The sequence below is a fragment of the Lutra lutra genome, chromosome 8 (assembly GCF_902655055.1).
Source record: "Lutra lutra chromosome 8, mLutLut1.2, whole genome shotgun sequence".
Lineage (NCBI taxonomy): Eukaryota > Metazoa > Chordata > Mammalia > Carnivora > Mustelidae > Lutra > Lutra lutra.
This window is the reverse complement of record NC_062285.1, coordinates 139159071-139638408: the sequence shown is the minus strand read 5'-3', so window position 1 is coordinate 139638408 and position 479338 is coordinate 139159071. Positions and strand designations below refer to the sequence as shown.

The following is a 479338-nucleotide window of genomic DNA, read 5'->3' as shown; positions in this document are numbered from 1 at the left end:
ACAGGGAGAGAACGCTGAGTGAAGACAGGCACCCGGGGGTGTGAAGGGACAAGAAAAAAGGCACATGGCCTGGTGTGGTTGAGCATCTGGGGTGGGGAAGAGCTCAACCATGCCCTATTCGGAGCGCCCCAAAGCTCTGAGAGGGTCTGAGCAGAGGCCTGACCTGTTGGATTGATGCCAAGGGTGGATGGAAGCAAAAGCCAGGGTCAGAGAGCAATTCAGAAGCTCCTGAAACAGGCCAGCCCTGAGTCTCCAAGGCCAAGTACCAAAGTGGTACCAGAGGGAAGGGGCAGACAACAGTGAGCTTTGAGGGTTGCAAACCACGACATTTGGAAAATATTTGGAGGCCGGGGTCAGGGACAGCGGAGGGCCAGAGGTCTGTGAGGCTTTGGAAGGCCCCACTGGGGGTGTGTCTAGCCAGACTGGGGGAAACACAGAAAGGTTTCGAACTGGGTTATTGACATCCCAGTGGTACAGTTCGGCTAGACAGTGCTCTCGATCCTGGAGGGATGCTGTTATCGAGAGCGGGGGTCTCTGGCCCCTTTGAGAAGCTGATGCACAGAACCGACAGTTTAAAAAGGACACACGTGAGATGTCCCACACTGCCTTGGGAGGCCCACAGACACCCTCTCCCTCCGGCTGCCCTCAGCACAGCCACAGGCCCTGGGGGGGCGGAAAGGTAGTGTGGGAAGGAAAACAGAGCAGAGCCATGCTCCTGGGCCCCCAGAACTGGCAGCAGAGGGACAGTCCTGTGCCCATCCCCACGAGTAATCAGTTGTTTGAATAGTTTATCAGTGCGTCCAACTTTCCAGCAAATGCACAGAACTTACAATATTCCCTTTTTAACTGTTCCTATGAACAGCACAGAGACGTGCGGAATCCTACTTTTAAAAGTATCATTACACCATGAACGAATTTCTCTAGAACACACCTGAGCCTGACGATGCCCACCTGTTTCAAGCAGGACAACTCACGACAACCAAGTGATTCCTAGTTCCCCGAGGAACTCCACTGGGCCTTACGTGACCGCGGGGTTCCTGGCATGCTGTAGAAATCGTTTGTATAGAAACATGATCATATATTACCGAGAAATCCCTGCAAAGCAACGACTTCTCGGTTAAGTTTACAATCACTCCCTTTTCTGCAGAGAGACGATGTGTGCATTCACACATGCTGTTTGTCCCTCGCACATTCTGGGCTGGAGAAGGGGATGATCTCTTATTAAAGGCAGCTTTGAAGATTATCTTTTTTTTTTTTAAAGATTTTATTTATTTATTTGACACAGAGAGAGAGATCACAAGTAGGCAGAAAGGCAGGCAGAGAGAGAGGGGAAGCAGGCTCCCTGCTGAGCAGAGAGCCTGATGTGGGGCTCGATCCCAGGACCCTGAGATCATGACCTGAGCCGAAGGCAGAGGCTTTAACCCACTGAGCCACCCAGGTACCCCTGAAGATTATCTTAAATTACTATGTGAGTTGCAATGGCTTGTCTCGTGTGCATCTCACACAGCAGGTCAAACACTGACTTGATGGCTGTGGACTGATTTATATTTTTTTCTGGGCTGGATGAAGGAGGGACAATGATACAACCCCCGCCACCCCCGCAAATTCTCCTCGCTTACTGGCCTGGCTCCTGGGGATTTTACACAGTGTTCCCTCCACGCTCGTCTAACCAAAACGACTTTCCAAATCGGTTTATAGAGCAGCAAACATCAATATTCACTCGAAGATTAGAAAGTGTTGGTTTTTAATTAAAAAGAGAATTTAACAAGAAGCTGAAGTGTGACCTTCGCTCCTGTCCTCATCAACTCTGCCTTCCACATCTTAGCACGTTACAGAAGGATAGCCCACACCGTCGCTCTGCGCACACTTTACATTGGGGAATAATTAGGAAAATCAGATTATGGGCCGCTGCCCCTATAGAAGAAAACCACTTGATTTTGGGTTTGAAGTATGGCTTCCAAAAAGGCCAGTTCCTTATACGCTTAATGACGGACAAGGAACAAACATCTCACGAGCGTGGGCCGTAATTCCTGGCCGCGTACTGAGCCCCACGCCGCGTGCTCTCGATCAACCCAATCACGCGCATGCCTGCCGATCTTGCTATCTTTCCCATAAAGGGACAGGCACGCTGGGCAATGCACGCAGATGTAATCTGTCCTAACAACAAAGAGCCTTAAAAGTAATGAGTTAGGAGAATGCAGAAAGTGGTTGGTATGTTTGTATGATGCAATACTACTGAGCGATCAAAAAGAATGACCGAGGGGACGTATCTTAAAAATGTCACGTGGAGAGGCCAGAGTACACACGGGGTGCATCCATGTGTTTGAAGTTCAAAAACAGGTGACCTCCTTCTTATGTTGAGAGCGGCTCCCCACAGGAGGAGAGGATCTTCCCTGGGTATGGGCACCAGGAAGCGTGGGGTGATGCAAATGGTCCATGAGTTGGCCTGGGTGGTCTTCACGTCACTCGTCACTCGGGTGTAGACCTGTCCGCGGAGCATTTGCGCATTTCCCTGTATATCCATGACACCTCCGTAAAGTCTTGGGGAGAAGAAAGTAAATAAGGGCACCTGGGTGGCTCAGTAGGTTAAAGCCTCTGCCTTCGGCTCAGGTCATGATATCAGGGTCCTGGGATCGAGACCCTCGTTGGGCTCTCTGCTCAGCGGGGAGCCTGCTTCCCCATCTCTCTCTGCCTGCTTCTCTGCCTACTTGTGATCTCTGCCTGTCAAGTAAATAAATAAAATCTTTAAAAAAACAAGAAAGAAAGAAAAAGTAAAGAAATGTTACTTCTCAGCAGGATGATATGAGTTCTTTACCTTGCCTGCTTTGGGGTCTGTTCCTTATCAACGAGCCTCTTACGGCCCGAGGCTCCATAAGCACATAGAGAAGGTTTTGAAGCTGCCTGCTTTCTCCAATGTCTAAAGAAGTGATGTCTTTCAGAAAAAAATAAAACAAAACAAAAAAAAAAACAGCCCTTAGCTCTTGGGGAGAGGATAGGGAGCTCATCCTAGGGTGCGGACAGAGCCTGTGAAATGTTTCCGTGAGTTGCTCATTTTCAAACCTCCGACAGCTGTGGGAGAGTCAGGAGTGTGTGGAAAAGTAAGGGAAAGAATGAATTCAGTGATGAGGAAGCGCCGTATTCCCCCCTCCCCCCTGTCAGGTGTTACTCTGGGTGCGATCTTACAGCACACGGGGGCAGCAATTCCAAACCCACTGTGCTCATCGTGTCTAAAGTCATCTTGTGGACAATGCCTTTTAAGTAGTTTGCTCCTGGAGCAGCCTGGCAGGAGATGGACGTGTGATCTGCACTGTAGCTGCTAGGAGCGTGAAAAGATGACCACACTTGCCTGGAATTTAAAAAATTGTGGCGGTAACCCTTTCTCCCATACCACATGCGAGCAAAACATGAATCACAGACGGCCGTGATCAGCAGCCGCTTACTCAGTGATTTTGGAAACATCAGCAAACTTTGAGACACGGGAAGTTGGGTTTCCATTTATTAGCAACTCCTCTGAGTCGTCAGTTTGCATAGTAGGCAAATTAAACTACATATGCTCTTTGTTCCTAAAAATGTTTTATAGATGAGGGTGAGAGGTTGGCACCAAATTATTGATACCTTCCATGGAGGAGACTTGGTGAAGCCCTCTAAGAGATTATGCCCCCCAAGACTTCCCCCCAAGCTTTTAGAGTACAAGATCCTTGAAAAATGCCGTTACCTTTTATATGGCTGGGAGAGCAGAGGCAAGGCCTGTTAGACAGTCACACCTTAGTCTGAATTTCTTTCACCATTAATTTGCCATCTATGTATCACCTGCCAGCACAATAAAAGGCTTTGCTATCCTCCTCCCACCCATCTTGGGAGCAGTGAGGAAATGAGAGCTGCGCTTCGGGTGGTGGGGAGGACGATGGAGGGAGGGAGGGGCGTCTGACGCAGTAAGCCTTCTCCAGGCAGCTGGAGGAAGCAGATGCAACCACCACAGCCCATCCTGAGGACACCACTGGAGCAGGGAAAGACGGTGGTGCCAGGCAGGGGTCTGTAAGTGGCCAGTCCATGGACATGTTCAACTTTGCAGGCCATACAGCCTGTCACGACTGCTCAGCTTTGCTGTTTCAGCCTGAAAGCAGCCACAGACAAGACATACATCCGCAGACGCGTGTGGCTGTGTGCCAATAAAACTTTATTTGTGGGCACAGAAATTTACATTTCACATCACTTTCACTTGTCACAAAAGAGTCTTCTTTTGATCTTTTTTTTCAAAACACTTAAAATGTAAACCATTTCTTTGCTCACAGGCCATCCAAAGACAGGCGTCGGGCCAGACTTCAGAGCCGACTGTGCAAAAACTGAATTTCACTTCACCGCACGTTTTGCCAGAAAGCCCTAGCAGCGGTAACGAGGATGGGACCACCAGAAATCAGCGTTTAGAAGCTGACCGGGATTCAGATCCTGTCGTTTCGAACTCGGAGGAAATAAGTCTACAAAATCCTTCCTTGCGTTCAAAATGCATTATTACCACAGCCCTTCCAAGAGTGGGTTGGTAACAATCCCACTTCTTATGTATCTTTTTCTATAAAACTCTCTGTACAATTATGTAAGGTAGAAGGACATTGCGACATGCCTTGCCTTTTTGGAAAACAGGAACCACCAAAATGTGCATCTGTGATTATGTAAATCATGGCAGAGTCCAGCCGCACTCAACGTTTTATGAACAGGGAGGAGCTGTCTTCCTGGTGTGTGTGTGTGTGTGTGTGTGTGCGCACGCGTGTCCACAGTGTGGCGTTAAGAGGAAAAGCAGAATTCCAGGCTTTGTGAAACACTGAAAAGGACCCAAACACCTGCCCCGTGGCGCTTACACTCTAATGGCAAGGGAATCAAATTAACATATGGAAAACCCACATACGTGTGTGTGCATTTTACATACATGTGTGCAGACATGCATGCAGTTTAGGTATAAATAAGCCTGTTCGGAAGCTCACCTTTTAATCTCCAAATACTCTGTCAAAGGGGGAACGACTGATGGGAACTTTGCTTTTCTACCCAGCAGTACGTAAAAACAACAAATTGATGTTTATGTAGAGCAAGGAGAAAACTGATGTGAGGACTAATTAGAATACGCCTTGATTGAGAAAGCAGGTCTTCAGGCGGAGAATGAGCGCCCGTTCAAAACAGGGCCATTCACCAGCCATTCGTTCAAGCTCACGGGGTCAATGTGTTCCCAGATTATGCACCTGCCGCGCCTCCTGCGGTTCGAGGCTGAGCGCTGTGGGAGCTGAGCAGCTGGGAGCGAAGGAGGCTCTTGAATCCGGAGCGTGTTAGAACGTGGAGCTCCACTCTGTGTGGCAAGGGATCTTAAGACGGTCAAAATTCCGCATGGAGGGAGATCGGGAAGACGCAAGGCTTGAAAATTCGATTCAGCCTGTAGTGCTAGTTGAATGTTTACGTATAAGGAGCTATTAAATCACGGATCTTAATATTTTTCCCAGAAGCGCCAGGTGGGCAGCAGAGCACGGGCCCTTGAACTCGGGGTTCATGAGGTACAGAGTCTGTCCTGTGCAAACAACATTCGACAAGGAAACGTTGTCGTTTTCGTGGAATCTGAAAGAAAAATGCAAAACGGGCGTCACTGCTCTAGAAGCACCGCCCAGAGTGGATATTCAGTGAATCAGTGATGAGTCCCAGAAGCCTTTCTCTGAAGGTGGAAACAACCCAGCGACCCACCGGCCAGTGACTGGAGACACACAGCGTGGTCGATCCAGGCGTGTATACGTGAGATGCGGACAGGTGCCACGACACGGATGAACCCCGAGGACGTCATGCTCCGTGAAATGATTCCGACACAAAAGCACAAGCCCTGTGTGCTTCCACTCCCGTCGAGTCCCCAGGGGAGTCACCGTCAGAGAGATGAAAGGTGGGACGGTGGTCACCAGGGCCTGCGGGAGGGGCAGTTGAGCAGGAGCAGAGTTTCGGTTTTGGAGGATCAAGACCGTTGGTGGTGACAGGTGCACAACACTCTGGATGGACTCAAGGCCACTGAACCACACACTTTTACATGGTTGCAATTTTAAGTCATAGCTTATTTATTTATTTATTTATTTTACCATATATATATATATATATATATATATATATATTTTTTTTTTTTTTTTTTTTTTTAAATCTTGGGCCTAAGACCTAAAGGAAATCAAGTCCCGAAAGTAAAGGTGATTTAAGACACTGAAAAGAACGGCCTTGAGGTGTGGGTGAGACTAAGGCTTTCCTGCGGAGGGAAGTGACAGGAAGGCGAGACGGACAGAGCCGACAAGGAAGGAAGAACAGGGAGTGACAGTCCCCAGGAGGCAGCAGAGGGTTGGCCCTTGGCAAAGAAAGAGCAGAAGATGTGTGCACCAGCGACCACGACCGGAGAAGGACGGAGGCGGGGAAGGCCACAGAAATGAGGCCTGCAGTGGTGATGGTGGAAGGAGCCGTGAACGGGCCCTCCCAGCTAACCTGCAGAGCAAGGCCAGGGAGGACCACCCTCCCTTAGGCAAAGTCGCCGCAGCTCACTCGGGCACGGCAGCTGTCCCATCAGGGCCTTCTGCCCGCCGACTCGCCTGTGCTCCCTGCTGCCCCCCTCACGGGCAACATCGTCTCTGCCTTTGCAGCCCACATCAGAGCCTTGCATACACCAGGAGCTCAGTGTTTGCTGAATGAACGAATGAATGAATGAATTAAAGCAAATGATCGATGACAGCAGGTTTGGCCACTTGCGGTGACAGGGATGTCTGCTCCCAGGCAGAAGAGCTTTTATTGGTCGGGGCAAATTAAGGTTCCTCCTCGTACACTCGGCCCCAGTGACAAGTTCGCTGACAAAGGACACAGGAGAGGATGCCGTGACATGGAAATAGCAGGGACAAAGCTTCACTGTCACCAGCCCCATTCCGGGGTCCTCTGCTACATGGAGCATGGGGGCGCGCCAGCGGCTGTGTGGGTGGGGGAGTCGGCTTCTGGTCCCAGAGCCCAATGATGGTGGTCGAAACCTCCTGGTCCACGAAACCCTCCAGGCCCATGTGGGTCACCTGGGAGCTTGGAGAAGCGCAGGTCCTGGCGGGGGTGGGCAGGGCTGGGCCCGAGACTCTGCATTTCCCACCCAGACAGAGCGGGCAGAGCAGTGCCCAAGGGAGACTGTACTTGTCTGGAGGGCGGCTGGGAGGCCTGCCTGCCTTCCTTGGTGAATTCACCCAGCCCTTGGGGCAGGGATGTGGGGCGTCGCCGGGGGCTTCTGTCCCCAGACCCACGACCCTGCCTGGAGCCTGTCAGCTCTGCCTCCTCCACGTCTCTGTCGCTGCACCCCCCGCCCCCAGAAAGCCTGCGTTCGCACCTCACATCCCCCACCTGGCCCCAGGTAAGACCTCATATCCAGTAAAACCCAGTCTCACCACCACCCTCCCCGCCTTCCTCCATCCCGGCTCGGCCTGGTGCGCCAGGCCCCTACGATCTTGTTTCCCGACTCCCCGCTGCCATTACTGTGGCCTTCCAGAATCATCCAGGCTCCCACAGCCACCAGCAGCCCCACTTGCGAGCTGTCTGGTCTGGAGGCCACGCTGATGAAAGGGTCCCGTGCACCCCCACATCTACCGACCCTCTTAGGTCTGTTTGGGGTCAAACTGACGGCACTGCTTTCCAGGCTGCCCTGCATTTCCGTTCCCGAGGTCTCTGTTCCAAGGAGATTTAAATCACCAGACAATACACACCTTCCCTGTTTTACCCAAGTTTTCCTTTTAAAGTAATCTTTGGGAAGCTTGCCTCGCAGACACACCTCAGGCAGGTGACTGCGGTCAACATCACGGCTGGGGGCATGTCCCGGGCTATAGGACGGGAAGGGGACTTGACCTCTTTCTCGAAAGTGGTCTTTCTCGAAACCCCGTCTACCTGCCCAGCGCTCCTTGAAAATGTCAGGGCGGCCAAAGCAAGGCAAGTCTGGGAAACTGTCACAGCAAGGAGGAGCCTAAGGGGACCGGATGGCTCAGTGTGACGGGGCATCCTGGATGGGGTCCTGGGCCGGAAAAGGACATGAGGAAGAAACTAAGGAAATCTGATTAGAGACTTTAGTTAAAAACAGTATATTAACTAATTAATCGGTTCCTTAATTGTAGCAAAGGTACTCAGACTAACAGAAATCGTTAATGATAGAAGCTGGGCGTGGGGTAAGTGGGAACTCTGCACGATCTTTCACATTCACATATAAATCGAAAACTGTAAAATGGAAAGTTTATTTTAAAAATATCACCATTGATTTTTAAAGAGCTGTGGCATTTTTTCACCTTATTGCAAATAAAGATTTTCGGAATTTTCAAAGCTCCTGAGGAGGTCAGCCGGGGGATGTGTGATGAGTGAGACGCAGCACCAAGACCCTTTTTGAATCAATCATCTATTTTTAGAATCCTTTTGGGCCAACGGTGCCTCATTTTCCTTAAAATTCATTTCAGAATGCTTAACCCTTTTGCCTGTTCTGGCTGAGTCAGAAGACAGGGGCAGCATCAGCTCAGCAAGGGGAAACTGAGGGGAACCCAGAGGAGCTGCCACGTGCAAGGTCAAGAGGGTCACCCCCCCCAGCTTCCTTTCCTGCCTTTCCCGGGGCGCCCGAGGCCGGCAGGGGGCGTCTTAGCCCCTGGACGCATTCTCTCTCCTGTGCCTTTGGCTCTGCCACTCTGTGACCAATAGAGACGTTCAGGGCAATATCGCGTTTCATTGTGGTTTTGTTTGTTTGTTTGGGATTTCTTGGTTACCAAGGCCCAGAAAAGTGGGGGGACTCATTTACTTCTGTTCTCTGAGGGGAGAATGACATACAAAGAGATAAGCCCCTCTCCAGACGCTGAGGGTGGGAAGGACTGTGTGTCAGGAGGAGTTTCCCGAGAAACAGATCGAATACATTCGAATTGGAGGCACCTGGTCCAGCCCTCGCACCTGCGCGTGCAAGGTGTGAGTGAACAGGAGTGACAGGAGAGAGGTTTCCAGACCGCTTAGGCTCCGACTCCTAAGCCGTGCTCTTCCAGTCCGAGCCAGGTTGCTGTTCCCCGAACTCGTGCAGAGGAGCAGGGGGAGGCTGTGTTCAGACAGAGAGGCACCGAGGCCCTGGGGCAGCACTAAGCACTGAGGCAGGGCAGACTGGGGTGGTTCTTGCTGGCGGGGCGGCTCCGGCTGGTTTCTTCGGGTGCCCCGTGCCCAGGCATCTGGACCACCGCTTAGGGATGAACCCTGTTTAACCTTTACCCGCCATGGTAACGTCTCGGGAAATTCCAAGCCACCCTCCACTCCGCACTTCCTCCCGGAGAGGATAGCTTGTCAGTTTCCATCCCTCATGCTCAATGTCAAGGCCGTACCGCGGTCTCTTTATTGTTCTAATATTTCTAGCAGCAGCTCTGTCTGCTTAGTATTTCAGGGAAATTATACTTCAATGAGCAGTAATTTCTGGGTATGATAATAAGATCGAAGCAATTGTCTCTGGGTCTCTGACCCCATACGAGGAGGTCACCTTCTCTTCCGCAGTGATGGACGGCTGCGGGCTTGCTATTATCGCAACCATCCCAAGTCAGTGATTCTAATTGACCGGCGCATCTATCTAGTGATGAATGTGGGAAACGCTTCCTCCGTTAGAAACTAATTGATTGAAAAGGGGAAGAAAAAAATAGAAATAAAAACCGGGCAGAGAGGCTGTAATTTTCAGCTCGTCCAGAGTCACAGAATGTGTTTTCTTTTCCAAAACTGATTACTATTTATTTTCCCGGCCAGATAATGCTGAATCTTCTGCACGACGTTCTTTGTTCTTAAAGTTATCTAATGATTTGGCAGAGGAATCCAGTAATTCACTTGTCACAAAGATGCCACGTAGAAAGTCACAACTCGGGCGTGGGGACAAGCTGTCCGGATGACCGTTAGCCCCACTCCAGCAAAGCGTGGTTCATTTGCCAAGCTGGGACAGCTGGCTTGACCCCGGGACAGCAGGGCTGGGACAGCTTCCCACAGCTCACGTCTCAAACTGGAGCATCTAAGTGTGGACGTTAAGACGTGTACATTTCATTCCAACTTCATACCGTTAGGTTTTCTCTTTACGGCACTTCTAGGAAATACCAATACAGAAAAGACTCCCATTTTCTCCCTGCTCATGCACTGTCCTCTGGATCACATCTACAGCCCAAGGCAGAGCCCACCGGCCTCCCCTCCCCTTCCCCACCCCCGGCCCCCTCCCATACCAACTCCACCCCCAACAGGGGCTTCCGCCCTCAGCTCCGACGGTGCACCAAGCCCCTTACATCCATTTCCCTACACAGTTTCCACCACAAGAGCAGTCTGAGGGCGGGGAGGGGACATGATTTCTATCTGATGCTAAGAGGGTTTGTCATTCCCAGCTGTCCCTCCTCTTCAGGTCCGTCTGGAGGCTCTCACATTCCTGGCGTCCCCAGCATTAGGCTACAGCTGACACCACCATGCTGTCTGGGGGGGATCCCGCAGCCTGAAATCACAGGTTTCGGACAGTGAGAGATGGGTGCGTGGTCCACGGGCCCCTGGCGGTCCCTGAGACTTCCAGGGTCTGTGAGGTCAAACGGATTTTCATACCACCAAGGTATTACTGAGTGACTTGGCTCTCGGGGACATTGGCTCTCCTGGTGCCTGCGCCGCAGTGGGTATCACCTGGTGCTGGAGGAGGGCGCCTCCTAGCGGTCACTGTGCTCCCGCCTGTGCGCGCAGAGCAAAGCACAGATGTTAGGCTCACTGGACCTCGGCCTCAGCAAAGTGGAGAAGGCCGGTTCCCTTAGAGCTCAGCCCCGTCCTTCCGCGTGGACACAGGAGCACGCCGGGAGCTTGCACGCGGAGGCACGTCCACTCGGGGAACATACTACGGGGCTGGGGCCCGGGCAGGACCCGCCGCACTGTGACTTGAAGGAGAGACTGACCGACGGGTGACTCGGGCTTGGGTATCTGGTGGACACTTCCTTGAAAATGAATGAAGGGGGTTTTCTCCGGGAAAGTAACTGACAGCTGTTTGCTGTCAGTGATGACATGAGAGCCTCCACGGGAGAACTGGCCACTTGGGGGAACTTGTATCCAGCACCGCGGGCTTGGCAGCTTCACGACATGTGAGGGGTTTTCTGAGGAAGGCAGGAGTGACATTGATACATGTGATCTTGGGGCGCCTGGGCGGTTCAGTGGGTTGAGCCTCTGCCTCCGGCTCAGGTAATGATCTCAGGGTCCTGGGATCGAGCCTCACGTGGGGCTCTCTGCTCAGCAGGGAGCCTGCTTCCTCCCCTCTCTCTCTCTGCCTGACTCTCTGCCTACTTGTGATCTCTGTCAAATAAAATAAAAATCTTTTAAAAATTACATGTGATCTTTTTATTTCATGCGATCATGACATGGGCCAGTATTTGGAAGATTTGCTTAACTTGGTGAACCAGGATTTCCCAAAGCACCAGGGCATGACGTTGTCATAAAATCACGCCTGGGGAGAAAAGATCCAGTCACGGCGCCGGGTGAACTCGTGGATTTAGTCTATCTGTGGGAAGTTATGAAAAGTCACTGAGGTGTTTGCTTCCAAACTGGTACTAATCTGTAAAAAACTGTCACTTGCTGAGTTTTGGTGAAATAGCAAAGAATAGTGACAGTACCCTGAAAAGGCTATTAGAATACTGTCCTCTTTTCCAGACACCTACCTGCAGGGGGACAGATTCCCTCACGGCCTTTCAACGACCTCACCCGCAAGACATTGAATGCAGAGGCTGGCGTGAGAATCCGTGTTTTGAAGACAGATAATCAAGGGGTTTGCAGCATTGCTAAACGGTGCCACTCGCCTCACCAAATCTCTTCTGGAAATACATTCTTCATAAAGTGTTATTTATGTTAGCAAGGAATATGTTTATTTTTTATTTTATTTTCATGTGTTTGTTTATTTTTTAAGTGGGCTCCATGCTGAGTGTGAGTTTGAACTCATGACCCTCCCAGGCACTCCTGGTATGTTATTGTTAAAGGAAATAATACGTTTTTAAAATTCTCAATTTCCAGGGACGCCTGCGTGGCCCCGTTGGTTGAGCACCTGACTCTTGATTTCCGCTCAGGTCATGATCTTGGGGTCCTGGGATCGAGCCCTGTGTCAGGCACAAAGCTCAGGGAGGAGTCTGACTGAGAGTCTCTCTCTCCCTCCCCCTGCTTAAAAGTGTCCTTTCTCTCTCTCTCTCTCTAAAATAGATACATAAACCTTTAAAAAAATAAAATAAAATTCTGAGTTTCCATACCCCGTGTGTTAAGTATTAGTATCCACCACATGAACAAAATCTCTTTGGGGTTCCTCCACAATTTTTGACAGTGCGAAGGGGTCCTGAGACCAAACATATTGAGAACTGCTGTTAGACTTAACAATCATCCAGCAAGATCAGTGCAAAAGAAAAAAAAGAAAAAAAAAAAAGGACACAAAGGAATTTATGTGCCGTTCCCAGGGCTCCCATTTTGGGTGCTGTGAACAAGCTTTCAGGGGTTACACAATGGAGCTTGTCGGCTGTGTCCCCACCTGCGAGTGGGACCTGATGGCTTTAGAGATGTCTGCCAGTGTCATGCCTAGTACTGAAGAAGCCAGATCTGGCTAGCTGCAGAGCTGAACGGCAAGCGAGTGCCTACTGTACACTCCTTGGACTGATGACTCAAGAACAGACGACGCGGTCCGAGATGCGACCCGTGGGCGGGCACCTAGCTGGGGGCAGAGGAAGGACCCGTGGGCGGGCACCTAGCTGGGGGCAGAGGAAGGACCCGTGGGCGGGCACCTAGCTGGGGGCAGAGGAAGGACCCGTGGGCGGGCACCTAGCTGGGGCAGAGGAAGGACCCGTGGGCGGGCACCTAGCTGGGGCAGAGGAAGGACCAGAGAAAACCCACGGGCGGCAGGCAGCTGGCTAGGACCGTGCTCTCCATCGCAGACAGGTGAACCACCCAAATCCCCTCCTTAACAGAACACAACCAGAGGCCCGGAGGACAGAAGGGGATTTGGGGAACAGCCTGCACAGCTAGAGCTCGGCCCCGACCTGGGGCTCACCGTCTGTCCACCCTGACAGTTGCCCCCAGAAGACTTGCCTCCTCCCCGGCCCTGCTTCCCCTCCTGATGGGCCAAAGGCAGGGAGCGCAGAGGAGAGAGAAGGCCTGCCTGGGGGAGGCGGGTGGGGCTGCCCAGACACGGACTAGAGGCCCCCGCCCTGCTCCAGCCCTCTGCCGCCCTGGGTGTGTCGTTAGACCCAGTTTTTTAAGAGACGCTAGAGATGCGAATTTTGGGGACGGCCGCCTGATCTTAAACACTTCATTTAAAACCCAGCTCTCCTGGGGCGCCTGGCTGGCTCAGTGGATAGAGCACGTGACCCTCAATCTTGGGGTCACGGGTTCCAGCCCCACGATGATTACAGAGCCTACTTTAGACAAAATAAATATCAAAATAAAATAATAAAGCGTAGCTGTCTGGCTCCTGTTTTCTGGGCTCAGGAATCCTCTCCTCTCTGGGGACCTCTGGACGTAGGCTGTAGTTGAACACATCTAACTGTCCCAAAGGTGAGCTTATATGATCTTTAAAAAAAGAAAGCAAACCCACAGACTAAAGAGAATTCTTAGCTGGAGGAGACACGTGTGTGAGGAAGGCAGGGCCTCTGCTGGAAGTGGAGGAGGGACATGTGACCTGAGGTGCTGCTGGTGGCAGAGCCTCCCCGGTGCGGGCTGCCGGCTGTCCCCTGGCCCAGAACGCTGGCACTTGGCAGGACAGCCTGCTCCCTGGCGGGACTGTCAGCCCCTCGGAGCTGCTGGCCCTGCCCAGTGAGCAGGCTGCCCAGGAAGCTGCCGGTAGAGGTCATTCACGGTGTGCGCAGACACTAGCTCATGGTCATGGAGGACGTGGCTTTGTCTCCCATGAAAATCGGGCTCCCTGAGGTCAGTCTCCTCCTTACAAACAGCAGCTGACAGGCCTGGCAGGCGGCCCTCTGGGGAAAGCAGCTGCAGTCTCGGTCTGGACAGAGAAGTGGGGCTTCGTGGCCCGCATGAAACTTACCCCGCTCGGTTCCGGTCCCGGACACGCAGGGAGTCACAGAAAAACAGAGCGGCACGAGGATGCAAAGGTTCCCCGGAGGGGTTCGTTAGCTTCTCACGTTTCTTTTCCACCATCGCGGACGGCCTGAAACGGCAGCTGGGAAAAACTGCTTCCCGCAACAGAACTCGCCTCGTTTCTGGCCTTTCCCGGGAAGCCCTCCGTGAAGCGTTTGCTCATGCTCCCGTCTGGCCCACCGAATCCCACCTGGGAGCGGGCAGACTTCCCACCGTCACCCACTCCCCCTTGCGGAGGGTGTGCGGCCGACAGTGCCGGGTCTGGCGCGATCTAATGGAGGAGCCGGGGGGGGGGGGGGGGGGGGGGGTGGCCGGCAGCCCGGGCAGGGCTGGGTGGGTCCTGCGGGCTTTCAAAACTCCCTTCTCGGGCTCTCCGCTGGCTGGGGGGACGGAGTCTCACAGGTCACAGTGTCGGAGAGAATTCTTCGGGTTTTACTTAATTTACAGTCCGAACAGGACAGTGTTAGGACACGGGCCTCTCATTTTGCCCAAGGCATAAATGTGAGACCATAAACAATGAAACAACTCAGGGGAAAAAGCGTATTTCCCCACGTTCCCAACTTACCCGGACGGCAAAAGTGCTGCTTCTTACACATTCTTGCGAAATCCCCATAGTTCCCACGGGAAATGGGGGCGAGACGGTCCCTGGGGGCCTGAGAGCTTGGCCTTGGTCTCCAGCGGCTCCTGAGACGCAAGCTCGCTTGGCGGAGACAGAAACAAGTCACAGGGACGACTGCGAGGGACGGGAGCTCAGCCCCGGCTCAGAGACGGAAAAACCCACTAGTAAAATGCTCCTGGGCACCGTCTGCAGCCCTGGACACTTCTCCAGAAGAATTGGGAGGACGTTTAACTTTCAAAATAATTGTTTTCATGTGACTAATTAAGTATATCCTGAGAATATCACTTGAGAGATACAAGGGGAGTAACAGGCCCCCCCAAGGTGTCCGTGTCCTTATTCCTGGAGCCCGTGGCCATCACGAAACACGACAAGGGAGCACTGAGGTCACCGACGGACCCGAGGTTGCTGAACTTAAAACAGAGGAGCTGGGCCGGCCAGGAGCGCCCAACGCACTCAGGAGGGTCTGAAAACGCACCAGGGAGGCAAGAAGCAGAGACGGGCGGGAAGACGGTCCCCAGCTGGCTCAGAAAACACGGGACACGGGAGCCCCTGGAGGCCGGAAGGCCGGGGAACGGATTCTCCCCTGGAGGCTCCAGAAGGACCACGGTGGTGCGGACACGGGTCCCTGTGAGGCTCAGTCAGGAGCTCGGGCCTCCAGGCCACAAGCTGGCTGGTTCGTGTTGTTCTAAGCTCTAGGTTCGGGGTAGTTTGCGCAGCGCCGGGCAGCTGGTGTACCCGTCTCACTAATGCTATTACCTCTAACGAACACATATTTTGTCTCTGCCTCAGTGTCCCCAATGTGCCACATGATTCCTCCACACCACCCACGTGCATTTAAAGGGCTCCGGCCCCCGGAACTGTGGCTGTGGCACCCACCAGCGTGCTCCCCCCTGGCATCAGCAGAGCCCTCGCCCTCCACCAGCGCCCGGGCTTCCCCTGGGGCTCGGCTGTGGGCTTCTAGTGCGCGGGAACCAGATGAGGAGGCTCCAGGAGCCTGGGAGGGAAAGCAACCGGGGCGCCGTGCGACGGGACCTCCCGGCTGGCCTGTCCATGTGGAATAGCCCGGGGCAACTTGGAATGTCCCCCCTCCACGCGGTCCTCCAGAAAAGCCAGCGTGGGACACAGAGCAGCGGAAAGCAAATCATATCCACGGTGTCTCTGAGTGTTTGTCTTTAAAATTTATTGGTGTGGTTTCCCACGAGGGCTGCAAAGAACGGCGCGGACACGGTTCCTGGGCGAGAAGGTGCGTGGTCCCGAGCGTGCGCGGCAGCTACAGGAACCTAATCCCGGCTCCAAACTGGACACCGTCACATATCCTAAAAAAGCAAAGGGCAGACAATCAATGCTCAGCCCCGTCATCACAACGCCATCCCCGGCACGTCTCTTCCTGCCTCTAGCAAAAGCCGCCGTGGACTCGGCCACTCTAGGCGGCGCCCCACCTCTGGCCTCCTCTTCTGCTGCCCCATCCCGCCCGCGAGCCCTGCAGCCTCCTCCCCTGCGGCCTTAAGAACCAGCTTCCGGAGGCTAAAAACACAGTAACACGTGGGGACACAGATCCCCCTTCAGGTGGGGGCTCCCTCCCCACCTCCTTTCCGGTCCCCCAGTTCTGACCCAAGTGGCAAAAGGAAACGAAGGAGCCAAGGCAGAAATGTCATGAACAATAAAAGCCCTGTGGGGGAAATAGCTTTGTGTGGTTTCTAAGGCTGCCAGGCAAGGAGTAAGTTGTGAGAGACTTTCTGTGCAGAGCGGAGCGGTGACAAGAGAGGTGTCCTGGCTGGAAGGAAAACAGGTGGCTGTGGAAGGCACCTGCAAAGTATAGCACACAGTGGGATTGGGGAGGACGGAGAGGCACAGAGAGCAGGAGGACAGGAGGTAGAGATGGGAGGACAGAGAAGGAGGGGGCGGGGTGGACGGAGAAGGATGGGGCAGGGAGGACAGAGAAGGTGGCAGCAGGGAGGACAGAGAATGGGAGCAGGGAGGACGAAGGACGGAGCAGGGAGGACGGAGAAGGTGGGGGCAGGGAGGACGGAGAAGGTGGGGGCAGGGAGGACAGGGAGGTCGGGAGGACGCAGAGCAGGGAGGGTGCAGGAGGAGGAAGACGGAGCAGGAGAAATGAGGAGGAAGGAAAGGGCGCAGGGAGGGTGGAGAGCTCAGGCCGGCCCAGACCCTAGGCGGGTCCCGGGGCTAAAGACCACAGCAGCATCCGCAGCCCAGCAGGGGTGCCCCTGCCACTTCTCAGAACCTGCTCCTGACCCGGGAAAAGGAAGGGTGCAGAGGAGTCACGCTGCTCATGATCCTGTGACAAGCTGACGCTCTACAGGTTTTATTCTGTGGGTTTCCCCCACGTGCTGCTGACGAACCACCGAGCCCGCGTTCAGAGAGCAAGGAGGAAGAGGGGTGAGGCTCCTGTGCCAGCAGGAGGACGACAGCGGGCCCCTGTGCCCAGACACCAGGGCACCTGCAGGTTCCTGTCCCCATGAAGGCCTAGGCCATAGCCCGGCCACCCCTAGGAGTCCCCGGGCCGCAGCCAACACCCGTCCTGCTGACGCCACAGCAACGCAGGTGTGCGGCAGGCGGAGAAGCACCGTGCAGGGTGGAGGGCAGATTCCTGCCTGGCTGCGCCCCTCTGCCTGCCTGGAGGCTGTGCCCACGTCCTGCCACGGCGGCTGGACGTGCGACAGGGGGGCCTGGCCCGGGGCCATCAGCGCCAGGAGGCCTAAGCTTCAGGCTTAGTTAGGCCTGAATCCCAACAGCAGCTGACCGTGCATCTGCAGAACAGCGTTTGTGCGAGCTGGGGACAATGTCCAGAAAAACTGGACGGCCAGACTGGCTCCTTCAGGGGCGCCTGGCTGGCTCAGTCAGTGGAGCACGCGATCTTGATCTTGGGGGTTGTGAGTTCAAGCCCCACATTGGGGTAGAGATTACTTAAAAATTAAGAAAAAAAAATTGTTCCTACGTTGAAAGGAAACTTGATAATTTTGTTGGCATAACCCCTGTGCCCTTGCCCAGTCTCAGGGTTTACAGAGTATGAAAACCTGCAAGAAGTTTTTCTTTTTCGCCCCGTGAGTGAGTGAATAAAACCCCTGATCTATGAAGAGATTCGAGGCGGACCACTGTCCCCATCGCCAGGACCCCCCGCGGGACCGAGGGGCTCCGTGGCCAGCGGCATGAGGAGTGCCCCAGCCAGGACGGTGGCAGGCCCTCGGTGACTGGCAGCAAACCCCACCAATGTCCTCCGGCAGGCAAAGACCTACAGCTAAAGCCAGGGCTGTGTGTGTACAGGTTCTGCTCGAATCTATGACTTCTCTATTTTACACCACCGGGTCCGTAACAGGGGTCCATGCCTGCATCACTGCCCGTGCCGGGAAGAGCAGGCGCCCACCGAGAACACAACAGCGTGTCACAGTTATACGAGGCTGATGCCACTGAGACCGCGTCACCAAAACATGTGTCCTCCTGTCGTGGGTCCACCTCAGAGTTAGGTCATCTGGGTCTCCCCGGGGTCCCCTCCCTCCAGCAGGGTCCCAACAGGCCTGGCTGTGTGCACCCTGGAGCCCCTGCCAGCAGCCCCCTGCCTCCCGCTTCACACCACGACAGTCACCATAGGGGTCTCTGTGAGGGTCCCCCCGGCACCATCCCACTGCTGAGCCCTCAGACCTGAGCACGGCCCCTCGGCAGTCACACGGGGACACCAGGTGCCGGCCAGGGACCACGGCAGCAGACAAGGCAGACGAGGGCCAGAACTCACTAGCCTTGGGCGTGTGCCCGAAGTGAAAAGCCCAAAGAGGATGGAAGAGGGCAGCGGCTGGGACCAAGCAGCTCCCTCCCCGAACTCCCTTCTGCTCCTGCACAATGACAGTCGCTGGCATTCCGGGCTTATAAGCCTGGGCTGGGCTGCTCTGTGGCCTGGAGCACCCGTCCCCTGCAAGTCCCCAGCCTAGAAACCACCTCCCCTGGGAAGCACTCATACACCCTCCCCAGGCGAGATGAGTCTCTTTCTCATCTCCCGCTTCCTAGAGTGAGTGGCTCTCAGGAACCGCCTCGCTCACCCCTGCGCCTCCAGGGCCGCCGTCAGAGAGCCTGGACAAGAGAACACAGTCAGGTCTCAGACACCGGTGCCTGCCGTCAATCCCCCTCCGGCACAAAATGCAGCCCGCATTTCAGAGCTCTTTCCGCTCGTGGAAAGGTCTGAAATCCTAATCGGAGTGTGTCTGCGTTAAGAGTGGAGGGAATCCCCAGGCGAGTCTCACACACCTAACCCTGTTCTGCCACTGCCTGATTTCCGAAATGAAGATCAAATTCTCACAACGTCACCCGAACTTCACACAATTCCCAGTCTGATGGTGAAGCTTCAAACACAGCCGCGCACAGAGTCAAAGCAAGCCCCACATTCAGGGGTAACTAGGCGGACCCTGCGCGGGGGACGCCGGACACAAAACGCATCTGCGGCGAGCAGCACGGTCGGGGTCACAGAGCAGAGCCCGGCTGGAGGGGCAGGGGGGCTTCCTTGTGTTCTGGCCTTTAAACACCGCGTGCACGGCACGCTTCCCCCTCCCAGAGCAAGCCGCATCTGAAATTCGTCTCTGAAACAGATTCTTCCCGTTTAGAGAGAGCAGAGCTGACAGGTGAACGGAAGCAAGCGGACTCCGCAAGGACTCCGTGAATGGGGGAAAGACGCGGGGTCCGCAGCGTCCGCAGCGGGGCAGCGATCCTCGGACCACAGCGACATCCAGTGGCCTGGAACAACACTGCAGCCATGGGGACAGCAGACGCGGGCTGAGCTGAAGGACAGGAGGCCCACAGCCCCAGGGACATGCCCCAAGTCACATGGGCGGGGGGACACACAGGGACAGGGCAGGGCTGGGCCTGCAGCCCCATGTCTGCTGCTCTCTGGGAACCGGCTGAGAGCGGAGTAGTCAGTTCTCCGTGGTCGACGATCATTCCATGACAGACACGACAGCCTCGGCTGTAAAACCAGAGGCACTGTAGTTTTCTTTGTAATAAAAAATATTTAGGATGCATTTACTTACATAACTTGCACTAATACTGACACGGTTAACCCAAACGGATCAATCGTCGTGGAAACAGCCTGTACAATCTCTGAGACAGGAAAGTGTGTACAGAATTCAAGTCCGAGGAAGATCTTCCGAGAAGATAAGCACGGAGGAGATGACTTTTCTCTTTCCGCAGTTAACGCCCGACGCACAGAGAAAGCAGCGTGGGGCTGCGAGGAGCACTGCATTCCCACATCCAGGCTCTCAGGAGAAGGAGGTGCTGGTGCTGGTGCTGGGTGCTCGCGTGGTTTTGGTGCGGAGGCAAAGGCACAAGGTCCGGCCTCAGGCAGGCCTGGTCCTGCTGCTGAGCTGACCACGGACCCGCCGAGGCTGCCGTCCTTGTCTACGCGAGGGGACACCCTCCCCTGCACAGAGCAGCTGTGCGTCAAGGACTTAGCTGGGGCCTCACACGAGGCACGCGTTCAGTCAATGTGAATGATCGCCGTCTCTCCCCAGAACGCTGTAACTGCTCTCAGAAGGGACACGGGTTGGTCTCCCTCCGAGGGTGGCTGGTCCACAAGCATCAGCCTCCCTGAGGAGCACAACAGGAACGCGGTGTCTGCAGGTCACCCCGCACCCGGGAGGGTCTGCCTTTCCCAGAGCCCCCCATGGAGCCAGGGGCATGTTATGATTTGAGAAGCGCCTGCTCCTGGGACTTCGGCACCCACACCTGACTTCACCCTGGAGATACCCGCCCCTCTGGTGCTCCCACTTAACACCCAGTGGGGTGGGCCAGGGAGACCCACACTGTCTCCTGAGGTGGGAACACGGCCTCACAGAACACAGCCTGCCAAACTCTGCTCACTTACCGGGGACTGTAAACGTGTGCGGAATCTGCTACAAAGTTACCTAATGTGCAAACCTTGCTCTAGGAGAAAAATGCCCATTTCCACATTTCATTATCTCTGAAATCGGGAAATGACATCCCATCTGTGGCGCATCTGAAACACAGCCAGGGGCAGCCAATGCAGAAGCGGAGGGACAATGTCTCCGAAGGGAACGCGCTTGGCTTCCTTAGTGAAAAGGGCCCCAGTGAGTCCGCCAGGAGCCACAACACGAGCAGGCACCAACATCTACGGACAAAATGCCGTGCACGGTTCTAAGGGCTTCCCATGCGAGGGTTCATTCAGGTGTGGTCATGAGTGCCCATTCTCTGGGCAAGAAAACTGAGACGCAGAGGGTTTGAGTCACTCGCCCTGGGTCACACAGCCACAGAGCGGCTGAGCTGAGACACCGCGTGGACAGCTGGACTTCCGCACAGACAGTCCGTGAACCCAGACCCTTTTCAGCTCTGGCTCTGTGCGGAGAACAGGCGAGGGGTGAAGGGGAGTCAAAGGCGATCAGAGTAGCAGCTGGGGGCGGTGGCGTGGACGTCACTGGGAGCCAGGGCAGCCTGGCGGCCAGAATCAGCCTCCTGGCTAGAAAGAGGGGCACGTGCCAGGGACTGCGTCACCCTAAGAATTCTGGACGACAGATTCCCGAGCCGCACCTAAGAGCTGGTGCTTCCTTAAAAGCCCGCTGAAGCAGCCACCCGGTAAAAGGCACCACCACCTACCACACCGAAGCAGGAGACGGCGGGAGGAGAAGCACCATTCTTCTTTCAGTGAGGACAAACTCCAACGTCACGCTTGAGACTCGGGCTGTGACTCAGCCAGCACCACGGCTTGGTGGCCACGTAAGTGTAGACAGAACGCCAAAAGGAAAGAAATACAGCCTACAGCCCCGAATGCATTAGCGTGAAAATAATGAGGGAGAATACAGACACTGCGAACGGGCAGAAAGCTGACGTGCCCCCAGAACTCGCACATGAAAGCCCTGACCATGAGACAGTATTCAGAGGTAAGGCCTCTAGGGGTCCTTATCAGAAGAGACATCGGAGAGCTAGCTCGCTCTCTCTTCGCCAGGTAAGGATACGGAAAGAAGCCGGGAAGAGAGCCCTCACCAGGAACCGAACTGGCCGGGACCCTGGTCCCGGACTTGGAGCCTCCAGAACTGTGAGACACACACACGTCTGCAGGTCAGGCCCCCAGTGTGCGGTGTTCTGTTAGGGCGGCCCCACATGATACGGACTGAGACACTGCTTCTACATTTCTCAAAATGTATACAACGGATGCCAGATAAACCAAGAAATGGAATTTCTGTAACTGTAAATGACCTCAGGCCATATTTCACAAATCTTGCTCAGTAAGAGGACTGGGGGAGAAAGGCCAGGCTGGCAGGTTCCTCTGCTCCCAAGAGAAGGCTCTGGGGAATGAGACCTTTGTGGCCAGGAGCAAAGCCTTGTCCCCTCCAACTCTGAGTTCCTGGCCTGTAAAGTCACCCACCAGAAATACCTCATTCCATTTTTAACAAGCAGGATCCATCTAATGCCTCCTCGATTCCTCCGACCGGACCTGGGGAGGGGCCCCCATGACTTGGCGACAGTGAGTGCAACGAGAATGAGGTAGGGGAACACATCACATTTTTCCTCCAAACTGGATGGAGAAAAACCCAACGGAGAACAATGTGCTTTCATGATTTTGCAGACTACTCTGTTTCTCCTCCAACCTGGATTCTTAAAGCCACCGATAAAACGATTAACCATGTCTACAACAAAACGGAATTGCTAGACGGTGCAATGCACCTGGGAGAAGAACCCCGAGCACCTACCTGTCCCCCTTCTGCACTCCCATGGGGACACAGTAATTCAGCTCCAGCCGGGCAATATTGCCGAGCCTGAGGACGATCCCGGCACCGTAAGACCAGCGGATGCACTCGGCCAGCTTCCGGATGTGAGCCTTCGGGCCCTCCCCTGGAGAGAGAGAAGAGGATGTGACCAAGAGTGTGGAGCCTCTCGCAGAGCTGTCCTCACACAAGCCCTGGCTCTCCGCCTTGCTGTGTGGCCTTCGGGGGCATTTAAAGCCGGGCCTGGACATTCAAGGAGAATCCATGAAGGGGGATTAGGACCGAAATCAAGGGAGGGCTGGGGAGCTGACTTCCCACTCAGTGCGCCAGAAGCCATCTCTGGGCCTGGCCCATTCTGTCCCCGCTGCCTAGAATGGCATTTCCCCTGCATCTGGCCACCCGGGAAGCCCCGCTCCATGCCTCAGGCTAGGGCCCTCGTCTTTTGCACAGCACTCCAGATACCTCTTCAAGTCCCCCTGGCTGGAAGCGTCGGCCGTGACTCTCCTCCAGCCCCGAGCTCCTTGAGGGAGAGGCAAACCCAACTCAGCTCAGGGGTCATAATGGCCAACGGAGAGCAGGCGGCCCAGACAGACACGTCTGCCATGTGAGCGAGTAAGCAGATTTTGCAAGACCACCTCTGATGGCGCTTTCTCATGTGTGTTTCATTCAACAACTTTGCTCCCCTTATCAGGTGCTGTCGGAGAAAGGGAGGCCCATTCTCTGATCGTAACGACACCGTCATCTAACCAGCAGGCAGCTGCTCGGGCGCCGCGCTGGGGACACGAGGCCAAGAGTGCCGGATGGTGTCGGGGCAGCCCAGGCCTTACCGTAGTTGAGGTTGCACAGGTTGCCGGCATTGAGGAAGAAGTGCGTTCTGAACAGCTCCCCGAAGCCGCCCTGGCCGGGCCGGAAGGGCAGGGGCGTGTACACGTGCAGGCCGCCGGCCCAGTACGCCTCTCCGCCCAGGTAGTCGCCTAGTCAGGGAACAGGTGCAGAATAAGACAGAGGCTCGTGGATTTGGAACCACAAGCGAGTCCAACACGCTCTACCAGTGAGACGCGGGCCGTGAGTGGATCACACCCTGCCCGGGCTCCGCGAGGGGGGGCCGTCTAACTCCTGGGATCAGCCTCACTTTGAAGTCTTTCTTTTTCACCTGGCTTGTTTTATAAACTTTCACTGGAAAGAAAAATGCTAGTGTAGCTTGTAAAAGAAGGACGTCAGAAACTTATCAGGACTGTAAAACGGCTGGGATGAAACAGGTGAGCTCACGGACGTCCCCCTGTCCACGACTGCGGAGGACCAGATTGCGGCCGCCTGGCCGAGCAGATGGCCTCCTCCGCAACCACTTCAGGGCCACCAGACAGGAGGCAGCACGCAGAATGGCCTCTGCAGTTTCTGGAAAGCTCTGTAAACACTACTCATCAAAAAGGCACAGAATGTCTACTGCCCCCCGGTAAGGAAGCAGCGCCCGCCTCAATGTGTCCAGGGAAAAGGCTCGTTTTTGAAAGTTCAGGACCACCAGGGTTTATCTATTTTTGCACAAGGTTACTTTTTGACAAAATTCAATGAGACTATCTGCTGAGAGTACGTAAATGAATTATTTCTTTAAAAAATGCTCCTGTGTGGTCCATTTTAACTATGAATAGCAATGACGTTGAAGCAACAAGAAAATAAAATAGCCCTGAATATTTTGTACTTTGTTGCAAAATACTATTTACAAAGTGTCTTTGTATTCGCTAATACAAACTGATGGCTCATAAGGAAGAAAAGTGCGTTTTCTCCACGACTGACCCCAAGGAATAACCTGCTTGCTGACCTCAAGGCCAGCTGCCCCCGCAGTCCCTGTTTTAGTACCAAAGCTCTAGAGGGAGTAAAAATGGACAAGTAACAGGAGGTCAACTGTGTTTGCTTTTCATTTCCCAGGAACCACAGACCTCTTAAATAACCTTATTAAATAAGATAATTATTTTACTCTGGTCATGAAAGCAATACACTCACTGTAGAAAATCTGGTAAGTGAAGGAAAGTAGAAAAAAAGGAAAGTATCCTTCAATTTCTCCCATTCGGAGATTGTCAGCTACCATCCTGGTGCCTTTCATCCAGTGGAGTGTGATGATAACTGAGAATAAAAAAGTGTGAGTCATCGCATACGTACATACATGGATATACACTCTAGTCCTGCTTTAAAGAAGCTGGTTTAATAGCTTCCTATGTCATAAACACCGTCATCTAATATCTTCTATTGTTTGGAAATGTGATTTGAATTTTCTTTTAAAGATTTTATTCATTTATTTGTCAGAGAGAGAGAGACCAAGCACAAGCAGGGGGAGCAGCAGGCAGAGGGGGAAGCAGGCTCCCTGCTGAGCAAGAAGCCCAATGTAGAACTCCATCCCAGGACCCCGGGATCATGACCCGAGCCGAAGGCAGACGCTAGAACCGACTGAGCCACCCAGGTGTCCCTGGAAGTGTGACCGAGATGCCTGAATCATTCCACGGGTACCACACTTTCCTAATCCTGTCTACTGTCACATTGGTGTCTAATTTTTTGTGTGCGTTCATCAGTCTGTCATAATTCTCCTTGCACACACACATTTAAAACCTTGCCCTGCGGTATAATCTACATACGGAAAAGCACGCACGTCCTAAGTACACTGCTCGGTACACTTCCCTACACAGACCACACATCTGCACAGCGAGCACCCAGACTGAGACTCGGGCACACGCAGCCCCACAGGCTCTGCTCTCCTCTGCTAACCCTCCCCTCGTGGCCAGCAGCACGGATCATTCTCGCCCGTCTCAAAACTTCATGTGGGCCCAGTCACACCTGACGGCCTCCTCTGGGGCTGGCCTTGCTGTTGCTGGTCCTACACGTTTCTGACGCACGTTGTGCCATGTCAGCCCGCGGCTTCTACCTCATTCACCCGCTCACTACGGAACAGTCCACGGTGTGAAGATGCCGCTATTTATTGCCCGTTCTAGGCTGATGGGCCTTTGGGTTTCTAGCTTTCAGCCTGGAGCTGTGTTATTGTGCTCAGTATTTCAGGCTCCGACACACGGTCAAACTGCTTCCACGAAAAGGGATGTAATTTATGCTCCTGCCCGTAGTGTCTTACCGACGGCCTAGCACGGTACTAAGTGGACCATCGTCGCGTTTTAATTTTCAGGCACGTGGCAGACTCCTACTCCTAACACTTCCACATAGTCACTGTATACTACTTCCTTACAAGGAAAAAAGAAACAAAACTATCCCTAAGACGTTACTTCTCTTAAAAAGTTAATGACATACTAAAAAAAGCACTCTAAAAACAAATGACAAAAAATGTGTGTTACGTACAAAAATTTATGCACCGGGCAGTCATTATGAAGTGGAGCCAACAGTGATGTTCAAAAAAATAGGTCAGAAAATCAGGGTAGGATCTTTATAATGGAATGGCGTGCAAACATTTAAATGATGTTCTGGAAGATTTTAAGAACATGTGGAAATGCCTCGGATAGAATGCGAGTGTCAGAAAGGGATCCAGGAAACAGGGATGACTGAAACCAGGCTTTCCAGAGAACAACATAAAGCTTTAAAACCTTGCAAACCCTTTGATCTAGGGATCCCGCATCTAGAACGTTACGTTATAAAGTAAAACTGAGAGATGAACACAGGTTATTCAGAAACACTGTTTGATAATCATAAGGAAAGAGAAAGCCTAAATGTCAGACACTTGGTATTCGGCTTAAGAAGATGCCACTTTGGCAACAAGATGAAACATGTAGCCATGGAAAATGACAGAATTTTTCTCTCTCCCATTCACTGCTGGCAGGAATGCACAACGGTAGGGCCATTTTGGAAGACGGCCTGGCAATTCCTACAAAGATCATACAACTTTATCATGCGATCCAGCAACCACTCTAACTTCCAGTTCCCCAAATGAGCTGAAACTTTATGTCCAAACAAAAACTTGCACGTGAATATTTGTGTCAGCCTTACTCGTGACTGCCAAAAACTGGATGTCCACAACCGAGACGGCCTTCCCTGGGAGGTGAATGGGTAAGCAGAGAGCAGCACAGTCACGCGACGGAGTGTCGTTCAGCGATTCTAGAAACAGGAGCCCTCCTGCTGACATGTGAGGACGACCTTACACGCCTGCTGCTCAGGGAGGCCATCTGAAAGGGGCACATACTGTAGGGTTCCAGCTATGTGATACTCTGGCAAAGGCAGGACCAAAGGAGAGGAAGCAGCTCGGGGTTGTCAGGCAGGGGGCGGGAGGGAGGATCCATGGAGCACGGCGGGCAGGGCAGCCGGAGAATTGGGAAGGTGCTGGCATGGCGGGTCCGGGCCGCATGGAACCGCAGAGCACAGAGAGCCCGAGCAGGAACCGTGGGTGCGCTCAGTAGTCACACGCCGATACCGGCTCACAGCGGCAACGAGCGGGCCTAACGCAAGACGCCGATCATGGAGGACACTCGGGAGGCGTCCACGGAAACTCGGGTGATTTTGGCCCAGCTTTTCTGTACACCTACAGCTGCTCTCACCACCCATCTGTTAATCCAGCAAAATTACAGGAGCTCAAGAAGACGAAATAAATGGTCATTAAAGATGATGGAGCACTCAATCCCGTAAAAATCTCTGTCGTGTGCGTTACTGAGGACGGTGGGAGAAGCAGGTCAGGACGCAGCCGGGAAGGTACCAAACTCGAGCGCAGAGGCGAGCCTGCTTAAACAGCAAACGCTCCCGCACTGCTGTCGCCGGGCAGTGAGGTCACGGGTCGGAGCCGGGCACTCTTTGCCTGGATCTATTTTTTTCATTTTTCTACAGTTCCCTCGACAGGTATCTGTCCACGCCTGCTATGTGGTAAGTGCGGCCTTCGGTGCCGATTCCGTGGGGCTGAAACGCGACGTCTGCCGCTGCGGTAACTGAAACACGCACAGCTACCCCGGACTAGGACACTGGGAAGCAGGCAAGCGCACTTACACACGAGCTTTCCATCAGCCTGCTTCTGCAGATGTGTTTTCTCCTTCTGGTTTTTTTAACCACACTTTCTTCTCCCAGCCCCCGCATCATGAGAACACAGTATGACCCGCACAACCTACAAAATCCGTGTTTACTGTTTATGTTACTGGTGAGGCTTCTGGTAGGCGCCCCTGACCTTCTCCCCACTCTGCTGTGCAAGGGTCTAGGGTCCACACTTTCACAAATGAGATGTGACCCTCATCTCGGCATGGCGGGCTTTTGGGGAAAGACTCACCTTCGCTCTGTGGCCCCACGCTGTGCATGCTAAACCCGCGCACACTGGTCGGTCCTCCGAGGTAAAACCTACAATGGAATGGCAGAGGTCAGAAGAAAGCCACCAGGTGGAAACTACAAAATACGGTGAAAGTGCAGAAAACACACGAGTGAGGTTCATGTTTGGTACTGGGCTGTCGCCGACACTGTCCCACAGCAGAACTTTTAAGGACTGGGAGGAGGCATTGGAGTAAGGGGACTTTCATAAAAATCTAAACCACAATCTAAACACTTCAAGCTTCTGGGGATGTAAGTGACAGAAAAGACACAACTAAAGACGCTTCTTTAGAAAAGAGGGACATGCGGACTGTCTACTACAAAGGAGGATTATCCACTGTCCGTGAGAATTCATTATGTAACAGCTCTGTTATAAAACGGCCTCCGATGTGTTCACACGCAATGTTAAGTTAAAAAAAGACAAGATAAAAATTATTTAACAGTATGATTCTGATTTTACAAAAAGAGGAAAATAATACTAGAAGAAAACAGACCAAAATAGAATTACTGTTACTCTAAATGTTTTTTTTTGTATTTTCTACAGTGAGCATATAATTAGAAAAAAATATTACAATTAAAAAATGAATTCCTTGTGTATTCCTAATGGACTGGGTTATCACACTCTCAAGAAGGGTATGTGAACAAAATTAAAGGCATAAACTAACAATTACTTAGAAAGCCCATCCCCTTTCTGTGAAACCTAACACCTTACTGGAAGTCGACCCTAGGCCATGCTGAGTACTAAATAATGAAGTCAAATGACAAGGGAAGTGGTGTGTACTTTCCAGTGGGGCTGCCCCCCAGCGGTGCCCCTGGCTGATGCCACAGCTGGCTGCAGGGAGCAGTCCACGCTCCCGCAACAGTGCGGGGGGGAATAGGGCACTATTTCTCCCATTTTCTAACCACATAAAGCCTCGACGAATGTATTCGTCTGAACCCGAGTTTAAAAGTCTATAAATGTGTTTTTAACATTTGGGATTTCGAAGCGATGCCTTTCTGAACGCCCCGTTAACATTATGGAAACAAACAGCAAGCTCCATTTACTTTTTTAAAAAAATGATAAATCACACAATATTCTTTGGAAGTGATTAAAATGATCCAGGAAGCCAAAAAGAAGTCCTCGCCCCCTTCCCTCATCGGCCCACCGCCTGCCCATCTCCAGAATGGACGGCTATCACTGGGTTGGTGGCCGACCTTCTAGACCCCTCGGTGCCATCCACGCAAACACAGACACGCGCAGGGGCGTTTCTGCCAGGTGCAAAAGCAATTCGCTCAACGTGAGCACGTGACAGTTTTAACTCGTAGACGTCTACCTTGTTCTCGCTCATCATTACAGTCTCTCTGAATGCCTGTGTTTGAATTTAATAACCCTGTGTCAGCAGTTTTCAAATTCCTGCTCTTCTCGACAGTGCTACAATGGACATCCTTGTACATGAACCTCTGTGTGTTTATAAATGTATTTCTGCAAATTAAATTCTTCGAGGTAAAAGTGTTAGATCCTAGAACTTAAAAACTAAACATTTTTACACTTACAAACCATCTCCCATGAATGAGGCTAAACTAAACTAGTTTAGTTTAAACTAAAACATTTTAATTAATGCAAGGTTAAAAGAAAAAGTTTCTTGCCCTCAAGAACAATTATTAGTATTTCAAAGCCAACAAACACGATTTCATCCTCTCCTGATAAGAGCATAAATTACTATAGGTTTTCTAAAAGGTAGTCTCCCTCAACATCTTTTTTTTTTTTTTAAAGATTTTATTTATTTATTTGTCAGAGAGAGAGAGGGAGAGAGAGCAAGCACAGGCAGACAGAATGGCAGGCAGAGGCAGAGGGAGAAGCAGGTTCCCGGAAGAGCAAGGAGCCCGATGTGGGACTCGATCCCAGGACGCCGGGATCATGACCTGAGCCGAAGGCAGCTGCTTAACCAACTGAGCCACCCAGGCGTCCCCTCAACATCTTGATAAGCTTTAAAAAACGTTCATATTGGGACAGCACTTCCACATTTAGGAATCTCCCCTCAGAAAATAAAGTACAAAACGTGACAGAGTCAAGCTTATAGGGTTACTTATATGCAAATAATGAAAAATTAAAATGTTGCTTTTGAACAATTTCTCATGACTTGCTGAATGGGTTTACTCTTTATTTCTTCAAAACCTTTTAAAAGGCAGAGAAAACAAAGGGGCGCCTGGCTGGCTCAGTGGGTAGAGCATGTGACTCTTGATCTCAGGGTTGTGGGTTTGAGCCCCACACTAGATGCAGAGATCACTTTAAAAATAAAATCTTTAAAACAAAATTTTAAAAAATTAAAAAAAAAATCAGGGGGACCTGGGTGGCTCAGTGGGTTAAAGCCTCTGCCTTCAGCTCGGGTCATGATCTCAGGGTCCTGGAATCGAGCCCCACATCAGGCTCTCTGCTCAGTGGGGAGCCTGCTTCCTCCTCTCTCTCTGCCTGCCTCTCTGCCTACTTGTGATCTCCATCTCTCAAGTGAAAAAATAAAATCTTTAAAAAAAAAAACTAAAAAAATCAAAAGCAGAGAGAACACAAAAGTGTATGCAGATTACAGTACATCAACAACTTGATACAGACGTGTGTGTAAATTTACACGTATGCACGTGCACAAAGCCACAAATAACAGACTCAAAGGAAATCGTCCCAAATATTACCTCTGCTTCTCTTTGAGCAGGATTTTTTTTTACTTCCTTAAATGTTCTCTATATTTCTGCAATGCATGTGAACTGTATTCCTTCATGCTCAAGAGGGAATGTAAGATTTCCACATTATGAAGTTAATTCCCTCTCCTCAAAAAGCAAAACACATAAGCATGAAGTATATTGGATATTTTGAAGTGTTACCTGCAACAGAAAAACTGAAGTACAATTTGAAATATCTGCTCTCCTAAACAGTGGAGTTTCTCTAAAATAAGTTATAAGGAAACAACCCAAAAGAGCCAAAGGTAAGCATCAGCAAGTCCCCACTCTTTGGTCACTCCTCACCTGTCTGCAATACTGGACGTGTTTCTCGCCGATGGGCACCAACATCCCGCCCCAGAGAGACGCTGAGAAAACCTGCAGAGACATAAGCAGACAGCCGTGTTCTTGGGCGCTCTTGCCCCGCGGCCGGCCAGCGCACTGAGGTCTGGCTGCAGGCTCTGTGGTGCAGAGCCCTAGGTCAGAGCGCAGGGCTATGGGCTGGGAATGGGGACCGTGTGGCTGAGGAGCTGCGGTTGATGGTGTTTTGTGGATATTTTTAAACCTAGACTTCAAATTTCCTATGAAGACACAGCAAACATGAGCACACACCCAGCCCCACGCCCGGGCAAGGCAGGGCTTCCGCGGCTTCCATTCCAACGCGGGGCAGCCCCCCGCTTCCACACGGAGTGAGGCTGAGCACAGGGGGAGATGCACACCTTCCAGCCGGGGGGCAACAACACTGTCCCGTAGCCCCAGACCCTCAGCAGGCCAGAGAGGGGCCTGTAGCCCTTCCTGCTTCCCTCCAGGTGCCCCCACCACTGGCCCCAAAGGGAACGCCACACTGGGCCTGCCTCCGAACAGAGGCCATTTTCAACCAGGGGCCCCAAGCTCTCTACCATCTGGTCCCACCTCAAACTGTCCCTCTTCTTACTCTGTCCGGTCAGGGCAGCCCCCCGGCTCATCCGGGAACGAGCTGTAGCTGCTGCCCGGACAGCCCACCTCGGGCTCCCTGACCGGGTTCCGGGCTGCGCCGCCCCAGCAAGATGCCTTCCCCGACTGTCTGCAGCAGACCCGCACTCCCTCAGGGCCACTTCCTCTTTACTCTGTTTTAGCGTCTTCCTGCCACTTGCCACCTGCTCAACTGTGCACACAAGCTTGCTCGTGGGTCTCCCATCACCCAGAACGTGAGGGAGCGGGGAACCGTGTTTTACCAACTGAGGCAGGGCTCACGCCCAAACACAGCCAGACAGCAGACGGAGATGTAGGGGGCGGATGGGGAGGAGTGGTTCCCAAAGAGCACAGGGACTGGAAGGACATGCAGGAACCCCGATCTTGGTCTGGGAGGTCAGAGGAGTTCTACAGGAGGCACCGATGCATGGGGTCTTCGCCGATGCCGAAGTTTTAAAGAGGCCGGGAACGCGGGGACCAGCGAACAGGGGAAGGAGGGGACCTAGAGGGGCCAGCGAACAGGGGAAGGAGGGGACCAGAGCCAGCAGAGGACAAAGTACAAGTGCCTGGAAGTAGGAGAGGCCGTCCTTTCAGGAAACGAGAAGGAGTTTAGCAGAGCCAAAGCACAGGGAGAGGGGGAGAGAGACGAGACCCAAGACTGTGTGTGAGGCCAGTAACCCCAGCTGCACGCGGCAGAGCGGTATTGCGAAGGCCTGCACCTCGGAGACCAGCATGTCTGCGGCGGGAGGGAAGGGGGAGCAGACATGCACCAGAAAGGGACATCACCACCAAGGTGAGAAAACACAGCATGGGGTCTGAGTGACAGAAGACGCAAGGCCGGGTGCTTGGTGGCCTTCAGAGTGAGGACCCCTCCGAGCAGTTCGGGGGGTCAAGGGCAGCTGGCGGAACAGCCGTGCAAGCCAGTGGAATTGGGAGCCCGGGTGCAGGGTATGGACTCGTGAGGGAAGTAACAGTTGGTTTCAGACAACACTGAATTTGACGTGTCCCCGAGGAACGGAGCGGAAACACCGGCAGCACAGGACTCTGGCACCGAGGAGAGCTGCGCCGAGCCTCTGGGAGCGTGGCCGCACAGACGGAAGCTGCGGGCCACGGGGGCGCGAGATCCTCCAGGAGAGAGGCAGCGCAGGCCACCCTCCACGAGAATCGAGGGGAGACGCTCGCACGGTGGGAGTAGTGGCAAGCCGCGAAAGGACCCCGCGAAGGGGAAGCAGAACACATGGGAGCAGATACAGTCATGATGGAGTCCAGAGGACAGCATCGAGCATGGTGGCGAGGGCCAGGGAGGGGAACTGGGGAGGCTCGACGACTGGACAAACGTTGGAGCCTCTGGACCAGCAGTGGTTGGGGAAAGGCAGGAACCAGAGTCAAGGAGTGATGACACCAGGACTGACTGGGACCAGTGACACGTGACGTTAGAAGTCGACACGTGTACCATTTCATTAAATTAAACTCACTCCTCACCCCAAGTTTTGTTGGTAGAGAAGGCACAGGTGGTGTGGTGTGTCGTGGTGGGGCAAGAGAGTTGTTCCCCAGTCATCCCGGCTCTGGGAGGCCTGCGAGACGAGCCAGGGGCTCCTGTGCCTCAGTGAGAATCAGATCACTTACTCCTCATGCCTGAGCACATCAGGAGAAACCAAACCAAACTGGATTAAAGATTTAAAAAGAAATTCCCAGAAGTGCCCAGAGCCCTGTAGACTCAGCAAAATAAGGTGAAGACTCGAATTTCTATGAAGGGACCCTCAGAGGGAAAGGACGTGCATTCCTCTGGTCTCCAGACACGTTTCCACAATGGCCCCGAGCTGACAAATGGGGAAGGGCTCTCCTGGGGTCCCACGTAAAATGACCGACAGGTTCCTCTTGAAGAGAAAAGCGATCACTTCTCCCCGAGTATCCTCCATTCTGGCTAAACTGAAAACATTGAGCACTTCAGTTTTAGGCATTAACGTTCTGGGCTTCCCCTCTGGAGGGTGCTTTCTCTCTCCAGGAACTGAGTTTCCAAAAATGAGGGACAAAAATACAGGTGAGCGTGCTGGCTGGATACTCACCGAATCGAATATAAGTTGTTTATTCAACTGAAGCTCGAAATCTTCCTTTATGAAACTCACGTCCCCTCCGGTGTAGCCAGCCAGCTCCTGTCAGCAAGCGATCCACATGTTGAAACAGAGCAGAGAGACTCACCGCACCAGCTCCAAAACCACGTCACTCCAAGTACTACTTAATTTTGTTGTTTTCTGTTTTTAGAAAGGCAGGAAATGGCTCCGTTCTGGTTGTTACTCTAGTTGTTCTAGATGGTCCCAGGGGACTGACATACACACAGCATCCTCAAACACACAGACCATGCAGAATATATGTTACTTCCATTGTGGGTGAGAGACACTGGCCACGGGAACATTCTGCTGCATGATACGGCTTGTGTGGCCTACTCGGTGTTGGAAAAAAAGAATTAGCCAATCTTGCACAATTGGGCACATTCGATACAAAAATCTGATTTCTAACTGGTCCTGCGATCCTGAAGATGGGGCCAACAGAGCACCACTGTGCCCCACCCCCCAGCCGGCCTCCACCCCGGGGACCCTATGGCGCACGAGTACCCTCTCTGCCTGGAGGTGCTGTCTTACCAGTGACCAAGGGGTTCGTTCAGCCTACTCTGAACTTTCCTCCCCGCCTAGTGAGAGACCCCATCCAGAGGCCAGAACTTCTCCCTCCTCTGCTCTCTGGGGGTAGACCACTGCACTACATGGAGCCATTCCAGAGCCAGGACCCTCACACGGGACCGACACCCCTGCAAGCCATTCTAGAGACAATCTCGAATAATTAGAATAATCTAGAATAATTAAAGGAAAGCATTTAAGATAGAAATGTGCATGCCGTGCGGGACTCTCTCCCGTCCCGGTCACCGAGCCAGCAGGTCGCATGCAGGTGAAGGAGTCCTACCTGGTTAACTTTCAGCAGAGCCCCTCTCCTGGGCAAGATGGAGGAGTTCCTCGAGTCGATGACCATTGCGTGCTGAAAGAAAAGTGCATCAGGTAAGAAGACGCACCGCCTGGGCGCTGACCACAGGCCGTGCCCAGCCCCTCCCCCACACAGCACTTCCCCTTCCGAAAAGCCCTCTGGGAAGGTAGCTTACAGGTGAGGGAACGAAGAGGCTGGGGCAGATAATTCACAGTCACTGGGCCCATCCTCTCAAGGAGCTTGACCTTGACCTAAGTGAGCCCTGCCGGCTTCAAGCACATCTTCCCATCTCCACTGACGATGCTTCCACAGAGTAAGATGAGGCACGTGCCCAGAAACTCACAAAGCCACCGGCAGCCACACAACCCGTGACCCTGCTGGGTCCATCCCACTGCTGGCGAAGGCTGTTCTCCCAACACATCGAACTACGTAGTCAAACACTTACCGAAAGAGATGACTTCAGCGAGTGCCCGCTTTCCTTCCGGACAGCGAAGGACGCCGTCCTGGAGAGGCAGCCCAGCTCCCGCCACACGCCCTCCCACTTGACGGTGTGGCTGGTCTTCCATATGGGAAACTGCAAGGACACGAGGGGACGATAAGCCTTTCTGTGCTGTACCCACAGGGAGTCATCCCCAATCAGGCTTCAGAACGAGGCACAGATATCTTGTTCCAATTAAACGCCCAAGATACATTTTTTTTTTTTAATGGTGGGCGGGAAGGAGGGAAAGGGAAGGCGGGGAACGGAGGGAGGGAAGCAGAAGGGGAGAAGCTACGATCCTGCTCAAAGCGAAAGTCTCAGGGCGAGGAGACGGGTGACCAGCGCAGAGCTCTGTAACCCACAGGCTGCTTTCACGGTTCTATGACCTGATGTTTGCCCGACGCCACCCAGTCCCAGGTCCAAACTCAGGATGGGTGACAGTAGAGACCCACATCAGGCCCCGGGGAAGAGGGAGGAGATGACGGTGCTTACGAGTGAAGGGCATTCTTCCTGGAGCCAGAAGCCCGAGTCACGTGACCCCAGGACAAGCAGCACCTGCCTCTTGCCCTGACCCTCTGGCCCCGCAGTCAGGCCCTCCCCTCTCAGGTCCCTATCACAGAGATACACTAGGGTTGCTCCGCAACTGTGAACACTGGCTGGTGGCCTCAGGAAGTACGATGACGACGGGACTCCTACGTGGAAGCCGGGTTACCCGACCAGAGTGGTCTTTCTTGCCCGCCTGCCATTTCCGCACGGAGGGCCACTCGAGACCCAGCTACTCCCCCAAATGCCTGAGAGAGGTGCACGGTGGCCTAAACCATTGCTTCCTTCTCCACAGGCGGCCCTTAAGGAGAAACTGGCCACCCAGAGGAGACATATCTCTCAGTGTTCTTGGTCACAAGGATGGGACAGGGGCCAGATGTGCCATTTTCCTCCAGGGGCTCATCTCTCAAGCCCAGGGCCACCAGCTCCCAGTCCTCTGTCCCTCCCATCCCCCTCTCTCCTCCCTCCATGGTCTCTTCCAGCAGAGATGGCTTGCACCTCTGCGACGGCCTGGGGCTAAACCAGCTAGCTCTAGATCTCCGAGATCTGCTCTTTAAAAAAGACTTAGAAAACAATGATAAAAGGGGGCATATGGCAGAAAGATGGGGAGGAGCCCGCACACCAGGGCTCACCTGCCAATGGCCTCCAGAGAGCTGCGGGCAGAGGGGCTGGGAGGGTAGTGCCAGCCGGGTGGGCCCCATCCTGCTCAGGGCGGGAAGGCGCTGAGGGCTACTCCCGGCAGATGAGCAGAGAGGGACACACGGAGAACAGAAAATGGAACTGCGAGTGCTTACGTCGCATCCCCGAGCCATCCCCGCCGTGCTGGGGGCTCCATGCCTCTGGTGCCAGGGCGTGGATGCAGAGAACATGCCAGGTGTGCTCCCCAAGACGCTGGTTCAGCAGGCAGGCGGGGCCCAGGAACTTGCATTTCTAACCAGTTCCCGGGTGAGGCCATGTGGCTGGCCAGCAGGCCGTGCCTGGGGAACTACTGTTATATGGCGTGTCCGGGCCGCCCCTCATGAACCACGGCCCGGTACAGGAGGGAGCAGGCCGCACAGTGTAGAGAGGAAGGGAGGGAGGGCAGGCGTCACCATAAGGCCAAACCAGTGGTCAAATGGCAGGAATTCCATCCCTGCATTACGTCAGATCCTGCTGGGCGTATGCAAGTGCCAACCAATGAGGAAAGCTTCCAGTCACTGCGGAGTGACCTTGCTGGCTACCAGAACCATCAACCTCAGTACTCACGAGGAAGGACGACACACGGCATTGCAGGAGCGGGAGCAGAGCAGCCACTGGGAAGCAGAGTGACCCTCTGGCCCTGGCAGTCTGCACATGGCCTGTGGAGAGGCGCCCAGCCCGGAAGGAACCCACAGCGAGGCGAAGGGTAGAGGGTGACCCCGGCCATAAGGCCCGCGCTCCAGGCTCCAGATCGCAGACAGGCCTGCCCGCCTGGGCCCGCCCCCGCTTGCTGACTCGGGCAATCAGCGAAGGAGCTGCCTTGTTCACACTCAAGGGCACAATGGGAAGGACGAAAGGCCACTCACGCTGTACCTCGGCGGACACTCCTCTGTCTGTCTCCCGAAGCGAGCTCCAGGGGAACTGGCCAGTAACTTTATATAAGTTTACAGAGAAACTAGGAGACAACAGGGACAGAGCTTTAGAAGCTGCAATAGTGATTATAACTCGTACACATTTAAATTAACAGATCTAAAAATAAACTTATGGGACGCCTGAGTGGCTCAGTGGGTTGAGCCGCTGCCTTCGGCTCGGGTCGTGATCCTAGGGTCCTGGGATCAAGTCCCGCATCGGGCTCCTTGCTCAGTGGGGAGCCTGCTTCTCTCTCTGCCTCTGCCTGCCACTCTGCCATCTGTCTCTCTGACAAATAAATAATAAAATAAAATAAAATAAAATAGAATACACTTCTGGGGCTCATTGTCACAAGGAAAGCTACAGTGCGCTGTGATGACACACGACGGTCAGCTGGTCCAGCCAAGTGTCTTTTCACAACCAATGCATCTACTATAACTCAGAACCAGGCCACTGTACTCAACAGTCTGTTTGGCTTCCTACTTTCTCTCGAAGTTTCCGGGCCGTGGTTTGAAGAAGGACAGGCCATACGAAGTCTCTTTGGTTCCATACGAAAACTGAAAAGTCACCTTTTCTGCACGGCCTAGAAGATTAGGGAGTTTGAGGCCAAGCACCTAGGAGGAACAGAAAAACAGCGGCGGTTTACATGGTAGGAAGGGTAAGTGTGAAGAAAGACTTTGCTGGCAAAGGAGCCTCATAAACCCAGGACAGAACCGCGGACTACAGGTCTGGCCTTCCCTCCATCACTGCTTCTACTCTCTAAAACGTGCCTTTGCTGAGTGGACATCCTGCCCTACACACACACACACACATACACACACACACACACACACACACACACGCCTCAAGGCGCGGGGCAGGCTCGCTTGCTAACTGCAAAGCCAGGAAAATCAACAGATTTGGAATTCAAGGGCATCTGAACAAGAAACGTAATACAAACATTCTCCAAACCACTCCTAATCAACCACTGATGGTATCTTTGTTTTCAAACAATCTGAAACATACCACAGTTGGGATGGAGTGAAGCAGAGCAGGCAGCTGGGGTGTGGGGGGAGGGACGCTTGTGATGAGCCCTGGGTGATGTGTGGAAGTAGGGACTCGCTCTGCTGTGTACCCGAAACTCCTCTAACACTGGAGGAGTTAAATCCCAGTGGCCGCGGGAATTTAAATTAAATGAAAAGTAAAACATGCTCTCATCAGTTCTGGGAGGCTAGACCACGTGCTAGCCTACATGGATGACGGTGTGGAGAGAGTCTCGAAACGACCGTCGGTTTGAGAACAGTGATGTTTAAGAGCTCATCATGGCAAGCTCCGCCAGGAGGAAGCAGATCATACCATGCTGCCTTCGTTGTTCCCAACCATGGTGTTATAGCTGCCCGTCAGTCTCCTCAGTTCGGTTACTTCGAAGGTGACGTCTAAGCCGTTTGGAAGGGCACCATCACCTACGTGCACAAAAAACATCGACCAGTAAGACGGCTGGAGCGTGCGGTTTCATTTTAGGTCCCACTGCTAAAAAAAGACAAAAAGCCACTTGGAGGTTCATTTCCTCTGACAAACACACCCTCTACTGGGAAGTCCAAGAACACCCTCCCACAAGATCACAATACACCTCTGCACGTGAACACCGGCTTCTAGCTCCCGCGGCGGAAGAGGGCGAACCAGCCGGCCTCTGCTGCAGGGAGCGGCTGCCAGCAGGGTGCTTTAAGCGCCCGCTGTCTGCAAGGGCATTTGTTCTCCTAGGGAGTCCCTGAGAATACTTGGGGCTGCAACTCGACTGCCGCTAAAACACAGAATCCCTGGGACAAGAGGGACTCTAGGAACCCTGAAAGAGAAGCAAGAAACACCAACACCAGTCAAGAGGTGACTGCCCCTGTCTATCCACGAGCCAGGGGAGCGGGAGCCACGGGATGACCAGGGCCCGAGTCTGCGGCAGCTGCCTCGGCACCCCCCAGGGGTCCCAGGGTGCTGGAGGGCACGGCGGAGCTCTGCAAAGGACGGTGGCGGTGGGGGGGGGCTCTCCCTGAGAGGCAGGGCCAATCTCATAGCCCTGGTGGGGCAGCAGCCGAACGTGGGAAGTAGTCTCAACCCTGGCTCCTTGATGCTTAGGTTCGGCCCAGGCCAGAGCCCTGGCACCATTTTTTAAAAAATTTAGTTAATAAGCTTTACTGTTGAGAACAGCTTTAGATTTATAGAAAAATCGAGCACAAAGTATAGAGTGTTCCCACAGAGCCTCCCCACAGACACACACATTTCCATCTGCGATCATCTTGCATTAACGTGGTAACGTTTGTCCCAAGTCACGAACCCCAGTGAGGCCTCGGTAGGGATCACGGTGGGATCTGCTCAGGTCATCCTCGCTGCCATACACTATAGAGGGTCTGACGGATGGATGACGGCAGGCACCCGCACCACAGAATCATGCAGAGCTGTACTTCCAGCTCCCAACCATTCTTTCTACCCAGTTTCCCGGTAATTCCAGCCACCGCCGGAACGAGGCACCCCACGGAAGCCCCCCCAGGGGACGGCAGACAGGAGAGCGCCAAGAGGAAATGCCGTCAACAAGACATGCCTCCCAGGAAAGCGCTCCCAAGTCGTGGACAGGCCACTTCTGTCACTTACGTGTCTGGCCTGGGACAAGTTAAACACCGAGCCTCGGTTTCCCCAGCTGGCAAACACCTGTTCTAAAATAACGCCCATCACTTCCCCAGGTTCTGGCGAGGCTTCTGTGGGATCCTGCACACCCACACACTTACCAGAGCTCTGCCCGGCGGAGCTGCATCGCTGCCCTCTCGGAGGGGGCAGGAAAGGCTGTCCCCCTGGCCCCACCGCCCCGACCCTGCTCTGCTGGAACGGAAGCCCCTTGGGAAGCAGCCTATGCCTTGCTCGCTGCTGGTCCCTCCCCGGTACGCAGCACAGGGCCCGCCCGCAGCAGGTGCCATCAGTCCGAGCACATGTCGACTAGGCCTGCGAACAAGCAAGCAAACGAGCAAACACCGAAAACAGAATCTTATGCCCGGTGCCTCTGGCTGAAAGCACATGTGCAGATGGAGCCCCTCTGCCGAGAGCCCGAAGGGACCCAGGCGGGGACCTGGGCAGGGCGGGGCTATCCCAATGAAGCCGGGCTCCCTCCCTCGGAGCCCTCCTAGAATGTGCACCAACCACTGGTTCAGATCATAGCATCTGCACAGTTCACCTGTCCCCCCTCAGCCTGACACTGGAAAAAGAAAAAGTCCAGCCCCCCCCCCCCCACCGGGGACAGCGAACTACCGAGACCTCCATGCTTCATAACCCTCCAGGCGCCATGTCTGGCCACACGTTCAGCTTTTGTGACCTGCCGCACGGATAGGAAGGGTAGAGAGAGACACCGCGCGATGGCAGGTACCTTGACACGTATCAATCAAAACATCCACTTGTCTGAATATTCCCAGGCGAAGCAGCTTTTCACGGGCTTCGTGAGATTTCCGCATCACCTGCGAGAGAGCACGAGAGAAGGTCTTCGTCTAGGACAGCAATGCAACTGGTGGCCGGCTGATCAGGCCGGGGGGTCAGCGCTGCTGCTCAGTCACCGAGTAGCCCCCTGGAGCCCGGAAAGGTGAAGGGACGGACGAGCACTCAAGAAGCAACAGCGAAGCCCCCTTCGGAAGCACAAACCATGGGCAAGGACAGGAAGCAGGTGCATTAACATGATCTTTCACAGAAACAAACAAAATGCGTCAAGATGCTCCCCGCCCGGCAGGAACCCTCGCAGAGGGGACGACCCATCATTACAGTGGTTGTGTTTGGCGCAGGAGACACTGTGTCGTTTGTGCCTTTTTGTGTTGCTCCCATTTCCTAACCCACGCTCTGCTGTTTTTTCTCTCTCCAGCGTTGACAGTAGTGCCTTCTGATGCCAGGGGTCCTTTCCTGCTGGACGGACAGGCAGAAGGACAGCGCAGGAAAGGCTCTCAGGGAGCAGAGTGGGGCAGGACTCCTAATATGCATGGTTTACAGCTTGTCCGGCAGGAACAGGGGAGTCACTCTGGAGTTTCTAGTACGGGACAGCCAGGGTAGAATTTCCTCAGCAGAGACAACGATGGTGTGGATGAACATGGAGAAAGCAAAAGCGGCGGAGGGAGGCAGGAGAAGCTGCTCACAGCAGCCCCGGGAGCTGAGGGGGAAGCTGTGAAGCACAGGTCATGGTGTCAGGGGAGGACGGACTACACATGTCACACGTGGAGCCCGAGGACGGTCACTGACTGGATGGAGGGCAGGAGAGAGAGGAGGTGGAATCAATTTTCTGCTCTAGGCTAAGCGCCTCTGGGTAGCATCAGAGAAGTCAGGGACGATGAGCTCTGTTCTAGCCACACAGGGCTGGAGATGTCTGCAGAGATCCCATGAGGCAGGGGCACATTCGGGGCCAAAGCTCAACCCGGAGGCCTGGCGAGAAGTAGAAATGGAGGGGCCTACCGCACAGGCTGTAGTGAGACTAAGGCTGTGGGTGAGAGCCTCTGGGAGACGATCCTCATAGAAAAGCAACACATAAGGACAGTCACAGGAGAGAAGCTGACGGTGCAGCCTAATGTGAACACGGGGAGAGGGGCAGGCAGCCCAGGAGAGTGTGGGATCGGTGGAAATCAGGGGGAGAGAAAATGCTGAGAAAGAGAGTAGATGTAAACAACCTCGAAAGACAACAGAACAAGAGAAATGTATTCTGTGTCGGTGACAGAGATCACTTCTGTCCTATGCCAGGAGCTCTTACAAATTAATAAAAGCCTAACAATCCAATGGGAAATGGGAGATACCAACAGGTGATTCACAAGATACTTGCACGGCTAGTAAGCCTGGGAAAGGCACTCGATCTCATTCACGGGGAAAAAGCCCCAGTGAAAACAAGGGCACGGAGTGTTTCACCGGACAGGTGGGTGAGAACTTTAAACGTGTTAATGTGAACAGATCTCCATAAAGTATCAAAAATGAAAGATGCAGGAAAATGTGGGGAATGGAGTTATCGTGTGTACACATGGGCTACTCACACTGCACAGAAGCCCCAGCCCGAGGACCACCAGGGAGGGAGACTGAGGCTGGCGGGGGAGGGACGTGCCTACCTTGCAGTACAGTGCCCTCTCTAACACCAGATGGCTAGATGCTTTTTTAAGATTGTGCTTATAAATTACTTTATTCTTTTTTTAAAAAACTAGCAATTCTCTCTAAAATGAGAATGGCCAAACACGAGAGCATGCAGAGAGGGACTCAGCAAGCAACCGACTCGGGTCCGTGCTTGGGCGTTTGTGAACACACGGCGGGACCAGGCTTCGCAGCAAGAGAGGCTGGAGGGAAGGGCGGAAGCAAACACAGGTTAGGTTTGCGGGAGGCACCAGGGCACAGGGGCGGGGGGGCTCGGCTCGGGGGCACTGAGGATCCCTTCAGGGTAGGAGGCAAGGTCATGTGCAGAGAGGCTCGGGGTGGGAGCTCAGGGCTTTGGGATGGGAGATCGGTAGGTTCTTCAGAAGGGAACGACAAACAATGCCAAGCAGGGAGACTACTTGCCTCAATCAGGTTTTTCGCCTTAAAAACGTCTCCAATTTCACATATGATGATATCATCTTTCGTTCTTCCAAGTCCATCAAAATGAACGTGTTGCACAACCACCTAAGTGTGATGAAGGGACATGGATTATGATTTTTTTTAGGTTTTAAGTGCTGGTCTTTCTGCTTTTATTTTTTTTTAATTCAGTGTTTTTATTTTTTGTTTAACACAGTGTTTTCAGTTTCAGGTGTACAACACAGTGAGCCCACGGTTCTGCACCTTACCCCGCGCTCATCAGGACAAGTGCACCCTTCCGCCCCGTCACCTGCTCACTCCACCCCCCACCGGCCTCTCCGGTGGTGACCACCAGTTTGTTCTCTGATCTCGCTTTGTCCTTTTTTCTTTGTCCACGTGTTTTGTTTCTTAAGTTCAGCATATGAGTGAAATCATACGGTGTTTGTCTTTCTCTGACTGATTCCACTCAGCATCCCACTCTCAGCTCCGTCCCTGTCACTGCCAACGGCACGATTTTGTTCTTTTTCGAGACTGAGGAGCGCTCCATTACACATCTACACCACATCTTTCTCCATTCGTCAGTCCACGGACACTTGGGGGCTTCCACAGTTTGGCCGCTGCAGAGAATGCTGCGACATGCCGGTGCGATCTTTTCCAATTACGGTTTTCATATCCTTTGAGGAAACACCAGCAGTGGAACTACCGGATCTCAGGGCAATTCTAACTTTGACAACCCTCCACACCCTGTTCCACAGTGGCTGCACCAGCCTGCACTCCCGCCCACAGTGCACAAGGGCTCTCCTTTCTCTGCATCCTCGCCAACACCTGTTGTTTCTCGTGTTGTTGATTTTAGCCATTCTGACAGGTGTGAGGTGACAGCTCACTGTGGCTCGGATCTGCAGGTACATAATGATGAGTGATGTGGAGCATCTTTTCTTATGTCCATCGGCCATCTGTATGTCTTCTTCGGAGAACTGTCTATACCTGTCTTCTGCCCATTTTCTAATCGGATTATTTGTTTTCTTGGTGTTAAGTCGTGTAATTTATGTATTTTGGACACTAATGCGTTATTGGAGACGTCATTTGCAAATATCCTCTCCCGTTCCCTAGGTTGCCTTTTAGGTTTGTTGACTGTTTCCTTTGCTGCGCAGAAGCTTTTTATCTTGACGCAGTCCCAAGAGTTTAGTTTGCTTTTGTTTCTCCTGCTTCAGGGGACCTATCTGGAAAAGAGCCTTTACGGCCGACATCAGAGACATTACTGCCTGTGCCCTACTCTAGGACTTTAACGGCTTCAGGACTCATTTCAGTCCTTAGTGCATTCTGAGTTAATGTTTTGTGTACGGTGGAGGAAAGTGCTCCAGGTTCATTCTTTGGCAGGGACACGGACTATTAAGTACAATGCGGGACAAGAGAGCAGGCGTCAAGGCTAAAGACAAACGTCTGAAAGTTAATTCAAGGATTTTTTTTAAGTTCAATGATCCATACTTCTTAATTCCAAACTTTATTTTCCGGCCTTTTTAGAAATCTGGTTACCCGAACTTATCCTTTGCCAGGTCTGTATTTCCTGTGCCTGAGCTTCCAAGGATTCTGTAGCTGGATGACCAAGGACCACAACAGTCCTCATTCCAAGCAGGCCACAGAGGCCCCGGGTAGCCTTCCCAGCATGCGCCCAGAGCACTGGCCCCGGGCCGAAGCTGTGACCCCCAATTTAATAACTGTGCATCTTGCTAGAGAGCTTGTGCGCGTATCAGCAAGCACAATAAATGCTGGCTCAGAGCCTCTTACCTCACTGTCATGAAACCTTACTTACTTCATCCATTCATTTAACAACGTACCGATCACCTAACACCAGGCGTCATTCTAAACACTGAGGACACAGCAGTGACCAGGAAAAAATTCCTGACTCAATGGAGCTTAGTGGATGGTAATGAGTAACAGAGAAAAATAAAGCAGGGATAACAGGGAATATTAGGGAAATGCATATCTGAAAGTAATCAGAAGACTGCAGAAGACCTTAACTACACAGTCCCCGAACATCTGCTTATACTTCTTTCTGCTGGATTTAAATTTCAAAGGAACAAAGTTTAGGAAAGTTTCACTCTTTCTTCTGGACACAGTATACACTTAATTATAACTTGAGTATGTCCTTGAAATGCTTCTTTTCTTATAACATAAATACAAAAATACATTTGTTTAAACTTCCCACATAGAGAGATGATTTCTGGGGCGCCTGGGTGGCTCAGTGGGTTAAGCCTCTGCCTTCGGCTCAGGTCATGATCTCAGGGTCCTGGGATCGAGCCCCACATCGGGCTCTCTGCTCAGCGGGGAGCCTGCTTCCCCCTCCCTCTTTGCCCACCTCTCTGCCTACTTGCAATCTCTCTCTCTGTCAAATAAATAAAATCTCAAATAAATAAATAAATAAATAAATAAACAATTACTCTAAAACCAGAAGCTACTTTTTAAAAGTCACCAGCCTTTCTAAAACGTAGCTGGCTACCAGGTCTTCTTGAATGAAGGCAATGGGACAGGTTAATCCTTGCGTCTCCCTGGGGGTCTGGGGAAGCGACCGGCTCCAGCAGGAGCCCCATCAAGCCCTTCGGCAGAAACTCACATCTTTGTTTTCAAGAATCTCCTGTTTGGCTTCAGGTTCGACTTCAACAAACTCAGCTTCCTCTCCTAATGCGCCGAAATCAGGTCCATTAGGTGGAAGAGGCTCCAAACTCTGAAAGGGAGGGAGAAAACGGGGATTAAAAAACTTAGGAAAGGGCGCCTGGGTGGCTCAGTGGGTTAAGCCGCTGCCTTCGGCTCAGGTCATGATCTCAGGGTCCTGGGATCGAGTCCCGCATCGGGTTCTCTGCTCAGCGGAGATCCTGCTTCCCGCCCCCCTCTCTGCCTGCCTCTCTATCTACTTGTGATCTCTCTCTGTCAAATAAATAAATAAAATCTTAAAAAAAAAAAAAAAAAAACTTAGGAAAGGGGCGCCTGGGTGGCTCAGTGGGTTAAAGCCTCTGCCTTCAGCTCAGGTCATGATCCCAGGGTCCTGGGATTGAGCCCCACATCGGGCTCTGTGCTCAGCAAGGAGCCTGCTTCCCTTCCTCTCTCTCTCTCTCTGCCTGCCTCTCTGCCAACTTGTGATCTCTGTCAAATAAATAAATAAAATCTTAAAAAAAAAATTAAAAAAAAAAAACTTAGGAAAAAACAAAAATCTTTGCATTTCGTCTTCAGATGGTGATCCAGAAAGCTAAGTACTGTGTTTCCCTCTGTGGAGTGGAGGCTGGGAAGCAAAGGACAGACCTAAGCATTATTGATATACAAGTCCTGAACTGGTTGTGAGCTCCCTGGTGTCCAGTGTATTATTAATAAATAAAATAAGGATGAAACATAACTGAAAGGGACAGGCACGAACCTATGATGACTGTGTCACGAATGGGGGCCTCTGGGGCTATGGCTATTTGGGCCTGTGCACCTAAGGCCCATCTGAAGAAAAAAAATAGATACAAAATAAGGTGCCAAAAAGATATTTATCAAAGGGGTCAACTGGGTGGCTCAGCTGATGAAGCATCTGACTCTTGATTTTGGCTCAGGTCATGATCTCAGGTCATGAGATCAAGCCGGGTATTGGATTCTGCTCTCAGCGGGGGGTCTGCTTGACATTCTCTCTCCCTCTCCCTCTGTCCCTCCCCCTGCTCAGGCGGGCCCACACGTGTGGACACACTCTCTCCCGACCTCCAAATAAATACATAAATCTTTTTTTAAAAAAAAAACATCAAAGAAAGGAAAAAAAGTATTTTGTTTTAGAAAGTATCCTAATTTTTTTTATCAAAATTGGATACATTTTAGAATAATGACACTGACAAGTCAAATTTCTAAACCATATTTCTCTGTACCCTGAAAGTCTCATTCCCACATTAAAAGGAACTGCCTATGTTCATAAAATGTACCAGAGAGCCGTCACTTTCTACAACCTGAACTGACCTCTCATCTCGAAAGCATTAAGGCAACTTCTGAATAAGGATTCCACAAGCTGTGGCTGGTCTAGTACTTCCGGACGACATGATAAAGTGATAGGATTTATAATTACTCACACGTATGATATTATATGTTACGTACATGCCTGCTTAAACACAGGGATTCCCAGACATTCCTGAAAAGGGATTCAGAAGGTTTAGTGTGGCACCAGGCAAATGTACAGTTATGCAAGTTTGGGGAAAACTGTCCTAACCAACATCTGGCTGCTTCCTTACTCCACCAATTCTCAGCAAATAAGTGCTTTCAAGTGCGGCTGTGTTTGGCATCTGCAGTATGTGTGGCAGCAGAGACCCTGGGACACTACCCCTTTCCCCAGATACACTCGACAGACTCGTCATATTTCCTCCATGTCCCTGGTTGTCTGGAAGGTGACGACCTGACGTGTCCTCTTTCCCACTCCCGCTCTAAAAGACTGCGACGGCCCTCGAGTGTGCCTGGAGGTATAGAATGCAACCAGATTCTGTAGCAGGGCACACGAAGAACCTCTCCATAAGGCCCACATCTGCAATCCAAGTTCAACCTCCAGCACCCCCCCGACCCTCATGTGCATGTTGGTGCAGACCTCTTCCTCTCCTCCCTGAAATGATCTGCCTGAAATGTCGTCTCTGTGAGCCATCCTTGGGTTCTTCAGGCAGAAGCAGTCCCTGCTGCAGTGGCACATCTCTTGACGCTGGCAGTTCAAACTGCCGCATGCCGAGCGCTGGGCTGACAGCAGTGCGGGAGACAGACCACGGCCTCATGGTAGTTGAAGCGGAATATGTACGTTAAGTAAATGGGGAAAATAATGCTGGGCAAAGAATATATCATTTGTTTCATATCATCTTTTCATTTCTGTGGTCTAATATTATAAAACGGAATCATTACTATAATCTCTCAAAATATTTTTTTTTTTAATTTATTTGTCAGAGAGAGAGGGAGAGAGAGCGAGCACAGGAGGACAGAATGGCAGACAGAGGCAGAGGGAGAAGCAGGCTCCCCGCCAAACAAGGAGCCCGATGCGGGACTCGATCCCAGGACGCTGGGATCATGACCTGAGCCGAAGGCAGCTGCTTAACCAACTGAGCCACCCAGGCGTTTTTTTTTTTTTTTTTTTTTTTTTTAATTTATTTGTCAGAGAGAGAGGGAGATAATCTCTCAAAATATTAACAAAAAAAGTAACTTTTTATCTGCACCATTTCACAAATACGCTTCCTGTGTTTAAGTTTACATAGTGTAAAAAAGGATATTAAATTTGTGCTGATTCTGTATGCAGAGTGTATACTATGGTTAGGAACATATGCCCATATTCATTCTACTTGATCTGAATGTTTAGCAAATATGCTTTGTCTGGGCACAAGGTTTACATTCCATGACACAAAAAAAACTTCCATTACAGTTCCTAAAATTTCAAAGCATGAAATAAGGCTCAGTAAAGATGTGCCATGCCCACCTGTATATTTTAGTCAGAAATTCAAACTTTAAGAGATTATGTCTTTATGATTCCACAGTTCCATCAAAGCTTAATGCCCTAAAATAACGGCCTTACTAATAGAGAAGCATTCATTCACCAAATATTAAGAACCCATCAAGTGGCAAGCACGTACAAGCTCCTCACCCTCACAATCTTATATTCCAGTGTCTGGAATATAACAGACAGCAGGCACGGGTTAAGTATTTGGTGAAATGAATTAAAATAAATATTTGGATCTAGCTCTATTCTTTCAGCAGCTCAGCTTACCAGCTGGCAAGTTTTCTTCTCTTTTCTTTTTTTTAAGATTTTATTTATTTGAGATGTGAGAGAGAGAGAGCGTGCGTCTGTGCACCAGGCGGAAAGGAACAGAAGAGGGAGAGGGAGTAGCAGACTCCCCACTGAGCAGGGAGCCTGACTAGGGCTCCATCCCAGGACCCTGGGATCTTGACCTGAGCTGAAGGCAGATGCTTCACCGACGGAGCCACCCAGGCACCCCCAGCAAGTTTTCTTGAACACCATGTGCCAGGTACTGCGCAAGGCAGTGCTAACTGAAGGGACAGAACATGCAATCAATTTAGCGAGTTATGAACAGCATCTTTAAAGTGATACAGGCTCAAGTCAAATAGGAAACTTAAGAAAGCATAACAGATCTTCATGGTAAATGCTGTTTCACAAAATTTTTGTTTCCCATATGTGTTAGGGTACTAGATGGCAAACGTAAAATGTTTTCTTACTGTGAATCCTGACCAAAGCATTCAAGTGATGCTGGCCAGTGGGCTGTAAGTTCAAATTAAAGAATATGGTTTTAAACAATTTGATTTTTTATTTGACACAGAGAGACACAGCGAGAGAGGGAATACAAGCAGGGGGAGTGGGAGAGGGAGAAACAGGCTTCCCGCTAAGCAGGGAGCCTGATGTGGGGCTCGATCCCAGGACCATGGGATCATGACCTGAGCTGAAGGCAGCCACTTAATGACTGAGCCACCCAGGTGCCCGCACATTGAAGAATATTTTTTACCAACATATTAATCAAAGCAGCGATTTTAGTACCAAAAGAGCTCAATAACAACAAAGACTTTTGTTGTTCTTTTTTTTCTGTAACCCTAGCAGCCGTGCCGGGTGCCTAGTAGACCACTGGTAAATGTTACGGAAATAAATGAATGAATGCTTACTTTGTTGAAGATGTTACAAGGGATGCAAACCAAGTAAGATCCAGCTCCTACTGTAACATCTAGAAACTTACACCGGAAGACAGCAAGAGAAAAATCTAAAAGGAGCTAAGGCAGGCGCCAAAGGAAAACACATCAAGGAAGTTATCAGCATATCCAAACGAGGGCAGATAAGGAGGAGGCTGATGGAGGAAGTGACCCGAACCGAGCTCTAAGAGATGGGACTATGGCCATGGCTGATGATGGGACTGGGGATGGGTGAGTGAGGAGCTGCTGGACATGCCCAAGGACCGTGTCAGAAGAGCTGCTATGTTTCATCTGAATGAATATCTGTGAAGGGGAGTGAAGTCCGACCGCCCACACCAAGCTGAGGGGTCTGTGCTAAATTCTTTGGGAAGCAACCGGAAAGTATGGAAAACTCCTGAGCAGGACAAGTGAAAACAGTCCATGTTGCAGTAGAAAAGTAATGCGGAGGCCTGGGACTCAGGAGGTCTTAGTTTTGGAACATTCTGAGGCTCTAACAAATGGGGCCTTGGACAAATATTCACACATATTCTCTGGTTCTCAGTTAAGATTACGATAAAGGCGAGCAGTTTGGCAAGCAGTGGGGACGCACCGAGCACCCAAGTACTTTCACCCACTCTGTAACTCTGGCAACAAACTGGTTAAGGGCTTTTCCCGCCTCCACTTTAAAAGTGGTAACTACAGCAGGGGCAGCTTCTGTCTCTGCACCATTAGCAGGAGAAATGAGGGCTCCTAGATGGGTCTGGGTCTTCAAAGGATACTGGGTGCTCTAGGGGTCCACCAGGACCCCAGCTGGGGCTGAGCGGGAGACTGCAGAAGATGACCCGTAAGAAGAGAAGACGCCCGAAACGGCGGAGGCCAGAAAAGTCAACTCTCCAAGAGGAAAACTTGTTACTCTGCCCCGGGTCACCACGCAAAGTTCGCTAGTCCTTTCTGAGCCACCTCCTCGCCAAGTGACCTTGGGCAAGTCACGCCCCTCCTCTGGGAACCGGTCTCCTGCTCCGAGGTCTGCGGGACCCGCTGGCAGCGTCTCTGCGGCCTCCACCACGAGGCGTCCAGGCCCTGCCGCCTTCGGCGCCCCCTTACCGAGGGAACCCCGGGCGCAGCCGCGAGAGCGTCTCCCCGCGGCGTTCGCCCAGAGGTCACGCGGCCCGCGGGTCGCTGGGCCTCTTACCCGGGCGTGCACTGTCCCCATGGCTCCCTCTCCTGCCGCCGCCTCGTAGAGGTTCCCGGGGTGACCACCTCTCCGCTGGTGAGGGCAGAGGGCGGGCCCGCGGTGACGGAGCTGTCAATCAGTGTAACATCCACCAGACCCCGGACGCGGCGCACTGGGGGCAGCCATGATGCCCCGCCCCTTAGCTCACGATACTTCCTCTCATTGGGCCTTAAGGGCTTGTGACCCGGATGTTCACACGGATGCCGGGAAGCCCCGTTGCCTGGAGGCCGCTCAAGCGCAGAGCGTCCAGTGACGCCCGCACAGCTGCTGGCGCGGTGGGCGCGAGTCAGTGTGAGGACCCGCTGGGCGCCGGCGTCCGGTGTCGCCCCCGGGAGAGAGCCAAGGGTTGGTGGGTTCGCCAAGGCTTCACCCAGGGCCCTCCCTGAACCCTCCTGGCGCCCCGGCCGGGCGGGTGCTGTGCGGGCCTCACGCCCCCGCGAAGCGTCCAGGCTCGCCTCCCCCAGCGTCAGGGGCAGCACAGATCCGGGATGGCACCTGCTACCCTCCTGCTGAGCGCCGGGTTGTCATAGTTGCGGAAGGCCCCGAGGGTGGTCCCCTCGTTGGTAAAGGGAAGGCGAGGGTCATACTACGTCACGGGATTGGAATAAGAGGGAGTGTGACAACGCCCGGCACATCGCGGGGCCCTCGGTGAGCCGTGGGGAAATCAGTGGCATCTCCGTTGAGCTGCGGCCAGTGAGGACTAGCGAGGTGGTCCGAGGGATGGGCTGGGGGCGGAGAACAAGAGGCCACGGGGCTTCATTTTGGTGGCGAACACAGCAGTTGCTAAGGCATGGTGGTATACTGAGGATTTGACGCGATGGGGAAAGGTGCCTGGCTCACCGTAAACGCTGAATAAACTAGATCTTCCTGATTTTCTCCTTCAGTATTCTCTTGAGTAAGCCTCTTCTCAAAGATAAGCCGTGAGGTTGACCTGCAGATTGTAACAAGGCCCCTGTGCCAAACATTTGAGAGTCTATTGGGTACAAGGCACTAGTGACAAGGTGACAGAAGACATATCAGAAACACAGTCACAGCTTCATCCTCAAACACCATCTCTGACAGTCAAAATGCATAATAACATAGTAAAGGCTCTGAGCAGGGGCGCCTGGGTGGCTCAGTGGGTTAAGCCTCTGCCTTCGGGCGAGGTCATGATCTCAGGGTCCTGGGATCGAGCCCCACATCGGGCTCTCTGCTCAGTGGGGAGCCTGCTTCCCCCTCTCCCTCTGCCTGCCTCTCTGCCTACTTGTGATATCTCTCTCTCTCTCTCTCTCTCTGCTAAATAAATAAATAAAATCTTTTTTTTTTAAAATAAAGTCTCTGAGAAGTCCTGCAGCACCTATACCTCGCTCACTTTCTTGAACCTCGTATTTCCTAAACTGATTGGGTCATAAGAGACTTTGGGTTTTGGCTTTTGAGGCTCTTTGGCCCTCAGTGGTGTTCACCAGTAATTCTGGGGCTCCTCTTCTGGGCAAAAGGTAGGGTTGTATTTCCCTGCCCCCATCCATGTGACTTGCTTTGGTCTGCAGGTTGTAGACAGAAGAAATAGGTGTATCTGGATGACAACCTTAGAGCACCGTATTCCTTTCTCCCCATCGCTGTGACCCTCCTTCTCCCCATCAGTGACTTTCCAAATGGGGGGACAGTTTCAGGCTGGGCCAGCCAAGACTGATGGGCAAATAGCATGAGAAATAAATCTTCTGGGGGAGTCTTTGTTAAATGCAGCATAACCCAGCCTATCCTAACTGGTCAAATCACCCAGTAGACCTGCAAGGACACCAGCTTTTTGAGAAAACTTGGCTTACACCGTGTTGACCTGGCCCCATGAGTAGTAGAAACACAGTTCAGTGACCACACTGGCTCCTTTAATAACATGAAACCTCAGGCTCAGAGGTCATAAGGAAGGAACCCTGGGACTTCCCACAGATGCCCATAGAGGTCACTCACCTCTTAGTTTGGGACACCGTGGGGTATGGGCTCCAGGGAATGGGCGGGGGGGACAAGAGGTTAGATTCCAAAGGCCTTAAGTGGAAGTGGACACAGCAGGAGGGGACCAGCTGGAGGGGGCAGGGTCAGGCAGGAAGAAAGGGCTCAGTGAGTTTCTGGGTCCTGGCTCAGGTGACTTGGAAGTTGACAGATACAGGGCAGCTGGACACAGGAAGGATTATGTTGAGGTGCTGGGTTATGCCAAGGAGTAGCCTGGTGGAGGTGGCTGGGTGGGCTTGCCCCTCACCTGAGCCAGAGACTGGGGGTCCTCAGAGTGAACCCTCCCCAGGAGCAGCTGTGAACTCCGAGTACAGGAGGCAAGGCTGAGCCTTGGGGACGAGCCCAGCACTCAGGACAGCCTGGTGTCCCAGAGGAAGGAGAGGGACTCGGTCCAGCATCCAGGACAGAGCATGTTGAGGAGATCGCCTGGCTGGTGGGGTCCTAAATCTGGGGGAGGAGGGCAACATTTGAAGGAACTTGTCTGTGAGGAAAGGAAAACCAAAGCAGGGCTCCCGAGAGGATGTAGAGATGACGGAAAACGGTTTCAAAGTCACATTTATTGTGAGTTATTTTCCAATGAAAGAAATGTTGACCACAGAAATTTGAAAACCACATACAAGCACAACAAATGGACTGCAGTTATAGATAATGGCATAATGACAACCACTGTCAGTCCTGGGGGATATGTTCTCTACCTTTCCTCTGTATACACATACACACCCACAATTTTTTTTTTTTAAACAAAATGGGGCTCACGCTCTGCACCAAGTTTTGTTACCTGTCCACCAAATAAAGACCGTTGTTCCTTGGCATTTGCTAGGCCACACAGTCATCATCCCTGACTCTTCCCGTGGAGTGTACACCAGAGCGTAAGTGTGCCATATAAAGAAGGAGTTTTGTTTGATAAGGTGGTAGGAACTCAAAGAATGTTGATCCGTGCTGATCAGAAACCTCAGCCGAGCGGGAGAGGTGTGGCGCTAGGGTGGCAATAAGGCACAGGTGGGGAGTGGAGACCTCTTCGTGTTAGCACACGTTTTTAAAACAACCATAAAACATGCTCACTGTGAGAAGCTGAAACAGTTCAAAACATAGCAAGAAAAGCAGCTGCGTGTGATCCTATCAGCTGTTAACATAATTCCTTCCTTAGAACAATCAGAGGAACTAGCCTGTATATGGTCTATGCAGAAATACAGCAGTTATTGAAAATACAGCTCAAGTGTGCTCCTGTCTGCTGCGGGACCCTGCAGCGCTCCTGAAGGAAGACAGCTCATCGGGGAACCTGAGAACCAGGGGCTCAGGGGGACATGTGACAGAGTGCTCTGAGGGGCCTGGTGGGTGTCAGGCCTGGCCTCCCCCCAACCCCGACCAGCACAGCAAGCAAGGGGCAGTGCTCTGTTCTGGGGTCTCCAAGCAGCTGGGAGAGCCTGTCTCTCTCCCCTCTTGCCTCCCTTCGGAGGGGAGCGCCATCAGAACGAGAGCCTCCGTCCCACGTCCCCAAGACACAAAGACGCAGCAAGGAGCCGCAAGGTGGGGATTCTGAGTGCTGGGCGGTGGCTCCGTATGCACACAAGGAGCCTGCCTCAAGGTGTCCACAGTCTCATGGCAGCTCAAGGGACAGGCTCGCATGAAGGCTGCCCCGAGAACCACATTCCTCTTTTCAAAGTCTTGTCTTTGTAAGAAAGTGCTGTATTGGAACCTTCTGGTTCTTCAACTCCCAGTGTACTGATTCAGTACAGGGGAGAGATGCAGCCTGTTTTGCCAATGTTGAGGATTTCGAGTTTATCGCTGTTGTCTTTTGGTTACACTCAAATGCATAAATCAGAAAAATAGCACATTTCACCTGCAGTGACATTACTCTGTGCTTGCCAACCCATCCCACCTGGAGAGAACGTAGGTGCCCGTCTCTTGCTTGTCTCTGTTAAGGCTCTAGGAGTATGGGCAGGGGCTATTGAGAAAAAAGGGGCACAGGCCACAAGCCCTTCTGCTGTGCTGGTAACGGCCTGGGAGCCCAGGATGCCTATCTGTGCTGTGCACTGAAGTTTTTTGTTTTTTGGTTTTTTTGGTAAGGCTTAGTAACACCTCCCTGATTCACATAACGAACAATGCAACAGATAATAAGACTCTCTATAGTTTATACAAAACTCTATCAAATATTTAGGCCAGGTCAAAGAAGTGTTCCCAAATGTAAATAAGTGAGCATCTTTTACCGGTCTACCATGGTCAGTGCCCTCCCTGGGGAACGCTGCATCCCCCACCCGCACCCCACCCCCGCCACACCAACCACTTCCTGTCTGGGGAAATGGGGTCATGTTACTCTTCCTTCTAAACCCCAAGACTGCACAAAGGGCAGCCCAACCCCCAGCCGTAAGTCCCCCCCCAGCGCCCACCCACACACACCCCCAGCCCATCACAACACAGGATGCTCCCAGAACATTGTACTGGGAAGGCTGCAAGGTGGTTGGCGGTGGCTCCTCCGCCATGGGCTCCCTGGTGTCATTTCCCAGCCAAGTGAGCTAACAGACCCAGATACTTAAATATCAGGCTTCCTTAAGCTCTAGACCAACACGTACACCAAAAGTAGCTTCCTAGCTTTTCCTAAAAACAGTAGTTTGCCTTTGGTTTCATTAAACCGTAATTTTGGCACCGAAGCAGGACCCGTGTGTCAGACCCGGGCACATCCCTGCCAGTGTGGGCGTAGCTGCAGAAAGATCGGGAAGCGCCTGCGAAATAGTGTCCTAGATTTGTCTCCTCGATTGACTCAGGAATGCGTCTGCACGAGGGAAGCGAGAGGGAAAGGAGAAGTCCCTCACAGCTCCAGCCCCCAAAAGCCAAGCCAGACAGGAGGACCAGTTTGCTCAGCGGCCTCAGCTCCGGCCCCTGCTGGACAGCAGGGAGAGGAGCAGCGCCTTCACGTCCCTCAGGGAAAGCTGTTGGCCATTTGCTGGTGTCCGAGATCTGAAACAGGTGAAGGATACTAACTCAGCCACTGTCCTGCTGCTCCGAGGTCTTCAGTCTCAGCAAGGACGGATGGCCACCACCAGCCCCTCCATGCATGCTTGGGTCACTGCAGGGGGGTGGTGTCCAAAACCACAATGCTCTCCCATCCTGGGCTGATGTCACCATCTTGGGATTCTAAGCTGGTGGCCCTCCAGCCACTGGACCGCTCCCACTGGACGTCCGCAGGCACAATGGAGCCCATCAACGGGCCCCACGTAGACCAACTCAGCCACCAGCCTGCAGCACCATCCCCAGGCCGCCTCCTTCTGACCAGCTGCTCCACTCCCTCGGGATGCAGGAAGACCCCAGGGTTTGCAACTGGCACCTCCTTCTGGCCCTAGAGCCTGCAAACAGCTCCGTCCCACAGGTTCTAGTGAGACCAGGCCCTCCTCATCCTTTCCTGAGCCAGTGCAATGGCTCTCCAGCTCATGAACCTGCCTCCCGATGGTCCAGCGATGAGGGCTCCTTCCCATGGCCACAAGAGTCATTGCCCACTGCAGACCAGACCCTTCCACTGCCCCAGTTTGAACCCTTCTGTGTCTGCCAATAGCACTAAGCCCCCATCTCCTGAGTGCCCACCATGTGACCAGCACTGTGCCATCTCAAAAGCCACACAGAAGCCCAGCGAGGAGATGAAGATCACCCACACAGAACAGGTGAGGCCGCCAAGGGCCATGATTTTCAAGATTAGACCCAACAACCCTTATGGCTGCAACAAAGCCCTTCTTCACTCCGAATCAGTTTTCTGAATTCAGAAGCAGACAGCATCCCAGGGGCCGTGTTAGCAAAGAAGAATGCGGGGTTCCACCCCCAGGGCCCCCCAACACCATGATTCAGCAAGCTGAGGTCAGATGAGAATTTGCATAAATAGGCACCCCCCCTCCCCGCAAAGCCCCGGACCTGGAGTGGGGGAGGAGCTGCGTCATCACTCGAGAGCACACATGACAGGTGAGCCACTGCAGCCACCGGATGTCCTCTGGCATGTCTGGAAGCCACGTCACCAGTCTGTAGGAGAGACATACACACACGGACATGCACGAAAACAAGCCAAAACACACACCCACAACCAAAACCCAAAGGCAGGGACCCTAGAATAATGCCCTTTGTCCAGCGAAACTGCCAGACTCACATCTAACCCCAATCTGATAAGTCCCAGAAAGCGGATTAGGCACCTGATATGAAAGGCAAACCTCCCTAAAAGCCCGAAAGTGAAGTTAGGTCACGTGGGGCTCCAGAAACCTCAAGGGATATGCGTGGAAATAAAAGGGGAGGGCTTTCCAGGCTTCTCTGTGGCACGGTACCCGCTGAAGCGGATGCAGAGAATCTCATAGTCAAGGTGGCACCTCCCCGGCCCCCACAGCCCTGTGGCACTGGGCCATGCGCCAGCTCAGCGGACTCCCCACCCCCTGCCACCACCCCTGCGCAAATGGATCCATGTGCTAAGTTCTGACAGGGCCTCACCCCAGGGCAGGGGTGTCGAGGAACAGGCAGCTAATTCAGTAGGGTGGGGAGGGGGTCTGGTCAGGAGAACTGAGCTGCATTCAGAAGGATGGTCTGGCCTCTACAAGATGGACCAAAGGCCATGTCCACCGAGTCACTAAAAAGACCGTAAACACCAACATAAATCTAAAGAAAGTAGAGGTTGGGGACGCCTGGGTGGCTCAGCTGGTTAAGAGACTGCCTTCAGCTCAGGTCATGATCCTGGAGTTCCTGGATCGAGTCCCGCATCAGGTTCCCTGCTCTGCAGGGAGTCTGCTTCTCCCTCTGACCCTCCCCCTTCTCATGCTCTCTCTCTCAAATAAATAAAATCTTAAAAAAAAAAAAAAAAAGAAAGAAAGCAGAGGTTAAACAAATACCCAGGATTCAAGTGTGTGCCTACCAACGTTCCATGAATAAAATCCCGAAATGGAAGTGTACACCTACTAAGAAGGGGCAAACAAGAGCCTGGAGAAAAGAGGCAGCCTGAGAGGGGTCACCGTAAGGCACCTTGTAGGGCACTCCTTGTGGACCGTGGGCTCCGTGGCACTCTACACGGAGCCAGGCCACAGGTCAAGCACCCTTACGTGGATTCTCTCCATCTCCACCCAACCTGGGAGGAAAAGCACAGAGCCACACAAAAGGCTCACCTCTGGGCCATGGCGATAGCAGACTCCACGGGGAGCGTACAAGGCAGCATCACATACGACAGGACCTTAACCGGTAAGAAATTGTAAATCTTGCTCACTTGTCCACGTTGCATTTTAATTGCATTACTCAGTGCTGAAAAATATAATGTGGAGGTGTGTCTCCCACCAGAGTAAAAACCAAACCACCTTCCCCAGGGACTGCTTGGAATTCCCACGAAATACACCAATCGGGGCATCCGAAGACTCAGAAGCACTCACCAATGAGATCAAATGAGTCGTTTTCCCAGAACAGCCCTCGGCTAGCCCACAGGACACAGGGTGCTCAGTGCACCGCTCTCTTTTAAATAACAACTGTTTTTGAAGGGCTACACAAACTTCTCGAATACCCCATCGACTTTTGAGTTTTTTTCCTGAAGCGTCCTCTGGACTTTGTTTCCTTCCGCCCAGAACCCTCCGCCAAGTGCTGGCTAGTGAATTAGCACAACAGACGTGCTAGAGCCCTGGGGCCAGGGGTGAGGTCCCCCGCGGCTCTGAATCTCTCCAAGTGCCCGATCCGGAAGCCGGGTGTGCACGCCTGTCCACGTAATAGCTGACCACTTGATAAAGTCTATCGCCACTCAATGGAGACTCAAAACTGCAGGTCTGGAGGCAGGGAGAAATCAGGGAAAGGGGGCTCCTCGAGAAAGAAGGCTTTGCAATGGGTAAGCAGGAAGGATGTGTTCTGGAAGAAGGGCCCACCCCTGTGCCCCCCGGCCCCCATCCCCACTATCTGTTGTGCCCGGTTCACTCAAAACAGACTCAGCGGAAGACTGCTCTCCTCTAGTCATGACCCCATGGGAAGAGAGACTGAGCACAGGCCTGTGCCGGGAGTGGGGGCCCCAACAGGCCTGCCTGAGCTCCCACATGCAGGATTACCTTCTTTCACAACACCCGGGGCGGGGGGGGGGGAAGCCCCTTCAGTCTCTCTGTGTCACAGGAAACCACAGCCTCAGCACTCTCCCACCCCCGCGCGGTCAGCACCTGCAGTGAGGTTGGGTGATAGGGTGTCCAGGATGCGCTCGTCCCAGGGCAGGATGCTGAGACGCAGGTGGTCCAGCAGCTCGTCTCCCTCGGGCTCCGTCCTCACTGCAGACACCCTTGGGCCAGATTCCGGGCTCCTGTGTCCCCAGGGGAAGGTAAGGGTGTTCGCCTCCTCCGAGGGTAAATCCAGGCCCGGATGGGGCTTGCTGCAGATGCCTACCGGGGACACGGGAAACCGGGCAGCAGGGGACCCTACTCACACACGCACCCGCAGAATGACAGGGACACAGGCAGCCATCGGGGGAGCCGCGGGCCTGCTACGGGCTAAGCAGGCCATGGGGAGAAATGAGGGCGGGTGTACAGGTTTTTGTAACCGAGAGGAACAAGCATGGGGCTTTGAAGCCTGAGAGATGAGAGTTTGGCTGAGGTGCCATCCCTCACTAGCTGTGCGAGTTCCACAGCCTCAGGTGCATTTATGAAGGTGGAAGATAAGAATTCAACTAATTTATAATCACTGAATCACTGGTGAGGCCTGTGTTTCAGGCCCCTGATTAGGAACTTGGTAACAATTAGGACCGTTACCCCTGGTCTCTGCTCCTCCACTTCAGCTGAGAAATCAGAAGCACAGAGAGGTTAAGAGACTCACCCAAAGCCGCATAGCCTGTGAATGCAAGAGCAGCATTCGAAACCAGGTCCGACATTAAAGATGCTGCTCTTCCATCGTGTGGCTTTGAAAGCAGCACTGGGTAAGGGATTTTGGGCAGGTCCCGCCCTCGTGCTGGGGCTCACTGGCTGATACCAGTGAGTGGTTCCCGCTCTCAGAGAACTGGCTCGATGGGCTGGTCAAGGGAAAAGGCTGTTCCAGGTGTCCACGCTGCCCCCGGCTCCCCTCCTGCTCCCAACCTCTGGTTAGGAAGACCAGGAGCTGTTGCCAGATGCCTGTGCCTTGTTCCTCGGGTTGATCTCCACTCCACCCTCATGACCGGGCCCCTGGCCAAGCCTCCAGCTGCCTCCCTGGGCCCCTGGAGGGACCAGCATCCACACCGTGCCAGGGGCCTTCAAAGCCTCTGCTCCCGTAGATCTTTCCCGCTTCCATCAGGCACCCTCCTCATCTGCCAGGACTGTACCCTCCCTCAGGAATGTTTCAAAGAATCTGTCCCCAGAATCTACTCACCGGTATCTTTAGACTCCAACCTAACCCAGAGGCCGCCAAGGCCCATCTTCAGAACTACCAAGAATCCCCTGGCATTTAATCCACGTTCCCCTTGCTACAGGCTGGACACAGAGGCCCAGGGAGGGAGGTGGTTTGCCCAAAGGCTTCTAGTTAGGAAAGTCACTATGTCACCTGAGTGCGCCCCTAAGGGCTCTGCGCCTGTCCCTGATTCCTAGATTCCTTCCAAATTCCATTGCATTCCAGCCCAGACTGCTCTCCGGAACTTCAGGCCCTGCCGTTAGCTGCCTCCTGCACAGCTGCCCCCAGATGGCCCTGGGACTCTGCACACCCGCCCGACCCATGCACAGCATACCAGGCTTCCCCAAGAATGCTTTCCCTCCCCTTCCCGAAAGCCCTGAGCCAGGGAGCAGGGCACCCCTACCCCAGCTTCGAGACCCAGAAGCCAAGACTTCATTCCTGAGTCTAGCCCTTCCAGAATCTCTGGTTGGTCATCCACGAGGCCTGTTCCCTCAGGCCCCTTGCACCACCCTCACTGCCCTGGCCCTTGCTGACCCTTCAGCTGCCTCAAGGGTCCCCTGGAGACCAGCATCTCACCCTCTCCGCCTGCAGCCCAAGGCCTGTACTGACCTCCCTCACTCCTGCTTCAGTGCCCCTCAGTGGCTCCCTACAGCTGCAGGATGCAAACCTTTATTGTGCCACCAGGTCCAGGCCTGGCCCCTGCCCCCCACCGCCCATCTTTCAGTGGCCCCTACCCCTGCCACTCCAGTCACGTGTGCCTTTTTTCCCTCCTCCAACCTTGCTGCACTCTCTGTGGCCTGCCCACCCCTCACTCCCGGCCCCCACGCCCAGAACACTCCTTCCTGTTCATCCCAAGTTGCAACACGAATTTGCATCCTCCTGGAGCCCTCCCCTCCCCCGGGGGGGGGCATGCAGACCCCTCCCCTGTGATCCCACAGTGTCCTATACCTTCCTGTCAGTGCACTTGGGACACACTGTCCTTCCACTTGATTCCTGGCCCACCTGGCCCACAGGCTAAGCTCCAGGAGGGACAGAAGCCACACCTGCCCCTGCCTGGTGGTACCCCAGCACCTAGCCAATGGCGTGGCATGCTGAAGAGGCCAACGCACATTGTCCATGCCGAGAAACACGTGCACGTCCTTCTAATTGCCGCTCCTTGCTCTCGGCCAAAGACTAGTTCAGAGAAGCAACAGGGAAACCAACTCTTAGCCTTGAAGACGAACAGCTCCCCCAATACATCTCAGACTGGCAAGAGCGCAGCTCCCTCCGGAAAGGACAGCGGGACTCAGGGGCCGTGGCCAGAGACCCACGTGACCCACACCTGGCCAGAGACAAGGATTCTGATTTCTCCACCTGGGGCTCAGGGCCAGAAACGCGCTTAACTCCCTCCTTTGTTTATCTAAAGGTTCAAAATAGTTTACGGGGAAAAGAAAAACCAAGGACTGCCTTCACTATGCAGACGGGGTTACTGCGGGGGGAGAGGGCGAGGACACGGGGGGAGGTCCCCGGCTCACCTCCGTCTCCCCATTTGTCTAATGGGGCCAAGATCTCCTGGCTCCCGGGGCAAATGAGGGGACTGAGCAAGGTGTCGAGCGAGGACACCGAGCGCTGGCTTTCTACGGACCCCAGCCACGGGTGACGGGCTGCCCGCAGAGCTGGTGCAAAGGCCCTGTCTGCCCTCACCTCACCCGTGGCGTACATACCATTCTCCTCCAGGAACCTGAAGGCATCTAAGTAGCCGCGAAGGCATATCTCGCCAAGCACCTGGCAAAGAATCAAGTAAGGTAAATGCAGTGCAGAGACCAAGGGCAGAGCCCTCCCCGCCCGGAGCTGCTCCCATGGCCCAGCGCGGCCACAGCGAGGCTGGACACAGGGCTCTGCACTCCTAGGAGACAGAAGTTCGCTTCCACACCGGAACAGGCTTGAAGGACGCCCCGTCCGCGGAGCCTTTGCTGGCAGCCCAGCATGACAGGCACTGGTTTCTGTGGGCTCCCTTGGTCCCCAGATGAGCCTCCACCCTCCCAAATATGGGGTCCTGTTCGAGCTGTCACGGGACAATTAACAGCGGCCTTCTCCACACATCTGGATACAAACCCCACATGCAAAGCAATGCACAGCCTCCCCGCTCTCCTGGGGCACACACTGTTGGGGTACGTCCATGCTGCCTTCTCTCTCCCCTGAGAACCATCAGTGTACATGGTTCACACATTTTCTTTATGTTAGGGAGATAAGACCCCCGATGGTAACAAGCAAGAAAGATTAAACCACCAAATGCGGCGTGGTTCTTGACCACACTTGCAAAGACGAATCATCAGGATAACTGAGAGAAAAAAAAAAAGAAAAGAAAATACCACTGCCCCCTGGGTGCACCCGGGGGGTGCATTTTGATTTCGAAAATCAAAGCCCCAGGACGTGGGATCTGTGCTGCGGGGCTAAGTCTTCCCAGGAGACTCCAACGGGCAGAGTGGGGCAGCCCTGAGCCGTCGGAAACCCTTCTCTGAGTTTCTATTTGATGAGGGAGATCTGTTTCTGTTTGCGGAATGAACAAATGGGAGGTCTCCTGGCAAGCAGGGAGGCGAAAAGGAGCTGTACCCCCAGAACACACAGCCCCCAACTCACTTTGAGGTCCGGAGGGAACAGGGCTCGAATCAGGAGGTAGACATTCTCGGAGCAGAGCCGCAGACTGAGCTTGGTCATGTCCACGTGAAGAAAGTTCGTGGACTTGACTTTAGGGCAGATGTCATACTCCCCATAGAAGGGGGACACAGTGATGGTCGTTTTGGCATCAAAGAAGGGGACATTGTCGCTTACTCCTCCATCCATGTATCGCTTTAATGGGGAGGAGAAAAGGACATACTGTCAGAAGCTCCGGGCTGATGTCTTCTGGGTTTTTTTAGATTATGGGTAGAGGCTTCTCAGAGCCACAGGCTGATGTTGTGGGAAGACAAGGTTCCAGAACTACACTTTCAACAAAGCCTTACTGAGCATTTCTGTGCTAGGCCAGGCTCTGTGCTAGCACTCAAATGTGCTCTGTACTGTTGTGTAGTTTGTGCACTGCACAAAAAGTACTGGGCAAAGAGGCAGACAGAAGCTGGAGCCCAGCCTATATTGTGCTGGCCCAGTCTAAAGCCCAGGCAGGTACCTATCGATGTGCCCATGTAATCTGCACGAAAGGCGTTCTGTGTGCCCTGCGGTCAGGGTACGATAGAGACCCTGCCTTCCAAGAGACAGAAGGTCTCTTCTGTGTTCAATTCCAGACCCCCTCCTTTGCTGCTTGGAAAATCAGAACCAGCGTCTTGAAGAGCTTTGGAGACTCAAGTGGCAGCGAACCTGGGTCCAGGGCAGCCTTCAGAACCCCCCCCCCGAACCCACAACCTAGTGGCATTTGGGATCGGCCACCGATCCCAAAGCTGTAAGCAATAGCTTTCCTGCATCCATCCCCTTTGACAACCTTTGGCTGGCACAGGCAGGTTTGGGTACAATATGGACAAAGTTTGCATCGCTCAAAGCAGTGTCCGGAATGATTCCCAAATCCGAGGCCTTCCCAGGCCAGCTGTCAATACCCACAGAGAACGGCCTGCAAATATCACAGCCCGTCCTCCCCGAGACCTACAACCAGTCCAGAGAAGAACCACCCGTGCTCAGCCATGCCTTAGCCAATCTGGAGAGTCTTGCCTCGAGTCCAAAAGATGATCACACATGTATATGCAGTATTTTCAAAATTGTAGCCACACAATTCCCATGGAAGATGTAGGGAAGCCTCAGAAACCTCATGGCAGAAGGGAACATGGACCGGAACGTCCAGAACCTTAGGGAACACTAAGGGAGGAAGCAGGCTGACTGTTTCTCACGCAAAGAGTAGTCTCAAGTCCAATGCGCCTTGTCACGCCTTGTCACTTTTCCTTTTCGTTCCAGATTTTCCTGTTGTAACTCTCTGAGTTTGTTGGGTGGAATCACAAGAAGGAGGTTTGGGTTTCACTGGAGGGTTTCACTGGAGGGTATGAATGTGTGACCCCCACCCCCACTTCTAGGGGGACTGAGGCAACCTGGGCCAGGTGGGCAAGGCAGGGACATCTCCGCTGCTGGTGAAACAGCCCCCACTTCCTGCAAGCTCCCCTGTGCCAGGCTCTGTGCCGAGCAGCTCAGGGCCCTCGCTCGTGCGAGCCTCACGACACCTCGACTATACTGCACTATGAGGAACCCTCGTTTTGCAAACTCATCTCAGAAAGGTTAAGAGACACATCCCAGGGGCACCTAGATGACTCAGTGGGTTAAAGCCTCTGCCTTTGGCTCAGGTCATGATCCCAGGGTCCTGGGATCGAGCCCCACATCGGGCTCTCTGCTCCACGGAGAGCCTACTTCCTCCTCTCTCTCTGCCTGCCTCCCTGCCTACTTGTGATCTCTGTCAAATAAATAAATACAATCTTTAAAAAAGAAGGAAAGAGAGAAAGAAAGAAAGAAAGAAACAAACAAACAAACAAACAAACAAACGAACGCATCCCAAGCAGTCCAGCTAACCTATGCCGGAGGGGGGATTCAGTCCAGGTGTGTCTGCCAGGCAGAGGCCGTGGGCATCTGGGCGGACCCCTGTGCAGCTCCAGGCCTGTTTTTGCATCCAAAAGCAGGGACCATGTGTCTGTTATGGGGCTGGGAAGCTCGGGAAGGCGCAAGGGAAGCTCAGTGTGACAAGCCTCTGCCTTTGCTCTCCAGTGTGAGGACACCACTGCCCTGGGACATTGAGATGTCGTGTCTGCTCTCGCAAGACAGGATGTCTTAGCTTGGCACTACAGATGTTAAGGAGCAGGTCATTCTTTGGGGAGTGGGCCAGCCCACGCACTGCGGGATGTCAGCCGCACCCCAGGCCTCGAGCACTCCCTCACTGTGGCAACCCAGACTGTCTCCAGATATTGTCCTGGGGTCAGGTCGGGGGCAGGGGGAGGGAGCAGAATCACCCGGGGTGATCACCATGGCCCTAGAAGGAGGCTGCCAGTGGCCTGGCATTGCCCGGCATCTGGTCTAGCGCCTTCAGAAAACACAGCACACCCTGTGTCTCTCCATCCCTGCCAGGGCTCAGCAATCGGTCACAACACATATTTGTGGGACGGAACCAAATCCAAGCCCTGTCGGCAGCTTCTGCCCAAAGCCCTTTGCCCGAAAAGGGCAAAGGCAGAGCCAGAGCGGGCCGTAGACTCCGGAGTGCTAAGAATAAAGCTCTCCCGAAAGCAAGGAACGGACGCGGAAGCACTTTGGAGTTTAACCACACCAGCGGGGACCTATCTGGGGCGCTCAGCTGAAGATAAGAGAAACCACTTACCTTCCAGATAGCGAGATGATTAATTCTACCTGAAAGTGGACGTACTGCTCAGGTAACCTAGAAGGGGGCCAGCGGGGGAACCTCGGTCTGAGAGGCCAAGAGGCAAAGGCTCTGCATTTGGGGACAGGCCCCAGGGTGCCTGTGGCTGGGGTCCTGCAGGCAGGAGCTGGGCAATTTAAAAGCAGACTCACCTCGCCTCTGAAGGAAGGAGGGATTATGCCACAGAAGAAAGGGATGAAGCTGGAACAGAGCAAGGCCTGCGAAGACAAAAAGAAGTGAAACCCCAGGCCCAAAGAGCCTGCCTTCTGATCCCCTGGGGGCTCGCGTCAGCCTTCTTCAGATGAACAGAGCAACAGGCCAGAGATGGTCTTTGCAAAGGGGGGGGGGGGGGCTTTAATAAACGAGCTGAATGAACAACAAACCAACCTACACACTCGTATTTCAGGGCCTAAGTAGAAGCTCCTCATGACGCTGGGACATCAGCTCCCTGTCCCTCTCCCCATGAGAGCTGCACTGAGCCCTTGCAGAGTCCCAGACTGACTGGGAAGACAGCAGACCAGGGCTTCGCAAACGCAGATCATTGCCCGGAGAGCTGGTCAACCTCAGAGTCCACGGCTCACCCAGGATTCTGATGCAGCAGGCTGGAGGGGCCTGAGAGCCTGGAAGCCTAAGAAGCTTCCAGATATTGCTCATGCTGCGGATCCCAGCGGGCGGCAGGGAGGCAGGAAGCAAGACCGGCCCGCTGCAAAAAAAACCTGCTCCTATGGGAATGGACCAGTGCTGCCTATCCAGAAAAAGCTTTTAAAAACAAGGTTAAATGGAGGTTGATCGTGGCTGCTGGGATGCTACAGATGCTATATATGCCAGGAATGTACATGGTGGGAGGAGAGACACCTGTGCGACTGGGTCTCTGGAAGAGGGGATCACGAGCCAAGTCTTGAAGAACGGGGAGGTTGTGTTTGAATCTGAAACCAACTAGGAGCGTTCCGGGATGTAAGCGCGCTAGAGACCACCGACGGCCGGAGGCACGCAGAGTGGTGCAGGAAACCAACCAGCCTCCTGGGCAGCCAGGGCCTTTTGCATCTTAAGAAACGGGGCAGGTGGCCTCCGGCAGCCTTCTCCTGTTGCTTCCAAAGGGAAATAGCAATAGGGAAATAGCTTCCAAAGGAAATAGCCCAAATAAGCAAACTGCTTACATCCACAACTTCCTCTTTGGACTGAAAATCAGACACCAGCACATTTTCCCCATCGGACACCCTGGTGAGCGAAATGTACATTTTGCCAGAGATGAGCCTGTGGATGTCGTCTGGGAGATATGTCTGAAGATGATTTCGGAGGCGCCTGCCCAGGTTGAAGGCAGGGTGGAGGATGCCAATCTTCTGGCTCCTGGCACTCTGGGCGATGTCCATGAGGAGCTCCGTGATGATGTCTGGGGGGGCAGGAGACAAACACACAAAGGACTGTGCCACCCCGGCAATGGCAGTGCTTTGTGGCAAGACCTGAACCCCAGGTGGCAAGGAAGCGGCCAGCCTGCTTCCAGGCCCACGCTGATAAAGCAGCCACGTGCAGCCATGAGCCCCTTCCCACGTGGCCATTCCCATCTGAGGTGCATAAACGGCATGTCGGAACTCAAAGGCTTCATACAAAAAATAAATAAGTAAAATACTTCTTTAATCGTGATTTGTGTTGATCAGGTGTGCAAATGATAATATTCCGGCTGCATTTGGATCAATGAAATTAATTCCCCTTCTGTCTTTCACTTTTTTTCACTGTGGCTGCTGGGAAATATTAAATGACACACACGGCTACCCTGTACCTCTCATGAACAGCGCTGCCCTAGGTCCCGCCACAGGAACGAGCCTCCCGAGGCCCAGAGGCACTCTCTCCTCCGCTCCATCCCCCAAAGCCAGAAGTGGAAACACCCCAGCATCAGAGCTTTAGCACAAAGGACCTAACTCTGCAGGAAGCAGAGAGTCAGTGCAGGCTGGGGCCCAAGGGCAAGTCCATCTCTTACTGGCCACGCGACCTTGGAAAGTCACTTCACTGACCCTCACCATCTCAGACTGTGCATTTTTAACTTTGGGGACACAAGGGATTAGATAAGCTACCATCTGTAATATCCTCAAGGTTCCTCATGAAGAACTAGACTTACCCTTAAGCCTCTGACACCAGAATTACCACTGTCTCACGGGCATGGGCCACATTCATGCCCCGTCAAGCCTCACCCTTGGGTCTGGACGCCCTCCGGCTGATCTGCACTGCCCTGACATACAAGGCCACCAGCTCAGCCCAAGACCAAGACCGTCGGAGATCAAGAGATGCAGAAGGACACACATAAGCCTGCCTGTCCTGGCCGACCTCTGACCTCAGCTCGCCTCTCCCTACACATGTGGCCCCACTGAGTCCAGGCAGAAGGGGCAAAGCTGCACACAGCTGACACGTTCTGCCAGGCTCTCCCACCAAGTACTTGGCTTGGAAGGACTTGCAGGAATTCTTTCCAAGTTGTGGCCCTAGGAAATGCTCCTCAGAGGTCCCCAAATGACACAGGAATTTAAAGCAGGGCTCCTGGAATTGGAGAAGCGGCTCCTGCCAAAACCTCTAGACCCCACTTTCCAAGGACCTGGTGGTCCCCAAGCCTCCCCCTGTTCCACAGGGTACAGACCCTGGCTGCACCTGTCCTCTGCCAGTTAGGAACTCCCTCTGTTCTGGAGTGGGTACAGGTTACCTTGACATACAAGGGCTGTCTTTTATCGCTGCCAAAGCCCAGAGTGTGCGGACTGGCCATGTGGCCGGTCTAATCCTCCCTGAGGCCACACTCTTGCCCTTTGCTCCCCTCCCATCAATGGAAAAGCCAGCCAGGGCCTCTCTCCCAATCCCCACCTCCTGGTCAGCCCAGTGTCTGCTCATGGAGCCTATCCAATGGCAGGGCTGCACCTACTGGCAGGGACTCCTGGCCATGCAGGAACAAAGTCACTCCCTGTCGGCCAAGTCCAACGCCACAGTCCCCAGGGAAGAGCAAAGAGTAGATGGCTAAGGAAGCTGAAAGGGGACAGAGGAGGGGCACTCTGTTCCCGTCTAGGGGTCTTTGGGCGCAACAGCTCAAGCTGTCACTCGTCCAAGGTCCTGCCCCGGGGCTCAGAACCCCAGGCCACACCCTAGTTTGGCCCACCTGGGCACAAGCCCACATCTTGCCCTCCCACCACCAGCTATAGACACAGATGTTCAATTAGCATGAGATTCAAATGCACAGGACCTCATTTCCAGGGCACTGACCTGGGGGGGAAGGATGGTTTGGGGGAGGTTCAGGGATCCACCCCAGCCCTAGGAAAGGTCTAGTACCGCCTCCAAGCCCCCCCCCCACAGCATCCCCCCTCCCCGTCGCCCCCATGACCCTTCCATCCAAACCAGTAAACCTACCCAGGAGGACTCCGAAGTGTTTCCCTCCTGAAACGCTATCCAGCACACCCCACCCTACCCCCAGTAGGGGCCAGGCTTGTCTCCAATCCCTGTAGTCTCCGGAGGGAAGACGACGCCTGCCCAGGGACACAGCCAAATGTGCCCCTCCGGGTCCAACCCAGAGCAAAACGCCCAGCGCCTTGTGACCGCAGGGACCAGCTCTACCCTTACCTCCACCCCACCCGCCCCCATCCTGCCCCCTCCTCCACGATGCTCCGTTTGAGCTCACTCTCAGTTCCGGGGCTAGGGGCTTCCTGTAAGCCCTGGCGCCACAGTAGGGCAGATACGCTTAGGGTTCCCACGCCCAGAAGACCCAAGGCCAGGCGCACCCCCCTCCTGGGCTGGCCACAGAGAACCCCCCCGCGCCGAGCAAGAGGACCCGGCAGAGGTAGCATCCGTCTGGGGATGGGCGCCCCCCACCCCAAGATGTACGCGGTGTCCGTGTCCCATCCCAGCTCCACCTGGCGGAGCCCCGGCGGCGGCCCCCGGACGTACGTACCCAGCGAGATCCCGGAGAGCAAAACGACTCCGTGCAGCGCCCCGGCCGAGGCGCCGAACAGCATGCGCGCGTCCTGGACGAGGTGCGGAGCGCGCTCGCTCAGGCAGCGGGTCGCCCCGATGTGGTAGAAGCCCAGGAAGCCGCATCCCGAGAAGGACAGGCTCCATCCGCGCTCCGGGTCGTACATAGCGGCGGCACAGCGGGGGTCTCGGGTTCGGAGCCTGCGGTGGGAGTCGGACGCGCTCCCGCGCTCGCGGAGGTGGAGGGGTCCCGCGTCGGGATCGGGGTCTGGGGACCGCCCCGCACTGCTCCGCGCCCGAGCGCGCTCTCCGCCCCGCCTCGGCGCCGCCGCTCACAGTCCTTGCGTGACGTCAGCCGGCAGCCCCGCCCCTCGGCTCTGCCGCCGAGCCTCCGGGCGCCCAGTGGGGGTGGAGAGGGGTGGCAGGGCGCTCACTCACCCCACCTCTGTCGCCGCTGGGGTGCTGGGAGGGGTCTGGGGCCGTGGCAGAGAGGAGAAGAGGGCCTCAACCCCAGATGGGGGTCGGAGAGCCGTTGTGCGTCCCCCAATGGCAATGGATGTCCTGGACACGGAGGGCTCCCTTTCCGTTTCTTGTCATCCCTTGAATCAGGGAGAAAGTGAAGGTGGCCCTCTTAGGTCCTTAACATCCTTGGACACTATCCTTTCCCTTTTCATTCGGGACAGCAAACCTTAAGCAGGCACCAGCATCTAAATAGAATTGAACGGCTCTGGTTGATTTTCCTGCAGTTTTTACTAAGATGGTTTCAATTTGTGGCAAGTGGTAAAGAGAGTGACATGAAGTTTCCATTTCAAAGTTTCACTTACAAGTAAAAATTGGGAATAAGGGGTGCGGGGGAGGGGCGGTGCAGGAACGTGGGAATCCGGCAGGCTGGGGCTTAAATCATTGCTGGTGCTCTTAGGAAGGTGAGGTGCCTAAGTTGTCCCTTGGCCGGTGTGAATGGCACAGAGCATTTCCACAGCAGCCTGAGCAAGGAGATTGGGTGTCTGCCCAGAGTTACAGAGCCAGAAATCTGGGTCTCCTGGGCCATCCTACTTCCTGTTGATGGGCACAGAGAAACCCCCTCCCTCCTCCACAAAGGCCCGCGGGGAGTGCAGGGAGTGTGGACTTTGGAATCAGGCCTCCCCCTTTCTATGCCTCAGCGTCCTCATCTGAAAACTGTTGCAGTCAGGATTCCAAATGTCACCTGTGCGTGACTTCTCCACCCACAAAGCTTCCCAAGTCCAAGGCATCCCTGGTGCTGTTGTGCCTGTACCCACAGGGACGAATGGGGAACAGCTGGAGAATTGCCCAATATGCTCAAATCCCGCAGGGGTCAGAAAGGGTGATGCCCTCCTTCTGTTTCAGCATCCCTGCTGTAAGCAAGTGTCTTTCTTGTGATCTGCTGATTGATTCCACATTGTTGTGCTATTTGTTGGTGATATGGCTGTTTACAATCACCCAATGGGGATGGGGCATCGGTGGCTCAATCTGTTAGGCATCTGCCTTTGGCCCAGGTCATGATCCCAGGGTCCTGGGATCCAGTTCCTCATCTGGCTCCCTGCTCTGCAGAGAGCCTACTTCTTCTTCTCCCTTTGCCTGCCACTCCGCCTGCTTGTGCTCTCTCTCTCAAATAAATAAATAAAATCTTTAAAAAAAAAAAAAGAAATAAAATAAAAAGGCCCCACACGTGGTCCCGAAGAACTCTCTGGTGATCCCAAGGGCAAGAAGGTTATGTCCTGCCTTACAGAGAAAATACCAGTCTTAGATACGCATTACCCAGGCCCAAGTTATAGAACTGGTGGCTGTGAGTTCAGTGTCAATGAGTCCCCGGCATATACTGAGTAAATGTTTCTAAACAGAAATCACAGGTAACTCAAGGTTATGTATTGATCGGTTGACAAAAGTGCTATGACGGGAAGCACCCAGGAGCCTCACCCCGTGTTTCCTATAGGAACAACGATGCAGAGGTCACTTTTTGAGTGTGATAAGCATAATTCTCAGTGATATAACCACATGAATAATGAGGGCCGTCTGTATGTCTCCTGACTTCCACGAAGGGGAGCGGGTACGATCCGTGGGCTCCAGAGTTTCTTTCCCTCATAGAACCTGAAGCTCAGAGTTGCCTGTTCTGGCTGTGTTTGCTCAGTCCACTCGACGCCTCCCTGCAAAGCTGGGTAACATGAGGGCAGGCCTCCTTCACCCAGTTACCAATCTGGAGACTTAGTCTGAGGGAGGCTTTGGCTTCTCCACCAACCCCAGAGTCCTGATCCTTTCATCATCCTCCCCTCAATGCCCCTGGCTTGTTTCTGAACTCCCTGCCTCCATACTCATGCTTGACATTTCCTAAGCACCAAAGGCCAAGGTAAGCTACTGGGACTAGTGCTGTGTCAGCCTCTTGTCCCCACTCAGCCCCCACCCTGGGCTCAGTCTCCCAGCTCTGGCTATAAGTCACTCTTTTTCTCCCCCGCTTCCTCCTCCTCTCCCTGTCCTTCTCATCCTCCCCCCACCTCCTCCTCCTCCTCCTCCTCTTCCCCTCTTCTCCTCCTCTTCCCCCTCTCCCTCCTCCTCCTCCTCCCCTCCTTTCCTCCTTCCCTTTTCTCCTCCCCCTCCTCCTCCTCCTACCCCCTCCTCCACCTCCCCTCTTCTCCTCCTCTTCCCCCTCTCCCCCTCCTCCTCCTCCTTTTCTCCTCCCCATCCTCTTCCCCCTCCTCCTCCTCCCCCTCCCCCGTCCTCCCCTTCCTCCTTCTCCTTTTTCCCCTTCTCTTATTCCTCCTCCTCCTCCTCCTTCTCCTTTTCCTCCTCCGTCTTCTCTGTAGTAAGATATATGGAACATAAAATTCACCATTTCAATAATTTTTAAATGTACAGCTCAGTGACACTGAGTGCATTCACAATGTGTGTAGCCATCACCACTATCCGTTTAGAACTTTTTCATCTCATAAAACACAGACTCCACCCCCATTAAACATTCCCTCTCCCATGCCCCTGCAGCCCCAGCACTCGCCATTTTGTTTTCCATCTCTATGGGTTTGACCACTCTGGGGACCTCAGAGAAGTGGAATCATGCAGGATTTGTCCATTTATGACTGGTTTGTTTCACAAGTCCCATGCCCTCAAGGTCCAACCATGTTGGAACAAGTCCCAGAATCCCTTTCCTTTTAAGGCTGAATAGTTCCCCAATTTATGTATGGACGGGGTTTAAGACACACTAACTACCCCAAAATATAGTATCTTGGCATATTGAATGTATTAAGCTGAAGGAATTTGAGGAATGGCAGGTCCAGGAAGGACTCTGTCCCTCCCCTGAAGTGGGTCAGAGACCCTCACGTGAGAGGTGCCTTCCCTAGGCCCAGAGGAGAGGAGGATGCTTCTTGCCAAAGATTCAGGGACAGACGAATCTGAACCAATGGGCTTTGCTAAGTTTCCACCCGAGTTCACTACACTTACCACCTATCTTTTGTTCTCCTATATTTCTCCCCAACTTTCCACTCTTCATTAAACTGAGCATAAAAACATTCAAGTTGAACCCTTTCTTTAGGTCTTCATTTTTTTTATGAAGGCTCCTGTGTCACAAACTTATATTAATGCATTTCTAGGCTTCTCTCACAAACCGTCCCCATCCAGAAGTTTAAAGAATTAATAGGACGTGAGTAACATTGAGGGTCCTGTCACTGAGCCTTGGAGAAGTCAGATGGACACTCCCTGCCACACACACCCCGGGTTGTGTTTCTACTGACCAGCATCGTCCCTAGATGGGTGCCTCCAGAAGCTGACCCAGAAACCAGGATTCCAGTCCAGAGTGATCCCAGGAGACACTGGAAAGATGCAACGGAGGAGTAATAGAGGCAGGACACTACAGTGGGCTCACTCCTACAGAAACAGCATGTCTTGGGGAGAGGTGGGAGAACTTCAAAGGCAGAAGGGAGTAGGGGAAAGAAATAATTTGCAAAGAATGCATTGTTTTGGGCAAGGTCACCCTTCTAAGGAGAGTGGAAGGCGGAGAATGGGCAGATCACCTCACTAGTGCTGACCAACTGCTAGTAAGTTCAAGACCAGGCAAAAGGTCTCCAAGGCTGACAGGTGGTGAGAGAAGGGGAGGAGGAAGGGGGGCACTGGGGGAAGGGCTGAAGGGCCTGGGACAGCCCACTAAGTAGTCCCCATTCTATTCTTGCTGCAATGGGGAACTGCGAGCTTAGGCAGAGTGGAGACGGTCCTAGTCACAAATCAGGAAGACCCGCCCAGAGTCTAAAACCCCACGGGCAGAATTCAGTAGGTTGAATTCTGAGATGGGAAAGAATGACACCTTCATTCTCACCGCCTCTAACTGCCATTTAGTATTTCCGTCAGATGCAAATGCGGGGCCAGTAGCATTATTAGAATCCCCTGAGACTCTGTTCCTATAGAAACCACAGATCTTTTTATACCAGCTTACAGCTGCAGAGCTCCAGATAATATTTCTGCTTATTCCTTTAAAATCACGGTGTCTGAAAAGCCCCCCTCCCACCGTGTGAGATCTTATTAAATGTACAAAGAAGTACATCCATTCGTATATCACAATTAAGACACATTTTGATAACTGCACTTGAAAATAAGCGGTTTTCTTTGTAATTCTTTAAATTTCATTTCATGTGTTGAAAAACCTTCCTCAGAGAAGGGGTGTTTGGCCTCACTGTTGCTCGTGGAAACAGGTGGCTGGCCGCAGGCAGGACAGGAGCCCCAGAGCAGGGGGAACAGGAACAGGAAGCACGCAGCCACTTGGGGCCAGAGCCGGCAGCTGGCCACGGAGGGGTGGGTGGACTGGGGGCTACTTGGTAGGCAGAGAAAGTGGACTTGACTGGTGGATTGAAGCGAATTCAGATAGGCGAATGGGGATCCTGCCTCGGCCACACTGAACTGGACGGGCAAGCTAGACAACCAAGGGCAGGTCAACAGTGAGACTCATAGACCTGGAGCTCGGGGAGAAACCAGAACACCCGATTTCAGGGTGGTTGGGGTAGAAGTGGTAGTTAAAGCCAAGGCACAGGAGGAGACCACACAGGAGGAGTAAACACAGAAACAGGGAAGGTCCACGTTGGGAGAGGGGCTGAAGTGGGGGGAAGGGCAGAGCCTAGAAAGCAGGCGTCATGGAGTCCCAGGGAACAACAGGGAAGGGCAGCTTCGGCTGTGCGTACAGGACAAAAACTGGCTGGGGATGGGTGGAGAAAAGAAAGGGGACAGCGGTGGCGTCAGCTCCTTGAAGAGCTGGAGGGAATGGAGGGAGAGAGGGAAGCCAGTCAGGGGGGAGCTTTTTGAAAGAGAACATTTGTATGCAGCAGAGATAACGGGGGCGGGGGGGGGGCGGATCAGAGAGGAGGACACTGCTGGACACCTCCTGGGGAAGAGGACCCAGTGGGAGGAGAAGGTTCCCAGGGGCAATTGACTCTAGACGGGGCTGGGAAGCAATCAACCATTGGGCATGACTGTGGCCCAGTGGGTCGGTCAACGGGACATGGGATTGCATGTGTTCGACGAGGTCACTGGGTGAGAGTGGGTTGTGAGGAAGGTGCATATGGGTTGGAACAGAAAGTTTCCTCCAAAGGGAGTAGGGCTGTGTGGGTGCGAGCGCGCGAGTCCCAGGGTCACGAATGGACTGAGCCATGGGATTGGATCCATTTCAGTAACAGCTACCACCCGCTCTTGTGAAAGTACAGAACACCCCGAGAGGGCTAGGATTTTTACGGTGGTGGCGTGATGGAGGGAGAAAGGGCGGGGATTGAAGGTATTTGCAAGAAAAAGGGTACAATGGTGTGTTCAGTTAATCAAACGCAGAGGCCATCAGACTGAGGTGGCACCAAAGTCAGCCGTCACACCTGTGATGCCTCAAGGTTAAGAAATCAAACCTTAAGGACGACCCACAGAGCCTTCCCGAATAAGCCAACCACCCAAGCTGCCATCAGTTTGAGTAAAGCCCTTGCTTTGCTTCTGTCCTCTCCAGAAAAGTCTTGTCCCTACCTCCAACTGGGGAGCACTCCTAACCACTCCATGTCTGTCCCTGCCTCATTCAAATCAATTTAGCTCTAATACACCCTTACAATTTTAAATTCGCCTCAGTGTGACTTTCAGTGGGTGGACCACAGAATGTAAGCCGGGGAAGGAGGGACGTGAGAGTCTGAACGGGGCTGTGGGCATGGGCAGAGCTGCAGGGTCAGTGGTCTGGGGCTCTCGGTGGGGCAGAAGCACCACTGGGTGGGGAAGCACCCTGCAGGGGAGCGGGCGGGGGTCCTGGCTTAGGAGGATGAGAATGGGGCCCCGGGTGCGGAGCAGCCGGCAGAGGTGATGACATGAGGGCGTGACTGTGGGTGGATGGGAGAGTGGTGTGGAAGACAAGGCCATCTAGGGAGCTCACGGGGTGGAGAGAAAGCAGTGAGCCAGAGCACGAGGCCATCCACGGACGCCGGCAGCTCAGGCTCGGGTATGGTCTCTGAAGCGGCCATGGGGCTCAAAGCACCGGGGGTTTGAAGGACCAGGAGGACGGGTGGTCTGGAAGCAGAGGTGAGGAGCAAGGAGATTGCCCACCGAGAGAGACCCTGGCTTCCTGGGGGGACCAGCAGGAGGATGGCTGAGGATGGGAGGGGCTGCTAATGAGCTCTGAGTAGGAAGGGAGCTCAGCAGAGTGGGCCAGGGCTGGGCTGCAGTTTCCTGGGCACCAGAGAGAGCCAAGCAGAGGGAGTCCCAGACTCAGATCTTGGTTTCTCATGAAGGAGCCCAGGTCACCTGCTAAGGGGCGAGGCCCGAGACAGGTGTGTCGGTGTTTGTCCAAATCGGTGATGAGTTCAGGCACATAACCCTCCTCCAAGGAGGCTGCAGTTCAGGAGCCCTGGGACCCGTCAAAGGCCAACCGTGCTGCAGGCTTCCATGCAGCACTGGTGAGCACCCCACTGGTGAGATGATGGGGGAGTCCCACCTCCCACCTTCTCTGGCCGGAGCGGGCGGGTGGGGCAGGGAGGAGCGAGTGCTGGCATGGACCAGCACCACTGTCAGGGAGGGGGACAGTACTGACTGTCCATGCAAGGACCCTCATCAGAAGACCCAGCCAAGCTTAGACTGGCAACCTTTTGAGACAAAGGCTCAGGTCAGTCCGTGGCCCCTCCCCCATCACCTGCTGTCTCCTAGGTGTTTACAAGGCAACACTTGAGCCACAAAACCACACCCTCCTTGGCAATCCAGTACAGACCTCAGATGCCAACAGTTCCTCTTTCTTTCACCCACACACGCTTCATCATGCGAGCAGGTGCTTGCTGTGTGCCTGACTCCTACTGCATTCCGTGGTCCCACTTGGGCTGGACACGGTCCTTGTTTCCCTCCAAGCAGGCCTGGCAGGGACGCGTCTAAGGTGAATGTGGAGGGATACTTCCCCCACCTCTCCAACAAGGAGACGATGAAGCCCTAAAGATCCAGTCCAGTAGGGCTGGCCAGGGGTTGCAGGAAGACGGCTGAGGTCCCCCCCCGAACGTGGTGGGAACACAGGAACACTTCAAACACAGCGGAGGGCTGTGGGTTAGTCACCTCTGCGTCTTCACCCCCCATCTGTGCTTCCGGGGCTAAACCACAGCTACCCCTTCAGCACCCCCCGGGGCCCTTCCCCCAGCCCCTCTCAGCTTTCTCACCGAGCCAGGGGGCCCAACAGATCCCATTTGGGATGCTGATCCTGCAACCTACTCACTGTTTCCTAAGCAAGTCACCTATCCTTGCTGAGCCTCGGTTTCTGCATCTGTAAAATGGGCAGATTCCTAGCACCCTGCACCCGGGCACTCAGCATTCATCTCAGTGTGAAAGCACAGAGACCCGAGTCTCCCCCAATTCCGTGGGGAAATGAAGGTGACAGTGAGCACCCTGGGTCTCACTGGGTGTCTAAGATCTCCACAAGGTGCAAACCACCCCGACTCCCCAGACAAGCGACCCCCACTTGGCCTCCCTGATATACATGTTCCTCTCGTGAACAAGGGCAGGACATTCAGGCTGGGAAAGGGGAACACTCTCTGTTCAACCCTTCTGGACATTTCCCTCTTCAAAAGGGCACTGGATTCCATACACCCTGTGTGGGAGAGGATTATCTGAAAAAACAGGAGACGTTCAGAGGACACAACGTTCCCTGTGAGGAGGTGGTGGCCTGCTCAATGGTTTCCCTCCGGGCTGGAGGAGAAGGGACCAGAAGTGTGTGTTAACTAACAACCAGAGTCCTCCAGCCTGAGAACAGAACTGCTCTTCCAGACTTGGGGAGAGTCCACCTCTGGCTCTGGCCACACCTCCTGCCCAGACCCCTCGACTTGAGTCAAGCCCACCTCCCGCAGACTCTCAGATGGGCCCCGCCTCACTGTCTTGGCCCCCGCTGGCTCTTGCCTTCCACCGTGAATCTCCACCCATGCTGGCCCCCAGGCCTCTCCCGCCCCCATGTATCTGCAGGGCTCACCTTGGCGTTGACCGCCAACCCTGGGCAGGTGGCCAGGGGCCTGGCCCAGCAAGAGGTGGGGCCAGATGTGCCTGAAGCCATATGCGTGTGTGGGGGTGGGGAGCACAGGGACCACAGGCTTTGAGGAAGGCACACTCAAGGGCTTCGAATGGCCCCCCTCCACGTTGAAATCCAATTTTTAAAATCGGCACAGTTGAAGGGGCGCTGAGAAGATTAGAATTTGTGTTTCGAAAAGGTGGTTGGCACATAAATACACATAATTTTACTTAAAAAAAAAAGCAACCCTTCTATCTATTTACAGTCGCCTGGAGGCATTGGTCATGAAGGAAACCGACTCCCCTTGAAGGAACTGGGAAGACAGTGGCGGAGGGAAGACAGGAGGCCAAACCAGTCACTTAACACAAATCAGGGGAGGACCTGTGCCGGCCTCGGACTCCGAATACCCCAGACTCTGGCACCGCCTGGGTGCCACCTCAGGGGAAGGCTGGGCTTTAGCAGCCAGACAGTCTCTGGGACGAGTGTCTGGCCCACTTTCTGGGAGAAAAGGCAGCACGGGGATGAAAGGCGCTGGGCTGTCCTGTGCGCAGGGCTCAGGTGTGATCGGAGACACGGGACACAGATAAGAACATGAGGTAACAGGAGACCGCTGGGGTGGAAGTTCTGGCTGGGCTCTGCGCCTGGAAACAGCTCTGAAATGGAGCGGCCTGCCCAGTTCTCCAGAGAGCAGGCAGGACTGGGCTGCCCGGGGATGGGGGAGGGAGCACCGCAAACGCCCAGGAGGCCACGGGCGGGGAGCGAGGCTCTGTACAGGTCACTCCGGAAGTCCGTGTGGGATTGGCAGGCTGGGGCGGGCCCCTTCAGCTGGGTGACTTCAGGGCTCCGCGTGAGACCCCACGTGACACCTCAGGGTCATCGCATGAGGATTCACCAGCCGATTGTATTTCTTAAAAGCTGGGCGACAGTAGAAAGCATGTGGAACCAACGTGGATTTCCAGCCTCGGCCGAGAACTTAGCAGAACACAGAAGATAAAATTTGCCTTTGGGGAGGCTGTTCTCCAAATAATTCCCTGGATAAATGACAGAGAAAAGGGGAAAGGGCAGCTGGGAGGCCGTCGGACAGAGGAGGCAGAGGAAGACGCCATAGGCAGAGCTGGGAACCAGGTGGCCAGTGGGGTGGGGACCGAAGGTGCCCAGGGCTTCTCTCAGGTGTCCTGCCTCATAGAGTGATGCGTCCTCATGGGCTTGGAGGTGGGCCAGTCCTGGCTCCTGCCCTTACACTGCCCCAGCTGCTCTCTCTGTCCCTGTGAGGTCCCTTGTCCACTCACTGGACCATTGGACCGTGCCCTGGCTTGCCCGGACACTGCCTAGGGGAAGGCTGATACGTTCCATAGTCCAGTCTGAGTGCCCTGCCTCTTGTCCCCAGGTCCGCTTAGCTGGTCCACTGGAACCACACTCATCCTACCCCCATCCACAAGAAGTCCGCAGAGAGAAAGCTGGGGACCAGCTCTCTTCTGTCCCATCTGCAGAGCTGTGTCTGGCTAACCCTGGTCCCTGAGCTCCGCCCCCTTCTCCTGGCCTTCCAATGGTGGGCTGTTGTCCTGCCCCAAAGGAGGACCAAGCTTGCTCTGTGGGTATGGGACTGGCAGGGAGGGAGAGTGGGCGCGAGTGCGAAGGGAATTCTGGAACTCATGAGAGTGTGCCTGAAGGTCACTGACCACTTCTGTTCCCAGCTCAGCACTGTCATTTCCTGGTGTCGGACCTTGAATCACTTACGCAGAGATCTTCAGTTTGGTCACCATTAAGGGGTGGGAAGGACAGAAGCCCTACTACCTGGTAGGGCTTTAAATCCCCATGGCTCTGAGCCTTTAGAAGGTGCTAGAGCGGGTGGCTGTGGTTATTACCACGGCTGGCAGTCCAAGGTGGAGCAGTCTGCTGGGTGGGGGGGCGGAAGTCCAGCCGCCATCCTCACCTCCGGGGACCCTGGGGAGGCTGGGGCGTGGGCAGGGGCTGTCGCTTACCAGGCACCCGTCTCCCGTTGTGCAGCCCTCGTTCGGCAAATCCTCACAACCATCCTGAGGGGTGGGGCCCCGTGACCCCCACTTTACAGATGGGCAAAAGGAGGCTCAGAGAGGCAGACTGACTTACTCAAAGTCTCTGATCTGATAAATAGCAGAGCTGGTAAGTAGCAGAGCTCGGCTTAGGAACACATTGGTCAGTTTCCAAAACCCTTGTTTACTACCCTGCTACACATCCATTAAAAGTTGTCAGAGCAAGAGTTTCTGGAGTCAGGGGAGGGACCAACCCACCTACAACCCTTGCACAATGCTTTTGGGTAGGAGGGGGTCTTCTGGACACATGGACACACAAAAGTATGGGGCACAGTCTACCTGGGTTCCTGCCCCAGCATTGCTGGTGGTCAGCTGTGTGACCTTGGGCAAGTGACTTCACCTCTCTGGGCCTCAGTGTAAAATGCAGATAATCCAAATGCCTCACTTCCTAGAGTTGTTAAAAGCATTAGAAGACCCAACCATTCGAAAAGTTGTGAGAACAGCTTCTGAGTAAATAAAGAGATAAATGAGACCAAAATGGTGAGAGTTCCCAAGCTGATCAAACTCCCCAGCTGGAGGGGGAAGGGTCTTCATGGGGACTTCTCCAGTATTCCTCCAGCCGAGGCTCTGTGCCCAGACTCTGCTGGGACACGGCCAACTCGCATGTCTGCAGGTATCTTGACAACAAGGGGCCACCGTCCTTCCCTGGAAGGCCAGCCTGTCCCACCACAGAGGGGACGCCTGAGCCACTTGCCTGGGTCCTTTAGGAGTTCCGGGAGCCCTGAGGACACCGGTTGCACAGGTCCTGCAACGCATCATAAGTGACATCCATTGGCAAGTCATCTAACCCCTCTGTGCCCTGGTTCCCTCATGGGAACGAACACAAAAATCTACCTGAGAACCTGTAAAGTGAATCCATGGTTTTCAACAGGAGCCATTCTCTTCTTCCCTCCTTGGGGGCTCTTTGGCAACGTCTGGAGACATTTTTAATGGGTGTGGAGCCCATCGTGGGGCTTGAACTCACAACCCTGAGATCCAGACCTGAGCGGAGATCGAGAGCCAGTCGCTTAACCGACTGAGCCCCCCAAGCGCCTGTGTTTGGAGACCTTTTTACTTTTTATTTATTTTTATTTTTACTTATTTAGGAGAGAGAGAAAGAAAGAGTGAGCACGAGCCGGGGGAGGGGCAGAGGGAGAGAAGCAGGCTCCACGCTGAGCGGACTCCATTCCTGACCCTGAGATCATGACCTGAGCTGAAATCATGAGCTGGACGCTCCACTGACCGCCATACCCACGGGCCCCTGGAGACATCTTTAAATGTTGTTACAACTTGGCCGGGAGGAACATGCGCATGGAGGCCTGGTGGGAGCGACCTTGCATCTTTACATTTAGTGGATAAAGGCCAGGGATTCTAAACTGAATACGTATCTCCCATCTTCTTTATCCATTCGTCTGTTGACGGACCTCTGGGCTCTTTAAAGTTTGGCTACTGTGGACATTGCTGCTGTAAATATTGCGGTGCATGTGCCCCTTCGGATCATTACGCTTGTATCTTTAGGGTAAATACCCAGTGGTGCGATTGCTGGGTCGTAGGGTAGCTCTATTTTCAACTTTTTGAGGAAACTCCACACTGTTTTCCAGAGTGGCTGCACCAGCTTGCATTCCCACCAACAGTGTAGGAGGGTTTCTGCTCAGGGTTTTCTTAAAGAAACCCTACGGGGCAAGATTTCTTCTCACTTGATTTTTTGGTCCTGGCTTTTAAAATTTTTTTCAGATCTTTAATGTTGAAAGTCTAGAGTGACAAGCACCTGCCTATTGGCCATGAGGTAACCATGGGAGAAACTTTGTGTTGATGGGCACGTGTACGTTCTCTCTCCGCACATGCGCATCACGACAAGGTATCAAGTTCTTCTAGCTTTTACGAGCCCATTGGAAATGACAGCGTGGGTTACCCCACGTGCTCCAACACTTATTTCCTAAGAAAGGAGGACGTTCTCCGCCATCCCCATGACCCAGTAAGATTTCACAGCAACCCTGTGCCCAAATTCCCTAACTCTCCCCAAAAGTCCCCAAAAGGTCTGTTTCATATCTTCTGCCCGTCTTTTCTTTTTTTCGTTTATTCGGCGCGCAGGTCCATGGGCTGGTAGAATCCCCCCCGCCCCCCGCCCCCCCCCCCCCGCCATTCTGTTGTCGTGGGATCCCTTCCCCACAATGGGATTCGGGTTCCAGGCCCTACTGGAGAATGTCCCAGATCCTCCCCATGCTCCCTGCCCCACAGCATGAGGAAGCCTGAGGTCGGGCTGGGTGATGCTCAGGGTAGCCACCCGGTTGACTGGGGCCACCCACGGCCGAGGCGCTGTGTTCCTTTGCAGTGAGTGGGGCCATTTGGAGACCTTGTAGAGATCCTGTCCCTCGACCACCTCCATGCAGTGGTTTTAACGCTTGTGCATGCCCCTTGTTATTCATGACGGTCTACACAGTAGTGACTTTCTAGCTCAGCTCTTGCTTCTGGGTCTGTTGGCTGGCATTGTGTAAAGAAGAACATGCCTTCCCCGTCCCTCCCCTACTTTATTGCGACTACCGCAGACTCATGGGTTTAAAAATACCAATGTGTCACTGTCTATTGTCATCTCTAGGTGATGCTCTTCCCCATCTGGTCACTTTCACGGGGCACAGCAACCGTGTCCCCCCCCGTCCCCCATTCCTGTGACTGTCGGCCACTAAAAAGTCACAGCCTCCACCTTCCCCTGGAATTACTTTCTGTCCAATAGGGGCCCCCCCACCCAGGAACTTATGCATGGTCAGTGACTGGCTGATGAGGGACACAGAAGATAGTTGCGCTCAGGGGTTCATGGTGACTGTTCTGGGGTGATGGTCATGTTCTGTATCTTGACAGAGGGACAGAGCACACAGCCTGGGGCAGCCCCAGCCTAATCCAATGGGCCACACCCTGACATAATTTCTGTGAGGGAGACTTACCCAGGAGGGCTCAACCTGGACCCCTCCCAGGGTGGTTTATTCAGCAAGACCAACATCCTAGAGGCCATCTGCACTCACCCGGAGCCCTGTGACCAGGCCAGGCAGAATCACGTTTACCCATTCATCTGGGGGCAAGGAAAGAAGGCACCGATCCCCCCATGCAGGTGGTCTGAAAGGAGAGCTGGTATGGTTTTGCAAGGTGTGGAAGAAGATGGTGGACGGGACCTGGGGCAGGTATCATTCTCACCATAAAACAGGCATTTGTTGGTTAGCTAGCGTGGCATCAGGAACCAGCCAGGAGAAACTGAAAACATGCTGTGTGCTCTGAGAGCCCCTTGGCGTCTCCAGCTGCAGCCATCACCAGCACACTCATGTCAATGACTTCCTCTTTGGAAGCAGTCTGGGACACCTGGATGGTTTCCCGGTCGTGTACCCTACTTAGGGAGATGGCAATCTGCCAGGGAGCACCTCTGAGTGTTGGCCAGGAGATGTCCCAAAGGACCACGCTGACTTAAAGGAAGGGTGAGGCGACCCAGGCTTGTCCTCCCAGCAAACCTCACAATGTTCCCGAGGACCCTAAAAAAGAGATCCCAGAGAAAGAAGGGACCAAAGGCTATTCAGAGTCTCCCAGGTGACTCACTTCCCTTTTAGGAAAAATTAATGATCGAAGCCATAGAATCAGGAGAGAAACTTTAGAAAACCAAGGGGGATTTACCAATGACCTTGCCCTTATGGCTCTCAACGTCTATTTTACATACTGGAGAGACAGGCTTTAAAGCTCAGTCTGGCCTCAAAGCTTTGTGGCCAGGGACAAACGCCTTGCTTCAGTTTTCCCTCCTGTAAAAGGGGGATGATGGCACCTTGGGACTCTCGGGAGGCTTAAAGGATCACGCCTGCCCTGGGAGTGCAGGCCTGAGCTGCTCATGGTCCTCTCACCACTGCAGAGTTCCGGTGAATCGACGACACGCATCCACGGTGGCCTGATCTCCTGCACCCCCCACCGCCCGCACGCCCCTGCTGCTGTGCAGTCCTCCTGTTGTCACTGTTGGGAGAGACCATCAGGTCTTCTCCGTGGTCTCTTGGTAGCTCTTAAGACAACCGGGGTCTAGCAGCTCTTACGTTTTACCATCTTTTGGAAGGGACAACACCTACCCTGCTATGCTTACTTAACCATATGCCTTGGCTGTTTTCCTAGGCTAGTTCTCATTTTCCAAGGGCTTGCGGGGCGCGGGGGGTGGGGGGGGGCTAATCACACAGCGAGGGCTTGTGGGAGCAGCCCGTCTGCCACAGGGCGCATTGCAGACAGAGCAGGAAAGGTGGGGAACCGCCTAGGCAGCGAGCAGGGGCGCACACACGGGCACACACAGCTGCTGGAGCCCGAAGAGGGGATCCGCAGGGACCCGGAGAGCCAGCCCTGGGGCGTGGTTGGCCGGAGTGCTGCCAGCCGGGCCCCTCATCTAAATGCTGCAGCCCTCTTTGCACGGTTTTTGTGAGTTTTTAACCACAATTCCTGGTCCCTGCCCTGGCCCCCCTGTGGAAGGACTGGAGAGAAAGTTCTTCTGTGGAGCCCAGACCAGGAGGCCAGGACGGCCTTGCTGACCAGATGAGCCGGTCGTGTAACCTCTCTGTCAAGTGGGGCATCGATGGCAAGAGCGCATGTTTCAGAGGACCAGATGGTGGGAGGCCCAAGGAGAAAACACAGGAGAAGAGTGGAAGGCGCTCAGTTGAGGCCAGCGGCGTTGAACCTTGAGGTCCCCCTCCCCTAGTGGGAGCCGCGCCACTGTGATCCGAGGCCTCCGTAGGGATGTCTGGAGAAGCCAGGGCAGGAGTGGAAGGGAAGGCTGGGTACAGGGACAGGGAGAAGGCTGCCAGGCCGGGCGCGCCCTGCTACCCAGGCATCCCCTTAGTGCTGCAGGAACACTATGGGGCACGGCATCCTTTCCATTTCACAGATGAGGGGATGTGGCAAAGAGAGGTCACAGGTCTGTCCAGGACCCGACAGTAACAGTGGCAGAGCCAGGATCCACCCCTGAGACTGGCACTAGTGCGATCACAGTGAGAGGGTCCCGACATCATTCCTCTGGATGACCCCAAAGTCATGCATCCCTCCTCATGTCCCAAGAGAGCCACCATTCACTGATGACCGAGGGCCATGACTATGAATTACTGTGGGCTGAAAGGGGGTCCCTGGAGCCCCTCCTTTGACCCCTCTGATTCCCATCCCACCCTGCCCACCCATCCAGCAGGCCCTGCCCAGCCCAACCCCCCTGGTGCCTCTGCATCACTGCCCTAGTCCGGGCCAGCCCTCCCACACACGGCTGAGGGTCTCTCTGGCTCAGAGCCTCCCAGGCCACCTCCCAGCCTGGTCTGGCCAAGGCAGGACCCTGGGGGGGAAGGGAGGGAAGCTGCAGACTTTGGAGGTGGGCGCCTGCTCTTTTCCTCATTGTGTACAAGAGCAGCTCTCACTGCAAAAGGCAAAGAGAGTTTGGACAGTATGGCTCTGCAGGATGTTAGCCCCCAGGACGGGGGAGCTGGGAGAAAGGTCTATGAATATTCTTATTATCTTTGCAACTTTTTTTTTTAAATCTGAAATCATGCCCAAACCAAAAGTTCATGAAAACAAAAAAGAACAAGGCCACGTTCAGCGAAGAAGATGGGCCAAGGGAGGGAAAGCATATCGTCGACAGCAGAAGGACAGAGGTGGGTTTCAATGTCCAGAGCAGGCATCTGGCTCCTTGGTCATGTTTCCCTCTTTGGCACTTGGCTGCCATGCTGCAGTGCACGTACGTCTCGTTCAAAATGGAGAGAGGAGAGAGCCAGCCACGTGGAGCCCTCACAGTCCACCTGGAAGCCACAGGCCCAGGATTCGGGGGCTGGGTGTCCCCAGACTTCGGAAGGACCAGCACAGCACACAGATCCCACGAAGTGCGAACTCCAGATAGGGAAATGCAGGCCTGAGGGTTGTCAGGACTGAGAGGGAGCTGAGATCTGGAAGCTGCGCCTGCCTGGCGCTGGGGTGGTGGTGGGGGGTGTCTCTCCGCGGACCTAGCCTGCCATCACTTACACCCTCCAAGCCCCGGGTGCCCTGCAGACGGGGCCCCAGGGAGAGGGGCCCGGCCATTGAAAGGCAGTGCTCATCGGAAGCACATGGTAGGGAACTCTGGGTAATTTTGTGAATGAACCTCCATTTAATGGATTTTAAAAGCATTTTTTAAAACTGAGCTGCTTGGGTGCCTGGGTGGCTCAGTGGGTTAAAGCCTCTGCCTTCGGCTCGTGTCATGATCCCAGGGTCCTGGGATCAAGCCCCTCATCAGGCTCTCTGCTCAGCAGGGAGCCTGCTTCCCCCTCTCTCTCTGCCTGCCTCTCTGCCTGCTTGTGATCTGTCTGTCAAATAAATAGATAAAATCTTAAAAAAAAAAAAAAACTGATCTTTTTTTTTTTTTTAGGATTTATTTATCTGAGAGAAAGAGACAGAAAGGGAGAGAGAGGGAGTGCAGGGGGAGGGACAGAGAGAGGAGGGGAGAGAGAACCTCAAGCAGACTCCACGCCAAGCGCAGAACCCGACACTGGGCTCCATCTCTTGAACCTGAGATCAGGACCTGAGCCGAAACAGAGAGCTAGACGGTCAAACGACCAATCCACCAGGGCGCCCCTTAAACTGAGCTTTTTAAACAAACCCAAAGACAGAAATGAAACTCTAGATTGGTCCCAGATACCCCCTCCCCGCTAAAATCCCCACAATATGTAAAGTCCAATGAGCTGAATAATCATCACAGGGAAGAAAACTAGCCCTGGGGTTTCCTGTCCTGCCGGCTGCACTCTCAGGCACTGTGTGAACAGGTAAGTGGTCACCAGCCTGGGGGTCCCGGAGGCTGGACCGCCTCTAAGCCCTGCTCAGACTTGCTTCCCCCGCCTGGCGGCACCCCCACCTTTCTGCCCCAAATCTTCCTGCCCCCCATCTACTCGTTTTAATGGGATTCGTCCCAATTAATTGGCTTCCTTAGGCCATTTCCATGCCCTTCTGAACAATGTTCCATATTTTCACGTTTATCTTACAGCAAAGGGGCTCAGGAATGCTGTCAAGTACGTCTTCATGTTCATGAGTGTCTTGGGTGAGGGGCCTGGCACCAGGGCCCCCCTGGGGTGCACGGCTATTGGATGAAGGCCATTATCCTACAAGCACACTCCCAGGAGCCCTTTCTGACCAGCAAGGGAGAGAGAGCTTCGGGGCCCTTTCCCCGTTAAGGGACAGGACTCTGATCACCAGACCACCCCCCACCACCAACCCCACTGTGCATCTCACCTCCTAGACTTTCTTTTTTAGGCAGTTCCCTTGGCCTAACACTCCTCCCTCCACTTCCAAGGTGAATTGCCATTCAAGGGCCCAGGTTCAGGGTCTCTCCATTCGAAAGGGGCAGTAGAGGGGCGCCTGGGTGGCTCAGTGGGTTAAGCCTCTGCCTTCAGCTTAGGTCATGATCCCAGAGTCCTGGGATCAAGTCCCGCATCTGGCTCTCTGCTCAGCAGGGAGCCTGCTTCCTCCTCTGCCTGCTTCTCTGCCTACTTGTGATCTCTGTCTGTCAAATAGATAAATGAAATCTTTAAAAAAAAGGGGGGGGGCAGGAGAGGCAAACCTGTTAAGGAGGGAAAATTACAGGGGGAGGGAACACCAGCGGAAGAAGGGCGGGGTGGGGTGTGGTCAGCTGGAAACAGCCAATCCTCCCATGAACTTGGGACTTCAGAGCCCAGGTGAGGGAGACTCAAGCGGTCTCAGTGATCGCATCCGCAACTGGGGATGATAACATGCTGCCTCTACAGGTTTGGGGCAAGGCTGACAGACTCACTCCAGCTGATGTGCCCGGGAGAGGCGCCAGCCCCAGATCTCCCACCCGCCATTCAGTTCCCAGCTTTGAGTTCACCTCCTCCGAGAAGCCTGCCAGACTGTATTACAGTGTATAGCAGCCCCTCTCCAGTCCTCCTATGACTGCCCATCTCTTGCTCACTTGCATTTTAAAAATGTTGTACTCATTTGCTCACGGTCTGCCCCATGAGGGTGGGCCCCCATGTAGCTTTCCCCCTCTGGGTCTCAGGTAGATGCCCAGGACCCAGACCTCCAGAGTGGTGCTCCCAGGTCAGGTCAGTCCCCCCTCGGAGAAGGCCAGCTCCCATCTCCACCCTGATCACTGAACTGCTGGCAAGCCTCAGCCCCATCACATGTCATGCCTCTGGCATGAAGCCACAGCGGGGCAGCTGGGTGCTCCTGGCTTCAAGGTTCAGCTGGCCCCGGGCCTGGCATCTGGGACGCCATGAGTTGGAAGAGCTGTTGTCAGTCTTGGCAGTGCCCAGTGGCTGGTGGTCCGCAGCCCTGGACTGGTCAGAGGCGGAGCCACTTAGAGGTTCAAAGCGGTCAGGAGACATTTTTGCAGTCTAATGCTCTACCACTGAGCTATACCTCCGAGGAGACATTTTTGGACCCGGACATGGAGAAAGGGACTTGGGTGCCCAGGTCCGCAGTACGTGGGGTGCACGGACAATGCTGTAGAAGCGGTCCCAGCGTCAGCCTCTGTGTGGGTGCGCGGGTGCGTCTGCACTGGCCGAGCCCACCCCACCTGGCAGGGTGAGCCGGGCTGGTCCTGCGCTGGCGCTGCCCGTCTTCTATGCCATGGAGCCCAGACCAGCCTTTGACCTTGCTCTGGCTTTGGGGCAGCCCCCGGGGCCTGGGGCTGCTGGGGAGAACTGAGCGTTGGGTGCCGAGGAGTTGGGGTCCGGCAACGCCTACGGATGGAGGTAACGGGAGCGGGAGGGAGAACTGGGAGTGGCGGCGCGACCTTGGCCTCTCTGGGCGCCCTGGTTTCCCCACCCGTTAGCCAGAGGCGGCGTTTGTTCAGGAGCCAGAGGCGCCCCGCGGGGAAGAGAGCGGAGTGCAGCGCCCCCCGGGCGAACGTGCGCGCGTCGCGGAGGAGGCGCAGGGCGCGCTCGCTCAGGCGGGGGTCGCCCGGAGGAGGTAGAAGCCCACCGAGCGGCCGCCTTCCAGGACCGGCTCCAGCCGCGGCGGCGGGATTCGAACTGGCTTCCCAGTCCCTTCTGCTCCGTAAGCGCAACTGGGCGCCAAGGCAGCGGGAGCTCCCCCTTCCCTGGGACGCCATCCACATCCACATCCGGCTGAGGGTCTCGAGAACTGCGCCCGCCCCGCCCCTGCGACCGCCGACCCCGCCTCCCCGCCTCCCCGCCTCCCCGCCTCCCCGGCCCGCGCCGGGCTCTGGGTGTTCTGGTCCTGGGCTCCCAGCCGGCTGTCCGCTTGGCGAACTCCTACTCACCCTTTAATGCCCACTCAGACTCCGCCTCCTGGGGAAGCTGGTCCCGTCCTTCACTCCTTACCCTATGAAGTGACTCCAGAGTCCATCTCCATCGTCTTCAAGCCTCTCCCACTCCCACCTGGGGGTACGCCAAGCTGCCCTAGGGCCCCATCGGGGAGCAGCTTTCCTCCACACGTCCTTGGCCTCTCCAAGACCGTCCTTTTGGTCTGAAGTGGCCTGGCCCTGGCCACGCACCGCGTACAGCACCTCGTGCAGTTGACCCACACACTGCCCAGAAAACCCCCTGTTCAAATCGTGGGTGCCTGGTTCCCGTTCTCCCTTGGCTACCTCCAAGCGTCTGTCTTCCCATACCTGCTCTTGGGGAACTCCGATGAGCTGAGGTTGGGGTAGTGGCTCTGGGCCTCCTGGATCTCGGTAGAGACCCCTGTACCACCCCCAGGTCTCCACCTTCCTCTCCCTCTCCAAGTCGGCCTCGGGAACAGACAGGTGCACTGGCTATTGCGAGCAGGGACACAGAAGGAGGCGTACATTCACTCAGCCTACATGGAGTTTCCATAGCTCCTTTGTAGCGCGCATTCCTGCAACAGCCTTGGCATTGTGGACATGATGGTGATTCCCATCTTACATATGGGGAAACAGTGAGGTGACCAGTCCTGATCACCCATTGCCCCACACTCAGTGCGGTAATATTGTAGTCGGGGAGCTGGGTGGTGAGCTGGGCAGTGACAGGACTTTGGGCATCCTAGGGAGACAGATGACTGTCCCAACATCCGTCATCCGTGCTTCTCCACCTGGCTTCTGTGGGCTTCTGTCACAGGAGTGTCACACTGGTTATTTGTTTTGGTCTCCCAGATTGGATGAGAGTGCTCGGCGAGGCTAGGACTGGATCCTGTTTACCGAAATCCCCTGGAGTCTGGCCCTGAGCAGGTGCTCAGAACCTCTCTACCTGGTGTGATAGGGATTTTAAAAGATTAAATGGTAAAGAGCAGGCCCCAGGGACCTGCCAAATGTTTTACAAATGTCACGCATTCCGATCCCTTTGATAACTGTATGAATGACGTCCTGTTGCCCCCTCATTTACAGATGAGGAAACCAGGGTGCCTGATGTACAGCAACAGGCAGGGTCAGCTGGTGAGCAGTTGGTGAAACGGAAGTGAGCTCAGGCTCCAGAAACGATGTTCAGAAAGGACAGGGGTGTTGAGCAGACGTCAGTGGTGCCGAACAGAGTAATGGGCCTTCAGTAGGTTGTTCTACCCCAGGAAATGGAGGAGGATGTAGGAGCTCCCAAGGAGGAAAATGTGGGGTCCAGAAGGTAGGAGCGGACCCTCGGAGGGGACCACCAAGAACTGGGGGCAGGAGGGAGAGGCTTATTTTTTTTAAGCTTTTTTATTGAGTTATGATATACCCATGGTCAAGGGCACTGATTGTGAATGCACAGCTGGGTGAGTATTTTGCAAGTAAACATCAGTCAGATCAAACTATGGTGTATTTCCAGCACCCAGAGAGCCCCTGTACTCCTCCCAGTCACCTGCCTCTGGAGAGACAGAGAGAACGTGAGTGTGGGCTGGCCGGATGGACCCAGGGACAGAGAGGGAGTGTGTGCAGGTGGTGGTGGGGGGCTTTGCTCAAGCTTGGCTGTGGCTGTGTGGAGAGGTCGGGGTTTGAGGGACAGTGCTCCATGGGGGCAAAGCCGACTTTCTCTTGGATGTGTTTCTGAATGAGACTGGTCATCAGGGAACTGTCTCCGGGAGATCTCTGACAGCCACCTCAAATTTGCAAACCCCAATTTCCAAAGTGCAAAATACACAGAGACTCAGCTTGATTCCTTCTCCCCCTAGCCCCCAAAACCTGCTCTCCTGCCTTACCGGAGTCTCACTCCTCCCTCCTCCTCCCTGCCTCGGTGCCTTTGCTCATACTCTCCCCTCTGCACCTGTCTCCTCTTCCCCACCTGGTGAATCCTCCTGCGGCCTCCGAAGCCCAACTCCAATGTTGCTTTTTTCGGAAGCCTCTTGGACTTGTCTCCCCTGAACACTTGGCCTCTGAAAACTGCCTCCTTATGATCTCACGCTGGCTGTCAACCGCGTGCCTCAGGCTGCCTCCAGCCCATCATCCATGGATATGTATCTCCCTGTGTGAATGGTGGGCTCCCTGGAGGCAGCCACCAGCTCACTCCTCTCAGAGGCACCAGGGACCTGGAAGCAGTGTGTACTGGGAGATGTCAGTTTCTTTCTTGAATTCTTGATCTGTGCTTTCCAATGTGGTCACTGCGGGCCACTTGCGCTACTGAGTATTACAAATGAGACTAATGCCCCGGAGGGACTAAATTTATTTTATTTTCAGTAATTAAAATTTCGGTGTACAAGCCAAAGCAGTGTACGATTTTCTCATGAAACGACTTCCTTGCTTTGGTCAGATTACACTTTACTCTAGATGTTGAAAATGTTATATCCAAATTGAAACATTTTAATAGCAAAAGGCCTTAAGGAAAAAAGAATAAAAGCACTTGTTAATGCTTTTTTATATTTATTACAAGTTGAAATGATAATATTCTGGATATATTGAGTGGAATAAAATACATTGTTGAAAATATCTCAGTTCTCTCTTTTTACTTTTTTTTTTTAAGTGTGGCTAAAAATTATAAGTAACATATAGGACTGGCATTATATTTCCATTGGACGTTCTAGACTTTAAGGGGGGGGAAATGCTGCCCACGTAGAATACGGAGAAGGCATGGGAAGATCCTTCGTGAAAAGAGTCTGAGCATTTAAGTGGCTGGACACTGCCTGGGAGATGTCAGTGTGATAAGGCTTACCAGAAGTCTAATGAGACCTGAGGCCACATTAACAGAAGTAGAGTGTCCATAATGAAGGAAGCGAAAGTCTGAGCTGTGACTATCCCAGGAGCAGGGGCTTCTGTTCTGGGTTTTGCATCTTAGAGTGGCACTTACCACCTTGAGCAGGTTCAGAGGACCTACTGGACAAAGTGGTATAAGGACCTGCTTGAGGTCCTGGGTACCTGCTTTTTCAAGGCTGCCCCAGGCAGAGGGAGCAAGTCTGGGTTCCCAGAGGGCTGAGCTGGAACCCATAGTAGAAGGTACAGGAGGTAGATTTTAACATTTAGATTTCTCTTATGGGAAAGAGGGCTCCCTCACCAACAGGAAGTTCCCTATCAACAGAGGTCTTCCAGCAAGGCTGGATGACCACTGGCATGATGGTAAGGGGCTTGGGAATGAGCTGGGTCGTTGGAGGTCCTCAGGGATCTTTGAGGTCTCAGGTGGAGGCTCTTTGAGGTCCAGCACAGCCATGCCTGTGGGATGAGGTGGTCCTGGGCTCCATCTGCTGTGGCCTGGTACCCTCCCAAGGGCCAGAATCAACCTCTGATTGCCCCCAAGCTGGGGCCTATCCTGGGGACAGCTGGGGTTACCTGCCACCGGGATGTGTGAATCAAAGCAGGACAGGGTGCTGCCACCCCCATGCTCCCAAGGCAGCCTGGCTCCTGAGCAGGGCGCAGGGCAGACAAAGACCCCAAGAAATGTAGAGCCCAGCCACAGAGCAGTAAGTACAGTGAGAATCCCCCTGGGAAATAATAGGATATTTGCTCATGCACGAGATGTGTCTGGATGGAAGCTCCTGTTGGAGAAATTTTCAAGCGTAGGTCCAAGAGGAGAGATTAGTAACACGGACCTCATGAACCATTGGCCAGCTATAGAGGTGAGCCACAAACGTGTGGGGATGGGGGCTGCCTCTGGGAGCAGGTTAGGGAGCGGGGTTCTATTTATAGAAGCCACACTGCTCTGTCTGCCCTCAACAATAGTGACGACATAGGTCAGGAAATCCCCTGGGGGCTGCCGGCACCTGGCTGTGTGAGCTGGGGCACACCTGCCTCACCTGGAAATTCAGACCTGGACCTAGGTGTTTTCTAGATCCCAGAGACATATCCGAATCCGAATTCATCTCCTGCCCCCAAAGCTGCTCTGTTTCCCAGGTCCCGATCTCAACCAGTGGCACTGCTGTCTACCCCTCACCCAGATCAGAAGCTGGAGAGTCATCTAGACGTCTTCCTCCATGTCAGTCCTGTGTCTTTAGTTGCAGGTTCTGCCCCTTCCCCCTCCTGAATGTCCTTCCACAACGGCCATCCTAATCCCAGCCCCATCACTGCCTGCTTCTGTTGCCTACTGCACTAGTCCCAGCCTCAGTGTCACTCCTCTTCACTTTCTCCCACTGGGGATCACACTTACATTAAGATCTGGATCTGATGTCCCAAATTCCATGTGGTTGACGTAGAGGAAGGTCCATTTCCCCAAATATTTCTGAGGTTCTCTGTGGGTGTTTATACCCCTCAAAGCCGGTCGCCCCAACAACTCTGTGGAGGGACAAATTTGATCCTGATACTCACATCCACCGGTGTCTTTAGGTTAAGTGTAGTGGCTGTTATGGATGGCCAACTGAGGGGTCCACTCTGCCCGGACTGTGGTTCCCTTGGGGCACCTCTGCTGTGTGTATTCCCGCTATTGTCACTTCTGTCCTCGCCAAACTGTGATGGCTGATCAGGCCTGCTGAAAAACAAGAGGGTGAGCATGATCCCCGGGCTCCCCAGGGGCCCCACAACCAAGCTGCCTTTAATCCACCTGCCTCCATCCCCTGCAGGGCTGTCTGCCCGCATCCCATCACTCAGGTCTGGGTGCCAGGTCCACTCCGATGACCTGCTGGGGAGGTCTTCCCTTTTCTTACCTACCATGTGGCCTCTTTTAGGGGCTCCCATCCAACTATCTATCTATCTATCTATCTATCTATCTATGTGCAGCTGAACACAGAACACCAGGACCCCCCTACCCTCTCTGTTGTTCCTTGCTAGCACACCTGCCTTCAGGCTCCACACAGAGGAAATGCCTCCAGCTTGCCCTCGCTCCTCATCCACTCTCGCTGGAGAGTGGGCAGGGATGGGTCAGCCCCATCTCCAGGGGCTTGCACTTGGCCTGGGGCAGGGCGCAGAGGCAGAACCAGCGAGTACCTGCCGCTCTTGGGACTGCCCACTTGGGGACTCCAGGGCTCCCCCTTCACACTGGGCTGAACAGGAGGAAAAAGGGATTCTGTCCTAGATGCCCCAGGCAGAGCTGAGCACCACACTCCCTGGCAGGAGGGACCCTGGGTTGGCCTCTGTCACCGGTATCTGCTGCTCCCAGCACTCACAAGGGCAGGCTGAACCTCACTCCTGGCTCTCGTGTACCCAGGGGAAGCGGGTCCTTCTGCCTCTTCTTGTGGTAGCAGGTCAAACATTCAGTCTGCAAACATTCGAGTCCCATCTCCTCCAGGCACAGGCGGAGACAGGAACCTCACCCTTACCATAGGTGCAACGTGTGCCTGCGTAAGTGATACCAAAGCGGAACAGTAAACATAGATTGGGTGTTCATCATGGCCAGGAGCTACTCCAACACCTTCCCTGCATTCGCACACTTCATGCCAGCCTACTGAGTAAGCAGTGTTATTGTCCTATTTGCAGGTGAGGGAACTAAGGCCCTGATCAGTTAAATTATCCCGGGTCACCAGCCAGGAAGTGCCGGAGCCAGAATTTGAATCCAGGAACCTTCATCACTACAAGTCTACCTCCGGAGGGCTTTACAGTTTACAAAGCACCTTGGGGTATACCAATCGTCTCCAGCCTCTCAGCGAACCTTCATGTGTCTCCTGTAATCGACAATCCTGGGACAAGGGTGCTGGGTCTTATGTTCTGATTCTTTGAAGACAGTTAATACATGCACGCGGTCAGATGAAAGGGTACACAGTCAGTACATGTCTGTCTTCTGGTAAGTCCCTGCTCCCCAGGGGCACCAGAGTTCTCGCTCCTTGTGGATCTTTCCAGAGACATTCTCCTTTTCTATCTGCCTGGGTTTCTGTGCCCTAAAATCCTCCTTCTTAAAAAAACAAAACAAAACAAAATCACCCAAGTGGTCGAATCTTAGGTGCAGTGAGTCTGTCCCCTTTTTCGATAGCAGGAGGAACTCGCGTGGGTTGTTTGGGCCAGAGTCCGTCCCATTCAGGTTTGCTGTTCTGTCCCCTGGGTTTGGCTTTTTAATTCCGTTTTGTTTCAGGACTTCTTGTTTTCATCTTTCCCTCTAGCATCTGAGTTGTCTCTGAGTGTGTGTCTCGCGTGCACGCGTACACCTGTCTTCTCATGAACCGGAGGGCAGTTGTCTGCTGGAAGGGAATAGGTAGGCATTATCAAGCCCTCTCTGAGGAGGAAACAGGCCCTGAGAGGGGGTGCCTAGCTCGTCCTCCCCAGCCTGGGAGAGATGGCACCCCGGCCTGCTCTGCAAGCCTGAGAGCAAGAGCGCACCTCTCACCTCTGGGCAGGGGTGGGGTGGAGGAGTGGGATCAGCTTGTGTGGAAGAACCTGGAGATTCAGGGGGAGTTAGGTCTTAGAGGAGCTGGGTATACACCTGTGTGAGCGGGACTTTGGAGGGAGGTTTGGGAGCTGGGGACCAGGACCGGAGCCACCTTGCAGTGTGTGTGGGAGGGACGCCTTATGGGGGAAATCGGAGGCTGCAGGTGATGGGGTGAGAGGTGAGTGGGCAGGGCAAGGGGGAGGAGAGAGGGGTGAGGTGTCTGAGGAGGCTGGAGGGGAGGACCTGGTGAGTGAGGGCACAGTGAGCCACCGAGTGGGGGGAGGCAGGGGGAGGCCTGGCACTGGGAAGGGAGGAGAGGGGGCGGGGATATGGAGGTATTGATACAGGTGATGGAAAATTCCAGGCCCGGAGCTTGAGAGACAAGGCTGAGGGTGCGTACGCAAGAGAAGCAGGGACAGGTGCGTGGACCTGGCCAGAGAGGGCTGCCGCCTCCAGGGAGGGAGACAGAAGGAAGACCAGGTTGAGAATGCAGGGCCAGGATGAAGGTGCACCTTTCCGTGGGGGCTCGCTTGGCCTGGGTCCTGCGTTGGAGCCATTCTTGTGGCTTATTCGACGAGAGCTTGTGAGGGGGGTACCGGGCTGCGTGGGACCAGTCACTAGGCAGGGCACAGAGACAGGGGCTCTTGGTCACCTGGGGCCATCCCAGGTCATGCTGCTTGCCAACTGGCTGTGCGTACCCCTTCTCTGCCATGGCACCCCAGCCCCCGAAAGTGGTCCCACTTTAGCCACACTTATGCCTTACAGCAGCTTACCATTTGTCTTGTTTTGAATGTTTTGTCCTGGCCCTTCTTCTTCCTGCACCCCAAAGACCGCCCCCAGCCTGGTTCCCCATGGTGTGTCCCTCCTGCAGGGACAGGTGATGGCAGCCCCAGCCCAGTTACCCTCCCTCACAAGCATGCCCATTTTGCAAAGCATTTGCTGGTTAGAGACAGCATTGCCATTTCCGTTGCACAGACATTCAAACAAGCTCAGAGAGGGCAGTGGATGGATGCCCAGACCCGCTGAGCCCAGCCTCCCACCCTTGGGGGTAAAGGGGGAGGATGCTGGAGCTGGATGAGAGACCCAGAAACCTGAGCCCCCATCCCCAGCTGCTGGGGACTTTCCTTCTTAGAGCCCTGGGCCCTGAATCCCAGAGGGGCAGCCCTGCAGGTGGGGTCCTGGGGCTGAGGCTGAGCCAGGACTTTGCGTGCAAATTCTGCCAGCTACCTGTCTGTGACTCAGTGTCCCCTCTGTGCAAAGGGAGAGTAACCACCCAGAGCCGCATGAAAGCCAAGGGCAGGAGGACTGGGGGCACCGGTGCCTAGACCCTGCCTGCCCTTGTCCATTCCTCCCAAACCTCCAACCCCGTCCAGCTTCATTTCAAATCCTTCCCCTCTGTGCCCTCTGTTCTATAACACAGCTCCCCTTCCTGAGGCCTGGACACATCCCATGCTTTCCCATCTCTGTGTCTTTGTCCTGGAATGCCCTCTTTGCATCTCTATCTCCCCCAATCCTTCCCCCTTCAAGCCCTTTCCAAGCTCCTCCTCCAGGCAGCCTCCCCTGATCTGCCCATGGTGAGCCCCTCCTGGGAACTCCTACAACCCAGATGCTTTTTCAGAGGCGAACACCGTGAGGGGAGGGCAGGGTGCCCCTAGGGAAGGGCTCCAGGGTCAGCCTGGGCTGCCTTAAAAGACCAGGAGCTCCAAAACCTAGCAGCTCAGTATTCACACTGCTGGGTTTCTTTGTTTGTTTGTTTAAAGATTTTTATTTATTCATTTGAGAGAGAGAGAGAATGAGAAAGGGAGAGAGAGAGAGCATGAGAAGGGGGAGGGTCAGAGGGAGAAGTAGGCTCCTTGCTGAGCAGGGACTCTGATGTGGGACTCGATCCCAGGACTCCAGGATCGTGATCTGAGCTGAAGGCAGTGGCTTAACCAACTGAGCCACCCAGGCGCCCCTCACTTCTGGGGTTTTGTCCATGAGATTTTCCCTGAAACAGCCTCTGCTCTTCTCTGGGCCAAGCTCAGACACCCACTCCCTTGTCCCTCATTGTCAACCCCAACCTCGGCTCCAGTATGTCCCCCTTGTCCCTGCCTCCCATGTTAAAAAAAAAAAAAAATCACATTTAGGATATATTTTCCAAGTCCTCTTAAGTCCTTCTTGGATCAAGGTGGGACACAATAGATAAAGGAAGGAAGGAAGATTGGCCTTGGTGTTCGGATCTAGAAAAGGGGCGGATACTGTTTTGCCTGAGTTCTCCGCCCTCGTGTCCTGTGGTTCCCCGGACCAGGGCTCTCTTCTGTCATGTCATCAATTGGGGGGGTCAGATGGTGGCTCCTGGCCCCTCCTCAAGGCTGGGATGGGATCCCTAAGCTAGGTCAGTGGCCCAGCTGTGTGAAGGGAGGCGGAAGCACCACCTGGCACTCGGGGCGGGGTGAGGCCCGGGGGCAGGAATGAAGGCTGAGGCCCTGATTCACCTCATCATCAGGGCCACGTCTCCCATGGGCTCCAGCTACCAGCAGGAGGGCTTGGCTCGGCGTGTTGGTAACAGGGTCATTCCCGGGCCCGAGGCTTCCCTTTCGTGGGCTGAGTCTGAGTGACACTGTGAAGAGCTGGTCCCCTCCTCCCTTTCAGGATTAAGTCAGCATTTGGGGAAAGCACGTGTCTGGAGGCCCAGGGTCCTGCCCCTACTTAGCCCTGTTCTGCTGGGCGCCTCCAGCAAATCACTTGGTGTCTCTGGGCTCCAGTCCCCTCATCTGGGAAACGGGGATAGGTACCCTGCCTCAGAGGATGGGGAGAGCTCCCTGGGAGAGCCCCTTGCCCTGGAAAGTCACTTCATGGGGACTTTCCACCCTCGGCCTCCTCCTTGGGACAATTAGGTGGTTGGGCCCAGGGTCCTGAAGGGGCCCCGAGGTGCCATCCCAGCCTCTTCCCCCTGCTATCTCAGTGAGCCTGTCTGTCTGTCTGTCTGCCTTGAATGCCCTCACAGGCCTGTGGACAGCCCTGCTAGACCGTCCAGTCCCGTTTGTCCGGAATAGCTCAGGCTTCCATTGTCCTGAGGGCAAAGCCTCTGAGCTGGTTGGCCTGAAACTCTTAATAAATGCTCCATGGGAAATTGCTCTTGGCTCTGTCAAGTGGGACTGGGGTCTGCTTTCCAATTCCAAAGCCAGCTCTCATGGAGGTGGACCCGGAGGCAGGCCTGCCACCCACGGCCCACAGCAGGCCTGCTTCCTCCTGACTTAATCAGGGGGCATCGGGTTCGTTTGCGAAACACCTAACGTGCCTCGGGCCTGGTGTGCACCGGCCCGCAGAAAGGAGCGTGTTGAGGCCCCAGCATCTGTGTCCGCGGCACGCAGCGGGCATCGGTGGGCAAATCCGATTCCTTACACGCAAACATTCTGCCAGGGCTCCTTGTAACCAACAAACTGCTCATCTTTTCCAGAGTGCTAATGAATTCAGAACAGCGCTAAGTCACTCCGGGTTTTCTCAAAGGATGTTATGATGACAGTAACTGTCATTTGATACCCATCACACACCCATTTGTGTGTGTGTGTGTTAAGCAGGTCTCATTCTTGAAAACCTTAGGATCTGCTGAGACAGTTCAATGCCCTTGACTTACAGGTGGGGGCCCTGAGGCCCGGGGATAGAAATGGACTTGTTCCAGACCTCAAGGGCAGAATCCACTCCAGGGTTCAAGAGGAGGGAGCCTGGTTCTCAAATCTGGGCCCGGGGCCGCAGGGTAAAATGATCTTGGGAGATCCTGGCACATGAGGAGCCTAATCGGCAGCTTGGACGGAGGCAGGAGCTGTGGGCTGGTAGGAAACAGAGTCTGCCAGCTGCTAACACCTTCCCTCCTCCCCCACTTCTTCCTCCTCCTCCTCTTCTGCCGATGGCCTGGCCACATGGCCATTGACCTCTCCGGTTTAAACCTCCACCTCAGGACGCCTGGGTGGCTCAGTCGTTTCAGCATCTGCCTTCTCAGGTCATGATCCTGGGGTCCTCGGATCGAGCCCCGCATCTGGTTCCCTGCTCAGTGGGAAGCCTGCTTCTCCCTCTCGCACAACCCCCTGCTTGTGTTCCCTCTCTTGCTCTGTCTCTCTCTGTCAAATAAATGAATAAAATCTTTAAAATAAATAAAATAAATCATTGCCTCTTACAGTCTTACAGATAATTCCTCCCACCTGCTCCCAGTCACAGTCCTTTCGGCCAATGCTACCTGCCAGGCCTGCTGCTCGGGTCTTGATCTCAGGGTCCTGGGATCGAACCCCACATCAGGCTCCCTGCTCGACAGAGAGCCTGCTTCTCCCTCTCCCGCTCCCCCTGCTTGTGTTCCTTCTCTCGCTGTGTCTCTCTCTGTCAAATAAATTGAAAAAATACTTAAAAAAAAAATAAGGGCTAAAACCAGAGGGGATGGGGATGATCTTGCACAAACACATCCCAAATACGAGTGGCCAGGCAGCCTTATGAGAAGGAAGGCCACGCACAGAGGCTGCGGGGAGGTACACGGAGGGCTACCAGGCCAGAGGAGGACGGGACAGCACCCTGCAAGTCCTTACCAGGCCTGGGATGACACAGGGGCTTTTTGACACCAGAAGAGGCCACTGTACGCTGTGCACGATGTGGCTTGGTTCCATCTGTCCGCCAAGCAGGCATGATTTTTACGAGCTTGTGAAACAGACCAGGGTAGAGAGGCAAACCGGGAGTGTTCAGTGACGTTGAAAGCAGCCTAGGACGGTGGCAGGGGCGGCGCAGGGCGGAAGGGCCAGGCTTCCCTGCGTGAACAGATGGGGAGGTCAGTGGTATCAAAGGTGCGTCCTCATCCCTTCTGTTCTCCCCACCTCCCCAGGCAAACAATAAGAAATCATTGAAATTAAACAGTAGAAGGACAGTGAGCTCACTGGGCATAGGGGATTGAATCTACTTATTTTTTTTAAGATTTTATTTGAGAGAGAGACCAAGTGAGTGCACAAGCACTGAGAGGGGAAAAGGGAGAGGGAGAAGCAGACTCCCTGCTGAGCAGAGAGCCCCGATACAAGGCTCCATCCCAGGACCCTGAGATCCTGACCTGAGCCGAAGGTCGATGCTTCACCGACTGAGCCACCCAGGCGCCCCTGAAATTAACTGGCAACATGGTGACAGGAACTGTTTGAAGTTCTGGACAGACTTTGAGAGGATATCTTCCCTCCAGGCCATGTGATCGCTTTATTAGTTTCAATTATATATATTTCAAACTAAGCCATTCCCCACCACTTGCATTCTACTCCATACGCTGCTTTCCGTGATTTCCTTTCTTTCTCTCTCCCCAACAGAAGGACCCTGCATGTGGTCTAGTCTGGAGTATGACAACCTCTTCTGGAATATTCCTGAGAGGTAGCGATAAAACCTCAGACCACAACATTACCGTAGGTGTTCTAACCCTCCTCTGTAAATCATCCCATAATTTAATGCCAATACATTGATCTGCAGATCTATTAGGATAGAGTCTAAATGGTGGGATACTTAAAATTTTCTTCTCAAGGTGGGTGAAGCGGGTGATGGGGATTCAAGAGTACGTATATCATGATGAAAAACATAAAAATGTATTCTTTTTAAAAAAGATTTTATGTATTTATTTGAGAGAGAAAGAGAAGGAGCAGCGGGGAGGAGCAGAGGGAGAGGCAGAAGCAGACTCCCTGCTGAGCAGTGACCAGGATGAGTGGTTCAATCCCAGAACTCCAGGATCATGACCTGAGACCAAGGCAGACACTTAACCAACTGAGCCACCCAGGCGCCCCTAAAAATATATCCTTAATGTTAAGTCAAACATGACCTTTCTGTTTTTCTACTTACTGGTTTTCATGCTGTGCTTCAAAACAAAAGACAATAAAATGGTTCCTTCTTCTGTGGGACAGTTGAGAGAGCTCTTGGGGGGGCACAGAACCCATCTCCCTAAATCATCTCAGGTTGAACGTCTATTCCTTTCAATTGCCCTTTAACCCACTGAGCCACCCAGGCGCCCTCAATTGCCCTTTAAAAGGCATATGTCTCAGACTCTTAAGTCTGCCTGCCCGGCATCCAGCAGGCACCCAGTAAGTGCCAGGTCCTCTTTCTAAGTGTAATCAATCTCGTTGTTCCAGAGTCTCTGCGTCACGACAGACCCAAAGGCAATACCCAGATACCACCTGTGTACCAAAGGTTACGCTGGGACCGTCACCGCCCTTTCCAAGGAAACAGCTGAGGACTATTGCTGCTTGCTTGGTTGGCTCTGTTGTTTTGTTTTGCTACTCTCGGCCAGATCACCCTGAATTCAGAATGATCTTGACTCACCTGTAAACCCCCGGGTCTTTATCCCCGGGAACAGATGCCACGCCGGCTTTGTGATAACTTGCTCTTCTGCGATGAGCAGTGTGAACCTACATGCCCGACTTCATGTGTATCAGTTCAGTTTCATGTCACTGCTCCCTCTGGGCAGTTAAAACCCTGATTCTAAAAAAAATTTTTAAATTAGAAAAATAAAACCCAGATTCTGTTTCTGCTGTGTTGGTTCCTTCCACGGCGTTCATTATCCTTCACGTTCCTTCCTGGGAGATAGATTCTTGCTACTTTTGTTGCTGTGGTTTTAGGAGAGCAACCAACATTAAAATGAGCCACGTTCTGCCCAAGAAATGATCACGCATCTTAGGAAAGGCTATTTTTTCCTTGGACAGAGCCTCGGCTGTGGTATGTTCCAGGAAGCAGCATTTTTTTCGAGTTCCCATCTTCTGACCACTTTGCTTGGGTTTTGTCAGGTTCCCCAACCTACCCCAATGCTCTAAGTCTTTTTTGGGCTTGCTTGTCTGGATTACATCTTCCATTCTGTCTCGGTGCCTTTCCTGTTCTCAGGAAAACTTCTGAGACAATGAGGGAGTCAGTCATTGTGCTCATCAGGGCTCCCAGAACACATAAAGTCTTGTCTAACACCTTTTTGGCTTCATAACACACTTTGGAGAAGGAGCATCTTTGAGAACATTCCACAGTAGGTGTCCCCGGGGTCGTGGCAAACAGTCTCCAGTGTTCCGTCCTCCTTCTTTCTGCAGATGGCCAGACAGACTCCGTGTGGCTGGACAGTTGCCTTGTGCAGGATTTCCAGCTGTCACAATGTTTACAAAACCGGGGGAACCTGAGGGTACCATTGCTGTCAGTGACCATCGTGTCATTGTTAAGAGACTTCTGAACGTGCGGTGGGACCGTGATGGCAATGTGCATCCACAGGACCACACTCGGTGGCCCTTGAGCAGCCCCGACCCCTGGCAGGCCCCGCGGCTCTTCTGACACCGAGTGCCTAGGGCTGGCAGATGTGCAGGCCAGATGTGGCACCAGGTTCTTGGCTCTCCAGAAAGGAGGGGGTCTGGAGGTCTTCAGGGCATGGGGAAGCCCCCAGTGGCCGAAGGGAGCTTCACAAGAGGCCGGCCTCATCACCCCACTCTTAAAATAGGACAAGGCGGGAGCATTGCCCGAGTCGCTAGAAGCATAGCGTTCTGGAACTTCCCCCCTTTCGGAGACCTATGCCCTATTCCTTCAAGAAGAAGAGAACAGTGCTTAAAGTGGCCTTCGTGGTTTTGAAACCTCTTCCTTCCTTATGTCTTCTTTTTATTGGTGTCCCTGTCCCCATCTCGCAGCTACGGCAGCCCCGGCCTCCTTGTCCTTCTTCTTTTCCTTCTTGCTCCACTTGGGGGTGACTGGAGGGTTCTCCTCATCCTCACTCTTACGCTTCTCTTGCCTTTGGGGACATTTACTATTGCTCCAACCACTTCTCTCTGCAGAATCCGTGGAAAAGGAGACATGGCCATGGGGCAGATACTCTCACCGGCTTTCCGTGGAGTCACTATCACCCTCCGTGGATCCCCGATAGGTCTCCAATCCAAAGGCTCCACCGAAACACTGGCCCTGGACAGGACTCCCCACTTATCGTGGCAGACGGACTCCCTCTAGATCCCCAGGAGCCAGACCAGAAGGCATTAACTGTTTGCTGTCTGTTTCCTTTCTCTTTTGATATGCTCTCATGTTTTCAAGGACGTCCCATGCCTTGTGCGAAGAAAGAACTCTCGTGCCCCCTTTCCTTGGAGTCTTGAATCAATAACGCTTGTCACATTTGCTTTCCCCATGTACAGATGCCGACGGAGAGGTAGACGCAGGTACAGAGAAGTAGAGGTATTTTTCTGAACCACTGGAAAAGTAGGTGCGGACCCCATGCCTCTCTACCCCTAACTATTTCAGTGTATTCCCTAAGAACAGGATTTTTTTAGTGGATCCACAGTATAATGTTTAAAATTGGTAAATGTAACATCAAACCAGCACTGTGATTTAATTCATAGTTCACGTTAAATGTTGTCAGTTGTCCCAATCACGTCCTTCCTGGCTCTTTCTGCCTCCAGGTCAGGGTCAACTCTCAGTTGTCTCATCTCTTTAGTTTTCTTTGGTCAGTGGCATTTCTTTATCTTTCGTGATCTTAGCCTTTTTTAAAAAAATATTTTTATTTATTTTTTGTTTATTTATTTGACAGAGAGAGACACACTAAGAGAGGGAACGTAAGCAGGGGGAGTGGGAGAGGGAAGAAGCAGTCTTCCCGCTGAGCAGGGAGCCCGACGCGGGGCTCGATCCCAGGACCCTGGGATCATGACCTGAGCTGAAGGCAGACGCTTAACGACTGAGCCACCCAAGCACATTTTTTTTTTTTTTAAAGAGTATGGGCAGCTTACTTAGTAGAATATCCCTTAATCTGTGGTATCCAAACTGGCTTCTGTATGCTTTAGACAAGTCCTCATCATTTTTCAAACACTTTCTTGCTTTTTGGCATAAGAAAAAATCCCAGGGTCAGGCTTCTGGGAGTCTCCCTGAAGCACCATTCTGCCTTGATTCCTGCAGAGAGACCTCTACTTCCCGAGTCATGAAACGTCATGCCTACCACCCCAGTCCCTATGGACTCCTCCAGCCTAAAGCTTGGGCACCCCTCACCTCCACTTCCTGCTCTCACCCTTCTCTCCTGTTAAGGCGACAAGGAGACTCTTGGAGTGCCAGCTCAGCCCCTTCCTGGCTGGGCTTTCTTGAGTTCCTGGTTTATGTCTCAATTTCTTCATCTGCAAAATGGGGTTGGTAGTACTGTCTATCTCTGAGGGCTGTTGTGAGATTAAAAGGAGACAGCGCTTAGCCCAGGGTCAGGAAGGAGGGGAGTGCTTGCCAAGAAGTTTGTCAGCCTTCACGGGTCTGCCTGTGAAGACTCCGCCTGACTTCCCTCCAAGGAAAGGGGCCTCTGGGCACTCACCCTAGAGCAGAGTGAACGGAGCCCAGGAGGGTCTATTCCACTGCTCTGTCCCTTACTCTGTCTCGGAGTGGTGCAGGGAGGGACTGAGCCTGCGTGCAAGTCTGACTTAAAGCCCACCTCTGTTTTCCTTCCCTTCCACTCCCCAGGGCTTGCCCTCTAATACATATATAAAGCGTGACCTACCAATCCATCTCGCAGGTAGGTAGTATATTATTTTAAAAATACATAGCAATGAGTTGGGAGTGTTTTTAAGCGTTTGCATAAATGACACCAGGCAATAAACCTCATTCTTCTGCTCATCATATCTCAGTCTCTATGGCCTTCGGGGAACTGTCCCATCCTCCTTATTCATCCATTCCCTGGGTGGGGGGAAGTGGTGGGTGGAGTCACCTATGATCAATAGCCACAGGCTAGTCCCCACCCCCCACCCCCACCTGCTCTGCAACACCCTGATGGAGGCCTCAAGTCATTTGCTTGGGGGCGCTTAATTTCACCCCTCGCCTGTTTGACTTCCAGAACCACTGCCCCAGTTTTAAGGGTGTGGGCACGTTTTCTTGGAGGCTTTTCCTGGCCGTACAGGTGCCGAAGCCTCTCCAGGGCTCAGTGTCCCCAAAGGAACACGGGCATGGCGGTCCTGACCCACGCAGCGTTGTAAGGACGACTGCAAAGAACACTTGAGCACAGTGCCCGTGCCTGCTGTCCCAGCTGTCCCCACACCCCCACCCCCAGGTCTGCACCAGAGGACCAGCCATCAGAGCAGGAAGGGCTCTGTAGGTCTTCGCCTCCAAGGGAAAACTGCGGCCCAGAGAGAGTGAGGAGTTTGGGCAAAGTCACACAGCTTGCGGCGGCTGATTCCAGCTGTCCTTGGTACCTGAACCAGCACAGCTGCAGAATGAAGTCCGGCTTGACCCCAAAGGGCGGGTGTTGCGGGTCCAGCCCTGCCACTTGCCAGCTAGCACTTTCCTTCACTGCCCCCTCAGTTCCCTCATCTGTAAAACGGGGGCGGGAGTAAACCTTCTGCTCCCAGAGATCAGGCGGAAAGCCGGCGCCACTGCCCCGGGGCGGGTCACCCCACAGTCGCGGCCCGCGATCCACCCCCCCAGCAGGCGTGCGGGGGCGACGCCGGGGTACCCTCCGGGGTACACCTCGGGGACAACCAGCAGCGCACCTGGGGGGGGCGGGGCGTCGCGGCTCGGGGATCTCATTGGCTGGGGCGGCGGGGGGCGCGGCGCGGGGCGGGGCGGGGCTCCCGCCCGAGCCTTTCATCTGGGCGGAATTCCTGCTCCCTGTTCCAGCGCCCCTAGCCCGGCCGCCGCGCCCCAGCCCGGCCGGCCCCACCGCCATGCGCTGCTACGAGGACGAGGGCAGCTGGAGCCTGTCCTTCTCGGGCGCCGGCTTCCTGGGGATCTACCATGTGGGCGTGACCCGCTGCCTCAGCGAGCGCGCCCCGCACCTCCTCCAGGGCGCCCGCCGCTTCTATGGCTCCTCGTCCGGGGCGCTCAACGCCATCGCCATCATCTCCGGCAAGTCCGTCGGTGCGTGGGGGACGGCGCGGACTGGGGGGTACGGGGGTAGGGAACGCGGGCTTCACGCAGGAGGGAGAGGGCGAGGAGAGGGGCGTTTCAGGGCCCGGTGCCTGGGGCGCTCTGCTTTGCTCCCTTTACACCCAGCATGATCCCAGGGGACCCCAAAAAGGTCCCTGAGGACCTGGGGTACGGTTACCCTTGTTCCGAGGACTGATCAGAGCTAGGAAGGGGGTTGCTGTTCCCAAGATCCAAAGGTGGACAGAGCATTAGAGTGTAGGGCCGGGGACCGATATTCTGAGCTGGAGAGGAGAAGACTCTCCACTCCCATGGTACCCGGGAAGGAGGTCAAGTCTTTGGGACGGATGTGGGCAGGCCCCCTGGGTGACGGAGGACCCCCTCTTCTCCCCGTGCCGGCAGACTTCTGCTGCTTCCATCTCCTGGGCTTGGTCAAGCAAGTGGAGAGGCTGAGCCTGGGTATCCTCCACCCGGCCTTCGCACCCATCGAGCACATCAGGCAGCAGCTGCAGGACAGCCTGCCCTCCAATATCCACATCCTGGCCTCCCAGCGGCTGGGCATCTCGCTGACTCGCTGGCCGGATGGCCACAACATCATAGTCACCGACTTTGCAACCCGCGATGAAGTCATCCAGGTGAGACTGTGGTGGGACCCACGGCCTAGAGGCAGGTGAGTTTGCTCCATCTCTGCAGTGACCCCAGGTGCTTCCAAGGGGCAGAGAGTCCTTCCCAGGAGTGGGGGCAGGGGGTGGTCGTTTGGTCACTTGAGGCTTGGGTTTGTTTACAAATGAGAGAATGATTGAGTCGAGGTACAGAGAGGGGCCACAAGGTGAGAATGGAGACTCCTTGCTTGCTTTGGGAAGGTCCCTCAGCAGAGCACGGAAGGGACTGGCTGGGGAGAGGGTAAAATCCAGCTTCTGTACTCAGGGCCCTGCTTTCCCCCGCGGGGGGGGGGGGGGTGCCCGCCCACAGTGGATTAGGAAAAAATCCAGTTTTGCTCTAAAACAGGATGTGGTGACAGAGAGCCACAGGGTCAGAGAGGGAGGCCAGTGACAGGCTGTGGGAGTGCTCAGGTGGGCCAAGTGGGGATGAGGTCCCTGGGAAGGCTCAGGCAGGGAGGGAGACAGGGAGGGCGGCCTGGAGCTCTGCTCCCTGTTCTTATCAGGGTCTGTGCCTTCCCCCCAGACAGAGGTGCCTGATGTAGAATCTGCTTCATCTTGCTGACCCCAGCACCCAACATGGGGATTGTTTCTGAGTCTGTGATGATCAGATTCTTAGTGTGTGCAGGAGAGGGGCCAGCCCCTTGCTGTGAGCGCATGTCCATGGGCTCTTGAGGAAGCCAGCCAGGGAGCCTCAAGTTTATCCCAGCATCTTTGCCTGTATGGCACATAGCACAGGGCCTGGCACGTAATAGGTGCTCAGTAAACATTAGCTGCTGTCGCCATTGTTATTCATCTGTGGGAATGAGGCTCGCACTTGCATCTCTACCAGGTTAGAGGCAGGATGAGCTCTGCCTCTCCCAGAGAGGGTTGGAAGGGTATTTCCAAGTAGACCACGAGCCAACGTCCTGTGCTCTGTGAGCTTGGTAAGCTCTAGGTCAGTGGTTCCCAACCAGGGGTGATTTTCCCTCCCTGGGAACATTTGGCAACACTGGAGGCGTTTTTGGTTGTCCAAATTCTGTGTATATGTGTTTGTGTGCACACGTGCGTGCCATGCATGTGCGTGCGTGCATGTGCACGTGTGTGTGTGTGCACGTGCACATGCGCAAAGTACTGATAGCTAGCGGGTAGAAGCCCAGGATGTTGCTAAGTATTACACCATGTACAGGACAGCAGCCTCCCACTCCATCCCCCACTCCCAAGACAGAACTCTCGGGAGCCCCAAATGTCAACATGTTAAGCATCTTTTTCACTGCAGGACTTGTCAGAGCCTCCATGGGGAAGAGTAGACAGTGTTTTCCAATTCCAAGTGGATAAAGAAGTCAGGGTTTTTTCTTTATTTTTAAATATTTTATTTATTTATTTTTGTGAGAGAGAGGGTGGGCATGAGTGGGGGGAGGTGCAGAGGAAGAAGCAGGCTCCCCCGCCTGCTGAGCAAGAGGCCCAGCATAGGACTCGATCCCGGGACCTTGGGATCATGACCTGAGCCAAAGGTAAATGCTTCACCAGCTGAGCCCCCCAGGCACCCAGAAGTCAGGGTTTCTTGTTTGAAATTCATCTGGTTGGATCAGTGTCTAGGGAACACACTTTGGGGGACATATCCGGATCATCGGTACAGAATGCCTGCCTGCTCTGTAAAGGAGAAATGGTACTTGGTGCCTCCATTTGTCCTTGTGGTGGTGGTGGGGGCATTCCAGCAGCAGTCTCAAGTGAGCAAGGACCCATCAGCGGGAAGAAGAGGGCAGGTGTCATGACAGGCCTGCATTCAAATACCTTCTCAGCCTTGCAAATTTGGCTGGGACGTGCCAACTTCTCCAGGCCTCATTTCCCTCCGTTGAACACGAGACTGATGCCAGCAAACTTTGCTGGCAGCTCTGGGGTTAGACACCATGCCCAGAGTGGGTTCTGAACGCCAGGAGCACAAGCGATGGTGTTTGCGCTGACTTGTTTTCCCAGGCTCTGGTCTGCACCCTCTACCTTCCTTTCTACTGTGGGACAATTCCCCCCGAATTCAGAGGGGAGGTAAGTGCACTTTAGGGGCCTGAGTCCCTGCCCTGAGCTCTGGGTGCCGAGTGTACCTTCTGCTGAAAGCCGTGTGGGTGGAGGGAACTGTGCTTCCTGAGCACCTACTATGTGCTGTCCTCCTCCCCCACCCCCCCGCTGCTCCTGGGGGCTGATGCTCAGAGCATCCTGGACTAGATGGTCCTAGTGGCTTGGGGGCAGCTAGAGGTCACTGGCTGCAGCCCACTTCCGGCTGGTGGTTCCGTGGCAGTGTGGGGACAGGAGAGGGCACTCTGAGCAGACAGTCCCCTTGAATTGCAGCGCTACATCGACGGGGCTCTGAGCAACAACCTCCCCTTTGCGGACTCACCCTCCACCATCACCGTGTCCCCTTTCCACGGGACAGTGGACATCTGCCCCCAGAGCTCATCGGCCAGCATGCATGAGCTGAATGCCTTCAATGCCAGTTTCCAGATCTCCACCAAGAACATCTTCCTGGGGTTCACCTCCCTCATACCCCCCAGCCCTGAGGTAGGTCGGGCCCCGTGCCCGCCTTGATGGTGTTAGAGGCTTGGCCATGATCCAGGGTCTTCTGAATCAGGCTGTGTCCCCACTCCCACCCCACCCCACCTGACTTCAGGGCAGTTCGGATACATGTTCTGTGTCCTACAGCCAAGTTCTTGAACCTGCGGCATGGGGCTCAAGGTGCGTCCTTACTATTCTTCCCCTGCCTGGGGGAACGTTGAGTTAAGGCTGGCCCTGCATCGAGGCAGGCTAGCACAAGTCCGCTGACTGGGGCGTGAGCCAGGGTTCTGCTGCTACTCCTCTGGGTCAGGCTCTGTGGGAAGGTGCTACGACCATCTCTTTTTCTCAGGGGAGGACCCAAGGCTCAGAGAGGTTGAGCAGCTTATTCAAAGTCACACAGCCTGGAAGCAGCAAAGCCAGACTTCAAATCGGCAGCTAGCCTAGAACCATGCTCTTAACCCCTGCCCTAGACTGTGGCCAGATTTGCCATCCCATGAAGACGAGGCATAGGCAAGACAAAAAGGGACAGTAGACCTGGATTTCTTGTTTTATGCCCTTGATATTTCTGGAAAATGGGTAGTTTGACAACAAGAGTTTATCTCCATAACCTGCTCCTCTACCCCACCCGTGCCCTGGCCTTCCCCTATTCCCGCATTCATCCTATGGTTCTGTAGTGTTTTGTGTTGTTTTTTACTTTAATTCTGCACCACACACGGGGCTCAAACTCATGACCCTGAGATCAAGAGTCCCGTGCTCTACCAACTGAGCCAGCCAGGCACCTCGATTCTGTTGTGTTTCATAGTTTATGAAACAAGATCGTGTTCATTTACTCTGACCTTCCCTCCACCTATGTGGTGGACGGAAAATCTCAGCCGCTTCTTAGAGACGAGGAGGCCGGGGCTCCCGGAAAGGTGGGGTGGCCACCCTGAGGCCACACAGTGAGGGAAGGCAGAGCTCCCTCCTGGACCTGCAGGTGCCTTGTCCCCACTAGGAGAACTGTGATTGGGACAGGCGGGTGTGCCCCCCCCCATTTTCTCTGCTATCTCAGGCTGGTTCTGGAAATAAACATCAAAGGGCAAAGGCAGCCACCATGCACTGAAGCACAGGGATGAGGCAGTGTCCCGGTGTCCTAGGCCAGGCCACCTTATCCCATTTTCCAGAGGCGAGAACTGAGACGGAGAGCGGAGAGTCTGGAGCTAGAGCCCCCTCCCCCCCAAGGAGTCTTAGAGGAGGGAAGTGCCACGGGGCTGCGGGGAGGGAAGCAGATGGAGCAGCTCATCCTGTCTGCAGTCCCGTGGCTCTCCCGGCCCAGCACTGGGGTCCTCGAGCCCTGCCGAGAGGGTTCTTGGGGAGCGTGGGGTGGGCGGGGATGGCTTCCAGCAGGAGATGATTCTCCTGCCTGTGACCACAACTCGAGGGTCAGGGCCAGGCCTTGCCCATCCCCCTCTGCCCTGTGTGTTGGCAGGTGGTAGCCGACAACTGCAGACAAGGCTACCTGGACGCCCTCAGGTTCCTGGAGAGACGCGGTAGGTGACAGCCCCCATGGTGGGGGGGACATCGAGTAGATCCTGCTTTCCAGGTGTTTGCACCGTTAGGGACCTCAGCTCCCACATTCTCTCCCTCAGTCTCTGCTTCATGCTTGGCCTCAGCTGGAGGCTGGAGACCTCGAGGGAATCGCATGGGTGTCCCGCTCTTGAGCTGCCCTTAGACTGGTGTGGGGAGACCCCCTCCCCACAGAGGTGGAGGGATACTCAGAGAGGGGGCACCTGACCCAGCCTGGCAGGTAGGCAAGGAGGGCTTCCTGGAGGCAGCCACAGATACGCTGGGCTTTGACTAGTTATGAAGACTAGGGAAACATTGAAGACAGAAAGGAAGAGGGCATTCCAAGCAGAGGGAAGATGAGCGAGAGCAAAGGAAGAGAGGCAAGTGCCTTTGGGGCACAAAACTCAGTATGGCCCCAGGAGTGTGTGTGTGTGTGTGTGTGTGTGTGTGTGTACTCATGGGGGAGTGGGTGAGCTACAGAGGTCTTCTCAGCTGAAGAGTTTGGAGGTCACCCAATGCTCTTCGACATGGCAGAGCTGAGATTTGAACCCAGGCCATCTGGTTCCTGAACCCGTGTCGTTTACCCCACACGACAGCCTCAAGCACACAACATCAGGAAGAATTTGCTGAGCACTTAATACGTGCCCAAATCTGGGCTTGAGCTTTAGGTCATCTCTCTAGGTATTTAATTCTCAGAACAATCACTTGAAGCAGATGTTCATTTTCTCCTTTCTCAAAGAGGGAGGCAGAGGCACGGAGCAGTTAGGTCCCCCAGCTAGCAGCTGTTGACATCGGGGTTTGAACCTTGGACTGCGTCTTCGGAGTCCGGGCTCCGATGAACCACTAGAAAGTGCACAGGAGATGGGGAGCGGAGAAGGGCCAGGGGAGAGCAGGAAGAGGTCATTCTGGAGGAGCCGTGGATCCATCCTGCAGCAAGTAGGTCCCCAGAGCGGGGTTTGCGGATCGAGGAGGATGGATGGCATGGAGAGCCAGGGGCGTCACCATCACCGGGGGGCTCCGGACACAATGACCTGTCATATCCCTCCTTTCCGCTGACCCAGGACTTACCAAGGAACCAATTCTTTGGATGCTGGCATCGAAGGAACCCCCACCTCCGGCTGATGGAAGCCAGGACACCAACCATGACAGAGGCCAGAAGGGGGACCTGTCTCTCAACTGGGCGGTGCCCAACATGCTGGTCAAGGACGTGCCCGACTTTGAGCAGCTCTCACCAGAGCTGGAGGCGGGTATGGGTCCTTCCTTCATACACTAGCTCCCCTATCCCATGCCCTGCATCCGGGGGACAGGGGCAGAGACCCTTCCCTGCTGGTGCTCAGGGGCTGGAAGAGGACAGGACTCCTTTATTGAGCACCTACAGGGTGCCAAGGGCCTTTCGACCTGAGGTGGCATTCACTCTGTACCACAACCATGGCCTACGTGCTTTCCTTACCCCATTTCCCAGATGAGGAAACCAAAGCTCAGAGAGGCAGCTGGGAGATTGAAACCCAAATCTGTGCCTCAGAGAGCCAGGTCTTGGCCCACGGGCCAGGGAAGGGCGGGAAGTCCTGAGGGACATGAGAGAGGCACACACAGAAGGTTCTGGACTCTCCACGTGGAGAGGGACTCATTCTATCCTCCCAGCAATACTCTGAGGACGGAACTGTATTGTTCCCATTGTATGGATGAGGAAGCCATAGCACAGAGAGGTTAAGTGACTTGTCCAAAGTCACACAGCTAACAAATAGCCCAAGCAGGGGTTCCATCCTGAGCCATCTGGCCTGCTCTCCTGTTAGTGACCCCAAAGTCACAATGGCGCAGCAGGAGGGTCCAGGCATGTGTCCTGGTGGCAGGGATGTGGGTTTGAACAGCATCTAAGTGAGACTGGAGAGGAGGAATCGGCCAGACAAAAAGGAGAAGAGGAGCATCCAGGCAGAGGCATGTGCAAATGTCCTGGGTTTAGTGGGGGCAGGGTCGTGGTTGAGGGGCAGGGGAGCAGAGGCTGGGAGGGTCAGGCAGGTGGCTTTGAAAGACGCAGGAGGAGAGAGATGGGGAGACACTGGGGGGTGCTTACTAGGGGCAACCCATCCTTTCCAGAGTTCACTGCTGCTCTGAAGTATAGGTTCGGTGTTCACCGCACCTAGCTGGGAGGGGTTGGGCTGGGCCGCAGGAGGGGGGAGCCCGGGAGGAGAGATGATGGTGGTTGAGTCTAAATCAAGGACAGTGTGGGTGGGCAAAGGGGACGGGGAGGGCGCCTCTTTCTGCTCTGCACCGGGGACCATACACGGCCTGCAAAAGTGGGCCTGGATGTGTGCTGAGCCCCTAAGGTCCAAGCTTGGAGCTGTGGAGCCAAGGCGGCATCCCTGCAGCCACATGGGGGCACCAGAGAGCCTGCTCCGCGATGGTGCCCTGCAGCCAGCTCACCCCCGGGACCCTGAGTTACCTGACTGGCCTTTACAGACCCCCCCTTAATCCTCGCCCACCTGCCCGGGAGGTAGATCCTGCCGGGAGCCCCACTTTCCAGAGGAGGTAACGCAGGCTCAGGGAAGGGAAGGGACTCGGTCTGGGAAACATGGCAGGTGAACAAGGAGCCTGGTGTCTGTGCCGTGTCCTCTGGGACCCCTCCGCGTGGCTGTCTCTCCGTAGCACTAGCCAGAGTCAAGGCTGGTGGCCCAGCCATGGTCTGAAGATGAGGATTTGGGCTCCAGCTCTGCCCTGGCCAGGATGCCAGTCCTTTCTACCCTGGTCATTTCAGGGACTGGGGGCTCAGGACGTGGTTGTTGTCATTCCCGCTGCTGCTGCTGCTGCTGTTGCTGGGAGAGGGGCAGGAGAGATGGAAAGAACTCGGGGAGCCTGAGTCCTTGGGTCCATCTTGGGGAACCTGCCACTTCCTGGCCTGGTCTTTGGGCAAGTCACTTCCCTACTCTGAACTCAGTCTCCTCATCTGTGAAAGGGGCACGCCCTGCCAGTTTGGGGGCAATAGTGAGAGAGCACACGCTGAGTGCCCAGCCCTCTGCTGCCTCAGACTAGGGGTTGGATCAGTGCTGTCTCTTTCTCTGCAGACAGGGGTCGGGTGGGGGGGGCGTTGGTCGGTTTGTGGACTGCACAAGGTGGAAAGGGTTCAGGCCACCTGCTCTAAGGGTGCTGGTGAGGGGGCTGGCTGGGGGGTGTGGGTGGTCACACCATGGCTTCTCTTGTAGCGCTGAAGAGAGCGTGTATGCGGGACCCTAGCCCCTGGGCCCGCTTCTGCCGGTCGGGGCTTGGGCAGGCACTGACCTACTTGCTGCTGCCCTACACACTACCCTTCGAGTATGTTTACTTCCAGAGCAGAAGGTGAGGCCCAGCCAGGGGTCCTGGGAGGGGGGCTGGCTTGTCATTGGGGTTTTGGGGGAGCCCATTGCCTCAGTCAGGAGGGGCAGTTGGCATGCTGGGTGGGCAGAACCTGGCTGGCGTCCCCGGGCTGCTTGGTGCTGGTTGCACAACCCAGAGGAATCCCGCGGGTTCTCCTCTGCGAGATGGGACTGGTGGGAAGATGGTGGGCAGCTGTGACTGGAGGATTAGGAGCAGGGCCTCCTGGTCGAAGCTCTGGCCCCTCCCCTGTCTCTACGACCTTTGGCCCTTTGCTCTACCTGTTAGAGCCTCAGAGGAGATGTGCTGTTTCTGGAGAAATAACTCTGGGGGCTGTTCTGGTTCAGATTAGCTGTGTGGCCTGGGCTGGGTCTCTTGACCTCTCTGGGCCTCAGCTTCCTTTTCTGTAAAACAAGGCCCTTCCAGGGCAGACTGGTTGTGGGTAAGCCCTCACTAACCACTCCAACTTGGTCGATTAATGAATCACTCTGCACTGCTGTTCATTCATTCCACTGATAGTTATAATGAAGGCCTAGCGAGGGGCCAAGCCTTGGCTGGGGATCAGAAGGCAGCCCTGACTCAGACTCAGGCCCTGACCTTGTGGAACTCATAGCCCCCAAACCGTCACACACTCCTCTGTGCAATCACACCTCTGCCTAGAAATATTCAGAAAGGTCTATACTGGCTGTGATTCCTAAAAGAGGTCTATACTGGCTGTGAACTGAGATGGCTCACACTAGGGGCTCTCGGGTCAGGGAAAGTTGCCTAAAGAAGGTAACTCTTGAGTTATAATCGAATGGGTGGGTGTCCACTAGGCAAAGAGGGAAGGTAAAAGTATTCCAGAGGGATGGAACCGCATGTGCAAAGGTCCGGGGGCAGAAGGCAGAGGAAATAAGAAGGGGTGGTGGTGAGGTGCTGTGGCAGTGGCTGGCAGGGGCTAGACAAGTAGGCCTCTAGAGCCATGTGAGGAATGTGGTCTTTATCCTAACAGTGTTAGAAAGCAGTGAAGGGTTTCAGTAGAGAAGTGTCATAGGGAGAGCTGTATTTTTTTAAATTCTTTATTCCCTAAAAGGTCAATGACAATGAGCCACAGGTCTGTTTTGCTCCATGTTGGGTTAAAGACTCCATCAGCCCTGCTGCTGAAATTGCTCATGGCCCAAAGCCAGGAGAGAGCTTTCTGCTAACTCAGATTCTCCTCACGCTGAGCTGTTAGATTGAAATCACAGGTTGAAGTCAAACAGGATAAGATAAAGGCTAGACTTTTCTGCTAGAAAAAAAGTGTCCATATGTGAGCACTGATGGAGAAACCTGTCTAGACCACTGGGAAATTCAGACTTAGTATTTTTTGTAACCAACATGCTCAACGTGTAGGTTGTAATAATAGAGGCAGACAGTCCAGAAAAAGGGAGGTGATGGTCTAGCTTATATTTTGCTTCTTATACTACATCCTGTGGCCTGTCTGCCCATTTGAGGTCCTGGTTGAGAGGCTCTGTTGAAGGCCGCACATTGCGGGGGAGGCCCCGCTGTGCCCAGTGACTCTGAGATGGTGGCCAGCCAAGCCTTCTCTCAGCCGTAATTGGATGACCTGGTCCTCTGCTGACCCCACGGGGCCCAGGTGGGGAGCTGCGGGAGGGTTTGGAGCAAGAAAGGGCTGTGATCAGACGTCTATTTTGGGAATGTCACTGGCAGCTCAGGGGAGAGCGGAGGGAGGGCTGTGGAGTGAGGAGGCAGGTCTGGGGAGGAGAAGGAGGGACAGCGAGAGAGGGAGGAGGTTAGGAACTGCAGGTAAGCCCATGGTCCTCTTCTGGCAGCGAAGCAGCTGAGGCCCAGAGAGGTTCCCCGACCTGCCTGGGTCACACAGCTGATGAGCAGGGGAGCTGGGCCGCAAACCCTCCCCAGCCTGGCCCCAGAGCCCAGCTCTTCCCTGCCTTGTGCTTGCCGCGTGTGCCCCGTGGCATGAACCAGTTCTGCAGCGGAGCCCATACTCTCGGGTGCTTCTTACCCCTTATTCCACTTCCTCTCGGACTGGTGCCTCAGGGCCTCAGGTGCAGGGACCCGAGGCTATGCTCTGGGCCCACAGGGAAGGTGGGCTCCGCTGGGCCATAGGCTTGAGCTTAGCGAAGTGTTCTCTGCCCCTTCCTCCAGGCTGGCGGTGTGGCTGCCCAATATGCCAAGCGACTTGTGGTGGATGGGGGGCGTGTTGCACAGCTTGGCCCTCGAGATCTACTCCCGGTCGAAGGACCAGCTCCTCCAGCTGGTCAGGTGAGGTGGGCGGACGGGCCCGCGCTGGAGCAGGTGTGGCTGTGGTTATTTTTCCTGGACCCTGGGCGGGCCATCCACACCCTCCGTGTCCTTCTCTCCAGGCTTCTTGTGCGGCCACTGGCATAGGCTTGGTCACCGCTGTGGCCAGACCCGTGCTGGGCCTGGATGCCCATCACACTGGTCAGTCTGCCGAACCAGCCCCCAGAGGACGAGTGCATCTCCCTGCTTGGCCAGATCCCCATCAGCCCGTCCAAGAGCCTTCCAGCTGTCCCTACATGTCCTCTGTGGGGCCTGGGTGGGGGCTGCCTGTCTCTCCCCGACCTGCCCTCCCTACTGCCTAGAGACCCCGGTGTCCTTCCAGCCCACTTCACAGCCATCCCTGGAACCTTCCCACCCATGTCCGTGTGACCAGAGTAAGGGCCTCAGGGCTTTCCACCTGGCAGGATCTGGTAGAAGAATGACCGCAGGGCTCACCGAATTGAGGGCTGCCCGCACACAGCTCCACCCTGCCCTTGGCCCATCCCTGGGCTCTAAAGCCTCGCACTCACCGGCTTCTGTTTCCTCCTCAGCCTGCCTGTCACCAGTCCCCTCCAGCTTGGGGCAGCTCTTCTTGTGGACCTGGCCAAGGAGCCCAGACCTCCCCATCAGTGAGGGGCAGCAAGTAGGGCCAGCCCACTGACTGACCTCCCCTGGTCCTTGCCTTGGCCCTCACCCTGTGCCCAGATCTGCCTCCAGTCCTCGGATCCTGACTAGTCTTCTGGAGCTCAGAGCTCCGTGTGGTACTGTCTGCTGAACGGAGGATGGAAGGGACAGCCCCCCTTTTTCCTCCACTCTTGTCCCTGACTGTGTGGGCGGTGGCCCCCAGGAGCCAGAAGAGGCCCCACCAGCCCCTCTGGAGCCCCTGTTCCTTGGAGCCACTCCCTGGGGCCCGAGGACTTCTTTTTTGGGAAAGGCCCAGCCTGTTGGTTTGTCCCTTGGTAGCTGTGTCCAGGTCACCCTGGCATCAGAGGGAAAAAGGAAGGTAGGAGCTGAGACACACATCTTGGTTTTTGAATTTCCATGTTGAGGACCCTGGGCCAGCATCTACTGAGAAGCGGGGTTCGTGTACTTTTACTGAACAATTTTCAGAGTGCTTTACAGAAGATCAAGTGTCAGTGATCAGAAGGCAGATGGAAATGATGGGCTGGGGTGTGCCTCCCCTCAGATCCTTTCTCTGACTTCCTTTGTCCTGCGCTTGCCCCAGGGTGACCCCCATGGTCTGCCTCATTCCTACAACCTTGATCTCTGGCTTCCTACTGGGTCCATCCAGCGGGAGCCCCCAGCAGGAGATGTGAAGGTGGGAGGAGAGAGGGGGCATCAACATCTCAGAATCTCACCCATATGTGTCCTGTTGGGGTGCCCAAGGGCCCCAGGCTGCCAGCACCATGACACCACCCCCTTATTCTTTAGGAAAGTTCATGGTATAGTAGTGCCTGCACTCCCCCAACCTCCCAGGCCCCTTTCTTTCTCAAGCAGAGAGGAGACTGGGACACCAGCCCTCCTCTAGTCTCTCCTGGGAGCTGACACCCTTTCTGTCCTCAGAGCAAAACCCACAGTGTGTCTTGGCCAGGCCCTTATGAGACACTCAGCCTGAGCAGGGATGGGGAGGGTGGGGAAATGGAGGCAGGCCCAAGGGAAAAAGGGAGAAAAGGAATAAATCTAAACAAAAGAGATAACAAGTCATTCCTTTGTTCATTCATTCATTCATTTGATTTTTGCTTAGTGGGTGGTAGCCTCTGGGGTCACAGCAGTGAATTAGACTTACATTCTGGGGGGTGCCTGAGTGGCTCAGTGGGTTGAAGTCTCTGCCTTCGGCTTGGGTCATGATCTCAGGGTCCTGGGATCGAGCCCCACATCATTGGGCTCTCTGCTCAGCAGGGAGTCTGCTTACCTTCCCCTGTCTCTGCCTGCCTCTCTGCCTACTTGTGATCTTTGTCTGTGAAATAAATAAATAAATAATCTTTTAAAAAAAAGGACTTACACTCTGATATGGGTTGGTGGGGGGAGCTGATGCTGAACAGCCAACTGGAAATTGAAAATGAGACCATCTGAGGAGTGGCAGTGCCATGAGGAGAGCAAGAGAAGATGGACATGATGGTGGTTGGGGTGGGAGCGACATTGGATCAGTGGTCCAGGAAGGCCTCTCCAAGAAGATGAGGTCAGGGTTGAGGCCTCAGAGGAGAGGCAGAGAGCTGAGGGAAGAGCTTTGCAAGCAGAGGGAACAGCAGGTGCAAAGGCCCCGAGATGAGAATGCAGTCACTGTGTTTAAGAAACAGAAAGTAGTCAGTGTGGCCGCCGGAGCTTTGTGAATGATGGGGCAGGCGGAGGGCAGGCAGAGGCTGGGTCACAGCGGCCACGGTCATGGTGATCAGCACATTGGATTTGGGTGGTCAGTGGAGGGCTGGGAGCAGGGAAGCAAGAAGGTGAGTGCAGAGTGAGTGAGTGGAGCATAGGAGGGTCTGGGGTGGGGGGTGGGAGGTTGAAAGGGAGAGAAGAGGCATAGAGAGTGAGGACTTCCAGGAGGGTCCACCTCCCCACTCATCTGCAGGATCTAGGATCCCCTGGGATTGAGCTGGCTTCTGTCCCCTCTTGCTGTCACAAAGGGGGCTGTCCTACCTTGAGTCACGTGATCTCCAAGCCCCAAGGATTCTCTTCACCCAGAGCTGGGACACCCTATCCCCATTCCCAGGTGCTGGGTTTGGGATTTCCTCTGCCTGTGGAAAGGGGGGGACTGGCCACCCGAGACACCAGGTTGAGGATCTACAGGCTCGGGGGGGGGGGCTCTAAGAGTATTTTTGTTCCCCTGTCCTTTGTCCTGTATCAAGGATGTGGGCCTCTATTCCCGTGGGCAAATGGACCTCCCTTTATCACCCCCTCTCTCATTGGTTCTTTGGGGCTCACCCTAGGGCCATCTTTGCCCCCATTGCTTTGCTCTGTGTCTTAGACTGAGAAAGATAGTTGGCCACTCCCACCTTCTTCATCCTCCTCCTTCCCAAAGCAGCACGTTGCTAAATATTTCTAGCTTACTTGGCTGAATATCTCAATTGCTGATAAAACTCTTTTTGGTCTTTGTTATTTGTGACTCATGCATCAGGGTCACCTGTTCACAACTTGTGGTTGCGGTGACTATTCACAAGCCTCGCCCACTGTGCTTTACAGTTTATAAGCACTTCCCACTTTCTCTCCCATTGAACTCTTAGACATCTTCTCACGTGGCTTTAAAATCTGCCTGCCTGTGGCCTTCTCCTTTGATCCCAGCTCTGCACTCTGGGACCACGCACCCTGCCTGCTCCCTCTGCCTGGGGACAGCCTGGCAGGGGAAAAGGGGGTGAGCTGCCCCCTCTGAGGCTGATCACAGTGAATAGCCTGTGCCTTACAGCCACTCTCAGGGACATCCCCAACCCAGACTTGCTGCTCAGTAAACTACAACCCCTTACCCCTAGTTTGTTCAAATCCCTCTAGGAGGATGGAGTCCAGGGCTGCCCCGATACAATATGACCACTACTAGACCTAAATTGCCTTTCACCTCCCACCTACTCATCACTGCCTCTGTGAATGTAACCTCAGAATGAATGGGCTTAGCCTTGGCACCTCCTGTGGATTTCACTGAGCCACCATCCACTGACAGTGCTGTGTTCTTCCTTAAACCTGGAGGGGCCTCTGCTGACAAAGCAAACAGCCCGGGAGCTGATCCAGGTCAGAGTTCCTGGCTCGTTAACCCATATAGCCTCCCAGTACAGAGCCCTGAGGCATTACAGAGGAGAGGAGGGATCTAGGGCTCTGAACAGAGGTCGACGTGGGCCTGAGTCCCAATTCTGCAACTGAGCATGAATGTAACCTAGGGAAATGCCCTCTCATGTTCGAGCCTCAGGTTCCCCCTGCATAAAATGCAGCGAACAGCATATGCCTCATGAAATATTTACTTGAGAAAAGTAAATGCTCCTTTTAGACTGCATCATATGGTAGGGAAGAGGGAGCAGGAAGTGAAATGCACTAACTTCATGCATGCTCTGTGTTAGGCACCAGACTAGGAGGACTACTGGGCCTCCTCTGAGCCTTAGACCACCCCTGGGTGGGGGATAGTCCAAAGAAAACTCAGAGGAGCCGTGATGGGGCCCAGACCTGTGTAATATCAAAGTCCCCTCTGGACCCATGCCATGTTCTTCCATCAGCAGAGCTAGAGTCATGAGTCTGCCATGCTCCTTTTTCTCCCAATGTTCCAGCCGAGGACCTCTCTGGGCCTTGGAGCCCTGGCACAGCCATGGCTCCTATTCTCAATGCACTTTTCCAGGCTGACTGCAAAGCCCTGCCCCAGACTGGTTTTCCGAGTGCCAGCTGTCTGCAGGGTGTATCCTGATGCCTGAGGCAGATCCCTGCCCCAAGTAGCTTGCTTGCCTCTGCTATTTCTGAGGACATGATAGGGAATCTAACCCTTTCAAGTGCACTCACTTTACACTTTACAAAGCCCATCATGTCAAGTCTCCCAGCAACCCTGGGAGTTTGGTAATATACTCTGCATTTTATGGATGAGGAAACAGAGGTGCAGAAAGGTTATGTTGATCGGTAAGTGGTAGAGCTGGAAATGTCCAAGTCTGTGCTCCAGGAAGCAGAGAGATCCCTAGACCATTACAACTTCATGGTGCACCAGCTCTACGACAGCAGGCAAATTCTGTCCTTGATCAATTCCTCATTTCCTGTCTTTAAAATCAGGGGTTGGACCACCTGGTTTCCAAGGGGACTCTAGCTCTGCTCCGAAGCCCATAATATAGATGATGAATATCACTGTATTAGAGATGATTCCAGGAGGGGATTACCCACAATGGAATGGGTTTCTGAGCCAGGTTTTCATGGAAGCCTAGAATTTGGGTTGGCAGAAAGTAATTCCGGGAGGGGATACTGTAGGTGCAAAGGCAGGTTGGAGGTGGCCATGGTAAGTTAAACCCACAAGGAATCTGAGCTTCAGAGATGAGCTTCAGAGATGTCAAGTGTCTTGTCCCATGTCCCACAATTAGTCAGTGGTGGGGTTAGCATTCAAACCCAGATCAGGTTCCTTTCTGTCTGAACACTAGAATGCTCAGTGGAAATACTGAAGAGTCCTCTGCAGGGATTCTGATGTAACTGATCTTGATCTAGATATCTATCCGGGCAGGAGTATGGTTGGAGCCTCTATTTCCTGGGCACTGGTGTCCTCAGGGGCCACTGTGTGAGTGTAAATGCCTGCCTGAACCAGCAGTCTGTGCTTCAGACTTGCTTACTGTCATCTGTGCCAAGCAGGCTGGTATGTATGAATCTGAGGCTGGGATCATGTGATGCTGGTGGGGTGACCTCTTCCCCAGCCAGCACTCTGTGCCTTCAAACCTGGTTATTGTCATCTGTGCCAAGCAGGCTGGTATGTACTAATCTGAGGCTGGGATCACGTGATGCTGGTGGGGTGACCTCTGTCCCAGCACTAAATCTTGGCTACACCAGGCATCCCCAGGGAGATACCTCAACCTCTCTGAACTTTAAATCCCACCTCCAAAGTCTGATCTTGCATATTAACCAAGTATTCGGTGATGTTAAGGAACATGCATTATTTTTTCGCTGTGTTAATATATTGGGAGTCTGTGTTTTGAAGAGTTTTTGTCTTTTAGAGATATTTTATAGATCTATAGTGAAATACTTATGAATGAAATAATACATGAGATTTGCTTCAAAATAATCTTGACTGAGAGCTGATGAAACGTGGATTGGTAACAATTGAAACTGAGTGATGAGTTCACAGAAGTTCACATAACTATTTTCTCTAATTTTGTATACATTTGACATTTCCATAATAAACGAGTACTTAACATTAAAAATTGGATAGCACATGCAGATGGAAAATATACATCAAAACAGAACATAAAACTAGCAAAACCGGGGTGCCTGGGTGGCTCAGTGGGTTAAAGCCTCTGCCTTAGGCTCAGGTCATGATCCCAGCGTCCTGGGATGGAGCCCTGCATCAGGCTCTCGGCTCCAAGGGGAGCCTACTTCCTCCTCTCTCTCTGCCTGCCTCTCTGCCTACTTGTGATCTCTGTCTGTCAAATAAATAAATAAAATCTTAAAAAAAAAAAAACAAGACAAAACAAGACAAAACAAAAAACAAAAGTAACAAAACTTGGGCCTAGGGGAGTCATGGCTATCGGAGTCCCGGATGTGAAATCGGGAGGGCAGTAGGATCTGGTGCACTGTGAGCATTCAGCACCACGGACAGCAACCCACAGCCGCTTCCCTCTGCCTCGACAGCCTTAGGGATCAGAGAGCGAGAACTTCTGCATCCAACTTTGTGGGAGAGGTCTGTTCAGGACAAAAGGTTATCCAGTCTCTTACACACCTCCAGAGATGGGGCCTTCACTACCCATGGGGTAGACCAGGCCTTGGTGGACAGTTTGGGCTCCTAAGAAATTTCTGTTTTCTGCTCCTTAAGGATATCTTTGTCAAAAATCAATCATGTATGTGTGTGTCTATTTCTGGGCTTTCCATCCTGTTCCATTTATCTATATGTCCGTGCTTATGCCAATCCCATACTGTCTTGATTTATAGCCTTATGGTAGAAAGCCTTGTAGTAAGTCTTGAAATCAGCTTCCAAATTCACTATTCATTTTCAAGGTTGTTTTAAGTATTCTAGGTTCTTTGTTTTCCCATAGAGATTTTAGAACCACCTTGTTAATTTGTACAAGAGAGGCCATTGGAATTTTGCCTGGGACTGTACAGACTCTACAGATGAATCTGAGGAGAATGGGAGTCTTAAAAGTCTGTTTATTTATTTGACAGAGAGAGATAGAGACAGCAAAAGAGAGAACACAATTAGAGGGAAACGGAAAGGAAGAAGCAGACTTCACGCCGAGCAAGAAACCTGATGTGGGGCTTGATCCCAGGACCCTGGGATCATGACCTGAGCCGGAGGCAGACGCTTAACAACTGAGCCACACAGGAGTCCCAGAATGGGTGTCTTAACAATGTTGAGACTCCCAACCCATGAACAGGGTATATGTCTTCATTTCTTTAGGTTCTCCTTAATTTCTCTCATCAATGTCTTATAGCTTTCGTCATACAAATTTCGCACATATTTTCTTAAATATATTTCTAAGTCATTTAATGTTTTCTGATGCTACTGCAAGTTATATTTTTAAAATTTCAATTTCCAATTGTTTTTGGTAGTATGTAGAAATAGAATTGTTTTTTGCTTTTTGACCTTGTATCCTGCGATCTCAATAAACTCATTAATCCTAATAGCTTTTTGGGTAGAATCCTCAAGGTTAGCTATTTTAAAGGTTTTTCTTCAGATTTTTACTCTTAAAAAATCTGAACCCATAGAGAAGTTTCAAGTAATATAACCGAAGTAGGCATAATAACACTGTGTCTCCCCAACTGTGTCCCCCCACTGTGTCCACACACTAATCCCCAGAACCCATGAATATGTTTTGTTACATGTCAAAGGGAATTAAAGTTGCAGATGGAATTACAGGTGCTAGTTGGCTGACCTTAATATAGATAATCCTGGATTGTTGAGTGGGTCCAAGGTAATTACAAGGGTCCTTAAAAGTGGAAGAGGGACACAAAAGAAGAGTCAATGTCAGAGTAATATAATGTGAGCAAGACTAGACCTACCATTACTGGCTTTGAAGATGGAGAAAGAGGCCACAAGCCAAGGTGTGCGGTGGCCTCTAGAGGCTAGAAAAGGCAAAACAATGAATCCATCCCTAGAGTCTCCAGAAAGAAACTCCTGGATTTTAGCATAGTGACACTCTCATTAGATGTCTGGCCTACAGAACAATAAGGTAATAAACTTTTGTCTTAAGCCACTGAGTTTGTGGTAATTTGTTACAGCAGTAATAGAAAACTAGCAAAACAATGAACTTATGCTATCACCAACATGCACACACATATGTGTATGTGTACTTTTTTTATTGCTATGTAGTAAGTATTTTCATTGTGTGGGTATATCACAATTTATTCATTCTACCACTGATAGACATTTGAGCTGTTTCCTTTTTTTTTTTTTTTTTTTTAGATTTTATTTGTTTGTCAGAGAGAGAAAGATAGAACAAGCAGGGGAAGTGGCAGGGAGAGGGAGAAGCAGGCTTCTTACTGAGCAGGGAGTCGGACATGTGGCTCGCCCAGGTGTCCCAAGCTATTTTCTATTTTTTGTCTAATATGTACAGAGTTTTTCTAATTAGGCCTTTCCGTCTAGCCCCCGTGTCCTTTTGACCTATCCTATCATTTTTTAACACTTTATTTTTTGGCCAAGAAGATGCTTTAGACTCGTTTTGTACTTTTTTTTTTTTTCCCCAGCCCTGGAATTGGCCTTGTTTCCCTGCCTCCCCTCCCCCACCCCAAGAGAGTCTGGTTCCTTTTGGTGGGGAGTATTTAGGACCGAAGATCTGGACACTTGGTGTGCCTCGTTATTACTGGAATACTAGTACCTAAAAGCCTTTTCAGCAAAGATAAATAGGGATTTATTTTTTATTTATTTATTTTTTTAAAGATTTTATTTATTTATTTGACAGACAGATCACAAGTAGGAAGAGGCAGGCAGAGAGAGAGGAAGGGAAGCAGGCTCCCCACCGAGCAGAGAGCCCGATGCGAGGCTCGATCCCAGGACCCAGGGATCATGACCTGAGCGGAAGGCAGAGGCTTTAATCCACTGAGCAACCCAGGCGCCCCGATAAATAGGGATTTAAAAAAATAGTAAGTTCATGTCAGTACCTCAGATTCCAATCCAAAACCTTCTCCCTTGACTTCTCCGGTAGTAAGAACCCTCATCTGAAACATCAGGCAATCGTTCTTTCATTTGCTCATTTTCTCCAGCCTTTCTAGCTATCTGTGTCGTTACCTAATCGTTAATGTCTCAGGTGCTTGGATTGTCCTCTTCCGTTTGGATAAAGACACCCACCAGCCTCCAGAGCCAAGGTTAATTCCTCTTTCCTCCTTCTGCCCACTGTGTACACATGGCCCGTGCTCCCCGCTCACGCGTGTGTGTCTCTGTGCAAGTACATCATTCCAGAGCAAGAGAGAGAGGGAGTAGGTCCTGCCCACCTGCCTTGCTCAGGATTCTTGCTGGTACAGTCGTCTCTGCGTCCTCCCAGCTATAGTGCCTAGGCGTAGAGATTATCATTCCCTTTCCGCAGTGGAGGACGTCTAGACTCAGAGAATTAGACCGGGACCCCACTGTTCTCATCTTTGTGTTCCCCCAGCTCCAAGCACGTGGTAGGTGCTTAGTATACGTTTGCTGAGTGAATGGATGGACTAAAACCCCTTTAGAAATCATTTGTTCTCAAATTGTAGAATGAAAAAAAAAAAGTGTCTTATTAAATGCAGATTTGGAGGCGCTATCCCGACCGAGTCTGTCTCTTGAGGTCCGGGGTTGGCCCTGGAACCTGCAGTTAACAGCCCCCCCACATCCGCCCGCGGGATATTACGAAGCGTGTTATTCGTAGCACCCATCACCACCTGAGATTATCTCGGTTACTGACGAATGTAAGCTCCAGGAGAGCCGGGCTTTTGCCTGCTGTAGCTTGGGAACCTGGGCCAGTGCCGGGTACGGATCAGAGGGTCCCTAAATATCTGTTAGATGAACCTTGAAGGTCACTTCTCGCGGGAGCGCTGGTGAGCCTGCAGAGCGCTCGCGGAATGACGGCGTCCGCGGGTGGATGAATGAACGCGCGGCGGCGGGGGATGCGGCCTGTGGGCGCGAAGGAGGCGGCGGCCAGGGGTGCGGTCCACCGCAGGGCGGGTAAACCGCGGCTCCGTGCGGAGCAAGCCCGGCCCGGAGGCCCCGCGACGTCACGTCTGCGGAGGGCGGCCGGCGCGCGGCGGGCGGGGCCATGACGTCATACCGCGGAGCGCAGGCGGGGCGGGGCGCGGGCCGGGCGGCGCCGTGACGTCACGCCTGCGGAGCGCTGCGCGCGGCTGGGGCGGCGGGCTCGGGCGCGGGCGCGTGCGGGGTGCGGGCGCGGGCGCGGGGTGCGGGCGCGGGCGTGGGGCGGGCCGGGAGCGGGCGGCGCGGCTCCGGGGCCGGGCGGCGGCGGCGGCATGGCGGAGAGCGAGGCCGAGACCCCCAGCACCCCGGGCGAGTTCGAGAGCAAGTACTTCGAGTTCCACGGCGTGCGGCTGCCGCCCTTCTGCCGCGGGAAGATGGAGGAGATCGCCAACTTCCCGGTGCGGCCCAGCGACGTGTGGATTGTCACCTACCCCAAGTCCGGTGAGCCCCGCGCAGACCCCGCCCGCCCGGCTCTGCGGCGCGCCGGCGCCAGGGACCTCCCGTCGGGGGCTGGGGGAGGGGACGGAACATCACCGGGCGGGGTGGGGGTGGGGGTGTGGGTGGGGGGTCGCCGGCATTTGGGGAAACCAAGGCCGGAGACCTTCCGAGGTGGGCCCGGCTGTCCACGGCTGGACTGGACCGTGTGTCTTGGGGATGGAGCCTGTTAGGCCGGAGCTTCCAGGACAGGCCCAGGGCCGATCGCTACCCCTCCCTGCAGCCCCTCCCGTTACCCAGCTGGCTGTGTGACCTTGGGCAGTCACTTAACCTCTCTGTTCCTGGGCCAGTTTCAGCTTTTGATGAATGCAAAGTCTTGGTGATCGTTTGGGAAGGGGGCTAAAACGGGCATCAGGGCGTCCCTCATTTTCTGCGTGGGCACCGAGTGGGGGATGGGATCAGCCATGCATGCCCGGTGTTCCCTTGTTTCAGGGCCGGCCCCCATCACTCAGGTAGCTTCAGGCAGGACCCAGGGCATTCATATTTCCCAGCATTAACTGACCTCATACGCATGATAGTCATGTAAGGTGGAGATGGCCATCTTCACTTTACAGTCTGGGCAGTGAGGCTCAGAGAGGGGCAGTGGTTTGCCCAAGGTCACACAGCTGATAACTGGCAGAGCTGGGATTTAAAGCCAGGCTGGTCTGCCCAGGACTTGATGTACGAGATCATCATGTGGTGTCTCTTCTGAGGTTTGCAGGGGAAAGAGGCCGATTCCCTGTCCTTGGGGAAACCTGAGGGTTTCCCTTGTTGCCACTGTGTTGGAGAAGGAGGGAGACACTTGGATCCAGACTGGGCACTGTGTCTGTAACTGGTCTAGACAGTAGCCAGCCTGGAGGTCATGTTGGCTCAGTGACAGTGCAGCTTGCTGGAAGAGCTGATTGCCAAGGTCTCCCAGCTGTTGCAGGGTCCTAGACTCCTGAGGGGTAGGCCTGATCCTCTGAGGAAGCCTGAGGATGGGGCCTCAGCGGCAGGTGGGACGCGTGTTGGTGGGGGAGGGGAGCTTGAAGAAGTCTGAAGGTGCTGCCAGGCTGTCCTTGGGAAGGGGGAAAGGGAGGAGATGCACACAGGACGCTTGCCGTGGTGAGGGGCTTTGCTTCTGCAGCAGCCCTACAGCCCCATGGGTATGGGGGACTCAGCCTTTTTCCTTCAGAGCCATAGATCTCATACAGCTGAGACCCCCAGCTGGGTGTGGGATTGTGCTTTGGACCCACGTTAAAAGTGAGAGCAATCAAGACTAAAGATCATCTCATGTCAGTTTAGGACAGGGTTTGCCTCCAAATGAATTGTGAAAAACTTGGTTTGGGGAGAGCTTTAGGATTTTTGAATTGCAGATGAGGGGTTCTGCTTCGTGTACCTTCCTCCATTTTATGAAGTTAAGAAGCTGGTGGGGGAGGAGGCACGGGCCAGAAGCCTCACTTGGAAAGCCGTGTACTTGGGGCTCGTGGGGCTGCTTTAGAGGGACCCTCCATTGGGGACCCTGGCGTGGTTCTGCAGGGACCTTTCTGGGCACCTCGATGAGGAATGAGGTGTTAGTTTAAGGAGGTTTTCTAGAGGACCCAAGCTCAGATCTGGTTGGTAACTTGCATCTTTCAAAGACAGATGAAAGCACACTCTGAACTTTTTATTAAGAAGAATAAACAGGGCTCTTTCCCTTGGTGACAGAAAACCCAGTGGTGGCCTTGGGACCCTCGTGCCTTGTGTGAGATCCCTGCAAGAACCCTAGAGAGCCACCTCTTTAAAGCTTAAAAAAAATTCCCAGCGGCCCTTATGGCCTTTCCAGGCTCTTATCAGTGCCTCTGAAGGCTTTTGTTCTCCCCACCCCACTGTTCCTCAAGTTTGTTATGCGAGATGAGCAAGGGGGCGGAACACTGCTCTCCGAAGTCTGTCATGAAGATTCTTTGAATCAGAGAAAAGGGCCCTGGAAGTCGTTGCCAGTGGCCTCTGCCGGCAGGAAGGGCCAGTTCCAGTAAGCCGTTGCCCTTGGGCATGGCTGAGCCTTGGTTTTTTCTCCATGAAATTGACAGCTCAAAATGGCACAGGTGTTGAGGTGGCCCCAGCCCTTGGGTCTTAGGGGCCATTTTCTTGAGCCCAGGCCGACTGCCGCTCAGGAGGGACCCGGAATGCTTTAGGAATAGGTGAGCAGCCACTTACGGAATCCCGCAGGCCAAGTACTCTGCCCCGCTTTGGAGCTGTGGTTTCCGCAGGGGCAGGGGATGTGATGCGCGAGCACCCCCTGCCCGTGCCAGCTGCACGGCGACCGCGGGAAGGGGTCCTGTCATTAGCGCTGGCCTTCCCTCCCTGCTGTGCCCACACGCTTTTCTGTGTGCTGGGACTGCAGAGCGAAGTCCCGCCTGCTGCCTGCCCTCAGTGAGCTCACCGTCTGCTGGGGGCGTGGTGCCAGGATCCGGACAAGAAGTCAGGGCTAGCAGAGGCCCCAGAGGGAAACCGCAGGCCCCTCGTGTTTCCAGTGGAATGACCTTGCAAGTGGTCAGAGCTGGAAGGGCTTGTAGAGCCCCTTGTCCTCTCCCCACTACCCCGCTGATGGGGAACAGGGGTTCATGGGGCTGGAGTGTCTCTCATGGTAATTAGATCCTGTTTTTTCCCCCAACGCTCCACTATGCTCTAGAAGGATTTTCTTTGTTTCTGACATTTCAGCTCAGGGGACAGGTCAGGACTACACTGCCCACTCTAGGAGCCTCTGGTTACATGTGATTTTTTTAAATTCAGTGAGTCGAGATGAAATATAAGTCGAAATTCAGTTCCTCAGTAGCACTCAGGTGCTCAGTAGCCACACGTGGTCGTGGCTGTCATGTTGGACTACAGGGACGTCAGGGACTTCCATCGTGGCTGGAAGTTCTCGGAGATGGCACCTGTTCAGACTGTGTTGCAGATACTGGGAACCCACTGTGCCTTCTGGGGATGACTGTTGTCTTTATCTCCATCCTGGTGTATCATCATTTGTTCTTATAGCCTCTTTGATCCAAGGTGGTCGTAGTGTTAAATTGGCTCGTCTGTGGGAAGGTCTTGGGACTGGCTGGCTGGGTGATTGGCATCACCGCTGGTGTTTTTGCCAGCAGGTTCCTGGTCCCCAAAGTCACGGACCATCAGCTTGGGATATGCTCCTTGCCTGGGCCAGAGCACCCGCCTCCTGATGTTATTTTCCTTTCCCACCCTGAACTGCATCCACGCTCTCCCATCACTGGTTAGGAGGGAAGAAGTGAATCACTGCTGAGGGGTGAGAGCCCCCGGGTCCTGGCCCTGTCCCTGTCCCCGGGTGACCTCGGTTTGCCCGTGAAACATGAGGGGCTTGGACCTGATGGACTGCCTTGAGTCTTAATTGTTAAGACAGCCTGGGGTGGGGGAGGCTAGAGGGAGATCCTCGGGTCCCAGGCAAGGTGAATGACTTCCTTTTCTTTATACGTGCATGTCACCCGTGCTTAGGAGAGGCCGGTTGGGGAGTGTTGCGAATGTGGTGACACTCTCCTCAAGGAAAGGGGGTGACATTAGGAAGCCAGGCTCCTGAGGCTGAAAGCTAATTGACAGGGTCAGGTCAGGGGCCCAGGAAGGAGGATCACTGGAGCACTACATGGAGGAGGTGGCCTGGGACCTTGATGTGAGGCAGGGTGGGATTACAGATTTCAGCCCCAGTCCCAGTGTCTGCCTCTCTTGAGCCTCAGAACAACCCTGTGTTCTTGTGGTTGTTTCCATTTTGTAGATCGATACAGGTCCAGGGAGGGGAGTGGGGGAAGGGGTGGACCCAGCATCTGAGCAGGCAGTTTTTACTTGTAGATGGTGGCAATGAACAAGCCCCAGCCCAGTGGGAGGAGAGATGGGGGGATGGGCACCCGCATTTGCCCAGCACCTGTCGGGGCCAGGTGGGTCCCAGGTGTTTACTGCGGCATCTTGTTTCATTTTCCCACCGCCTGGGGAGGAGGCTGTTCACGGCCTCAGGGGGTGGACCGGGAAGCGGGCTAGGAGATGTTGAGGAGGGACGAGTGCTCTCACGCACAGCATCCCTGAAGGGAGGGCAGAGGTTTGAAGGTGTGATGGGAGCTCTCCTTCCCGAGTCGCTGTGCCGTTCCTCTTCCTTTCCCCCCTTCCCTTTCTGTCCTCCTTCCCCTGCTCCTTCCCTTTGCTCTCATCCCGACTGTCTGCACATAATCCAGGGTCTTGGGATCAGGGAATAGGGTGGCATGTCCAGGCTCCTGGTTTGGCAAGGGAGACCCCGTTCCTTACCACCGCAGGGGCTTGGAGGAGAAAGCCTGAAGACACCGTCCCCAGGGCTCTGGAGAGCAAAGGAGCAGGGGCCTCTGGGAGGAGTGTCTTCTGACCCCAGCGGACTGGGAGGAGATCCTGGTGACGCCCCCAGTGCCAGGGTCCTGTCTTGATTCCTTATTTCTCCTCGACAGGGACAACTTTTGCCTCTCCTCTGCACACACCTTGTGATCCGTATCCACTGCTCTGCCCCCTCCCTGTCCCCACTGCTGGGGAACCAGGGCTCCCAGGGCCTGGGGATTTCTGGGAAAAGCAGTAATTAGATCCTTTTTTCCCCTCCAGCCCTCCACTGCTAAGAGTTTTTTCGAGTTTCTGGCATTTTCGCTCAGGTGACAGGCTAGGACTGTGCCGCCCACTTCAGTAGCCGCTGGCCACATGTGGCTTTTTAAATTGGATGAGTCGAGATGAAATGCAAGTAGGAATCCATTCCTCAGTAGCATTTGCTGCGACTCGGGTGCTCAGGAGCCACATGTGGCCTGTAGTTGTCCTATCGGGCTGCACCTGGTAAGCTCTCAGACCCCCCCCCCAGCCGTGGGCTTCTTCCTCCCTCACCTGGAACACGAGTGGCCTCCCCTCTTAGTTTACCTCTTCCTCGGGAGCTGAAAGGACCTCTTAGAAGCAAATCCAGCCTTGGTCGCTCCCTCATTAGACCTCTTTACTGCCTCTTCTTTGCCTTCAGGAAGCATTGAACTCCGTAGCCTGACCTGGGGCCTGGGACCTGCCCTGTGCTTCCTCCGTACTTGCGGCCGCAGGAACCGGTGGAACACGCCTGGTTCTTTCTTTCTTGCCTTTGCTCCTGGTGTACCCTTCCCGCCCCCTCCTCTCCTCTTTCCTCTCCCCTCTGATTACCTGATGAGTTCTTCTCATCTTTAAGATGCTGCTCATCCCTTAAGTATAGGACCAGCCGTCCAGCCTCCCCGGGTCCCCGTCCTGGTACTGTTCAGCCGGGTCACCCGGTCGTCTTCTGGCTTACGTTAGTTTCTGTAGACGAATTGGCTGTAATTCTTTGTTCCTTTGTGGAGTGGGTCTTTTCTCTTCAGAGCACCTTCAGGATTTTCTCTTTGTCTTTGATTTTCTGCACATTGAACACGATGTGTCCAGGTGTCTGTTTTTTTTTTTTTTTTATTTATTTGACAGAGAGAAATCACAAGTAAGCAGAGAGGCAGGCAGAGAGAGTGGAGGAAGCAGGGTCCCTGCTGAGCAGAAAGCCCGATGCGGGGCTCGAACCCAGGACCCGGGATCATGACCTGAGCCGAAGGCAGCGGCTTAACCCACTGAGCCACCCAGGCGCCCCCCAGGTGTCTGTTTTTTTGATTATCCTGCTTGGGGTTGTCTGAGCCTCTTGGATCTGTGGTTTGTTGCCTTTCATTATTTTTTTTAACATTTTAAAATTTAAGTCCAATTAATTAACGTATAGTGTATTACTGGTTTCAGAGGAACAGGCCTGTGATTTATCCGTTTTATATAACACCCAGTGCTCATTACATCACATGTCCTTAATGCCTGTCCCCCAGCCACCCTGTCCCTCCACCCCACTCCCCTCCAGCAACCCTGTTTGTTTCCTCTGATTAAGAGTCTCTAATGGTTTGTCTCCCTCTCTGGTTTCATCTTGTTTTATTTTTTCCTCTCTTCCCCTTAGATCCTCTGTTTTGTTTCTTAAATTCCATGTATCAGTGGGATCATATGATAATTGCCTTTCATTATTTTGGAAAGAGTCTCAGTTATTAGCTCCTCAAATATCTATAGTCCTGCTCTCTCTCCTTCTGAGATTCTGGTTACATATGTGTGAGATCAGTATTGTCCTACAGCTCTTGGATACTCTGGTTTTTTTTCACTCTTTCTCTATGTGATTCTGCTTGGGAAATTTCTGTTGACTATTCAGTTATTCGGGTCAACTGATTTTTTCCTCCACTATGTCAGAGCTACAAAGTCAGGTCTGTGAGACATTCAGAAGCATTCCACATTCCTGTTTCTGTGACTTAATTTTTCCTCTACCATTTCCACCTCCAGTTTCCATGTTGCTGCCTAAATATCCTGTCTGTTCAAGCATGTTGTCCACATTTTCCATGAAATCCTTTAACATATTAAACAGACTTATTTTAAATTCTCTCAAGTCTGATTCTGTTGATTGATTTGTCTCTTGACCTGTGACAGTTCCTTTTTCTGGCCTTTTATTAATGAGTAGTCCTTTTTGATCGAAAGCTGGACATAGTAGACTGACTTTGGAGGTGGAGGTCAGTTGTATTGATGCTTGGAAGTGGGCCTGCCTTTTTTTGCCAAGCCATTAGCTTGGAGGAGGAATCAGTGTGGTATGCGTTGGGCTCTCTTTGGGGTTTGGGGTTGCTCTGGTCGCGTGAAGGACCGACCACCCGACCACTTGTTTTACTTTCGGTCACACCGCCCTGTGCTTAGCATGGGCTACGCTTCTGGAGCGTCTTTCCTCATTGGTCCTGACCCACACATGCTTGTCCCCACACCCTTGTCCCTCCCCCAGGGGTGGACTGTTGTTACTTGTAACTCTGATTTGCTGGCTTAGAGAGGAAGGGTTTGGGGGGGGCCCACCCCTCTGGGATTTCTGCTTTTTGGGGGGCCCACCCCTCGGGGATTTCTGCCTTTTGGGGGGGCCCACCCCTCGGGGATTTCTGCCTTTTGGGGGGGCCCACCCCTCGGGGATTTCTGCCTTTTGGGGGGGCCCACCCCTCGGGGATTTCTGCCTTTTGGGGGGGCCCACCCCTCGGGGATTTCTGCCTTTTGGCTGCCCTGCAGCTTCAGCTCTCTGATGCGCTTGGACTCGGGTGAGGATCTGGTGGCTCCAGCCTTTGCTCGCTCGCGTGGGAGCCGCGCTCCTCCAGCTCCCTGCATCCCGGGGAAGCGGCGCTGCTTCCTCGTCTCTCGACGGTCAGATGAGGCAGGGGGCAAGCCTGCAGCTTCTGGAATGTCGGACAGGGAGCCGCGTGGCACGATGCTCTGTTGTTGGTAGGGAGCGAGGACCCAGCACAGGCTTCCGGGGTGCATTAAGGCAAGCAGAGGGGCGGTTGGGAGGTGGAAACGTCCCCAAGGCACGCTCTGCTTGGGTCTTGGGGAGCCTGAAGCAAGGGTCAGAGTGGGGAAGTGAGGCGGGAGGGGGTCTCAGGAGGTGAGGGAGAAGGTGGTCGCAGGAGTGGTGCCCTTGTGGGTCCTGGGGCTCTCTGCCTGCTGGGGCCTCCAGATGGTGTGGAAGTGCCCCGGGGGCTCCCTCGGGGGGCGGGAGGGCGGTGCTCAGCGGCCAGCTCCTGTCCCTCAGTGGGAGAGGGTGTTGCGTGCGCTGGCTCCTAGCCCTTTGCAGCCTCCTCCAGGGGCTGAGTGAGAGGCAGGCACAGCACTTGCAGGTGACGTCCAGGGTGGCTGGGTACTGAGAGGGTCTGCTGGAGGAGGGGCGGGTTACAGACACCCAGGCCCGAGTCTCGGTTTGGGGCGAAGCCCTCACCCTTTCTGTGTCCTGCTCTTTGAAGTGGGGGTGATGGGCTCCGTTTCGCTGGGCGGTGGGGAGGATGGCACGTGGTATTGTGCTGTAGCGCCCTGCGGGGACCTCGTACCTTGTTAGCCCTTGTTTCACTTGTCCCCTCTTTCACGCCCACTCCACCTGAACATTCTGTGCTTGTTGCTGTGTAAGAGCCCACCTGGACTCGGTGCCTTAAACCAGACTAATACTGTAGCCTAGTGTCTGCTGTCCCTGACCTTGGCTAACCCCCTCACCCGGGGGGGGGGGTGTTCTGTGGGTCAAGTGGAGGCTTCAGACAGGGCTGTGCAGCCCTCCTCCAGGTGACACTTCTCCCAGCGCTGGGACCTGCAAACCAGCCAGGGAACGGCCTCTCCCGGGGCCGGTGGAAGCACAAAAGAGCAAGCAGAGTTCTGGGGCTTTGCGTCCTGCATTGGCCCTGGCAAGTGGCCTGTTTGTGCCCAGTGTCACAGAGCGAGGTGCTGCCTGCTTACAGCACAGAATGTGGATGGGACACGGTGGAGGCGGGGTGCCCTGCTGCTGTGCCCAGATGCTTTTCTAGCTCGAAGCCCAGGAGAGTGTCATGCTTGGAACCTGAGGGGTGGAGGTGTGCCGGCCATGTCTGGCCCCCCGGACTTGGCAGGAAGAGTGAGGCTGGGCATCTGGGCCCCAGATTCGAGGGGATTCCTCCGCCAGGGACTGTGGCCACCTGGCTGTCTGAGGGCTGGGCGTGCCGCGGCCACTTGACGTCATCTCTGTGGGAGGTGGTAGTGCTGCTCAGCCGCCAAGTCTGTCACCCCTTGGTGTCCAGCAGGGGCCCAGATACTAGCATGGGGGCTCTGTGGGCCTAGAGGCCAAGTTCCCACAGTGGTTGCGGAGGTCCCAGCCTCTTTCTCCCTCCGCCTCACCCTTGTTCCATCCCCAACTGTGGGGGCTCAGGGTTAGAGCTGAAGCCTGCAAGTGAGAACACATGGCTCCAGGCCTTGGTGTGCTGCCCACTTGCTGTGTGAGCTTTGGGGTCTGTGTGTGTGTGTGGTTTGTGTGCATATGTATGTTGTGTGTCTGTGTGTTATTTGCATGTGTGTGGTATGTATAAATGTGGTGTGTGTGTCGTGTATATGGTAGTGTGTATGAATGTGTAGTGTGTGTGGTGTTTATCATGTGTTGGTGTGTGTGTGTTATTTGTGTATATGTGTGGTGTGTATGAATGTGTCTAGTTTGTGGTGTGTGTGTCGTGTATGTATATGGTGTGTGTGTGGTGCGAACGAGTGTGTGTGGTACGTATGAATGTACGTGGTGTGTGTGTCATGTATCTGTCATGTGTATGAGTGTGTTTGGGGTTTATGTGTGTGTGGTGTGTGTTTTTACAGGTGTATGGTGTGTATGAGTGTGTAGTGTGTGTGTGTCGTGTGGTGTGTATGAGTGTGTGTGTATTAATGTGCCATATGTATGTGTGTGGGTGTGTCATGTATGCATGTGGTGTGTGTGTGTGTGAGTGTGGTGTATTGTGTGAATGTGTATGTGTGAATGTGATATGTGTATGAATGTGTATGTCATGTGTAGGTGTGGTGTGTATGAGTGTGGTGTGTGTGTGTGGCACGTGGGAGGAACCGCTTGGTTTTGGATCAGAGTTTAGGGTTCTGGGTTCATGGCTGTTGGTGTCTATGGCCTGGGGCGGTTCATCTCTGAGCTGGTTCTTGGTGTGTGAAGTCTGATGATGGTGGCCACCTAGGGGCTGGTGACAGTCGAATGAGGACATGGCTGAGTTGAGGTGACCGTACCCAGGACACTGAGCACCACCCTGCTGTCTCTGGCATGACTGCAGGCGCGTGTGTGAGCCGCGCCCATCTGCAGCGGAGGGACTGTGCCCCAGGGCGCCGCAGATGCCCGCGTGTCTGGGGACTCCTGGGAGAGCCAAGGGGGCCCAGGTGGAGTCTCCCAGGATGGGGGACAGGGGCTTCCCCGGTAGTAGATGGGCCTGCTCTTCCTCCTCTTCCAAGTGGGCTCCTGGAGGCCGTAGGGCCTGTGCGGAGAGAGCAGCTCCTGCGGGAGCGGGGGTTGGGGTGGGGGCCGGATGGCCTGGTCCTGCTCTGTGGCCGCAGCTTCGCACGCTTGGCTGTCACTGTTTCTGGATGGGCCCGGCTGTAACGCGTCGTTGTCCGGTGATACCAGAATGCCTGTGCGGCATTCGGGGGAAGGGCACGCTTCGCACACATGGGTTCATCTCTGCTTCCTCTTGGGACCTCACTGCGGACGGTCAGGGAGTAGGAAGGTCTGCAACCCTCAGAGAGGGAGGGACAGTGACTTGGGATTTCGAACACGTGCAGATCCCACAGTCAGATGCGGTGGCCTAGCGTGAACCAACCTAGCAGGCGGAGAGCCAGGACGCTGGCAGCCGGAGGGCTGCAGGCGCACCAGCAGTTCCTGTTGGGGGCCCCAGCAGTGGGGGGCACCTGATACCTCCGAGGGTGGTAGCTCTGATCGGGGACAGATGACAGGAGGCCATCGTAGGCACGTTTCTTTATTTTCTTTTTTTCTTTTTAAGATTTTATTTATTTATTTGACAGAGAGAGATCACAAGTAGGCAGAGAGGGAGGTGGGCTGGGGGAAGCAGGCTCCCTGCTGAGCAGAGAGCCTGATGTAGGTCTCGATCCCATGACCCTGATGAGATCATGACCTGAGCCTAAGGCAGAGGCTTAACCCACTAAGCTACCCAGGCACCCCCGCAGGCACATTTCTTTGGGGAATTTGATCCGGGGAGGCTGTGGACTCAGGGATGTCGAGCACAGTTCTCAGCTGGGATTCGGTGCCAAGTCGGAAGTTGGGGGTCACCTGAAAGCTAGGTTCCCAGCCCCCTCCCTGCTTGGCTCCCGGGATGCAGGTGGACCCCCAGCGCAGGGAGCGGATGAGCTGTAACGATTCCCTCGGGCTCCGCCAGGAGACGCCCGGGCAAGGCCGCCCCAGACGCAGTCAGGCCTGCAGTCAGCAGGCCTTGCCCCCCACAGATGGCTGTGTTCTCCAGGGGCTCGTGCTCCCCTGCCAGTGGACTCAAGGTCAGCGGGTCTTCGTCTCCAAAATGAGGGACAGAGACCCGCAAAAACAAAAGGCAGGAGAAAGGAGCTTGGAGGAGTCCAGGGCGGTGCATGGAACAGGAGAAAACCCAAGATGGGGGACCCCCCTGCGCTCTGGGCTCTGGAGAGCTGCCTCGAGAGTGGGGACGCGGCGCCCCCTGCAGAGACGACCGGCCAGAGAAGAGCAAGGACAGGTCGGGTAGAACTCGGGATGAAGAGGACAGTCGTTGAACGTTCTGAAGACTCAGTTGCCAGCTTTGGATGGCCAAGTGGAGGAAAGATCTTGGGAAGTAGAAGAAAAGGTTTTACGAAACGGCGGACAGGAGCCAAGGGATAAGAAAATGGGAGGATCCCGGAGTTGCAGGAACAGAACAGTCCAGGGGGGAGAGAGTGATGGAAACGGGGATGTCGAGAGCGTGAGAGCGTGAGCTGGAGCCCCCTGAGGAGCCGGCAGGACAGAGCTGGCCGGAGCACGTTGCCGTGTGGTCTTGGTGTCTCCAGAGGGGAGACGGGCTGCGCTTGGAGGACGGGGCAGCTGCTGCTCCACGGTCCCAGCACGAGCAGCTGGGGGGTTGGGACTGTGGAGCGCGGGTCTGGGGAGATGCTCCCCGGCCCGGGATTCTGAACGCAGCCAAGCTGCGGGCCACGAGTGAGGTAGACGCGTATGCTTGCCTACCCGGCCCCACGCTCGGGAGCCTCGAGAGGCTGGGCTCCGCCAGCAGGTGGGAAGGACCCCAGGGCGGGGCACGGAGAGGGGACGCGGTGCTTGCAGGCCGAGGGGATCCCGGGCGGACCGTGGCGGAGAGCAGAGGGGCAGGGGGGTTCAGCGGAACTGAGAGCGTCGCAGAGGGCGGGCTGCCGAGCCGGGGAGAGAATTCCCGGCGGCTACAAGGAAAGCGAAGCAAGTACACAGAGGCGGTGGTTTACTCCGGGAAGATGAGAGTCCTGTACAGGAAAGTAAGTGTAATCCCTACCCGGAGTACTTTGAGCAAAACACTCGGTTAACTCCCAAGTACGCCCAAAACTCCCGCTCTGGCTACGCGGGGAGGAGGGAAGCATGTGTGAGCGGACTTGGCCCATCCTTGTCTGCCTCTGCTGAGAATCCGTAGACCGGAAACTAGACCGTGAGTGAACTATCTCAGCACCTTAGAAGTTTGAGGGTAAGAGAAGCTGACCTGAGAGTTTGCTCTGGGTGGGCCTGGGGGTGGGGTGGAGGGCCGGATTTCCTGCGACTCGCTTTCTAGTACTCGGTGAGTTCTTAAACAAGGTACATGCTTGGCTTTAGTCAAAGAATGCCGCAGGGTCCCAGCCCCAGGATCCTGGCGGTTTGGGGCCCAGTGCTGACGGGTTCCGGCCACCAGAGTTCTGCTGGGAGTTTTGATGGGCTCCACCCCCGTGTTGTGACAGGGACCCTTGATTTCGGGGGAGTTCCGCCTAGAATGTCAGTGGCTTCTGAGGGGTCCGGACCCAGAGGCCCAGCGTCAGGAGGCACTGCCGCCGCCCGTGGGAGCCGGGATTTGGCTGGAGTCAGCAGAAGCCCTTCTGGAAAGGATCGTCCAGTTGACTTGAAAGTGGAGCCATCGGAGAGCACGTGGATTGTGTTTCTGCCCAGGAAGGCGGCGCTGCCCCGCCAACCCTCCCGGTCTCTGGCGGGAGAGCCTGGTTCTCCTCCGCCTCACCTTGGGTTTGCTGGCGGGCAGGTGGGTTCCTGGTGCAGGCTTTCTCCCGCGCCCGCCTCCCCCGCTGGCCTCAGATGGCAGTGGGATGGTTGGGAGAGCTGAGGCCCCTCTTCTCCCCCACCTGCTCTAGTACACCCTGGCCCAGTGGCCGCAGGAGAGGGGATGCTTCTGGCCTGGATGCACCCCTGCAGCACCGCCCCACCCCCGCTTCCCTGCAGGCTCCATGGTGGGCTCCATACGGGGCTGGCTTCCCTGCCCTCATGTCTGCTGGGCGTGCTCGGATGCCCTGGGGCTGGGGTGGGTGCAAGTGGGGACCTGAAGACTTGGGTCCCCACTCCGGAAGCACTCCCCTTCCCAGCTCGCTGACCTCAGGCTAGTAGCCCAACCGGAGACGCCGCGGCCTTATTGGCACAGGCGGTGCTCCCAGGTCGTCCTCCTGACCTGTGCAGGAGCTTCCCCCTCCCCCGCCCGGTGTCACCTGTTGTCTGGGATGTGGCTTGGACAGGAGTGGCCTGATGGCTTGTGTCCCTTGTTGGGATGAGGGTGGCGCGGATGGGCAGAGGCTGTGCTGTGTGCTCGTGTGTGTGCCGTCCTGGTAAGTGGAGCCTGTCATGGCCTTAGGAGCCCAGAGAGGCGCTCGTTTGGCTTGGAGCTTCTCACTTCATGGCCGTGCCCCCAACAGCCCTGTGAAGAAGGGGGGAGCATTGCCACAATTTTGAGGGGGGGAGGACTCCCAGGGTGGCTCTTGGAGCAGGCCTGTTGAATGAATAAAGGGGCGGATGAAGGGATAGCCCTTGAATGGCCACCACCAGATCCTGAGGGAGGACTTTGACCTAAGTCCCGTGTGGGAGACACATAACCCCACTGAGTGGGGGTGTCCACAGCCAGGCAGGGAAGGGCTGCGGCAGGGGAGAGCTGCCCCGGGTATGAAGGACGCATGGATGGTGGTTGTGGACACAAGCCCGTGATAAGTCCCGTTTCCCAGGTGGGTGGGGGAGACCCTAGGGTCTTGTTCATGTGTCGGGCCCGTGTACTTACTGAGCAGCTACCGAGCGCCAGGAACCGTGTGAAGAACGTACTGTGAGTGCGGTCAGTAGAGTAACAGTCCCAAGCCATCCACATCCCAACACACAGACCTGTGAGTAGTTCACCTTTTGTGGTGAGGAGGATGGAGGTTACCAGACTGCTCCCGGGTGGGAGGTTGTCCTGGGCTCTGGGTGAGCTCGCTGGGTGTGCCCACACGGATTACCAACCAAGGAGGAAGGAGGCGGGGTGACGTGATGTGGCGACAGCCGGAAATAGTGAGAGAAGGACTTTTCCCCCGGAGTCTCCAATGGGGAGTGGTGGTGCCCGCACCCTGGCTGGAGCCCACTGTGGTCTGTGTTGGCCTCTGACGTCCGGAGCTGTGGGACAGTAACTGCCGTTTGAAGCCACAGCAGCCCTAAGAACTAAGATGTAACTAAGACGTGTTCTCTGTCCTCACGAGCCCCCCAGTCATGCCAGTGCACCAAATGCGGTCAGAGCAGAGGCGCGGGGTGCTGTGGGGTGGGAGAGAGCTACAGACACGACACAAAGCGGTGCAAAGACCACGTTGATCAGGCAGGAGGGCGGCCCATTGAAGCCTTGGGCCACAGGGGTGCTGAGTTCTGGGGGGAAGGGAAGACCCGGCCACAGCCCAGAGAGCCGGAGGGGTAGAGAGAGGAGAGGGGCCGAGAGCCGCTGGGACATGGCAGGTGGGGACAAAGGTGGAGGGTCCCTGCAGCCACCGAGGGGCCTACTGGGCTCACGCTGATACCCAGGCACCGCCAGGGCAGCGTCGGTGGACATGGAGAACAGAGGCCCGAAGGGAGAGGCTGGGGCGCGGATGGCGCCTGGTGCAGACCCTTCTGGACGGCGAGCCTGTGTCTGGGCTCTGGTTACGGTGACCCGTCAGTGCTGTTGTCATCATCCTCTTCAGCTGGTTTCCGCCCGTGATCATTCTGTCCCATCTTGCCAGCTGCAGAGGCCAGGGGCTGCCCACTGTCCTCGTCCCGTGTGTCCCATTGGCTGCCCCAGTGCTGTGGCTTATGCTGAAGGCCAGGCCAAGTTGCTTGAGCAGGAAGAGGACATGGAGGGGCTGGAGGGGGCCATGGGGAACAGGCCAGTAGTGGGGCAGGTGGGGAGCTTCCGTGGGCTCTGAGGAGGCTGGTCTTCCGGCTTGGATACTTAGTGGAGGTGAGATTGGGGCTTGTGGAACTGATGGGTCACTGGCAACGTCAGGGGATGTTAACGTGCAGAGCGTCTGTGTGGGTCGCTGCCTGTGAGGGCTGCAGGGCTGGGGGCAGGGCCACTAAAGATGGATCCTGAGGCTGTCCCTGGGAGAGGCCTGCTTTGGGAGCTCTGCCCACAGTCTGATTTCGGAGGGCAGGTGCCCCGGGCCATTGGGTGAACAGACATCGCCAGGAGTAGGGTGGGAGCTTCCCAGTTTGGCCTCAGGCTCCTCATCTGTAAATGGGGGTGATGGTCGTCACCTTTCAGGCTGGTGGGAGGATTCCATGGCTAATAGGTAAAGTCATTTCTGTTTGACTTAAAAAAGCCACCACACTGTTTTCTCAGTGCCTTTGCTCCAAAGCTGCCTCCTCCAAGAAGTCTTCCTCAATCGACTTATCGTCTTCTGATTACTCAGCAGCCAAGGCTTGCTTGTGTGTTCAGAAAACAGGGGCTGGGCACGGCCATGTGCTGGTGTCCGTGTAGAGCAAAAAACAAGGCCCATGTCTTTCCAGCAGGAGGGTGGGAGCTGCGAAAGGAATGTGCAGGCTGTTCCTGGCCTGTTGGCGCGGTGTGGGGCGGCGGGGAGCGTGCGAGTGTCAGATGTGGCCGGCAGGGAGTCCTCACACCTGTAGGGCCTGCTGGAGGGAGGAAGGGGCCCAGACAGGCGCCGGCAGATCAGGTGGGGTGTGAGCTGGGTGCACTCCGACCGGCAGGGAGGCCAGTAGGAGCTCGGTGGTCAGAGAGCGGGGCAGTCAGGGGTGCCGGGTAGGGACACAGAGAGCTGTGGACAGGCCTGCAGGCCGTAGGGAAGGTCTCCTCTCTGAGCAGATGTGAGGTCCCTGTGGGGTCTTCGTGGACGAGGGATGCCATCTAACGTCTGTGTTGGAACGGCCGATCTGCTGCTTTGAGGAAACCACACAGGTGGGTGGGCCGGGCCAAAGCAGAGTGCTGTGGGGGGTCTTGTGGCGCTGCCTGGGATGGAAGGGACAGCTCTTCGCTCCCCCTGATGGCAGATCTGGGGTTGCTGAGTGTGGGCCTGAGCAGGGCACGGGCAGGTGGGCCTGAGCAGGGCACGGGCAGGTTGGCCGTTCGTGGTCCGGTCCCTGTGAGGCAGTGGGCAGCGCGCGTTCCTGGGTGCGCAGACGGTTGAGGGAGTGTGGAGCTGGCTTTGGTGGGGGGACGGCGTGAGGCCCTCTAGGGAGCGCAAGCAGCCAGGAGGGCAGGGGTCTGAGGCGGTGTTGGGGGCAGCCAGCATTTGCAGGGTGGGGAGATGAGAACAAGCGACAGACATGTCCCCCGGAGTACAAGGACTGAAGTCTGGGGGAGGAGGCCCCGGCCTGCGGGGTCTGTTTCTCCTGAGAGGTTGGGGGGTGGTGGTGGGATAGCCCTGGGCTCCCCGGTAGTGACGTGGAGCTGATAGCCTGAGCGGCGCGGGGTCCGCACACAGGGACCAGATGAGGTGCCGGGGGTTACGCTCTTTGGGGTCCTGCCTGTCCCTGGGGTGTCCTGCTCTTTGCGGCTCTGCACTTGGTGGCTGGCCGGGTATGGGATGGGCTGTGGGTCTTCAGGCCCAAGTCTCGGCAGTAGGTGCTGCCTGGAGAGTGGGGCCTGCCCGAGGGCTTCCTCCAAGTGCGGCCCCCCTGGGGGCTTCTCTCCCTCCAGGCACGAGCCTGCTGCAGGAGGTGGTCTACTTGGTGAGCCAGGGGGCCGACCCCGATGAGATCGGCCTGATGAACATTGACGAGCAGCTCCCGGTCCTGGAGTACCCGCAGCCGGGCCTGGACATCATCAAGGTACTTCTCTGGGCCAGTGGCACCTAGCCCCTAGGATTCCCTGGGGACCTGGAGTGACAGTAGCTCCTGGGGTTTGGGAGGCCCATGGTAGAAGGAGAGCAGAGAGCTGCCGGTCCCCGTAGACAGCCAGGTGAGAGACCAATCAGCTGGAGCCCATGCCAGTGACCCTGAGATGAGAACAGTGGGTGACATGGGTGACTCTGCAGTAGAAAGGGGGCTCCCCACTGTGGCTCACCCCCTCTATCAGGGGAGCGGGGGAGAATATGATTCTACGGTGGTCAGTGTCAGGAAGGAAACGGTCATTCTCCCGGAGTGCTGTCCCTCCTCGTGCTTGGGTACCACTGAGATTCTTTGTCCCTTCCCGTCCCTGTCCCCTCTTAGCTCAGGCCTCCTTTCCTGTGCGGACCACCTGTCCGTCTCCCACTGGATGAGCATTCTGGAGAGCGCCCCGCCCCCCATGTCATTGCTCTCAAAGTCCAGGGGCCCGCGTACCCCAGTCCCTGCCTGCACTGCGGCCTCCGGTGGCTGCTGAGCTGCACCTGGCTATTTGCTCCCTGGTGTGGAGCCCTGTGGATCCAGCCCTCACCTACTCAGCCATGGAGCCCCCTGGGAGAGCTGTGCTGGGCGCCCACCATGGGGCACTGCTCTTGGCCCTGGGGTGCAGCCGAGGACAAAACCGACAACACTGCATTCCAGGGAGGGAGACCGGCAGGGGAGGAGCAAGGAGCCATGGTTAAATGGTGATCAGCACTGTGTGGGGACAGCACCCAGGGCGGACGTCCTCTCTGGGGACCCGCTGAGTAAGGTTGTGAAACAGGAGCCACGTGGGCGAGCTGGGACACGGACAGTGTGGACCTGCATGTTCCAGGAGCAGCAGGAAGGCCTGAGGCCAGTGGGACTGAGTCAGCAGGTACCCCCACGCGCCTCGGCCTCCCGTCTCCTCGGCTGCCCTTCACAGCCTGGGCAAGCCCTCGGAGCAGACCCCCGGGACCGTGATCGGTCGGCTCCCGCTGTGGGTGCCCAAGGACAGGGACATGTCCTGCCCAGTCTGGAGGGTGGCCAGATCTCGGGTGAGAAATTTCCCGGTGGAGTGCAGGTCCTGACCGTTAGAAAGGCCGGCGAATGAGCAGCTGTGTGTCGTCTGAACGCCTCTCCCTCTGACCATCCGCAGGAGCTGACATCTCCCCGTCTCATCAAAAGCCACCTCCCTTACCGCTTCCTGCCCTCCGATCTCCACAACGGCGAGTCTAAGGTAACCTGCACCCCCACCCCGGGCAGAGCTCCCAGCAGGCAGAGCTGGTCTGCCGCGCTTGGGGCTGCCACCAGGGTTCCTAGAGGCCTGCCGTGCCGAGCACCACAGAGGCCATCTTGAGCTTGTACCCCCAGCCTTTTGTCCACGTTTCTGATAAGGGATTTTCCTTACAGTCGAACTTGGGCTTGACCAGCCCGGGTCCAGCCTCTGCTCCTGCATCAGGCCCAGGACCCGCCGCTGCTCATGGTCTCTGATCTTTCTCGTTTGCTCAGCATGTTCCATTGATGAGGCCTCGATTCTCATCACCAGGGTCAGGCCCGTCGTGTTGTGGGATGAAGTGTAATCAGATGCTCGGGCGTCGCCCCACCCGATGCTGTTAGCCAGAGGAGAATGCGCCTCTGGCGTGGAGGCCGTGCACACCTGGGGCCAGCCTTGGGGCCAACCTTGGGGCTGGACTGGGCTGTCAGTTTACAGGGGGTCAGAGGAGCAGCGACTGAGCCGCCCATCCCTCCCTCTACAGGTCATATACATGGCGCGGAACCCCAAGGACCTGGTGGTGTCCTACTACCAGTTCCACCGCTCCCTGCGGACCATGAGCTACCGGGGCACTTTCCAGGAGTTCTGCCGGAGATTCATGAACGACAAGTGTAAGTGTCTCAGCCTGCGCCGGTGTGGGTGGGGCCGGCTCGTTTCCTGAAGCCGTGCATGTGCTCACGCTTTGCCCGCGTCGCCCCCTGTTCCCCCCAGGTCCCTCGATGAGCACGCTGCTGGGGCCCACTGTCCCGCTGACAGGCGGGGAAGCGGGGCTCAGGGGTGCCTGGAAGCTCGGCAGGGGTCGTAGCGGGGGTGGGGGGACGCAGATCCGGCATCCAGCTCAGGAGCCCTTCACTCTCACCCCATCGTTGGGCTTCTGAGAAGGTCCCTGGTTGAAAGCATTCCTCTTCCTGCCTGGATTCTGAACAGTAGAAAGCGAGGCAGGGAGAGATCTCCCGTTGGTGACAGAGGCCCGAGTGGGGGCTGTGGCCTCGTGGGAGAGCCCCGGGGGTCCTGAGCTGTGCTCGAGGGTTGGGCCAGAGACTTGGCCCCCAGCCCCGGGCTGTGTGACGGGCAGGGGGTGCTCTGCCGGAGCTCATTCCCAGGAGAGAAGGCAAGGGGGGACCCGGCTTGCTGGGGACCCTCCCTGATCTCCCCTCTCCGGGACAGGAGCAGACTGGATCAGGGACCTGATGAGGTGGCTCCCCCATTGCCATCCGTGGCTTCTCTGGCACCTTCTGGGACCCCCAGTGGCAGTTGGGTAAGGGATCGCTTGCAGGGCTGGAGGTGGGCTGCGTCAGTGCAGGGAGTGACTCCTGGCCCAGATGGTTTATGTCCCAACTTGAGTCTTAGCGCTCAGCCCTGCCGTCCACTTGTGTGACCCCGTCCGAGGCTCTGCAGCGAGCCTGTGTGGCAGGAGTGGGGTGAGGTGCTTGGGGCGAGCTGGGAATGCCCTGCCCCAGATGAGCGCCGGGTAGCCGGACCCGAGCTGCCTCCCACACCGCAGGGAAGGCCGGACCCTCACAGGTGCCACACTCCCAGGGCTCTCTGTGGCCGAGCCCCTCGGGATCTGCTTCAGTGGCACCAGGGGGAGCGGCCAGGGGTGGAGGCTGCCCTGGAGCCTGCAGAAGACCCTTTGCCCAGTCTCCCTGTCCCCCAGCCTCCCTGCACCTGGCTCAGGCCCTTTCTGGTCTGCTGGGTGTTCGGTCAGCCACTGATGCGGTTTTCAAAACCATGTTCTTAAGTCCCAGCGTGTTCTGCCTCTGGAGAAGAGCGACCAGCTCGGGGCCTGCACCCCATTAAGGAGTCAGCGTCCACCCAGTCAAACTGCCACCTGGTGTTGGTCTTATGTTAGTCTCTTGCTCAGGCCAGGGGATTTCAGAGTTATCCTAATACAGGTCTCTTCGTGTATGAAGGTCACAGCCCACTTCTTGAAGGTCAAGGCCACAGGCACTTGCTGTGATCCCACCCAAGCCTCTGGACACGTGTACTTAGCCCCCATGTTCTCTCTCCTCCCAGCGCTCGCAGCCGGTGCACCGTAGCTCGGGCCCTCGGAGGCTCACATTCTCTTCTCCATCTGAGCATACAAGGGGCAGTGGCCGGCCCCGTTCACTGACAGAGCGAGCTTGGAGGAGCCGCTGACGCAGGCCTGCACTTGGGTGTTGTGACCCGTGCACTTGGGGCAGGCGTGCCTGGGGCTGCACGTCCCGGTGACAGGAGTGTTGGAGACTCACTGTGTAGACAGTGTCGCTCCCAGAGAGGGGGCTGAGTGAGCTGCTCTTGTCCCGGATAATCTGTTTGGATAAGCACACTGCCTCCCACAGCAGAGGGACCCCGGTGGGTGGAGGCTGGGGGTACCCCGGTGGGGTTCCTTCCCAGGGTGACACATCCTGAGTGGGAAGAGTAGTGTCTCCACCAGCAAGCTCTGTGGCCCTCTCTCTGCCGGCTGGTCAGAGCTCAGAGACACAGGCCATTGCTGTCCTTGTGATCATTGACCCCACAGGAGTGACCACTGTCCCCATACCTCACTGTGCCCCCCACCTGTGTTCTCGTGTGTAGTGACCCCTCTCCTCCACCCTCACTGTCCCCACATCACCCCTCCTGCTCAGCCCCCAAGTCCTCCCCTGGGGCATTGCTTGCCTGTTGTGCAAGTTTGCTCGCGCAGCCCCTTGGAACGACAGGGATTTTCTTAGCTTCTGTGTTCATGGCTGTTGGACTCCTGCTCTGTCTCAGGGCTCAGGTCACCTAGACTGCGTGCCATCCTGGGCACTGACGCGGGAGGCAGGTTCTCCTCTTGGGGCCTCTGTGATTATGAGCCTGTTGGTGAGTCGGTCCTCATTCCTTCTCCGGACTCTGCCTCGTCTTCTCTCCAGCGGGAAGCCCGGCCTGGCTGTTTCAAGGCTCGCCTAGGGTGTATGGAGTGTGAGGTGCTGGGCTAGCCAAGGAAGGGGTGCCAGAGGGACCCCGGCCCAGCCACTAGACCTCTACAGTGAGGGGACCGAGGCCCCTGCCGGCCAGGATTTACCCCGCAATGGCTCCCAGACTAGGCCTCTTGGCTCAGCCTGTGTTCTTTTCGTTCTGTCATCTCTGCCTTTCCCCCCACCCTGCCAGAGCCCCTGCTTCGTTCCTCATAAAATGTGGGTTGGGGTCTGGTTGGCCTGAAAGGGGCCTTTCTGTTGTGATCTGGTCCTTAAGGCCAGCCATTAGCCACCCCATCCTTCAGAAACCCTTTGGGCCATGGGCCAGGCGGCTGTCGTGCTGCCCCCTGCTGGCGAGATGGCAGACTGCAGGGGCTGGCCTTGGCAGGAGCTGGGTCTTAGGTTTTCCCCACCTCTGTGGGCCTGTAAGTCTGCAAGGTTCTCAGCAGCTTGGGGGCTGAGGCTACGTTCTCTGCTTGAGGTGTGGCTCTGGCAGGGGCGGTACCAGTCCCCTGCCACCCCTCGGCCTCCGTGCCCCTCAGCAGTGAGCAGGACCCAGCGTGGGAATGGAGAGGGAGAGGGAACGGAGGCTCACTTCCCTCTGCAGGCTGCACTCGCGCTGTCCCCGTGCCCGGCCACACCGGGAGGCACAGGTTCTGTTGTCCAGGAGGACGAGACCCCGGAAGGGGAAGCAGCCTGCCCGGGTTCCGCAGCTGGGGCAGTCCTGGAGAGGCTGCGTCACCCAGAGGCTGTGTCCTCTACCATTCTGCTGTGTTCCCTCCTTCCCCTCCGACCTAGTCGCTGTGCCCCGAGCCACCCTGATGGCCTCGTGTCCCTTACCCTTCTGAGTCCATTTGCAACCATTGTGCACCCTTCAAGGTTTGTGCCCACATGGGACGGGGCTCCCCTCTGTCCACGGTGCCCCCCTCCCTGCGCTGATCAGTCCATAGCCTCACTGCCAGTCTGGTCTCCTTGTTGATTCCCGCCAGGCCAGGAGCTCTTTGAGCCCCAGGCCATGAAGTGGGATCCACGGGCCCGGGTTTGTGAGACGGGTGGGCACCCCGGTGAGCAAGGGTGCAGGCAGTGCGGCCACCGCTCCAGGCCGGCACCCAGTACCCAGCGGCTGCTTGCTGGTGCCGGGCGGGACAGGCACCGCGTGGCTGAGGCCTTCCTGTGTCTGGTGCGGAAGCCCCCTTGGGAGACTTAGCCTGAGGAGGGGGGTGAGAATCCATAGTCTCTATAAAGAACGTCTCGAAACAGTGTGGCTACACTGCCTGGCGCGTCCCCCACCCGCCCATGTGACCCTTACCCGGACCAAAGCCCCGAGGAGTGTGGGAGGCGCAGGGCTGTGGTGTGGGGCGGGAGGCTCGTGCGTCAGGATGGAGCACGCTGCCTCTCTCCCCCTCTGCTCTGTCTTGCTTCCACCCGGCCCTGCTTCTGCCTATGGGCCACCTTCCTGACAGGGCCTCGTGCTTGGGGCTTAGCGGCTCCCACACGTCATCCCCCCCTGCCAGCAGCCCCCCCACCCCGTCTTCGTTCCCCCCGGGCTCACACTCTTCCCGGTGACCGTGTATCAGACAGAAATTCATGGAAGCCAAGCAGCTTCCATCCCCCGGGTGAGCAGAGGCCTTTGCCCAATGGTTGGGGCTTCAGAGTATGTGGGAGGTGCGTAGGGAAGGGGGCTGCGAGCTGTTGGCAGGAGAGACTTGCACGCGGCCAGGGGACGTGGGACTTCAGAGGGGGCTCATCTGTGAGACCACCCCCGGGACTGAGAGCTTGCTCCTCCCTTCCCGAGCCACAGCTCCTGGGCAGTGAGAGGGGAACCTTCCGGAAGGCAGGGAGCCAGGCCACCCCACTTGTGCACGCTTGCTCCCCTGAGGCCATGACTCACCTGTTCCCTTGCCTCCACAGTAGGCTATGGCTCCTGGTTCGAGCACGTGCAGGAGTTCTGGGAGCACCGCATGGACTCGAATGTGCTTTTCCTCAAGTATGAAGACATGCACCGGGTGAGTGCGGCAGGCGGCCAGCTGTGCAGGCCGGTGCCCCCGGCCCCACAGCTCCTAGTGCAGGAGCCCTCCCGCCCCTCGGACGCCATGGTGGGCGTGACTGGAGCGCGCAGCTGGACTCTCCGAGACCCCTGGCTTCTGGGCGGGAGGACTTGGAAGTTCCAGGGGTGTACAGAGTCCTCCCGGCCAGGGCCCTGCCCCCAGTACCAGGCCCCAGGCCTGGCCCCAGGGGCGGTCTCTGGGTTGGGCTCACTTACTTCTAGAAGGCTTTTTCCCTCTCTGCTATGTCATCTCTGGAGGGACTTTCTGATGTTTCCCCTTTCTTATAGCAGACGAGAGGCGAGCTTTCCCCAAGTCCCTTCCTTCTCTCACTTCTTGGCCGCACGTGGCTGCGGCTCCCCTCAGAGTTGTCCCCACTCCTGAGCCCACTCTGGCCGGGCTCGCCCCTGCACCCCCAGTGCTCTGTCGGGGCTGCCCACGGCCTCCTGTTGCTCAGTCCGGCGGCCGGTGTCCCAGTCCTCCCACCTGGCCTGGCAGCCTGCTGCCTCCTCCGCCCGGCCCTCAGTGGCCGGCTGGTCCCACGTCCCTGGCTGTTCTCCTTTCGCGGCCCAGCCCGCCTCGGCTCTCCTCCCATCCTAGCCTTGCTCCCTTCCCCGGTGACCCCAGACCAGACGTGGACCTTCTCCAGACTCGCTCTCCACTGACCGCCGCCTGCACCTTGCTCCCGGAGCACGTCTGAACCAAACTAGAGGTTTTCCTTCAAATCCTCTGAAGTTTCTCCGTGTGAGGTGGTGGCAGCCAGCTCCGTCTGGGTCACTCGGGTGAAAGTCGTGAATCCTCCTCAACTTCTGACTTTCTCTCACACCCTGTGTCCATCTTCCCAGTCCTGTGTCCTCTGTTCAGGATATGCCCCTTATCTGACCATCTGTCCCCCATCTCTGGGGTCAAGGTCACCCTCACTTTCGGCCTGGATCCTCGCTGGCATGGACTCGTGGGTGGTGTCCCTGTGTCCCCTCAGGCCTGTGTGCTGTGCAGTGTCTGCTCCAATGGCACCCGCGCCGGTCAGACTGTGCCCAGTGGCCACACGTTGTCCTGGGTGTAGCTTGGGGCCCACACGGCGGCCTGGTACCCGGGCATCTAGCTCCGCGCTGGCCTGCTAGCCGTTCCTTCAGCCTGGCGGGCAGGCTTCTGTTTGCCGCGGCCCCGCCTGGAATGTTCTTCCCCTCCCGTGTCCACGTGGGTCACTCCCTCACTTTCTCCTGGTCTTGGTTCCCGTCAGTGACACTTCCCCGGGTCCCCACTTGAAGTCAGCCCCTCCCAACCCAGCACGTCTCTCTTCCCCTTCATTTTTCTCCACAGCGTTTACCATCCCACCCCATATCTGCTCGTTCGTGTCTGTGTTTCGCTCGCTGTCTTCCCTGCCAGAACAAGGTCCCCTGGGGCGGGGAGTTTTGGTGCTGGTTTATGCTTTTAAGTTAGTGCCTCACGGGTAGCAGGTTCTCGGGAAACATCTGTGGGTCGGACGGCCTTCAAGGTGGAAGCCCTTCCTTGTTAAGCAGCCAGAGGCCTGTGGAGTGAGGGGCTTGTCTGGGCTGGGCTGTTCCAGCTCCTGCCCGCGCCGGGGCCCAGCCACTCCCTACAGTGTGGTGGCTGCAAGTGGGCGGGGAGGATGGCACCAGGCGGACCAGCCCTGTGCCCTGACCGAGGCTGTGGCCCAGGCCTGGCTGTCTCCGTGTCTGGGACAGTCCACATGGTCCAGGCGGTGCAGGTGGCGACAGGGATTGGGAGGGCACTTGGTGACGCTGGGCCAGCTCGGCAGGGCATGGCATGGAATTTGGTCTGGATCACACAGAGACCCGCTAGGAAACGGAAGGAGGGGCGGGCTCTGCATGGAGACGAAGAGCTCGCTTTTGGCCTCATGGAGTTTGAGGAGGACCGTAGGATAGCCAGCAGGGATGCCACGAGCAGGGGGCCACAGGACAAGCTCAACGAGGGGCACAAGTGGTTTGGCCACCCCCCACCCCCGCCACCCTGTGAGTCCCACCTCCCACGCTGACCTGGGGTAGGCCATGTGAATTTGGAGACCTGGTTAGGTACACTGCAAGCAGGAGCCTGGGGAGGGCTCAGGGGCCAGGGCTTGCCCTTGCACAACACATGTGGGATGCCCACGTGTCCCACGGAGGTTGCCATGGGAAGAATGGCCCTGCCACCAGCCCTGCCTGCCTGCCGGACGCGGGGGCGATATCGTCCTGAGGCTCCCGGGCCCCGGCGACCTTCAGATGGCTGCAGCAGAAGGGTGCCTCTGGGGAACCAGCGCCCTGCTCTCCATGGGGCTGACCCGGGTGTTGGGGGTGGACCGCTCACACTGGGACCTGTCTGGGCCTGAGAGCTGGGAGGTGAGATCGCTCCTTCGTCACAGAGGACCGGGAGGCTTCATCCTCAAGCAGGGCCAGGCATGGGCAGGCCAGGCTGTTCGCGGGCACTCAGCAGGCGTCTGTCATTGTAGCACATGCTTGAGGTCAAGCGTACAGATCACCAGTCCACACCTCGATAGACTTTTTACAGGTACGTGTCTGTGTGATTGTCCAGATCGAGATTGAGAACATTGTTTTTTTCTCCGGTGGATGCCTCTGCTTCCCCATGGCAGCTCCTCCTCTGACTTCTGTTGGTTCCGATTAGCTTGGCTTGTTTTGGAACCTCCCAGGAGTGGACGCTGGGTATGTGCGCAGGCGTTTGGCGGCTTGTGCTCTGAGTGGTGTTGTGGTTCCTCTGGGCCTCGTGTGGCGGGTGGTTCTCACGTCCATAGGAAGTTTCACTGCAGCAGGAACATGGCGCCATGTATCTGTTCGGCGTCACTGGCCCTTCCAGGGGTTTCTGTTCGGGGTAGTTGGAGATAAAGTGCCGTGAACGTTCCTGTGTCTTGGTGGACACAAGTTTTCTTTCCCTGGGCGCCTCCCTGGCGTGGGCATCCTGGGACACTGACGGTCTGATGGTCACCCAGACCATGCTCGTTCCCGCCTGTGCCACAGGCCTGGTGTCCGTCTAGTGCGTGCACGCCTGTGGGGGCCGGGAGCCACAGGAGACTCAGCAACGAGCAACTGAAACCATTATTTTAGTCACTAAACCACAGGGAGTGGGCCGCACCCTTTACATACAGCTCGTGGCTAAAACACAGACGGACGCCTGGCCTCGCTGGGTTCGTTCTGGCTGCGCTGGGTTCATTCCTGGCCCTTCATGGTGAGTGTTCATTCTGTGCCTTACTGGGCCCCTCAGCAAAAAGTTCATAGACGGCCTGGTTTCCATCGTAGTCCAAACCATCAGCCCCGCCCGCACTGGTCTCCATCTGGACTCATGCTCCCAGTGCCAGAGGGACCAAATGGCCTTTCCTGTGGTCAAGATCCTAATTTCTAACTGTTTACTCTTTTTTTGGAAACCTCAGTAAGGGTGTAGACACCTTTGATAGAGGTTGAGTGAGTATACATCACATTTTTAGGAGTTCACCTTGTTTACATTTTACCTCAAACAAACAGCCCCCAGTGAACGTCATCGGTCTCCGGGAGCGCAGCCAGGCCTGGCATGTTCTCATCTTGAGGTCGGAGGATAATACTTGGCACCTGTGCTCTTGCCGCCTCGTGCGTCCCCCCAGGGGTTCCCCCATCTCCCCATTTGCTGTGGGCTGTGCACGTGAGCAGGACACATCGAGGCTGCCCAGGTGTGTCCCCCCAGAGGTCCTGCAGTCACTTGTGAGGGGTGCTTGCCAGCCACAGGTGAGGAGTCTTGACTGTGACCACATGGCAGTGCTGGGACTGGACCGGGGAGGTCCCATCTGCTGTCCAGAGCTAGTCTGTGGCTGGGATGCCGCCTGCCCGCATGACTCCGCGTCATCACCGGGAAGCATGCTGGTGGCAAGCAGCTGGGTGTGTGCCGGCAAGTACGCCTCCCTCCCCGGGCTGGAGGTGACACCAGTGGTGTGTGTCCCCGTGAGGGTTCTGTTGGCTGCTCTGGCAGTCTGGGTCCCTCTCCTGTGGTGTCACCTCCAAGTGCCGCTGTCTTTAATTTCTGTTGCTGCTTTTTGCCTTTTAATTAGAGATACTGGGTAGCAAAGCAGGGAGAGGAGCTCTTCCTATTCCTTTTTATTCTAACGTTTCTTGCGCTGCCGATCCCGAGCTCTGCACACGGGCCCTGGAGCCGAGCACCTGTGCCGCTCTCCGGTGGGAGCCCCTGAGCGGGGGACAGCTGTGAAAGTGGGACACCGTGCGCAGTGGTGATTACCGTGGGAATCCCGAGAGGAGCTGATGCTCAATCCAGCTTTCCCAGGACTTTTTCTCTTTTTTTAAGGTTTGCAGAACACTGGGTAAAGAAATTAAATAGATTTCTTTATCGTAGGACTTTTCAGAGGCTTTACTCCGTGAATTGCTTTATAAACCATCAAGGAGGCAGTGGCCTCCAGCGTCTTCCTGATGCAGGGCCTGGACATTGCCAGAGTTGGGAGACGGCCTGGTGACAGGTCAGGGTTCTGGGCACGACATTTGACAATGTGGATCGAGAACATTAGGCACCTTGGTATTTCCCAGGGAAAAGGGTGGTGGGGGCAGGGGCTGTGTGGTGAGCAAGTGTGTGCCCCTCCCTCAATAATGCTCCCTCTATCCAGAAGGGGGCAGTGTCGGGGCCCAGAGATGGCTTTATGTCCCTCTAGTCAGCCGTCACTGAACCCTCACACCAAGCCAGCTCCTCCTGCTGGGTAAGGTGGGCTGGCCCTGGGGCCTCTCTGGGGTCCCCAGGGGCGTCCTTGTTCGCCCAAGTGCCAGCTGGTTACGGCTGATGGCATGGAAGGAAGGGGAAGGAGAGAGAGAGCCGGTGTGGCTCCTGGCACAGCTCTAAAGTGAGTTTTCCTGTCTTGCTGCTGTTTTGAAATGGCCACAGCGATGTGCACAACTCATGTCTGCTCCAGATCCCCCAGAGGACTGGGGGTTCAGTTCCAGCCCTGCCACTGGAGAACGGAGTGCCCCTGGGCAGTTCCTTAACCTGGATTTCTTTCCAATCAAAGCCAGGATCAGGCTTGTCTCAAGGACCGAGTAGGGAAGTATGTGAAGAGCCCCTGGTGAGTGACCAGCCAAGAGCCTTGGGTCAGCAAAGGCACCACCCCTGATGGGCTCCCTGCTCTCTGCTCTTGTGTTCCAGGACCTGGTGACGATGGTGGAGCAGCTGGCCAGATTCCTCGGGGTGTCCTGTGACAAGGCGCAGCTGGAGGCCCTGAGCGAGCACTGCCACCAGCTGGTGGACCAGTGCTGCAACGCCGAGGCCCTGCCTGTGGGCCGGGGTACGTGCCCTGCACCCCCCCAGCCCTCCCAGCCGGGGTCCGTGGTGCCCCACGTCCCTGTTCCCTGCCCTGGGCCTCGTGTCTCTAGAGCTCTTGAGCAATGGGGGGGCCCCTGCTGGCATGGCATTGTGACTTTGCGAGTGGCCTTGGAGATCTCGGGGTGACTGTCGGGATGTGGGCTCTGTGTGCAAAACAGTGCAAGCAGGTGCCTTTCCCGATGGCCCCACAGAGCAGATCCCGGGGTGGGTTCGGGCTGTGAGAAGTGGGAGCCCGAGGCTGGCAGCCTGCAGCGGCTGCAAGGAGCTCCCCCGCGAGGAGCAGGGGCGCCTCCCCCTTTGTGGGGCTCCGTCGGCTCCTCTCCGTCCGCACCGTGGGCCCCAGCACCACGTGAACACGGTGGGGAGACTGGTGCTCACTTCTGGCGCAGCAATTGCCTCCTGGGCGTGAAATGGGTGAGGCGGAGGACGCGGTCCAGGCAGGAGCCCTCCGCACGTTTGCCTGGGTTGCTGCCTGTTCTCGAGGTTTGCGATGTTGAAACTGCTTGCTGGGGGAGACCTCGGCGTTAGAGTGCCCTGACCCCGTGGTGGGGGCGATTGCCCCAGGAGCCACCGTCTTGGCAAGTACGAATTGCCTGTGGCACTTGGTGTTATGCACCTGCCGTGGGTTCCCAGCTGGGCGAGCTGGGACCTTCCTCAGGTGACAGCGTCCGGAGGTGCTGCCAGAGCCCGCAGCGCGTCTCAGAGGCGCGGCTCCATCCAGGCTGGTGCCGGCCCATGGCAGCATCCTGGGGAGGGCCTTGGGCGGGCCTTTGGGCTCCCCGAGATCCCGCTCTTCCTCTAGAAAGGGGCGGTGCTGAAGGTCAGGTGGAGGGCACCTTCCTGCGAAGGCAGAGCCGGCGGCTGGAACCACAGCACCCTGCAGACATTTCCTGGCTGCGTCTTCACAAATATTTATTATTTAAAATTTATTTGCTCTTTTTTCGTTTCACTTTTGCTGTGTTTTGTTATCCTTGGATGTGACCTTCTCCAAAATACCCCTTTTGGTTCATTTGCGTGGTAAAGAAGTGTGGAGAACATACTGCGCACCCATATGCTCCTTCTGATGTGTTTGCTTTATCATTGTTTACCTTGGTTTTGCTTTATTTCAGTTCTTTGATTTTGTTTTCTTTTAGCACATTGCCTCTTTGCTCAGAAGACCTCCTTGCGTTGGTGAGAACGCAGGGCTATGTAGCCAGCCGCATTGCTTAACTTTGATTCATGTCACAGCATAAATTGCACTGTCTTGATTCCAAACCCTAAACCAGGTGGGTGACTCCTTTGATGAGCTCTCAGCTGCCTCGGCTGAGAAAAATAATCATGGAAAAATATATTTATAGTGTGGTTGGTCTAGAAGCTTCTAGTTTTGTCCCTGAGATGTCAGTAGAGGGTACCAGGAACACTTTCTCATTTCCCCCTGCCCCAGATATGGATGTATAATGTCTCATTACTGGAGAGAAAAATCCTGTCCCATCAGGTCTAGTAGCTCAGCATCTGCAGGGTTGCATTTTCTCCTTCCTGAGGTCCCGCCAGGACGAGGACTTCTGTTAATAGTGGAGCTAATAACGGATATTGGCTGGAGACAGTCGCAGCTCTGATCTCAGAGATGCTGATGCGGGAAGGAATTCAAAACAAGCATTTCGGTCCTCTAAGGGTGTTCCTTAAAAGCATGGGGACAGTGCTCTGGCGACAGTCCTCATGGCACCTGGAGCTGGGGGTTCAGAACCCCCACACCTGCCATCTTCCCGGGCACTGCTCGTGTCTGAGCAGACCATCCGAAGGTTCTGTAGTTACCGAGCAAAGTGGGTTTGGTGGCCTTGGGCATTTTGAGCTCTCTCTTTCTCCCCTAAGTCTTCATAAACGAGCAGCTAGCCCGTGCCTGCCTGATAGTCCGCAGGGCCCGTGCTCCTGCACATCTGCCCAGAAAAGTTCTCTGTTCTGACTGAGCCTCCCTGAGCTGGAGCAGAACAGAGTGGCTGGGCATCGCCCCCAACTTACTTCCGTGGGGCTCGAGTCTGCCAGCCACACGTCTGGCATCTAGTTGCAAAAGCTCATTTACACTGTGTCTCTTCTGTTCCCTTTAAATTCCTCCCCAAGGTTGCTTCTCGAAATCTTTACTCTTGACTTTGTCAGGAGGCTTCCTACTCACCATAAAAGGTTCTGCCTTTTTGGATGGTTTTTTCCTCTTTGCCAATTCTCCAGAAGCAGATGCCACCTTGGTGGAGCTGTTGAGTCGTAAGTGAGTAGTGATACCCCAGAGAAGCCAAATGCACATGGTGCCCCGAGTGGTAGAGCCGTTGCACAGACACCATCCGTCCCCCGGGGCATGCTCCCAGCTGCTGGGGATGCGCCAGTGGCCGGGGGCCAAGGCCCTGCTCTCGAGCCTCAGCGGGGGAGGGACACCCAAATGGCCAGACTCAGGGAGATGGGCTCCGCTCGTCTGTAGTTCAGGTGGCCTGTCCTACCCTTGTAGGCCAAGTTCGGAGGGGTCCAGGGATAGATCTGGAACCTTCCAGAACCTTTTCCAAGGCTCCCTTTGGTCCGGGATCTGGCCTGACAGCAAGTGAGTTCAGCACATTCTACTCTCGTTTGTGTTTCAGGAAGAGTCGGGCTCTGGAAGGACATCTTCACCGTCTCCATGAACGAGAAGTTTGACTTGGTGTATAAACAGAAGATGGGGAAGTGTGGCCTCGCGTTTGACTTCTGTTTGTAATAACAGCGACAGCAGACTTGCATGCCCACAGTACCCAGACCCTCCACTAGCTAAAAGTCCCGTACGCACTCATTTGTTCCTTGCTGGACGAACTCCGGGAGCGGTGTGAGGCCCGGGGGAGGGAGGGAAGCAGCGGAGACGCTGGAGGAAGAGGGGGCCTTGCTTCTGACCAGAGCAGCTGTCTCGCCTTGGGGATGTGAAGGCTCTGTCTGATTACACACATTATAAAGATTGCAGTTTCGGTGGCCTGTATCATAAGTATAAAGTCTGTAACATATGCAGCTAGAATGTCTACCTTTTACAACCCCACATTATTTATTGTATTTTATAGAGCTTTTCACTGGAAATTTAAATAAATGTCAGTAAACCAAATACAAGTTCATTTCCAAGGGGACTCAGGAGCGAGCCACACCCGGATGGTAGAAAGATCTCAGGGCTGACTCTTTATTTTTGTAGTTTTGTTCTGTAAGGCACAGACGTTCTGTTCTCACCTGGCTCGGGAGGAAGGTGAAGACACAGGATGAGTTGGGTGTGGGGGTGGGGAGGGACTTGATTCGTTTTGATGAGTTCAGTTCTTTGTAACCTTCCTAAACAAAGCAGAGACTGTCCGGTAGGCACTTGCAGAAAGGTTGTCCCTCTCTGCTGGAGACTCCCAGCGGGTGGCCTCAGAGGCCCAATCCACGAGAACTGTTGGAACATTCCTTGAGGGAACCTGCCCAGGGAGGCTGGCAGATGGGGTCTAACGCATGACTTGAGAACCTGCCCCAGAGCCTGAGCGTGGGCAGAGCCCGAGTTCCCGTCCCACTAACTCTTGTTCCCTGCTCCAGGGTCCTGTTTACGCGGGTGAGCAGGTGCTTGACAGCAGACTCCCCCAACTTTTATCATTTGGTTCGTTCCGTCTGTACCTGAGGCTCTCGGCCATGGGAGAACCACTTTGCAGGTTTAACGCCCTCTTTCACTCAGACTGGTTGGCCATCTTGCCTTTGTACCTCAGTTTACTTGCGGGAGCAGAGGTGGTGTCTTCACCGCCCCACCACTTGCTTCCCCATCTGACCCACATTTGGCGGGAGAAGCATTGAGACTCGGCCAGGTAGCAGCAGCGCCGGCGGCCAGGCTGTCTGTGTGTCACTGCTGCGGTGGGACTGGGGTCGGCTGGATACACACCTGGCCAGGAAGTGCCCAAGGTAGGGGCTGGAGGGTCGCTGCTGTGTGAGGGTCTCTGGGCCGTTGTCGCTGTCTCGGAAATGGAGCAGACACGTGCCTGTGTCTTGTTTGTGAAGGAGCAGCTTGAACAGGGCAGGTGGTATGCGGCATAGTGTGTGGTGGGCTTGGAGGCACCTTTTCTGTGTATCTGTGAGGGAGGCTGCTTTCTGTGAAATTTCTTTTCTATTTTTCTATTTTCAGTACTGTATGGATATTACTGAGCACCACACATGGTAACGTCTGTGCTTGCTTGCATCTTTAATAAAGACACAACCCATGCCTTGTGTTGCGCGTGTGCTAATGGGTGGAGACGGGCAGCGTTTTGGGGCAGCGCGACTGGGGGCCCTGTTGACGCCAGGTCCTTGGGGCTGACCATGGGGGGCTGGGGGCAAAGACCCACATTGGTCTGGCCCTTTCACTCTGATCTGAACGTTCCGAGCGGTGACTCCCCTCATTTATTTGTCCGTTCACCATTGCTGTTTCTTAGAAGCTGAAGGGAGGGTTGGGGGAAAAGGAGATCGGGGTGGAGGGGGTCCCCCCAGGAGCGTCCCATGTTTAATGCAGCTCACAGCTGCATATGTGGGGACCCGCCCAGCTGATTGCACTTGGCCACTTTGAATTCCAGAGCTTGCTTTCCCGATTCCTAGCGGCAGGAAAATCCAGGACTTCATATTACCTGACAAAGCTCGGGCTTTCTGGAAAGCACGTTTATTTTCAAACGGGCCAGTTCCTTCAGGTCTTGGGTGGAACCCCAGAACTACTGTTGGTCTCCACAATTCCCCTAGACCCCAAGTTAGTGCATGGAGGGTCTGGTCTGCTGCCCCAGAGGGGCTGCTCCCAGGCCACTTAAAAACCACCTGAAATCAAACAGGAACTGAGGGGGGCACCTGGGTGGCTCAGTGGGTTAAAGCCTCTGCCTTCGGCTCAGGTCATGATCCCAGGACCCTGCATCGGGCTCTCTGCTCAGCGGGGAGCCTGCTTCCTCCTCTCTTGGCCTGCCTCTCTGCCTGCTTGTGGTCTCTCTGTCAAATTAATAAGATCTTAAAAAAAAAAAACAAGCAGGAAATTGAGGGCCAAGTCCGTGAACCCAGAGGCAGGTGGAGCCATGGGTCTCGCGCTCACTCGGCTGGGGTCCGCAGCCCTGCGCCCTTGCTGTGTCACTTCCTTTACTGGACCCATTTTATCCAGGAAGCACTTGAGCGCCCATGAGGCCCTGGAGCCGCTGGGGTCCCACAGGGAGCATAGAAGGGCCCGACCCCCAGGGAAACCAAGTCCAAGGGAGGCTGGCCCCGCCCTGGCTTGGAGCCCTGGGGAGGGGGGTGCGCAGGAGTGGGCGGGGAGGGCAGGGACTGCTGAACACTGGGCTGTGGGAGGGGGCTGGCGTGGCAGGAGCCCCATTTTGGAGGGGTAGCCAGGAGCTGGCCCCCTGAGGGCCTTACAGGGCCTGGGAGTTTGGATTTTGGAGCAAGAGCTAGGAAGCCACAGAAGGGTTTGCTCAAAGGAGCGCTGCCCAGTTTGCATTTTTGCAAGCACCCTGACTGAATGGGTAGCAGGACCTTTATCCTGGCTGAGTGACTCGGTCCCCAAAATGAAGGGGGGTGGGGGGTGGGGGGCGGGGCTGTATTAGATCAGCTCCAGGGGTCCCTCTGACCCGATGGTTGGTTCTCAGTGTTGTGGGCGGTGTGTGCCAGACCCCAAGCATTTCCTGGCGTTCCCGCTCACCTGGAGCTCAAACAAGGGGGAGGTAATTGGGGGTGCAGGTGCCGTGAAGCTCACCAGCAGAGCCTGTTTGGAGGACGGGATGATGGGATGGATAGTTATGTGCAGGTGCAGGTGGGGTTTGAGTCGAGCCACGAGGGGAAGGAGGCTCTGGTCAGATGGAAGAGGCAGGACGGCCAGTTGAACAGAACGACGGCCACAGGAGTGTCCTAAGCGACTTGCTGGGCACCAGGCCTTTTGACTTCACAGACCGACAAGATTGCAGGAAGCGGTGTCATCATTTTCCCAGTGGGGAATATCTCTGTCCACACCCCCTTTGCAGGAAGGTCTTCACAACAAGAGTGAGGGGTCTTCGGAAGCAGAAATTCAGATCACACATTGGAGTGTCCGTGGCCAGCTCCACTGGGCAAACACTGCCCTCCCCCACTGCCCCCAGTGGGGCCAAGACCCCTCTGCCTGCCGACCTCCAGCCTCTGGCAGCCACAGCTGGGAGCGCCCTCCCTCTGTTTGGCCTCCGCATTGCAAAAACAGGCCAGACGTGTGGTCCCTGTCCCAGGGGCAGGGGCCAGTGTCCCCAAGTAGGGGACAGTGTTCCCACCATTCGGAGCCAGTGGCTGCAGTTTGAAATGGGTGGAGGGAGTTCTCGGGTCCTTGGGTGTGGACAGTGGGTCTCGTGCTCCTGTAGAGTTTGCCCCCCCAACCCGTGCAACATCATTGCCCTCTCTTGGTTGTAGAATGAGCATTTTCAGACAGGGGGGGCACATTGGTCAGATGGTCCAGCCTCACCCACCGAGGACTGTCCTCTGACGTCCCTTACAAGCTCGCCGCCTCCCGGGACAGCCATTCTGTTGCTGGTGGTGCTCTCCAGCCATGTCCTCTGGCCCCTGCCCCAGCCTGGGACCACCCTCATCCCTGGCCTCCTTCTCTGGGACGCCCAACCCTGCCTTGGCCTGGCGAACATTGCCTCTGCTCCGCTGGTGCCCCCCGCTCTCTTCTCTCATTCCACCCACCTCCTGGCTCTGCAGCTGTCTCCCCCCGTGGACAGTGACACCCCAAAAGCAGGGCCATGCTGTGTCTTCCCTTGGTTGGAGTTCGGCAAATAATCAGCCGTTGATAATTGCTAAGGGAGTGCCATCTTTCATTGTTAGAGTGGATTTTGCTTTTTTTCTGAAAACTGCCCTGTCCCTTCTGTGCACGGCTCCTGGGTCTACCTTTGGAGGCTGTGTCTTCCCAAAGAAGAACCAGGCTCCCCTCCTGTCTCCTCATCCCAATCCACCACTCTGGGCCTCTGGCCTACAACTACACACTTCTTCCTTTAGGGCCAATGGTCTGTGTTCCGATCATGTGTTTCCCTCCCCGGTGCACCTTCCTGACAAGTCACTGGCTTCTCAAGTGTAGATGTAACTACGGGAGGAGCAGTTTCTGGTGCCCATCCTTCCTTTCTCCCTCTGTCTCAAAGCCCAGAAACACACAACCCATAAGAACAGCCTACACCCTTCGCTGGGCACGCCTCCCCCTCTTCCTTCATCTCCTTCCTTGGTGTTAGTGAGCATCTGCTCTGTAATGTACCCGTATGGTCCTGGAGACAAAGACGATCACAGTGACTCTCCCCTTCAAACTGAATACCCCACTGTTCTGTTCCCTGGGGACTCTGCTCTCATTTAGTACCCAAATACCTACGGAAAGAGCCAGGCTGGGGACTGGAGGACCTGGGCCCTAGAGTCCTGGTTTCATCTTGGTCGGCCGTGTGACCCGGGCAAGCCAGCTGCCTTCTCTTAGCCTGAGTCGCCATCCCTCCCAAATGGATGTTTTGTAGTAAGCCATCTCGAAGGTCTCTTCTGCTTGTTCAAGTCTCCAGTTCGTGGCTCCGGGAACTTTCCTGCAACCCTCCACCGAGCACCACCCGGCCGATGCGAGCATCTCCTCCGCCAAGTGAGAAACAAGGAGTGGTGCTGAGGGCTGGCACCAGAGACACCCAAAACAAGGAGAGCAGGGAGACTGCGTAACGTAAGCAGCAGACCCTGGGCTGGGTCTGGAAGCAGGTGGGAGTGGGCAGGGGCCCGAGGGAGGCACGCTAGTGGGAAGAAACAAGAAACACCAAAACGAGTCCGGCACCCGGGTCGGATTCCGGCTCCGCCAGTATCAGTGGGACCATGAGGGAAGCCCTTTTTGTCTCATAATGGGGAGGTCTCAGCTCGGGGGTCTTGACATCCCGCCCAGCACGAACATTCTGGGACTCTTAAGTGGTCCCACTGCCTGTTGACTCCACCCACGAAGAGCCGATGGATGGGGGAGACCATGAACTTGCAGCCGGTGATGGGGTCTACCAGCAAGGGCAAAGAGATTCGGTCTCAGATGCACCTGCCACACAGCTTGGGCCTGCAACTGCCATCTCCGAGGCGTGCTGAGCCCTTGCCAGATCCACACATCAGATGACAACTTGATTCTCACACTTGGATCCCTGTGAGCTAGTTGGCACCGGATGTCTAAGCCACAGTCCCTAAATCTGTCCCTCACCATTGACGGAAGGAATCTGTGCTCTATTAAAAGCATTCTTCAAACACCAGAGAATGCTAAATGTGTTTAAAATATAAAAATCAACCAGAAAATGCATTTTATTCTCCTTAAAGTTGTAATCTTTGCATATCTCCATGGATTTGAGTGCCAGCTGGGAACAGAAGTCCTAAAATACCCGAGCAAGGCCATCCCTGCAGAAGGAAGGACTCTCAACAGAGCCAACTAGACTCTTCTCTGATTTATGCATCCTCACTAAACTTCTGAGTGGATTGCTTAAAATCTCGCTTTCCCACTAGTGCTCCTGTCTCTCAGTTCTCCCCTTTATACTCCGGTACACATGATTTCCAGAAAAATATCTCAAATACGGTTGGTAGGTAGGAACTCCTCTCCCTCCACTCAAGGACCACTGGCCACGTGGACCTCTGTGTCCGCTTAGGCTGTTCCCTCTCCCTGGATTGCCATTCCTCAATGTGGATGATGCCCACTGAGGCTTTGAGGTCAGTATGGGCGTGGCCGTAATTCAAGAACCCTGACGGCCCCCTCCCACTCCCCCCCCCCACTGTGGAGGGGTCGGAGCCGCCACAGTGATGCGTGTAACATACCCCAGACCCAGTGACTGTCTGCCCTTGAGGCGAGGCCGTGGTCCTTCCTTGGCATGAAGGAATCAGCTCCTGAGAGGTGGTGAAGTCAGCGGTGGCCGGTGAGGCCTCGATGGCCGGGCTGTGCCCACTGTCTGCCAAATTCAGCCGCACCTGGTCGCATCTACACTCACGTTGTGTGTTTCTTGCCACGCGGGCCCTCTCTGGCCGGGCCGTGCTGCTCCTTGCTCAGAGGCCCTGACCTGCACTCCTAACCCTTCCCTGCTATTTCTAACTGTTGCCAATTGAGGTCCACCGCCTGCCCTAAGTGCCCCTACATTTCAACCTGTAGGAGGCCGTTGTGAGTCCATCTTCGCTCAGTGACGCTGCCGTCCTATGGGAATTGGGGCTTCCCTGTTTAGCAGAGGCAGAAGGAGGGCTGCTGGTTAGAGCAGCCAACTGGCTTTTGGTGGCCGGGGGGGGGGGGTGTCTCTGCCACACCTGCTCCCCCCGCCCCCCCCCCCGAGGAGAAGGCCAGAAGCATCCTCAGCCTGGAGAACGGGGGACGGCTGGGTCCCACTCCCACCATGAGACAAGATGTGGCCCCCAGCACCTCCCTCCTCAGAATGGAAGGTGCCAGGCATTCGAACCTTCAACTCTGAAGTAGCAGTCATCCCCTGGAATGGCATATCGGCTTACGCTTGTGAAGAAAACATTTTGTCACTTTTCAAGTTTCTTTTCCAAGGTCTTTGCTCTCAGCCCCAAGAAGACGTAAGACACGTGCTCATTTGTCACTTTGTCACCACACAGTGCTTAGCCCAGTGCTCCCTTCCTCTCGGGTAATCAATAAACGCTTGTTACCTAACTAAAGGCAAATTAAATGCTAAATAGGACTAATTACAAGCTGTTGCAAGATCCTGGCTCTTAGCGAAGAGAATTGCTTGTGATTGTCGGGGGTTTGCCCAGGTGCATGGAACAAGAAATTATTTTTTAACTGCTTCTTTATTCCAGAGGGTGTGCCATTCTTCTAAGATGGTTGTCCTCTCCTGTTCAAAGGGCAGGATTTCATTAAGATTTGGAATGTCGGTCTTCCACACTGTGGAATCCCTTTCAGGAGGTAGCTAAGTGGATTTGGATTCCTGGTTCCATGAGAGGAGACGACCAGTCACCATTGCAGGGAAGGAAGAGCTCACGAGTACATTAGTACACCAGAGGGGAGTGAAAACACGCAGAGGTGCCCATAGTCCCTGTCCATGTGCCACCCTCAGAGAGCTGCAGAAATGACCCCGTTTGCAAATAATAATCAATGATTTGTAGTGATGGTGTTTAAAATGTGCAATTTAGCTTTTGGCTGATTGTACTAAAATGAGCAGCTGCGTCAGCTGACAAGGTAAAATATCAGAGAGAAAGCATCTATTTTAATAAAGAACAAAATAACCACAGTAGCTTTTCCAGAGGAGCTACTTATACCTCATTTATTTTTATTTAATTTTTTTTTTCCCTTCAAAGGACAGTTCAGCAGACTCCGGTCTTCATTTTATGAGGTCATCAAAAGGACAGCGGTCAGAGCAATCTTTTGTAGCGGCTTTCCCAGGGACGCTCTCCACTCTCATTTAGACGAATCACGTATCTATTGTCACATATCTGCTCTTTCTTCCTTCTTTATTAATAGACGAGGTGAAAAACAGTACTTAACTTCTCAGGGGTTAATCAGTTCCTGCTGTGTATTTCTCCCCATGAAGGCACAACTGCCATTCATAACATCATTATTGATCACTGTGAAATAATTTCAGGCTTGATCTTAGTGCCCAGTCCCCTAGGTATCCATAATTGCAGTGAGTACTCAGAACCTGGAGGGAGGGACCGAGGATTATTGCTGCACAGCTCTCCGCGATCCCGAGGTTCCTCTCGATTGCTGGGGGGATGAGCTCTTTGGTGGTTGTCGTTGAGTGTGGAAATATTTTCTCCAACTTCTCATGGCTTGCTTCTCTAGATTATCATGAAAGGTTTTGAGCAGCAGATTCTTGCATGGGAGTAAGTAGTGGAGACTGTAGCACTTCCTTGGGCAGGGAGTGTGAGAGATTTAAAGGACACTGAATGGTATTTTGGACAAGGTAACGGGTTCAGCCTTGTTGGAAGTAGATCTGCTATAGGAATCTAAGGGAGCCATCAGTGTTCTTTGGAAGGTATGATCAAGGAAGGCAGCAGTCTCCTCCTACAAACTCGTTGGGGCCACTGTTAAATTGTAGAGCTCCGGTCTGTGTGAACCAAGATCAAACTGAATCTAACGGACTTTATGGGCTTATCAGGACAATCAACAAGTGAGATGAATCGAGATCTTGTAAAAAAAAATAAATAAATAAACAAAAACACCCAAGTTAACTCTTTACATGGAATGGAAAATTCCCAGAAGCAAGGAAAACACTTTCAAGTGAAGATACTCTTAAGAAAAAAAGAACAAGAAAAGAGAATTACCTGACAAAACCTCATGTCAGATTGATCTAATCAGTCACTTAAATACATAAAAAAAAAAAACCATCCTTGCATTCAAGGAGATAAACAAGGATTTTGAGTTTCCCAGTTGTTGGCGATGTTGCCCTAATTGTATGCTTCATCTACTGAGTTCAGAACAGTTTGAAGACATTTATTAAGTCCCTACTAAATGCTGTGTTTGCTCACACAGCAACTATCAGGATTTTTCACCTATAATTTTCCCTCAGAAAAGAGTTACCAAAAACTAGAAGCCTTACAAAGGTTCTCATGTAGCAGTTTATGCCATTTACTTGATTTTGAACAATGCATTGCCTGCACTATGCTGATTTTGGACAAGCAGACACCTGATGGAATTGGAGAGAGAGAGAGAGAGAGAAAAAAAAAGGAAATTTAACACAGGTTTAGTAAATTCCTAGGCTACGTCATTGCATTTCTTGGTGTTGGATGCATTTGATGTTATTTTAAATAGGTCTTCTAAAGTGTACTTTAAAAAACAAGAGCAAGGTAATCCTGGAGATTACAAAGAGTCCCAGAATATATTTTTAAAAACAATCATCCTCCTGCTATGTGGATAGGTACTTGTGGCTCACAGTTACAGGAGATGAAAAAAATGGGGCAGAGCAGTATCTGAAGAGATACTGACTGAGGACTTTCCAAACCTGATGACACTAAGATACACATTCTAGACTTGCCACAAAACTCAAGCAATACAAAGACAAAGACGAAGACAAATACACCTAGGTATATCTTGACTTCTGGAGAAAAGCAAGATGCATGACTTTCCAAAGAGTAACAATGACACAGAAGACTTTGCGGTAGAAATGATGGAAACTAGAACATAACCAAATGGCGTTTTAAGATGTTGAACAAAAATAGTTGCAAACCTAGAGATCTATACTCAGGAAAATGATCCTTCGAAAGCAAAGGCGAATAAACACATTTTTCAGATAAAAAAACTGAATTAATTCATTGCCAGCAGAGCCACACTAAATAGGCTTTTTCACATAATTTCTGTTGGAAACTGAAAGCACAAATAGCAACAACACAAAAATCAGTAGAAAAATGGAAAACCTCAGTACGGTTAATGGACTCGTCCACATTTTCTCCTCAGAAGGCAGGGGAGTGTGGTTGAGGCTGGAGAGAGTGAATGAATGAGGTCACAGTGTTCATATTCTGGTACCGGAACCAAGAGGACTTGCTGAGAGACTAGATGTAGGGGATGATGTGATGATCATAATCGCTAATAAGGTTTCCTGGTTTGAGTGGTGCCATTTATTGACAGAGTGGCCGAGGTTGGAAGATCAAGGGCTGTGTGGGTGGCTGACACCCGAAGAGTCTCTCATACACACCACGGAGAGAGGTCAAGGCTGGTGATAAGTGTTAGAGTGCGACCTATGTCAGAACCAGAGGCACCCTGAGGTCTGAAGGCCACGCGGAGGGGGCGATCAGCAGTGCGGCCTAACAACGGAGTAGTGGGTGATTCAGGGTGAAACCTAGGGTTGCATGGCTTCAGAGGAGCGATGAGAGCGTGTTTCAGGTGGAAGGGTGATAGGTCAGCTGGGCTGAATGCTACTGAGAGGCCAAGTGAGGCAAAGTCAGGTACAGATGACATATTCGTGAAAACTGACCAGGCACCAGGGGGTAATGGGCTCTGCCTCTGGTAAGACCAATCCAGAGTGAATGGTAACCAAGACAGCAAGTAGACGTCTCTAGAGAAGTAGGGTAAAAGGGAGCAGAGAAATGGGGTGGAAACTAGATGAGAATCGTTTTTTTCTTTTCTTTTCTTTTCTTTTCAAGTAGGTAGGCTACTGAGATCAAGAATTGGACGTGTAAGCAACTGAGCCACCCCGGTGACTACCCCGACTCTTTTTTAAAGATGTGAGATACCAGAGCATATTTTATGAGGGAAAGAGGTCAGGGGAGAGAGAAAGGGAGAAACAGAATGAGACTGTTGGCCCTAATGGGAGAGAGCCAATGACCTAAGCCCTTTTGATCTCAGGACCAAAGTTTTTGGCCTTAGGATCTATCTGCACGCTTGAAAAACCCAGAGGATCCCAAAGAGCTTTGGTTTTTGTGAGTTCTATCAATATTTACCACATCAGAAAGCAAAACAGATAAAAATTTTAAGTATTTGTTTACTAATTCATTAACATATTAACATTTTTATGAAAAATTATAGCTTTCCAAAACAAAACATTTCATGAAAAGAGAGGCAGTTTTATACTTTTGGGAATCTCTTTACAACATCTGCCATTTTAGAAGACAGCGGGATTCTTCTATCTTGGTTTGCATTCGATCTGTTGCAATGACACACATCATGTAGTTTCTGGAAAACCCTATTGCACACTCATGAGAAAATAAGAGTGAAAAGGCAAGTCACATCTCCTCTTACTATGAACATGGTTTTGACAATTATGGACTCTCTGAAAGGGTCTCAGGATTCCCGGGGGGTTCCCAGGACACACTTTGAGCATTGGCTGCCCTAGGCAATTAAGTCCCAGAGAAGGCCAAAGTGGGGTGGGATTTAGGACACGAGTGGGTGGGCTGGCGTCCTTGCGAACAGAAGCAGAAGAAGAGACAAGTGTGCTCCATTCCTACAGCTTCGAGGCGAGGCTGGGAGCCCAGGGTGCAGGTCAAGCAGCGCGAAGGTACTCCGTACCCTTCGGTGAGAGGCAAGACCAGCTTCCCACGGCCGCGCACTCAGGTGGCTGAGCGGGACTGCAGATCATCCGCTTCTCTGCTGTCCGAAACCTGCAGAGGATTCCTCAGCAAGGAGGGCCGCCACTAGCTTGCCTGGGTGCTAACTCCAGTTCCGCCATCGAGTAGCTGCATGTCCTGGGGCAGAAGACCCTCTCTGGGCCTTGGCTTCCCATCTGTAAAATGGGAATGTCCACGGAGCATGGTCAACTGGAGGCTGAGGGTGCAGCGAGGTGGGAGGCGGGAGGCGGGGGGCGGGGGGCGGGGGTGGTGGTGAGGGGACAAGCTGGCCCCGCCTCCCGGCGGCTCTCGGCCTCCTGGAGGCCTGCAGGGCACAGCCAGGCACACGAAGTGTCGCAAGGGCCACCGGCGCGGCGAGCGCTACCCTTAAGAAGGGCGCAGCACGCACTCCGTGCTGCACCCGCATTCTTCCCTTCATCCGGACGCCAGGCCCTGCTCTCCTATGTTTGGCTTTTACAGGACAGGCTGTCGGCTTCTCACACCCACGCGCTTCGATGCGGTTCCAAGGGACCAATCCGACCGCCCCCTAGCTCGAAGGCCACGTCACAGAAACCCACTATCATGACGTCCTCGCGGGGGTACTCCGCCGGTTCCCGCGCCTTGGGCGCAGACTTCCGGCGGAAGTTCCTCCCGCAGAGGCGGAGCACCGGTCCAACCTGGTCACGCCTCTCACTTACCGATATAGCCAATAGGGGCCTCGCTTCTTGCCGGGTGCGCAGACCCCTCCTCCAATCAGCGCGTGTCATCGTTGCTCGGGCAACAGCGTCCTAGAGGAGGCGAGTGGGCTGGGCTCCTGTGGACGCGCGGCCTGGGGTCCGCGCGCTCTGCGGTGGCTCCGCGAGGGGGAGAAGCGACAAGGGGGCTCGGGTAAGGCGGTGCGGCCTCGGAGTCCCGACCCGCGCGCTAACCGAGGGCAAGGGGAGGGTCGGGGCGGGCGGCTCTGAGGGTCCCACAGCCCGGGTGGAGAAGGCTGCTGCTCACCGCTCACCTGGGCACGCGGAGCCTCCTGCCCTCAAACGTGCCAGTGGGCTGGTGACTCGCTCACCGGGTCCGCACGTGTGTCAGCCGGCGTCGCAGGCTCTGGCGCTACTGCGGTCCGTGGTGCGGTCCCCGTGCCGTGGGCTGACGTCATATTTGGGGAAGGCAGACCACGACGTGGGAGGTGGTGACCTCTTCCTCCCTGCCTCTGTGGAGGTCGCACGGGAAATCTGTGGAAATGCCTTTGCTCACTCCAGTTTCCAGACTGTTCTGTGCCCCTCATTTCACGGGTCCCCACAGCCACCTCGAGGATCATTGCCTCCCGCTTGTAGACGGGGAGCTGAACCCTGTGGCGTGAAGGGGATTGTCCAGACTCACCCAGCCAGGGAGCTGCAGAACCGGAATTCAAGCTCGGCATTTGTGTCCCCTGCTACGAATCTCTGGCCTTTCTAGAACATTCTTTGTCCTCAGACCACACACAGTTCTCCTTGCCTCCCTCAGAAATTTTGTCTGGAAAGCGCTTTGTGAAACGTCCTGTTGCGCAGAGCATACTTAGGATTGCGGGCTGAGGCACCCCTGGCCTTCCCTTGTCCTTCTCTCCTTTCCTTACCCCCTAAAAATCGTTGCCTCGCAGACTGCCTTTTCCCTGTTAAAAGGACTCTTACTCGAAAAGAGCGATTTAATAACGTTTCTTGAGTCCTGTGTGCCCCTAAATGGGTGGACTTTCAGAAATGCTGTGAATGAACTTGACTCACACACTGTAGTCCCTCCAACTCTGTCCTTTATCCATTGCCTTCCATTCCATAAAGATTTACTGGCTGGGGTGGGGGGGTCATTCAGAAGTGGAACAGGCTTGGCCCCTTGGATTATCTGGGAACATTTCCTTCCCACTCAACCCTGTTGCAAGCTTCTTGAGGGCACGTGGGTTATTTTGGCGATTTTGTGCTTTCCCTTTCCCTCCGCCTTCCATATGGTGCTTGGCTCAAGGGAGGCGCTTGCAGAAACTTGTCAAGAAGCGCTTACTTGAGACTTTTAGTTTGCTCTCCAACTTTGGCCCTTTCCTGCCGTTTTGCAGGCACCCACCTGATCCCCCATGCACGGAGATCTCCCCAGCGCCCACGCTGTGACTCCTGCAGCTGACGGGCACATGGACACAGAACCAGCTCCAGGACGATGTTCAGTGGGCTGGTGCCTGCCGGGCGCAGGAAGCCACTGGGAGGCCACTGGCTGTTGACAAGACAGTTGCTGTGATACAGCTTCTTCACAGGTGTGTATTGAGGTCGTATCGAATGCTAGAGGTCAGCAGTTGGTGAGCGCCCCCGAAAGTCTTCCTGGATGGCTCCTTCGCCTGCCAGGATGGGCCAATGTGCTGTACGATGCGCGTGAGAAAGTGCGAGAGAGGCAAGATGCTAACGCTGCCTCCCTTCCTTCAAATGCCGCGAGTGAGCTGACCTTTTCGCGAACTATATTTAGATATAGGCTTGCACCATCGTGGAGATTGGATTCTTGTAACTCTTAAATATTAATACACCTTCATCGAAATGCTACACCATTTGGAAGAGGAGCTTCAAAGGAAAGAGACGTGTTTGAGAAAAGCCTGTGAACAGAGAGAGCCCATGAATATGTTCTGTTTCTAGCCCCGAAGAGCTTCGGTTTCTACCTCTTTGCCTCTTGGTTTTGACCTTTTACTGTCTCTTTCTTGGTTGACGTTGTTTTGGGTGCTCTGGTTGTTTTTCTTCTCTATACCTATTTATCTGTAGTTTTATGACTTCTGCTTCTGCTTCTAGCCCTACGGTGACCGCTGCGACTCCTGGCTAGTACTTACCGAACACTTACTGTGTTCCAGGCACAGCCCAGGGCCTCGCATCCTTTTTTAAGTTTATTCCTCACCACCTGTTTCAAAAAGGAACAGTTCCCCATTTTGTAGTTGTAGGAAAAGGGACTCAGGGAAGTTAAGAGCCTTCCAAGCCGAGAAATAGTAGAGTGTGCCTTGTACCCCAGGATTGCCTGATGGCGGGACCTCTGTGTTCTTCACTCGTGCTCCTCGCACTCAGATATTTATCTGCTCCCGAAGTCCCCTGAGGTTTGGAGATGACGCCTAAGAATAGATGTAATACGGTAAAATAAACACATGTTCACCAGGATCACGGAGAGTACAAGTAGAACAGTAAAGTAACATCACGGCGGAGGGGGTTGGGGAGAAAGTATTCAGATTGTCCGTAACGCTTAACACAGACTTAGTTGTGAGCCTCTTGTTAACTCAAGAAAAAAGAAAATGGTCGTGGGGGAATTGAATTTATTTTGTTCAGGCAAATAAAACATTTTTTAAAAAAGATTTTCTTTATTTATTTGAGAGAGAGCGAGAGCAAGTGAGGGGACAGAGAGGGACAAGTAGACTCGGTGGTGAGCACAGAGCCCAGTGTGAGGCTTGATCTCACGACCCTGAGATCATGACCTGAGCCTAAATCGAGAGTCAGACACTTAACTGAGTGAACCACCCAGGCGTCCCCAGCAAATAAAGCATTTTAATTCATCTGGAAAACTAAAGCTTTTGTAAAATGTAGGTCTTTATCACAAAGACTGGGCAGGGCTCGGTTACTACCAAGGACTGAGGTGTAGGCTCAGGCTTCTCACCGGTTAGGGAGAGAATGTGGACTACTGAAAGGACTGTGGATGGTAACCGTTTTCAGTAACACCTCCTCAGTTTTATTCCCCCACCCCAGGACTTTGTAAATGCTGGTGTCCTGTCCCCTGGGTCCATTCCTGTCATTTGTTTGCTCATTTACTCAACAGTTATTCACTGAGCACCTGCCGTGTGCCACCACAGTGACGGTCATGTCACTGTCCTGATACTTTTCTTGCCTCCGCCCTGTCACTTTCTATGGCTGGGTTTTTTTCTGGACTGACTTTGGTTTGCCCTCCCTTGTGGTTTTTATAAAACCCTGAGAGGATGCTCACCACTTACACTGTAAATGCCCACCTGCTTCTGCGCCTCTCGTGTGTGTTCTGTGCCTTCCCAGGGCCTAGAAAATGATGGCAGTTACCAAATCGTGAGTACGACCTGCTCTGTGTCCGCTGCTTTGGGTAGGTTATCCATGACCCTCCCGCAGCTTGGACAGCGTGGCGCTGAACCATTTTTGGTTCCCTAGCCCTTTGAGAAGCTGGGGAAAGCAGTATGTCCTCTCTCCAGGAAGATCATTTCACGACACCTTTGCATTTAATCTCAGAGGGTTTGAAGTTCTGCGAAAGCACACACGTGGACCATGTCCCTAGATTCCAGGTTAAGAATATCTCCTTCAAAGAGAGACATTGTTTCCATGTTGAAGATAAGGAAACCAGGTCAGGAAGAGGTTAATTAACTTGTGAGTTGGACGGTAGGTGGTGGAACCAATTAGACCTTAAGTCTTCTTGACTCTAGACTCTGTTTTTTTCCCATTGTCCAAAAGTGTAGATGCTCCATAAATGACTGACGGGGTGTATGGAAGGATAAAAAGAGAACTTTCTGGGGTATGTGTCCCAAAATATGGTAAAACATCCATATGATACCAGATTAGACAAGGAGAAAGATTTTTCTCAAGTATTCGGATGTAACTGCCAAAATCTTTTTGTTGCTTGCCACTTTTTCCAAGTGACAATCTCTCCCCCCACCCCCACCCCGTGATACCAGTTCCAACAATTTTTGCTTCTGATGCCATTTCTGTTTGGCCGCACACATTTCTTACTCTCGTGTTGAATTATGTTTTCTCTGGATGCCAAGGCAGATGGATGGCACTTTTGTTATGATTCTGTTATAAATAGCATCTGTTAAAAACTGGACATTAATACTTCTCTGGCAAATAAACAAATGTAGCAGGGAAATAGCCCTCTGATTTTGGTTGCCTGTGGCTAAGAAGTGTATGTGATGGGGTCTGTGACTTGGTGCATTTGGTGGGGGGCATTGGTTTTATGAGCCTTCTTAATTTCTACCTCACCAAGTTCTGAAGTAATTTTTTGGTTAAGGTTTTATTTTGAGGTAATCTCACACCCAAGGTGGGGCTCGAACCTACAACCCCGAGATCAAGAGGCACACGCTCCACCCCCAGAGCCAGCCAGATGCCTCTGAAGTCATTGATGAGTGTCTCAGAGTTCTCTTTATTTGGAGAGCCTAAACTGTGGGTGGCGTGAAGCCAGAGATGACCTACACGTCAGAGTGCTGTGCTCATGCCCGGGGCACTACTTAGCTTCTGGAATCAAGGGTAAGATTAGCCCAGCCTTCTTGCCCTCACTGTACTAGGTGTTGTCTGCTGTGGTCCATAGAGAACAAAGCTCAGTGTGTTGAGTGTGAAGCGGTGAGATCAGCCCATTCCTCCACTGGAGGGCTCACCAACCAGCAGGGGCTATGGATAAACGGCCAACAGAAAATTCTGGAAGCAGAGAATCAGAGTGCACAGAGTAGTAGGGCTAGCAAAGGAATGGAGTTACAGTACCTTAGACCTTTTTGTCCTTTTCTTTATTAAATAAAACACCCGGCAAAACAAAACCATGAGACCAGATTCTCTGTAAAAGCTCAAGTAGTTTCAGTTAAAGAAGATAGGAAGAAAGGAGGAGGGACTGCGCCCTCCATCTTGAAAGGTGAGCTGCAGTGGGCAGGCAGGAGGGGTGGAAAGAAATTGTGGCAAAAGCATGAACCTGAGCTCAGGTGGGGAAGGACAGGGCCTCTGCGGAGGTCTGTGTGAAAATATAGGTTACATGGAGCGCTGGTACCTGGCGGTCACTTAGGGCCAGGTTACTCATGATGGGAATGAAGGATCTTTTCCCCCACAATCAGGGGTTTCACTTCAGTCTGGGTGCTCTGGAGAAGTCTTGCATTTTTTTTTTTTCTCTTTTAAGCTTAAATAAATTTCAACTCCTAAAAATGTTGCAGAATCAGTACAGAAAGTTCCTCTGTGCCCCCAGTCTTCCCCCTACTCTCCCCCCCCCCGCCCCGATAACATCATACAGAATAACCGTAGCACAACGATCGGAATCAGGACAGCACTAGGGACTAAACCACGGACTGGATTCAGGTCTCACTCGTTGGACATGCGCTCATTTTCTTCTCGGCACATCGTTCTGGGAGATTCTAACACATGTATAGTTCTGCATGGCATGTTTTTAAGCCAGGGAATAACACATCTATATGTGTGCATGAGAAGGATAGATCATAGCAACGGGGAGGATGGGTTAGAGGGAGAAGGGGGGACCTGGAAGACATGTGCAGGGCTATTCCTGTAACCCACACGAGTGAGGGCGAATGCAGCCGTGATGTTAGTGGTGGGGAGGGGCAGGGAATGATAGATCGAAGAGTGTTTTACAAGTAAATCGACAGCCCTTGCCAGCTGCTCAGAAAGAGAGCTGGAGGCCAGAGTCAAAGGCAGAGATTTCTGCCTTGACTTACCAAGGTTCAGGAGTGGAAGCAATTTCATTGGTTCACTCAGTGAGTTTAAGCACCCTTGACCGCTAGTTCCTGGCCCAGGATCCGGAGTATACAGATGATGTGAATTAACTTGGCCCTTGCTTTACGGCCCTCTTTACAGAGACACGCATTAACTGAATACTCATGCGGATAGGTAAGTCATTCCAAACTAGGCCAAGGGCTACGAAGGAGAGCAGAGGTCGTTGTGGAAGTGTGTAATAGGGACATGGTCCAGTGCGGGGGCACCGAGGAAGGCTCCCTGCGGAAGTGTCACTCGTACTGACATCTGCGGCATTGGTTTTGGGTGACAGCAGCAGCATCCCCTGGGGACTTTCCAGCGAGGCGTGTTCCCAGGTCCCCGCCATCCCCACGATCTAGATCTAGGATTGGGATCTGGAGCTGGAGCCCAGCGGTCTGTTCCTAACAAGCGCTCTGGTGGTTCTGATGAGAACCAGTGATCTTTGCAGGGAGGAGTGCATTAGGCAGACCCGAGAGAAGGATGAGTGGTCTGGGGGCAAGGTGTTGGGGGGGGCTACTGCACTCAGAAACAGAGCTTCCGTGTAGGAAGGCCCCATCAGAGGGACAGCCAAGGGTCACTGTGGCTGAGGCTCAGGGAACTAGGAGAGGAAGACAGCAGGAAGAGCGGGCACGGTGTCTTGCACAGGCTCGCGATAACCATTAATGACTTTGGTTTTAATTCTCAGGGCAATAGGAAGCAGTTGGAGTTTTTAAAGCAAGGAAGTAACATGAGGACATCAGTATTTTAAAGTAATTATTCTGGCTGATGTGAGGAGACTAGAGGGGACCATAGTAGGGTTACATGTGTGATTGTGTGTGTGTGTGTGTGTGTGTGAGATCTAGATATGGGCAGATGAGTGGTAGTCATCCTGTGCTGACGTAAGATCACTCCCCTGGGAAACCTACAATTTAGTATGAATTCACATAGAGGACCTGCCTGAGGTTTTGTTTTAAGATTTTATTTATTTGACAGAGAGAGCACTCGCAGGGGGAGCAGCGGAGGGAGAGAGAGAACCATCTTCTCTATCTTCCCTGCTCGGTAGGGAGCCCGATGTGGGGCTCGATCCCAGGACCCTGAGATCCTGACCTGAGCTGAAGGCAGCCGCTTCACTGAGCCTCCGGGCACCCCTGCCTCGGGCATTTGACACAATTCTCCAGGAGCTTGCAAAATCCGTTGATTATTCTGCAGACCCGCGGGCTCCGTTCCTGCAGCCTGCTAAGGTACATAAGGAAATCTGCCTGCCAATCTGTGCTCACGCATTGCTCTCTTATTTTTCAGAATCCACAAATTCAGAAGTAGTTAATTTTGAAGGAAATGAAACGAAGTAGCACCAAAACGCATGAAGCCACAGTCAACAGCACAAAATCCTGCAGCACCAAGGCCAGGTGAGCTGCCTCTGTCTCCTGAGTGCCGGTGTCCACCAGCGGGACCAAAGGGAGTGTACGGTGTCCACTGGTGGGGCCGCACGGGGGCGAGTGCGCCCTACAGAGCTGGGTGTCCGACCTCCCTGGAGAGAAAGTGCTTTACAGGCTGATCATGATCCTGGGATCGCCTGTCTGGTTTGTGTCATTCATGCAGAAGGTGCATACTAAATGCTGATTTGGGGGCCAAAATGGTCTAGGAACTTACACATTTATCGTATTCACAAGCATCAGCGTATACATCTTAAAGCTGAATGTCCTTAATTCGGGGCTCAACGTGATGACAGATACTCAGCAAGTCTGGGGACATGGGAAAAACCAGGGAGCCGGCTTCCCTGCACCCCCCCACACCTCTGCAAGCTGGGTTCGTCGCTGGCCGCATATGCTCCGTTCCCCCGATAGGTGGCAGCAGCGTCAAAACTTTCGCTGAACTCCGGAGGGGAAAGCATCGCGACTTTCCCTTGCCAGCATCCTAGGACTTGCTCGGCGTCTACACTATAAATAGGATGTGTTAAACGCTCCTTGTCTGCTCACAGGAGCTGGAGGAGAGAGCGCGTAATGGTTTCCAGCTCGTACATTTTAAAAGGCTGCCAGGGAAACAGTTTCTGAGATGGGAACAGCTGTCTGACAGCCAACGTGCGGTCAGTTCTTCTGACACAACTTGTTTGTCGCCTGTTGCCGTGTCCGCCGTCGTGTTAGGCGTGGGGGTGAGTCTGAGAATGGTCATTAGGTAAGAGCGAATTTCTGCGACACTTCCTGACATTAGGTGTTTGTGTCCAGGATTGAGAAAGCACATTATGAACAAAATGGTGTAAGCTTTTCCTCCAGGATCTGTGCTCCCACTGAGAGAAGTTATCACAAAACCACAACACTCAGTTCAGTTAAACTTGACCTTCCTTATTTTTTGGACCACCGTGATCAGATGTGGCTCCTGGTATTGTGACGTTAATCATCTCATGGGAAGACAAGGAAGTCAATTACAAGGGCCTTGGGTGTCGATTGAGAGCTTTCAGGCCGTGGTCACCTGTTCTGGGGGGGGAGGGGCGCTGAGAGTGAGGAATCAGGGGTGACGCTGAAACTTAGGCCCTGGGAGGCAGGAAAGAGGAAGATGACCCTAAACGGGTCCAGAAGTAGAGGGACGTGTGTGCGTGTGTACGTGTGCGTGTGAGTGTGTGTGTTGGGAGGAGAATGCTGTTGTGTGACAGGGCTATGAACATCCTTCATGCATTAATTTGAGAAATACTTCCAGTTATATTCCAGGTCTCTGGGGCTGGGGGGTCAGAGGCGTAAAAGCCCCATTTTATGTCATGGAGCCCGCAGTCCGTGTTGTCATTTCCCACACTTGACTGTGGCTTCCAGCTGTGGGGAGAGCGGTTCCAGGAAAGGACCAGCTGTGATGAGAGGCCGCAGAGGAGCACACAGACAGGGTGACCGGGGAGACCTCTCTGAGGAGGTGACGGTCATACCCAGGTCTGTGCGTGACAGGAGTTCGCTGGGGAGAGAGGCCCCTGGGACGTAAGAGGCCAAGAGTGGAATGTGAGGAAGCAGGAGCTGAGCTAGGCCATGGCTGCCTGGGGGCCCCTTAGGCATGTTCTTTCCAACATGCCACGAGACATTTATCGAAGAGCATTTAAAATAAAAGAGATCGCTGCCTCCCCCACGCCATATAGCTATTTTCCTCCCATGCTGTGGACCCTGTTCACATGTGAAAACACATTTCTTTATTACTGTGTTCGTAGTGTCTACCCCACAGAGTTTTTCTCTTAACATTGTCCTAAACACGTTTTTCTGTTTCAATATATTTATAATCATTATTTATACTACTCCGTTAAAGCATATTAATGTTGAGAGGTTTGTGTTAAATTTCGAATTTGATTTCTGAGTGTGTGTGGGTTTGTCTTGTAATGTGCGTGTGTTGGGGGACTTAGGCTTGGAATTTATGCTGCAGGAGAAGGTACTGGTTAAAGTGAGGTCCGGGAGGAAGGTGAGAGCCTGTGTGGGGATGTGGGGACAGCGTGAGTAGCGGGGACCCTTGGTGGAGGAAGTCTGTGGCTCAGACTCATGGGGCTGCGGGCCCTAGAGGCAGGTCACTTTTTAACCACAGATTTTTCTGCTAAATTGAATTCAGTTGACTGGCTAAATTGTTTTTTACGATACCCTATCATTTGGAATATATTTCTAAATCAGCTTGCATTCTTATAATCCCTATGTTTAGAACAGTAGACGAGGGGCTGCCAGCAGAGTCTAGAATATTGGGGGAGTATGAGGCTGAGGTAGGGAGGCGGCACAAGCCCCGGAACCCTAACATATGATTAGATTATTGTGGAGATGATTTGCTTTTGATTTTCTACGTGTTCTTTTGAGTAGGTTGCAGAATTGTTAGACTGGCAAACGCAAGGTGTCCCTTCTAGAATACTGACAGGGTTTTCTTATTATTCTATCAATATATGCAAACTTCATTGTTCTCATATATTTGCTTTTGTGAGAAGACACACAAGTCACTCATGCACCTGTGCAAGTACACACACGCACGCACATGCACGCACACGCGCGGGCACGTGCTCGCACACACACACACCCCTGGCACAACTGGGCAAAAAGCCTAGCATTAAAATCAGCAGAGCTCAAGTCTGGGCTTCATGAGTGACTTTGGCTCTTTATTTATCTCTTTTCTTTTCTTTTCTCTCCAGTTTAATTTCCCCACCTCTAAAAATATGGATATTGGTATCTGACCTGAAAGGTCACTACAAGTTTGATGGTTAACGGAGGGTCGGCAAGATAGCTGCTCAGTTATAGCTAGGCGAATCTACTAGAATCGCTTCAGTGTAACATTTGTGATCTTTTACTTCATTTTGATATTGAGCAGACTTTACAGAGCCTCCTTCTAAATCTGCAGACTCATACATCAACTTCAGGGTCACCTAAGCACTGGCCTCAGCCTGTAAAGGCACAAATGGCCCGGCCGCCACTCCCAGAGTTTCTGACTGGCTGGGCTGGGTGGGACCTGAGAAAATGCATTTCTGGAAAGGTTCTAGGGGATGCTGATACTGCTGGTTAAGGGACCACATTTTTTTTTTTTTTAAGATTTTATTTGTTTATTTGACAGCGATCACAAGTAGGCAGAGAGGCAGGTAGAGAGAGAGGGGGAAGCAGGCTCCCTGCTGAGCAGAGAGCCCGATGTGGGGCTCGATCCCAGGACCCTGGAATCATGACCTGAGGCGAAGGCAGAGGCTTTAACCCACTGAGCCACCCAGGCGCCCCAAGGGACCACATTTTGAGAACCACTCTTTAAAGCTACATACGTATCTGTGTGTCTGCTTCAACCGCCTTTTAAAACTAATTTTTTAAAGGTGCAAAGGAAATACATTTCAAAATAAAAAATCAGTGATAATTTAAAAACCCTATGTTATTTCTTCATGAGGAATCTACAGATGGACTAGCTTTTCCCCCCTCAAGGTGACCTGAGGACAGCATCTCTTGGGAAAATTCCCGAACCCCGGAGACAGAGTGATTTAATTCAGGTTCTCAGCCACTCGAGGACAGGAGGTCACTGCATTCCTACCTGCTACCTCAGAGTCATTGTCCATGCAGTGGGGATATCTTTACCTGTGCCTGAAAAACGTGGCATTTTCCGAAAAGTCCGAGTTAAGACGGTGAGCTGCCGGAGGTCGGGGGGTTCATACTTCTCCTTCCTTCCCTCCACCTGCGCCTGCACGTGGCCTGCCGAGTTTGCCGAAGAATGAGCGGACCGCCGGAGGATAGTTGCTTGGAAAGATGTCAGTCCCATGACTGTTGAGGTCTGTTCATGTTGTCAGACCTACCTGGGTCTGGCTGTCTGGAATATTCCCATTGTGAGTGAAGTCTCACTGGCTTTTATGATCCTGCAATTGGTAGAAAGTAGAACTGGGGAAGACCCACCAGGTCATCCAGACCTTTCTCCTGCTGGAAGAGGATTATTCCCTGCAGTGTGCTCAGTAGCATTAGGAAGAATTACTTTTCATATGATTATTTTTTTTTTCATGCTGTCTTCAACTAAGTGTTTCTTGAATTGAACCGCTTTGTATTCAAGTAATAAAATGCACAACAGGCAGTACATTTCTGGGTGATTATCTCACTCCTCAGGTGGTGTAATAAGGCACGAGGCCAAAGCCCTGGCATGCCTTATTGTTATTAGGAAGGGAATTTATGGATAAAATAAAGCAAGTGGTTATTTGCATCAGCAATCACTGCAACCAGGAATGCAGTTAAAGCGGGACATCCCCGCGGGCTTGCAGAGCAGGGGTGAGGCGGGGAGATGAGCGTTCCTCACCAGCCCTGCAGCTCGGGGAGCCAGAGCCACGCCACGTCCTGCAAGGCACTTGTTAGGGGTTGTGTCAAAAGCAGCAGGAAGACCTTGGTCATGGCGACTGGATGAACTTGACCTGTGGGATGAGCTCTCCTCCCGGACCTGGCTCTGGTCTCACTGGCACCATGGGAAGCCCAGTACGTGCTTGGCCCTGAAGAGGCTTCGGTGCTGGGTTTTCCTAAATCTGAAGCATATTTGCTGGCTCTGAGTTAGTCCCCAGTAAGGGCTCATTGATTTAATGTCATTTTTTTCGTTCTTGAAATTCTTCATGAGCCTGAGTTTCTGGTCTCGTCTCTTGCTCCGGCCCGTCCGGTGATACTGGGACTTCCCATCACCTGCGGGGCTCCATTCTGAGCAAGATGTGCACGTGCTGTCCCTTCTTCAGGCACACGCTCACCCCTTCCTGGATCCCACTCACTTTTCCAAAACCCTGCCCCCAGTTACATCCAAGGCTCTGCCTCTCCGGGGCCTGGCTCTTGAGTTCCTGCCCATGGAGCTCAGATGCGCTCTTACAGCTCCCTGGTGGTCACCCTCCTCCTCCCACGTTCCCCTGGCCTTCTCTTCTAGATGATTTCTCACTTAGTCCTCTCTCCTGAATCCTGGACGCCTCTCCTGTCCTCACTTGCTGCTGATGGCCCGACATCCTGTTTCATGGAGGAAAACAGACATGAGCCCCAGGGAACACCCTACCCTACCTGCTTGTCACCATGTCTGTGTCCTCTGCCTTCTTTGTCATGAGCCATGGACCGACTGTGCTCCTAAAAAAGGCTGATCCAGGAGATGAGATCCTGTCTCCACTGGTGAACCAATGGAACTGGCAACTTCTCCTTTCCGTCCTGCTTTATTATTTTTTGCCTACAGAGAATCGCTACTGGGAGTATCCACTCAGGAGTCCCCATTGTCCTGATTTAAAGACATTCTTCCTTGACCCTCCCACCCACCCCAGGCACCACATAGTTTCTCTGCTTTACAGCAGGGCTTCTTTCCCTCTGAGTTTACCTGTGACTCACTTAGGCTCCCCCACAACTGCCCAGTTCCCCCAGTATGGCGTGTCTTGAGGTTGTAGGTACCACCCATGGGGCTTAATCCAGAGTGATTCTTGGTCCTTATCTTCCCTGCTGATCACTGTGGCGTTTGACACACACCATCTCCCCCTCTTGAAACCTGTTCCTCACTCGGTTTCCAGGACACTCCCATCTCCTGATTTGCTCTGTTCTCACTGGCTGCTCTTTTTCGTTTTTTGCTAGTTCTTCCTTATCTCCCTGGACTCTGAAGGTTGGAGTACCCCCAAAGCTCGGCTCTGGCATGTTTTGTCTTTTTACACCTGCTTTCTCAGGGGGCTGACCCCATCGTGCCTTATATCCATTGTATGCGAACCGTCCCCACGCTTGTATCTTCAGCCCCGGTCTCTTCCCTGGAGCAAAGGCTTCTATACCCAACTGCTTATTCAGTATCCCCCCGGGAGATCTAACAGATGTCTCCAACTTAACACGTGCAGAATGGAATCCTTGATCTTCCCCTCCACACCTGTCCTGCTTGGGTCTCTCCCATCTAGTTAATGACTACTTCTTCCAGCCTTTCTCCTGCGTGCCAGATCAGACCTATAAGAAAATCCAACTGACCCTGACTTCAGAACATATTGACAGTCTGACTTTTCCAACACTTTCACCGAAACCATCTTGGTCCAGGCCGCCATCTTTTCCTGCATGCGTAATTTCGGTGCATTTGGTCCCCTTTTTCCTTCCCTGCCCCTTTAAGTCTATTCTTGACATACAGCCAGAGGAACCCTTCAAATGCGAAGGCAGATCATAACCCTGCACGTAACTCTTCTCCGCGTGTAACCCTCCAGTGGCTTCACATATCACCCTTGGAGAGAGACTCATTGTCACAGGAGCCCACTCGGGTCCTCCGTCTGGCTTCCTCTTGCTTCTTTGTCCTCTTAATGACATTTTTCCCTTCCTGGTCTCTGATCTGTGCTCAGTGTCATCTGTTCTCTTCCTGGCTCCATTTATCTTCACGGTACTTGTTGACGTGTGTCATTTACTTAATTACTGTTTGTCCTCCAGTACTAGAATATAAGGCCCATAAGGTCCATCTTTTTGCCAGTTTTGTTCATTGACCCCCAGACTTCTAGAAGGAAGCTCAGTAAATGTATTTTGACTCTATAATCTATTCGACTCTATAATCTAGTTGAAGGAAGATGTATGTGGGACTCTGATGTCCGACTCACATGGCTTCAGCCCTGGTATGGTCCCTGCCCACAGAGACCTGTGCAAATGAGACAGGTCTAGACCAATACCATGCCAGGCAATCAGGGACTGCCCAAAGAGAGGTAGACCAGAGCACCAGCCAGTGTGTATTTCTTACACATTAAAGAAAAATTCTGATTCATTTCTTTAACTCTGTAAACTTAAATTCTTAAAATCTAGGGCTTTAGAGCTATTGCCTAGTTTGATTCTTTATACTGATATAGTGCCATGCACGTCCATCTCTTTTTGAATATTAAATAATTATGCACTTACACTTAACCCTGAAGTCTACTAGGAGAAAATTCTTCTCTTCTCTAAAACTTCCTTGTAGAGCTAGAGCTGGATACCTTTTATTTCCTTTTCTTACCTAATTGCTCAGCTAGAACCTTCAGTACAATGTCGAATGAAGTGGTGAGAACAGGCATCCTTGTTCCCCCTCATTTCAGGGGGAAAGCTTGCTGCTTTTGTTCTTCTACCATTCCGTGTGATACTGACTGTTGATTTTTCACTGGTGCCCTTTGTTGGGTCAAGGAAGTTCCCTCCTATTCCTAGATTATTGAGTGTGTTTATCATGAAACAGTATAAGGTTTTGTGAAGTGCTTGTTCTGCATCTATCGAGATGGTCATGTTTTCTCTTGATTGTCTTAATGTGGTATATTATAGTGATTGGTTTTTATATGTTCAACCACCCTTGAGTTCCTGGGATAATCTTACCTGGCCATGACATCTAATTTTTTTTTTACATGTTGTTGGATTCCGTTCGCAAGTATTCTGTTGAAGATTTTTCCTATATTCCTAAGGAATATTGGTCTTTAGCTTTCTTTTTTCTGATGTCTCTGTCTGGATTTGGTAATCCTGGCCTCATAGAATGTGCTGGGAAGTGTTCCCTCTTACTCTTTTTTGGAAGAGTTTGTGAAGGATTGGTTGGTTTTACTTATTCTTCTTTAAATGTTTGGTAGAACTTAACCAGTGAGCCCATCCAGTCCTGGGCTTTTTTTGTGAAAGTTTTTGATTTCTAGTTTAATCTTTTTACTTGGTTTAGGTCTACTCAGATTTTCTGTTTCTTTTTCAGTCAGTTTCAGTAGCTTGTAGCTTTCTAAGAATTTTTCTAGTTGGTGTAGATTAGCTGGTTTGTGGGCATGTAATTGTTCATAGTATTCCCTTATCCCTTTTGTTTTGTGAGATCAGTAGTAATATTCTTTCTTTCATTATTGATTTTCGTACATTGAGTCTTTCTCACTTTTTTCTTGGAGAGTCTAGGTAAAAATGTATCAGTTTGCCGATCTTTTCAAAGAACTACCTTTTCATTTTGTTGGTTTTCTCAATTTCATTTATTTCTGCTCTGATCTTTATTATTTCCTTTACTCTGTTTAGATGGGATTAGTTTACTCTTATTTTCCTAGTTTCTTAGGGAAGAAGATTAAGTTATTACTTTGAGGTTTTCTTCCTTTTAAAAACACTATAGGCATTTACAGCTATAAATTCCCCTCTAGGCACTACATCCCCTAATTTTTGGCATGTGTGCCTTTGTTTCCATCCACCCATAAGTATTTGCTAATTTCAGTTGTGATTTCCCCCTCTTTGATCCTCTGGGTTAGTTAAGAGTATGCTATTTAATTTCAATATGTTTGTGAATTACTCAATTTCTTTCTGTGATGGATTTCTAATTTCATTCTAGTGTGGTTAGAGAACATAGTTTGATTATTTCAATATTTTAAAATTTAATCAGGACTTATTTTATGTCTTAACATATGATTTATCCTAAAGAATGGTCCATGTGCACTTGAGAAGATTGTATATTCTACCATTGCTGGGTGGGTGCTGGTTAAGTCTAATTGGTTTATGGTGTTGTTCAGGTCCTCTGTTTCCTTGTTGATCTGAATAGTTGTTCTATCCACTTTTAAGAGTGGGCTTTGACATCTTCAGATGTTATTGCTCAAGTGTTTGTTTCTCCTTTCAGTTTTATTGGGTTTTGCTTCATGTAGATTGGGTCTCTGTTAGCAGGTGTGCATGTGTTTATGTTACCTTCATTTATTTTTTCTCTAATACTTTTCTTTATGTAAATTTGCATTTCTGACTTATTCTTCCTTCTTTCTTTTTTTTTAAAGATTTTATTTTATTTATTTATTTGATATAGAGAGAGAGTTCACAAGCAGGCAGAGAGGCAGGCAGAGAGAGAGGGGGAAGCAGGCTCCCCGCTGAGCAGAGAGCCCAATCCGGGGCTCGATCCCAGCACCCTAAGATCATAACCTGAGCAGAAGGCAGAGGCTTAACCCACTGAGCCACCCAGGTGCCCCAGTTCTTCCTTCTTTCTGAAGAATTTAAATTTTTTTAAAAAACAGGCCTGCTGGTGTCACATTTCCTCAGTTTTTGTTTGTCTAAGGAAGTATTTATTTGTCTTTAACTTTTGAAGGAAAATTTTGCTGGATATAGAATTTTAGGTTGGTGGGGTTTTTTTCTTTTTATACTTTAAATATTTCACCCCACTCTTTTCTTGCTTTTATGGTTCCTAAAGATAAGAATGTATGGGCCTTTCTTTCTTTCACTCTTTCTTTCTTTCTTTTTTTTTTTTTTTTTGCATGTCTCAGAAATTTTTTGTTGGAAACTAGACACTTTAAATAACGTGGTAATTTTTGAAATCCTATTCTTTCCACTTTTCATGTTTTGGGTTTTGTTTACTGACTTTTCTAAACTAACTTTGTAAAGTCTGTATATTTTATGGTGGACAACCACTGAAGTGTCTGACTGGTTAATTGAGTGGTCAGCTCATGGCTGGACAGGGATTTCCTTAAATGGCTGTAAACGGTAGTCTTCCAGGCTTTGCTAAGGGGCTCTTGGTGTGTGCTGGCACTTTCTTCAGTCCTCTGCCAGGCAGTTTACAACCCTTCCTTTGGCTTCACTTCCTGCTTGTGCAGAGCCTCAAGGTCAGCCATAGGTGAGACTGTAGGGCTGCTCAGTTCTTCCTGAGCATGCTCACTGCCCTCTGCATGTTAGTGGCTTTCTAGATTCCAAAGAATATGCGGGAGCTTCTCAGAGCCCCTGTGGACATCTCATTCCCCAGATTGCCCTTTAAGGTTTTTGGTTAGTCTGTTATTTGCTCCATCTATTATCTTGTGTCTCAGGCAGCTAGAAGGTTTTTTGTTTTTTTTTTTTTTAAGATTCATTTATTTGATAGAGACCCAGCGAGGGAGGGAACCCAAGCAGGGAGAGTGGGAGAGGGAGAAGCAGGCTTCCCTCTGAGCAGGGAGCCTGATTTGGGGCTCAATCCCAGGACCCTGGGACCATGACCTGAGCTGAAGGCAGAGGCTCAACCGACTGAGCCACCCACGTGCCCCAGGCAGCTAGAAGTTTAGACAATAGTCATGTCTGATTTTTTTTCAACAAATGCCTTTTTTTTTTTTAAAAGATTTTATTTATTTATTTGACAGAGAGAAATCACAAGTAAGCAGAGAGGCAGGCAGAGAGAGAGGAGGAAGCAGGCTCCCTGCTGAGCAGAAAGCCCGATGTGGGGCTCAAACCCAGGACCTGGGATCATGACCTGAGCCGAAGGCAGCGGCTTAACCCACTGAGCCACCCAGGCGCCCCCAACAAATGCCTTTTGACAGTTTCTGGTAATGGGGCTTGAAGGAGCTCCAGCCCCATTCTGCCCTTTCCAGTAACGGGCAGGCTGCTGGGTTTTCACTGGAATTGCAGGCTTTTGGTTTCAAGGCCACTACTGATTTGGGGGCCGAGGCAGGGGGGACAGGGGAGTTGAAATGCCACAGAACTTGGTGTGCGTACTGAGATTCTGCCATATTTCTTGACTAAGGGCTCCCTAGATTATTGCAACCCTTTGGTTAATTTCCAGAGTTCTGAGAAAGTTGGTTCTGATCATTTTTGCCTGTTCTCTTACTACTTTCATGGAGGAGAGGATTTCCAGAGGTTCTTACTGCACCATTTTTGGTGCTGTTGTCTGCTGCTCAGTGATGGATATGCAGTGAGAGCATGGAGAATCCAAACTTTCCACCCTCACTGCCCACCAAAGAAATGAGTCAGTGGTAGTCAAAATGCTGATGAATTTTCTTATCTGAGAACTTCCTTATTTTCCCATCTTTGAAAACTATTGGATCTGCTAAAAACGGGTATAAAATCATGATTTTGTGTTTATTTTCAGAAGAGTTTTTGGAACATTGGCAAGAAGATCATGACTAGCACTTTGAGAGCCTCTGGCTGTCCTTTCAGAAAGGGAATAGATAGGAGGTCGGCCACCTTCCTAATGTGCGCTTGAAGATAATGTAATCTGTTCTCTTTTATGTCACAGGGATTTAATGCACAAAATGGCGAATGTACCAGATTGGCATATTTCGTATCCTTACACACAGAAGTTCATGAATTTAAGACCTCACTCTTCACCATGTAGAGTGTATTCAAGGAACAGTTTCCAAAATATGCTTAGACCTTTCTCTTCGGGTGAGTATCATGAAGAAAATCCACCAACAGTAGGCTCTGTACGAAAGCTTCGCCTCTCATTTAACCACAGGCGATAGAGCTACGAAGTAGATTCTGGTATTGTCCCTATGTTCTTGATGGGGAAACTGAGACAGAGGGTGATCAAACAACTTGCCCAAAAGTTACATAGTTTTGAAGAGGCAGGGTCAGGATTTGAGCCCAGACAGCACGATTCCAAAACCCGTGGACATAGTACTGTGCTGTCTACTAGACCTCCTCACTTAGTTTTTCTTAATTAGTAGACAATTTTTTTTTGAGCAGTTTTAGGGTTACAGAGAGATGGAGCCGAGGAACAGAGAGTTCCTGTACACCCCTCACTCCCCACCCCCAGTGTCCCTCATTGTCAACATCTTGCATTATTGGTGAGGTGTCATTCTCACCGCGGATGAGCCAGTATCTGTCCATTGTCATTAACGCAAGTCTGCCGTCCACGGTAGAGTCTGTTCTTGGTGTTGTACTTTCTCTGCGTTCTGATAAACATTTAAGGACACATTTCCAGCATTACAGTATCACACAGAATCATTTCACTGCCCTAAAAATCCCCTGCGTTCCACCTATCTATCCCTCCCTGCCCCTAGTCTGGGCAACCACTTGTCTTCTTACTGTCTCCATAGTTTGCCCTTCCAGAAGGTCCTAGAGCTAGAGTCATGTAGTATGTAGCCTTTTTAGATGGGCTTCTTTCCCTTAGCAGTGTGCAGTTAAGGCTCCTGCCTGTCTTCTCGTGGTGTGATTGTCTACTTTTTAATCTCTGAGTGATATTCTCGTATATGGATTACCACAGGTCGCTTATCTCTTCTGATAGAGAGTTTTGGTTGCTCTCACGTTTTGGCAACCATGAATGAAACCTCAATAAGCATTTTTGTACAGGCTTTGGTGTGGATGTAAGTTTTAAACTCATTTGCATATCTCCATTTTAAAGCGCTAAAATTTAAGATAATAATTTCCCTGAATTGTATGTCATTTCATCCCCCCCTTCCTTCTTTCCTGAACATCTTCTGAGCCCCAGTATGTGACAAGGACTGTCACAGGTACTGAGGATAAAGAAATGGGTCCAGTAGAGGGCCTGCCCTGGAGGCGCTCACAGTCTAGAGGGGGGATAAAGAACTTTAGCTGTGTGTTTATCACATGAAGCGAACATGGTGGGCGTACACCCTGCAGTGCCAGGAGGCCTCAAAGGGGACACAGGCGAGGATACACTGAATTCCGCCCTGTGATGGGGGCAGGCATTACAGTCAAGTCCGTACTGGACACCGTGCTTCCTCACCGGGCAAGGCTTGAATCACGCGGTCACAGACATCTACCGGAGAGCCTAGAAATACAGACGTTGGGATGCCGGACTGTCTCCCCAGATTTCAGGGTCTCTGGTTCTACAGGAGGAGGGGGGAATGGACAGTGGGGGCCGGCTAGCAGCTTCCAACACCATTCCGCAGGTCTGTGTGTACACTGGACTTCGGACACATCTCAGTTTCCCTTTTGTACCTACAGAGAAGTCTGGGGTGAAGTGGGATTGCTGGGTCAGAACTGTCGCCACTGAGGCTCTCGAGGAGCTCCCCCGCACTGCCTATTAGAAGTTTGTGCCTGGGCATCCCCAGGGGAACATTGGAACGTGTTTGTCTCTAAGAATATTCTCAGTTACATCTTGTCCATTTGATATGCAAAGACAACATTCCGTTGTGATTCCATGTGCCTTTCTTTGACATTCAGGGTAGCCATGGCCCTCTGGTGTGTCAGCTTTCCGTCTGCTTTTGTGAACGGCCTCACTGATATCCTTTGCCCGTTCACCTGCAGTGGGTCTTTCCGGGGCTTCATAGGTGCTCACTCTGTAGGGAAGATACTAATCCGTCATCTGCCTTCACGTGCCGTCAGCGTTTGTTTTTCCCTTTTGTCATTTGCTTTCTATTCTTACTGATGGTAATTCTCAATACCGAATTATTTTTTCTTGTTTAAATTAAAAGTCTCCTAGCACCATTTGTCCCCCCAGAGGTGGTCAGTGGGAAGCGTTCGGCGGGTCTTTCTCTCATACACGCATGTGTACGTGGAGGTGACGTATTTGTGTAACTCACGTATTAAGTAAGCATGGCTCATGGGGTGAATGAACCACAGATATGAGACCCCCTGTTTCCTTCTAAAATCTTTTTTTCTTTTAATATTTTATTTATTTGACAGAGACAGAGAGATCACAAGTAGGCAGAGAGGCAGGCAGAGAGAGAGGTGGGAAGCAGGCTCCTTGCCAAGCAGAGAGCCCGATGTGGGGCTCGATCCCAGGACCCTGAGATCATGACCTGAGCCGAAGGCAGAGGCTTAACCCACTGAGCCACCCAGGTGCCCCTAAAATGTTTTTTGCTTTATGTTCAAATGTGAAGAATTTCGGTTGATCTGACTTTCCATTCACCGGGCTTTTCTCCTATCACGTGCAGTCTGCCGTTAAGCAGATCAGATGAGCTTTTTGCTTCTGATACTGTATTTTTAATTTCTAGCCTTGCCGTGGGCTTTCAAAAACAGTTTCCTTTTCTCTGCTGAAATCCCCCCTACACGCTGCATGTTGTCAAGTTTTCCTGTAATCTCTTGAACGTGTTTACTGTTCCTGCCTTAAATACCTGATCATTTCTCCATCTGTTCTCTCTCCCGATCTTCTGTTTTCTGCTGTTGATTAGGTCACCTTTTCTCATTTCATTTGCCTTACAATTTTAAAAAAGGCGGAAAGCAGACATTAGTGTGAAGCCCAGTGGAAAGAGAAGTGACTGGTCCAGTCAGGAAAGGGAGCACCTCTTCTCTCGGGCTTCCTGTGAGCTGGCCAGGCGCAGGCTCGTCTCGGACCGAGCCGTGTCCAGACGTGGTTGCTGTTGCCCCTGGTTTCCAATACTTCTCTTCAACAGGTCTTGACATCTGAGCCCGGCTGAGATTTCAGGACTTACAGCCCCCCTGCTGGTTTTGGAGGGTCTCTGGGGGGTTCTCTTTGTCCTCCAGAGGCCTGTCTCTGCCCTGCTGCCTTACCCCGAGGCTGCAGTGGGCCGCTGAGGTGTGCTCTGGGAACGCCCAGGGTCCTTAGAGGGCCTTGGCTCCATCCTCCCCTCTGCGCATCCTTAGCCTTTGGTGAACAGCTTACACTCCCGTACAGGCCTGCCCTCCTGGGGCCACATCACACAGCTCTGTGCCTCGCCCCCAGCTCTGGTATGCCTCTTGTACCCCCACAGGAAGGCCCGAGAGGGCGGCCACCGACTCGCTCTGTGATTGAGGCCCCCGGCCTGCGAACCCATCACACCTGTTCACCTGTGGTCACTAAACAGCATGTTCTTTTTTCCTCCCCCCAGTCCGGAATGGATTTGCTTTAGTTCCTCTGACTCTGCAAGGATAAAAGCGTCCTGGGTCCTTCCTCTCTGAGGAACGCCTTGTCCTCTCTGGAATTTAGGTTCTTTGCACCCCTCAGTTCTCTCCGTGGGTTTGAAAACTATATAGTTTAGCTCATCCGACCTGTTCTCATCCTGAGGATGAGAGTGACAGTCTGTTGTGACTTTGTATATTCTAAACGGATGTAGACAATTTTGTTAAATTGCCCTCCAGGAAGATTTTATCAGTTTCTACTCCCACCAGCGGGTTATGCAAGTTCGGTTACTGCTTTCATTTTAAAAAATCTGGGAAGGTGCATTAGGCACGTGAAAGAAAAAGTTTTTCCCTCAAATGTCGACGAGTGTCAAACAATATTTCTGCTACATTTAAATTAGAGTTATTGATTGCAAAGATGGGGCTTCTTGGAAAGCAACTAAAAATACACATGAGGAGTCTGAAAACAGATTTCCAGGTGGACTTGACAGGAGCGCCCAGCCCCTCACCCACGACCCTGGGAGCAGGAGGAACAGCTCTGGGCTGGGTCAGCAGAGGGAGAAATCTTGTTCCCCAGCCCATGTGGAATCTGGCGGCTCCTCCCTATGAATCAGCAGCTTCTGAGAGCCCAGCGACAGTCAGAAATGGAGAGGGGAGCATGGCAGGACCCCTGGGAATCTTGTGGGAGATGTCAGTCTCTTCTCTCCCCGAGCCGTGTGCTTAGTCCTCTCCCCCGCATCTGCCCTCTCCCAGGTGAGCTGCTGGTTCCACATCCCTATGTACCACGGGTAACCAAAATGAGAGCCCCATTCAGACTTGCCTCCTGAGCTCCAGATCAGATCAGATCAGATCAGATCCAGTGGCCTAGCAGACCTCTCTGCTTGGATGCCCCATCTGCTGGACGTCTTAGACATGGGCTGGCCAACCAGATCTCTTGATTCCTGGTGTTCTCAGTAAATGGCACCATCATCTACGTAATTCTTCCGCCTAGCCCCCAGTTAGCCTTGGTTTCCTCCTGCCTCGCCCTGCTGAGCCAGCCAGTCAGCAAAACCTCGTCTGCTTTGGGTCTAGACTACCTAATCTGTCTGCCCCCCAACACCTCACACCCAGGGCTACCACCTGATTTAGGCCACAGTCAAGTCTTCTTGGACCCTTGGAATTGCCTTGTCTCTGGGCCTCTGTTCTCATTTCTTGCGCCTCTAGAATCTACTCTCTAATTAGCAGCTAGAGTGATTTGTGAACACAGTATATGTTAGAGGAGATCACTGCCATGCTTCAACTCTCCAGAGCCTTCCTGTTGCACGTGGAAACAACCCCAGTCCGTGTGCAAGCGTGGAAGCATCACCTGTCCCGATCGCAGCAATTTCTGCCCTCCATCTCACGTGACACACGCGTGCTCTGTCCACCCTGGCATTTTGCTCTCCTGGGTACATCAAGCTCATTCCTGCTCAGGGACCCTTTACTCGTTGCTGTGTCCCCTCCAGCTTCCCGTCCGGCTGGCTCATTTTATCACTCTGGTTCAGCCCATCAAACACCTCGAGAGGACGTCCCTGACTTCTCCTCCAGAAACAGCTCCCGCCTCTCTCTACCCCGTTCTTACTGTCCTATAATAGCTACCACTACCTTTACTCACTTGTTATCTGTTTCTTGTCTTTCCTCCCCCTGCAGATTCTGAGCTTTACAGTGGCGGATCCCACCTTCTCGTTCACTGTAGAGTCCTTCGGGGCCTACGGCAGTGGCTGAAATAAAATGGAGGCTCAGTAAATGTTTTTTGAATGAATGAATTCTGCGTTCTTCAAAGTCAGTGTTTCATGGGGCTCCCTTCTTTTCCAGTGTGGCGAGTGTCCCCCATGGCTTCCACATGGCTGGTTTCCACACCTGCCCCTCCAGTGCCCCCCACTTCTGATCTCTAGATTTATACATTCACCTTTCACACGGACAGCCCCACTTAGAGATCGCAACCTGAATTCATTAACTTTCCCACAAACTTGTTTCTTTCCCGTTCCTGCTATTAATTGCTGTATATGAACTCCTCCACACACAGAGGCCTGGAATCGTGTGTTTTGCTCCCAGATCTGCAATGCGAGCAGGTCCCAGGGACAGCTTGTCTGTGTTCTAGGTGGTTCCATGGGGGAGGTGCGAAGGCAGCAGGTAACGACCCCTGGGGCTGGAGTCATCGGAAGGCTGGATCCCTCTGTGGGCTGGGACCTCAGCTGGGGTGTTGGCCAGAACACCTACCTGTGGCTTCTCTGCATGACTTCTTGACTTCCTCAAGGCATGGAGATCTCTTAAGATCTTAAGATCTCTTAAGTATCTCTTAAGGACGAGGCACAAGCTGTGGCGCCTTTTGTGACCTCATCTTGGTCACATAGGATCATTCTGCCCTAGCTACAGGCCCACCCAGATTCAAGGGGAAGGACTATATGCCCCACATTTAGATGGGAGGAGCGTTAGGCTGGCATTGTAGGAAAAGCCCGTGTTCGGGATCTTGTGGCAGTCATCTTGGAAAATGCCATCCGCCGTGGCCTGCAGCCTTCCCTTTCTCAGCAAAGGGTGTCACCACCCACCCAGCCGCTCACACCACATACAGGAGGTTTATCTTCTTCCACTACCTCACCCTGCATGTCAAATCAGGAGGTTCTCTGGACTCTACCTGGTCTATTTCAACTTCTCTTTTATTCACCCCCACTTTACCCTCCATGCCCACCATGGTAGTGTAGACATCCATTAAGACTTACCTGAGCAGGCTGTAGTTCACGTCTCCATACCATCACTGCCCTTCCCATTCTGTCCCTCCTACATGTCCTATCAGAGTGCAGTTTAAGAATGAAAATTAGGTGATGTCATTCTCTTGATGGAAGTCCCACCTTGATGTCCCATGGCCAGAGCGCAAAGCTAGGTAGGAGCACCGGGGATATGGCTCCTGCTGACTTTCTCTATCTCATCGCTAAAGATGATGCCTCCTCTGCATCTCCCTCCCCCGCTTTGCCTCGACTGGCTGTCTTCCCCAGCACGCCCACTTCCAACCCCTCTCACTCTCGGGAATACCCAAGTTCTAGGTGAAGTAGCACCTCTTCCTTCTAGGCAGCTTTTCCTGAGACCTTCAGTCTGTCACCCCAGACCAGCCACTGTCTTTTCTCTAGTGTGTTCTGGTCATATGCGCCCCTCCCGGGGGATGCAATGGGCCTTGTGAGCAAAAGGCATCCCCGGCACCTGGGGGAGCTCGGAGAGCATCAGGGAAGACAGACATTGGTGACAGCTTATGCCTGAAAGGTTCAATACCTAGGTGAGAAATTCTCATTTGAGAGGAAGTAATTGCAATCATCCTTCCCTAGCTCCTGCTTGTGAATGAGTTTATAAAAGATGAAACTGTTGAAGACATTTAATACACATCCAGAATTTACTACGTAAGACAGAGCTACTAAATAAACTGTGGTCACCAAGCCTTTGCAAACTCATAAATAGAAGAGATTTACCAAACTACCTGTATTTTTAGCCTCCTCTTTCTCTGGTAGGTTATAAAATATCAAAAGGGAGTAATCACATCTCCCTGCCTATGAAACTGGTCCTTACTGTGAGTTGGTTTGTAGTTATTTTGTTTCCTTGTTTCTATGGCTCTTTCGTCTTAGACAGAGGGAGGGAGGCTGAGGTGTATCAGCTTTCCTCTGGTGACATGGGGACCCCTGGGACCTACAGCACCGTGGCCCCACTCAGCTGCGTTTCCTCCCAGGAGGTGCAGAACCTCTGGAAGCTTACTTGGTGCCTTTTAACATTCTCCTGTTACCTGTCAGGGGCTAGCCATTCTCATCTCTTCCTTGTCTTAGAAAGGGAAATGATCTAGATGAAGAATTACATGTCTTCCCCTCAGAAATTGGCAAGGGGATAGAAAGTGAATATGATATTTTAAAGATTTATTTGAAATGATATTGTTCATAACTGAATTTTATTCCAAAATCCATGTTCTTTGCTCGTCATGACACATGTCCTGTGTAGGGAGGATTATCTTTGCTCTATTTTTCCTTTTTACCATCATTACTCTCATTTTCCATGGACCAGATTTCAGAGGTAAAAAATGACTGCAGACTTCCCATCACAAGTCGTGCAATGCTTAGACGCATCAAGCGAAGTACGTAGAAGAAAGAGTGTTTTGGAATTTGTTGTATCTAATCCGCAGCGAAGTGATTTTTGGGATCTTTGCCTTCAGCACGTCTAACACACATCTCTGTCTCTCTCATAGCCACAGCTATTGCAAACCCAATACTGTCCTTCTTAGATGTTAAACGGATTTTGTTTCAAAAAATCACCGATAAAGGAGATGAGTTGAAAAAAGCCTTTGAGCTGCTCGACACCAGTCACAACATGACGGTGTCAAAGAATGAACTGAGAAGAATTATCACAACCTTCCTGATGCCTCTCACGAGAGAGCAGTTTCAGGATGTCCTGGCTCAGGTACAGTACGCACAGTGACTTAGAATAACCCAGCTATGGGGGCGCCTGGGGGGCTCAGTCGGTTAAGCATCCGACTCTTGATTTCAGCTCAGGTCATGATCTCAGGATCGTGGGATCCAGCCCCCCCCGCCCCCGATCGGGCTCCATGCTCAGCAGGGAGCCTGCTTGAGATTGTCTCTCTCTCTGCTCTTCCTTCCACTAAAAAAAACCCAGCTACGGACAAGTTGGAGTCAGTTACTGGAGTGTGAAATCCGTTCTGGCTTTCCCCCTTGGCAGTTCCAAGTGAGCAGATAAAGTTTTATTTATTTTTCACAATTCAGTGAAATTCTGGCAGATGTGGGATGATCAGCGTAAGTGTGGGTCCTATTTTGTGTGCAGTACTGGTATGGCTGCTTGCTTTCATTTTTAAGGCTTCCATATAAAAGTAGTTGGTCGGCTTCTATTTTGGAACTTAGTATTTTGGCATTTGTAGCCAGTGGTTATTGAGCACCTACTGTATGCTGGACTCAATGCAGAGTATACAGACGTGGGCCTGACCCTGAGGGCATCCTGGTCCAGTGAGACATGTTTGAAAGTGTTGGTAAGCGTGGGTGTTAGCCAATGGGGAGCTATCTAAAAATGAGGTGGTGGTCCAGGAAGGCTTTGGGGGATGAAGGGGTGTCTTTAGTCGAGTTTTGACCGAGGGGTGGGTATTAGCCAGATGAAAGAAGAACGGAAGGGCATTAAAGGCAGAGAGAGTAATAGTGCAAGTAACACTTGAATGCCTGCATCAGCGTGGCATGTTTGTTCAGGGAACTGGGTAGTTTGTACGTAAAGCGAGGGGATAGGTGTCAGGTGGATAGAGGGGCCAATCTTGAAAAGGCCCATCTCAGAGAGTTTGGCCTCTGTCCTAGAAGCTGTAGGGGGCACACACTCGTATACACACACACATCACACACACGCATGCACTCACACACAGAAATCAACATATTTTTACTCATTCATTACTTCTTAATCCGTCTGGCATTTCATAGTATTTAAAAGTCTGTTTCCTTCTAGAATTTGGTGACTGCCTCAACCCAACCCAGTATCCTTACTTTTCCAACACAGCTGTACGCGTCAGGAAAACGAACAGCCCAGGGAATTTCAGGTATTCCTGAATTCCGATCAACCTCAGGGACTGGCGCTCTCCTTCCTTTCACTGATTTAAGAAAGAAATATTTGTAGATCTGTTTGTTGTTTTTTCTTGAGCATACCATGGTGTTGGTTCAAGGATTTCTCTTCCTTTAATTTGCTTTTTTACTGAATTTGAGATTTGTAGCCATTATTTTTATATATTTATTTTATTTCATCCTCCCTGAGACATTCTGATATTGTCGTTAGGCCCCTGAGGCTCTGGTCATTTTTTCAATCTTTTATTTCTGTTTTTCAGATTGGATAATATCTATTGATCTGTCTTCAATTTCAGTGATTCCTTCTTTGCATCTCTGTTCTGCCATTAAGCTCATTCAGTGAATATTTAATATTAGATGTAGTATTTTTCAGTTCTAGAATTCCCATTTGGTTCTATTTTATAATTTCTATTCATCTGCTCACATTTCCTGTTTTTTCTTCAATTTTGAGCATATTTCTTTTTAACTCATTAAGCATTGTTAAAATAGCTGCTTTAAAGTCCTTGAATGATAATTCTAATATCTGGGTTGTCTCAGGGTTGGGTTGCGTTGATTTTTTTTTTCCTCTTAGCAGGCAAGAGTCACATTTTTCTAGTTCCTCATATTTGAGTATATTTGAATTATATCCCAGACCAGTGCTGTCTAGTGGAAATACAACACGAGGGGCACTTGGCTTGGAAAGTCAGCAGAGCGTGTGACACTTGATCTCGGGGCTGTGAGTTTGAGCCCCATGTTGGGTGTCAAGATTACTTAAAATCTAAAAAGAAAAGAGAAGAAAAGAAATGTTATGTGACTCACATTTATAACTTAAAATTTTCCAGTAGCCACATGAAAAAAATTAAAAAGAATTAATTTGAATAATATTTTTATTTAACCGATATAGCCAAACTATTACCCTATTTCAACGTGTTACCACTATTAAAAATTGACAATAAGTTATCTTGTGTTCTTTTCTGTGTACTAAGTCTTCAAAACCAGATGCATACTTTACAGTCGACTTTGGCTTACAGTGGAAATACTTGATGTCTATTTAGATTTCATAAAATATATAATTAAAATGCTAGATTGACATACCGAGTTGTTCCAAACATACTTAAAACTTTCCAATTGCTGGATTAATTTAAAAATGTAAATTAATTAACAGCAACCAAAGAAAAATCCAGTTCATTATTTGCCCTCGCCACACTTTAAGGGCTTGACAGCCACATGTGACTGTGGCTGCGTGTTAGACGGTACAGGGCTAATCATTACGAATTTGGTACTGTGGAGACTAGATTCCGTTACATTCCTCTGAAGACTGTTGATGCTTCTGCTTCGGCACGAATTAACCTGCAAACCCTGCCTCGCCTGTGGTGAGCAGTTGCTTGCCTCTCATTGGCTCTTTTGTCTCTAGGTGGGTCTTTTTTTATTCTAACCGTATACACCTGCTTTGGGCATCTGCTGGAAACTCAGACAGAATTTATACCCAGAAAGTGGGTCTCCTTCTCTGTCTCTCTGATTGGAGATTTCACTCACATCCTTAGTGACTATGCTTGCTTTGGGTTCTGCGTACCAGTTCTTTAGGCCAGAGAGACAATGGGTCTTCTTTTGGGGTTTTAGCTGCTCTGTGCTGGTGAGTGACTGTGGCTTCCTCTCAGGCTCAAAGCCATGAAGAACAGGAAACTCCCTCCATACTCATCCCTTCTTCTGTGTTTTGAATTTCTCCAAAGTCTTCCTGTTTTTGTTCACTCTCCAGGGCCTTTAGATAGTTATTATTATTTTGTATTTACCAGAATTTAGAGTTGTTTTCTGTAGAAATGGTCTGTTATGAGCTGTCTCTACCACAGCTTCTTCGGCTGATCATTTTTAAAAAGCAGCCACAAAGTTACAGAGAAGTTGGAAGTTTGGTGGGAAGAACAAATTTTTTCCTGAACATTTGGGAGTAAAGTGGCTCCATCACGCCAAATATCTCAGCGTATGTGTCCCTCAGACAAGGATGGCGTTCTACATGACTAAACAGCCTGACCATTAAAACATGGATGTTAATACGAACTCACTGCTACCATCTCAGCCCTGGGACCCAACCCGGTTTTGCCAGTCGTTCCATGCATGTCTTGTGATGATCCAGGTCAGAACATGAACTCCAAGTGCCCTTTAGTCTAGAACAGTTCTCAGCCTTTCCTTAGCTCTCCTGACCTTACCACTCTGAAGATTGCAGAGGGTAGCATGTCCTCTCTTGAGTTTATCCGATGGTTTCTGATGTTTATCGGATGACTGGGTCCAGGCTTGCATCTTGGGCAGGAGGATCACAGAAATGCTGTGTTCTTATCATGGCAACACTTTGGGTTGCACACAATCGTAGTTTGTCCCATGAACGCTCATGTTGGCTTTGACCACTTGATTAAGGTGGGATCTGTCAAGCTTTCTCACGGTAAGGCACTGTTTATCCACTTTGTATTTAATAAGCATCTTGTGGAGAAAATTTGCAACTATGTAAATATCCCATTCCTTACCAGACTTTTAGTTTATTCGTTTGTTATTTTTATGTTTTCAGGGACTCAAGATTACCTATTTGATTAAGTGGTTATGCTCCGTTGTGTTAATTATGTATTTTGACTTTTAAATTGTCTCTAATGTGGCCAGTAGGAGCCCCTTCAAGCTGGTTTACGTGTACTTTTGACATGCCCCCATCATTCTTGGAGTACTTCCTTGCTTTCTGATATAAGATATTCCAAACTCATCTGTTCTTTCCCTGCTTTGGTCCTGAAACCAGCCATTTCTCCAGAAAGCTCTGGTTCCTTTCAGTGGAAAGATATTCAGAGTCCAGAATCTAGGCACTGGGACTGCCCATTGCCATTGGGATGGCACTCCAAGCCTCTCTCATTGAGCAGAGTTCCAGGGGATATGTCCCCACCCCAATATAAATGTACATTTGTGTCTACATTTATTTCTTTAGCAGCTTCTCCATGTATTGAAAACTGTGAGTTCACACCAGTACTGCCAGTTCTAATCCTGTACCTCAAGGTTCTTTCCAATTTTCTTGCTTTACATATTTGTAATTATCTGTTCAGACAATGAGAAACTTGGCTTCTATTATTCTTAATATATTTACTTATTTGATCTGTCTCCCTGGTATGTGATCATCTCCCATCCCCAGCACTCTACCCGGCCATGTGGTTGCTATCTTCACCCGACTTTGGTCCCATCCCACTCTGGACTCCCATGGCTCCCCCCAGCATGGCAGACACTGTTTTCCTCTGTCGTGTCAGACTTTAGGATCTGTTAGGGGACAGGAAAGAAGGGAAGAGGAAATAAAGGGGAAGAGCTTTTCTCCTTTAAAAAAAAAAGTTTCCCATTTCTTCACTTTAAAAATTTCACAAATAATACATATTAATGATTTCACATGTCACTTTTTTTTGCTGTAGCTACATTTTTATTAGAAATTTTATTAAGATATAATTTATACATAATAAAATTCATTTCAAAATTTAAAAGTTACTGGTTTTTATACATTCTGGGTTGGGCAACCATCACTAGTTCCAGAACATTTTCATCACCCCTAAAAAGAAACCCCACACTTGTTAGTAGTCACTTCCCATTTCCCGTGCCCCTAGTCCCTGATAACCATTAATAGACTTTCTGCCACAATAGATCTGCCTCTTCTGGACATTTCGTATAATGGAATAATACAATACATAGTCTTTTGGGTCTGGCTTCTCTCACTTAGCATCGTGTGTTCGAAGTTCATCTATGTTGTAGCATAAATCAGTGCTTCCTTCCTTTTCATGGCTGAATCACATTCCGTTACATGCCTAGACCACCTTTGGTGTTTTTTATCAACACCTTTGGTGTTGATGGGCCTCTGGGTTGTTTCTCCTTTTTGACTTTTGTGAATAATGTTGCTGTGAAAATTCATGTACAAGTTTTGGTGTGGACAGGGGTTTTCATTTCTCTAAGGTACATACCTAGGAGTGGAAATTGCTGTGTCCTATGGTAGGCAATATCCTCTCTGAGTTTTTATTTAAATTCCAACTGGGCGCCTGGGTGGCTCAGTGGGTTAAAGCCTCTGCCTTCGGCTCAGGTCATGATCCCAGGGTCCTGGGATCAAGCCCCGCATCGGGCTCTCTGCTCTGCAGGGAGCCTGCTTCCTCCTCTCTCTCTCTCTCTGCCTGCCTCTCTGCCTACTTGTGATCTCTGTCTGTCAAATAAATAAATAAAATCTTTAAATTCCAACTGGTTAACATACAGTGTAGTATTAGTCCCAGGTGTGCAATTTAGTGATTCAGCACTGACACACAACACCTGCTGCTCATCACAGGTGCTCCCCTTAATCCCCATCACCTGTTTCCCCCCATCCCCATCCCCCACCCACCTGCCCTCTAGTAGCCATCAGTTTGTTCTTTAGAGTTAAGAGTTGGTTTCTTGGTTTGTCTCTCCCCCCTGCCCCCATTGCTCCTTTGTTTTGTTCCTTAAATTCCACTTATGAGTGAAATCATATGGTGTTTGTCTTTCTCTGATTGACTTATTTCATTCAGAGTAATACTTTCTAGCTCCATCCTTGCTGGTACAAAGGGCGAGATTTCATTCTTTTTTTGATGGCTGAGTACTAGTCCATTGTATGTGTGTGTATACATACCACATCTTTATCCATTTATCAATCCCTAGATACTTAATTTCCATAATTTGGCAGATAATGCTGCTATAAACATCAGAGCGCATGTATCCCTTCAAATAAGTATTTTTGTATTCCTTGGGTAAATACCTAGTCGTGCAATTTCTGGGTCATGAGATAGTTCTATTTTTAGCTTTTTGAGGAACCTCCTCACTGTTTTCCACAGTGGCTGCACCAGTTTGGATTCCCACCAACAGTGCACAAAGGTTCCCGCTTTCTCCACATCTTCACCAACACCTGTTGTTTCTTGTGTTGTTGATTTTAGCCGTTCTGACAGGTGTGAGGTGATACCTCACTGTGGTTTTGATTTGCATGTCCCTGATGATGAGTGCAACTGGTAATGTTCTCTTGCTTTTAAAGAACATTTGTCCTTGCAAACATTGCATCAGTTTCCTCATAAGCTTGATTTAACTGATACTTTATTTATACCAAATGGAGAGTTAAGATATTTTTCCGCTAATGTCTCCCTATATTCATGATCTAATGTTAATTTAAAATTTTGACAATCTTCCCAAGCTAATCAACTATGCAGGAAGAGGAAAAGTACAGAAAATGTGAAATGTGTATCCGTTTTTAAAAGCTACATCTGTTTTTAAAAGAAGTCACTGAGAACTGTAGAGCTTCAAAGACTTTAAAAAACAGGTCCTAGTAGTCTGAAATAATAAGCATGAATTTTCTAGAACCTGGAGCTCCTGTGACTTGTGAGTAAACCAAGGAGGCTGGAATGTGGTGCATTTTCAGGAGGCTGAGTTCACAGGAATGAAGGGCAGGGTTTCTCTTTCCAGTAGCTGGAGTTCACAGTGTCTGTGTGTGACTTTTCTAGATCTTTTACCAACAAATTCCTTTCCAATAGTGTACATAAGCCTAATTGGAAACCTATAAAACTGGTAAAACACTTCATGGGAATTTCACACTTTAAATTAGAAAAGAATTTTCCAATTATAGTGAATTCACTTTAGCTTTAATTTCATTTTAAGAACCATGTCAAAAATGCTTGAATGTCAGAGTGTTTTGATGATTGATCAGGGCGCAATTGATGTGGCATCGCTTGTAATCCACCCCATACCTTAGTTTCCATTCACAGTAATGTGAATTTTTTTAAAAATGTGGCTTCAGTCTCTGAATGTTAATAAAAATTTTATAAAAGGAGCTGAATTGGCAAAGAGATTCCAGAGAAGAAAAGCAGAGTTCTGTTCTGGTCCCCGTGGTTGTGCTGGGCTGGGGAAAGAGATGTCTTTGAAGACACTTGTCAACACGATGGATGTGGATTTAAACACTGGCCCCCTCCACCCCAGTCTCAGAATTTGCTCTTAGTGATTTCTCTTTGGACAGTTATGATTCTTTTTTTTTTTTTTAAGATTTTTATTTATTTATTTGACAGAGAGATCACAAGTAGGCAGAGAGGCAGGCAGAGAGATAGAGGGAAGCAGGCTCCCTGCTGAGCAGAGAGCCCGACATGGGGCTCGATCCCAGGACCCCGAGATCATGACCCGAGCAGAAGGCAGAGGCTTAACCCACTGAGCCACCCAGGTGCTCCAAAGGTTATGATTCTTAAACAGCTTTTCCAGAATCACAAATATTGAAGACACGAGTTCTTAGCAGAGCCTCTCCTTTTAGACTACATTCTTGGGTTATTTGGGGGCTTAGCTTTGGAGACTGGACTTTACAAAAATGTATCTGCCTCATTCGAATTTTTGTTAAACGATAAGTAACGACGTGAAATGTGACAACATGGTCGATAAGTTGATGGGCTTTCCCTCTCTCTGTCTCTCTCTCTCTCTCTTTGGAGGCAGAGTGGTTAGTATAGGGGGAGGGAGGTGTGCTCTGGAGGCATTTGATGGGAATGGCACACAGGGAGGTCACACCTCTGCTCCATGAAAGGTGGCAATGACCTCACCCTTAGGATCTCGTTTTGGGGCCAGATGAATTCACGCGTGTAAAAATACCAGCAGTAGTGCGTGTGGCCATCTCCCAAGTATGGGGTCAGTAAATGTGCATTTCTTCCCCTCCTCATGAAGTCTTACTACCAAAACCATGAGGGCCTCCGGTCTCGGAGCAGCACATGTACCCTGTTCTTGCCCTTCTGCTGTAAGGCTAGGGAAACTGGGAGGTGCCTCCCCAAAATTACATCTACTACAAAACACCCTATCCAAATGGAAATCATGGATGTTCTTTCCAGGACGCGGTTCGTGAAAGCCCACCCTGTGAGCCGCTGTCTCTCTAGTCCCATTTCCCAGTTACATGTTTTTTAAATAGTAAAAAGAAGCTTGTCCTTTGGGGAAGACTGAGATAACCATGCTCTGCATTGAGGCTGGAATTTTAAGGGTTAAGTGAACATTGCACTTGATTGTATGGACATGGGAGCCATTCGGCTGTATGGGAAATATTACTTTGCATATTTGCATATGAAGCTTAATAAAATATATCTGTATTGATTCTGTATTTTAACTTTAGTTTCATAATCCTTTTGGGGGGAAGTAATTATTTTCACATTTTAAAAATTCTGACTTTTTATTTAGAAGTAATTTCAGGGGAGCCTGGGTGGCCCAGTTGGTTGAGCTTTGGCTCAGGTCCTGATCTCAGAGTCATGAGATCAAGCCCCATGACAGGTTCCACTCCCAGGGTGGAGTCTGCTTGAGATTCTCTCTCTCTCTCCCTCTGCCCCTCCTGCTCATGCTCTCTCTAAAACAAGTAAAGAAATCTAAAAAAAAAAAGGAAGTAATTTCAAACCTCCAGAAAATTTAAAAGAATAAGGATAGTATAATTAGTACCCATATGGTACAAACAATACCCGTATACACTTAACCCAGATTTGCTGGTTATGAACATTCAACCTCATTTTACTTCTGTGATCTTTTGTTATCCACGTGTGGTATGTGTGGATATTGCAAACAGTTGACAAGAAATGTACAGTGTATACATAATTTTTTTTCTGAACTACTTGAGAGGAAATTGCTTATATTATGGTTAGTCACTTCTACATACTTAACTGCATATTCCCTAAGCATAAGAACTATTCTCTTGCATAATCACAGTATAGTTATCAACATTAGTAAATTAAATAGTCAGATAATTCTTTTATTTAACCTATGGTCTGTATGGACCCACTGGACCCTGTAATGTCCTTTATAGAATTTTTCAATTTGAAAATAGCTTTTTTCTACAGAAAGTTCATATGACATTCAGAGGATAAAATTGTGTTGTGGCCTCAGCCTCTTGGGGAAAAATATATTCTAATATATGTGACTATATTTCAGGGGCACTTGGGTGGCTCAGTCAGTTGAGCGTGTCTGCCTTTGGCTCAGGTCATGATCCCAGGGTCCTGGGATCGAGCCCCACGTCAGGCTCCCTGCTCATCTCATCCAGGGTTCTGCTTCTCCCTCTCTCCCTGCCCCCCCACCATTCGTTTTCTCTCTTTCTGTCTCAAATAAATAAATAAATAATCTTAAAAAAAGAATGTATTTCTACTAATTTAACTTTTTTTTTTGATTGAACTAGATTTCAGATAATTTTATAGACAACTGGTTGACTTTTAATTGAGCACAGATTGGCATTCTGGCATTTAGGCTGCTTGTAGCTGGTTTACTGGGGATGCGTGTCAACTCAGACACCTGGGTGAAGCAATTGTGTTTCCTAGAAGGCCCATCCCACTAACAGTATCCTACCTTCCATCACGAAAGCTCCCTGCTGTCTGCTGCTGGGATCTGAATCCTCTAACTGGCCATCTGTCTTCTTGTTTGAATGTAGGTCCCCCTCACCAGCTCTGGTGCCATCCCGTATCTTGAATTCCTGTCCCGGTTTGGTGACATGGACCTAAATATAAATGTTATAAAGAAGTAAGTGGTTTTTCTTTTCTCATATGAAAATGTGAAATTTGGAATGATGAGAGAGGACATAAGGTCAGGACAGCTAATCATGTCAGCAGATATATATGGAAGAGGCGTTGGTAGAACCCATCCATATAGAATTTAATGTAGTTAATCCTCAGTCAAAAGTTTATTTAAAGAAGACTTTTAACCTCTATTTCAGATAAAAGAAAGAATATTGTATTGAAAACCAGATTAACATATTTTATATGCAGTGTATTTCGGATTTGGAAATAATAAATAATGATAAGTAAATAATAAATAAATAAAATAAATAATAAATTTTAATTTTAAAGAAAATATTAAGATGCAAAATTTAAATTTGTTCATTTTTATTTCATTTTAGTGGCTTTCATTGGAAAGTGATCATGTTTTAGCAGCTAGAAAGGAAATATTTTTTAAAAGCTTTACTTATTTATTTTAGAGAGAGCGAGTGCACGAATGGGAGGGGTAGAGGGAGGGGGGACTCTCAAGCAGAGTCCACACCGAGCAGGGAGCCTGACGTGGGGCTCCATCTGAGGACCCTGAGATCACGACCTGAGCTAAAACCAGGAGTCGGACACTCAGCTGTCTGCGCCACCCAGGCACCCTAGAAATGACATATTTTTTAAAGAGACTTTTGTAGGAGCTCCTTTGTTATCCCATAACTGTAAGGTATGCATGGGGCTCATTTGGTTTATAAGCTGAAAATGGAGAGTGTTAGAGTATGAACTGTCACGGCTCTCTCACCGGAAAGGTCTCTGATTCTAGTGTCTGATTTAGGAAAGACCATATTAGTAAAAAATTATTCACCTATATTATTGGACTCTAAATGAATAACCTCATTTTCTCAGGAATTGTGCAAACAGTTTTAAGAGTTAAATTAGACCCTGAGAAACTAGCAGATTTGGGTATGAGAGCTCTCATGACTGAGTCTGTTGTGGTCCCTGTGTAGGTGTGAGAATTTGTGCAGCAGGGTACTCATTCAGCGGGTTTAAGTTTCAGTTTCATAAGATGAGAAAGTTTTGGAGGAGAAGTGTTGTACGACAGTGTGAATATACGTAACACTCTTGAACTGCACACTTAAAGACGATTAAATGGTGAATTTTATGTTACCTGGGTGGGTTTTTGTTTTTTTGTTTTTTTGTTTTTGTTTTTTAACCACAATTTAAAAAAAAAAGGATCAATGAATCAGTATGGCAGCTCCAGCAAGAATGACAAAGTACATGTCCTCATAGGTCCAGTGGTCAGGGACTTCTCTGTGCTCCAATTAGTTAATGACCCACAAGTGGTCGGCTGAGATAATCTCCAGGTTTATTTGAAAGAATGACTAGTTGTTTTATAAACTGTGTATTTGCGCTCTTAACCTAAAACAATCCCCATGTGTGATAAGCTTTTGGAGTGGACAGTAGCTTAATTCGAATATTCTTTGTTGAAAAAGCTAAACATTTAGAAAAACTGAAAGCAGGAGTAGTCTTGTGTGTGTATGTTTTCTGTACCTTTAATTGTGAAACATCAGTCTAATAGTTAATTTGAGGTGCGAAGGATCACAAGTTACTTCCCTAACTATAAGAGGCTAAATATTTTAACTAAATTTGAAAGATTCAGCTCATAACTGACTTAACTCACAGGGCTGAATTTTCTTTACTGCCGGAGACGATGCATTGTAGTGAGCAGACACTGTTCCTCCGGGTGATATGGTAGGCTCTGTGCACAAACAGCTCTGCCACTGGAAACAACTAAAATAACCGATAAAAGGTAAAATGTATACATACATCTTCCTTCATGAGTGAGCTGGCAAGAAAGTAGGTACTACCCTAGAGATGGAATCAGGAGAAGAGGCATTCTATCCAGCCAGCTTTTGCCTTGAGAGTATTGGCTAAATCCTGTGAATTTGTGTTTCAGTTTGGCTGGCTGTTTGGAGTAAAGGGGACAGGGGACAAATCTAGAGACCTGGGGGCGCCTGGGTGGCTCAGTAGGTTAAAGCCTCTGCCTTCGGCTCAGGTCACAATCCCAGGGTCCTGGGATCGAGTCCCGCATCGGGCTCTCTACTCAGCAGGGAGCCTGCTTCCTCCTCTCTCTCTCTGCCTGCCTCTCTGCCTACTTGTGATCTCTGTCTGTCAAATAAATAAATAAATAAAATCTTAAAAAAAAATCTAGAGGCCTGCCCCGGGTGGGGGGAACTAATAGAAGACTAGTAGATATAAAACTGGGACACCTAAACCCTCAAGTGAGGATAGGTTACAAATATAAATCTGCCTCCCTAAACGGCACAAGGAAACCTACCTATTGTCACCGATTTTCATGCTGGTGTTGGGTGACTAGAGGGCAAAATTGTAAGTCAGTATTTACCCAAGTCTGCCTGAAACAGTGCTACCTGTGTGGCCTAAAAAGTCTTAGGCTAGGAGTTTGCTTAAAACTGGTGCAGGGCTGGGTATGACCTGTAGAGGACTGTGTTTGCAACCCAGCCCTCACAGAATTTCCACAGACACGTGCCAAGTAGTATCAGGCCACACACACGAATCACTGAAAACTTATGAAGAGACAAAGAATGAGGCCTGCAAACCAGTAGAGCCCCAGAGGGCCTGTATCCAGTACAGAAATCCAAATACATGAATCCCGCAGCCATCAGATCTAGAATCTGAAACCGTGGTAGTGTGCTCAGAGAAAGGTAAGCATGGACGCCTTGTATAAACACGAAATAAGAGGCAAAAAGAAAAAACAGATTCAAAGAAGTACAGAACAGAACTTCTGGTAGTGAAAGATATGATCATTATGGCTATAAAATCCAGTGGAGAAAGTGGATGAAATGCAGCTGAAAGGAGCATTAGTGGAGTGGAGAGTAGGTCCGAAGCTGTGATCTAGAAAGCCACACAGAAGGACAGAGAGATGGAATATGAAGGACAGGTCTACGAGACATGGAGGGGAGAGAGAAGGCCTAGGAGGTTTCTTATCAGTTTTCCAGATATTTAGGGAAAAGGATAGGGAGGAACCAATATTCGAAGGGATCTTAAGCCGGATGGATGGACAGAAACCCCCGTGTAGACATGTCACAGAGAGACTGCAAATCTTTGGCATCGACCTCAGCATCACAGAGGGCAGTAAAGGCAGTGAGGGGACACGCTGGGTTCACTTAGGACTGACACTTGGGCCAAGGCTGATGTTCCAGGTGTGAGACCATGGGATGGTCTCTCCCACACATTGGGAATGAAGTATTTGCCAGCCTAGAATTGGTAAGACTGAGATCTCTTCCTGTGGGAACGCCGGGACCCTTTCCCTCTTCTCGCCATAGTAGAGGCTCAAGCACTGATGTCAGGCTGTGGGGACAAGGAGAAACATGTGGCACCTTTGACTGCCATGTTCAAGGTCGCCTTTCAGCCAGAGTCTCTCTTTCTTCATCCTGCAAAGTGTGCCTCTTACTTGTATCTGTGCGTGTGGTACTTTCGGTGGAAGGAAAACCCTTCGGGATGGACAGGACGCTATGTGGGCAACAAGAGGGCAGAGAGTGTGGGGTTAGATCCAAACACACCCGCTGACCTTGGGAAGCACTAAGGACTAGGAATAATGACGACTTTGGGAATTTAAAGATAGGATAGAATTAAAATACATGATAGTAGCAATATATATGCTGAGAGGAGGGACCAGGATGGAATGTTCTAGAGTCGTCACTTTGACCAGAAGGAAGATTAAAATTTTTGATTAACTTTAGACTTTGAAAAATACGCAAGTTAGGGGCACCTAGGTGGCTCAGTCGTTAAGTGGCTGCCTTTGGTTCAAGTCATGATCCTGGGGTCCTGGGATCGAGCCCCACATTGGGCTCCCTGCTCAATGGGGAGCCTGCTTCCCTCTCTCCTGCTCCTTGTGCTTGTGTTTCCTCTCTTGCTATTTCTCTCTATCAAATAAATAAAACCTTAAAAAAATAGAAAAATACACAGGTTATAATTTCTAGAGCAGCTGTCATAAGATTAAAAATGGAATGACTGATTCCCAACTTACAGAGGTAGACAAAAGGAGTCGTAAAAACGGGATTGACGGAAAGGAGGGCAAGAAGCCGCAGAATAGGCAGGACAAATAAAAATCCCAAGTATATCGGTAATTGTAATAAAGGTTCCACTTAAAAGGCACAGACTGTGTGATTAGATACGAGATAGTAAAATCCACGAAGAGAAGAAACTACACATTTATAAGTTTATAGAACTTACAAGTTTATAGACAGGTTGAAGTGGAAGGGTTCAAAGACATACCATTCCGAAGTATACTCATCTCAAGAAGCTGGTGTGGCTAAGTTACTACCAGATGATGGGCTGTGTCTCCTGAAGGAGACGCTGAGATGGAGTCAGGGGAGACAGTGGTGAAGGGAAGGGGCCCCGTGTGCGCTTGGGCAGAGCGTTTTCCTGGGGCTGCGGAGGGATGGGAGGGTGAGATTGGGCGCGAGGCCACCAGGCTCTGGACCTAAGCTGCTGTCTCTTCAGCGGATGGCAGCTACACAGGCTTTTTCTGATTTCTGTTCTTTAAATCTTATTGCTAAAAAGTGTCCTGCGTCTAGTCAATACATAATTAAAACAAAAATTACTGCATTTAAAACAGAATCATAAGTCTGGATTCCTGGTGAGTTTCCACCTCGGACGTGGGCACTTAACCCTCTGAGCCTCAGTTTCCTCCTATGTAAAATGGAGTTCATTTCTGCTTAAAATGCCCCGATGGCTTCCCGTTGCCCCTGTAGGAAGATTCCTTATCATGGTCACAGCACCAAGGAATGGTGTCCACACCATCTCTGAACTCTCCCCTGCCCTGCTGGGCGGGCTCTGGTCTCCCCCACCGATTGACAGCAGCAAGGCTGGCATGTGCTGAGCTCCGGCCCCCTCGGCTTCATGCCGCTCTGTGCTCCCTTTGCTTTGTCCAGAGAGCTTTTCCTTCCAGTGGGTCGCTCCTGGCTCCTCACCTGGTGGGTCTCTCCTGGCTCGTTCCAAAGAGGGGCTTGGAAGCAGTTTACAGATATATGGATAACCCCAAATAAAAAATAGTTAATTAAAGCAGATGGCCCCAGGGGCTCCTGGGTGGCTCTGTTGGTTGAATGTCAGACTCTTGATTTTGGCTTGGGTCATGATCTCATGGTTGTGAGATCGAGCCCCATGTAGGGCACCGTGCTCAGTGCAGAGTCGGCTTGAGAGATCTTCTCTCCCTCTGCCCCTCCCCCTGCTCGTGTTCTCTCTCTCTCTCTCTCTCTCATAAATAAATAAAACCTAAAAAAAAAAGTAGGCAGAGCCAAGGGGATGGTGCCTCCACCATCAAGTCCTTTATGGAGTGGCTTAGCTTGCTCCCTCCCCAGTGGACTGGGAACCCCTCAGAGGTCAGAGCAAAGTGCAGCAGCAGGGGGGCTGAGGGTGGGGCCATGACCCGCACCCCCAGTTCGAAACCTGTGACCTTTGTCTCCCTGTCTCCTTGTCTGCAACGATATCCCCTGACCCACACGCTTGTCGTGAGGATGAACTCAGATGGGGCTTGCCGGGGCTCGCCGTAGGAAATGCTCATCAAGTGTCAGCTGTAATTACTCCGTTCCCACGCTACCCTGGGAGAAGGAATAAATGTCGTTGTATTTCATTGTATGGATGAGGAAACAGAGGCATGGAGAAGCTAAGGGCTTGGCCCAAGCCCCTTCTGCCGGCGAACAGCGGTGCCTAAGAAATACCTTGCGTTAGAAAATACATAATTTAGAAAGCCTTATCATTTTGATCTCTGCATGTCCTACGTAAGCATTTATTTAGTTAAAACCTAATAATGCAAAGTTTCTCTCTTTCTTTTTAAGAGGAGGTGAGAATGAAATGAGTTGCAGTCGGACAGTAAAAGAACTTGAGACCCAAATAGGAGAAAAGGTAATCGAGATCTTTTCAAATTCCGCCCCTCCCCCTCTGCATCCAAAGTCATTGTTAGCAGAGGTAGATGAAGCAGAATGAGCCACATCTTGTCGTCTGTGCTCTCACGTCAAAGCCGGCCGACGGGTAGACCCTGTAGCAAGACCGTGTGAAAGCGCGTACGCGGACGACTTGCGCTGCCTTGCCTGGCGTGTCTTTGGATGAATGACACCAACAGAAGTCCTGGAAGATTAATCGCTTTTGTATTAACTTTAGATCCCTAGTGGTAGGCCTGCCCTCTCTGCTTTTGTCTAAGACTGAAGCAAAGGATCTCTTTAGAAGGAGAAAACTTATGCATTTTAGCAGTAAGTGCCGGTCGAGGGCAGCGTGGTAAGAAATAACTGGGAAAACTCAGAGCGATGTATGTTTAAGTGAGTCATTTAGCCACAGAAGCTACTACATGTGTTTGGAAGAAGAGCCCATAGTCTTGTCCCTCTTTGCTGATTATGGTTAGACATCATCGCCCACAGCCAGGGAGCAGGGAGATGCTGCGGCTTTCGGGGGGTTGGAATCAGACCCCTTTTAAAAATGCATTTGAGCCTGTCAGTTACACAGGCAGTCTGAGAATCATGATTCAATTTACTCGATTCAATATGTTGGTTTGAAATGTGACAAATTTTCTTTCCTTTTTGAACTCCTCCGAGATTTTCATACATTTCAAAATAAAAAATAGCCAGGAATCCACAAAATGTTTGTCTGAATTTCCCTGGCTGATGCCATTAACACCAGAAAATTCATCTTCATGTGATACTTTTTTAGCATTGTATATTCCTAAAAATCTGGTTTCACTCTACGTTAGTAAGGACACTGATGTAATTAATTATTTGCTGCTTCTATTGTGGTTCATGGGTTAAGCCGTAGGAAATATGTAATGTGATTGATATTATTTATGGTTCATCTTTAATTTGTCTCTTCCTAAACTGTGTTAATCATGAAATACTCCTGGGAAATTCAGCCATTTATGACAATCATCGTATCAACATAAACACCATCACTTGTCAATAATGCATCGTTTCAGTGAGTGTGGTGTGTATGGACCTCGGCTGGGATGGTAAATTACCGACAAGAAGGCTTCCATGAGGAAAGCTACAAGGGAACTCCATCACTAGTCATCCCTTCTTCTGACTCCTCTTTTATTCCAGACACCCCCCTTCTCCGTGGGGGTAGCCCTCGAACTGGTTAAGAGTTGAGTTGTCAGTGGGCTTACACAGTGCAGCTTTCAAGCAGCTTCTGGGGAAAAAGCTGAAGAGGGGTGATTGAGGAAGTGCTAGACCCCAGGGCGGCTGGGGTGGGGGGGGCGCAGGGGCATGTTCTGTGCCAGGCTTTCTAGCCAGCGTCAACTGTAGCCCCAGTTCTACCTGGGACCCCGATTCTGGCTGGGCAGGTAGTGTAGGACAAGACTGACCTTGGGACTGTTAAAAAAACAAAACTCAGCTGAGTAAATCTGAAGATCTAATTGGCTTTATTAAGCGATTCGTGAATTGAGCAGTACCCCATGAAGCAAAGTGGGGGGGGGGCGCGAGGAGATGTACAAAGGGACGGGATTTTATAAGGAGGGGGCCAGGCAAGAAGGGTTAGCAAAAGGAAAGAAAGGATTGTTTCAGGCCAGGTCACCTTCCCTTGGTGAGGGGAGCGGGGGAGGACAAGGGGTCTCATCAGGTAGATTACCTCATCTTCCTTTGCGAATGGTGTGGGGAGAGGGGGAGCAGAGAGGGCACACGTGACGAGATTACCTCATCAGAGCTGACCAGCTAATTCCAGATTGATTGGCTTCAAGTTCCAGTCCTGGAGAAGCCGAGACTTAAGTCTTGGTTTGCCATGCCGCAGGCAAGTGACTCTACGAGAGTCTGTAGCTTTTCTTTTCAATGGGACAGGGTCAGATCTGGGTTGTCATCCTGGAGCTCTGCCCTTTACCAGCCTGGCAGCCTTGACAAGTCCTTGTCACTGGGTTTCTTCATCCATTAGTGGGAATAATAACACCCACCTGGAAGTATAACCGAACTCAAGGGGTTCGCTGCTTGGAGTCCATCAAACTGAACACAACCTTTGTTGAAAGCAAAGAACTTGGTATTAACCTGTTCCAAGTAAGGAGACCGTGTGTGCCCGCTATACACGGTCTCCCTGAGGGGTTCCAACAGGAAGCTTTTAGTCCATGTATTGAGGGCAAGGGCAGGGAGCACACTAGGCACTTCTGGCTCAATTGCACATGCCTAGTGTGTCAACATGCTAGTGCCTTTACATAGGATGGTCCAAAAAAAAAAAAAAAAAAGGCAGAAAACTCTGCCCACGGGAGGGGATCCTAGTATTAATAATGAGCTAAAGGTGACCAGGACCACTTGGGGGCATCTGCGTAGGTCCTCAGCTCCCAGTCCAGCTCAAAGAGGCTCACATAAGGGGGTGTCAGGCAAGACACATCTGGCAAGGGGCTCTTGGGTGAGACACCTAGTTGAGCATCTCCTTGGATGGAACTGTTGGTTCTGTAAACAAAGCACATCCCTTCCCTGCTTCTGTCCCTTCCCTTCCTCCCTTCTGTTGATAGCTTTTAGCCCTCTTAGTAACTTCCTGTTGCATCCTAGTTAACAGAAGTTCTGTTGTGTGGCTTAACACTGCGCAGTATAAAACACCTGGAACAGCTGGGAAGTGCCAGCTCTCACTAGAACGATTATTACTGCAGCTCCCTTTGAACAACAGGTAGGGACACCAGTGAATCATCCCTTCCCACCCACTCCCAAAACAAGCAGAACAAACCAGATACCCTCACTTGTTTGCTGAGCGTAGGAGCGTATTTCCAGCTGAGACGCTCATCCTGCAAACACTGCCCACACGAGCGTTGGAGACGGGGATGCGTACCTGGGAGCTGTTAAAGGAAGGCTCTCTTTAGACATATGTTGTCATTGCCGGCTGATCTATACGGTCTGGGAATGAAAGAACGCTCATTATTTCGTTTTAAATATAAGTCCACATGGCTTGCTAGAGCCAAGAATGCATGCAAATGTCTCTGAATTTTGGGAGCCAGACTTTGCTAAATGTATGTGTCGTCTAGCCTTCCTAAACCAACAAATAATGAGCAGTTGGCACCCCAGACCTACCAAACCCCAGTGCTCGTGCTTCCTGATCGTTCTCCACTGCAGGGAGCTTGGTCCGATGGCTGGTTCCTTAGCCTTTCCCTTCCTCACATGCACTTAGACCCTCCTGAGTAGGTTCACATCCCTGCTCATTACCCAGTCGCATCCTTGGGCTCTCTGAAGCCTCGTTCTCTCTGTCTGTCATGGGCTGGGGACCAGCCTGGATGGTCTCCAGGTCCCGGCTCTCCCAACCTGTGGTGACTGCGATCCACGGCTTCATGTGAAGAGGTTGCTGTCTGATCCCGTGGGGCTCTGTGAGCCCAGGGAGCCCTGAGGACATCTTCTTCTGGCTCTAGCTGGTCCTGGTCTTCAGCTGGTGCTGCACTGGGTCCCGGTCAGGAGGCACGTGAAGTCCCATGCTTGCCTTAACTTATGCTCACTCCCTTGGCCCTTTGCTCCCCGTCTGCGCCATGACTTGGCATCTGCTGGACGGGTCCTTGAGTTCTCTGAGCTTCCGATTCTCTGCTCTCACGGTCTTCTAGGGAAGCAGAGGCATTTAGTGGGAATCAGGCCCAGCTGGCTGGACCCCAGCCCCTGCAGCTCCTCCAGGGGACTTTGGACAGGTGTCTCACTATTCTGATTGTCCTCATCTCCAAAGTGGAGACAGCAACCACTCAGGGTAGTTAAAAGAATGAATGAGAATAAGACTGGAGCCCGTTGGCGTCCAGTAGATGCTCAGTAGATGTTAGTCCCTTCCTCCATCTGTGAGTGAGTGAGGCTGGTTGTCAGGCACTCCTGAAACCCCTCCGGTGGTTGGCTTTACTTGCCACCAGGCAGCACTACCTCTGTTGTGCAGGCATTGGGTTGCTCTGCCCTGAGAGAAATAGAAAACCCCCTACCCGGCTCACTGAAACAAGATGGCCCTGCTCATCTCACCTGAGAAGCAGGAGGGAGCACAGATGCGGGGTCGGCTAACTCAGTCCCTGCTGGTCACCAGGATGTTGTTACCATTCGGGCTTGACATGCAGGTACTGTGATGTGAAGTTTTTTTTCTAGATGCTTTTTCTTCCAATATGACTCTATAAACATGGGGAGACTTTTCTCCTGACTTACAGCCAAGAAAAATGTCCCAAGCCCAAACCAGTCAGTGGCAATGACATTGGTCTCCGTGAGCAGCCTGAACCAACCCTGATTACTTCCTGGTGTGGTGCCTTGGCTCCCTCCAGGGCCACCAGAGGGTAGATATTGAAACAAAATGGAAAATGGAGGGTTTTGTTAGAAGAGAGTAGGGGCGAGTGGATTTGCAGAAGGCAACCAGCAGTATCTGCTTCAGCCTCCCACCGAAAGGATCCCCCTAGCCTTAATCCTGTGGACACTGTTATTTTTTGGATTTTGCCAGCTCTATAAGTAATAGCACTGTGCACTTACTAGGAGCCGCTCTAAGTGTTTTACTGTGTTAAAGGACTAATTTCCGGGAGAACCCCTCAAGGCAGGTGCCATCCTTATCCCACGTTGGTATGGAGGAAACTAGAACAGAGGGTGAACATTTTGACCAAGGGCACACAGCTGGCGGGCAGAGAAGCCGCAAGTCCTGCCTTGGCACCTTGGCTGCAGAGTCCTGGCCCTCAGCCCAGGCCACCCTGCCTCTCGGAGGGCCCCTTTAGGGAAAGTACCGAGGCTCCCTTCGCAGTCAGCAACTGTAACTTTGTTATGCTTGTAGGTGGACCCAGTCCATCATGGAGAAGTCACACCTTCACCGCACGCACCAGTGGCCTCTTTTGTTCAGACCACAGACTCGTCCCTGCATCCATGTAGCATCTACTTCCAATGGGCATTTGGGAGTTTCCCTTCTCTTCCTCGTTCTGACATCCTTCCCTCTTATACTCCTTCCACCGTCCTTGGGCTTTTATGCTCCCCACCTGTCCTGCAGGTCCCCAACTTCTTCCCCCAGCCGGGCAGGGTAAGCAGAAGTGCCAGAAGATCTCAGCTTGCTCCTCGAGGTGGGGGTCAGTGCTCCTTGTGAGCCACGCTCAGGAATTCCTGAGAGGCAGGAAGCCGTGCTGACCGACGGAAGAGCGCAGGGGACGTGCAGAACAGTCATGACCCTTCCCCTCCGCCCCTACATATGAAAGAACTATTCTTAACTGAAGACTAGAATTCAAGAATGTATAATTCAGTTAAAGACATAAAAAAAGCAAATAAATAGGCCCAACTAGAGCCTCAGGCTGTTTGCTCTCATACCACGTCACCACACAAACCAGGGCTGCTTTATTAAGCCTGGGCGCCATGATGTCAGAACATCTGGTCTACCCAGTCAGCCGTGACTAGTGTGTCTGTTGGACACCAAGCGATCTGACATGAGCTTTTATGGGCTTACCCTGGTGCCTTGGAGTTGTATAGAGCAGCCTTAGTCATTTGAGAAGCAATTAGTAAATAATGAGAGGTACTAAGCTGCTCGTGTGGTCTGCAATATTCTCACGCGGAAGAGACACAAGTGATGGGTTAGATTCATTTTCTTAAATAGGTGGATTTTCCTCAAAAAGAAATTAAAAAAATTATTGCTCGACAAATAAAGAAACAGTCATTAGAATCGCAACCATTTCATAAACGTACCTTAACATTATAACATCACATTAGCATGAACGGATGTACCAGAATGCAGTCTGTTTGCCTCATAAAAAGACTGTGTCAAACTCAAAATGAGGCCATTTACTAAAACATACAAGCTTTTGGTTAATTTATAATATTCTCCTAATCCCACTTTTATCAGCCCACTTTGGTGCACGGGTATTAATTGCCTATTATAACAGGTATTTGAACACATCTCCTCTCTCATCTGAAGAAAATATTAGCATATCGTAGAGCTGTTGGGACAGATTGTATCTGAGCCACTTTTTCCTCCTTGCAGAAAAGCCTATCAATCATAACTGAATATAGTGATTAATAATGTCACAGCTTTTATTCGCATGTCTGTGTGCAACTAAATGAAGAGGAGTGCTTACATTTTGATCTAGAGAATTTCACATAACAATCAGTTGCCATTCTAGAAAAAAAAATTATATCGAAAATGCTCCTACCCCAGGACCTATTTTTGGTGGTTCTATTATTAATTTACTAAAGACTTCATCAGGAAGCTAAAGCAAAGATTTGGTTATATCAGAATTTGCATCATTTCAGGCGGTTTATCTTCTTCTTCTTTTTTTAAATCTTCTTGTATGTTCAGTAGTTCGATCAATATGGTAGGGGAGGCTGGCCGGAGCATGTGGGCTTCCCCAGCTGGGTGTGCACAGAGCGCCAGCCCTCACCGTGTGTGTGGCCCTGAGCAAGCCAGTCCCTCTGGGGACTGTGTCCTCGGCCGTGAAGTGAGGAAAGAATAGTGCAGGGTTTTTCCGATCTTGAGGCTCTTGGTGACAATCAATATAAAATGATCTTGGAGCCTAGAAGTTACTCAAAAAAGCAGGAGTTGGAGTTTGCATTTGGAGGAGATAAGACAGGAGTTGTCCCGGGGAAGGGGAAATGATAGTTTGTGGTCGCCTCTGGCTTCAGGCCACAGAGCAGGCCACGCTCTGGAGGACTCCGCGCTTTATCTCCGTCTGGGCTCCAGACTCGGCACCATCTGCAGAGCAGACCGGACCTTCTGCTGGTCATCCTAGGCTTCTGCAGGCAGCCTTCTTCCCTCGGTCACCCCGGCATCGGAGTGAAGGGTGCTGCCGTGCATGGAGTCGTTTGTGTTGCAACCTAGGGTCCGTCTGGAGGCCGGTGTTTCTGTACTGGCCCTGCTCCTGCATCCAGCTCGTCTGCTGCGTCCCATGTGCCATCCCGGAGCCCGTCCATCTCCCTGCTAGCACCGTCATGCCCACCCTGCGCTTTGTCAGGAACTCCTGGATCGCTTTTCCTGCTCCTGCTCACGCCCCCTGCAATCTCTCTTCCACACAACACCCTGACTTACCTGTGCAAAACACACGTCAGATCTCATCAGACTCCCCTGGGTAGGATGCCCCGTGACTGCTGTGGCCCGTGGAGGAAGCATCAGACACACATCCTGGCTGATGGTGCTCAGTGTGGAGATGTGTTTGACTGACCTCTCTAAAATTCCATATTTTCCCTGAGACTTTGAGTGTTATGAGACTTGTTTGTGTCCTTGTTTATCACCAGGATGTGTGTTCCTGGGGAGTAGGTGCCTTCTCTGTCGTGCTCGCTGGTGTTAACTTTAGTGCCTTGAACAGATCCTGTCTCTTGATGCGACCATCAGGAAACACTTGCTGAAAGGATAAACGGTTCTGTAGGAAAAGTGGACAGTCACTGGAGTAGCCAGAAAACACTGCCTGGTTTCAGACGAGGCTGGTGCTTGAGTTGAGCCGCGGACAGGGTTTCAGGGTGAGGAGGATGGAGGAGGGGGTGAGATGTGGGGCGCTGTCAGGATCGCACTCTGGCTCAAGAAGAGGATATGGAGGTAGGGACAAGGGGAGAGGCGGCCGGGGTAGTGGGGAGATGAGCTCTGTGACCATCCTGTGGAGAGTTCTGCTTCTCAAGGCAGGACGGGACAGAACACTTTTGGAAGGGAGGATGGAGGGAAAAATGGAATTATTTAAAGGTTAGGTGTGACCCCTAAAGCATGGGGCTGGGGGGGGCGGTGGTGGAGGTTCATTGCCAATTTCCAACGAGGAAGTGGCTATTTCGGAGACGGCTGTCAGCAGTGTCATGGACACAGTGGCCGGGAGGACGACTGGACTAGGCCTTGCAAGTCACTCGACAGGAACAGCCTACCTTTGCCGAGCACCTCAGGTGTTTGGGGGAAACCATAGAGTTCCTGGGGAGGGGGAGGCTTGTACCTCCTGGCATGCAGCTCTGTCCTGTGAGTGATCTGGGGTTAGGGTGACAAGGGCCCCAGCGTTCCTCCTGCAGTACCTGGGACAGAGCTCCCATCCTATGAGTGTGGGCTGGATTCGAAAGAAAGGAGGTTCAGGAAACGCTGCTTCTAAGATTCGGCACATGTTGAAAGCCTTTGGTGTTTAGACGTAGGGCTTATTTTCCTAGCTGGGTCAGAAGTTTTCAACAGCAGCTAAAACTTCTTATTAGAAGTCTTTATATGTTGCAGGTAAGCCTTTTGAAAATGAAAATCAAATGTGAGAGAAGGTGGACATGGCCTCTGGCATATATGACAGCAAGTTTCCCTCTTCACCTTGGCTACAAGGAAACCCAAAGCCAGAGTTTTCGGAGTTTTGCTCCCTTGGAACAACTCTGACTTTCAGAATGCTTTCTTTAGCTCTTTCTTTAACTCCGTTCTCTCTGTTCCCATGGATCTCATTTCAATGTCTTTTTGTGTAAGCTTGTTCAATTTGGGGGAAAGGCAGGATTTATATGCATTCAAAAACTACATGCATCGTCCTGGGCCCATGGGGGCACGGGTGGGGCGCCAAAACAACGAGAGGGAGCGTCAGCCCCGGGCGCAGAGGCGAAGGCTTTGTTAAAGGTGAGCCATGCCCGGCCACCGCTCCTCCCACATGTCCCCAAATTGAAAGTTTGTGTTTATGGGGTTCTGAATGTAGTCTAATTTTTTCCTATCTGGTTTGGCTCATCTCTACCAGCTGGTAAATAGGAAATGTTCACGGTAGGCAGCCAATACTCTGCAGAATGTAAACAGATGGAATCGATAGAAAGTGACAAGCTCGACTGTGCTATGGAGAATACAGAGCCAAAAGTAAGAACATAACAGTCAAGCTACTTACTTCGTTCCAGTTCATTTAGTCCTGAATAGCTCTTCATATCTGCACAGCTGTGTTGTTCTTTTTTTTTCCCTCTTTCTTTCTTCTGGGTTGATAATGACAATTTCAAAGAAAAACTTTAATTAAAGATTTTATACGAAATAGCCAAAAGTAGAATAATAAGGAAAATGAGCATTGATGTGTTTATTGTAAGAAAAATCCTTTTTCATGGTTTCATTTAAAAAATTTACTCCTTAAATTTAAAATGAATGTAGTCGTGATGACAGAAAGGTGCCAGACTGGCAGCCGTGGATGCTGAACCCTTCCATTTTGCTGCAGAGCCAAGACATAGAAGCTGCTAGAAGCCCCCTCCCCTTGGGGTTCAGTCCCCAGGCAGGCGGGTAGGAGGCCGTTCTCACCCCCTTCTGCTAGACACAGGGCAAGAAAGCCTGGTTCCGGGGGAGGAACAGAGCAGAAAAGAGCTTACCAGGGAAGGAACCACTGTGGACAATCGAAGTGAGTTTACTGGGTGGGCTGCGCTCTGGCGTGAAGAAGTGTGGCCTTCCTCCCCGGTAAGGGCCACATCAGAGCCGGGCCTAAAGAAGGATTATTTGCAGCCTGAGAATTCTGGCCTTCTGGGAGGAAACATTAGGCTTTTTCTCACCTCTTTTAACATCTGGGTGGTCATATTTATTTGGGTTCACAGCTTTCTTTCCTGGAGCTCAAAGTGCTATAAAAAGAATTTTAAACAAAGAACTATAGCGAACTAATAACAGCCACTGTTAGCGGTTTACTGAACCATCTGATCTCAGTGGGACACAAATATGAAGCAGTTTGATTGTTCTCTTCTCACTGTTCTCAAGCAGGCGTTAGCAAATCTGCCTTTTCATTCCTTAAGGGTATCTTAGGCAGATCTCATGGCTTTCTGGTCACATTTAGTTATAAAAGTCTAGCACAGGCCAGTCCAGTTTCAACCTTGAGCTCAGCTCCAGGCCCACTGGCCATCTCTTCCCCTTCTCCCTAACCGAGAGGCCTGCCCCCTGCTTACTCGCTGGTCCTTCTCTCCCTCTTCCCAGCAATTGTAGTTGGGGTCTTTGATGAGGGCTGAGGAAAGGGAGTATGCCTTTCTCTTCCTTCACTGGGGTCCTGGTGTCCTCTGTGGGCAGCACATGGGGAGTTATTAGGATTGTGCTGGTGGGGGGGGCTTTGGACTGTACGGTTCCCTGATGAGGAGGGTCACCTCTGGCATAACTCCTCTAGACCTTCTCAACTCTACCCTGGGTTGTTCACTGCATATCCTCAGGCTGTATGGGTCCCCTCACTTGAGGAGCAGCCTCTGGGAGGGGGACAATTCAGGCCTTCTGCCTTGGTCTCCAGTCAATCCATTGGAAATTTACATGTCATCTGTGACAACAGTAGGTATGCACTTGGCACTCATTGGCCCCGCCCACTCTGCTCTGCTGTCTCTGACCTGTTCTCAGTTCTTTTCCCCAGGAAGGTGTACAGCAGATCACTGAGTCCATTAGGAGATGAGATGCCCACATGCCCCTTCTTGCAGGTTCCTGGCCTGTCTATACAAGGATTTCCTTGGCCTACTGAAGCTTCTTCTCCAGGAATACTGCAGTCACCCTATCCACCCATCCATCCATCCATTCATCGTCCATGCATCATCCATCCATCCATCCACCCTCTCATCTGTCTATCCATCATCATCCATCCATCCATCCATCCATCCATCCATCCCCTACCCATCTATCACCCATCATCCATCTATCCATCATCCATCCATCCATCTGCCCTCTCATCTATCATCCATCATCCATCCATCCATCCATCCATCCATCCATCTGTCCATCTATCATCTGTCCATCATCCATGCATCATCTGTCCGTCCATCCGCCCTCTCATCTATCTATCCATCCATCCACCTGTCCACCCATCCCTCCATTTATTCATATATACATACATTCATCCATTCAACAAATATTCATTAATCCAGGCCCTATTCTTGGTTCTGGACTCCTGCCTACCAAAGACCTTATGTCCTCTCAAGGCTCCTATTAACGGGCTGGGCAGGGGGGCAGTGAAGGGGTTGGAGGAGTTGGCTGGGGCGGGAGGAGCAGCGGTACTCAATATTTCTTTTTTTTTTAAATTTTATTTATTTATTTATTTATTTATTTGACAGAGAGAGAGAGAGAGAGAGAGATCATAAGTAGACAGAGAGGCAGGCAGAGAGAAGGGAGAAGCAGGCCCCCTGCCGAGCAGAGAGCCCGATGTGGGGCTCGATTCCAGGACCCTGAGATCATGACCCAAGTTGAAGGCAGAGGCTTAACCCACTGAACCACCCAGGCACCCCGGTACTCAGTATTTCTTGACATGGGTATGCGGATGTTTGGTCATTTGGAACTCTGTCCTCAGCCTTTGTCCCAGTCTGCAGCCGCCCCACCCCACCTGAGGTGCCACCTGAGGTGCTTGCACACCTGAGCTCCTTTCCTCCCAACCACAGCTGACAGGGCCCCCTTATTCACTCCCATTTCACAGATGAAGATACTGAGGTTTTGTGGTCAGGTTACTGCTGCAGGGTTACCTGAAAAATAGCGCAGAGCTGGGATTTGAAGTCTCAGCTCAGAGCCGGTGTCTGGTCATGGTGACACTGTCTGGAGGTCCTTGTGGGGAAGGAGGGAGGGAGGCACGGAGGCGCTGGCGTTGTGGTGGGGGTGGGCAGCCGCTGCCGCCAGGAGCAGTTTCTGTGGTTCTCAGTGTGGCTCACCATCATGCCTGTGGGAGGTTTCTACCTCCCCCTCCCCGTGTCCCCGCCTCACTCTTTAAGGTCAGATGTTCTCTGCTTCTTGTAATAGCACTTAAGAGTCTGCCTTCCATAAATTCATCTAAATCTTTTTCTGAATATTTTAATTTTGCTGCTCTTGTCCCCTCCCCCCCATTTCATGTCACTCCCATGTGAAATAGGGCTTCGTTTCTGTTCTGGGAACGTTAGGTGAATGAGTCCTGGCTTGTGTAGGCACAGTGCAGAACTTAAAGCTTTCCAGCCCGCGATTCCCCAGCCCTGCTATCCAGATGGAAGAATCTAGGCTTTTTAGTCCTCACTGTGGTTCCCTTCCCTAGATGCTTGGTTCACCGCCCAGCCCATCATCCCCCTTGTCCTTGGGCATCTCCCCAGCCTGGGGCTCCAAGGACATGGAGAGGGTCACATACTGCCCTGCTGTGGTACTCCAGGCAGGGGGCTCCATGCAGTGGGGGCCAGGGAGAGAGAAGGAGGAGTGGGGACCAGGATGAGGGGGAGACGGCCAGCTAGCATTAGCTGGGGGAGGTGGGGGGTGGAGAGCTGGGGCTGTGGGGGCCGGCACCCAGCCTGTCATGGGGCTCAGAGAGCCAGGAGCAGCAGCTCATGGCTGGGCCTGGAATGGGGGCGGCGAGAGAGGGTGTTGGGACTGAGTCTGGCACAGGAGGTGGGGAAGATGGTTGGGGAGAGAAGACAGAGAGCAGCTCCTTCATAGCCTCAGGCCCATTTCCTGGCTCCTGAGTCTTTAATTTAAAGGTGTAAGTAGCTATTGTTTTGGTTTTCTTTTAAATCCTCAGGGCTTCCCCTGTGCTGGTGCACAAAAAGTTCTCAACACTTACCCCCACCTCCATAGAAGTGGGTGTGTGTCGGGGAGAGTGGAACAGGGGCCTTGAACTTGCTCTGTAAAGCTAGGAAGTCTTGCTGTCATTATGGGCCAGACGTTACTCTGCCCTGCCACTGTTTGTAGGGGACGCAGCCAGAGCCACCGTGCAACTGAACGGGCCTGTCTGGGCACCAATAACATTCACTTACAGATACTGCAATTTGAAACTCACCTTTCACATGTCACAAATAACCTTCTTTTGACTTTTTTTGACCATTAAAAAGTGTAAAAACCATTTCTAGCTTGCAGGTGTACAAAAAGAGGTGGAGGCAAGAGTCCGCCGCATGTGGGGCACAGCAAAGGGAGTCAGGTGTCCAGAGGCTGGGACATCAGGCTTGGAGTGCCCCCCTTTCAGGCCCACCTCTGGGTCGAAGCAAAGCAAGAGCTCATTTTCTGTCCCGGGCAGGGCAACCTGCTGGGTTTGGAACAAGGAAACGACAGGCAGTAGCTCCTTTCTGTTCGCTAACTGTGCCTCAGTTTTGGCCTCTCTCCCTGGGCTTGGCCCTCTGGAGTCCCTTCCCGCAAAGCAGTGGGGATTGAGGGATGGAGCCCAGTTGAGCAGAGGCTGGATAGGGAGCTGGGGACCTGGTTCAGGCAGGAACACACACGGATGACAAGACAGAAGTTTGGGCTTCAGCGCTGGGATGGAAGTGTAATTAGGAAAGCCAGAGGGAGGGCTCAGGCTCTCAAAGGAACAGTGGCAGGATCAGGGAAGGGCCTGGGGCAGCAGACCCGGCCTGCAACAGAGAGAGAGAGAAACGCGAAGTGGTCCAGGCATAGACGAACACTAAGAGGAAGTGAGGGGTCAGGAAGGGATGAGAGCGAGCTTTTGTGCGCACCTCCCTCGGTGGGGAGCAGGTGGTGTGCGACAGACCTGAATGAAGGCCAGGAGGAGGAGATCAGAGGTGCAAAAGTCTCGAAGGGTGAGTGTGCGCGGTACGGGGGAGAGAGAACAAGGAGGCCTGGCAGCCAGAGCAGAGAGAGTAGGGGAGGGAAGCAGGGGTGGGGTTGAGAGGTAGGGAGGGTCAGATCAAGGAGGGCTTCGCAGGCCTGGTGAGAACTTTCCAGCATATGCGCGAGAGCCTGCCGTGCTTGTGAATTTGGGTAGTTCCTTGTGGCTGGAGCCCAGGGACTGTGGGAGGGGGCGAGATTGTGGGATTTGGAGCTGGCGTGGGGGGTAAGCAGGAGGCTCAGAGACAGTGGCTCTTAATACAGACGTGTCCCACTTCTACCAAAATGGCACACGTCTCGCTGGCCTAGAAAGGAGCTAGAGGCTGCCCACGCCATCCTATTTTTCTGTCTTTACCTTTTCGTCTCCTGCCTCTCCTCCCTTTTCCAGGGAACAGGGAAATGGGGTAGGGCAGGGACACGGTCCCTCTTGTGACCCCAGCCACTTGGCTCCTGTATGCTTTCCTCTTCTCTCCTGTCACGGACAGGACAAGTCTTGTACACCGTGGCCCTAACTCGCCCGCCTTCGATAAGCCCCGCCATCTGCAGCTCAATTCAGATCTTGCCAAACTTCAGTCTGACAAATGATAAGAAACTTGGAGACATACCTCTGGTGGGTGTGAGTTCTGTGCCAGACTCGCTGCTTCCTGGCTTTCCACGCTGGAGACCCATATGGGCTGCTTCGGGGGTTTAAAAAAGCGCATCGCCTCATGTCCTCCGTTTTACCAGAAGAGGTGAATCGGGATTTGGCGGCAGACAAGGTGCCGTGGGTCCCGTGTGACCCCTGGGCAAGGGCGCTCGGCGGCCGCGGCTCTGCTCTTTGAGACAAAGCTGCTGGGCTGAGGGAGGACACCCGAGAGCCAGCCTCGCCGCCGCGGACACCATGCCCCCTCCTCCTCGCTGGGCATTCCCGGGGTGGGAGAGTAAGATGGTTTCAGCCAGCGCTCCCCGGCTGGTAGCAGTGGGAGATGCGTCTAGAATTTAGCATGGGGCTTTGCACAGAACAGACATTCCACTGATAGTTGTTCAAGGATGATATTATTAGAATCATTATTCCATCGATGGTAGACCGAGGCATTCTTACATCCAGGATTGGCCCTGAGGGGGGATAGCAAAGCTTCCTCAGGGTGTGGCCTTCTCCCCAAAAGAAGAGAGATTCATTCATTCACTCAAACAGTTACTGAGCCAGACCCCGGAGCCAAAGCTCTGAACCCAGCTCCGGGAGCTGACATTCCAGAGGGAGAGTCAGACGGACAGTCAAGATGAGCATGAAATCAGTTGTTGAGAAGTACTGGGAAGACGAGGATCAGAGTGTGGGGGGTGACGGGTGGGGTCCTAACTTACCCTTGTGGTCAGGAAGGCCTTTCTGGTAAGATGACAGGTGCTCCGAGATCTGGATGAAGTGAGGGAGTGAGGCAGTGTGTATCCAGGGAAGAATGTTCTAGGCAGAAAGAACAGCAAAGGCAAAAGCCTTGAGGCAGGAGGAGCCCAGCACTGTGGAGGGGCTGGTGTGTGGCCCCAAAGCAGCGAGCGGGGTGGGCGGAACGCAGTGGGGGAGAGGAGGTGGGAGAGCGCCAGGACCCAGTCTGGGGCGCCTGGAGGGTCGCGGCTTGTGGGGAGATGTGAGTGAGGCAGCGTGGCTGTGGGGTGGGCTCAGGAGTGTCTGGTAGGCAGCATCATGACACAGGAGGGGAGGCCCCTCCCATGGGTTTGGAGTCCAACAGTTGCTGGGGAGGACCAGGCCATTGGCTGTCACCTTACGGCCATTTCTGTCTTTCCTGTAAATAGCTGTCAGTGGTGGGAAGGAGAGGGGATGGGAAGGGAGGTTAGGAGCAGGGAGAAGGTAGACAGATTCGGGATGAGGTGGCGAGGGACTAACACAGCAAAGCAGGAACACACAGCGCCCTCAGGTGAGGGGACCCAGGAGAGCGTCGAATGGGTCACATCAGGTGCTTGGAAAAGGCTCTGAGCTGGCTTAACCTGGGTGCAGGCTTCCCAGGGCTGAGGTGGGCAGAGGGGCACATATGCAGTGGTGACTACAGGGACAGGGTGGTTGGGAGGGAGCGACAGGGAGTTGTGCCCAGGAACTGAGTGGCAGGTAGGAGCCCTGCTGGGGAGAAGGCTGTGGGGTCCTGCACTCGAACGAGGCGGCTGGAGGGTGGGGGTGGGGGGGTGGCTGGTGGGGGGGTGGCTTGATTTTAGAGAGTGGCAGTCGTTGGGGATGACATGGTGTGGAGTCTGAGCAGAGAGAGGTGACGTCTGGCTGAGCGGAGGACGGGGAGCTGAGAGACCGGGCTCAGAGGTCGTCTGTAGGGAACTCTGCGGGGTCCCAAAAGTAGGGGCGGCATGTCAGGCCCTCACAGCCCAGCCAGGAGGGCCTGGGACTCAGGTCCAAGCAGCCAGGGAGAAGAGGGAGCAGTGGCCGTCCTCCCACCAGCTTCGTGGTTCCTCAGGTGTGAGCGCGAGGGCAGCCACCCCAGGAGCAGGCTGCTGGGGGTTCCTCCCCAGTCAGACAGCGTGCAGTGAGGGGGCTGCCAGAAGAAGTGTTGAGGAAGACAGGGGTGTTAATAACAAGAAAAAAAAAACAAAAACCAACCTGCTCCTCTTAGTGTTTTCCCCAAACCTCTTCCTTGAGAGGCACTGATCACCCGATTCTAGACGGGGGATGGACTTGATCTAGCCCAGGGCAGCAGAATCAGACCTGGCAAGGCCCCACTGTGCCAGTCCTGCATCACTTTTCATCCACAGTCCCATCCGCAGCCGTCACGTTCCACCATGCAGAATGCGCTCCTTTCTTGCCCTAGCCACCCCTCTCAGCTCAGATGCCTCCTCCTGCAGGAAGTCTCCCGGATGACCCAGGCCTGGAGTGCCCGTTCCCTTCTGTGAAGGCCTCCAGCTCTGTGCTCTCCGTGTTACCTGGTTCTCATTCCCACAGCTCAGCTTCACGAATATTTATTTTATGTCTTGTCTCCTCCTCCAGTACCGTGGGTAAAGGGTGGGTTTGCGTTAGAATCCTGGTATCATCACTGTCGATGCAGGTGATGTCCGGTGACTCATGTAGCCTCCTTGAACCTCAGTTTTATCCAACAATGGGGAGTGATACTTCCTTCCTGTGGGTTGGGGGGATTTGATCACATAGCTCCGTGCTTGGCACCTGTGAGGTGTGGCGAGGTTCCTGTCCTGTAAGTACCAGTAGCTTTGGGGTAAGCGCATAGCTTAGCACTCTGAATCCCCACATCCCCATTTGGCTCAACCAAATGCCTTTCATGTTTGTGTGCCCAATAAATATGCCCTTGCTGAATTTGGGAAAGACATCTATGCAACTTTTCTACAATTCTTTTTTTTTTTTTTTAAAATTCAGGGGTTGAAAGGTACAGTACTGTTTTGCAGCTCCTAGTAAAAACATGCATGTAGCTGTGGAAAATGAAGATCGTCCAAGTTCAGCCCTGCCTGAACTATAGTTTTTAAGCACCAGTCAACAAAAAATAGATTTTTCACATGGCTCTAAAAGGGAATGAATTGTGTATGAGACTTACTGCTTTACATCAGAAATACTTTTTAAAAACTTACTGAGACCATTTACAGAGAAAATGGCTTTACAAACATTCAATAAGTGCAAAGTATTCTTTTTTCCATAGACCTATCATTTTGCAATACCTGCAACTGTGAGTCTTTGATAACATTTATTTTACAAGAAGTACTTAAAAATGTTCACTTTTTTTTTTTTTTTTAATGACCATTTTGGTTTTTAACACAGGTCTTTTGACTTCTCCAAAATCACTTTTTCCTACACAGATTTTCAAAAACATTAAAACTGTTATCAAAGCCTTGAAGCTCATTGATGTTAACAAGACTGGTCTGATCCAGCCCTGTGAGCTGAGGAAAGTTCTGGAGACCTTCTGTTTGAAGATGAAAAGTGACGAATACAGAAAGTAAGTGAGCGGAGATCTGGGGAGAGGTGGCTCAGTAGAACTTAGCCCAGTTTCAAAGTGGGGCCTGCGGGTGCACTGGGACCAGACATCACCCCCTCCCCCCGCTCTGTCTTGACTATTTAAAAGAGGTGCTCGAGGCATGTCTCCTCTGTTGGTGGCGCTCTCCGCGAATGCGCAGATCCGAGAGCTAATGATTCAGATTCTGAGAGTCCCCAGGGTGGCAGTCATCTGGCCTGCAGATCAGAACACATCTTGATTATTTCAGTAATCCATCACCAGTTGTCTCTCCTTCCCTGGTTGGCTCCACGCCCGCCGTCCCCCGTGTTTCCAGTTCACAGTTGATGTTGACTCAAAGCCCGGGGATAGAGGAGAACAAATTTCAGGAATTATTCCTTGGTCGAAGTGTTCCCTGTTGGCTCTCCCTCCTGATATAATAACAGAAACTTAACTTTCCCCTGAGGACAGTTGTTGCTGGGGTCCAGGGGACACTGCAGCAGGGGGACAGTGAATAACTAAATGTTTAGCTGTTTCACGGCTTTCAAAAGCCCCCCCCCCCACCTGCTCCTCCTGCGAGGGCAGTGTGTGGAAATCTGCATGGGCTTCGTCTTTTTGTTGTTTTGAGCATCCAATAAACTCCAGATCATTTAGAAGAAGCCAAAGGTTTGGCTTCTGTGGCTGCCTGAGCTTTGAATGGAAGCCACTAGAAGGGGGCCCACGTTTAGCTTCATTTCTGTGATACTTGGCCAACAGACTGTCTTCCTCTTCCTGCCTTTCCCCCACTTTCTAAGTATCCCCCAGGCTGTTAACAGTAGTACTGAGCCTTATTATTTCACTCTGAGCCGAAGAGTTTCACATCACACTGCAGTTATAAATCCCGATGACACTGGTGGCTGCACTCGCACGGTGTCATAAAGACAACATTGCTTCTGGAAGGAGTGCGGGAAGTTGCTCCTGTGGCAAGCAAGCATAGGGGGGATGTGACCATGGCCTGGGCATCGTGGGGGCTGAGAAACAAGGTGACTTTTTAAAAAATATATGTATTGCCTGGTCTTTTGAATATTTTCTTCTTTCTTCCTCTTTATAACCCACCTCAGAATATAAAAGGACATAATAGATGTTTTAATTTTTATATCTTTCCGACTGGGAAAGTGTCCAGAATAAGATCCAAACAAAACAAATTAAATAATTTTGTGCACGCAATTATAGAACAGAAGCAACACTCTTCTAAAACAGGCCATCAAAAAACAAAACAGTGTTTTATTTGACAATAAACCTTGTGTTTGGCACTGCAGTCTCCAACCTAGTAAATCTATAAAAAATGTTACTGTCTGTTTCCCCATCTCGTAAGTATCGAATAATAAAGAACTCCACAAATTTTTATTTGAGATTTTTTTTTTAAGCCTCGGCAACAATACTGTTTTCATGATAAGGCTTGAGAAACTTAACATAATGGAATTGCTTTTCTTTAGAACAGAAACGCAAAAGATCAAAAGTAGACCATTTCTTCGATTGCTTTAATGCTTTTCTTTATTGAGACTCAAGAATATACTCTTTCTTTGAGAAGATGCTTCAGTATTAACTTGGCCTTTTTTTAGTTTTTGAGCAGGAAACACAATGCATTTTTGAATCCTTTCTTTTATCGGAAACAGCCTTCTCTTAAACACCAGCCTCTGCCTCTCAGGGTGGCGGCAAATGCCTGCCTGGCCTGTAGAGTCTGGCATGCCTGGGGTTAGGTCTGTGGACGCCTTTCCTGGGTCTAGGACCTCCGGAGGCTCCTGGGCCTCTCCAAGACCTAGATTCCTCTTAAAGAAGTGGAGACCGAGGAGCCCACTTTGCAGGGCTGGTGTTAGGATTCCCCATGATGCACACAGTGGGCCTGTGATGCTCCTGGCACAGAGTAGGCGCTCGTCCCGCAGTGACCGTCAAGGTCATGGACATGCCAGGAATGCGTCTTACTCCTGGGAAAACAGTTCTCTTTGGGCAGCAGTGTATGGAGCGTGTATGGAGAAGAGGCGAGAGAGAAAATCATGGCCAGTTTTATACTTAATCACACCGCCCTGAGACCCGTTGGGTTTTGCTTTTGCTTTTCCTTTCCCATCTCTCACGCCCCACCCTCGGTTGCCTTGTAGACTGAAGTATTTGAATCCCGATAAAATAACGGATGAGCAGCCTGAAAAGCCAATAGACTCACTGGGGGTCAGCTGGCCACCTGAGCCCACCATTGAAGCCCACGGCTGGTTGTAGGTGGGGATGCTGGAGAGCTTTATGGGTCCATGGGTGTCATTCCCTTTGTCCCCTACAGTTGGCCTTCCTGCATGACCAACTCGCCTGCAGGCCTGTGCAGGTGTGTGGGCTCTCCTGCCCCCAGCGCAGGGCTCTGGGAAAACGGCCCTCAGGAATGATGCTGCTTCCCCTGCCTTTATTCCTATAAAAAAGCCTACGGGGTACTGCATGTCTGGGCAGTACTGAGGCTTAAATTTTTGACATTTTATCTGTAGGAAATATTACCATGGGATTCTGTCTGTGTGTCCTCAATGACTATGTGGCCGATATTATGAAGGTGGCTGGGGCTGGGCGTTAGGAGAGGTCAGGATTCTCTTGGAGGAAATAGCAGTCTGGAGAAATGCTGAATTTTTACAGAGAACAGGGAAGTTGGTGATGAGATTTTTATCAGGATCTGGACATGTTGCTGGAGCAGCAGAGAAGCCAAAGCTTTCCATAGGATGGCAGCCCAAACAGGAAGGAGCACAGGAGGTCAGCCTCCTGGGTCCCCGGGCCTATGGCCGTATTTTCACAAGACAGAGAGTGTGGATGAAAGATGTGACTATTTGGGGAGTTTGAGCCTGAGCATCTGGCAGCTATCCTATCTCCAGATAATTTTTCTTATTAGAACAATAGGCAAGATTCATCAAAGTGGGAAAAAAAGGTATGCATCGAAATGAATACATGACATTACTCTTTGTTAAATTTGGAAAACAGAAAAATAACAAATACTTTAAGTGATAATTACTAAATTTTTAGAAAGCAGCATGAAACTAGGTAATTATAGAAACCAACACATATGGAGATAATATAACCAAACATTTAAAAACTGTCAATTTTTTATAAATGTAATAATGCAGAAATCATCTAGAAAACCATTTATCAAGTGGCAGTTTTGAATAATAGAAAATTCATCTTAAGAAGAAAAAAAATCCAAACATTATTTATCTGAACTTTAAAAAAAGAGTATCTCAGTATATTTTAGGGAGAGACACTGGTTAAGTGGTTTTTTTGGTTTTTAAAAATTTTTTATTTATTTGTGGGGCGCTTGGGTGGCTCAGTGGGTTAAGCCACTGCCTTCGGCTCAGGTCATGATCCCAGGTCCTGGGTTCAAGCCCCGCATCGGGCTTTCTGCTCGGCAGGGAGCCTGCTTCCTCCTCTCTCTCTGCCTGCCTCTCTGCCTACTTGTGATTTCTCTCTGTCAAATAAATAAATAAAATCTTTAAAAAAAATTTTTTTTTTATTTATTTGAGAGAGAGAGTGTGTGGGCATGTGAGAGAGAGAGAGAGAGAGGGAGAGCATGAACAGGGGGGGAGGGACAGAGGGAGAGGAAGAAGCAGACTCTACTGAGCAGGGAGCCCAATGCAGGGCTCGATCCCAGGACCCTGGGATCATGACGTGAGCCGAACACCGATGCTTAGCTGACTGAACCACCCAGGCACCCTGGTTATGTGTTTGAATAATGTTCTTTTCTCTCTGTGGAAATCATAGAATGCTTCAAGGCAAGTTTTGCCCCTGACACAGTGAACTGGGCCTCAGTTTGTCTCTGTGATATGCTGTGCTTGGTCAAGAGGGTGGGCTGTGTTCCCCCCTACCCCCAGCTCTAGCCGTCTCTGGTTATGGAGACTTTCTGCTAACCGACTCAGGTCCAGATCATTGCCCCGTAATTATTAAAGGCAGGCGGGACCCGCTTTTGCTGTCCACGTGCAGCCTGAACCCTGGCCTCCCCTTCCTCTTGCCAGAGGAGGGAGAAAACCGGGACCTGAGACGTGTCTGTACCACTGGAATCTTACACGGGCATCGGTAGGCCAAGGACAGCGATCTCCGCAGGGTCTGTGTGTTTTCCTCTTGCAGTAATGCTTCCTGGGGTTCACTTTGGAATTTCAGCTCTAGCTAGAAACACAGTAAAATGAATACCAGCCCCGGTGTTCAAGGAGACCTTGCTTCGTTTCAGATTCTCTGTCTCATAATTTCTGATTACCAAAGAGCATTTCTCTTCCAGGTTTGCACAACATTACAACATTGGTAAGGACACCGCAGTGGATTATAACGTTTTTTTGAGGAACCTCAGTATGAATAACGACTTGAATCTTAGGTATTCTGGGGGAAGTCAAGGTGAGCGTTTCATAAGCATATAGCTAAAGATTTCAGTGTCCTTTGGCATGATAATCCCTCTTCTCTGAATCTCTTCTGAGGAAGTACTTTCAAATACAGAAACTGCCTTATGCACAAAGATAGCCACGGCATTGTTATTCAGAAGAATAACATAAATGTGTAACCACAGGAGAAGGATTCAGTGAGTCACAGCACATGCACCTGGTAAAACGTGCAGCTACGAGCGATGATTTCCATGAAGTTAATGGTAACACGGCAAGGGTACTCGGGGTATCAGTAAATGATGGGAAAGGAATTCTAGAATACAGATTGTCTTTAAGTGATGTGTCTCTGGGTTGTTGTTTGGTTCTTTTTTCTGCTGCTTCTATATTTTCAAAAATTTGTATAATGAACCTGTTACTCCTTTTGTGATGGGAAAAATCTTTATATAAAAGGGCGAGTAGCTGTGTAGTTTCTGCATTGTATTAGACGTACATGTGAAGCCAGGCCACTCGTCCCTTCCTTGGGTTCAAAGCCCAGTAACATACTTATCTTTAAGGAGTATGTGCATGCGGGTGTATGTATGTGTATTTTTAAAAAACAGGGCAGGTGAGGCATAAAATAAGTCACATAAAGAATATAATAATAAAAAGCATTCATTTATTATGTTTTCTATAGATACTTTATAAGCTTTAATTTTAATTTTGATTTCTCTCAGCACCTTTGTACTTTTGTACAAAGTACTTTTGTACTTTGTACACTCAGCAACTTTGTGAGTTGGGTATTATTGTCCCGTTTCTCAGATGACAAAATGTGGACTCAAGGGTGCTAAATGAAGTCCTCAAAGTCATATAGTGTGTTTTTGGTGGAGTTGATATTTGAACTGTTTAATTTCAAAGCAGACTGTTAAAATGCCTGAGAGGGAAGAACAAAATGTCCTGGGGTGTTCACAGGAGGAAGAGGGGTATCCAGGTAAGAGCTAGGAGGCCCTTCTGCGGGACCAGAGTTCACAGAATGCATGTGACAAGCATGGGGGGAAGGAGAGCATTCTGGTCCAAGGGCCTTTGGCGGGGGATGGTGTTGGCCTAAAGCACAGGCCAAGCATTTTGCCCATAGGCCATGCATTTTGAAGCATAAGGTGGTGTCTTGCTTGATTATAGAAAATTTTCATCCTAAATAAGTTACCAAACACTTACCAAACATTTGTTCTATGCCTGGCCTTAGGCTAAGCTCATCCCTGTAGTCTCTTTCCGTATTCACTATAGTCCGGTGAGGCAGGTACCGAGGCAGGTAAGTGAAAGGATCGAAGTAAACGAGCCCACCCCAGCCCCCAGAATCAACCACAGTCAGCATGATTCCTGGCGTCTTTCCATGCAGATCTGTGGAAAGGAGAGACAGAGAGGAAGAAAGACATTTGTAAAAATGGGTTCATATAGATGCTATTTCACATAAGTTTCTACTTTTCTACTTTTCCTTTTTCCTTGAGTATTAAAGAAGCGTAGGAATTGGGGCACCTGGGTGGCTCAGTGGGTTAAGCAGCTGCCTTCAGCTCAGGTTATGATCCCAGGGTCCTGGGATCGAGACCCGCATCCGGCTTCCCACTCCACGGAGAGCCTGCTTCTCCCTCTCCCTCTGCCTGCTGCTCCCCTGCTTGTGCTTTCTCTCTCTCTGTCAAATAAATAAATAAAATCTTAAAAAAAAAAGTAGGAATGGAAATGAAGTCTTGAATATGTCTTGGCTGGATATCCAGTTTCCAAACGTCAGAGACTTTTTGACCCACGGTCTGTGATATTGAGTCTGGCTATGGAGAAGCCTGAGGCTTGCCTAATTTTCTTAGTGGAGGTGTGCTTTTTTTAGCTGGCTTCCCCAAAGAATTATTTGTCCCTGAATTTCAGAAACATAGCTAGGCTAGGTCTTGCTGCTGTGCCTTTGGTATGTTTTCCAAAGTACAGTGTATTTTTAATCGGCAGATCCAATTATTTTTTTCATTTCAAGATTTTTTGGGAATATTATATATCTTTGAATAAATCTTTGGTTTCAATTTTCTGATCTTTAACTTCAGTGATACAAATTATCCTTATGTTGGGTTGTCTTTGTCTTCTGTAGCAAATGATCTCAAAGCACTATACTCTCTCTGATCTTTTCCTCTGAGGTCACAATTATCATCTCAGGTCTTTTATCTGTACCTGTAATTTGATTCTTGCCAAGGTCAATTTTATTCCATGCTATTTCTACTTTATTTATTACTTCTTTATTTCTACTTTATTTATTACTTCTATCCTGGCCTTTGCTTTGGTCCACTATATTACTTTCCCCTCTCGTTCTGTTGTTTTATCATCTTGTTTTACTGAGCGTGTGTTCTCAATAAAATGTTCTGTTAAGTCGTATGTACCTTTTACATTTTACCCAAGATGGGATCTTTGCCTTTTGCATTACGATACTCTCCTTTCTTCCCAGTCCACCTATACCAGCTCCCGACACTTTTCCAGTAGAGTTTTCCTAATTTCAAGAACATTGGGTAGGGGTGCCTGGGTGGCTCAGTGGGTTAAGCCTCTGACTTTGGCTCAGGTCATAATCCCAGGGTCCTGGGATCGAGCCCCGCATCGGGCTCTCTGCTCAGTAGGGAGCCTGCTTCCCCCTCCTCTCTGCCTGCCTCTCTGCCTACTTGTGATCTCTGTCTGTCAAATAAATAAAACCTTTTTTCAAAAAAAAAAAAAAAAAGAACATTGGGTTAATGGATACTTTTTATTCTATTATGCATTGTTAATTAGTCTACCTTCAAATAGTATTATACTAATTCACATGAAGTATAAGAACTTTACCATCAGTATTTCCAATTCGTCTTTCCTATCTTTTGTTATATTGCTGTTACATGTTGTGCTTTTATATACGCTATAGAGACAGAATGCAGCTTCTCTTGCTCTGCTGAGATTTTCTATCTGTTTGCTCATTAAGAGTATATTTTCCTTTATATTCTCAAACACTTTGAAATGTAAACTTTTAAATGTTTTAAAGTTTTCATCTGCTAGTTCCAACATTTAGATCATCTCAGAGTCTGGTCTTTATTGATTCTTTATTTTGTTTTGTTTTGTTTTTTTTCTTGAACAGGGATCACAGGTTCCTGTTTTGTTTTGTTTTGTTTTTCCCATGTCTCACAGTTTTAGAATTTATCCTGCGTAGAGTAAATCTTGCATTGTAGAGACTGTGCATTCTCTTTTGTGCCTCTAAGGAATTTAAGCATTTGTTTTAGCAGCCAGTTGATTTGCCTGGACTCAAGCACTTTGTCCTGCCGAGGACTTTCACACTTGAAATCTTTGTTGTGCTATTTTAGCCTTAGCTGGGTGTCTTATTGTATGCTGTACAAGTCCTGTTCAGGGGTTAGCCCAAGATCTTGGCAGAAATTATGCACAGATGTTAGAAGTCCTCCTCTGTGCTTTTCTTTTTGGGGTTTTCCTTACTTTCTTACTTTCCAGCTGCTGTATAATCCTGAACTCTGTTTTCTGTTTCCTAAAGCCAACAGGACCCTGGGTTTGTATCCAGATTCTATCCATTTAGCATCGGTTTGGCTGAGACCTGCCTTCAGGCAAAAAGCCAGAACTAAAGAGAAATGCAGTCAAGTGTTTGTCTGTTTTTCCAAACATGGACTCAGGTTGATGTCAGTTGCCCTCTAGTGCTCAGAGAGTTTTTTGTTTATATTTTGGCCAGAGTTTATAATTGTTATCTGCTGAGAGGATAGGTTCAATATGGGCCAATCCACTATAATTGGAAGTAGAACTTTCTGGCTGCCTAAATTAATAGTTTCTTCTTGCCTCAGTCTACACTGGTAGATTTTTTTCCATTTTTTACTTATTTACTCATTTATTTTTACTTATTCTTACTTTCTAATTTTTCCTTTTCTTTTTTTTTTTTTAAGATTTTATTTATTTGACAGACTAAGATCACAAGTAGGCAGAGAGGCAGGCAGAGAGAGAGGAAGGGAAGCAGGCTCCCTGCTGAGCAGAGAGCCCGATGTGGGGCTCAATCCCAGGACCCTGGGATCATGACCTGAGCCAAAGGCAGAGGCTTTAACCCACTGAGCCACCCAGGCGCCCCTGATTTTTCTAATTTTTGCTTATGTCATTAGGAATTGTTAAGTAGGAAAAGTTGCATAATAGTTTCAGTTCCAACATGGAACTCTCATTTTTTTTTCCATTTTCTTGTCAGTAATTGGCAACTTTTCTGTTCGTTAGGGATACATAAAATAATGATGCATCTCACAATGAAACACATTGTCAATTTGATTCAATACGAGATATATATCTGGTTATTCTGTATGTTCCTGTTCCTGCAGTGTTTGCTCAAGTTCTTATTGCTATCAGTAGTTAAATTTGGGGGAGTCAAAAGCTATATGCAGGTTTTGACTGTGTGGGGTTTGGCACCACTAACCCTCGTGCTGTTCGGGGGTCAGCTGTAGTCATTTGGGGCTTTGGGCTGCATTATGTTAACACAGAGGGTCTGTTTACTGGTGTGTAGTGGGGAAGGAGGAATCACTGGCACCTGCCGGTCCCTCCCCTCCCCTCCCCATTGCCATCACATCAGCTCAAAATCCTCAGCCCCAAAGTCTGGATGTGACAGTGTCAGCATATCCCTTCTGGGTTGGCTTATCATGAGAATTCTTTCATCTGGACCGTGGGTTGCCTAATTTGAATCCCCACCTTACTAAACTGTTTGGGAAAAAGCCAAGGAGTGCAGCAGACAGGTTGCTCAGGGTATCGATCAAAGAAGACAGTGACATTATATGGAACAGGTCACAGGTCCTTTTAGGTTTCGATTCATCTTCTGATTTCTCTCTGTGTAAGTAAGGGAATAGGTCTTTCTGTGTGGACTTGGCTTCCATATAACTGCCGCATTAGGAGCGAGAACCTTAATCCCATTCTGCTCACGTGCTTGGTTTCCCTTGTCATTTAGGTTATTTGAGGCTTGTCCTCTGGTAGATTTCTTGTGACGCGCTCATGAAAATGACATCCTTTGATTTCTTACATGTTCATGACAGTCTGTATGTGGCCTGTACAGTTAAAAAATCAGTTTGTCTGAATGTAGTGATCCGAAGGGGCACCTGCCCCCAGTGTTCATGGCAGCAACGTCCACGGTAGCCAAACTGGGGAAAAAGCCCAGAGGTCCATCGACAGATGAAGGGATAAAGAAGTTGTATGTATATATATATACAGTGGAATATAACACGGCCATCAAAAATGGAATCTTGCCATTTGCAATGATGTGGATAGAACTGGAGGGTATTATGCTAAGTGAAATAAGTCCACCAGAGAAAGACAATTATCATATGGCTTCACTCACGTGTGGAATTTCAGAAACAAAACAGAGGATCATAGGGGAAGGGAGGAAAAAATGAAACAAGATGAAACCAGAGAGGGAGACAAACAAAAAACTCTTCATCAGAGGAAACAAACTGAGGGTTACTGGAGGGTTGGTGGGGTAACTGGATGATGGCGTTAAGGAGGGCATGGGATGGAATGAGCACTGGGTGTTATAGAAGACTGAAGAATCACATGCCTGTACCTGTGAAACCAATAATACATTATATGTTAATTAATTGAATTTATATAAAAATGTTTAAAACAAAAAACAAAAAAATCATTATGGCTATAAAATCCTTGATTCAGATTTTCATTCCTTAAGGATCTTAAATTTTTTTTAAAAGAGAGAGAGAGAGCAAGAGAAGCGGGAGGGTCAGAGGGAGAAGCAGGCTCCCCGCCGAGCAGGGATCCTGATGCAGGACTCCATCCTGGGACTCCAGGATCATGACCTGAGCTGAAGGCAGTTGCTGAACCCACTGAGCCACCCAGGCGCCCCAGGATCTTAAATATTTTTACCCATTGCGTGGTGACTTAAAGTTTTGCTGAAGAAAAGTTTGATGACAGTCTGACTTTATTTCCCTTATTAGAGACTTGGTCGTTTTGTTCAGAAATCCGGGTAATTTTTTTTTTCTTTTTATTTAAAACCCAGAAATTTTGCTAGAATGAGTCATGATGTTGGACACTTGTGATTGATTCTGTAAGGATCTGTATGCTATTTGAATTGGCAGGTTTGAGTCTTTTATTTCAGGAAGACTTCTGGAATTGCAATTTTTAGCAACTGAACCATTCCGTAGTTAGATTTTCTTCCCAATGATACCTTTTACAGGTATCTTGGATTTCTTTTCCTGTCTTCTTTTTGAGACTAACTTTCTTGCAAGCATTCCTTCCTACCTTTTTCTTTTTTGTTTACTTGATACAATTTTTTTCTTTTTCACCCTCCTTACTGTTGTTTGTTTGCTCTTGTCTTCATTTTAGTTCAGTCTTTGTTTCTGAGACAGTTTTATTTCTGATTTGCTTCAGAGCTCTGTCATCCAATTTCAGAGTTTTTCTAGCTCTGATTGGTACTGTTCTCCCTGATTGATACTGTTCTCCCTGATTGATACTGTTTTCCTCAGATGAAAGATCATCATGAGATCTTTCTCATCAATCAATAGGTAGCTAATATGTACTGAGTGTCTGGTGAGTGCCAGGCCTTACGCACTCATCACAACATCAATCCTCTTGGCAACTCTGTGGCATTTCTGTCCATTTCTTCTTGCAAATGGGGACCCAAAAGCACAGGTCTGAACAGCTGGTGACAGAAGGTTGCAGAGTCCATGATCGGATCCAGAGTGAGTGCCCCTTACCTTCGTACTGTTTGCAGAGTTTCTGGATCTGACATCGGAGCTTCCATTGAGAAGTTCTTCTCTTGGCACTCCAACCCTGAAGCACATGGACAGAAAAGTAAATTCTACACTGTTTCTGATTTTTCTAGGATGACATTTTTACTATGATTTAATAATACTTGTTTTCTATATGGTGATTTGGGGAAGATATTCTCAAGAGAGCAATAATTTTAAAGTATATGTCCCCGGGACGTTAAGCGTCCAACTCTTGACTTCGGCTCAGGTCATGATCTCAGGGTCATGAGACCAAGCCCTGCATCAGGCTCCACGCTCAGTGTGGAATCTTCTTGTTTCCTGCCCCTCCCCTGGCCACTTAATGCTTGCTCTTTCTCTCTCTCTCTCTTAAAAATAAATAAATAATATCTTAAAAAATAATTGTCCTCTACTTGCATTTTTCCCAAAATTTCATTTTCTTTTTTTTTTTTTTAAAGATTTTATTTATTCGACAGACAGAGATCACAAGTAGGCAGAGAGGCAGGCAGAGAGAGAGGGGGAGGCAGGCTCCCCACAAAGCAGAGAGCCCGATGCGGGGCTTGATCCCAGGACCCTGGGACCATGACCCAAGCCAAAGGCAGAGGCTTTAACTCACTGAGCCACCCGGGCGCCCCAAAATTTCATTTTCTTAAGCACGTAATTCCACATACTTCTTCATATCTGATTCTATTTCTCATGTGAACTCCTGCTTTTCTTTTGTCTACAGACTATGAATGATAAGGATACGATCTGCTCATGTCAGTTCCTTTTTGGGGAAAATGTGTTCTACAGGGACTCATTACCAGGAGCTGTTGGTGGATTTGATGCTGTTTTTACACTGTTGCATGTCAGCGAGTCTCTAGGTTGAATATTTGCAGGGACCACAACTTTTGACTTTTCTAAATATATAGAACAATGTTTCCTGTTCATTTTGCATGTTTCTGGCTTTGCTATGTTTATGTTCCTAATAAGCCATCATCTTGCTTGTCAAAAGCACTATCTATCTGGTACCTGAAGAAATGACATTGGGAGGTGGGGTTCCTTCTGTGCACCGATGACCTACATAAGTGCACACGTAAACTTTGGATTTCCTCTCTACCCCAGTTCACATCAGCACAGACCCTTTGGGGGAAATTAGCAGGTGGCAGGAATTATTAAGCTGGGCTGATGGGTGAGGCCTGGCATGACTATAACAAGACACACCTTTGAACAAGGCATGGGTGAGTTCTGTAGCTAGTAGCGGATTTAATGACATGGGTCCCTGGACTGTGAGGTCCCCGAGGCCTGATGTTTACGGAGCAAGAACGGGTTTCCCTCGGTGTGCCGTGTGTCCCTGTGTACCGCTGTTAGAGCATCAGTGCTGCGGAGTGAAACACACACATAATATGTGAGGTCAGAAAACTGGGCTCCACGGCTGCAACTGAGTCAGAGCCCAGTTCTGTGGGTTCGCTTCCCTGTCACTGGATGAGGCTCTCGTGTGTGTTCGGAGATGCCAGTTTCAAATGCCTGGCCCCACCAAGGCCACAGAATTTCAGACCAAGTTCTGCCTTTGTATTTCATTATATAGTCAGCGGGGTCCACTGGGGGAAGCTATTTTTCTTTTACTTTTTTCTTTCTTGCTTTTCTTTTCTTTTTTTTTTTTTTCCCGTGTTTTTTGAGGTAGGAAATGGAATTCCAGATGACGGGCAGTTTGTTAGCTGCAGCTGAGTCGTTGTAAGTGTGCTTAATTTGAGTGAAGCTTATCTGCAGACATTTTAGGAAATAAATCTGGGAAACCATTTGTGATTCTTTGCAGTCGACTTTGAGAAAGAAAACGGCTATATTTTAGATTTATTTTATTCTCTTTTATTATAAAAGTAATACAAGCTGGCTGCAAAAAAGGCAGAAACTGCAAAAAACACGAATAACAATCCCCGTATTCCTTCCACCTGAATCCTACCACTGTGTTCTTTTTGATGTATCGTCCTCCCCGATTTATTTTCTGCTGCATGGATGGGTAGATGGATGGGTGGGTGGGTGGACAGGTGGATGGGTAGACCTGCAAATACACAACATACGTATTAGAATGAAAATTAAATTATGCTAGTCATCCTTTCTTTCAATCATGAAACAATATATCAAGGAAAATTTTCCACGCCTGTTAATTTAGACAGGCACCTTTGTTTTTAATGTCTGTGGTATTTTACAGGCTTGATGAGCCATAAGTTATAAAAGCAATCCTCTATTAATGGGCATTTAAATTGTTTCAATTTTTAAAAATCTTTAAACAGTGCAGAAAATACCTGTACCCGTATACGTCTGTTGAGTAGTCCTGTAATTCCATTTGTGTAAAATTCTAGGAGATTTCAGAGTGTTTACGTCCCAGGTTTTCTATACATAAGCCAGAACCGATTTCTTTATCATTCCCTTGTATCCATGCCTCTTTGACAAGTGGAAAAAAATTAACTTGTTTTCGTTAGACTTACAATTACCAATGCGTTTGAGTACTTTTTCATACATCTGTTGCGTTTTTTAGTTCTTTTCATGTGAATTACCTGTTTATAACTTTAGTCTGTTGTTCTGTGAGTACTTATCTGATTGATTCGTAAGAGCTACTCATGCATCATGGTAATTAACCTACAGTTTTTCTCACTTGTTTTTCTTTCATTGTGATTTGTGTGTGTGTGCTTTTAACCAAACAAAAAATAAATATTTGTAACATCAGACCTATCCATTATTTAAATGATTTGGGGCTATAATGTGTCCCTTGGAAAGACTTTGCACACAGAGATTGTACGCTATCTAATATCCATCTTAATTTTCTTCTACTGCTTTCATGGTTTTATTATTTCCCGTGGTGTACTTTTTACTCTATCTAAGGTTTATCCTAGCACAAGATAGCAGGTAGATTCACTTTTTTTCCCCAATTTGTTCAGCCAATTATTTCAATACCATTTATTACATGGCTTCTCATGCTTTTGATTCATTCTGGTCCTACTTTTTACTGGACAGGTTAGGATGAAAAGGGAACCCTGGATATTTAAACGTACCTTTGGCAACATGAATAAGAGGAAGCTCTTTTGTTTTAATAGAGATCTCATGGAACAATCAGCCAGTCAAGAATTCCAAAGAAGAGTGCCTGCACAGCTCTGCTTCCTCGGAAAATGTCTGGAAAAACCGCTCCTTAGACGAAATTGAGAGGACCTTTTGCCAAGAGGTAAGAGTGTCTCCCTCATGCCAAGGTTCTCTACAGTGTGAACTGAGGAAATTGACAGCTGTGGAAAACCGTTAGGTCTTGACGTTATTTCTAAAAATTTGCTTTGATCCTCCTTCCACCTCCCCAACCCTGAGGCCTCCTTCAAGTCCTGATGACAGTCCTTTGGTAATAGTAGAGGTGGTGAGAGTCTGCTTCTTAAGCGTCTCCTCTGTACTACTCACATAATGTGGTAAGAAATATTCAAGACTGCCCTAAGGACATGAGACAACTTTATTGAGTAAAATAAAGGAAAACTTGAATAATTGAAGAGCTCTTTTTTTGGTTTTTGGATAGGAAGAGTCAGCATTCATATCTGCTCTCCTTATATCTGGATATAAGGATATATCCAAATCTATCTGGATATATGCGTATCTACCTATCTAATATACACACACACCCATATATAGATGTATATATGCATATACATGTATGTAATATATATGTATATATTTTCTTTTTGAAAAGTTATGGTAAAGGACTTGCAGTACCACATAAAAAATAGTTTATAGGGGTGCCTGGCTGGTTCAGTAGGTAGAGTACTCATCTCTTGATCTCAGGGTTATAAGTTTGAGCCCCACACTGAGTGTGGAGATTACTTAAAAATAAAAGCTTTTAAAAATTATAAAGGTATAATATTTAAGACACTATGGCACTGTCTTACCAACTACTAGTAGGTAATGGATTGGTCTTTATGTGTGAGTTTAGCATATGATATCAGGCATTCCCATACAGTGTGGTGGAGCTGGGGAGTGGCTCATTCAGTAATTCAGATAATTCACGAGGCAGCCATTTGGGGGAAAAAGTTTGTAACCTTCCATTCTTCACACCAAAACAAATTCTATATGCATCCACTATTTAGATTTAAAAATGTGTGTGAAAATTTTTTAATCTTGAAATTGAGACTTCCTTTTAAGTGTGATGTAAAGCCCGAAAACCATAAAGAAAAAGACTGATACATCTGATTATATTAAAATGAAAAGCTTTTGCACAGCAAAACTTTGTGTAAACAAATGGGAAACTTAACAAAATATGTGCCACATAAACGAGAGAAAAATCATAAATATTCCAAAGGTACGTAGAACTTTTAACAATGAATATAGAATTCTCTGGAGAAAAATGTCAATGAGGAAAAAAATTAACAAAAACCAGTGTTGATCAAGGTGTTGGAGAAGTGAGTGTATGTAATATTGTGTTGGTAAATTAGTAAAACTTGTTTTCTGTTATTGTTGTTAATAAATTTATTGTTTTCATAAAAACAGAACCATTACAAAATGCATTAGCATTACCAAAAAAGTAAGCAATTCTGAAAAGTACAAAGAAGAAAGTATAAATTATTCAAAATCCACCACCCAGAAATAATCAAAGGCAACATTTGGCGAACATAATTCTAGGTCTGTCTTTATTCGTATATATAGAAGGATGGCTGCCTCGGTGGCTGGGTGGGTGGATACATAGATAGACATAATTTTATAAGAAGAGAATCATGCTCCTTTTTACAAATAAGACATATTTAATTTAAATGTCTTTGAATTTACCAGAGGTAAAGGAGACATGGCACCCTCGTAATTAACCCTTCTGTGGGGCCTCCCGTGTGCCGGGCCTTGTTGGGTATTCCCCTCCTCAGCCTTACAGCAGCTCCGTAAAGGCACTCTTACCATCCTGGCTTCAACTTGAGGAAACTGAGGCATGGAGGGGTTTAATGACCAGCTTAAAGTTACCCCGCCCATCAGGCCTGGTTTAAGTCTGAGTTCTTGTCAAGTCCGGCTTCAAGTGAAGCTGAAGATAGATGTGCACTTTGGTAAATATTTCTTTACCACAAGATATATTAGGTCCCAAAAGGGACTTCAAGACAAGAAAAGAGATTAAGAAAGACATTAAGAATTGCAGAAATGATGGTGTTTTTGAAGGATCTTTCGATTATAGGCAGCACGAGGTGGGATCTCACTTCCTGTGCCCCCCCCCCGCCCCCCACCTCACAAATTTCGTTGTTTCTGTTTTGTTCTTAGCGTTTGCAATGATATTAACACTCCATTCTGTTCCTATAATTCCGCTAGTTGTCTTGTCTTCGTTTCGTATTTGCGTGGGTTTAGTGCACATCACTACACTCCAGTGCTTACCATAGTTAATCCCTTTCAGAGTTCATTATTTTGATTTATTTTTGGGCTGGCTGGATTTCACTGTCAAGTAATTTCCTTAAGAAAGGCTCATGGGTACTTTATTCCCTCTGTTTTTTCATATTTGAGACTCTGCCTCTGACTTTCCTACTAGAACAATGTGGCTGGATATAATTCTTCTATCTTCCTTTCTCTCCCTCAAAATGTTGTAAGCATCGTTCCATAGTCTTCTGGCACTGGGTGCTCTGGAGAAGAAGCCTGAGGACAGCAGATATTTTTTCCCCTTGTAGGTGATTCCCTAAATCACCTACAAGGTGATGCCTAAAGTTTTGGTTTTTGGTTTAGGGGTGGGTTTTTTTTTGTTTGTTTGTTTTTTGTTTGTTTGTTTGTTTGTTTTTTGGCTCCTTGAAATTAAAAAGCGAAACTGAGCTGTACTGACCTTAAGCATTTTGTCAAAGTTTCCTGGATCACAGGGTGTCCTTTTGATGGACGGATTCAGCCCTCCCTTCATTTGTAGAAAACTTTTTCTGTGTCGCTAAAATCTTCCCCCACCTTCCATCCTTCCCTCCTTCCCGCCTTCCCTCTGTCTTCCCTGCATCTTCCGTTCTCTCCATGTTATTCCCAGCCATCCTCCCACCGGGCCATCTTGGTCTACCCTTGATGGCTGCCACCTGCTCCCAACTTGATCCAATACTTTTGTCTTTTTCCTCTGCCTGCAGTGACAGTCTTTTGAGCCATTTCTTTATTATTCATTTGAATTTCAGCCTTGCCTCTTACGCTTGCTGTTTCTAAATTTGTTTATTAGCCCCTGTAATGATATTATTTTGGTTTTCTATCTCGCTTTGGACTATCCCTTCTCTTTCATTGTTCTGTCATCCTGACTTGAAGCTTTTCTTGTAATGAATTCCTATTCTTAGTTTCTTTTTATGGTGCGAAACTTTTGTAGATGATGTGTTTATATTTATTTGTATTATGTTTCCTTACAGACTGAGCTCTTTGTTTTTTGCCTGATCTTTCTTTTCTTTCTTCCTGTGGTTTTCCATTGTCTATATACACACAAATTACATGTTCTCTTATGGATACATGCTCCCTGTTTTGTGCTAATCCAAATGACGCCCCTGGAAGGGGTTGAATCCGTATCTTTCGGTGCACCTGTGCAAAGGTCTCTCTAGGAATTATGCCTAGGAATGGAATTACATGCCAGTTTGTAACAGACACACTTCTCAGCTTTATTAGCAGTATCAAATTGCCTTTCAAAATACCAATTTACACACCCAACCAAAGCATATGAGAAAGAATTCCTGTCATTCTACCTACTCACCAACACTTGATATCATTAGACCTTTTTTCCTTTAAAGATCTTATGTATTTATTAGAGAGAGAGAGAGAGAGAGAGAGACAGTGAGCATAAGTCAGGGGAGGAACACGGAGAGAGGAAAAAGCAGAATCCACACTAAGCACCGAGCCTGTTACGAGGCTCCATCCCACAACCTCGAGACCACGTCCTGCGCTGAAACCAAGAGTCGGATGCCCCACCCACGGAGCCGGCCCAGCACCCCAATTATTGTTAGACTTTTAAATTATTTTTGTCTGATGCAGATAGAATGTCATCTCAGCTATGATTTTAATCTTTATGTCTCATAGCTTTATGCATTTTGTAGCCTTTCTTTAGAATGTTTTTGGTAAAAATGTATTCGTTTTAAACTACTGTTTATTGAGTGCCCACAGTGTGCCAAATTCTGCTTCATTCTAGGTAATTATTAGTGAACAAAACAGACACAATATGCTCTCGTGGAGATTGCACGAACTCACATCAGGGAGAGGGTGTTCAACACATTCCTAAATGCGATAAATACGGGAAAAGACCTCATTTAGATAGTGGATCAAGGGAATGTTTATACACATTACATGTGCAAACAGAAAAGGAGCGTACCTTTCGCTGGTCCGTCAGTAACATGATGGCATGCTACACATCATTTAAAAGCGTGATGGTTGACATAAGTTCTTACAGGAAAAAATATCATGAGATACTGTTCAATGAAAAAAGCCCCTGTCCCATCTGAATGTATAGCCATGATCACATTTTTGTAAAGTTATATGTTTATATAATCATTATGGGAGCTTTTGCAACACTACAGAAAAAAAACTGGATGGAGAGACTCCCAGGTATCTTTACGTCCTTCTTTTTACTTTGCTGAATTGCTTGCATTTTTCCCTTTTGTTTCATTATAAACAGTCACAATGAAAATCCCTGAAAGGTTTATACATGCCACCAAGACACTATGTCTGTTTCACTCCCTGCTCTTTTCCTAAAAGCTCTTGATTATGTCAGAAACATTCTCCCAGAAAAAAACGTCAATGGAAACCAATGTCATCAAGATAGTAAAAGCAATTTCATTAATTCAGTGAATACATTGAGACTGTACTCCACATCTGGCTCTGGCTTCTCTCTGTGAACCCATCGCCCTGAAAGAGATAGGGGCAAATTTAGCCACATTTTGGGTTAGTTTTGTGCAACTTTCTAAGAAATTTAGGCCCTGCAATTCTCTAAATATTTTTAAAGGTTTTCCCATTAGATGTCCAACATTCTCGTGTACCCTATGGAAATTTCAGTGAATCGCTTCTTATTCCTTTGGTGGGTAGAGACTCTTGTGCATGTATTTCTATGTTCCAGCATAGAAAATATTTTAAAAATTATTTTTGTTAATATATAATGTATTATTTGCTCCAGGGGTACAGGTCTGTGAGTCATCAGGCTTACACATTTCACAGCACTCACTCTAGGACATACCCTCCAGTGTCTATCACCCAACTGCCGTCTCCATACCTCCGCTCCCCCCAGCAACCCCCGGTTTGTTTTGTGAGATTAAGAGTCTCTTCTGGTTTGTCATAATTTTTTTTAAGTCACCTTATGTACTAGGTTGGTGGTTATTTTGTTTCTCATTGCAGTTAGAGGGGGGTGGGGGGAACAATTCAGACAAAGTGGAGAGGGTTGGAAATATCAGAGAGTACCGTTATTACTCAATAACAAACAGCAGGAAAACCTTTGGAAATAAAACCAATCTTCATAGTATTTTTATGAGTCCTATAAAAATCAGTGGTTAACCTACTTTGGTGAATTTTAGAAGTCCCACAAGCAAGGCTCATTCACCCCGATTGATTGTGATTCCCGTTTAAAAAAGAAAAAGAATAATTAAAGAAATGTACAATGTGTACTCTGTTTACTCAATCTTTATATTAATGATTTTCCTCAGTCTAAAAGCTACTTCTGCTTTTAATAAAATGTTGCCAGCTTTTTCGTTTGATTGACCCAACTTAATCAGGAGGAGCCTCGCATGGGCTCACAGTAGGAATGGCTTGAAAGTATATTAAGAAAGATGTATCAAACTGGCAGATCCACCGAATATTTTTAGCTCTGAAATTTGAGGTGAAGCTATTATATGGCTGTTTTTCCCTGAAAAACTTGTCTGCCTTGTCAGTTGAGTCGCTGGGGCTGGGGATACTATTCTGCAGTGAGCTCATCAATTAAACATTTGAAGTTCAGAACGTGCCATCGCTATCTTTTTGATCAGTTTTTGGAGGGGGAAATGTGACGAGATTTTGGTAAAAATACACTGGGTGAACAGCTCTGTGAAGTGGATTTCTACGAACGCAACACTCAAATTTTCGTTCCCTACAGCTTCCCAAGGCTTATGAAAAGGTTGAAAAGGCCCTGAGTGCTGGGGACCCCTCCAAAAGTGGATATGTATCTTTGAATTACCTAAAGATTGTCCTCGACACCTTTGTGTACCGATTACCAAGGAGAATTTTTATCCAGTTAATGAAAAGGTAAGAGTCCCGTTGTTTCTTTGACAATTTCCCACCCCCAAATGTCAACTGTGAGAATAAGGAGCAGCTTCATTTATTTTTTATTAATGTCTTGGACTTTTTTTTTTCTTGAAAATTTCAAACACATGCAAAAGTAAAGAGAATACTGTAATGAATCCAGTCACGTACCCACTACCCAGCTTCGATGTTCAGCTCGTGGTCCATCATTTCATTTCTCTTCCTGCTCCATTTTCCATTAACCCCAGGCATTTTTTAAAGTTTTTATTTATTTATTTGACACAGAGAGAAAGAGAATGAGTGAGAGCACAAGCAGGGGGAGGGGTGGAGGGAGAGGGAGAAGCAGACTCCCATAGAGCAGGGAGCCCCAGGCAGGGCTCCATCCCAGGACCCTGAGATCATGACCTGAGCTGAAGGCAGCGGCTTAACCCACTGAGCCACCCAGGCGCCCCAATCCTGGATGTTTTTGAAACAAATACCAGATACCATATTTTACTGCAAAGATCTCGCTACGTCTTTCTAAAAGATAAGAGCGTTTTTAAAAAACATGGTAGAAATACTGGTTTTGCAGCTAACAGAATTATCAATAATATTGTTAAACATCCAGCCGGGTTTCAGATCTAACTGATCATAGATTTTCTTTTACAACTTGAGTCAGGATCCAAATAAGGTCTGTGCGTTGCAGCTGATTGATTTCCCACAATTCTGTTTTTAGTCTGTAGGGTCTTGCTGCCTTTGTTAATTTTTTCCCTTATGATGTATCTATTATGATGTATTTATGACATGGTATTTCTTCCACCCGACGTCTGACTGATCTGCAGTGACATTTGACATGTCCTCCTGTCTCCCTCTCCCAACCCCGCTGGCCCTAAATGGGTTGTTATTCAGATGCGTGTTCAGGTGTTCTGGCAAGAATACTTCCTGGGGGCGGCAGGCACGTGTGGACTGGCTGTCTCTCTTTGTGTGGCGTTAGCAGCCGTGGCTGGTCATTCTCACAACCAGGCGCTCACCGGGGATTATAAATGGAGGTATAGCCCGTCTGTCATTTCTTCTCTTATTGGTTGGAGTCCTTCTGTAATGAAAGCTTCCCTTCTTCAGCTGCTTGGTAACAACGAGACACACTTTGTCTAAGAAAGGCAGGATGTTCTTAGCTCTTTCCTTCACTTACCACCTTCCAAGATAATGAATTGGTTCCCAAGCATCCTTCCAAAGTGAGCAATGAGCGATGTTTCATTAAAAAAATGATCATAATTCATGAGTGTCCACATATTTGATGAGTTTCAGGTCATCATTATTCTCACTGATCTTCAGTCTGGACCACCTTGGCCTTTCATGCTGGCTGCTGGGTCCTGTCGGTGCGACCCTGGCGGTCGCCAAAAGCTCTCTTGCTTTCTGACATGCTCCTGCTCTCCTGGCACATTTCTTGCCACCAACCAGGAATCAGCCATTTCTCCAAAGATCCCTGTTTCGTTTAGAAATGGTGCACATAGACCAGACTCTGCATAAGGAATACTGTCTTTAATTTACCTGGTGCTCTGTCTGGGTAGCTCAGAGCACCCTGTCTCAGGGGAAGTAGGGTAGAGGCTACTGGAAAGATTGTCTTGTGAAGCTCTGGATAATTGCTGGACACCTAGGTTACCTAGAAAGGAGAGGCAAGAGAGAAGAGGGGGAAAATAGCATTTTTATTTTTAAGAGAGAGAGAGAGAGAGAGCACCTGAGCTGGAGGAGGGTCAGAGAGAGAATCTCAAGCAGGCTTCAAGCATGGAACCTGACACAGGGCTCTATCTCACAACCCTGAGATCATGACCTGAACTGAAATCAAGAGTCGGACGCTTAACTGATGGAGCCATCCAGGTGCCCCAGGAAAACTAATTAAATTAAATTAAGCGAGGCCAACTAGATCCCTTCCCCAAAGACTCCTCTTTCCTTCTTGACCCTCCGTATATCCAGAGAGGATTACTGTGTGCTGCCACCGTGGCTTCTAGAGTAAAAGGCAAGATGTGGCCCTAGGAGTGAGTGTTTCCATGGCTCAGAAAACAGTTCTGTTGTTCTATCCCAACATGGTGATAATTTTTAGGAAATACTTCGTTGGATGACCAAAAGTCATATAGTCATTTCTCTTTATTTCATTTTCAAAATTATACAAGTAATAATTTAAAAACAATAATAAAAATAAAAACCAAAAAGTCACAATCCACCTTATGTAACAAATTTACTGCTTTCACGTTTCCACTCTCCCTTCACCTGTATCCACATACATATGTAATTTTTATGTATTTGTAATTAAAGTACATCTACAGTTTTACGTTGTGCTTTTCAGATAGGGATGCATATGACAGACAGGCATGCTGTTGGTTTCATCATCTTCAAAATTACTATTTTAAGATTTTATTTCTTTCTTTACTTATTTTTAAAGATTTTATTTATTTATTTGACAGACAGAGATCCCAAGTAGGCAAAGAGGCAGGCAGGGAGAGAGGGGGAAGCAGGCTCCCTGCTGAGCAGAGAGCCCGATGCGGGGCTTGATCCCAGGACCCTGGGAAGGTAGAGGCTTTAACCCACTGAGCCACCCAGGTGCCCCGATTTTATTTATTTATTAGAGAGAGAGAGAAAGAGAGAGAGCAGAGGGAGAGAGAGAATCTCAAGCCGATTCCACACTGAGCACAGAGCCTGATGTGGGATTCCATCCCAAGACCCTGAAATCATGACCTGAATCAAAACCAAGAGTCTGGCGCTCAACCAACAGAGCCACCAGGCACCCACAAAATTATAATTGAAATAGATGTTTATTGGGGCGCCTGGGTGGCTCAGTTGGTTAAAGCCTCTACCTTCGGCTCAGGTCATGATCCCAGGGTCCTGGGATCGAGTCCCGCATTGGGCTCTCTGCTCAGCAGGGAGCCTGCTTCCTTCTCTCTCTCTGCCTGTCTCTCTGCCTACTTGTGATCTCTGTATGTCAAATAAATAAATAAAATCTTTAAAAAAAAAAAAGAAATAGATGCATATTGAGTCCCTTTCTCTACCAGACATTATGGAAAGTGCTAAGAACCTAGAAACAAATGACAAACAGTCCCACAGCAGCAGGGACCACCAGAACGATGGCAGCTATGAAGACCACAATGGGCGTGCAGAGTGAACATATGTATTAGGACACTAAGGGCAGCTGAGGTCATGCCATTGTGACAACGTGTTCTCACCAGAGACCCAGGGATTTCTGAATTGTGCCCTCTGTTGAGTTCACCCACAATTCCCAGTAGAACCGGGCACAAGGGACAACAGCGCAGTGAATACCCAAGTATGGGTATCTTGAATTATGAATCAGGTCTGTCTTCTGGTGCACATATCTGCATTAAGATTTGTCCTGTCTTCCTGTCAACTCTTCCCTTTATAATTATGCCGTTACCTTTCTGTCCCTCTCGCTTCTATGGCCTGTTCTTCTTGGATACTGAAATACCCATAACAGTTTTCTTTGGATTAGTGTTTGTCCAGTGTATCTTTTCTCTACTATTTAACTGTCACTGTTACTATTACGTAGTATGCTTCTTGTAAAATAGCATATCTGTGTTTAAAAAATTCCAAATGAATATCTTTGCCTTTTCAGCAGTCAAGTGTAGCATGTTCCCGTGTCTTGTGACGGGCGTGTTTGGGATTTTTCCTTCTACCGCTCTATGGTTATCTCTCTGATTTTTCTCGGTTCTTTTTCTTTTTCCCTCCTCCACTGTGTTTGGTTCCGTCTGAGTTTTCCTTATCATGCACTTTCCCCTCCACTGTCTTGAGACTTAAATAATTTATTTCTATTCTTATAGAAGAAGTTACCCTTAAATTTTTACACATGTTCTGAACTGATAAACCCAAAAGTTCACAATATTTCTACTCCTGAAGAAAACAAGCGGCTTCAATGGACATGTTCCTATCTGCTAGTGTTTCGATCCAGCTTTGTTTTGGTAGGACCCGGATTAGTCTTCATTATTGGGTGTGTTGTTGTGGGTTTTTTTGTTTTTTTCTTGCAATCCGTGTTTGTTTGTAGGTTTTCCCAGATTTACCAGTTTGTTGGCTCACCACTGCTTCTTCAGTCTCACCCCTCATTCAGAATTCAATTTCCTGAAGTATGTTCCATAATAATCCTTTAAGTGAGGTGCTGTGAGTGGGCGGGGTGGGGGTTTAGTCTTTGTTTTCAAAAATGTCTATTTTCCACTCACTCTTTAATGGATATTACGCAGGGAATACAATTCTTATCTGAGAGCTGTCTTCTGAGAGACACTCTTTACCGTCTTCTGGCCTCTGCTGTTGCTGTTGCGAGTCTGCTGTCTAATTGCCATTACCTTCTGGGTGATCTGTTTTTTCTTTTTCTGGTTGCCTTCAAGACTTTTCTCTTTATTTTTGTTACTTTCCAGTTTCCCTACAATGTGTCTTGCTAGAGATGTCTGTTTATTTAACCTCCCCAGACGCATGCTATCTCACGGTGAGGATTAGTATCTTTCATGAATTCTAGAACATTCCCTGCTGCTACTCTTTGGGTATTGTCTCTACTCCACTCTCACTGGCCTTTTCTTCTGGAAGTCTTATTAAATATTTGTTGAACCTCGTCCTTCCACTTTCGCTGTCTCTTAGACTCCCTTGCATTTTCCATGTCTTTATCTGTCTGGGTTCCTTTCTGACTGTTTTCCTAAAATCTGTTTTGGTTCCTAAACTCTCAACTGTGCCAGATCTTCTCCCAGTCTAGCAGTCTTAGGTCTCTGAGCCCCAAATTGGCATTAAACCCCAGCCTCTTAGTGACTGCAAGAGATCCCAGGGCTGCCTTTAGCACAGGCTGCTCCATCCAGGTCTGACACCCTCCCTAGGCTCTTGTGGGAATAACTCACATTCTCTCTGCCCCAGGCTTTCAGCACCTGTGGATTTCCCTTTCTTAGTTTCAATTTGTACCGTATGTTTAAGATCATTTTGTTGATATATTTATTCCAGTAAGTGTTGATATAGTTGATGTATTGGTTGATATATTTCTGTGATTATATAAGGAGGTTGGGGAGAGAGCCACTATGTTGCCAGAAATCTTACCTTAATGTGCTCTTGCTGGCTGGAAAGTTAGAAAAGTCTCCAGAGAGTAAACAGAGCTGAGTGGAAACTTCGAGAGATGTAGAAGAGTCTCCCACGCAGGTGGCTGGGGGAAGACATGCCATCCAGAGGAAGCAAGCAGCATTCCACTGGGGCTGGTGGATGGGGTCATGACTGCCCATCTGGGCTCTTCAGTTCTATAGACCAGAATGTTTCTAACCAAGTCACTGTGGAGTCTTTGGTTTCTTCAAATTTGCATATGTTCGTTCATTTATTTGTCCATGGATAGTTCTGGAGCCTTCACTATGTGCCAGGTGCTGTGCTAGGCGCTAGGACTCATTGGAGAGGAAGACATGGGCCCTGCGCTCAGAGAGTGCTACCTGCTAGCGGGTGAGGTGACAGTCCACAGACACACCGGGCTGAAGGGAGGTGTGCAGAGTGATGGGGCCATCGTGAGAGTGTTAGGGAGGACCTCAGGAAGCTTCTCTGCAAATGAGCTTTAAACAGAGACCTGAGACACCACGGGGAAAGCCCCAGGACAGGCAGCCCCGCCGTGTCATGGTCCAGGACCTGGCAGAAGCTGGGCCAAGAGGGAGCCAGAGGTGGGGTAGAGGGCGGGCAAGGGCCCGGGAGGGGACTGGGGTCATGACCACTGCCAAGGGGTCAGGGACAGGCTTTGTGTCTGATTCAAGGCCAGAGTGCAAATACTTGTGTGTATTTTTATAAGGATCGCCCAATCTGAAAAAATAGTAGTGATTTATATCCCCCTCAATGTCGTATGAGTGCTCTAGTTTCATATGCCTTCTGACATTGAATATTAACATTGTTTTAAAATATTGATAGCTTAAGAGGTATAAAATGGTGCCTCATTATTGTCTTAATTTATATTTCTTGGAGCAATGCTGGGCCTGGACGATTCCGTGAGGCCGCGCGCTGATCGCATCTCCCCTGATGGGAATCCTCCTCGTGTTCTGACTGGGGAATGCCCCTGCTGCCAGCATTTGAAGTCAGTTTCATCACCTTTCTGTTTAATAATTTTTTATAATTAATTAATTATTAAGAGATAACCCTTTTCTGTCATAAGCAGGGCAGCTTCGTGCTGCCGTTGTTCCCAGCCTGCTGCTTCCCCTTCGTTCACGTGACACCTCATTGTTCTGAAGTTTATGTTTTAATATAATCAAATACATTAATCTTCTTTTGGAGTGTCTTCTGTTGCGTAATCTATAAATTCATCATTCCTGCCCAGGCTTGATATAAATACGCTTTTCTACTCCGCTTGTTTTTCTTAGTCTTTGAAAACAAAACACTTTAATTCATCCTGACATAAGGTGGGCATCTAAATTCACATTCTTTTCCCAAATAGATAATCTGTTTTACCACCACCACTTATTATTTTTTCCCCATTGTTTTTAATGTCTGCTTTGTCATACATTCAATTCTCTCCATAATTTGGTTTAATGTGTCCTTCTAGTCTGTTCTGTCACTCTAGATGACTCTCCTGTGTGGACATTTCTGTACAGTGTGGTCTACACTGGCCCATCCAACTGCTGTGTTGTTTGCCGTCTCACCTTCAGAGAGAACACCAGGTTCCCAGCACTGTCACGGTGATTTCTTGACCTTAGAGGGTGATGGTTGGGGACTTACCACTCATTATGTCACCTCCTAGGAAGAGAGAACCTGCTTGTTTCTACGAGGAAAGCACTGGCCCCATGAAACAGGCGTCAGAGGTGCGACTGGTGTCACCCCCAGTGGCAGCGAGTGGCAGGGCTGTTTCCTCCCTGCCTTGCTCTCCTCTCCAGCCACTGAGGAGGCAGAACAATGCAGACTGGTGGGAGGGACAGTGTGGGGACAAGGGCACACCTGTTGTTGCCAGAAGTGAGTAGCCTGATCTCTCCTGGACCTGCCCTCGCAGCTTCATGGGTCTATGATTGTGCTGGGCTAATTCTGTATGACTTTTGTAGTGAAAAAACACGAAAAGTTCACTAAAAAAATCTGTACAAGAATGTTCATAGTAGCTCTGGTCATAATTCACCCAAATGGGAACGGCCCCAAGTGTCCTTTAGCAGGCGATTAGACAAGCAAACTGGGCCATCCGCACGATGGCGTATTTCTTGGCGATAGGAAGGGATGAGCTTTCGATGCAAACAGCACTGAAACCCAGGGACATTCGGAATAACCAGTCTCAAAGGCTGCTGCTCTAGGAGTCTGTCTCTAGGACATTCAGGAGAAGACAAAACAGTAGGATCAAAGAAGAGGTCATTAGTCTCTAGGACTGGGGGCGGTTGTGGGAGGTCCGACTCTAGAGGGGCAGCACTGGGAAGGCAGTGGGGTGATGGAGCTGTTCTGCGTCCTGTGTGGGGTGGTGGTGATGCGAATCTGTATGTGGGTTAAAGCTTGTAAAAGTCTACACGGAAAGAAAAAAGTTCATTTTAGTGCATCTTAATTTGAGAAATAAAACTTAAAAATACATCCTTTAAAAAAATCGCAGACAACATAGGAAAGAATAAAGCAAGAAAGTAAAATAAAATCTAAACCTTCATAATAAAGGTTATGGCTTAATAAAATGGCTGGAGAAATTATTCCTCCTATCCAACTCAAGAATGGATAGTATAGGGAGGGAAAAAAAAAAAAGGCATCTTGTTGAGTTTGTTGTGTTTAGAAAAAAATACTCAAGATCTAGGGCCTAAATTAAAAACCCTAACATCTTGGTAATAAAGCATAAAATCTTGACTGCAGTCATATTCTAGAGACTTTAAAAAGCCATTTTCCGTATATATTTTTATTTTAATGTAATGGTAGACTTTAATTGAACAGCTAACTTGACCTTTATTGCTAACGTGCTGTGCTTTTCAATGTTGCTTAGGCTTTTATATAAAGTACATCTGTTAAAAATAAAATCAGTGTTTAAACATGAAGAGTGGGGTTTGAGGGAGAGCTGAGGGGAAGGAATAAAGGCAGCGACTCGCTCTGACTTGTGTATTCGCCAAGATACTTTCTCATCCACCATGTGAGCACGTTCTTGCTCAGAAACATGTCCCGGTGAGAATCTTCCCACTCACCCCGAGAGCGCCTAACAGGAGCTCTACAAGCAGAAACAATAAGCCATTTAGCCCAAATTACATCAAGCGTAGAACCAATACCCAGTGGTATGTTTTCAATTATTGTCCAAACCTCTTTAAGCCACATGGCTAGGATCTCTTCCATCTATGTGACATTCTGGAAAAGGCAAAACAATAGGAATGGAAGAGAGATCAGTAATTGCCAAGACCAGGGGCAGAGGAGGGTGTGGCTCCAGGGGGTGGAGCGCAAGGGAGCTTTTGGGGGTAAGGGAGCTGTTCTGTACTCTACCATGGTGGTCTAAACCTCTGACATACAGTGGTCAGGGTCCAGGCAGAAATCAGATGGACACGAGTTTATTGAAGGACGCTTTACTCCTATGAGGGCCAGATTAAATGAAATCAGTAGATGGGGAAGCCTTTCTCTCTCCTAGGCCTGAAGGGATAGGAGAGGGAGCAGCTACTGAAAGGAGCAAGGCAGATAGCTAAAGAGGAGGTCACTGGAGAGCAGATAAGGTCTAAGAACATGGCTGTGGCCACGTGGCAGGGAGGGGGCTGGGGGGAGTAATTAGCCCACCTTCTCTCCTCTTGCCTTCCAGTCCCCTGAGGCACCCAACCTTCTTTTCACAGGATCTCAGTGCTTGATGGTCATCTCTTTATTGGCTACTCTTTACTGTCTACTGGCTCAAGGCACGGTGCATCCTGTAGAACAGGTCCCTAAGCCCTGGGGATTTCCTCTCAGCTGAATGTAGATCAGTCATCAGAGAGCTACCAAGCATTCTACCAAGTCTGTTCTGGTGATGGGATATGTGGCAAGACCAGCATGTTCTGTGGACCTGGACTTATTGCCACACTGTCACCACCATCAGATGAGTCCCTCCGTTTTTTTCTGTGATGGCAGGACATCCCAGTGGTGCATAAAGCTTTCTGGAGGTCCACAGATGATGAGAAGTAATAGAAGCGTTTCAGGCAGGCAAGGCAAATTTGTGTCTGGAATATGCATCGAGACAGATCACTGCTCCCTCCATGTGGAAAGGGGTCCAATGGAATCTTTGCAAGGTGACTAGGAAGCCCACGTAGGGAAAGGGGCCATAAAAGGGCTCAGGGTTCGCCTCTGCCATCGGCAGCCTGGGGACTTATGTGGGCAGCAGCTAGCTCATCTTTGGTGATGAGAAGTCCCTGTTTTCAAACCAAAGCACAGCGCCCATTCCTGACCACAATGCACAGCGATCTCCGTGACCGCTTTCATATGGAAGCCCATGAACAAGCACCAGGTTGCCTGGGCAAAGTGACTGACCAGGACCTTCAGGGCAGGTCAGCTTTCCTCCTGATAATCCACGTGGCTGCCCCCGCAGTGGGACTTACATAGGACATAAATAGCTTCAGAAGCCGTGCTTTTCTGTGACGAGACAACAATTTACGCTACAGCTTGAGCCTTGCAAATCTTTTCTTACTCAATGTCCCACTCAGAACTGCTGGGTTACCCAGAACAGCAGAGCAGATCAGAACAGCAGGACAAAACTATCTTCAAAATCCAGAGACACCTTTCAAGTATACGAATCTTTTCTTGCAATGGGCGGCAAAAGGCTAATTCATTGGTTTTTCACTTTGGAGGGACTATGCCAGCAAGCCTTAGACCTCTGGATCCCTAGTAACTTGACCAGTCTGGAAGACCTTGAAATTCCATGGGGTTTATCTTCTCTGCTTTTCTGAGGCCTCTGGGATATTTGTTATTTCATTCTTAGTAGATCCAGTTAATATAATATCATCGTGTTGTGGGCCAGTGTGGTGGTTGTAGCCACACCAGAACAATCCATGGCCACGTGGTGGGGTACCTGGGTGGCTCAGTCTTTTGTACACCCAACCTTTGATTTCGGCTCAGGTCATGATCTTGGGGTGGTGAGATCAAGGGCCCTGTTGAGCAGAATCTACTTAAGATTCTCTCTCTCCCTCTCCCTCTGCCCCTCCTCCCTGATTGCTCACTCTAAATAAATAAATCAATAACTTAAAAAAATAAAACAAAACCATAACACAGCTCCTTGGCCAATATCTGTAGGACTCTCTGGGCAAGCCTCACATTATAACATGGCAGGAAGCAGGTGATTTGGCATAGTCTTGAGATAAGATTTGGAGGTGAACAGATCTCCTGGCTGTGTAAAGGGAAACTTGAAAAGGAGATTGAAACATTAGCATTTGATACATCTATAGCTACATACCAGATGCCAGGGGCTGTGTTGATTTGCATGTGTGACTGGCATCATTGCTTGATTAAATTTACAATAATCCAGTCATTTTCAAATATCCAAGTAGCTTTTGCATCGGGAAACGGTGATTCAGACAGAGTATGGTAGAAGTCAGCCTCTTGTCCTCGTCTTTTATTCGGTGATGTGCTCCAGGGAAGCGGTAAGATTTTTAAACCCTTTGCTAAGCGTTGGGTTTTCCACTTGGTCCTTCCTATCATCATAGCCCCTTATTTCATGGATCAAAGGACAAATATGAGGGTTCTGCAGTGACAAAGAATGACTGTTTCCATCATGTATTCTGAGCCTGGAGAAGTAAGCACAGGATGAGCCTGTAACCCTACCTGACCCTCTACAACATGGACTTGGGTTTCTTCTCTCCTCCATAAGACCAGTCTGGCACCTGGGCTCCCCGTGGATTATCGTTAGTTCAGAGTCACTATCTAATAACCCTGGGTGGTCTAGGTATTTTCTTTCCCTTCATACATAGTCCTTTTGGTATGGCTGAAGGATCTTCTGGGCAAGGTTTGAGGGAAGATTCTCTGTATATGCATATGGCTATATTATAGGGTTGTTCCTCAAAGGTATCCAGATTCTCCCTTAATTAAGGAGCTTTGGGTCTGTGAATTGGTTTTGGTCTGTAACCTGGGCAACAGGTCATGAATTCCCATGTTAAGGACCAAGTCAGTCTTCTGCCCATCAGACCTAGAATTTTCAGTGTATTCTGTAAATATCAGGTAGCACCTTGGTCTTTCCTAAGGACCCTGTGTTCGGTTAGCCAGTGCCAGAAACCCTCGTGGGCTGAAACACCCTGATTATGTCCTAGCTCATGGTGGTGAGTTCTTCCAAGGTGTAGCTATAGAAGGAGGTTTCCCAACTCCTAACTATGAGGACATCTCATGACTGTTAATATGTTAACTCAACATCATGAATATCCACGAGGGGAATATGTGGGATTTTGCAAACTTGTTTTGTTTGCAGAATGATGCTGCCCTAGATGGTCATAGGAGCGATGTGCATAGCTCGTCTCTGTGCTCCCCTGGCCAGCAGACCACTTCAGGCCCTCTCTGCCTCTCTCTGGGACGTGCAGTTCTGAATTCCTGTCTCATGGCATGCTGGAGTGGGGTGATGGAACGTGTTACAAGTGATGTCATTTACTACTAATAAAGTTAAAATAAGCAAGTTATTTTGTTTTCTGGCAATGTACAGTGATTGTCCCCAAGTTAATGCCACCTTCAGTTACTTGCATGCCCTTATCTTTGAAGAGAGGAAGGGGCAGCTTACAGCTAGCGTTAGCACATGTCCATACCTTGGCGGTATGTGGGGGCACTTGTCTAGGACATGGGCAGTGGTGGTGTGGACTGGGACTTGGCAAGCCCCTGGCTATCGTGTCCTTTCATACACAAGACAGCTCGAGCCTGTATCTCATGCACTTTGCTCAGGCCAACACCTGCCCTCCCTCCTCCAGAATTTATTTGGCTTTCTGGTGGAGTTTTATTATCTTGGTCCATTTGCCCAGTGGCCTGTTTCTCTCGGTGAGCTGCAAATCTTGACCCTATAGCTACTATTCTCTCTGTGGCCTCTCTTGGGGCCCCATAATCTCCCTTCAGAGATCCTTAGAAATGCAGTGTCAGTGGGCTTGGGGAAGAGGATGCTAAAAATCCCGAATGTGCTGTTTCTTACCAACACATATTATTAACTCAGAAGCCAATAAACCAGCTCTAGATCATGATGCATGGGGCAAATCTATCCCAGATAAGGCAGTCAGGGAAGACTTCTTGGGGGGAGATGGCATTTAAGATGAGACCTTCACGAAAGCATCAGGCATGCAGAAACAAAGTCTGCTGTGTTGCACAAATTTAGAGTGCACCAGTCACATTGTATTTCCTGTGAAAGAGCATCCAGGCCAACAGTCCCATGCAGAAGCCTTCATGGAAGTGGGACCTTGGTATAGTTGAAGACAGGAGGAAGGAAAACAGGGAGCAGAAGTCCAGAGTTTAATACTGGACGTGTTAAGTTTGAGATGCCTGTTAGAAATCTGACTACTGATGTTGAATAGGCTATTGGAAGCTCAGAAAAAGAAGTCCAGTCTAGAGAAAGAAATATGGGTATCAGCTTTGTACAGATCAGTCTAGATAGTATCTCAAGCCAGAGAATCGAGGAGGTTGCCAAGAGAGAGCATATGGATAGAGGAGAGAAGTGAGAGATGGGGGTTGTTAGCATCAGTGACTGGGCGGAGAAAGAGGAGTCAGCCAGTGAGGTCGTCCAGTTCCCACACTTGTTACACCCTCCTTTGTCTCTTACCGTTGCCTTCCCCCGCTCCCCACCCCCCATCACAGGTCTGCCCATCCTTGCGATTCTGATGAGTCTTTCCCTCTGGCTGAGACTTCTTGGTTCCTCTGGCTCATGGGATTAGTCTCTCCACCCTGTTTCTCTTTGCTGCCTCCTCGGACAGTACCCACTTGTTGAATGGAATCCAGACTGTAACAAATCTGTGTTTTCCTTTTCCCTACTCCATAGATGGAGCCGGGTGCTACTGTAAGTCTCTACCTGGATTCACAGGATGGGAGGATGGGAATGCTTAGGGCCCCCAGCATCAGAATCCAGAGAGAGAGCTGCCTGAGGCAGAGAGAGAGCGAGCGAGCGCGCGCCCCTGGGACATTTTTAAGACTAAAAGTCTCAACTATAGCTTTGTGACCTTTGGATAATGGTTGGTCATGTGATTTCTAGCAAAATTGGCACTGATTTTTCAAAAATTGTTTCATTCAGTGTTTATACATGTTGATTATAAAAGCTGTTCAAGCTCAAACTGGAAAATAGGGGAACCATGAAGAAAAAACAAATTACCCATTACTGTAATAGCCAGAGATAACCGCTACTGGTACTTTAGTATATTTCCTTCCAGAATTTTTTTGTGTGCACACGTACACAGACACCACGCACACTTAACATTGTTGAGGTCCTATGACACAGTATGATTACCAGGAGCATTTTTGTATGTCCTTGGAAAGCCTTTGAAGTTAATTTTTAATGGCTACAACATGTTTTGTTAACCCTTGAGTCCAAAGTTTGAACATGTCTAAGGTTTCCGTTACGTATTGCTCAAATGCATTTCCGGAAGGTGTTAATTTATTCTTATGAGGGCGGCTGGTGAGAGCCTTTTTGCCAGCATTCCACATTGCCACTTCTAGATCCTTGCGAAAATGACTGGTAGAAGCAGAGTTGCTCACCATTGTTTTGATTTCAGGTCATTGGTTGCTGTTGACTTGCACGTTTTTCATGTTTATAGGTTTTAGGTACTTTCTCTGTGAATAATTATTCGTCTGTGACCTTTGACAACGTCCTATGTTTTAAAAATGTTTTACTCCGGGGCACCTGGGTGGCTCAGTGGGTTAAAGCCTCTGCCTTCGGCTCGGGTCATGATCCCAGGGTCCTGGGATCAAGCCCCACATTGAGCTCTCTGCTCTGTGGAGAGCCTGCTTCCCATCTCTTTCTCTGCCTGCCTCTCTGCCTACTTGTGATCTCTATCAAATAAATAAGTAAAATCTTTAAAAAAAAATGTTTTACTCCAGTAAAAGTTACTAAAATAAAATTCATTCTCAAGGTCACAGTTTAATGAGTTTAGCAGTTGTATCCCTTTATCTAACCCCTGCCATAGTCAATATGTAGAATATTTTCATGTTCCTATAATTCTACTCTCGGCTCTTTGTGACCAGCCCCTCCCTTCTCTGACCCTCAGCTCCAGCAACCACTGATTGTTCTCTGTCATTGTCACTATAGTTTTGGCTTTTCTAGGCTTTGTCATAAATGGAATCAAACAGGATGTACCCTTTTGTGTTGGACTACTTTCTCTTTTAACCATGTTTTTAACATGCATCCATGCTGTTGCATATCCCAACATTTCTTTTTTTTTTGTTTTTAAGATTTTATATATTTATTTGACAGAGAGAGATCACAAGTAGGCAGAGAGGCAGGCAGAGAGAGAGGGGGAAGCAGGCTCCCCGCTGAGCAGAGAGCCCGATGCGGGGCTCGATCCCAGGACCCTGAGATCATGACCTGAGCCGAAGGCAGAGGCTTAATCCGCTGAGCCACCCAGGAGCCCCTACATTTCTAATGGCCAAGGTGTGCTCCACCATATTTGTTTACCACAATTTGCTAATCCATTCACCAGTAGACAGACATTTGGGTTGTTTTCAGTTTGGGGTCATTATGGAAGATAGTTTATAAACATTTACGTACAATTCTTGGGGTGTATACATGTTTGTATCTCTCGTGGGTAAATACCTAATAAAATTGCTGGAGTGTAGGTTTGAGTGTATGTTTACACTTATGAGACACCGTCAGACTGCTTTCCAAAGTAACTACTGTTTTTGAGCTTCCATCAATAGCATGCAAGAATTCCAGATGCTTTACACCCTCCTTAATGCTTGGTATTGCCACAATTCTTAATTTTACCCATTCTAGTAGTGTGTAGAGGTGTTTCATTTCGTTTAATTTGCATTTTCCTGATGACTAACGATGTTGAGCCTATTTTCATGTGATTATTGACCATTCATGTATATTCTTTTAAAAAGTATATGTACAAGGGACACCTGGGTGGCTCAGTTGGTTAGGCAGCTGCCTTCGGCTCAGGTCATGATCCCAGGGTCCTGGGATCGAGTCCCGCATCAGGCTCCTTGCTCAGAGGGGAGCCTGCTTCTCTCTCTGCCTCTGCCTGCCGCTCTGCCTGCTTGTGTTCTCCCTCTCTCTCTCTCTGACAAATAAATAAATAAATAAAATCTTTAAAAAAATAAAAAATAAGAAAAATAAATATAACATTCATGTTTACCCTCCTTTCTATCTCATCACCTTCAAGAGTTAACACATCTCCCATAGGCTTAAAAAAAAAGTATATGTACAGATCTTTTGCCCGTTTTACTGGATTATTTCCCTATTATTGATTTGCAAAAGTTCTTTATATATCCTAGATACGAGTTCTTTATTAGCTACATATTTTTATATATTTACTCTCAGTGTGGCTTGCTTTCCTCTTTTCATAACTCTGTATTTCAAAATATAAAAATTTCTAATTTTGATGAAATATGTTTTCTCTACTTAAAAATTTGTTATGGGTAATTTTTATGGGAGATCCATTTATAGTCAATTTTTGTGTATGGTGTGAGGTAAGGGTGGAGATTCACTCTCTTTCTGTCTAGATATCCAGTTGTTCCAGCATCATTTGTTCAAAAGGCTGTAATTTCTCTGATGAACTACTTTGCACCTTTGTTGAAAATCAGTTGACTGTATAAGTGTGAATAGGTTTCTGGACTCTAGTCTCTTCTATTAATCTATAGGTTTTATTTTCACATCAATACCACACTGTCGTGACTACTGTAGCTAAAGTACTGCAGCTTAAGTCTTGAAATTAGGTTATGCAAGTCCTCCAGACTTTGTCTTCTCTTTCAAAATTGTTTGACTATTCTAGAGTCTTTACCTTTCTCTACATTTTAGAATCAGTTTCTCAGTGTTAAAAAAAAAAAAAAAAGCCTGTTAGGAATTTGATTGTGAATACAGTAGGGAGAATTGCCACTTTAACCATATTCAGTTTTCTACTCCATGAGCATGGTATACCTTCCCACTTATTTAGATGTTTAATTTACATTATATTTAGTAATCATGTGTCCTTAAGCTCCTTTTGGTTCTGACACTTTCTTAGACTCCCCTTGTTTTTTCATGACCTTGCCAGTTTTAAGGATTATTGGTGAGATATTTTATAGAATGTCTCTCAACTGGGATTTGACTGATTGGATTGGGACAATGTGTTCTTGGAACACCACAGAGGTAAAGTATAATTCTTGTCACATCATACCAAGGGTGCATAGTATCAGTGTGACTTGTCACCACTGAGGTTGACCTTGATCATGTGGCTTAAGATAGTGCCCTTTTATTTTCAACCTATCTCTGTCTTTAGAGTAAATGTGCATTTTGGGGTGCCTGGGTGGCTCAGTTGGCTAAGCGTCTGACTCTTGACTTGGGTTCAGGTCATGATCTCCACTAAGTGTGGATCCTACTCAACATTTTTTCTCTCCCCCTCCCTCTGGCCCTCTCCCCACTACTGCTTGCACACGCTCTCTCTCACTCTCTCTCAAAAAACAAAACAGTAAATGTGCCTTTTTTGTGAAACCATGAATCTGGATCTTTTTTAAAAAATCCAGTTGTGTTTAGTCCATTAATCCAAAGTGTTTAGTCCATTAATATTCAAAGTAATTACTGATATATTTGGATTTGAGTCTCCTGTTTTTCCTTTTTGCTTTGCTCTTTTTCTTCTTTTCAGATAATTGATTTTTTTTTTTTAGAATTGAGTTTTAATTTTCTTATGGCCTTTTAAGCTATACTTCTTTGTATAATTTTTCATGGGGATTATAGTATACATCTTTACAACTTCCAGCCTGTATACAATTAACACTGTACCACTTCACATAAGATGTAGAACCTAGGGGCGCCTGGGTGGCTCAGTGGGTTAAGCCTCTGTCTTCGGCTCAGGTCATGATCTCAGGGTCCTGGGATCGAGCACACCATATCAGGCTCTCAGCTCAGGGGGAGCCTGCTTTCCCCTCTCTCTCTACCTGCTGCTCTGCCTACTTGTGATCTCTCTCGCTCTGTCAAATAAATAAAATCTTTAAAAAAATGTAGAACCTATGTAAGCAATATAAATCTACATTCTGCTCCCTGTTCCTTTATACTGTAGGTATTATATGTTTTATACTTACTTGTGTAATAAACTTCACAAAACAATGTTATTATTTTCTTTATATAACTATGAATAAATTAAGAAGAGAAAAAGCAAGGAAAAAAAGTAGCCTTTGTATTTTTTCAAATATTTACCATTTCTGATACTTTATTCTTTCTTTTCTGAGGAGTTGAGGTCTCCATTTACTATCCTTTCCCTTCAGCCTGAAAAACTTCCCGCTAAAGATGGATTCCCTTAGATTTCTTTTATTCAGAAATGTCTTCATTTATCCTTCATTTTTAAAGGATATTTTCTTAGCTGGAAAATTCTTGGGTGACTTCTCTTCTTTCTGTACTTCATGATGTTGTTCCACTTCCTTTGGCTTCCATGGTTTTGGATGAGAAGTCATCTGTTAAATTGTTGCCCTCCTACAGTGATGAGTAATTTTTCTTTTGTTACATTCAAGATTTACTCCTTGAATCTGACTGTGTAATGAGCATAGACATGGCCTCTTTCATGTGTATTCTACTTGATTTTTATTGAACATCTTCAATCTGTAAATGGATATCTTTAATCAAATTTGGAGAAATTTTGACCTTTCTGTCTTCTGACACTCTTTTCTGCCCCATTCATTCTCTCCTCTCCTTATGTGATTCTGATTGTATGTATGTCAGACTTTTCTCCCTGGTAATGTTCTTGTCCTGTTTTGTAAAATATGTTCTATAATTTTATTTTATCTTTTATTTTATCATTTTTATTTTTTAAGACTTATTTATTTGAGAGAGAGTGTATGTGCTCAACATTTTGAATATTAAATTGTGAAGACTGAATTTTGTTATTATTTTTTCGATTAATTCTCTTTCTTTTGTCTTATAGGCAGTTATCTTGGTTGGACTCAAACTGCAAATTTTGTTTCTTGGGTGGCAGCTCTGATCTTAGTTCAGATCTTTTGTGTTTGGCTAAGCAATACTGAGTAGGTTCAGAGCCAGTCAGAAATGTGGTAGGACAAATCTTGTTCCTTCTCTTCTAGGATTTCCTCTTTCTCTCTAGGGTTATGGCTCACCTGGGTTTGGTCTTCTAGTCTTCCAGGACATACCTTTCCTTTTTTTTTTTTTTTTTAACTGATGTCTTGCCACCCCTTGTGCTGCAGTGCCTAGCCCCAGGCTGAAAGCACTGAAAATACTCACAGCTCCTCTACTCTCTGTGTGGATTCCCTACCAGAATGTGCCCACTTCTGTTCACTCTGTAGTTGCCTTTGGTATTACACCCAGCACTTATTGTGATTCTCGGCAGGGGAACTGGTCTGCTAGGATCTTACTGAGCTATCACTGGAAGAAGAAATCAAGTCTTAGTTTTCCTTATATTAATTTGTACAAGCACTTAATGTTTTAAGAAAATTAGCAATTTGTTATGCATATTTATGATAGATAACTTTGCAAGTCTGTTGTTTAGCTCTTAAATTGTTGTTTCAGGATTTCTGGTGTATGGAAATTTTTTATGTTGATGTTATTAACTAGGGAGGTTTGTGAACCCCCTCTTAAATATTGCTTAAAAGCCCATTCTTATTCTAATACCAGGTGAATATATGCCTGGATTTTCCTTTTTTAATGGTCCTAGTGTTTACATTTCACTCCATCTATTTTGAATTTATTTTAGTATAATCTATGGAGTGAAGATCTAATTTGATTTTTTCCCCCAAGAGAGTAAGGTAATTTCCTAAACATAATATGTGAAGTTGATTCTGCTTTTAATGGTAGGTATAGTGTTTCCACTATAAAAATTTCTGACTTGCTGAAATTTCTGGTGAAAATAGTATTAACAAACTATCAAAATCATGGCCAAGGTGGGGAAGGCAGGCTGGGAACAAATGATGAAACTTTGTTTTGTATGTAAACAGCTGGGCATTAGACCACTGTCACAGTGTACTTATTGATGTTGCCATGCATAGCTAATGAAAATCAATCAATCAATGTCTCTCTTTCTCATGAACACATACATGGTGCTAAGAGCAGAAGTAGAAGTAATAACCATTTATCAAGTGTTAGGTGCTATAATCACAATCATGATCAAGGACCTGTACAAATATTAAATACTAATAGCATTAATCCTTAGTGATAAATGCTGCAAAGAAAGGAGGCATAGTGCTTTGAGACAGGCTAATAGGGCAAAGGGCCCTGGTTATGGAAATCAGAGAGGGCTTCCTTGAGAAAGTAATGAAAAAGTTGAACTTGAAAGTGGTACAGAATTCACTAAAGCTTGGGAAGACTGGTGGGGAGTGTGGCAGTTGGCAAAGGAGGCAGCAAGTGTGAGGGACCTAGGACATGGAAAAGCATAACCCTTCAGAAGAGTTAAAGGGCCAGTATGGCCGGATGACTCTGTGTGTATGTGTGTACACATAAGTGTAAGTGTGTAACCCGCGCGCTTGCAGTTTCTCACGTGGCCCATATCTGATCCACACAGACCAGATTCCTTACAGCCACACACTTTAGCCATCCAAACAGGGTAATCTGTCTTGTGGTGTCTCCCACTTTTGCATCTCATAACTGTTGTTTTCGGATCTCAGCCCAAATTCTTTTTGCCACCCTGTTATGGAAGCTTGGATGATGCTTCGTGGGTAAGTCACATAGACAGTGGGGAAGGGAATGTGGTTGAACACTTGCTGGTGACCAAGACTGTGAGAGGGGATTTTTGATCTAGTAGCTTTCATCCTTAAAGCAACCCTCCCAGTAGATGATATTATTCTCATTTTATAGATGAGAAAAATAGAGAATCAGAAGAGTGAGCAACTTGTCTGACAAGGGTAAGGAGTGAAGGAGCAGGGAGCTGCACTCTGGTCTTTCCAAGCTCCCATCGGGTTGCTTCTGCTGCCATCTTGTTATGCCAGAATCCCTGCACCCCGAGCCATGGGGCTACAGTAACGTTGCCAGTTTGCTTTTGAATAATTTTCCACTTACTTATTCTTGCTGAGATTTAAAATCTGTCCTAGTTTTCAACTGCTACCATAACAAAGTGCCACAAGCCTAGAGGAGAGATGGGGAGTTTGTTTCTTGCCTTTTCCAGCTTCTGGAGGCACCTGCGTTCCTGGGCACGTGGTCCTTCCTCCATCTGTTGTCTCTGCTTTGGCCCTTCTCCTGCCGTTGCATCTCCCGTCCTCGTATCTCCTGTCCTCACATCTTTTTCTGGCTGCAGCTGGGAGAAATGCTCCACTTTTAAGAATTCCTGTGATTAGATTGGCCTACCTGGTTAAGCTGGGTGCCCTCCCATGTCCGGGTCCACACCCCTAATCACATCCGCGGAGTCCCTTTTGCCCTCTGAGGTCATATTCACAGATCCCAGGGATTAGGATGTGGACGCCTTCCAGGTCTTTATTCTGCCTCCCACAGTGACTGAGCTCTCCATATAGTGACTTTGAAAGAATTAGTTCATGGACATGAGAATTTTAATCAAATCCCTTGTTTCTTCCTTCAATATATGCTCCTGCTAAAGGAAAGCAGAGACATGGAGATATAGAATCAGCTTGATTTTCCTTGCTTTCTGAAAGTCAATTTGTAGTACAATTTTACTAAATTGTTTTGTTTACCTTAGATTTGAAACTTCATATAAATTCATTGCTATCATCTTCATTTCAATATTAAACATCTAATCTATGCAGCATTATAGAAAAAAAGTTTAAAATAATATTTTTATTTTTTTTAAATCCAGATTTGGACTTAGAACCACCAGCAAAATCAATTGGAAACAATTTCTAACATCACTTTATGAGTCCCAGTGGACGGAAGTCAACAGTACAGTTCCCCTGACAAAAAGAAATAGGTATGTAAAAAATAATAATAATAAAAATAAAATAACTAAATTTTGAAAGCACATTGAGATACCACATTACACCAGTTAGAATGGCAAAAATTAACAAGGCAAGAAACAACAAATGTTGGAGAGGATGTGGAGAAAGGAGAACCCTCTTACACTGTTGGTGGGAATGCAAGTTGGTGCAGCCATTTTGGAAAACAGTATGGAAGGTCCTCAAAAAGTTAAAAATAGAGCTACCCTATGGCCCAGCAATTGCACTACTGGGTATTTACCCCCAAAGATACAGATGTAGTGAAAAGAAGGGGCACATGCACCCCAGTGTTCATAGCAGCAATGTCCATAATAGCCAAACTGTGGAAGGAGCCGAGATGCCCTTCAACACAGGAATGGACAAAGAAGATGTGGTCCATATATACAATAGAATATGACTCAGCCATCAGAAAGGGACTGGAGGGGATTATGCTAAGTGAAATAAATCAAGCAGAGAAAGACAATTATCATGTGGTTTCACTTATATGTGGACCATAAGGAATACCAGGGAGGACATTAGGAGAAGGAAGGGAAAAATGAAGGCGGGAGGAATCAGAGGGGGAGACGAACCATGAGAAACTCCGGGAAACAAACTGAGGGTTTTAGATGGGGGGTGGGGGGTTGGGTTAGCCCAGTGATGTGTATTAAGGAGGGCATGTATTGCATGGAGCACTGGGTATTATACGCAAACAATGTATCATGGGTTACGATATCAAAACATCAAAAACTAATGATGTGTACTGTATGGTGACTAATGTAACATAATAAAATTTTTTTTAAAAGAACTAAATTTTAGTTATGCATATCAGAATCTATAAAATGTTAGAGAATATTTTTTTGAATGACAAATTCATCTTCCTTGTATAATTATGAACTTTTTGTTCATAATTTGTAGTGATTTGCAGTGTATCAATTGTTTCCCATACAGTACTCTTATTTAAAATGGCCTTCAACTATAAGGTGAGTATAATTATTATTTCAAGCTTCTAGATGAAAAAAATAAGACGATCAGGGTCTTAAGTAGATCTTCTGCTTAGCGAGTGGAGGTAGAAATGGAGCTTGAACGTTCTAGATAATGCACATCAACACCGCCAATGTTACACTGAGCTGTAAGTGTAAAGTTGTGTATGAGCATGTTTGGTTAAGTGTTCTCTAGAAGGGAGCAACCCACGTGCACTTGTTCCCCAGCCCCTCTCTGCATGGTGCGGATAGCGTGGGTTGGGAGCGTTATTTGCCTTGAGTTATTTCTGTTTTCATTCTAGTCTCTATTATAACCTCAGATTTCATGATCACATAAACTGTGACGGGGGCCAACCTGTAAAAAAAATACTTAATAATATGACATTTTAGAGTTTAGGCCTTTGCTCGAAGAAGTGTTTTGTTGGTGTTGGTGTGTATCCTGCCTTGATCGCCCTATGTGAATCTTAAAGAAAAATACAGGCTTTATCATCTCGGCACGTTCATCGAAAGCACTAGGCGCTATTGTAAAGCAAACTATACCACAGGGCTAATTCCCATTTCACCAGGTCCTGTTCCTGTCTCAGGGATTTACAAATATTTGGTGAACTTCCCTGGTTACCAACCTTCTAGGATTTAGAGCTCCCTCCCCGCCCCCTCCGTCCCTCACTCCATTCCTGGGATGCAACTTTCTGAGTTTATTCCTTAAGTGAAGTTACTTCTGGTTTGTTTGTTTGTTTTTAATGATTTTCTTATCTGAAAGATAAGGAAGAATTAAAATGTGAGTTTTATTTACTTTGAAACAGTGATTCTCAACTGGGGGAAATCCCCGCCCCCCAGGAGACCTTTAGCAATTTCACGAGACATTTTTGGTTGTCACAGCTGGGATGGGGGTCCTCCTGATATCTAGTGGGTGGAGACCAGGGGTGACACTAAATATTCCACAGTGCGTGAGACAGTAGCCCCCCCCAACACACACACCCCAAAGAAGTACAAAGAAGTACTCAGTGGTACTGTAGAAGGTAATAATTACTGCAGAACTTTCTATTCCTTCCTGTGCCAGTGATCTGTAGAAACACCAGGCTCCAGTGAGTCACATGAGCAGCTCAGACTCAGGAATTCTGCTACTTTATGTCTCTTAGAATGGTAGTAGGTGTGTGTGTATATATGTTTTCGTACCACTGGGAAGAGCCAGGATGGCCATGTGGATGGAGCGATAAAATCCCTAACCGAATGTGAGAATCATTCAGTTGATTCACTACCCTTCTTTATTTAGTGGGGAATGTCATCCTGTCTCACTGAACACTGAAAAGCAGAGGCCGGCCAGGGCATCTGTAGGTTGGTATCACGGGACCTTGCAGCCCCCTTCTGATCGGGGTGAAGTTGGCTTTGATCTCCAGGGACGGTGATCGTAGGCCTTCAGGAGCCCACGTCCAGGCTGGTGACCCTGTTCTCAGGGCATGGATGGAAGAAGCAAGAAAGGGAGAGGGGTCCAATAATGTAGGTGATCATGGCCATTGTCAACAGAGAAGGGGAGCTTGTGAAGGTCGACATTCCCCTACTTTACCACAGGAAGCGTGTGCCCTCAGTTATCATGTGGGTGAGCGTGCCTCGGCATGCTGCCCACACACACAGGGACGTGCTGGTCTCAGCAGTGATGGTGCTCTCTTTCCTGGTCGCACGAGTGAGTGGAGAGGGGAGAGAGACAGAACTAGAGGGAAAGAGAGAATCCCAAGCAGGCTCCATGCAGGGCTCAACCTCATAACAGTGAGATCATGACTTGAGCTGAAATCAAGAGTCAGATACCCAACTGACTGAGCCACCCTGGCTCCCCTATCTGGACTCTTTTGAGACCAAAGGCAAGGACTGGCAAGATGGCTGGCCACGGTTAGCCGGCCAGTTAGCTGGCCATGGTTAGGTGGCGTGGGAAGAGGAGAGTGATGGCACAGCAAGGCTAATGGCTTTCACACCCTCTCCCTGGTCAGGCACCAGGCCACCCGAGCAGCAGTGGGTCTGCACAACCACATGACACTTTCACTTTCTTTCTTCCGAAGAGTCATCTGCAAATAAAGCCTTACGATAGTTGTCAGGTCCTTTTTTTTTTTTTTTTTGCATTAAGAAGAAAGTACAAGAACATAACCTTCTTTCTGTTTTTCTTTTCGTTCTTCTGTAGCATTACCTCTAGAAATCAATCTTGCAAGGAAGACATTGTCACAAAGTTGTCTAGACACGAGGATCACTGTACGTTGTTGAAGAAATCACTCCTGATGGCCCACACTGTAAGATTTTGAAACCCTTTTCTGGGGAAAACCTCAGTTTCTCAGAATGCGAACACTCAGAACAAGGCCAATAAAAACTGTATATTCATTCATATATCCAGCCAACAAACATTTTTTGAGCTCCTATGATATGCTAGGAATTATTCTGAGTGCTTAGTGCATTAAGGCCGGACCTCAGAAGTTGGGTGTGTTTGTGGGGGATCAGAGGACGTACAATGTGCTATACCGCAGGGAGGGAGATGTCAGGGGATAAGAACAGAGCTCAGCAAGGTCATTGAGGATGCAGTGACAGCCCGTCGTTCCCTGTCTAACAAGTAATCCCAACTTGTTGGACCTTCCCCACCCCAGCCTAGACTGTGTGAGTTAGTGACAATGTATAGCCCATCCCAGTAACGTTTCCTTAGTTCCAAAGAGCCTCTTGCCTGGTGTAATTATCCTGCAGAGAAGAGGCTAATTCATGAATTTTTAACTTGCTCGAAATGTTAGCTCCTGTCCCAATTTAATGTTTATTTTAGAAAGCAGCATTTGGATACTTTTGGCACGTGTGACATTTCCCATGTTTGTTATTTACTAAGTACATTCAATAACTGAATCTAGTCAATCTGGAGGGGTCCGGTGACTTGCTTTGCCTCCGACTCAAGTAGGACAGTGTATAAAAGAAGAGGTAGTTGGCCTCAGCAGCAGCCTTCATGTAGGATGGCCACAGGGTAGTGTTCTGGGGAGGAGGCCCCATGGCCCAGAGGTAGACCTCAAAGTTCAAGGGTTGCTCTATGCTGGCGACTCCTCGCCTCTGTCAAACCAGAATGCCATTGCCTAGGGTTTCTAAGCATAGCGTAGACTCAGAGATTTGGGGTTCTGTTTTCTATGGGGGGGCATTTCAGCTGGCCCACCTGCTGTAATTAATCTTTAGACCTGTATGACTTGGTCTCTTCTACTGAATGAACGATGAGATCACGCTCTTACAATGTGCCAGGCACCGTCTGTGGTGATTTCCTTGTCTTCACTCACTTCAGCCTCTCGGCACCTCTGCAAGGAAGACACTCTAATTATCTCCATTTGATCCTTTCATTTTGCCCTTATTTGCCAAGGAAAGGGAGCATAAGTAGTTAGTACCCAGCCTAAGGTTCCCCGCTAGTGAGTGTTGGAGGCAGGGCGCAAACCAGCTGCTCTGGACAGGCCCACGGTGCCCTGGGCTGAGCTGCCTGCATGTGTGTGGGCTGGGCCTCCTCTTAGAGATAAATGAAGGCTTTTGTGTTTATCCACCTCAGGACCTAGTGTGGTATATTGAAGTAATTTAATTAAAAATAGTGAAATCTCATCTCCGTTAATGGAGGACCGTAATCAGGCTAACCACTCCAAATATTGGACTATTTAACAGTCATTGATGTACTGTTCCGCAGACAGAACTGATCAGCAAACACATTATGTGGGTGAGGAATGGAGGGCCTGTCCCACACTGGGCCAGGCCATGGGCACTTAGACTGAGCACATACGTGAGTAATGCCAAGGCCCTGCCAATGATGAGCTCACACTCTGGAGAGTCACAGAACAGCAGTGACCATCGGCTGCCTCAGAGTTGCACAGTGCTTGGTTACCAAGTGGGACTCCCAACCCCTCCACTCCCCACCATGTGCCTTGGTCTTGGGCACATTCTGGGACCTGGAAGGAGGAGAGCAGAGGGAGAAAGCCAGATAGAGGCAAGGGAGGGCATTTTGCCTGGGTGCAGTGGACAGTGGTGGGAAGCAGTTCTCTCTCCTGCTGTAGAGAGGGGTGTAGGACTATTTCGGGAAAGACTGCTTTAGATCTGCTCCCACCATGCATCCCAAGTACGTGCTACCTCTGCACCTTGCCACCTTCCCTCTAGTGGACCCAGTCATCCCACCACTTACATTTAAACCTGGTGTGGCTCCCTTTCTACCCACCCAGAAACCATTTGTACCCTGCCTGTTCATTCAATATTACTCTCAGTGTTATTATCTGTAGCTCACATGGTATTCTAAATAGAAAATCCAGAATAATCTTCCAGGAAGTATTAGAATTAATAATAGAATTTAGAAGGTCATTGAATACAAGATCAATATTCAAAGATCAATATTATTTCTATAAACTACAGTAAGCAATTAGAAAAGGAATTCTTAAAATATCATTTCTAACAATATATTTAAAAAAATCAAATAGCCTAAAAACATACCTGATAAAGGATGTGCAAACTCTCTGCATTGAAGACTACAAAGATTACTTACAGAAATCATAACAATCCTTCACAAACTTTCAGAAAATATAGGATGAAGGAATTCTTCCCAAAACATTCTCTGAGGCCAATATTACCCACCCCGATACTCAAGCCAGACAAAGGGACCACAAGAAAAGAAAACCAAAGACCAGTATCCTCCATGAATACTGTTGCAAAAATTCTCAGCACAATATTAGCAAACCAAATTCAGCAATATACAAAAAAGATGAAATGCTATGACCATGTGGGTTTTATCCCAGGATTGCATGTTTGGTTTGACTACCAAAAAATCAATTAATAGAGTACACAATATTAATAGAATTAAGGACAAAACCACATGATCATCTTGATGGATACAGAAAAAGTGTTTGAAAAATCCAACACTGTTTCATGATAGCAATTTTCAACAAACCAAGAATAGCAGGGAAATTCCTTAAATTGATGAAAGGCATCTCCAGTGAACCCATAGCTAACAGCTAACCACAGCTGATGGTAAGAGACTGAATACCTTCCCACAAAATAATGAAAAACACAACGTCAGCTTTCACTACTTCCATGCAACATTGTACTGTAGTTCTAGACAATACAATCCTAAAAGAAATAAAAGGCATCCCGATTGGAAAGGAAAAAGTAAATTGTCTTTATTCACAGACAACACGGTATACACACACAACCTTCTACAAATAATAAATGAGTTCATCAAGGTTGCAGGATAGAAGATCAATATACAAAAGTCATTATATTTCTATAAACTAGCAATGAACACTCTGAGCTTTAGAAAGCAATTCCACTCACAATAGCATCAAAAAGACTAAAATACCTAGTAATAATTTAACAAAAGTGCCAGACTTGTACACTGAAAATTACAAAACACTGTTAAATAAAATGTAAATACATGAAGAGACATTCTGTATTCATGGATTGGAAGACTCGATCTTATTAAGGTGGCAGTTCTCTCTAAATTGATCTATAGATTAAGTGCTGCGAGCCCCATTAAAATGCCAACTGGCTTTTTTTGCAGAAACTTAAAAACTGATCTTAAAATTCATATGGAAATGCAAAGGTTGCTGAATAGCCAAAACCAATCTTGGAAAAGAAGAATGAAGTTAGAGCACTTAAGCTTCCAGATTTTGAATCTTAGTACAGAGCTATGGTCTGAGGACAGTGTGGCACTGGCACGAGGGTAGACATATTGACGGATGGCACTGAGGGTCCAGAAAGAAGGGCTGACAGTTACGGTCGGTTCATCTTTTACAGGATCAGTGGGGGAAAGGGTCATCTTTCCAACCAATGGTGGGTGTTGAGACAATTGGATATCCATTTGCAGAAAGATGAACTACCTTACCCCATACACAAAAATTACCTAAAAATGGGTCATAAACCTTAATATAAGTTAAAATGGCAAAACTCTCAGAAGAAGACATATGCATAAATCTCTGTGGCCTGGGTTAGGCAAGGATGTCTTAGATATGACGCTAAAAGCATGATCCATAAAGGGGGAAAAAAGCCCCATAAATTGGACTTCTCAAAATTAAAAATTTGGGCTTCAAAAGATAAGCCATGCTCTGGAAGAAAATAGATACAGATGACATATTCAGTAAAGGACTTGCATGAGGACATGAGGACAACCCAGTGTAAAAAATGGGCAAAACATTTGAATAGACGTATCAACAAAGACGACAAGTGAATGGCCAATGAGCACGTGAAAAGATGGTCAATGTCATGAGAGGTCAGGGAAATGCAAACCATAAGTGCACTGACACTTTCAGCTCTGGGATGACAGTAATCAGCCCACACAGTAGTAAGTGTGACAAGGATGTGGAGATGGAACGTGCAAGCACCCTCGTGCTGGTGGGAGTGTGAAGTGCTACAGGTGCCATTGAAACAACAACGTGGTCCCTTCTTTAAAATTTAAACAAATGCACCACGTGACTCAGCAATTCCTCTCATAGGTAGCTGCCCAAGAGAAGTAAAAACACATGTCTACACACAAAGACTTGCGTGCAAATATTCGTAGCGACGTTATTTATAATCTCCAAACTGGAAATGACCCAAGCGCTTATCCACTTGTGGTAAGATAAACAAAATGCGGCATCTCCATACAGTGGAATAATAACAAGGATAAAAAAGAACAAAATACCGATCTGTGATACATCCTGCTGAACCTCAGAAATGTTATGCTAAGCTTCCACGGCTTCAGCTTCCACGCCGCGGCAAATGCGTACTGATGCCTGTAGTGTGTGCTTCTATTTACCTGAAATACGTAGGACAAAGCAAATACAGAGGGACAGCAAATACAAGCTACCTTAGGTTGAGGAAACGGACATGAGGTTTCTTTTGAGATGATGGAAAGTTCTGGAAGCAGATGGTGAAGGTCACATGATGCTGTAAATTTATTAAGAATCATAATTTTCCTACTTAGGCATTAAAAATTTGATGATCACTCCCAAACCAAAAAAGCAAGCAGCATATATCCTCTAAATTATTTAATTTTCCCTAAGACAATCTTAATTCCTTTTCTGATTTTGGACCCCAAAGTAACTGTTCATACACTGCTTTATGACTTAGCCCCATTGTCACATTAATAGCCCCAGTGTCTCTCTGTGAGGGAGGTAAGGGTTCTTTATTTCCCCTGTTTTTCCAGTAAATAGTCTTTTTATTTTGATATTTAATTTGCTTATTGGTAATTTTTTATTCTGGGGGAAGAATTTGCCTCACAGTATTTTGCTTATAATATGTTTTCTTTATGCAGCATGACTGAAATTTTTCTTGCTAAGTAATTGTCCATTTATGTAATGGATGAGGTTGGTGAGAGTGAAAATAAGCATAATTAATATTTTTAGTAAATTGGCAAGTCGTAATTGAATTGCCGGGAAGTGTGCCCTTTGCTGCTGAGCCCCATAGCCCTCAGGTGGGGATGGGGGGGGAGGAGCTGTGACAGCCAGCTCTTAGCCTGTCTAGAGGTGGCGGTCAGCCTGTGCCCGCAAGATTGGCCTCTTTCCTCACTTGGGGCCATCTTCCGCCTACATCCCAATAGACGAACATTGTGGGAACAGCCCCTGGGGAGTTCCAGCATCCCCCTCGCACACCCACCCAATACACTGCTCTTGTCTCCCAGTGTTATCTAGTGACCACTGCCTGAGGGACTCTTGCTTCATAATGATTCTGTTGGGCCAGAGTTCACTCTATTCAGTGATGCTTGGTATATGTAATGCTTTTCTCTTCCCTTTTCCTTTTTTAAAAAAATTCCTTTATATGCACTCTCATGCTCAGAAACCCGATGGACGGATAATCGGGGAAGAATTGCGACGTCTTCTAAATTGCATGGTTGTAAAAATCAGTGATTCAGAATTCAAGGAACTGATGCAAATGCTTGACCCTGGGCACACCGGATGGGTAAATATCTACACGCTTATCGAACTGCTTGAAGAGAGCTCTAAGGTGAGTTTTATGACAACTCGGTGTTTGATTTTCTGTTGATGGTGGGAAACTTAAGTATTCTTAGTGAAATAGAGGCGATAGCTGAAATAGTCTTAAATAAAGGACTTCCTGTTCTTCAGCTGGGTTAATTTTCATTTTTTAGGAAGATTTATTTATTGGAGAGAGAGAGAGAGCATGCGCACGCGTGCATACACAGGGGGAGGGGCAGAAGGCGAAAGAGAGAATCTCAGGCAGACACCGCACTGAGCGAGGAGCCTGATGCAGGGCTCAATCTCACGACCCTGAGATCGAGAGTCAAAGTCAAGAATCACATGCTTAACAGACTGAGCCGCCCAGGTGCCTCTAATTTTCATTTCAAGTAAGAGTTTCATTTCAAGTTTGAGTTGTTTGATGTTAACTCTCAGTATCTAAATCTTATTAAAGGGTGATATTTGGCATTTCTGGAAACCCCTCCTGGGCTGAGAGCCCCTATGTGCGCAGGATGTATCTTCTTTCCACAGCGTGCCAATGGCACCCCTCCTGCAACCGTGTCTCGCATGGGAATGTTTGGAAATGACGCCTCTGGTTCTCATTAATATTTTCAGAGTTTTTATGTTAGTTCCCCATTTTAAAAAATAACTGCTTATTGCCTTTGATGATCCATACTTGCTTTTAGAAAAGTTGACAGAGTTTTACTATTAGAAATGCTTTTATAACTTTAGTAGTGATTAGCACTTGAATATTTTAAGAACTTGAAGGAAATTAGGTTAGTGTCATGTAATGCATGCAATAGGCATGAATAGATTCTTTTTGAAATGTTTGTTATAGGCTTCTCTTAGCAGGTACAAATCAGTTTTTCACTAATACTAGGATTTCCTGAGCGCCCACCTTGGGCAAGTTGGCGACCACATCCTAAACCAAGGTCATTTGGTCCTTCTTGAACCCTAATTCAAAAGAAAGTCCCAGGGCCCTCACACACAGAAAAGACTAATTGTACCTCATCCTGAACTCTGTTGTGTTAGCTCCTGAGAACTATGACCTCTGGCCATCACAGCAACCCTGCACTCAACTATCCTTTTTCTCTAGAGACAAAATACAGACATGTAAACAATCTGCTCTCACGACAAGTGGCACGACCTTTGCTTAATACAAACCACATCCGATCAACCACCATGCTTAAAAGCCTTGTGTGGCTGTCGGGCTCTAGGAGAAAGTAGGTCTTCCTAACCTGGTTGACGAGGTTCCTAACCTGGTTCCTAACCTGGTGGTCCAGCCCTGCTGACCAGTGCCTGGCATCTTCGTGGGCCATGTGAGCTCAGGTCCTCAGGTCCCCCCGGTCCCTCCTACATCCAGGACGGCCCCTGCCAGGATTCCCTTCATACTCCTCCGGCAGGTTTCAGTGTACCCGGTGTCTTCCCAGGGATGCCTCTGCTGAAGCCTGTCTGGCAGCCCCTGGCCTCACACGCCTGCCGGTCACAGTGTCCCAACTTGGTCATTATGTGGTCATGCCTCCACGAAGACAGATCATTCTGTTTTCACTGCCCATTGTACCCATGGGGGCTAACCCACAGCCAGGCTCACTTACAAAACAGTGTGGTGAGTGAATGAATGAACATACAGGAATGAAGGAGAAAAATGAGAAAACATGGTTATGCAAATAGAAGAAAATGAAAATCACCACTAGTTCTAACACGGAGGGATTGTTACCCACTGACTGACTTTGTGGTCTGTTCTTCTGAGCCCGTGTTCCAGCACACACCTTGTTTTCAACCTTATGCCAGTGTAACTGATACACAAAAGGGGTACGTACTTAATGTATGCAATTTGAAGATAGGATGCATACTTTCATGTATAATATCTATTTTATTTTAAAATGAAATCCTCTATTTAATGACTTTTCAGTTGGTTCTATCCCTAACTAGCATGTCCTTAACACTGTCAGGAAAAATTATGCTGTATATTTTATTTTTTTTTAATATTTTATTTATTTATTTGACAGAGATCACAAGTAGGCAGAGAGGCAGGCAGAGAGAGAGAGAGGAGGAAGCAGGCTCCCTGCTGAGCAGAGAGCCCGATGCGGGGCTCTATCCTAGGACACTGGGATCATGACCTGAGCTGAAGGCAGAGGCTTTAACCCACTGAGCCACCCAGGCACCCATGCTGTATGATTTTAAAAGATACAGAGTAGCTCTTCCCTGTTGTAATCTATATGTTCTTTTTTTCCCCCCTCTTTTATAAATCTTGCTACAATGGGTATTGGAGTGTCTGCTTTTTTGGTCCGTTCTGTGATTATTCCTTTCATACAAATTTCTAAAAATGAAATGATTGGGTCAAAGAATATCCATTTTATTCTTGAAATTATTTTAATTATTTTATTTTATTTTATTTTGACAGAGAGAGAGATCACAAGTAGGCAGAGAGGCAGGCAGAGAGAGAGGGGGAAGCAGGCTCCCCACTGAGCAGAGAGCCCAATGTGGGGCCTGATCCCAGGACCCTGAGACCATGACCTGAGCTGAAGGCAGAGGCTTAACCCTCTGAGCCACCCAGGTGGCCCTTTTTTAATAATTTTCAAAGAGGAATATATGTGTAAGTATAAAATGCAAAAGATGCAAAAGGGAACATTGTGAAAAGTAAGTTTCCTTCCAGACTGTACTCCCTTGCCAGGGTAACAGACTCCCCAGAGGCGGTCACTCCTGTCCCAGGGCACGTAGGTTATCATATTGTCTAATGTTACCAAAGGGGTACCTTGTGGACACAGGTAATTGGCTTCCTTTTTAAATTTTTACCATTCTGAGAGGCAAAAACGCCACCTCATTTTTCTTTTATTCTGCATTTCTTTAAGCCAAGTGATAGATATTTTTTCGTGTTTATTGTATTTTTTTTTTTTTTTTTTACTAAGTGCAAGTTAAATATTATGATCCCCATTTCCAGATGGGAACCAGGGGGCAAACTCAATTGCTCAGGATCGCAGAGTTAATTGGCGCATTGGGGCAAAGCTGACAGTCTGAGTCTGTTGGCCTCCAAAGCTCCTACTGCCTCGAGGAGTGACTCGTACCTACACATTTTCTCTTTCCCAATTAGATACGAAAACTCTCCACTTGCACGGACACCTCAGCACCTCTCCTCCCGGCTTGGGATTCAGTAAGTAACACTTTCCCGCGTGGTCCCAGGATGCCACCACTCAGGTTACAAAGGTGCCGCTTGGTGAATGTGTTTGTTTTTTGTGTTAGGTGGAAAAAATTGTTCAGGACTCGATTACTAGGAATCTCCAAGCCTTCTGCAGAATGCTGCAGTCCTATGACCTCGGAGACACGGGGCTCATTGGTCGAAATAATTTCAAGAAAATCATGCGCATTTTCTGCCCGTTTCTAACGATCGAACATTTACTGAAGTAAGTGTTTTTGGTAGCAAAATTAATTCGGGTCATGTTTTTCATCAAGTCTTTATAATCGTGAAACTTTCTCTACGTGTGTTTGCAATATCGATAGGGAATATTGATAATTGCTGTTTATTGGGTCCTTACTAACCCAGGCCATCGGTGGAGAGTTTGGTATGTGCTCTGGGATTTAGTTCTCAAGAACAGCCATGGAAGATGGCTGTTATTCCTTTCCGTGGATCAGGACACCGAGGTCTGAAAAAGTGAGGTTCCTATTCACAGGTACATAGCTAGGAGGCCGTGGAGCGAGCGAGCGAGAGCGAGAGAGAGAGAGCTCGAGCACTAACAGGAGGAGTGGCAGGCAGAGGCAGAGAGAGGAGGAAGCAGGCTCCCTGCTGAGCAAGGAGCCCGATGCGGGGCTTAATCCCAGGACCCTGGGTTCATGACCTGAGCTGAAGGCAGATGCTTAACCCACTGAGCCACCCAGGCATCCCAGGGGACAGGAATCCTAAAAGAAAGAAGAGCAAAGTGCCTTTTGAAGGTCCTTGTGGGTGTCCTGCTGTGCATTTTGTTCACCCTGCTCACGGCTGCCCTTGGGCCACAGAGCCCACTTGTTTCCCTCTCCACAGTGACCTTGAGAACCTGCAGCTGGAACCCTGCTTCCGCTGCCACTACCCCCCAGAAGTCCTGCCACACACTCACTCCAACTTGTCATCCAGAACTCGACCTTGTAGACTGCTGGGTCCATGCTTCCTGCCTCGGACAGTGATCTGGGAGATCAGGGGGAAGTCCATTGAATCGCAGGGAAGAAAGTTACCCTGATTCTCTTTCAGTCCTTCTGGCTGGAATGTTGAAAATCTTGTGTTTGTTGCTTTTGATGACATCACATTGATTTCAGGTGGCAAAGCCAATCTACTGGTAGCTGTTGGCCACTCAAGTCTCCTTTCTGGGAAGTGCATGTTTCATTACCCATCTTTCCTGTGGTTGGTTTTGGCAGGAGAAGAAGGGTGTATGGGAGGAGGGTGAGGCCAAGGCTTCCCTGAGCAGAGAGGTGCACAGAGCTCGGTGTTTGCGGTCATCCATTTACCGAACGTTTACAGAGAGGCCAGCTTGCAGGAGTTTGGGGGAGGAAGCCCAGAGAGAGAGGGTTCTAGAGGGAGCTCAGGGGGACTGGGACGGGCAAGAAACCTGTGTGCAGGGGCTTCAGTTGCTTTGGCCTTGGAGCACTCACTTATAGCTGGGCAGGACAGAATGCGGGAAGCTTCTCGGATGTGATGCTTGAGTCCAAAGGGGAAAGGGAAGGACATGTCAGGATGTAGGATAGTGGGGCAAAGCCCAGAGAGTAGGCGCACAGCTGGCAAGTGGCAAGCCCTGGAGGACGGTTGGGGCAGGCAGTTATGTAGGGAGGAGCAGCAGGGAGATGATGCTGAGGGATGGGCGGGGTCAAGCTAGAACTGCGGTGGGTACCCAACTAGGGAACTGGGGTCATCTGGCAGGGCACTGGTTCCCTATCAGTAGCTGAGAATCATCTGGAGAGCTTTGAAAATCCCAACGCCCGTGTCGTGTTCACAGGCCGGGCCAGGCACGGTCATATTGATGTCCCCACCAGCTCTGATGTGCTGCCATAGTGGAGAAGCACAGCCCAGGGAGTGAGGAGCCTGTTAGGTGGCCTCGGATGGGGTGGGGGACAATGTCAGATCTGTGCTCTATAAGGTTGCTCTGGCCCCAGTGGGGAGAAAGCACTGTGACAGGGAGCAAGGACAGGGACAGGTGGGTGACACAGGGGTGGCAGTGGCATGGCAGGGGGTGGCTGCTCTGCCATCAGCTGGACAGGAGGACAGGACTCAGGGACATAGGACATGGAGGTGGATGGGAGTGGGGACAGCCAGAGGCAATGTCATTGCCCAGTTAGGAAGCACAGAGGAGTAAGTACGTCTAGTGAAAACTCCAGCAGGAGACTCACAGAGAACTTGGGCTCAGACACAATTCTCCTTACGTTGATAGCCTGAGCCTTCCCAGCTCAGGCTCCCAGCATCCATCTGGGAGCAGGTAGTGGACCATCTGGGGCAAGAGGGCAGGCGTAGGGCCTGGTAGAACACCACCAGCTCATCAGTGACCTGGCCAGAAAGGCAGAGAAGGTCAGGGTGATGGCCCAGAAACTGCAATTTGGGGGTCTCGGGGAGTAGGAGGAGGTCAGTGGCTCAGGCAGCACCCAGGAAGCCAGGGAGATGAGCACTCACGTGAATTGTAGCTATAGCCTCAGCAGGCAAGGCCTCGGGAAAGAGAAGGGCCAGAGCAGGCTCCACAAGGTGGGAGGGTAAAGGTGGACCCAGCAGGTGCCAGGGAGCACACCAGGAGTGTGGGAAACTTGGTGTTGAGGAATGGATTCACTCCAGAAGCTCTAGTACCCAGGCTGGAACATTCCCTAGGGCGTGCTCAGGGCTTCTTCAGTGTTGAGTGAGGGAATGAATGAGTGAAAGAATGAATGAGTGAGGGAATGAATGAATGAATGAATGAGAGAAAGAAAGAAATCTAGTGGATTGGTCATGCAGGCAATTGGATATTCGAGATGGAAGCCTTTCTAATCCATCCTAGGCCTATCTGTCTCAGCTACATATCTGGTCATGTTAAGCCCCTGCTTAGAACATCCCAGTGTCCTACTGCCGTCAGGAAAGCATCCAGATGCTTCTAAGAGTGGCTTCCCAGGACCCTCATGATTCTTCCACCCTCTAGAGCTCGGGCTCTGCACCCAGACTGCCTGGGTTTACAAATCCCAACTCAGCCCTGAACGAGCTGTGCACTTGAGCAAGTTACGTGCCCACTCTGAGCCTCCATTTCCTCAGGCCAGCATTACTTAGAGAGTGCGGTAAGGGTCAAAGGAGAGCCTAGACATAGAGCCCTCCACCGGGCACTGAGCTGAAAACACTTGCTTCGGCTGCTGCTGCTCTGAACTGCTTTCCATTTCCGGAATAGCCGGAGCTCTCACCTCTGCACTTCTGGATGCTGTTCCCTCAGTTCTGAATGGCACTTTCCTGGCCTCTTGGCTCCCTGGGGCAGGGGTATATAGTCCGTTCACAGTGGTAGCTGTAATACACAGCTCGGTGCTTAGCATCTGGTAGCATGAATACGTCCCGAAGCGGTTACATCAATGGCCTGCACTTCCTGATGGCCCCTCGCCGTGCACGAAGCAGCCGCAGGATAACCATGTCTGACTATTACAGCCGCGGTTGGTTAAGCTCGTGGACATGCAGCCTGTCCCTGTGCAAAGGCTTTCTGTGGATCCTCTTTCTGAATCCTGGTAGTGATCGTATGAGCATTTTATAGACAAGGAAACTAAGGCAGAGAAAGGATTGAGACCTGCCCCAGGTTGGCAGTTCTCAATCCTTGAATGGGCTTAAAAACCACTGGGGACCTCAGAAATTTTTCCTTGTATGGAGTGTATCAATCAGTATGACTGGATTGGAAATTAAAACTGGACGTTTGTTTTTGTTGTTTTTTTTGTTGTTTTGTTTTGTTGTTTTGTTGTTGTTTTTAACATTTGTTAAAAATGTTATTGCAGAAAATGAATGTGTACTTCCATGTTGGGTTCCCCTGTAGGATCAGGGGAAACATGGCGGTTTCAAATAATGACTTATTGGATGATAAGGAGGTTACAGAAATTATAGCAGGTGGTCACCAAAGGTAACTGGTAATGAGCTAGTCAACGGCTGTAAGGAAACTAAGCGAATCTCCGAAAACTCACTCCAGCTCCTCATTCACACCTGGAACATTTCCACAGCCTTAGAAAATGTTAGAGATCACAGCCGTCCAGAGTACACATTCTGCCAGTGGTCACACGTCATGTGGTCTCTGAAAAACCCAGCGCGTAGGTGTGTGTGTGTGTGTGTGTGTGTGTGTGTGTGTGTGTGTGTGAGGTGCAGGGCAGAAAAGGCAAATGACTTCCTAGTGTCCATATGAAAATGGTTTGGGCCTCCCCAGTGTCCTGGAACAGGCCACAGATCAGACTACGTGAACACTGCCTTCGCTCATGGGGCTGTGAAGTCTGGAGTTGATATTCAAACCCAGGGAGGCCAATTCCAGGGTCCACACCTGTAGCCACTGGGCTTTGTTGCCTTGTGGATTCTCATAAACGTGTGGAATTTTTGTTTTGGTCCCCAGGCTTTACCAAGTTTGCTACAGTGGGTATGTGCAACTTTTTTGATTAAAAGAATACTAACAAACAAAAGGTTGGGGGGGAAAAGTAGTTCTTGTCATATTAGTGATTGCCTACATTTTTCTAAAGTATTTGTATATGCCCAAATTCCGGTACAGGTACTTCCACAACTCTACCCCAGAACTTGCAATTTAAAAAAAAAAAAATATTTTTTACATTTGTTATATATTTATTGCAGTATTCTTTACAAACCGTAAACTGCACATACCTATTTATTTATTTATTTGTTAAAGATTTTATTTATTTTAGAAAGAGCTCAGACATGTGTGCATATGAGCTGAGGGACGGGCAAAGGGGGAGAGAGAGAATCCCCAGGCAGATTCCCCACTGAGCACAGAGCCCTATGCAGAGCTTGATCCCAGGACCCTGAGATCATGACCCGAGCCAAAATCAAGAGTCGGATGATTAACCAACTGAGCCACCCGGGTGCCCCTAAACTGTACATATTTAAATGATACGTTTGAGCATCTCCATCATGCGTATACATCCACAAAACCATCATAAGCTATCAGTTAAGATAGCAAACATTTTCCCCCCCTGCCTCAAGCTTCCCTGTGGCCTCCTCCCACAGCCCCAGCAACCACTGATCTGCATTCTGTCACTGCAGACAACTTTGCATTTTCTAGGGATTTATATCAACGAGAACATGCAAGATGTTCTCTTTTTGTCAGGCTCTGTTCCCCAAGCATCATGATTTTGAGATCTCATTCATGTTGTTCCCTGTATGCACATCTGGTTTCTTTTCATTGCTGGGTACTATTCCATTTCCTTACCACGGCTTATGGAGCTACTCATCTGGTAGACGTTCCAGTGTTTGGCTCTTACACATAAAGCTCTAGATACTGGGCAAGTCTTTGTGTGGACATAGGTCTCCATTGACCTTGGGCAGATGCCCAGGGCTAGAAGGGTCGGTCCTCTGGGTGAGTGTATATTCAAGGTGTATAGTCTGGGTGTCCTCCCGACTGGTTTTGCTGTTCCACACCTCACCAGCCGTGGGAGGGAGCTGCAGGTTCTCCCACCCTTGTCAGCACTCAGTAGGGCCGGTGCTTTTAACTTCAGCCAACCTAATGGGTGTATTCTAATTTTTCAAATTCAGACTCTGCAGTAAGTTTCAGGATATTGCTTCGGGAAGAATCCTTTACAAGAAATTTGTGGCATGCATGGGAATTAGCGGCCCTCCCACCATTTCTCCGGTTCTTGATCCAAAGGATCAGCTGTTAAGTGAACATCTTCAAAAAGAGGAGGAGCGGGAGCTGGAGGTTTTGGAGAGGTAAAGCGAAACAAAATGCACATGCGTGCGGAAACCACATGCCTGGTGTGGGCTGGGTGTTCAGTCAGTATTTGTTGACCGAGTGTTGTAATACTTTATTATTTAAATGAGGAAAAATGGCAAACTATGAATACAGTGATGAGGGTCAGGGGAGTTGGGAGCAAGCAGAGATCTGTGGGATGATTGGGTTGACTGCTAGTTCTGGACGCGAAAACACTGAGGTCCGAGAGTTCTGCGGACTGGCCTCGGGTCACTCACAGACTTGGTGGCCGTGCTGGGTTAAGAACCCAGGACCTTCAGGAAACAAAACAGATGAACAGAGGGGAAGGGAAGGAAAAATAAAATAAGAGAAAAACAGAGAGAGAGGCAAACCATGAGAGAGTCTTAACTCTGGGAAACAAACTGAGGGTCGCTGGGGGGGAGGGGAATGGGGGCATGGGGGAACCGGGCGACGGCATTAAGGAGGGCACATGACGAAATGAGCACTGGGTGTTATATGTAACTAATGAATCGCTAAAGTCTACCTCTGAAACTAATAATACACTCCATGTTAACTAAATTGAATTTAAATTAAAAATTTAAAAAGAAAGAGAACCCAGGACCCTCGGCTCCCAGAGAACCTGTCTGCCACCCAACCATCCCATCCCTGCATTCACATTTGTTCTTTTCCAGAAACTTTGACTCCTTACCACCGTTTAATATTTATGGCAAAATACACCCATTAAACCGGTTAACATTTTCTGACATGAGTGATAGAATTATTCAAATGATCACCAAATTGAATCGTAACAATAAAACATGCTTAGCAAATCCATTAAACATCAGACTGATGAATATTCTAGCCCATCTTCATTTTGAAAAATATAGGTTTAGTCTAATGAAAAGATATTATTTTAACTTGCTGGTTCATAGCTTATAATAAATCCACAAGGAAAGGTAAAATGTAGACCTATTCAGCAGGCTTCACTCTGTCATTTTCCTTTAAAAAAGTTCCTAAGTATAGAGCAGTGGGAATATTTTAATGCTATGCTAATGAAATTTGAATATCTGGGCATTTCCGTGGGAGCTGCTTTATAAATGGGCAGAAAGATGATATTTTAAGAGAAAGGTTAAATGTTCTGTGATGAGATGTGTCTGCCTTCTAAACCAGTGGAAGAGCTAATGGCAATTAGGCGTTTTATAAAATGTGGGCATTCCTGGAGAGCTCTTCAAAGCCGAAGGCAGACACAGCAGGAGAGAAGTCCTTTTTCTGCTTTCCCCCGTGCTCCCCCCAACACCCCCCACTCCAGAGACTTTGAGAGAGCTGAAGAAATAATTATTCTCAATCACACCCCTGCCCCCTGCACTCATAGCACATCACATAAAATCTAGATTTTATAAATCCACTGGACCGTATAAATCAACTTGGAATAGTTGTGAAGGTCTCTTCCTTCCCACGCATGCTCGATGACTTTTTTGGCCTAGTTACCACAAAACAGCCTACTTCATTTAAAGCTTTGTCATGGGCTCCGACTTTTCCTTTTCCCGGTTCACACAAATACTTACTTTTCCCGCCATGTCCCGTCACACGCCCTATTCAGCTAGCTCTAAGCGTAGCTGGAAACCTTAGCGCAGGGAGGACCATACCCGGGGCCCTGGAGCTCCCCACCCTGGCCTGCGGCCCCATACCAGCACCACCCCGAGAGATTTCTCCTGACACAGTGCCAAGGACCTTTCTGGAAGCCACAGCCCCAGGTGAGTAAGATGTTCTCAAGCCGGGTCTTGTACCCGCCTATCTGTTTCCTGGTTCGGGAGAAGGTGGTGGTGGACCTCCTTGTGGTCCTGGGTTGAATCCCCGTTGTGTGAGCTCTGCTGGATCTAAAGGCCTGATTGTGGTTTTAGAACCAAGCCTGCTGAGGACAGAAGCACCCTGACCAAGAGCAAGATCGAGGATGAAGTCATTGAAAACCTCAAAAACCATAAACAGCAGCAGGACCCAGCCTTCAGAAAACTATTTCTTGACCTCAGCAAGGAACCTAATGGCAAAATTAATGTACGTGACTTCAAGAAGGTAGGAGAATGGGTTTCTCTGTTTCTTTCGTTCCTGGAAAAGTTCAGCAGTTTGGTTAACGGGCTTGAAGGATGGGAGGTGCATTCCCAGCAAGGGCTTTATTCCCTTAAGGGCGAAGCAGATCCATTTCGAGGCATCTTTGAACAGTGTAAAAGGATTCTTCGGCCCAGAATGCCTTTGGCAAATTCCTTCGGAGAATACTTTTGGTGTGGACGTGGCCAATTTTTGATATTTAAACTTTCCAGAGTGTTCGTGGATGTGGTATTTGGCCGGAGGAGTACCTGGCTGGTGCTTCTAGTACATTCTGGAGCAGAAGGGGGCGGGAACCGAAGCTGCTCGGGCCCCTTCCCTGCCAGCGAGGAGTTCCTGCCATGCGGTGATGACAGAGCTGTGGTTTGTTCCTCGAGAAAGTGAAAAAAGAATCTGGCAGCAGCAGCGGGAAGCTCAGAGCGCTGAGGGGAACTGGGAGGTTCTGCCGGAAAGAACTCAGTTTGAAGGGTTCTGCATAGACTTCTCGAGGAATTAATTTAAATGAGTGCTTAAAATTCCCGTTACGACCCCTCTAGCTAATCGTCTTCAGCTACTTTTAAGAAAAGCGTTTCAGTTCATATGTAGCAGTGTCTGTGTGGACAAATTTGGAGGAAGGCAATGAAATACATTTCCAAGAAGAGAATAATTATATTAGTAGCTACTATTTATCTAGTGCCTGCCCCCGTGCGAGGGTCTGAAGGAGGCTCTGTGCTTATTTTCTCTCTGGCGGGCAGCATCCCTGAGGCCAGATGGAGGAGAGAGTGGGGTATCCGCAGGGGGTTGGGGGGATGGGACAGGGTGGCTACCGGTGCAGTCACTGGGAAGGAGGTAAGTGGGTGTGAATCACCGCCTCCAGGGCACCTTGTCCTAGACTCTCTTGCCCCCAAGCCCCCCATGCCCAGCAGCCGTGAATGACCGCAATGCTCAGGGCTCTTGATTCATGGCATCAGTTCATAGGTTCTCAGGAGGTAAGAATCCCCTAAGCTGCCGCTGGTTTTTCAGGGACTTTGCAGGAGTCACCTTAGAGAAGGGCAGCAGGAGGTAGCAAAGCGGGGGCCACTACCCCAGACGGCAGACGGCGGTGCAGCTGCTCTCCGCTGCCCACCTGTGAACAGGTCTGTGAGCTCAGCGGCACGTTCTTCTGTCTTAGGGCTTCTCTGCCATCACTAAGCCAGTGGCTCACCTGTTGGCATCTCTACTACCCATCCCAGACCCTCCTAAAACTTCAGTCTCTGGTGCCCACCTGCCTACTTGACTTCTTCGTGTGGGTGTCTGGAGATAGCCGAATTGCCACCAAAGCCTTTCTGCCACAGCCCTTCCGTTCTCAAGGGCAGCCTTGTTCCCGTCGCTCAGGGCTATAATATGGGGTCTTCCTTGCCTCTTTCCTCTTTCTCTTGCACCCATGCCCATTGCATCAACAAAGCCTGTTGGCTACCTTGAAAGTCACTCCAGAACACGACTGCTGTCCCACCTCTTCTGCTTCTGGCCATTGCCACCTCTCTGGTCTCCCTGTGCCTGCCCTTTCCCCACTGTGGGGTGTTCTCAACCCAGTAACCAGAGTCACAGTCCCACGGGTCTACAGAGGCATTCACTCCTGCTCAGAACCCTCCCATCTTGCCCCCGTCTTGCATGAGTACAAACCAGAGTCCCAGCGGGGCCTGGAGGGTCCGGCAGTAGACAGCCCCTCGCTGCCTCTCTGACCTCCACTCTTACCACCCTCCCTGCTGCTCACCTCGCTCAGCCACACCAGCCTCCTGCTCTGCCTCGGACCGCCGGCCATTGGCTGTCCCCTCCACCTGGAGGGTGTCTCCCTGACGGCTGTGTGGCTGTCGTCCTCACCTCCTCCAAGCCTTCGTACAATGGTACTTCGTGGTGACCCTGACATTCCCAGGGCAAATACAACCTGCTCTCCCACCTCAATCTCCTTTACCCCATTTTTTTTTCACCTCCTGCCATGGATGTTGCACTTAGAATCCTTCCATCCACCACTTTATTCCGCTATTTCCCTGACTTCCTCCGTTAAATTGCATACTCCAAAGGTGGACGTTTTTCTCTCTTTCGGACAGTGAGGCCCAACGTTGACTGAATGAATGGATGAATTTGGAGAGTCGCTAGAATCCCCACTGGTGCCCAGAATAGATGCCACTTGGGGACTGAGGGAGGCAGGTGTTTGAGAAGCCCGTCGGGATTCCTCGGCTTGAGGCTGTTCCCGCACCTGCCCGTGGCGATGCCCAAGCCCACCTTGGTCCCCTGCCCTGCCCCTTGAGCTTCCCTGCATGCTGGCTGACCTTGGGGGACAACTCTGTGCCCAGCTGGTCTGCTGCTCGCTTCACCGTGGTGGCTGCACACCTCTCCCTCTCGCTCCAGTCTCCTGGCTTTCCATGCGCTCCCTGCCTTCTGAAGATGTGCCCCTGGTGAGGGCAAAGGGAAAAAGAACCCGGAAGGACAGGACCAAGATGCAGGAAGAAAAGCCTCTGGCTGTTTCCACAACTAATTTGCTGGGAACCCAGTTAGGCAAGTTGTCGACTCGTTCCCCCCCTAGTGACTTGTGCGGTTTAACTTTTGGGAATCATCCTGTTGTGACCACCTGTTTAGCCCGAAGATCAACAACCCTGGGGTGATTTTAAACAGTCTGCTGGGAAACCCAGGTTTGACCTTCATAAGCTGATACCTTCAAACCATTATGTACATAGAAACTTCACTGTTAATTGAAGAGGTTATTTATAGATCAAGTGCTTCCCGTACTGGTGAGGTCAGAGCTGGAGAGATCATAGTCCGCCACCATAGAAAGAAACATAAGTTCAGATTAGACCTAACGCAGGGCACCCTGATGCCGAAGGTTCGGGAATGTCGAACTCCTGTGGCAACAAAACCTTTGGAATCAACTCCTCTGAGATCTTGAAGGATCCGTGACAAAGAAAACCGTGTCAGTGTCGTTACAGCAGTGAGAGCTGTGATGATGATGACGACGGGCCGTCCCTGGGACAGCCACGATGCTAAGCGTGCTCTCCACCATCACCGCCAGTGGTCTGGCCCCTCTGGCACTCCGGATCTTGCTACACGGGTCTTATTTCTAATCCTCGAAGAAACCCTATGGGGCATACATGACCTTATGCCCATTTCACAAATGAGGAGGCCAAAGCTTAGGAGTGAGTTAGGATAGTGGCTCAGTGTGGTTCAGCTGGGAAGCTGCTCAGGCCCTTGGATTGGAATCCACGTCGGTCTCTATCAGCCTTAGACCTTTGCCAAGTGTAAGAAGGACTAGCTGGGTGTCAGACGGGTTTGCTGGGTGTCAGACGGGCTAGCCAGGGGTGACTGATGGCAGCTTTGAGGTTGTATCCAGCCTCAGAATTCTGGAAGGAGGACATTAATTTTAATGACACTGTCCTTTAACTTCTTCTTATCATTTTAGTTGTAGATACGCAACTTTCTTGAGCTTGTCCTCCCCAAATCTGCCCCACAGTGATGAGTACGGTGCAGTGTTTGCCGAGTTTCATGGCGGGGGAACTGGGAGTGAGGCTGTCCATCACACATCCCTGCTTGCCCACTCACACACGCATGTAGTTCTTAATTTGAACTTAGCACTTAGCCGTTTGCCCAGATACCTGGTACTCTGAATGAGAAAGGCTCATTCTTTATTCTCACCAGCCATTGCCTGGCCTGTGGCAGGGACAAAAGGTGGCTGGCTGCACAGGTTCAACGTGGGACAACCATAATAGAGTCTCTGCATTGTCCTTGCTGGGGACTGTTACTGGTTTGACCACTGTGGTCAGAAAGAATTTGTCTGCTGGACGGATTTATTTGTTTACTAATAATCTGTGTCCCCCCGAACCCCCGCCTGCCTTTTCTCTCTCTTTAATGTAAAAGACATCAGAGTTTCTGGAGAGTATGAGGTGACCAGCAGTGCCTCACTGAGCCCTCCCACCACAGGCAGAGCTGTTGGGGTCTTAACGGACTCTGTGCGTTCCAGGTTCAGTGTGTCATTCCCGTGGGGGAGGTGGAGGGACTGATCTTTCTGGAATACTGCTAGACCTGGTCTGGGTGGATCGCATCGGACATTAAATCATCTCTCACAACAAGGCCGGAGGCATAGTCTTTCTCCCCGGAAGTGCCCCTCTCCCGGTTCATTGCTCGCTCTGGCTGCTGTACCACATGGCCTGTGACTTCAGCAGAGTTTGTAACGTGTCATTGTATTTAAATGACAAGTCAAGATCTGGTGGTGGTGCAGGAAAAGGTTTTTGAATTTCAAGTTGATCTAGAATGCTTTTTCCTTCTCCTCGCCCTCTCCTTCACGTGCCGAGTTAGCAGCAACCACCCCCCTGCCCAAAACCATGTCTGACTTAAGAGAGATGGTTGTTTTTCTCTCTTGTAGTGAGGATTCCAGACCTTGTCTCTGCAGGTCAGCCCAATAGCTCTACCATGTCTTCAGCAACCCCTGGCTGCTTCTAGCTTTGTCCTCATTCAGCCTCATTCTCGTGCATGGAATATAGCTGCTGGGGCACCAGCCATCACACACATTTCAGGCATAAATAAGGGAAAAAGTGAAGGCAAAAGGCTTGAGCCAGGCAAGTCTTTCCTCTTTTTTTGAAGGGCTTTCGTGGAAGCTTCCCTTGGCAGCTTCATTCAATGAAGACCAGGCTGTGATAGATAGAGATCTTATAGAGAGAAATACACGATTTTTTTGCTGGGTATGTTACTACCTTTAGAAAAAGCAAGGTTCTGGTTGTAAGGGAGACGGAAGGAGTACGTAACATGCAGGCAAATGTAACTGTCTCTGCCATCCTCTCTCTTTGTAAACCTTTTAAGGATGTCTGTTCCACACTTGGTATCAGACTAAACCACACGGGGACATGGGGAAAGCAGACGTTCATTGCTCAGGGCCAGTGACCCATGGGGGAACATAAAATGACAAAACATCCAAGGACATGCAAGTCAAGATTAGTCTCATTGCATAATTAGGCTAATTGAGCTATTCTATCCATCAGGAATTTGAGGGTGGCTTTACCTTCTAATTCCCTGTAATTGGCTGTTCCCGTTGGTAAATCTCAATTCTTCATCCTCGGTAAATACACTGTATGTTGTTCGGTTTGCTGTTATCCTTAAGCCCCATCCCCCGAGTCCCAGCTGAGGCCCCTGGAGACAGACACAGGGCTGCAGATCTCATCAGCAAACTTACAGAACCCCTGAGACGTGGACTAGCAAAGCAGGAGTGTGTTACAGCCCAGCCCGGCGCCCCAGATTCTTGGTGGCCGTGGCTCCTTGCTTCTCACCTACCTTGCTGGGGAGGAGGTGAGCTTTCCTTCCTCTTTCCAGCAGAGCATCCCCATGCCCTCTGCCGGCTGCTCAGACTCACATAGCTAGGAACTGACACCCTCCCATCCCCAAGCATCACTTCCTGATCACACAGTCTTTTCCACTTGGGGGGCAGGGACCAGGATATAAACCAAGCCCCATGAACACTGCCGAGCATCTCAAAAGCCTCAGGCATGGATGAGCAAATTAAGTAAGTATGGTGACTTGGGGAGACTTCGATTTTTTTAAAAGTCTGGTATTAAATATTTTCCATCTGGTTTTAAACCCTCTGTTGGGCGCATACAACTCTGGTAAATAAAACAGATATTTAAAACCCTTTATTGTATATTATGGTCAGTTTTGTGAAGGGAAAAACAAAAACAAAAATTAGAGAACCGTAATGGGAACAAACAATGAATTCTTGCCATTTTTGACAACATAGATGGATCTCAGGGGTATTATGCTAAGCAAAATAAGTCAGAGAAAAAGACAAATACCATAGGATTTCACTTACATGGGGAATCTAAAAAACAAAGGAAGAAACACAAAACAAAGCAGGAGGAGACTCAGGGATACAGGAAACTGTGGGTGTCTGGAGATGGGGAAGCCTGGGCTATGGGGGTAGGGACAGGTGAGGAGGATTAAGAGCTACAGACCTCCAGTTATAAGACACATCAGTCCTGGGGATGTGATGCACAACAGGGGAATATAGTCAGTAATAATATTGTCGTAACTTTGTGTGATGACAGATGGGAAGTAGACTTAACGCGGGGATCATTTTGTAATGTATAAAAACATTGAATCGTTATGATGTGTTCCTGAAACTAGTAGGACATTGTATGTCAACTATACTGAAGTTTTAAAAAGTTTAAAAAAGGAAAAACAGAAACTTTTGTAGTAAGAGACTTAGGTATATCTATACTGAATCAGAGACCCCGAGAGCAGGAGATGTGTGTGGGGTCATCCCCCAACTTCTGCTGTTTGGTATATCGTGTTGCGTTCTGGCTACAGCGGGCGCAGAGAGGAGTTCTCCATGCTTGCTCTGAGGCCCCATCAGATTCAGCATATGGAGCCCTGGCTCTTTATCCTTGTTGGGGGTGGGGGTTGGGGGGCTCATGACTCAGGTAAGAAATCAGGGAGAAAGAGATGACGTGCCATGCTCTGGAGGCCCAGTGGTGGCAGCCGGATGAGTAGACCTGGTTCTTTAGCTTTGTGTTCCTCACAGCTTCCCAATGGTGCTCATGTTTTAAGGGGTGACCTGTGTTCAAAGTCGGTGTTCATTTTTGTTGGGCCATGCCCCAAACAACCATCAGAGGTCTGGATTTCTCCATCTTCCAGCCATAACCTTCACCAGAGGTCAAAACTAGACTCTCGCAGCTCCTGGCTGTGCCCCAATGGGCCAGATCTTCCAGGGCCGGAGCAGCTGCTGACCTTTGGTGTCTGTTGATCCCGTCTCCAGGGCTTCTGTTTTTGCCTCGTGTTCTTAAGTCCTTCTCCCTGGATGGCCTTTGTCTCCTAAGTACCACAGTGTGGGGGCTTGCCTTCAGTCCCAGAGGCCAGCGCTTGTCCGGAAGGCGAAGCCAGTCAGGGTCTCCAGTTTTGCCACTCCAGTGCCACCAACCTAGCAAACGCTGTGCTGAATGGCCCCCTGCCTGGCCCAACCCTGTCTCCCAGCCTCAGTTCCACTCCCAGAGTCATCAGCTCTTCCCAGGGAAAATGCAGTTGCCTACCCTCAGTTCACCCCTGAAGGGTCCTCCTCATCTGGGAACTTCAATCCCTCAGATGTCATGGCTTCCTTGGCTATCTGATGCCTTCCCATTATCCTCTGACTGCTGGGGCTCTTCTCGATGTTTTCACTGAGAATGTTAGCACACTAGGAATTGCTCCATCCTATCCTGAAGCAACCAAGGTCTAGCAGTTTTATTAGTCTTTTCCAAGTAACAACCTTTATTGTTATTTCTTATTTTTTTAAGATTTTATTTATTTATTTGACAGAGAGATCACAAGTAAGTAGAGAGGCAGGCAGAGAGGGGTGGGGAAGCAGGCTCCCTGCTGAGCAGAGAGCCCAATGTGGGGCTTGATCCCAGGACACTGGGACCATGATCTGAGCCGAAAATAGAGGCTTAACCCACTGAGCCACCCAGGTGCCCCTGTTATTTCTTACTATACATTTATTTTATATTTGTGTATTTCTGCTGTTACTTTGATGATTTTTTTTCCTTCTAATTGATTGGGATTTAATTTGCTCTTCTTTTTCTAATTTCTTTTTTTTTTTTTAGATTTTATTTATTTATTTGACAGACAGAGATCACAAGTAGGCAGAGAGGCAGGCAGAGAGAGGAGGAAGCAGGCTCCCCGCCGAGCAGAGAGCCCGATTCGGGGCTCGATCCCAGGACCCTGGGATCATGACCTGAGCCGAAGGCAGAGGCTTTAACCCACTGAGCCACCCAGGCACCCCACTTTTTCTAATTTCTTGAGATAAATATTAGATCATTGCTTTTTAGCCTTTATGGCTATACATTGCCCTCTAGGTACAGGCTTAGCCACATCTACAAGTTTTGGTGTATCATTCATTGTCATTCAGTTTAAAATATGTTATAATTTCCCTTGTGATTTCTTTTTTCCAATGGTTTATTTAAAAGAGTGTATTGTTTAATTTCCACACAGTGGGATTTTCTAATTTACCTTTTGTTATTGATTTTAAAATCGATTACATTGTGATCAGAGAGTAAATTCCAAAGTCTAAATGACTTCAGCCTATCTTATTGAGGCTTGGATTATGACCCAACATATAGACAATTTCCGTAAATTTTCCATAAACCCATGAAAAGAATGCATACTCCATCACGGTCCTTCAGTTTTCTAAGTATGTCACTTAGATTGAGTTCATTAATTGTGTTTTTCAGAACTTGTGTATCCTTATTGCCTGCTCATTCCATTAGCTATTGGCAGAAGTGTGTTGAAGTCTCTCATCTAATGGTGCATTTGTCTCATGAAGATCTTCTTTATTCTGTTGATTTATTCACTTTGAAGCTAAATTATTGGGTGCACATAGATTTAGAATTGCTGCAGCTTCCTATGAATTATCTCCTTTATCATTATGACATGACTCTTGATACAGAGTAATGCTACTTGCCTTCAAGCCTATTTTTGTCTGATAATAACATAGTTACTTCAGCTTTCTTTTGATTCATGTTTACATAGTGTATGCTTTTCTGTCCTTCCACTTCAAACTTTCTGGGTGCTTATATTTCAAGTAAGTCTCTTATAGGCAGAATATAGCTGATATTTTAGAAAATAGGTTGTGAGTATTTAATTACTAATATTATTGGCTTTATATCTATCATCTTAATTTTTTTTTTCTATTTGACCCACCTGTCTTATGGGTCTTCTTGCCTTTTTTAGAATATTCAACTATTTCTATTAGTCCATTTGCCCCTCTGTTAGCTTATTGGTGAAAACATTCTTCTGCCATTCGTTCAGAGGCTACACTAGCAATTACAACATGCATTCTTGTCTTATAGTTTGTAGTTAAACATAGATCATCATGTTTATCACTTCCCTAACAATGCTGGATTTAAAAATGCTTTAATTTCACTTACCCCTATCTTTTGTGTTATTGTAGTCATGCATTTAAATCTTACACCTAGGTTAAATCCTGCAAGACGCTATTATCATTATTATAGTAAATAAGCTGTCATACTTGTCTATGTATCTACACTTGCTCTTGTTCTTTCCATCTTACATTTTGTGCTAGCACCTGCACTCATTTTTATTCTGTCTAAAGGCCTCTTTTGTGCTGCTGCTAATGCAAGTGTGCAGACAACTAACTCTCTGAGTTTCCGTGTTTTTTTACATAGTTTTCCATAGTCCTTACCTCACATCCTTTTTCTCATCCATGACCCCATCCAGGATCCCACATTACATTTAGTTGTCACATCTCCTTAGCTCCTCTTTGCTCTGGAAGTTTCTTTCCTCAGACTTTCCTTGTTTCTGACTGACCTTGACAGTTTTGAGATTATTGGTCAGCTATTTTTTGAATGTCACTCTTTGGAATTTGTCTGATATTTTCCTCAGGATTAGACTGGGGTAATGTTTTTGGAAGGAAGACCACAGAGGTAAAGTACCCTTCTAATTGCATCCTGTCAGGGGATATGCCATCAGCATGGCTGATCACTGTTGACACTGACCTTGATCACCTGACTGAGCTGTCTGCCAGCCTTTTCCAACGTAAACTTAGCCTTTTTTCTTTCTCTTTTCATTCGAGGAGAAGTCACTATGCACAGCCCACAATGAAGGAATGGGGAATTATTATGCTCCACCCTTTAAGGGGACAATATCTATATAAATTATTTGGACATCTTCTGCATGGGAGATGTGTGTGTTCTGTACCATGTGTTAATTTGTTCATTTCTTTATCTCAGTATGGACTCCTGCCTCATTATCCTTTAAGTATTGTTATGATCCTTAGTAGGGTTTGCTTTTGTATTCCTGATTTGGTCATTTTTAAAAATCTTTTTGTTATTGAATAGTTTAGCTGGAGGTTTATCATTTTTATTGATCTTTTAATAAAACAAGCTGTGTTTTCATTGATTTTTCTTTATTTCAATCATTCCTGGTTTATCTCTTATTTCTTTTCTTCTGCTTACTTTACTTATTTTTACTTCCTTTAGGTTTAATTTGCCTGACACATAAAGTGATTATTCTTGGAAGATTCATCTTGAGAACTGGTAGAATTCCTGATGGTAAAATCCATGAAAGTATGGCCCCCCTCCAAAATTTCTCAGTCTTAAGCTAATCCTCGTTCCACCTCCAGTACTTTGTCAAAATTACCACTTAAGTGTTTTGCCAGTTGTGGTCTACAGTGGCTTCTGCTCCAGGCTAGCTGATCTTGGCTGTGATTGTATGTATTCACCTGTCTTTCTGGGATGTCAGATTTCTCTGATGGCTCTAAGAAAAGTTACTGATCTTCAGTATGTTCAGCCTTTTTCTTGTAACAAGAAAAAGAAGTGAAGACTTCCAAACTCTTCACAGTTAAACCTGGAAACAGAAGTCACTTTGACTTTTTAAAGATATTTTAACTGGGAATAATGGCATATTAGGTTGGCAGTTACTCTCTTCTGGCATTTTAAAAGATATCATTCCATTGTCTTCTAGCAGGTTGAAGAATTGTTGATGAATAAACCATTAGACTTCCTGTTGCACATTTGAATGCATGCATGTTTTCTTTCTCTAGCAGTTTTTAGGGTTTTTCTTCTGTGTTGGATTTTAGCAGTTTTCTAGATGTGTTAAAGTGTGCCTCTCTTTGTATGAGTCCTGCTGGGGTTTGCAGGTCTCTTGAGTCTGTAGGTTGATGCGTTTAATAAAATTTTATGAAAAATTCCTAGCCTTTGTCTCTTCTCCTTCTACTCAGTCCCCATTCTCTGTGTCTTGGCCTCCAGTTATGTATGTTAGACCTGTTCACAATATCTCACTTATATTTCACTCTTTTATGTATTTTTCAATATTTTTTTCAGGGCTTCAGTCCCAGAATTTTCCACTGACCTCTCTTCCAGTTCATTAATCCTGTGTTCTGCTTCTTCAATCTGTGGTTATTTTATTCGTATCATTCTTAATTTTAGTAATTTTTTCAGTTATAGGATTTCCATTTGGGTTTTTTTTTTAAAGATTTTATTATTTGACTGACAGAGATCACAAGTAGGCAGAGAGGCAGGCAGAGAGAGAGAGGAGGAAGCAGGCTCCCTGCGGAGCAGAGAGCCCAACATGGGGCTCGATCCCAGGACCCTGGAATCATGACCTGAGCCAAAGGTACAGGCTTTAAACCACTGAGCCCACCCAGGTGCCCCTAGTATTTTTAATATATTCCATATTTGTGTCTTTTCTTCTATCATCTCAATATATACCTCTATTTTCTTAAACATATTTGTAGCTATTAAAATCTTCTTTTCCCCTGCTAACTCCAATATCTGGGTCACCTGTAGATCTTTTGCTATTGTCTTTGTTTCCCTTGATTTGGGGTCACATGGCTATGTCTCCAGACGTGGCAGACAGATTTTTATTAAGTATCAGATATTGTGTTAAGAAAATTGAGAGGCTCTAGACAGTGGCACCCTTTCTTTTGCTGGTCAGGTAGAATGGGGACTGATGACCTTAATTCAGTTAGGGACTGAGCTGATTTGAGGCTGGATTATAGTTTCTCAAGGTTCCATTTGATTTTTTTTTTTTAAAAGCCTCTTCCTAATGTAGCCTCCAAAGTTTGTTAACTCAGAACCTGGGTTATTCTCTGAGTCCTGCTCCTGAGAAATCCTGAACTCAAACCTTTATTTTCTCAGGACCACAAGCTGACAAAAAAAAAATCTAATTTGGCTTTCTGCCTTGATTCTTAGTCTTCTGTCCCACACACCTTCCCAAACTCAGCAAGATCTTGAGGGTATAACTGGAAATGTTGGGCTCAGTTGTCTGCTTCTCCTTCTCATGAGGAATCTGTTGAAATCCTCTGGTTTGGATGTCAGATCCCTTGAATTCATCATAAGTTCTGTTGGCTTCTCCACCTGCTGGTAGTGGCCATCTGCCTGGGCCACCAGCCCCAGGCTGAGCCTCTTGCCTTGCTCCCAAAGGCATGAGTGAAGGTTCTGAGGGTTCTCCTCTCTTCTCAGACTGTTTTGCCTTTGAGTCCTGGTTGCCTCAGCTGCTCTCTCTATTCAAAGAGATGTTTTGCTGTATTTATCTGACTTTTCTGTTGATTCTCAAAGGAAGCAATAGACCTTCTGCAAGGAAAAGTGTTCCAACACACTGAACACCAACCATTCTGTTTCTGATGGGCATTCACTTCTCTTTTAATTTTTTTTTCTCTTTTCATTTTTAAAATCTCTTTAAACTATCTTTCTTTAGGTGTCTCTACATACTGATGTTTTTATTTCTATGGAAGGGAATCCCAGGAGTGGGACTGCTTGGTCTAACATAATATTATAAACACGTTGTCTGTTTGCTTTTTTAAAAAGGTTATTTATTTATTTGAGACAGGGGGGATTGTGGTGGGTTGGGAGGGGCAGAGGGAGAGAGAAACTCTAGCAGAGTGCAGAGCTAGATGCAAGGGCTAGATCTCCAACTCCAAGATCATGACCTGAGCCAAAATCAAGTAGGACACTTGACCAGATGAGCCACACAGGTGCCCCTGTTTGCTTTTTAAGACCACACACTATCACAGTTCCTATTTCTGATAGCTATGTAATAGAGTATCTTTTTTCCAACCCGTGTTAGCAATAGGCATTATAGCTCTTTTAAATTTTGCTGGTCTGGTAGTTTTAAAGTAATAGCTCAGTTTAACTTTATATTTATTTCCTTGACAGTAAAAGTGTGATTTTTTTTTTTTTGTTATTAGGATTTGTTCCACTGTGACTTGCCTATTTATATCTTTTGCCCTCTTGTCAATGTTTAAGAGATGTTTATTATAGATACCATTATTTATCCTATGCTCATAAGAAGGTTTTGAGTTTCAAGTTTACCCCTATCCTCTGGATTCTGACCCCTGGAACTCTCTTCCCTGCAGGGCTCTATATATCTCTTAATTAGACCCCAGCCTCTGCCCTCCCAGTTTCCACAGCTCTTCTCTGACACTTTCCCCTTTGACTGGCTCCTGCCTGCTTCGTTCCTGAGGGCATTGCTTCCCAGTAGTCCTCTCCCCCTCACTGAGATGTGGGCTTGACAGGGACAGTTATCTGTGTCTTTTCCATTCTCTGCCCCATCCTCAGCATCTAAAAAGGGGGCCAGCACATAAGTGCTCAATAAATATTCTTTTAATGAACCCCATCAATTTTGAAAAGCATTATAGTGTTTTGGTTTAAAATGTGAACTCTGGAGCCAGACCACCAGAGCTGGAATCACATAATACCCATGTGACCTTAGGCAAACCTCTGGGCCTCGGTTTCCTTATCCCTAAAATGGAAATCATAGTAGTAGCTACATCAGGACGATTATTAGAATAAGTGGGCACATATATGTGTGTCAGTTTCCTAGGGACTTGTAAAAAAATTACCCACAAGCTTGATGGCTTAACACAACAGAAATTTATTCTCTCTCAGAGAATATTTCTGGGGCCAGAAGTCTAATATCAAGGTGTCAGCAGAACGATGCTCCTCTGGTTGCAGAGGAGGATTCTTCCTTTGACTATTCCAGCTTCTGATTGTTGCCGGCGGTCCCTTGGCATTCCTTGGCCTTGTAGCGGCCATTACTCAATATCTGACATCTTCCTCTGGTGTCTCTGTGTCTTTACTTGGTGCCTCCTCTCTGTGTGTCTGGATCCAGATTTCCATCTTATGGGATTGCATTCATTGGATTGAGGGCCCTCCCTAATCCAGTATGACCTCATCTGAGCTTGATTACGTCTGCAAAGACCCTGTTTCCATTGAAGGTCCCATCAGTAGGGCCTGGCCCTTGGGTTCACTCTTGTATTCATAGTGCCGTCAACAACAATGTGGTGTACAGGTGTCCAAAAAAATCTGTTGAATTAGTTAATTGAGCAACACTTTGTTTTCTGTACTACAAATATATCTTAAAATCTGTCATTTGTCTTTTGTTTTATCTTTCCATTAAAAGTTATAAAGTATTGTATGACCCAATATATTTGTCTTCTTTCCTGTCCTTCCTTTTTTTTTTTTCCTTTTTAAAAAAAAATATCTGGATTTGTGGTTTTGGTTAATAAAGTGTCATGAGCTCTAGTCCCCAGGTTCCCTTCCCATATTTTATAGATAATCTCCTAAACTTTCTTGCAAGAATTTTACTGTTTTATTTTTTTGAATGAAATGCTTAATCAATATAGAATTAATTTTTGTGTATGGTGTAAGATAGGGTTCTTCTGTATTTCTTCTGTATTGTCATTTGTAAAATTCTCATTATATGTGGGTCTAAGTCTGGAGATTTCCATTTGTTACACTGATCTCTACATCATTTCTGTATCAATGCAATATATATATATATATATATATATATAATATATCTATATATTAGTGAAACTGATATTTTTTCATTTTTCTTCCTTTTCACATTTTCACATCATTTCTGTATCAATGCAATATATATATATATATATATATATATATATATATATATATATATTAGTGAAACTGATATTTTTTCATTTTTCTTCCTTTTCACATTTTCTGAGGCCATGTTTACATTTCTCCATAAACACTTCATTCATTTGCATTATTAGGACCCCCCCAAATGTATTATTAAGATCACAATGGACTACATTAAATTTATGTATAAAAATGTGCTTTTGAAATCAAGAAGATAGAACATAATGGAATGTGCAGAAGGGGAAAAACAGAGCCTTTCATTCCCAAGGGAAGTGTGGCTGTTCAGGTCCCTTCTCCCGCCACACTTGACTCGGTGCTCAGCTCTGGGCCTCAAAGCTTGCACGCACTTGCCCTTTGGACAACAGACCGAACACTACAGCTTGAGGACAGCCTCCTCTGAGGAGGAGTGGCTCATCTGCTCTTATCTTCCATCCTCATAATCTGTTACTCTTCTGCCACGGAACACCCTAAGATTTTACACATGTATGCAAGAATGAGCAGGTTCTGGATATTTGCCCTCTAAAATTACACGTCTGGCCAATTTCCTCCTTACACCTGGAATTCCCCCTTGACATTGAAAAGCTGTCAGATCACACTGAGGCTGTCTCATTTCACAATTTTGAAGGTTGATTTTGGTACAGCATTTTGTCCTCCTGAGCCATCAGGACACAATTTTAGTCTTCTTGGGTTCTGTGGGGATAATGTATTTTTATAAAAGTCTAAAGCAAATCATCATTGCCATCATCATACCTGCAACAAGAAAGAAAAGAAAAACCGCTGTTTTACAACTCAGGGATCACTGCTGACAAGCCATTGCTCTGTCTGAAAGTCCTCGTTGGGTGTTAAGGTGGAAGGAAGGATTGCTTTTGAGAATGTGGTGCGGTACCATCGCCAGGGGATTAGGTAGAGTTAGGTGGGCCAGACAGATCTGGCCTATGGACTAGAAATTTCTAGGTTTGAGGTGTGGTCAGATCATGATCACAGTATCTTTCCAGTGGTCACAGCATTGTGGAATATGGAATTTCCTAGATGTAAAGAGCTGCAAAGGCCCTGAGAGCTCGTGCACCTGTCATTATCCTCTCTCTACCCCAGCTCCTCTGTTTCTACCATCTCAGGGGACTCTTCCCTTACCGAGGGACGTTGGGCTTGGTCGTGTGGCTTTCTTTGACACGGCATGTGACAGATGTGACCTGAGCAGCAGCCTTAGATCTGCTGTGCGCTTTAGCTTGGCCTTGTGCCCCAGCAATCTGCTTGTAGAAGAGCTTTCCCAGGGCAGCTGTTGTCCCTTCAGTTTGAGCCCCAGCATGAACACACCTGAAACAGGCCTAAAGCCGGCCCGCAGCCTGATGCCGAGCTCAGTCAGCCCACGGCCTGGATCACCTGGCCGGACCCATCTTACATCCGCCAGACTGCCCTCGACCTTCACATCCATGAGCGTGAGTGCAAAGGCTTGTTTTCACACCAGCCACTGGGCTTTGGATGTTTATCAGGCAGAAGCTGGCTTGTGGAGTCCCTGTTCCTGTTGCAAGCCTGTTCCAAAGACGTGGAACGTAGAGGCTCAGGGAACACCCATACCCAGTCTCCATGGTGTCCTCTGCGGGCTGTGTGGGCTGTGTCATCTGAATGGGGAGTGACATACTTCCCAGCATGCCACTGTGCAGAAGACACCACTATTGCCCGTTATTTCTAGAGCCCGAAGCCTCAACAGTGAATGCAGACTTCAGTCACCAGTGCTGGGTTGTTGTCACTGGCCACCAAGCCTCTCTGGGCAGTAACCCACACCTGAGTTACTGGGGTGTCTGCCCACTACTCCTGTGCTCCCCTGGCTCCAGGCTCCTCATCTGTAAAGGATGAGGTGGGAGTGGATGCCATCAGGCTTCCCCAGAGCTGCGTCACAAGATGCTGCTGTCCCGCAGTGTCCCGCTAGCATGTGTCCACAGCTTCGCTCCGCCACTTACAGCTGTGTCTTTCCAGGAAACAGGTGGCTTAGTTAGCTTCCTTCCTAAATGTTGATCTCCTCATTTGTAAGATGGAATTGGTCATATTTCGTTGAGGAGCACTGCGAGGTTTAACTAAGATGACTTATGAAAGTCAAGTTGGTACAGTGGCCGGCACCTTGTAGATCTTCAGTCAAATTCTCTTTCTCAGTGACACCTGTGAAGTTTCTATCACCACCTGGAGGCAGGAAGGAGCGTGGACAGCTGTGAGGCCCGCTCTGGCCCTTGGCATGAGGAGATCAGAGCTGGGACTCTGGTCGAGATACTTGTCACCTTAAACTCTCACTGCTGAGCCGCTGTCCCTGGCAACACCCACCACCGGCCATGTTCTCATGCAAGAGGTTTTTATCGCTGCAAGAAATGGCTGAGGAAACTCTTCAGGATGAAGGAGTTTGGTCCTAGATGGAGCTCAGATGACCAAGAAGGAATAAGGAACCTTGGAAATGGCACATATCCATTAAATATAGAAGGCTATTTTTTTGTAATTAAAACATGCATATGGGGGCACCTGGGTGGCTCAGTGGGTGAAGTGCCTGCCTCCGGCTCAAGTCATGATCTCAGGGTCCTGGGATCGAGTCTCGTGTTGGGCTCCCTGCTCGGTGGGGGGGGTCTGTTTCTCCCTCTTCCTCTGTGCTCTCCCTCTCTGTCTGAAATTGATTAATGGAAAAATCTTTTAAAAATGCATGTAAGTGCTTAAAGCAAACATTTTCATGTTGTCTCAGGCTTATAATCTATGTATTATAATCTTTTAATCTATTATATATAATAGATATCTCATATATATATATATAATATGCCTATTTTATAGATTATATATTATATACTAGATATCTGTTATAATATATGTGTATATGTATATAGGCATATATATAATATGCCAATTATATATATTGGCATATATATATATTATATACTATATATCTATTATAATCTATGTATTATAATGTATTATAATCTTATAATCTATTACGTGGAACAAATGGCAACAATAGCTTAGAGGGCAGGGGCCGGGTAAGGCAAATATGGTCACAAGGGTTTCTTCATTTTATGTGATGTGGTTGGTATGAACTCTGGGTAGCCTGTGGAAAGGTAGGGGTGTATATATTATAATCCCCAGGCAACCACCAAAAAGATGACGCAAAGAGGCATAGTGAGCAAGTATTCCTCACGCGGAGATGCGAGTGGGTGTCTCTGTTTGGGGATGCTCTGCAGTGGCTGCTCTGGGAAAGACCGAGCCACTCACCCAGCTTCTCATCGTGGCGCCTACTCGGGGCCACATGTCTTCCTCCACCGAGAGCCAGAGATATTCCCCGGGAGTGATGTGGCCTCTTGTGGAAGAGCCCGTCTGCAATCCAGGGTACATCCCAGGGGAGGGGGGGGGAATGACGATTTTGTAATCAGAATATGCCAGGCCAATGGCTTGTCACTCTTTGAGAAACTTCCTTAGGGACATGCCTCCTAGAAAGGACTTGAATGGTTAAATGTTTTGAAATCTGCTTTATAAATGCTGCAGTTTAGGCGTACATGGTATGGTAAGTTGCCTCCAAGGGCTCTGATAAATCTAGTTGATTTGCTGCGTTCATCTTAGAAATGAGAGTGTGCACAAGGAAGCTCCAGAAACACGCGTGTTTGCAAAGTGCCTGGTGCCTCTTCTGGCGAGCACCCCCGCTGGGTTTTGTGTCCTGCGTGCCGCTCTGTGCCCGTCGGCGGTGGCACGCCCGCAACCTCTGGACAGGCTGCTCAAGGCATGCCTAACCTCCGTGCTGCTTCACAAGCCTCCAGGCTGTGAAACATTTGCCTACAGACATTTCCTGACTATCCGTTACATATGTTTTTGTGAAAGGACTGTGCAAGAGGAATTTGCAATGAATAATTCATGTGTAATTGTTTTCAAAATATAAAGTTACTTTTCAAAGAAAGCAACCAATCTATCCATTTCAGAGTCCCCCGCCGCTTGGGTCCTTCTGTGTGGGCCACAGCTTTCCATCAAAACGCTCATGCCATCCTGTGCTGGGCCAGGCTCCCCAACAGAGCTAGGACAGGGTGCGCGTCCAGATGGCGCAGAGCCGTCCCAATTCCCAGCCAGCGCCGCCTGCTCCAGTCCCCATGCGGGCCTTTGGGATCGTCTTGGATTCCAGTGCTGCTCTGCACCGAGCCCCTGCAGGCAACACCACCGCACCTGCATTCCGTTCCCTTTTCGCTCGGTTTCCGCTCCCGCACCAGACACTTCCTGCAGCCTGTTACTCTAACTCATGCACACGGCCAAGCCAAGGCCAGGGCCTGACAAGCCACTGTCACATTTCCACTCATTACTGACACCGATAGTGAGCATAAGAACAAGTCAATGGTGCCAACTCCCTGGGTCCTAGTCCCGCACACCAAGAAGGATGCCCCCAACAGAAGGAACCAGTGACTGCACGCGAGCTGTGGATACCCTGCTGCAGCTCCGGGGGTGTACATTCAGCAGTTCTAGTCTGAAGAGGGCGAGGCAGGAGGCTCTGTATCTGTAAAGACCTCAGCGCAGTCCTGGCATGGAACAGGCAGTAAGCATGATGGTGGTGATGGTGATGGTGATGATGATGGTGATGATGACAGTGGTGATGGATGATGGTGATGATGGTGGTGGTGATGGTGTGATGATAATGATGGTGGTGAGGAGCATTGTCTCCTCTCATCCCCTGTTCCTTTCCCTCTTCAGCTTCCTCCAAAGAATGTACCCTGCTGTCCTCTGCTCTTCAACTGACTCTAGCTTCCTGTGGCACCAGAGCCCCTGACCTATGTGAACAGCTGGTCTATTCATCCCCTGCCCCCTTCCCCTCCGAAAACACAGACCCTCCTTCAAACCCGTCTCCAGACTCTGCTCTCCCAGACGGATTTCTTTCACCTGTCCCAGGCCAGGTCAACCACCCTGGATGTCTTTGTCCCTTAGATGCACACGTTTCCAAGTGTGATTCAATGTCCTTTTTTGGAAGAGAGACATATTTCTAATTTAGGTTGTGGTGCTCTGAGAGCAGGAGGGTTGTTATCTTCTGTCCTCCCTATATTCCTCTCAGCATCCCTTCTGGAGGGATTCACCTGCAGGCAGGTAACACTGGCCAGGTTGTTGACCTACTGGCCCCTGACAGAGGAGTCCCGGCATCATGGGCTCCTTGAGCAGCCCAGCTAATCAGTTTCTCCTCGGAAGGCATCATCTAGATAATTCTGCTTCACTAAGTGCGATGCAGGGAAGTACATTTTCTCATTTGTCCCTCCACCTGCCCAACACTCACAAAACGGAAACCACTGGTAAGCGGTAGTTTCCGTGCGGTGGAAGGAAGGGATGGCGGATGACTTTCAGGGAGTGCGCTCACATGAGGGGAGGAGAGAGGGTCACGGATGGTCCCTCCCCACAAAAAAGCACAGGAGGTTGCAGCTTAAACTGGATCATAATGAAACTTTGATAAAAACTTTCGTTTTCCTCCCTCAAACCACCTTGCTGGACTTTGTTCGTGTTTCCTCGACGAACGTGAATATAAATCTCACTTTAGGAGATCGAAACGCACAGCTAGTCCCAGCAGATGTGAATTTGGGTATCTTGGAAAGCGTGGCCTTTGGAAAGGTTGGCAGCACTGACTGCAACCCGCAGGGCCGGCCCACTGAGCCCAAGGCTGGGAGCCCACTTATTGCTTTGTTCACTCACTTGCTCAGCAAACAAACTTTGCCCTGGGTCAGGGAGCCGGGGACCCCTTCCTGGCCCCGCCCACAGGGAGCCAGTGGGTGGAGTCAGACGAGTAACAATCACAGGCTGGAACCCAGGGGCCCTGGCGGTGGTGAGCCCACGGCAGGGCCAGAGGGGCTCAGGCAGCAGGGAGCCTGGGGCAACCTACCGGCCTCTTCCTTCCCTTTCTTCCTTTCCAGGTGCTGGATGCTAGCGGAATGCCTGTGGATGACGACCAGCTTGCTCGGCTGACGGCAAAAATAGCATATAAGAAAGACGGGATGAGTTACCTTGATTTGGCCGCAGGATTTGAAGGTAGCTAATCGCTAGCGCCAGCCCTGCTGGGACGCGGCTGGTGGCACTGCCAGGCTTTTCGAGCGGTGCCTCGAGGCCGCTGGGGGAAAGTAGTGTGAGCTGAGACGAGGAAACAGTGTGTTCTAAGACTGGAAACAGACATTTTTGTTTGATTTTTGTCTGACTGTGTTTCGGCCTTTTCTTTTCACTAAACCAAACTGTGAGTTTGCCCGACAGAGCCTTCTACAGACTTAGAGCCCAAATGGTTTCTAAAATTTGCTCCAAAGCCCATGCTCCTTCCATCACGCTTCCTGTCCTTTTATATTTTCCCTCCTGAGAAGAGATCCTGCTTGTCTGTGGTTAGTGGTACTCATGCACCACCCAGGCCAGTGTCCTTCCCCTTTTCTGCAGGGAAGGATGCAGAGATCCTAAGAGATTCAGGGACACACCACAATCACCACGCTGCTGGCCCTCCCCTTCCCCTGCCCCAAAGCCGTTGCCAGGAAATTCACAGCCAGGCCCCGGTGAGGGAGGCCCTCCTGTTTGCCCCCTGCTCTTGTTCTTCTTCCCCCGCCCCAACACTCAGCAGAGAGATGACCACCAGCCAGCCTCCCACCTCTCTGCCGTGTTATCCTCCCCCTGGTCTCCACTCTTCATGAAGTTTAAGAAGGACAAATAAACCCTCTAGGAAAGCTACAAAAATCACACAAATACATGACGGAATCTCTTTTGTTTGCTGCAATACACTGCAGGCCAGATAGGGGCTGGGAGTCTGGGAGATGACTGCGCGGGGTGATGGGTCTCCCCTAGAGACACTGGCAAGCTGGGACTCCTCACAGGGAAAATGCCAGGGTCCCTTCTGACCATGGCAGACTAGCATTGATGGGCCTGTTTTAGGGGAGGGAAGGTCCCACTTGGGAGGAAAAAGGCAATTCGAGAAGCCATGGGATTTTAGAATGTTGACCCTTGGGGTGTATGTTTTGACATTTTTGAAGGAGAACAAAAAGGAGGAAAAGGAACTCATTTATTTCAGTGCTTCTGGTGTGCAGGTGAGTTCATCTTTCACTTGAGGAAAGTGGGCCCCCAGGGTGAGTCAGTCACTCGCCCCACATCCCGGGGCAGCGGGGGCATTGCAGAATGGAAATGTGACTCAATAGCCATCAGCTGCTCTTGGCTTCCTCCCTGCCCTGTCCTGCCCCCCCCCCCCCCGTCTCCAAGCAGTCCCCCAGCACTGCCTATCTCCCTACCCAGCCAGATGCTGACGGGGTGGGGGTAAGAGACCTAGGCCCCAGGCTGGCCCCAGGTCAGGGGTTGGGGTGCGCACGGCAGAGGGGAGTTAAGCAGCAGGGGAAGGTGTTATCTGCCATGAATAGTGAACCTGAGAGAGGCCACTCCAAGCCCAGGTGGAGGTGAGGTAGAAGCCAAGTTCAAGACTGGACCGTAGGACGCCCACCAACTCCAGATGCTCTGCCCACCATCCATCCTGCAGAGCTGAGCAGTGGGGAGAGGTTGGTGTCAACACGTGCAGAGAACCACATCTAAACCAAGCCTAGGTGTATAGCCCGGCTTGAGACAAGGCCACACTCATGTTATCCCAACCTGATGGAAGTGGGTTGTTTTTTAAGTAGAAATTATGGTTTCTTCCTCTGTTTGGGGGGGGGGGAGAGGGCCTAACTCAGTAATTAGCCTGCCGGGCTCTGTAATCTGGTGGGCCAGAGTTCAGTGTTGCTGTCCATAAACTCTGTGACCTTGGGGAAGTTGGGAGGAACCCCCCCCCACCCCAGCCTCCATCTCCTCATATGTAAAATGGGCAAAATAATGGATTTCCTTGCATGTAAATGAGGCACAAGAAGAGAAGCCACCTCTTCAGGTTGTTGAAAGGACCAGCAAATATTTGAAGGCCCCTCGTACAGGGCCCAGCAGATGAGCAGTCAGGAAACACCTGGAGGATTATCAAAGGTTGATTGACTTCCACATCACTAGGTTTAGGGCATGAGTCTAGGAACCAAAACCAGGCAAGAGTGTTCATTCACTGCCTCTGGGGATGGAGAGATGAGTAAGATGTGGTCCTGCCCAGCTGGAAGAACGGGCATGGAGTTGCTGCCACGTGCTGGCCGAGAGTGTGGCTCCGTCCTGAGAATGAGTCCTTCTGGCAGTGATGGGACAATGTCCAAGAAACTGAAGGGAAAGAAACCAGATCATAACCAAGTCAATGCAAAGTTCACTTCCCAGAGCCTTATTCCCATCGGGTATTCTGGCTGGATTTGGGGCAGGTAGAGATCCAGGGTCACAACAGAAAGAGAGGTAGGCACGCCACTAACGGAAGTCTTCTGGTTTATGTCATTGTTTCAGATGCTAAAATGAATGGGCCAGAATCAGCCCCACTGCAACCTCCAGTTCTTTCAAAGAATAATTTAGACAGTGACTTTATAACCGCTGAAGAATGCCTGAAGCAGTTCCCCCAGAGACTGAAGGAAGCCTTCCGGGTAAATTATGACCTGTCTACCATTTAGCTTATCTGGACACTGTCCCCTGTGCTCCCAGCCATTCAGCTGTGCGGGCTGTGACTCTGGGAGCCCGTCATGTCCTGCTCATCACGGGACACAGCGCTGCTCTCCACAGACTCAGGCTCTCCCCTTCTCTCCTTGCCGGGGTGGGGTACTCAGACTTCGCTCTGCTCTCCCTTCCCCCTCCCTGAGGTCCTTCTGGGCTGCTGCTTTGCTGGCTCTGCCTTCTGCCTCTCAAAGGCCTTGGAGAAGTAAGGAGAGGATGGGGGTGGGGACAGTCTGGGCAACCCGAGTTACAGGGAATGCAGGACCCATTCATCCGGCCTCTTCATGCCACCCATTCGCTCACCAGATGAGCGGGACGCATTTAGGATAGGCCGGAGTGTCTACTAAAAGGTAGGAGCTCCATCCAGTCTAAGACACAGACGGTGAACAGGGAGTTGCGACCCATGGGATCGCCTGTTGTAGAGGGAATGGTAGCCTGCCATGGGGGCACAGGGAAAAGACCACACTTAGGAGGACTTCCTGGAGGAGGTGGGCCCTGAACCAAATACTGAACTCCCAGCGTGTGCTGGCCAGAAAAAGGAAGGAGCAAACACGAGAAGAGGGAGCTTGCTCAAGGGAGGTGGCAGACAGGTCATGGGCTTCAGGGAAAAGCTTACAGGTTGGTAGGATGGGTTGCATGTGGGAACTGGAATGGGTAAGATGGGGGAAGTAGATAGCAGCCATTTAGACACAGAGACGGGCTTAGAACAAGCTAACTGCGTCTGTGGCGCAAAGGAAAAGAGAGCAATGAAAGGGGGAAGATCAATTTAATAAGCTGACATATTCGCTACGGGGTGGAGGTCCGACGGTGCACAGGAGCACGTAGGCGAGAAGGTGGCGAGTCCAGAAGAGGAGGGTAGGGAGCACGCTGGGGCTGGAGCTCATGCCCGCAGAGTTCTGTGCTTCTGGAGCCTCCTCCCCGCACTGACTGCCATCGGAGATGCATTTTGGTTACCAAGCTCCCATTTAAAAATAAATGTATTTATGAGGACTTGTCTGGCTTGGATTTGCAGGATGGTTCTGACTTTGAATGTTCTGTCCAGCCGTCAGACCCTGCATCCTAATTCTTGGTTTGAAAAGCTGCGGTCCCCATGAGCATATGCAGAGAAGGCCTGGGTCCTCAGAATTCAGTCTGAGCGAATGCCCAGCCCCAGGGAGCAGGAGGAGGCCAGGGTCAGGTAGAGGGTCGAGAGCCTGGTTTCTAAAGAAGGAAGTCCTGGTTGAGGGTGAGAGGGCAGAAGGGGGGCAGAGAGACCCTGGGAGCCAATGTTCCCTCTGTGCCTGTCAGCAGAGGGCTGGAGTGGCCCAGAGTGGTCCCAGGCAAGCACCCCTCTGCTGTCCTTACTTGGGGCGCCAACTCACCCACTCTCTTGCAAGCCAGACTCCTTTTTCTAGCCTCTCCCTCCACCTGTCGCCCCTGCACACCTTCCCCAGTGGGGGGACTCAGTGGGGAAAGCCAGGCTCTGTGCCAGCACCACTGTTTTCCTACCTTTGGTCTCCATGAAGCTTGGTGACAGTGCACACATGTCTCATATTTCCTGGTGATCTTTAGTCCAAGAGTTTATAATCTAGTGGTGAGACAAAGAAGTGAACCTCTAATTGCCAGAGTGTGCGTGGTCTGTACCAGGAGGCGGGTGACATCTGGGGTCACTGCCAGTTTGCTTGTTGTCCTCACAGGTGGGCGTGAACGAGGCAAAGTGTGTGCTTTGATTTTTGAATGGGAAGGGACAGTCACTTTACTTATTTTATTGAGTTCCTATTCATGAGAAATTCTCAAACATCTCTCCTCATCAATAATGAAAAACCCAACTTGTATCAGTTTAGAATACTGTTACAACCGCTGCTGCTGTTGGACAGTGATTTTGTGCCAAATGAGGCCATCTCAGTGCTCAGCTGGGGTCACAGGCGAGTTAGTCACGTATCCAGAGCTCAGGCCAAAAACCATGAAGAGCTGAGGAAATAATTCATTGTGACCAAATAAAGGATATCTTCTCCCCCTGACAGTGGTGAGGAAAGCAGGCCTGGAGAACCCCTGGGTGACCCGGGACATAACCTGACCACGGATTCTCTGTGGCCCCTGCGGGCTCCCTCAGCTGGGGGCTCACCGCCAGGACAACGTCTCTGCAGGGTCAGGCATGTGTCCATGGGTTCAGATGTATATTTTAAAACAATCAGGATTTACCACCCCCCATATACACACACACAAATGGGACCACTTCATGGTCTGTCCTCGACATGAGACCTTATAGGCTGGCCTCAGCACGTGGTCCTGATCAGAGCATCCCCTTTGCTGGTCCCCTTAGGACCAGCCCCGGTCCTGCCTGACTGGCCTGCGGGCCCCCTGGCTCTGCACTGGCTGGGGCCGCCTCTCTAGCTGCACCTTGACCCCCTCCTCCCTGCCCACCAGCAGGCTTCTTCCTCACCTTCATGTCTTTGCACATTCTGTTCCTTTGCCCGGACTGCCAGTCCAACCCCCTCTGATCAGGTAACTGCCAGCCAAGCTCTGATCTTTCTTATGTGCTCCGTCCTTCCCCTCGCCTTCAGATCTGTGGGGAGATCAGCTGCTGTCCATTCCCCTCCTAGCCCAAGTGTGTGTGGTCTTGTAATCCTCTGAGACATTTAGGGCTGAGCTGTTCCTGAATCATCCACAGTGAACTGGAAGGACTGCCTACGCGGCCTCATGTGTTTAAGTCCTTACTCTACCTTATCAGGTAGGCATCAGCATCCCCATTTTACAGATGGAGAAACCAGCAGTCTAATGTGGGGAGAAGCTCAGCGAAAGCCTCATGTCTAGTAAAGATGATATCTGTGCGACTCCAATAAAATTAGCAATCTTCAGGCCGGCAGTGAGCATGGCTCTCCCGCCTGACTTTCAGCACCTTCCACCCTTGACTTGCTGTCATGGGCTTGAAGGCCTTTCTGCCCCCACTGGACTGTGTGTGAACTCTGATGTCAGGGACCGTGCGGTAGTTACAGTGTGTGTCTGCCCAGCAGAATGCTTGTCACATAATAGGTGCTCAGGAAACACTCGCCATCTCCAGACCCACCAGCTTCATTCCGTGCGTACTGATGAAACCCCGCTCTGAGCTGGAGATACAGGGAACGGATCAGAGCCCTCATCACACGTCTTCCTTCCAGAAAGGGAGCAGACAGTGAACAAACAAATCTCGAGTGTGTCAGGTGGTGACATGTTCTATGAAGAAAAAGGGCAGGATGGGTGTCAGGGACCAATCGGGGTGCTATTGTCCAGAGCAGGGGTCAGGAAATGCTCCCTGACAGGGGACGTTGGAGCAGACGTGCTGAAGGGTGCAGGTACCGTGGGGGATTCCCTGAGATGCCCAAGGCAGGCTTGGCACATTCAGGACAGTGAGGGAAAGGAAATGAGGGCAGAGGGGTCGCCGGGTTTAGGGGCTGTGGTGGAGGACTTAGGACTGGACCCTGCGAGCGGCGGAGAGCCAGCGGGGTGAACAGAGGTGCACCTGGTGCCGGTCTGAGCTGTGGTGGGATCACCCCTGCCACTGTGCGAGCCAGTGGTGGCAACAGTTGGGGGGGTGGGGGTGGCTTCCAGCCCCTTGTGAGCTTCCTGTGGAATCCGGGGAGAGGCGGTGGAACGGGGAGAAGCTGGCTGTGGCCCGTATGAGGAAAGGATGGGCAGGGATAACGCCGAGGTTTGTGGTCTGAACGGCTGGAAGAAAGCGCCGTCAGCTGCAGAGGTGGGAAAGCCGAGGAGGAGCAAGTTGAGGGCAGGGGCTTGGGGGTCAGGGACCTGACTTGGGGCTTGTTTGGTTTGACGTACAAGCGGGGATGCCCCAACGCCCCTGCAGATGTGAGCTTGAAGGGGGGGGGGGCTGGCGCCGACAGTGTCACAGGAATCTGCAGCAAGGAGGCGGCCCGCACCCCGAGCAAGTCCCCGGCGGTGGTGACACAGGTGCCTGCCTGCCGGATGGTGGTGCCCTGCGAGGCAGGGGCAGCATTGGAAGTTGGTCCCCAGCCCACTCAGCACAGTGACGGCACGCAGGAGGGGCTGAGTAAATGCAGGAGTGCAGACAGACCTCTCCGTAAAATCCCAAACATCTGGACTGGACGCTTGAGTCCTAGTGGGTCTCGCTTTGCGATAAATAAGGCAACTCCCGGGACGTGCAGGTATGAGCACAGCTGCGCCCCGGGAGTCACCAGGTGGACCCACGGGTGGGGGCTGCGTCAGGTACTGGTGGAGACCGCGGGTGCTGGGGCCATCGCGTTGACTTTCCAAGCCTGAGACGCAGAAGTGCATACGCGGGAGGCACGGCCATCAGCCGAGACAGAGCCAGTTCAGAGCCCGGGTGCCAGGCAGCAGTACCAATAAGAGACAGCATGCTTGGCCCTTGGAAAACATGCCAGGCAGTTGGCATACATTAGCCTGTTCAACCCGCCCCACCGCCTGGGGAGTAGGGACTTTCACGATCCCCATTTTACAGATTAGAAAAAGGAAACGTGGCCAGGTCAAAGCTCTCACCTAAGGTGACCCCAAAATGAAGTGGCAGAGCTGGGATTTGAAATTGAACAGCCTGCCTCCAAGTAGTGCCACACAGCCTCTAAATCCCATGTTCGCTCCCAGGCTCCTCCTCATCTGCAGGACAGGGACGGCCATGCCCTCCCGCAGTCCCACTGACCCAGCAGGTGCACCTGTGCAACATCCTGGGGGGACAGCAGGCATGCAAAGCTCAGACAGGACTGGTGCCTCGGCACGGTCCTCAAGAATCAGGCCATGGCCTCTGGATGGCCTCCGGGGAGCCCCCCAGTACTGCACTTGTTCTCCTATAGACAGAAGTCACCAAACATCATGAAACTTCTGTAGAATCATTGATATCTAGATGTGTCTGTGTCCCTGAAAGCTCCAGCATCCTCTTACTTCCAGTGCTGGAAGGAGCAGTACCATAAACACAGAGATAGGGGAAGAGAAGGATAAGCCTTTCTTGTCCCTTTCCCTAGATTCTTTGCATTAAAAGAGGCCACCGGAGGGGCGCCTGGGTGGCTCAGTGGTTAAAGCCTCTGCCTTCGGCTCAGGTCATGATCCCAGGGTCCTGGGATCGAGCCTCACATTGGGCTCTCTGCTCAGCAGGGAGCCTGCCTCCTCCTCCTCTCTCTCTGCCTGCCTCTCTGCCTACTTGTGATCTGTCTGTCAAAAAAAAAAAAAAAAAATCTAAAAAAAAAAAAAAAAAAAGGCCACCAGAGAACATGGTGTATCATTTCCTGGGAAAGAAGTATCATGGCAAGGATTTTCCTGGAGGAGTGAGATCTCCCAAAAGCAGGAGTGGGAACGCCGCCCCTTCCTCATTTTGGAAAAGAGTCCGTCTGTGTGGGGTTGTAAGTGCTGTCATCGGGGTTCAGAAGGAAGTGCTTTGACATGTGCATTTTGTTTTTAGGACCCCTACTCTGCCTTCTTTAAAATAGACAGTGACAGGGACGGCATCATCAACACGCATGATCTTCACAGATTGCTACTGCACTTACTGTTCAATCTTAAAGACGAAGAGTTTGAGCGTTTCCTGGGCCTTCTTGGCTTGAGACTCAGCGTCACTCTAAATTATCGGGAATTTCGAAATCTGTGTGAGAAGAGACCATTCAGGATGGATGATGCGCCTCAGAGACTCATTAGGTAAGAGGGCCTCAGTGCCTTTGCCCGTGCCCTGTCCCATGCTCCCGCTGGGCCCACGGCAGGTGGGGAGCAGACTTGCCCCCTGGAAGCAATTATTTTGTCTTTTTTTTTTTTTTTGGTGGTTCCAGAAAAATCACAAAAGGAAAATGCATTCAATGTAAAAAAGCTAGAAATTATAGGCGCCGATGAGACAGTATGACCTCATCTAGCTGCCCATGAGCCTCGTGTTGGCATTTCACTGGGAATCAGGCCAGTCTTCTTTCGAGGCACACAAATAGAGACATGCACTTACGTTTTTTCTTTTATAAAGTGGGGGATCGGATGTATGGGCTCAGCCTTCTGAGACCTCTGGGCACCCTGCCCTTTGTCTGAGCTGTGCTGGGCCACATGGGAGGCTGCCCACTAATACTTGTCAAGAGAACACTTGGCCAGGCATGAACATGGCAGCCCATGCAATCCATGTGAACTGGCACCACAGAACCCCTTATGGCAATTGATGGAACCCGCGTATCATTTCAGGCTTCTCTTATGAATGTAAGCGTATACATACACAGCTGACCCTTGAACAGCACAGGATGCTTCAACTCTGTAGGTTAAACTTAAAGTATGGATTTTTTTTTTTTTATAAATACAGTAAGGTACTATAACTTTGCTTTCTCTTCCTTATGATTTTCCATCCCAGGACTCTGGGATCATGACCTGAGCCGAAGGCAGATGCTTAACCGACTAAGCCACCCAGGCGCCCCCTATCTTCCTTATGATTTTCTTAACATTTTCTCTTCCCTGGCTTTATTGTAAGAATAGAGTACATTACACATGTAACAAACACAATAGGGGCTAATTGACTGTATTCTCAGTAAGGCCTCTAGTCAACACTAAGCTATGGGTAGGTAATTTGGGGCAGGAGTTAAAACTTACATGGGGAGGGGCGCCTGGGTGGCTCAGTGGGTTAAGTCACTGCCTTCGGCTCAGGTCATGATCTCAAGGTCCTGGGATCGAGTCCCACATCGGGCTCTCTGCTCAGCGAGAAGCCTGCTTCCCTCTCTCTCTCTCTCTCTGCCTACCTCTCCGTCTACTTGTGATCTCTCTCTGTCAAATAAATAAATAAAATCTTTAAAAAAAAAATTTAAAAAAAATTAAAAAAAAAAACTTACATGGGGATTTTCGACTGTGTGGGGGTTAGCACTCTTAACCCTCTCACTGTTCAAGGATTGACTGTATATATTCTTCTTTTCATAAATCTGGGGTCAGCCGTGCAAACTGTTTGTAAGATGCAAAGACCCTTCCAGTCCTTTCCCAGGCGATGCTCCTCCCCAGGCCCCTGTCCACTCCATGACAACCTCCCTCCCAGCGAGGAGGGGAGTCTGCATGTCAGCGCGGCAGGAACTCCATTTGTGTCCTCCATCTCCCCCAGTGACAGCGGATGCCCCCTTAAGTTGTAACAGCAATGCCAAAACCATTGAGATCTGTTGAATGCCAATGGGCTTGAATGAAGAAGCCATTCAGCTACTCCTTGACCAATTTTTAGAAGAATACTACTACTATTTCTGCAAGCGTTACCATCCACTATGACAATGCAGGGACATGTTTTCTGCATGGTTCTAACATTCACTAGCTGTTCTGCCCTTGAGGTACCGGTGGCCCCTCCTTCCACCAGGCAAGGGAGCTCCCTGCAGCGGGGGGCCCTCAGGAGCCCCCATTGCTGGGCCAGATTGCATGATACTTGGCTAGGCTGCAGAGGCCCTCTGATATCGCTCTTTAATTTTTCTCTCGAATTCGTTGGTTTTATTTTGCCTGCACTTTAAGAAAAGCCAGCCAGAGAGAAAACAACTGTAGTCTCTTTCTAAGCGAAATGATCACATAGCATGTGAATTGGACACCTGCTTCCAATTGCTCAAGTTCTGAGGAGTTTTAATATGAGACTTGATTGCTTAACATTAAAACAATACAAAAATATCCTTCCCAAAGAATTTTCTGGAGAATGTATGCAGAACGAACCTAGAAAATTTCAACCACAAAGCACCATCTTCCCATTCAAATGACTCAGCCTTCTTATGTGTATGTGTGCCTTCATTCAACAAACATTTACTGAGGGTCTGCGATGTGCTAGACGTTGCCCCAGGCCAAGGTGATACAGAGATGAATAAGGCTCCTTTTGAAGGAGATCACAGCTGTATAGGGGACAGGGACAAAAATAAAAAGCTACGCTGAAACGTGAGGATGTCTGGAGTGCCACAGAGGTGGGAGCAGCTAAGCCTGCTTGAGGCACACAGGAAAAGTGGATGTCTGAGTGGGATCTTGAGGTGAGAGTAGGAGTTTGTCAGGTGCAGGCTACCAGATGGTGGTTCAAGGCCAGAGAATAGCATTTACAAAATCTGAGGTGGGAATGTCAAGCACATTTGGGAAATGGGGAAAGGATTCGGGTGTGGAAGTGGCATGCATGGGAACCGGGTGGGGGGTCAGGGGGGAGTCCTGGAGAGGCAGACGGGCCAGCTGAGAAGGGACCAGAGAACCAGGCCAAGGAGTTCATCCTTTTCCAGCAGACAGGAGAGGATTTTGTGCTGTGGAGGGAGGGGATCACATCGCACAGCAGAAAGATCCTTCAGCAGCCCCGGAATAGAGGATGGATGTAAAGGAGGAGAGCCTACAGCCCAGGGAGACCCAGTGTGGCCTCCAAGGGTCTGGTGGAGACAGCACAGAGACCCCAACTAAGGCACTGCTTTAGAAAACCAGACCCTCCCATGGGCAGACCCCATGCCCATGCTTCATGAAGACATAGCCTTTAGTACCCTGGGGCAGGGGGAGGGCACGACTACTTGACTTTCCAGATAAAGGACCCAGGTGATGGGTGGTGGGCTGAAATGTGAACCCAGGGTTCCTGTTTGGAGGGGCCCCTTTCTCTGCCTAGACACCTCACCCTCTTTCACCCAACCACCACACCAGCCTCTCTCTCCTCCCCCAGCCAAACCTCAGTGCCATCCCTTTCTGGAAGCCATCCCAACCTCTTGCTGGGGCTCCTCTGCCTTCTGGGCCCTCACTTTCCACCGGCATTATCAAAACACAATACTTTTGAAAACTTTGAAGGTAGTAAATTTATTGAAGAGAGTAAGACCATCTTGTTTCTTCCATAACTGCAAATATTTTCATTTTTAGATGTATAAATACCAATTAGAGTGATCGGTCCAATGACTTGTTTCACTTTCATATCATTTCTTCCCTTCCAGTCTCTTCCCTTGTTTAAGACACACCTGCCTGTCCATGTATCTCCTGACAACCCACATCAGTACATTTTGGTGACTGTACACCGTAGACAATGAAACAACACCATCACATGTCCTTTTTGCAAAATTAAATGCTCCAGCTTCTTATCACAAATATTGTATGATCAGATCCTTCCTGTTGAATGGCTAGCTGAACTTAAAATACCAAATTTCCCTTTTGTTCTTAGAAATTTATCATTCACTTGTCAAGAGATCTGGCTTATATGATCAGTTTCACTATCCTCACTGGAATCTGGAGTGTGAACCTGTGTGCATTCCTCTTCTAGCTTGTCTGATCATTGGGAAACATCTTCTTATCTCAATTTTCTTCCTTCTGCCATTTGAGCATGAAATAAGCATTCTGAATTTCTCACTGTGTTCAAGAAAACTAACAGAAAACTATGAAGATAGTGTGCTGTCTCCTTTTATACTTTCTTGAAAGATGCTGGTGTACTTTGGGCAGTACGATCAGGAGACTGGGGAGTGATTCATTTCAATATCATGTTATCGGCTAGGCAATTCCCTCATTTTTTGTTTTCTTATTCTCTTAGTCTCTTTTCTTAGTATAGTTGGAAACAATGAGTAATGATTGACCACTTTTTAGGATAATGAAATTGATCAGTAAAATTGAAATCAAGATCACTAAGACCCTGTAATATATATGAGAGGGTCAAAGACCCATGTGGTATTGCAAGATAAGATGAGTCTTATCTCATCAAGAAAATAAACACTTTTTTTGTTGTTCTTTGAAGGATCTCTAAGAAATGATGAAAGTCGTGAATGCCAGTTCTCTTCCATTTTCTGGATTGTATAGAATTGTTATTTTTGCCTTAAATATTTGATATAATTCACCAAAGAAGTGATCAGGTCCTGGAGCTTCCTTTGTTGGAAATACTCACACTATGAATCTAATTAATTTAATAGTTAGATCATCCACAGTTTCTCTTCCTTCTTGAATGAGTTTTTGTAGTTTGTGTTTTTTCAGATATTGGTCCATTTCACCTAAGCTGTTAAATTTGTGGGAATAAAGTTGTTCATAGTATCCCTCCTTTTTATTATTTTAATGTCTGTGGGGGCCCTAGTGATATCTCTTCTTTAATTTCTGATATTGGTAGTTGGTGTCTTCTCTCCTTTTTTCTTGATCTGTTTAGCTAAAGATTTATCATTTTGTCGATATTTTCAAAGAACCACTTTGTTTCATTGATTGTACTCTATTGTTTTTCTGTTTAAATTTCATTGATTTCTCCTCCTTAGGATTCCTGCTTTAAGAATCGTTTGCTCTTCTTTTTTATTTTCTTAAGTTTGGAAACTCAGATTTTTTTAGTTGGGTTCTTTCTCTTCTAAGAAAAACCCTAAATGCTGTCAATTTCCTTAGAGGCACTGAGTTGGCTACATTCCACAGACCTGGATATGTTATGGTTTTAATTTTCATTCAGTTAAAAATATTATCCAATTTCTCTAGAGATGTTCTTTTGATCCACAATTATTTAAAAGTGTGTTTTTATCAACTTCAAAATATTTGCATAGTTTCCAATTATCTTTCTGTGATTGATTCCTAGTTTAATTCTGTCATGGTCAGAAGACATGCTTTGTGTGATTTTAATTGTTTGACATTTGTTCAGCTTCATTTTACAGCCCTAGAGATGGTCTGTGTTGGTGAATATTCCATGGATCCTTGATGAGAATGTGAATTTGGCTCTTGTTAGGTAGAGTGGGCCAGTGAGATCAGGTTGCTTAATAGTGTTCCGGTCTTCTGTGGGCTTATTTTCTGTTTGTTCTATCCGTTACTAAGAGAAAAGTGTTAAAGTCTCCAAAAACAGTATGCATTTGTCTATGCCTCCTTCCCATTCTATCCATTTATGCTTCATGCACTTTGATATCTGAGAAAAATAGTGTATTTATACTTAACATTTCTGCTTCTCTTCCCTTATTTCCGAACTTCTAAATTTCTCTCTGCTGTCATTTTCCTTCCTCTGAAGATCTTCCTTCAGCAGGTGTTTTAGAGCATGTCTACCGGAGACAAATTGTCTTAGTTTTCTTTCACTGAGAAGATGTCTCTCACTTCTTTAGTCCTAACAGGTATTTTGGCTGGGTATAGAATTCTGGGTTAACACGGTTGTTTTCACAGCACTTTGTGAATGTGATTCCATTGTTTTCATGGTCTGTGGTGAGAAGTCTTTGTCATTCAGGTGGTCTTGCCCCCATGGTGGCACTTGCGATTTTCCTCAAGTTGCATTTAAGACTTCTTTTGCTTTATCTTTGGTTTTGAGTAGTTTTAGTATGATGTGTTTGAGCATGACTTTGTTATCTTTTGGGGGGCTTACCAAACTTCTTGAATCTTTAAATTTATTTTTTTCATCAAGTTTAGAAAGTTTCCAGCTATTATTTCCTCATGTTTTAAAATTTTTTGGTACCAATCTCTCCCTCCTCCTCTTCTTATATTCGAATGACATGAATGTCAGACTTTGTGATTTTGTATCACAAGTCCCTATATGTCCCTGGGGCTATATTATTCTCCCTTTTTTTCTGTGGATCAGATTGGATTAATTCTATTCATCTGTCTTGAAGTTCACTGACTCACTCCTCTGTCATCTGCATTCTGTCATTGAGTGAATCCAGTGAAAACTTTATTTCAGTTGTATTTTCAGTTCTAAAATTTCCGTTTGATTCTTGTCTTTCCCTAGCCCTTTTTTTCAAGCTTCTATTTCTTGGCTCAGAACATCCGTCTTTCCACTTACTTCAAGGACATTTACTCTAACTTCATGGTTATTGTAGCTGCTTTAAAATATGATAATTTCAACATCTGGGCCATCTTGGAGTTGGGTTTCTGTTGTCTTTTACCTTGAAAATTGTTGGGATTTTCCTGGTTCTTTGTATACCAAGTGATTTTGGATCTTATCATGGACACTTTTAATATTATATTATGATGCTCTGGCCCTGTTAAAATCCTCAGTAGTATATTGATTTGTTTTATATTTATTTTTTAAGCAGAAAATCAATCCAGTTAGGTTCAGACTGCAAGTCCTGACCTGCTTTCTGTGGTTTCCCTGTGAGGTTAGTTTCAAGGCCATGGCAGCAAGTCTTCACTACATAGCGGTCAAGTTCTCAAGGTTTCTGCTGTGCTGCTTTGGGCTAGTTTCACATACATGCACAGCAGAGGTGAACCTGGGACTTCCTGCACAGATTTGGGCAGCCCCTTTTCCAGATCTCTCCTCTCTATTTCTCCCCATAATCTCCAGCCCCAAGAAAGGCCCTTGGTTTTTGGTCTTCTGACTGGAAACTAGGTTTTAGCCTATCTATACTGTTATATACTTCCTATGACTGGGTCCAACCCCAGGGCAACACAGTGAAAGAAAAACAATAATGTGGATACCTTCCACATTCTTGGAACACAGAGCGTGTCCTCTGGTAAAAGAGAAGAGTTGCAGTCTTAGGGACCTACTTGCCTACTACTGCTGCTGTCCCTGTCACAAAAGTACAGTTTTGTAACTGGGAGTCCTGGCATCAGGACTGGGAGGGTGAAAAGAGACAAGAGGCATTCTCCCACCATACTCTTTGTACTTCAGGACCCTCCTTCCGAGTTCTTTGGTCAGAAGAACAGGCTTTCTTTTGGAGCTTTTTTGGTCCATGCTTGCTACACAGTTCCAGAATCAGGAGTGCCCTTAAGCCTAAGCTGGGAATACGGGCAGTAAAGAACACATGAAACTCACAGTCTATCAGTCATTCTTCAACTTTTGATTTCCCTCTCCATCAGCCTCCTATTATTTACTTTTAGTGTCCTCAGGGTTACTTTTTGTCTTCCCTCTAGAGTTTTGAGTTGTAATCAGTGGGGGGAGAGAGGATGGGAGTGTGCTTATTCCTTTTTAACTGGGACCAGAGGCACATCTCAGGACTCCTGACCTGCCTGGAGTACTAGTCCCTGAGATCACACAGCTGCCTCTTCATCACTCATGCCTCAAAGAGCTGCTCCCTGGCCTTCCTAGCTGAAGATTCCCCTCTCACCCATCTTCAGTGTCTGAAGTTATCTGATTCATTCATTTTCCCATGTGTGTTATAAGTTCCCACCATTGCAGCATAAGCTCCTTGAGGATGTTGGCTCTGTCCACATTGTTGGTCAGTGTGTTTGTAGGACCTAGAGCAGCACATAGTAGGAGTTCATATATATTTGTGTCTGGCGGACTGGCTAATAGGAAGACTGTATCTTCCTGACTATCAGGATCTAAAGAACCAGGTAATAGGAGTGGAAACCAGTAGCTTTGGAAAAGGCCATAGAAAAACCTTCTGATGTCTCTAAAAGAAACTGGTATGTAAAATGGGACAGGGGAGAAATGGATGGGAAAATTGTAGGAGTCCCTGGTTTGAGCATGGGTCCCTAAGAAAATAATCAAGACTAATGGCCTAGAAGAGAAATCAGATTGGTGGGGGCTGTTTGGATATGTGTTTAGATAGTGAGATCAGTGTGGGTACATTGACTTTGCAGACATAGAATCTGCATCCTTTGGGGGGAGTTTAGGTGAGATCTCTGGGTGCAGGTTGGATTTAGAAGGAGTCTAAAGGTGAAGGCAGGGGAATACTCATCATCTGGACCTACAGCCCTTTTAAGCAATAATTGTGAATATGCAACATAATCCCACCCAACCTTCTAAAACCTTTAGTGGTGAACTACTGGTTGACCTTTGGATCCCTTTCTACCCTTGAAATTCCATGATTCTGTGAAGTCCGGTAGGCAGTTGGAGAGAGATGGAACAGAAAAGCAGGTGACGTTATAGCACTAGCAGTACAGACATGTGGGTAAATGGCATCAGGGGGCGGTTGGGGACATGAGAAGGGATGACCTTTCAGAAGAGAAAATAAACTTTGCGATGGAAGGAGAGGAGTGGTCAAGGGTGGAGGGAGCCAGGGAGGGAGGGAAAATCACACTGACTGAAGGCACACATTTGCCTGGCCCCAGGGTAGGTGTCCCCCAACCCCCACCATGGTGTCACTTAAAGAGCAACATGTTGAAGGCAACCAGAGGGGGAGAGATCATTAATAGTGACACATTTTGGCAAATTATTTAACCTCTCTAAACCACAGCTTCCTCTTTTGCAAAGTGGGATGGTAATGCCGGCATTGCCGGGAAATCTCAAGATCCTGTGGGTCACCTGACTGGCAGTGCTCAGCCCCCACCAGTCCCTGAGCTCACGGTGGCCATCATTACCCCAGAAACCCTCACAGCACTGCTGACCTGAGTGTCACACACAGACGGTCATGTTCAAAGCTGCCCTTCTTTGGGGATTACATAAACCTTTGACTTCCGTCATTTGGAGCACACAAATGCCTGCATTTGCATGGCAGTTGACTTTAGACCTTATTTCTTAGAGTCGGTTCTTTTGCGGAACCAGAAATAATACTTGTTTAAAGGGTCTACATGGAGCTTCTTTGCAGTCTGTCCCCCGCACTGGTTTTCTTGGGTCCCTTAAGGAGAAATTTCTTTGAGGGGCTGGATGCCTCAGTCACGTGTCCCTCTTACCCACTCTCAGGCAAGATGTGCTCATCAGCCGACAGGCCCGTGCATAAGTGCGGGTTCCAAGTGCGGTCTCAGATGGGAACCCACTTCAGGAAACTGTTGGGGTGATGTCTTCACGGCCCATCTAGCTGGCGGAATGTCTCTGGTGCTCTTGTATCTGCAGGGGGAGTATTTCAAGGGCAGATGTGGGTGCAGAAAGCTCGGGTGCCCAGAAATGGAGTGACAGGTGTCTCTAGGAGCAAAACAATTACAGAGCAATAAGTCGGAAAAGATTTTATAGCTTTCCATACACCCCTCCCTTAGTGGAAGAATTCAAGGCATCTCAAATTTCTCCAGCCACAGCCCCCACCGCCCCTCACCATGGCCTAGCCCCAGCGGTAAGCACCGGGTGTTTATTACAGTGTCTTCTGTGTCCATCATTCTGTAAGGAAATAAACAGAATTTCGATCATTTTATGTGCCCTAAACCCAACCTGTGCACAGCAGCTGGGACAGAGTAATAAGCGAACCCGCCCCCTGTTCCTGAAGTTTGCGTGCCCGTCATCTCAGTGTGTGAGTTCAGAAATAAAAGTCTTTAGCTGTTTTCTTCTGAAGATACTTACTATTCTGTTGTGAGGTTTTTTTTCCCCTTCAGAGAATAAATGAGCCCTGTTTGTTTTGTGAGCTGCACAAAAAGTTGAACAGCATTTATCTGAAAATAAACAAGGACTTATAAAATTTAAGAAGACTTCCCTAACATACAGCTGGGGAAATGAGACTGTATTTTAAGAATTAAGTTAGACCAGATGTGAAATCACAGACTTCAGCGGTGTCTTTGAAACGAACAGGGATGGGGAACCCCTTGGGAGATTAATGAGTCCATTAAATTTAAACACAGTTATTTATTTTTTTTTCTTTTAAGACCAAAACAGAAGGTCGCAGATTCAGAACTAGCTTGTGAACAGGCTCATCAGTATCTTGTTACCAAAGCAAAAACCAGATGGTCAGACTTATCTAAGGTAAGAAAATGATTATTTCCTTAAAAGGAAAGGAAATGTATTTCAGTGTTCCCAGATCATCCGGATGGTCAAGCTGTTTCGATCCAGTCTTTGTATACCCAATCAGTGATTTCTGCTCTTCTTAAAATACTTTCTAAAACAAATCCTCACATTCAAGGTCAACTGGTGTTTAGGAAAATGACTAATTATTCAAGTTACATGGACGGAAATTCCTAGCTTTATCTCAGGTTTGATATGAATTAAAAATTAAAAAGAAATGACACAGTTCAAAATATGCATCTTTAAGTGGTATTTCTTCCTACCTTCCACAATTACAAGAAGCACATATTGAAGGTGAGCGCCCTTGACAGGCAGTCACGTACACTGATGTGGTGTCGATCTATGATTTAACGGCAGCTGCACCCCCAGGACAGTAGAACCGAGCATGCAGGACTGGGGTCATCCCAAGTCTGGAGTGTGGGGTCCTCCTTTCATAACGTAGCAAGGACACAATAGCTTCATGTTGGGGACCATCTTTAAAACCACACAATGGAGGTATCTTCACGTTGTGAAGAATGCCTCCAATTTGCTTCATTTGGTCCTTTTTGTTCTATGTTTGTCTCTCGCAAGGTCTGTGCACAACGTGATGTCCTGTCCTGTAAGTCCTGGGCCGCCCCTGGGCTGCCTTTCCCCAGTCCTCTGTGCTCAGAGTTGACTGTGCAGCAGCCCAGGGTGCAAATCACGGGGAACGAGTCCTCGCACGCCCACTGGGCAGGCCTGGCCTTCTAGAGCCTTCCTCTGGGAATGAAGGACCAGCTCTGCGCTGTGAGCTGCGGGCCACACAGGCATGCCAGCTGGGAGAGGGCAGAGAACCCTGTATGACACCATTCTCCACGCCTTCTCGTCGGCTTCTCTCGGCCAGCCTCTCTTCTCCTCCCCGCTACCTCTGTCCCTTCTTTCTCCCTCCCTCATCACATGCCCTCCACCCTCCACTGCTCTCTCTCTCTCGGCACCCTGCCCACTTTGATTAAGCAGCATGGGTTTGGTGGTAACAAAGGTCTGTCTGCTTCCATGGGTCTGATCACTGGCCAGGGCAGGTGGCAGTCAAGGAGCACAGGCAGCTAATTAACAAAGCAGGCGGTGCTCTGGGGGTGCTGGGGTGTGACCAGAGGGCCGCAGAGGTCTTTGTTTCCGTCTTCTGGCATCTATCCTTCCTGAAATGCTTCCCCCACCAGCTCTAGGATGGCTCTGTGGGGCCTCCTCTGCTCCCTGCCTGGGCCTGTCCTGGCCTGGGCTGGTGACCCCCCAACCCCCACCCTCCCCACCCCGTCTCTGTGTCCACGGCCGCGAGCAGGTCCTCTGCACTGGCCTCTCCACATCTTGAATCCTGTGTGTTCTCAAGGTCATCTTTACCCTTGACACCCTACGGCACCCCCAGTGCGTTCAGAGGAGGCATGGGGACCCCAGAGTGCTCTGCTGCTAAACCAGCAGCCTCAGGTCTGTCTCTTCTAGAACTGGGCCTGGCGGAAGTGTGGGGAGGGAGGACGACTCGGCAGGTGGCAGAGGAAGAGCAATCAGAGCGGCTCCAGAGGGGTGTGGGGGGCTGCTGTGTTGGGAGTCAGGTGTCCTGACCATCCCCACACCTCGCCTGGACCCCGCAGGACCGACTGGCTCTGCGTGTCCCAACGGTAGCCTATCGGATGGCTCTGCCCCTCTTGCTTTATTTTGAATAAAGCTCTGAAGGCACTCGTTCTGAATCCTGAACCTGCAGAAAGTTCGGTGGTGCGTAGCTAAGACTAGCGGCCTTCACAACAGCTGCCTGGGGTGAGGCAGGGGGTCCCTGGCCCTGGCGCACCCCTGCAGCGGAAGGGAGCCGTGGGCCCTGGTGAGCCGCTCAGCCAGGCTGGGCCAAGGATGCGCACAGCCACGGTCCCATCCTGGGCGGCCTCACAGGCTCCTTCCCATGGAAGTGGTTTTGGAAAACAGGTTCACTGAGTTCTTCAGCAAACATTATTATGAGGTAAGGATGCACAGTTGCAGGATATTAAAGACACAGTGACCAACAAAGGACATGGTTTCTGTCCCCAAGAGACAGAGGTATAAGCGCCAAGAAGGGTGCTAAGGAATGGTGTGAATGACGATTGCAGTGGCTCATTTTCAAGCTTGTTTTTAAGTTGTGACTCTACAGTGGACTAGAAAACACACTACATTTACAGTGGACTAGAATACAGATTATATATAGCATGTGTGTATTTGTGTGTCTGATATGCACGAACACACGTAGCGTATGTATATTGTAATACACATAATAGTAATGTACATGCAGTTTAGGTACGTTGAAGGTAACATATATCCCAAGCTGTGTCCCACCACGTAACCACCATCCGGATGAGGCAGAGAACACTGTCCACGTCTGAGATGGCGCAGCCCACTCTGTGTCAAGGGCCAGACGGTGACTAGCTTCGGCTCTGTGGGCCATTGACTTCGGTCCCAGCTACTCCGCTCTCCTGTGATGGCATTTGGTACTGTCAGACTTTCTTTTCTCCTCCACACTGGATGTGTGACAGTATTTCACTGCAGTGCTGAGTAGCACGTGTGGGTTACTAGTGGGGTCACTAATGAGAATGAACATCTTCTCCTCTATTCCTGAGTCTGATTTCCTTTCTCTGTCAAGTGCCTGCTTGTAAGTCTTCACACTGGGTTGTCTGGTTATTTCTCATTGGTCAACAGGAACTCGTACGACAGTTCGGCTCCTGGTCTGGAATAAGTGATACGTAATGCAAATGTCTTCTCCCGGTGTGTGTTTTGTGTTTCCACCTTTCTCATACAGTATCTTTCAGCAAATATAAGCTCTTCTTTTTGAGGTAGTGAGGTGCATTAACATGTCCCTGTAGGTCTCGTCCAAGAAACTGTGTCCCACCCAAAGTTGTGAAAATGTCCTTCCAGCAGCTTTCCAAGGTCCTTCCAGCAGCTTTCCAAGGTCCTTCTAGCAGCTTTCCAGGGCAGCTGTTCACATCCTGGTCTTGAAATCCACACCACCTGTCTCCTGTATGTGGGGAGGCACAGCTTTGCTTCCACTCTTCCATAGGGAGACCCAGCTGCCTAGCCCCTGTAAAGCCCATCTTTTCCCTCCCTGACCTATGGCATCACCACCGTCCTGCATCAAGGCCCGTTGGTGTCTCTGGGTCATCACTCTCTTCCACTGGTCATTCTGTCTGTCTGGGCACCAACACCATGTCCCTACAGTCACCATAACTCAGTGATACGTTTTAATCAGCTGGCAGGCAAGTGCCTCCTCCTTGTTCTTGAAGAGTTTATGAATCCGTTTGTCAAGTTGCACAAAGGTACAAAACCTACTGGGAAATTCGTTGGGAAAGAAACGATGTCTTTATAATTTCGAGCCTCCCAGTTTGTGCTCATAGTATATCTCCATTTATTTTGGTATTTTTAATATCATTCAGTAAAGTTTTAGACTTTCCTGTGTGGCAGTCTTGCAATCATTGGTAAGATTTGTTCTTAGGACTTTCTGGTTTTGACGCTATTGTAAGTATTATTTTCTGAAACCCTAACCCTAATCCTAACCCTGACTCTACAGCATTGTCACGAGGAGTGTCAGATGAGCTATTACGTGCAAGCAATTTAAGTCAGTGCCAAGTTCCACACATCACCTCTAGTCTGTAGCTCTCTTAAATGGCCAAACAATACCCAGATACATTTTGCTCCCCTCGATGACATTAAAAAAGCTATAACAGCTGGGGTCTCCCGAGTCTTATCCCCCCTTAGGGCCGGAGGGCTACAGTCTCATTTCTCAGGCACTGCTTGACCCTTCTTTCTAGTAGTTTTGAACCCAAGTCATTGGTCAGGAGAAGAATCCCGACCACACACCTGAGACCACTCATTACCCGGAAACAAGCCCCTTCCAGTATGTGATACTGGTGTGTATTTTGCTGTGTTACCTCCTTCACAGGAATGGCCAGGGTATCTGGAACTTTGATAAAAAAGTAATTAAGCAGGTAGATGGGGAGAGAAATGTCTTAGATTGTTTGAGATATTGACTACTGGCAATCCTCTAGAGTGCCATGAACATGTTTTATATGTTACTAAATGTTGTCTTGTCATGTTCTAGAATTTTATAGAAACTGATAATGAGGGCAATGGCATTCTTCGGCGGCGGGACGTAAAGAACGCGCTCTATGGTTTTGATATTCCCCTAACGCCAAGGGAATTTGAAAAGCTCTGGATGCGGTAAGTGGAATCTGCAGGTTTGGCTCCCCTCTATCCTGCCAGCCCCGGGTTGCTGGGTACAGCAGACTGAGCCCCCACCTGGCATGCCACTTGGGGGTGCGATGCGGGGCCTGGAAAGTTTCCACTGGGTTGTGTCTGTCCTGTGTCCTTGCTCCCTCGACAAAGCAGCCTTGGCCAAGAGGCTGGTCTTCAGGACCATGGAGAATCGGGGTAAAACATTCATCATGGATACCAGACTGGAGAGGTTGGCATTTGCAAGGAACAGAGAGTTCAAGTCCAAACTTGTATCATTTTAAAAAACTAAGTCGCTCTCCAAAGACTCTATTCTAATACAACTAGCGCAGCAGACAGAGTCGCAGTGGTAAGGGGAGAAACCATCTCTCCCCATTGCCTAAAGATGGAAATCAATGTCGCACAACTGTTTTATAGATAAGTAATTTGTTGAGAGAAAATAACCAAACTTTTGGCAACTTGGAGAAGTTTCCCAAGGGTGTCTTAAACTGGACATAATATCTAATATTGGTTACATTTTTCAAAATGAATTTTAGACGTAGCTGTTCCTGAATTAGGCCCCCAGTTGCAATATTCCCCACGTAGATGTCTGAGTTTCAAGGTGCGCTAACAATGCGGTCCATTTCCAAGTTCCGGATCTGTCTTTGAATTACCTCCGTCTTCATGATGTGTTTGCTGCCGCCTGCCTTCCCCCACAACGGCATGCCAGTATCGTACACCCTCTCAGGGCCAGACTCACCAAGCAGTTCATGTAATTTTTTAGCTTTTCATCTGTTCAAAGTGGAAGGCTGAAACGTTGGCTGGGTTTAGAATTAGGTGGGCTGTTTTGTGTCTAATTTAGAAAAGCAACTTGAAGTTCTTACAGAATCCTTATTTTTTTAGATCAGCTCCAACACAGGGCCAATTTAGGCTCCTTATTCATATTCCCTTTCAGTACATGAAATGAGTAGGTCCCACTGAGTAACCAAAAGATTGGGGTACACAGACACATGGATGGACCTCTCACTCTAGGCTTTTTGGATGATGAAAGGTGACTGGTCCCGATAGGGACCCATCAGGGGGACACAAGCAGTAACCCAGATGCTGGGGACAGTGTCACCTGTGACAAATGCCAGAGGAGGGACCATGGTAAGGGGGATGGGAGATAAAAGTGGGAGGACGGCGGGCCCTGGAGGAGAAGGAAGCTGTCACCAGTAGGAGCGAGGTTGGAATGGTTCCGGGGTTCTTTATTCATTTTTTTGACATTATTAAATGTACAAAGTCTGCCCCATGCTGAAAACTGTGTCAGGTCAGAATTTTATCTGCATTTGTTCAGCTGCCTGTACGCCGTGGATGGTGAGGGGTGAAGAGGGAAAACTCTCCCACCAGGCGGGCAGTCATGGCTCTTGCCTCCGTCCTTAGAGCTGTGTGGCCTCTGCAAAGTTACTTAATGTCTCTGAGCCTCACTCTGCTCTGCTCAATTTGTCTGAGCAGTGAGTTGGTCAGGGCAGGCTAGCTGCAGGAACAAATGGGGCCGACATCTCAGGGGCTTGTCCTGATAACGATGTCTCCACCTAGTGTGGGTGTCAGTGTTGGGGGAGGGGGTCTGCCCTCAAATTGTTCAGGGGCCAGGAGTCCCACCATCCCCTGGATCTTCTGTGTCTGCCAGCAGAGAAAGGGAAAGAGCACAGAGGACCATGTGGTCAGCCTTGTAGAGACCAGGCCTAGAAATGGGGCCATTACCTTGCCCACGTTCTGTTGGCCCGAGTTCCTTCACATGGCTGCTCCCACCTGCAAGGGATTCTGGGAGAAACAGTGTGGATGTGTGTCCTGGAGCAAAAAACAAACGATGACAGGGAAACCCATGATGGCATCTGTCACATGTGGAATTACCTCCACGGAAGAAGGGAGAGGGGTATTCAAGACGGGAGAAGCTTCAGGAATGGTCATACCAGGATCTAGGCAGAAACCACTCTACCATCTCTGGCCAAGCAGGGCTGAATACAGTGACTGATACAGATGTCAGAGGGCAGAAGTCTGAAGGGGGAATGTGGGCTTACTCAGAGCCCAGAGGCTGCTGCCCCAGTGGGCTCATACAGTGTGAGAGGAGGGGGGGCTCACCCAGAGATCAGGAAACTGCTTCCCAACCCAGGACTGAAGAGCAAAAGAGAAACAGGGTCTTTCTTAGAAGTCAGGAAGATGCCTCCACCCCTGTGCGGCCTCAGAATCTGCTGGAAGCTCAGCCATGTGCAGAGCAGCAGCTATGGCCACAGCCACAGCGGGACGTGAAAATAACCAGAGTGGCCCTCTTCCCGCCTTCTGACTGGGCACAGCTCCCTGCGAGCCGCTGGGGGAGTCACTCAGAAGATATGCGGAAGGATGAGCGTAGGGTTGAGAGTCACCAGAGGAACGTCTCTGCTAATGGGCAACGGAGGGTGTCACATTCCATGACTGCACAATAACTGGGTGCCCAGGGTGCAGGTGGCTCGGGTGGGCAGGAGAGCAGGCCGTACGTCTGCTGATCCGAATCACGAAGGGCAGGACAATGTAGGGACCCTATCCTAGAGCCAGGTGTTTAATAGGGAAAGACCCACACAGGCCTGTGTCCTAGAAAGATCACTCTGGCCGTAGTGGGGAGGACGACCTACGGGAGGCTGGAGGGGAGGCACAGAGATGAGTTAGGGACTCTGTCACTGGTCCAAATGAGGAATGGTGAGCTTTCCTGGCCATGTGGGAGGGAAGTGACAGGTGCGAGAGAGATTTAGGAAGAGCAAATAGGCCTTTTGCAGCTTGGAAAGGGAGGTTATATGAGATCTGATGCTCCCGCAGAAACTGAGAAGAGAACCGGCAGTGACCTACTGGGCCTTGCCGAGGGCCATGCTCTGAATGAGAGCTGCACCTGGTCCTGTGGCCACCCCGAGCTGTGTGACGGGGGCCAGTGGCTCGCCTTCTCTGGCTTCAGTCATCTCTCAGGAGGGCGATGGGGACCAAATGGTAGAGGCAGACTACCTGGCATACAGAAGCATAAAAACTGGCAGCAAAAAGATCATATAGATAGAAATTCCTTTCTAATTGTGATATGAATGCATACTCATTTTAGAAGTCTCAGAAAATCCAGAAAAGCATAAAGGGAAAGAAAAGACAACAACAAAGCACCCGTAACATTCTCAGCAGACACGATAAATGGTGACCTGGTGGTGAGGCCTTCGCCCCCATTTTCTGTGCATGATGTGATCTCAGCCAGTTGTCCTCACCCCCCTTCACCCTCCTGGCCTGCGCCTCTCAACCACTCCGTGTCAGCTGGTGATGGCAGCTGCCTCGCCCTGCTCCACACCCCACGTCCACCCCTGCCCTGCGGAGCAGGAGGAGCTGAGCTGGCGAGAGGCTGCTGGCCAGCCAGGGGCTGTCACGCACCAGGAGCCTCCTCCAGTCGCCCTAACAGTGGGAGGGGCGTTCTCCCCCTGGGGACACATGGAAGTCGTGGGCAGCTAGGACCCACGTGACACACGCCACCAGCTCAGGGAGTCTGCTTGTCAGAACAGGAAAGCCCCCCAGAATAGAGAGGGGGAAGTGGGTAGACAAATAACATTCTGCCCTTTCGAAAATACAAATTAAAAACTAGAGTAAAATATAGAATGCCGACAAGAAGAAAAGATGGCATCCATTGTCCACTCCACGTTGATTAAGCACCTGTGAAGCGCACTGTTCTAGAGCATCTAGAGTAGTCTAGAGGGTCTGGTCTGTGCTGTGGAAGGAAATTAATAACTTCAGCCCCACATCTCAGTGGCTCAGCAAACGGACGTTCTGTTTCTCACTCACCCAGCGTCCACAGCGTTTACCAGCTCTTCTGGACGATTCTCTTCCAAGTGATGGTTTGGGGAGCCGGCCAGCTTCTAGCTTGTGGCTTCATTGAGCCCTGTGGGGGCGTCTACAGAGCTGTAGGATCGCATGGGCTTGGGTGGGCTTCGGCCCCAAAGGGACACCCTCCCACCCGCTGTCGGGGGCTGCCCTGCAGCCCCCTGATCATCACACAGGCGCTGAACAGATCGAGAAGTGCCCGATCGGTGTGGTGTGAAGTGAGCCGGGACGTAGGCTGGCTTATCAAGGATGAAAGGAACAAAATGTTCCAGCCTGGAGGAGGCTGGTGTGAAAGGGAACCTGCTCGCCAAAGCCAAATCAGGAGCTGGGAGGACTGAGATTTCAGGAGCGGGGTGTTTGATGTGGTTTTGGAGAGATTGCTAAGAATGAATTACAAGATGGAAGTGGATTCATTCATTCCTTCATTCATCCGAGCAATCACAAAGCGGGAATTTCTTGAAACTTTTCTAAGTGGCAGGCCTTGTGCTGGAGGCTGGGGTTCCAGAAACAAGGCAGCCCCACTCGTAGTCTGCTCGCAGCTTGGCGGGGAGGGTAAGCACGGAACACAATGGCGCGGGTGGTGGGAGCTGGACCGGTATTTAGGGAGCGGATCCCCCACCCCCCGACAACCCTGGGAGATGCGAGGCCTGAGCTGAGTCTTGATAAACAGTCCTTAGCCAGAGGTGGAGGACGGGCACCCCAGTGAGCAGAGGCCCAGAGCCCGGAGGAGGGGGGCCTCCGGGATGGGAGAGGAAGGACACTGCCCATCACAGCAGAGCCTGAGACCCAGAGCCTATCCAGCTTGTGGACCACCAGCACCGGGGGCCCACTGAGGGAGGCACTTCTTCAGGGACCTGCTCAGCAGGCAGAGCACCTCCTGTAGCTCCGTTCATCAGACGGAATTCAACTATTTTGGATTTAAAACCGACTTTGCTGGAAATGCTATGAAGACAATGCTTTAGAAACATGACCAGAAGGCTGGTGCAGGGAGGCACGTCTCCCAATTAACAGTATGCAATTAGTGGTCTTGATCAAGTGGAATTGAGGAAAGGTGTTGGGGGTTATGGAGGCCCAATTTTTGCACATTTCTTGATATGGCAGGTAAGTTGTATCATGGTCTTCCAACATGGAAAGACTATGCAAGGTACCTGTGCTGAATGCACCAGCTCGTGGGAGAAGCTGTGACTCCCAGTTCCCGGGAAGCCTGGCCGTCTGTGTGGACTCAGCCACGGCCAGAGCCTTGGGGGTGCCGTGCTGTGGGCCACTGAGACAAGGACAGCCCAGAGCGGGGAGAAGACTTGAAAGCATCCAATGAACCAGGTCTTTAGATTAGGAAAGAGGACACTGAACGGGACACGGTAGCTGGGAGGGAGTTTTGGAAGTACTTGGGGATAACTGGCCAGGTGGGCTCCTAGCTCATCATAGAGAACTTCTCGTGATCCAAGTTGTCAGGCTCTCCGGGCGGGTGGTCTTTGAAGGAGTGCGTTTCCCCTGCCGGCCTGGCTTTATTCAAGGCCAGACCACCCCTCACTGGGGAGCACCATGGAGGGATCATGGCCCTGGATGGCCCCAGAGCCTGGGACACCACCAGGACTTGCTGACTGTGCCCTGGTGGCTGTGGCCAACTCGGGCAAGGGGAGGCTGTACCCTGAAGGACAGGGATGGGAGCCATCAGACCACCCTTGTGGGTGACACCTGAGAAGATCTGTATGTCCCAAGCTGCATAAGGTGACACGTCTGCCTCAGCTGCCTGGCCAGGGTCGACAGACCCTCTAACTCGGGTCAGAGGTGGTAGACGGTGGGATTACCAATGACAGAAGAATCATGCCTGAGCTGGGCATAAAGGACTAAGACTTGGAGCAAAGCAAAGCCATCGATGTGAACGTATTCAAATCGTGTGTTGAACTGAATTGCTGGATGCGCGATAAATGGACAGAGGAATCGGATTATATCATAAATTAGTGGCCATGGCCACGTGCAAATGCAAGCTTTTACGGGTCCTCTGTGTATGGGCACATTTTCGCTAGCACATCTGTTGCCGAGCCATTTTAAAATTCAACCTTGATAGACAAGTTGATTTTTTAAAATGTTACACAAAGGATTATATAATGCAGGTGAGGTTATGTCAGCTGAATTGACTCTCTTATTATCCCCATTCATAACAATATTTTAGTTGCAATTGTGCAATCTGGTCTTCTGTTCCTTTGCAAGGAGAATAGAATGTTTATGATCCTTATTAAAGAAGTAATTAAGAAGTGTCTTTTCATTCAGTTCAAGTGTCATGATTTAGAGTTTGTTGTCAGTAATCTCTTGTGCATGACATGTGCTTCCTTAGGAACACGTGTCCTTTGTACGCAGTGGCTCAGCAGACAAGGACTGATGACCAAGCTTCGCGAGGCCTGTGGCCCGGCGCCGGGAGTTTGTTGTAAGGGTAACACGGCATGGTCGCTGGTGGTTGTCCCTCAAGAAACTTGCCGTCCAGCAGGGACAGAAGGCACGTTCTAAAGATGCGGTCGAGCCTTTGGATGGTGAATGACAGCAGCAAACCCCAGCGGGCACTCGATGGGTGCCGGGCCCTCTTCTACTCCCCACGGCACATTTACCCATCGATCCTCACCGTGGGTGCAGAGGAAGTCCAGACCGAAGTGGAGACACCGCACTTTTGACTTAGGAAGAGAGAGGGGTCATTGGTCAGGGAGTGGTCTCCACAGCAGTCTTTCAGGAACCCTCCTGGAGGAACAGGGAGCCTTGGAGAGCTTTATTCAAGGGGTGTCCTGAGCAGAGTCGTGGGACCACGTCACTCTGCTTGGCCCCAGGCTAGTCAGGCCCGAGGCAGTTCGGGGAGAGAGGTGTGACCCTGGCACCACCCCAGGAGCTCAGAAGTGGCACCCCTTCCCCTTCCCCTTCCCTTCCCGGGGACATGGATGGAAAATAACCTGCCCTTTCTGCAGCTAGGTTCTAACCACCAGCCGCAGGGAAGAGCTGTTTGCTAGAAGACCCCATGGGGCCTGGAGGGTCACTGCCCTGCCCAGACCACAGGACGTGCCTTGGCAGCCAGAGACCCCACGGGCCTCCTTTTGTGGGTGTGTCACTTGGTTCTGTTTTAGAAACCAAGGGTCACCTGGATGGCTCAGTGGGTTAAGCCTCTGCCTTCAGCTCAGGTCATGATCTCAGGGTCCTGGGATTGAGCTCCACATCGGGCTCTCTGCTCAACAGGGAGCCTGCTTCCCTCTCTCTCTCTCTCTCTCTCTGCCTGCTGCTCTGCCTACTTGTGATCTCTCTCTCTCTGTCAAATAAACACATAAAATCTTAAAAAAAAAAAAAAACAAATTCACTGGATACAAGGGAGAATGGCATTTGCGGGGTGGGGGTACAAGTACTAAGGTCGCACTAATGACAGACACCTGGAAAGGCCTCAGGTGGTCCCGTAAATATCGTAAGAGCAGCAGTCAGGGCACTGGCCTGAGACCCGGGTCTAGGAAGGCCTTCAGTGGCTCGCAGAGGAGGGGCCAGAGCCCCAGCCTGGCCGAGGGCCTTGCCAGGGTCTCAGGGCGGGTGAGCATCTGTTAGGCCTGGAGTTCTCCACCCTGTGCTGCCTCGCAGTTGCTGGAGGAGAACCTCCTTTCCTTGTGAGCCAGAGTACCTGATCACAGTGGGTCTGGATGCCAGTAGGGCAGGTGGAAGTCAGATACGAAGCAGACGTGTAGGACACAGAAGTGACAAGTGGAGAAGAAGGGCCCCTCCCCCCCGCAGCTCTGCAGGCACTTCGGGGAACGGCCCACTTGGCCTTGGGGGAGGACAGATGGCATGCCAACTCCCGGGATGCTCTGCGGGTTTTAGCACAAGTGCATGAAGGGTTTGCCTAAACTTCCTACCCCCCAACCCGTGCTCAAATGAAACGGTCACAGAGGTCTCTGTGTGTCGGAGGCGAGCAAGCATGGGATCCTGCAGGTTTTTCCACATGTGGTCAGTTAACGAGCAGAGGGAAGCTCGGCCGCACACATTAAAGCCGCCTGTACTCACGCTCAGACGAGCGTCCGAAGAACCTGCTAGAGAATTATGCCCACGACATTGTTCAGATACAGTCTTGGTCCTTGTAGCTTGGAAATCGTCTGGGAAAAGTCACGTCCGCAAATGCCATTTTTATCAGTCAGATGAGGATCAAGATCTTTCCATAAAAATAAATGCTTTTTTTTTCTTTAAGGGAAATTGGCAATTTGCCTTAAAATTTTTTATTGAAGTAATTCTATTCTATTTGAATATGCTGGGAGATTAAAAAACCTTCCATTATGCCTTTTTTAATGAATTATAATTCAGAAGCATCTCAATAATAGAAAATGACATAAAAGGTACATAGCATAGTTCTTGTTTTCCTTACTGGGCTCGCTCGCTGGTTGTATATAATTGGCATCTCTTTAAAGAGGAAATGGGGGATTTGAATCAAATGGCATTCATTTATTTAAGTTTTAAGATTGAATATGCTTTTTGAAAGACTTTCTTCTAAACTTTAGCATAGTTGCCTTACATGTAGGTGCTCAATAAAAAAAAAAATTTAAAAAACTGTTGAATGAATGGCAGGTTTGATTTTAATTTTCTGTGGTCACAACCATTTTTCTAACAGAGGGACAAGTGAATGAGTTTGGTTGCTCTCTCCTGGGGTGGCCAAGGTCACCTCTCAGGAGGTGTGACCTTTCTGTGGATGAGAGCAGTGGGTTTCCAACTTCGACAAGCCTGTGCCTCCTTGCCTGGGGATCTTGTCAAATGCAGAGTCAGATCAGGTCTGGGTCCTGCATCCTGGGTCCTGAATCTGCATTTCCAGCTCGCACACCATGATGGCTACTGATGACGGTCTTGTCTGTTTGTTTTCAAAGCTATGACACCGAGGGAAGAGGGCACATTACTTACCAAGAATTTTTACAGAAATTGGGGATTAACTACTCAGCAGACATGCATCAGCCCTACGTAGAGGACTACTTCAACTTCATGGGTCATTTCACGAAGCCCCAGCAGATTCAAGAGGAGGTCAAGCAGCTGGAGCAGAGCATGGACAGGGCCGTGCTGGTCAGGTAAGCGCATGAGTATCGTGGCCCCGCGATCGGGGGCCGCCTGTTCGACATGCCCTTGTAGCAAAAGTGGTTTTAAAGTAGTACCTCCCAGTGCCCACAAAGTTGTCATGAAATTCTAATACTCCTTTGCTGCTGTAGATTCTAGAAATGAGCAGCAGGTCACAGAGTATAAAGGAGCTAAAAGGCTATGAGCCAACCCTGCCTTATCGGGTGACAGTCTCACACCCTTCTTATTCTGTAGGTCGCCCTGGAGAATATTTTAGGTGTTTACTAAACTATACCCCTGGGCTCTGCCCCTTGCCCAACTAGAAGGCAAGTTCACGCAGTGCAGAACCGTTCCTGACACCCCATAGACACCCCGCAAACCTCTGTTGAATGAATGAATGAATGAATGAACGAACATATTCTTTAACTCAGTACTTGGGGGACTATAACCCAAGGAAATAATGTAGTCGAAGCAAACAGTTGAGCGGTTTGGAAGACACGATTTGCGCTATGTCTTCAACAACAGCTAAAAGGGACACCTGCGATCCCAGTGGGTACGCTGGCTTATACAATGGGGCCCCAAGGAATATGAAAAAGTATGTGCCTATTAGCATCACAAAGACTATGGAAATGTGATCAAGGGCTAATGGGAAATGACATTTTAACCAGTATGTGTGTCGTGATTGGAATTACGTCAAAAGTGTATGCCAGTCCTCCGCAGGGACCAGAAGATGCTGTCAAAAGGTGATGGGTCGGATTCAGATGGGGAGCCTTACTAGTTTAAAACTAGTTACTAATGTCCTACGTAAGAAATATATGACACAGGAGAAAATGTTGCCGCTTTCAGTAGAGCCCTAAAGCAGTGGACGGATGTTCTTGATCTGTCCTAGGTCCTGATGGTCACCCGTCAGCACTCACCGCGGCTGGGACTCCATCCTCACTCCACAGCTCTGCTTTAGCCCTGTGATGCTCTCCTCTGTCTTTCTGTCTCCCATCTGTCACTTCAGCTGTCTGTCCTCACCACCTCAGACGGCACCTGAATGAGCCAATGAGTTGTTGCTAAAGAATCCGCAAAGGAAATAAAAACTCACAAGGGCACAGGAGGAAAGGTAATAGTTAAGATGGGTTTAAGAGAAAGGCAGTTCAAAGACACCTCTGAAGTATGTCAAAGTGACTGAGTTAGAAAGCCTGGAGGAAGAGAATTGAGTTTGTGAGGATTAAAGTAAAAATATGTGCAAGATTGGTATAAATCAAATACGCCATAAAACTAATGAAAAAGTGGAATTTATCTTTACCAGACAGGGCTGGCCTCATTACCCACTCGTGTCTTCCCTCCTGCCACTGGTGAGTAATGAGGCTCCGAGAGAAATCTCACATCTCGGTACGCTCTCGGAACATTCTCTCCCCTCCCGTGTGTCTGTTTATTGTGCGAACTGCGAGCCATCAGACCGTGCATCTCAGATCACCAGGCTCGGTTAGCTGACTCACACTCACCCTGTCCTCCTTGCCACAATCACACTTTCTTTACCAAAGAAGACAAGCCTGATTTCACAAAAATGTCTGACCAACTTCCGCTTTCCCAAAGACATCGGATTATTACATTGGCAAATTACTGGGGTCTTCTGCCTCCTCTGATGAGAAAGACAAGATTCAGGTTCATGTCAGGTGACCAAAATTTATATTTTCCTCTTAAATCTAAGAGAATTTATTTGTCTGGAGTGCTCTAAATACATTTTGGAAATGAAGAAAAATCCTTTTTAAAACTCATATTTATTTTTCCATGCTCTCTTCCTTTTTGCCCAAGTCTGAGTTGAAGATCTGGGATCAGAGCTGCATTGGTGAACTAGCCGCACAGCCCCTAGCCTGTTCTGAGAGGCGGATGGAGGGTTGGGGGGGGGGGCAGTATACAAGCAAAATCAGTGAAGCCCGGCCCAGCAAGGCCATGTCGGGCAGGGCTCTGTGGCCGTCCCACTGCCCATGACAGTGCCCTCTTCGGACCTCTGATTCTCTGTCCAGATGAGGAACCAGACACAACTGAGAGCAGCAGCAGATTGTCCCTGAGTGTGGGCTTCCATCGCTTCCGTTCGGCATGAAGCGGTCGATGCTCCAAACCCTCATTTACTCTGTGTGCGTTGACTCTGCAAGGGAAATAATTACTGCGTAGAAACCCATCCAAGAAATGCTGAATGCCTCAATTTCCTAAAAATATGGATCTCAAAAAATGTTTTGATTTTTTTATACCTTCATTTGCTTTCATCTTGGAGGATTAAGTGGAATATAATAGTGGTGATGACGAGTAGTCATTTTGTAGTATGGGACTGAGTTCAGCACACACCTGTAAAGGGATCCAAAATGTTGCCGCTGTTGGTATACATTTGCAGAACAGTTAATGCAATTCATTTGTATCAGTCACTCAAACACTCAGTGGGCCACCTCCACGCTGGAGGCCAGTGAGGACAGGGGGTGGATAGCCCACGTGGCTTCCAAGGCAGCCCCACTCCCCCTCTTTACCTACGTGCTCCCACTCAACTTTCTCTCTTCTCGACTGTTCTGTCCTTCTGGATTCTTTTTTCTAGGCATGCTCAAGGAACTGTTTTTTTTGCAAATACATCTCTGAGGTTGTAGACAATTACCAGCAAAGATTTGGTGTTTGGAATTTATACCACATTCTCTTCCCTGAATAAGAACCCCACAGCCAAGCCCTAGTCTGAGCCCCCCAGACAAGCATGTTGCTCGGGTCAGTAGGAAGGAAGTCTCTCTTTTTAGAGATCTGGGTGAGCCCAAGGTCATGGAGTTGATAATCAATCCACCAAGGTCAGGTGCAAAATGGTACATCCCTAAAGATTTCCATACTTTTTTAGTCCTTTAACAAAATATATATATATTTTTTGGGGTCAGGGAAGAATTTTCCTTAAAAAATGGGTTTATAGAAACTTAAACATGTTCTGCAAGGAAAACAGCCTCCAGCAGAAGCTACAGCTGGACCCTGTCTGTCTGAGAGGCAGGTCATGTCATGCCCTGACTGCACGGAGACTCCGGGCACTCTCCGTTCCATGTCTGTAAAGTGTGGTGATAGTTACCCACCTCCCTTGCTGGGTCATTGAGAAGCATCAGCGGGAGAGAACGTACACAAAGACAGCACAGCTCCTGGCTTGCCCATTGATGCCCACAAATGGAGGCTGTGTTAACAACACAGTATCTGATAAAAAGCCAGCGGTCCCAGGGTACCCCTTCTCCCCGGCTAACACTGAGAGCCTGTCCGCCTTCCTTGCTCCCTGAGCTCCTACACCCGTGTCTTAGGGCCTTGGAGCTGGCTGTCCCGGGGCCCAGGAGAGCTATTTGGGGTTAACACCGGTCTCTACTCAAGTGCCACCTTCCCACTGGGGCCCACCTGCACCGCCCCGTGGGAATGGCAGCCCCATTCCCACTGTGGGTCTTCTCAGCCCCGCTCTGCATCCCAGTACGCAGAGCAGTAGCCAGCACGCAGTGGGTGCTCCGCGGGTTTTCATGGGACAATCAAGATGCAGTTCACAAGTCTGTAATATCACTCTAGGTTTTAATTCTTTATTCTATTTTTAAAGTACCCATTCTAGTAAAAAAAAAAAAATGCTGTAATTTCTCTAACACAGTGTTGCTAATGATAATAATAATAACATGATGATGATACAGACCTAGTCTTGTTTCCAGAATACCTTTTAATGTAAGCATTACACCAACGCTGCAAAACGTCTTCCAAATCAGTTCTTCGATGAGCCGCAGACCACCATCAGAACAGTCATGGAGCTCTTGCTTTAAAGACAGGATTTGTTTTCCTGGCTTTAGGGTGTCTAACATGCCTTCTCTTTCAGGGAAAAGCTTAAGGACCATTACCAAGATATCAGCAAAGCCCTCACCAAACTAGACAAATCCAGAAACGGCTACATGTCCATGGGCAGGATGCACAAGGTGCTGCAGGAGTGTGGCTGCTCTCTCACGGAAGAGGAACTGACCGACCTTCTAAACAGGTTCTCCTCCGCCGGCTTCACGGCGCTTCTCACATGGTCCCGGGACTGGAACGCCAGTTGGCGCATTGCTTTCGCTTCCTCCTGTCTGTGCTTTCAAGCAGTGTGGTAACCTCCAGGCCTCCCGGCGGCCAGGCTCCATGGAGTCAACCCAAAGCACAAGGGGGGCGCACGTCCATCCTCCCCATGGCGATCAGCAGAGTAACCCTTGCCCGCCCCCGCGCTAACATTAGCTTTGCTTCCCCCACCTTCTCCATGCCCTTTGGTGGGAGTCAGATGGTTCCGCATTTCCCCGTCCCCACGGCCCACAAAGCTGACGCTTTCACAGGTAGCACATGGCACTTAATTCGTGGTTCTAAGTGACAAGCTTCTATGCTGCTTCCTGGTTTGTAACTTTCAGGCAGAGTCTGTTGACTCCGGACCAGGAAGATGTGGCTCTAACTTTCCTTCTCCCGTCACGGAGCACTGACCGCCTCACCCGCTCAGCCTCCACCTCTCCGTGCAAACCCACAGGCTTTTCTCCCAGGGTCCCTGTGTGGCTGCCTCACAGTTTCGGGAGATCCATGTTCGGGGTTTATGACATCGTGACCTGTTTCATGGATCACTTTTCCCTTCCTACGTAGCATTTTGGGTTCCCCAGAATTAATAATGATTTTTGTCTGTTTGCACAGTTTTCTGTGTTTTTCCTAACACTGATGAAACCCCCCACCACACCACCAGTGGTAAAATCTTTTTCCAGAGTGTTCAGACGCCCCTCTGTCAGCCTGAGTGGCCTTTCTCATGCTCTTTAATTCTGAGAAACTTTCTAGATTCCTCCTGTAGAAGGAATGCAATCCTGCCAACACCTTGACCTTGGCCAGATGAAGCTGACCGCTGGTGCTCAGAACTGTAAGGGAAGAAATGTGTGGTGTTTTAAGCCACACACTACTCTGTGGCATTTTGTTACGAAGCCATAGTAAAGTCAAGAGAGAAGTTTCCACTTAAACCCTCTTTTTGTTAAGAACCCACCCTATCAGCACTAGGACACCCACTTTATTCCGAAAAGCTGATTCCAGAGCCCCCATCTTATGCTGGGGGGAGGGGGACAGCTTCCCAAACGTTTGGAATTCGGGAGGGACATGGGGTCTAAATGCTTCCCACACAGACTCTTAGAGAAGTCCTTCTATTTTTCTTTCCTTTATTTGATGATATAATTATTTTATTTTTTCTTTTCTTTTTTTTCATCATGATAAGCCAATTCTTTAATCCCATCCCCTATTCACCCAAATCCACACCCCTCTGCCCTCTGGGAACCAGCAGTGTGTGTGTTCTCTATAGGTAAGAGTCTGCTTCTTCTCTCTCTCTCTCTCTTTTCCTTTGCTCATTTGTTTTGTTTTTTAAATTCCACATATGAATGAAATCTTATGGTATTTGTCTTTCTCTGATGGACATTTTCACTCAGCATAATACCCTCTAGCTCCATCTGTGTTGCTGCAAATGGCAAGATTTCATTCTTCTTCATGGCTGAGTAATATTCAAATATAGAGGGACTCCTGGGTGGCTCATTCGGTTAAGCCACTGCCTTCGGCTCAGGTCATGATCCCGGGGTCCTGGGATCGAGCCCCGCATCAGGCTCCTTGCTGCGCGGGGAGTCTGCTTCTCTCTCCGCCTCTGCCTCTGCCCCTCCCCCTGCTTTTGTGTGCGCTTTCTCTCTCTCTCTCACAAATAAATAAATAAAATCTTTAAAAAAAAATAAAGATACACAAATACCCACCACATCTTCCTTATCCATTTGTCTACCAGCAGGCACTTGGCCTGCTTTCATAGTCTGGTTATTATAGATCATGCTGCTACAAACATAAGAGTGCATGTATCCCCTTGAGTTAATGATTTTTATGCTTTAAATAAATACCCAGTAGTTGCTGGAACTTAGGGTGGTTCTGTTTTTAACTTTTTGAGGATCCTCCATACCGTTTCCTGCAGTGGCTGCCCCAGTTTGCCTTCCCACCTGCAGTGCATGAGGGTGTCTTTCTCTCCATATCCTTGCGGACACCTGGGGTTTCCTGTGGGGTTCATCCTAGCCACTCTGACAGGTGGAGGGTGACACCTCATTGTGGTTTGGGTTTGCATGTCCCTGCCTTGTGATGTCTAATGGGGGGGCATTCAGTCCTTCTCTTTTTCACCCCAATTTCATTCCTACTTCTAGGTATAAATGGGCCCCCATGACTTTCTCAACCACACACAGTCCATACACAGCCTCCTCCTGTTTCTCGCACTATCCTTGACATGTTCCTTCTAGCTTCTGGCTCCAAAGGCGTTTCATCCAGGAAAGCACACCTTGGCGGTAATTCTCTGTGTTTGCCCAGATCCCTCCAGATTTAGGGTGATGTTTTGCCCTGTGATGTCAGCTTTCTGATGGGACAAGAAAAGCTATTGGTTTTCAGGTTGTTCAGCTTTTTCTTTATTGTCAGGGCAGAGTGACACTTCTGACTTCTGTGACTATCAGCACCCTGTCCTCCTCCTGCCTCTGTCCCTCTGCTGCTTGCTTGTCCCATCTTCGGCCAGGCACAGTTTTACTCTGGGGAGAAGATAGTTACATGTAACCTTCTGTCCTGGACCCATACCCAGGTCTTTTGTGCTTGATTCATAGGTTGATTCTGAAGCTCAAAAACCATCAACCAGCATTTCACAATTATGCCTACGTAAATACTGTTCAGTGCCCAGGTCATGAATGAAAAGTAGTTTTCTTCCCTGTGGCACTATCCCTGAACTTGTGTCTGCCTTGGTGTCCATGTATCTTTTCTAAGTCATATGGGGAAAGGTGGTTCTTTGTGTAAACTGTTTCCAAAAATATAAAGAGCTTTTTTCTAGGAATACCGGGCTCAGGTAAAATTCAACATTGTCAACCTTTAGCTTTCCCCAGCCTTCCATCCACTTCCTATTCTGATGGGTTTCCCCAGGTGCCCTCTGTCCTACAGCCTGCCCCTCCCCAACCATTGTCCTATCCCAGGTCTGTCCCTATTGTTCCCTGACAGGGTTGGATCCCCTGTTTCCCACACCACATGCCTTTTTGTTGCTAATTTACATTCTTACTTTGCTGGAGTACTTCCTGAAGTAACTTTCTAAGAAAAGGTGGGCAGGAAATACATTTTCAGAGTTCTTTGTCTGAAAAAATTGCTTAATCTCCTTTAGACAGATTGCTAGCTGTCTGAGCATAGAATCCTAGGGAGAAAATCATTTTTCCTTAAAATGTTGAAGCCATTGCCCCATCGTGTTTGACCTGAGAGAAGTTCAGTGCCTCTGTGTGTGTGTGTGTGTGTGTGTGTGTGTGTGTGTGTGTAATGAAAAGAAGGATCATTTCCTCCAAAATATGCCTATACGTTCTCTTCTTCCTTAAACAGGACCTCCTTTCACTAAATGTATTTCCAACTGAACGAGAATTCATATGCATTCAATGAATAAATCATAGAAAAACAGCACCAGATAAATAATTAACTAAATGATTATAAGAGAGTCTTGTTAAAACATAGTTAGGCTTGATACTTTTCTAAGTAACAACAAAAAGACTGTGGGATTTCTGTAGTCCACCTTTCAATAGGGGTGATCAACTTTTTTACAAATTGAAACCTTAATAAGAATCCAACGCTTGGTTGCTTGTTTCTTCTCAAAGACCTCTTGATGATAAACATCTCTGTTATTTGTAATTATATGTAGATTATTCGTTTCCAGATCCAAAATAGACTTTTCTAAATAATACTGCGATTAGCATATGCATTTGATTTTATTACTAAATTTTAATACCAAGTTGGCAATTTATCCTGCTGATGAAATAGAGTTGATTAGCCTTTTCCTCCATGTCTCCGTCATGTGAGCCAGCAACGCAGGGCCCATGGAAGGCCGCTCTGCAGCTGTGGGTTGGAAAAGCACAGCTCTTGGCTTGTTTTCTTTAGAAGCAGATATCTGAATCTCTAGAAACTTCTCTCTCCAGCTTACCAACATTCCACACTGTGCTTCTTTGATATACACTCTGCTCTCCTGACAGAAAGTTTGGGTATCAGTGTCAGAGTGACAGTGATCCCAGAGAGTTTAAGTGACAAAAATGGGAACTTTATTAAATAAAGTTAAACTTTATTTTGAATTATCTTACATCTTCAAATATGCTCTACGTTCTCATGAAACTTTGGGATTTTTCTCTCACAATATATTCTTCTAGACTTTAAAAGTATTTTCTTCCATGTCAGAGGTGAGGGCAGGAAGGATTCTCTGTTTCTACATGGCATGTCCTCACTAAGATGTGCCCTCAGACAGAATTTCTCCTTGAGAAAATACTAAGCTCTATAGGTTCTGGAAAACTATCTCTTGAGTGCTTTCGGCTTGACAGCCGAGTTCCTGTCTTGAAAAAGAATCTGGCATCTGTTTTCCTCAGTTCCTTTGTGCCTGTCCACGATCTTCGACGTATTCCCCTTCTTTTCACATCCCGCTGCCATTTCTCAGCCCAGCTCTCATGACCTGAGGTTGTGAGGATCATAGTCCTGAGCTCCCACGCCCCCAGCTTTGCTTCCAGACCGTCCCTGGCCCCACTGCCACGTGTATCTCCCCACATCACCTCCTGCAAGCGTCATGTCTCTGCTGAGGAACATTCGTTTGCCCCAGTCAGTGGATCAGGTGCCTTAGCCCGGCCTTCTCTTCCCATCTTCTGCTCCCCGAAGCCTGAGCCCTGTTGTCCAGCTTTCAAGTCTCAGAGCAGGACAGTCCATGGCCCCGGCAGCCCTCCCCTCTCTCCTTCACCCCACTCTGTTCTATGACAGTATCTGTGGGTGCCCATCTACCGTCATAGCCAACTGGCGGGCATGCACCCACGGGCCAGAGAACACTGTCTTCATGTAATTGACATTCTGCTCACTGTTCTGTTCTCAGCAGCTATTTAATGAAAGAATATGTGATAGGGCGTTTTTTGGTGATTAATGTGTTCTTTTCTTTCTTTTGGGACAAGTTGGGGAATCAGCTGGCATGACAACTCCTTCAATTACCTTGACTTCTTGAAAGCGGTGGAGAGCAGCAAGCCAACAAGGCCTCAGCCAAAAGAAAAAGAGGAGAACACGCCAGTCGATTTCTCGACACTGGACCCAGAGGAGATCGTCAAGAACATCCAGGAAGTTGTTGCCTCCTCCGACGTGGCTTTGTCAACGGTACGACAGACTCAAAGTACTTTTATTCTAGAAACTGAAGTTCCACTGCTCATGTCCATTCATGAAAAGTGGCTCTCAGCCCTCCCCTCCTTCTGGACCCCTGCGCCTCTCCTCAATCTCATGGGGCGTCAGAACTTGGAGGGGTCAGCTCAACAGCAGCTTGTGCATTTGAGCAAATGTGTATCCATGTTTGCTCTCCAGGAAGCTCCCACGAGTGCACCCAGCAGGTGCTCTCAGACATAGAGACGCTCAGGGTTTAGCGAGTGCTGTGTCTGGAAGGAGGGCAAGGGGTTCCAGGACAGGAGGGCAGAGGACACAGGGCTCAGGTAAAGAGGCCCAGCACATCCTGCGAGCACCGGGCCCATCACAGGAGGCAGCCTTGGAGGGCTGGCTGCGGCCCCGCTGTGGCACAAAGACTCATAGCAAAGGCCACCAGGAGCCATGGGAGGAGCAGGAAGGCACTCCCCCGAGTATAGTGACATTTTATAGCTAACATCTGTCAGACACTGTGGAGTGTGCCAAACCCTGGTGTGGGTGGGGATGATGCTGTGGCCCACGCTAGAGTCCTCGGAAGATAGAGCTTGGGCCATGCCCCTGGTGGGGTGTTGGTCCCCCCGACTGAGGCACACCTCAATTTCCCCTGCAGCAGTAGGAAGAAGAGAAAACGCCATCTGCAAAGGACAGGTTTTATAGTTGAATGAAACCATGAATCCAAAGCATCCTTTGTGATGTGGTACGGAGTCTTACAGTAGGCAGACTCACAGACCCTCTCCAAAACCTAGGACTGTGCCCGCTAAATCCCCCATGTGAAGAATCCTCTCAGCATAGGAGAGCCAGGTGGGCTCTGGAGGCCAGGCATAAGAGACTAGAGAACAGGGGAAAGGCAAGTGCTGGCCAGCCGGCCTGTGAAAGTTCTGGAATGTCAGTGAACTTGACCTTGACACTGGATAGCAGACATTTTTCACATCTAGGGAGTTCTCTATGAGGAGTTGAGATTTGTGTGTCTTATTTTATTCCAGATTTTTTAAAAACATGCTCCAGGCCAAGTAAATGCATTTGCAGGATGGCTTTGCCCCCTTCTGACTTAAAGGGGCACCACTAACATCTATCAGGCTGTTTCTCAAACTGAGGTCCATGGAACTTTTCGGGGGAAACCACGGTTCTCACAAGAAACACTCTTTAGGCAAGAGATGCTTTAAGCCACCGAGTGAGAGTCTCTGGCCAAGAGAGTGGCAGATGGCTTGGAGGGAGAGAGGGCATCGGGGGCAGAGTGGGAGGAATGGCAATGTCTGAGGACAGCCATTAGAGAGGACACCTGTCACATTTACACATTTACACAGCTCTGCGGATCACTGGAGACCTGTCTCAAATGCGTCTTTTTTCTGAAATGACACAACAATACTTTCTATTTCTAGAGAGTTTATCGACTTCTAAGCCTCTTCACTTCTGACGCTTCCACCCATCCTGTGGCTTGGCAGGCTGGGAGGACACGCGGGGAGGCCACGCAGACCCGGGGAAATGCAGGTCCCACAAACGCTCAGTTGACTCTACTCACGTCCATGATCCTTAATGGAGACCCACTGTGTGCCCGGTACATGGACAGGTGTGTAGGACAGAATGATATGAGTTATGGAGTCCCTCCTTTGTCTACCAGGGAAACTGAGCTCAGGGAGGTTAAGGTCTTCCCATAAGGAGTGGAGCTGGGTTCAAAGTCTACTTCCAAACCAGCGGTCCGAGGGTTTTCCATTTCCCACAGCTTTGTCCTATTGCCACAGGCAAAATGAGAACTTGAAGCTAGACGGTATTTTAAGGTTAATTTTGTTACACACATATCACCACCCCCGTGGGCTGATGGGATATGCCTAATTAGCCCTGAATGAGAATTAACCCCAAGGGAATTTGGGTTTGGGTCTGCAAGCACATTAAATTCTTACTTAAGAAAAAAAGATCTTAACCTACCACTTGATACAGATTTCCTAGTGCAATAAAAATGAATGATTTTGTTTCGACAGATGGGGGAAAAAAAAGTGCTTTCTTTTTATAGCACGTTTTTGCACTTTTTCAGCCTGACTACTGTACCGCTGGGTTGACTCTAGCCAACCGGCACTGGCACGTGACCCGGGGGCCTTCAGGGGAGGCGAGGCCACGTGGACACTGGCCCAGGGTGGGGAAAGGGCAGCAGCCTCCCTGTGCAAGCCTCAGAGTGGGAGAGGGGACAGGGTGGTCCCTTGACTCCTCCTTCTCGCCACCTCCAACATCACGCTCCACCTTGAGACCCCCGCCCCACACCCCGATGTGGTGGGATTGCACCTGAGCCCCCATTACAAGGGACATATGCTCCAGGAAGGTAGGATGTCGTGACAGGGAGAATTTGGGCATATGGTTTCCCTCTGGGAGCGTGTCTTCTCCTCTGTCAGACAGCCCTCCTTGGAGCTCAGGTGGCTTCCCCTGCGAAAAGGGGGTCAGGGTTCCTCCTCACCCCTCTGGCTCTCTGAATCCAAAGAGGAGCCAGCAAAGCGACTTGGCTCTGTGGTACGGAACTCTCACACCTGGCCTGTGCCTGACGTGCGCCTATCTCTCAATCATGGTGCATTTTATTAGTAAGGTAGAATTCACAGGGTACTTGAATACACTTGATTTCATTTGCATTCAGAAAAGCAATACTTAAGAAAAATATTTTTGAAATAGTCACTTGGCGGTAGCATCTGCTTTTCCTCTCTTTTTTTTAAGGCGTTTTCTGCATTGGATAAAGAGGACACTGGGTTTGTAAAAGCTTCGGATTTTGGACAAGTTCTTAAGGATTTCTGTTACAAACTAACAGACAACCAGTATCATTATTTTCTGAGAAAACTGAAAATTCATCTAACGCCCCTTATAAATTGGAAGTATTTTCTCCAGAACTTCAGCTCCTTCTTTGAAGAGGTAAGGAGGTCAGCAGCACGCAAGCATCTCTCTTTGAATGCGGACTAAAAGTAGTTTTTGCAAAATGGTTAATTGATGAAAATCACACCAGATAAATTGGCAGTCACCTCATGTGATTAGCTAATTCCAAATGAAAATTCAGTATAAATTCTACATAGAATGTGGGAAGGTAAATATGTATATTTTATTGAAAACTCTTTTCTTTTCTTAGGAGTTTGGGAGCTTGCTTTTGTCTGGTTGGGTTTCAGAATTCTTGAGAACCTTAGATCCCTAAAGATAATCTGGTGTCCAAAGAGGAGAAGTCCTCAGTATGTCAGGCCCTGAGCTGGAAATGAGGGAACTAGGACCCACTTGGGAGACATCTGTTGAGGACCCAACATATGTTGGGCCCTGGGACATGTACCAGCCAAGTCAGAGGTGGAGGAAACATGGAAGCAGTGGGCTTTAACAGAAGCACGCTCAGCACAGGAAAGATTGCTGGGGAAGTCAGGGAGGGCTTCCTGGAAGAGGGTGTGTGGCTGACTACAGGACTCTTGCTCCTCCCTGGGACTGCATTTCTGACTGCACAAATTGTTTATTCTGTGGCTGTTTCTTGATCTCTAAATGTGAATGGACCAACATCATTAGCAATAATCACAATCTAGTTTCAGCCAACACAGATTTCTTTGATCGCCATTCTGTACTGGGTGTCAACACACAAGTGCCACGGTCCCTGCCTACCCGGGCGGGGGGATGAAAATAAACATGGGAACAATCCAAAACTAATGCAGCAGTCAAATCACAGCACGCCTGTCCTCCAGCACATTGTAGTGTCCCCTTGGACACTACAATGTCCACTTAATGTCATTTCCAGTTGCACACTTTTATGTGTGTTGAACACCTAAGTACATAAAGCCTTGATCACTGATCTGGGACAAGTTCTTGAAAAGTAGATGACTAGAGCAAAGAGCGTGAACATGCTGGAGGTGTGAGGTTCGTTAGGATACTAGTAACAACAGGAATTGCTGTGTAAGAGTGCCTTCCGAGGGCCACTCTTCCTGGTGCTTTACGGATGTTAACCTGTTGGGTCCTTTGAGGCGCTACCCAGTGTGTGCTGTTAATATCCCTTTTTGTAGCGGGGGACCCTGTGGTTTGTGCCCAGTCACCCCGACAGGGGGCGGTAGAGCTGCTCAGGGAACAAGCCGGCCACTCCCGACTCCAGCCAGCCCCCTCAGTGCCGCGCCCTCTCCTGTGGGGGCTCTGACTTCTTTCTTCTTTGCTATTTAGACAGACATTCCTAACCAATAGAGTCTTGTTTTATTTTTTTGTTTACTATCTTGTGTTCGAGTCATGTTTTGCTTTTTTGTGTACTATCTTGTGTTCGAGATGTTCCCATGTTATTCCACTGGCTTCCGTTCATGCCCTTACCGGCTGCTATAAAATCAGCCCATGAAATGAATATATTCTGTCAGGGGGACACGCCCCATTCAGTTTCCCCTCCTGCTAATGACCGCGTAGGTTTGCAGTCCACTCCATGACAAGCCACGCACCAGCCAGCCCTCTGTGTCTGTGTCCTTGTGACTCTTGGGAGTTACCCTGCGTGGGATCGGGTCAGGAGTGGGGAGGTTACAGGGACCGTCTCTGTGGCTTTACATCCCGCACGCTCCCGCCAGCCTCGCGTGAGAGCTCCTAACGCGCCAGCGCCCCGGTAATCCGTGCTATTGTCAGACGTCTTCATGTCTGCCCTTCTGAGTATTAGGAAGGCTGGACATTTTGTTGTGATGAGCCATTCAGATTTTGCTGTCTGTCTGTGAAAGGGTTTCCAGTCCTTTGTTGGTATGAGGGTGGCAAATACCTCCTTCTGGCCCGTGACTTGTCTTTTCTCTCTGTTTACGGTGACCCTCACTGTTTTCAATGATTATACTCCTTCTCCTGACTTAAGCAGAAATACATATGCATTTGGAACATACAGGAAAGTGTAAAGCAGGCAGGGCCCTAAACCCCAGCGTGATGTTGTGTTGGCAGAGAACAGCCCCGCTGTGCACATGCCAGTGCACGCGCCGGTCCCCCAGGGTCTCACCCAGTAGGGGGTGGGATCCTGGGGACCTGGATGGGCCCTGGAAGTCAGGCTCCCATATGGCCTCCTCCCCCAGTGGTGGACACCAGGCAGCTTCAACTCCAGAGCTGACCTCCTTTCAGTGCGCCACACTGCCCTGGACATCTTTTTTTCTCCCTTTTTAATGCATTTCTCCCCAATTCTTTTATTGTGGCAAAATACTCTTAACATAAAGTTTACCATCTTAAGTCATTTTTAAGCGCACAGTTCAGGGGTATTAGGATCCATTCTCACCGCTGTGTGACCACCAACACCATCCTCCTCCATCTTGCAAAACAAACTGTAGGCACTAACTCACTCCCCGTAACCCCTCCGCCCCAGACCCTGGTGACCACTGTTCTACTTTCTGTGATTTTGACTGCTCATGTAAGTGAAAGCACACAGTGTTTCTCTTTCTGTGGCTGGTTTATTTCACTCAGCCTCATGCCCTCAAGGTTCACACGTGTTGTAGCACGTGTCTGAATTTCCTTCCCTTCTAAGTCTGAATACCATTTCATGGTGGGGCACACCATGTTTTGCTTCTCCATTCATCTGTCACTGGATCCTGGCTTTGCTTCCTCATTCCAGCTGTTATGTATAACACTGTGGTGGACACAGGTGTGCAAACGTACTGTATTCTTTTACACATTGGAGAGAGCACTGGCTACGTAAAACAATGGATCTTGCTTTTTTTCTCCTTCACATTAAATCACACCATGTCACTGAGAGGTCTTCCAAACGTGGGTTCAAAGGTCTGTGTAGCTTTCCATCAATTCCCTGATTTTTAAGTGTTTAGACTTTTATCCAGCTTTTGCCATTATAAGTCACTCTGCCGTGAACACTCTACATGTACAGCCATTGCTGCATTTTGGATTCTTTCCTAAAGAAAAGAATCCAAAGAAATAAAATAACTGAAGTCAAGAGATAAGAATGATACTTTCACTGATCTTGAAAAGAGTCCCGTATGTTTTTAAATAATTTTTTTTCTATTGGGTCGAATCATATGAAACCATTTTTGGAGCCATAAATGACTGAATACTGATAGTTTCCTGTGGTTTAAGCTACTATTTGTAGAAGTCGCTTATGTCAATTTTACTTGATTTGGAATATCCCAGTAATTTTGAAGGAGAGAATTAAAGTCATCCCCAGGGACAACCACTGTTAACATTTTGGTATATTTACTTCTGATCCTGTTTTCTAGACGCGAATTTTTGGGGGTGGGATCAAGGACAGGGCGTATATGCCACTGATTTGGGGGTGGTTGGAGATTTTCTCAAGTCTTAAAAGACTCTTTCTTAAACAATCATTTTGTATTTGTATCAAAGTCGTATATCCCCCCACGGAGAGGAAATTGAACAATGACAAAAGCAGTAAAAGGAGAGATCCTTGGATCAACTCTTCGCAGCCCAGCTCTGCCCCTCGGAGAGTGGCCACTGTAACTTGTTTCCATTGTATACCTTCTTTTTAAAAACATTTTTACTTAAATTCAACTCATTAACATACAGTGTATTATTAGTTTCGGAGGTAGAGGTCGGTGATTCGTCCATTATATACAACAGCCAGAGCCCCTTATATCACATGCCCTCCTCCATGCCCATCCCCCAATACCCCGTTCCCCCACCCCCTCCCCTCCAGCAGCCCTCGGTTTGTTTCCTATGATTGAGTCTCTTATGGTTTGTTTCCCTCTGCTTTTGTCTTATTTTATTTTTTCCCTCCCTTCCCCTAGGATCCTCTGTTTTAACAATTTCTTTAATTCCACATGTGAGTGAGAAACGTGATGAATGCTTTCTTCGATTAACTTATTTCTCTTAGCATGATACCCTCTAGTTCCATCCACATCATTGCAAATGGCAAGGTTTCATCCTTTCTGATGGCTGAGTGGTGGTACTCCATTGTATACATACACGACATCTTCTGTACCCCTTCATCTGTCGGTGCACATCTGGGCTCTTCCCGCAGTCTGGCTACTGTGGACGTTGCTGCTCTAAACACCGGGGTGCAGGTGCCCCTTCGGATCATTGCCTTTGTATCTTTGGGGTAGGTATCTAGTTTCTAGTAGTGCCATTGCTGGGCTGTAGGGTAGCTCCATGTTGAACTTTTGGAGGAACCTCCATGCTATTTTCCAGAGTGGCTGCTTCCTCTTAGCTCCTGGTCACCCTTCGATTTCTTAGACAAGCCTGAGCGTTGTTTGCAGACTGTGGGTAGGAGAGGCGAGGTCTCACTCTCTCACCCCACCTCCCCTCCAGACCCCCCTGCAGGGTCTGTCCTGCTCTTCACTTCCGGTGCTGAGCTTGGCATCTTCCTCTTCATTGATTTTTCTCTAGAACGTGGATTGCCTTTGATGTGTGCCATCCCACATGTGGATTCGCCCACTCCTCCATCCACCAGCGTTTCCCGTGGGCCAGCACTGACCTGGTTCTGCGTCAGCAGGGAACCAAACTGACACGGGCCCTGCCATCCAGGCACTTGCATTCTCGTTGTGGGGGGGTGCAGTGGTGAGGACAAGAAATGAGAAGCGTATCCTATGTCAGATGCCAGTACATACTGCCAAGAGAAAACCAGGACAGAAGGAGGGCGTATCTGAAAAGGCTGGAACCAAGAGCCAGAGGTGGTGAGGGAGGGAGCAGGTGACCTCTAGGGGATGGTGTCAGGGGGCACAGCTAGTCTAAGGCCTCGGCAGGAGGGTGTCCCATAAGCTTGAGGTGTGGCTGCCCTGGGCCTAAGAGAAGGAAATGCCATCAGGGACGGCTGGGGCAGGCGGCCTTGTCGCTTGGGGACGTTGTAAAGACTGTATTGCCTTTGACTCTGAGTGACAGACAGAAGCAAGGGCTTGGAGGAGCATCAGACCTGACTTACACGTTAGAAGAGTCACCATAGCAGCCATATGGAGAAGGGACCGTGGGGACAGGGGCCAGAGCAGGGAGGCAGCTCCTGCTGGCGTGGCTCCATTCTAGATCCATCTGGAAAGTGGACAGATGGGCTTTACTGATCCACTACGAGAGAATGAGAGTCAGGAACGGCCCCAGCTTTGTGTCTTCTAGAGGGAGGAAAGAGGGAGTGGGGGTTGTGCTGGGACAGCGTCGTACTCGTGGATGGGTCCAGTCTCCTAGCGCTGGCCCTGCAGGTGCCTCTAGTGTTCGGCCTTCTCACATGGCTGGCGTGCCTCTGGTGAGCCCTTCCAAGTGGGAGCCAAACCCTTCTAGCAACGTACTGCCTGACCACCTAGGGTCCTCACCACAGCCTAGGGGCCAGGGGCCAGCCCGCCCTCCAGCCGAGGAGGCAGTGCTCCAGCCTCAGCAAGGCCACGGCCATCCACCCTTGAGGGTCATCGTGAGCACCTCTGCCCGCTCTAGAACTACCCGACCGAGGGCAGAGCTTCAAATGTCGCCTACCTGCTTCCCTCGCGTCTCCTGATTTCCTTCACAGGGTCTCCTTCACCCCTGGAAGTGCTTTTCTTGGGGTGAGGTTTTTGGATTAATTGCAATGTGAGTGATGAGAGGAAAGATGCTTAGGTACAGAAGTGAGCACACTGGGCCGGAAGGGGCTGGGACTGGGGACACTCATAGCACCGCCGGAGCCACCTTCTGGCCCTCCTTCTGCTCCTCCTGGCTTGATGAAGAAGCTTCTACTTGGGTACAGGTATGCTGGCCCGGAGGACAGGCATCAAGGGCTTTTAAGCTGAAAGCATGAAGGCACAGGGTGTGGGGCGGCAATGTGGGGCACCCAGAGGCCACTGGAGTCAGGGCAGGCCACATGGGGGTTTGCCTTCTTCCTGTTTCTCTGTGGATGACTGGGGAGGCATGGCAGGGGCAGACCCCGACCCCTAACCTGTGTTCATGGCTCCAGAGTTCAGTCCCTTCGAGATCGTTGAGACTTATGAGCAAGGACGTGAGTCAGCTTGGTTGAAGTGGCTGGAATGGGGAGGAGAACGCAGCGGAGTTGAGCCCGTCTTTATCGTGATGATTTCTGAAGTTTAATCCTGGGCTGGTGTTTTTAATAGAAGGGAAAGAAGTAACAAATAATGGTGATAGTTAATGCATCCCCCCAAGCTCATGAAATATGGTACCAGTCATCCTTTCCCTCTAGGGGACGCACAGGAGGCAAGTAATTAAAAGGAGATCACCAAAATGTAATTAAGACAGCCGGCACCGCTCCCTGCAAAGCGGGTTCACTGTGAATAATCCCTCCCCAAACCCAATCCATTCTTGGAAAAGGAACAACTGGAATTGTAGTTAACACGTTCCGTAAGGCCTGGAGTAGATTGAAAGTATGCAGAGACTAGAGATGACAATTTTACACCTACTCACAATCCGTTTTTTCTGTCGGATACCCTGCTCAATCTGTCCTCCAAAACTTGTATTGATCTCCCGTCTCATATGCCTGTCACACATGACATGTGAAAATCATGTGAGCGCTTCTCAGAACAGATGCTGCCTTAACTTCAAATCCTGGGATGCGGCGAGGGGTCCCCTCCTTGCTCCTGTGGCTGCTTCAAAGAAGCATGGCTCAGAGTACGGGTCAGGGGCCTGGGGCCAGGGCCGGTCAACACCCCTGGCCCAAGCTCGGGCCCCGGGGCGCCACACCATTCTCGTGCCCCACACTTGGCTTTGAGAGCCACGCTCGGGATTTCCTGTGGGCTCAGAGGCTGGGGAGCTGGGGGAAGAAAGGGGACCCATCAGGAATTTGCCTCCTCGCTCCTGCCAGATGAGAAACATGAACCTGGGTGGCATCAAAGAAGGGGAACAGAGCATGGAAACCAAAATCCTACCCAGTGACTTCGTGAAAAAGAAGACAAAGGACAATTCCTGAATGACAACGTTCGTACCTTTCCCACAAGACACCCACAAACCAGGTGAAAACATTACCTGAATTTCCCTCCTCAGCAAATACCTCTTTTTCACTTCTGGGAAAAACAGTTTACATCCAAAATGCTGTGTGCAAAATAGAGCGGATCACCTTGTTTTTCAAGAATCCTTTCTGCTTAACATTTCTTTTAAGTCTGAAAGTGCACTTTCAGTATCTCCATGAATATCAAAATACCGCTCAGAGCAGAAATAGAATTTTTAAAAGACATACTAGAAACCCATACAAAATCTCTCTACTTTATTACCATGGAAATAATGGAATTTTTTTTAACAAAACGCATACTTATTTAAGGAGGAGAAATTATTTTGTCACATCGTAGTGTGCAGAGAGCCAATGAGCTCTTCCCTTACTTTATGTTTATAATATATGGTCCTTAAAGTCATGCAGGGAGATGTTAAATAATCGGAAGATGGGTGTTTCCGGGGGAGAATGTAAGATTGTAGTTTTTAACTGCAGAAGGAACCGTAAAGCACATCCAAATGTTTGTCCTCTTTTATGAATGTTGTATCTATGTCAGTTCCCAACAGTGTTACTTTGATTCATCTTTCTTTTTATTATAAATATAATGGTGTCCATGTATTTTTAATGAGTGGATAAAGAATGGGGCGCTCCCTTTTCAGGAAGGAGCTCTACGATTGTTAGGGATGAGTTCAGTAAACTATTAAGATTATTATTTCTGTTACTTTACTCTTGCTCCTGATAGCAAGAAAGGCTAAGTCCTCTCGATAGTGTTTCAGGGATTTTTAAATGTTTCCTCTAAATTTCACTCGCTCTCCACTTGCTAACCAACATTTACTACCTGTTGTCTTAGAGACCATTGATGTGGCAGGTTGTGAAGGGGAAGCTCAGGTCAATTTGGACACCGGGGGTGGCCTTGGTGACTGGCCAGGGGGAGGGGCTGTTGGCCTCACTGTGCCTCAGCTGAAGGAAGAGGAATGTTATCACACATAACCTTGAATATCACTGGCACCTCATGGGAACCAGGCAGACCAGACCCACCCACCTCCCCTCTCTGGGCCTTTGAGTTTGGGGAGCTGGCTCCCCTACCGGTGGAGAACACTGGTACCTTGGCCCAAGCAAGTGCCTCTTTCTTCTGAACATTGGCATCTGCACCAGTCCTAGCGCTGACCTGGTATTTGCACTAATACAGACAGCCCACTTAAAGCCAACTGTAGTGATAAAAGCCACAGACCAAAAATAACATTGTCCCAGGAGATGAAAAATTAGGTGTACAACCTGCTAAGCTTGATTACCACTTAGCATATGCAGAGTCACTCTTTCAAGGTTAAAAACTCCCAGATCTGCATCTGTTACACTTCCTCCCCCGACACATCCTGGGCGGCACCTGAGTCTGGAGGCGCCTCGGGGAAGGACCAGGGGCTGGGTGCCTTCTTCCCTAACAGCTGCCAGGTAGGACACTGCTGGAAGCAGGATAGGCATGGCCCCCAAAGGGAGCGTGGCCTGGTTTCTGATGCCCCTGGCAGAAATGTGAAGGGGGCCATGCCAGACTGGCTTCCACCTGGTGGGCGGGTGTGTGGTGTCACATTGCCCCCCCTTCTCCATCTGAGGGACCCCTTTTCAAACAACTGTTTCAGGCAGACCATAAAGTGATCGTGTCCAGTCAGTGAGGTTTGGAAGAAATCACAATTCTGAATTTCTAGTAAAGTAGTTACTATGAATTTGAGTGAATAGACTTTTCTCGAACCCAAACATCCTGTGCTTCTGGCAGGCAGGGCTGGGTGTGGTCCACCTCCCTGTCCCAGCTCCTCCAATGCTCCAGCCTGGGACTGTCACTCAGCCTGGTGTTCTCAAAAGCACTTCCACAAGCATGTCCTCTCCAATCTGAGTTGGCATCCTTTCCTAATTCCCAGTCCCAGGGGGACGCTACCTAGATGTTCCAAATAAATGGACTGAGGCCTGGCCAGTGCAGGCAGGCCCCATCCATTTGTCCCTCCAGAGTCACAACAGACTCTGCTGTTTTGGCATCAATTAAGGACCCGAGTTGAGCTGTACCATTGATTGTACAAGGTCATGACCATAACAGGAAGCCTGGAGACAACCCAATAAGTCATTGTCCCAAATAAGTCTTGCAGAGAAAATCCAAAATACAAATGGTGGTCATATCTTGGTTATTGTCCTATGCCTAGGTGTCTAACTTGTCTGTGAGCTCTCCATGTTCTGGCTTTAGATGCCCCATTCCATTGAAAGAATCTTAACTTGCAACGTTCAGCAAATGTGGATAAGAATGTGTGCCAGGCGCTGGGCCCACCCTGGGGCAGGGGCGGGGGCGGGTGCTGGGCAGGCCATACAAACATACAGCTCCCTGGGAGTAACTCCTACTCCAGCAGAAATGTCTGTGACCACTGGCATGCAATCTAGAATGTTCCATCTCTTGCCTTTTAATGAGGACTGAATTTGGATGGTCTATTCTGAGAGATTAAGACGAAGGAGTAAGTCGCACACACCCCCAGCCCCTCCCCTCCCCCGCCCCCGATGGTGCGCACACTGGAGCCAGGCGCTGGCTCTAAGCCCCTGTGTACATTAACTCGGCCAACCTCCTAACAGCCTTTGAAGGTGTGGGTTCTACATTATCCATATTTTGTGGTTGAGCAAACAGAGGTCCAGTCCCAGCAGGCCGGGGCTCTCGGAGGCCTACGTGGCTGATGGGAGCCATCCTCACGTCTGCTCCGTGGGGCTGTTACTTGAATTAAGTGCATCAGTGCAGAAAGAGCTTTGCATGGTCCCAAAAAGAGCAAACCCGAAATGTTTGCGTTCTTTATTTTTTTTAATCCTCTCTTACTTCAGTGAGTGTGTGTTTAATGTTTAATGTTTAGTAATGATGTGATTATATGGTGTGGAATTTATTTGAGTGGAAGAATTTATTTTAATAGTTTCATAAATGACTTCAGCCATGAGTTTATTGAATCATTAAAGGGTCGAAGGGGTGGCTCAAATGTTTGCTTTATTTCTCTGCATTTTATGGCAATTTCACGCTACCGAAGGGTTTGTGAATTGGGCATTTGCAAAAGCATCCGGACAGATCCTTCATGAGCTGTGTGATGGAAGTGAGCTTGGAACCAGAGGAAGAGGAGAATTTGCTCTGCATCATCAGGGCCAAGAGGAGTGCAGGCAGTATGGATGAGCTTGAGCCTAGTCTGGGGGTCGGGAGATGGGGTTTCCGGGGCGTGGGGACCTTGTGTGCAGGGACCCAGGAGGGGAAAACCTCTCCCTGTGGGCATGACTGGCATGGCTTGGGTGGGAGTGAGGCCAGATGAGGGAGGGCCCTGGGAGGCAGGCCCAGGGCAGCTCTCCCCTCTGCTTGCTTCCTCAGCCGTCTCCAAAAACTTCTGCTCCTCCAGGGCCGGAAATCTGTCTGCCATCCCCTGCTCTGTTCCCGGGGTCTGAGCCAGTGCCTGATACACAGTAGGTAGGCCCTCATCACATGTATGAGTCGTCACCTCTCTACTGTCAGTAGGGGCTTGGATTCTCACACATGGAGTAGGGGACTGGAGTCAGGATAAGGTGGGAAGAGCATAGCTTTGCCATCAGTCCATCTTAAGCTCCATCGTCAGCTTGCAGGAGAGTAGCCTGGGGACCAACTGCAGCTGCGTCCTGACCTCTCAAAGCCCAGCCCTGCAAACTAAGAGCTCATCTTGGTTGTACCTTTCCAAGGGAAGGATCTTTGGTTGGACCCTTGTGCATTGCCCAGAAAGAATTCTTGCACGGAGAGACCTCAGGTCCAGGCCGTGGTCATGCCCCCAGGAAACCTGGATTCTGCCTGGAATTCTAGCATCACTGCCCCACTTCTGCAAACAGCTTACTGGGCTATCGGCACCAATCCCCTGATGGCACAGCTCTTGGGACCTCCTAATAGACACGAATGCACTGTCGGGGGTGTGCAGGGGGCTCTCGGTGGGGCGGTGAGGGTCTGTACCCTTGCGCTGGCACACAGAGCTTCTCCTTTATTTTCGTCTGGATTTTTTAATGTCCTATCCTTTTTGGTTTTTGGTTTTTGGTTTTTGGTTTTTTGACAGGCAGTTTTGCTGCTGTTGTTATTTTTAACATTCATTTATTCACTGTAAATACAAATGGAGATACGGTACAATTAATTTCTTTGCTAATCAAAATATTTGATCAAATGAAACAATTTTTCAATTCTTAGAAGGTAATTATCATGTTCTTGAAAAGGAAGTGGAGGAGTTCTTTACTGAGTATTTTTAATTAGGAGTTTTGCTACCTGCTGTGTTCTTACTCTGTGTGAAGTTTTAGGATTTTTTTTTTCTCCTGTAAGAAATGATAGAAAAACTATATAATTTCCCCCAAGTATTCAGAACAAAACTTAGTGGAAGAATCATGTGATCTGATTAACTATTTTTAACCTTCATAATAGTTACATGAATATACCGATGTGTTTCTAATCTGACAGCTGAAATGGACTCGCCAAACCATGCTGGCTGGCCTTTCACTCCCAGCCACATGACTGCCACCTTGGCCACCGACACAAGGAGGGTCACAAAGTTCCCAAGCAAAGTGCCCACTGTCAGTGAACACCAACAGCCAGAAAACCATCAGCGCCAAACAGCTTCCTTCTTTTCTCTGTACTCTGAGCTCACCCCTTTTTCTCTCTTGCTAACTAGACATTCAGAACTGTATTGGTCAGTTACGCCAGGTAACAAACAACCCCAAAACCTCCATGACAATGAGCACATATTCCATTTTTGCATCTGTAGGGTGGCGGATCCAGGGCGGCCCAGCTCAGGGGACCTGACTGGGACATCTCTGCTGTGTTCTCGCCTCCTGCTCAGACCAGAGCTGTGCCCAGGTCCTGTTCTCGAGGCAGTCCCCACCCCCGCCCCCACATGCAGGAGGGTTTGCCCCCTCATGCAAGAACTTTTTATATTCTTTGTTCCTGTTATACTTGCTAACCTTCCCTTGCCCAAAGCAAGTCACATGGCTGAATCCAAAGCCATATTCCCAGCTTCTTCAGTCTGAGGAACCCCAGAGTCACACGGCAAAGTACATGGACACAGGGAGAATGGAAGCGATCGAGCCTTGAATGCAGTATTCCACAGGAAACAATGGACACGTACCTCCGTTTCCTACCCTACTGGATTATTTGACACTTCAATCCACCTCTTCCTTGTTGTGTTCTCTCTTCCCGTTATCTAGAAAAGTTGTTTGGGATATGACTTAATGGCAAATTGATTTCATAGTCAGCCATGGTCGTGGCTGGTAAGAACTTGACAGGATGCTAGAAGCCTCTTTTCTGGAATCCTTCCCTTTTCCAGCTGTTGGAAGAAGAGTACGATAGACAGCATGTGAGCTAACAACCTCCCAGGTTCAGTGAATCCTTCCGGAGCACAGCCTGCCTGCAGCTGGCTCTTGTGGCTGGTGTAACCCTCTCCTCGGGGGCTCCTCCCTCCCTCGCTCCCCTTGGTGTGGTCAGGTGTGAGTTAGGTCAGCAAGCTTCTCACTTGGAGCTTCCCCCACCACCACAATGTGAGTTTCCTGCAGCAGAGACAGGCCCATCCACCTTTGTCTCAAACAGGTTGGTACAGTGCCTTCCTGAAATGGATGGTGCAGTCCCTGATTATACCTGCCTTCTGGATGATTCTTACGAGGCAGTTCTCTTCCACTACTGAGGCTATCACTGCTTTACAGATGCAGGACCTACACCCAGAGAAACAAAGCGACTTGCTTGAAGGCACCAGCCCCAGGAGGCCGGAGCAGGGCTGTGGCTCAGCCATGCTGAATCGGAGCCTGGGGCAGCTGGTCAGGAGACCAGGACTCTGTGGAGTGCCCACGGTGTTGCTGGGCTCCTGCCCAGGCTCGTGGGGTGTGTGACCACATCTCAGACCCGGCTTCCACCTCCCTGGCAGGTGGCTTAACCAGAAAGCCTCCGTGATGACTCACGGTAGAAACAGTATTAACCAGGAGCTGGAACTCAAACCCGGGTCTGTCGGACTCAGGCAGAAATGTCTGGAATCACAGCCCCCAGGAGCAGCAGCAGCAAGAATGGCTTCCCACGTGTGCCAGGTGTGGGGCCAGCGTGCACGTATCATTTTGTTGAAATCGCAGCCTCATCTTTTGAGGTGGTTTTGTTTTTATCCCTGCTTTATCCCTGGGAGGAAAATGAGGCAGAGACGGGTGTTATGTCTTGCTCAAGGTCACAGGAAGAAGGCAGAGCTCAACTCCATTTGGCTCCGGCTAACCCCAAAGCCCTCGGTTGTTGGGAGACTGTCCTCGCCCTCCAGGCCCAATGCCCTCGGCCTGACCAGTGTGGCCCCCATCCCCTGCGCTCCCTCTAGTTTGGTGAGCCTGGATTAATGGGGCCACTGCCTCCAGCTGTGGTCCAGCCTGAGCCACGCAGGTGGACCCCTTCTTCTTGTGCTGGTGGGAGGCACCCAGAGATGGCAGGTCTGGCCTGACCAGGGAGGATGGGACATGGTATGGGGATCCCAGCACTGTGCCTACAGGGCTCTCCCTGGCTCTTAAGCTGCCTGCGCTGGGAGAAACCCCAGTCAGAGCCACAGACAGCATCAAAGACCTCAGGCTGCAAGAGGAAGAGGAGCCCTGGAGCTGGGCGGAAGGCACACGCTCCAGATGAGTTCTGCACAGACCCATGCTTGCCACTGTCTGACCACTCCCCACCCCAGACCACCTCCCTCTAACCGCCCCCCACCCAAGCTGCCTCCATCTGACCACACCCCACCCAGGCCACCTCTCTCTGACCTGCGCTCAGATCTCCTCCCTCTGACCTCTACCCAGACCATCTCCCTCTGACCTCTACCCACCCAGGCCGCCTCCCTCTGACCACCCCCAACCTAGGCCACCTCCCTCTGACCTCCACGCAGACCTCCTCCCTCTGACCCCCACCCACAAAGAGCAGCCTCTTGGGTAGATTCCATGCAATGGCAGGACTTAGAACCACAGGTGTACATTGTAAAACTCGGACTTGCTTTTTACTAAATGAGATCTATGGACACGTTGAAACTGAAGAGCACTTCATGTTACTCATAGGCTCTTTGATGATTATATACTTCCCATATTGGGACATGGTTTCTTTTCTATATTTTGCCAACATTATAAAATCACAAAGGAGACAAGGAATTTTCTTCTTGGCCGGGGTGGTCCATGTTTCCCTGCAACATCAAGAGGGACAGTAGTTTTGGTAAAACCAGGCTCCATGAATGCCCTTGAGTAGATGAGAGAAAATTCCTTCAAAACAGAAATTCTCCAGCCGGGTCAAACCTATGGTGTATAAGATTCCACTTCTTTTTGTTTGTTTGTTTTAAGTACCCAGAACAGCCCAGTGTGTATACAGGTGTTAGATGAGAGGGTGCAGGCCCCACGGCTCCTGTTCCCGACAACGGTGTGGACGAAGGTGGGTGCACGACACCTGATCCCTTCCCTGTGGATCTCCACATCCCCGCTATCATTCCGATCCCAATGGTGCCTTTTATGGAAAGCCTAGTTAGTAGCGGAAAGTGACATTTACATCGGAAGATCGTGGTGTCCTTTCTGATTAGGAGAAACATTCCTTCTAGTTATAGAAAAAGCACCATTTTCCCGCATTCAGATATAACGATCACATGAGACGTGCCCGGGACACAAAAGCGCAGACCCAGAGCCATCTGTTCTTCCCTGGTGTCTTCAGTCACTCAGAGCGAGGCTGGCGGTGGCTGAGCAGCTTTGTTCAAAAGCAGGATGAGAACCAGAACAGGGGCGCCTGACCGATTCCGCCCCTGTGTGCCCTGATGGAAGAGCCAGGAGGCTCTGCCCTTGCAAGGCCAGGGAGGCAGGGAGTGCTCTGGGCGGCATGGTGTGAAGTGGGGGCGGCCCCGTCCGCAGGGTCAGCAGCGCACCCTGGTCACCGAGGTGATGGCCGTGGTGGCTCAGGGAGCAGGGGAGCGGCGATCTCTGTTTATTCTTTGTAGCATTTTTGTCGTGCCTAAGTTTTCTGCAGTGAGAACACAGTAATTACTTTTGCAGGAGGCCAAAGGCGATTTCTAAGTGGTAGCAAAACCCCCTTCGTGAGAGGATTCGGTGTGTCTGGACAGGAAGTTGTGTCACCTCTGTTCTCATTGGCAAGTGCCCGTATGTGTGTGTGGCCCCTGGCCTCCCACCCTCCTGGCCCAGGAGAGGATGAGGGCACCTCGGGCTGCCACTCAGGGCCTGTGGGAAGAGCTGACTCTGCAGGCCAGCAGCCTTGAACATGGCCTTGAATATGGCCTCGGGCTCTGGGTTTTCAGCTGACTTACACCGGCACTTCCTTGGCCTCCCAGCTCAGTCGTCCTCTCCTCGGGGAGACCAGCTGTGTCCACGGCATGGTGCACCCTTCTAGGAGCACACAACCTGCTTAGAATCCGCTTTCAGGTGAGCTTGGCCCTGGTCTCTCCCTCCCTCCCGGAGACTCCCCCCGGGTAGAGACCTTATTAAGGATTACTTCGTACCTCTGCCTCCCCAGTATTAAGACGAGCGCCTGGCACATACAAGACATCCCACGAGTATTTGTGAAAGACTCAGGACAGTACTCATGGGTGTGCACTGAGCATTCATTCTCTGCGAGGGCAGCGTGCGTGTCACGTGTGCCCAGCACACGTGCTCCCCGCCCCTCGGGGCTCTGGGAGTCAGATAATAGCAGGGGTCCGACTCACGGCCCAGGCTGTCCCATTGAGCAGGATTCCCCACCAGGCTGTCCTCAGCATCACTCACCAGACTCTCCCAAGCCCCAGACCCCAGGACCCCTGACCCTCCCAGCTTGGGAGCTCCAGTTATCCTCCTGACTTTGCTGCCCTTCCCTCTCCACCCAGAGAACAAGCATTAATACTTGTGTGTATGTGCACACACGTGTGTATGTACAATCATTTGGACCATTTTTTGGATCCTTTTCCACTTAGTACATCACAAAAATTTTATATTATTAAATTATTCCTTGAAAGATTCTAAATAACTACACTGTAATCCATCCTATAGAACTATCAAATCTTGGGGCACATGGGCGGCTCAGTCTGTTAAATGCCTGACTCTTGATTTCGGCTCAGATCATGATCTCAGGGTCGTGAGACCAAGTCCCACATTGGGCTCCGCGCTCAGCACGGCATCTGCTCGCGATTCTTCCTCCCTCTCCCTCTGCCCTTCCCCCAACTGGCGCTTGCACGCTGTCTCTCAAATACATAAATAAAATCTTAAAAAAAGAAATCTCATATCTTATTTAACTGTTTCCCTACTATCAGGCATCCAAACTGTTGCCAATTTTGTAAAATCTTGTTAATTTTGTAAATAATTCTGTAATGATTGTAGTTCCATGAGCTCACCTTGTTTATTTCCCAAGGTACTGGAAGGACTGTCTCCCTTGGCCAAGGTGGAAACCTAGGAGGACCGTGGTTTAAAGTGGGTGGGTCAGGACAGAAGAAAGAATTTTCCTTTCTGAAACTTGGATGTTCTTTGGTCACTCTGAGCCAGAGCTGTCTTGGAGTCAGCCGCACCGTCCATACTGCTCTAGTGGTATCATCGCTTGGCCGCAGTCAGAGGCTATTTCTCGTCCACTGACAATCTAAGCAGGTGGCCGCTGATTTCCTTGCATGTTTCTAGACCAAGCTACACTCTTCTGATTGTATCAAGTTCATAGCATATTAATATCTGGCAGATCAAAAACTTCATTGCTAGCCTTTCCCAAGAATTTCGTGACAATTCTCCTATATTTATTCTCCATACCAGCTTTAGTGTCTATATGTGTGATGGTTCTCCCAAATATCCACTGAGATTTTTATTAAGATTTTATTAACTTTATTTATAATTTGAGATCTTTTGAAATGGCATCTTCCTATCTGGGATCACAGGACACGTCCCTTTGTATTCCAACCTGCTCTGACAGCCCCTCCGTAGAATGTACGCAGCCGTCTCTGTGTAGGTCTTGTGCTTTCATATGAAATTTATCCCAGAGTATTCAAGAGCTTGTTAACCAACACAGATGTGGGTTGGTTTCACGATACAACTTCTAAGGAGTCATTATTGCCCAAAAAATGGTATTGCTGTTTTGTACTTTTGGCTTTATCCCAGCCCCTTTCCTCACTGTCTGGACATTTTCTAGTTGTACGATCACATCCACAAATAACAGTGAATCTCGTTTGTCAACATTCATTCGGTTTATTTCATCTTCTTGTCTTATTTCGGAAGCTAGAGCCTCTAAAAACATGAATAGTAGAACTGACAGTTGAGCGTGCCTATCTTGTTTTGGACTTCAGTGCTTTAATATGTTACTCATTTACTATGTTTGAAGACGATGTCTGGCTAATGCTCTCAATTAGGGAAAGAGTATTACACACAAGATCTTCATTTCATCTCTGTGTGGTGCAGAAATGGCTACACCGTTTCTAACAGGATTAGTTGCTGGATTTTGTTAAATGCCTTTTGCCATCTGTCGATATGTGACCTCATATAAGGAATTGAAAGGTCTGCTAATTCTTGGAGGATTCTTATACTTGGGATAAACCCTAGTTGATTTTTGATTTAAAAATAATGGTGCTAAGTATTCCTAATGGTCTTTTTAAAAATGTTTTAATCTCTTCATCTTAGTGCTTGTAAACTAGGTAAGTTTATATTTTTTGTTTCAAGTGTTTATCATATTTTGGTGTTAGGGAAATGTATATAATGAGTTGGGACACCATATATTCCTTTCTGTGTTCTAGAATTATTTGACTAATGTAAAAATTATTGCTTAAAAGTGAGATACAGCTTGCCCTTAAAATCAGCTAGGTTTGGCACCTTTTTAATAATAGATGATAGATCTTTTAATAGCTTTTTCAGTTTCTTTTATGGTTACCTGTCTATTCAGGCCTTTCTAATATACAAGTTAAATTTAGTAATGTCTCTTTTGCTTAAAAATGAACCAGTTTCCAAAAAAAAAAAAAAATGATCCAGTGTCCTCTGGAGTTGAAACCATATTAACCCAGGTTGCATAATCTACTTAGAATTCTTCTACATCTATTGGTAGAATGAGAGGATTTCCGATTTGTTTTTTGTGTTAAAACTTCCAAAGAGCACTCACATAAACCGTGTCATGTCAGCCCTTCCTTATTCCTTTGTATCGATGAGGAAACCAAGGGGAAAGGGGGCTAGGGGCTTGCATGGGGCCACACAATGTGTTAGAGGCAGAGTCTAGCCTCAGACCCAGGACTCCCGCATCCTGTGCCAGACTTGTCCACCTGTGTTCTTCCCAGCTGGGGGCCCATCCTTCTCAGGGCGCAAAGGAGCACCAAGTGTCAGGTCAGACTTCGAGCACAACTCTCCTTCTGGAGGAGGCTCCTTTGCACTCTGAATATCAACACCCCATGGAGTATTTAGGGAAACAGCACTGTGCTTAGCTACGGGAGGTGAGCTGTAACTGTCTGGAAATGTATCACATCCACCAGTAAGGTCAGTCTCGTTTTCTAGAATGGGAAAAGAAAAGCATTCACTTGCTTTGAATGGCTCCAGGTGGATGTCTTTAAAAGCATCTGTTTACCTTTCAGTGGTTGAAGATGACACAGGCTGGGGTCCGAGTGTGGTGTCATGTTTTTGAGGGTATTTTCAGAATCATTCTGTTTGATGCAGCTTCATAAAGTAACATTATGCTCTGTCATGAAGGAGAGTAACACAGAATACATATATTGCTGAAAATGAGACATGACCAAGTTTTCTTTTCATTTATATTCAATTAGCCAGCATGTAGTACATCATTAGTTTCAGATGTAGTGTTCAATAATTTATCAGTTGTGTGTAATGCCCGGTGCTCATCACATCACTTGCCCTCCTTACTGCCCATCCCCCAGGTACCCCATCCCCCCACCCCTCACCCCATCCCCAGCAAACCCTCAGTTTGTTTCCCAGAGTTAAGAATCTCTCATGCTTTGTCTCCCGCTCTGATTTCTTCCCATTCGGTTTCCCCTCCCTCCCACTGTGATCCTCTGTGCTGTTTCTTATGTTCCACATGAGTGAAACCATGTGAGAATTGTCTTTCTCTGAGACTATTTCATTCAGCCTAATCCCCTCCACTTCCATCCACACCAATGTAAATGGTAAATATTCAATCCTTTCTGACGGCTGAGTAATAATCGTTTGTGTACATGGGCCACATCTTTATCCATTCATCTGTTGAAAGGCATCTTGTCTCCATCTATAGTTTGCCTGTTGTGGACATTGCTGCTATGAACATTGGGGTGCATGTGCCCCTTCGGATCACTACATTTGTATCTTTGGGGTAAATACCCAGTAGTGCGATTGTTGGGTCATAGGGTAGCTCTATTTTCAATTTTTTGAGGAACCTCCATACTGTTTTCCAGAGTGGCTGCACCAGCTTGTGTTCCCACCAACAGTGTAGGAGGGTTCCCCTTTCTCTGCATTCTCACCAACACCTGTCGTTTCCTGACTTGTTAATTTTAGCCATTGTGACTGGTGTGAGGTGGTATCTCACTGTGGTTCTGATTTGTAGTTCCCTGATGACAAGTGATGTTGAACATTTTTTCACGAGACACAATCCAGTTTTAATACTAGTTGGGGGGATTAAACATGAAAATCTTGTGAAGGTCTTAGCACAGTGCTACGCATCACAAAAGCTGTTACCGCTAACAGTCACGACAGGTTTTGATGGAGGAAATTCGGCAGATTTCAGAATTCACCCTCGTCGGGAGACAGCTGTCATGCATTGTCACCCACGCATTCTCACAGAGCCCAGTGTCCCCTCCCATCCCACAGCCTCACCCCTTCCTCAAACTTCAGGAGCTGAACCGCTGAGACAGCAAATGCAGGTCTGGTTTGGGGGTCCTTTTTCTGCTTGCAGCAAGGAGGTGGATGTCAGGGCTATTTCCCTGTCCACTCCCCCGACCCCTGTCCCCTCACGGAAGGCTCAGGACACCGCTGCCCTTTAAGCCCCAGTTGCCCAAGTCTGGCTTCATCGCAAGCTCAGTCTGCCCTCCTGACTGGCCCCAGGCTGAACACAGAATGATGTTGGGTCTTAGCATCTGCTGGTGATCACTAAGTAACTTCCTCGTCTGCTATTCCTGCTGTCCCGCCTGTCCACCATAGTGGTCATCAGCACACGTAGAACGTGGTCTGCGGTCCTCCCCAGGCTCCTCTCTGCTCACCTTGCCTGGCGCTTTCACCAGCACATAGCCTATACATCCAGTAAGAAGCTCCTTCTCTCCCCACCCCCTGTTTCCCCATAGCCTGTTCCTCCTCCCTCCAGAAAGCGGCCCCTGAGCCCAGGCCATGGCTCGCCCCGCCTCCAGGCTCCCAGGCACCATGGACAGCGCCATGAGGCCCTGACATTCGGCCTCTAGACTGCCCGGGAGAGCTTTGGAATGCCTGGGACTCAACATACCTGCTCCACTACCCTGCTCAGCCTCCAAGCCCACAGATTCTGCTGAAATCCCTGTGGGCCTCGAAGTTTTAGGCTTAAGGGAACCCTTAGCCAGCAGTGGTGCTACAGCATCACGTCATAGTAAGGGCCCTCAGAAACTGCCTTTCCAATTCTAACCGCTGGGAGTGTAAATTCTCTGCACTGATGTCCAGAAATAAGAGCGGTCTGGATCCACGTTTACTCCCTTAACTCAGAGCGGACACTCGCTGTGTGTTTGTGAAGTGAACCAAAGGACAGAGCAAATGAGTGGATGCAGGAGAACAAAGGCCCGACCTCTCAGGGGCCGCCTCCACATGACCTCCCCCTGCACGGTGGCCCTGACTTGTGGCTCCCTCTCCAAGGCCAGGGAGCCTAGGCTTCCCTTTCAGCCAAGTCTGAACCTCTGGTTGGATCCTCTCTGAGACCTGCCTCTGGGTGGCACTTTTCCTCACAGAGCCGGGGCTCCCCTGGGACCTGCGATGAGCGGTGGGCCCGGAGCCACGAGATGACTTATTATTTTTTATAAGGATCAATCTTCCTTTTTTTTTTTTTTTTTGCCTAGAATGCTGCTGAGTGGGCTGAGAAAATGCCCAAAGGCCCGCCGTCTACGTGTCCCAAGGAAATGGCAAACCAGGAGCTGCTGGCTCGGCTGCACAAGGCGGTGGGCTCCCACTGCCACGCCATTGCTCAGGAGTTTGAGAACTTCGACACCATGAAAACGAACACTGCCTCCAGGGATGAATTCAGGGCCATTTGCTCCCGCCACGTCCAGATTCTGACAGATGAGCAAGTAAGAAATGCATTTGGTTCATTGTCCTACGTGGTGGTGTGTGAGCACATCAGGCCAGAGTTTAGGGCTATTCTCTATCTTGAAAATGCTGGAAGGTTTTGGGTGGTAGTGTTGTTATTGTTTTGTTTTCAGTCTCACTGAAGACTCACAGGAGCCTTCTGTTTGTGTAACAAGCATGAATTGCACCTTTTCAATCAGGGCACATATAAAATCAAGTTTTTAAAATCAAATTAAACTGGGCTCCAGTGACCACGCTCCCTCTTCCTTCCTGGGTAATCGCTGGGCTTGTCACCCAAAGATGCAGCCGGTCTCTCCCCACACCTGAATGGGGCAGCGTAGAGCCTGGGAGTTGCTCTGGGCCTCCCGCCAACCCCCGTTCCCTCTCCCCAGCCTCCCCCTGGCTCCATTGCCAGTGTTTCCAGAAGCTCTGGGGGTACCACTGTGGCCATGCTGGTGACCTGTCCACCCCACAGGCTGGATACAGGCCACCCTCTTTGAAGGCCTCCTGCCCATCACAGAAGAGATTCTCAGCAGTTTCTTCCTCAAAAACTGAATGGTGCTCTTTTTAGCTCTGACAACCTGTTGCACTGGCTTTTCTGCCCTCCATGATGACCTTCCAAAGCCAAGACCGCCTCCCAGCAGGACAGAATCCTGAGGGCCTGCCTTGCTTGCTGACTTCAGTCTGTAATATCCCTACATGTCAGCGCCCAGGGCTTGTTCCTCACTGGGGCCCAAATGCCAAAAAGAGCCCAGCACAGAGCAGGTGCTCAGCAAGTCCTAGTGAATGGATGGTGTCGTGGGTTCAGTGTCCACATTCTCCAATGCCACGGTCCAGTGGCCAAACAGCTGGGATGACACAGAGCACCAGGGATCCAAGCACGGAAGCAGAATTCCCTCCCCAGCAGACACTGCACTGCTCCGAGCGCTCACCCTCGTCCCGTCCCGGAGAATAGCTCAGGTGGAAGCTGAAATCCGAAATACTTCCGGAAGCAGCCCCACCCCCGTCCTTCCTCTGACTCTGCTTCGGCTCAGCCTGGGTTCCTGGGTGGAAAGGTCACTCTCGGCTCCCAGGTTGGGTCACTCCATGATGAGGCCTCATTTTCTCAGGGTTTCAGGATTAAGGGCTATAAGTATTCATACAGCCGACCCCCTCCCCACTCAGGCCTCTGAACTCGCCACCCCACAGAAGGAATTCATTCATGATGAGTAATATGAACATCAGATTTCACTTTCCTAAAATCCCACTTTTTTAAAGCATTATGATCATTTTTGTTAACAAATGGAAGTGCTTTCCCCCCCAACCGTTCAGTCCCAGAGATCATCAAAGCTGAGCGAGATCGCTATTTGCAAATACTTCTCTCCATTACCATAAATGGATAGAAACCTTTAAAATTAATCCAGTTGCCTTTATTATTCTATGGGGCCAACTAACAAAGGTTTGGCTAATAAAGATTTTTCATTTCATCTAAATGAGCAAAATTTTACTCTAATTATCGATGTAAATTAATGGCATGCTGGCATATCCGGTGTGTATGACAGAATTGGATTTGAATTGTCACTAAGAAAGCTTCCACCATCCCCAGCACATCCAGCTCCCCACCTCTCCAGCAAAATCAAGCACTTATTTTTAAATGCTGTCTCTAAAAATATGCAGACACATCTCAAATATAGACTGCATCATCGAGGCATCAAAGTCTGGCGCAAGTACCATGGTTTAAGTTGGGGAACGATTAGCAAAAATTGTGCTCTATTTGGGAAGGATGCTTCTGGATACAGGCTGGCAAACAGGAAGCCAAAGCCATAGAGATGCACGTTTTCTCCTTGTGTGAGTCATGTACCAGGACCTTCTTGGGTGGATGGTACCGTGTCTGTACGGGAGACACAGAAGTAATTTGGCACCCCTAAATTGTCTGGACCTCACTTGCCATTATTCAGAAGGGCTCCCTGAAGACGCTGGGACCCTTCCAGCCATGTTAACCAGCATCCTAGTAGAGATCTCCTGTCTTGGTTTATTGCCGTATAAAAACTAGCTCATCAAAAAAAAAAAAAAAAAAACAAAAAAAAAAAACATCATGAAGCTGAGATGTCAGCTTTCTTGACTTACAGAGCTCTGAAAGCAGGGGAAGAGCCACATCTTTTGAAACCTTTTGGTGTAATTAACCTTTCAGCAAAGGAGAGCGACTTTCGGAGCAGGTGGAGTTGGAAACTGATGGGTCTTTGTGACTCAGCAGAAAATGTCTAATAAAAGGCCATAGGAGCTGGGTCCACTCGGATAGGACTTAAGAAGATAGGGACCCCCAGAGAGAGCCTCTCCTGGTCAGGCAATTTAGATCTGTCCGGGCGACTGCATGGGGACTTGGCTCTATTTGCGGCTGTTAGGGAAAGGAACCATTCAACATTCTGAACATTTCAGACATGGCGTTTCTTTAACAGACGCCTCTAGGAGGTGAGAAACACGCAGGCAAATAACAAACAGCCCTTCAGACAGGCAGACCTGGGTTTCAGTGCTGCTTCTGCACTTGTCCAGCTGTGTGTCCTTGGACAAGTTACTCCACCTCTCTGGGCTTCATTGTCCTTGAACTTTGTTTGAGTTTGCTGTTGCTGCCATTACCCTGAGGGTGCGCGGTGCACAGGCACAGACTCCTCCAGCAGGAGACGGCCTCCGCTGTGTGTTGGCCCCAGAGCCGGCACCTCTGCCACGTTCCCACCCCTGATACCCCTTCCGTGGCAGTCAGACGAGATCTTGTCTCTGTGGTGGGTCTCGGGCAAGAGAGTTCCTAATCCTCCCATCCTCCTGCCAGCGTCACTGACCTCTGACCTTTGCTCTGTACAGGTGCAGACTCTGGGGTTGCCCCCCCCTCCTCCAGGCCTTTTGCTGACATCCTTCCCCCAGGCGCCATGGATCCGTGGCTGGGCCCTGAGGGAAGGAGTTCCTACCCCTCCTAGAGGCAGACGGGTTTGCTTCTTCCTTCCCTCCCCCAGGGGTCCTGGTCTTGAGTGGGTTTTGCTATGCCTCCCCCAGCGGCTTTAGGCTTTCACTTCCCCTGAGCCAAGGCTCTGGAGAAGCGAGTCTGTCTATGCCGTCGTCGTTCGCATTGTCTCCGGAGCCGCGACAGGGGCGGGTGGAGGAGAGCGTGTGAGCGTGAGCGTGACCTGTGTCTGGGCCCCCCGGCCAGTTCAGCCCCTGGTGCCTGCCCACACTTGCCCTGGACGGATCTGTTAACATTGTAGCCGATTTCCTCCCGAGCTCTGCCAGGCGTGAGGGCTGGGGTGTCCGGTTCTCCTGGAGACTTGGGGCTCGGTGACATTCGGTCCCCTGGGCTCCCTGGAGCCTCCCCTCTCTGATGAGCCTCACACGTTCTGATCTGGTAAATATTTGACTTTCTCTTGTTGTGGGCTGGGAGGGGCGCTGTCCGGCAGTTTCCCCATCACAGCAGTGGACCCCGGAGTCACGTGTTTTTCGGTGTCCGGGAGGCGGCTGCTACCGCGTGGGAGGGGACGTTGCAGGAAGCGCACGATCTGCCACCGTGACGTGGAAACGGACTCACTTTCAGCTCGTTCACAAACCGCCAGAATTTTGCCTGGGTTTCGCGCCCGGCTCCCAGGCCTGTCATTTCAGAACGCGCTCTCGTGGTGCCCGTTTCCGGTCCTCTTGATGTCTCTCCAGTCCCCGCAGCCCCCAGCAGCCTCCGTCCTGTGCCGCATCCTTCGCCTCGGTCGGTGTTCTTGGGTGTACGGACCTATCAAGATTGAGGGGCTGTGTGTGGGCTTCCACTTCCCACCCATCCAATTCCACGTCCTCCTGGCAGCGTTCATTCTGCCCTTCATGGTGCAGAGAGGATTTCCGTGGTCCTGCCTTGACTTTCACTTGTACCACAAGATCTAATTAGGAGTTGGTCCCTCCCTGCTCCTCCTGGCAGACCAGGGGACACCATTATTGTCCTTGTGGTTCCATAAATAACCTTGCTTCCATGCTCCAGGTGTTCACCGCATCCTCAAGCATTCACACCCTCCTTTGCATTTACCCTTGATAACATGACCTGCCTCCTCCTTCCTCCCCCGTGTTGCTAACGCAGACACGCAGGAGAGCCCTCCACAACCCACTTCCTCTTATTCAGCCACATCTCACTGTGTTTCCTGAAAGCCCTGCATGAGGACTGGGATCACAATATGGCTTTGTGCCCTCTGTCCCCCCTCATTTTTAAAGAATCTTACCATTGTCTGGTCAGTCTTCTGTGAGTTTTGAAGGACTTTCAGCAGTTGAGCAAACATTTCCAGAGCACCTGCTGTGGGCTAGTCCTTTTGTGAGATGCTCAACGTTCGAAGATGAGTCTCGGACAATCTTCAGAGAGCTTCAGGACCAGGAAGGGCGATGTCACTTGCATGGGTGGCTTCAGCACAAGGGGAGAAGGTAGAGAAGCATGCCAGTCATCTGTTCTGGGGGGTTGGGAGAACCTTCCTGAAGGGAGACAGTTGGAGGTGGTCACTGCCCTTGGTGATGGTGAATTCTCTCTGAGACCACGTGGTGAGCCACTTTCTCAAGGTCTCTCATTTCCACGCAGCACCTCTTGGAGCCATCCTTGTAACTTCCTGAAAATCTACTATTCTTTTGAAATAAAAAGTTTAAAACATTAATCAAGAATATTGTCCCAGACTAAACCTGTTTCCCTTCTCAGGGCCTGGAACATTCCCTGTCTCTTCCCCACCCCTCAGTGCTTCATTTCCAGAATTTCAAACAGAGCCAGCAGGGTCTCTCATCACTGCCTTTGGGAAACCCGGAGGCCAAAAGCGCTGGCCAAGGCCAAGGCCCACAGGAAGGAGGGGACACCGCTCCCCTTGGCATGTGCTGGAATCTGGGGCCCTACCAGTTCTGAAAGGCCCTAAAAACCAACTCAGAATTAAGTTACCCCTCTTCTTAGTTCCCCGAAAGCCCTCAGTCATCAAAAGTGGCTCAGGTAGGATGCTGGGGTCACTTTGCTCTCTATCTGTGCTCATATGGTCCAGACACAGCCTGGAACCAACCCAAAGCCACACGCTTCACTCTGGTTTCCCTTTTCCAGCCGGTGGGGAGGCAGCTCTGGTCCTCTGTGGGCCGCATACTACGGCTGTGAGCACAGCGGGGACCATGGCAGAACTCAGGTACCTGCAAGGAAGAGCAATGAGTCCGGCTGGCCCTCCCCAGGACCACGGTGGACCAGGCTTTGATTTGCATTTCCCCCCACAGTGTCCTTATATACACGCAGCTCAGGCTCTGTGACTCATCACAACATTTAATGGCTTCAACTACTCACTAAGGGCACAATTCAATTAAAATTTGTCCTGAGGAAGCCATGAGTAATCCTCTTGAACGAATGAATCCTCTTGAATGAATAATCCTGTTCGTCTTTCAGAGGCTTCCATCAAGCACAGACCAAGTGGGGTTCCCCCCCTTTTCAATTTTTTTTTAAATAGATGTGGGTCTCGGACCTCTGCTGTGAGCGCTGGCCTTCCCCAGCTCCCGCCCGCGTCTCAGGGGCGCCGCGGGAGACTCCGTTGGGCTCTTAAACGCTCACACTGGGGACTGACGTCTGCTTCTTTGCCAGTTTGACAGACTGTGGAGCGAGATGCCGGTCAATGCCAAGGGCAGGCTGAAGTACCCGGACTTCCTGAGCATGTTCAGCTCCGAGAGAATGGCAACACCGCCGACCACTGGCAGTTCCGTCAAGGCCCAAAGGGGCAGCAGTGTTCCCGAAGTCTCATACAGAAGCAGGTCTGCAGTGTCATCGCCCACTCACGACCTGAAGCCTGGGTTGAAACCTCCGAGCCACCCATGTGTGAGTCCTTGATGTCGTGTCGCCGTCACCAGGGCCCCAAAGCCCCCAACGCCCCTGGACCTAAGGGGCCTAGAGTCTCTAAGGGACAGGTGACTGAGAAGGTCACCTGGGCAGAACCTGGAGTAGGGACACAGGAGAGGAGCCCACAGGTGTGTCCTTAGCACTCACCTGCCTGGAGAAGGAAGGGCGGAGGTGTGAGGAAAGATTGGGGAGAGGGTGGGTGGAAGGGAGGTATGGGGTGTGGAAGGAGGAATAAGGCGGCTTTAGGGTGAGAAATGGGTACAGGAGCAGGGGCAGGAGACTCTAGATGTCAGCAAGCTGGGGTTTCATCAGGCAGGAAAGCAAATGCCCCGTGGTAGGGAGGCAGTGTGTACAAGGCCCCAACTATGTGCCCTGCTGTGAAGTGTTGCTCCCATTTTACAGCTGAAGATACTGAGGCTCGAATAGGTATCCTTACATTAGATGCAGAGAGACCCAATTTCAAACCAAGGCCTGTCTAATGTTGTGGCTCTGTCCCCAGGCTGAGCCTGGGGCACAAGAAAGAGGCCAGATTTATGGAGGCTCTTGCCTCATCTGTGGGAAGGATGATGGTGTCTCCGGGGAAGGGGGCTTGAGAGTATCCCAGCCATGTACTTAGGGCCGCCATTGCTGGGCTTCGTGCGTGGTGAGCGCTCAGAGACAGAAGTTATCCTTCCTTCAGTCGATGCACATTTACTGCACACCTACTATGTGCTGCATCTTTATTCTAGAGCTGAGAATGAACAAAGGTGCCTGCCCTTATGGAGTTTACATTCTTGGAATAATAGCCAAGAAACGGTGAATAATAAGTATTTAACAAGATGAAGACAGTGAGTAGAGCAGAATGAAGGGTGGGGGGTCAGGAGGACCCCAAAGATGTCCATGTCCTAATTTCTGGGAGCTATAATATGTCACCTTACATGGCAACGGAGAATCAGGGCTACAGATGGAATTAAAGGTGCCCACCAGCTGACTTAAGACAGGATTATTCTGAAGTGGCCAGGAAGGCCCAAGGCACCCACAAGGGTCTGTACACGGGGAGACAGAGGCAGAAGGGAAGTGTCAGAGAGACGCCATTGGAGAAAGGGCCACCTGATGCTGCTGACTTGGAAGGTTCAGGAAGGGACCACAAGCTCAGGAGTGTGGGCACGTCTACATGCTGGAAAAGGTAAGAAACGGATTCTCCCTTAGAACCTCGGAAAGCACTCAATCCTACTGACACCCTGATTTTAGCTCAGTGGGACCCATTTCAGGCTTCTGACCTCCAGAACCGGGAGAGAATTACCGTGTGCTGTTTTAAGCCACCAAGTCTGTAGCTCTGTTATGGCAGCCGCAGGAAACACGCTGTGGCGAGGGTGGGGGGGGAGGTGCGGGCACAGCAAGGACCTGGGCTTTCAATGCCAGGGTGGAGCCCTGCAGGTGCTCAAGCAGAACAGTGATATGGACAGCAAGCCTCCGTATAAAGGCGCCTGTCTGTGTGTTGAGTAGGGGCGGTGCGTGGAGCGGATGCTGGAGGCGTGGGCAGAAGAAGCAAGGAGTAGGGAGAGGCTGCAGTGGTCCAGGGAGAGGCCTGGTGGCGCCAAGCGAGGTGGGCAGTGGGGAGCTGGTGGCCAGAGGTCAGATGCTGGATGTGTCTTTGAGGTAAAGCCAATAGGATGTCCCAACAGATTAGGTGTTGGCTTGAGAGAGAGAGAGTCCAGGATGGCTTCTGAGGTTTTGGCCTGAGCACCTAGAAGAAAGGTGTTACGTCCACCCAGATGGGGAAGGCGCAGGTGGTACAGGATTCCGGAGAAAGAGCAGGAATTTAGCTGAGTTGGTTACTGTAGCAGATAACCTTAGGACGGAGGATGCATGGGCTACATCCAGTTCATTCCCCGTATTTAAATGGATAATACAATAGACCGAGAATGGCCTCATAATTTCACATAATTTCACAATATTGCACATTCTGGAAGGGAGTGCAGGATTAGACATCCATGAAAATAACAAGTGACTCCCTTTCTTTGATAAGACTCTTCCTCTGGTGAAAAATATGTTCTTGTCACCACACACACATACACACACACACACACTCACACACCAGTAATATATCTAAATAACATCTCCGTATACTTGAATCTTGGCTACGGTTTATTTCCAAAACTATGTTGGTCATTGCATTTAGGCGCCAATACAGCCCACCGATGGAAGTAACAAATGGCAGGATACCATCTCTGTTTTGCTCCTCCTTTATTTCTGAGCTAATACTGCCTGTGAAATCTTGAACCCCAAACCTGAGCCCTGCCTGTAAGTTTGTCTCATGATTTCCATTTTGAATCTCACATTACGAGACAATTTCCGTTCCTTTCTCTCTAGACCCCCGCCAGTGCCGGCTCGGCGCCAGGCCCCCTACCCTTGCAGAACTGCGAGCCCATAGAGAGCAAGCTCCGGAAGCAAATCCAGGGCTGCTGGAGAGAGTTCCTGAAGGAATGCAAAGAGAAGGACGTGAACAAGCAGGGCGAGGTCACCACAGCTGAATTCCTGGGTGCGTTCTCCTGGAGTGTCACCTGCTGGCACAAGCCCATTCCCTCCCCCTCCCCCGCCGAGGCAGGCTGGGGACATCCGTAAATGCTGCCTAGGGGGACAAGAATTCCTAAAGCACCTCAACCCACCACAGGGCCTGTTCATGCCCACATGACCAAGTCTGCCCGCCGTGGTGTTCTCAGCGTGAGAAATCACGGACTTGCTTGTGGTCTCCGGGCGGCATGAAAGGTTCACAGGCTTGGAGAGCTGGTGGAGATGGGACAGGTGGAGGAGGGCCACGGCTGGGGACAGGCCAGCCCACCAGGGTATCTTCTTTGCCCTATTGATCGCTTTGATGAGCTGTTCAAATGACATCATCTGGGTTTATAGTTCGCCTCATGGTTGCATGTGATTTATGCAGCATTTTACGTTACATAAAGGTAAATCTGACCTTGTCGCTCCCCTGCTTGAAGCCCCCTGTGGTCAGCTCCCCCTCCTCCTGACCAATCTTTAGGTCCCTTTTTAAGGAAAATGTTTTTCTCAAGAACCTCCAATATTCATATAAATCACTTTCATGATAATCACGGGTTAAAAGTGTGCGAACGGGGGTGCCTGGGTGGCTCAGTGGGTTAAATCCTCTGCCTTCAGGTCAGGTCATGATCCCAGGGTCCTGGGATCGAGCCCCACATCCGGCTCTCCTCTTGGTAGGGAGTCTGTTTCCCCCTCTCTCTCTCTGCCTGCCTCTCTGCCTACTTGTGATCTCTCTCTCTGTCAAATAAATAATAAAATCTTTTAAAAAAAAAAAGTGTGCGAACGAAACAAGGTGTGAACCCTGTAAGTGAACAGCTCCTATGAAAAATAACCATTTCTAAATTAAATATAAAAGATGAAATCAATAATAAGCATTGTTCCACTGATTTTACATGACATGTTTTGCTAAAACCAAATCAGCAATGTTGGTTTTCATGCATGTTTGAGTTCCATTTGGTTTTTAGTTAATTCTTCTGATTTTGAGGCTGACGAACCTTAGCTTGTCTCGTCGCTGTGTTTAGTTTTTACCCAGGAACCCGCTGAAGCCGCCCATCCATTATCCTGCTCAGCTAGTCTGGCTTCAGTAGCACGTCCAAAATTCCATGCTGTAAAATGTACACTTACTAATTTTCAGAAGTCCTTCTGTATGTCCTGAGCCCTGCTGATGACTTTCTGCAAGTCGGAGCAGCAGAGCCGGGCCGCCCCTGGAGGCTCCCCAGCCCAGCCCCGTCCCGCCCCGCGTGTCCTGGTCAGCATCGCGATCTGCTGTCTCTTCCGTGCAAAGGCAGAAGGACCTCGGGTTGCACATTGCACTTGGTGTCTTCCAGCCTGTGTTTGGTTTGAAGGCACCGTTTATATACAGAAAGTCACTTCCGGTGCTTTTCCTCCCCAGCCCTAGCAAGCAGCGCTCCGACTCTGTCCCTCCCCGTCCCTCAGCACGGCTTCCTCTGTGCTCTGACTGTACCGCTGGGACCACAGCAGTGGCGGCTGCAGCACCAGGCCAGCGAGGGCCCAGCAGGATGCAGGGGACCCCTCCCTCCTCGCCGCGTGGAGTTTGCCGTGCACCTGCCTGTCTGCTTCCGTGTCTGTCCAGCCATACCCACCATGAGCCTGTGAGCCAGGACCCAGCCCCGAGCCCCTCAGCAGGAGATGAACGAATGCGGGCATGAACAAATGAATGAGTGAACAAATCGCCAGCAGCTGAACCGGTGTTTCTGTCTTTAGCTCTTGTGGAGAAGTTCAGTCTGGACATAAGCAAAGAGGAATGCCAGCAGCTCGTCGTGAAGTACGATTTGAAGAACAACGGGAGGTTTGCGTACTGCGACTTCATCCAGAGCTGTGTCCTCCTGCTGAAAGCGAAGGAAACCTCCCTGATGCAGAGAATGAAAATTCAGAATGCACATAAGATGGTAGGCAGAGTCACCCTCCGGCAATGCGTGGGGCTCGAAAGGCTTTCTCACCTCTCCCAAGTCATTGTAAATTCGGATTATCTGGCTTCATAGCCATGGGGGGCACAGTGGGCATGGAGCCTCTGGGAGGGGCCACTGGCCAGTGAGGACCCACCTGTCAGATGTCCCCGGTCTCACTGCCACCTCCCCTCGGACCCCGAAAATGGACTCAGATTTTCTCTATACACATATACATGCAAATCACACATGCGTGATAATCATGGTATCTGTATATCACGTGTGTGCAATATATGTGGACAGGTGTGATGGGTGTGTACTGTATTCGTGTGATCTACGCATGTGGATGTGTACACATGACTCGTGATGCGTGCACGTGTTCCCATGATAGTGCGTGTGATGGGTGCGTGTACATATAATGCGAGTATGTAGACACTTGTCAAGCAAGTCTCTGTTGTCCCATCTTCTCCATTACATAAAGGCCTGTACAGCCCCAGCACTTTCCAGGCGGGCACACGACCCCAGGGTCTGCTCCGTGGGCGCAAAGCCAGCGAGCTGGTGGCTTCCTCAGGGAGGCAAGAGGTGCAGGTAAAGGCTTTGAGAGCTTCGCAAACAGCTCAAAAGTTCCTTCCTTGGAAATAACCCAGAGATTTTCTTTCTCTCCTTCTGGAGCCCTGTGAGCGCCTGGAGACCCAAGACTGGGGACAGTAGCCTGGCTCTCTGGCTCCTCCCCCAGCACCAGGAGACACCCGCCCGTTTTGCAAACAGAAATGAAACTTTTTTTTTTCTTTCACTACAAAAGAGTCTGTGTTTTAAGGACTCGGGTGATTGGATTGGGTCCCCCAGGATAACCCAGGACAATGTACATGTCTCTTTCTTTTTTTTTAAGATATTATGTATTTATTTGTCAGAGAAAGAGAGAGAGAGGGCACAAGCAGGGGGTATAGCAGGCAGAAGGAAAAGCAGGCTCCCCGCTGAGCAAAGAGCCTGAAGTGGGACTCGATCCCGGGATCATGACCTGAGGCGAAGGCAGAGGCTTTAACCCACTGAGCCACCCAGGCATCCCAAAGTGAAACATTTTTAATGGAAACATCCATGTATGTTCAAGCCTCTGGGGCAGGCCAGACCCTTTCCTCTGGGTTGGGGGAAGGGGGGGTTGGAGACTCATCATCTTTCTTGCATAAACTGTAACCACAATGCATTGTCTATAATTTCCTTTTTGTTTTTTTGAAGAGGAATGAGAACCACAAGATGCCTAAATAGCAGGTGGAGGGCACCGTCCTGGGTTTTTACCTTTTCTCTCCATTATTTATCAGTTTTGTGATCCCCACTCACACCCAGTCCAGCCTGTTCTCACGGACTCGCCGTTCTCCCGTCTCTCCGAAACACAATGCAAACAAACCAACAACAGCTTTCCCTGCTGCTTCTCCATCATCTGTGATACTGAACTGAAGGGCAAGTGCAGCTAGCGTGGCCAGCTCGGGGGGCAAACAGCTCCAGCACCCCGGGACGCAGCTGTAGGGACCCGCGTGCAGGGTGGACCGCCCCACCCTGGCCGCTCCCCGCAGGTCCCCGTCACGCCCGGGAGCAGCAGGGTCACGCTGGGTCAACCCAGCAAACAGTAGACCCATGCAGAACGTTTCTATGCAGCTAAATTTGCATGTGATTTTGTGCAGAATCGGGTGTCATCTTTGTGCAGTTCCTGCTTTAAATGAGAGCTAGCATCAGAGGCTTAGGCCAAGTGACGGCAGGAAAAGCTAAGATTAAGACAGTTGTTTCTCTAACTCGGTTTTGCTGTGAGCGGAGAGAAGACTGTCTTCCTTACATCTTCAGGGGACCCAGGAGCACAGGTGCGAGCTCTGGAAACTGCACAGCCTGCAAGGCCCCTGCCAGCTCTGGCCTTCCTCCCCCTCTCCGGGCCTCAGTTTCCCCTCCTGAAAATGAGGGAGGAAGCTGCTGGGTTCTAAGGCCCCTTCTGAAACCTCCCCTGTGCAGAGACTGCCCATCTGCACTGAGGGGTCAAAAAGCTGACTCCTAGTCTCCTGGCAGTGAAGCGACAGGTGCTCCAAGACGGCCCCACTGGGAGCTGAGCCTCGGGGCAGATACCAGCGTGCTGCCCGTGTGCTGTCTCACTGCCCGCCCCCCAACCCCGCCCCAGCTCTGGACATTACCCCAGAAGGGACTACAGCTGCCACTCTGTGCCAGAAAGAGTCTGGCCTTCCACCCCGTCCCTACCCTGGGTGCGAGTGATAGGAGGGAGACAATTCTCAGGGCCTTTCCTAGGAAAGCGTGCGGCCAACACCTCCAGAAGGCCTGCCCCGCCTGCTGCTGGTCCTGGTCCATGTTCCAGTCCCACCATTTCTTTTTCTAGTTCTTTGGGGATCTTCTCTGCAGGGACAGCCCTCTGGGGAAGCCAGGTGGGACCCCGCTTTCCAGCCACGCCCGAGCTACCCTAAGCTAGGATGGGAAGAGCCTGCCTTGAGCCACGCATGGGTGTGGGAAGAGCCAGGAAAGCACAGAATCCTTTCTTTCTCGAGTGCAGATCGGGTACATCGGGAGCTAACTAAAGCTAGAGGGTATCTGGTGAGTTTCCATCGTAGGTGCTAAATGATGGGGAAATTGAAAGCAATTTAACTTTGCACTAATTTGTTTTATGTAAAGCCATGTTAAAATTAAACCTTCCCAAAATGTGTTACACATTATTGCCTACAGTTCACCTCTGTGATATTCAGACATGTGTTAAGGCGAAATCATGCTAAAATACCTTGTTTTCAATCTAATAGCACCTAAATGAAATAATCACAGTGTAGTGTACTATCTAATTACAAGATATAATTACAACCTTGTGATTTTTTTTTAAACTCTGTTCATTATCATAACCTATTTAGAAGACCCAAACTGAAATCTTTTTACCTCAAAGTATTTTGCAATCGGCCAGCTATCTCTCCCTGGCCCCCTCTCTCCTCCCTAACCTGAGAGGAGCAGAGCCCGGATCTGTCCTGGTCCTGCCCCTTCACTTCTCTGAGCCTCCCGTCTCCCACTCTGTGAAATGGGGATCAACGCCGCCACCTTCCTCCCAGGCGAGGGAAGCAGGTGGGGAGTAAGTGACACGTAATGAACAGCAGGGTTGGTGATCTGCCAGTATGGCCATGAGCTCTGCTTGGAGGCCCCGTTCTAGAGGGGAGTGGACCAGGGTAGCCCAGGGTAGGGATGAGCAGGGGCAAAACAGGTCGAAGGTCCTCAAGGGGAGCTCACGGCCGCAGGGCTGAGTCTGTCTGCCCCACACTACCCATTCAGAAGCTCCATTCTCACCGCTTCTTGGTTTCTGTGTGTGTTTTTTTTCCCAGAAAGAATCTGGTGCTGAGACTTCTTCCTTTTATTCAGCTTTACTGCGTATTCAGCCCAAAATTGTGCACTGCTGGAGGCCGATGAGGCGCACCTTCAAAGCCCACGATGAGGGCGGGACGGGGCTTCTAAGTGTGGCTGATTTCAGGAAGGTGAGCTCAGCTCTAGGGTGTCTGTTATGTCTGCACCGGGAGAACCAGCCACATGCCAGTGGCCAGAAAACCTCAAAAGAGGAGCCCTCACCTCCCTGGTGAAGGCCCAGGTGTGAGCGGCTATCCTGGGCCTCATTTCCTTGGGGCCCCGAAGTTGTCCCGTGCCCCTCACCTGCAGACCCCAGGTTCTCCTCCCTGAAATTTTCTAGAACCCTGCGGGGACATGACCTGAGCCCTCCGGACACCACTACAGGGGCCACTGGTGCTTGGAGCCCGGGCCGGACCCCACACAAGGCTGGGCCCGTGGTCTTCATGGGGGAACCAGGGCCTGCGTCCACCCTGCAAGACCCCCAGAGCAGGAGCTCAATAAAGCAGGGTCCCAGCTATGGGACCTCGGCCAGCAGAGGCCAGTGCTGCCTCCTGGGAGACGGTCTCCCCTCTCCTCCCCCAGCCGCCCTCCCCGTGGCGCCGGCCGCCTCCCCACAGCAGCTGGCCCAGCCGCTCTCCCCTGCAGTGTGAACTCTGGCGCCTCCGGCGTGCCTGTGGGAGTGTGTAACACTCCTAGGACGCGGGGTCCACGGGGGCCGCAGGCACCTCCCCCCAGACCAGAGAAATGGGCCACACTCAAGGCCGAGTCAGAACTCCCACTTTCCGAATCACGTAGAACTCGTTGACGTAGCAGATTCTGGGCCCTGATCCCTGCCTTCCCGCTTTCTCTGGCCCGCCCAGCCATGGAGGTTGAGAACGTAACTGTGGTCCGAACGTTAGATTCAAAATCACGTGCTGCAGTCAGGAAGGATGTTCAAAAAGCCAAAGGGCGATGACCTCAAAATGTACTTCCAAAAATGTTTCCCTCAGGTTCATCTCTGCCTTCAATTAAAACAAATTTTAAAAGTAAAACCCTCTCCCTTCAAGTCGGGAACATGAGCAGAAGTTGGTGGGTGGGCCGATGGGGCTGCCGGAAGGTGGAGGGGACGTCCCAGCAGCTCCCCCGGGGACACCTGCCCTCAGGCCACCCCCCACCCCCCCCAAACCCCAGTGGCTTTCCAGCTCAAACTGTTTGTCTTTACTTTGGGCTCAAGTCAACTCTCAGCCTGGCCTTCTCCTTCCGTCTCCAGGCCAAGAGGGGAAGGAAACAGGGTCCTGTCTGCATCCCAGGCACTTGGGGGTGGGTGGCAGAGGGAAGGGAGTACTCGAAAGGGAGATGTGGCCTCAACAGAGCCAGATTCGGAGACGAGCTGGGAGTCAGGGATACGCAGGCTCAGCTTCCTTGGCGGGGCCTGTCGTCCCACTGCCCGGAGGAATCTCGGGCTCTTCCAGCCCTGTGTTCTAGCCTCCTGTTAGAAACAAATTATAACACATATATTTCCAAGATAGGAAATCCATAACTTAATCTTTACTTTTACTTATGAGGGAGACCATCTATTAGGGTCTGTCTTAGCTGCATGTCACAGGGGGGACCCAGCAGCTTAAACGCAGTGGAAGTCTGTTTCTCTGTCACATAAAAGAGGCCCCGGGCTAGCAAGAGCTAGCTCGGTGCTGGACAGTCCCTGGGGACCCCATTGTTCTTGCTCTACCATCCTTAGCACCTGGCTTCCTTCCACAAGGTTGCCTCGTGGTCTGTGGTGGTTGCTGGGGCCCCAGCATCACGTCTGTAGTCCAAAGGGGCCAGCACCTTTAATTTAGAGGAGGCTTCCCAGAGGTCCTCCATCACGTTCTCACTTGGGTTTAACTGGCTAGAACATACCTAGCTCCGAGAAAGGCTGAGAAGTGTGGCCTTTTAGCCGCACACATAGCAGCCTGGTGAAGACCAGGGGGTCTGCTCACTGAGGGGGAGGGGGCAGCCACTGCAGGTGGGCAGCCAGCTCCGCCATGGGCCGTATTACTGTCAGATCAGCCACACCCGGCTCCCTGCACCTGCTGTCCTGCCCTCCTCCCAGGTGGGCTGCACCCTGAGGTCCCGCCCTCGTTAAGGCCCTGTGGCCAGGTCTCCCACCTACCGCTCTACTCTCTGTCCATCTACCTTGCCTGAACGTGTTGACCAGCCCCACTACCCTGCAGGGAGGCGATGGCTCTTAACCTTCTATTCGGGGAGGGGAGGGTGGGGAGAACCAGCAGCTTCCATAGGACAGGAAGAGTCTCCAGTTTGACACCCATGATGCATACTCTGACCCTTGGCAGGGTGAGGGCAGAGGAGAGAGGAGGCAGGAGGGAGGGAGGGAAGTGGGGTGGGGGGGGAAGGGAGGGGCATGTGCGGTGCGGGGAGAGGGCTGCTGGGGCCGCTCTGGAGATGGGATGTTGGGACGGGGCGTCGGAGGGGCGGCATGTGGCCGGCCCCTTGCTGGCAGCCCACCTCCTTGAGCGCACAGGCCAGCGGGTACTCTGTCTGGGGGGCTCTGTCCGGCAGGTCCTGAGACAGTACAGCATCAACCTCTCGGAGGAGGAGTTCTTCCACATCCTGGAGTATTACGACAAGACGCTGTCTTCCAAAATCTCCTACAACGACTTCCTCCGGGCCTTCCTCCAGTAGGTGACTGCTGTGGCGCATCCGGCGGGGACCAGCCGGGACCACGAGGCCTGTCCCTAAGACTAACGAAATCCCAGAATCGGGGTGGGGTGGGGGGAGGGTCGTGAACATTCAGCGTGTCTCCAGAAGCACAGCCAGCCCTGTGTCCTTCCCGGCGGTGAAGGCTCAGAGCTGCCCCGTGGCCCCGACACGGGAGGGGTGTCTGCAAGCAGCTTCGGGGCCCCCTGAGCTGGGAGACCCTGCACTTGGTTGGAGCAAATAAAGCTGTTAGTCTTTGTGGGAATGATTCTTAAGGGTTCATAAGAACCCCCAATGATAAAATGCTTAAAAACTTGGGATTCCTGGAGATTTTTATTCATAAGAGCCTGGGGAACCCAGAAGGCCTTCCTGTGTCCTGGGTGAGGTCGGTGCCTCTGCTGGGCTTGTCCGCACGGCCGCCTCTCTGCCCTGAAGACACGGGCACCAGCTCACGTCTAAGTCCGGCCTCGTTCTGGCCTGGCTGGCGGCTGACTGGAGGCACCTGTCGGTGACCGTTGGAGGAGGGACCCTTCCTCAGACATGACAGGGTCTGACAAGCTAAGAGAACTTTTAAATCCCTGCAGTCCTCACCACCTTTCGTGAAGCAAATGGGAGACAGAGTTTGCTGACTTCTGGAAGGGAGTAGGGAGAGGCAGCCGGGCTAACTACCCCTGAGTTGCGTGGCCACACACTGTCAGGGAGGGGTGAGTGCAAGGACCCCCCACTGTCACCCCAGTCCAGGTGGCTCCGGTGGAGAATCCCCTGGGCCGAGACCCCTCCTACCCCTGCGCAAGGTCCACGTAGGCTACGGGCTAAAGTGGCCCGAGTTCAGGGAGGCTCCGGGCTCCAAAGTGCATGAGGTGTGGAAAGAGGAGCGGCGGCCGCCACAGGCCCTCTCTGTCCGTGAAGATGTTTCACTGTCCCCTCCGTCTCCTTGTGTCCTGGGTTCCAGCCTCAGTTCACACTGGACCCCAGACTGGGGGCGGGGGGCGGCTCACGGGGAGGCTGCGCCAGCTCCGAGCCAGGCAGAGGCCCCCCTGCCGGACTCTGGCCTTGCGGGTCGGCCCAGACCCAGCACCCCCCACCCCCGGCTTGGCCACAGGGAGCCCCTGCTGCCCACGTTGGAATCTGGGGTGTGGCGTCTTCTCTCCGCTTCATCGCCTGTGATTTTTCTCTGAACCTGACCTACGCCGGGCCGTCCGCTCTCCGTGCAGCTGTGATTCGCGCGGGTCCGAGCACCCAGTACAGACGCGCAGGGCTTCGTTTTCCCCTGAGGAGGCCCGCGGGGGCCCGGGCAGCGGCCGTGGCTTCTCCTCCCCTTACCTGCGGTCCTCACTGAGTTCTCCGGAAGCAGGGGCCGGAGCGAACTGTCCTGTGGGCGCTCTTTCCCACCGGCCGCGCCAGGTTCCCAGCCCCACTGTGGAGACGGCGACACGGAGGCCAGTGCTGGGAGTCGGGGGAGGCCCCGCGCGAAGCGTAGGCAGTGGTGGGGGGCTTCCTGCCCCTCGATCAGATGTCCCCAGCCTGGCAACGGGGCATCAAGGATGATGCTGAGGGGCTCTGGCCGGGGCAGGGCTGGGGTGGGGGGCTCCCAAGATCCAGAGGTCCCAGGGAGGATGATGCCCGCTGCAGGGGAGTGGGTGCTCGGGCAGCCTGAGTTCAGGGAGAAGGAGAGAGGAGGACACCCCAAGTGGGTGCCGTGCAGCAGGGATGCCCTTGGCCTCAACAGCTCTTCTTAGAGTGAGGGGCAAGTAGATGCCCTTCTCATGTGCCCGTGCCCCTGCCCCAGCGTTCGAGGCCCTGCCTGTGTGCCCAACCCTGTCCCCCACCCCCGCCGTGTGCCCAGCCTCGGCCTTCCCGGAGCAGGCCCTCGCACGGCCTCGCACTCTGCCCCTGCTGTTCCTCCCGCCCACCCCGCAATGCCCCTCAGATCGCCTCTCAGCCGCGTCCTGCAGACGGCCTTCCTGACACCCAAGCCTGAGTCAGACATTTAGCCTTGCGCTGTCCAGTGGTCTTTGGGTCTGTCATCGAGGGGTTTGGAGAGCCTCCCGGTCAAGAAGGGGCTTCCAGAGGCAAACAGCTCATCCTGACCCAACACGGGACCAGTGTGTGCTCACAGCTGGCCAAGGTGAGGCAGGCGCACAGGTGGCATTTTCAGGATAGCTGTGGTGGTACTGAGACTGGGTTCGAGCTCCAGCTCTACCATGAAACCTGGCCGAGTCACTTCCCCAATCTGAGCCTCAATTTCCACATCTGTAAATGGGGCTCAGTCTCACCTCAGAGGACATTGGGAGAGCCGAGTGCGGAAAGAGCTAGCGCAGAGCATGGCCCCAGGAAGTGCCCACATCTCTTCTCCTTCTCGAGCCAGTGCGAATTGTCCCTGGGCTGGGCTTAGCAGTGGGGTTTCTCAGGAGTTAGCACAACTTCCAAGCTGAGGGATGCCGATGAGTGGGCTATTAGCCATCCCCTCCCTTAAGCCCAGAAGAAGTAGGCCAGCCACTTTCCTGACGCCCGGACCCTTCAAGCCCAAGTCAGAGCAGTGCTGGCCTGAGGGTTGGGATGTCCAGCCTTCCCCTGGCCAGCCCCTGGGGGGTTGCAACTTACCTCTCTGGACTGAGCCCCTATTTCTGTATCAGCAAAAGGAAGTTAGATAACCCCTCCCTGCCCTTCTCCTGGGACCATCCGTCCATGGCTCCAGCCAGCCAGGCAGCCCATTCTGTGCCTGGCCCAGAGTCCAAACACACACTTGTCCCCTAGAGCTCTAAAGACGGAAGGTCGCAAACAATCGAAAAAGAGAGTCAAGGCTCTGGTGAGAGAAGCCCTCGGTCTATGGGCGCCCAAAGTGCCCCAGCCCTAGGCTCAAAGTCTGAGCCTGGACCTCAAGACCGGATTTCAGCAAGGGCTTGAGGGAGGGGTGTGCTCCAGAGCCAGAGAGTCCAAGCCAGGAGGCTGAGACCTGAGCTGCTACCTAAAGATGGGTGAGTCCCAGATGGGACCGCCATCCCCTCCTCCTCTTTCTTGGGCCCTGTATCCCAATCAGGTGTCTTCAGTTGGGGGCAGCCTTCCCTGAGCCCCACTCAGCTGAGTGCAGCATCCCCTCTGAATCCCATCATGTTACGAGGTTCAAGTCGTCATCTCTCCACCTCCAGGGGAGTGCCTCATATCAGAACAAATGGCTTCATTCATCTCACCCTCCTATGCCCATGCCCCTTCCATCTAATTTGGAGTTCCTGTCTCTGAAGAGGTGACGTCCATTTCCCCACTCCTGAATCCATAAGTCAGCCATGTGACCTAGTTTGGCCAATGCGCTATTGGCTAGCAAGCAGGACGCAGTAGAGACTTGGGAAGCACCTGTGGTTTGGGCTTCTTGGAGGCAGAGAGCTGGAAAGAGCATCACTCCCAATTGTATGACAGGACAAACGCAAATTAATGACTTTTCTTAAATCCATCTGAGAATGGAGTCCACCACAAACTCACCAGAATCTGGGAGGAGACAGGTGCCTGTAGGGAGCAGCAGACCCAAGTGTTTGCTCCCCTGCAATAGTGACCCCCAGACATCAGATGAGCCAGTAAGAGGATTCAGCTGGAAATTCTAACTAATTGCTGAAGGCTAGCCTGAGAATGTGAATGCTCTGGGAGCTGTGGACATAGGGGTGTCTGCATCATTCAGAAACCCACCGGGAGCTCACAGAGGTCAGGGACAATCCAGAGAAACTCCCCCCCCACCCACCCTTTCTGTTTCCCCAGTGGTACTGGCTGGAAGGAGAGAGCAGCAGCCACTGCTGAAACTCTGCCAAAACCCATCTCCCATCTCTCAGAGGGAGCCGGACGGTAATATGCAAAAGGATGACAAAGCTGTAGCTGGGGGGCACTAATTGGAACCCAGTGCAGGTGAGGGAGTGGAACACGAAAATAAAAGGCTCTGCTCCTGTGGGGAGAGGCAGAAATACATGCCAAGCCCGCAGTACATCTGCGTGAAGGGAAACACTGTCAGAATCCACTTCTTCAGAATTCTAGAAATTAACCCAATGTTTATACAGGAATCCAAGGAGCATTTATTCAAGAAAAGCAGCTGAATTTTAAGGAAAAAAAAAAAAGAGCACACTTTGTGACATCTCAACTTGTTCTAGTCCAAAGAGCCACTCTCCAGCTCCACGATAGCTTTGAAAAATAACGGTCTGCACTCCCACTGCACCGTGGCAGTCACCAAAGGAAGTAGAATAGAGCTGGAGTGCTTTCAAAGCCTCACTCGCAGAGAATTGTCATATTTGACCTGCCGAGTGATTCCCCGGAGGACCTCCTTTGCAAGACTGTATTTGAACTGACTCAGAAATTGCTCAGGTACCAAAAGATCTTTTCCTCCGAGTATAGAGGCTACATTTGTCAAAAACAATTATAAGCAAATATTTTAACTTTGTGGCTGATTGGGGTAGAGGGTGACAGTTGGGTCAACCAATTTAAGAGAGCTTAAAAGGCAGAGTTGGGGAATAAGATGTTCATAGAGACTTTGAAAAGTTCCCAAGATTTCCTGGGGACCGAGAAGTCCATGTATGTGCCTAGGGCTGGCACATGCCCAGGGATGTGTGCATGCTCAGAAAAGATATGACAAGGCCCTAAGCTCTCATCTTTGACTGAACTTAAGACTCTTCGCTGGCAGGAGATAAAAGCTAAGGCAGAGTTTGTGCTCCCTGGCTCAGTGCTGAAGACATGACTCCACATGCACACAGAGCTGTCAGCAAAGACTGGGAGATTTATTAGTTCCAAGTGTTTAAGGAAGTCTCTGCCTAATCATTAACCGACCATTAAGCTAACTGAAAAGAGACTTCACTGGCCACATAGAACAAAGAATATAGACTTTACAGAATTAGTTCAGAAAAGGCACTAAATGAATAATTACAACGAGCAACTATAACAAACTTTTGGAGGGGGAAGAATCTTATTTCCAAAGTTGCCACATTATATTATTTAAAATGTCCAGTGCTTAACAACAAATTACAAAATGTAAAAAGAAGTAAGAAAGGGGGCACCTGGGTGGCTCAGTTGATTAAGCATCTGACTCTGGGTTTCAGCTCAGATCATGATCTCAGGGTGCTGAGATCGAGCCCCATGTCAGGTTTGGTGCTTGGCACGGAATCTGCTTGTCCCTCTCTCTCTCTCTGTTCCTCTCACTGCACTTGCTCTCTCTCTCTCCCTCTCCCTCTCTCTCATAAATAAATAAAATCTTTTAAAAAAATGAAGAAGAAGAAAGTATGGCCGGCCCATACATGGGGCAGGGGAAGTAATCAATAAAACTATTCCTGAGGAAGCCCAGATGTTGGATGTAGTAGATAAAAGCTTTGACTATTTAAAATATAGTCAGATAGCTAAAGAAATCCATGTCGTGAGAATAATGTCTCACCAAATTGGGAATATTAAAAGTATTAAAGAGATTAAAAATATTAAAAAGTACCAAATAAAAATTCTGGAGTTTGAAAACTGTAACTGAAATTAAAAATCCTCTAGAGGAACTTCACAGCAGATTTAACAATGCAAAAGAAAGAATCTGAAAACCTGAAGATAAGTAAATTGAGATCATCCAGTCTGAAGAACAAAAAGAAAAAATAAAGAAGAAAAATGAACAGAGCCTCAGAGACATGTGGAGTATCCTCAGGCATATCAGCATATACACAATGTGAGTTCCAGGAGGAGGTGGACGGGTGGGGGGAGGCAGAAAGAAGACTCAAAGAAACAATAGCCAAAAAACTCCCCAAACTTGAAGAAAAACATAAATCCATGTATCCAAGAAGTTCAGTAAACTCTCAAGAGGATAAACTCTCAAAAAGATCCACACTTAGACCTACCATGTCAAACATATGATCACGTCATTGGATGCAGAAGACGATGCTTGACAAATTCAGCATTGATTCTTAAGAAAAACTCTTGGCAACCTAGGAGCAGAAAGGAATTTCTTTAACTGAATAAAAGACACATACAAAAACTGTAGCTAACATTGTAGTAAATGATGAGAGATTTAAAGTCTTCTCCTAAGATCAGGAACAAGGCAAGGACGTCTTTCCTCATCACTTATTCATCATCATACTGAAAGTCCTAGACAGTGCAATAAGACAAGAAAAATTAAAAGGAAAAATAAAAATGGAAAGGAAGAAATAAAATTGTCTCTATTTGCAGATGATATGATTATCTAATAATAAATTCCAAAGAACGCACCAAAAAGGCTAAGTGAATTAAGCTAAGTGAACTAAGCTAAGTGAATTACAAAGTACAAAAATTAATCATGTGCCTACTATGTATTCACAGAGAACAACTGCAACGTAAAATTTAAAAAAACAATACAATTTAAAATATAGCCCCCAGTGAAATACTTAGATATAAGTCTAACAAAATGTGCACAGGATCTGTATGATGAAAACTATAGAACAAGGATGAAAGAAAGCAAAGATCTAAACAAATGGAGAGAGAAAAGTTTTTTTCATGAATTGTGAGTCTAAACATTGTGAAAATATCACTTCTTTCCAGTCTGATTATAAATCCTATGTAATGTGCTCGCTTCGGCAGCACATATACTAAAATTGGAACGATACAGAGAAGATTAGCATGGCCCCTGCGCAAGGATGACACGCAAATTCGTGAAGCGTTCCATATTTTAAAAAATAAATAAATAAATAAATCCTATGTAATCTCCATCAAAATCTCAGCAAGATCTATTTTATATGTCAACAAGCTCATTGAAAAATGTACATGGAAAGGTAAAAGAACTAGAATAGCCAGAACAATTCTGAAAAAGAAGAACAAAATTGGATAACTGCCACTATTCGATTTCAAGATTTACCCATAGAGAGAGTTAATCAGGAGAGTAAGATATTGGCAAAAGGACAGACTTATCGATCAATGGAACAAAATAGAGAGCCCAAAAGTATACCCATACAAATATAGTCAACTGATTTTTGACAAACATATAAAAACAACTCAATGGAAACAGAGCATCCATACATAAAAACATGAAACTTATACAAACCTCACACCTTAAACCAAAATTAACTTCAAGTGAATCATAGACCTAAATGTAAAACATAAAACTATAAACCTTCTACAAGAAAACATCAGAGAAAATCTGCATGACTTTTAGCCTGACAATGAGTTTTTAGGTACTACACCAAAAGCACGGCTCATAAAAGAAAAAATTGGTGCGTTGGACTCCATCAAGATTAGAAACTTTTGCTCTGAGAAACTGTTAAGAGAATGAAAAGACAACCCACCGACTAGAAGAAAAGATTTGCAAATCACATATTCAATTAAGGACTTAAATCCAGAGCATAAGGAACATTTAAGCAAAACAAAACAAAACAAAAAACATTTTAAGGAAGAGGACAAAAAAATCCGGAACAGACGCTTCACAAAAGAATATATGTGAATGGCAAATAAGCATATGAAAAGATGTTCAACACCAGTAGTCATTAGGGAAATGGAAATTAAAACCACAAAGAAATACAAGACACACCTTCTCAAATGGCTGAATTTTTTTTAATGAACAATACCAAATTCTGATGAAGATGTGAACCTAGAGGAATACTCACTCGATGCCACTGGGATTGTAAAAACATACAGACATTCTGGAAAACAGTATGACTTAAAAGGGGTCAAAGAAGGGGAATTTTTCAAGTGATGGAACAGTTCCCTACGGTACTAGGGTGATGGATACATGACTCTGCATTTCTGAAAACCCTTAGAACTGCACACTACAGAGAGTGGCTTGACTGTAGGCAAATTTAAAATAGTCAACTAAGATGTCAGAGAATCCCAGGATGTAAGGCAGACTGTGACAACAAAATCTAATTACACTGCACATGTATGACATAACCTCCCTGAGTTGGGCTGGGAGAAAGGACCTGACCAATTTAACCTTGGAAAACAGAGTTTGGTTTATCAAACTAAAGACAAAAAGGGTTGCACAGGAGCCTTGTACTCTAGTTGGTAACTGAGTTTCTCACAAGGGTCCAAACCAAGAATTCTGAAACTGCTTTGTGGAGGTACCAGGATTGAACACGCACATGATTGCAGGTATGGGAGCCAGGCTCCTCCTCGTCAAAGGAAAAAGTTACAAATAAGCAAATGGAAACAAGAACAGATGATGCATTGCTGCATTAGAGTCTGGGGTGGGGGGCGGCATATCAGTATGAACTAGTGATTATTGAAGATAAGTAGATGATAGCTAAGTAGGTGGATGGATGGATGGTTGGATGGGTGGATGGACATTGGATGGGTGGATGGATGATTGGATGGATGGAAGGATGGATGGATGTTGGATGGGTGGATGAGTGGATGGGTGGATGGACGTTGGATGGACGGTTGGGTGGATATAGACATAAGAGAGAGAAATAGCTATAGATGGATTAGAACATTCATATATTTCCTCACCCTGTCCACTGTGAGGACCTAGAAGTAGTCATACCCTAGTAACAACTAGCACATCTATCACCTAGATCTGATTTTCTAAATAAAAGGAGTTAGAACTCTCTGGAGAAATGGCTGGTTCTAGGGCTGGGGCAAAGAAAATGCAAGATGGCCTTGGAGCACCCTGTAATGCCAGAAATCAAAGAAGTCAAACAAACGAAAGATACGAATATGTCAAAAGAACACAGGAGCCAACTTGAAAGAGCTCCCAGCGGACAAAGTTAAAACAATCTGAGCCACAAAATAAATAGTGATAGTACTAGGTTTTAACCTAAGGAGTAAAATAAATAAGCATGAGTCTGTGATGATAGAAAATAAATAAATGGCAGAGAAGGGACGAATCTTCCTTACAGAACAATTCCAGATAATAAATGTATGAGGAAGGAAGAATTTAAAAATTGCCATGAGGGCGCCTCAGGAATCATTAGTCCGGGCAAGATCCATAGACAGATGCTCGAATTAGCAGACAAAACTTTAAGAATTGGGACCTTTGCATGGCCTGAATATACCCCCCAAATATTTATTAACTAATGCGGTGGTTTTAACTGTGCCCACAAATTCTTTGCTGTTCCTCCCTCTAGAAGGGAGAGCTTGAGTCACCTCTCCTTGACCGTGAGCTAGACTCGTGTCTCTCTTCTAACAGAATATGGAAAAGGAAGACCAGCATCTTTACTGTGGGGAAACTTGGCAGACATCCATCCCCTCTACCATGTGTTCAAGATCAGCATCGGCGGCAATAAGTCACGGTACCACCATGTGACCCCAGGTGCCTTGAGGATCCATCAGCTAGGTTGCAATCTCATAATTCATAACCCCAGGCTGATCGTGAGAAAACATCGACAAACCCAACTTGATGGATGTTCTTCAGAATATTCAACTGGTATTCAAAATTTTCAAGGTCAGGCAAAGTGAGGACAGACTGAGAAACTGTCACTATGGACACGTGACAGCTAAAGGCAACATGGCAGCGTGCACGGGATTCTGGAACAGAGAAAGGACCATAATCAAAAACTGCTGAAATCTAAATAAAGTTTATAGTGTAATAGTGTTGTACCAGCATTCATGTCCTAGTTTTGGTAAAAGCATCATAGCTAAGCAATGTATTCACATCTAGGGAAACTGGGAGAAGGGTATTGAGGAACTCTCTGTACCACCTTAAGACTCTTCTGTAGATCTAAAATATTTCAAAGTAAAAAGGTTTTTTGAATGGGAAAGTCATGTTCTATTGTTCAGGGCCCAGCCACACTCCTTCCTCCAGGAAGCTTTCCCCGATCTCCCCTGTCCACTGGGCTTGCTGTTCCTCAGCCTGCCCCCAGCCCCACAGCCTGCCCCCTCTGCCACTCTCAGGGCCCCAAGCATGTAAGACCTAAAGGGCTCCACTTCTTTTTTGGGATTAGAGGAACCTTCCAAAGCACACTGCGAGCTTCCAGACAGCAGGGGCTAACTCTCATGTCTTGGAGACCTTCAGAATCTGTGCCTTCCATGGGAGAGTGGAACTGAGGGCCCCCAGGCAGGCTTGGGCCCAGCTGGGAGCTATGGGGGTCATTAGGGGAGAGCACTGGATTAAATCCTTGCCCACAGAGCTTGTTACCTCCACTGGTTTATTCTGGGGGCTGGGCAGGGATCTCTCATGGAAAATGAAGTTAGACCCAGGAGACAGCTCATTGGATTTGCTCACTAGACTCTCATGGACGATAAGAGGGTTATCTGAAATGCCATCCTATATGGGGGACACCTGGGCAAAGATGACAGTGAGTGCCTGAGCCCTGAGTGCAGAACCACCAAGAACTAAGGCACTAGGTGCCCTGGCACCTTTGCTGTGGGACCCCCTCCACCACTTGTCCAAACCCCAGACAACCCATCTACACTGAGGGCAGCAGGGGCTGTTTCTGGACTCTGAGCAGGGCATGGGGACCCGTGTGCTGCAGGAGGGCCTACAGCACTACCGGAGGCGGCAGCTGCCCTAGAGGATCCCTGCCCCCCCACTCAGGAGCTCTGCTTGGGCTCACATTGGCCAAGAACAGCAGCCAAGTCTACCTATGGTCAAGTGGTTCCTCCTCATTGCCCACTGATGGGGAGCCAAGGCCCAGGGCCAGTTAGCATAGGCCCCCTGCGAGGCTCTGGTGGAAGGTCAGGTGACAGGTGGGGCAGTGTGAGGTCAGGTAAGGGCCATGGAGAGGCTGACACCCATAATCTGCCCAAGGCTACTCTTCTTGCCCTCCAGTCACCCCTCTGGGACGTCTCTTCCAGACCCATGACTTTGGTTATGACTCACAAATGCAGATCTCAGAGAGGTTCTTCCTCCTCCAGATCCATTTATCCCTCCAGCCACTGGAACTTTCCCCTGAATATCCCAAGTGCGCCTGCAGCTCCAGCCCCAAAACTCAGCCTCTCTCCTCACACCTATTCTTCCAGTTCCCCTTCTCCCTTCCATGACTGGCAGCCAACATCCACTGTCATCCTTGGCTCTCCCTCACCTCACCCCCACATCCATCCCTCAGCAATCCTACCTCCTTAATCTATCACCACCTCCCTAGTCCAAGGCAGGCCCATGGGAAGTGATCAGTGAAAGTTGTGGTAGGGATGGATGGATCAATGAAGGGAATGTGGATTGGTGGTTGGATAGCTGGGTGGAGGATGGATGGATGGATGGCGGATGGATGGATGGATGGATGGATGGATGGATGGATGGATGGGTGGATGGATGGATAGGTGGGTGGGTGGATGGATGGATGGATGGATGGGTGGATGGGTGGATGGATGGATGGATAGGTGGGTTGGTGGGTGGATGGATGGATAGATGGATGGATGGATGGATGGATAGGTGGGTTGGTGGGTGGATGGATGGATGGATGGATGGATAGATGGATGGGTATGGATGGATGGACAGACAAGACCAATGGGTGGACGGATGGATGGACAGACTAATGGGTGGATGGATGGATGGATGGGTGGATGGATGGGTGGATGGATATAAGGAAGAAAGGAAATGATGGGACTTATACAGCTTAGGCTGCTTTGAGACTGGAGTCATTATATCTGTCAGTGCTTTTCTTGGGCAACACCTGGACCCTTAGTCTGGTAAGAGCTAGGTTGAACATACTGCTTCGGGGAAGGTCCCAGAGCTTAGACCATCTCAAGGTACTCTGTTTGAGGAATCAAGAATACTTGAACTTCATAGGGCACAGAATGGCCCATGCCAACCACTTCCGAGATTGGTCCACCCCAGGGGGAAGCCGGAGCAAGCAAAAGGATGCCAGGTGCTGCCACATGGAAGGTCTTTGGCCTCTGAACGCTGTCCAGGACTCAGGACTGGACCGGGAGGACGCCATTCCTCCCCCCACGAGCCTCACAGGCCACCCAGAGACATACACAGGAAGAGGCGTCACGTGGACATCTCTTTCTTTTTACAAAGACTTTATTGTCTGACATGCTTGACAAAAAAAAAATTACAGCCACAATCAAGTTATGCCAAAATGATTGAGGAGCACGCCATCATCTTTCATACCTCAAGGACTTTTAATGAATTTTCTTTCAAAGTAACAGCTGCCTTCATAACTTTTCTTTTCCACATAAAAATACACCATATTCTGAAGATACCTTAGGAAAAAAATTTAAGTTTATAGTTCTTGGTCCGCATAGAAATTCGGTAGAGGTGACTAAGAGGGCCTGTGTCTTCTCCACCCGACATGTGCCCATGCGCCGTGCATCTGGGCTTCCCCAGAGACTTTGTAAACATCCTCACCCACCAGGAACCACTCGGTCAAACAGAGTCCCCGAAGTCCCACACCCCACAGAGCGCGCTGCTGCTGGCAGACTCCCCACGTGGACAGTGAGCCTTGCCCCATGGGGACCCCTGTGCAAGCAAGTAAGGAATCGTGGCCTCCTGGGATGCCAGGGTGCTGGGCTCAGAGAAGAGGATCCCTCAGCACTCCAGGGGCTCTCTCTGAGACACGGACCAGAGAGGCTCTGAACAGGACCCTTAAAAAAGAGAGGGAGAGAGAGACTTGGGACCATGCATTGCCTCGGAGGGGCAGAGCTTTGAGTCCCGGCAAACCAGAGGCCCTGGAGCCAGACACTAAGGCTCAAGTCTGGCTTCTGCCCCTTTTGAGCTGTGCACCCTCGGGCAAGTGACGTCCCCTCTCTGATCTCAATCTCCTCATCTCTAAAATCGGGCCAACAGAGCTGACCTTGCAGGACCGCCTGGCATGAATCAAGATTGTATCTGCAACAGGGTGTGGCAAGGGCTGGCCCCAGGGATGGGCTGAGGGTGAGGTGAGTAAGGCCCTCCTCTCAGGTGCCCGATTTAAGGAGCTACCAAACAGCTGGGCAAGAGAGAGAAAGGATGCTATTTAACCCCATGTCTTTCAAAATCAAATTCGATTCAGAAAAATATCCATGATGAACAAAATATCAAAAATTTCAATAAAGATAGAATTGGACCCTGCACGTGGCGATCCTGCCTCTCTGGCCTCATTCCGATGAGACCCTGCTGGTTCCCTCGCCCTCACAGATTCAGCCCAGCCCCCCACCCCCCCACCCCGGTCCTAATTTAAAGGAAAAAAAGGAAAGGCGTTCTACATGAAGCTGCCAGCACCAGGGCCTGCTCTGCCACTGGGCCACCCTCCCGTTAACAGGACACACTGGCAAGGACCAGGAACCACTCAGCCCCTTCGGCTGTGGGTCCAACAGACAGAACCGAAATGGTGCACGGGAAACCGCACTGAGGAATGGAACCCCACTGGAGGATAGTAAGGGGAAACCCGGGGTCCACTTCATTAAGTTAAGAAGGACTCTGTGTTTGTGTGTGTGTGCGCGCGTGCGCGCGCGCGTGCACGCACGCCCACATGGGCACAACCACGTGGCAGGGTGGCCTCGGTCTGCGGCCCCTCCAGCCTGCCAAGTTCTGCAGAGTTGCTCAGACCCGCGAGTCCGTGACTCGGGAACCTTCCATTTGGTCCTGGGCACCCACATGGCTCGTTTTATAGAACCACTCTCCCGGGTCCAGGCTCCATGTGAGCACCCGGGGTGCTCAGGTACTGTTCAAGATGGCAAAGATGCCCACAGGAAGAAAGCGGGGTCACGAGGTGAGGCAGACGGCTTGTTGGCCTTGTTGGCCTTGTGGCCCGAATTCCTGAGACGTCCCTGATCGCTCCCTCAAGGGCCTCAGCTGTAAAGCAGGCCCATTTCCTCCCCAAGCCCGGTGGGGGGCAGGGGGGCGGGAATGGGTGCCACTTGCACCCAGGCTCCAAAACCTCCCACACACCCCCAACCCTGGGGCTTGCTGCCACACAGACCCTCGGTTAGAGGGTGATTTTGTGCGAGAACCTCCAAAGTGTGTCCAGGAGTAGCAGCTTCCCAAGCCCACGAGTGGGTCCGACTGAGAGGGATGAAGAGTCCGTCAATTCCCAAGCAGGACAGGACCGCAAGCTTGTTAGGTCCTTTGACAAGGTACACGCAGAAATGTACACGCAGAAAACAGTAATGAGCACAGAACCCCTGCCAGGGACCCACAGGGTCCTGACTCCAGGTGACGGAGGCTGAAGAGTCAGGGGAGGTTTTCTTCATTCCAAGGCCTCAACCCATCAGCTGGGCTGCTCCCTGTGGCCAGGCAGCTGGTCTGCTGGAAGGAAGGGTGGTTGGGGGTCTGTGCTCTCGGCCAGGCATGTGTAGCTGATGTGAGCAGGAAGGGCTGAGACAGCAGGGGCAGTCAGGAGTTCCGGGGTGTGGGGAGGTCAATGACTATGGGCGGATTCACAGGCTGGTAGTTCACGGTGCACACAGACGCGTTCACATAGGTGGTTGTCCCATCTGCCATGACACCGTACCCTGGAAAGTAAGCACACAGCCGTCAGGGCTGAGGGAGTAAGGCCAGGACCTAGGGTAGTGAGGTGGCCTAGGGAGCGTGGTAGTCAGAGAGCACTCCGCTGCAGCAGGCCCAACAAGCCAGGGCAAGCTACCGAAACCCTCAACTCGGCCTCTTCATCTATAGATAGAGGTGATGACAGATGCTCCTTCCCCGACTGCTACGAGGGGCAAATGAGATAATAATCCACATACAGTGTTCATTCAGCCCAGTGCCTGGAAAGCACATGGGGAGCACACAGTGAGATATCACCATTGACGACATCACCACCATCATCATCACCACTACCACCATCACCATCACCACCATCACCATCATCATCATCACCAACATTGCCATTATCGCCATCATCGCCATCACCACCATCATCACCAAGCCACCCTCATCTCCATAACCACCATTACCATCACCACCATCACCATCACCACCATCATCACCACAATCACCATCATCAGCACCATTACCACCATTATGATCACCACCATCATCATCATCACCACCACCATCATCGCCATCTTTGCTGTCACCATCACCACCATCATCACCAAGCCACCCTCATCTCCATAACCACCATTACCATCACCACCATCACCATCACCACCATCACCACCATCATTACCACAATCACCATCATCATCTGCACCATTACCACCATTACGATCACTACCATCACTATCATCACTATCATTGCCATCATCACCATCATCACTATCACCACCAACATCACCATTGCCACCTTCACCTCCTACCATTACCACCATTACCATCACCACGATCATCACCATTACCATCACCATCACCACCGTCACCATCACCATCACCACCATCACCACCACCATTACCACCATCATGATCATCACTTCACCACCATCATCACCATCACCACCATCATCACCATCATCATGTACTTTCTTCTCTCAGCCTCTGCTGTCATCATACCCTTTTCCCACCGTGTCTACTTGTTAGAATCCTCATCCTTCAGCTCAGATCACCTCCAAGCCAGAAAGGCCATTTCCCCTCCTCTTGTAGGTTACCCATTCTCTGGAAGCCCCATTTTGCCTATACAATCGTGCAGGAGTGTGGTTTGGGTCACACATCACCTGGGATCTGATGGCATGTCTAGGCTGCAAAAAATGATGGCAATATTGCTATCCCACAGCACGTGGGTTGTCCATCCCATGACCTCTCAGATTCTGCCTTTGACTGCCTATCTGTTTCCCTCTGTGATCTCCTCAGGGCCAGGGGAGGTCTGATCACTTCTGTCCTCCGACAACACCATGCAGCAGCCCTTAAGGAAAGGGCTGAGGTCTGTTTGCTTCTGAGCTAGAAAATGACCTGATGCAGACCAAGCATATGTGAGGCCCGGGGACCCTGGCCTAACACGGACAGAGGTGCAGGAGGCTGGGAGACAACTCTGGGGGAAATCACATCCGTCCCCATGGCCCATGGGAGCCCATGTGCTTTCTGGTAGGGTGGGATGAGACAGTGTGGCCTCGGGCAGGTGGGATGAAGGCCTGAAAGGAGTAAAAGGAGGGGTCTGCCAAGCTGAGGAATCAGGCTCCAGGCTAATAAGGAAAGCCCTATGTGCAGGGCGTGGGCGTGTGGGCTGACCTCACCAGCACCATCACACTCGCCTTGCCCACTGCCCCCCAAGTGGAAGTGAACCCCCCCTTTCCAACTGTGTGGACACAGCAAGTGTCCCCACCCCCCACGAACTGAGCCAGAATACCAGGTCTATATGTGCATGTGGTGGGGGTGGAGGTGAGGTGCCACCAGAATGTCTCAGGCAAGCAAGGGGCCCTCCACATTTATTAAGCACCAACTGTATGCCAGGCTGTAGAGATGTAGGTAACTGCGAGTCTTAAGGAGCTCACAGTGAGCCTACCAAACCTAACACATCCTCCATGTTCCATCCAATGTCTCCTCCTCCAGGAAGCCTCCTGCTCACGTTCCAAAAGCCTCCCAGGCTGGAGGCAGCAGCCAGGTGGAGTCTCTGCACTCCCAGGGAGTGAAACTTAGCCCTGAGTCTTGCCAGACTTTGCAACTGTCTTCCCACTGTTAACCACTTCAGCGGTAGCCAACTGATGGCCAAGTGCAGACAAAGCATGTACAAGAGCGCACGTCAGGAAGGGGCTGACAGCAGGGAGGAGGTGACTGGGTGGGAGGGAGGTGAGGGGGCCCCTCCACAGGGCCCATGAGGAGCCCCTCCCCACCCCTGCGCCGACCTTCGTGGATGTGGCCAAAGACATGCAGCCGTGGCTGGACGCGCCTCTGCACCGTGTTGAGCAGCTCCACGCAGCCCACCCGCTGCATCTTCTTGGGGACCCAGTCCAGGAAGCCTGTGTGAGGAGAGGACAGCGGGGCAGTGACAGCGGCCAGACGGCTGGGCCCCCAGCCCTGCAGGCCCCACACCCCAGCTTTTGAGTCTCAGAGACACGGGGTCCAGGCCTCACAGCCCCGGGCGGACCCTGCCCCAGAGCCCCAGCAAGCTCTCCTGAGGCCGCCTGGCCCCCTGCCTTCAGGGAGGAAAGCCAAGGGCTCTGCCACACGCTGCCTAGGGCCTGGCGGCCCCGCCCTTCCTCCTCTGCAGGGCCACCCGGAGAGCCTGGCTTACCAGAGTCCAGAGTGGGCCGGGCGCTGGGGGCCAAGTGAGCCCCCCCAGACCTGTGCTTGAAGCGGCCTCCAAGGTGTCATCCCCCCCATTGCAGAGACAGGCACACTGAGGCCTGAAAGGGACAGGGGAGGCCCAAGGGCACCCTAGGGGCTGGCAGCTGAGCAGAACCAGGAGCGAGATTTCCACGTCGGAAACTTTCTAAACAGATACCCCAAAATCATGAAAATGAACTCTATTCGCTGCAGTCTGGCTCACGGCTGGGTCGGGGTCTGCTCGCACCGCCAGCCTCCCGGAGCCGCCCCAGATGGCAGCGGCCCATTATTCGCACACAGCCGCGCAAACGAGAGTAATCGAGGACTCCAAGCGAGCCGCCAGGGTTCGTCTCGGCCCCCCTTGGTTTGGGTCGGGGAGACAGGTTCCTGCACGCTAAGAAGGGGAAGGGGGAGCCTCTGAGTCCCCGAACTAGGCAGGCTGCCCCTGCCACTGCCTTAGTGATGAGAGAGGGAGGGAGACAGGGAGACAGAGAGACAGAGAGAGGGAGGGAGGGAAGGAGAGAAAGGTCCCACCAGGCTTGGCCATTCCATGCCCCTCTACCCCACAGCCTATAAACCCTGGAGGCAAGTACTGCCCAGGTTTACCCCTTGTCCAGGATTTCCCACCCTGGACCCCAAATGCTGCGGGAGTGATGGCAAGTTATGTGGAGGCAGCAGGAGGAGGAGGAGGCTGGGAGGGGCGGGGCTGCTGGGAGTTTGGACAGCATTCTAAGGCCTAGGGGAGTTATGAAGTGTTGTAGAGGGACGGCACGGCATAGCTGCTAATTCAGAGAACTCCATCCCCTGATCTGAGGAGAGTGGAGTGGAAGGGGCAAGACTCCGGGACCAGGGGACCAGTGAGGAGACCATGGCAATCATCAAAGGGACAGAAGACATTGGCCGGGACCCAGGTGGGGACAGCTGCAGTGCAGAGGAGAGGAAGGAGCTGGGATCCAGTTTGGAGGTGGAATCGGAGGGATGTGCAGATGGACAGGAAGTGTGGGTGAGGAAAGGGGGAGGGGAGGCCTGAGAAAGCCCCCGATGGGACAGCCAGTGGGGCCCAGAAAGAGACCAAGTGAGCGGTGACATCAGCTTGGACCAGGGAGGGGGCAGTGGAGCCTGGGACAAGACCTATTGAGGATGGAACCCATAGGCCCTGGAGACTGTTGGAATGGGTGGGGGTGCGGTTCCCCAGGTGTCTGACAGGTGAGGGCATACAGGACGAAGCCAAGAGAGTGACCTTGAAGGTATTCGTTCCCCAGGATGCAGGTCAAGGGCCCAGCCCTGCCTCTTCACGTCCCTGAGCTCCAGTACCCACACGTGTAAACTAGGCAGCTGATGCTGACCTCCCTGGGGGGCTGCGAGGAGTCCACGAGGTAACACGCTGAACCCCCGGCACACAGTAGGGGAAATGAGGGGGCATGGGGGGAACTGTCCCCAGTGCCACAGCAAGTCAGATTCAGAACAGAGCTCGTCAAGGCTGATCTCCGTGCTCAGGTGGGGCCAGACGCTGCCTCTTAGCACCCACACCCCCGGCAGCCGCCCCCAGCGCCAGCAGGCCCGCTGGGGGCCGGGCCAGCCAAGGCGGGGGGCAGCTCACTCTTACCCAGTGGCGGTCCGTGGGTTATCAGGATGTCTACGCCTTCAGGGATGAGGTTCCATTTCTCTAGCAGTGCTTGGCCTCGTGGGAGGTTAAAGCCCCAGCCATAAAACCACGGCTGCCTATGGAAGAAGAGCGGGCAGTTCAGAGAGAGTGCGGGACTGTCACAGGGGAAGCCGCCGTGGCGCCAAATGGTCTCCAGGGCAGGCTTGATCCCTAGAAACTCAATGTAAAGGTGGGGATGACCTGGACTTAGCCAGAATCCTGACCCACTCGCAGGCTGTGGGATGTCTCTGGCCTCCTCTTCTCTTTCCCCCTTCCTTCAACACAGGTTCTGTTTTTCTAGGATGAATGAATATTACTTCTGTAAACTTTTAAAAGGAACATTTAAAAAGAATCAGCGTCAGCCAAAGACCTCTAATTCTCCGAGCTCTTCTAAGGAAATTCAGAGAACATGACCCCCGATCCCTCACCAGGAAAACACTCTCCGCCTTCCTGCCCAAGTTGGGGCAGGTGGAGACTCAGTCCAGAGAGAATGGCTTCCAAGGGGAGGATGCTGATTCCTGCTTTCCCTTGAAGCTTACAGCCGGGCTGAGTCCATCCCCAGCTCTAAGGTCAGGACCAGAGGGACCCAGACCAATTAATGGAATCTCAACTCAGACCTAGACTGAACGATGCCAATGATTCCCTTGGATTGGCTCAGTGGTGAACATGAAGCCTAGATCCTTCCCATTGGTGGGAATCCCAGATATTTCTTCTTTCAATGACAAGAGAGGATGTTTTCACTCCTGCATATCAACCAGTGAGCTTCTTGCTTTGGAAGCTGTTAGCAGCTAGTAAGCTGTCCCAAAGGGCAATGGCTGGGCCGCATGGCCCAAGGGAGCCCGCTGGATCAAAACTGTACCAGTCACCCACCATACTTCTGCACTTCTCAGTTATATGGGCAACATAAAGCCATTTGATTCGGCTTTCATTTCTTTTTTTTTTTAAGATTTTATTTATTTATTTATTTGACAGAGAAAAATCACAAGTAGGCAGAGAGGTGGGCAGAGAGAGAGAGGAGGAAGAGACTCGCTATCAAGCAGAGAGCCCGATGCGGGACTCGATCCCAGGACCCTGAGATCATGACCTGAGCCAAAGGCAGAGGCTTAACCCACTGAGCCACCCAGGCACCCTGGGCTTTCATTTCTAACAAAAACATCCCTACTATGAAGCTTTCTTGGGCCTAAGTCATTATAAGATACCACATTAACACAGCCTGTTACGATTTACAAAGTCACCATCATCACCACCACCATCACTATCACCATCATCTTCATTACCACTGTCACCACCATCACCATCACCATCATCATCACCAATATCACCACCATCATCATCACTACCACCATCACTATCATCATCACCACCATCACCATCACCATCATCACCACCCCACCATCACCACATCATGATCATCGCCATTATCACTACCATCATCATCACCACCACAATCACCATAACCCTCACCACCATCACCATCACCACCATCATCGCCAATATCACCATCACCAACATCATCATCACCAATATCACCATCATCATCATTACCACCACCACCATCATCGTTACCACCACCCTCACTATCATCATCACCACCATCTCCATCACATCATGATCATCGCCATTATCACTACCATCATCATCACCACCACAATCACCATAACCCTCACCACCATCACCATCACCACCATCACCACCCCACCATCACCATCACCACATCATGATCATCACCATTATCATTACCATCATCATCACCACCACCACAATCACTATAACCATAACCACCATCACCATCATCACCACCACCAGCACTATCACCATCACCACAACCATCACCACAATCACCATCACCAGCATCACTATCACCACTGTTGTGGGTCAAATTGTGTCCTTCAAAAATATATGTTGAAGTATGGACCCAGGTACCTATGAATGTGACCGAATTTAGAAACAGGGTCCTTGCAGATATATAATCAAGTTAAGATGAGGTGGTACCAGGTTAGGGCATGCCCCTAATCTAGTGACTGGTGTTCTTATGAGAGGTCATGTGAAAACACAGAGACACAGAGAGAAAAGGGCCATTGACAATGGAGGTAGAGATTGGAGTGATGTTGTCTATAAGCCAAGGAGTGCCAAGTGCTTGTAGCCCCAACCAGAGGCTGGGAGAGGGGCAAGAAATTCTCCCTCAGGGGCCTCAAAAAGGACAAATGGGGGTGACACCTTGATGTCAGACTTCCAGCCTCCAAACTGTGAGAGAATAAATGTCTGTTGTCTTAAGCACCCCCATCTGTGGTGATTAGTTATAGGGCCCCAGGACACTGACACAGTCATCAACACACCACCATCACCGTCATCACTCTCATCACCTCCCCCTCTGCCACCTCAGGGACTGTCACACCAGCAGCGAGGGTAGGCAGCCAGGTCTCTTTCCTTCTCTTTTACAGATGAGGAGACTGAGAACAGAAATCATTGCCTACATTTCCTGCCTACCTACTTTTCTGTCAGGTGCCCTCTAAGTACCTTACAGGGATGGTTTTCCTGTGACAAGAACTCTGGGAATTAAGGACTAAGAGTATTCACATTTTACAAATAAGAAACCAGAGGCTCAGCGAGGTGAGCTAGCCTGGGATTTGGGTGTGCTCCCGGGCTGGGCACCTCACTACCGCCTCCAGCACAAACCGTACAAGTCAGCAGTGTGGCTGGGCTTTCATCTTCAAGGTCTCTCTCACATGCCCAAAGCTGTCCCTAAAATCCCTCTCATGGCCCCTAGTCCTTCATGACGAGGCTGAGACCTCTGGCTCTTGACCCAACAGCTCTACCTATTGGCAGCCACCCAAAGCATGTCTTTGGAACCCTGGGCATCTCACGGAACACCATTTGAAAACCCTAATTCAGTACGACCATGGTACCTTCTGGATAAAAAGACTGAGTGAGGTTCAGTGAGGGGCAGTGAGGTGCCCAAGGTGGGGCAAGTCATGTTTGAACCCAGACCTGACCCTCTCTGCCCTCAGCCTTCATGCCTGCAGTGCCATCTTCTGGAACATGGGTTTATGTAGGAGGAAGATGGGGGACCACAGCGGCCGTTTGGGGGTCGAGTCCTTTGCCATTTCATATACCTGCCAAATCCCCTCCCCTGCTAGCCTTGCTCACCTGGGACTCCTGCCAGGAATGACGGTTCCCTCCTCTTCTCCTGCCCACCCCTGACCTCATGCCACGTTTATCCTTCAAAGCCCTGTCTGCCCCAGTCTTCCTCTCACCTTGCATGCCCAGACCAGCCTGGAGGCAGCGAATAAATGAATGAATGAATCCATCTGTTAACAGATGTCAAACAGGACTTCTCCCGCTGCCTGAGGATCACAGCCTAAACTCTGAAACCGAGGATGATGCCCATATCCAAAAGACAGACCCCAGCTCCCAGCTCCTGCCCAGAGAAACTTACTAAAAGTGGGCAGAGCACACCAGGCCACCACCTCCAAGGCCTAAGTTTTGGCCTTGAAGAAGAGGTCTGTGGTTCTTGCCTTGTTATTGTAGGAGGAGCCGAGAAGATTCCCTCATCCCTAGACACGAGTGGGCCCCAGGAGAACCACCTGTGAAGGGGGGCTGGTATCTGCACTCTGAGGCTCTGGGTGGAGAAACAGATGGTGAGAAGCAGTCGCAGAGGGGCTGTCTGCGTCCCTGGGTTTGGGCTGCCCAAGGGATCCCCAACTGTAGGAAGTACCTGCCAAGGGAGGAGGCCAGGTGTTCAGGGCTGGGGAATAGCATCTGGGTGGGCTGGTCTGGGGACAGTCCCCTCAGAAGACACCTCCTATCACTGATACACCCAAGAGAATAACAGAAAATAACACCCTTGAATAACAGAAAATGCACCTCACACACACGCATACACAATCTTATACCCAACTCGAAGGCAATGTTGGGGTCAGAGAGACCTAGGTGAGAATAGGTCCACCTCTTCCTACCTGTGTGACTTTTGGCAAGTGACTCAATTTCTCTATATGCCTCAATTTCCCCCTCTGTAAAATAGGGTTGTTTGGAAGGATTAAATCCATTAATCCACATAAAGTGTGTAAAACAGTACCTGATTCAGTGCATTGCAGCTGCCTTCATCATTTCCACCACCACCATCACCATCACCACCATCACCACCACCACCATTATCACCACCATCACCACCATCATCACCACCACCATCACCACCACCGTCATCACCACAATCACCAACATTATCATCACCACCATTACCATCACCATCACCACCATCACCATCATCACCACCATCACCATCACCACCATCATCACTACAATCACCAACACCATCATCACCACCATTACCATCATCACCATCACCATCATCACCACCATCACCATCACCACCACCATCATCACCACCATTACCATCACCATCACCACCACCACCACCACCATTATCACCACCATCACCACCACCATCATCACCACCACCACCGTCATCACCACAATCACCAACACCATCATCACCATTACCATCACCATCACCACCATCACCATCATCACCACCACCACCACCATTATCACCACCATCACCACCATCATCACCACCACCATCACCACCACCACCGTCATCACCACAATCACCAACACCATCATCACCATCACCATCATCACCACCATCATCATCACCACCACCATCATCACCACAATCACCAACACCATCAGCACCACCATCATCACTATCACTATCACCATCATTATTGTGGGCCCTTCCTGAAACTCACCCATGGAACCTTCATGAAAAACCTTTGACCTAGGGCAGAGCTTTTCAAATTGCATTTTGATGGGTCACAATAACATTTTTTTAATAAGAAAATAAAGCATCCAAAAAAAAAAAAAAAAAAGAGTACCTCCTAGCATGGAAAGGATACTTCAGTTAAATATATTTATATTTAAATAGACACCCATGGCTGGATATACTGAGTCACAGTGTAAAGTGTTTTTCCTGCCATGGTTCCTGGTCAGAAAGAGTCGTGCTCCAGCGGCCAGCCGGGACTGCTCCTGCCCTAACACGCTGAGCTCCCAGCTCTGCCATCTCTGAAGCCCAGACTCTGGGCGTACTCACAGCCGCTCTCTGGCTGAGCCAGGCCAGAGTCACTGCAAGGAAGGCTGCAGCAGCCTGGGAGCCACTCAGAAAGCCAAGCCTAGTGGCCCTCCCAGGAGCCCAAGCCCCATCAGCCTCCCGGGAAAGAAGCAACGTGTTTCTGGCATTGCCTTCCAAATACAGAATTCATTCTTCAATAATCTAATCAAATATTTACAAGACGGGATGAGGCCTCATCTGCATGAAGAGAAGGCGTCTGTTAGTTCCTGTGAGGCGCAGCAAGGGGTAGCTTCTTGAAAGAGGCACCTAGAAACACACCAGAGACCTCAGAGACCCCCAGGAGCAGATGGACCCACGCAAGCCTCCGCCTGCCCCAGCTTCCCCTCTCCCTTCCTCTCGGACAGGCGTTTCCCCGTAGATACACCTGCCTAGTTCTTGGAAATACACCGCCTCCGATCCTGGGAACATGGAATCCACCCTGTCCCCGGGGAGGCCCTGAGAGCTTGCTCAAGGCACCCAGGTTGGCCCTGGTTCTACCCCTGGGCCGGTGACTTCACCTCTCCCAGCAGGATCATGATGCCTGTGCCCCCAGACCCTACCCCATGAGGTGCTTCTGACCCTCTTGCTAGGTGCTATGACCCTGACCCAGAGGGGAGGGGAAAAAGGAGAGTGGGAGGAGGTTTAAGAGGTTAAATTATTCTTCCACTATGAAAACTCCTTCTAAACACCCACGAGCTCCGTCAATGGGAAAAAGGGGAGGTTCTAGCTTGTATTGAAATTTTAGGGGGACCAGGAAGAGCCAAATTATTCATGCAAACATCCAAAGGAGATATTTGCCAGGATGGCCTGTGGGTTGGGGAACACCCTCGTCAGGCCAGGGATTTCTCCAGCACAGCGAGGGACAGACTTTTCATGGTGACCTCAACTCAGAGGTCTTTAACCAGCCCACAGGACCTGGAAACCCCTCCAGCCCCTCCTGTGGATGTCCACTCAGGTTCCCGCCATGGGAAGAGGAGACAGAAGGGTGGGGCCGGGCCTTCTTCAAGGTGAAATCGGCCCCAGATGCTCCCAGCATTCTACGTCTGGTCCATCATAAGGCTCTTTGGGGCCAGAGCTGAAGTCCAAGGTTGCCCTGGTTTTAAGACAGAGGCCAGGGCAGGCAAGAGCCTGCCGTCCAAGCAGCCAGGGTCCAGCCCACCCACTAGTGGCCCACCCACCTGGGGGCAGCTGTGGTCTGAGACTGAGAATGCCCAAGACAGGATGCCCGGGGCCCTGCAGAAACCGCACCCTCATCTCCACCGCGACCCGACACTGGACCCAGCCATGCCGCACTGAGGGCCAGGAGCCGATGTCTGCGCACAGTCCAGGACCCATCACAGACCCCAAGGAGGTCGGATGAATCAGAATTCCGACTGAGCAATAGGAGGCGGCTTTATGTCCTGAATTTCTGTCTTTCTGTTCTAAAGTAACCATTGGAATAATTTTCTTACAGAATGATAGTTGCCATGACAACCAGAGCAAATTTTCCTTTTCTGAAACAGATGTCTCATTTAGCTGAAAATTAGAATGTGAACAAACCCATGGGAAAAATTAATTCAAACTTTAACAGAGCGCTGAATACAATGTAATCTCTCAGAGGTTAACCCCTTAACAGCTTTTTTGTGCGCTGATGGTAACCTTCGAATCCAGGCTAATTAAGCCCGCTTAGCCAATATAAATGACCTCCTCGTGGCCAATCATTAAACGATTTCCCCCTGAAGCGTGAATCCCAGGTCCCCCGACAGCAGACGGGAGGGGATTATGCTTGTCTACAGAGAACGCTGAAGCCCAGTGCTCTCTGCTCGGCCAGGTAAGGCACACGGCCCCTGGGCAGGGGGGCACCCAGGGGTCACCCAGTTAGCCTGGGCTATGGGCACCCCATTTCCGGGGGATGCTGGGGTGTGCAGGAGGAGGAGGCCTGGGGTGCCCTGGGGTGGGGCTGGGCCTGGTGGTGCACCCAGGCCAGGGCATGATGCCCGAGGGCGAGCATCCGGAATTCCCTTGCCCGGAGGCCAAGGTGGGGGGCACCCACAAAGGCACAAATCCAGAGCCTCTCCATGAGCCCCCAGTCCTCACAGCCACGTGGGGGGGGCAGATGCCATCACTGCTCCATTTTACAGATGCGGAGACTGAGGTGCGGGCAGGTACAGAGGTTTGCATGGGGTTACCTGCTGACCAAGTGAGACGGGGGTGGGGGGTTGGGGGGGCTCAAACCCAGAGAGCAGATGCCGGAGCCTGTGCTCTCTGCGTCTGAGCCAGATTTATGCAAATAGGAGCAGGAATCCCGCCTCCTATCTCCTCCGCAAGCCCCACTGACTTCCACACCTCCGCTCAGTTAATCAGTTAACGCTTAACAAAGCCCTGGGAGGCTCCCACTTTAAAGACAAGGAAATAATGGCACAGAGAGGCCAGGTGGTGTGCCTGAGGGCACAGAGGGGGCAAAAGGGACATGGACCAGGGTTCCTGGCTCCACCGTCCTATGCCCAAGAGGTGGCTGACCCAGAGAGGACCCTACAGGGGTGGCCAAGCCACGGGATCCCACTCTTCAATGGCAACAGCCTGCTGTCCCTCTGAGCAGCTCCTGAATGCACCCTGTCCGGTTCCAGCCCAGCTCCTGGCCCTGCTGGGCCCCCTCTGAGCTGGACAGGGAGGAAGCACCTGCGACTCTGGCTCCTGGTGCCCCAACTCTCAAGTTCCCCCAGGTGACTCCCCTACTCCAAAGCCTTCCACGGCTCCCTGTGCCTAGAAGACAAGCTCAGACCTCAGAGTGTGGCACACAGGGCCCATGGGCTCTGCCCCAGTCCCCCTCTTGGACCGTCCTGCTCAGATTTCCCCCTGAACTCACCACATGCTGGCCACAACAATCCTTTCCGTTTGCTGAACACGGCCCGCCTCTCCCCATCTCTGGGTTCTTGCTCCTGCTTTTCCAGCCATCTGAAAGCCCTTCTTAGCCTCTCCTCAGAGTCCATGACCCATTGTTTGTTAAGACTTGGCTTAAAGACCACCTCTTCCAGGAAGCTTCCCTAATCGCCTCTATGCCCCAAGCACAGGTGACCCTCCCTTCTCCGAGTCCCCTCATGGTGGCTCTCCCAGGGCAGGTTCAAACCGTCCCTAAATCCCTCTTACCCAACTGGCAGCTGAGCCAAGCGGACTCAGGGACGGCTGGTTCCCAGTGCGTGCTAATGAACGCACGCATGATGGAGTCAATGGTCAGGAGCTCTACCGGCGGGCAGGCAGGTGGAAAGGACTAAGAATTCACCCTCTCCTCTGTGCACACTCCCGACGGGAGCCCCCCCACCCCAGAGCCCCTGGAATCCTGAGGCCCTGAGACCTATAAGAAGCACAAGCGTGAGAACAAACCACCCGTGGAGCATCCCAGTCTCTCCCAGCCTCCCATGACCTTCCTGGGTGGGCTCGTGTGCCCATTTCACAGATGAGACCTCAGAGTGAAGCCAGGCTCAGTGTGCTCTCATCCTCTGCTGCATCTTGGCTCACCTCCTTCCGGGGACTTTCCCTGCCTCCCCAGGCAGCCCGCTCCCTAGGGCTGGGGGTTGAGGGCGGCAGCCCTGCCTAGTAGAAGGGGACAGCCTCTTACAGCGGACCTCATGGGCCAGGTGTTCCCACTTCCGCTCCTCATTCTATGGGCGTGAAAGCTGCGGTCTGAGCGGGGCACTGACCCTACTCCCACTGAGAAGCTCTCTCAGAGATGGCTATACTGAGAGCATCTCAGATGGGGGTACCACACATCAGTGGCCCCAAGAGCCCCCCAGAACACTCTCGGTACCCCAGGGAGGCTGTGCTCCCATTCTGCAGCTGGGGAAACTGAGTCAGTGACACACCCATGTGGCCTAAGCGAGTTGGTTCCCGGACACCTGGGGACATCCCACAGTCTGAACAGCCACCGCCATCACCTGGGCTCTGAGCCGCACTCCTGGTCTCCCGACGGGGAGGCTGAGGGGAACGCGGCCACTGGCCAGGGGCCCGAGGGGGCTGGTGAGGGGGCAGGGCCGTGCAGGCTGGAGACCGGTCCCCAAGGACTGCCAATCAAACACCTTGCCCCCCCAGCATACAGCAGTTCCGGCAAGTCAGCAGCAAGATAAGTGGAACCGAAGAATGGGGTCCTTTGTCATTCCTAATTAATTTCCCCCACCCTTCCGAAGTGCGGAACCATTCATCTTTTGTTTCACGGGGACTGTGCAGCAGGGAGAAGGCAGACAATTCGTTTCAAACATTAATCTCGTGTAGACTAGTGCGCATATGTGCAGAGGGGCCCTCTGTAAAGGAGATAACAACAAGGTGAAATGGAGGGAGATAACGACAAGGAAGGGGCAGAGGAGAGAGTTTGTGTGAGAGAGAGAGGAATGGATGGGGGTGTGTGTGTGTGTGTGTGTGTGTGTGTGTAGCATTGTGTACGTTGTGGGTGTGGGTGTGTGTAGCTGCGTGTGTGTGTGTGTGTGTGTGTGTTATGGGGAGGTGTGCATGTGTGTGTACGGTGTGTGTGCATGTGTGGGGGTGGGTGCATGCATGTATGTAGTTGTGGGGGGGGATAAGTGTGTGGTGTGTGTGTGCAGCTGCATGTGTGTGTGCACGTGTGGGCATTAGGGTGGGTGCATGTGTGTGTGTAGTTGTGTGTGTGCGGGGGTGGGCGTGTGGTGTGTGTGTGTGCGCGTTTACAGAGGCAGCACAGCGGAGGGCCAGGAACCGTGAGGAATTTCTTCCCGACACCAGAATTCGCCGGCTGTGCGTGGCGCGCGGGGCTGACAACTGTCAGAATCCAGGGAGGAAGGAGAGAGGGCGTGAGCAGCAGCGGGACCCTTGGCGGTGGCCATGCCGGGTCCCTCAGGGACGGGCTGGGCTGTGTGGGCTGGCTCCCGCCCTCCGGTCATTGTCTCGGCCCAAGCGGGCGGCTGGCTCAGGTGGGGTGTGCGGCCAGGCCCACAGGCAGGCTGGCTCCGCGGCTCCCACTGAACCCAGGCATTCCTGACCCGATCTGGGCTCCAGATGGCGGTGGGGGGGCGGGGGGCAAAATACCACCAAGGTCCCTGGTGCCCCACCACCAGCTCTGCATGCCCCCCGCCATCTCTCCCTTGCTCGGCCCTGGGAGGGGAGAATCTGAGTCTGATTTCCCAGAAGTGGGACTCAGAGCTCAGGAAGAACACGGCACTACCGGGGCCCGGGATCCAGGGAGCCCCGTCCGGGCTCTGCAGCCAACAGGGGCTACCCAAGGGATGGGGCCCAGGGCTAGCAGGAAGCAGCAGCTCCCAAGGCCACCACCAGCTGGCCCGAAGCTGACCAAGTCCGCCCACCGGGCCTGGGCCCCCGTGACGCTCTGCTGGGGCCGAGATCTCTAGCCAGTTCCTCGACCCAAGCCTCACCATCCCCGTCCACGAAATGGGATGAAAACAATCCTGTCTTGCCCCGTTGCTCGCCGGGTTAAACGGGACGATTCTGCAGCAGCGCCCGGCACACTGGCGGACCCAGGGGTCTCCGAATTGCAGCTACAGGAGGGAAAGCCTGCCCTTCCGGCCAGAACGAGCAGAGGAAGGCCATGGCCTCATGCTAAAACCACCCAGAAACGGGAGGGGAACCAAAGGTAACAGACACAGCGGGAGAGGCACGGGCCTGCAGCCTGTGACCCAGGGCAGGTGGGTCTCCGTGGTCCTGAAGTAACCAGCCGGGATCCTCAGAATGTTAAGGGGAGCAAGTGGGGCCGCGCATCCCCTCTACAAAGCTGGGCCCCCAGAGGGCGTCCCGGGACAGGGAGGGAATGGACCAGAAAAGGCTGCCCACTGACCACAGGGAGGCAGGCACCTGCCCCTGACCCCCAGCCTCCGGGTGAGCCCACAAAGCCCAAGAAATGAAAAGTAAGCCATCCGCAGTTGCGGGCACCCACAGGCCGAGACAGGCACGATCCCCGTCTGAGGGGCACCCCCAAACCGGGCTGCCCAGGACGGCCCCGGCAGAGCTACACGGAACACGCGCGTGCGGTGCAAACATCCAGCGCCCCGGACACCTTGGACAAGTGTTTGAGAGAGACTGAGAAAAGCGTGTTTTTTGAAAGAATAAAAAGCTTTTCTTAAGAGACAGAGCAAAGGATTCTGGGGAGCGGCTGGAGCTGTGCCAAGCCAGGATTCCTGGTGAGGGGTTGGCCCAGAAGCCAGGCAGCCGTAACGGGCAGGGCCGGTGTCCCTGTGGCCCCAGCAGCCTCTGACCACAGCCGGTACAGCAGGTGCTGGGCTGGCACAGGCCTCGGTTCTGGCCCAGGTCCCAGGCCCTCGGCCACATCCTACGAGAGCCTCTGAGGAGCCAAGAAAGAAGCCAGGGTTTCACTCTGTTAGCCTCTATTTGGTTTTCTCCAGAAGACCTATTGGACAAAGTTTAAAAAAGAAATCTTTTAGCATCTCTCTGTACCCAGGTCTGGGGGCCTCCGTCCCGCCACCCAGGCCCAACCCGGCTCTAAGCACTGGGGGACCCTAAGCAAGTCCCCTCAGATCTTGGATCTCGGGCTCCTCAGCTGTCCAGTGGGGACCAAGGTCTAACTACAAGTGGCAGAAGCACGGGGTCTTGGGGACAGCAGTGGGAACCGTTACTATGACAACTGTCCCATCAGTAGGCAGAGCCTGGATCCCGCGGGTCCCAGGCGGCTCTGTGCCTGCCCCCACCCCACCCAGGGGGTCTGGCCTGTGCACACAGGGAAGGAGAGAAGGACAAGGAAAGCTCGGCCCCTGCCCATACCCCACCCCTGGGGTGCCTTGGTGGGCGGCCCCAGCTGTGCAGAACACCCTGATCTCACCCCCTCCCCCCGGCCCTGCTCTGGGAAATCCAGGCAGAGACCTACAGAGGGTTAGACGGTGAGTGGGACCACCGTGTGCTGAACATCTACTGTATGCCATGCAATTTATGGACATGACCCCCTGTACCCCATGACCCCCTGGGACCCTAAGAGTGACTCTTCAGCAGGGGCCTATCCCAGCTGTCATTTCACAGAAAGCCAAGATTCCAACCCAGGATCACCCGGCTGGGTCCCGCCCGCCAGCAGGAGTGTCAAGCATGGCCTTGTCCAGTCCTGGCATTTAAAGAGAGCTGGTCCTCAAGGCCAGGGGCTCCCTGCGAGAGGGGCAGGGTCCCCCACGCCCCACTGCCTGCAGGCAGTGCCAGGCCTCCAAGCTGAGCACCAGGATCGGCGCCCAGACGCCCGGCAACGGCCGGCAGCCTCTTCTCGAAGTTTAATGTCTCAGCAGGTTTATATTCCTTCTTTCAAAATACCAGAAGTAATTAGACCAGATGGACGAGCTGCATGCCAATTTCACTCCCTCCCGCACGCGTGGTTTTTTTTTTTTTTTTTTAAATCAAGGCCGCTTTCAGTTAAATGAGAACAAAAAATGTATCCAAAACCCATAAATGAATACGGTATGTATACAGAGTTCTCTTCCAACACTTCAGATTCTGTGACAGCTCAGCTCTTCCTCTTTCTCCGTGGTCGGTTCCCACCCCTTCCTCTAAGCGCCTCTACCCAAGGCTCGGTGCCGAGTCTGCTCCTGAGAGGACCAGACGTGGCTTTCCTGTGACTGGCAAGTCACAGTGCCCCGGGCGTAGCGTCACAAACACACTGCCCCCCAAGAGACCTGGGACCGGAGGCCCGCAGCGACGGAGCCTCTGCTGGCGTTGGGGAGGGGACTGGGTCTGAGGCGTGGGGCAGGGGACTGGGTCCGGAGATGGGGCGGGGGTGGGGGGGCAGGCCTTCAGCCTGGGGGTGAGCGGCAGCAGGGTAAGCAGGGAGGTGGCATGGTCAGGTTCTGCTCTGGAGGGACCGGCATCAAAGAGGAGGAAGAAGGACTTTGCAGGTGAGAAAATTGGGGGAAGGCCTGGAGGAAGGTCCCAGAAAGTCACGGGAACACCACGCCAGGCCAGGCCCGAATGTTAACTGAGTTCCCACAGTCTGGGGTCTGTCACCTGTCCATCCAGCCATCCTTCTACCTATCCATCCAACACTGTTCTGATGAGCCAGGCACGGTCCCAGCCACTGGAGTAAAGACCACAAAACAGAGAGCTGGGTCCCTGTTCTCGTGGAGCCTCCAACATTCTAGTCGGAAAAGAGGCACGACGGAAAGCTATTGCTAAAGTCATGAAGACAGCGTGTTCCCGGAGCTAAGGGACCAAAGGAGGAGGAGAGGCCCAGACACCGAGCCCAGGCACAAAGGTGGAAATGGCTAGTGTGGGGCGTGCCAGGAGGGACAGACTGTCTCCACTCGGTGCTGGGCCACGCGGGCATCTGTGCGAAGACACCGGAGATGGGATCCCTCCTGCTCACCGTCAACACACTCACCCCCGGCAGATCCAACCCAGGCACAAAAGGCTGAAGAGCAAACTTCCAGAAGACAACACGGAAGTATCTTCATGACTCTAGGGGAGGGGGGATTTCTTAGATCGAACCCCAAGAGCACCCACCACAAAGAAAAACACGAATATGTCTGACTACCCCCAAGTTAAGAACGTCTGGCCATCTGAAGGCACGGCTGGGAGAAAGAGTCCCAGAGGACGAAAGCCGCTTGTCATATTACGACAGAGTTCCCATTCGCAATACATGAAGAATCCCTACGAACCAATAAGAAAAGACAGACACCCATTTTTTTTAAATGGGCAAAAGACATGAGCAGTTCACAAAAAAAGATACCCGAGTGGCCAACAAAAGGTGCTCGGTGTCCCTGGCCATCAGGGGATGCCAACGAAACCACACGGGGAGGCCAGCACGGCAGAACGGACGTGATTTAAATGTCCTACCATACCAAGTGCCAGCCAGGATGCTCGGCGAGGGACGGCCCGCCGGGGACAGGAATCCGCGTCACCACTCTGACAGACGGTTTAGTGGTTCCCCTGAAGAACGCACAGTCCGTGACCTGCGCCTCCAGGCCTAGTTGGGTGCGTGTGTGTGTGTGTGTGTGTGTGCGTGTGACCGTGTCTTGTACATCCTGCAGGAGCAAGGACCGAGGGGGACATGAAGGCAAGCACGGGGCCAGGGACTGCCCTGGGCCAAGGCTGGGTTGGCATGGGGTGTTGGCCATTACGGAACCGCTCCCCCCACCCCCGTCCAGCCACCACCACCCTCATCCCAAGCCCCCACACGGCGGGGCCAGGCCTAATGCACGTCTGCATCTCCAGAGTCCCGCAGGGGCCCAGACACACGGTGGCCTTATGGCCTTCAGAACATGGGGCCCAAGGGAAATGTGGAAGGATTCTCTCCCACGCAGAGCATGCCCCGGTGACACCACTTAGAAGGGCCAATCGTGGTGACCACGGGTTTGCTTTGTTTCCCCTTCCTCGCTCGTTCTGGACAGTCCTCCATGTCAAGGCCAACCTGGTCGCCATGCCGCTGCTCCAAGGGCAGCACCGAGATGACTCTCCCTGCCCGTCTAGCCCCTGAGAGCACACAGGACCCTCCCTCTGCAGGGGGACCTTCCACGCAAGCAGAGGAACTGGGGCCCTTTAAGCGGGGAGGGGCTGGGAAGATGCCAAGCCCAAACACAGTGGGTCTGTGCTTGCATACCCCTCGTGCCAGGCAGCTCAGCACTCAGTGAGGTCATATCACTGCTCTTTTGGGCTCCTGCCTGTGGGACGGTCTTCCCGCACTGATGAGAGCCTGCCTTTTGTCACTGTCTTCTGTGCTCCTCCTGCTCTGCCTGCTAGGGTCACACCGAACAGCTCTGCCCCTCAACCTGGGTCAGCCCTGCCCGCAGGCTCCAGACTCCGTTGCAATCCAGGCACTCGTGACCAGTGCTCTGTTCAACCCCGATTCCCCCACAGGTATGATTCCACTTCGAAAGCTGGAGAGAGCAGCTCCTGTACTCCCCGTGATAGTCCATGTGTGGACAGCAAGGAAAAGAAAAGGAAACCCAAACATCTGAACTTTGTAATAATTACCACCAGCTTGGCCGGGCTACCCTTCTGATGAGCCGCCATATGTCCGGGCAGGCGGCGCGGGGCTGCTGAGCCTCAGCAGACAGCTGGGGGGTGAGCAACCCTTGCACCAGGCAGAATCAGCAGTGGGACCAGGAGGTGCTGTGGCCGTGAACACTGTCCCAAAGGCCAGCGTCACCTGGGAACAGCACAGAGGAACCTGGCAGGACCATGTCCCCTTGTGCATTCGGGACACTGAGGCTTGGAGACACAGGACTCACCAGGTCAGACTGGAGCGAGAGGCAGAGCCTGGGGACGCCCCTGGTGTGTCTGAACGCAGGGAACGAGCACTTGGCTGACAGCCTGCACGTATGAGCCCTGCGTCCCTTTTGGACCTCCGCTGTGCTGTGCAGGGTCCCAGCAGGTTGATGACACAGGGTGACAGGCAGGGGGAGCTGTGGCGCACTGAGCACTGAGTGTCCGCTCCAGAACGCCCACAGCCCTGCCAGCCTCCTGGCCTTTGCCTGAACTGTTCCCTATGCCTAACACACGCTTCCCCAGCCCCCAACCCCCGGCCCTGCATAGCGGCTTGTGTCCAGCCCCCCTCCCAGGGGAAGACTTCCCTGACCCCAGCTCCCACCCCTCGTCTCCTGGCCCCGATGGAATCAAGGATTTGGTGGCTGATGTGTCTCCCATGATGCCATAAACCCCGTGAAGGCCAGAGCTGCACCTGTCTGGTTCTCAGCCTGTCCCCAGGGCCTCGATCAGTGTGTGGCATTCAATAAAGCCTTGACAAACGAATGAAGCAATTAGCAGCTGACCATGAGCTCCTCAATATACTCGTGGGGCCTGTAAGGTCTTGGCACACCAGAAGGCTTTTTGGAGAACCAAGGAACACAGCCCGTTGTTCTGGGCCTGGTGTGAAGTAGGTTTTGTACAAGGACGCTGAATGGTCTCTATGGTGGACCAGGAAGAGTCCAGATGAGGAGTCTAGACAACCAGTCTAAAGCCACATTCCACCTGCACCTCTACTTGCCCTTCTGTGAAATGGGAGAGTCCTGGCCCTGCCTCGGGGGCTGTCGAGGTATCAGCTGGAGTAGAGCTAACCTCATCCCGGCCTCCACACAGGAGCAACCAACCTCCAGGGCCTTGGTCTGGGCCAGGCCTTCATCTGGATGGGCCCACACGGACTTCACAACTATAACACGGTAGTATCATTTCCTCATTCTACAGAGGGACCAGAGAGGCTAAGGCACCTACCTAAAGTCATACAGCTAAATATTCATAGCATCCCAATTTGAACAGCCCTTCCCTTACTAACCAACCGCCAGCCCATGGCTATTGCTGTGACTCCCCGCACCTGCTCCCAGCCCCAGATGGGGCCCAAGGGAAACCAGGGCAGCTGCTGACACTCCAGCCCACAGCCTGCATGTGCAGCATAGACAAGGTACCCTTTAGCCCTCAGCATCGATGGCTGCATAACAGCAACCAGAAGAACACGGAGTGGGCCTCAGAAATATGGCTCCTCTCCTGACTCCTCCACTTGCAGAAACCACAGTTCAAATCCCCCTTCCTACAGGGAGCCCTCCTGGATCTCACCAGGGCCTCCTGGGGTCCCTTCTCTGGCCTGAGCCTCTCCCACTCCTATACTCAGTACTGAGCTTCACATGGCATCAGGCAGTGAGTGTGCCCTCAGCCAGGATGACAAGAAAGGGGACAAGAACAAAATAGGAAGTCCCCAGGAAAGTCTGGAACTAAAGGGTCTAGAACTATCCAGGCTGGGAACCACAAAAGCTGAAGGCAGGAACCACTGATGGCCTGAGCACAGAGCAGCTGGACTTCACTCAGGCCTCAGAGCACCTGACCTTGGCATCTAGCTGGCAGAGGGGGCCACGGGGCTGGTCCAACTCCCTGGCCCTCGACACACCCATGAGCCTAAGAGCAGGCTGTCAAAGGGCTTATTCAGCCCCCAGCCATAGGGGTGCACACAGCCGCTGTGGGGGAAGGGGATGGACACTGAGTGACATCTGCCAGTCCCCATCCCTTGCTTGTCCTCCAGGCCACATTCTGGGTTCTGGAAGGCCCAGTTGGAAGGCTGGCCCCTGCAGCATATAACAGCAGTGGGGATCCGTTCATGGAGAGTTTGTGAGTGCAGGCACCAGGCCCAGCTAACCCCTCCTGCCGCCTTCACGACCACCGTCTGCAGGACATACACTCTCACTCTCATTTTGCAGGGAAGGAAATTGGGACACAGAGAGGTTAAGTGACTTGCCCAGGGTCACACAGCCCATAAAAGATGAGGCCAAGATTTGAGCCGATACTGTTTGGTTCCCAAGGCACACTATTAACTCCTACAGAATAGAATATTTTTCTAAAGTGTTATGTATGTGTGTGGACGTGCAGGGACAAGGGCGTGTTCAAAACACGGGGCAAGGAGATGCCGTCCAGGCTGCCTGGTCTGGTACCTGAAGGCCTCTCTTCTCCTGACTTCCCTCTTATTCCTCACACTCTAGTCCTTCCAGCACGTTCAGCCAGACTCCTTCTCCATGTCTGGGCTGTAGCAGCCTGCCAGGCAGCTTCCACCGCCTCCTCTCTGCTCCCATCCTTGGCACCGAGCTCAGCGTGTCCTCAAGTGCCCCGTGGTCCTTGATCATCAGGACCCCAGGGAGATCAACAAGACCCCAGACACGATGAGGAGCAAAGAGATGGCAGCAGGCTCCTCCCCTGGTTCAGGGACCGTGGGATAGCCCACATCTTCCCTCCACCTCATGAGGATGCCTTGGCAAGGTGGAACCAGGTCCTAAACCTGCCAGCAGCCTCTGGGCACCAGTTGTCACCACATGGCATCCACCAGACAGCCCAGGAGTTTCCCAGACACACTGTGTTGGTAACAGCTCTGCCCAAAGTCCCTGCACCCATACAGTCCCCATGTGCCCCCAAATCAACCCTCAGCCTCCCTGCGTGTACTTCTGATGGTGCAGCTTCAGGCCATGACTTCTCCGTAGCTATGAATGCCCTTCTCCTCCCTCACTGCTCAGGTCACCTCACCTCCTCCAAGGAGCCTCCTTGGTCCCCTCCTCACCCTGCCAGCACTTGGCACTCTGTGGCTATTGCCAGCTCTAAGCCCTCTAAGGGCCACTTGGTCTGTCCATCTACAGAATGAGGACACTAAATCAGTCTGCTCAGGGCTGAGTAAGAAATAGAAACAATGCTTACGGAGACTTTAGCCCAGGGACTGGCTTACTGAATTTGCCCAGGAATGATTTCCTGCCCACCACCATCACCATCACAACCACCACCATCAAGGTCACCATCATCACCATCACCGTCATCATCATCTTCTTAGTATATGTGCTGCTGAAGTGAGCACAGTCATCACCATCATCTTAATTATCACCACCATCACCATCACCACCATCACCACCATCATCAACATCATCACCATCACCATCACCACCATCATCACGTCATCACTTTCACCATCCTCACCATTATCACTACCACCATCACCACTACAATGGCCATCACCATCATTATCACCATCATCACCACTACAATGGCCATCACACCCATCACCCCATCACTATCACCATCATCACCATCTTCTTAGTATATGTGCTGCTGAAGTGAGCACAGTCATCACCATCATTTTAATTACTTATCACCAATATCACCACCATCATCATCACCACCATCACCATCATCACCACCATCACCGCTACAATAGCCATCACAACCATCACCCCATCACTATCACCATCACCAGGGCTCTGAAGGACACGTGGACCATCACACAGAAGAGTCATGACTCGTTCTCACCATGACCCCCACTGAGCCAGGGATGAGGCCTGATGATTCTGTGTGCCCAACAGAGAGTAAGAGCTTGATGTGTACTCGTGAGTGAAGCAACTCTCATCCCTGACACAGAAAAACCAGGTTTCGGCCTTCCATGAAAATCCCAACAGCTGTTCCTCAGCCTGGCTAATCACTCGTCACCCCTCACCCAGGCACGTTTGGTGTATGCCAGGGGACATGGGCAATGGGGAGAGTCCTAGCATACAGAATTATGGTTGAAAGAAGGCGTTCTGGACCCCGAGTGCCTGGGTTTAATCCCAGCTTTGCCCCTTCCTGGCTGTGTGACATTTGGCAAGATCCACACTCTCTGTGCCTCCTCACCTGGAAACTGGGGATGATAACAGTAGCCACCTGTGTGTGAGACAAACAGCACAGAGGACACAGGTGATAGGACGACTTACCAGCTATTTATGCGGAAACCAAGGCTCAGAGAGCAGCCATGACTGGTCGGGGGCCACACCGGGGTGCAAGGAGGACTGGGGTCTAGAACTCCTCGGTGCTTCTCCCAGTCCCACTTCCCTCTGTGCCTTCAGTCCCCGCCCCCCCAGCCCCCCAGCCGAGGTCGGGAAGGCGCTCAGGGCGCACTCACCACGGCGAGCCGTAGATGCGGAAGCCCCGCACCGTGACCTCGGAGTCCTGCAGGTAGACACAGTTGGTCAGCAGGGACTGCACGTTCTCGTAGTTCTCCGGCTTCAGCTTCGACACGGACGGGAAGTAGTAAAAGTCCTGCTTGATGAGGTCAGCCATGAATTCCTGGTCGAACGTCAGCTCGTGGTTGCCGGCAATCACGATCTTGTACTCGTACGGCAGGCTGCCTGCAGGGGTGGACAGAGACACGCGGTGCCCCGCCGTTGGCTGGCTGAGAGCCACCCCCCAGCCAGGGGAGGGTGGCGGGCGAGAGCCTCCGGAATCCCCCGGGGGAGCAGCCCCAGCTGCTCGCTACCCCATCAGTGCCCTCGGATCAGAGGTGACAGCAACCGGGCCCTTCCTCCTCCCTGCAGCCTTCCTGTTCTGGTGGCAGCTAAGTGACAGGCCACCAGACCCAGGCCAGCAGGAGGAACCTGCACCGCTGCCTCCGGGCCCCTGGCCTCACCTTCAGGACTTGACCATCTCCAGTGGCTCCTTTGTCTAGGCCACTTTTCCCCTGAAAGGAGACCCTGCCCCAGGCCTCCAGGCCTGGTCCCCAGCCTCACTGTCCCAGGCCACGGACCACGCAGGGAGCCTGACTCAGGAGGCTCCACGCTCCAGCAGGAGGCACAAGTTCCTCACAGAGCCTGTGTGAAGCCTCTGGAGAACCCCCACTTGGGCAAGGGCCCAACCTGACTGTCCAAGCCAAGTGCAACCCGAACAAAGCTGTCTACGCAGACCACAGGCTGAACCAGCAGCAGGTCCGTCCAGGCTGGCTCGGTGCAGAGCCCAGGCCGTTCTCCCACACCGTCACGTCTCAAATAAGCAAGTCGCATAACCTTTCTGAGCCTCAGTTTCCCCTCTGATCAAGGTGGGTGTGCCCGGGAAATGCCCCTTCCTGGGGGCTACGGGCCTTTCTGGCCCCTCAGACTTCACGGAGCCCCTGCCTTGTGACCGGCTTCCCAGGGGAGCACAGTCCAGGAATAGCCGGGCCTTCCCGCCCTGGCCTGTGACCTGAAACTCTGGATCTTCTGCCCCGTGAATGTTCTGTCAAGAACCCAATTCCAGAAATGCCCCAACTTCTAAGGACCATGTGCCTTACTGAGTCCTGATGCTCACAATATCAGATCGGATGGGACAGACATGCAGTCAGACTTGGCTCCCAACAGGCGTTCCAGGAAGAAGTGTGCTTTTCCCAGCCCCGTGGGCTCCGGGAAGAGGCAGGGCGAGCCTTTGGGCCAAACAATAAATCGTGAGAATGATAAACAATAACACAACAATGTTTTGGGCCCCGTAACTACAACTATTGTATTCAAATTACAAGGGAACAGAAGAGTCCAGATGTAGTTGGAACCTTCTCTCTTCCAGCCCTGGCCCCACCCCTGAAACCAGGACCTACACATCCTGTCTGGTCTTGAGCTCTTCGGCCATGGCAAACGGCTGCCCGAGGGCCATCTGAGTCTCAGCCCAGCCCCGGAGTGGGGAAGGGAGCAAGACAGAAGTTTTCTGAAAAACTGGCAGAAAACCATAATCTTGCCCATGATGCCCCTCCAGGCACCCCAGAATCCTTCACAGGTTTGAGAAAAGAGGGTTTTCTCCTCCTTGGCATTTATCAATTCTAGGAGCACTGAGACAATGACTAGCTCTATGGCCAGGGCCCCAGGCCCAGCTCGGCCACTACCAGCTGGTTGCCTCAGTTTCCCCACTATAAAGCAGGCAAACCACTCTGGGGTTTCGGAAGACACTGAACAGAGACGCACAGCCCTTGGTATCCACAGTGTCAGCTTCTCTGGGCCACCGCTTGCAGACCAGACCTACCCACAGGCACATTTTGTTTGGCGTAACTTTTCTATCTGGTTGCCGATGTAAAAAATCCAAAAAGTCCTCCCCAAAAATGCCATTCTTTGTTTTCTAAAAATTGATCAATCAATTTTAAAATTTCATGCTCCTGGCCCAGACAAGGGCTGAGTATCTGTGCCTCCCTCGGACAGAAAGCTGTATCTGTTTGCCCCACTCCCCACCTGTCCCTAGGACCCACACCCAACCCACGTCACTCATTTTGAGGAACCGCCCACTCCTGGCAGGCTCCCACCCCTTGGTGCTGCCAGTCTGGGCTCTCCAGGCCCTCTGCCTTTCCAATATGCCCACCCTGCTGGGCCCAGCCCAGAGGTGCTGAGCACCTTCCTGTTCCCCAAGCCGAGCCAGAGAGCTGCAGGGTACAGGACGAGACATGTGTGCTTTACTCGTCCCATTCCTGGCAGGTCCCAGGAGAAATCTGGCAAACGAAGCCACCAACAGCATCACAGGGTGACATGGAGAGAGAAGGCCTCAGCGGCCCTGCTCCAGCTGCTAGAGGGGAGGGAGGAGTTTTGCGGGGGCCTGAGCATCTGGGGAAGGGTCGTGGAGGACACCCCAGAGAAGACTGCCATCTCCATCATCCGGCCAGCCACCCTGGATAAAGGCCGGCCCCTCCAGTCCCCATGGAACTCTCCAAGATAGGCTCTGTAGCTGGAGACATGAGGCTCTCAGGCCAGGAACCTGCCCAGGTCCCACAGCAGGTGAGCAGGGGCGGGGCCTGCTGGACATTGGTCCAGCTGATCCTGCATCTCTGGGTCAGCGACTCTGACTCCTTTAAGGCCTCCAAGCCACGGAGTCAGCTGGGAGCCCTCGCTGAGCCCCTTCCCACACTGCAATCGGGGGACGAGGGGTGGCCTCTGCTCACCGCCTTCCAGCTCTGACTCTGCGTTTCGACTTCATGTCACCCATTCGTCCCAGTCTGGGCCCCGCCCTGGCAGAGGGAGCCACATTAATGTATTTACGTCCTGTCTCTGACTGGGGGTGTTACTTAAGCTAATTAACAAATGACTCCAACTGTACGGTTCCATTTATTTCTGCAGCTCCCGACTACCGGGGACCGGGGAGTGAGCACGAAGCTGCCAGCTCTGCCCTGTTCCTCCCACCTCCGCAGAGGAGGGAACTGAGGCTTCTTCCCTCCCAGGGAGGAGTGGATGGAGTTCAAGGCTCCTGTACACAAAGCCAGGTGTGGACGGGAGCAACAACCTGATGCCTGATACCCTCAAATACTGTCTGGGCTCTCCCTGAGAAGCAGGTGCCATGTGGCTCGGAGGCAGGGGGCACGTCCATTGGCAAACACATCAATGGTCCGGCACCGCGCCCCTCTGAGCTGGACGTCCAACCACAGACATACCTCTCTGGATGGTCACTTGGACCTGGCAACTCACCAGCTGTGTATAACCATCACAGGCACCAAAGTAGAACTATCCCCATTTTCCATCTGGGAAAAGCAAGGCTCAGAGAGGTTACCCAAGTTTACCTAAATCACTAATGAGGGGACTGGTAACCACAGACGGCACTGGGCACTTGGTAGACCTTGGGGTTTGGCCTCATCAAACTCACCCAGAACTGGCACCCCAAACCATCGTGCCCACTGCCTCCTAGTGAGTGTGCGGGTGGGTGGCGGGTTGGAGGATGGATGGACAGAGATGGACAGACTACGGATGAATGGATGGATGGGGAGAGATGGGTGAATACATTTATTAATCCATCCATCCATCCTGGGATAACTCTGCCTATCTTCTTTACACCAACCGACCTCCAACTCCTGGGTCCCCTCACCTTTCCTCCAAACCATTTCTCCAACTGTCCCAGCAGGGCATGTTTGCAGACCCATGTCCCTCCCCGCCCCCCAACCCTGAATATCCATCTTTGAATCTTCTCTGATCAGACCTGCTCTCTCCCAAGTGGGAGTCAGAGAGCTGGAACTAAAGCTCTGGAATGGACTGACCATCCTGGAGTGGTGTCGAGAAGTCCCCTCCTCTATTCTAGGACTGCTACCTCTGTTGTTACAGCCTAAGGCTGCCTTAGCTTCCAGGTGCTCCCATGATCCTGCAGCTCTTACCAGCTTGACTGTGGATAAAATGCCCCCTGAGCAACCAGCACAGGCTTTCTTGCTTGGCTTCTGCCTTCCCCTGCCTCTGTCTGGGCCGTGAAGCTGGGGAGAGTTTCTGGACCTTGGTGACTGGGTAACTGGTAGGGGCTTTGTGGGTAAAAAGATGAGATGAACGCAAAGTCTTCAGCACACAGAGGAAATTAATGCTGTTCCCTTTGTCCTTTCCAGCGGCAGGGAAGCGGGCTGGCCTGCAGGGGAGCCGCCCAGTACGTGAGGGAAGCACCTGCCTGACAAAGTGCCTGAAAGGCCTGAACACCGGGAGAGGGACTTTTCTGCAGCAGGTGAAGCTGAGAGAGGGGACAGATGGGTCCCCGTGTTTTTTCTTACCCACCTCCCCTTGTCGGCCCCTCAGAAGCAAAAAATCCAGTCAGCCTACCCAAAAATCCCATCAAACCAGAAACTCGCTTTCTTCCTGGAGGCTGGGCCCCATTGTAATACCACCCCCCACCCCCTGTTCCAGACCTTAGAGAGACACCATCAGGGACACTTTGATGAATAAGACTCAGTCATGAGTTCAGTCCCAGAAGTGGCACACAGGGGTTCCAGCCACACCACAGAGCAAACGAAGGGGAAAACTGGAGATCAGAGAGGGGACGGAACTGCCTGAGGTCACACAGCGAGAGAGTGGAGAGCCGGGACGTGAACCCCTGCTTTCCCACCTCGGGAGTGCTGGACAGCAGCCACACCAGCCTCTCCCGGGACATGCCTGATGTGCTGTGGACTGGAAATGATGAGGACAGGTAGGAGGAGCTAAGCATGGGCATGACAGGTTAGGTCCTGGGCAGGGTGGCTGATCTCCCAACCTGATCCTTGAGAAGCCCCAAGACCTCAAGAAAACCAGCCCTGCTTTCCAGAATGCTAGGTGTTGTCCTACCTGTGTATTCTGCAATGCTCAGACCCTCTCCCTAAACGCTTCCTTTCTTCTCGACCAGATTATCTGAGTTCCTGGCATTTGCTAGCCATGGATTTGTTGGTGGTAAAAGTGAGCTGGGCAGTAGAGGATGACCGTAGCGGTTGAACTTTCCACTTGCCGTATATATCCTAATAGATACGCATCCACATACGGATGCCACAAGGCAAGTGTGCACGGCGTTCGGGGCTCACAGAGGGACACAAATACAAACCTCTGCTACTTGTGCTTCCAAGATTAATCTCCTTCCGAAGGGCTATAGTTCTTTTTTGCTCACGCGTTGCCGTCCCATCGAACAGAAAGTGCTGCCTCCAAACTGCATAATCTGTTAAATTCAACAAGGTCTGTGCAGCTTCTCTATAATCTATGCCATTCCCGGAGCGGCGCGGGAGCCCAGCAGAGTTTTAGTGTTCTCTAAATGCAGCGACACTCAGGAAAATGCCCACTTATGGCTTTTCCCGCCCATTCCCATCTCACAGAACACAGCAGAGGGGGATGGAATAAAGAGATGGCGTAACGATCTCTGATTGCATTTTTAGTACATCTTTGACAGTTCTGTGTTTAAACACTTGCCCGTGTCTGGGAGACTCACATTACCAGGCTTCTGGGTATGGCGCGCGGTCTAGAATCACACCGGGATGGAGCAAGCCCCACGACTCTGCTTTGAGGCCCCGGTGGGTCTCGACGCAGCGCGGGCGCATTAGTGCTTGGGATGGACTCGCAGAGCCAAGCACAAACACAGGACAGGGGCTGGCAGCGCCGGGGATGCGGAGTTCTGCGTGAAGCCACAACAGGCAGGAGAGGTCTGAAGACGCGTGCCTGGGCCAGTGGCTGGAGCCCGGGGACGGGAACACGCACAGCGGCTGTGCCTGCAAAATTTGTTTTCTGTTGTCCTGATGTGAGCGTTTCCTGGTGCAAGGCGGTGTCATAGGCAATTTACATTTTACAGTCAATGTTTCTAGATTCCCAAAGCTCCCCAGGTAAGAGGAAGTCTAGCCATTGAGGGGCTCACCATGGAGCCCCAAAAGCCTGAATCCTATTTCCACCTACTGGCTGATTGGCCTGGGGTGAAAACTCACTTCTCTGAGCTTCAGTGACTTTGTCTGTAAGAAAGATTTAGGGTTCTTGCAAGGAGCACACTAGGAAGATTACAAAGCACCTGTGCTGTGCTTACCCCAGGATTTGTTTAATTCAGGTATAAGTACGATGCACAGACTGTGGAAATGACTGTCACGAATCAGGGAGTTTATACTTCCAGATCCCTAGACACAGGCAGCATCCAGGGCCCTACTGGCCGCATGGGGAAGCCAGAGTGGGTCAGGAAGCAGAGGGAGTGAAGAAGAAACCTGGACCAGAGCCTTGTTGTGGTTTCCAAGGGACAAGACAGGGAGGCTGGGTAAGTGAGTTTAGGACTGGCTAGGTTAGACAATTCTGGCAGATTCGGGGACCCAGGGGCTGCCACCACCTGTTGGGTGCCTGGGTGCCTGGGGTGACTGGGAGCCCAGGTAGGAGCTGAGAGCCAGAGAGCATATACAGGAGTGGGGTGGAGGCGGAGGCTCTGGGTGGGTTGGTTTGTATACAAAAGGCATTGTCAGAGGTGGGTCCTTTTACTCTCTCTAGAACTGGTTAACCCTGGAAGAGGCCGTGCCTCCAGGCTCAGCAAGGCCCCAAGATGTCAGAGCATCAGAATATGGAAAGTTACAGGCATATGGATTCAACCTGGATGAGAGCTGATCCAGTCCAGAAACGTTAGCTGGGAAGATGAAGATGAGGACAGAGGGCTAGGGAGGTCAGGTCACCGCCTGGGGTCTGCTGGCAGGTCAACCTGCCCAAAGCTGGATGTGCAGACACCCAGGGTGGGAAGGACCCGTCCTGGGACAGTGGACCACACACCGACCTGCAGGCAGGGCCTGCCACCATCCCCGCCTGGCCCGTGGTCCGGCACGGGAGGGTTCTGGATTCCCGACTCAGCGCTGGTGCCCATATTTAAAAGGCAAATGCAATTTTTCTTCTGCTCCATCCTAATAGCCAAAATGTTTAACTTTCAAACATTTGTTTTTCCTGGGAAATGTTTTAAAAACAGGAACATTCAGTCCTAATCATCTTTAAATGCCTGGGCCAACTACCACTGCAGAGTGACTTCGGGCTCAAAGGGACAAGCAAAACGTCTCTGCAACCCTCCTTCTGAAAAGAAGGCCAGATGCCGCCAGAAAGATTTCACTGGAACCTCCCAGGAAGCCACAGCCTGGAAGGACACGCATGTGCAAAGGTGTTAGGGAAAGACCTGGAGCCTCAGGTAGGGGCCAGGCTGGTCACGTTCAGCGCTTGGGGTTATGGCGCCCCCTCTGGGCCAGGCCCTGTTGGTGCTCTGACCTCGTCTTGCACAACACGCCCATCCCTGCCCTGCCCTGCCCTGTCCAGGCTGCCTCAGCCGCTGGAGGCCTCCTGTCTTTTTCTCCTGCTCTTCCATCCACCTGAGACTCCTCCCTGCCCTTCTTTCTAAGGCCACTCCAGTTCCACTCGCCCTACACAGTCAGCCCAAGGGCGACCTCCTCCAAGACGCCCGCTACAAACACTATCCCTCCCCAACCAGATCAGGGCTCCCAGTCTGCCCAGCCAGTGCTCTTGCTTCCCCCACCGGCCTGGGCACCCTCCTGGGACCTGCCCAATTCCTCTTTCATGCCCAGCCCTGGGGCATCACACACATTCACTGAATCCATGAGGTATTATCACCCAGCAGGACAGATGATGAGGGTCAGAGGGGTCAATGACCCACTGAAGGTCACCCACCCAGTTCTCGAAGGATGTTCTGGAAGGTGAAGCTAATTGTCATGAATGGGACCGATGACCATTAAGATGCGACCAGCCCGTCAGGTGGCGGCCTCCAGAAGCTGTGCGTCGTGTTACTCCGTGTTCCACGAGGAGCGAATGCACAGGTCTTGACCTTCTGAGAGCCCTTTCAGCTCTCTGAGACCTTCCAGGCATGTGTGTGAGTAATGCTGGGGTGGGAGCTCCCCACCAGCAGTGTCATAGGGTAAGACAGTGGGGCCAAAAGGGCACTTTCACTGAAATGGCATCTGAAAGCCCACGTCCCTCTATTTGTTGCTGACATCCCAGGACATCAACAGTAAAGCAATCAAAAAGGCATGACCCTCCAAGGACAAAGGTTTGGGAGTTGGAGGGATGGATGAGTGGACTGGCTGCACTGAGCAGAAAAAACTGAAACCAAAGCCTTGGGAGAGGGTTGGGGGAGGAGAAGGGAAGGGTTGCGGGAGGGGGTGTCACAGGAAGCCAAAACAGCTGAGTCCAGAGGCCCCAGGGGGCTCAGACCCAGGTGTGTGGTTGACTTAGAACCTGTAGGAGCAGGTGGGTCTGGACCCTTTCCCCATCACACCCACTCAGGGAACCAGGCCCTTTCCCGCTAGTCTCCACAGAAGAAGGGGGTTTCATTTTAAGAGAAAATATCAGCTCCGAAGAACCCTATTTAGGGACCATCAGGCCGGAGGGAGGATGGGCGGCAAGGTGGGGGCTGAACCAGAGGAAGATACAGTGAAAGCATAAACATGGTGACTTTGGAGACCCCAGGTCCCTTCCTCACTCAGCTTGCAAATCCTGGGAGCCAGGCCTGCAAACAGGGAACCCCTCCCTGGGAGGAAAGACAGGGCCAGGAGGGAAACCTACAGACACAGATATAGGGGTTTCTGCCAAGGAGACGGCCAGGTCCCCATCATGGCAAGCTGCCCCACACACACACACATGCACAAACACATAGGATCCTTGGAGCTGGGAGGGAAACCTCCAGGCTGATCATGGACTCGGAGACCAAAACAAGCAGAAGAAAGGAAATTGGAGAAAATGGTACTGATGCGGGAGAAATAACTTAATACATAATTAACACCCTCAGTGAGATAATAGAAGAGACTGCACCCATGAAATTCTAGCAGGGTGCTCTTCACAAAAGAAATACAATCGTAGCAGCATTTTAAAAGTTTGGTTAAAGAGTGGGAAGATAAAGTTAAGAAAATCTCTCAGAGACTGAAACAAAAAGACAATGACAAGAGTGTCAGGCGAGAAAAGATACAAAAATCAGTTGTACGGGTTGTAGAAGGAGATGTCACAGATAAAAGAGAAGAGGGAAACTTTAAAAAATATAAGAATATGAGAAAATGTTCCAGGATTAAAAAGCAAAGTTTGGGGGCACCTGGGTGGCTCAGTGGGTTGAGCCTCTGCCTTCAGCTCGGGTCATGATCTCGGGATCCTGGGATCGAGCCCCAGCAGGGAGCCTGCTTCCTCCTCTCTCTCTGCCTGCCTCTCTGCCTACTTGTGATCTCTCTCTCTCTGTCAAACAAATAAATAAATAAAATTTTAAAATTTAAAATTAAAAAAAAAAAAAAGCAAAGTTTGCACCATTAAAAAGGTTGCCCAAGTGCCCAGAAAGATGAATGAAAAAAGACTCACACCCAAGGCACACTGCCCAGAAACAAGAGAGCTCAGACACTAAGGGTGAGGTATGCAAACAGGAGTGCGGTTCTCCCTGGCTACACCCAAAGCGATGAGAACGTTTTTGGAGCAGTGCCTTCCAAATCCTGAGGGAAAATGGGGTGCGGCCCTGGAATTCTATAGCTAGGCAAATGATCACTCAAGATTGAGGACAGAGTAAGGACATTTTCTGACATGCAACTTTGCCTACTTTGCCTACCTTATTTACTGCATTCTTTCTCAGAAGACTACTGGAGGGTGTGTTCCACCAAAATGAGGGAGTAAACACAAAAACAAGGAAGCCACGGGATGCAAGAACCTGGGGCTCCAGGATGGAAAACAGGCAGGGACTCCAGGATGATGGCTGTATGCAGGATCAACAGTCCAGACCACCTGGGGTCAGAGGCTCAAGGGAAAATGAGAAAAAGGAACCAGAAGATGGCTTAGCACAGCTCATCACACTGTGGTGGGGCAGCGGGGCGGGGGGGGGGGGGGGGGGGGGCGTGCCTGGGTGGTTCAATGGTTAAGCAGCTGCCTTCGGCTCAGGTCATAATCTCGGGGTCTTGGGATCAAGCTCACATCAGCCTCTCTGCTCAACAGAAAGCCTGCTTCTCCCTCTCCCTCTGCCCCTCCCCTCCACTCATATTCTCTCTCTCTCTAATAAATAAATAAATTCCTTTAAAAAATAAAACACAAAAACCTCTGCAGGACACAGGAATGAACCATGATGGGTACACAGAAAACAAGCAAACACACAAAAAAATTGACTACTTTAGGAAACACCACAAGTTGCGCAACAAATATTTAACCTAAAACTGTTTTAGAACAATATTAAAGACAGGAGAAGAGATATGTGTAGATGGGTGGAGAGTCTGTGTCTCTAAATCTACATTTTTTTAAAGATTTTATTTATTTATTTGACAGGCAGAGATCACAAGTAGGCAGAGAGGCAGGCAGAGAGAGAGGGGGAAGCAGGCTCCCCGCTAAGCAGAGAGCCCAATGCAGGGCTCTATCCCAGGACCCTGGGATCATGACCTGAGCCGAAGGCAGAGGCTTTAACCCACTGAGCCACCCAGGCGCCCCTCTAAATCTACATTTTTAATTGTAAGAAATTAGGAATAACATCTAAAATTGGAAAATAAAAGATAGTCATATAAGGTTGTTACTTAGAGACACCCTGGTAACAAAAGCTATCAGGATTACCTGGGGAATGGGAATCGGGACTGAGGAGGGGGCTGAGGAGAGGACTGCTGGTTTCATCATAAGCCTCTTATCACCTTATGACTATGTATACATATTACTTTAATGCAAATAAAACTTAAATAAGAAAGCAACAGGAGGCCAGGGTCTCCTTGCCCACTTCTTAATTCTCTCCAGGGGTAGCCTGACCTCTCACTTGCTCTGCCTGTTGTTCAAAACCTAGACCCAAATCAAACCAAGGCACACCTAAGACCAACTGAAAGACAAAAAAGGCAGAAAACTTTAACTGGTTGGTACCTCTGATATTCTGAGCATTTACGTGCTGGGATTACTCGGGCATCCAGGTTCAAATCTGGCCAAGCAGGTCTTCACCTGGGCTGGTCAGGTAGACATTAATGATATCACAGGTGTCCCCTGCTGAGACCCTGAGACAGGCTCCCTCGTGCCCTATTTCTAACTCTCAAAATAACAGTCTTGCAAAATGGGCAGCATGTTTGAAAGATATAAACACTGGGGCTCAGTGAGGTTATATAACTACACAACTGATAAGCAGGGAAGTGGGAATCTGAACTCAGACCTCTCTGAGCTAAAGCCCATGACTTCCCGCTCTCTGTCACAACCAACACTTATGACATGTGTCAGAGGTTTTTCTACTAAACATTCCTCCAAAAATAAAAAACTGTTGCCATATATTTATGTCCTTTCCAGATCTCTCCTGTTATGAGGAGTTCCAAATGATTTTATTTTAAATGACATAATACTTTTGAGAAGATCTTGTGGCACTTATAAACAGCTTTTAAAGACCATTTGAAAAACAGTATAGATCTTAGAACAAATCAAATGAATTCAGCAAAGGAGCAGGATACAAAAACAATATGCAAAACACTCAGTTGTGTTTCCATACACTAAAATCAATCTAAAAATAATGCCATTTGCAATAGCATCAAAGAGAACAGAATACTTGGGAATAAGCTTAACCAAAGAGGCAAAAAATCTGTATGTTGAAAACTACAAAACATTTGCTGAAAGAGATTAAAGAAGACACTGATAAATGAAAAGACATCCCATGTTCATGGATTGGAAGGGCTCATATTGTTAAGATATCAATACTACCCAAAGCAATCTCCAGATACAATGCAATCCCTAACAAAATCCCAACGATGTTTCTTGCAGAAATAGAAAACCCATGCCAAAATTCATATGGAATCTAAAGGGGCACCAAATAGCCAAAATAATCTTGAAAAAGAAACACAAAGTTGGAGGTCAAACACTTTCTGATTTCAAGACTAACAAAAAAGCTATGATAATTAACCAGTATGGTACTGGCCTAGATACAGATGCTGATCAATGGAAGGGAAGAGAGAGCCCCAAAATAAATCTTCACATTTATGGCCAAAGAGAGGGAGAAGAGGGGGAGGGGCAGAGGGAGAGGGATAAAAAAACCTTAAAGCAGGCTCCACACCCAGCATGGAGCCTGACATAGGGCTTGATCTCACAACCCTGAGATCATGACCTGAGCCAAAATTATATAATCAAATGATTTTTAACAAAGGTGCCAAGACCATTCAATGGGGGAAAGGATAATATTCTTAACATGCAGATCTGGGAAAACTGACTATCTGCATGCAGAAGAATGAAGTTGAACACTTACCATACACCACATACAAAAATTAACTCAAAATGGAACAAAGACCTAAAAGTAAGAGCTAAAACTACAAAATTCTTAAAACATAGGGGCAAAGCTTCACGACATTAGATTTGGCAATTAATTTCTCGAATATAATACCAAAAGTGCAGGCAACAAGAGAAAAAAATACTTCTAAATTAAAATCTTCTGTGTATCAAAGGACACCATCAATGGAGTAAAAAGGCAACCCACAAAAAGGGGGGAAATATTTGCAAATTAAATTTCTGATATGGGGTTAATACCAGAACATATTTTTAAAACTCTGCAATTCAACAAGGAAAATGTAAATGAAGGACTTAAATAAACACTTCTCCAAGGAAGATATACAAATAGCCAATGAGCACATAAGATATTCAAACATCACTCATCATCACAGAAATGCAAATCAAAACACGGCCAGATACCATCTCACACCCATTAGAATGGCTGTTATCAAAAACCCAGAAAACAACGAGTGTTGGCAAGGATGTGGAGAAATGTGAACCCTTGTGTGCTGTTGGTAGAAATGTCAAATGAAATAGCCACTATGGAAAAACTCCTTGAAAAATTAAACATAAAACCGGCATACAATCCAGCAGTTCCACTTCTGGGTATATGCCCCAAAGAACTGAAAGCAAGGTCTCCAAGAGAAATTTGTCCACCCATGTTCACAGCAGCATTATTCACAACAGCTAAAAGGTGGAAGCAACTCAAGCATCCAGCAACAGAAGACCAGATAAACACAATGCGGTACATCTATATGATGGAATATTACTCAGCCTTAAAAAAGGACATTCGTTTTCAAACATGTGTGCACCGTGAAGATACACTCAGTGAAATAAACCAGTCACTAAAGAACAAATACTATACGATTCTACTTCCATGAGGTCCTTAGAGTAATTGAATTCATAGAGACAGGAAGTAAGATGATGGTTGCCTACAGGTGGGGGGAGAGGATATAGGGATGTATGCTTTAATAGGTATGGAGCTTTGGTTTTACAAGATGAAAAAGTTCTGGAGACGGGGGGTGGTAATGGTTGCACTACACTGTGAATGTGCTTGATGCCACTGAAATGTACATTTTACAAGAAGTTAAAATGATAAATGTCATGTATATTTTACCACAATTTAAATTTTTTAAAAATCTCAGAAAAAGAAAACTAAGGACCTGACTCCCAGACAACTAGAATTGTGAGCTCGTGGAACCATAGGTTCCTGGGACCTTAGAATCCTAGAAATGCTCTTTTAAAATCTTAGAACCCTGGAGACCAATCTTCCTAATCGTGGAGGCAAATGATTTTAGAACTTCACAGGTCATCATGGTTTTGAGGTGGAAAGACACTAAGTGGCCATCTAGAGCTCCTTGACCAACTCCCACCCCCCACCCCCACATCAAAAGGTCCCAGCTGAGAAGCTTCAGACAGGAAGCCCACATCTGCTCCTACCTCCCCAGAAAACTCCCAGCATGGATTTCTCCTGGGGTTTGACAGCCCTGGATAAAAGGCAGGGTTACAGAGTCAGATACCTAGCCCTTGTGTTACTGAATATTGTTCCAAAAGATTTCACAGGTGTCTTCTGGCTACAAACAACTCTTTTAAAGAGGAGAAAATATAGCCCAAAGTGATGTTTTTTGGAGTAGCCACTGAAATAAGTATTCAAAAATGATTAAGACCAAGGCTTCCTATTTTTAAAATGTTTCTTTGTAAAGCCCACCATTTCAAAGCTAAAAAGACATTTTAGATGTTAGGATCCACTGAAGTAAAATCATCTTGCACCCCTGTGTACCCATCCCTTTATTCCACAGTCCTTTTCCTTGGCTCTAATAAGTGCTGAGAACTGGGAACAGAAAGGTCCCGACACAGCCCCTTTTCCTGCCCTCTAGTGTGTGATAGACACAAGCCAGCAGTTTGGGATCTGTAGTGGGGATGCACAACGTCCTACGGAAGATACAACACTAGGTTCCCTTTCCCTGACCAGGATTAAGGGAGGACTCTGAAACGGTGGATGAGAGATACAATCATAGAACTAGGTATCAGGGATGAGTAGAACTCCCAGGCAGACAAGGTAAGTCCATCCTCCTAGCACGCACCCCATGCAAGAAAAGGCTCGGAGGTGGAAAAATTCACCTGCTAGGTATTTGGGAATTGCTTAGAAGCCCAGGGCCGAGGAAGGAGGGTGGAAGCAGGCCTGGGAGGGACAGTTGGGATCACACCCACAGGGGGCCCCAGCTATCAGGCAAAGGTCTGGACTTCACCCCGAACACAGCAAGGAAAGAATGAAGAGTGCTAAGGTGGGGAGGGGCCACAGTTGGATCAATGAACAAAAAATTCTTTAGAATTCCAATACAACAACGGTAGTCTGGAAAGTGACTATTTTGAGAGGTTGGGACATTACCCAAGAAAGACCCGCTCTGTCGGCTCAATGCTTCCCCTTCAGTGTTGTAGTTGTCAAACCAACCCAGAATTAGCTCCAAACGGCCTTCGGTGAGTCTCAGATCTTCATTTGCATCGTGTACACTCGGAAAGGTGTGAAATTCATCTTCTTCTTAAGAGAAATCAAAAAAGCAAACCTATACACTTAAAAAAATCTGCTTTCTTTTAAAAACAAATTTCAAAGAACCAAATCCTAACTTTTAAATAACTGTAAAAAAAAAAAAAAAGGAAGACATCTTTGGATGATATTAATAATAATAATTAAAGCTGCCATCAGCTTGGCATCCACTTTGTGCTGGGCACTTTAGATGCATTCATAAAACAGCCACAACAGAAATAGTAGCTGAATTTATTATATTTGTATCTCATGCCAGGCCCCATGCTGAGCCCAGATCTCCCCCTGCCTCATTGAGCTCTGTCAATATTGGATCTCTTTTACAGATGAGAAAACCGAGGCCAGTCTCTCCAGACCCACATGCTTAGTTAAGTAGGATCCCAACTGCAATGTCTTATGCAGTCCCTCACGATAGTTCCACAAAGAAAGTGTATTACTCCACTTGGTACCCCACTTGTAGATGATAACACTGAGGCGTAAGAGTAATGATTATCTCAAGGCCGCCCAGCAGCCTTGGCATGTGGACAGGCAGGGCTGGGAAGGGGGTCCACCTGCTGCTCCAAAGGCGGCTTCCTTCCCACTGGCTCCTCTCTCATGTAAGAAATTTGATTTAATTTATAAGTAATAAGCAAAGAAAAGTGCCTCCTGGGGGCTGGCGCTGTCCGTGGTGCTGAAGCTCAGGCATGCACGAAACCAACAGCATCCCTACCTCAGAGAAGGAGACCTTTGTGGGATATTGGCAATAAAGGAATAAACAATTACATACCAGGTCAGATGGGGATAATGGATATGGAACAAATAAAGCCGGTGAGCCTGACAGGAAGCTTCAGGGTGGGACAGCTGACCAATCCAGAGAACGTCTCTCTGAGACGGTGACATCTGAAAGCCAGGAACTAGGTAACCTCCAGGAAACCACATCCCTGCACTGGGTCTCAGTCTTCTCATCTGTAAAGTGGGGACAACGTTACAAAGAACCCAGGCTTCTTGTTGCGAGGGAGAAATAAGGAAACAACATGAAAGCACCTTTAAACTGGAAAGTGCTTTTTAACTGTAAATGACCATCCAGAAGAAGTCATTATTGTTGTTAAGCCCCGACACTTGGAAATGAGGCTTTGTAGCAAGACGTGTTTTTTTGAATATGAAATGTGGGGTGTTGGACAAATTCTCCCATCTTGTCAGCATCTTACCCATCACTTTGTTTGGTTGGCCCTGTACTCCTGGTCATAAATTTGCTATTCAAAAAGGCCAGGATTTTCTTCTTAGGTATTAAAAATTATTAGGTATTAAAAAATAATAAAAATTTAAGAAAGAGCATAGACCTTGGATTATAATCCTGATTCCACTTTTATTTACTGTACGATCTTGGGCAAGCTTTTCACCAGACTGAGCTTGGCTTCTTCATCTGCAGAGACATTAACAGCAGACATCTCAAGGGATTATCTAGCTGTGTCATCCCATATAAGAGTGATTAACCCCCTGTAGCTCTTTAATTTCAAAATTAATTACAGTGAAATAAACACAAAAGTCAGCTTCTTGGTCACACTGACCACATTTTAAGTGCTCGATACCCACATGAGGCAGGTGGCTACTGGTCTGGACAGCACTGGTCTAGGGCTTCTACTAGCCACCTGGGAGCTTGTAAGAAATGTAAAATCTCCAGCCCATCCCAGACCTGCCAAACTAGGATCCAGATTTGAACAAGACTCCCCCTCCAGGGGCTTCTCATGCACCTGAGGTCTGAGAAGGGCCAGCTGTGAGGATGATGCAAGAGACCAGGAGGGAAGACAACCCACTAAGCGGAGGCAGCTCGGTAAAACAGCAGCAGTGGGACAGAGAGGTATCCACACCCTCTTTAAGTGGTGATCACAATCTCCAAACCAAACCAGACACAGAGCTTCTGATAAAGTCTGTGCCGAGTCCAGGTGCAGGAGGCAGGCGGGGGAAGATGTGGACAGGGAAATGGTGGGATCTTCCAGACATTTCAGAAGTTTGTGTGCACACGGGGACAGAATATTTCATTGCTGTGCTAGCCAGGATGTTCTGGCTGTTGACTATTCCTGTTTTGGAATGAAGTCCAGTGTGGAAATGACATTTAAAAAAAAACCCACAGGCTTATTTCATATCCGAACACATCTCTCCACGTTGGTAGAAAAAAAAAAAAAAGAAGAAGAAAAAGCACACCAGCAAGAAAATCTTGCTTTCCCAGCTCTTGAAGGATCAAGCCAGTATTTCTCTACCAACCAACCATTTCCTCCAATGGTTCCACAGCCTCGAATAAGCACTAACAAGAGAAGATGCCCTACAGGGTGAAGAGGACGGTCATGGAGGGAATCCCAGCAAAGGCTCTGAGCCCATGACATCCCTCCTCTACAAAACCACCAGCCTGGGGTCATCCACTGTACAGATGGGGACTTGAGACCCAGGGAAGATAAGTCACCTGCCCATGGTCTCACACCTGGGAGGCAGGTGAGCTCTGAGTTAAACCTAGATGGGTCTAACTTGGTCACAGGCTACCATTTCACCTTGTCTCCATCATGCCATGGTGTTTCCCTATGTATATGTCTCTTTAGTAAAAGTCTTATTTGTTTTGCTACCCACTATACCCTCAGCACCTAGCACAGGGCTAGGACAAGACAGGTCCTCGATAAGTGTTTGCCGAGTGAGTGAATGATTGCAAACCAATGGCAAGGCAGAGGTCCAGCTTCAGACCCTTGGTTAGCCTGCCCCTTCGAGCTAGAAGACCTGAACCACCCTTCACTTGACCAAACATTGCCCAAATGTCAAGGTCTCCCTCAAGTGCCACTTCTACATGAAGCCACCTGACCTTCCTTACTTGGTTCCCATTACCCCATCTAGCCTCTGCTTCCCCCACTCACTCGCTCAAGCCCTCCATGGCAATCCAACTGGGTGCCTGTCCGGGGGTCCTTAAAGGTGTCACCAGCACTGCTGACTCAGAGCTGTTGCCTCTGCCCAGCATGTCCTCCCTAACTGGCTCCCCCCAGTTCAGGTCTTTGCTCAAATGTGACTTCATCAGAAGATCCTGTCTTGACCCCTTATCCTGATTGTCCAACACTGAAAGTTCTCTTTGTCCTTGGCCCATCTTCTGTTTAAGCACTACTGTATCCCCAGTGCCCAGAATCATGCCCAGCACCGTAACAAGTGCCCAGCAAACCTACGTTGAGTAAACAATCAAGTACAAACTGGAAACAATTATTATTAATAATCACGATGATGCCTACTTCAGGGCAGGCTTAAAACCAAATTCGAAGTGAGACACCAGGCAGCAAAGATATATAAGACGGCATCAAGTGGGTGGGGTGGGTGCATTCCAGGGACCTTCGGGGAAGAATGGAGGTGTTGATTAATTTTAGGCTGAGTTAACTCAGATGCATATTAAAAATTGATGAGTAACCACTAAACAAATTGAAAAAGAATGTAAAATTTCCAAACCAGTAGAGGGGAAAAAAAGAAACTTCAATCAATCCAAAGGGGGGTGAGCACACAGTGAATGCGAGAAATGGACAGGTTTAATATTGGGAAACGTCAAACGAATATTCCTTGTTATTGTCCAAATACAAAAATCTTTACCAAGATAGTCTTGCATAGCAATGACAGGGGCACAATCTGGTCTTCAAGACACTCACAGCCAAATGAGATAGATACCCAACACGACACACGAGATAGATCAGTCAGAGGGACTTACACATTTCCTCCCCCCAAATGCAAAATCCATTTGTCAAATGCATCTCCCTTTTCACTTTGGCCCCCAGGAAGCTCAGACTCTGAATTCCAGTTCACAGGGTCCAGGTAGCCCAGGGCCTTCCATCTTAATTTCTTTCTTTTCTTTTTTTAAATCTTGGCTTTTCATTTATCCTTTACATTCTACCATTTTATTATTCTTATTCTTTTTATAAAGCACCTCAAATGTTCCAGCATAAAATGGGATATAGATAAGCAAGGAAAAAAATCCTCCAAAATAACAAAATAAAACAAAGGAAGAACTTTCAGAGAGCCCAGGCCTTTCAGAGATAGGCATCTGAACCTTGTGTAAACATAAATTTTTTTGTTTTTGTTTTTGTTTTTAAGTATTTTATTTATTTATTTGACAGACAGAGATCACAAGTAGGCAGAGAGAGGCAGGCAGAGAGAGAGGGGGAAGCAGGCTCCCCCGCTGAGCAGAGACCCCGATTCGGGGCTTGATCCCAGGACCCTGGGATCATGACCTGAGCCAAAGGCAGAGGCTTTAACCCACTGAGGCAACCAGATGCCCCTGTTGTTTTTGTTTTTAACTTAAGGCAGAAATTTTTAGGATGATAATCTTGCAAAACTTGTTTAAAACACTCACGGAAAAATACACATGCCAGTGGGTCTCATTCATCTCCAAAATCATTCTGTTGTAAATAAATAGTACTTGGCGCCTGGATGGCTCAGCTGGTTGAGCGTCATGACTCAAGTCATGATCTCAGGGTCGTGAGATAATATCAGCCCGGAGTCTGCTTGAGATTCTCTCTCTCCCTCTCCCTCCTCCTCTGCCCCTCCCTTGCTCTCTTTCCCTCTCTCTAAAATAAATAAATAAAAAAAATCTTTTTTAAAAAAAGGGTAATCAGCACTTAAACACACCTTTCAAGAGGCGTACACATTAATATGAAGCTCCCGTAATTACAGCCCGCCAAAGTCATTGGACCACAACTTAGAATCTAGACTTTTTTTCCATCTTTATTAGAAAGTAATTTTCTCTCCTTTAGCCCCTAAAACACACTTTGGTTGTGTGAAGAATTTGTTTATGAATGTAGAAATTTAATTTTTTAAGTGAACACCCGATCTCGGCAGTACCGTTCACCCATTTGTCACCTACACCTAGGCGAGCACCTGCTTATCTCGTTGGTCCCCTGTGCTACCTGCAACCAAATCCTTGAATGCCGACCAGCTCCTGAGCAGAAAGTTGCCAGTAATGACATGAGGACCGAAGTCCAAGAAAAATTTTTGTATTAAATACTCCATCTCAAGTCTTTGTGAGAATTGCACGTTTCTGGAAAGGTCTGAATCAGGCCATGATGTCCAACTAAGGAGCCAATGAACCAGGATCCACTTTAGATCCTACTGGACATACTCAGTGAGGACCATGGCAAGATCTTAAAAAAATAAAAAACACCAAAAAGCAAAAAGAGTTGGCTGAACATTTTGATTGATGTGACCGCCTTATACGAATTTCTCTCCTCGTGGAGTGCCTGACTCACGCCAGGCCAGTGATCCCCGGCACTCTCCACACATACCTCCCAGCAGCAAATGCTGTTGCTGTCGCCTCCAAATTGCAGCCAAAGCCTGCCCCGAGCGCTGTGTCCGTGGCTGCCCCCAGGGCCAGTCCCAGCTCCCTGCACCTGTGCAGCCTCTCCTAGTGCCCAGAGTCCTCCCTGCCTGCCACAGCCCAGCTCCACCCAGCAGCCAAAGGAGACTTTCGAAACACTGAGTCAGACTGTATCCCTCTCCCGCCTCAGCCCCAATGGCCTCCTTAACAATTTGGGGCGCCTGGGTGGCTCAGTGGGTTAAAGCCTCTGCCTTCAACTCAGGCCATGATCCTAGGGTCCTGGGATCAAGCCCCGTATCGGGCTCTCTGCTCAGCAGGGAGCCTGCTTCCTCCTCTCTCTCTCTCTGCCTGCCTCTCTGCCTACTTGTGATCTCTGACTGTCAAATAAACAAATAAAATCTTAAAAAATAATAATAAAAAAAAAATCCACCTCCTCATTCCAGGAGCAGGCTGCTGGTCAGCAGGCCTGGGCCTCCACACCCACTGGGCTCAGTCTTGTGGCCCTTCTGGGGCCACCTTATGTCAGAATAAACCCCTGCCCCAGTCACTATCACCTCCCCTGTTTGTTCACCTGATTTACTGATCTAATCACCAAAACGATCCTCTTTACTTAATCTTTATAACCTGCCCTGCATCCGTCCCCAGGCTCCTCGGGCAGGGACTGCACCTGTCGTGGTCATCCCTGAGCCTGCAACACCGAACCGGAGAACGTAGGGGGCTCCTAAGACATGTATGGACTGGGGTGAGTGTGGAGCCCTCCCCGTCCTCCCACGGTCACAGCCCAGCAGGAGAGGCAGACCCTCACCGACCCACCCAGGGCCGAGAGGCCAGGAAGAATGGGAACCTGGGGCACCAGAAGGGTCTTAGGTAACGCATGGTCCACACTTCACGCTTTCTGGCATTTGGACACTCAGTGGGGTGAAAGTGAGGTCCGCTGGTGGGTGAGGGGCTGAGCCAGAAGTGGGGCCCAGGAAACCTGACTTCGGTGCTCCGTGCCCTGCTCTAGCAAAGAGGCTGTGGTCCTGACCACGGATGGGGGTGAGGCCTGTCCCTGCAGAGCCTGAGCCACTTACAGCCTTGGGGAAATCAGCCATGGCCAGGAGCGCCCCCTCTGCCCCGACCCCGGGCTGCCCCACAGTGGGAAGACTCTGTGGCATGGAGAGCAAGCACACTGGTGATGCCTGGGGGAAGCCAGCTACTGTCCTGTTCTCCACTAGTGGGGCCAGCCAGGTACTGTCTCTGCACCTGGTACCGAAAATGGGGGATGCCCCCCATGCCACGGCACACCACGGCAGCGGTCAGGAGGCATGTCACGTGGCAAGTACAGAGCATGAAGCAGTGTGCGTGGGGGTGAGGTCATAGTCAAGTGTGGTGAGACAAGGAGGGAACCACGGGGGTCAGGAAGTTACAGCAAAAGGAATAAGACAAAAGCAGGGCCTCGCACATACTGCTGGAGACAGAGCAGAAGGTGACAGAGAGGGGAGGGTGGCCGTCCCACAGGAAGGGTGGACCGGAGAGCAGGGACAGCCAGAACTGAAGCTGCCACGGGAAGAGAAGTGGCTGAGGGGGTGGTCACCTCTGGCTGCAGTGAAGACAGTCATTCCCCACAAATTCTAACAGTCCCTGTGCCTCCAGCTCCTGAGTTGGGGGGGCCAGCGCCCTGCCCCTCTCCAGGGTCCCGCACCGCCCCCCGCCAAGCCCACTCCATTGGCTCCTGGACTGCATCACAGAGAGGACTGTGGGCGGCCCCGTCTCTGCAGCCCTCGAGCCTCAGTGCAGTAGCAGATGCAGCAAGAACCAGACTCCACCTCGGAGCGATTTCTCCATTTCCCTTCCCCTCCCTTCCCTCCCTCCCCGATTTTAATTAAGGGTTTACTTGCAGAAGATCCAGCTCTATTTAACTAAATCCTCGGACCCCTTTTATATTGTCTTATACATCGCTTCATGCTAGGGCACCAATAAAAAGTTAATTATAACTTCCAAATACTCCATTACCAGGCCCTCATCTTCCTCCCCTGCCTGATTCCGAGGAGGGTAAAGCGCCACTTAATTAAGTGGCGTGCCACGCGCTTCACAGCCTTGCCATGCGTTATTCAACAAACACCCTCCCACCGAGTACCCTCAGGGCCATGCAGGGCCCTGCGGTCAGCACAGGCCACCATCTCCACCCTCCAGGGGCTCACAGGATCCTACAAGAGGAAGGAGAGCCTGGCAGGGTGCCCATCGCCGCTCAGCAAGTGACAGACACAGGTGGAGGGGACAAGCAGCAGCAGCAGAGTCGGAATAATGATGACAGCTGACGCCAGCCTCTGAGGGGAGGGAGAGGGCAGAGGAGCTGTGGATGGGGGCCGATGGCAACGGGTCACAGGTTTGGGACAGAATGGGCCTGAAATCCCGGTGACCAGCCAGGAGGAGGTATCTTGGGAAGACTGAACAATACGTCAGCTGATCTCAAAGAGAAAGCTGACTGCAGAGAGAAGGGGAGGTGTCTGCGTGTCTGGGTTGGAGCAAGTGCTGGGGGCCCTTGATGGTCACCTGGAAAGACCGAGGTTGACCCCCCCCAGGGGGAGCCCCCTTCAGCAGGCCAGAACAAAACAAGGAACACAGGGGATGGACGTGGACCAGTGCCGAGAGGACGGTGGTGTGGGAACCACGGAAGGCAAACCCAAGTTAGACGGGGCGGTGTCTAGCCCCACCAAGAAGCAAGGAGAGGAGAGGAGAGGTGAGGACAAGCCACCAGTGGCCTCCGGGCTGTCACTCTCAGGGCCCATGCAGGGGTCTGAGGCCATGGGAGCTGGGGGGAGGTGGCGGGGGTACAGAGGCTGCAGATCTCTCCTGGTGGGGTCTTGAGGAGGCCAGCCCGGCACCCACTGGTCACAGACAGCAAACCTGGTGGCGCTCTGCAAATCAGCTCATACACTCACAGTTCTCGATGGCATGGCCGGCACTCAGAGCCCACAGCCTGGTGTCCTCGCCTGGTGTCAGATGTGCGTGGCGTCGACCCCTTGGGCCAGCCGGCGTCCTGGGAGGTGGGTGCTTCTGGGGCCCAGCCTCTCCTCCTGCCCTCAGCAGCCCCGGCCTCCAAGGGGGACACCACACGCCCACCTGGAACACCTGACACCCCCTTGCTTGGGTCCAGATCCCCGCTGGCCTCAGCTCCTGGCCTCATCGTGAAGACCCCAACTCGGCCTCCAACCCTGGGTCTTCTCAGACCCACCCCAAATTCCATGTTGCATCAGCCTGCCCTCCTCAGAGCCCCCTCTTGCTGCTGCCCCCCCCCCACCACAGCAACTGGTTGTGTATGCGGGCTGGATAGGCACTGACCGGCTCACACCGCACCAGCACGCCACTCACTCCTGGCCATCCTGAGCCCACAGCCTCTGTCCCAGACCTCCCGGGGTGGAGAGCTGGCTGCTGCTGGGAATGAGGCCCAGCCCTGCCCTCCAGGGGCTGACGGCCTAGGTGGGGTACAGGGCATGAAGACACAGAAAATTCCCAGCCATGAGCTGAGGGCCACCCCCAGGGCCTGAATGGGGAGCCCTGAGTACACAGAGGGAAGGAGACCAGTGCCGCCCAACGGGGTGGGGCAGGACTCCGTGGGCTGGAGGAGGAGGCATGTTCCCCACTGGGAGGAGAGCATGAGCCAAGGCCCAGAGTGGAGAACAGGGACTGCAATCAGCCAGTGTGGCTCAGGTGACATTGGGGTCATTAGCTGTGGAGGAGCAAGGAGCTTCTGGCACATTCTTTTCCATTTTCAGCAAGTTTTGTTGTCCCTTTTGCTCCCTATGGCTAAAAAGCTTGTCCCTAGCAATTTTTTAGCTGTCACTAGAACATTTATGAATCAAGCTGGCATTTCTATCTCATGAATATATTTGGGATATTAACGACCAACGGGAAAGACATTAACGGTGTTCTCAGGAGAACCGTCACTCCCCGAACCACGCCCCCTTCACCAAACTCAGACCCAGAAAGAACCCTGTAAAGGGGCAGAATGTGGTCACCACTCACGGCCAAGCCCAGAGCATGCACCTGTCAGCAAATTAGAGTTGGCTCAAATTTAGCCACACACGCCCAGCTGGTTGCCTAATCTTAACTTATAAAGAGGCCTTTACTAATTTCTTAAATCTCCTCTTGTCTGTCTGGAGGTGGCCCCTGGAATATGATTTTAAATGCTTTCCATGACGTCCCTGAACAGGGAGGAAGCCGGCTGTGAATCTCAAATCCGTAACCTTCTTATCCGAGGAGAAAAGCCTGGGTGAGAGGCGGGCGGGGCTCTGCTGGCCTTGGGAAGGGTGACCTCCTGAGCGGCTGCAGGACACCAGGACTGGCCTGAGGCCAGTGCTGCCCTCACCCCCACCCTGGGACATACTCTGCCCCACATACCAGAGAGGCCAAGATTTCTTTAAAAAAAATAAGATTTGGGGACACCCGGGTAGCTCAGTTGGTTAAACATCTGCCTTTGGTTCAGGTCGTGATCCCAGGATTGAGTCCCGCATCAGGCTCCCTGCTCGGTGGGAATTCTGCTTCTCCCTCTGCCTGCTGCTCCCCCTCTCAAATAAATAAATTATATATTTTTTAAAAAATAAGATTTTACTGTTGCGTTTACATGATGCCACCAGAATAACACATGCTCCCTACAGAAAATTGAGGTGGAGGAGAGAGAAAACCATAAAGAAGAAAATCCCCCAAGATCCTCCACTCAGACATCAGTTCTGGAACATTCCAGAGACTCTGCCCTCACGGATCTCCTTGCTTCCACTCTAATTCCACAATCCAGGCCTTCAAACACTTTTTTAAAGGTTTTATTTATTTATTTGAGAGAGAGACAGTGAGAGAGAGCATGAGCGAGGAGAAGGTCAGAGGGAGAAGCAGACTCCCCATGGAGCTGGGAGCCCGATGCGGGACTCGATCCCGGGACTCCGGGATCATGACCTGAGCCGAAGGCAGTCGTCCAACCAACTGAGCCACCCAGGCGTCCCTTCAAACACTTTTTTAAAGATCACTCCAAGCCATGAGCTTCCCGCAAATCCCCACTGCACACAGAGTCAACCCCAAACCCTGGTCCCCAGCCCACAGGCCTACACAAACACAAGCTCACCTCCCCAGAGGCACCATGTCCCCATCAACAGAATATGAGCGTGCCCTGCTCCTCCCGCCCCACTGTCACCCCAGCGCCTGGGACACACGTGGCGGAGACGGACTCCTTCCGGTCTTTTCTCCAGGTGTGTGTGTGTGTGTGCGTCAACTGTGAACATAGCTGAGATCATACATCAAGATTTCTTGGGAATTCCACACCTTTTTGCACACAAACTGTTCTAGGCCTTCTCCCCGCTGCTCAGCCTCAGGACCTCATGATCAGATGTCCCCCCAAGTCCTGGGGGACCCAGCCATGACCCCTGACTCTACCCCAAGGCAAGGCCTGATCTGGCAAACGCCAGCTCCTGGAGGCAAGAGCATGATGTCCGCAGCTCTTCACAGTTTATAAAACTAAGTCAATTCGTCCAGCCCAACGGAGCCTGCAAAGAGCCCACCCCCAAAGAGGGAGGCAGGGCAAGGAGAGTCTGACCACCCATCTCTAAAATGAATCCACTGAGGCTCAGAGCGGTCAGGTGGCTTCTGTAACTCATGGGGCAGGAAGCAGACCCAGGACATTTGGTCCCAGATAGCAAAGTCCTCATGTTTACATGGGATCAGAGATTTCACACTAAGAAGATCAAGAAAGGAGATACGGGTGAGGAAGAGCCCCGTTCCGGAGTCCAGCGGCCTGGCCTAGAATCCTAGCTCTGCCCCTTCCTATCTGTGTGGCCTTGGGTGAGTCACTTTGCTTCTCTGGGCCTCAGTTTTTTCCTCTGCAAAATGGGGATGACAACATCTCCCTCTTCATTCTGTTGTCGGGAGGATTCACTGATTTGATCACACACACCAAGGGCATAGAGGAGGGCCCGGCACATATCACCACTCATGAAACACTAGCTATCTACGGATGTGCCCGTGCCCGAAGGATGAAGCTACACGGGCCAACGAGTGCGCCACCCGCCTCTCAGCCATGACCGCCGCCCCCCAGCGGACCTGAACTGTCAGCCCCCGGGGGATGAGTCTCGTACAACAAACAGGTTTCCAAAAAGCCCACTGCAAATGGACTCCTAGAAGCTGCTTCCATTTAAACATTCATTCATGTGTAAATTCCTTGCCACTCGGTCAAGTAGGAAAGGGCTCCTCGTTCTTGGGCCTAAAGCCCCCCGACCCCACCGCACCCCACTTGAATGGCATCAGCAAACACTTCGAGACAGCCAAGGGGAGAAACCTGGGGGAAAGGAACCTTCCTAAAAGGAAGACACCCTCTGTAAGTTCACACCCCCCGCCCAGCAACAACTCAGGCAAATAAGTCAAGGCAGCTCCACGTGCGAATTAGGAAGACCCCCAAATGCCCATGGTTGTTCTGACTTCTGTGAAGGGGCAGGTAGAACAACATTACTGAAATGCCCACCTCACCGTGCCGGCTCCCCGAGCCCCCAGTGATCCTGAGGCTCCAAGCCGTGGTCACCCAGCCCTCTCTTCCAGGACCCTCACCCCCAAAGTCCCAAAGCCCCTTACACGGGCCACAGCACACAGCCGCTCCTCTCCAGTGTCCGCCAGCACGTCTGGCCTCCCCTGTCCCCTCGGCCTGAAACAGCCCCCATTCCCTGCACCAGCAGCACATGGCCCACCTGGTTGGGTCATTTGTCCACTCCCCAGGGATGGGGCCTCACCGTGGGCCACAGCTCGTCGGAAACCATCCCCACCCCAGAGAACCTCAGAGTGAGAACCTCGGGCTGACGTCCTCTGCTGCGCCATCAGGACACACACGGCACCGTCCCCAAGTTCACCCAGTTCCCAAAAGTCTCGTATGCCGGGACACACAGCTGTGTGTCTGCCCCCCGCATCGCCATTCCAGAGAGGCATTCGTTCATTCCCCCATTCATCCGTTCATTCATTCATTCATTCGCGCAAGTGGACAGAAACAATAAATTGACACGTGGTGTCTGGCCTGCGGTGGGAGCCTGGCGTCTGCTTTGGACACACACCCTTGGCTCAGCCAAGAGCAGCCTCACAGCTGTGGAGACCCACAGCAAGGGGGACAAGAAGCCAGCGAGGACCCCCTCCCAGGGGGCGGCCAGGGCCAGCAGGCAGCACGGGGCCGGGTAGAAGCCAGCGGCCGGCCCACCCCGCGGGAGCTCTCTCCCACCCTGGCCTCCCCACAGTGCAGCCCAAACAGGGCATTTGGACAGAACTTCCCATTCCAAAAATCAGTATTTAAAGCTCCAAGCCTGCCAAGTGGAGGGGAAGGCCTTGCTTGTAAATATTTGTCTCGACTGGTAGAGCCTGGCTTCTCACTCCCTGCAGCCTCCCGGGGTCACTTCTGGCCCTCGGCTCTCGAGCTCCCAGCCAACGGCCAATGGCGCAGAGGGAAAGCCCCAGGGGGTAGGACCTGCCCGCAGTCCAGGGAGCGGGGCTGGGCCGTCTCTGCACCCACACCTCCAAGCTAGGCCGCCCAAGGGCTCTCCATCTGTCCCCCAGGCCATGGCAGAGACAACCTCCTCTGAGGTTTCTCCGGATTCCAGGCAAGCAGCTTTTCCCAGGGGCGCTCCATATTTATGTCTTTTTTGTTTGGGAAGAAAGCAAAAAGCTGAAGACAAATCCCTGAGGGTATGCTTATAAATCCGCCCACCATCGCCCACCGCGGGGACAGCGCTCCAGCGCCCTCCCCACAGCTGTGCCCAGGAGGGGACACGGGCGCCTCGGGGACAGCTGTCGCAAGGGTGGTGGGCGGTCCAGTCAGCTGAGTGCCATTCCCAGAGAGGCATTCATTCATTCATTCATTCATGCACTGATTATTTACTAAACACCTACCTGTACCAGGCACGAGGGGCCGGACATGCCAGGGGGCATAAACATACCCGGGCAAAATCCCTTCGGGAGGGCGTCTCCCAGGCCAAAAGAATCGCACACACAAGTCACAGCTGAGACAAGGGCTGGGGTAGGCGACGTGGAGGTGTGACAGAGAGTGGAAGGTCAGGAAGGGCTTCCCCAGGGAGCAGAACAAGGCCACCTCCTGCCCAGCACCTACCAAGCCACTCGTTGAACTTCTTGACCTCGCTCGGGAGCCCCAGCTCCGTGAAGTCCCCGGCGTGGATGAGCACGTCGCCGTAGGGCATCTGGATGGGGTCGGTTCTGGAGTGGGTGTCCGACACACAGACGAAGCGGGTGTAGCCAGGTGGCTTGGGGGCATCGTGAGGCACAGGGTCCACCCTGGGGGAAGAGAGCAGGTGGGGTGTGTCCAGCCCGGGGCCGAAGCTGCTGTTCAAGGCCCTGTCCACTGAGACCACACCCACCCCAAACACGGACAGTGTGCCTGGCCTTCCCAATGGGCCCTCAGGGGTTCGAGTCCTGACTCTCCTGCTCGCTAGCCCGGCAAAACTGTGTGTTCCCCCTGGGCCTCAGTTCCCTTCTGTAACACGGGGGTCGAAGGCGGTAAGGAGTGGGGAGTACTGGTGGGCACGGTGTGATTATGACAGCTAACCCGCTGCTTGGCCAGCACTAACCCTCTCCCCCATCTCCCCTGCGGGGCCTTTTGGATGTTTCTTCCCTGCTCGCTCCCTTCCCATGAGATTTCACCACCACAGACGCATGTATATGTGCTCCTGCTGTGTCTGGGCTTTATAATAAGAAAAATAAGCTTCTTCTTCACCCCCAAGAACCAGTTTCACCCCCTCGGGCGCGCCATCAGCCACACCAAGAATGCAAAGGCCACAGTCTCTGTTCCTGGCGAAAGAGTTGTCTCCCTCCAGGGCCCCTCGGAACACACGGCGTCCAGGGAGAGCCGGTGGGAAAGTGGGGATTTCACGGGAGCGTATGAAACCCAGGCAGTTTTTCTAAACTCTGAGATGGTCCCATCATTTTTTTTTTTTAAGATTCTATTTATTTATTTGACACACAGAGAAAGAGATCACAAGTAGGCAGAGAGGCAGGCAGAGAGAGAGAGGGAAGCAGGCTCTCTGCTGAGCAGACAGCCCGATATGGGGCTCAATCCCAGGACCCCAAGATCACGACCTGAGCTGAAGGCAGAGGTTTAACCCACTGAGCCACCCAGGCGCCCCCATCATTTTTTTTTTTAAAACAAGGGCTTTCCAGCGGCGCCTGGGAGGCTCAGGTGGTTTAGTGTCTGACTTCAGCTCGGGTTGGGATCTCGGGGTCCTGGGATCGAGCCCTAGCAGGGAGTCTGCTTGCCCCTCTCCCTCCACCCCTCCCCCAGCTCGTGCTCTCTCTCTCTCTCTCCCTCCCTCTCTCTCTTCCAAATGAATAAATAAAATCTTTAAAAACAAAACAAAAACAAGAGCTTTCCAGAGGTGTGAAGGGAAAGGGTGCAGGAATCAGAAGACCAGGCTCCAAACGCCAGCTCGGCCCCTTATCACCAATGTGTGACCTTCAGCTTGGCCTTGCTTTGCTTGACCGTAAAATGGAGCTATGTCACTGAGCAAAAATTATCAGAAAATTAAAACAGCTGCAGGGATGTAACTTCCTGTTCTGGGAAGCCCGTCACAGTCCCCTGGTTCCGCAGACAACAACGGTGAGCGAGTGGCCCCCGGCGTCCCAGGGAATAAAGGCGGACTGCAGGACACGAACCAGCGCTGTGCTCCCCGTTCAGTGCTCCCCCCACCTCGTTCAGCCTCCTCAGCTGAATGATTCTGCCAGGCTCAAAACTCTTAAAAGCAACGCAATGACATTTCAACGAGCAGCTCTCTCCAAATGAGTATGCCGCTCGAGGAGTTGTGTTTAAATCTAATTATGCGGCAAACCAAAAGCAGTACCATATCAGTTACATAAATACTTTTAAAGACATCTTTCTAATTATCCTTTTTTTTTTCAGACAATATACTTCGAAGAAATTTAATTAACACCTTACGAGAGACGTGGGTTCGGCATGCTAATGTGCGAGGGAGCATTAGCAGGCTCTACTCACCCCAGACAGAGGCACTGAGCCAGCCTCTCTGCAGGGCATCACAGTGCCAGGGTGGGAGGGAGCCCCCTTGGTGCTTGAGGGGCATGGTCAAGCCGACTTAAACCCCAGCAGGTCCGAGCAAGGTGTGACCAAGGAGAAGAGGAAGATTGCCTGAGTCCCAGTCTGATGGCAACCAGCAAGAAGGCACTGGGGACTCTTCCTCTTCCCTCCGCATCCAAATACCCATCCATCTATCCATCCATCCATCCATCTACCCGTCCGTCCGTCCATCTGTCCATCCATCCATCCATCCATCCATCCATCCATCTACCCGTCCGTCCATCCATCCATCCATCCATCCATTCATTCAGCCCAGCACATTCTGCCCACCCACTGTGGGCCAGCCCTGAGCTCAATGCTGGGGCCACAGGGACTCACCAAGCCTGATCCCAGGCCAAGAGATCCCAGACTGATGGCAGAGACAGACTTGGCTGGGCAGCGACAGTAAGACCACCAGCTTTGATGGGACAACAGAGAAGCTGGGGGCCAGAGAAGGCTCTAACCCAGCAAGAGGCTCCCTGGAAGCTTCCAGGAGTGGGTAAGACCTGAGCTGGTCTGGGAGCTAAAACCTCTCCTCCCACTGCTCTGTCCTCTGAGTCCCTTCCCTCCCCTCTCTCCCCTCCCCCACCCCAACCCTCTGACAGACTGTCTGGCAGGTGGCGGGCCTGTGGATCACCGGTACCTTCTGCGACCCCAGCACAGCTGGCTGGACCGAGGGCGGCCGATCACTACTGGGCTCTCGTCCAGGCATAGGAACATGAGTGAGTCAGTCAGATTCACTCATTCATTTATTATTCACCCCTACACATACTGAGGTTGTGGGCGTGTCCCAAGATGACAGAGGCCAAGTCAAAGAGACAAGAGAGAGGAAGAAGGGAGAGACAGGGAGCGAGATGCCACCTCCAGAGCCACCTCTGGTCCCAACAAGCTCTCTTCCCCTGAGCCCCTTAGCAAGGCACCTGAGTCAGCCTCAGCCCCATCCACCACCAGCCAGCCAAGAGCAATGGGAATTCCGAGGGCCCCAGTCGGGCTGGCCTGCTGCGGGAGCCCGGGCTCCTTAATTAACTGCATACTTATTTCCCTCCGCCCCGAGGCTACCGAGTTCAGTGAGGATGCAAACCTAATAATCCCCAAAGAAAAAAATAAAGACTTACTTCCCTGCACCGTCCTCTAGCTGTCTGGCTTGTAGCAAATGCTCAACCTTGAAATAACAGTAACGAGGTGGGTGCTTGACGCCTCTCCCAGATCGAGAGCTGGTCATCTGCTAAGTACAGGACACGCACTCGCTCTCCTCACGTTCACGATGACTGTGTGGGCAGGGTACTCTGTGTGGGCCCATTTTACAGACAAAGACACTGAGGCTTAGAAAACACTTGCCCAGGATCTCAGCCCTGGAGGTTAGAGCAGCTGCAATTTGAAGCTATTTTTTTTGTTGTTCCAGAACTCACACCAAGCTGGACTATTTCCAGGCCCAGCTCATTTCATCCAGTCAATCTGTGGACAAATGTGTATTGCGTGCCTCGCGAAAGACAGGCACCTGGTAGGCACAAGGGCTATACCTGTAGAGAAGATACCCACAGAGGTCACCTCATGGGGCTCCCAGAAACCCAGACTGGAAATTCAAAAGTGAGGAAAAGAACAAGCAGAGTCCAAGATACAGAGAAAGAGAAAGAGAAAGAAAGAGAGGGAGCGTAACAGAAAGTGGAACACCTTGACAACATAATTATACCCCTAGATCCAGCTATACCTGAAGCTGGAAAACATGGATTTTCTCACTAACTAGGTGAGCCAGTAAACTCTCTTTTATCCTTAAGACAATTTACCTTAAGTTTCTGACACTTTTAATGCCAAATGCTGGCTAACACCTGAGTCACAACAGCCCTGGGGAGTTACTGAGGTTGGAAACACTAGTCCCGTATCCAAGGCCCCAGCTAACAAGTTAAAGAGTAGATTCGAACCTGGGTCTTCACAACAGGAATTTGGGCATCTAACCTCAAAACCTTCTGTGCCAAGAGAAAACAAGGCAAAACGGTTATTTTCCAATGATATTCTGTAGGGGCCAGAGACAAGGTGACAGATGAGGCTCTCTCTCCAAGACCTGAAACCTGTCGCCTCCTCTCCCCCGCATAACAAGGGACATTCCCACAGGGAACATGGTGGCAGGAAGGGTGCAGAAGAGAGAACATGGCCTCAGGGACCAAGACCTAGGCCAGCACCCCAGCTGGGCCACTTCCTGGCTGTGCCCTGGACCCTCCCCGCTGCAGGCAAGCTCTGTAAGGTGGGGACAGCCTGCTCACTCTGGGAGAAGGTGTGAGTGCTCCAAAGCTGGACGTGAGTGCCCTCTGCAGCCGCTTCCTGGGCCCAGGGCCCACTTCTCGGGGCTCCTTCTCCCGTGAGCCAGTGGCTCCCTGGAAGTGCAGGAACCCGCAAGGACATCAGACGGAAAGGCCGCCCCCTCCAACATCTCTGTTTCTGGAGCAATGGGGAGCTCTGAAGGACGGGGTTAGTGGGGGGCAGAGGACCCCTCCCTTCAGTGAGGTTCTAACTATATGTCCAGACACGTGCACAATCATCCCCCATGGTGTTTCCGAGTGGGAGAACCTGCCAGTCCCCGCCCCTCATTCAACAGTGGGGAAACTAGACCCAGAGGAGTGACAGTGACTGGTTAGTTGGCTCAGTGTCACGCAAATCCCCTCTGCTCTTTCCACGAGGCCCTTCTTCTGAGGTGACCCCCACCATGCTGCCCTCCTGAGCCTCGTGCCCGCCCTTCCTTCCCACCTCCGGGCCTTTGCTTTTGGGGGTCCTTCAAGCCCAAGGGTTATGCTGTTGCCGCCAGGAAGCCCTCCTGGATCTCCCCTACTCTTCCGGGGCCATACATGCATAGTCCTGCCTTATCCTCATTCCCTCTGCTTTCTTCTTCCCATCAGTCTACTGTGGTAGGCTCCAGGGCCCAGCCCCATGCTGGTGGCAGGGAGGGACCCTGGAGGTGGGGCTGACTTCGAGGGAAGGGACAACCTTGTCTGTCGAACCATCAGCGAGCCTTCCCAAGGAAGTGACAGCTGGGTGACATCTGAAGAGTGAGTCTACGTTAGCAGGGCAAAGCGTGGGGGAGGAGAAAGTGACAGCACATGCAGGGACCTGAGGCAGGAGGGGACACAGAAGCTTCCAGGCCTCGCCTGTCCTCCTCCTTGCCCCTCTGCCCTCTCTGGGCTCCAGGCTGGCTCTCACTATCTCCTGGGGGCCTCTCGGTGCGTGGATGGGCTGAGACCACAGGGTCCCCTCCGAAGCCTCACGCGTCAGAGAGGGGACAGACGCTGTGACCCAGCCAGGCTGGGAGGTCCTGGGTCCAGGGACACAGGGGCACCCCCAGGCCAGGCACACAGCCATGCTCCTGCCACTCGGCTATATTCTTCAAGATGTGCTTAGGGGGTCTTTCAACAGGACGGCTCGAGTCTCCACCCACAGGATGCCTTTTAAAGGCCAGTGAGAAGAGTCACTGCCTGACACCAGCCCCCAAGGCACCTCTCCAGCAGACTGTCAGGATAACCTGGTCCACGCCCATCACACATCCACCCAGCCCCCCAGGGCAGGAGGCCAGGCACAGGGTTTCTGGGCCCTCAGGGTGAGGGATCATTGGTCTCCGGGCCCTGAACCCAGAAGCCGTGTCCGGAGACTCATTACTCAGGCAAAGGCAGCCTCCTCACCGCCAGGGTCTCTGGGGGCAACCACATAAATCAAACGGCTCAATCGCGGGCCATGTTTGGGTTGTCGCTGCCGTTATTAAATATAAATTGTGGATTTATTAAATATGGCCCCCTCGCTCCCTCCCTCCGGAGACAAAGCCCAGGGCAGTGATAAATCACGGGCGGGAAGCGGCATCCATCCTCCCTGTCTCTCCCTCAATGGAGACTCGCCATGGAAACCTGCACAGACACCGCCAGCAGCCGCCCGCTTCCCTTGCACTGGGGGCCTGCGGTCTCAAAGAAGGCAGCAGCCCTCCCAAGTCCCTGCCTGGCCCTGGCGTCGCCTGGCTTTATGCCAAGTTGCATTTCAGAGCTGGGCTGGCCGGAGCAGGCGACGAGGGAGCCCTGGAGAAGGAGCCCAGACCCCGGGCTCAGTGCGTGCTCTTCCCGGGCCACTCACTGCCCCAGCCCCTGAGCCCCACTGCCGATGGCAGCCTGGAACTCCTGCCCTGGGAGCGGGCCGTGCAGAGCAGGCCAGGAGAGATGGTCATGAGCCATGGAGCAGGCCGTGGGGGTTCGGCTGTGACCACTCTAGCTGAGAGGCCATGGAAAAGCCAGGAAGCACGCTCGCCACAACACCTGTATCATACACTGTTACCCACTTGGATGACACGTGTGTCACCCGTCTGCCCCCCCACGGGAAGGTCAGCTCAGCACGGGGCAGGGCTCCATCTCTGGCCACTGCCATGGTCCAAGCACCTAGCCCAGCCCAGTATGCACTAACAAGACGGAACATTCACTACTAGCCCCATCCCGGGTGTGGATTTCCTGCTCACAAACATTCCGAACCCACAGTGGCTCATGGGTTAAATGGAAGCGGCCACCCCTCTCTCCTGTGGTCACTGACTGTGCTTTGTCAGGACCCAGCCGGGCCCGCAGGGGCCTGCACGGGAAGCTCCCCACCTGCTGAGCCGTCCTCCAGCGCCCTGGCCCTCCCAGCCTGCTCCCCCACCCATCCTCCTCTGGGTCTCAGCCTAGAAGTCATCTTCTCCACAGAGTCCTTCCTCTGCTCCCCAGCCCTCCTCCCCTCTGACCTCCTGTTCCACTGGCTCTGTTCCAGGGCTGGGGCCTGCCTGAGTGTCTGTCGGGCCCGGTAAGCCACAGCTCTGCACGGCACTACACGACATTATCTCCGGTGTCTGGGGACCCTTTGAAGTGGGGGTGCACAAGGGTCCAGGGCCAGGAACCCCACCTGCTCTGCCTGCCACCCAGGTGCTCCTGCCTGTTCCCGCTGGGGCAGGAGTCCAGCCAGCATCCAGGGACCCCAGGCATGGTCACTTCCAGCCCCGGAGGACGAACCCCATGGACAAAAGAGAAAACCCAGCCTGGGGAAGGCGGCCCTGACAGGCCTCAACGTCCCCCCCACTAAGAAATCGAATGCTGAGAGCCTGGGCCTTCCTTCCTGACCCAATCTGCCAATCTGGCCCCAGGATGGAAATAGGAGGCAGTTAGTTCCCCAAGTAGAAACGCACCAAAAAATAAAGTAGGCAGCTGCGGACACCAGGCCTCAGTCCCCTCCGAAATGAGCATTTCCCAAGCGAGCATGGAGGGACGGGCGTGTTCCCAGTGCTGGAGCGTACCCCAGGCCTGGTGCCGGCCAGCCTCCCAGGCCCTCCTCCCATGAGGAATCTCTCCACACCCAAAGCTCAACGACAGAGGATAGCTCCAGGGGGAGCCACACGGGAACCAGAGGCAGCGACTTGCCCGCACCCAAGCTCCTGCCCTGGGATTGGACACCCCTGGCCTCCTTTTCCAAAGGGGTCCACGGGCTGGATGCACCAGTCTCCCCAAAGGAACAGCCACTAGGCCCCCACATTACGGCTCCCCAGAGTTGGTGCTCACGGCCCTGGAAGAAGTCAAGGATAAAGGAGGGGGAGTGTCTTCTAGGAACCAGAAGAGCCACCGAGGCCGGAGCTGGGAGTTTAGCCATCTCCTTGCTGGGCCTCCCCTGCCTCCCAGACCTCAGAAAACCACCCAGGGGGTAGAGAGTTTTCCCTCAGTCCCAGGGGATCCCGGGGCTGTGCCTTTGCCTTGGCCTTCCGCTAGGACATCCCTGGAATGCTCCATCGGCCCCAAGGGGCAGGTGGCAGGACTCCCCAGTCCTTTAGAAAAGCATTTTTTCTTTCCCTATAGAAGCAAAACAGGTCCAGACAAAAGAGAGGGGTAGAACTCAGGGAAGACCCCCAGTCCAAAACTAGGTTCCCAACCTGCCTGGAGCCTGGAGCAAGGCCCTTCCCTCTCAGGGCCTCGGTCTCCCTGGCTGTACAACGAGGAACATGAATCAGACCAGGAGTCACCAACGCAAATACCAAGTGGGGGCAGCTGGAGCTCAGCCCCCCAGACATCGCCCATGAGACACTGTGGGCCCCCAGTCGCCAGGCCTTGTGGTTTCACAAAGCGAAGCCAGAAGTCTGGATTTTTACGTGCAGTCACCTCATTGTTAAATATCTGTGAAACATCTCCTGGCCGGCGGAAACAGGGCCGGGAGCCAGAACCGGCCCCCAGGCTGTCCCAGCCACGTCTCACACATCTCTCCCAGCTCGGAGCCTCCAGAATCATGCAGACCAACGAGCATGAAGCCCCTGGGCCCAGAGGCCGGGAGGCCACCCGCCCCCTCGAGCCCGCCCCAGCAGCCGGTCCCGCCCAGAGCTGCCCACTTACATCTGCACGTGCGGCGGCTGGAAGCGTCCCTGGTTGATGTTGTAGAAGGTGAAGGCCTGGGTGGGGTTGGAGCTGTACTCGTCCACCTCGATGATGAGCCGGCTGTGCTGGTGCCTCCGGGCGGCCATCACGTGCGACTGGGAGAACGCCATGCCCAGGCCACAGGGCAGGAGGGCCAGGGCCTCGGCCTTCAGGACGCCGGGATCCCACCTAGCGCGCCACATGGACCTCTGCGGGCCGCCCGGGCATCGCCCGCTGCCGCCGCCCGGCCCCGAGCCAGACCTGGGAACAGACTGGGGAGACGGAGCAGAACCGTACGACAGTTAATCTGTTTGGGATTTGCTTTATTTAATGTCAGATGAAGATTTAGAAAGACGAAGGGGGGAGAGGAAAAAAACACAGTCGTACAGCTCAAAAACTCATTACAGATCTTTCCAACTCAGCAGTTTGATGAATATACTTTGGTAAAAAGAAAAGGAGAGGAAGGGAGGGGACCAAAAAAAAAAAAAAAAAAAAAAAAAGAGAGAGAGAGAGAAAGAAAAGAAAAGAAACCCACAACGCCGGGGACGGATGCCTGCGTGGTCCAACATGTTTAAATACTTAAGACATTTTTTGTTGTTGTTGTTCTTCCACAAAATCCTCCGGAGCCCACAGGGTGACCGGGACATGGGGCAGGACAATGGCTGGTATTCTGGAAACAGGTAAGGAAGTTTCACTTATCCGAATAGGGGACTAGGGAGGATTCCCCTGCCTCCCCGCCCCCGCCCCACAGACCCCCAAAGACGCCACACCCACAGCCCTGCAAGCCGGAGCAGGTGGAGAGCACGGGCGCAAATTCCTTCCTCAACATCAGTGTCGCCTAAAGATATCTCCGAGCAGTGCCTGGAGAAGGGATTTTCCCAGACAGATTGCCATCCACCAACTCAGCTCAGGGGGTGGCCCTGGGGGGGGTGCGGAGGAGGATCTACTTTAAAAAAAAAAAAAAACCTTCCCAAATCCAGTCCACACAGAACCATAGCCTGCAAATGCCATCCTTCCCTTTACCCTGTCTTCCCTCGGGAAGCGCCGTCTGCATTTGCCGCGACTGGATTTTAACATCCTCTGACTGGTCCTTCTGACTGACTCGGACAGGGTGCCAAGCTCCGTCTCCATCCCATCCCACCAGGCTCACACGCTTCCCACCGCCGCCAATGCCTCCTTTCTAAGACCGGCTAGCTTTCTCATGTGTTCCCATAATTATTTTTTTTTAACTGTGTAAATACATAAGGCCTTAAAGATGTTTTGTTGTGTTTTGTTTCAATTTGGGGTCATTAAGACCCTCCGATTCCATGTGCACTGCATTTAACCAAGGAGAAAATAACATAATTTAAACTCCTTCTGGTCAGTCATAACCCAGTCGTGTTAAACGAAGAAAAATTCCCTTTGCTTCGCGCATGGAAGAAGAATGACACCATCAGAAAACAAATTAGATTAGGAAAATGACAAAAATTAGAGACTGGTGAACATTTTAATTGCGTGTGAAGGAGAAGTGGGTTATTAATTTTTCTAAAAAATCTCAACAATCAGGCCCATAGAAGGTGTAAAAAATGGCAGCGTCTTCCTCTTCCCCCATCCCCACCCCCAAAAAGACAAAAAAAAAAAAAAAAAAAAGACAAAAAAAAAACTAAAAACAAAAAACTTACCCTGATTCACAACACATATCCCTCCCTTTCCTCCACTTGGGAAGACAAGAAAAAAAATCTGCTTTCCCCCAGGATACACTTGCTTCTGTCCTTTTTCCTGTTAATTGTTTCGCTGTGATTCCCCTCTCCTGGCAGAGAATGACCTGGCAGGCCTCTGACGTGCCCAAATCAGGGTGTCCAGGCCTCGGGACTCACAAAATCTCCGTGGGAGCTGGCCCGTGCCCCTTTGTAACCCTGTGAGAGGACTGGGGGCCACGGACGCAGAGGCCCACACCGCCAAAGATCCAGATCTGGGTGGGGGTTTGAGCCCCAGCATTGCACTGACTCACTGTGTGATCTTAGGCCAATGTCCTAACCTCTCTGAGTCTCAGCTTCCTCTTCCGAGATCGGTTTGATAACAGTAACACTCCCTCCCAGGGTAGCTGTGCAGGTGAAACAAATGGGGATCCTGGGCACAGCGCCTGGCAGGTACCAAGTACCCAGCGAAGACTCCCTGTTCCTATTACGATCATTCTTCCGTTCAATATAACACCTGCGAATCAAGGGGCCATTGTGAGCAGCTGCTGCCCACGTACAGGGGTATCTGTGGAACGGGGTGTCGACGGTGAGCAGAAGGGCCTGGAGAACCCGAATGTTCACAAATGCCAACAGACCAGAACGCAGCCCTGCTGGAAATCCCTGCCCCGGCTCCTCCAATGGACACCTCTACCCTCCCATCCTACAGAGGGGAGAAGTGCCCCTCGGAGCTGGGAAGACTCTTGCTGGGCCAGCACAGACGGCATGTGCCACCGAGCTCGCGTGGCAGGTGGCCTGACACCAGGGCTCCCAAAGGGTTGCCTTCCTCTCCAGGGGGCAAACGCTGACTCGCCCTTTACCCCTCGACAAAGCCAGCATTTCCTTGGAGTTGGGAATCGGGGTCCCCATTCCAGGGTGGCATGAGGAGCCAGACGTCTCCTGGAGGCGGGCCCTGGGTCTCGCTCACTCCCCTCCCCCCAGGCAGTGCCAGCCACTCTCCCCCCACCCCCAGCTCTGCAATCCTGAACAAGTGGCTTCGCCTCCAGGCGGCTCCGTCTCCTCATCCACGGAATGCAGGGGAAATACTGGCTTCCTCATTCAGTCATGGAGATGAAACGAGGGGACGCATGGAAACCGCTTGTCAACGGGCCCAGCACGTAGTAAGTGCCCAATAAATGTTAGCGATTATCCCGACATTATTACTGTCATCCCCAGGGCCACTGCAGACACTTGCATACACGTCACATTAGTGAATGAGTGGCTCGAGGGAGGGATCTATAAATGGATGGATGGACAGACGGACGGATAGATGGATGATGGATAGATGAATAGATGAGGGGAGGGATGTACAGATAGAGGACCGAGGGATGAAAGGAGGCAGGGATGGGTGGAGGAAACGAGTACGTGTCTTGACAGTCTCTTTCCCTCATGCCCAGCACCGGCCTGCCAGAGGGTGGGTGCCAAGAGGCCTCAGCTGAAGGCTGAAGACTCCTGGTCCCTCCCCTGCTTACCCACCACACACCCCTGCAGGGAGGCTGGCTGGGCGGAGCACAGCCCTCTGAAAGGGGAGGTCTCAGGGGCTTCCACCTGTCCCTGCCCCAAGGGGCAACGAGCCGGCATGCCCAGCCTTCAGCCTGCAGCCGGGGCAGGGAGGACGGCTCTGCACCCGGGGACGCAGCCAGGAAAGGCAGGCAGCAAGGCGTCCCGGGAGGCACTCTGCAGTGAAATGCTGCGTTTCACATAAAGGGGGTTTGCATTGGGCCCTGCTTGAAGAAATCAGGGAAACTGGGAACGCAGAGCCTTCTTTTAATACCCATTTAATATTTATGGAGCCGCAGCAGCGCGTCAGCCGCCGTGTGGAGAACGCAGCCCATCCGCGGAGGGGGAGCAGCGTTGCCCAAACAAACGGCTTCTAGCTGGGAAGCGTTTCCACCTGGTCCATAGAATAAGCAGCAGCGAGCTGGCTGTGCAACAGGGCCGCTGGGACCCGCTGGGCCCCCGGCGTGTGCAGAGACCGCCTGGGCTCCGGTCCCAGGGCCAGCAGAGTGACCTTGAGCAAGGCATGCATCATGGCCAGGCGGCAGGTGCCTCCTCTGGGCCAGCGGGTGGGAAGACAATGAAACCAGGAGGAGAAGGGTGGAACGAATTAATTAATGCATTTATTTATGCAACCCAACATTTAACCACAGCCCTACACACCGGCACTGTTCCGAGAGCCAGAAAGAGCAGCGAGAAAGCATTCGGGTCACTGCCCACAAGGGAAGGGATGGAGGAGGCAACAATGTAAATAGAAAAGATACTTTCAGATAATGATATGTGCCTGGAAAAAGAGCAGAGTAACGGAATGAGTAGTGGGGGAAGGGGGGGTTGTTCCTTGAAATTGGGGGATCGAGAAAGGCCTGTCTGAAGAAGGGAGGTCACCTCAAAGGTGAGTGCTGAGAGGGAGCCAGCCAGACCCAGACCTGGGGAAAGAGAACCAAGACAGAAGGAAGTGCAAAGGCCCTGAGGCACCAATAAATGGTCTCTCTCAGGGCACCTGTGTGGCTCAGTCAGTAAAGCATGAGCCCTGTGTCTTTCCTCCTGCTCCTGCTCCACGGGGAGACACTTCTCTCTCTGCCTCTGCCTGCTGCTCCCCGTGCTTCTGCTGTCTCTACTGCTATCTCTCTCTCTGTCTAATAAATAAATAATCTTCAAACAAATAAAATAAAAAACAAATGGTCTCCCTCTTATTGTTTTTGTTCTTGATCCCTGGTGTGCTACCACAGTGGAGAATGGCCTGAACTTCGCAGTCCCAGGCAGTGGGTTCAAATTCAGTCTCCAGCACTACTTAGCTGTGGAACCTGAGCAAGTCACTTAACCTCTCTGTGCTGCTTCCGCTGCCTCATTAGGCCCCTCTCAGGGAAACAGAGGAGAAGAAGTAAGCCTTGTGCCTGCCTCTCCAGAGAAGCCCAATCAACCTGCTTGGATGGGCCGAAAATTCTTGAAATTTCTGGGTTGAAAACTTCTTGTTGAAATATTGCCTCTAATTTGTAGGGCCCGCTTTTCGAGTCAGATTCTCTCACAAGGTGATTTATCTTTCTGGTTCCCCCCAAAGACATTTCGTTGCTGGTCCTCGGATGCCATGAGGAACCTGGGCATCAGCCGAGGCACTAAGCGGTAAGGAGCAATTAGGCACCAGCTGTATGGAAAGGTCAGAAGTTGGGAAGAGGCCGGCTCCAGGACCTGTGCTCTCTGACTGTCCCCACAGCCTCGTCCGGCCTCCTCCGACTGCATCGCCAAGGCCAGCCCAAGCCAGCCTCCTGAACAAAGATCCTAAAATGCACATTTGACTAAAGCCACTCCCTCCTGCTCACCAAATGTCCCCAAGGCCATCCTGCTGCTCTGGGCTAAAGCTCCAGATCCTTCAATCAGCTCAGGAGGCCACACGGGATACCCAGGCTCCCTCTCACGGCTCAGGTGAAGCTCCCCACTCCCAGGTTCCCCGCAGCACACCGGCAATCCTGCCTCTGAGCCTTCACACGCGCTGTTCCCTCCGCTGAAAGGCTCTGCACACCCCGCATGAACGGGTGCACAGACCTGGTTCCTGGGCATCTCCCTGACCTCCCCAGGCTGGGCCAGGCAGGCAGGCTCCAGCCACAAACCCCCCAGGGCCTCTCTCACCACATCCCCTGTGTCTGAGCTGAATGAGAGGCCAAGAATAAAACCGCAGGTGAACGAAGGAATGAACGAGAGGAAACGCACAGGCACTCACAACTCACAGCCTGGATTTAAAAGCAGTTTTCACCTCCCAAAACTCAGGTCTCTGCCCTATAAGGCTGCGGACGCTCAGACCTCCTTCCCAGAACCCCTGGGCGGACACCAGGACGTGGGACCTGAGAAAGGCCCTGGCTGAGGACCCAGCACACAGTAGGCGCTCACTAAAGGTCTCTTCCACTGTGGTTAGAAAGTTCCGGTGAAACCCGGAAGCTCTGCAGGGAGCTTCTGAGAATCGAGCAGAGATTTTCAGATAATCAAGGAACCCTCCTCCCTCACCTGGAAGCCGGACTCCCAGCCTCTTCCCACCCATCCCGTTACTGGGCGACCACCCCCACCCTGTTAATTCACACTTCCCGGGACACTGTAATCGGACAGAGACAGAACAGCCTGCCCTGGACCCTTGACTACCTTTCCGAGGCAAGATCCTCACCACCCACCTCACCCAACATACTGCAGGTCAGCCCCAAACACCCACGGTCCCCACTCCGGGGGTCTGTTCTGCAACCCACATGACTCAGATGTGTAACTGACCCGCAAAGGGCTTGGGGACCAGGGAGCAGCCAGGCAGATCGAAAGTGCAGCTCAGAACCCCATTAGGATGAGGGGGAGGGAATGGGGTCTCTGGGCCCCGGAAGGCCCCCACCCAGCTGCAAGACCAGCCAGCATGAGCCAACGGCCCAGAAAGGAGAGACTGTAAGAGGCCTGGGCTTACACGGAGCATCTTTGCAAAGGAGACACCTGGGTCATGCCGGCAGCTCAAATACGCCCAGCAGATTCGGGAGGGAAAGCCACGAGCACGTGTGCCACCAGGGGTTGCTGATATGAACATCAAAGATAGATTTCCTTTGCCATAAGGCTTGAGGCATCCCCTTCCACCTGACACGGGCTCCTCAAAGCCAGGGCAGGCCCAGGACGGTCCTGGCTCATAGTCCCCTGCCAGTCTTATTGCCGGCATCTTCTCTGGCTTTCCAAAGCGTCCCCATCTCAAAGACAGTTGGAAATGTCATAAAGAGCAAAGGTCTCCATCAATAAAGCCAACCCAAGGCCATCAAGACAACCACCCCTCAAAAGGCACCCATGTTTCTCTTCTTGGCATCTTTGCACCCAGGACAGTGAGGCTAGGACAATACTGTGCTGTGCTGGGTCGGGAACTCAGAGGGCAATGACCACACAGGATTGTCCACAACAGAGAAGAAGCCCCAGAGAAACACCCGCCCCAACAGTCTCCCCAAGGCGGGGTGGTGACAAAGACCGATGCCTGGACAGCTTTCTCCGGGAACCTAAGGGCTTCTCTATCCCTCTCCTCGTCTTCTCTAATGGTGAGTGGGGGCAGCTCTCCAAGTCAGCCCAGCCTGCTGGCGACTGTCCCCACCAATCACCCAGAGCGACTCGCAGAGAGAAAGCCAGCTCAGCGCAAGTCACTGCTCCCTGGGGCTTCTGTCCAATATTTACTGCCACGTGGCAAAGGGTCACAGAGAAGCCACGCGAACACCTAAGTAGTCCTCCCGAAGCCAAAGGCAGGAGAAATAATATTTCACAGAAAAACACCAAGATGCAAGGGACGGGGGGAGACTAACTCTTTAAGGCACGCTTCCACTCAAGTTCAAAAATCATTTTTAAATGGTTTTGTCTTTCCTTGCTTTGCTTGTGCCTGAAAATCTGCAATTGATCAGTCAGTAGTTAAAAATGTCATGGGAGGGGATGCGCCTGGGTAGCGCCTGGGTGGCTCAGAGGGTTAAGCCTCTGCTTTCTGCTCAGGTCATGATCCCAGGGTCCTGGGATCGAGCCCCACATCGGGTTCTCTGCTCAGCAGGGAGCCTGCTTCCCCCCCTCTCTCTGCCTGCCTCTCTGCCAACTTGTGATCTCTGTCTGTCAAATAAATAAATAAAATCTTAAAAAAAAAAGTCATCAAGGTGTAAAAAAGAAAAAAGAGAGAGAGAGAGAAACATAAAGGAAAGGAAAAACAAACAAATAGCCCATGGCAGGGGTGGGGGGAATCAAGCCCAATCCACAGCATCCCGAAGAGGCCAGCCCTCTGGTATGCCCGGCCCCGATCTTGGCCTCGGGTCCCCAGGACGGAGCACAGCCCCCTGCAGCTGGGGTTGGCAGCCTCGCCGGATGAGTGATGGGCCAAGCTGACGATGGAGGGCACACATATCGTGAAAATTAGACATCTTCTTTGAAAAAGGATCAACCACGAGTGACTTTAAAGCATTTACCACTTAAAAACCTTTTAGCTGGGCCCATTTTGAATTATGACTACATGATTTTAAATTACACTTTCTAATTCCTCGCCGCCCACCCCCCGAGCACTGGCTGCCGCTTCATTTTCCAATTATGTACTTTTATTTCAGAATGATGGAGAGCGCTGCTTAGTGGATCATGTCTTCTCTGCCACAAATAGCTGCTCACTTATTCCTTTAATTTTAGACACGGATGCAGTCAGTTCACCCGGCTGGTCTTCAAATTCCGAATATTCTCCAATCCCACAGCACCCAACGAGGCCCAAGACGCGGAGAAACCCACAAAGCTCAGGCTGGGATATATGTTTGTAAACCAGCGCTCAGCTCCATAAATTAGTATAATTCTTGGTGCTTTCTCTATCCATCTAGTACATCAGCAATCACATAAATAATAACGAGTGGAATGATTTTTCTTCTGCAAAGTGCTATGTCCTAGTTTTCAAAATAAAGCATTTGGAGATTCACGGAGCCACGGAGTTGAAATGGGAAGCTGCCCAGATCCGTCTCAAACACGCACACAGACACGCTCACACACAAAAGGAGACGAGAGGTAAATGTGTAAAAAAAAAAAAAATCAGCATTTTGAATCTCCTTTCCACATTCATGTCAAGTCACACTCAAAGGTCATGGGGTTTGGGACCCACGTGGTTGGGGAAGTGGGGGGGGCGAGGAAGAGGGTCTGGGCTCTTCAGCATTCAAGTAAAATTTGCAAAGAAAGTGAACGTCAATTTACAGTTCTCACGGAAATCTATTACACAGATGTCACTGAAGCGTAATCAAATCGGCACTATGGTAAATTTTAATACTTAAGTCTGAGATCGAGGTTTTGCCATTTTTCTGATCAGCGCAAGTGCATTTTCGGTGATTGTGGGGAATCTGCAACTGTGGATGAAACCTCTGAAGTATGGTCAATTAACTCATGTGTCTGAATGACCAGGAAAAAAACAAAAACAAAAACAGCAAAACTCAACTCTCCACCCTCCACACCTTGGAGGAGGGAAAATTTGCCTTTTCCACCAGCACTGCAATGCCGCAATGCCAAAAGCACTTGGTTGTGAAGGGGGAAAGACAGGGCTCGGGCACTCACACTTCTCAGGTAGCCGGAGCAATGTATTTTGCGGTCTTGTGGGCTGCAGCACCGTCAGAAAATGCAAAGGAACGAAATGAAGGGGAAGTGACCGGGTACGCTAGAAATTGGAAGTAGGCATCATTTGCTCCTTAAAGTGATGAAATTAGCATGGGCCATGCCAAGAGTCTTTTGATGTGCACCAATGCTGAGTCTCAAATCCTTCCTGGAAGAAGGGGACGGAAATGGGAAGGCATTCGATAGAAGCAAACTCTCCGGCCCAGGTTTGGGTGGCGGAGGGAGGGATCTACTCCATCCTTGTCTCTGAACTCCAGGAGCATCACCATCAACCAGAGGGGAGACTTCTTGTTTTCACTGTAGCTGCATTTATTTATCATGTGTGACCAGATTGTGACATCAAGCCACCCAATTCGTGTCCAAGAAAACCCCCAAAGAGTGATTGATGGAAAGCCATGAAAAGACCAAAGAATACCTCAAGTTTGCATCCGAGTTCAAAACGAAAACCTATAATCTCAATTTGCTGAGATTTTTTTTATGAGGTTGGGGCTGTCCTCCTCCACCATAGATCCTTCCAATGGAAAGAAGATAGAACTAAATTTCGTCTCATTAGGACCAGAAAAAGTCAAAATAAAGTAAAACCTTTCCTTTTGACAGCAGAGTAGCCAGATCACCGGGGAGAGCCACAGTGAATCAAATTCACCAAGGAACTATTTATACCTTCGCTCCAACACCACCCCCAAAAAGGGATCTCTCTTTTTTCTTTCCCTTGGGGTTGCTTTTGCTTTAACGTTTTCTTTGCTTCTTCGGATTCGAGGCGAACAGTCTCAGAGGATGATAGCTGGTGGTCTCCTTCCGTGGAGACGGCCACCCCCCAGGACGCCCAGCTACATGGATCTGCTCTCAGAGTGACCCAGCACCGTCTAGACAGCTCTTCTGGTGTGAATCATGCCCTTTGCTCCCTCTTCCCTGCCTCCCAAACATTTGGCATGCCTGATCCCATAAGGTGAGACGTTTGGCCAGAAGGGAGACCCCACAAGCAGCCCGTCAGGGTGAACCTGAGGACCCATTCCCTGGCTCATGCATCTGGGGAGCCCCTTTCCCCCAGGGTCCCTGATTCCAGAGGTGCAGGCAAACAAAGGTACCAATTGCCGAAAGAGAGATCTCAGGGAGAAGAAGAATGCGGAGGGGGGATGCTTGAAAAGACCCTTTTTCTGCTCACAGCGAAGGAGGGGCGTTGGGAGAGACATGTCACGTTGTCACATTAAAGATTTTGACAGACAATTCAGGGATAACGCAGAAATTCTATCCTTAACTACAGCTCGGCCGCAACTTGAAAGGCATTAACTAACCTCCACTAATTGCATGTTTTTTCTGTGCATCATATTTACTTGTTAAAAGTCTTTGCCTGGCCGATTGTTTTCCCCTGCCCCACTATTCATGCTCAGTTCACAGGCCTGAAGCTGGAACAACAGAATCATTTCTATAGATTAAAAGATGAGGGCACTTTGCAGGGGGAGGGGGGGTTCTTTTTTCCACTAGTCTGAACCAGGAATGCTGGTTTTTCTTCTTGAGTGCTGCCCTTGAGTGAAATCCTACAACCGTCCTTAATTCCTCGGGGCAAAAAGACGTGTCCCGGATTAGGTGAGCACACGAGGGGCCATCCCTGCCAGGGAATGTAGCAAGTTCAAGGAAAACAAATGAACTTGAATTGCTTTTATCGGATGAAGATTTCATAGTCTCGAGGGTGGTCTGGGAAATTTTTTAAAAGCAGGCTTTTCTTGAAAGGTTATTCTATTTATTGGCCTATACATTCCTGACACAGTGTAGACACTAGTAGAAAGACCCAGAAGCCCAAGGCTTTTACCTAAACTCAGACTTGTTCTGTCCATCAGTCCACGGGGCCTCATCTGGGGGGTGGGGGGGTGATCCTAAGTGCGCCCACAGCTGTCACATCAGAACAAGGGCTCCCCACAAGCAGGTGATACTCTGAGCCTCCCCGTCAAACATGAAAGGGATTTACCTCAACCCAGGTCTCGCGAAATTTCTGGGGTAGAGAAATAAATAGAAAGGCAGCCCCACGTTGAACCACTTCTGAAAGCATGATGAAACCTCTGTGACGGGATTATCGCCTTTCGACTAGCCATCAGCCAATTAATATACCTCCGAGTGAGGACTCAAACAGATGTAACCATTTCGCAGAAACCCATCTTGAGAAAAAAGATTTTATAAGTGTTGTGGGGCTACCACTTGGAAAGCCAATTTGCCCGGAGCTGAGCCTCGTGAAGCACGAATTAGCAAGCATGGCTCCCGCACCACTGTCCCCGGTACACCCTGCCCAGCTACAGAATGCCTCCCGATCACCACCAGTTGGCTCTCAAGCCCTGTGTGCTCTCCACCACCGGAACCCTGCCTCAGCCCAGCCAAAACCACCACCCCCTCCCCAAATGGTCTCCAAGTGCCTTGGCTCCCGTGGACCAAGGCCTGGCTTTCAACTTGGCTGTGGCAGTCCACTGGTGGCCTCGCCGACATCCCCCCTTCCCTGCCCAGAGCATTTTAGCCAACCTGACTAATTATTCATGAAGTTGGTGTATTTTTTTTTTTTCCCCTGCAAAGACCAACCAGGGTTTTGAGGATGGGAGTGCCTGGCCTGAGCTCCCTGCATAGCCGGTCCCTACTAACAAGTCTCTCTCTACCATTCATGGCCCGTCCAGCCGGCTCAAACACCCACCAGCCCACCCACTTTTGTTCCCCAGTTTAATTTCATAATTGTTTCCCGCTTACCCAGCTCTGCTCTGCTCTGCTCTGTTTAATAGGGGCCTTGGAAATGGGAAGGGGAGGCAACCAAGCTACTGGAGGGGAACTGGGAGAGGTCTGACCCAGTGCTGGGGGATACGCATCTCTGAGAGGTCAATGGGACACACTTGGGAGCCAGGGCCAGGCCTCTGGCCTCCTGCCTGAGCAGAGAGGGGATGGGAGGAAACGCAGAATGGTGGGTCTAGGACCCCAAGCCAAGGTCTGCCACACACTCCTGGACACATCAGCTCTCAGACCGACCCTCCTCTGTCTCCACTTGGATCAGGGGAGGCTGTGAGGGAATTCACTGTCCTATAACAAGTCCCAGAATAAAGATACAAGAGACAGGACCGCTCTTTACCATGGAAATGGGACCTGCGGGGGCTGGGACCTGCCTGGTTAGCCAGTGAATCCTCTGGGCCGGGCACACAGCAGATAGTACCAAATACGCGTGGAATGAGTGACCGGATGGATGGACGCGTGCAGGCACGGCCGCATGGGTGGATGAAGTTTCCAGCAGCGCCCAGAGAAAGTGGCCACTAGACCAGCATTCGTAACCCCCTCCCTTGCCCCCAAGTGCCCGCAGGGGCTTCGCTGCGCACAGTAGGCTCTCAGCGACCAGGGGCTGCTATTGTTAGAACCGTCATCGTCACTTGCGCCCCGCCAGTCCGCTTCCTCCACCAGCAACTCCGCCAGCAGCCGGCACAGACCCGCGAGCCGGGGAAAAGTTTCGCTGACCCTTCGGCCCCAGTCAGAGTCCAGCGCCCCGGCCGAGGCCCCTCCCGGCGTCACCCGCTCAGCCGGCTGGGCGGCGGGGGTGCCCGGCCGGGGCGCCGGCACCCGGCAAAGGCGGCCAAAGTAACTTTGCCGGCGCCCCTGCGCCGCGCCGCGAGCGTCACCCGGCGCCTTGGAGAGGGTCCCGGCGGCGCCCGCTCCCGCGCCCCGCGGCGCCCCGGCCCGCGCCCCCAGCCGCCCCCGGCCCTACCTGGCCCCGGGCTCCTCTTCGGCGGCCGCGGCGGCCGCGAGCAGCAGCGCGCACGGAGGGAGGCAGGGGCCCGGCTCCCGGGAGGGAGGCGCGCAGGGGCGGGGGCTCCTCCGGCGGCGGCCGCCTCGCCGCGCGTCCGAGGCAGCAAGTGGGAGCCAGACTCCTCCTTCGGGGGGCGGGGGGCTCCCCGCCGCCCCCTCCCTCGCCCGCCGCGCGGCTCCGAGCCTCCCCGGCTCCCCCTCCCGCCGCCGCCCTCCTCCCTCGCTCGCTCCCGCCCGCCCGCCTCCCCCGCCCCGGCGCCGGGAGGGCCGCGCTCGCGCCCCGGGTCCCCAGCCCCGCGCGGCCGCCCGCCGGGGCCCCCGCGGCGCCGGCCAGGCCTCGGCCCTCGGCCCCCGCCCGGGCCCGGGGCCCGCATCCCGCCGCCGCGGGGAAGGGAGCGGGGAAGGGAGCGGGGAGCGGGCCGGACGCGGGGAGCAGCAGCGGGCCCGCGCTGCGGAAAAGAGCAGGCGGCCGCCCCTCCGCGCCCCGCGCCCCTCTCCGGCCCGCCCTCCAGCCCCGGGCCCGGCGACGCGCGGGGTGGGCGGGGAGCGGGGCGGGGGCGCTCTCACCTCCGGATCCGCGGCAGCCGCGGCGGGCACCGTGTGCTGGGGCGTGCGCGGCTCCTTCCGGGGCGCCGCGGCCCCCGCCTCCGGCCTGGACCCCCTCCCGGGACCGCGAGGGCACCCTGCCCAGGACCCCTAACCCCCATCTTCCGCGGAGAAGCGGACCCCATCCCGGAGGCTGCATAGGCCCCGGTTCCGCCTCCTGCGCCCACATCTCTTAATCCCGTGGGGTCCCAGGTCCCAGATCCCAGGGTACAGCGAGTGGCCAGCAGAGGCCTGACCCAGAGCAGGGCAGGTAAGCCGGGCAGGGCCACAGAGAACCTGGCCCCTGGTTTGAAGAAGGTCCTGCCTTGTTGAGCAGAGAGGAGAGCGGCACCCCTAGAGGCGGTAGTCCCACCCGAGGGAGTGTGAGGGGCCCCTTATGACCTCCAGCCCCCCGCCACAGTAGAGGGCCGTGTCCACAGGGCTTGCAGCCAGGGCACAGGTCAAGCCTGGGCCTCCCAGACTGAGAGGGAAGTGAGAAGGGGGTGTGGCCCCTCGGAGGCCCATCTAAGGCTCCTCAACAATATTTCTGGGTCCCCTCCCCCAACACTCACATCACACGGTGGCTCCCACTCCTGCATTCTTCGCTGCTTCCGACTCAATATGAGGACACCCTGCGTGGGCGCCTCAGGCCTGGCCTGCCCTTGGGGACAGCCCAGTCTGGTAAGGAGGCAGACAGGGACACAGGAGAATTCCCCGCACAAGTGCTGGCGCAGAAGCCAGGCCGGCTACCTGGTGTGGCTTCTTGGAGGTGGACACACCCCAGCTGAAAAAGTGTGTGCCAAGGAGAAAAGGTATGGAAAAGGCATTCCAGGCAAAGGGAACAGTGCATGCAAAGGCCTTGGCATGTTTGGAATGGCAGCTTCAATGGGGCTAGAGAAAGAGGAAGTGGGGGGAGAGGGGAAGATGGGGTGGGGGAGGGGGAGGGATAGGAGCCAGCTCAGGAAGAGCCTTGGATCCCTGCCTAAGCGGGTGGACTTTAGCAAGGGCCATGGGAGCCATAGCAGGCTTGGGGCAGGGGCATGCCTTGGTCAGATTTATCTGTTAGAGTTTGCTCTGCCAGAGCAGCAGGAGGGGCTGCTCCAGAAGATGAAGGAGGCCTGGCTGGGGGACCTGAGGCCAGCAAGGGGGGCAGAGAGTGGCTGAGGGGACCGCAGGCGGGCATCTGCCTCCTCTTCCTCGTCTGTGGACCTGGATTCTCTCACCCTGGCCCAGGATGATCCTGGGGCAGAGTGAACAGGCCAGACTATAAGTGTGATCTCAGCCAGGCAAGTGGGCAGGACAGTGAAACCCCCAGCTAGCCGTCCCTACACTTCCCCTTGGGAGCGGGGAGCTGCCCCATGGTCTCCCCCCAGGGTCCCCAGTGCCCTCGTGCCACCAGG

The 479338-nt window shown here is 50.8% G+C and overlaps 6 protein-coding genes, 1 long non-coding RNA gene and 1 other non-coding gene across 21 annotated transcripts; 5 read left to right on the top strand and 3 right to left on the bottom strand.

Moving 5' to 3' along the window:
- Positions 1–15873: 15873 nt before the first annotated feature.
- SAMM50 (SAMM50 sorting and assembly machinery component) lies at positions 15874–50476 on the bottom strand. The gene is given in 16 exon segments (XM_047741568.1): positions 15874–16032; positions 22420–22561; positions 23262–23408; positions 27668–27735; positions 30697–30716; positions 30718–30768; positions 33408–33494; positions 34297–34368; positions 34760–34888; positions 36707–36968; positions 37406–37536; positions 38258–38364; positions 40305–40392; positions 42449–42550; positions 45054–45164; positions 50289–50476. Coding segments are annotated over 16 exon segments (1584 nt in total). The 5' UTR covers positions 50310–50476; the 3' UTR covers positions 15874–15986.
- A 3737-nt stretch (positions 50477–54213) lies between these two features.
- On the bottom strand, positions 54214–69174 carry PNPLA3 (patatin like phospholipase domain containing 3). Its single transcript, XM_047740244.1, has 9 exons — positions 68918–69174; positions 66159–66391; positions 65154–65219; positions 62268–62477; positions 61352–61412; positions 58457–58672; positions 57437–57569; positions 56211–56315; positions 54214–55268 (listed from the first exon to the last, which is right to left on the bottom strand). The coding sequence occupies exons 1-9, from the start codon at positions 69102–69104 to the stop codon at positions 55178–55180; spliced, it is 1302 nt and encodes a 433-aa protein (XP_047596200.1). The 5' UTR covers positions 69105–69174; the 3' UTR covers positions 54214–55177.
- A 19289-nt stretch (positions 69175–88463) lies between these two features.
- LOC125107836 (uncharacterized) lies at positions 88464–91898 on the top strand. Its single transcript, XR_007129668.1, has 3 exons — positions 88464–89212; positions 89810–89966; positions 91865–91898. It is a non-coding gene; the product is annotated as an uncharacterized LOC125107836 (long non-coding RNA).
- A 13775-nt stretch (positions 91899–105673) lies between these two features.
- PNPLA5 (patatin like phospholipase domain containing 5) lies at positions 105674–117402 on the top strand. 3 transcript variants are annotated; one of them, XM_047743281.1, is made up of 9 exons: positions 105674–105920; positions 106329–106561; positions 108542–108607; positions 108908–109117; positions 110577–110637; positions 111715–111900; positions 113851–113983; positions 116144–116260; positions 116830–117402. In XM_047743281.1, exons 1-9 carry the CDS (start codon positions 105728–105730, stop codon positions 116909–116911), a joined length of 1281 nt encoding a protein of 426 aa, XP_047599237.1. In that variant the 5' UTR covers positions 105674–105727; the 3' UTR covers positions 116912–117402. The 3 variants fall into 3 exon arrangements, with proteins under 3 accessions (XP_047599237.1, XP_047599238.1, XP_047599239.1); XM_047743282.1 differs by lacking the exon at positions 116830–117402 and adding an exon at positions 116362–116465; XM_047743283.1 differs by lacking the exon at positions 113851–113983.
- An 8887-nt stretch (positions 117403–126289) lies between these two features.
- Positions 126290–158887, top strand: SULT4A1 (sulfotransferase family 4A member 1). Of its 3 annotated transcripts, none has more exons than XR_007129576.1 (8): positions 126290–126524; positions 142997–143127; positions 144299–144379; positions 144900–145026; positions 149242–149336; positions 154518–154656; positions 155828–155959; positions 157292–157427. XR_007129576.1 is itself a non-coding variant. In XM_047742632.1 (7 exons), exons 1-7 carry the CDS (start codon positions 126356–126358, stop codon positions 157402–157404), a joined length of 855 nt encoding a protein of 284 aa, XP_047598588.1. In that variant the 5' UTR covers positions 126290–126355; the 3' UTR covers positions 157405–158887. The 3 variants fall into 3 exon arrangements, 1 of the variants encoding a protein (XP_047598588.1); XR_007129575.1 differs by having other exon boundaries at positions 154518–154693; XM_047742632.1 differs by lacking the exon at positions 155828–155959 and having other exon boundaries at positions 157292–158887.
- Positions 158888–169400: 10513 nt separating this feature from the next.
- EFCAB6 (EF-hand calcium binding domain 6) lies at positions 169401–390450 on the top strand. Of its 8 annotated transcripts, XM_047742931.1 has the most exons (33): positions 169401–169499; positions 170686–170877; positions 176342–176448; positions 187379–187527; positions 195125–195336; positions 204886–204974; positions 210790–210856; positions 228092–228228; positions 232493–232605; positions 242368–242492; positions 248325–248473; positions 269227–269337; positions 272492–272597; positions 278104–278271; positions 281332–281391; positions 281481–281641; positions 286936–287109; positions 288991–289159; positions 309453–309567; positions 311899–312032; positions 317504–317736; positions 327406–327502; positions 331608–331726; positions 340447–340641; positions 344475–344630; positions 349600–349795; positions 352526–352717; positions 373598–373825; positions 379408–379638; positions 382012–382180; positions 383914–384098; positions 387443–387592; positions 390000–390450. In XM_047742931.1, the coding sequence occupies exons 3-33, from the start codon at positions 176378–176380 to the stop codon at positions 390120–390122; spliced, it is 4584 nt and encodes a 1527-aa protein (XP_047598887.1). In that variant the 5' UTR covers positions 169401–169499; positions 170686–170877; positions 176342–176377; the 3' UTR covers positions 390123–390450. The 8 variants fall into 8 exon arrangements, with proteins under 8 accessions (XP_047598887.1, XP_047598890.1, XP_047598888.1 ...); XM_047742934.1 differs by lacking the exons at positions 187379–187527; positions 195125–195336; XM_047742932.1 differs by lacking the exons at positions 383914–384098; positions 390000–390450 and having other exon boundaries at positions 387443–387560.
- Positions 390451–396676: 6226 nt separating this feature from the next.
- LOC125108054 (U6 spliceosomal RNA) lies at positions 396677–396783 on the top strand. The gene has a single exon (XR_007129744.1). It is a non-coding gene; the product is annotated as a U6 spliceosomal RNA (small nuclear RNA).
- A 6633-nt stretch (positions 396784–403416) lies between these two features.
- MPPED1 (metallophosphoesterase domain containing 1) lies at positions 403417–478616 on the bottom strand. Of its 3 annotated transcripts, none has more exons than XM_047743374.1 (7): positions 478511–478616; positions 464752–465044; positions 456416–456597; positions 428194–428419; positions 408707–408822; positions 406680–406793; positions 403417–404417 (listed from the first exon to the last, which is right to left on the bottom strand). In XM_047743374.1, the coding sequence occupies exons 1-7, from the start codon at positions 478535–478537 to the stop codon at positions 404299–404301; spliced, it is 1077 nt and encodes a 358-aa protein (XP_047599330.1). In that variant the 5' UTR covers positions 478538–478616; the 3' UTR covers positions 403417–404298. The 3 variants fall into 3 exon arrangements, with proteins under 3 accessions (XP_047599330.1, XP_047599331.1, XP_047599332.1); XM_047743375.1 differs by lacking the exon at positions 478511–478616 and adding an exon at positions 477921–477944; XM_047743376.1 differs by lacking the exon at positions 478511–478616 and adding an exon at positions 477313–477485.
- Between the last annotated feature and the right edge of the window lie 722 nt (positions 478617–479338).

Bases quoted from the DNA above. Each gene is read 5' to 3' on its own strand.
- PNPLA3 (XM_047740244.1), bottom strand. From the start codon at position 69,104: ATGTACGACCCGGAGCGCGGATGGAGCCTGTCCTTCTCGGGATGCGGC. The intron at 58,673-61,351 runs GTATGTACGCCA...TGTCCCCGGTAG, and splicing joins CAGGTTCCTGGAGGAGAATG to GCATCTGCAGCAAGCCCCAT. The intron at 56,316-57,436 runs GTGAGCCTTTTG...TCTCTCCTACAG, and splicing joins GCTATCGCCATGGCCCAGAG to ACTGGTGACGTGGCTTCCAG.
- MPPED1 (XM_047743374.1), bottom strand. From the start codon at position 478,537: ATGCAGGAGTGGGAGCCACCGTGTGAT. The intron at 406,794-408,706 runs GTAAGAGTGAGC...CTCCTCACACAG, and splicing joins AACCCACGGACCGCCACTGG to GCTTCCTGGACTGGGTCCCC. The intron at 404,418-406,679 runs GTCGGCGCAGGG...CTTACTTTCCAG, and splicing joins CTTTGGCCACATCCACGAAG to GGTACGGTGTCATGGCAGAT.
- SULT4A1 (XM_047742632.1), top strand. From the start codon at position 126,356: ATGGCGGAGAGCGAGGCCGAGACCCCCAGCACCCCGGGCGAGTTCGAG. The intron at 144,380-144,899 runs GTAACCTGCACC...CTCCCTCTACAG, and splicing joins TCCACAACGGCGAGTCTAAG to GTCATATACATGGCGCGGAA. The intron at 145,027-149,241 runs GTAAGTGTCTCA...TTGCCTCCACAG, and splicing joins GAGATTCATGAACGACAAGT to TAGGCTATGGCTCCTGGTTC.
- EFCAB6 (XM_047742931.1), top strand. From the start codon at position 176,378: ATGAAACGAAGTAGCACCAAAACGCATGAAGCCACAGTCAACAGCACA. The intron at 195,337-204,885 runs GTACAGTACGCA...GTTTGAATGTAG, and splicing joins TTCAGGATGTCCTGGCTCAG to GTCCCCCTCACCAGCTCTGG. The intron at 228,229-232,492 runs GTAAGTGAGCGG...TTTCTCTTCCAG, and splicing joins AAAAGTGACGAATACAGAAA to GTTTGCACAACATTACAACA.
- PNPLA5 (XM_047743281.1), top strand. From the start codon at position 105,728: ATGCGCTGCTACGAGGACGAGGGCAGCTGGAGCCTGTCCTTCTCGGGC. The intron at 106,562-108,541 runs GTGAGACTGTGG...TTGTTTTCCCAG, and splicing joins CCCGCGATGAAGTCATCCAG to GCTCTGGTCTGCACCCTCTA. The intron at 113,984-116,143 runs GTGAGGCCCAGC...CCCTTCCTCCAG, and splicing joins GTTTACTTCCAGAGCAGAAG to GCTGGCGGTGTGGCTGCCCA.